At 34.9% G+C, this 509,238-nt stretch overlaps 23 protein-coding genes across 40 annotated transcripts; 11 read left to right on the plus strand and 12 right to left on the minus strand.

Annotated features, from left to right (window-relative positions):
* The first annotated feature begins 744 nt into the window (after nt 1–744).
* LOC111516932 (small ribosomal subunit protein RACK1) lies at nt 745–7,820 on the plus strand. 2 transcript variants are annotated; one of them, XM_074171388.1, is made up of 5 exons: nt 746–932; nt 1,090–1,298; nt 2,907–3,038; nt 7,059–7,342; nt 7,538–7,820. In XM_074171388.1, exons 1-5 carry the CDS (start codon nt 824–826, stop codon nt 7,755–7,757), a joined length of 954 nt encoding a protein of 317 aa, XP_074027489.1. In that variant the 5' UTR covers nt 746–823; the 3' UTR covers nt 7,758–7,820. The 2 variants fall into 2 exon arrangements, with proteins under 2 accessions (XP_074027490.1, XP_074027489.1); XM_074171389.1 differs by lacking the exons at nt 7,059–7,342; nt 7,538–7,820 and adding an exon at nt 1,484–1,554 and having other exon boundaries at nt 745–932; nt 2,907–3,042.
* A 2,162-nt stretch (nt 7,821–9,982) lies between these two features.
* On the minus strand, nt 9,983–34,010 carry hgo (homogentisate 1,2-dioxygenase). Its single transcript, XM_074171387.1, has 6 exons — nt 33,849–34,010; nt 31,275–31,541; nt 28,833–29,016; nt 25,460–25,863; nt 13,624–13,932; nt 9,983–11,057 (listed from the first exon to the last, which is right to left on the minus strand). The coding sequence occupies exons 1-6, from the start codon at nt 33,861–33,863 to the stop codon at nt 10,929–10,931; spliced, it is 1,308 nt and encodes a 435-aa protein (XP_074027488.1). The 5' UTR covers nt 33,864–34,010; the 3' UTR covers nt 9,983–10,928.
* obst-B (obstructor-B) lies at nt 16,586–17,832 on the plus strand. The gene has a single exon (XM_023168775.2). It carries the CDS (start codon nt 16,828–16,830, stop codon nt 17,668–17,670), a length of 843 nt encoding a protein of 280 aa, XP_023024543.2. The 5' UTR covers nt 16,586–16,827; the 3' UTR covers nt 17,671–17,832.
* Nucleotides 34,011–39,187: 5,177 nt separating the features above from the next.
* LOC111511597 (galactokinase) lies at nt 39,188–62,938 on the minus strand. Its single transcript, XM_074171394.1, has 7 exons — nt 62,605–62,938; nt 60,818–60,989; nt 55,845–55,998; nt 55,663–55,788; nt 49,371–49,552; nt 41,862–42,136; nt 39,188–39,354 (listed from the first exon to the last, which is right to left on the minus strand). The coding sequence occupies exons 1-7, from the start codon at nt 62,764–62,766 to the stop codon at nt 39,247–39,249; spliced, it is 1,179 nt and encodes a 392-aa protein (XP_074027495.1). The 5' UTR covers nt 62,767–62,938; the 3' UTR covers nt 39,188–39,246.
* On the plus strand, nt 59,135–78,911 carry Cluap1 (Clusterin associated protein 1). Of its 3 annotated transcripts, none has more exons than XM_074171393.1 (7): nt 59,135–60,201; nt 70,529–70,725; nt 70,950–71,135; nt 73,616–73,711; nt 74,453–74,670; nt 76,904–77,181; nt 78,596–78,911. In XM_074171393.1, exons 2-7 carry the CDS (start codon nt 70,531–70,533, stop codon nt 78,841–78,843), a joined length of 1,221 nt encoding a protein of 406 aa, XP_074027494.1. In that variant the 5' UTR covers nt 59,135–60,201; nt 70,529–70,530; the 3' UTR covers nt 78,844–78,911. The 3 variants fall into 3 exon arrangements, with proteins under 3 accessions (XP_074027494.1, XP_074027492.1, XP_074027491.1); XM_074171391.1 differs by lacking the exon at nt 59,135–60,201 and adding an exon at nt 69,893–70,118; XM_074171390.1 differs by lacking the exon at nt 59,135–60,201 and adding an exon at nt 70,243–70,339.
* Nucleotides 78,912–82,791: 3,880 nt separating this feature from the next.
* On the minus strand, nt 82,792–92,821 carry mts (protein phosphatase 2 catalytic subunit mts). The gene is made up of 5 exons (XM_023167626.2): nt 92,675–92,821; nt 92,327–92,443; nt 91,722–92,183; nt 90,054–90,346; nt 82,792–84,282 (listed from the first exon to the last, which is right to left on the minus strand). Exons 1-5 carry the CDS (start codon nt 92,765–92,767, stop codon nt 84,210–84,212), a joined length of 1,038 nt encoding a protein of 345 aa, XP_023023394.1. The 5' UTR covers nt 92,768–92,821; the 3' UTR covers nt 82,792–84,209.
* A 640-nt stretch (nt 92,822–93,461) lies between these two features.
* LOC111511593 (lys-63-specific deubiquitinase BRCC36) lies at nt 93,462–95,440 on the plus strand. 2 transcript variants are annotated; one of them, XM_023167620.2, is made up of 4 exons: nt 93,462–93,602; nt 94,337–94,547; nt 94,600–94,791; nt 94,847–95,440. In XM_023167620.2, the coding sequence occupies exons 1-4, from the start codon at nt 93,576–93,578 to the stop codon at nt 95,092–95,094; spliced, it is 678 nt and encodes a 225-aa protein (XP_023023388.2). In that variant the 5' UTR covers nt 93,462–93,575; the 3' UTR covers nt 95,095–95,440. The 2 variants fall into 2 exon arrangements, with proteins under 2 accessions (XP_023023388.2, XP_023023387.1); XM_023167619.2 differs by lacking the exon at nt 93,462–93,602 and adding an exon at nt 94,040–94,275.
* Nucleotides 95,441–96,204: 764 nt separating this feature from the next.
* LOC111511592 (tudor and KH domain containing protein papi) lies at nt 96,205–104,524 on the plus strand. 2 transcript variants are annotated; one of them, XM_023167618.2, is made up of 6 exons: nt 96,205–96,597; nt 97,089–97,603; nt 99,471–99,653; nt 102,291–102,507; nt 103,132–103,307; nt 104,195–104,524. In XM_023167618.2, exons 1-6 carry the CDS (start codon nt 96,593–96,595, stop codon nt 104,497–104,499), a joined length of 1,401 nt encoding a protein of 466 aa, XP_023023386.2. In that variant the 5' UTR covers nt 96,205–96,592; the 3' UTR covers nt 104,500–104,524. The 2 variants fall into 2 exon arrangements, with proteins under 2 accessions (XP_023023386.2, XP_074027496.1); XM_074171395.1 differs by lacking the exon at nt 96,205–96,597 and adding an exon at nt 96,806–96,956.
* A 2,927-nt stretch (nt 104,525–107,451) lies between these two features.
* LOC111511595 (zinc finger CCHC domain-containing protein 24) lies at nt 107,452–132,432 on the minus strand. 2 transcript variants are annotated; one of them, XM_074171396.1, is made up of 5 exons: nt 132,144–132,432; nt 126,694–126,879; nt 121,607–121,831; nt 109,950–110,114; nt 107,452–107,792 (listed from the first exon to the last, which is right to left on the minus strand). In XM_074171396.1, the coding sequence occupies exons 2-5, from the start codon at nt 126,859–126,861 to the stop codon at nt 107,679–107,681; spliced, it is 672 nt and encodes a 223-aa protein (XP_074027497.1). In that variant the 5' UTR covers nt 126,862–126,879; nt 132,144–132,432; the 3' UTR covers nt 107,452–107,678. The 2 variants fall into 2 exon arrangements, with proteins under 2 accessions (XP_074027497.1, XP_074027499.1); XM_074171398.1 differs by lacking the exon at nt 132,144–132,432 and adding an exon at nt 126,948–127,256.
* Nucleotides 132,433–139,546: 7,114 nt separating this feature from the next.
* Nucleotides 139,547–169,390, plus strand: LOC111511594 (cyclin-dependent kinase-like 2). 3 transcript variants are annotated; one of them, XM_074171399.1, is made up of 7 exons: nt 139,547–139,704; nt 162,004–162,203; nt 162,326–162,520; nt 162,815–163,106; nt 164,790–165,830; nt 168,875–168,945; nt 169,184–169,390. In XM_074171399.1, exons 2-7 carry the CDS (start codon nt 162,036–162,038, stop codon nt 169,262–169,264), a joined length of 1,848 nt encoding a protein of 615 aa, XP_074027500.1. In that variant the 5' UTR covers nt 139,547–139,704; nt 162,004–162,035; the 3' UTR covers nt 169,265–169,390. The 3 variants fall into 3 exon arrangements, with proteins under 3 accessions (XP_074027500.1, XP_074027502.1, XP_074027501.1); XM_074171401.1 differs by having other exon boundaries at nt 169,054–169,191; XM_074171400.1 differs by lacking the exon at nt 139,547–139,704 and adding an exon at nt 153,309–153,491.
* A 2,986-nt stretch (nt 169,391–172,376) lies between these two features.
* On the minus strand, nt 172,377–248,203 carry LOC111508741 (SH2 domain-containing protein 4A). 2 transcript variants are annotated; one of them, XM_074171402.1, is made up of 5 exons: nt 247,890–248,203; nt 187,398–188,149; nt 179,009–179,230; nt 175,618–175,812; nt 172,377–173,017 (listed from the first exon to the last, which is right to left on the minus strand). In XM_074171402.1, the coding sequence occupies exons 2-5, from the start codon at nt 188,140–188,142 to the stop codon at nt 172,905–172,907; spliced, it is 1,275 nt and encodes a 424-aa protein (XP_074027503.1). In that variant the 5' UTR covers nt 188,143–188,149; nt 247,890–248,203; the 3' UTR covers nt 172,377–172,904. The 2 variants fall into 2 exon arrangements, with proteins under 2 accessions (XP_074027503.1, XP_074027504.1); XM_074171403.1 differs by lacking the exon at nt 247,890–248,203 and adding an exon at nt 201,956–202,140.
* Nucleotides 248,204–250,448: 2,245 nt separating this feature from the next.
* Nucleotides 250,449–251,785, minus strand: bug (thioredoxin domain-containing protein bug). The gene is made up of 2 exons (XM_023164345.2): nt 251,629–251,785; nt 250,449–251,577 (listed from the first exon to the last, which is right to left on the minus strand). The coding sequence occupies exons 1-2, from the start codon at nt 251,666–251,668 to the stop codon at nt 250,811–250,813; spliced, it is 807 nt and encodes a 268-aa protein (XP_023020113.2). The 5' UTR covers nt 251,669–251,785; the 3' UTR covers nt 250,449–250,810.
* Nucleotides 251,786–253,889: 2,104 nt separating this feature from the next.
* Nucleotides 253,890–268,400, plus strand: Nmdmc (NAD-dependent methylenetetrahydrofolate dehydrogenase). 3 transcript variants are annotated; one of them, XM_023164349.2, is made up of 6 exons: nt 253,890–254,049; nt 262,987–263,171; nt 266,291–266,561; nt 267,554–267,759; nt 267,849–267,971; nt 268,154–268,400. In XM_023164349.2, exons 1-6 carry the CDS (start codon nt 254,036–254,038, stop codon nt 268,267–268,269), a joined length of 915 nt encoding a protein of 304 aa, XP_023020117.2. In that variant the 5' UTR covers nt 253,890–254,035; the 3' UTR covers nt 268,270–268,400. The 3 variants fall into 3 exon arrangements, with proteins under 3 accessions (XP_023020117.2, XP_023020116.2, XP_023020119.2); XM_023164348.2 differs by lacking the exon at nt 253,890–254,049 and adding an exon at nt 254,324–254,467; XM_023164351.2 differs by lacking the exon at nt 253,890–254,049 and adding an exon at nt 262,778–262,933.
* LOC111508743 (activating signal cointegrator 1 complex subunit 1) lies at nt 254,493–399,160 on the minus strand. Of its 2 annotated transcripts, XM_074171412.1 has the most exons (3): nt 399,150–399,160; nt 269,372–269,433; nt 254,493–255,624 (listed from the first exon to the last, which is right to left on the minus strand). In XM_074171412.1, exons 2-3 carry the CDS (start codon nt 269,410–269,412, stop codon nt 254,526–254,528), a joined length of 1,140 nt encoding a protein of 379 aa, XP_074027513.1. In that variant the 5' UTR covers nt 269,413–269,433; nt 399,150–399,160; the 3' UTR covers nt 254,493–254,525. The 2 variants fall into 2 exon arrangements, with proteins under 2 accessions (XP_074027513.1, XP_023020114.2); XM_023164346.2 differs by lacking the exon at nt 399,150–399,160 and having other exon boundaries at nt 269,330–269,433.
* Nucleotides 271,463–299,802, minus strand: LOC111508736 (uncharacterized). 2 transcript variants are annotated; one of them, XM_074171404.1, is made up of 16 exons: nt 299,507–299,802; nt 298,951–299,220; nt 297,374–297,628; nt 295,849–296,056; nt 294,816–294,887; nt 293,998–294,319; nt 293,627–293,935; nt 293,132–293,271; nt 292,831–293,055; nt 291,801–292,017; nt 286,940–287,624; nt 282,693–283,150; nt 281,711–281,978; nt 279,233–279,371; nt 278,902–279,149; nt 271,463–276,481 (listed from the first exon to the last, which is right to left on the minus strand). In XM_074171404.1, exons 2-16 carry the CDS (start codon nt 299,171–299,173, stop codon nt 276,225–276,227), a joined length of 4,026 nt encoding a protein of 1,341 aa, XP_074027505.1. In that variant the 5' UTR covers nt 299,174–299,220; nt 299,507–299,802; the 3' UTR covers nt 271,463–276,224. The 2 variants fall into 2 exon arrangements, with proteins under 2 accessions (XP_074027505.1, XP_074027506.1); XM_074171405.1 differs by lacking the exon at nt 294,816–294,887.
* unk (RING finger protein unk) lies at nt 302,961–319,177 on the plus strand. 3 transcript variants are annotated; one of them, XM_074171407.1, is made up of 10 exons: nt 302,961–303,117; nt 303,220–303,429; nt 306,749–307,035; nt 307,669–307,819; nt 309,304–309,506; nt 309,562–309,683; nt 309,815–310,043; nt 310,096–310,197; nt 312,036–312,456; nt 317,756–319,177. In XM_074171407.1, the coding sequence occupies exons 1-10, from the start codon at nt 303,014–303,016 to the stop codon at nt 318,222–318,224; spliced, it is 2,298 nt and encodes a 765-aa protein (XP_074027508.1). In that variant the 5' UTR covers nt 302,961–303,013; the 3' UTR covers nt 318,225–319,177. The 3 variants fall into 3 exon arrangements, with proteins under 3 accessions (XP_074027508.1, XP_074027509.1, XP_074027510.1); XM_074171408.1 differs by having other exon boundaries at nt 302,975–303,117; nt 309,565–309,683; XM_074171409.1 differs by having other exon boundaries at nt 302,975–303,117; nt 307,684–307,819.
* On the plus strand, nt 323,249–327,240 carry Tk (Tachykinin). Its single transcript, XM_074171410.1, has 3 exons — nt 323,249–323,395; nt 325,506–325,849; nt 326,825–327,240. Exons 2-3 carry the CDS (start codon nt 325,520–325,522, stop codon nt 326,837–326,839), a joined length of 345 nt encoding a protein of 114 aa, XP_074027511.1. The 5' UTR covers nt 323,249–323,395; nt 325,506–325,519; the 3' UTR covers nt 326,840–327,240.
* Nucleotides 329,739–347,733, minus strand: ebo (exportin ellipsoid body open). Its single transcript, XM_023164337.2, has 15 exons — nt 347,568–347,733; nt 347,143–347,349; nt 346,891–347,088; nt 346,285–346,465; nt 345,846–346,084; nt 344,715–344,884; nt 342,916–343,122; nt 339,025–339,133; nt 338,861–338,953; nt 338,493–338,670; nt 338,270–338,414; nt 336,452–337,351; nt 330,530–330,758; nt 330,185–330,421; nt 329,739–329,934 (listed from the first exon to the last, which is right to left on the minus strand). Exons 1-15 carry the CDS (start codon nt 347,568–347,570, stop codon nt 329,845–329,847), a joined length of 3,186 nt encoding a protein of 1,061 aa, XP_023020105.2. The 5' UTR covers nt 347,571–347,733; the 3' UTR covers nt 329,739–329,844.
* On the plus strand, nt 349,917–351,065 carry LOC111508738 (uncharacterized). The gene has a single exon (XM_023164340.2). It carries the CDS (start codon nt 350,105–350,107, stop codon nt 350,909–350,911), a length of 807 nt encoding a protein of 268 aa, XP_023020108.1. The 5' UTR covers nt 349,917–350,104; the 3' UTR covers nt 350,912–351,065.
* Nucleotides 353,647–355,936, minus strand: LOC111508739 (histone H3.3A). The gene is made up of 3 exons (XM_023164341.2): nt 355,780–355,936; nt 355,141–355,435; nt 353,647–354,164 (listed from the first exon to the last, which is right to left on the minus strand). The coding sequence occupies exons 2-3, from the start codon at nt 355,420–355,422 to the stop codon at nt 354,036–354,038; spliced, it is 411 nt and encodes a 136-aa protein (XP_023020109.1). The 5' UTR covers nt 355,423–355,435; nt 355,780–355,936; the 3' UTR covers nt 353,647–354,035.
* dgo (ankyrin repeat domain containing protein 6 diego) lies at nt 365,447–446,358 on the plus strand. The gene is made up of 7 exons (XM_074171411.1): nt 365,447–365,965; nt 399,742–400,117; nt 421,531–421,760; nt 429,818–430,134; nt 435,951–436,100; nt 437,718–438,006; nt 445,598–446,358. The coding sequence occupies exons 2-7, from the start codon at nt 399,764–399,766 to the stop codon at nt 446,286–446,288; spliced, it is 2,031 nt and encodes a 676-aa protein (XP_074027512.1). The 5' UTR covers nt 365,447–365,965; nt 399,742–399,763; the 3' UTR covers nt 446,289–446,358.
* A 1,147-nt stretch (nt 446,359–447,505) lies between these two features.
* Nucleotides 447,506–474,622, minus strand: LOC111511194 (uncharacterized). Its single transcript, XM_074171414.1, has 11 exons — nt 474,406–474,622; nt 469,183–469,529; nt 468,960–469,086; nt 466,570–466,787; nt 463,844–464,082; nt 458,325–458,544; nt 456,324–456,553; nt 452,884–453,145; nt 451,922–452,375; nt 447,756–449,333; nt 447,506–447,670 (listed from the first exon to the last, which is right to left on the minus strand). Exons 1-11 carry the CDS (start codon nt 474,408–474,410, stop codon nt 447,514–447,516), a joined length of 3,837 nt encoding a protein of 1,278 aa, XP_074027515.1. The 5' UTR covers nt 474,411–474,622; the 3' UTR covers nt 447,506–447,513.
* Nucleotides 474,623–479,386: 4,764 nt separating this feature from the next.
* On the minus strand, nt 479,387–505,139 carry LOC111511196 (uncharacterized). 3 transcript variants are annotated; one of them, XM_074171419.1, is made up of 6 exons: nt 504,591–505,137; nt 497,787–498,572; nt 494,662–494,956; nt 486,743–486,820; nt 483,401–484,499; nt 479,387–479,738 (listed from the first exon to the last, which is right to left on the minus strand). In XM_074171419.1, exons 1-6 carry the CDS (start codon nt 504,936–504,938, stop codon nt 479,450–479,452), a joined length of 2,895 nt encoding a protein of 964 aa, XP_074027520.1. In that variant the 5' UTR covers nt 504,939–505,137; the 3' UTR covers nt 479,387–479,449. The 3 variants fall into 3 exon arrangements, with proteins under 3 accessions (XP_074027520.1, XP_074027522.1, XP_074027523.1); XM_074171422.1 differs by having other exon boundaries at nt 479,599–479,738; nt 483,576–484,499; nt 504,591–505,139; XM_074171421.1 differs by lacking the exon at nt 486,743–486,820 and having other exon boundaries at nt 504,591–505,138.
* Between the last annotated feature and the right edge of the window lie 4,099 nt (nt 505,140–509,238).

A 509,238-nucleotide genomic window follows, 5' to 3' on the forward strand; every position in this document is an offset into this window, starting at 1 on the left:
CGACCGTTACTTGATGAAGATCCATAGTAATTTCAAAAACTATACCTCACGATTTGATCTTCACAAACTTGAGAGAATACGTTTCAAATGCATGAGCGCCAGAAAATGCCTCTGCTCAAAGGAACACAAAAAAGCTTGGCTAGGAATTCACTGAAACTTAGCAACGGTGCCCGGATATTTTCCTTTTGGCTGATTTCAAACTACACTCTTTATTGCTTTTCTGTAATTAAAGATTTCGATGTTCTACACTTTAAAAAGCGTGGTTGGAAAAGCGTGAGTAATTTCACATAAATTCGGCAAGCCAAGGGTTATTGCTTGATCTTAAAGTTGAAAAACAACAATAGGAAAGTCTGATTCTTTATTCACCGATAATTCATGTAATCCATTCTAAACGTTAGCGTTTTTTTGTTAGTTAAGGACACCCAATAGAAATTTTTTGTTGAATTTAAGACCTCACCTAAAGCTGCTGATCGTTTCGAATTTATTGGAAAATTTAAAAATTCGTTTTATTATTTTGTTGTCCAAGGCGAGTCAGCTAGTTTGACGCTGAAAGATAACTTACAAAAGGAGAAAATGGGAAAAGAACAATAGATCTGAATTGGAAGAGACGAAAGAGTTAACAATTTGCCCTTCGAATGAAAAGGAAAAAAAACCTATTTTGTCAAAACTGGGTAATGACCTAGAAGCTAAACACTTACGTTGAAAAGAAGATGAAGAAGTCAAATGTCACTCAGTAGATTTGTAAATTATTTTAAGTGTTTCTTTTGCTGTTGGGTGTCGTAGAGAACGTGCTGTTACGTTGTGATCTTAACCATTAATCAAAATGAGCGAGACTCTTCAATTAAAGGGGACCCTTTTGGGCCACAATGGATGGGTAACCCAAATTGCCACAAATCCTAAATATCCTGATATGATTTTGTCGTCTTCTCGAGGTAAAAATGTTTACATAAATGTTATTATCTTCAATACATGTGGAACTTTATTCCAAATTAATTTCATCAATCCTTCATCTGTTGTTTATTTTTCATGTATTTTTTTACATTTTAAATTTTCTAGCAAAAACTGCAGGTATTATTTTTAATATTTCAGACAAAACTCTTATTGTTTGGAAGTTAACACGTGAAGAAACCCAATATGGAGTGCCACAGAAACGTCTCTATGGACATTCTCATTTCATATCTGATGTTGTACTTTCCAGTGATGGAAACTATGCCCTTTCTGGATCTTGGGATAAGACTCTCCGTCTCTGGGACTTGGCTGCTGGCAAAACTACTAGACGATTTGAAGATCATACTAAGGTTGGATGCGATTAATTTGAGAGGGCAGTGGTGATTTCTAAAACAGGATCTGATTGATTGATTGATCATTGATATGAATTTTTATTATTTGAGTCTAGTATAAATTTTACATTTATTCAGTTCCTGTTTTCAGAAAGATCACAAGCATAAGTTCAACAGAATTTAATATTTTTCCATTATGACAGCTAGAAGATTTTTTTTTATTGATAATCCTGATCGCGAACTACGTCTGAAAATGTATCGACATTTGAAATAAGTAAGTATCACCAGACCATGTTTTTATTTCATACTGTTCACATTCTACCTTGATTCAAAATTATCTGATAGTCTTTGAACAGTATCAGATTTCTCAAATTTTGCCAAATTCAATGCTTATCAAGCGAACATTTTTGTAACCAGTGAGGAGAGTGAGATTATGGTTGTTCTTACATTTTTTGAAGCATAACCGTATAGTTAAGTCGTTATTATTTAAGATATCTCTACAGTGAGGAAAATGCACTTTTGTTTGAGAAAATCATAGTAATAGTTGTTCAGAAATTTCTGGTAATCAATTTTTTCATTCATTCTAGTTATCGAAAGTCATTTCGTAGACTATTTTCACGTAAACATTCAAAAAACATGAACAAAAAAAGTTTTTCCAAACTACTTGCATTTAATTACACAAAAATCCCTTTCTACCCATCCAGTTTGTACTTATAACAATTGTTATTGAATTGAAACATCATTCATAGTAACGCTACACAATGTAATATACAAAAGGACATTGATATGAAATGTCAGAAACAATCATTGTCAATGGTGTACTTTGAAGTTTTTGGAAAAAAATGTATCAAAGGACTCGGTTCTTTCATTGTGTATGTATACTGTCATTGTAACTAGCATATTTGGTATCTTTCAGTGGCATAAAGTGGTAATGTTGAACATAAGAGTGCTGATGAATACCAGTGTTTGCCCTGAAACTTTGAAATGCACCATTGGGGATGATAGTGTTGTATGTAGTTAATATTTTATATCACGTATAGCGTTCATATGAATGAAATCTCTTTCAATTCCATAATGAATATTTATATTATTAACTGAATGGGAAAATCGTTTTTCCTTTCATGTAATTCAGTGTTACTGTCGAAGATACACAGTTTTTCTTCTAGTTTTTATTATAAGGAAACTTTTATGAAAGCTCTAATACATATAAAGTTATAATTGTAATTTCTTTCTTCTTTTAGAGGTTTTCCACAATTTTTGTTGAACAATGAAAAAGTAGAAAGACGAAAACTTCTTTCCAAAAAAATCAAACTCTCTTGAAACCATTCAATTTTCAAATCAGCTTCAAGTTTAAATGAAATCAAGTAAATCATATTTGGTATCTTCTTTTAATGATAGTTGTTATATGTATAAGTCGCTACACCAGTGTATATGTCGCTACACCAGTGTATATGCATTTTAACATAATTGTTGATTATGTTTGGTTGTTTCTTATGGTTGTGTTTTTGGAACCTATCAGATGAAAGATATTTTCAGGATGTTCAAAACAATTTGCATACTAAAACTTGAATCAATTTTCATTTCACTTGAACTCAATAATTTTCTAATTTAAATGTATTGCTCTAGGATGTATTGAGTGTCGCATTCTCTGTTGACAATCGCCAGATAGTTTCTGGTTCTCGAGACAAGACTATCAAGTTGTGGAACACCTTGGCAGAATGCAAGTACACGATTCAAGACGATGGACATTCTGATTGGGTAAGGCTTTTTTTTAAAATAGCTATCTTTGTTGAATCCTTCCTAAAAAGCACCAGTTTGGTTTATCTGTGACTTGATTGGTTGTTGCCAGGAAGGAGATGAAAGTCAATTCATGGGTGTGAGCAAAATTTATACTTGATCTTGTTCTTCAATCTGAATTGAAACATTTTTTAACGGTACAAGAATTTTTCTCAAGGATTCATTTTCCTCAGTCGTTCAAATTGTAATCAAAATACTGTTTGAAATGCGCACGGATATATAGAATTATTGAAATGGTAATATTTGCAATAGATGAAATCTGTTCTGAAAAGTGTGTTCAAAACCTGTTTTTACCTTGAACCAGTTGTTGTCACCTAACAAACTGTAACCCTAAGAAAATTAAACTTGGGCGAGCTAAAGATTAACGAGGTAGTGACCTTTAACGTGCGAGTCTTGGCATGAATTTGACGATGTGCAGTGAAAATGGGCTTGTTTCATGTGTTCAGAGTCAAATTTCCAAAGCGTTTGAAGCTGCCTACTCTGTCCGGCTGATCTCCTACCTTGAACATTACAAAATCATCTCCAATAACCAAAACGGATTCAGGAAAGCTAAATCAACTTCAACGGCTATTGAACAAGCTCTGGATTTTATCTATGAACAGCTTAATAACAAGAAGAATGCTAGGTATATTCTATGATTTAACTCGTGCATTTGATATGGTTAACCACAACTTACTTTTTCGTAAATTATACTGCATAGGAATTCGTGGTATACCACATGATTGGATAGTATCACATTTGACAAATCGTTCTCAAGTGACAGTAATAAATAATAGCAAATCTGACTGTAAGAGTGCTGAGTTAGGAGTGCCCCAGGGGTCTATATTGGGACCATTTCTTTTTATAATATTTTCAAATGACATCTACGATACCTGTACCACACCAAATAGAATGATACTTTATGCTGATGACACAAATATACTCTTAGACCCTTGGGAAGTCTGGTAAACTTGGGTAATTATGCACGTGATGAATTCAGTAAATACTGTAGCGACAATGACCTTGTCTGCAATATAAAGAAAACTATGTTTATCAATTTTTTACCTAAGAACGATACTTCGAATCCAGATCTATTGAACAACATCAATATGTGTGGTGAAACTCTGGAATACTGCCAGGTAGCTAGATTTTTAGGAATAATCCTGGATCAAAAGCTAACATGGGAGGCACCTATCGACAGTTTATGTGTAAAGGTTGGCAGTGCAAACTATGCAATTCGGAATCTGCGAGACACTGTCTCTACAGAAGTTATAAAACTCATTTATCATGGACTGGTACAATCAAGAATACAGTATGGATTGATCTTCTGGGGTAACTCTGCATATACTGACCGCATTTTTAAGGTTCAGAAAAGAGTCATTCGCTGTATGGACAAGTCTCGTCCACTGGACTCTTGTAAACCACTGTTTAAAAAATTCAACATCCTACCATTGCCGTGCTTATACATATTACAGCTAGTGTTATTTATCTATGATAATAAACACCTATATCCAAAAAACTCTGATATACATAATTACGCTACTCGGGGTGAACATACTTTATACCACCCCTACTCTCGCTTGAGTGTGAGTCAAAATTCCCCAAAATACTTGGGTATTAAATGTTTCAATAAAATAACAACTTTTATAGGGATCAATAAAAGTAGAACTGTAATGAGGAATGAACTATTTGATTCCTTGTTGGATAACTGCTTCTATAGTATGGATGAATTTCTTGCTTTTAGTGCTTAGATAAATGACTTGGTTTATTTTATACATGTAGTCTTCTCTTTTAAGTTTGTTCAAGATCAAACATTTTTGTTTTGCTTTCAGCGTTTTACTTTTGACTAGTCCAATAAGTTTTCTCACGTATTTAGTCTTGTAATTATGTATGTGTGAAAATTTTAGTGATGAATAAAACTATTTCTATTTCTATTGAAAATAACACTGGTTTGCTTATAGACTGATCGAGTTAGAGGTATATTATACTTATCAAGCCTAATCGGTCCCAATACCTCTTTATATTTGCAGAAAAAAGAAAAATTTGAGAAGCAAGAGTTTGAATTGGCCCCGTGTCTGTTGAAGAATAAAATTGATCGTGTCTACAGCGGTGTTGCCAAGTGCCAGTTATTTCAACAAAAATACGAAGTTATGAAACATTAGAAAGAGTACATTGTCTCATACATTCAAGAGAGATAGCTGACTGGGTGGCAATATGGCTAATATATAACGTTGAATTTCTTATTTTTGGTGGGTGGCATGAATGCATAATTGATTTATTTCATTAGAGTTCATGAGCCTCCGAATCATGGTTTTAGAGTACATTTTATGTCATGTGGAGAATTTTTTCATGAATTTGAACGCTAACGGGTTAATATACACTTCCATTATTGAAATTTCAGTGATATCAACATGAAAGAGTCTACTTCCGGATATATTTCAAAAATAACGTTTTTATTGTGTTTTGTGTTATTTGGATCCCATGTGTACACTAATTCTCCCTTCCAATGCATTTCTTACACTTCTTAGATTTAGTAGTCCGAAGTGAGTGTGATTTTACTTTGAATCACGAATGAATCAGAAACTGTTTATACGCTCCGTAAATTTTACAATTTGGCAATGTTCATTATTTATATTGTTCCTATTGGTCAATCGAATAAGAAGCGGTACTAGGCCCGTGACGTCACGAGCATAGAAAATCCAATTTTTAATAATTAATTACGGGAAAACAACGCTATTTAGAGAGCTGAAACAAAGTACACAATTTTTCAATTTGAAATTACTACCAAAAATCATGAAACAAGCCCACTGATGGTCACTCTTGAACCATTGTTCCACATAGCGGTCAATTGTATTTCACACACATATATCATATTTTATTAAAAAAATTATAAAGTTTAATATATAACAAAACTGAACATTCTTGATATAAAAATAAAGAATATCCTTAATTTGAAAAAGTAATGATCTAGTCAAAGGAGTATTGTCATTATTAGATTTGGTGAATAAAACTTTTAAATTTATGCTAATATCATCTACGACTCTAAATATAAATACTGTCAATCACAATAACCACAATATATCAAAATAATACAAATAATTAAAACTCGCAAAAACAACTTACATGGCAAAGATAAAGTGGTAGCCAGTTCATAATAACAGATTCATTTCAACTTCGTATGAAGACGACGGCCAACATTAAGTAAAATTGGCAAATTATTGTTGCAAATTTGTGCTTTCAACATTTGAAATGAAATTTTTGTCAACTTCAGCAGCAATTGTATTGAAACTACTCAACTACAGTGTTGCAAATATTGCCTAATTCAGTAGAAAAAAATTCATAACTTACTCCAAAAAATGTTGCTAGTTGCTTCCTTTCACCCAATATGTTGGCAATTAGGGAAAATAGGAAGGTAAAGTAGGAAAATGAAGGAAATATGGAAAGATCTTCCGAAAATTGTTCTCAAACAAACAAATAGCTGAATTCAAATGTACCACGAACCGATGAAACAATAATAATAAATCATGAGCTCCGTCTTTCATTGACTCAAGAAATATACTACTTTTACGTACCAATATGGTTCGTTTTCCTTTTAAAAAAATACGCGGTTGTAGAACTGTATACTTTGTACCTGTATTCACAAACTTTGAGCGATACGGAACATACAAACATACTTGGTTTAACAATCCTTCTTTTGTGGACTATCTGAAACTACGCTTTTATGGACTGTCTGAAACTACGCTTTTGTGGACTATCTGAAACTACGCTTTTGTGAACTATCTGAAACTACGCTTTTGTGGACTATCTGAAACTACGCTTTTGTGGACTATCTGAAACTACGCTATAATGTCAGTCCTCAGTTCATGAACGCACAAGTATAAATTGGCACTCTGTCACAGTCAAATATAAAAAGGTAAACTGGCAGGAATCCTAGTCTTATTGACCATAAATAAAAAATAAAACAAAATGCACTCTTGATACAAATATTTTTCTGTTCTTCAGGTATCTTGTGTTAGATTTTCACCCAACCACGCCAACCCCATCATCGTTTCTGCTGGTTGGGATCGTATGGTGAAGGTGTGGAACTTGACCAATTGCCGACTGAAGATCAATCATTCTGGACACACTGGCTATTTGAACACTGTTACCGTTTCCCCAGACGGTAGTCTGTGCGCCAGTGGCGGCAAAGACTGCAAAGCCATGCTCTGGGATTTGAATGACGGCAAGCATTTACACACCTTGGATCACAATGACATCATTACTGCACTGTGCTTCTCACCTAATAGGTAAATATACATTTTAATAAATATTTCATATTGATGAAGAGATACAGTGAAAGTACTCTACGTGATGCAAAACTTTTTAACCCCTTGAAAAATTTATGAGAGGTTAGCGGATATGGGACTGATTCTTTCATTTGATATATTGAATCTGTTTGAATGTGTTTGTCCGTTGCTTGACATTTGGAATGTTTCTTCCAGGTACTGGCTTTGTGCAGCTTTCGGCCCCTCCATCAGGATATGGGATTTGGAAAGCAAGGAAATGGTTGAGGAACTCAGGCCGGAAGTTGTTTCGCAGAACAGTAAGGCTGAACCTCCTCAGTGTTTGTCTTTGGCATGGTCGACAGATGGACAAACTTTGTTTGCAGGTTACTCTGATAATACCATCAGAGTATGGCAAGTTAGTGTGTCTGCACACTGATTTGTTTTTACTTTTGACATTGTAAATAAAAATATTTGTGAATAAAGTGTCCGAAGAAATTGAGTTGATTGATTTCAATTAGCCACGAAATTTTGAAGTTTGATGGTTTGATGTCCACTTTTTGTCATGGAATGAAGTGAATAGAATAGAATAAAAGTAAACCCACGCACAGGATTTCCTTTGTGGGTTTCTTGAATTTGTTCAAAATAAATTAGGATCATTGTAACCAATGTATCGTATCAATGTGTTTTACATATTATTCGTGCCTGTAACAGTTTATGTTATGTCTTTGCCTGAATAAATTCATTATTATTATTATTATTATAAATCAAATCAAAATATACTTATTGTCTGAAGATTTGCATCTTACCGACAAAGTCCGAGAAATACAATGTTAATATAGAAAAAGTACTAAAAAATTTTAAATGTAGATATAAAAAAGTTCCAAAAATGTATAAATGTAAAAAGTTCTAAAAATGTATAAATGTAAAAAGTTCTAAAAATGTATAGATAAAATACCACCATGTATAAAGTGATAATACAACTATCCAGATATGTTAATTATAGAGATGTCATTCATATAAGCATAAATAGAATAGGGCCTAACACAGTACCCTGTGGTACATCAGATTCAATGGCCCTGTTCTCAAAGAGTTCCATTGTCCTCACCATTCGACTCGGACCTGAAAGGTATGATTCGAACCAAGTGTTCGTTACACCTCTACATCCATATTTATAAAGTTTTTTTAGTAAAATTTTATGATTGACGCAATCAAACTCCTTTGAAATATCGCTAAAAATTGCGGTGGCTACATCACTAGCATTCAGCAGTAGAAACCGAAAACCTTTCCAAAAAAAAAGTCGTATTTGATACGAAAAGCATAATAAATAAGCAGTGACATGGCTTTATTTCTGTTAGATCCACCACTTCAATAATGTATTGCCATATCAACATTTTTTTTTGAATAACCTAGAGGAAAAACACCAGGTCGACTCTATTTACACTGATTTCTCTAAAGCCTTCGACAAGGTAAAACATGATCTTCTCACAGCTAAATTCCTAGAATTAGATATCGATAGTAACATGTTGAAACAAATGAACTATTTAGTGAATATGTTCAGTATAATGAATATGCTGGTGACATGTCACAAATGTCTATAGCATCGGGTGTCCCCCAAGGATCGCAGATAGGTCCAATACTCTCCATACTGTCTGTAAAATATTTTTCGGTTATCAAACACCACAGCTATTATTCAATGTTTGCAGATGATCTTAAAACTTTGTAAGGAAGTTGATAGCTTTTGTGATGCAGAACTGTTACAGCTAAACTTGAAGTAACTTACCTTGTTGGTGTAATATGAACATGCTTCATTTAAATATAAATTAATGTTGTCAAATAACATTCGCTGGAACTGCAAACCCTATTGAATATCCATACGAAATCAAAATCATTTATCTGATGATATGATACAACTGACCTACACTTGATGAAAATCCATATAACGTATTCAAAACACTTTAATTTGAGATTTCCACTTAGAAGTTTACAAAAACCGCGACACGTGTTTGGCTATACCATAGCATATTCGGGTGTCACGATATTATGACAGAAATAGACAAAATGTACCGAAAATTGCAGCAGCCGACGCTGATCAACTGAAGAGGTCGCATCCTGCTCCACGACAACGCTCGTCCGCACTTTTCACGAACCATGATCCGAAAATTAAACGAATTGAGCATCGAAGTTTTGCCTCACCCACCAAATTCCTCAAACCGACTACCATATTTTCAAGCACTTTGATAACTTTCTCACCGGTAGAACCTTCGCCAATCAGGACCAGGCATGAACGGCCTTAGTCGATTTCATCGAATCCCGAGCACACAATTTTTATGCTGACAGATTTAATCGTTGGCATTAGTGCATTGATTCAAATGGTGCTTATTTCAATTAAATTAAATTAGTATTCACCGAGATATACAGTTAAAAGTAGACTGATAAAAGCGGATATCCTAAACAAAACATTATGTAATACTGGAACTTCTGAACTGAAATTAGTGCAACTAAATTATTTTTAACGCCTGAAAACCTATAGTCGCAACGCAAGGGCTTACCAACTTGGCATCAGGGGTGGTATCTGTTATTGCTACCCCTGATGTTTAGTTGAGAAAATGTGGAGAAGAAATTTTTTCATTACATTTAAATAAACAGTTTTGAAATTAATAAAAATATATATATTTCGCTAAAATTCAATCTCAGGTTTTAGAATTAGTGTATTTAAAGTAAACATAAGTGAATTATTTGACACACCATAATGAAATTGACGTGCATCTATATCTGATCTGAGATAAACTACTCAAAATGAATATAGAGACATGACCTTAAAATGCAATAAGTAAAAAAATATGTATTATTTTGTCAAACATTTATATTTATAAAATAGTTTATAGGTGCCTTTATTAAATTTAACTTACATTGTTTTCAAAATGCTGTTTGGTAATACGGTTAAAAAGAAATACAAATGAGTGTCAAAAACAAATTGAATTTATTTCAGAAAAAATTTAAGAAAAATGTATATTAATAGTTAGTACATCCACCCCTAGCTCTAAGAAGTTCGGCACAACGACGAGGCGTGCTTTCCACCAAATTTCTAATTATTTGTTGTGGTAACTGCTCGTAAATCGTCAAAAGAGCATCTGCAACTTGGTTTAGATTTTGGAAGTGTTGATGATCCTTCAAACGTCTTTCCAGTTCATCCCAGAACTGCTCAATAGGATTTAAATCCGGACCATCTCATGACATTAATATTGTGCTCCTGTAAGAAATTTCTCACGACTCTGGCTACGTTTGGCCAGGCATTATATTGTTGCAAAATGAACCCACCGCCCATATTTTGGGCAAATGGGATGACATGAGGTAAATACAGAAATTTTCAAAAGAAGTAAAAAAAGTAAACAACAAAACCGAATGGAACATGATAAGAATTATTATGGGAGTATACACCAGAAGTTTTTATCATGAAAAAGTACATATTTTTTTACTTATTGGATTTTAAGGATGTGTCTCTATATTCATTTTGGGTAGTTTATTTTAATTTGGAGTAGATATTCATAGAATATCAAATATAAACAGGTGGATATTTATTGCTGAAAATCTTCAATTTTCAACTACTTTATTTTTCACCAGTGAAATGTTTCTTGAGCCCCTGCCAACATTTATAGTATTCCGGATTCAATTTTTCACAAGTTTTGGCGCCCCACTTCGTGACTGCCAGGCCTAAACAGCTCTCGAACATGAACGCCTGTAAAAAATAAAATGAAATGAGATTTGATGAACTATTATAAAACAAAAACATTTTGAATAAATGAGTTATTTTCTGCTTATTATTATATGATGTCGTTAAGCGGAGCACGAAGTATTTTAATGGAGTGCTGTCTTTCAAATTACTCTAAGTACAACTTGTAGTTTAGAGAAATAAATATAATATCCAGTAATTTTTTACTTACGTTACTTATTAATAGTTTTCATCGACATCAAATATCCAGACTGAACCAAAATTTATTTCTCGATTATTGATGAACTAGAAACTAGACAAAAATTTAGCATAGAAAAAATATGAAAAACATTGTATTTTTGTGTATTTTCCATAATAAATAACTCTCAATGGTTTTTACGACTTGAAACTTTTGATATGTCATCGATGTCATCCAATCAAAAATTACTTTTCGAAATGGCGATTATAATAATAGAGGAGCCCAAGCGGGGATTTCGGGATTTACTAAAACGCGGCAGATTTATATACAGAGAGGGATACCTTGTACCTGGTTAAGTACCTCCACCAAATATTAGCCCCATATATAAGGCCGCCTGTGAGGGATGAAGGATCATATTAGTAAAAAAAAAATTGATCATCAGAAATTCTCGAGCGCGTCAGATTAAGGTAGGGCGAGTTAATTACCTGCTAAAAAGTGTATATTCCATTAATCTGACAATTTGAGAGTGACGTAAAGAAAGGGGAGGTCAGCAAATTTGTAAAAAAATTACGTCACTTCGACATTTTCGAGCGCAGCTAATTTTTTTTCATTTTGAAGGAAATAATTCAAGGATACCGAAAAATATATAATCTGACGATTTTCGCAAGCCGAAATAACAAAAAATCGTCGATAAAGTTTAATGCGTGCAGCTGAGTGATACCTATATTTCCCTCTCCGAGTTTCTATTCTATTCTCTATTCACTTTTTCTCTCTCTATTACTCCTTCACTCCTTCCCCACTCTGAATTCTGTTGCCATGACGTCATTTCAGCTGATTACAGAGACTCGTTCGTGATGAAGATGAAGATGATGATTAATTAATCAATTAATTGATCGATGTAGCCGTTACCACGTGGTAGGAAATCATAATGAAGAAAAGAGAAATTAAACTTTCTATGTTGTTTACCACTTTTATTTGTAACTAACGTTACTGCAGTTTCGTCCTATAAGGACATTTTCAAACTTATGCAATATATAAGTTTAAAAATATCCTAATAGGACGAAACTGCAGTAACGTTAGTTACAAATAAAAGTGGTTAAAAACATAGAAAGTTTCATTTCTCTTTTCTTCATTAATTATTCAATTGATTATAAAAAATAAAATTTTTTGAGCATTATTTTAAAATTATTTTCTTAGAAATACAAGTATCCTACTTGAAAAACATACACTTTTTTATTTGCATGCTATTTCCTGAGCTATTCAATTAATAAAGTTCAATGAATTAAAAAAAAATGTTTTTGTCAGATTAAGCGAATCCCTCTAGCTAGATAATCGTCAGATTATGTGACAGCACGTCTAAAACATAAAGATGAACCATATATATCTTAATCTGACGCGCTTGAGTATTTTAAAATGGCGAATTTTTTTTCCACATTATAATAATGGCCACGAGTTTGCCGACACCTATCAGAAAACAACTACTCCCTGGCTAATATCACGAAGGGCTTTGGATAACTGTTTTGGTACCCCCCGTAACCGGGGGGTATAAGATCACCCATTTGTTTTATATGGATAATCATAAATTTCATGCCTCTTGAGAAAATGATCTTCATCAGCTCTTGCTGGTAGTGAAAGACAACACGAAAACCTCATTAAATATCTTCTGAGAAAAATTGTGCACCCATAGTGAGTTTTTGTACCCTTAATTTTCCACCAAATCAGTTCACTCAAGTTGTTATTGTAATAGTGGTATTGCCAAAGATTTTTGGACCTCTACAGCTGTTTGAGAGTCATCAGCCTTCGATTCCTAAGTATTCAGGACAAACCAGTATCGATGTCACTTGAGGCACATGGTGGGACGGTAGCCTGGTCGGTTGTTGTGGGTGGTTTGCTCCACTCACTCAATCAACCGCTGTGTGAACCGGCGGTTCGAACCGCAAGGCTGGACGATCGATTTTCACATCGGGTTGGACGATATAGTCCAACCTGTGTTAGGAATCACATGTCAGAAGGTAAGACCTCGGTAGTCCTTAGCTCGCAAAAGTTTCGACCTTTGAGAATTGTCGTTCGTACGGGGAGCGATAGCTGATTAACGGAAGAATAGTTTTTAACAGATTTTTAACATCAGTGCCTTAAGTATAGCCTGGCTGTCAGTAAAAATAGTGATCCGCTCTTGTCAATGGTGCCTTAACATTTCCTGCACATTTTGTGCATTTTGCACGCATTTCAGCTTGGAAAACTGATGACTCTGTTGACCAAGCGGGTAGCTGTGTCCCATATTCGGTTTTCAACCCGTTTCCACCGATCGTGTTCTCGGAATGACTGTTCATTCTTCGCTATTAAATGGTTAATCAAAATTATGTATTTTTTCGATAAAAATAAAATTATACAAACCTGTGTACCGTCGGCAACCCTAGAAGGCAGCAATTTTTCTTGAGTAGCTGCTTCAAAACAACTCGAATCGGGACCGTGCGGTGTCATGATGCTATGTAGAGTGGCTCCACCTGGTGCAAGACCATTTTTCTTGGCCTCATATTCTCCAAAAATCAGCCCCATGAACTCCGACATGCAGTTTCGGTGATAGTATGGTGGTCTGAAAGTGTGCTCTTGGACGGACCATCGCGGGGGGAATATCACGAAGTCTGCTATTGCAGTCCCTTTTCGTTCTGACTGACAAGTGAGGACCGTGAATATTGATGGATCCTGGAAAAAAAAACATGAGGGAGGTTTGATAATCTTCAATTGTTGTTATTCTGTTATGAAGTACTCGTAAGTAGTTTTTGGGTTGCTGATGAATAGAACTCCAACCATTTTTTGAGAAAATCAGAACAAAACTTACTGATAAGTTTTTTTGATTCTAACTATAAAAGCTGTACGAGGCAGTGATGCAGCACAAAAAGAAACCGTATTCACCATGCTGCCTTTTTCAATAACATTATCTCCTAAGGAAAGAAGGGATTATATCCTGTGAAATTATTTTACCGGACAAAGAGTTTTTCCACTCTATTAGTAACAATGTGACTTTCGTGAAATACTTTTTCCTATATACAAGAACTGCTAAAATTTTTTTTTCGCTTGAGGTACTTATGAACCTTTGGTGTAGTAATGAGTATTACTGAAGTTTCTTCAGTTTAGTCTAATCAACAAGTTCAAAAACATGAAAAAATAGAGATAAAGGTCCTAAAAATATGAGCGATAGCTCATTCGATTCGGAATCACCTCTAGAAAAATGTTTTTGAAGGATTTTGGTGCAGTTAAAAAATTGCAATTGTTATTAACAAAATAAGATTTAAAAAAAAGGTATTCAGTTTTTCGTTAATAAATCAAAAAATATTAATATTTGATCAATTTTGAAAAAAGCTGATAAAAAAGTCCTGACTCCCTATCTCCATTATTTATAATTTTAGTTTGACGTTAAAAATAGGGTTCCGCGCGGCTGTTACGGCATGTGCGCGCTGCCGCTGAAGAGATTTTATCAAAAGAAATAATTTTTTTATAACATAAAATGTCATTTTAAAAATTTGAAAAAAATCTAGTATCTTCTTAATACTTGAATGAATCGAGCCCTGTAGAAAAAAATTTTTATCACCATTTTTCAAAAAGTTATTCAATTGTTAACTAACAGATTTTTTCCCAATCTCCGTTGGCATAAATAATGGGATAAAAAGTATGTTTAATTATTGGCCTATAGATTTTAAATTTCGTAGAGCTCTTTTGATATATATACTTCATACGATCCTGCGATAAAAGTTCATAAAAATGTATTAATTTGTTAATTATGATTTTATATAACTATTGCAAAATGAAATATCTAAAAATTGTTGATAATTTTTTTTCAATTGATATTTAGCCATGAGGGAACAAACAGAAGTCGCTTGGGGCTAGATCTGGTCAGTAAGGCGAATGGTCAAGCAGTTCAAACCATAAATTCGTGGATTTTCGCCACGGCCACCGCTAAGGTGTGAGACGGTACGTTATCTTTTTAATTTTTTCCCATACAAAAAATAAGTTTTGACGATTGAAAGGTAATTAAAATCACCATGAATGAAAAATCGTTGTTTTCGATATTGTATATGTATCACGTATCGCACAAAAAGACGTATGACAGCACAACGCGAAGACAGATAGCTAATAGGCAGCAGCTACAGGGCCGACGCAGTGTGGTTAAAGTACTGACCCTGAGGGTCAGGACCCCCAGGACCCCCCTTACTTTTCACCCGAAAAAACAGTTTTTGCTTTTTTTGAAACAGCTTCCCTTTTGCAGTTCATTATTTTGACTGTCGTATTTTTATTTCGGGTGTATAATGGTGTATCCAAGTTTCATCTACAGTTATTGATCGGTGTCAAAATTCGTATTTATTGCGTCTAAACTGCACCAACGGAACGTTGGAAATGTTCATTCGAACACTTTTTTGGTCTAACGTAAGCCAACACGTCATCCAACGCGCGAACAGCTGTCCCATGCCTAAATATTGGTTTAATATGTGACAAACATATTCTGTCGACATGTTCATAACTTCTGCTATCTATCTCACTTCAATTCAGCGGTTCACGATTTGGTGAAGTTCTTGTCAGCTGTTGCAGTTTTTGGACATGTCGAACGTTCATCGTATTCAAAATTCAAAGCTCTTAGAGCTACGTTTAAATTCAGCTGCCGAAAATTTCACTGTGGTAAATGATGGTGCATACACAGAATCTAACTCATCTTTGATTTTCAGGCGTATTGCCTTTCTAAAACAAATATTCAATGACGTCTCCATACTCGATTTTGTCCATTTTCATAAAAACACTCACATCAACTAACTCAAACGACTGATGCAAACAATGGCACGTCCAAAATGGCTGAAACTTTGGTAAGTAACTGTGAACAAAAATTCACTAGCTTTTATTAACGTGTGCTGCTATCTTCATGTTGTGGCCGAAAACTTTTCAGATTACCCTCGTACTAACAGTAACTCATAAATTTTCTCTAATTCTTCATTGGGGAAATAATTTATATCAACGTGCTCATAATGTTCAGAATTATTTATCAGAAATAATAAGAATATATAGCTCTATTTCCAAAACTAGATCAGAACGAATTAAGTGAAAGTATTATGATATCAGTTAATTAATTAAATTCACCAATAAATTTGTTTCGTTTTTTGTAAATGAAGAGAACCGGAAAAAATATTATGAAACTAACCAAAAACGCGCATTTGGTGCGGTAAGTTCGTTACCAGGGCAAAATCGTAGAAAAGACATTCCAAGGCAATGAATTCCAAAGCGAAAGAACAAAGGCGTTTCTTTACGGGAACTGATAAATTCCAGTGGGGAGTGCTATAAATGGAATTAACATTCACGGCACACCTGATTCAATGTATTGGCCGTTCAAACGACAAAACAACACGGTCATCATCTTCAACAAACCGGAATATCGCTCGTTCCCCCGAATTGGGATGTTATGATAAAACAAAAAACCTCGACGAGTAGCCCGAAGGATATTGACCAGTGTCGCGATCGATCTCGCAGCAAGGCCAAACCGCGAAGAGAGAAAGTTCTCTCGAGCATATAAGTTTTATTGTGTCTTTGAATCGGTCCCAGTTAGGTGCAGCCAGCATGTCAACATTCTACAAGTTAACTTTCATCTTCTTTGCGTTCGCTGTAGTGAGTGGGGTGAGCGGGGCGGGTTCCAGAAAAAACCAAAGACCAGAACCCGAATCTGACGCAGAAGTTTCCGACCAGTGTCCAGAACCCGATGGATACTTCGCAGATGCCGAGCAATGCGACAAGTACTATCACTGCGATAACGGCAAGATAACCGAAAAATTGTGCCCAGATGGACAGGTTTTCAACGACTACAGTTCGGACTACGAGAAGTGCGACTTACCCATCAACATCGACTGTTCGGCTAGACCGAAGCTGCAGGAGCCCCAGCCCAGCGAAAACTGCCCCAGAAAACATGGGTACTTCGCGCACCCTCAGAAGAGTATCTGTGATAAATTTTACTACTGTGTGGACGGCACGTACAATATGATAACTTGCCCCAACGGGCTGGTGTACAACGAGAAAGCTGGTATTTGTTCCTGGCCGGATGAGGCCAAGAGAAAGGGTTGCACCTCTGACGAGGTTTTCGAATTCGCCTGTCCCAAGGTGGAAGAATCCGTAGGCCTGACTCATCCCCGTTATCCTGATCCCGAAGACTGTCAATATTTCTACGTGTGCATCAACGGGAATTCTCCAAGAAGGAACGGTTGCAAGCTTGGGCAGGTGTTTGACGACGTCAGCAAGAGGTGCGACTGGGCGAGGCACGTGCCAGAGTGTGCTGACTGGTACAAGGGTAAGCTCACCGACGAACAGCTTTACGAGTTGGAGAATCCCCCAACTCCAAGGCCTAACGCCACGAAGGTCAGCAAGAGGAAGCACAGGCCACGAAAACAGCCCGTGGAAGATGAAGAATGAAAGACCGTAACTTTCCATGTGTTTTGAATTTTAAATTATTTTTTGTGTAAGTATTGAAACGATCAGTTCACTTTGAGCTGAAAACGACTCTCAACAGTGATATTTGAAACCATCTTTTTTGTTTTTAGGACGAAATTGTTGAAATAAATTGGTTGAAATATGGATTGTTTTTAACATTACCTTTTTTTTGAACGAATTTAAGTACATGGTATTAGAAATAAATATACAAACATGAATAGTTACTACAAATATGGTATCAATAATTATGAAGTAATTTGAAGCAAATCTCATGAAATATTTTCTATACTTATTAACAAACTGTTCTGATTTTTTTCGTTTTTAAAAAGATTCTCATAAATTTCAACACTTTTACATATGAAAATGTAAAAGCATAAATATATATTTCATAACTTCATGATTGTGCTAGATTTAGAATTATTACAAGTTTGAACAAAGTGCTTCTGAATGATGTTGATTTATTTCAGAAAAAACCTTATATATTTGAGAAAATAATCGTTATAATTGTGCTGGCAACGTAAGATTTTTTTTCAAACACAAGTGGCACTAACACATTTTTATATAGTTTCGAATTATTGCTATAAATGTTAAAATGAACAAAAAAATCAACATGAAAATATTCTTCGATTTCTTATAGAAAAATACTTATTATACATATATACATGTTATAGAAATATTCAGACAGACTCACTTTGATTTTCCTATTTAGAAAATATATAGTAGAACTGGAACCTGTGCAGTATATAAGACTTTTTTTACAGACCAGCACCGTTTTTCTTTTTTGGCGTAGATAACAATAATTTCCTGATGATGGCAACTTATACTTGATGAAACAACTTCCTTTGATAATAGTATTTTTAAGGTTCTTGTATGTATGAATTGAAATGATGTTGTGGCGAAATTTTAGTAAATTTTGTCTATTTCCAAATCAACTAGCGGTCAAAAAGTAAAGTGAAATTTTCAATGAAGATACAAGCAAAAAAAATGCATGTATTCTTTTGTCCTGTAAAAATTTATCGAGATGATTCAGAGTAGAAACACCTTGTTGAAAACGAAAAAGACCTATTTTCCAAAATCTTAAACAATTTTTATTTTTCAATACTTTTGAATACCTTTACATACAAGTCCATTCGTGGGGTACAAAAGTCATCAACTAAATATTTCATTATGGAGGAAATATACACTTTTTTAAATATTTCCGAAACACGGCAATTTCAAATTCTCAAACGACAATTTTCAAGCATATTTCGCCCCCTTACTATTTTTTTATTGAAAAATATTAAGGGCATTTTCAATGTCACTAAATAAACAAAAGAACATAAAATATTGTGAAACAATCGATTTTGTTTGATCTTTTGAAGTAGACTTTAGATTTTGTATGAACCCATAAAATAGTCAAAAGGGATCAAATCTAAAGAACGGGCATGCATGCCAGTCGATTTCACTGTGTCTACGTATCCGTCTATTGGGAAAAATTTGAATGATATATAGATTTTTACTTCCAATGGAAAATGTGATTTTGCACCGTCATGCTAATACCATCTTCTGGGAAAAGTGTTTTCAACTTTATAGCTGAGAAATCTTGCAGAAATCCAAGTAACTTAGCCACTTCAAGTAATATGAAAAAATATGACCCTGTCATTTGAGAACTTATGATTCTATTCCAAACGTTCAAACACATTTTTGAACTTTCAAGTTTAATTTTCGTGATAGACAAAATATACAATTTCCCAAATGAGCTATCGCAGACACCCTCGTAATTTTTTTTTGAGGAGGTGTTGTCACTCCAAAGAGGTCCAAGAAAAAATAAAATTATGCACGAAAAATGTCTAGAATCAATGCTAGAAATTGCACATTAAAAGGTAAGTCCTCTTTAATCCTTAACTGAAACAATTTCGACTTTTGAGAGTTGTCGGTCTGAACAAAAAAACACGAGAAAGACAGATTTTATATAAAAAATGTGCTGAAAAGACAATAATAATAATATTAAATGTCGTTATTGTTTACAACTGATAAGGTTCAACAGTAAATGAAAAGTATAGAAACAAAAAGCTAAGTTCAAATTTTATAACGATAAATCGTTATTAATTGCAAAGTTCAAATTTTATAACGATAAATCGTTATTAATTGCTTTTCCTCTTAACCTCAAAAAGTCGCTACGGTGTTTTAAGAGCATTATTATAAAATAATCCATTCTACTGTAATCAAGGCATGACACGATTAGAATAAAGATGAAATAGATCACTGAGTTTCAAATAAATGTTTCCCAAATCTAATTTGAAATCGCTGAAATCCACTCTTTTTGATTGTTTCGGAAATATTATTATAGATCGCGCAAACTTGATAACTAAAACTGCATTGAGATTATGAACATCTGTCCGATGAGTGATTTTTCCGAAACAATGGATGTCCGACATCGACGAGGATGACAGTGTTCCATGTAAGTGACATTTCACTTCTTTCATTAATTATATTGTGTATGAATCCTGTGAATGATATCTGATCCGAGTCCATCACGAATGCTTGAAGTACAAAATGAATAGAAAAGCGTGTTTGTATAATTCAATGTTCATATAAAAGTAATTGTTTTGGAAGCATTTTTTTTTCGTTTAATTCTATGTTTATATGAAAGAAGTTGTTTCTAGAGGGTTTTTACGATTTGTCTAAAAGTTACTTCTATGCATGATCTATACATCTTTGTAAAGACTTTATTCCGAAATCAATTGCTTTCTTTCTTTTTTTTGGAAAATTCCCACATTTTTTTGGTATAAATATTCAAGTAGAAAGCCAAACCCTCACTTTCCCAAAAATTAATCTCTCCTAAAAATATACACCTTTCAATTTGAAAAAAACACATTTTAAACAGTTAGCTTATAATGACTTAACGTATCATACTTAATAGATGCACTGTATAAACCCGAACATATTATTCAAAGATTATTGATTCAATCTATTTGGTCTTCTTGGAACTGCAATAAACAGTTTTAACATATGATTGTAGTTGATTCTTGTGATTCATCAATAATTCATTAGAAGTTATGCAATAATCAACTCATCGCAGCTAGGTTTCGACGACAGAAAATCGTGATCGGAATGCATTCTTTTTTCCATTCCATGCACACTCCAACTTTTCCGTGTTTGACGCGTGTATATGGAAATGAAATGTTAAAAACATAATATTATAGCAGATATCACAGATATCTGCTATAATATTATGTCAGAAGGATTGGGTTTGAATATGTTAGAAAGTTATTTGTATTCGATTATATTGCCAATATCACTTATGTCACCTCTTGTGTGATTGAAATCGAAAGTTTGTAATGCTTATTCACGCAAACTTTCAATGAAATAAACACCGATGACGTGTCAAAAAAATTGTGTTGATTTTGTTATCCAAACAAAGACTTATTCTTTTCATCTTTTATAATCAACCGACTTGAAAGACACGTTTCTCGTTTTGACAAATATGTACGGTATACGTGGAATGTTGAAAAAAATAATGTGAATGTTCAAATTTCACGGTCTTTTTAACATTCGACTAGCGATTTTTTAATTTTTTTGTCCGAAACCAACACCGTAATCATTCCTTAGCCACCGTATTCACCAGTTTTGACCCCCTGTAACTTTTTTCTGAGATTGAAGGACGGCGTTTTACGAGAGAGAGTGCATATCTACTGCTTCGAGTCTTAGAAAAAACGCTGACACAAGTGTATTATATCTGAGGGGACAAAATATAAATTGATGAATAAATGAATATTTTTTGAGAAAGATGAAAATTCACCTAATTTTTGAACAGACAGTGTACTTCCAGAAATCAATAGAATCAATAGAAATATTTTATTCAAAGATGCGTTTCGCTACACGGTAGCTTCATCAGTTACCGGTACATCAAACTATTCTACTTCATATAACAGTAGGCAATTAGTGAATTTTACCAAAAGTCATCATTATTAAGCTAGGATACCCGGCTCTGCTCAGGGAGTTGATACGGGATTGTGTGGAAGTTGAAATAAAGGGGCAAACTTTAAATTATAAGCACCGTATAGAAGTAAACACCTTCTATACGGTGTTATAATAATAGGGGAGCCCAAATGGGGATTTCGGGATTTACTAAAGCGCGACAGATTAATATACAGGGGGATACCTTGTACCCGGTTAAGTACCTCCACCAAATATGAGCCCCATATATAAGGCCGCCCGTGAAAGATAAAGGATCAGATTAGTAAAAAAAATTGATCATCAGAAATTCTCGAGTGCGTCAGATTAAGGTAGGGTGAGTTAATTACCTGCTAAAAAGTGTATATTCCAGTAATCTGACAATTTGAGAGTGACGTAAGGAAAGGGGAGGGCAGCATAGTTGTCATTTCGACATTCTCGAGCGTAGCTAATTTTTTTTTATTTTAAAGGAAATAATCCGAGGATAACGAAAAATATATGATCTGACAATTTCCGCAAGCCGAAATAACAAAAATTCGTCGATAAAGTTTAATGCGTGCAGCTGTGTGATACCTATATTTCCCTCTACGAGTTTCTATTTCTCTTTCACTTTTTCTCTATCTATTACTCTCTCACTCCGTCCCCACCCTGAATACTGTTGCCATGACGCCATCACAGCTAATCACAGAGACTCGTTCGTGATGAAGATGATGATTAATTAATCAATTGATTATGAAAAATTAAATATTTTTGAGTATTTGAAAAAATTATTTTCTTATAAACATAAGTATTCTACTTAAAAAAACATACACTTATTTATTTGCATGCTATTTCCTGAGCTTTTCAATTATTGAAGTTCAATATTTTAACAAAAATTAAAAAAAATTGTCAGACTAGGCGAATCCCTCTAGATAATCGTCAGATAATGAGAAAGCACGTCTAGAACATAAAGATGAACCATATATATCTTAATCTGACGCGCTTGAGTATTTCAAAATGGCGAATTTTTTTGCACATTATAATAATGGCCGCGAGTTTGCGTCAGATCGAAATCGTCAGGTTATTGAATGAGTTTTTTTTTGTTGCACTCAACACCCTCTTAGAAAATCTGACGCACTCGATTGATTTTTTTTCTTTTCACTTTTAACCCTTACGTACAACCACCCGCATCAACCAAACGATCAGATTAACATACGAACATTATTAAAAATACGTAGGACATTGAAGCTATCAATATCTGACGCGCTCGAGTATGTCCATGCAACATACTTTTTTTACATATCTAAAAATCTATAGCCACTCCCCCCACCGATGAAAAGTTATATATTATATAAAATTTTTTTCTTCTTATTATCTAAGCTTTGCAACCTAATATGTCTCTATGACGTTCGAGTAAATCCCCATTTTGCATCGTGGGCTCCCCTACTATAAGTGATCGAAGGGTCTTGCTTTGTTATATTCCCCTTCTGATGGGTAGCCCCGCCAATGCAACGCGCGACGAGTATGGAGGTCTTGGTGATCGAGAAAATTCATTGTTTTTGTATTTTTTCTACGTCAGAAATTTCTGTTTTACTTCGTATTGAAACGTGACGGCAAACCGCCGTCCTTCATGGGTCTCTTCAATCTTAGGAACAGGAAAAGTCACAGTGGGTTAAATCTGGTGCATACGGTAGCTGTGGCATGATTACGTTGTTGTTTTTGGCTAAAAAATTACGAACAAGCAATGACGAGTAAGTAGGTTCATTATCGTGATGGAAAAGCTATGAAATGTTTTTCTGCGATACCAGACGTTTTCTTCAAATTGCTTCTCGTAAGCGGCGCATAACTTCAAGATGATACTCCTTACCGAAAAAAATACGTCGTCTGTTGAAAATATATGGTAAAGCGATTAGCGATGCTCTCTTTCATGATCAATAAGGGCTGTAGAGTATTTAATATCAATATGTGTTCTGAAACTCGTGTTTGGCCAATATAGCATTTCGTACCGTTTCCACAGTTCAAATTGTAAACTATGTAAGATTGTATATCTAGCGGTGTTTCAGATTCATATTTGGAGAAGAATATTTTCAAGAAGTATTCTCATTTGGAAACGCCACTTTGATTTGTTTGTTTCTAAGATAAATTTTCAACATATGGAGTTTTATTGTTGGTCTTAGAGTGAGTGTTGATCTTAGATATTTTGTTTTCTACAGTGTTTTTATATGTAACTAAAGCGTCTAGTGATTTTTCAATTCAGTTGTTGTTTTAACATGGAAAAACTGATTTGTTGCGTAATTTAATGACAGTTATAAAGTGTGTGACATGTATGTTTCACCTGAAGAAGAATTTGATTAAATTTGAAACGTTAGCAAGAAATCAACGTTTTTCTAAGATGATTTGATCCTATTACCCAACGTCATTTGGATCATTAGACTATTAAACTAAACATAATAATGTCATTATATCAGTCGGTCAGTCGGTAGCCGGTCGGTTCGACGTGGGTACTTTATTCACTCACCCAAATCGACCGCCGTGTTAGTCGGTGGTTCAAGTCCCAGGCTGAACGATCGATTTTCACTTACTATCGTCCAACCCGTGTTAGGAATCACACGTTAAAAGGTTAGACCTCGTTAGTCCTTAGCTAGCACAAGTCCCAACTTTTGAAGGTTGTCGTTCGTAGGGGTGCGACAGCTGGTTAACGGAAAAACATATTTTAAACAGATATCTATTATGACTGCTGTATGCTTGTGCTTCTGCAACAATGGTAATAATAGATGCATTTTCTAAAATTGTATTCATAAATGGGTTATTATAGAGGTTATGTAGTTATATGGTCAGAATGAAAACAAACGAGTATTATGGACAGGCGATCAGTCTGAAAACTGCAAACTAGACATCCAGAGGAAAGAATAAATAATAGTTTAAAAAACTAAAATAACACGCTTTAATAGCAACATAAACTAAGAATTAACTAATTTAAGATTGTGTTCAACATCGATTAATAAATCCTATGGCTTTGATATTCAGCACTGCATGCTATTTTACAACAATTTTTTTGTAAATAGATCAATTCTGATTTCAGACTTATTAAAAGTCTTTAGTTACATCAAACCATAGGACTTCTTATTGATGTTGTACACAACCTTAAATTAGTTTCGAATAATTTTTTATTTATTAGTTTATGTTGCTATTGAAGCGTGTTTTTTTTGTAATTTTTCAAAGTTAGTCAAAATCGAGTCCAAAGGAGTCGGTTACAAACAAACCTACATGTGAAGCTAATAAAAGCGTGTTAAAAATAAATATAGTTCAAAAAACTAAAAAACACGCTTTCAAAGAACATCGAATTAAAAAGTATTTTTTTTAATAAGCTTTAAACAATAACGAACGAAAAATACTAGTATTATTGTGAAAAAAGCGAAGGGCGCTTGATATACAAAAAATATGGCACAAAGCGCCCACGCTTTTTTCACAATAATACTATTTTATGTTAGTTATTGTTTCAAGTTTATCTAAAAAAAAATTTTTAACTTTTTAGTTCGAAGTTATTTAAAAGCGTGTTCTTTAGTTTTTAAACTATATTCATTTTTCAGTTTCGTATGCTATAAAAGCGTGTTTTTTAGTCTTTTTAAACTACATTTATTTTATCTAAACATTCAGATGAAGCTAATATAAAGCGTGTAAAAAAATATACTTTTTTCAAATGAAGAAATCCATGTAAAGTGAATTCGAATTATATCAAGGAATATAGATCAAGCAATAATGTCGATAATTCTGGAGTTACAAAAAAACTGACAAACAAACAAACATACATACAGCTGAAGCTAATATAAAGAGTGTAAAAAAGTGTAATACTTACACAGTGGTCGAACGAAACCGAGTTGATGACCATGAATTTGCTCAGATCATATTTGTACGGGACATAATTTCCGTGCCAAGCCACAACATCGAACGGACTGTGATCTTGCTCGCACACAAATAATTTACCCTGATATTTCGAAACAATCTCATAGTTATCACTGACGTCTTCATAATGAGCCACGGGAGTGAGGAAATCTCTCGGATTTGCCAATCCGTTGGCCCCGATTGGGCCCAAATCTGGTAAGACGAAATGCTGCCCGAATACCTCCAGCACATACCCCCGAGAAGGTTGGGATACTTCTATACGGAATCGCATTCCTTGTTGAATAACAGCTATTTCGTTGGGTTTGACTAGCAGTCTTCCAAATTCAGTGGTTATTTTTAAGTCACCAACCTGTGGAACTGAAAACAATAATATGGTATTACAATCTGAGAACAGGATGAACTTATACTGATAGAAATTAAAGAAGGATTTTCCTGTAGTGGTTGTTTTTTATCCTTAACAAAAAGAATCTTGTTTTTAGGTCTTCACGTGGATGAGTGTCTTACTGAAGTTATCACTGTCAGATGCTATATTCCAAACTTAATAGCTACCCGTATGAATTCAGAAATCTCAAACTGGTTTTAAACATTGTTCAACTTCTGAAATTGAATCATGCGCAGATAGACTTCAGATTGAGATATGTTTCTAGGGATCATCTAGATCTAGCTCATCAGCAAGTGTATTCATTGCCCGAAAGCAAATTATTCGTATTTTAGCTCGTATATCAAAAGAGTCATCTTGCAGAGATCACTTCAAGAAACTAAGGATTTCAACGTTACCTTCTGTCATTGATTATTTTCCAGTTCTGTTTGTATTTATATAAAAATAATAGTGATGACGAAATTGTTAAATTGACCAAATGTTAGGAGTATTAAGAGTTATTAGCTATATGATCTATTATTTTTTTCTTTTCTCTATCATTGTTATGATAGTAAATAAGTATTTTTATAATTATTTTCTTACACTCACACTCACCGTATAATTTTTGGGAGGGGTGGAAGATAGCCTTTGACTAACCCTTTTCCTTTTATGTATAAATATATTATTTATATATATATATATTTTATATATATATATATATATATATATATATATATATATATATATATATATATATAATATATTATTATTCTTAGTATTTCGCTAAAATTATTTCTTTCCATAGATTCGAAACACCCCAAAAGTGACTTTCATATCCCACTCGGTAATACACAATTCCATTATAATTCATATAGAGCTGTGGCACCTCGACTGTTCAATTTACTACCGGAAGAAATAAAAGTTTCTGAAACAATTTACAGTTTCAAAAGACATTTAAAGTAATTTCTGGTGACCAAATGTTTCTATTCCATAGATGAATTATTCCGAAAATGATTTTTCATCTTTGTCGGTTCTCTTGCTCAGTTCATTTGTTAGTCTGTTAAGTCCTAGTGTTTGACTATTTTTATTCTGATTTCAGTTTGTCTATGTAGACAAACCCCATACAATTGTCAGTTGTCAAATGGAGAATCTTTTTTTTTCCGAAGTATGCGCTGGTCAGGCCGTATCCGCCGAAGCCCCGATACATTCGGGAGGGCACGCCAGCATTATCAACCAATGACCACTCTCCGCACCGTGGGGTAAGTGATCATTGGGTCCGAGAATCATGTGTCCTGAGCAAGCGCATTGAGCCAAGAATGACAGCCTCATGCTCATGCTCTCTCATTGTCACGAACTCCTGACGACTTTACAGGCTGTATCCAGTGTCATGTAGACACTCCAAACTCAAAAGTCCACGATCTCCCTATTGCCGGGGGAAGTACAACCGTGGAACGGACGATTTAGGATGCAATACAAACTCCTACAGAGATGCATCATTTTTCAGGTCATTACGTCGAGTGGATACAGCTCCTCCGGAGTCCACTTCACTACTCCAAACGAGTAGAGTAAGATTGGAACGGCAAGCATATTTGTTGCAGCAATTTTGTTCTTCCACGTCAGTTCCGATGACCAGATCTGTCGAAGTTTTTGCTGATACTTGCCGCGGAGAGAGTTCTTCACTGCTGTTACCTCTTGTGAGTGGCGTTGTTCCACCCCGAGGTAAGTATACATCTCGCCGGCATCCAACTGGTGTAGGATACTTCCATCTACGAGCTGCACATCCTCTCCGTAGTCCCCGCATCGTCCTCTTTTGAGATGGACCATTGCACATTGCAATCCCGAATTTCATACCGATAGCATGCGTGTACTCTTCCACCACCCTCAAGGATTGATGCAGATCCTTCTCTCCAGAGGCATAAAGCTTAAACTCATCCATATAAAACAAATGGGTGACCTTGTGCCTCCGGTTTCTGAGGGTGCCACAGTTATACCCTCTGAGTTGCACATCTTCTCCGTAGTCCTGCCGCATCGTCGTCTTTTGTAGATGGACCATTGCACATTGCAATCCCGAATTTCATACCGATAGCATGCGTGTACTCTTCCACCACCCTCAAGGATTGATGCAGATCCTTCTCTCCAGAGGCATAAAGCTTAAACTCATCCATATAAAACAAATGGGTGACCTTGTGCCTCCGGTTTCTGAAGGTGCCACAGTTATAGCCTCGAGTACTTCTGAGCGCAGCGGATAATGGCAATAGTAAGATGCAGAAGAGAAGGGGACTGAGGGAATCACTTTGAAATACACCCCTTCTGAAAGTGACCCACCCTGTTTGGACTCTTGCTCGACCAGATGTTATGATGAAGCGAGTTCGCCAAAGTGGTATCAGTTGTTCAATGCATCTCGAGGCATCTGAGCAAATGCAAGATGAGCTCATGCGATATTGTATCAAATGCCTTACGGTAATCGATCCAGACCATAGAGAGGTTACGCTTATATTGTATCGATTCCTGCCTTACATTATTATTTTTATTATTTTAGGTACCCGCCTCTCTGAACACAAGAGAAATTGTCGCCCCGGACAAACCGACAAGTCAGTTGTAGCAGAACATAATCTCAAAAAACAAGGCATTCTCGTTATCTCTTTCGAAGATACAGTAATACTCGATATAACCCAAAATTACTATCCAATAGTACCTACAGATAGAGGGAATAAAAATTCAAAAAGACATAGATAATTTTAATAGAAAAAAATAGGCAATGAACATTAATTAAATATGGCTACCTGCTCTTAATTGTAGTTCCTACGTTGGCAAGAACGAAAACAACAACTCGAGCATCAACTTCGACCGTTACCTCATCGCCTTTGATAATGTCTACCGCAATGGTAGGCGAAACATCAGACATAAAATCCTGTAGACCACGCCAAGAAACGCAGAAAAACGCTTTGACACATTTGAAAGTACTTACCAATCAGAAAGTCGCCATCGGCATTATAAAAGGCTCTATTTCTCATTGAAGTGTTACAAGAATACACGTGAATTGCCAAACCATGTTTACTTCTGGAATCACCTGCTCCACAAACAGTATTCAATCCTTCAATGAAGTCAGTTGATGTGGATTGTGGTGGCAGGTCGAAAGGATTCCAGTGCAACTGAAAAAAATATTTTCAATATTTTTTCTCCCAAGACATTTTTCTCAGTTCTATAAAAAGTTCATTTTTCAAAATATAGTATAAAAATTTCTTTGAATTTTATTTCTCCATTGTAGTACGAGTAATATACAATGGGCTGAAAAGTCCCTTGTCTAACACAGAGATGGCGCTATACACTTCTATACAAAATTCTTTGATTCATTCATTACAATAAGTGTATTCAGCTTTCCAAATTCATTGAATTGAAAGATGTTTCCGCGGATTTTGCATTATGTAAGTAGTTGTTATTTTGTCAGATCAAGATTAAAATTTGCAAGATAGTTTTCAACAAAGAATAGCACTGAGCTCGGACCTATTATATTTATTTGGAAAAATATTCAACTGCCAAGCAAGTTTCCCAAAAGATAGTAAAAAAACAGAAGGAAACCCAGAGAAGTAAGCGAAAATAAATAATATATCATTATTCATTTCAGGGTTGGTCTTTCTGAGAAGAGAAACTGCTGATTTTTTTCGTAAACTTTTACAAGATAGCATGATATATAGATATGAAAGTGGAATATCGCGCCCAGATTTTTTGGAATCTGAAGAATCAATATAAGTATACTCTCAAACCATTATCCGATGATTATTTGGTAGGTATTTGTTCAAGATGATTTTCAAACTAGTCGAATAATTGACTGCAAAGCTTATTGTTAAATCATCTGTAAAAGGAATTTTTAACAGGTGATGATCAACTGTATTGTCAAACATGCGCCAAACTAACTGACTGTTATAAGGAAACAAGTATAGCTGAGGCACCAGTCAATCTAATAATAACACTGATGATTTTCAAACAAGACTCAACCTCTAACGGAAGCAAGAAACTCTTTGGAAGGTTCGAAATAGATGAACATTTCAACCTAGCAGACCACTGTTATAATATTCATGCAGTTATTGTTCACTGTGGTTCTGGCGTTGAATGTGGTCATTATTACGCCTTGGTCAAAGAAGAAACGGACTGGTTTAAGTTTGACGATAGTCATGTCACGAAGTGTTCTGGCGATGCATTGAATTTATTGGAGCCTCTGGAGACACCCTACATTTTGTTTTATGAGAGAGAGGACATTGTTAGATCAAGATCTTCAGATGATGTGGTGCTGCAGGTTTTTTCGGGTTTTCCTGCAGCTGAAAAAGCAAATGCGCCACTGGAATCAATGAAGTCGCCCCGGAGCGCCAATTAATTTTTATTGTTGTATTTATTTTATTTTAATCGTTGTTTTAACACATTGTAATAACTGAAACTAATGATTTTACTCAAATGTCGACTGTTATATTTATTCAGATTGGGATTTCTGAGGTGTGTCAATTGGATATGATTGAAATAATTTATAGTGTTCGTCAAGTTCAGAATTGTTTGAGATAATTAGTTTTACAACAAAATGATCGAGAAAATTTTTGGCTTTCTACTGCTCCATCTTGATACAAAAATGAGAAAATAGAGTTAATTATTTTCAAATTGATTACTTCCTTCCTTTCTTTGGAAGATTCCCTCATCCTTTTTTTTTGTATCAAGATGGAGTAGTAGAAAGCCAAAAACTTTCTTTCCCAAAAATTAATCACTCCTAAAAATATAACCCCTTCAATTCAAAAATGATCGAATATTTTACTATGCTTATTGCATTAACCGCTTTTTCAGTTAGCCCTAATTTCAACAAAAAAGCTGTTGAAATTTCGTGATATTATCCTCATAAGTTTGTGAGTTATTGTGCTAAAAGTGACACTACTGTTGTTATTTTCAAAACAATGGATCAAAAACAATTTCGTGTTTTAATTTTACACTGCTTCTTGATGGGGAAAATATACCATTCAATTGAACGTTACTTTGCTGACTTCAAACGTGGTCGTAGAGACACCGAATGATGCACAACGCAGTATTTTGGGATGTGTGTGGTGTAATATTCATTGACTATCTTGAGAAGAGAAATACCATCAACAGTGAATATGATATAGCGTTATTGGAACGTTTGAATGCCTTAAGAAACGACCGCATATAGCAAAAAAAAAGTTGTTTCATAAAGACAAGGCACCGTGTCACAACTCAATCAAAACAACGGTCAAACTACATGAATTGAACTTCGAATTGCTCCCACATCCACCGTATTCGCCAGATTTGGCTCCCATCGCCTAATGACGTTTTCTTTCTTAGGTTCGGGACTATTCAACCCATGTGTTACGTACTCATGTTTCAGAATCATCAAAATCATAAATCATTATATTACCTGATTTGGATCTGGCTCCTCTTCCGACCAATTGTGTGTGATATTTCCTTTGTTGAATGGTTTGAATGGATTATGAACAACAGACGGTCTTATTCTGTACAGCCAAGTTCTTTTATTTTCTAATCTGGGAGCTGTGAAAGCACTTCCCGAGAGCTGCTCCGCATACAAGCCATAAGGACACTTCTGCGGACTGTTTTGGCCTTTTGGTAGTGAGTCTGGACATCTTGGATCTTCTGAAGTGAATTCTGACCCGAAACCAGTCAAGTACTGAAAGTTTAAATCTTGGCTGTGAATGTTTTGCAGTGGTGCCAATAGCAAAAACATGTAGATACAATCCAAAGTGATATGTGGTAGGTATATTGTTGGGAAAGGAATAGTACGAGTAATAATCTTATCTAAGTAATTTATGTATTGTAGACGCATTGGATTTGGATAATTGAGTCAAATTCTAGGGCTAATACAGAAACAGTGTGCCTCAGAATAAAAACCTCATCATTTTTTATTACAACTCTGAGTCACGACAGCACTCATGTGCATAAATATTTTTAAACTTGCAATATCAAACGGTTTTTCGATAAAGGACACTTTGATTTAGGAACGAATGGAAAAGTATTCTGTCATTTAATAGAGATTTTGTAATCATTATCAAATATTTATTTATATATTTTTTGTTTGAAAGTTCGATTACACTAACCAGTCCAACTGAGGATGCTACTCTGTAGTGAAACGTGTACATTGTGTCTACATTGTGAAAATTTGTAATAATAATCATTAATAGTTTTTTTTGAAATGTGAGTAGTTCTGGCGTCACTTTTATAGTGTCAATCAATTTGGCACTTTTCATTTCCCAAATTGGATTCAATATCGTAGCCTCGTAAGATGTATTACCGTAAGACGGCCGAAATTGGTATTGAAGCACTTGTAGAGATGAGTTACGCCTACGCAAATCAAAGATGAGTTGGATTCTGTGTGTGGGGACTTTGCACCATCGTTTACCACAGTGAAAATTTGGGCAGCTGAACTTAAATGTGGCAGTAAGAGCTTGGGAGACGAGGAACGTTCGAGACGTCCAAAAACTGCAACTATCGACGAAAACATGGCCAAAGTTCACCAAATGGTGCTAGACGACCACCGAATTAAAGTGAGAGAGATACCAGAGGTTACGAACATGTCAAAATTACGTGAATTCCATTAGTTCAGACTTCCATTGTCTAATATATAAAATTATTTGAAATCCCTGAAACAACTAAAAAAGTAGAATCAAAAATGAATAGTCAGTGTCATTGCTTTTCGAGCTTGAAAGCCGTGGATTTTTGGAATTTCTTCCTGACGTTTTGCTAGCGCGAGTGGTTAGCTTCTTCAGACGTTTAACCATCATGGCTTGCTGTCCTGCTGTTCGAGGACTACCTTTTAGGCTTCGTAAAGCGTATTTATGCCTTGTCAGGTAATCAGTTGTATTTGTACCTGTATTTATACCTGCATTTGTACCTGTATTCGTACCTGCACTTGAACCTGGAACATTAACAATCTTGCTGCCTGTTATCTTGTTCGTTATTCTCGAATTCCTTAAAATGGGGTTCCATATTTGATTGACGTTCACCGCTTCTCCTTTTCAGTTAGAATTATCCGTGTGTTTGTGGATCTCTATTGCCTCCCGTACCAGTCGGCTATGGTATCCCTGGTTGGGGGCAATTAGTTCTGTGTTTTCAAACAAAATTCTGTGGTCTCCTTCACTAAAAGCGTGTTCTGCCACAGCTGATTGTCTGCTTGGCCTAGTCTGCAGCTCCTTTTATGCTCTTTTAGTCTTGTTCCCATGGATCGTTTGGTGGTTCCGATATATACCTTTCCACAAGTGCACGGAATTCCGTGCACTTGTGGAAAGCCGTGGGAATGAAGTGTTTTCTGCGGCTTTCATTTAAACCTTTTTACATAGGAATCATATTTTGAGTAATTGTTATGGAATTAAGTAAGTAATTATGTATAAATGTAAGAAAAGCAACAGTGACCAAGAGAAAAATCGACAATAATCATAAAGTTTCTTGTGGAGTTGTAATTTTGACTTATTGAAAAAAGTTTTTAAATTTGAATGAGCTTACCATTTATTTTAAGAAGAACCCACATATACAAACGTGCCTAACATTGGTGACAGTGGCTGTTCATGACAATATCAAACGACCTACCTTTTTTCAGCTAGAACAAAGGAAATGTTCAACAGCGGATTTTGAAAACTCTTCATTCCGTTTAAAAAAATCGGAATAAAGTTCTACAATCATCCGCCAGAATGATTAACAGAAAACAATTGCATTGGAAGAAGATTATAATATACGCTCTCAAATGTATGTTAAATATTTATATATAATATATATTTATATATAATAAAATCGATTATTATTATTATATACCATACAACATGTATTTGTTATTGTGTTATTGTGAAAATATATACAACATACAAAACCTACTAAAGGATTCTACAACATACCACAATTCACATTATTGAATAACATCATTACATAATGAAGAAGTGTTCAAAAACCTGTTATTAACTTAGAAAGAATTTGAGAATAATATTACCTGTAAATCTTCCATGTTAACTATCCAAACACCAGAATGAAACTGTTTTTCTACACATCAAATGAATTTCTATTCAACACAATTAATGACAGTGGATTAAATTGAAAATTTAAAATATTTGCCTTTCAACATCTACAATCTTGACAATCCAGTTTCTGTTTACGCCGTATGCAAATGATAAACTATGGAATTCAGATCTCGTTATGGTAAATACTATATACGGGGTCTTCGTGGAAATATTTACTTTTATATATTTTTGGTTTGGAATAGGAAGGGTGGCACCGTATTGCTATTCGGTTTTTTCAGTCCTATACTACAAATTTATATGAACTTATTCATTTCCATCTTCCAAATAAATAGAAATATACAGTGCATTTCTTCAATGCCCCCCCAATTTTATTTTTTGAACGGGTCAACCCAAAAAATTGAAATTTAGGATAATAAAATTAATGCATGAATGCTTTATTTTGAAGTGAAATTGACAGATGAAACTTTCAAGATGGCGAATGGGCGTCATCTGGGAAAAAAATTAAAGGGAATGGGGGTCTTGTGACACATCATTTTGAAGCTCCTGACGAATGCTTCACAACCCTAGAATATGAAGTCAATATCTTTATGTAGGTACTACAAAATGGAGGGAAAATTTAATACTTTCCTGAAGACAAACACATTCATATCGATATTTCTAGAAATATTCCTTTTTATCTGCCATATGGCAATTCCAACAACCCGATAAAGTTTGTTAAGTTATTTTTTTGTTTATAAAAACGACAAAAATGTCAGTACGACAATGAACATCATTGTTCACTTAGAATATTGTACAATTGTACCATTCATTTCAATTCAATTTTATTTTCAGAACCATTTTACATACAATCATTAATATCAACACAATCAGTAATGTGAAAATAAATAATATAAATAAAATAATGGATAATAATCAGTTGTTTGAGTTTTTTTTTCAATGACTCACTGAAGTAGACTCACGCTAGGAAAATTTAACCTGTTTTGTGATGTCTAAATCAGGGTGGCGTTTGTACAATTGTATGTCTCATGTATAATTGTATTAATATGGTAAGTGAAGCTTTCTTACATTTTTCATAGAAAAACGATAAAACAGAGAATTTAAAATTGGGGTTCAAATGAGATTGGATAATTTGAATCATTTCGATTGGGGTATAACCACTTATTGTAGTATTATTGTTAAAATTCGGTGGTGTATGTGTAGTGCTCATATACACAATATATACAAAACATAAGTAAGTATTTATTTCAGTATGAAGTTGGAAATTTTTCTGGGTGATTATGTACATACTTTTTCGCCTCTTTTTTGAATAGTTTGAAGAATGTTATATCTTTTAAATTTTTAGGTAAGACGTTGAATATTTTTGGACCATAAACGAAAAAAGAATTCTGGGTAACCGTTTTATTAAATAATTCAATTTTTACGTCCTGGTTCATTTTTGATCTAGTATCTCTTGAATGTTTCTGCGCGAAATATGTTCTTTGATGGAACATTCTTATTAGGCAATGATAAATATTGATTCGACAAGAGAGGTATAGAGCATTATAAATTTTTTTTTTGACAGTATGTCACGTAGTTCATAAAAATTGTGCATCAATACTCGGAGCATAGCATATTATATCGCCTATGAAATTATTGATTTTTGTTATACTGTTAATGTAAATAAGAAAAAGTATCGGTCCCAAAACGGTCCCTTGTGGTATACCAATTTGTACAGTCAGTTCGGTACTTATTTCATTTCCAATTTTCATTCGTTGGATTCGATTTGATAGGTAGTTTTTCATCAAAGCCAAAGCATTGCCCCGAATACCATAGTTGTTCAATTATTTCATTAATAGTTCATGATCAACTGTATCGGCCAGATCCAGGAAAACGGCCAAGCATTTGGTTGCCTGTCCATGGCCTTCACAGTGGTTTCGAGAAAATCCATTATGGCATTATCCGTGTTTGAGTTTTTCACGTATCCAAATTGCCTGTCAGTTATTATATAATGTTTATCAAAAAAATTAAGCAGTCTTTTTTTGACACATTGTTCAAAAATTTTGGCTAGCGTATTTATGATAGATATAGGTCTATAGTTATTAATTTGGGATTTTTTTCCTGCTTTTAAAATTAGTGTTACATTGCTGATTTTCCATTGCCAAGGTATGACGCTGGTTGAGAATGTTTGATTGATGATGTAGACAAGGGGGACTAAAATGTTGGTATGAATTGATTTCAGAGTCTTCGAGTTTATTTTATCGGGTCCTGGTGCGGAGTCATTCTTTAGATTTGCAATTATCATGACAATTTCATTTTTAGTTCCAAAAATGGTGATTGATTAATTTTAGTATCGCATAAAAAGTTTTCGGGTAAGTTTGTCTTTGGTATTTTTTGTCTCATATCGACCTATATCGACAAAGAATTTGTTGAATGCGTTCGATTTTGCTGCGATATTACTAACGGTAATGTTGTTTTCTTATATGATATCATTGTTTTCAATATCTTTCTTTTTATTTTCACCTCGTATGTTATTTATTATATTCCAGATTTTTTTAAAGTTTGTACCTGTATTATTTATTTGGGATTTGTAGTAATCATTCTTAGTGTTCTTTAACAGGGTATTTAATTTATTTCTGTATCTTTTATATTCTGATTCTAAAACTGTTGAATATTCTTTTAGTAATTTTATTTTCAGATAATCACGATGCTTTATGGAGTTCACCAGGCTTACAGTAATCCAGGGTTTGATTTTGATAAGATATCCTTATTTAGTTTTCGGTTTTACCACGTCAATAATCTCTAGAATGGTCAATCGTCCATTGGGAAAAAAATTGAAGCGATTTTTATTTACGGTACGACGCGTAACTTTCACGAGACCGAAAGGATTTTCAATGAACGTTTTCCAAATCGTTCTATCTGTAGAAAATATTTGAGGGAACTTGTATACAAATTCACAACTACCGGTAGTATACATAACAAAAAGCCCTCAGGTAATCCATCCATTCCGGAAGAACAGCAAGTGCAAATAACTGGTGAGATGGTAGTAAATCCTGAACAGTCTACTTATTCCGTCGCGAATGTTTGTGAGGTGTCTACTTCTACTATGTGGAGACTTTTGAAGAGGAATGGGTATCATCCATACAAAATTAAAATGGCACACCAATTAACTGAAGATGACCCTGATCGAAGAACAGAATTCTGCGAAATCATGACGGAAACCATTGCAAGCCATCCTATCTATCTCCACAATATTTGTTTTAGTGACGAGTGTATATTTTTTTCAAAAGGCAATGTTCACAAACAAATGTGCCATTATTGGAGTGACACAAACCCTCACGTTTTCCGGAAAACACATACCCAATATCCAGGAATTTTGGGAAACCATAATGTAGGATCTCTATTTGTTGATCAAAATTTAACAGGGAAAGTATGTTATTAAAAGTTCCGCCATTTTGTAGTAGTCGAAAATATTGATTTCATATTCTAGGGTTGTGAATCATTTGTTAGGAGCTTCAAAAATATGTGTCACAAGACCCCCTTTTCCATTTATTTTTTTCCCAGATGGCCCCCAGTCGCCATCTTGAAAGTTTCGTCTGTCAATTTCACTTCAATATCAAGTTTCTATGTTTTTTACCACTTTTATTTGTAACTAACGTTACTGCAGTTTCGTCCTATATGGACATTTTCAAACTTAAACAAACTTAACAGTTTATTGTAACGTTAGTTACAAATAAAAGTGGTAAAAAACATAGAAATTTTCATTTCTCTTTTCATCATGATCTCCTACTACATAGTAACGGCTACATCCATCAATTTATTAATATAAAGTATTCATGCATCAATTTCTTCATCCCAAATATCAATTTTTTGAGTTGACCCGTTCAAAAAATAAAAAGGGGAGGGATACTGAAGAAATGCACTGTATAGTCAATAGTCATAGTCACGATCATAGTCATTTATTTTCACCCTTTAACATACAAACTACGTTTGACACTTAATATTTCGTATAAATATACGAGTACATGTAGTATAAATTAATCACATTTAGAAAATATGAATGAATACTTTTGATCAGAGATAAATCAGTAATATGAATTTTATTTTCTCTGTTTAAACATAATTTACAGGTCACATACAGGTTCATTACCCTTTGTGTGAGTATGGATGCACCGATGTAACTCAAGTATAGTCGAAGTAAACGATATTGTGAACATATTTAAAGTTGTCGGTACTCTCGAAGGCAAAAAAACAACACTATCACTGGTGACATGATGATAATCAACGATGTCAATTTACAGGGTTGTGTGGTATTGTTTTTGACTATCCTATATCTATATCCGTTAATCACCTATCGCCCCCATACGAACGACAACTCTCAGAAGTTAAGAAACTTGTGGGAGCTAAGGACTAACGAGGTCTTACCTTTAAACGTGTGATTCCTAACATGGAATACGTGGACTGTTCAAAAAAATAGGAGAATGTTCAAATTTCGCGGTCTACGTTGGTACACTTGTCCCGAATGTTCAGAGTTTAAGCTGTTCAACATGTTTAGTTTGTTGGTTGGGAGGCATAAAAGTTAGAGGTGCTTTGCATGTTCGGAAATTTTCTACTACCAAAAAAAATGGGTGAAAGAATTTGCATCAAATTTTGTAAAAAAATGGAATCAAGTGCTCAGAAATACTTGAATTGTTGACAGTGGCATACGGTAATTGTACTCTAACTCAGAAAAATGTTCTATTCGATTACCGTGGCGTAGTGCATCAGGAATTTTTGCCACATAATCGTAAGATCAATTAGGATCATTATTTTGAAGTTATGCGCCGCTTGCGCATAATACGAAGAAAACGTCCAGTATTGTGGAAAAATAATGCATGGCTTTTGCATCGCGATAATGCACTTGCTCACTTTTCATCGCTTGTTCGTAATTTTTTGGAAAATAAAACACCTCAATCATACCTTGGCCACCGTATTTACCAGATTTGCCCCCCTGCGACTTTTTGTTGAACCCAAGACTGAAGAGCCCAATGAAAGGACGGTGTTTTGCGACGATTGAGGAGGTAAAACCGGATCGTTGATAGAGACTACTTTGAAGGGTACAGAATAGAAATTGATGAATAAATGAATAATTTTTTGAGAAAGATGAAAATTCACCTTATTTTTGGAACAAATGCGTCCATATATTTTGATTTATGAATTATGAAATTGTTGAACATTTTTTCTGTTGAGCCGAATGAGCCGAGAAGTTCGGTATTGAGCATATTGATTGAGCATTCTAATTGATTTTTTTGAATTCATTGAGATTGGATTGGATGAAAGTCGATAAAAAACAGTATTCATAATAATTATTCTATTTTATTTATCTATCATTCATGAAACTGAAATAAAAAAATATCATAGTATGGATGCTCCTTGACTTGGTTTGCAGATGTAGAAAGTTGGATTTCCTTTATATTTCTTGGTTATGTTCTCTATTACTTTTTCTGCTACATGTGCATATACCTGAAACCAATGAAAATTTTGTTAATTATAGTTTTCATTCACTCTCAAATAATTTGATAACAATACTCGTACGTGGTACGAAATTAGCTGATTTAACTGCGATAATAGAAGACCGACTAACAATAATGTATGGAAAAAATAATAAAAATTATGTTAGGTCCTGAATGTTTATATATCTAAAGATTGAAAGTCATTAAGACCATAAATGAATACTAAAGCTATATAGAGTGGTCTAACGAAAAGTATACACCTTGCTTTTCCCTTTTTTTTGTAACTTATCGCAAAAATGCTCGGATAGGTCAATTTTGCTTTTGGAGGGGACACATTTTAGATGTATTTTTCTACCTATGCCTTCAACCCCCTAGCGAGGGTGAGTAACAATCCTAAAAATTTAAATGGAAAGTGGGGTCGAGTGATATATCATTTGAAAGGGCACAAAATTCTCTTTCCAATGATACCTAATTTGTTGTATTTACTTGAATAGTTATAGAAAAAGCAAGCACATTTACTCGATATTTTTGGTGTTAATGAAAATGCGGAAAAAACGGCATTTTTATCACTACTACATTCCTCAATTTCTCTCGTGCGTTTTTTGGTTCAGATAAGTGTACAAAAAGAATTTAGGCAAACGTTCATTGATTCAGTTCGGTTGCTTTTGAAATTATTTTAACTTTACTGTAAAAATGGTTTATTCCATTCCTGAACGAGTTGAAATTGTTAAACTTCATTATCAATATAATAGTTGTGCTAGACTTACTGCTCGCCTCTTTAATAACAGTCATGCCGGGAAAAATGTGAATGATTTGTACGTTGCCAAGTTAGTCCAAAAGTTTGTCGATACCGAATCTGTCTGTAATGTGACACACCAGCCACGGAAACCGATCAGAAATGAAGCAGTGGAAGTCGCTGTTTTGGGACATGTTGAATTGGATCATACTCAAAGTACCCGTCAGCTTGCTGCAGCCTCTGGTGTCTCCCGTTCGTCCATAATACGGATATTAAAAACCTATAAATTTCATCCGTACAAAATTAAATTAGTACAGGAACTCAATGAAGATGATCCTGATGGAAGGCTGCAATTTTGTGAACAACTGAGCCAGCTACTAATTGATGATCCGCACCTATCATTCAACACGTGCTTTTCCGATGAGAGTACATTTTTTTGAATGTAGCTGTGAATAGGCATAATTGCCGTTACTGGGATGACAGTAACCCACACTTATTCCGAGAGGTCCATACCCAGTACCCTAAAAAAATCAATGTCTGGTGTGGCATAGGTAGTCATATCGTAGGGCCACTTTTTATTCCTGGGAATTCAACTGGTGAGGTCTACCTGAACATGCTTGAAGATACAATTGATCCTCTCATAACAGAAATAATTGAAAATGACCAAAATCATAATGATGATCGGCTTCATTTCCAGCAAGATGGAGCACCTCCTCACTATGTTGCTCTGGTAAGAGAGTTTTTAGATGAACAGTTTCCTGGACGGTGGATTGGAAAGAGAGGCCCCATCGAATGGCCTGCCAGGTAATCTGATTTATCGCCTTTAGACTTTTTCCTTTGGGGACACTTGAAAAATAAATGTTTTGCTACGCAGTCCATAGAAGATCTTCGCCAACGAATTACAGCAGAGTGCAGAAGTATAACACCTGATATGCTACAGAATGTTAGGAATAGATTTGAACAAAATCTGTATTATTGTATGGAAGCAAATGGGTCACATTTTCAGCACTGGCTGAAATAGGAATCTACTAAGTCAATTACACATTTCAAAGTACTGGGTTGTAGTTGTTTTTCTTCATAATACCTTGAGTGAAATACAACAAATTAGGTATCATTGGAAAGATAATTTTGTGCCCTTTCAAATGATATATCACTCGACCCCACTTTCCATTTAAAATTTTAGGGTTGTTACTCACCCTCGCTAGGGGGTTGAAGGCACAGGTAGAAAAATACATCTAAAATGTGTCCCCCTCAAAAGCAAAATTGACCTGTCCGAGCATTTTTGCGTTAAGTTACAAAAAAAGGAGAAAAGCAAGATACATATTTTTCGTTGGACCACTCTAAACCGACGCTCACAATAAAAACACCCAACTTTCATTCTTTCTAGCCTGTTTCACAGGTGAACATCAAGAATTATAATCATTCCTCCAAAAAATCATTTCCATTCACCAAAACATGAAATTAACAATAGAACTTGAAACCAATAATTCGATAATATTTTGTAGAACTGATTAGCAATGCAACTTATACAAATTATCGACCTCAGTTGATAGATATTACTGATTGGTAAAACAAGTAGTTTCAAGAACAGGTAATCACCAGGTACATACTACATAACATAATGACTTGACTGCATCACTGGGACAAGACAAAATTTCAAAAACTCTGCACTCTGCAATCTACAAATAAAAACTCTTCTTTGATAATATCCCTAACTTAACGGTAGGTAATCATAGATTGAAAACGTATCAAAGTTATATACAAAATGAATCTTATCTTACCAAAGTAACAGTACATCCTCCAAATCCACCCCCGGTCATTTTGCTACCCAGAACTCCTTCAACTTCGAGAGCCAGTTCAACCAAGGTATCTAGTTCCGAACATGACACGCTGTAGTCATTTTTGAGCGAATAATGACTCTCCGTCATCAGTTCTCCAAACTTCTTGTAGTTCATTTGTTTGAGCATTTGCGCTCCGTCAGTGGTCCTCTTGTTTTCGGTCACGATGTGCCTTGCTCTGGATAATATATTGTTGTCTGTGTTGATAGATCTCAAATCTAAAATCAGAAGAAGAGTTAGTAAAGTATATTTCTGTTAGTGAGGTAATTATTGAATTGGCAAGGGATTCAGTGAAGTTTTCGAAAATCATTAATATTACCATAACGACTGAGGTTGTACCTTCTTGAATACCATTATTGGTGAGTCTACACTATTACTACGAAAAGTATGACACTTATGTGAAGCTATCTCTCGAGACGGTTCCAAAATATCAGATTACTTTAAAAGTTTTGTTCATTTCTATGAGTCTACTTTAAACTGTGATGCCTCAGTGAATACTTATTCAATTTAATAAAAATTAGCACCATTTTAATCAATGTACTTTTGCTAACGTAACACGAATCGATTAATACCGTTAGCATAAAAATTGCGTACTCAGGAATTGATGAAATCGACGAAGGCCGTTTTTGCCGGCGAAGGTTTTACCGGTGAGAAAGTTATCGAAGTGCTTGTAAAGATGGTAGAAGTTTAGCGAGAGGTAATGGTAGTAAGTCTGGAAAGCAAGTAATTGAGAGTGGAGTTCCTCAAGGATCAGTTTTGGGCCCGATTCTATTTCTCATTTATATTAACGACCTCACCAACTTAGACATCAATGGTGAAATTACTATTTTTGCAGATGATACATCGATTCTATGGCACAACAAAAGCTGTTCAGAGCTTAAGTACCACATAAGCATAGATATAGAAAAAGTTAAGAATTGGTGTGATTCCAATCTTCTAACTTTCAATACAAGCAAAACAAACATCATAACATTCAAAGGCGACTTAGATGATGTTTATTTGGACAAGGAACAAATCTCCATTTCTACGGATAATAAATTTCTGGGGCTTCTGATTGATAATAAATTGAAGTTTGGTAACCATATTACAAAACTATGCAATCGATTAGCTTCAGGTTGCTTTGCGGTTCGTGTCGTTGCTAATGAGTTGAATTTGGGTATAGCGAAGAACGTATACTACGCACTAATAGAATCTCATCTTCGTTATGGAATCTGCTTCTGGGGCGCTTGTGCTCAGTATTTAATTCAAAGAGTATTCTCTCTCCAAATAAGGGCAATTAGATACCTATATAGTTCTGATTACCGTGAATCCTGTCGTCCGTTGTTTATGCAACATGGAGTTCTAACATTGGTTTGTATCTACATTTTGGAAATGGCTTGCCTCATGCAGAAGAAATACCAAGCTATAATTACTTCTGAGTCAACCTATAACACTCGCTCCTCTCACTTGATCTCGCTTCCAATTCCCTCCTCAACTTTAATTCGCAACTCTCTAATTTTTGAGGGCAAGAAAATTTTCAATCACCTTCCCCTAACCTTGCGTGTCATCAAAAGCGAAGTCAAGTTCAGAAAATCTGTAAAAACGCTCATAGTTGGGAGGGCCTACTATGCCCTGGAAGAATACTTTCAGGATTCTTTTTGCTGAGATCTCCATCTTTGGCGGCGGTCATATAACGTTTGTTTTTCCGGCATGTTACTTTATTCATTTAATTGGCACATCGTAGTTTTGTTGTTCAATGTTATTTGGCTTAGTGGTGTAAATCTTGTTGCTTTTGTATATGTAATTATGTCCGCTTATTGTAAGTGTGAATTTATGTGTATTTATGATCTCCTTGCTAACTGTATATTTGTGATGTTATCATGGTGACTGTATGCTTTCTCATGATAATTGTTATTCTTGGACAATAAAGTATATTTTGATTTGATTTGAGGACTGGGGAGTATATTCGGACGGTGATTTGTGAAACGGGCGTTGTCGAGGAGCATGATCGGACGTGTTCTGTTGACCGACTGCTACTGGCGCAATTTTTGGTACATTTCGTCAATTTGGCCCGGTTACAGAAAGTTCTGAATCTGTAGAGTAGGTAGGCACAGAGCACTTTGAGCCACATTTGACCAAATGTACATCCTCTCGAGGAGTTGTCCTCCTAGGTCATCGTCCATACTGTCCTCTCCAGGAAGGTGGACAGGTTGCTGGGAGACATCTCCTTTATATCGGCAGGTGTAGGCCAAGACTCGCCGAACACACACTCTCTTGTTGACGATAACTCCTGACACTCGCATAGGACATGCCTGACAGTTTCATCTTCCTATTCACACATCCTGCATCGAGGTCTGTCCACTAGCCCCATAATATGGAGGTGTTTCCTTAGTTGACAGTGGCCAGTCAGAAATCCTACTGTTAAGCGTAGGTTTTTCCTGGTCATCGCCAGATATTTCTTCGGCGCCAGCTTCCCATGGTCGCCCAGGGTGATCCTGGCAAGACTGCATTCTTTGATTCCATACCATCTCTTTAGAGATTGAGCATGGATGTGACGTTTGGCTAATTCCGTAATTGGCGAAGTCACCAGTAGGTGTCACTGGACCCTAAAATTCTTAGTATAGCCGCTTTCTTGGCTAAAGAGTCGGCAATGCGAGGATAATGTTATTATCTACCGAGGCTTTGGGTAAATCTTGGTGGCACTCTAGTACTAGCTCTGAGGTAACAAGTTGTCTGTTCAATGCTAATAGAGCTTGTCTACTATCAGTGCAGATTTTTATGTTTTTGCCAGAAATTCCTTTCCTTGTTGTTTCTTTCCCCACTTAATCCTTCCCCACTTAATCCTTAGGCTTAGTGACCTGGAGTAAAATCCACATCTTGGGCCTTCTTTGGTTTCTGAGCCGTCTGTATATATGCGTATTGCATTTGTAGAATCTTACTCTGTGTTCTGTTTCATTTGTATCTTGTAGGGTTTATAAAACATAAACTTAGATTCAATTGCATCACTGGTTGCCTGCAGCAGATGTTGTCCAGTAAGCGCTTCTGGCCATAGGCTCAGTCTCAATCAGTAATCATGGTCTTTTTTTTCATGGATGTTCGTTTTTTCTAATTTCTGGGTGGCTTATCGGTGTCCAACCAGTGTCCTGAACGTTTCCTGTTGTCGTAGAGTATCCACTTTCCATAACATGTGACGATACTTTCCAAAAAGGGATCGTTTTGGTTGCGGAAAAGCAAAGAAGAACAAACCTAAACCTTCAAACCTTGGGGCATCCACTGTTCGAGCTTTTTGACCTTTCCAAAACGTTTTTAAACCATCAAAAACCGCATGGGAGCTGAAGTCCAGTTCATCCGCCATCCCACGCACCTTTTGTGATGGGTCAGTCTCCACCAGGGTTCTAAAATCCTTTTCCTGGAATACTGTAGGTCATCATTGCTAAATGCCGGCAGCGCCGGAACTTCCCGAAAACAAAAAATTGACCGAAAATCGCTGAAGAGTACAAAAATTAAAATTTGAAAAAATGAGCACCATCAACGTATAAAATAAAAATCTCTCGATAAGTATAAACCACGACACAGTAGAACAAATATTTATTGAGATATGGAACTACAAAAAGACATGACATTATAACGGAGGAAACTTTTGAAACCACCTAATATTATGAACAAATCGAAACTAATCTAAATTTGCTAAAAAGAAGTTCACATTGATATATTACTCTGATCATTTAGAAGAACTACAGTAATCTCGTAAGCTTATATCTGCCGGAGGCAGATATAGGTTTATGAGTAGTGGTAGTAGAATGAGTAGTTTCAATGAATTATAATAATGACTTTATTCATAAAAAAGAATAATTATAATCATACAAACAAATAATAGCTATGTTGAATAAAGTAAAATGGCAATAAGTGCAGAAGCACTTGTTTCGCCTAAAAAAGAAAACTTAACACATACACACACAAATACATACAGACACTTTTTTTAAAATAATGTTAGGGCTATAAAATGACCAAATTGTAAACCTAGAAGGTGAACGATCAGAAGGGTGATATTTTTCAATTCATAATAGGTACTGTTGTAAAAAAATTCAAAAAATAATAACGCGCATTATACATTATATTATAAAACTGCTTTATACTTAAATGAATTGATGTTAATGACGTACATGCAAACATATGCATCATATGGGTTCAGGTATATAACAAACATAACACACAAATTTCAAATATTTTTTTTGTCAACAAGTTCAGCAAAAAAATTTCTTGGTTGAGATAATATGAATAATCTTAATTTTCTCTTGAACAAATGAATAATTGTGATACTGCGCATTTCTTCGGGAATAGTTTTGACCAGCTTAGGAGCAAGGTAATTGTATGAATGCTGGAAAATTGATTTTTGCGTTTGAGGAATAACGTGGTTATTTTTTTTACGGGTGTTGTATAAGTGAGTCGGAAGAGTGAAACATCTGTTCTTGTAATAAGCTATGACAATATTATAGTAAAACAGTTGGCGGATATCGAAAACTTTAGCTTCGGAATACAATGATTCTGTTGAATAATGTGGTGGTTTTGATAGTATCAATTTCAGGAACCTGTTTTGGAGCACCTCAAGTGGACGAAGGTGTATATGGAATGTTCCACCCCAGCAAGCGATTCTATAGCTCAGATGACTCGCCACGAGTGCGTGATATAGAATTTTGAGATCAGAGTATGTCAGTATTTTCAACAAATATTTGAATTTGTATAGTATACAACGTAACTTATTACAGATATATTGAATATGTGCCTTCCACTTGAGATGTGAATCAATTATCACACCTAGATATTTCACTTTTGATTCGGGAAGTATTACATGTTGTCCAATCTTCAATTGTGAAAAAGAAGGATTACTGAAATTATTGCAACTGAAGGGTAGATAATGAGTTTTATCGAAATTTACTGTGAACAATCGATGTTCAAGCCAATTTTTTATTGATCCGAGATCAGTTTCAACAATACTTTTCAGTTCCTCCCAGCCATTCGCCTTGTAGAAAATAGCCGTATCGTCTGCAAAACCTAATATTTTACCTTTGCTTTCGATAGAGTACAGTCCATTCACATATATGTTGAAAAGGATTGGTCCTAAAACCGTGCCTTGGGGAACCCCAATAACAGTTTTTCGCGTGTCACTCAACACGTCATCAATTCTCACATACTGGAATCTATCAGTGAGGTAACTTCTGAACAAATTCAAAGTTTTGCCTCTTATACCAATATCCTCCAAGGATTTCAATAGAAGGTCATAGTCAACTGTGTCGAATGCCTTCGACAAGTCGATAAATACGCATAGGCATGGTTTATTTTCATTAAGAGCTGATGATATATCTGTGATGAGAGCTATGATTGCGTCCTGAGTGGATACTTTTTCGCGAAACCCAAACTGACGATTAGATGTTATGTTATATTTCGAGACGTACGATGTTAACCTTTTTTTAAGGATTTTTTCAAAAACTTTGTTCAGGTGTGTAGTATTTACATGAATCAGTTGTGTGATTCGATATATTTAAAGCTTGAAGAAGCACAATACTATAGGAATGAAGCAAATGTAAAATGTAGCACTTTTAATGCCAATGGATTTAGCCTAGGATCACGTATGTTATTTTTGCTCACAACACGTATTTTCTGGTCTGCGAAACCTTCACATCAATCTCACAACTATATCGTAGATTGTTGCTATCACCTTTCTGTTCTCGTGTTCAACATACTTGATCTGAGGAAGGCCTAGGCTTTTTGATAAGCCGTGGTCTTCAGTTTTATTAAAACAGACACCACGCATTGGCCTATTCCTATGTACAGTGGTCCCTGGGGCTTCAAAGTGTTCTTCGATGTCATTCTCCACAGAAATTTTGAAATATGGGATGGATAAAATAATCGGGATTTCTGAAATTTGACGTTACTACAAAAAAAGTGCTATATTGGTGGTAAGGAGTGTCTTCCAAATTGATATGTGATGGCTATGTTTTGATTTTTTCGTTACTTGATACACATCAGGCGTGAAAGGTCGATTGGCTGTTCAATTCATTGGATACGGACTTGATTTTCGGAATGAAAAAGTGAAAAAAATCATCATTATTTCCAAATAATAGTGTGTTTCACAGACCTCGGTAAACTTCTTTTTGAATTAATTTAAAAATATGCCTTGTTTTGTCATTTATTATAAGTATTAGTTTAGATTGAACATGTATGAAGATATGAAATTCTACTGATAAAAGTAGTATTTTAATTTCGGTTGATGTTTGAAGTACATAAAGTTGTAAAAATTGATCATTTTATGAAATTTTCGTGAGTGCTTCAGTTAAAAAAATTATTAAAACCACTTTTGATAGATCACTATATTTATTCAACAAATTCAATGAGATATTTGTCCTCTTATGTGTAAAAAGTTGTAGTTGATAAGATCAGTAATGCCTGATTAAAACACTTGTAGAAGATAAAATGAAAATACGAATATCTCTAATGACATATGGAGCGAAATGTATGATAGGAAAGATAAATATGCAAAAATTATGTAATAGTTTTGATATAATTAAAAAAAAATACTGTTTTGAACTGAACAAGTAAATAGGAGTAACAATGATTTAAATTGGACTGAGAAAGAGGTTGATAATATTTTTAACCGAAATATACTTTCAATTCCAGAAAAAATCAACGCCGGCCGCCGTAAATTAATTCTGTCGGAACATATAAACACTAACCACTCGAATATCGGGAAAGTCTAGTTGACAGTGCGGTGCGAAGTATTCTAATTCAATAAGGCGATAGAAATTTGAATATTAGTTTGAAGTTTTAGTTAAATTGTTTGATTGTATAGTCAGTGTGGCAGCGAAATAAAGTTGAGTTGAATTGTACACTGTAGTCAATCATTGGCAAACCCACGGGGAAAACATAATAAAATACCTAACAATATAAAAAAATTGAATTATACGAAATTCAAAACACAACTGAAAGCATATATCTTGAAATAGATTGACAGTTTTGTAGTTTCACATATTTTTTATTTCTTTTTTTTTGTTTACTTTTCTTTGTCGTATTATTCTTAGTATGTTTGTTTTCGAATTGTATGTTACATTGTCCCTACCATAAACATGTAATGTTTCTTGGGATTAATAAATTCATTCATTCATTCATACAATCCCTATTTGTTTTTCAAATCGAAGATATTCCAAAACGATTCAGTATAAGAGTTAGAACGTTGTATTCATGATTATATAGGCTCTTATCACTTATTGAGAGCTGCAGAGACCCAGAAAACGATTTTTAATTCGGTGGTCAACATAAAAAGTTACGTTTGCAGAGTCACTGCTGTAACTATCGTTTGTTTATTTTCAATGAGCCAGATTTGAGGAGAGATATATGAAATGTTATGTCTAATTCATAAGTATAAGAGTGCATACGGGTGTAATGATAACAATATCACGCACCACAGAGATAACTTACATTCAATGTCTTCCAGATTCGCGTCCCTCAGACTAACTTTCTTCAGAATCATTGCCGCTTCGTAGCATTGTTTTCTTCTGATTGGGTATTCACTTTGAGTCAGTTCATGTTTTACATTGGAGTTAGTTATGAGTACTACAATATTCTCGTCTTTGAACGGTATCAGTGTGGATGTTAATTGCCTAAAAAAAAGTTCAATTTACTCTAGAGTGACATACCTCCATGAATCATTTTTATTTCTATATATTAGATTTGGAGAAGCTCAAACTATTATTTTGTTCAAATGTTAGAAAGAAATGAATAAAGACTATCTCCAAAATTATCAGCAGCGTTTGTAAAAGCAAAAGATTTAAACATTTGATTAAAACAACGATAAAAATAAAATAAAAACAACAATAAAAATTAATTGGCGCTCCGGGGCGACTTCATTGATTCCAGTGGCGCATTTGCTTTTTCAGCTGCAGGAAAACCCGGAAAAACCTGCAGCACCACATCATCTGAAGATCTTGATCTAACAATGTCCTCTCTCTTATAAAACAAAATGTAGGGTGTCTCCAGAGGCTCCAATAAATTCAATGCATCGCCAGAACACTTCGTGACACGACTATCGTCAAACTTAAACCAGTCCGTTTCTTCTTTGACCAAGGTGTAATAATGACCAAATTCAACGCCAGAACCACAGTGAACAATGACTGCATGAATATTATAATAGTGGTCTGCTAGGTTGAAATGTTCATCTATTTCGAACCTTCCAAAGAGTTTCTTGCTTCCGTTAGAGGTTGAGTCTTGTTTTTGAAAATAATCAGTGTTATTATTAGATTGACTGGTGCCTCAGCTATACTTGTTTCCTTATAACAGTCAGTTAGTTTGGCGCATGTTTGACAATACAGTCGATCGTCACCTGTTAAAAATTCCATTTTTCAGATGATGCAACAATAAGCTTTGCACGGACTGGTTATTAGTCATATTAGGAAATGCTAGATGAAGTTCCAGAAATTCACATAAGTTTTCGGTACTTCTTGAACATATACCACAAAGTAAACAAGTGAGGATTTTTCCAGCAAAAGATTTACAATCACAAGACGAGATGGGCTGTACGGAATCATTCAGTCCAAAGCGGTCAGGGGTATTGATTTTGCTATTGTTTTGCTCACGAAGAGTATTCAACAAGAACCCCAAGAATTCGGAACAATCCTCTTGTTGTCCTAACGAGTATCTAGTGGACTTCAAAGACTCCAGGAAATCGGTTGGAGGGAAAGATGATACCTTCTTACGAAACTGCAGCTGCATGAACAGGTGTTTGAGTTTGATGAATAAGTAGGAAACATTCCCGTTCTCGTTCATCACTAAAACTTCGTTCTTGAAATTCTTCGTCATGAACAACAATTGTAAAATGCTATTCATGTAGCAAGTGTTTCCTAAATTATCCAATCCAATTTTCTTCTCTAGATTTTCAGGACAACTATCTACTGATTCGTAAGGAAGAACATGTCACAGAATCTCCATAAGAACCATTTCTCAAGCTGAGATCGATCCTTCCAAGTGAAGAAGGGTTTCGTAGAGGGATCAATTCGGCTCTTGCTTCATGAAGCTCTTCCACTGAAAGGGAACCAGTTCTAGGAGGACTGCAACTCATATTTGGGGGGCAAGAATGACCTGAGTTATTTTGCACGTAGCTATTGCAGAGAGTTTGAAAATGAATAGTACCAATATGTTAGTGCAGATTAGAAAATAATAAAATTCAGAGGATGTCGTAGGTTACACTTCTAATGAAAAATTAAAAATGAACCGTAATAGAAACAAAAGACGAATTTTAGTAATATGATCTTTCAAATCTCCTGGATAGGATGGTATATTTCCAGCTCTTTTTCAAAACGGATTGGAAATAATGTTACTTAATCTCATAAAATTGTATAGAGCTAGTCTGGCGTGGAACTATATACCACCCAGTTGGTTGGCAGCAAGAGTGGTATGTATATATACCCCTAAATCGGTACGACCACTCAGCCTTACATCCTTCCTATTGAAAGGAATTGAGAGGATACTGGACGGACACATTAGGAGGGTGGCATTATATGCATTCCCCCTGAATAACCACCAGTATGCTTATCAAACCGGCAAATCGAGAGATATAGCAATCAACAACCTTGTAGAGAAAATATCCCAATCCCCTGACAACAAGGAGATTGCGGGTGCTGAATTTCTCGATATTGAAGGAGCACTACCTAAATCGATAGAATCATCTCTGGCTAGGAAAGGTATAGAATCGACCAGAACTGGCTGGATCTATGCCATGCTGGTGAACAGAACTTCAACTACAACTCTTCAAGCAGGGGTACTATCTTCCCTTCTGAGGTCGCTCCTGATAGTCTGTTTGATGCCCTCGACAGAAGAAAAGTAGATCTGCAAGCTTATGCAGATGACCTTGTCATCTTGGCAAGGTCCACGTCTGGAAGGGTAGCTTGAAATATCCTCCAAAGCACGTTGGACGTTGTTCACAGTTGGTGCCTGAGGCAGCAGATGTCTGTCAAACTCAGCAAAACTGTAATAATCCCCTCATCACATTTTTCTGGAGAGAGATGCTAGATGGACTGCATATAAATTTGTGCACATTGCAAATTGCACAAATCAATTTAATGCAGAGGGTAACAGACTCATAGTTGACACTGGAAGTCACAGAATTCTGGAAATGACCTCTGACTTTATGCCTCCAACTGTCAACTACAAACTGCCTATACCGAGCAACGTCTAAATTGGTGGCAAATTGCTCCTCGATACGAAGACTCAACAGATTGTCTCTGGTCTGGATTCCTGGCCATACTGGCCTGTAAGGCAATTAGGCTGTTGACTGCCTTGCAAAGGATGGCGCTACAAGCAGCTTCTCGGACTAGAACCTGTCATTGGCATCGCTTTGGGCTTTGCCAAACAAACATTGAACACCTGGATGACAAGAAGATTTATGGACTTCTGGCAGAATCTTCCAGGATTGGCTCACTCCAAGGCGTTCACCCTTCGAAGCTTGATCCCAAACAGTTGTTGGACTATAGTAGGGATGAATTACGCTGTCTAACAGGTCATCTACAGATCACTGTCATTTAAATCATCATATACAGGGACTCGGACTGTCGGAAGACAGTGTGTGTCGCCTCTGTTTGGAAAATGATGAAAAAGCAGAGCACATACTTTGTGCCTGTCCCGCTGGGAACCAAATCAGGTTTTTAGAGTTCGACAGAGCCGTACTTTTTATACTGAAAATTGTGGTATGGGGCATTGTCTACAATCAAAACACTTTTTTCTGGAAGATTGGGAATTAAATTTTGATGCTTTTCTAAGTCCTTGTTTATTGGGCGTTGAAAAAGAGGATGCCTCACCATTTTCAAATGTTTTTCATTTCACGAGTTATTCTTTCAATGCCACCCAAACTTACACCCGCCGCTTTTGCACAACGCTCTTGACCTTTTTTTAGGTCCATGCTTATGTCATTATCAGCTTCTCGTTACACGGTAAAAAATACATTAGCAATCACTTCTCTCGTTTGACCACCCAAAACTTTTCGTTCCAATATCGATTCGAATGCTATTTTCTTAGATCACAGACTTTTGTCGCGTACTATATTTCACCGAAGTGGACACTACAAGATTGTCGTCAAGACTGAGCTCCGATCGTCTTTAAGAGTTTTCTACCACGCGCATCTAATAATAGGGGGGAAGCCCAAGCGGGGATTTCGGGGTTTACTAAAGCGCGGCAGATTAATATACAGGGGGATACCTTGTACCCGGTTACGTACCTCCACCAAATATGAGCCCCATATATAATGCCGTTTGTGAGGGATAAAGGATCAGATTAGTAAAAAAAAATTGATCATCAGAAATTCTCGAGCACGTCAGATTAAGGTAGGGTGAGTTAATTATCTGCTTAAAAGTGTATATTCCAGTAATCTGCCAATTTGAGAGTGGCGTAATGAAAGGGGAGGGCAGCAAAGTTTTAAAAAAATAACGTCATTTCGACATTCTCGAGCATAGCTAATTTTTTGAAGGAAATAATTCAAGGATAACGAAAAATATATAATCTGACAATTTCCGCAAGCCGAAATAACAAAAATTCGTCGATAAAGTTTAATGCGTGCAGCTGTGTGATACCTATATTTCCCTCTCCAAGTTTCTATTCCTCTATTCTCTATTCACATTTTCCCTATCTATTACTCTCTCACTCCGTCCCCACTCTGAATTCTGTTGTCATGACGCCATCACAGCTGATCACAGAGACTCGTTCGTGATGAAGATGATGATTAATTAATCAATTAATTGATGGATGTAGCCGTTACTACGTGGTAGGAAATCATAATGAAGAAAAGAGAAATTAAACTTTCTATGTTTTTTACCACTTTTATTTGTAACTAACGTTACTGCAGTTTCGTCCTATAAGGACATTTTCAAATTTGTACAATATATAAGGACATTTTCAAACTTATACAATATATAAGGACATTTTCAGACTTATACAATATATAAGTTTGAAAATAGACAATATATAAGGACATTTCCAGACTTGTATAATATATAAGTTCGAAAATGTCTTTATAGGACGAAACTGCAGTAACGTTAGTTACAAATAAAAGTGGTTAAAAACATAGAAAGTTTCATTTCTCTTTTCTTAATAAATTATCAATTGATTATAAAAAATTACATTTTTTGAGCATTTAAAAAAAAATTATTTTCTTATAAATACAAGTATTCTACTTAAAAAACATACACTTTTTTATTTGCATGTTATTTCCTGAGCCTTTCAATAAATTAAGTTCAATGAATTAAATTTATTTTTTTTGAATATTGTTTTTGTCAGATTAAGCGAATCCCTCCAGATAATCGTCAGATTATGAGACAGCACGTCTAAAACATGAAGATGAACCATATATATCTTAATCTGACGCGCTTGAGTATTTCAAAATAGCGAATTTTTTTTGCACATTATAATAATGGGCGCGAATTTGCGTCAGATCGAAATCGTCAGATCATTGAATGAGAGCTTTTTTTGTTGCACTTAACACCCCCTTAGAAAATCTGACGCGCTCGATTAATTTTTTTTTACTTTTAACCCTTACGTACAACCACCCACATCATGCAAACGATCAGATTAACATACCAACATTATTAAAAATACGTAGGACATTGATGCTATTAATATCTGACGCGCTCGAGTATGTCCATGCAACAATATTTTTTTACATATTTAAAAATCTATAGCCGCTTTCCCCACCGATGCAAATGAATATATCACATAACATAATTTTCTTCTTATCATCTAAGCTTTGCAACCTAATATGTCTCAATGACGCCCGAGTAAATCACCATTTTGCATCGTGGGCTCCCCTGCTATGAGGCGAAACTTTGAAATCGCTTTCTAGATTTGACCAGCTGTACCTCAGACATGAAAAAAATCACATAATAGTTTTCGATATATGTGAAGTAGGTATTCGACAATGTGTGGCACCAGAGATTTATTCGGGAGCCCTTGTTTGTGATTCGCTACAAAGACTGCACCGGTAGATATTTGAGTGAGGCATCGATCACTTTCAAAGTGATCCTGATGTAGTGCGAATAATTGCATAGCTTAGGTCAGCGAGGTGACCGTTCATATGATTGAAATTGAAAACAATCCCGAGCAAATTCGTTTGTATACATTGATTTGATTTCGATCGATTGTACCTATAAATACTTATTCAAGAATAAGCACTTATTTTTTACCAGTCTCGTGAGCCATTCTGATCCACTCCTGGATGTATTTATCCACTCTAAATGATCTCTCCAATATGATCATATCACCTCTCTAATACCGAAGTGAGGTGATCTTTTTCATGAGAACCCTACAAAGATTCTATAAAGATTGTACATCCATTAATCTTGTAGATTATTGCCCTACTGAAACATGAGTTTTTTCTACACATGTGTTGCTTTCAAGCTTTTTGACTTTAAACAAAGTAGAACAAATCGTCTCATTGACAATCCTTCATTTCGAAGGATATAGAGAAACATACCACACATTTCTGATCGTTATAATTCATGACCGTTCCAGGCCAACATCATGAACTGTCCACTAGCTACAGATATCTTTCTTAAATTGGATTTTAATTCTCATTAAATTAGTTCTGAAGTGATTGATAAATGATGGATTTATATTCCTTCATTTGATAGTTTTCTATGTTTTGATGAAGCAGTTGCACAAAATATGTTTTTGAAAAGGTAGTTTGCATTTACCATGCGCAGAAAAATCAAAATAATAGTTAGAAAGTTACCTGCAATCTATCAGGAGTGCATGATCTTTTCTACCCATGAATGATATAAATTGGTCCATAATTCCACAAGGCATTCCTGCGTAATCATGTTCTGCCTTTTGGCATGCCAAAGCTTTATCGGTGACCCTGAAAAGCGAAGGATTCCATCCAACCTTATACCAGTCCTAGTTGTATATACTTACATAGTTCCCTTGCTTCCAGTTAGTTCATCCAAAAGTAAATAAGTCGCTACTTCTAGAGATGCACTACTGGATAATCCACCGCCAATCGGAACGCTCGAATGTATTACAGCTTTGAAGGCCGGTGGAATTTCTCCGATGTAGTTTGCTATAACTCCTTCAAAAATAAAACGATCAATTTACTATAATGAGGAAGACAGACACTCGAGACCGATGACTCGAAAACGAATGATTTTTCGATAAACATTTTATAGGAAAAAGTTGTTTATTTTGACGAGATCCACCACATACTTAATTTTTGTAATGTTCTCAGCAACTTCACTTAGCGCCCTAGGAGCTGAATAATATTGTAATAAATTAACGAATTAACTGTCTTAAACAAATTTATTTCCAACAATATTTCACTAAACACAGACTAATTTATTTATTGCAACACTTAGCAACTACCGCTCAATTTATTTCCACTATTTGAATTTTTGTTTAGCCGCTTGATTCACTTTCTGAACTGCCCTCTTGGGTCGGGAAGACGTGCTTATATCGGTAACTGTGTGTGTGTGTGTGGGAGGATTGGCATTGGAATTATCCTTTTGCCACAGAATGTATATCGGTAACGATCCTTTCTAGAAATCAGTAGTCGGTTCGGTTATATAATTTTACCGGAGATTCCCGACTGCATTCTTTCGCGGTGATGTCATGTGTTTGTTCGCTGAGTCGGCCGGCATGTCGGTCAGGGGCGGCTTCAGATTCGTTACATTATGTATCGATATAGAAAACTGCAATTATTTCGAACACGAACACCTTCAGCGTTATTGAGGAAGTGTACCTTTTTTACGTGGAAAAGGTGTAGATTATTTCATGAAAGATACCAAAAAAGTAAGGGCAATTTGAAATAAATAATGACAGCGTACGCAGCGCCATCTGGATGTTACATGAAAAATAATACGAAATCATGATTTCCCATGTCTCCGAAATACGCCACTTGAATGTTTTAACGTACTTATGTAACACTCTGCAGAAATGAGGGAAAGAGAATTTTATTTTCAGCTCTTCCAGACAAGGTATTCCTCAATTGTGCGATGTTCGTCCTGTTGCAGAAGGTCGTCCATAATAACTTCGCCTCACTTTACCGCTAGATGTCGGCCTAGCATAGGGATTTAATGCATTTCGGAAACCTAGATAACCATCGATGGAGTTGGAGCTTGGGGTTAGGTTAGACCTAATTGATTGGGTACTGTTTGCTAAAATATTTCCTGCCATTGTTGATACCTGCTCCTTTGTCTCAGTTGGCTTTGATATTTTTACTTCAAGTGTTGTTATCCACATCACATTTGTAGAACTTTATCAATTCATCGATACGCTTTTCCAATCACTATTGACTTGCTGCATCAAATTTTTGACAGTGAATATTGGTTGGTCAGTGAGTGTATGATTTGTGTCATTGATTTATTCATCCGCTTCGTTCAACTTCAATTGTGGAATTTTGAATTTTCATTGCATATCATCTACCCACTCTAGAAATTACATGTTGAATGGTAAGACCCCATTAATCCCATAGCTCGAAGAAGTTTTGACTTCCTTGAGTTGGTTATCGGCGAAAGTTGATTAAAAGGAAACATATTTAACAAAGTGTCGTTGACTTCATAGTTTACCCTTGCGATGGTCATGCTGGTGTTGGTAAAACTGTTCTCGTTAGATTTGAGTAATCTGTCCATATGGTGGACCGATTGAGTGGAAATAGGTATGTTAGAATTTGTTTCCAAGTTTGTTCACCTATTCTTTCTATTTTTTGTTCACGTCTTCTGTAACCTGTTCGTCCTTAATTACCGTAAACCCCTCTTTCGTGGCCCGTTTATTGATCTTGCCTAACTCATTTTCGACTCATCTCACTTTCAATATGGATTTCTGCACTTCATTAAAACTTTCTATGACCTCACCTAGGAATTTTTTCAATCACAATATTTCACCTTAGACTTTGGTTTCCAATTTCTCTTGGTCGCGCTTTTTCTGTGCATTTTGTTGCAAAAGATGATGTAACAACTCGCATTCTTTCTATTTCCTTCTCGGTTAATTACCTTCAATTTCTTCTTTATTTTTCTTTCATTTGGTCTTAATTTTTTTTTCAATTTCTTATTAGTAGGGTTGTTTTAATTCTTATTTTTTTTGTTGTTCTACCCGCTTTTATTCTAATTTCCTGTCTTGTTTTTTGTTTCCTGCTGTTATTTCATTAACTTCAAGGATTAGAAAAAATTTGCCACACCTGCCATCTGGTGGTAATCATTATCCGGTGCATTCACCATACAAAACTGAATTTACCTTACTTTTTTTTCAGTACCCCTACGCCACTGTCACCTGTATTCTGAAGACTGTAACCCTTGACATATCAACAACTTCAATCACTGGGTCAAAATCACAATTTATATTTCAATTATTTCACCTATATCACTGGTTTACTTCGCTTGCTATCGCTGTCTTGTCGTGGACTAAAACTGATCCTTCAACGGTTTCGTTGAAACCTTCAATAACTAAGGCGAAGTTTCTGGAGTGTGCCACACCCTCTTTCTTCATTGATCTTCAGTAACTTTCAATTATTTGTCGTGCTTTTCGGTGAATCCCGCCAGTATGATGCACCGTCTTTCCATTTTGTTCTAGAAATACGGTAGACCGATGCACTGCGTTAAGTTTTAGGGTGGTGCTGGCTAACTAGCCGTATTCGCAACAATATCATATCTGAATCCGTATAATGATCTAAGGGGCTTATGAATATGTAGCATACTTAAGTTGAAGTCCTTCAATGTCGTTCTATATACAGGGAGGGCCATCGAAAACTTGAGATGGAGGTTTTGGGTACTAATCTTGCAAATCCGAAAAAATGCTTAGACAGGTCGATTTTTATTGAGAGTGGGACAGTTTTTTTCCCATTTACAGCGTCGTCACTTCAGCCCCGGAGCAGAGGGGTGAACAATCCTTGGGAATAGGGGGCGAGTCGCACATCGTTAGAAAGATATTGAAATTCTCTAAGCAATGGTGTATATTTTTTTAAATTTGGACGTATTTGAAAGAGTTCTTTCCGATAATTAATTTTTTCAATATTGGTTATAGCAACAAATTGTTGTACGCCACTGCTCAGTTAGAATGTATTTGGAACTCTTTCATTTGTTTCTTACGATACTTTTTTGTTAATTTTTTAGTTCTTCTCTGATAAGAGGACTATTACAATTGAGAAATGGTTGAAAATGCTGTTTCTATTTCTCATTTTTATGTTAAAAGAGGTATCTACATTATTACTAGTAGTGAGTGCCGTAAAGTGTTGCTGAAGAAACAATAGTTTACACAACTGCAGAGAAGGTTGAGTTCATTGAACTGTACTATGGAAATAGACGTTGTGCTGCGAGAGCCGCTGAACTGTTCAGTCAACAACATGGGAAGAATATGTCGCGACAGCATGTTTTCCATTTTAATTACAAAATTTCGCGCAACTGGATCTGTAGCAAATAAAAAACAGCAAATCGAACCAGCAGTAAGAAATTAAGCGACACAAGTGGCAATTCTGGGCCATGTTGAGCTTGATCATACTTTGAGCACAAGAAAGTAAGCATTTGTTTCCAGGGTGTCACGAACTAGCATTCAGCGTATTTTAAAAACCCACAAAATGCATCCTTACAAGATTAAATTAACGCAAGAACTGAATGAAGATGATCTCGATCGACGCTTAAAATTTTGCGAGTTGGTTAGTGAACGAGCGGTGTATGAGCAGTAATGAATGTTCTTTTTTTCTAAATGGCACAGTTAATCGCCATAATTGTTGTTATTGGGCTGATTCAAATCCTTACATCTTCCATGAAGTGCATACTCAAAGTTGTATGAGCTGGAATCTTTGGTGACCGTATTATTGGCACATTGTTTTTAAAAGGCAATTTAACCGGACAAATGTATCTGGAGCTTCTGGAAGATACTAATTATCCCCTTCTCGCTGATATTATTGAAAATGACCACAATTATCGGGAGGATCTGTTAATATTTCAACAAGATAAGGCTCCTCCGCACTATGCTCTTCCTGTTCGGCAGTATTTAGATCAGACTTTTCTGAATCACTGAATTGGGAGGCGGGGCACTATCGAATGGCCACAACGATCACCAGACCTTTCGCCGTTAGATTTCATTCTGTGGGATCATTTGAAAAGCAGAATTTACTGTACTTCTCCTGCATCACTCGAAGATTTATGGCAACGAATCACAAATGAATGTCGCTAAATCACTCCAGAAATGCTCCACAATGTTCGAGAACGTTTCCAGCAGAATCTCTATTATTGCATGGAAGCTGGAGGTGCTCATTTTGAGCATATGCTAACATGAGAATAAAGTAAGTAGTTTCAACTCTAAATTTAATATCGTTCGTCCAAATTAAAAAAAAATGTACACCGTTGTTTAGAGAATTCAAAGAGCTTTCAAACGATGTGCGACTCGCCCCCAGTTCCAAGGGTGTTCACCCCTCTACTCCGGGGCTGAAGTGACGACGCTATAAATGGGAAAAAACTGCCCCCCTCCCAATAAAAATTGATCTGTCTGAGCGTTTTTTAGGATTTGCAAGATTAGTACCCAAAACCTCCATGTCAAGTTTTCGATGGCCCACCCTGTATAGTAGGTTAGTCCACCGTACCGTTTTAAAAATACTAAATTTTGCCTTTAGGTAATGCAATGTTGAGATAGATAAAAACAAATTTTCAGATTAAGAAAAAATAATGATTCACATGATTTAATTTACTATTTCGGTGGTGCCATAGTTTTCAGATTTTATAATTACCTATTTTGGAAAATGTCCCCTTTTAGAATAGGTTGAGACAATTGTACCTATTTTCCTAAATATTTCCCAAATTATATATTTATTTTTCATGTGACAGTGTTACATTAACTTCAGTTAGCATTACCTAATAATAACATTTAATAGTTAAATTAGTAGTTAAATTTCAAATTATTACCTTTAACATACATAGCCCATTTTGGTCCATCACGTGGAATCGCTCTTATTAACGCATTTTTACCGGGAATCTCAAACTTTGTTTTTTGTTCCGAAAAGTTGCTAGTTGTATGTATAAAGACTTCATTGCCATCGATTTTCTTCCCAACAATAACAGTGGCTAAAGGCAGTGCCTGAAACATATAAAAATTAAAAACTCCCACAACTCCCATCGCTATAAAACAAATCAGCAAGCTTTCGCCAAAATGAAGTTATTTATGTCAATATAAGTCAATGTCTACAAGCAATCGACTACAACCGGTCTGCAGCTGAAAAAAAATCTGTTTAAAAAAATAAAATTAAATTGAGATCATCAAAAGGGGGCAAATGGTTGAATCAATACAAAAAAATTGAAACTCCTCGAGCCTGTTATCACGATTTTTTATTACAAAAATTTAATTGAGGATTGAAAACATTATCTGAAAATCAGAAAATGAAGAAGCCATCAAAGGGGGCAAAATAGTAGAATGAAAATAAATTGAAATTAAATTCTCCGAAGAAAAAATCCTTTGATTTGCAGCAGATAAAACAACCAAGGCAAATTCCCAAAACTTAAATTTAAAAAATCAGAAAATCAGAACATCCTGTTTGGAGCAGCAAAAGAAGACACCGGTCGTAGAATAATGGATTGAATAAAATTTTATTCGGAGCTCGTTGAAGGAAAAATTCAGTTCCCAATTAAAAAGAAATCGAATCTGATCCGATTCTCAACATCCTTTGAAAAGCAAGAAATGAGGAGGATAAGTTAGGAACTAAGTCAAAATGTATCAAAGAAAAAGTCCTTGATTTGAAAAATGGAATTATAGGTTCTCAGCTTCCTCTAAGAAACAAAAGATCGGGCCTAACTATAAATATGACCGTATAAATGGCTAAGTAGATTGGTTAAGAAATTGTACTTTGAGTTATTGCTTTGATTTATTTGATTGGGCTGTTATTATTATAGAAAACACAAACAATATCAAAATTTATGATTTAAGTGATTCTTATGTAATTTATTTTTGACGAAAAATAGAATGTATAGTCGTAGAATCTTTTTCAGTTTTTCAGTTTTGATTCAAGTCTCAGGAGAAATTTCAATGTGGATATTTCCATAAAAGCATTTAGCTATACGTTTTACGGCCTTGTCTCAGTCTTTGTTCTTAAATCATGACCTTGAAATATCTTTTCACGTTTTGTGATTATGATTACGACAAAGTAAATAATGGGAATGACCTCAGTATTCAAATATCGGTTTATTGGTTATAGCTAACCGTTGATGGTCTTTGTTTTGAAAAAAAAACAATGTGATTTTTATGATAGCACAGTTATTATACAAAATCAATCTAGAAAAAGTCACATTTATTGCCTGAAAAGTTGCCCTTTTCTGAACTTTGAAGGGCCGTAACTTTGTAAATAAGGGAGAGCGCCGCTTTTTTCTTTCGGATTCATAATCTACGCATCAAAATACGTAAGTACACTCAACATTTTTTTCAAAATCGCCGGGTGCCCTCAAAACAAATATTTACCAAATATTAAAAAAAAAACCGTTATTTTCTGAACATACCTCGTATTATGTTGGCAGGAACAGGTTTCATAAAGGTATTCACGCTTGATCCACGTAAATGGTAATATATTCAAGTAAACGTAATCCATGCTTAAATTTCTCCAACTTTACAAAGCTCCGCTCTCCCCTAAACGTTTAAAAATAACAGTGTCGTGTGCGCTAACCTCAACCAGTGGATAATCCGAATAAAACTACCGAAAACTCACCATTGGCATGACGAATCCCTCATTGTAATCAGTGTGTTCGCCCATTAGATTCACCCTCCCAGGGGCGAAAACAATAATATCGGCTTCATCCTCGAACTCGTCTCGAAAAACCTTCTTGGCCTCCTCCACCAAAACGGAGATCGGTACTATTTTAGCCGCCATAAGCTCCGTTGGCTATATTATATTTAAACTGATGAATTGACTGACTTCGTGGTTTCAACTCAGAACGCACACGCAGGCTGATAAGTTTGATGTAGGTACATCGTTCTCCACCATATTGTTTTCATTCAATTTGATAAGGAATGTCAGGCGGTGACCCATCGAGTTCGAGTAGCTTCAAAACGTAATCTGATGCGAATCACAGTTGAACGTGAAACCCAATTGTTTATTACCTTGGTCGTTGTTACTATAGTCTGTCCAGAAATGAGAGAAACTATAATAATAATAATAATAATAATGAATTTATTCAGGTAAAGACATAAAATAAACTGTTACAAGCACGAATAATATGTAAAACACATTGATAGGATACATTGGTTACAATGATCCTGATTTATTTTGAACAAATTCAAGAAACCCACAAAGGAAATCCTGTGCGTGGGTATACATATCTTCTCAACTTTGATTTCTCATAATCGTTTCAAAATCGATGGATTGATGCTGTACCTACCTAAGTAATTGAAATAAATATAAATATGTATATATAAATGATGTAGAAATATGTTAATATGTTAATGAAATATGTTAATATAAGGTTTAATAATTATTGAAAAAAAAATAAGAAGAATAATATTACGTTTAATTGTGTCCTACTATTGTAAATAATGCAATGTTAGTTATTTTTCAGGTCAATAAGACTATGGATTGCATTGCGCGGTTTACTCATTAACCATTTCCGTACTTTAGACTTGAATAGAGATACCGAGTTGAGTATTTTAAATGAGTATGGCAAAATATAAATTTTTGGTGTAAGATATAAATGACATCTCTGTCCTGTTGTTTTCAGCATACGGGGTATACTTAGGGAACATTCTTTGTATCTAGTCGGATAACTATGTTCAATGTTTTTGGTGTTATATGCATTTCTGTGTTGGTATAATGCCAGATACAGAACAAATAACTAATGAATATCTAGTACTTCAGCATCTTTAAAAAGCTGATCACTAGAATATATGATCACTATAGCAGTATACAGTGTGTAAAAGCCATATGGAATAAATTTATTATTTCGGTTACGGGTTATATATTAACAAAATCCCGAAACACGTCAAATTTAAATTATAATTTGACATACTTCATCGGAAAGTGCTTCCCCTACCTTCAACCCCCGTGGAATGAAAGGTACAACCCCCATTTTTTTTTAATGGGAAGTATAGGCTTGTTATATATCGTTTGAAAGGTCTCTTCATTGTCTATCCAGAAATGTTATCCCTTTCAAGTTTAGATAGATAGATAGATATTTATTGAATATCTTATGGTTGCTTTACAACATAAGATAAGTCACAATATATAAAGAGAGAAAAAATTCTCATTATACAGGGTGATTCAAAAGTACTTTGTCAAACTTCAGGAGGTGATTCCTCACAATATTCTAATATGAATTGTCCAAATAAATAAATGTCCGGAAACGCTTCGTTTCCAAGATACAGTATGTTGAAGTTTTATTTTTATTTTCGTTTTTTTCAAATAACTTTTGAAATACTGAACTTAATTAAACGAAACTTGGTAATAGGAGGTTTTTGAGGTGTCTAATTCGAACCTGATGTTCTTATTGCTCTTACTCGTAGGGGGCGCCACCTACACGTCTTTTTCTTTTTTAAAGATTCATAACTTTTTTGGGCGTACTTCTAGCACCTTTTTCAGTAAAAAAATCGATTCCTCTATCATATCTACGTAAATAAGCTACCCTTGTTACTAGTCGCTGTAAACAACCGTTTTCTAAATATTTGGACTTCAAGTCGATTATTTGATAATAATCGATGCATGTTGAAGTTATTACGAATATTTTACATTTTTCACAAGAATGCTTCGGAAATAAATTTGACGTTTGTGAGTAGTTTTGGTAATTACATATTTTGTGACAGTTTGTATAAACATTAAGAAAAAAACACCACAAACATTCTAATCGTTACAAGTTGAATAAGAATAATAAGAATAAAATGAAATGAAATATAAAATATTTAAATATAAACACATGTTAAAATACATTGAAACAAAACTGCCCAGTCGCTACGTTTTTTATACTCGTCTAATGAATAAAAGGCATGACGGATGAGAAACTTTTTCAAAGATAGTTTGAAATGTTTCATATTGGTAATGAGTTTCAAGTCTTCAGGCAAAAGATTGAACAAATGTGCTTCAGCATATAGGAGGTTCTTTATATGTTGCTTTCTTTGCAAGTGGTGCAAATGGAAGTCATTCTTCTGTCTGGTATCATATTCATGGTAGTACTGTTTCTATTAATATTTTTAGGATTCTGATGGGTATATTTTAATAATTTGTAGAGATAGATAGATCTTAGTGTTAGGATATTGTTTTCAATGAACGTGTTTCTGCACGTTTCTCTATAGTCCAAATCATATATTAACCTAATGATTTTTTTTGTGATATAAAAATTCTGCATGTGTCTGTAGCTGTTCCTCACACAATGATGTTACTACTAATGATACTGTATATTGAAGAATAATGTAGGTTTACTAGGTGGTGCCTATGAAAACTTGATTTCAGAGTAATAAATGCAAAGTACAGCTTGTTGAGTTTTTTACACAGAGCATCCACTTGTCTATTGAAAGAAAGTTTTTGGTCCAGTTCGAGGCCTAGGAATTTCGTTGATTCTGAGTTGTGAACTTCTGTGTTACCAACATTTATTGATAATTTATTACTGCTAAAGTACTAGTGAATTGCAACTAGTTTATTGCAACAATTAAGATAAAATAAATTAAAATCATGTGGTTACCAAAATTCGATAAAATACACTCAACACTTATTGCAATATTCTCAAAACTCATTTCATGTTGAGGTATTGATAATAAAAAAGTAAGCAAAAACCATATCAATGTTCTTTTTAGATGGTATCCTTTGAAAAACTGTAAATAATTTCCTAGGCAACGTTAGTTTAAAACACTTTGTTAACTTGTTTTGTTTATTGCATTAGTTGTCAGTATTTTAATTTAAGTTTAAAGTTCGTTAACTTTCAAGTCTGACAAATGGTTAGATTAAGGGAAATGATTGTTTACGGAGATAAAACCCGAACACAACAGGAACTAGGTGGCCTATTTCATGAGAAATTTTCTAATTTACCGCCCATATCTCAAGGAACAATAAGCAAAATAGAGAAACGTTTTCGCGAGCTTGGTCATGTGGGGCAGGTAATAAAAGCAGCTGCCAATGTAATGAGTGATGAACTCAAATTATATGTGATGTTTGACAAAATCCCACATACATCGAGTAGACCGGCATCCACTACATTCAATGTTAGCCATACATCGATAGTAAACATATTAAAAGAAAATGAAATGCATCCCTATAAAATGATACCTACTCAAATGCTCATGGAAGACGATTTTGATAGGAGAACTTATATACAGAGTGGTCCAACGAAAAGTATGCACCTTGCTTTTCTCCTTTTTTTGTAACTAAACGCAAAAAAGCTAGGACAGGTCAATTTTGCTTTTGAGGGGGACACATTTTAGATGTATTTTTCTACCTGTGCCTTCAACCCCCTAGCGAGCGTGAGTAACTACCCTAAAATTTTAAATGGAAAGTGGGGTCAAGTGATATATCATTTGAAAAGGCACAAAATTATTTTTCCAATGATACCTAATTTGTTGTATTTCACTCAAACATGTAGGTATTATGAAGAAAAACAACTACAACCCAGTACTTTGAAATGTGTAATTGAATTAGTAGAATCCTACTTCAGCAAGTGCTGAAAATGTGACCCATTTGCTTCCATATAATAATACAGATTTTGTTCATATCTATTCCTAACATTCTGTAGCATATCAGGTGTTATACTTCTGCACTCTGCTGTAATTCGTTGGCGAAGATCTTCTATGGACTCGGGCTGCGTAGCAAAACATTTATTTTTCAAGTGTTCCCAAGGGAAAAAGTCTAAAGGCGATAAATCAGGTGACCTGGCAGGCCATTCGATGGGGCCTCTCCTTCCAATCCATCGTCCAGGAAACCGGTCATCTAAAAGTTCTCTTACCGGAGCAACATAGTGAGGAGGTGCTCCATCTTGCTGGAAATGAAGCCGATCATCATTATGATTTTAGCCATTTTCAATTATTTCTGTTATGAGAGGATCAATTGTATCTTCAAGCATGTTAGGGTAGACCTCACCAGTTAAATTCCCAGGAATAAAAAGTGGCCCTACGATATGACTACCTAATATGCCACACCAGACATTGATTATTTGAGGGTACTGGGTATGGACCTCTCGGAATGAGTGTGGGTTACTGTCATCCCAGTAACGGCAATTATGCCTATTCACATCTCCATTCAAAATAAATGTACTCTCATCGGAAAAGCACGTGTTGAATGATAGGTGCGGATCATCTATTAGCAGCTGGCTCAGTTGTTCACAAAATTGCAGCCTTCTATCAGGATCATCTTCATTGAGTTCCTGTACTAATTTAATTTGTACGGATGAAATGTATAGGCTTTTAATATCCGTATTATGGACGAACGGGAGACACCTGAGGCTGCAGCAAGCTGACGGGCACTTTGAGTATGATCCAATTCAACATGTCCCAAAACAGCGACTTCCACTGCTTCATTTCTGATCGGTTTCCGTGGCTGGTGTTTCACATTACAGACAGATCCGGTATCGACAAACTTTTGGACTAACTTGGCAACGTACGAATCATTCACATTTTTCCCGGGATGACTGTTATTAAAGAGGCGAGCAGTAAGTCTAGCACAACTGTTATGTTGATAATGAAGTTTAACAATTTCAACTCGTTCAGGAATGGAATAAACCATTTTTACAGTAAAGTTGAAATAATTTCAAAAGCAACCGAACTGAATCAATGAACGTTTGCCTAAATTCTTTTGGTACACTTATCTGCTGTTGTTATTTGAACCAAAAAACGCACGAGAGAAATTGAGGAATGTAGTAGTGATAAAAATGCCGTTTTTTCCGCATTTTCATCAACACCAAAAATATCGAGTAAATGTTCTTGTTTTTTTGTAACTATTCAAGTAAATACAATAAATTAGGTATCATTGTAAAGAGAATTTTGTGCCCTTTGAAATGATATATCACTCGACCCCACTTTCCATTTAAAATTTTAGGGTTGTTACTCACCCTCGCTAGGGGGTTGAAGGCACAGGTAGAAAAATACATCTAAAATGTGTCCCCCTCAAAAGCAAAATTGACCTGTCCGAGCATTTTTGCGTTAAGTTACAAAAAAAGGAGAAAAGCAAGGTGCATACTTTTCGTTGGACCACTTGATATTTGTGAGCAAATGATAGACATGTTGGATAACAATATCATCCAATTAGAAGACGTTATGTTTTCTGATGAGTGTACTTTGTCTTTTAACGGTTATGCTAATCGGCAAAATTGCCGCTACTGGTCTACGGAAAATCCTCACTGGATGAGAGAAAAACACACGCAAACCCTGAAAAGGTTAATGTTTGGGCAGAGATTGTAGGAAACCATATCATTGGCCCCTTTTCCATTGGGGGCAACTTGAATAGCGATAACTATTGGGTACTACTTCAAAATGATGTCATTTCAAGTTAGCAAATTTATATCCCGATCCAGGAAACCCTCAAGTTCCAGTGAATACGATATGGTTTCAGCAGGATAGAGCACCACCACATTACCAAGTTAATGTCTGGCAATACCTCGATACATTTCCCAATCGGTGGATAGAGAGGCGAGAATCGATTGAATAGCCAGCGCGATCACCTGATCTTTCGTCATTAGATTTATTTTTATGGGAATATGTGAAGAGCAAAGTGTACAAAAGTAAACCTTCAGATTTGAATGATTTAAAAGAACGAATAACGCTTGCAATTAGGTCGGTCACGCCTGGTATGTTAAATAATGTTAGAAGACAGTTTTATTTGAGATTATGATGATGCCAAAAGGTTCGCGGTGAACATTTTGAACATCTACTTCGTTAACATCCATAGTTCTTTTTCGTATTCTACATTTCATTGCGTTTTGCATTACATTTTAGTTTTTCAGTGTATTTTATCGAATTTCGGTAACCACATGATTTTAATTTATTTTGTCTCAATTGTTGCAATCAGCATGAAAGCGATAACATTTTTGAATAGAGAATGAAGAGACATTTCAAACGATATATCACAAACCTATACTTCCCCTTTAAAGCATGGGGGTAATACCTGTCATTCGAAAGGGGTTGAAGTTAGGGGTAGCTATTTTCCGTTGAAGTATGTCAAATTATGATTTAGATTTGACGTGTTCCGGGATTTTGCTAAAATATGTACCGTAACCGAAATAATGAATTTATTCCATTTGACTTTTACACACTATATATTAGTGCCATAGGCGTACTGTATTCAAAACATTTACTCTCAACGAATTCAATAAATTAATATACAAAATTCTTTCTTGAAAAATCTCATTCATAACAAACAAAATTACGACAAATGGGAAAATATTTCCAGTGATAACCAAGACATTCTCCAACAAATAAGTATTCAGTTGAAGGGGGTTGAAAAAACATTGTTTCTTTGAAAGCGGTATGAATAGATATTCCTTTGAATTATACCGTCAACAAATACACTACACCCATCAATAGGACCTTTTTGGCTCTTCCCATGGGAAGAAAATATTACATTAATTTCTGTTGGGAGTTTAAAGGCCATGGTAGAGGGGTTAATCTTAGTCTTAGTCTCAGTGACATTCTTCAGTTTACCTCGAGAGCGCGTTGAATTAAAAGCTATACAACATGGAAGCTAGTTGTTCGAAACCGTGAAGCGTCCGAAACTGTTAGCATCGAATATAAATGAAAAAACAATTGTTATGAATGCGTATAACTCTTTAACCCGCGAAATTTAAACATTCAAGTTATTTTTTGAACAGTCCACTATGTAATTGTATGGGATTTTTTGGTATTTTTATAAGGATTTGAGAAAGGAAACAGGGGTCGTTCCCGAAAAATCAACCATAGGAAATATGTTTTCATTTAGGTTCATACATTTTTCAACTATTTAGGCAACATTTATAAGAATCATTATACTGACAAGTTGGATAAATTCCTATCTGATTTTTATCAAAACACAGCAACATTTCTGGACAAATTTGGCAATTTGCCCCTCTCATTTCATTTATTTAACTTGCTTCAATTTCACACGACTGAAAACCCATTAAGGCATGAAATTACTCGGGTACAACCCCAAATAAAATCCAGACAGGATATTTTACGAAGGACTGTCCGTTACTTAGCGACCATAATCAAAATACAAACAAAATATCATAACCTACAGATACCTTAAAGTTTAAACTGAAATGTCGTACAGGGATATTCGCAGTAAGTATGTTTTTCTTCAATATTTTTCAAATACTTGTTGCTAAATGCTTTCCTTTCGAGTTTCTGCGTTACCTACTTCCAATCTTATCTACAGACGTCATTTATAATGTTATCTACCAACGTAGTCAAACAATAAGTGATGAAAAAATTGTTGAATCTCCTACAGAGCGAACTTCAATTGAGTTCAAAGTACGAATGCTTCGAGAGTAACTTCATTTGCGGTACAAATTGAAAAATCTTTTATTATTGAATTAATATATTCCTTCCTGTGCTGAAGAACTCACTATTTTTTAATCACAAACACAGCTTTGTCAACAAGAATGTATCGTTTTTTAGACAATAATGTATCTTCACCAAGTGCAAAAAACGATTTGGAATCCTTATCGAACAAATTATTTTTTACATTACAGACATGATAGAAACTCTCAGAGTTTTGGGATACCCAAATCTGGTGTCAATGGAGAGTTTTCGAAATCCAAATTTTCCACTGGTGGCAGATTTGTTGGTCTGGTTGGCCAAGAGATTCGATCCTGATTTCGACATTTCACCTGAAATTTCTACCGAAGATGAGCGAGTTAAATTGATACGAAACGTAGCTCAATTTATGGTAATAATGATTTACATTGAAAGTCTAGATTATAAAAAAACGAACGATATATTTTTATGTCTTTCTGTGATCATCGAAACATTGAACATTAGTAACTACTTAGATATATAAAAAACAATTTAGTGTGTTTGTTGAGTCCAGACATAAATATATCACTGTTTTATCAAAAGAAAAAACATCTCATTAGTTCTTTTACTGAATGAAAATTTCATACTTACTTTCAGGCAGTGAAAGTGAATATCAAATTAAACACTAAGAGGTTATACCAAGCAGATGGATATGCTATTAAAGACTTGTTGAAAATAACCTCAATTTTGCACGAAGCATTACTCAGCAATTTGGACCAGAGTGACGATGAAAAATTCGATGATTCCAATTTAGATCTGAGAGATTTTGATATTACTGACAAGGTAGGTACATTAGTTGATACAAAAAATCAAGCTCACATATCCAAGTAATACTTTATCTTAATATCCTGATATACAAGGTTTATTTGAAAAACATGCTAATATTTCAGAGGATATTTTTTTGGTCAATTCTGAGAAAAACCTTCATATGAACGAATGTCTCAGAAGTCTTAACTTTCGAAATAAGGAGTGCTACAGCATTTGCTGTTTTTTTTCTGTTACTGGTGTCGTTCGTGTGATTTCCACTGGATCCTTTCAAAGAGAAAGTGACACGCTACTGCTTTTTTAGAAAAAATTACTCTTGAAATCTTAAATTTCTTTTGAAGAAATCTGCTTTCTTGATTTTTTCAAGTACGGTTTTAGAATAAATACCATAATAATTTATGTAAGAAGATAAGTTTTGAGTGGTAAAAGTTATAAATTTGAAGTAATATGAACACATTTTAGAATCCTAATACAAACTTATCCTGAACGCACAAAACAAATTATTTGAATCAGATATGGAAAATGTCTATTTTCAAATGTCTATCGCCTTATTAGAACACTTCATACCGCACTTTCAACTAAACTTCATGATTAGCTTGTTGATAGTGTTTATATATGGTAATCGAAGTCTCTTCAAGCCGATAGGGAAGTCGCTGAAAGTATCTCGAAGCGACGCGATATCTAGAACAATCGCGCACTTGAGTTAAGCGCTATATTGGCCAAGTCACAATCGATTTACGACGACCAGTGGCGGCCGGCGTTATTTTTTTCAGGGGATATTTATAACAATATAGAAGATGAGTACTACCATTTACGGCGATGACACCAACGAAGTATTTTCCTCGAATGTTCCCAGAAACAGCTTCGATGTTATTGTAGTATTCGTTATCAGGAACCTTCTGAAGCGGAGCCAGAATTATTTATCATTTTAAAACGATATGTATGTATATATACACTCAGGTGCACAAAAAGTGGCCACCTTGAAACGTTGAGACATTTAGCCAGATTTTAATATTTCGTTGAATTGGAGATAACTTTCCCAGAGTGATTCACATCAAACCTATTTCCTAAGAATACTTATCAGCTTTTCAACTCTTGATAAGCCTAGGAGGCTAGGTGGTGCTAACAGGAAGAGACTTATCGCCTCCTCAAGAACAAGATATCATATGAAATTACCTCGCACCAAATTCTTGGAGAATCAGAAGAAAAATCTACTTCCAATAGAAGAAACAAAATCCTCCTTAGCAGATCTGAAAATGCCTAATCTCAAACGATGATTCACCCAAACTAGAGGCTAAAAAACCATACAGACTTACAGATGCTCTAACATAAGAAAGTTACTGCGGTTACAATGAATCAACTACAATATCTTCAATATGCCACTATGGTGGCCGTAGAGGGTATTCCAGATGAAGGTCTACAAGTACGATACCAGAACCGCACATTCTGGCTTGGATGACTACAGAATACCTGAAAGAATCAAGAGAGGTCGTCTTCCTACTTCCTAAAACAAATATTAATGTTGCTTACCCGTCTGACGATAATATTCACAGACCCACCATCGATTAGGTCCTCATTAGATTGAGGAAAATATACTATGGTCTGTCATCCTTGGAGCTGATTATTCTTCAAGAGAAAATTCAGACCCTGCTTCTCAGCCTTTGGCAAAGTCTTGCCAGCTGACCTGAAAGACCACTCACCAAATAAGTATTCGATTTCGTTAAGAAGTTGGATTTATTTGATGAATAGATGTCAATAAACCTTCACGTGTTATAGTGGAGATGTGACTGACTTAGTTTTACTTGATCAAGACTTTGCCATCCGCACCTAGACATGTTGCAGTGACCACTTTTTCGAGTATTTCTCAAGAACTAGCTTTCAACTATAATCACCATAACCTTGATTTTTCTTGTGTATGATGTGCACCATTTCGTTCTCCTGACAGATACTGGTGAATATTTTTTGAACCAATAGCGCCAGAAATAATAAGTAGAAGTAGTCTTTCCTACTAGGAAAAACTCTATGGAAGATGTCTTCTTTACGTTCAGCATCTTCAAGAAGTGAAAAGACAAAAGGAAAAGTACCAGCAACATTTGACAACAGCAGTCGAATCCATGACACATCTCAAAAAATTGTAAATTTGTAAAGTATGGAAAAAAAATACAAAATCTTGGCATAATTTGAAAGCAAAAAAGACGAATGAGTTACAAAAGTATCAATTGAACCTGAAAGTAGCAAATTTCCAAGTAGTAGATACATTTGAAGCAGACAGTTGGTAAACGAACGTGAAACAATCTATGACAGATTGAGAAAAGTTTCTAAACGTATGTTTTTTCATGTAATTTATGGAATATTTTTATGGTTATATATGGCAATGAATTATGTGACTTTTTACAGATTTTTATGTTACATATTTCATAGACTCCGCTCTACAAACATTGCAAAAAAATGTGTTTTGTTGCGTATTATGAAAAAAAAATACATTTATTTTGTTACAGATTAACGAATTGAAGTTTTCTCGACAACTTGCCAGTGAAATTACTTCTACCGGTGCAAATTTATTCGACTTACTAGGAAAAGAAGTAGATTTGAAGGTGAGACGAATTTTTTAGGATATCAAAACTTTTGTTGTGAAATTCACAATACAAAAATCATCAATAGTAGGAAATATTCATTATTTTACTGTTCGAACAGACTCATACTCAAAGAATCCTCTCGAGATTCTGCATGAGGGTAATTATCCAGCCACCATATCACTTGATTGCATAATTCATTTTGAATATAGGTATAGTATGTCCATGAATATTGTTTCCGTTTTTACCTGAAGAGAGTGCTTTTGAAGATTTAAGGGCTGAAAGTTTCGCCCTCTATAAACTTCTAGAACAATCCAGAACATTAGAGAGTATTCGGGAGCATTCTGCAACATCACAGAACATACCTGAATTTCTGTAACGTTGTAAAATGTTCAAAAATATTCTGGAATGTTGAAATTGTCAGGAATATTCATTCATCTTTTATGCCTCTTACCAACAAAATAAAAATGCGAAATAGCATGTTCGCTGAAACTGTGAACATATGTTCGAGACGAGTGTACCAACATAAAAAAATCGCTAATCGAATGTACGCAGCCCGCGAAATTTGAACATTCGCCTCATTTTTTCAACAGTCCACGTGCTTATAGGTTTACAGATATGGTGTCTTGTGGTTTTACTCAGTATTTTATTGCAGTATTGCAACGCCTTTGTGTTCTGATATCATTCAATCAAATAAATAATATTTTTTATGCGAAACTTAGTACTTTTTATATATTATCTGATTGAAAATGATGTCTTCAGGTGGCCCGTCAGAGAAGTATTGCACGTCAAATCGAACTCTCAGATGTGGAAGCAGGAATAAAAGAGGCTATAAAAATAATCACGCAGGAAATAGAAGAGACGAAGCAACTAATTGAAAATGTTGCTGCCACAGAAGCGAGTTTAGATGCGAAAATAGAAAGAAGAAATGTTGAAATTGGTCGTTATGAGAAGAGGCTTCAAGCATTGAAAAAAGTTAGGTACGTGAATGTCATTGCTGAAAACGTCACCCTATAACAATCTTTTGCGGATTCATGAGAAAATATTCTAGTAGGGAAAGTAATGTTTTCAAGAACTTTTGTGTTACACAGATTTCACGTTGAATTCAAAGAAGTTACAATTTCCAGCTGTGGAAGATAATCAAAGAGCGATGACAGTGGGTTTGAAGAATTTCACAACTCAAAACCAAGATATTCTTAGAGTATCTGAACGATCATAAGAGCAGACATGCTCGGATGTTTTTCGGTACTCTACAAAATAGTGAGATAATAATAATAATAAATGGTCTTTATTTTTATCTTGGCGGAGTTTAGCTTACGCTATTCTACCACTCAACCAAGATGGGTTGAAAAATAAATCTCTGAAAGACTCGTTTACATCTGATATACGACCTACATTCCAAATAGATTAGGTTACCTTCAGGCTGCGGGCACGAAAATGGCGACGGTCGAGCGAGGGCGACGCGACGGTGGCGATGCATACAACATCAACAGTATGGGTGACGCGCACGAAACGAGTGTTGCGTTTCGTGCCCACGCGAAAGCCTTCACCTCATCTCCCCGCTCCGCGCCGCCTGCAGTCGCCTTCTCTCCGCCGTCGTGATTTTCGTGCCCACAGCTCCAAGGTAATCTGAGGAAATGCAATTGTAATGTTGCCTTTATCGATTGCGTTCAAGTTCAGATAAAGTATGTGACACTGCCACAGTAGAATGCTAAAAGCTGAAGCTATACAGTGATATTGCCATGGCACCCACTTCATTGGTGTTTGAGAGTTGTAGAAGGTGGAAGATGGGAGAATAGATGCTTGCTATCGAGGTGAAATTTTGGATAAACAAATGTATATCACCTGTTGTCGACAAGTATCAGCATGAACTCTGACACATCTGGTCATTTCGGTGAAAAACAAAGTTGCTGCTTTCAGGATCGTACTGTTCTCTTTCAGTGAAATAAGAAACACAACTGATGATTTTTCATAGGAGTCATCATGATGTTGGCATTCCCAACATGTGAAGTCCGAATACCGTCTTTGGCACTGATAAATACGAACTAGTAAGCCGAAAGAAATCAAAAAATTCATTATCGTCTCACGTCATGTATCGATAATCGATTTGAGATCAAGTGAAAGACACATGTTTGTACTCATAAAACTAGTAGGTACTCACTATCGCATTTATTTTGGTTGCCCCAATGGTTGTGGGAAAAACAATCTTTGGAAGGTGACAAACTATCGTATTCTTCAATAAGAAAGTCGTTATCGATGTCTGTGAGAATTTATCAAGCCTTAAATTTTGACGACACACCTATCCGATTTAAAAGTGTATGTTAATCAAGGATTCCAACCCCACAGTCTGTATTCAATCTCGGTATTTGCGGGACTAAGAATTATCAATCCCGCGCGATTCCAGTATCGATCCCATATTTGCGGGATGCCACATACAGAAAATATTAATATTCATATAAGGCAAATAAAGCAATGAATTATTCAACAAACTCCACATGTATTCAAGTTTCACTATTAGCATGACCTGTGATCTTCGTTCGCTTTGACTTCTGGAGATAGCAAACGGGTACTCGCACTTTTGAAGACGACGGTGCATTTTCAGGCTCTTTTTTGCTTAAATCCTTTAAATGATGCTTATACATCAAATGCACGTGTTATTGTTTGGTCAACCTAGCACAGCGGTTCTGAGTATAATATTGCACAATTTACATTTTTCAGTTAACCCATCATTAGATTTTATAAAATGCTCTCAAACATAAGAATTACATGAAAAGTCACTATATTGCACTGAACTTGATATTTATGTTTAATTTTAGTATCACCATAGCAATATACTCCAAGGAAATACAAAACAATCAATAACTTTAGTTATTAAAAATATTTCAAGTAGTTGAACCATGTTAATTTTTGTTTACTTTGAAACTGATTGAGAAATGACACTTGCTCGTTTCACATACTGCTCTCCGCTCCCCGCTAAGAGCAGCGCCATGTTCCGTTACATTGCCCTTGCGAGCAATCTAGTTATAGGTTATGTCAGTGGTGGTCACAAAGCGATCGCATTCGTGATAGATCGTGTGCATATCTTTTTCCAGTCCCGCAAATCCCGCGTTCGTAATCCCGCTACATGCGGGATTGGAAAATAATGTGAGATCCTGCAATACCGAGATCTCGGTATTCCAGGATTGGAAGCCTTAAAATATAAATATTATTCAGGCCAGCATTCTTGGAAGAATTCACGGCATTGGAGAAAGAACTAGAACAACTTTTCGTGCAGTATTCGTTGAGGCTGAGATGCCTTAATCAGCTGGAGAAACAGTTTACGGACTCGGAATTGGCACAAATTGAAAAACAATCGCAGATGACAGTACCGCAAATACAAACTATTCCTTTGGAGAGTATGGATCAGAAAGATATATTCATCGAGGACAACGAGCCACTGGATAGAAGTGGGGCTGTGAACAGACAAGAGAGACAACGAGGCGCAACAGTAGGCAAGTATTAATTTGAAATAAATCATTAACCACTTCGGAATTTTAAAAAATGCATTTTTAATATAAGTAGGCAATGAAATGGGAAAGACGGTAAAATATAAAGTGTCTCTTCGAATTCTACAGACAATTTTAATAGACAGGTACTGTGTTAGTAAGATTCTATTTTCTGGGCAGAAGAATGTAACGACCACAAATTTAGTATTGGAAAATTAAATCTTTGAAAGTTTTTTAAGGACAAACTTAGATAGGTACAACTCATCACTAACTGTCACTATAGGAATGGAATGATTCAAATGGTGTCAGATGTCAAAATCAATAATTAAAACAATGTTTTCAATTTTATCTAACTTTAATTAGAATCGGATTTGTGCAAGTAATAATTTTTCAGCTTTATTTTGTACATTCTTAGAACGTATTTGATGAAAAGGTTTCAGCATTTTATAAACTTCAACGATCAAAATAAAGCAGTAACTGACAACTGACGTAATGCAACGTCCAATTTCGTTTCAAAACCAACCTCTCGCTAATTTTGAATCATCATATATACGTTCCAAATCATAGTTGTTGTGACGTCATAGTTTCAACCCCAGAACGAATGCATTTGAATCACAGACGAATACGTTTCGAATACATGAACGCCAGAAAACGCCTTCGTTTAGATTTCTTGATGGTTTTATTAACATACTCTCGTAAACCTTTCAAAAAATATATGTGTGGAACTCCTGGTTGTTTTGCTGCACATGACTCATGAAACTAGAGCGGAAGCTTTGGAGTTTACTCTTTAATGAAAATGTTTTCACCGCATAACAAGTATATAATGAAAATAAACAATTGGAAGTCTTCGTAGATGTCTTCGGTTATCTCTAGAAACCTCTAGCTCTTATTCTAGCATTCTTGGTCCCAACCAACTTCTCCCAGTCTCCCATATCTTAACGTAGAAAACGATCTCTCTGACGTCACAGTGCTTATAAAATGTTCAACAAAAAATCTCAATAAATTTTTCGAAAATACTTCTCCATCGTTAGAATTTTGTTGTTTTGTTGATATTTTTATACGCATCTTCAAGTCATTACCTTGACTAATGAGCGTCAATGAATCAATTCCTGGTAGTTTGTTATTGGGAATATTTTAAATGTTTTCTTCGCATTGAGATCTTCTGTTTACTCCGATGTGACAATATGAGGCTTCCTAATTTTTGAATCAAAGTCTCTGCAAATGAGTTTTGAAAACTTTTCTCAACATTTTCCAATGCGAATATTAGCTTTATAGGTATTTCTCTAAATTTCTTTTTTTATATTAATTTCAATGTTATTATTGCCATCAAACATTTTTGTAGTAACATATATTGAGATTCCCACAGTAAGGAATAAATTATTATTATTATTATACTGTTTTACTTTCCAATTCGTTTCAGGCCGAAACAAACTAGAGAAAGAACCAAAAGCTTATGGAGCCATGCAGCCACCTCTTCTTGGTAGCCAATCTTCTCTGGATCTAAGTACCGACTCAGAATCTGACGATTCTTTCCTAGATAAGGATGAACCAGAGCTAATGCAGTCTGATGAATCTTTGGCGCTAGAGCTCTCCGTCGATAGACGAGCTGCGTCGGGGAGAAAGGCGAGCAGCAAAGTACAAGAAAATAACAGTGATGATGATTTTTAGATTGGATTTAAATGATTAAAATGAAATTAGTTGGCACTGTTTCATTATTAATAAAGAAGTATTGTGACGATTTTAGTTTAATTTTATATATTTAGTGAAAATAGCTACAATAACATGAATATTAGACGTATTTTCTTGGATCTCACTTTGAATGTTTCAATTATACAGTGCGACAATTCAAGAACTTACAATGTGCTGTATATCACAAATAAAATGTGATATCAAAAACATCTCAAAACCGTTTTTAGGATAGAAAGGAAACTTCATTTTATTCGTGTTTGTTTCTCTTCACTTTTCATTCTGAAAATGAAACACACAATCTATATGTGAAATTATTACGGAGACTTTATGAAGGTTGAGTAGCAGAACACTTTTTTTAGAGACCCGTCTATACAAAAAGTAAACCCCGACTTTTATTTTCTTTTATATTGAATTATATTTAGATTAAAATATCATAAAAGTGTCTAATATGTGGAAATAATAAAAACGTTAATTTTTTTACTGAAGTATGCGCTGGTCAGGCCTATCTCCCGAAGCCCCGATACATTCGGGAGGGCGCGCCAGCATTATCAACCAACGACCACTTCCTACACCGTGTGGTAAGTGATCATTGGGTCCAAGAATCATGTACCCTGAGCAAGCGTAAGAATGACAGCCTTCTACATCTGTCCGGCTAAGATGTCTGCCTTAGTGCGGCAGGCCGGAATGATTTTAAGATTCGAGAGTAGAGAGGGCATCATTCCACAAAGGACTCCAATAATCAGAACAACCATCTAGACAGAGTGGTCTGGATAGAGCCTGCTAAGTTCAAAAAGCAAATCTCGATATTTTATCCGTTTTTCCTCCTCTTTTCGGACGATATTCGTCTCGCCAGGAGCTGAAAACTTCACGACAAAAATCGTTTTGCTCTGGCCACGACAAAAATCGTTTTGGTCTGGTGATCGAGAAGGACTACATCAAGCTTATTAGCTTGAATGAGCCTGAGGGTGGGGAACGAATAATTCCAATAAATTCGTTCACTTCTCGTTCCCCATAGTGGATTCAATATCCCCCGGAGCGTAGTGCAACACCGGTGTCTCGTCAATACCGTAAGAGTGCCGTAGATGGTAATACAGCATTCTTAGGGCCGCGTTATGTCGATGGATATAGGCCGAGACCGCATGTGCTGATCATGCTGATTGCAAGTACATTAGGGTCTCGGGCGCCTCGCGGCTGACCCTGCACCTTGTGTCAGGAACCTCTATACCCATCACGCGACTTCGGTAGACTAAGGTGTTGAAGACACCATCCTGGCCAACCATGATGAACCCCTCGGTTTCCGACTTTACTCGACCTGAGGAAAGCAAAAGTCAAGCGCTTTGATAAGCCAAGGCCTCCAATGTTATTGAAAAAAACCCCATGCATTGGCTTATCCTTGTGTTTCCGCAGAAGAAGACGTTGATTATTATTATTATAAAATGAAATGGCACAAAAAACTCATTCCAATCAACCCTCCAGACCCCACCTAAAAAACAATAGCAAACCTCTATATGTGGTACATCATTGAGGAATCGCACGTTAAAAGGTAAGATCTCCTTAATCCCTAGCTCGCACAAGTTTCGACTTCTGAGGGTTGTCGTTCGTAGGGGTGCGACAGCTGGTTAACGGAAAAACAGATTTTTAACAAATACAAATAATTGTGAAACCATAACTGTGAAACCTCACCTTAAAAGCAAGATGTCCAAAATTGAAACCAGAAATAGCAAACATTTTTTGGACTCATATTCTTAGCCAGATTAAATATTTATTAAATATATGGGGATCACGCCGTAAAAATACAATTTTCATTGTTTATAAAGAAAGCATTAAAAGTACTGTATCGTCTTCCATATATGACATTCTAACTGTATTCATTAAAACACATTTTCTTTAGAAGAACATTTCATATCAAATGAAAATATACTTTATTGTCCGAAGATTTGCATCTTATTGACAAAGTCCAAAAAATACAATGTACATATATAGAAAAAGTTCTAAACAGTATAAATGTAGATATGAAAAAAGTTCCAAAAATGTATAAATGTAAATTTAAAAAAAGACATAATAGACAGGCTCAAAATTGCTTATTTAGTGATCAATCAAAAAATTTATTTTAATCTCATGTACTGTTTATTTACTGATTTCTCAATTTAAATGTCCTAAATTTGTATAATAAGATTTGTGAATAGTCTTATACCAAAACAAGTCTGTCTGATTATTCATGCTATTATATAAAACATTATTTATATATGTGTATGTACGTATATGTGTGTGTATATATACACGTATGTGTATGTATACCACTGGTTTCCAAATCTATAGGACAGAGAAGCTATCGGTATCTAGATCCTAAACTATTAAATTATTTACCAAAAGAAATTACATATGAAACTTCTCTGAAACGCTTCAAAAAACAATTAATATAATTTCTAAAGGAAAATGCAAGAATTGATATTCATAAACTAATCGAAGGTCCACTGTCCAAATATATTGTTACTATGATTGTCAATATATATATATATATATATATATATATATATATATATATATATATATATATATATATATATATATGTGTGTGTGTGTGTGTATGTATGTATGTATATTGTATATGTATACCCATTATTCATTAGACATAAGTTTTCTGCAGATATTAAAATGTATGTATGTATACTCAAGTCTATCTATACTATTATAATATAAATCAATCAGGTATAATTTTAATTAATATATATTTATTCTACACTCAGTTTTATATTTTCATGACTGTCAATATTGTAATTCCACAAACAAGTATGTATGATACTTCTGTGGATATTATTATGTTTATTCATTTTATACCCAACTCTTATATTATTGTATCGATTTTATTTTATCACGAATAAACGTCATTATCATTATTATACACATATGTGTATGTATATGTGTATATATGTATGTGTATATGCATAACTTTATTGTTTTTATAGATTTTAGTTGTTGTTATTCTGTAATAATGTTGATTGATTAAACTTTCCGTTGCTTTGTACTTAATATTATTCACGGCACAAACGTTGGCTAATGTTCTGGTAGAAGCTCTTTGGAAGGAGAAATATTTTCCATTTGACAGACATTTTCAACCTATTGCAGATCACAGATTGACGTAAATACCTTCAGCAAAATAATAATCAAAAGGTTTTATGTTGAGATTGGAATTGTCTTGTTTCAAATATGATACCATCTATAGGCGTGGAATCGAAAATTGAAGCGTTTCATATGCAAATAAAAGCAATTCGGAGCATGGCCAATGTTTCTTACACTGTCGTCAAGAACTTAAAATTCTACCCTTGCCATGTATTATCATACTCTACAATGTTTTAGAAATACACAAAAACATGTTTTAGAAATACTCAAAAATAAATTAAGTACCTCACAAATGAGGACTTTCATAACTAACCGACTCGAAGAGGTGCACAACTGAAACCGCAACTTTATGGATTGGATGTATCAGCTTGAAATTCACTACATTTTATATTTATACAATAAAATACCAACAGACATCACTGGTTTGAGTTATAACCGTTTCAAGGATAGAGCAAAGCAGTCACTTTTTAGACAACCTAATAGAATAAAACTTCATCAGTTACTAGCTATCGTGTAGCGTGAGATATCTCATTACCAAAACCAGTTTCAGTAAAAAATCCATTTCCCAAAACGGCTAACATCCATTCATTTCTACAAAATTTCAAAAATTACTCTTAATAAAAAAAATAGGATTTTCGTCATACCCAAGATTGGTGAATAAGCCATTTTCAATCAAAGTTTGAAATAGTTGACATTTAACGTTCAGTGATAAACAAAATGAAATAATTTTGAAAGAGAATTCCAATTCTTCAAAAAAATTTCATTTGTACCATCATCAGGGCTCAATGAACAAAACAACCACCAAAGTATTAGAAATAATTTTATTTACTGAAGGACCAAATGAACAGTCTTTAAAAAAATTCAGAAGTAAATAAACAAGATTGCATGTCAAAGACGTGGCTTCAAGTGTTGAGGTATCTTCATTCTATGTAATTATTAATAATATTTCAAACATCAGAAAAACCAGTTTTGATATTTCGAACATCAAAAAAAAACTGGTTTGGTTTCCAACTATTATAAAAAAATGTGTAGATAATTCAACACTCGAATATAAACATCCCAGACAGCAGCGGATTTCTATGGAAAAAAAACAATATAAAAACATATAGAACATACACAATTTTTCTTGCATGTTAAGGTATCTTACTAATTGTACAAGAACCACAAAATGTTAAGGACACGGAGTCATAAATAATGGCAACACGAAACTTTTCGAAAATTACGACTTTGATTTCATCAAGATTCTCTGGAAAAAATACATATTTACACAGCAAACTTCAGACAATTTCAAAGTAAGCTTCTTGATGACGATAACTGCTCAATTTTTTCCAAAGATCTGCGATTTTTATGTCTCCCATATTTTTTACAAAAAAAATTAGGTATTTTCAAAAGTGAAAAACGTTTTTAAATATGTATGATTCCACTTCATTTCCACGGGACTCATTCCGATATTTACATAGAGAATAATTTATTCTCGAAAGTACGGATGACTTAATATCAACTTTGAGTTTATCACAATTTCCAAATAATTTCATATATGATGTGAATGAAAGTGACATTAAATTGCTGCTGACAATATTGAGAGACGCAGCACAAACTAACGCAGAAATGCATGAAAGGTTGTTTGGAACATTTGAAATCAAAATTGATATCTTCATATGTTTGCCAAAGGCTGCGTGATTATAAAACGAATATTAAGATTACCTACAGCCCATAGCTATTTTTTTTCACTATTGAAAATACCTTTCAAATATGTGCTACACATAAATTTTCCAAAGACACAAAATTTATTAAAAAATGCCTTTCCACATCATTATTTAAGCATCAATTGAGTATATACTAGGTTCATGCACGAAATACCTACAGTAAAATGTAACACGGATCCTTTGGTCGCATCTCGCAAACCCTTTAATCTGTACCGATCTCAAAGATATCCAACAGAAAATTAAGGGATAGAAAAAAAAAGTGTGTTCATCTTGAAATTCACCAAAACTTCAATAAGGTACATTTCTATATATATATTAGTCTACAACATTTAACCTAATAAACAATAATTTCAATCTTGCCACGTCATAATTTTCAAAACGAAGATAAAAAAAATTTTTGAGGGCAGACTGAGCCTTTTACTTGTAGACTATAGTTGTTAACAAATACAATATTCATTTTATATCTAAGCATGTTTTTTGTATGATATTGCAGTTGACAAAAAGTTTTATGAAGAATGTTTATAGGAAATAATCTGGTGTTCGGCGAGTTACATGAGGTTCGCCACGTCGTGGTGCTGGATCAAACTGCAAGCTAAATAAAAAAAAAAAATCAAGTAAACAAATGCTACTGGAATATCAGAACAAATCAATAGAAATTCAAGAATCAACCGCGAATATTGATAATAATAATAATATTTATTTACCATTCAATTTGAAATACACAATAATCTTAGTTAAAGACAAATAAATATAGTTCCCACAGAAGGATAAACCTGTGTGTGGGGTATATCACTTTAATATACAATAGATTATAATGAATGAAATATAAAAATAAAGTTTTTTCAGTACGAACAAATAAGCACTAGAAAAATGTATACAGATATTACATTAAAATTACATATAGTTAATATAAATGAAAACATTTAGGTTATTTATTTATTTATTTGATTTTAGCCAAACAGGTCAAGACGGCCTTATTACATGGATAACAGCTTTACAAAAAATACTTGAGGTGTAGTAATTAAGCAATGAACCTGAATCATAAACACAATGTATCATGAATTGCAGGGGCTTTTAATCAATCCACAATAAAAATATTGAGAATATCGAAATATCCTTTGAGATCTGTAACATTTCATAAGGAGATGTTCAGAATATGATTAATAATTACTGTATAAAAAACTTTAGGAGGTAGAGAAAAATCTTCATTTACAAATACATTGTAACTGTTGATTAATTTCATAATACTTACGAAAGGAGCTCTTAAAGTTAAGAGAGAATTCGGTATATTGAACATAAGTATTGGACGAATACGCCGCCCAGGTACATTAAAAGGGATAAGTGCAAGAATTTCGGGACTGTTTAATTTACTATTGATCACCTTGTACAGGCGATAGATTTCTTCTTTGGTTCAAGGACATTATTTTAAATTAATTTCTTAAATGAGTTGATCTAACTGTTTTATAGTTAGGCCACAAACGGTATTTTCTATAATACAATATTCTTAAAAATTTATTCTGTACTCTCTCAATTTTATGTAATGAGGATGCATACTTCGAGAACCACAGTAATGATGCAAACTCCAACTTAGACCTCATTAGCGCAAAATAGAGTAATTTTATTGTGGTAGTATTTGTGAAAGTTGCAGTTTACCTCATCATCGGTTGGCGTTGGATACTATATTTCCTATATGCCCCGCAAATGAAAAAACTATATTGTAGGTAACACCAAGATCCTTAATTTCTGTACATCTGATTAGTTTCTCTATCCCCATCTCATAATTAAAGATAACTGGTTCTTTAGTGCGAGTTATACTCATCACTTTATACTTAGTGAGATTGAAATAAAGTGTATTAATCAAACTCCATTCATAAACACTATTCATGTCCTTCTGCAGCATAACACAATCCCATACTGACTGTATTTTTTTATATACTTTGAGGTCATCTGCAAACAGGAGGCATTCCAAGTATTTAATAACTTAAGATAAATCATTTATGAATATAATGAAGAGAAGAGGCCCCAAATTGGAACCCTGTGGCACCCCAGAGTTTGCATGATATTTTCCTGATACATTTCCTTTGTGTCTGACAATATATTTCCTATTTTCCAAGTAACTCTTTATTAATTCAACCAAATTCTTCGTTAATCCGAACCATGTCAACTTTTTCAGAAGTACGTCATGATTTACACGGTCAAATGCTATGCGGAAATCGGTAAATACCGTATCCATTTGGGATTTACATCCAAATGTTTCAAATACCATGCTGCTCAGATATTGAATATTTTTCAGTACATTAATATAATTTACTGTATATGATCTGTTCCAACAGTTTGGATGGAGCACACATAATTGAAATTGGTCGGTAATTTTCAATGTTCGTCTTATCACCAGATTTATAGATTGGTGTAGTGATGGCTGCTTTCCATTGCTCTGGAAAGACTCTCGACTCAAGAATTCTATCGAAAATATGAACAAGTGGTTTCTTTAACCATTCACTACAACCTTTAAGGAAGGGAGGGATACCATCAGTGCCTGCAGTTTTTTTTGGTTTTAATTGAAAATATATCGTTAACGTCCCCTAGAATATCTGTATTTAGGCTATAGGAGGCTTTATTCAGATCATATATGGAAGAAAATAATTCTGCAAAGACTTCAGCAGTGTCCTCTTCATTTACTACTTTACTTTTATATAGAAAATTTCCGGCATCAGTACAGTTTGCCCTTTTACTTCTAACGTTCCAAAAATGGCTCACATTATCTGACATATTATCCTGCAGCTCTTTAAGATACCTACTTTCTTCCTTTTTTATAATTGATTTCAATTTCCTTCTCATTACAATATATTTTTCTTTGTAATAATTCGTAATTTGTAATTATATAATGAAACAAGCGCAATAGGTACATTACATCGAACATCACACACATCAATCAAACAAATACCCTATTTTTTTTAAAATGAAACAAATAAACCATGGAGAATTTGACCTACAGATTACACAACTCTAATCACATACATCTTCTACAGACATTTATACATTGTAGTAATATGTATTTTTCACATCAACATATTGGTGTATCTATGCTCTAGGCAAACCTGAGATCCAAGCTTTTAGCTTATTTTTGAACATAATAATGCCAACGATAGTTTTGATATGTGTTGGAATAAGATTATACAGCCGAGGAGCTAAGTAAGTATAACACTTTTGTAAAGTATTTTTCTGTGATTTTGGTACATAGGATGAATTCATTTTGTTGTGAGTTGCATAATGATGTTCTATTTTTGTGTTGCCTTATAACAGTTTTGAAGAAGTAAAGTTGCCTTAAATCTAAAGTCAATGTTTCCTTAAATAGCGCTTCTGTGGGGTTAGTTCTTTTTTTATTTGTGATTATTTTCAGACTTAATTTTTGAATTTGTTCCAAGATTTTTATATGAGAATTACTTGCTGTTTCCCAGGCAACTATCCCATAAGAGAGGCGAGTTTCAAACATGAGCTATATCTAGGTAGGGTGTCATGTATTTCAATCTATATGTAAACACTACGTAATTTATGTGATAGAATCGGCTGATACTTGATGAAAATCCATAACTAACGTATTCTAAAAACACTTTATTGTGTGATTTTCACTAGACAGTTTTACAAAAACGGGTCTTAATGATTAAGACACGTCCGAGGAAGCCATTGTTTGGCGAAACACGTGTTGCGTTTTTGTAAAACTGTTAATATGTGCATCCCATTTCAAATGGGCATCTATATATATATATATATACCAAGATACTTTATTTTATTTACTGAAGAGATAGTGAGATTCACATTATCATATTTTATAAGTAGTGAATTGAAACTTGGTAAATGGCTAGCATGTAAAGGTAATGTAAAATGTTTTGGCCATATTAATACTCAATAGTTTACTTTCAAACCATTGAATTATAGCTTTTGAAATTTTCTTCAACTTTTTCTTTCAGACAGCTCCACGTTTCCGATTTGTAAATGACTACTGCGTCATCTGCGAAACTTATTATGTCCCCTTCCACATCTAGCATAAAAAAATAGTTTAGGCAGATATTGAAGAGAATTGGACCCAGAACTGTCCCTTGGGGTACACCATATTGTATGAATTGAAGGGGTTATATTTTTAGGAGTGATTAAGCTTTGGGAAAGAAATTTTTTGGGTTTCTAATAGAAGTAGATTTATTTTTTTTAAATTTGGTCTTTTTCGTATTTCACCCGTCAAGATTTTACCAATTTCGCTATAGTGTTGAACAAATTTGTTAGCAATTTTTTTCTGGTCAGTTCATAGAACCATCATTAGATTGAATTTCTTTGATTGTTTTCTCGTTACTCCCTTTATTTGTCATTTCATTAATAGTGGTATTGAATACAAAAATTAAAAAATAAGTTTCCAGATGAAATAAAAATTTTCAGAAGCTCTAGGTAGGTCCAAAGATTGAATCATTACCAGATTGAGAAGGCCTATTAAGCATTTGCTTACAGTCATGGGGGTTAGCAACAGAATGTTCACCTCTCAACAACGAGTCATAAAATTGATTATGGAAGGTTATAAACTAAAACAGATACAAGATCCTCAAAGCAGTGCTGATATGCACTTTTTGGTATGTTTTTGAGCTCCCACAGCCATTTGGTTTTTATTTCTCAATCGTCGTAAAACACAGTTCTTTCATGGATCCCTTCAATCTAGGGAACAGGAAAAAGTCGCATAGGGCCAAATCTGGTGAATACGGTGGCTGAGACATGATTACGGTGTTGTTTTTGGCCAAAAAATTACAACAAGCAATGCTCGTGCAACATTCTTTTTGATCAAAACTCAGCAATTTATTGATTTCTTTAGGACAATCCTGATATACACAAATTATTATAAAATATTCATTTCACATAATCATTAGTGTGTATAAGTAATTAATAACAAAAATAGTGAAATAATACTAGAAGCAAAAAAAAAATCAATGATTTCAGAGTGGTTTAGGCAATCAATCAATCAAACATTTATTGAATCAGTTTTCCTTGACAATCACATTAGACAAAAAAAATAACATCATCATAATTCAACAGGTAAAACAAACATACCATACATTCACTTGAAGATGCACCAGCCAGAATTCTGATTACCTTTTTCTGAATAACAAAAACTTTATCAGCTTTAGCTGATAATAACCACTGTTCAAGACCATAGAAAATTACTGACTGAATTGAACTGTGGTATAAAAGCTTGAGAACATCAAGAGAGACTGTTTGTTTTAACCGACAAAGTAAATATATATGTTTACTGGTTAGTATTTGTTATAGTTATTTGTTGTATTTTTAGTAACAAAGTTGAGCATTTGAGATTCAGCAGAATTTAACAGCAAGCCATTTATAGAACACTACTCAGAAATTTGATCAGTTACTTCATTAGCTTTGACAATTACTTCGGACATAGTTTCTGCAAATACCAAGATGTTAGTATCGTCTGTAAAAATAACAGTATTGGAAGCTTTTGAACAAAATTTTGGAAGATCATTTATAAAAATCAAAAATACAGGGGGTCCCAAAACGGAGCCTTGAGGTATCCCTCTTGATATCAATTTTCTTTCAGAATTCATTCCATTCACACAGACCAGCTGACTATGATCACTCAGGTAAGATCCAATCCAATTCAATGCAGAGTCATGTATACCATGAAACTGCAATTTGTGTAACGGTATGTTTGCCAAATAAAAAAATAATCCTAAAGTCTACTGAGTGTTTTCCAAGATTTTCAATGCATGTTTAATGAGTTGATCAATTGCACCAACTGTAGATTTATTTCTTCTATAAGCATTCTGACTAGAAGAAAATAATGTGAATGATTCAAAGTAATCATATAATCTTTGATAGAAACAGTATTAAATAAACTTAGAAAACTGACTAAGTAGCGATATAGGCCTGTAAGATGCACAGTCAGATCGAGAGCCCTTATTTTTGTGTATTGGCAAAACCTTCGACATTTTCAGTATATCAGGCAACCTCCCCTCAATGAAAGTGGAGTGAAAGGCTCAGAAATCACATTGACAACCTTTTTAATAAGATGTCGAGACCAAGTGTGTAGATATACATCACAAATATATTACAAAGCAGAGGTGAGATTTTATATAGTTGATGAGTTGATTTTTTAATTGGAAAACATTTATTGAATCTTTCAACAAAGGTGGGAGTTCATTGTACTCATTCAAACCTTTATAAAATAAAGATTTCGTTGAAAAATTGTACAAGTCAAATTAATTCGAGGAAGGTGAGGAACATAAGGTAACAACCGGAGAAATTGAAAAGTATCGCCAGTCTCATGCTCAAAAAAAGCAAATTTCAAAACAAAAATATACTTACAAAGAATACTTGAGGGCATCATCTAACTCCATAATAGCGGCCTGGTTGCCGCATCTGTAACAATAGTTCGGGGCACTGAATATAGTTACGACGTTCCTATCGTGACACCAATTGTAACCCTCCATGACCAACTGATGTGCTCGAGAAACAAGGGTGAGACCATTGCTATGATTGAAGGTTTCAGAAATGTCCTGTCCAAAAGTGTAACCAGCGCCTCTTGGGGAAATGCCCCAACCTCCACGATCATCAGGATCAGACCATAGTAGATCACACATAGGGCCTTCATGGGGAACCTTCAATGAAAAAAATTTATAGAATTCTTTCGTTTTGATTTTTATTAATATATTTGAACTTGCATCTCCAGTAATTTTAATATTGAAAATGTCATACTTCAGCATAAAGTGGCAAAAAGTGCTTTAAATATAGTTGACTTCCTACAATAACACAAAAATAGGTTTTATTTCAAATAGGTTTTATTTAAAATGGTATATACTTGACTACAAAAATATTTGAATAGAATAAACTGGACATTCAATTCCTGAAAAAAGTTCTTCATTTATTTATTTACATTTTCTTTAAACTGAGCAGAACTCATTTTGGTCATTTTAGATTAAAATTACATCATTTTGTTTATCTCACTTCACCCATGAAAGATTTTCATTAGGGTTACTTTGGAAATGATAAATCTCTCAACTGATCTTTTTGAAAATTATAGAACTTTTTTTGACATAATGAAACAGTATATGGCTTGATTGAAAAAATATATAGCTTTCTTATTCATCAACATGTAAATAAATGATACTTTCTTGTGGTTCAGAATGCCGAAAAATTACACACAACTATATAAAGCTATCAACATCACATTTTTTTTTATTTCAATTTTACAACACTGCCGAAACCCGTAAAAAATCCCTTGTAGAAGTATTATTTAGTTTCATAAAAAATCGTGATGTTTACTGAAATAAATTCAACTTTGAGATAATTAAGTATGAAAGTATAATAAAAGGAAGTGGAACTGAAGGTTCTCAATAGGTGTGGAAATGAACACTTCTAGGCTATTGGTAAAATGTGTTATATTGTAGTGGATAGATTAAGAAGAAGAGACAGTTAAGTTTTTATTTAAAAAAAACCAGCAGTATTTTTGTGTGTTTGTTATGAAAACTGATGTTTGTGTTATCTTGGTTTTATTCAACACCAATAAAACGTTCAACAAAAACCCAAACTCATTTTAATCCACGGAAGCCATCCCATAATAGGGACCATGGAAAGGTGTAATTGTTGGAGTTTTCAGTACCGGAAGTGAGTACCTGAGAAAGTTGATTTTTTTATTTTTGAGTGGCTGTATTTCTGAAAGTGGACAACCAGCAAAATGTTTGACTTCAGATTTGTGATTAGCTGACAAAAATACACATAGATGTTTCAAATATTGGACTGGCCTTCAGAAAAAAAGATTGAGGACAGCATTACGAGAAAAAATTGAATACTAAAGAAAAAGATTGAATAATTCAAACCCTACATTGTCTCATCTATCACAGTCCCTATTTCATTAATGCAATCTGCAAAGCAGGGACAGCTGGCCCAATAGTTATGTCTATGAAATACCTATATTAGTCTAATAAAAAATAGGGAGTCATTTGAAACAAAAATTGAGATAGAAAGTGAACATACCTCTTGTAAACGGTCTAGGGCTCTAATGTGATCCAAAGTATCGATGCTAGGACTCAAACCACCATGTAGACAGAAAATCTGGCTGTCAACAAGTGCAGTCAGGGGTAAATAATCAAACAAATCAGTGAAGAACTTCCAAACATTAGCATTTCCATATTTTCTTAAGCATTCATCATAAAAGCCATACACTTGAGTAATTTGTCGAGATTCGTGGTTGCCTCTCAAAATTGTGATTCTCTCTTTATATCTCACTTTGAGGGCTACTAACAAAGTCACTGTTTCGACAGAGTAATATCCACGATCAACATAATCCCCCATAAACAAGTAGTTGGTATCCGGACTTCGCCCACCTATCCTAAATAGTTCCATTAAATCATGGAACTGCCCATGGACGTCTCCACACACCGTCACCGGGCATTTTACTTCTTGTACATTAGACTCCTTTGATAATATTTCTTTTGCCTGAAATACAGAACAATTATCAAGAAATCACAAACTTCCTGGAAGCACAATAAAAAAAATTTAATGAGGCACCTGATGAGTAATCACAGTAAATACCTGATTATTCACAATAATGTCGAACGTTGATATAATGGAATACCTACCTTATCACATAGTGTTTTGACTTGATTTTCTGTTAGCTGCTTGCAGTCATTTAACTGTTCTATCCACTGATCCAGTTCTTTACAGGACGCCTTATCATCCATAACTGATGGTTTCAGCTTCGAAATAAAGCAAATGAGTCAGTTATGATTAAATGCACTTAATGAAAGCAAACTTCAATTTATATTCCCCCTCGGATTTTTCATTTAATATTAATCTTTTCTTATCACAAATACAACAGACCAAAATGGCGATATGACGAACATAGAAGAGGGATCATAGAACATTAGTACTTCTACGCTTGCGCAGGGCGCGAAACTAATTTATAAAAAGTCCACTATCGTACGTACCTTAATTTTCTCTGTTTTGTCCAAGGATTCATTGGAATTTATAATTTTTTGTGTAAGCATTTTTGAGGGTTTTGCTATATTAGTAGCCTTCATGTTTCTTAGATCAGTTTTCCAAATCTGATTTATATAAATTTTGACAAATGAAAATGTTTTTTCAACTTAATGTAGGCAGTTTTTAGTGTTCAATTTTCTGATAATTCGGTGTATGTTTCAATGGTTACCATTTCCTAACCAACTATATGATATAATCAAAAAACTTTGTTTTAGAAGTTCATTAGGAATCGATATAATATTCATAATAGCGGTGATTCAAACAGTAGAATTAACTATTCTAGCTAACCGAATTCATTAGATTGTTATCTCTCAGTTACATCACAAGCAATTTCGAAATTTCGTGTTAGTGGTATAAGCCAATGTCACATATGTTGCATTTATATGAAAACTGTTGATGAGCCAAGAGCCAAATTTTTGAGTCATGAGAATCATTTTCAATCGTGGATTGACGTCACAAAAACGTAATTTGACGGTAAGTGTTGTTGATCATTGTGGTCAGAGAATCGCATTTCAAAATGAATAATTAGGGTAGGGTTGATCAGGGAATTATTTTGAATTTGGCATTTATTTCATATCAACTTCATACTCAGAGTTTCTTAGTGGAAGGACGATAACGTTCGTCTACCACACAGTCTACCTAACAGTCTACTATTTTACGAAATATCGGCATAACCTCTGAGATACCTCGCCACAGGAAGAAGCTTTGAGGATTTGAAGTTTTCAGTTGTCATGTCACCGGTTTCAATAGCTATAGTTGTTCTTGAAATCTTCAACTGAGTAATGACGGAATAATGATGCCCTCGCTTTAAACGATCATAATTACTGACAGTATCCCCCTCTGCTAAGAATGATACTCAAAACTCAAAATATACGGGTACGTTTCATTACCGCTTCAATATACTTGGGATCATTTCAGTTTCTTACCTTTACACGTTCTAATGTCATTATTTTCAGGTAATGACATTATCACTGAATGTAACTGAAAAAAGTAACTTCCTTGCTGATTTCATAGCCTCTTTCAACGAGAAAATTCGTCTCGGAAAGAATTTCACTGTGAAAGCGTAGTTCAAGACTTTATCAACATCAACATAATTCAAAGAATCACAAACAACAATTTAATGAGTTGATGAAAGAAACTGAAATAAATTACTTCTCAAAAAACTATGCATTGAATCTGAAATTAGATTTACTCCACTCCCATTGGTTTCCTTGTGAATCTACTTTCTCATAATTGAAATCATGACTTCGTACACATTCCGAACCTCAAATGTTTTTATTGAAAAAAAAACTATTCAAAGTTCAATTTTTTGTATGTAATAAAATGTTGTTCACCAATAATCGAATATACTTCTCTATGAGTTGAAAATTTTCTGTAAGAAAGGGTGATTCTAATTATATTATTTACGTAGTAGATTTCTTTGAAAAATAATATGGGTAAGCTGATAGGTCTGGACAAAGTAGTTATGGATGCTGATGTTTTTGCTATTTGTGTGCAACATGCTCTTAGTATAGAGAAACAAGAAATCATGGGAGTTTTAATGGGAGAGGTACCTACCTATATGAACTGCTCGGAGATGGCAGTTTCTATTAAGTAATTGATAATTTTAGGTTGACGAAACTGAATGTACTTCTCGAATTAAAGCAGTTCGCATATTGAACCGTAGTGATAAACATGCTGATCGAGTAGAAATTTCACCCAACCAATTGGTTCTTGCCGTTGACACTGCTGAACAATTAGAAGACACGTTTGGAAAACCACTAAAGGTACTCGGTTGGTATCACTCTCATCCTCATATAACTGTAGATCCCAGTGGAATTGGTAAAGCTGATTGAAAACAAGTTCGTTCAAAAATAATTTGAATATTTTGTAGATGTGAACACCCAAGCTGGATACCAAGTGATGAGCATTTATTTTATAGGTTTGATATTTTCAGTCTTCAACATTGATTCAGCAACAAAGAAGAATAAAATACATCTTACCTGCTTTCAAGCATCGGGACACCTGAGGAAGGACGTTGAACTCGTTATTCAAAGTGTCCCTTTACGACTTCATACTTTGAGAGGTAATTAAAAAAAATCTGCTTCAATCTTCAAAACGAGTTCGTCTATCATTTCTAGAAATTGCCGGTCTTCCTGATATACTTGTGAGAGAGGAAGAGGAAACATGTGAGAGTAATGCTGAACAGGACGAACTAGCAATCCTTCATAATGATACTTTGAAAACTATCAAACTGGTTCAAATTGTTTCAAATCTTACGAGAAGGATTTCTGATGATTTAGAAGAGAGATCAACAACAGTGAGTCAGAGAATTAAGATATTGGAAAAAATGAAGAGAGAGCTGCAAAATGATTTACAATCATTGTGAATAATGTTAATTAGTTTTGTATTTATATGTTTTTTCCTAAATGTAATAATGTAAAATCATAAGTGTGTATATAATCAACGTGTATTGAACAATTAAGAATATTCGAGATTATGAGATATTTTCAGTTCTTTTAACGTTTTTTTTTTGGTATAACCGTATAACCTTTCACAACCTGAAAAATAACCAAAGCTTAATCAACAGAGAATCTGCTAAAGTGTTATAAACCCAGAAAACAGTAAGAAGTATTGAGTCTTTCAAATAATACAAATAATATCTTCCAAATAATACATTTCCTGTTTAATTAATCATCTTATAATCATAATATACTGAATAAATGAATATATTTGATGCAATCTTTTTTATTTGAATTAATTTCTTTCTTCCATAAATTGACCTCGGTTTTTTGATACTGTCATTGGTCAATGTAACCACAGTATACTTATATAAGTATACCTCAGAGTAATAAAAGACAATATTACTCTGAGAAGTATACTGTGATGTAACTATATAAACCTCATAAAGGTGTCCTTACTTCCCCCTCTCTCTCTATGTTAATGGCTTTTGCTTCCATTGAGGCGTGATGATTAGGAATACTTTTAGTTCCTATGTTTTCTGTTTTGTTCTGTTAATAAATGTCCTGGTCCGTGGTCAGGACAATACGAATCCTACCACTAGTGAAGCAAAAGCCAAAAATATAGAGAAAACCCTACCACTAGCGCTTCATGTTTCGTTTTTTCTTTACTTTATCTGGATTGGGTGTGATCGTCCGTAGTTTGGCTGTCGCACAGATTTATTTTTACGGTTACATGGTCTACCCATTGAATCGTTACTCCATTGACCAATATTCAACTATACAAAAATGGAGAAATTTTCAATTACCGTACATGTAGTAGTATCGTATACCATACACTGAGTATAAATCCTATGAGAACGATGATTATCCTACGTCCACATAGAATAAATCCTATGAGAACTGTAATTAATTATCGTACGTCTGACAGCGCTGATGAGTTCACCGATTGATTCCACAAAGTAAGTGGTTTGTGATTGATTCGATGGATTCATCTTTTGATTCATTCAAAGCTATCCATCAGAAATTGTCTGGTCCGAAGTACAAAAGAAACTAAAAAATGTAGTCTAAAAGTAACCGCCTGTCATATTCCTGAAAAAGTGGTAGAATTAAAATTTCCAGATGCCGGTTGCGTAAAGTACCGGTTAGTTATTGATCATTATCGGATCATTCCCTAATAATAGAACTGTCCTCAAACCTCAAATGACAAATTACACTTACGTTTTGAATAGAAGAGGCACCTTTAAATGGAAATATTGGTTATAATACATATGTTTATGTGAATTATTCAGTTGGATTTCAAATTTTGAGGTATTGATGCTAATTGGTTTTTAAAGTTTCGGTCACGTTAGTTTGAGAACCTTTTTTCTCTACCTCTTTTGATTTGAAAAATGTTTATATTGGACTGGATTATCTGAACAAAAAAGTATGGGGTAAGTAATTGTATTTGTATCTTATATTTTTTAAGTGAATCTCTTGTTTTATCCCTTAAAAAAATTAGAAAAAAAATAAACATAGAATGTCAAGGCAAATCTTGACTGTATTAAACATGCATTTCAAATAATTGAGTAGTACTTCTGGTACACAGACATTGCAATTCAAGTCTGTGTTCAGGTATTGTCGATATGAAAGTCAAATATGATTTCTTTAAATACTCTTATGTAATCTGTGAGTGTTAATTCCAGATCAAATATAAAATTTGTTAGAGAAATATGACATCATGTTCTATTCCTGATATTGAAGGACTTTCAGAAATAAATGAGTTTCAGAAACACCTGTTGATCAGAAGAAGGTATAAATATGATGTTCAATCAGAATAAATTGTTTCTTGTTATTTTTGATATTAGGAAACTCACACATTTTAAATGTTCATAGATTGTTTCTGTGATTGAATTTACCTAATTTTTCTGCATGTTTCCAACAGGTCAATCTATAAATCCCTATCAATTTTTTTTGGTGTAACAGCTATTGGGCTGTATGGATATGCCTTTTACATTTACCTTCATAAAAAAGATGAAGATGACAATGACCCCCAAAATACGTTTTCTCGAGCATCAAACTTTCGAACTGTGGAACTCAAAGTACCAATAGGAAAACTTCGTATTTTGATTGGGAGAAATGGAAAAATCCTGAAGGATATTGAAGACCGATCTCATACCAAAATAAATTTTGATGAAGAAGAGGAAGGATGTGAAGAAGTGATTTGTTTCATCAGAGGAACAACAGAGGATTGCTGTACTGCAGAAAATTTAATTAAGGACTTCATTAATAATCAACCATTAATAGAAAGTGAAGATATATGGGTGGTTGGGAGTTCTGTCGGAAATGTAATTGGACGGGGCGGAGTGATGATTTCTGAAATCAAGAGCTTTTCTGGGGCCATGATAAAAATTAATGATGAAGATAGAAGCCTACCTTCCAGAAGAATAACCATCAAAGGTAATACCTTTTTTCGTTTCAAATTACCTCTGGTTAGAATTTCACAAAATTTATTAATATTTACATAAACAATAGATGCTTACAATGTTGTCGTTTATTCTCAATTTATTTCACAAAATAAATATTCAATACAGAAATCTTCTGGTTTCCAACCAACAGCTGCTAATGCATGAGAGAGGGGTTTGAAAAGTTTCTTTAAATTTCTTTTTCTACATAGTATTTTTTTGTAATTTAACACACTCCTTTCAGCGATGTACCCATCTCTTTATTCTGTTTGATAAGTACAATGTGTCTCTCTGCAAAATAATTATTTACGAAGGTGATGGCCTACTCATTTGACAAAAATATCTGTTCTCCGAATGCAATTTTCAGATTAGGGAGCAAAAAGAAGTCGCTTGGAAAAGAAATGTGATTAAGGAGGGTACTCAACAAGTTCGAATAATAATTTGTGCATTTTTCAAGAAAACTGCTGAGGTGTAAGACATATTGTCTTGTTGAAACACGAATTGTTTCTGTAAATGTTATCGTTTATTCTCAATTTATGCCTTTAATCTGTCAAGTATCGATGTGTAGTACACTCCTGTAATGGTCTTCATGTTTGAAGATAATCAATTAAGCAGTCATCACTTTTCCATCCAAAAAACAGTTTTATTCAAACTTATACAATACATACGGATACTGAAGAGATATATTATACATTTAAGAAACAATTTCAGGAAAGTTTGAAATATTAAAAATGCAATATACCATACTTTGTCTATGCATTAAAAATAAATTAGACAAAACTGTTCTCACAGAACTCTTCTAAACTATAATAGGGACTACCACATATAATAAATCTTTTATGGAAATTTACAGCTATCCTCTAAAATTTTAATATGGCCAGGTAAATGATCGAACATCTTAAGACCATTATAATATAATGGGTCTTTGATTAGGGTAAAGTCCGGTATGGATAATCTTAGGTTATTAGCTTGACGAAGTTTATGTTTGTCAATAAAACAGACTGTTTCTAAATTGAAAATTTTAAAAACTGTAAAAATTCAATGTAGTTCAAACAAGGGTTTGCAGGAGTCTCAACTTTTGACATGCAAATGAATCTTATAGCTCTTTTCTGTATAATGAAAACAGTCTGCAAATGAGTTTTGCATACTCCCCAGAAGAAAATTCCATACCTCAAATGAGAATCAATTAGAACCAAGTTGCTTATAAATTATTCTTGCTGCAAACACTCTTGGGCCAGCTTTTTTATCGAGGGTTACAATGTTATCGGCGAATTTAAGTTTATTGTCAATTATTACCCCTAAAAATTTAGAACTATGTCTGTTTTCAATCATTTTGTCTGCGTCCTTTGTTGGTAATAGTATGCTGTCAATAAAGCAGTGGAATGATATTAAGTTTGATTTGTAAATAAACGACAGCAGATTGGAGTGGCATCAGTTTTTTATTTTTTTATAGCCGAGCTTATAATGTCGTGTAGATTACATAAAGTTTCTTTACACCATAATATTGTGATATCAAGTATGATCTGGTACATTTATGCCCCCTTCTTCAGAACCTTCCTTGATAGTTCAAAAACTACAGAGCCTCTATTCAAGTTTGGTATTTCTATTATTATAAGCCTATAATAAAAAGCCTAAGTGATGCTGACAAAACTTATATATGACAGGTAAGACTAACAGACAGTGCATTTTGTTTCAAAGCTATTTTCGAGTACGAAAACTTCTCTAACCTGTCAACCTACATTGAACATTTCAAATGTATGAATATTTATGAATATTTTTCGGTAATCTGCAAAAAATTATGGACATTTTTATAGCTTACAGTATTAATCTATTTTAAAATCAACTGATAATTCATATTACAGGTACTAGAGAACAGATTAATGTGGCGAAATCTCTTATAGAAGATGTTGTTGCCAAAGCAGTAAACTTACAGCAAAAGCTTCAAGAGTCTTTGGCATTGAGAGAACCTCGATTGCCTCCAAGATCTCCAGAAAAAGTAAACCGAGTGGAAAGTCCCAAAGTTGAAAGGATATCCCCAATTCCCGGTATGATGGATTTTTAATATATATTTTTTTAATTTGCCTTCAATGACAATAACTCTACAAATAAACCTCAGTTATTATTTGAAGAATTTAAGGTGGTGATATTTAATAATAATAGTATTTTAAACTGCATGGCATACATATTTTGAAACAAAAGATATTTATAATCGTTCATGATTTAATGAAGAATTTCGATATTGTAGTGTATAAGGTTAGCATCTAGGTAGATAGAAAGATCCTGAAGTGATCAGTTGGATCCCCTCTCTATTGAAATATTTTGTGAAAAACATTTCACGGACGACATTCTTTACTTTACAGGTGATTTAAAAGTTTACAAAAAATCGATTCACAAGATGGCTGTATTGAACTCCAGATCGAACTGAACAAACTTTCTGTTTGGTGTTTTGTCAACGTTATGAAACTGCTGCTAAAAATAATGGAATTATTTTTAGCAGCAAACATATTCCTGTAGCATTCTCTTATTCTATAAATCAAGTCCCACTCAATAATGTTACAGAACTAAAAGACTTGGGTTTAATTTTGGACAACTCACTTTTGTTTCAGCCCCACATATCAGCCACTGTTGATAATTTTTTCAAAATTCATGTCTTCCTAAGAAGATGTACCCCAGACTTCACTGATATCAAATGCTTATTAATTCTGTATTGCTCTCTGGTAAGAACTCATCTTGAATATGTATCTTCCATTTGGAACCCATCATATGCAAGCCACATCCATATGTTGGAACAAGTTTAGAGAAAATTAATAAGATTGGTTGCATTTAAATCTGAGAACTACACATACAATTATCCACAACTACATTCTCTTACTGATCTTCAAACAAGCCGTAACAGAAGGGATGATGAAGATTTGAAGATATTTTTCAATATTATTATCAATGGAATTGTTCACGGTCCCTCATTGCTATCTTCAGACTTTCAAGCCTCTCCTAGATTTACTAGAAATACAGTTGAATTTTCTTAACCACACTGCGAACTAATAGTACCTTCATTCCTTCATATTTATAGACTTCAAAAGCGTAAAATATAACGGACATTGATTTCTTTACTTCTGCATTTTGGAGGTTGGTACATAATATGTGGGGTCAGTTATAATTGTTCCAAACTGCAGTTTTTCCAATTGATCTATCTCCTCAGCCTTCATTTATAATAATAATAATAACTTTATTAATTCCTTTAGGATCACAATGTGATATAGGACAAGTCAGTGAAAAATATAGATAAATAAACTTCAAAATACAGATATGACGAAACAATAAACATAGAAATTTTTGATTTAAAATTTTGAACATACTTTTGAAACTTTTAAAATGCTTAAACAATACACATAAGCAATACACATATGAGCATTTCAATCACTTCTGTTCACATATTCGACGACACTGTAGAAACATCTGGAAATCAAAAACTCTTTCAGTTTTGCTTTGAAAATACCTGGGGTTTCTTCCGTCCGTACCTCAACCGGAAGTTTGTTATAAAATTTTGTCCCTGCATAGGAAGGGCAATTTTCGAAAAATGCAGTCGAGTGCTTTTTTAATCTGATTTTATTCTTTTGTCTAGTAGGATAGGTATGAAAATCTGAGTTTTGAAGGTGCGTGTCATATTTCTTCATAAACAAACAAACGCATTTATAAATATATATTCAAGGTAAACACATGATTCTATTTTCAATAAAAATTTGTTTACACGAATCTCTATAGGCAAGATTGAAAATCAAACGAATAACTTTTTTTTGGGAGACAAAAATTCTGTTTATATCAGGAGAACAGCCCCACACTGCTATATTGTTGGAAATATGAGGATAGAATATGGCATAATAAACATTTAACAGCTGAGATTTATTAAAAATTGAAGTTAACTGTCTTAGGGCATAGTATGCGCTGTTAAGTTTATTATTCACTTGATTAATGCTAGATTGAAATGACATATCACTATCTATGCATATGCCAAGAAATTTAGTTTTTTCTGATGAGTTGATGAGATCATTATTGACTTTGACCTGTAAATTTTTTATTTTTCTCTGGTTTCTGTAATGGAACTGCAACAAAACAGTTTTCTTCGAATTTACAATTAAAGAATTCCTGCGACACCAGCTTGTGAATTTACAAGTTTTCTAATCCATGATAACAATTATATAATTTTCACAATAAATTTTATTTAAGACTCGTTTTGCTATACAGCAGTTTCATCAGTTGGACAATTAGATAGATGAATTTTATTGGAGTTCCCAACACAAAACCGTTATTTTAACACATCGAGACGTGTTTCGATCACCTAGTGATCACCTTCAAGAGGAAATTTGATCTTCCTCTTGAAAAACAATTACAACACAATATTACTTCTAGGAAACCAGGTTATTTTTTTTCGAGGTGCAACCAATGTTGCAGAATTTGATTCTTGCACAATGTATGTATGAAGTTGTGTTAATCTGTTTAATCGATTTGATAGCGAAACAAAAATGGATCAGTGAAAACTCCAGGGTTTCTATACATCTTGGTTAATACAACAATTATAAATAATTATAATAAATCAAACAATGTAAAAGATAAGTTTTACATGAATCTTACTGAGAAAATTGACTTCATTGAATTGAATTATTCTCATATCTATTATTTTCTAGGGCAACCAGATACCCCATTTGAGGTATATGTTTCTGCTATGGTGGACCCTTCGAGGTTTTGGGTTCAAATAGTCGGCCCCAAAGCCACTGAATTGGACTGCTTGGTGGAAGAAATGACTGAATATTATGGAATAGAAGAAAATCGAAATTTGCATGTATTAAAAGATATCAAGAAAGGTGATCTTGTTGCTGCTTCTTTTCAGTATGATAATAAATGGTGAGATATTTACCTAATTTCATTACCACATAAAAATGGTCGAATTGCAATACAGTTTTTTCAATGGAAATAGAAATGATGGCAATTGACTCTTGATTGAATACATTTTTCAAATCAATGATTCAGCCTAGTACAACCATAATAATACCACTTATGATTTTTATTTCACGAACCAACCTTTTCAATTCGGGAAAACATCTAACTTCTAAAAGAAGGCGAAATCCAAAATGAAAGCAATAGCGATACGTTTCTACACAGTAGTTTCTGACACAAACACAACAAATTGACAACAAAACTATAAATAGCTTTGGCATATTCAAATAAATAGATAAATCATAAATACATTGATCTACCATCTACGAGACAGATGCCATTTATCAATTTAGATCAAGCAGATGACTTGAAGGTTCAACAATGAGTTATTAGTTATTTGGATTGAGTGCTGGCAATAATTTGTCTTCGTATCATTCTGAAACTTCATCTGCTTCTTATCATTTACGAACAATAACGGAAAGAATTGTTTTTACATAGTTTCTACAAAACAGTTCTAAATTTTCATAATATTCTTGATGTTCAACTTGTTTTTCGAAACTGACACTATATTCCTATAAAATATTTCATTAGGTATAGGGCTGAAGTACTTAATGTCTTGGATGAGGATCCTTCTATGAAACAAGCAGAACTTTACTATGTTGATTATGGAGATACTGATATTGTACCCTGGAATGACGCATATGAACTACGAACTGATTTTCTCAGACTACATTTCCAAGCCATTGAGTGTTTCCTTGCGAAAGTTGGTAAGCGTTAGCTATAGTTTTACTTCACCTATGCATTGAAACAAAATAATATAGTAGTACTTGTTACTGAAATAATGATGTATCCTTCTCACATACGGTTTACTAAAAACCAACTCATACTATCCGCTACGTCAATGCCAAGTCTCTCTGGCAGCCACAGTCGATCCAAGGAACTAGACAAACTCGAATCCGTACTTCGTCAAAATGACTATCACAATTCCAAAGATCCATCCAACTTTGGCAAACCTGCACCCGACAACCCAATCAACCAGATGAAGAGAAGGACCACCTGAAAGTTTTTTTATATGATGGAGTTACTGACAAAGCGTTCCAAATTCTCAATAAGCATGATATAAGAACAGTATCCATAGCCAACAATAAAATTTTCACATTTCTACGATCACCCCAGAACTTACATTGGCCAGACTAACAGAAGAGTCTCCAACAGAGCCTAAGAACAACTGCTTGCTGTCTGTAAATCATATCCAGCCTCATCCCTCTTAAAATATCATCACAAAACAGTCCACACAATGAGCTTCGAAAACCATTGTCACCGATAAAGCTCTCCAGGGGCGAGGATAATCTGCGAAGCTATTGAAATTGAAAAGCATCCCAACTGCCTCAACAAACGAAATGATTCACAAAGATTACCTCTGTCATAGAGGTCATTACTGTCACGCTTTACATCTCACAAAATTTCACATCTTACTTCTGCAAGTCATAACCCCGTTCCCATTTTTTAGTTCTGTTTGTACTTTTGTATTGTATATAAATTAATAAATATCAAAATGAAATACACGTTTGAATTTGTCTAGCGTTTGGTCATGCTTACCAAAAGATTCAAAAAAAGAAAATCGATTTTTATACTCTACAATGTTTATTTTCAGAGCCTAATGGAGACGAATGGTCGGAAGAAGCCAAAGATAAGTTCGAAGAATGGACTCACGTGGCGCAATGGAAAAAATTATCAGCCAAGATGAATGGTTACAGTGTTCGGGAGAAAACTAGAGCAAAACGTGAGGGTTCTCCAGTACCTGGTATTGATTTATACGAATTGGATGAGCACGATATTGATATAGGAGAAGAGTTGGTGAAGATTGGGCTGGCCGTTTACAAGTCTGATGCATTCCTCAGTAATAATGCCAACAATATTAGTGATAGTAACATTAGTGTATCGAGTAGTGTAAGTTAAGAAAGAATATATTTTTTTTATTGAATTTACCATTTTTATTTCTATTTTTAATAGATATGTTCAAAATAAACTATTTATAGAGATGTGTAGATCATGCATAGAAGTTACTTTCAAATACAAACTGGAAGAAAAAACCCTTCCAAAGCAAGTACTTTCACATGAACATCGAATTACACGAAAGAAGAAGTAATTTTGCAACAACCTTTCATAAGAACAGTGAATTATATGATAATTAATTTTTTCTATTTAGTTTGTATTCCAAATATTCGTTATGGAATTGAAACAGACATCATTCACTATATTATATGAAAGAGTGACAGTATAAAATTTCACTTACATGGAGCACTATCCTCCATAATGGTGTACTTCGAAGTTTCGGAAAAAGACACCTGTCTTATTACCTCATCAGCAACTATTTGGATAACATTACAAAACAAAGCACACATTTGAAACATGACATTATGACTTCATGTCACTGAAGGAGACAAGTGTACTCATATCAAGATGACACTTTGCGAAGATATTCATTCGCTCATTTGATTTAATCCCAGCCGTAGGAGTCTTGTTTGAAAGAGGGATATTTTTGTACAGAGTTCATTTTGCTTTTTTCTAAAAAGCATTTTTCTAATCTCTCCTAAAAATACCCCTCTTTCACTTCATGCTCTTGTATCGGTAGCATGGGCCAAATCTAACTTGGAAAATCATCAATACACTGTCACATACATTAAAAAAACAGTGACAAATTTCAGGCTTCACAAGATAGCAATGGTATCCAATACTCCTCAAATCATGCCTATGAGATTATAATATATTAAACCTCTGAGTACCATTGAAAAAATTAACTTGAACTCCATCAAAAAGGAGAATATTGCGAAAGGATATTTCGTTTCTTCGTCATTCCTAAAATATATATTGAATTCTTTGTTACTCATTTTGAATACAGTAATAACCAAAAGTTCAGCAATATACAATAAAATACCCATAGTATGTCTAATGTAAAACCAATCACATGAAAATGACTGGAGTTGCAAAACATTGATTCAAAGAAAGAGATCTTTATTGTGTTGATATCGACTTACTCGCTTTCATTGCGGAGCTTTATTTTTAAGATTTTCTCCTTAACTACTGTTAGTATCTGAGTTATATATTTGTGATAGGCGATAAATATGTCGAATTTCAAAAGTATCCTCCTTTTATCATGACACCAACTTCAGGGGTGCCACGAGGTTCCAATCTTGGGCCTCTTTTATTCCTCTTGTTCATAGACGACCTCACCCTGGTTTGCATTGCACCACCCTATTATATTTTGACGACTTGAAAATTTGTCAAAGTATTTTTAAAAAGGATTGTATATACATTACTTGTATATATTCATTATCTTTTATAATGAGTTGTATTATGAGATTTACTTACAATAGTGTCCCTTCACATGCACTTGCTAAATAAGTATTCATTGTCGGACAGTGATATAAATCTCAGTTTCTCCACTGTTAGTGCTGAGGAAGTAAAAAGTATTGTTCGGAATATAAAAACTAATGCTGTCAGTAGTGATGGAATTAATTTGAGAATGTTCATCTTATTTCTAAAACGAATAATCCTAAGAATATTTCACCTACCATTTCAAAAATTATTGAGAAAATTGTAGAGAGTTAGTTCATTCTCGAAAATAAAAAGGTATTATCTGCTGCTCAATCAGAATTTCGACCGAGATAAGGTACAACTGCATTTGCTAAAGTAATTGATGACATTTTCAAAGCTTGAGATCAAAAGCAAAGTACAGTATTTATTTTGTTAAGACTATAGCAAAGCATTTGATACCATGATTTAATATGTACAAAGCTTCTTTTTTTGGTCTGGGTGAGTGGATAGTCAAGTTTATGATGAGTATTTGTAAATCTTTTGCTGGAAAAATCCTCACTTGTTTACTTTGTAGTAAATGATCAAGAGGTAGCAAAAATGAATGTGAATTTCTGGAACTTCAAGTAGCGTTTGCTAATATTACTAATAACCAGTCCGTGCAAAGCTTATTGTTAAATCATCTGAAAATGGAACTTTTAACAGGTGATGATCGACTGTATTGCCAAACATGCGCCAAACTAACTGACTCTTATGAGGAAATAAGTATATCTAAGGCACCAATCAATCTAATAATAACACTGTTGATCTTCAAACATGACCCAACCTCTGACGTAAGCACCAAAGTCTTACGAAGGTTAGAAATAGATGAACACTTCAATCTAGCAGACCACGCCAGTCATTGTTCACTGTGGTTCTGGCGTTGAATTTGGTCATTATTACGCTTTGGTCAAAGACGAAACGGACTGGTTTAAGTTTGACGATGTGTCACGAAGTGTTCTGGCGATGTATTGAATTTATTGGAGCCTCTGGAGACACCCTATATTTTGTTTAATGAGAGAAAGGACATTGGCAGATCAAGATCTTCAGATGATGTGGTTCTGCAAGTTTTTCCGGGTTTTCCTGCAGCTGCAAATGCGCCACTGGAATTAATGAAGTCGCCCCGGAGCGCCAATTAATTTTTGTTGTCGTTTTATATCTTCATGATTTGTATTTTGGAAGTGTTGTGATAAGTTATCTGAAAGGTGTTCGACCTTTGGACCTTTGCTGTTATCGATTTATATGGCAAAATATTTCGAATTCTGTAAGATTCATCAATATGCCGATGATACCAAACTCTATGCATCTTCCTGCTCATCTGAGTTGAAAATAGTCAGTGAAGAAATAAATTCTGATCTTGATTATATCATTAACTTATCAGAACGCACAGTTTTCTCTTGAATGAGTCTAGAACTGAGATGATGATATTTGAGGTGAAAAATGCTGAACATATTATAGATGTGTGAATTGTCATCTAGTTATTTGGAGAATGCCTGTATATTTGAAAGAAAATGAGAACAGTTCATATTGTTGGTACAGAATATGAGAAAAACACAATTTGAAAATAAACATTAATATTTATAACATATTTAGAATAACATGTATATGATTTAAGTACATTAAACAATACCAGTAAAAAAATAAAAAGTGTAAATAAATGTGAAAAATAATCAAATATAAAACATAATTTTCTGAAATATAATACTAGGTAATCAATATAAAATAATAAGTTCAGAAACAAATATTAAAGCAACGATAAAAGACTCAACAAAAAATGTATACCCTCATTGCACTCTCCTACAGTAATATCCAAGCTCTTTGCATTTTTGGCACAGATGTTGAGGATGGACTTTAGATTGGTCTGAAACATCCAGACCGTCAGGTTTCTCCAAAGGCCTCTGAATAAAAAGAATATTTGATAAGAATTTTCAAAACTTTTTTCAATTCAAATTGAAATTCAATTATTTTATTTAAACAATATAAATATAAATGAATATCGGAGCAGTAGTCTCTGTCTATACATGTTGTAACTGAATAAGTGTAAAACATTTAAGGAGGTGATCCCTCATCGAAAAAAAGATAGGATCTTTCATATAAAGAAACTTCATTGGAGCATCCCTTGTTAAGATACAGCCCCTTGAAGGGGGTACATAAAATTTGTATAATTTTTTTCACAAGCACTAAAAAAGTTACAATATTGAAATTAACTTGACGTTTTGTACTACTAAAAAGACACTTAGCCAGTAATTTATTTGGTTTACCCCATGGTTGTAAGGGGTGGAAAACGCAACCCCTACATTTTTTTTCCAATGTGACTTTTTGTCTTATTATTTGTTTACCATTTAAAAATTTATTCCCGATATTCCCCAAAATAAACCAATTCGCAGCAAAAAATTATTTTAGGAACAACTACAGAGATACATCGTCATAAGTGCGAACTGGATTTATTGTTATTTTGTAGTTAGTACCTGCATTAAACGATTAAAGGGTAAAAAACAAAACTAATTTATTAATAACAAAATACAGAACATGTAGAAATCTTAGTAAATGTTTAATATGTCTACCTTCAGATATTACGCATGCGTCTAGACGTCGCTCAAATATTCTTGGAGTCACTTTGATTACCCTGAACGCATCGATGATGCGGTTTCTTAAGTCCTCTACATCGCGAACAGGAGTACGATAAACCAAATATTGTAAATGGCCCCAAATAGAGAAATCGAGAGGATTGAGATCCGGGGATCGAGCGGGCCAGTTCTGTGGTCCTCCTCGACCTATCCACTGACTTGCATATGTTTCAGTTAAATGCTGACGTGCTACTTGACTAAAATGGGCGGGAGCCCCATCATGCATAAAAACACATCCCTTCATTCTACTACTACATTCGTCTGTGAATTCTATCGTCTTCAGAAAGTCACAATTTCTTCTAATCATTTCCAGCATCCAATTGCAAAATTCAAGATGGTTCGGAAAGTCTCGCGGTAACAGTGCCTGTACTCTTTGCAGATGGTAAGGGTATAAGAGTTGTTCCTCTAAAATTTGAAATACCGTCCTATGATCATCATTTAGCTGGAAAGCAATCTTTCTAGTACTGGTAGTAGGTTGTTCTTCAATCAAATTAAGTACTGCTTCCTCAAGCTGTGGTGTTCGTACTTCTCGATGGCGACCACAATCCTGCGTTCTTTTGTCGAATGAACCATATTGAGGATACATTTCAGCATATCTTCTAGAAGCTTCTAACCCATTCCCCTGCGACAGACCGTAAACGTAATGCATATCAGCCATTTCCTCATTTGTGTGTGCCATGTTAATAACAAGTGAATTATTAAAGTAACAAATTAAGAACAGAACAACAACACACAATTAGTATTAATTCAATTTCAAAAATTCACAAATTGACAGCGTCATACCAATTTAATTGTCACTCTCGCTAATAGCGATCTACTAAGATAGATTAGTTTCGTAGTTTCGCATTTATGACGATGTATCTCTGTAGTTGTTCCTAAAATAATTTTTTGCTGCGAACTGGTTTATTTTGGACAAAAAACCCAGGAGACATTTTCTGTTCAGAATGAAACAGGCTATCGGAAATAAATTTTTAAATGGTAAACAAATAATAAGACAAAAAGTTACATTGGAAATAAATTTTAGGGGTTGCGTTTTCCACCCCTTACAACCATGGGGTAAACCAAATAAATTACTGGCTGAGTATCTTTTTTGTAGTACAAAACGTCAGGTTAATTTCAATATTGTAACTTTTTCAGTGCTTGTGAAAAAAATTGTTATACAAATTGTATGTACCCCTTTTAAGGGGCTGTATCTTAACAAGGGATGCTCCAATGAAATTTCTTTATATGAAAGATCCTATCTTTTTTTCGATGAGGAATCACCTCCTTAAATGTTTTACATTTATTTAGTAACATCCTGTATTGCATATAGATTAAACTGAAAATAATTATGTGTATATATTGAACAAATGCATTATGCATTTAAATAAAGCAAGAACAACTTAACATGGAAAAGTGCATTTCATTTTCTAGGTATATTCAACTCACTTGTTTGTGAGGATAAACGTTTATGTGACACTTGATACATTCCTGACCCATATTAGACCAAGAATTTCCTGACATCCATTTTCTTTTGCATTTTGGACACTTGTATTCTCCAAAACACCTTTTTCTGCCTTGGTACGGTGTTTTTCCTTCTCCTTTGGGACGAGCCTGTCAAAAATCATAATATATTTCATACACTCTATATATACTTGTATGCACAGTTTGGAACCTTTGGTATAGTAATGAATATAACTGGAGCTTTAACACCAAACCGTTATTTTTACCACCTCGACACTTGTTTCAATCACCAAGGGATCATCTTCAAGAGGAAGATAAAACTGTTTCTCTTGAAGATGATCACTTGGTAATTGAAACACGTGTCGAGGTGATTAAAATAAGGGATTGAAACTATTGATGTCATTCTATCAAAGTTTAATTGAAACATTGCAGAAATTTAGATATATTTTCAATCCTTATTCGAGATGATAAACGCTATCGAGATTATTATAGTTGGAAAAATTTTCATATACTCAGTATGTCAATTTTTTTTTGGACAAAATCATTTTTGATACTGCATCAAAATAAAAAGTAAAACTAGAACCTCTGAAATTCAAAACAAAAACTTTTTCCGATGCTTTATTTTGAATTTAACGAGAATATACTGAAAAAAAATTCTGGCATGTACGATAGTCTCAGAAACGACCCCACCCATTTATATCAGAAGAGAAGAGGATACAAGTTATAGAACCTCAACACTTAGGCCAACCCACTACAAATATTTCAGATTTTCTGCACAACAAAGATGTAAATAAATACTGCTTTCAAAACCAACAACAACTCAGGCATGCACATTAAGAATAACAAAGATAAAAGTTCAGTTTCAGAAAAATCAGCAGTGTATAAATTATGGTGTGGGACATGTCCGATGTTTTATATAGGTCAAACTGTAAGAACGTTCACAGCCCACATAAAGGAACACAAATATAGTTTTCAGAATGGAAAAATAAATTCCACATATGCCAGTCATTTAATCTCAGAGGGACATGGGTTCAACCATGTTTAAAAACCCCTCCATTTCCAGAAGAAAGGTTTGAAACTTAACCTGTTGGAGAGTATGGAAATATGTTATGAACGTTATGAACGATAAAACTGAATTGAATAATTCGCCATTATTGAATCTGTTCATTTGCAGGTAAAAATATTTAGGTGTATTTACAGGTATACTTTCGGAAAATGTATTGATATACTTAATGAATTCATACCTGACCTTTTCAGGTAGATTAATTATTTAGGTAGACGAGTAGATAATAGGTTAGAGCAGGGGTCTCCAAACTACGGCCCGCGGGCAAAATCCGGCCCGCCAGTGTCATCAATCCGGCCCGCGACAGCCAATGATTTACTGTCATCAATCTGGCCCGCGACAGCCAATGATTACCTAATTGTTGTTACTTTTGCTGTGATAAGTTGAAGAAGAAAACACAGAATGATAATTACTCGGTTTTATTTACTTGCAAGGTAAAACTTAACGACAGAAATAATGAGAAAGAAAACTTAAGTATCTAAGTTTAAGCATATTAATAACTATAACAAATAATTGAAATGAATCACAGTAAAACAAAAACACTAATGAGATTTATGTCATTGTGATTTTTCACAGACAATACTTTGTAGTTGTGGATCAATTTCACTTGTACCAATTATCAAAAGAGATTCAAGATGCTCATCGGTTAATTGAGATCTGTAAACATTCTTTGTGTACTTCATCTTGGAAAACGTTTTCTCACACAAGTAAGTAGTACCAAAAACAGAAAACAACCCACGAGCAAATTTATGCAAATTATCAAATTGTTCCAGTGGAAGACCCTTATAAAATTCCAACAAAGATGAATTTTGATATTTGTTCTTAAGCATATCACTGCACCGTAAATCAATAATTTCCATTTGGACTTCCGGAGCCAGGAATTCAATGTCAGAATCAAAAGGTTTTTGAAAAAGCTTAATTTCATTCTCAATGACAACAAAATCTGAAAAACGACTATCAAAATTTATCTTCAAAGCACTCAAAGTTTCGATTGCAAAATTGACGGGAAATTCAGTCTCTGTAGTGTGGCTGAATATTTCACATGTTTCAAAATGTGTGAAACATTTTTTACGTAATTGCGATTGAAATAGTATTATTTTCTGCCTGAAGGATTTGATATTGGTGTATAAATCAGGGAGAAGCTGATTTTCTCCTTGCAATCTCTAATTCAGTTCGTTCATATGATTTGTCAAATCGACATAGAAGGCTAACTTCCACATCCATTCACTATTTTCTAAATCGGCAAAAGGGCGCTGCTTCTCATTTAAAAAAATTTCGATCTCTGCTCGAAGTTCAAAAAAGCGCTTAAGGACTTTTCCGCAACTAAGCCAGCGTACGGCAGTATGATATGGTAAATCATTTTCTCCAATCTGTTGAATAAACTCGCGGAATTGTCGGTGATTCAGCCCAGTGGATCTGATGAAGTTAACAACTGATATGACTGGTTTTAGAACTTCATATATATCCAAACATTTTCCGCACAAGAACTGTTGATGAATGATACAATGTAAGACTAATGGTTTTGAACCACCATCATTTTCTACAGCCTTTGACACAAGTGCAACCACTCCTTTATTTTTGCCATACATATGTTTGCCTCCATCAGTTGTTATATATTTCAAATTTCTCCATCGAAGGTTCTTTTTATTAATGGCATTTTCAACTCCCTTAAAAATATCTGCCCCAGTTGTCGCGCCGTGAATACTATCAATATCAAGAAGTTCTTCATACACTTCATAGCTTTTATCTGACACATCCGTTGACTCATCCAATGCTAGAGAAAACCACTCATGATGTCCATTTTTGTCAGACAGTTGAGATGATATATTTTCTGCGATGTCTTGCACCCTCCGAGCCACGGTGTTTGCTGACAAACTGACACTTTTAATTACTTAAATTTACCTTTTCGGGGCATATTTCTTCGGCTACTGCAATCAAGCATTCTTTTATCATTTCTCCATCGGTGAATGGTTTGCCACGTTTTCCGATTTCAAGAGCCACACGAAAACTGGCGCGAGTTGTAGACTCTTGTTCAGTATTCGCTTTGGTAAACAAAGATTGCTGCGATTTGAGTCCGCGTTTCAAAGCTTCAAATTTTTCCTTCCGCAAACTTCCTGTATACTTGGAGTAACTTTGAAGATGTTTCGATTCATAGTGTCGTTTAATGTTATAGTCTTTGAGAACAGCTATGGTTTCATTACAAATTAAACATAGCGCCTTATTACTGGACTCACAAAATACTGAAAGTTCCATTTTTCTTGGAACGTTCTGCATTCACTGTCGATTTTTCGCTTCTTTTCCATACTAAAAAATCACACATAAAAACAATAATTCAAATCAAAATACTTTTATTGAAGGGTGTTACTTTATTTCACAATAGACAGTTTCGCTTCCTTCGCCTTTCCTACGCAGACTAACTCGCAGTTGCGCCGCTAGCCTTTTTATATGCAATTATTACTGCCATCTCGAGATGATCGGAATACACTAGCTAGAACCAGAACTTTCTCGAACCAACGCGGTAATTCCAAATATTTAATTACGCCTAATGCCACCTAGCGGATAACTGAAAAAGATAGTACATAGTACCACTACTCTCCACTAGATGTCGTTAAGTGTCACAATATACAATAATATTTGAAATGCAAAAAAAGCGTAAGTTTGCTTAGGTCACGCACTTTGCGACTATTCTAGTCTAGAAATATAGTTAAGGGCAGAAATTGGCCCTTCGAACAAACTAAAAAAATCAGGATGGCCCGAAGGCTTCAAAGTTTGGAGACCCCTGGGTTAGAGTATAAAATGATTGTAATTTAGAAGTAACTCCCAGTTTTTGCCTGAGGAAGCTATTGTATAGCGAAACACATGTCGCGGATTTTGTAAAACCCTGTATAGTGAAAATTATACAATAAACTGTATTAATTAGATTTTTAATATGGATTTTCATCAAGTATCGGCCAGTTCTATTCAATTATTGAACATTACTGATTGAATAACTCAAGAAGAGTGAAACAGAAAAAGAAAAAATCAGAGTCAACGATACTGTGATAAAAAGTATCACTTGATAGCTAATAAAGCTAACTTTCTACCAAAATAACACTGCTAGATGTTTAAAGAAGAAGCTCAAGGAAATGAAGATATTTGTATATTCAAGAAACTACAGTTCAGTTTACAAAGGAAGTTTGAAATACCCATCTCTCCCAACTCACCTACACAGCAGGTTATGGTAAATGCCTGTCGGAAAACAACTACTTACCCGGCTAATACCACGCTGGATATTGAATTATATCCGACATACATTTATACAAGATTCCTCATAGATGTTAGTCTTGCAGATGTTTCTTGTTGTTCCAACAGCAGGACCATGGTGAAGCCGGAAAAGTAGGTATTTACCAGAAACTATTGTGTAGGTGAGTAGGGAGAGGTGAATATTTAGAGATTTTATATGATGGAATCGGACGATACTTGATGAAAATCCATAACTAACGTATTTGAGGTACCTGAATTTCAAGTACCTGATTTTTTACCTAAGTTTGTATGTAGTACAACCAAAACACAAAAAGTTCAAATTGCAAACCCCTACTTGCGATACATCATTGAAAAAACTATAAAAAATGCTATCCAATTTTATAAATTATAATTGTACAGGGTGAAGCAATAGTTGTGAAACTTTGGCTTAAATGGAATATTTAATGAGGTTTTTGTTGAACTGCAAATTTATTAAAAATGTCAATTAAATAAATGTTCAAAGCGAGTTCCGTTGTTTTGTAAACAATAATACAGCCTATTTTCAAATTCAGCACGAACTTTGGCAAATGTTGTTCTAGTAATGACGCGACATGCTTGCGTAATTCTTTCTCGCAATTCCCCAAGTGACGCAGGTTGAGTTTTATAAACAACTGCCTTGAGGTGACCCCACAGAAAAAAGTCAGGTGGCACCAAGTCTGGTGACCTCGGTGGCCACTCAATGGGACCTCTCCTTCCAATCCATTTGTTCGGATAATTAGTATCCAACCAGTGCGTAACTAGAGATGCATAGTGAGGAGGTGCTCTATTCTGTTGGAAGTGCAGCAAATCTTCGTCTACAGCTTGGTTGCCTTGGTAGTCCCTTTGGTTATCTAATTCATGCACAATTAAAAATTCGATGGTGTTTTCCAGCATATCGAGATAAATGTCGCCACTTAAATTGCCTGGTATGAACAAGGGACCAATTATAGCATCGCCTAATATTCCTGCCCAAACATTCAGTTTAACAGGATATTGAGTGTGACCTTCTCTGAATCGATGCGGGTTCGTATCACTCCAGTACCGACAGTTTTGTTTATTTACATTATCATTCAGCATAAAAGTACATTCATCACTGAAACAAATATTTTTTAACGCGGTTCAATGCGAATTCTTTCAGTCATGAGTTCACAAAAGTCAATTCGTCGATCTGGATCATCATCGCCCAGTTCTTGAAGAATTTGTGTTTTGTTCGGTGAAACTTATGTAATTTCAACACCTTTCTAACCGACTCATGTGAAAGTCCTGTCAGTGCAGATACTTGACGTGTTGATGCAGTAGGCTCCATTGCAAAATTTCCAAAGACCTCAATTTGGGTTGCTTCATTCTGTAATCTTGGGGCATTCCTTTTTTTATTTTGCACTGATCCCGTTTTTCAAAACTTTTCAACTAAATCGCGGACGTACACGTGACTTACATTTTTGTCCGGACACCTATCATGAAATATTTGAGCTGTTTTTAAATGACACTGGTTCTGGGAGGCAAATATGAAAATTATCTCCACGCGCTCAGGTATACTGTAAACCATCGTGACAACTACAGCTGAATGACAATACAGATCGTACAAATGATGAGAACTAATGGCTACTAAAGTCTCAAACAACCAAAAATTATAGACTCTGACAGAACCCAAAAAACAGATCTTTCCAAATTGTTTTGCAAAAACGGCAAATTAAGTTTTTATTTAACAAAAAAAGTATCGTGCAGACTTTGAAAATAGGATGTATTATTGTTTACAACGGAACCCACTTTGAACATTCACTTAATTGACATTTTTAATAAATTTCAACAAAAACCTCATTAAATATTCCATTTAAGCCAAAGTTTCACAATTATTGCTCCACCCTGTACAATTATTATTTATACCATTGAATAGCATTTTTAATAGTCTTTTCAATGATGTATCACAAGTAGGAGTGTGCAATTTAAACTTTTTGTGTTTTGGTGGGTGGTACTTAGGAGGTTGATGGGGGTGACTTCTCCGTCATGCCACTTTAGTTCCCCCTTACTATCTTAGAAACGGTTTCAAGCATTTTTTGATATCAGCTTTCGTCGTGAGATACAGCCCATTGTAAGTTTTAACCCTTTGGAGTCTGATTTATTTTTCTTATACTTGTGATATATCTGAGGTCAAATTTTATGTAAATGTGGATACAATATCAAGAAATGTTAGTTTTATGAATGCAGGTTACGCCCTTTTTTCGCTAAGGGCCGGGACATACGTGTCCCATTAAACATTTTAGGTGGGACCCAGTAGTCTCGAAAAAAAATGTATTTCCATTCAAATTATATTGGACAACATATAGAACATTATTGCAGTTGGTAAGGAGTGAAGCAATTTTTGCACAGAGGTTTATTGCACATTTGACACAATGTTTTTGTTCTTACTTCTTTTTGCATCTATGCGCATCTGCAGCAGCGACGTCTTGTGGGGTCCTCAATAGGTAAATGTTCGCCCACATTTTGATGTTTTCGTTTTTTCGAACTAGGTCGCCCTAAAGATGTTGCTGATTTTCTCTTCACACTTGCCCCACTTCGTCCCAACGCAATTACATCTTCTGCTATTGTAATTAGGAATGGCAGGAATGAAGTTTTTGTGCATCTTACATCATCGTAGAGAATATGAGCCTTTCTTGCAGCTATCATAAGGAGTTTGAAAAAAACTTTTTTCCACCACTTATTTGATCTTCTGTCGAAGTCGTATAAGCCCGCATATTGATCGGTTAGATCTATTCAGCAATCTGCATGAGTAGGCTTCTAGGAAAAATCTTCAAGAAAATTTCAACTTCCTTCATTTGTCTCGGCAGGCAAGAAGTAGCTGCTGCTTCGTCAGGTATACAGAATCTGGGAGAAAATTGTTGACTGCTGCTACTCCAAAATACTACTCCATCTGGTGCCACTACGTTTTCACTTCCGATTGTCTCATTACCTTCTTGACTAATTTCATCATCATTATTTATATCATCAGCGATAATTTCATCTTCGTTATTGTCGCTTTCTGAGGAACAATAATTTTAATCATCTTCGCTATTATCGCTCTCTGAGGGGCAATAATTTTCATCTGATGAGTCTTCACAATGAAATGGGTCATAATCGTCATCACTCAAGCCATCTTCTATAATTCTATTAGCTTCTTCTTCAAGTTCTTTTTGTGTCAATATTCTTTTACTCATTGTTGTACAGAACCACCGGGACAAATGTGTCCCGTTCAAAATGCCTGCTGGGACCCAGGTGTCCCACAGTCTAAAGTAATGAAATTCAACAGGTTTTATTAGTACACGATCATTGAAAACCAGTGCATTGGTTATTACTAACCTTAGAGAGCAGACACAATACAGTTAGGGTAATAATACACTTGCAAATTTTTCAGAATATAGTGGAACGTAAAGCACGTGTTGGCTAGACGGACTTCACCGGCAAACTGTGAGGTTATGTGATCACTTGTAAACAAATACTTGTATAGTGTGTGTTTAGAGACTGATATATTTATGTATGATGGAAAAACGGGATCTATTTGTACCACTAGGCGCACGAAATACATGGATGGGACACGTATGTCCCGATAGACTCCAAAGAGTTAAAATTGACACACTGTATTTTAAGCTAATGAAAGTTCATTTTAGATCCATGAGAAGGAAACTCTTAAATGAAAAAAGAAAATCTTGAAATATAGTCGAATAAACAACATGTAAATAAAATGAGTTTCAATAATGAATGTTGTTGAGAGGACTTCGGGTTTATTTGAATATACCAGCCTTTTTGTGAGACAACCCTGTAGTGTACATCAAACTAGCGCTTATAATAATTTTCTCAACAGTCAGCATGAAGTGCCTATTTGTTTGTTTAATATATCTTTCAACTTCGAAAGAAATTCGAGATGTTGATATCGCCGTATATTACCTTGGTCTCTAAACGATATCTTTCCATTGTTTATACAAAGGCGGCCTTATCGAAAGTCTGGAAGAAATAAATCAGAGTTTATGCTGATTCTTTCAAGGAACAATATATGTTATTGATCGTTTTTGAGTACGAAAAGCAATTTCACATGAGCTGACTTGAAAATATTGTTTCTCTGCTTCTCTGATTGTTTGTCCAAGCACGGCAAATTAAGCAATGGCGTGGCAATTTGACATGCTACCCATTGAAAATTATAGTTAGGGTTAAGGTCATAAATTTACAAATATTTAGGGTGAAGTGTCGTCCCATTAGGTGTTGAAACCACATGGAGCTGTTAATTTTTTCACCTAACTGGAACCACCTCTAAAGAAATGTTTCACTTCACTAAATATTGCGGAAATAAATAAAATATTTTTTATAGTAAAATGCTATTATTTATACTTGAGAAAAATCTACATGTTGCCGATGTGGGGTTTTTATTTAAAAGTGTAGTACCTTATCTGTGTGACCCAAAATTATTGGTAATATTAAGTTATTTTAAAAGTTTTGTCCATTGTAATATCATGTGTTTTTGAATCTCCATAAATATTTGTTCTTCTGTGTCGTGGTATTTACTGATCGATAGAGAATCCTGTACTCTATACAGTGCATTACTTTTTAATGTCCCCCCTTTTATTTTTTCAACGGGTCAACTCAAAAAATTGAAATTTGGGATAAAGAAATTAATGCATGAATACTTTATTTTGAAGTGAAACTGACAGATGAAACTTTCAAGATGGCGACTGGGCGCCATCCAGGGAAAAAAATTAAATGGAAATAGGGGGCTTGTGACACATCATTTTGAAGCTCCTGACGAATACTTCATAACCCTAGAATATGAAGTCAATATCTTCACCTGCTACAAAATGTCGGAAAATTTAATAATTTCGTGAAGACAAACATATTAATATCGATATTTCTAGAAATATCCCTTTTTATCTGCCATATGGCAATTCCAACAACACGATAAGGTTTGTTAATTATTTTTTGTTTATAAAAACGTCAGTACGACAATGAACATCATTGGTCAGTTAGAATATTCTCATTTAGTTATCGGTTTTACTATTATTTTATATTAATTTTTGACCTACCTTATCAAACTTCTTGTCGCGATGTATACAAAAACCAAAAAAATCTTACTGTTACTTCTATTTACTTATATAAATTACTGAGCCATATCTACCGAAACCGAAATAAACTGCCAAAAAATTTTGATATTCACAACCACAACACAAGGCATAAAAACGACTTGTTGCAAAAAAAAAGGAACCACACTTTCCACAAAAAACCACCTCTGATGGTTGGAGTGTCTTACTTCAATAGGCTTCCTTATAATATAAAAAATAGTAATGCGTACGGAATTTTGAAAAGTAGATTAAATAAATGTTAACGAATCATTGTTTTTATAGCTTAGGGGAATTTGATGACTTCCTTTCTAGCAGTGTTAACTGAGTTCATAGTGTTTATTGTGCTTTATGATTTTTTATATTCATATTAAGATGCCATGTATACTTGTTTTTATGTGTCATTGAGTAATATTAGGGTTACATCCTCAACAATGTATATGTGTATATACTCTATTTTGTCAACCTAACCTGTAAACTAGTAGGTACTTTGGGAGTAACTTTTTTTGTAGTAAGTGTGTGAGTTTTACACCTCACCATTGTATAATAGGAAAACGGATTTAATAGAATTTGATTTGATTTGACTAGTAGAAAGGTACCACCTCAACAATCTCTAAAATGGTCAATTCTCGTCCATTGGAAGAAAAAATTGAAGCTGTTTTTATTTACGCTGCGACACGTAACTTTCACGAGACCGAAAGGATTTTCAATGAACGTTGTCCGAATCGTCCTATCTGTAGAAAATATTTGAAGGAACTTGTGGTTACAAATTGTGAATTTAAAAGTACAATTCACAAGTACCGGTAATGTACATAACAAAAAGCCCCCAGGTCATCCGTCCATTCCGGAAGAATAGCAAGTGAATATAATTGGTGAGATGGTAGTAAATCCTGAACAGTCTACTTATTCCGTCGCGAATGTTTGTGAGGTGTCTCCTTCTACTGTGTGGAGACTTTTGAAGAGGAATAGGTATCATCCATACAAAATTGAAATGGTACACGAATTAATTGAAGATGACCCTGATCGAAGAACAAAATTCTGCGAAATCAAGACGGAAACCATTGCAAGGCATCCTATCTATCTCCACAATATTTGTTTTAGTGACGAGTGTATATTTTTTTCAAAAGGCATCATTCACAGACAAATGTGCCGTTATTGAAGTGACACCAACCCTCAGGTTTTCCGGGAAACACATACCCAATATCCAGGAAAAAATTAACGTTTGGGCAGGAATATTGGAAAACCATATTGTAGGACCTCTATTTATTGATCAAAATTCAACAGGGGAACTGTATTTGAATATACTGAAAACTACTGTTGACCCTGTCATCACTGAAATCGTCGAAGCGAATCCTAATGAGTTGGATATGGATATTGTATTCCAACAAGATGAAGCATCACCTCATTACTCCAGACAAGTAAGAAACTATTTGGATACTACCTTTCTCGGTCGTTGGATTAGCCGTCGAGGTCCTACAGTATGGCCAGCCCGCTCGCCAGACTTGACACCTTTGAATTTTTTATGGGACTATTTGAAGCAAAAGGTGTACGAAACTGAACCTGCTTCAATATTGGATATACGGCAGAGAATGATAAATATTTGTAGAGATATCGACGTTACTGTGTTCGGAAATATTCGGCGTGAAATATCGGAAAGGCTGTTCATATATCAAGAAGTTCAAAGCAACCATTTCGAGCATCTTCCGAACTGACCTCAAGCTTATTACCTCATATTATGTAGTTAAATGTCAATATATTCAGGCAATTATTAAAAGTTCCGCCATTTTGTAGTTTGGTTATTATAATGGATAGTGTTAATAATTTTCATCAAATAACGGGTCAGTCCTTTCATAGTTTTCGTTAGTTATGCCATTATGTTATTGGATCTGCATCTCTTGGATTACCTTATTTATGAATAAATAAATAAATTACTCTGAAATTTTTTTCCAGAAATCGTGAAAAATAAATAAAAAAAATAGAAGTTTTTTCAGTGATTTCAGGCATCAAAATAAATTATAATATTGACTGTTTTGATTCAGAACAGTAGGTACGCAAAAAGGGAAGTTTCCACGAATTATCGTGAAAAATAAATCATTATTGAAGAAGATAACAATAAAACAGATTGAACTCGTTTCTCCCAATGACCCATATTTTCCAACCGTGTGAAAATATGGGCCAAAGGCACCTTTGAAAATTTTTCTAATATAACTAACAATATATACAAAAATTGTTTGTCTTACTTGCGGACAATCCTTGATGTAGTGGCCTTTTTGGAAGCAGAGATGGCACAAATACGTAGCAGGTGGTTTCTTGAGGGTCCTCCGATCGATGGCAAAGTCTGCAAATTGATCTACGATCTCAGTCAAAGGGTCGCAAATAGTCTGATTGGAATAAGGGTTGCTGAATATGTTGTAGGAGTATTGGGAAGCCGATAATGTATTCCAGGCGGGGTTCAAAATCTTTGGCTGAAAGAAGTATTTCGGTTATAATAAAAATCATCATATAACAGGGGTTCAAATAAATCGATTATCATTTTAATTATTATTTTCCTCAACTCTGAACAGCTTCAAAATGTGGGGTGTTGAAAGCGATAGAGTGTGTTGAAAGCAAAGAAAACCATCTCTTGTTCTTTTTGTAGGGTAAACTGTTTTAAATCCCCACGTAAGGTGTACCACGAAGTTCTCACCTAGGGCCATTATCATTCCTAATTTTTATAAACGATATAATTTTCTCTTTTATACCAACGATTCAAAATTGTTTTCTGAAGTGAAATCAAAATAAGAATCCCAGATTATTCAATGGGGTCTATTTCGAATGTTTGAGTATTGAAAGAATAACCTACTGTTTTCCCATTTGAACACATGTTCTACTATATAAAGTTCATACGGCATATTGAATTACAAATTGGGGTTCTTTATAAGATTATTGAGATACATCAATGAATGTTATGATGTTTTGTTGTGAATTTGGTTATAGTTATTTTGGTTTATTGTTATTTACACATCTAGTGGTGAAAATAAAGAATAGAAGATTCACGGAATTAACTCAAGAAGCGTTATTATTTGCTCAATACCTACATCTAACAGTTTACATCCAACAGTCTGTTGGGTACTCGTACTCGTACTTCTTACTGCTCGAACTCCACCTGAAAAAACTATTTTCTTTCTATAGCCAGGAAAAGCTCAAAGTCAAACCGAAATATATTCGTCGAAAAGTTTATCTACTTTTGTAAAGAGTCAAAATCATGTACTATTTCTACACGCAATAACTGGCTGTGATACGACGTCTGCATTTTACAGAGGGGGTAAAGCAACAGTCTTTGAATTGTTTGAAAAACAAGATTTAGTTCAATGTGCTGAAGTTTTCAAAAAAAGTAATTCGACTCAACAAGAAATTATCACCAACGGGATTCAGTTTCTTCTTTCTATGTACAAAGCTCCGAAAAAAACCACCTGCTTAGATAAGTATCGATATGCATGTTTCGTAAAAAACACTAAAAATAAGAAACAGGTGCAATTAGCTTGTCTTCCTCCAACCTCAGTTGCTGCTCATCAACATCTTTTCCGGGTATATTACCAAGTTCAAGTGTGGCTTGGTTATCAGCTAGACCCAAAAGACTGGGGTTAGAAGTTGGTCGACGATGCATTAGAACCCAGTTAGACTTTACTCCCACCTGCGCCGGAAAAACTGCTGAACACAATTTTTTGCAACTGTAAAAAGGGATGCAGCGCTAAATGTGGTTGTAAAAAAGTTGGACCGTTGTGTTCTCTGGCATGTACACATTGTCAAGGCCAGTCATGTTCTAAAGCTGAATTACCAATAGTGGAGGATTCATTTGATACCAACGAGGAAACATGCGATACATCACTCTTGACGCAGTTTACCTACACCCAGGATGAACATCAAGAAGAAGAAGAACAAGAAGAAGAAGAAGACCAAGAAGAAGAGCGACAAGAAGAAGTATTTGAAGGTTATGACTCAGATAAATAAATTTTTACATTTTTTTAATTTCAATCGCTTTTATAATTTCCAACTCTTCCTAATATATTTTATTATGCAAATTTTCAATTTGACAGAATCACAACAGACATGTGGAATAGCCTACTGGGGAAACCACGTTAAAAAACGCGCTAAGTAAACTACCTCATAGGTGGCGTGGAAACGTGTGCATATAATGACGATTACAACTTTTACAAATTTTTGACTCGTCGTATCTCAGAAATGGTGGCTCTAAGAAAAAAAAGTATTGATAAATTTTTTGTAAAGAATTTTATGATCTACAATTTTTATCAGATGTTGTTTCATGATAAAACTTACCGTTTTCCTAAAAATCGCAAAGATTTTTGACCTTTGACCTCGAATATTTTTTTTCCAGGCATCGCAATCATTCGGAATTTTAAAATCTCATTTTTAACTATGTTTTGAACAATTACACGCTTTTGCAACTTGTTGTAAATTTATGTACCTTTCAAAGTCTAGATTGACCGGATTATTACTGACATATTAACGTCCATACATTGAAAATTCTAATCAGTTTAACAATGAAATGGAAAAACTAGATGAAGTTTGCAACAACAAAGACGAATTTCTGGAGGTGTATTTATTTGTTTTTCTGGTAACAGGCCAATGCGGGTGTTTTCTGGGCAAGATATGACATTGATGTCTCGTATTCAACAAAATTATGAAATTTGAATCATGTGTCGTTCGAATCGATAGAGCGAAACATTCGAAAAATTAAAAAAAAATGGAAAAAAGTCGAAGTGGCAGACGAAATTTACAAAAAAAACTGATTTTTTGAGGATTGAAAAAAATGTCAAATTTGACAGGTTTAGAGTAGCACATGCACAAACTAAGTGCGAATTCAAATTTTCATTATTTCTATCAATATAAAAACGATATGTCGCGAACTTTATGTGTGATACTGTATATGAAATGAAACTTCTGAACTACACTATACATTTTGAAACATTTTTGAATTCAAGCGCTGAGAAGTGAAACCACATTTCATTCAACGGCTATTTGTAGTGTTTATTTCCGTAACATAAAATCGAGAGGAAAGCTATTACGGAAAAGCGAACAATACCTCAGCTGCAAATCTCTTATCTACAAATCTCAATATCAAATTCACGAAACGTAAATTCAGCGGTTGCGCTTAATCTATTATTACTTAAAAAAAATGGCAATAATTACAGGGAGTTACATGTATTTGAATGGAAACGTTGCAGATGCCGTTCAAAATTTTACAATAGTATTTTAATAGTAGATAATAGTTAATTCAAATAACAGTTTAACATTATTTGGTCGAAGTCATGAAAAAATGTTAATTTTGGGAGCAGTGGCGGCGCAAGACCTAAATTTAATGTGGGCAAAGTATATTTCGCGAGGCCCTCTGCAAGAAAAAGAAACACTTGGAATCAAACAATTTTTCATTCATTACGACCCCAGTCAAAGTTACTGACACTGCCGAAAAGTTGGCTCTTTGTAGACTGTTCTGGTTGCGGCATCAAGACAAAGTAAGAAAATGATTCTACATACTCTTGAAAATATCGTTTTTTTCTTTCGAATAGTCAGGTGGATGTATTCAATTGTTAACCATAATTAAATGCATGATTTCTCTTCATAACCTTGAAAACGAACTGGTAACTTTTAAACGGCTACAGCGAGTTTGATGAAACATATCTTAAAACCATCCGGACAAAATTAGCTATTGAATAAAAAAAACCGCATCAAAATTGGTCTACTAGTGTAAGAGCTACACACAGATGTATACACAGTAAAACTTTTATAAAACCCTTTTTTGCGTCGGGGTTGAAAATGAAAAAAAAAAACAGATTAAATTAAAGCAGCTCCCGTGCTGTTTTTGATGGTTCGAAACGTATTAGAAGGGTCAAAATCCTCGAAAAGTGAATACCCCACGATTTGAACGGTAAACAGAAATTTTCATGTTTCGAAGTCATTTCTTTTTGACTTGCGCAACCAATATATAATAAGAAAAGGACTTATTCCAGTAGAAATTTGTTCATGGAGAGCAGGGTTTTTCATATCAAACAGTTATTTTACTTGAAAATCATTTCCAAAATTCATGAGGGCAAAATATCACTGAACAAACTTCAACACCCATATAGTACTAGGGGCAAAGAACATACTGCCTTGGTACCCCAAGATGTAAAAAATGAATCGGTCAAAGGTTTCGTAAAACCATCGACTAGTAAAATTGAAAAAACACCACACTTGCCTGGTAACTTGCCAATTATGTTCAGAATATTAAAAGTTATTAGCAACTATAAGATCTATTATTTTTTTCTCTTCTCTATCATTGTTATGATAGTAAATAAGTATTATTATGATTATTTTCTTACACTCACTGTATAATTTTCAGGAGGGGTGGAAGGTAGCCTCCGGCTAACCCTTTTCCTTTTATGTATACATGTATTTCTTATGCATAATAAACAATACTATTATTATTATCATCATTATTATTTACAAGGTATATCTGTCTGTATGTTTAAAATCTGTTTTTCCGTTAACCAGCTGTCGCACCCCTACAAACGACAACTCTCAAAAGTCGAAACTTGTGCGAGCTAAGGACTAACGAGGTCTTACCTTTTAACGTGTGATTCCTAACACGGGTTGGACGTTAGCAAGTTGAAAATCGATCGTTCAGCCTGGGGCTTGAACCAGCGACCAACACGGCGGTCGACTTTAGTGAGTAAACAAAGCACCCACGTCGAACTAACCGGCTACCTGGTCACAGGTTCCTTTTTTTATTGTTATTTTATCAAACTCTGGTTGATTTTTAATATCAGCACTGAAAGTGATGAATTTTGTCTTATCAATATTTAAGCTTAAAAAGCTACCATCAGTGTAATCAAAATATATATTTTACTCTCGTTCGGCTTGTTGGTACAGTTTTGTCCAGGAATCTCCAGAAAACATTATTTATCGCTGTGTCATCACCATATGAGATTACTGAGCTTTTGGTGTTTTTCAGTACTCCAATATTGTTTATATAAATTAAGAAGAGTATGGGACCCATCACTGTTCCTTGCGGTACGCCTATGGTGATAGGAAGGGGGTTACTAAAACAGTTTTTCATTTTTACTCTCGCAGTTGAAATAAATTAAGAACTGTGCCTCTTATCCCCGTTCTGTCCAATCTATGCAATAAAATTTTGTGATCTACGGTGACCAACGCCTTGGCCAGGTCTAGAAATATTGTTAGGCACTTATTATTATTATCATTAAGATTAGCCAAGACGTCTTTCACCAATCTGAAATAGTTTCTTTGCTCTACTCAGACTCAGGCAACATAACTTGACTATACTTACTCGATAATTGTCAGTGTTTTGGTACTGGTACCAGTTGGTTGCAGGAAAACTGGTAAGGATGGAACTAGCAGAGCCGGTGTTGCTGAAATCCTGAAGTCGACCTCTACTGGACGTGAGGGGGGAAGAGAAGCTGCTTGAAGGTGAAATTAAAGTTGCCGTCGGTGACATGCTGCTGCTGATGATTGTCTGATCACGAAAAAAAAAAAAAAGAATAAATACGTTGTTTAAATTGATCCAGATATTTGACTGAGTACCTATTGCTTCCGGTATCAATGTTTCCTTTACCCAAAGCCAAAAATGACTCAATCTGGCAATAAACACATTCTTCCTGTGCATTTTTCACATGTATTTTGATTTTTGTTTCGCTTTTTAATCCTTCAATGAACAGATGTGGACCCAACTGATTTTGAACACTTGTTATTAATTACTACATGAACTGAGAATTCTCGGGCTTAACACATAGATGGCGCTGTTGAAATTTCATGATATTCCACTGATAAGTTTTGTGATGGGAATGACACCAATTTTGTTATTTTTAAAACAATGACTCAAAAACAATGTCGTGTTTTAAATTCACACCGCTTCCTTCGACGTGGAAAGCCTCTACACCAACGTTCCTGTCGAAGAAGCACTTCAAAGCATACAGAAGAAGAAGATGGGGACCTGTGTACGAAACTGCTACTTCCAACTGAAGGACGAATTCTTTGCGCAAGATGAGGGACTGACAATGGGATCGCCACTTTCACCGGTTATAGTCAATATATATATATATATATATATATATATATATATATATATATATATATATATATATATATATATTTTGCCCCTATTTTTTGAGTGTTGTCTCCACGATTTATTTCATTCTTGATTTGTATCATACACACTCGATAAAATCTCTATCTGTATTTATATCCTGGACCCGGATGTCACGCAGGTAGCTATAGCTGCCTACGTGGTCATGTTAGATGTAGCCTAGGAATTCTAGGTCTTCTAACTGGAACCACAAATGTGCAGTTGGCTTCTGTTGTTGACTCCGTGCGTATGTGTTGTTTCCTGCTTTCGGCAAACAAGTGTTGCCCATCTTTACACTTGGCTGCACCGCGCTGATGAGGTCAATAGCCAGAAACACGTGTCCGCGGTTTGCCCCTATTTTTTGAGTGTTGTCTCCACGATTTATTTCATTCTTGATTTGTATCATACACACTCGATAAAATCTCTATCTGTATATATATATATATATATATATATATATATATATATATATATATATATATATATATATATATATATATATATGGAGTGGTTTGGAATTGAAATCATGGAAATGCATAATTAGACACTTTCCTGAAGCACATCAGCAACGTAAGTCCTTCCATCACTTCTTGGACGCATTGGTGAAGAGGACCGACACTAAATGAGAAACATCTGCATATCGAAAACCCACTCACACGGGACAGTATCTGAACCAGGAATCCAACCACCATCAATCGACTAAGAGAGGAATCATCAAGACTCTACAAGACCGTGCGTTTCGGCTCTGTAATACAAAGGAAGGTCTCGAAAAGGAACTAGGCATCATCAAAAATGACCTTCAACGGAATTGTTACTCCAACGTGATGGTGGAACTGGCTTTAGCTAGAAGACATCAAGAGCTCTACAAGGAAGAGAAGCCGCCACAACCAGAAAATGTTCAAGAACAACAGAACTCTTTTTATAAAATATGAGGAAACAAATAGGGATATGTTAACACTTTGCAATGTCGACATCCCTACATCAGAGGATTGTCGGAAAGGATAAGAAGGATTGGGTCCAAGTATAACATCAGAACCTGCTTCAGATCTGGGAACACTATCCGTAGCAGTCTCACGAAAACTAGGCTACCAAGCGTGGACTGCGATTTCAAGAATTGCATTCACCGGATACCCTGCGCGGAGAATCATACATCGGTGAAACTAGGAGGCCATTGAAAGTTCGCATTACCGAGGACAAGAAACACACACAGCTGATGATTTTGAAAGGTTCTCATGTACAGAAATGCTTTTCATTTTATTACGATTCACGTTATCACCATTTTCTGGAGCTCAAAAGAGTATTACACCTCCTGAGAATCAACATAAAAATAAAGGAGACAATCAGAACGATAAATCTTCCGATAAAAATAGGCATTTTGACATTGCAAAGTGTTAACATATCCCTATTTTTTTCCTCTCATATTTTATAAAAGGTGTTCTGTTGTTCTTGAACATTTTCCACCAATTCAAGATGCTCTGGAAACCAACGGCCCATTGTGTGAATTTTTCAGAATCATTTCTCAGACAATTGACCATTTTCAATTGAAAAACTCGCCCTATATAGCTATTTGGCAGATAATTATTTACACTGAATCATTGAAAGAACCCTCCCATTTCCATTAGCACTGTTTTAATAACCTGTATATAAATACTGATGTACTGTTAGTAACGCGACATTTGTTTGTTACACCACAACTTCATAATTTCATTTCATTGTGTGTTTCCTGTTACTCTTTGGAATCATTCAACATTTTATATTTCTCTCGTTTTAATTTATCATTCAAAGAATGACACATCTAGTGAAGTAAACATTTTCTGACGAATAAAAACATCCCAACACCAAACCTTTATTTTCAACACCTCGACACGTGTTTCGATCATAAAGTGATCATCTTCACCGTCTGTGGAAAGTTTGTACCACTTATAAATATTTTTTTGACACAGAGTACAACCACCGTTTGCCACTGTTAACATTTGAAGTGTTTTTGAGCACTAAGTTCCATTTTTCACACAAAATTTTATGCAAATTCTTTGATCCAGTTTTTTATATTGCAGTAAATCGCCAAACACGCAAAAGAATTCTAATTTTTACAAGTGTACCAACATAAAAAATATATATTCGGTAAATATTCGTTTTGAAAGCACCCGCCGATTTTGAAAAAATTTTTAAGTGTACCTAGGCATTTTGATGCGTAGGTAGATTACGAGTCCGAAAGAAAAAAGCGGCCCTCTCCCTTATTTAAAAAGTTGCGGTCCTTCAAAGTTCAGAAAAGGGCAACTTTTCAGCCTTCTTTTTCACAAGATAAACTATTTAAAAACACAAGTATTTATTCACTAGATCACCTTTACACCTTATTCCTCCTTAATTGACACTTTTCAATACAACACTCAACATTTTTCTTATAAAAAAAAACTATTTTAAAAACGAATGCTTCTTCTGGTGACATTCTTCTATTTCTAGGTAAGTTACTAGTGACACTTCAGAAAAAATCGGTTGGTATTTGCCGCCGCCTACTATTTCAAATTTGTAGATTAGGATTTTTAGTTTGACGTTAGTGATTAGAAAAACACAAAATGAATTTGACCTAAATTAATAATTTAGTGAAAGAAAGAGAAACTTTAATTCTTTATTCAGTTCAAGGGCTAAATTATACTTTATGGGATACTCACGAATTTTCGTAATTTTTTCTGGGATGATACAACATGGTGATAGGCTTTTCATTTTTAGTTGGACTCAGTTAGTTTTCGAGATATAGCCTGTCAAAGTTTGTATGCCATATTTTACCTTTTTTTAAGCAATAAACGATTGCAATTCACATATTTTTTATTCAACACATCTTTTTCCATATCATCGCATTTTTTTCTATCCCTTTTCATTCACTTATTGCCAAGTTTCTTGAAATTAGATCGAAATTCCATAATTTGTCAGATACTGAGGTATACAACACAAATCACTTTTTTTGTAAATTGCATAAAGATTCACTATTGTTTATGTTTTTCAATAATCACTTAAAAACTCATAACGTTTTTGAATTTTTTAACTTTCACTTGATATTACATTTATATCTAAAATGAGAATAACAAATGACATGGATTAATAGAATATTGATAAATATTGATGTGCGCATTTGTTCAACTGTTGGTGCCTGGTGGCGCACGTTTATTTGTCAAGCGGTTGTTTTTTTTTGGTTAGCTGTTTTCCATATCATCGCACCTTTTTCTATCTTTTTTCTAAAGAAGTTTTCAATTTAGTAGTTTAGGTGAAATGTTTAGAGAAGATAGTTTTTTCAAAGTTAAATATTCGAAAACAAGTTCATTTTCATATTCGGAGGTCAGGTTAGATGTTGAGGGAAGATTTTTTTTTAATTAAATTTTCGAAAATACGTTCCTTTTAGAATTCGGAAGTAAGGTTAGATGTTGAGTAAAGATAGTTATTACAAAATTAAATATTCGAAAATACGTTCCTTTTAGAATTTGGAGGTTAAATGTTGAGTATAGATAGTTTTTTAAAAATTATAGGTTAGGTTAGGACAGATAGGGACAGATTAGATTGAGTTAGGTTATGACATCATACAAACTTTGACAGGCTATATCTGGAAAATTAATTGAGTCCGACTAAAAATAAAAAGTGTTCCCAGAAAAAATCGCGAATATCCGTGAGTATCCCTTAAAGTAAAATTTTCCCAGTTCAAGTAGGAGTGTTGGCAGCAACAACACGTTGTATCAATTGCAATGAAGAGTGCGAGTGTGAGTGTAACAGAAAATCAAAATACCGAAGGAAAAAGTTCAGTACATTTGTTGAAACTTAAAACAAGTGCTAGAATGGGAGCATGTAAGCATCAGTCGTACCAACTAAGCCATTAACCTCAAAAACGTAAAATACAGAGATATATTACCAAAAAGCAGCTCCGTACATTTTTAAACATTTTTATTGGAAAAATGTTGATTGTTGAAGTGAAAAGTGTCAAGGAAGGAGGAATAAGGTGTAAAGGTGACCTAGTGAATAAATGTTTGTGCTTTTAAATAGTTTATCTTGTGAAAAAGAAGGTTGAAAAGTTGCCCTTTTCTGAACTTTGAAGGGCCGCAACTTTTTAAAAAGGGAGAGCGCCGCTTTTTTCTTTCGGATTCGTAATCTAAGCATCAAAATACGTAAGTACACTTAAACAATTTTTCAAAATCGCCGGGTGCCCTCAAAACGAATATTTACCAAAATTGCTAATCGAATGTATGTAGTCCGCAAAATTTGAATATTTGCCTTATTTTTTGAACAGCCCACGTATACCTGTATCGCGTATTTCTAATTGTTTTTGTGGCATTATACTTCAGTTCACCGTGCATAAAGGTTTCTGATAGACAAATAAGTCAAATTTCACGTGAAACTATTCAACTGTTCCAAACTATTCCAAAACTTTTAATTGTAATTAAAATACTTCGATGTTAATTTAGTATCATAAAACGAACTAATAAACAATAAAAATACAACAATAAATTATTACCACTGAAAAATTCAAAAAGTTGAAACTGATAATTGTATCTTTCCCAAATGGAAGATTTTATTTTCATACTGGATTCTTATTGCACGTGTCGTTTTGCGGAACTGGATTATTTCTGTTGGGTCGTTTGAAGATTCAAAATGAAAAGTCTATAAACACTAACCTTAGCCTGCAGTTCTGAAAACTATCACAAAATCTCGGTTATTTCGAAGAATTCCAGATCGCACAAAACAAACGAACCGTGGTGTGCGCCAGAAATCCCGACTTTCCATTCATAGAGTAAAAGAACATCGACCAAATCGGACACTGTCGAATGTTTACAACAAAACAATTACGATTCACATCTCGTTCGTCGAAAGTGGAACATATGCGGCGTTAATCAAGGGTGCCAGTACTATGAAATTGTTAATTATTTTCTGCCCGGTTGTCTCTGGATCTCTGGATCACACTGCGCTACGTCACGTAGGTGGGGATCTAGCTCAGCTTCGAAGGCTTAAAATAAGTCAAGACACTACCGGGAGTGTTCATGGGCGGGTGTGATGAGGGGGAAAAGGACGCCTACATTTGTAGGTTTCATTTTTGTTGATTTTATCAGCGGTGGTGTTAAGGTCTAAGGTCAATCAATATTCCATTCGTTTTTCGCAGAAAATTGTATATATATATATATATATATATATATATATATATATATATATATATATGTTATATATATATATATATATATATATATATATATATATATATATATATATATATATATATATATAGATACCTATCTGTTATTTATTCTTATGAATAAAAAATTATATTAATACGGCGAAAATATTAATGTGTATTTGGCAATTAATATACACAAGTCTTTATAACAATTATAATATCTTTATTAAGACGGGTAGCTACAGTACAATTAAAATAAAAAACCATAAACAAAGAAACCTCATATATGTATGAGTTGAAATCTTTTTTATCTCAGATACTGAATCGAATACAAAACAAAAAAAAGTAGAGAAAAGAATAAAAAAGATGAAAGGGATCGTAATTTTAACATATCTGCAGGGCCGTCGCCGTGGTGGGGATGGGGGGAGCCTCCCCCCCTGCTTTTTCGACTTGGGAAAAGGTGGGAAATTTTGGGCCGTAAAGATAGAAAAAAATAATAGTAAAAATATTATAAAAAATTACAAAAATTAAAAAGGAGAGAAAAGAAACGTAGAGGTTATAAGAAAAAAGAAAGAACCGGGAGAAGGTTGGGATTTCCCAACATGCATAACTTGGAGATCCCATACTTTGAAATTCTGAGTTGTTTGGAAAATTCAAAAAAGTTTAATTTCTCCCAAGTAAGAGAACTGTCCTGAACAGTCCACAAATTTTGTAGTGACAATTTTACAAAATTCCCAACTTTTCGCTGTTTTTTCCACTTGGAAAAGTTGGGAAATTTCGGGCCGTGAAAATAGAAAAAAAATAGTAGTAAACAATAAGCACAATATTATTTAAGTGTTGTTTCCTTTCATTTGTATTGAATATTCCTATACATGGTGGAAGCCCGAGGACCTTGGTCCAAAGTAGAATAATTCCCTTTATAATTTTTATAATTACCAAAATTTATTTTTGTTTGTGCATACCCTAACGGGCATAGGCATTCAGCCAATCTTTGGATAGCTAAGTAAGAAAATCAATATATTATAATAGGAACTAATCCCTAAGCTTTCATTTTTTCGAAAGTTGGGAAATTTTGCTGGTGGGGTTGGGAAAATTTGGATTCCCTCCCCCCCTGGTATTTCTTTTCGCTACGGCCCTGCATATCTGTATACTTATAATCGAATTCCCTAAACGTAATGTATGTATATGCATGTATACATACACAGGCGGCCAGACATATATACACATACACGCATACACATACACATTCAGACATTTGTTGCAGACGATATACCAGGTAAACAACAATTTCGTTGTAATACATATTATTTATTAATTGTAATGAGATTATTTGTTACTTCAAAATCTGTGTTCAATAAAAAAGTTTTGAAACGTTTTTTGAGGAGAAGGTAAGAATTTATGGAGTGAATGTATATTATGTACATCTCTGGTAGAAAATTGAAAATTTTGAGTGATATATGAGAGAAACATTTCAGACCCAGTAATTTTTTTGGACATTTTAAATTGAAATTTAAATTATTTTAAACGAAAAACAAGAGTAAACGATGATAATTCACCAAAACCAATTCATTCACATAAAACTTGAGGTGTTATTTGCACCAAGAGAAAACAGATAACACAAATCATCAAATTAAAATGAAATGTTAGAAAATTCTTTTTTTTTTTTTTCCCTTTTCTTAGCGGTGAATAACAGAACAAATTGGGACAAGATAATACCGTATCATATAGGTACAGCGCGATGATCGTCAGTTAGCCGTATTTTGGGAAATAATAGGACATCTATCCCTGTCGAAAAACAAATTCCAAACGCCCATGACATTTTTTTCCGTATAACTTCGTTTACTGTGCGGTGTATACTGAAGTGCTTTTATTCAGGTTTTAGGGGTTTTTCGTTTTTACTGAACGCTTCCTGTAACCTGTACATAACTTTTGGTGTATCCTGTTTTGATTTAGAAGTGACAACTGAGTTTTTATATGGGGTTTGGCCGAATTATGCGTAACCAATATTTTTCTGTTAGTTCGTACCTATCAGAACTGTAATGTGATTTGATAATGTTGTTTATACCAGGTGAATTGATTAATTAGTATTTTTTTTGTCCGTTGAACGTAGAGAATGGAATTGTACGCAATTTGTACTATTCAAATAATTAAAAGATATGGATAGTAACTACAAAAATAATTAGTTCTTTTTTACTGCTTCATTTCCATAAGAGGTCATGGCTTATAGTGTTTATTGAACATAGTGATAAGCAAAGTAGGTGTCAGGTGTATGTACAAGTTTCAATTCAACGTTCGGATGTGAATACAACGTAGTAAATATTCATTCTGTATAGGATAAATTCGTCAATGAAATACTGTTTCAACAAGGTTTACGGCGAGAACTTAGACAATAAATATACAGGGTACGCTGAAAGTTTCGTAGCGGTTTGCTCAGACAAAATTATTAGATGTATCTGTATCTGTAGAGAAGGGAGGATGAGTGTAGACCTACAGCACTTAGGCCTCATGTGACCCATTGTACATCCTCCCGAGGAGTTGTCCTCATAGGTCATCGTCTATCCTGTCCTTTCCAGGAAGGTGAACAGGTCACTAGGAGACAGCTCCTTTATATTGGCAGGTGAAGGCAAAGACTCGCAGAACTCATATTCCTTTTGGCAACCTTGAGGTGTCTCACGGCGGCCTTTGTGAAGATTTTGGAAGGTGCAGCGACATTACTGTCGTTGCGCGGCTTCTTCAGCCTTCTTGGGATTCCCTCCGTGGAGATGCTCAAGTGAGGGAGCTTTCCTGCAAGGGCAGCAGGTTCCTTGCCTTTATTCAAGGCAGAGCTCTGGGCGCACACCGCAGGAAGTGCCCTTGCTGTTGGAGGTAGAGTGGGGGAGGAGGAGAGTGCACTTATAATTGCTGCCACTCCTGCCTCTATCGCTCTTTTTCTCCTTTTGGCCTCGGCGCCACAAATGCTTTTACGCCTTGGCCTTTGTATTATATCTCAAGGTGATCTGTTCATCCCCAGCCACCGCCATAGATTGAGGTAAGCATTTCTGTCCAGCCTCGGGATTGGTTTTTGTTTTTTCAGTGTATGTTTTTGTGTTTGTTTCATTCATGTGTGTTTTCACGAGTAGCAGGGGAAGAGTTGGTCACTCTGGCAGAGCCCCGCATTACCAGAGCAAGGCTGATTCCAATGAGGTTTCGCTCGTTTCCCCAAGGGGATCGTTCGTAACTGCATATCACCCTGCGGCCATTCAGATGTCGGCACGATTCCTTACACCTCAGCTTGGGTAGGCTGATCCACGGTGGCATGTTTCGCAAAGGCCTTTGGGGAGTTTTGGTTCCCCCCACCCTACTTATTTCTGCCACTGACCAGGAGTCCGGCGACCCCGTCCGTAAGGCCACATTGGCTTCCTGGATAGGGCTTTCAGTCCCCTGGCCGTTCCCCAATCCGCCACCTGGGGACGCGTCTGATAGGTAGCGGATAGGTGCCAGCACATGGGAATTATTAGATGTATTGCATGTGTCCTTTACTAAAAGTTGTAAAAGTTTTTTCGATTGAAATTTCAACATTGCCATCCTTGCATATTGGTGAATTATTTCTTTATGTTTTTCAAAAGTAGGATATTTGTGAGTCTTTGTGAGGAACTTTGATAAACATTAAATCAACACATATTTCTTTGGTTGATTTTGTTAATATTTTTACTATTTTTATAAATTATTACATCAAATCTAAGTTTTTCAATGTGAGTATGCAGTATTGATATTTATGTAGGTATTATTGATCATTTCAGTTCGATAATATTATTGATTTGTAATCTAGAAACCAGTTTTTGAAGGAAAGTCAGGGTTTGGCGAAAAACAACCCTATTGGGGTTGAAAATGGAGCTAGATTTTCTGACTGTACTGAGTTAGACACTTGACGCATATAACAGGGCTCGGCTCGGCTCAAGACTCCGACTCAGGCTCGATCTCGAATAAATTCAGCTCAGTTCATTCTAATAGAGTCTTCTCTGTTCCATAAATCGACAGATCGAACAAAAAATAACTCTTTGCAACAATCATTACAGACGATTGAAAATGTACGTGTGCCATCAACAAAATATTTTTGTGTGTAGCATTCTCTTCTCCTACTTGTAAAAAAGTAAGATAAAACAATTTAACGTTTGCATTTATTCAAAAAGAGCTTTCGCATCTAATATCTTACATCTAATTAGTCTAAAAGTGACATGGAGTTTGAGACAGATGTACTCTTTCAAAGTGTTTTTCAAACGGTTTCATTAAGCTTGCTCTGTTTGTTTGTATATTTATTTATTTATTTGTTTGGGTCGAATTTAGTAATTGAAGTTTGACCCCCTTTCTGCTGACAGATTGATCTGATATTTGTTACACACAGTTAGTTTTAAATCCAAGAAGGTCGCACCTACAAAATGGCGAACTACATATTGTTTCACAACTACCCTAATATAGGTCTTAAATTATAGGGCTTGACTACTAGAAAATTAGTTCACTTTGAAACAGACACACATTCAAAATGGCCGCAGCTACAAAATGGCGGATTATACAGTGCATTACTTTAATGCCCCCTTTTATTTTTTACAGGGGTCAACTCAAAAAATTGAAATTTGAGATAATGAAAATAATGCATGAATACTTTATTTTGAAGTTAAATTGACAGAGGAAACTTTCAAGATGGCAACTGGGCGCCATATGGGAAAAAATTGAATGGAAAAGGGGGTCTTGTGACACATCAAATTGAAGCTCCTGACGAATTTTCCACAACCCTAGAATATGAAGTCAATATGTATATCCACCTACTGCAAAATGGCGGAACATTTAATAATTTTCTGAAGACAAACACATTAATATAGATATTTCTAGAAATATTCGTTTTCATTTGCTATATGGCAATTCCAACAAGCCGTTCCAACAAACCTTTATTTTTTGTTTATAAAAACGACAAAAAATGTCAGTACGACAATGAACATCATTGTTCAGTTAGAATATTCTCATTTAGTTTTCGGTTTTACTAGTAGAAAGGTACCACGTCAATAATCTCTAAAATGGTCAATTCTGGTCCATTGGAAGAAAAAATTGAAGCGATTTTTATTTACGGTGTGACGCGTAACTATCAAAATGTAAATGGTACACGTGTTAGGAATCACACGTTAAAAGGTAAGACCTCGTTAATTCTTAGCTCGCACAAGTTTCGACTCCTGAGGGTTGTCGTTCGTAGGGGTGCGACAGCTGGTTAACGGAAAAACATATTTTAACCATTGCAAGGCATCCTCCTATCTCCGCAATATATGTTTTAGTGACGAATGTACATTTTTTTAAACGGCAATGTTCACAGACAAAATTGCCGTTATTGAAGTGACACCAACCCTCACGTTTTCCGGAAAATACATACCCAATATCCAGAAAAAATTAACTTTTGGGCAGGAATATTGGGACACCATATTGTAGGATCTCTATTCATTGATTAAAATTTAACAGAGGAACTGTATTTGAATATGCTGGAAACTACTGTTGATCCTCTCATCACTGAAATCGTTGAAGCGAATCCTAATGAATTCGATATGGATGTTGTATTCCAACAAAAAGGAGCACCAACACATTACTCCAGACAAGTAAGAAACTATTTGGATACTACTTTTCCAGGTCGTTGTATTGGCCGTCGAGGTCCTACAGAATGGCCAGCCCGCTCGCCAGATTTGACACCTTTGGAATCTTTTTATGGAGCTATTTGAAGCAAAAGGTGTACGAAACTGAACCAGCTTCAATGTTGGATATACGGCAGAGAATAATACATATTTGTAGAGATATTGACGTCACTTTGTTCGGCGTGAATTATCGGATAGGCTGTTCATATGTCAAGAAGTTCAAGGCAACCATTTCGAGCATCTTCTGAACTGACTCCAAGCTTATTACCTCATATAATGTAGTTAAATGTCAATGTATTCAGGCAATTATTACAAGTTCCGCCATTTTGTAGTAGTTGAAGATATTGACATTATATTCTAGGGTTGTGAAGCATTTGCCAGGAGCTTCAAAAAGATGTGTCACAAGTCCCCCCTTTCCATTCATTTTTTTCCCCAGATGGAGCCCAGTCGCCATGTTGAAAGTTTCATTTGTCAATTTCACTTCGAAATAAAGTATTCATGTATTAATTTCATTATCCCAAATTTCAATTTTTTGAGTTGACCCGTTCAAAAAATAAAAGGGGGGAACATTAAAGAAATGCACCGTATATTATCTTGTAATACTGAGGCACTAAATAAACTAAACAGAATGAGAAGAATTGATTAAAAACTTGAAAATAATATAAGTAAAAAGAAAATTATATTAATCGGTTTTATTAAAAAGAAAAAAAGATTATAAAATCGTTTGGCGTAGTATTTATATATTTACTCACGCCCAACGCCCTACCTAGGACCTTCCGAATGATTTTTTAATAAATTATCCACATCATCATTACTTTTTTTTTAATAAAACCGTTCAACAAAAATTTTTTTTCATTTATTTTATCAACATTACTGAAAACGTATCTTTTAAGCAAAGAATAGACTTTGGGAACAGTAAGAACGAATTTAAACAGCATAAAGACACGAAAAAATAACACAGTCTATTTTCTAAATCTTGATGTGCTAAACTGGAGATCGTAATGATCGTTTATGATTCATAAACTGACAAAGTCAGTTTATGAATCATATGAATTATTCTCTTCCATAAGGTTGGCGAAGAAGTTAATTTCGAAATAATTTCAATATCATCAAAACGTTTTGACCAAAGTATAATACTCTTGTGAACATATTATATTTCATAAAATCTTTTATGCCAAAACAGTTCAACTATAGAATAGTAAGAACTGATTTTGTCAACTCACTTGTATATATTCCTTTGAAATAAGAAGCATTTCGTGAATGTTTCCAGAAAGCTAATCAGCAAATTATTATGATGACTTCTGTCATCATAAGTCAGAAATTATTTGTGGGGTTAGCCAACGAAGTGAATTCTAATAAGAAGGTATTTTATATTTTTACGAAGAGTTTTGTATTGGAGTTTCTGAAGTGAATCCCAAAGTGAGTAAACATTTTCCAATTTTACCAAATGAAATTCCGAATATGCAAATTCTCTCAGTAACATAAACTACGATAACAATTATGTAGCAAAATTTCAATTATGACTGTGAATGTATAACAGTCTTATTTTTATTTCGGCAAATAATATCTGCTACCGCAGTGAAGACGAAACGTCAGTCATAAAACCTGGAGACCATGGACAAAAAACTCGGACATTAACTTTGACACAGTTATTTACCTATGCGCATATAACTTTGGACAGGACGAGATATCAAGGTCGGACAAAATTAACATGAAAAGACATCATTTTAAGAACTTTTTGACAAGAATGACAATAATATTGCATCATTCGTCGCCGCGAAGGTGCTACCAACTTTTTTTTATAATGAAAAGGCTTTGTGATAACTTGTTTGATAGCTATTTCAACTCTCTATCTAGAACTTTTTATTGGAATAGACTTGTATGAGTGGTATATAGATTTTTCTTTCAATAATATCTATATATTTTCCAGATTCTTTAAACGAATGTAAAACTGCTAATTATTGAAAAAGAGTTTATACGATTTCCTGCAATAAAAAAGTTTGGATGGAAAATTGAAGTAGCTATCAAAAGAGGCATCACAAAACCTCCCTTTCCATTTGAAAACGAAAATTGGTGGCATCCTCTCGGCGACGAGATAATTATCAGAATATTATTTTATAATTTTTACTATTATTCAAGATTTTATACAGCGTGACTCACGGTCGATGGTAGGTTAGACGTTTCTAGAAAACGCAAAGCATGATTTTTCTGAAAATTTCACCTCTCACATTTCCTTACCTGTTCTATCGATCTAAAATATTTTCAGCATTGCGGCGTTGCCACTTCCATCAAAAAGTCCTAGCAATTATATTTTTCTCAATGGAACACCCCGTATAATAATACATTTTTGGAATCGCTCTAGTATTTTGATACTTTTTTGTTGATAATGTCCTATACCTATCTCTATCTGTTTTCGAGTTAAAAATAAATTGTGCTAAATATGGTCCAAAACATAGCCTTAATTGAAATCAAGTACATCGGTACTCTCAATTCATGAAAAGTTGATATTTTGATGATAGTTTGGACAAACTCGAAATATTCAAATAACACCAAGAAATCGACTCCATATCATACAGGGCGTGCTAAAATTACTATTATTTCCATTGTGCATAAAAGTAGTCAAAAGTTCATTCTTTCAAATGAAACCCCCTGTATATTACTCGGTAAATTGAAAGATGGTGAAAAATGCTTCAAGATGATATATCATATCCCTATACCTAAATCGTCAAGTTTTCTCAATAAAGTCGCTTCTTCTAGAAACATTATTTTTTTTAGAATTTGGATTTAGGTAGCAGTGGAATTATCAAGCTTATAGCAGTTCTGTTACTTTTATAAGTAATTTACAGAGAGTTATCGACGGTGTTTCGAATCATCTTCCAAAATGAATACAAATATCGATTATTCAAACGAAGTTCTTATGAAATTATTTATTATACACATGAACAAAGTGATCAAATCGTTGTCAGAACGTGTAAAAAATTCAACCAAATGTATCCTGAATTAACACCAATGAACGAGAGGAAGTTTGTAAGGTTACAAAATAATTTCCTTAACTATGGCTCAAAGTTTCCAGGGAACAACTGTACCAAAAATCAGTCATTTCTAGGTAAAAAGTAAGATTTTGTGGGCTAAAACATGTGAAAGTACAGACAATAACAGAAAAGGATGATTCAACATAACCAAATTGTAAACAAAATATCACATTTTCACAATAAATGCTGAAAATGTTGTCCATTACATTCTAAACACTTTGAAATGTTTTTTGTACGCGACTTGTGGTTGCTTTTTCAATTTCCTGGGGATCCAGATCTTCAATACTCCGCACTATTCGCCTTCGCAATTCTTCTTTGGTAGGCACTGGAGTATTGTATACCCTTTCTTTTGAAACACCTCATAAAAAAAAGGCAAGTGGCATGAGATCGGGTGATCTCGGTGGCCAATCCCACGACCCTAAACGCCTAAACCAACGATCGTCGTAGAGTTCGTCAAGTTTCCTGGAAACTTCCTGGGTGGAATGAGCTGGCGCTCCGTCCAGTTGATACCACGAATTCCTATATTGCTCGAAAGGCAAATTTTCAAGAAAATCGGTTAGAGTCGTCCTTAATATTTGGAGATATCTCTCTGCATTCAGTGTGTCTTCATAAATAAAAAAGCTAATTTTATTGTTCTTCAGAATATAGAAAACATTCTTGAAAACCCATTTCTTTTGTAACATGAGGATTATGTAAGATACATTTGTTAAAAGTCATTTTATTTTGCTCGTGAGTTTGATCCACTTGCTGACGCTCGTTTTGCAATAATCCCCACTCACAAAATAAAATGCCACTCTCAACACTTTTAGGTAAAACGTGAATAACAATTTTTCCACAAAAACGGCTTTATTGAGAAAACTTGACGATTCAAGTATAGGGACATGTATATCATCTTGAAACATTTTTCACCGTCTTTCAATTTATCGAGTAATATACAGGAAGTTTCGTTTGAAAAAATGAACTTTCGACTACTTTTATGCACAATGCAAATAATAGTAATTTTAACACGCCCTGCATTATATGGAGTCGATTTCTTGGTGTTATTTGAATATTTCGAGTTTGTCCAAACTATCATCAAAATATCAACTTTTCATGAATTGAGAGTACTGATGTACTTAATTTCAATTAAGGCTATGTTTTGGACCATATTTAGCACAATTTATTTTTAACTCGAAAACAGATAGAGATAGGTATAGGACATTATCAACAAAAAAGTATTAAAATACTAGAGCGATTCCAAAAATGTATTAATATACGGGGTGTTCCATTGAAAAAAATATAATTGCTATGACTTTTTGATAGAAGTGGCAACGCCGCAATGCTGAAAATATTTTAGATCGATAGAACAGGTAAGGAAATGTGAGAGATGAAATTTTCAGAAAAATCATGCTTTGCGTTTTCCAGAAACGTCTAACCTACCATCGACCGTGAGTCACGCTGTATAAAATCTTGAATAATAGTAAAAATTATAAAATAATATTCTGATAATTATCACCGGTCATATACCTAAGAGTATAAAATACATAATATTCAAAATACATTGTGATTATCACCACTTGTCGGTAGGTTAGAGAGTTGTAGTTTAATTGCCAATAATGATTTCATGATGTAAATACGCGGCACAGTGAGGATATTGTTTTCAATAAAGTAGGGTTTGCAAGAATATGTACGTTTGATTCCGAAAATCAGGCATAGTATTCTCTTTTGTGATATCAGCAATCCTTGAGATGATACTGCATTACCCCAGACAACTATATTATAGGATAATATGGGGATATATGAGGGCATAGTAAATATTGATAAGTTGAAGCTCATTGAAGATGTTTTTCATCTGAAGAATGGCATAATACCCACTATTTACTAGTTCGGACTTCCATTGTCTACTATATAAAATGATTTGAAATCCCTGAAACAAGTAAAAAAGAATAATTAAAAAAAGAATAGTTGAAAATAACAATTATATTAAGCAACAATAAACCTGAAATGAAATGATAGTGAAATAACCTACAAGTAAAAATATAATAATTGAATAAATAAAAATTAAAGGAATGAAAAAAGAAAATAATAAAAAATAAAAAAGTGTAGAGATTCCAAGTCACGTTAGTTCACGACGTTTCGATTGTTGGTATCTACAATCGTCTTCGGGTGATGACTGGACTGATTCCTCCGAGAGATGACTATTTTATAGGTCGTTGAAATACTTTCACTTTCTCTACTTTCCATTTTCCGCTTCACTGATTCCGTGAGAGATGACCGTTTTGGCGGGAGTTGGTCATTTTTCGTTTGATGATGGGTTTCCATATGTTTCGTATATCTACGCTGGCCTGGCTGAATACGTTGTTGGACAACATGTATGCGGCTTCCTTAAATTTTCTCCTGAACCAATGTTCCTCTCTGTGCAAGATCTCAGCTTGGGACCACTCGATGTTGTGTTGATGGGTCCAAACATGGTCTGCTATCCCTGATTTGCTGGTTTCTCCTCGCTGTGTGTGCTTCTTGTGCTCGGCAATTTTATATAGTAGACAATGGAAGTCCGAACTAGTGAAATTCATCACGAAACATTGTCAATCACCTTCAAACACCCACTATTTACTTTATTGCTGATATGATCGATAGAATTTCTGAAGGATAGATTGTAGTCTAAGAACGTGCCTAAAAACTTCGTAAATTCTGATGTAATCAATGTAATCGAGTATTATTCAGGCTTTGTTTTTTGGCAAAAAAAAACTGTTAAAGCCAATGCTTGGCTTGATAAACATTATTCAGACTTTGCACCAGGAAAATCAACCGCTTAGAAGTGGTTTGCCGAGTTTAAACGAGGTAAAATGAGCACCGAGAACGATGCACGAAGTGGATGCCCTAAAGAGGGTGTTTCCGACGAAAACATCCAAAGAGTCAAAAAAATAATTTTGGATGACTGCAAAATGAAGTTGATCGAGATAGCTGAGGCTTTGAAGCTATCCAAGGAAAGTGTTGGACATATCATGCTTGAGTATTTGGGTATACGAAAGCTCTGTTCAAAGTGGGTGCCGCGCGAGTTCACAATCGACCAAAAACAACAACGAATTGATAATTCTGAGCAGTGTGTGAAGCTGTTCCACCATAAAAAACCAAAATTTATCCATCGATATGTGATATTGGATGAAACGTGGATCCACCATTTCATTTCAGAATCAAAACGATCGTCATCTGAGTGGACTGCACGTGGTGAAACGATTCCAAAGTGTGCAGAGAGGCAACAGTCGACTGGCAAAGTATTTTGAGATACTTAAGTTTGTTAATGCTCGCAACAGCTGTAAACTTGGGATAAACGAAAGCAAAAAACGCCACAATTAGAGAATTAGGGATAAACAGCTTGCCAATCCCAACGGGCCTAGATTCCTCTGATCAGTAGCTAAAGCTGTTGATCAAAACTTTACAAAATCTACAAATCCACCACTAACACAATTGGTTGGTTTAATTGCAACAACAGCCATAGAAAAAGCAAATCTGCTAGCAGAATAATTTGCGCCCCACTCCACAGTCGATTTTCTGGGAAAGGCACCACCCACTATTCCCACACTTGAATTCACAATGCCGGAAATTCCACTTTCTGCTTCGATCAGTTTGTTGGGGGTTGAAATGGACACCAATATATCTGTGCGCAATCATGGCGCTGGAATTACATAGGCTGCTTCTCAAAAGCTTGGAACACTGTCCCGAACCAGAAAACTGTACACACCTCAGCAACTTTTGATGCTTTATAAAGCTCAGATCAGACCTTCTTTGAAGTATTGTTCTCGTGTACGGAGATTTGTCTCTTTTCTACAGATACTTTCATGAGAAGTGTTCAAGTGACTTGGCACATTTGATTCCACCAAGAGCGGTACATATAAAAAATACGTGACGGACTGTGGCTGCTCATCGTTTTGAGGTTCAACTCAGTACACCTTGAACTTCACTGTTCAAGAACACTTTCATTTGAAAAACTGCATTTATGTGGAATACATTTTCTGAGAACGTTTTTCCAAATATGTGAATCGCTACTTTCTTTCTTAGAACGCCTTAAGGATTTTCCTGTAGCGCTTGTGTCTGGTCTTAAAAAAATACGCAGTATATTGAGATACGACTATCTTGAAAAGAGAAAAACAATCAGAAGCAATTATTACATAGGGTTAATGATGGCAAAATGGGACGAATTGGATTTCGAAATGCTTCTGCATCCACCGTATTCTCCAGATCTAGTCTCCAGCGAATTTTTTTAATTCTCAGACCTCAAAAGAATGCTCGCTGGAGAGAAGTTTTCCGCTAATGAAGAGGTAATCGTGGAAACTGAGCCCTATTTTGAGGCTAAAGACAAATTATACTATAAAAATGGTATCGAAAAATTGTATGACCGCCAAAAGAGTTGTATCAAACTCAAAGGCAACTATATTGAATAATGAAATCAAATTTTATGCAATGACATAATACACTGTCGTTCGACATAACGTATAAGCAGTCGTTTCATCGTATTATTGGACTTGTATCGAAGTTGTTAGTTTATCAAGTTGTAAACTTGTTTTGACTAAAGTAAGGTGTTATTATTGAACGTGGCAAAGATAACAAAATTCAACGATACTGCACTTTAGGATATCTTGATTTACAAAACACCGTAGTGAATATTCTAGATTATTTCAAAACTCGTTCGAAAAAACGTTGTATGCATTAAAGGAAAAGCTTGCCAGTTTTTCCAATATCCCAAGTTTTTTGCGTGATAGGTGAAACTCATGGGCGTCCCTTTCTGTATTTTCCAATCGATAAAGGTAAGGCTTACGTATAGGTTGGCCTTCTATTCGAACTGAATGCATGGCACACCTCAATAATGATAATTGAAGACCGAAAGGGAATGATACAAGTGGGAATTGCTCTAATTATCCGGAGGATATTATTAGAAAGGTCCTTGGAAGGATTTCATGATAAAGGCATTTACCAACCGTCGATAATCAACTCATGGAGTATATAGCAGTAAGATAGATGTTATCGATGATGATTGATATTTCTACAGGCAGCATCGAAATGTTTCCTTCAGAAAAATTTTCACAGTTACGGTCACACTCCATTGTACTGGGATCGTACCGTGTTAGGAATCACATGTTAAAAGGTAAGACCTCGTCAGTCCTTAACTCGCACGAATTTCGACTTTTGAGAGTTTTCTTCGTAGGGAGGCGACTGCTGGTTGACGGAAAACAGATTTAAATTGATTTTTTTTAGGGATTGTTGCCTGCGTCCGTTTGCATAAGTATTTTTCTACGTTTTATCGCCATGAACCGTTGGACTTTTTTCTGCCCCTAAGATTATATTCATTCCTATCTTCGCAAATATGAAGTATTTGTTTCATAATATGAAATGCCTGTATTTCCACACGAATTTATTCGAAATACCCTTTTTACCTGACAAAAGAATACATGTCGAAGTTTTTGATACCATTGTCTGGTTCTTTAGGTAATAATGATGATCAAATTTTTATCAGAGCTAAACTATGGACTGGTAAAAACCCATAAAGGCCAAGAAGTAACATTTACATTTGTAAATAGCCTTAGATACTGTTCCCAGGTTATGTCATCAAGTTTGTCTCTCTTATTTAAAACCAACCATCAAGAATGCGTATATGCTAACAAACTCTGTAAAATTCTAAAATTATTTGAATGGAACTTGATAAATTTCTTACTTATTTGCTTCATAATTGAGTTGACAGTTGTAAAACGACTTCTGAACAACACAAAAGTTGAAACATTTCAAAACTACATTACTACTTACTACTTTAAACTGTAATATCTTAGTGAAAATTCCACACCTATGATTATGAATATGAACCAATCAGAATACGTTATTTTGACAAATCACCATGGCAATGGAGGTATTTTAGTGGAATTTTTTTCTCGTGGGATACCCAACAGCGAATTATACAGTGTCATTCCTTCCCATCCCTTCTTTATTAAGGGTTTTTCGACAAAAAGTTATTCGTGATAAAAGTTTGTGCATCCCCTAAAACTGAATATGCACCAACAAAATACATTAAAACACACGTTATATACGAGGAGCCTCCAAATATTTGATTTTGAGACAAGAGTAAAGTACTATTGGGGACTACGAAAAAAAAATTTGCTAAAATGATGAATAGACAGAATCCTGTATACGACGTTTTGTTTTAAAAGCTTGCAATATTACAAATTACACAACTATGGTGTTAACCACGGTCAATTTTTTTGAAGCGTAAAATAATTTTCAAGGTTTTGGTGCAAAGTATTTTTATTTTTTGTTAACACCAAAAATTACTCATAATTATACAGTACTGTAACAAGAACTTGATATTCAATAATATCAAATCACAAAACATCAAAATAAAATGGATATTTTGGAACAAACTGGAGATTATTTTGGAGAATTATTTTGGACAAGAATATTTCCAGAAAATCAACGAATGTTTTCAATCAAGTGTCTATGTCAAATAAAATATATATAATATTTAAACACTAATTTATTCACCTTTTTCCCATTCAGAACTTTCAATTTTGCGTAGTTTAGATGCAAATATTCGTGGACAATTCGGAAGAAATTTTCTTTCTTCACAATCCTCTATTAATACGAGTAAATACGATGATTGATCATTACATCATACAATGTTACACATATTTTGCATATAGTATGATTTTCGAATCGATTAATTTTTTGAACAAAGAATTTTGTTGGTTTTATTGGCTGTGCAATATTCTTTATTGCAACAAAACACGAGTTTTTTTGATGTTTTGAACTGTCAAATTACAATGATCACAGCCTCCTATGATTGATGCTTACTGATGCTGGTTATGAATTTCATACCAAGTAACTACCACTTGTAGTTAATCAAAACTTATGTAAAATTGAAGAATATACTATTTTCTGGGAAAGAAAGTTTTTGGCTTTCTACTACTCCATCTGATACAAAAAAGGGATGAGAGAATCTTCCAAAGAGAGGAAGGAAGTAATCAATTTGAAAATAAGTAACTTCATACATGGATGTATAATTCAATGTTTATATGAAAGTAGCTGTTTCAGGAGAACTTTCTTTCAGTTTGTGTCTGAAATTTACTTCTTTGCATGATCTACACATCCATGTATAAAGTTACTTATTTTCAAATTGATTACTTCCTTCCTTTCTTTGGAAGATTCTCTCATCCCTTTTTTTTTGTATCAGATGGAGTAGTAGAAAGCCAAAAACTTTCTTTCCCAAAAAGTAATCACTCCTAAAAATATAACCCTTTCAATTCAGATACTATTTTTATCTTGAAATGGTATTCCCATGCAACTACAATGAGTAGAAATTACCAATTTGAATGCCTAAGTAATCGCTGGAAAAATAAATTTTGAAAATATTTGATATTCCACCACAATTTTCTTACCGAATACCACGTGAGGTCAAATTAAAATCCGGAATTTTTTTTCTCACTCATGAATCTTTTTAGAAAATTTAAAAATAATCATGAGCTGAAAAAAATTTCCGAAAATAATTTGAACTCTTGTGGTATTACTAGTGAAAACATATTCTTTTTATTTGAAATGAGCGCCATTTGAATCAGTACACTTTTGCCAACGTAACACAAGTCGATTAATTCCGTCAGCATAAACATTGAATGCCCGGGATTCGACGAAGTCGTCAAAGGACGTTTACGCCTGGTCCTGATTGGCGACAGTTCTACCAGTGAGAACGTCATCAAAGTGCTTGAAAAGATGGTGTTTGGTTGGCGAGAGGTCTGGGAGTATGGAGGATGTGGCAGAACTTCGACGATCAATTCGTTTGGTGGTGGCTCATCGGTGTCCAACCACTGTCCTGAACGCTTCCTGTTGTTGTGGAGGATCTACTTTTCATTATACGTGATGAACCGTTTCAAAAAAGGATAGTTTTGGTTGTGCAAAAGCAAGTTTAATATTGGGTGAATTCCTAGCCGATTTATCTAGACGATATCGAGGCTCAAGTAAAATGTCTTTTGTTCTTGTATTGTAAGTATGGAAATCCGAACTGGTTGTGAATATGTCTTTATGTTTATGAATGTGAAGAAGAGTATGATAGATATATAATGAAGGCACTGTCATGATACCATACCTGACAAATAGCGGACGGCAATGATCTCTGTATTCGGCATTAGCCATAACTCTCGGCGCTCTTTTCTGTATAATAAACACTTTACTGGCGTGCGTTGAATTTCCCCACAACATGACACCATAATTCAGATGTGATTGAATGAGGGCGTGAAAAGTACTGAGTAGAGTTTCTCGATTTGTAAATGTTTTTAGTTTGCGGAGAACAAAGATATAGGTGGAGATTTTCTTACACAGAATGTCAATATGTGGACCCCAGGCTAGATTGTCATCCAGTGTTATTTCCAGAAGGTTAACGGTATCACCTTTACTCGACGTATGATTGCTGAAGAAGTTTGATTTCTGTGTTTCATCTATATTCAGAGTCAGCAGGTTATCAGAATACCAGTGTTCAGCTGAGTCTAATACCTCATCCTCTATATTTGTGAGATTGTGTAGAACACGGTCGGTGTTAAGTATGGTAGTGTCATCAGCATACATAACTAATTTATAAGGAAAAAATTGATAGAAAAGATCATTTATATAGATGATAAAAAGAAGGGGCCCTAAAACCGACCCTTGCGGAACGCCTTGATTAATTTTTTCCACTAGGAAACGTCTCGTGCCATTTGAGACACATATATATCTGTCCGTTAGGTAAGATTTCAATAGTTTCAGTGGTAGTCCTCTTATACCATAGTGCTACAGCTTTTTTTATCAGTAGATCATGGGAAACGCAGTCAAAGGCCTTGCTGAGATCTACTAAGGTGATTGAAGTATAAGTACCTTCTTCAAAACTCTGGACTACATTTTTTACCACAGTGTAAACTGCATCAAGTGTGCTCCGATTTTTTCTGAACCCGAACTGGAATTTGTGTATAAGGGAGTATTTTTCAAAGAAAACTATCAAGCGATTGTTAATCAAGATTTAAAAAACTTTCCCAATAATCGGAATTAATGATATTGGTCGATAATTGCCCTGGATCAAGGGGTCTCCTTTTTTTAAAATGGCAATTACCCTGGCGATTTTTAATGATTCCGGAAATACTCCAGTACTGAAACACAAATTTATGAGGGATGTGAGTGAAACCACAATAACCTCAGCAATTTCTTTCAAAACACGAGAATTCAAATCATAGATATCGACACTTGATGAATTTTTAACTGAACGAATAGCCTCAATTACTTCAGATACGGAAACGGGTTCTAAAAAGAAGGTCGCCTCTGGGGATGGTACAGACCTCAAGAAGCAAGGATGAATCCTGTCACAGGGAGAAATTTGTTGTTACCACTTCGAGGATCATATTCGAGGTTAAAATCTCCGGAACGAAATATCTGACCAACCCAGTAACTGAATACATTACTTCAACATTCAAAAATACTCTTTATTATTAAGGTTTCTCACTTCATTGAACATAATATCATACAGTTAAGCTTTATTTCGAAGTGAAATTTATTTTCCTTTTTTCGTAATTTGCTGAAAAATTCAGAATGTATTTCGACAACGTACATTTGTTATAAACTCTTATCTCCAAATATCTGATGGATGTAAGCATGCTCGCTATTATTACAGATAGAAATCGATCACGACGACTTCTTTCAAGAATTGTCCTACTTTTATAGATTACGAAGAACATTTAGACAACTTCGTAATACACAAAATTAAGAATAGTTAGTTTGAGTAGAAAATACAAATTATTTACGTTGTTTAACATTTTTCAGCATTAGCACCTTCGCCAATTTTTTACATTTTTCAACTTATTTTCTAATCCAAAGCCGTAGCCAGCGGGGTTACAGATGTCAGAACTCCCAACCTTGAACCGTCGATGGAAAAATAATGAAAATCGCTCGGAATATGATAATAATAATAATAAATGGAGGCAGTACATTCAAGTATTCAAAAATTTCACAAATTGAGTGGGCATACTGACTGTAAATCAAATTATCTAAAAGAACAATTCGTTCAGGACCTTCACGCCCTTCGTGGTATTGGCCAGGGGAGTAGTTGTTTTCTGATAAGTGTCAGTCCATTGACCTCTACAGTGTAGGTAATTCGAGCTTAGCCTGAACGACATGTTCCTTTAGATAATTTGTATTCAAAAATCATGACGGATATCAGTACGACAAATCAAAAATGATGGAAAGTCAAACCTGAAACGACCAGTCTCATAAGCTCTCATCGCTCACAGTAAATAGTTAATATAAACCCTGTAATTAGTCAGTAAATTTATAAATAAATTTTGCCTGTAATTCAAATGAATGATTGGCATTTTTGTTATACTTAGCTTTTTCAAAATGGCTCCTTTTGTGCTCAAATCCTAAAAATTATTAGCGGAAAATCCTTCTATAAAAAATATGTACAATAATTACTTTCCGAATCATATGCGATTTTAAGAGAGCTAAGTATATAAAAAAAGTTGCATCTGCAGATGAGATTTATAAATAAAGGGTCTACCAACATTTTACGGTAGCCATTATCGGCCTACCGAGAGGAATGTTCGCAATGTGGTGGATAAACTTGAGTCCATTGGTTCAGCTAATGATAGACCAACACCCGTACCTCGACGATGTGCAAGATCTGCCGAAAACAACGCCGCTGTCTGTGAGAGTATGTAGGAGAATCCGAGGCAGTCAATTTCGCGTCGTTTATAAGAACTTGGGCCTTTCGCAGACCACAACTTGGCGAATTTTGCATTGTGACTTGGGCCTACACCCGTACAAAATTCAACTGACCCAGAAACTAAAGGTAAACGATCATAAACAACGACGTGTGTTCGTTAAATGAGCTCTGGAGCAGTTGGCAACTGGCCAATGTATCATGAAAAAGTCACTGTTTGGTGAGGATTTTGGGCTGGCGGCGTCATCGGTCCATATTTCTTTGAGAACGACGTTTTCCAGGCAATCACTATCAAAGGAAAGCCCTCTAGATTGATGATTACTAACATCTTCTGGCCTAAATTGGATGATCTGGATACCAACGACATTTGGTTTCAACAGGAAGGCGTTACGTGCCACATTGGATATTCAGCACGAGCGATTTGAGGGTATAGTCATCTCACGTGGAGGTGATGTGAATTGGCCACCGAGAACGTAAGACTTGACCCCGTTAGACTTTTTCTTGTAGGGTTTTTTTAAGTCGCAGGTGTATGCGAATAAGCTACAAACCACAGCGGTTCTCAAACCCAGCATAACTCATGTCAAATTAAGCCTGATTTGTGCGCCAGAGTCATGGAAAAGCGGACGTTTCGGATGCGTTCTATTAGCCAGAGAAGCCGTGGCGGACATTCGAACGATGTTACATTCCACATATAAAGACACGAATAGATCTTTCAAACGAATAAAAAAATTCGATGATATCTCACACACACACACTTTCTTTCATTTGAATTTAAAGATAGGAAACGCTTAATAGAAGCGTTTCATATTGTAGAAGGTTAAAACTAGAAAACATCGAAGTACATTAGCACTTTTATAAAAAAAAATGGTTTTCAAAGGCAAATTATATTTTAAAGCAATAGTTTTGCAGCTTAACTCCGTTAAAAAACAAACAGAGGTTTATACCATGTTCGTTTCTTACAGAAGTTCTGCACACACGGTTCCTTTAAAACCCCTAACAATACCATTAATTCAATAAAATTGATGAACTAAACGCGTTTCGCTAATCAAGTTTGCATCATGAAGAGATGACCAAAAGTTCAAGTTATTAATTTTTTGGTTTCGACTTCTGAGGGTTGTCGGAATGAAAACGACAGCTAGTTAAAAAGAAACCATTTTCAATCCAGTGTTTCAACATCCCTCAGTTGCAAGTTTCCGTACATTGCCCATAATTTTTACTCCGCCCCTGGCATGAAAATCACCTGTGGAAATCCGAGTCCCTTCATCGAAAATAATTTCCTTTGCCCCTAGTTTGTAGTTTGTCGTGGCACAGAAGTCGCGTGCAGCAGACCTGCCAAACGAAGCCAAGTCGCGACGGCGTGCGTACATTTTCTTATTTCCCATTTCAATCGACGTTCCGAGTGATTAATAGTATGTTCCTGCATTTGTTCAATAAAAATGTAATGTCGTACAACGCTATAACGGTATTTTCGGTATATGAGGGTGAGTAGGCTTTGTTTTCTAGTTGTTAGTCCGTTATTCCACTTGCGTGCGTTCATATGAACTTATTTTTTTATAGACAGCGTTTTGATGTTTTGTTTGTAGTTTCAATTCGAAATCAATTGGTGGGACAGACGTCTGGACGGCCCTTAGTGTTTTAGTGGTTACAGTCTAGCGTGCATGAGACCTTTTCTTCAATTTTCATACACTGGTAAAACGTAATTTTAATAGTTATACATGAAATAACTGATAATGTCCACAGTGTTTGTGAATTCATCAACTATATACATGTCACTTTGTGCCTCGCACACAACATTCATTATTACTAACAAACAAGGGGTATCATTTTCAACAGCTCCTTTATGAATTCGCAGAAGACAAACACGAAGTGATCAATATATCAATTTTATTATTTTCTTCAAATCTAAGATGACCTAAGAAACTGGTAACTGGGATGAAACACAATACTTTCAGTGGGGTAACTGTCACTTTTGAAAACTATCCATAAGGTTGTTTCAAGAGATTTCTCCGTTTTCTTCAAACTATAATATCTCAGTCAATACTAATTCACTTTAATATAAATAAGCGGTGATTTGTGAAACGTGAGGACGGACGTTGTCGAAAAGCAGGATCAGACCTCTTCTGTATTTTATCAGTTCGGACTCCCATTGTCTAATATGATATTAATTGATTTAAAATCCCTGAAAGAATCTGTGAAAAATTAAAATATAACAATTTTATTAAGCAAAAAACTGAAATTACTATGAAATAACATACAAGCAACAACAAAAAGTCAAAAAAAAATTACTGTTAACACGAGCAGAAGAATTCAGATGGAAAATCAGAGAACAGCTGGATCGAGAACCAGTTCCAACATCTAATATTAGCAATGAAGAACGAAGAGCCCTGAACGGGCTATGTAGAGACAACACCATCAAGATCTTACCTGCAGATAAGGGAAACGCTACTGTTGTGATGGATACTGATCTCTACGAACAGAAGATCGAAGAAGTGCTTCAGAAAGGAAAATACACGAAGATCGTAAGAGACCCTACTGCATCAGTTGAAAGGAAGTTGTACCAGACTTTAAAAAAACATTTACCGGATACCCTGCGAGTGCGGAGAATCATACATCGGTTAAACTGAGAGGTCATTCAAAGTTCGCATTGCCGAGCACAAGAAACACACACAGCGAGAAGAAACCACAGCAAATCCGGAATAGCAGAGCATGTTTGGACTCATCAACATAACATCAAGTGGGCTCAGGCTGAAATCATCCACAAGGAGGAACACTGGTGTAGGAGAAAATTAAAAGAAGCCGCATATATATTGTCCAACAACGCATTTAGCCTTTGGGAAGTGCCTGGGTAGCTCATCGGTGTCCAACCACTGCCCTGAACTTCTTTTGTTGTCGTAGAAGATCCACTTTTCATCACATATCCGATCCAAAAACGGATCGTATTCATGGATTCTCATCGTATTGTATCGTATTTCATCAAATATCTTAAAAAACGATCGTTTTGGTTGCGCAAAAGCCAAGAAGAACAGACCTCGAAACGTGATAATTTCCCAGTGTCCTCAAATCCTCGTCATAGATTACTATAGCTCGACCACTTAAGATATGGAGCTACAACGACAGATGACATTAAAACGGACAAAATTTTTAAATAATCTAATGTAAAAACTGTAGAACCAATTAGTAACTGTCTGGCCGAAAACACCACAAACAAGTGACTTGCAAATAATTAATAATTATTTTTGTTTTTCCAGTTGGTATTTATCCATTTAGGTAAATGATTTTGGGATTGCAAATTATTATTTTACCAGCAGCGAGATATGGTTTGAATAACAAAGCTTCGTTATCAATTTTTATCAATTATTGAAAAGTTCGTTTCGCGAATTTTTCATCGCTTTCGATTTTTTTTTAATCGCGCAGAAGTTGCTCAGGTCTTCACTTAGTTCCTCGCATGTATGGTGTGTTTCATCTCCTTGAAAATCTAGGTAGATCTGAGTGTCGTCGGCCTAAAATAATAAATGTTCTGGGTTGTAGAAGTATAATCTGTAGATTGTGAATAATAATGGACCTAAGTTAAATCTTTGGGGCACACCGCGATTCATAGTTTAACGAGAGTGACGAAATGATCTAGACTCTAGATCATCCACCATGACTTGTCTAACAATTCAGAGTATGGACAGCTTTAACGTGAACGTCAACCTCATAAACACGAATATTAAACACTAATCATTAAACCTAAATGAAGCCGATAGAAATCCTCAAGTGTTCGTTATCATCAAGAATGGCAAGATTAACAGATGACACAGTAACCACCCAGAATCCTGAAACCTTCATTGTGAAGGCATTGAAATGTTGGCGTTGTAGTGGAATCCAGCAGTTTACTTGAAGAGATATCCAAGAATTGATTGATGAATCATGCAGGAAAGGTCTATAGAAAAAAGGCATGCTGATAAAGTAACTGACAAAGATGTGACTAAAGCCAAGCCACCCAGATTAACGAGAATAGTGTACAAGTTTCAACCAACGTTCAAATATTTTTTTTAAATTCGTGAATCAAGCACTATTGCCAATCAACAATGTGAACAGAAATGGAGCGCCTGCCTGCTCCAATACAAAATTCATGAATTTGACTCCCTCCACGAGGAAAATTCGCCCCACGGGGTCGATAACCGTAGTCCTGCAAGACTGCCCACTAAAATGACCGTTGGACAGACACGCAATGCGGTTGTCTTCAAGAAAATCTAAATTATATAATCTTACTGCCTAATCGAGCACCACTTTTGCTTCGGTTCTTTATAGTGTGGGCGTTAATACTATTGACCTGATTATACAGGTGAAATTTGCGGAAGTAGTTATTGGAATTTTGAGTTTTCATGCTATTCCTGGCACCGAGAGTAGATTACAGAAATTAATCTCTGGTACGATAAAATCTCTCGCTTTGTTGCATTTTGAATACTGGATTTCTAATCGATCTGAGGGAGTGAGATTCATTATGTAGTTGTTTAAAGTGAACTTGCTGTCTATATATTATCATCCATTTATTTTTATTGCAATGGTTTTCACATTTTTTCATCGAATGATATTGATAGTTTCGATGGATGTTAGAAAACAGTTCTGTTTTCTTCACGTTTGCCATTTTGAGGCGCCTTGAACTCCTATAATCATTATAACAAAATGGTATGGGTAGTTCAAGAAGTAAATGTCGATACTTCATCCGTTTCTTCATCTTTTTGGACGATCTTCGAATCACCTGGAGTGGAAAACTTTACCACGAATATCGTAGTTCCATGAATTTGGTACCTCTCATTCTTCAGAACGGATTAAATTTCCCCCAAAGCAAAAGGCGACACTGGTGTCTCGTCAATACCACAGGACTGCCAAAGGTGGTTTAAAACACTCTTAGCACCGCGTTATGTTGGTAGATATAAGATGAGACTGCATATGGTGGACAGTAAATAAATAAGGGTCTTAGGTGCCTCGTAGGAGGCCATACATCCGCAGTCAGAGACCTTCATATCTATTACGCAACTAAGGAAAACCTAGGCGTTGGAGATACCATCCTGGCAGGCCATGATAAATCCCTCAGTTTCTCAGTTGGGCTGACTTGACCTGATAAAAACAAAGATAGCTCTCATTGATAAAAATAACCTATGAGTCAGCTTAGTTTTGTGTAACCGCAGGAATAAACTAACTACTGCGGCTTTGAAACAGTTCTTTTGCTGAACGGGTTCCAATTCAGTGACAGAGTTGTGGTTACCCCGTTCAGCGTCAAAAACATAAACAAGTTCATCACCCGATCGAGCAGCTAATTGCTATAAAGATAAATGCTCTGACTCCTGTTTTTTATGGTCTCCTACCATGCAAAGGAGATGATCCGAATTCCTAATGACTTTACAAGCTCCAGCGAAAACTATTCTGTTATGAAGACACTCCAAACTCTGAAGTCTACGGCCTCCCAGTTGTCGGAAATGTGTAGGTAACCGTGGAACGGATAGTTTAGAATGCAAACTCCTATGAAGGTGCATCCTTTTTTGGCACTTTACGTCGAGTGGAAACAGCTCCTTTCGAGTCCACTTGACTACTCCAAAAGAATAGAGTAGGATCAGAACGGCAAGCAATTTTGTGGTAGCAATTCTGTTCTTCCTCGACCGTCCTGGCGGAGTTTGTGCTAATACTTGACGGGGAGACAGTTCTTTACTGTTTTTACCTCTTGGTAGTGTCGTTTCTCCACCCCAAGATAGGTTATACGTTTCTCTGGTATTCAGATGATTCAGGATGCTTCCTTCTTCTTCTCATTATTATTTCCAAATGTGAACCATTATTTTTGAGACAGATACAACCCTTTTTCAAAGTTGTCTCTCACATGTAAGCTGCCATTGTTGCCATGAGTTGACATTCAAAGAAGACATACTCGAAAGAACGTGAAGCAGAAACTTACAAATGTTGCTTGGGCATAAAAATGTGCCAGGGTTCATCTCCAATGAAACCTAATGCACCCCATTTCAATTTATGGAATTGAATGAAGATGTGTTTGGTGCAGAAATTTACGACAGATTGCTTATTCGTGATTAAATAATATTTCAATAAAACTAAAGACTGACTTTTTTTATCAAATTCAATGATGGAAAGCGTTTCTAGAATCATTTTATTCAAATTAAATATTTTCGCAGGAATGAGAAATAAAACGGAAGCAATATATTTGCGTGCATCGGTATGTTTAGGTAACAAATATAGTTTTATTCACCCTGTTCCTGAATAATAGGCACAAATGAGTTTATTTCATTAAGAGTTTGATAAATGTTATTTACATTAAAATGACTCTAACAAAAACAATTTCATTTGAGGAACGCCTTTTTTAGCACAGCTGTTTGCAAGGTTTTGCTACCTTTTTCATTTTTAGTAACAGTTACAAGCAATTGGTTTGGATTGGATTGTATTTTTTGGCAACGTGGAAATTCATTAGAAACCATAGATCTTATGATTACACAATTTTTTTTAAATTTTGACAATTTACTAGGAAATGAATCGACAAAGTGATCTAGTGGTATAGCCAGCCATATCACCTGATCTATCATCATTGCATTTTTTTCAGCCCAATGTAGAAATTTTCCACTGCAACTTCAGTAAATCCCTAGAAGCAGCGACAGATAATTGTAACCGATTACTGACATCAGAAAAATTGATTAATGTACTAGAAAGTTTGAGTTATTGTTAATCAATTGGTATAGGTCACTATTCGGTAGTTTTCTTCAATTGTTCACCAATTTAAGAGAAAATAAATAAAATAATTACAAATAATAATAAGAGACAATAATGTTTTGTTTTCTTCATATGAAAATCGAAATCGAATTTATCGATAAGGAATGAACCATTTTATTGAAAAGTTCACATAATCGAGGAACAAAATATACCTTTCAAATCATCCAACCTCCCATATACTTATCTTTGAAAAATATAGGGGGTACTTACTACTCGCAAAATGATTGAAGATTGAGGTTATGGATATTATATCACAATTGGGCCCCTCTCTTTTTCGAAACAGGGGCATCGCTTGACTAACAGTCTTGATCCTACCCTAGAAATTCTGATTTTCTTTGTTGCTTTAACGATCGATAGAAAAAAATCACTCAAATACATCAGATAAAATTTAAAACTTCTCGTCTCACTATTACCACGAACCATTACTATAATATTCATCCAAAGCCAAATATACCATCCTTCCACAATTTATAGAGAATGTTTCGTTCCCGAAGTAGAGAACTTCTCGGGTGATATGTCTTCTGAATGAAATACAATAAATTTGGCAATAAACTATGCATGATCTTGCAGAACGTCGATAAAATTAGTGAAATATAATATTATTGTCATGTCATCATGTCCTTAACTCAAACGAAAATTATACTTCGGATCGATATTATTTACCTCATCTATATACAATTCGAACTGATCAGTTTTCAGTGGTTTTATTATGTTGGGTCAGTGGCGTGCCTGTCTTTAAAAATGGGAAACAAATGTTACTGATAATCTGATATTTATTTATTTGCATTTCGACACGTTCGGTGATAAAATATATTCATCAATAAAAAAGCTTTTCTGATCCAACAGAATTTTAATAATATTCATGACGGATATTATATCCGATTTACATTGTCCTATAGCAGCGTTTCTCAAGTACTCCACCGACCTAGAAAATAAGCACAATTTCAATAACCCCCTTTTAATAAAAAAACACAGGAATAAATTTGGGACAATTTATTGTAGTGCTGTAATGCTAAATTAGTAATTTCAATAGTTCAGACTTCCATTGTCGGATATACAATGATTTGAAATCTCTGAAAAAAACAAATAAAATTAAAGTGAATAGCTGAAAATAATAATTATATCAAGCAATGAACCATGAAATGAAAATAAGCAAGAAATTAAAAATTGAACAATAAACAAAAATTTGAAAAGACTTCAAACCAGGTTATCTCACGACGTTTCTATCCTTAGTATCCACAATCGTCTTCGGGTGATGACTGATCTATTCCTCCGAGAGATGACTATTTATAGGACATTCGAACGGTTTCAATCTATTCTTTCCTCTTCACTAGTCTAGTGGGAGTTGACCGTTTTTCCGCTTGATTAAAAGTCTTCATATATTGCGTATCTCCCCATTAGCTTGGCTAAAGGCATAGTTGGACATCATATATGCAGCTTCTTTGAACTTTCTCTTAAATCAGTGTTCCTCCCTGTGGATGATCTCAGATTGGGATCACTTAATTTATGTTGATGTGTCCAAACATGCTCTGCTATTCCCTTCTCCTTCCTCTTTTGGTAGATTGATGGTGGTTGGATTCCCGGTTCGGTTACTGTCCCGTGTGAGTGGTGAAGATGATGCAAGGTTTTACGCTATTAATATGCTTCAGAAAGGTGTCTAGTTTTGTATTCCCATGGTTCCATACTATGAAGGTGTCGTCAACGTATATCAACCAGCCTCGGGGCTTCTTGTGGACTTCTTCAATGGCCAGAGTTTCATAGGCGATCCCATTGGCAGTCCCTCATCTTACTGTAATTTCATTTCTCGGTGTATTAAAAAAATCTGTTTAAAATCTGTTCAAAATCTGTTTTTCCGTTAATCAGCTGCCGCCCCCATACGAACGACAACTCTCAGAAGTTGAGAAACTTGTGCGAGCTAAGGACTAACGAGGTCTTACCTTTTAACGTGTGATTCTTCAAAATAATTGTTATTTTAAGCTGTTCATTTGAATTTTTATTTTATTTTTTTTTCAGAGATTTCAAATCATATAGTGGAAGTTCCGACCTTGAAAAATTCCCCATAAAATATTGTCAACCACTTTCAAATAAATTACTTATATTTGGGTATATGTTATTACTTAATTGTGACGTGAAATCGAATTCCAATGGGGAATGTTCCTCAATTTGGGTTATTACAGCAAATGCAAGTTTGAACAAAATAAAGTTGAGTTTAATTCATGAGTTTTTCCAATTCACTTCGAAAAGTGTTCAAATTGATGTTTCAAATGTTGGGTTTTAATTTTTAAAGGGATTTGTTTCTAATTCACATATTGGCAACAGGGCCTATATCAAGTTGAAATAATTTATACGTACCTAGATATTCTACTTTAAAAAAGAAAAATTATCTTCATAAATCAACAATTAAGGCAAAATATAAATTATAGTTCAATACCACCTCGACAAACCACATAAACAACAGTTGTTTTGTTATTTATTTATATAGAGGAAGATAGTTTAGGTTCACAAAATATCATATGTCACAGAATGTCTCGGAACTCGGAACATAAGTAAACAGAACAGGATGCCTCTGTCATCTTTGTTTGTCTCATACAGGTAACAGATTAATTGTCCTTTATTAGCTATAACCGATGTTGCCAATTGGTGAAATAGAAACGAATCCCTTTAAATGTTGAATGCATTATTTCATTCCTCTTTTTTAAATATTCAAATATTTTTCTAAAGAAAAAGGTTGAAATGATAAGTGTTTTTTATTCCAGAAACGCCACCAGTGTGGGAAAGTGATTATCGTTTTTTTATGGTACGATTAGTCCGAAGTTCAAGCTTTTTAATCATAGTTTCTATTTTATCCTAAACTTGTAAGATGTTACTATCACTTCCTTGTAAACTCAAGTTCAGTTTGTTAAGGAAACTGAAAATGTCAGCCAGCGAGTATGAGACTTGCTGGCACTTATTTATTTACTTGAATGTCCATAGATAAGACGGCGGACCCCATACACATAGTCGCAGACCCTCAGGCGTCTGCGGGCCCATGTTAAGAACCACTGTCCTAAAGTATTCTACTGTGCAGTATACTCTATAAAATACTTCCTAACATTTTTGATACATTAACACAAAAACACATGCCATGACAAATATGAGTAAAAATTGGGATCTAGAAGAGAAATTAGGCCGCTGCCTACACCGCGACTTATAGTCTTCATCACTTCCACCAAACCAGCTGATTTATTTTATTTTTTCTAGATGGCAAGGGATTCTGGTGAAACTAAGTGAAAATGGAAAAGTACGAACAATTATCAATAGTCGGTGAAGGTTCTTATGGGTTGGTAATGAAATGCAGACATCGAGAAACTGATCAAATCGTTGCGGTTAAAAAATTTCTAGAGACTGAAGAAGATGCAACTATCCGAAAAATGGCTCTTCGGGAAATAAGGATGTTGAAAGTACCTATCTTAGTATTTTCTAATTCTATTACTCACACTAAAACTTCCAATTATTCTGATTCTAAGATAAAGGAATTCTCAGTGTTATTGAAATTGTTTCAAAGAATATTATTTCGTTTCAGAGACTGAAACATGAAAACCTGGTAACGATGATAGAAGTTTTTCGACACAGAAAACGGTTTTATTTAGTGTTCGAATATCTGGAAGGAACAGTCTTGGATGAATTAGAGAAAATGCCGCATGGTTTAGGGGATGAAAGATGTCGCGAAAGAATATTTCAAGTTACCAGAGGTATCAGCTATTGCCATAGCAATAATGTAAGTATGAGCAGTTTTTGTATTCAAGAAACACGATTCAAGGTGATTTGCAAACGTGTTAGTCTTATTTACTAAGAAAGTCGAATATTTCGCTCAATCATCGATCAAAAAAGACTGGCTGTAAATCTGATGTGATTTACAGACAACCTTCAAGTAAATCTGATTTGATGTACAGACAATCTTCAAGTATGCCCCCTTGTTGATTGTGGTGAAAGTATTGCAATAAAAAATATGTCATATCTACATATTCAACCCATTCAATGATATAACTTCTTTTTCGTTTTCTTTTCCAAGATAATACACAGAGATGTCAAACCGGAGAACGTTTTAGTGTCTTCACTGGGCGTAGTGAAGCTCTGCGATTTTGGATTTGCCAGATTAGTCAGCGCTACAGGAGAAGCATGTACTGAATATGTGGCTACAAGATGGTACAGAGCTCCAGAACTACTGGTTGCGGAACCCAACTATGGCCCTCCCATAGACATTTGGGCTATAGGGTGTCTATTTGCTGAAATGATGACAGGAGATCCGTTATTTCCAGGAGAAAGCGATATTGATCAGTTCCATCTGATTGTTAAATTACTAGGTGAGTGACAACATGTTTGAAGCTTTCGCTGCCGAGTTTTTCAGTGGCACTAGTTTTCGGGTTTGAATGCCAACCATTTTTGGAAGATCATGCAAATATTAATCTCTCCTAGAAAGATCTCCATTTCAATTTGAATAGTGAACATTATAAATACATTATTATAATTGAAGTGGAAGAAGTATATGATTCATGCACCAGCAGAGATAAGACTTTTAACACACAGAAATTATGTTCCTTCTCAAATCATAACTTGATGAAGGGGTTTACCCAATATTTCAATTCAGTTCAGTTCATTTTCACATGAAAATTTGTTGTTTCATTCATTCTGATGGAAAAAATTCATTGTCACAAACATTCAAATGAATGTTTGTGTCAATCAAATGAATACCATCCATTGTAATACAAGGGAAGCAAAAAACTACTAATTAAATCATATCGCTCAAAATTTGGGGATGAATCAATATTTCATTTAGGAGTTAAAATAGTCTTCCAGAGAAATGAAGAAAAGAGAAATTGAACTTTCTATATTTTTTACCACTTTTATAAAAGTGGCAAAAAACATAGAAAGTCTCTATAGAAAGTCTCTATGTTTCTAACCACTTTTTCATTTCTCTTTTCTTCATTATGATTTCCTACCACGTAGTAACGGCTACATCCATCAATTTATCTTCCAGAGAAACTAAAAATAAATCAGAAAACAAAATTCAAATCGAAATTTAAAAAGTTTCTGCTTTCTTCCTCTGATTAAAATTCTGATTTCGATATTATATTTTTTTATTTTTAATTATTATTATAATTTAATTATGTATTTATTTATACATGCATATGTATGTGGGTATGTATGCGTATGTATGGTATATGTGTAAATATGTGTGTTTGTATTTATGTATATATGTACTGTACATTTAATTGATATGTTATTGAAAAAATGTATTTAATCAATATTTTTAATGTTATCCCTGTTATAAACATTTTTGTTTCTTGGAATTAATAAAGATTATTACTATTATTATAATTATTGTCCCAAGAAACAATATGTGCTTAACTAGGGACTAGAACTGCATAGTAAAATAAAATGACAAAAGTAAATTATTTTAGGATAAACACATAACATACCTTGAAAAAATAATAATGAAATGCAGTCGAATATGAAATTGGTTTCAGAAAGTATACGTTGAAAATGAATTCAAGTATATCTATCCCTGTCGGCAGGTAAATCAATAAAAACATTCAGTGCAGATTAGAAAATGTTTTGAATATCATTGAATAATTCATTCATTCATAAATATGAGAAATGAAAGTTCAACAGCAGATTTCAGTTATCAGACGTTAAAAGCGAATTCAAGTGTGATACAAAAAAAAGCAAACTATGAATTTTCACTAATTAGTTTTTTTTCAATTAATATTGACATCATACAGCTAAAGGTAGATCAAATTATCTGTGAAACAGAAGAAAAATTCGGAAACTTTAATCAATTGTTATCTGGAAGAAATCTCTCGAAAACAAAAGCACCTATGAATAGACTATTTTTTTGCATTCTGAACTATTCTATTGTGGCATTATTGATGATATAATAGAACTGTCAAAATCTACTGCTTTTATAAAAAAGTTTCTCTCTCTTTGTTCCAAATGATGAAGTCTCGCACGACCACCATAATAATACAAAGTGTTCACTTTTTCAGGAAAACCTTGCTCTCGTCATGAACAGCTTCTATGTAAAAACACCGAAATGAAGAGCGCCATTAAAGTTCCCGTTGAAAGCAACATAGGATTCTACAAACACTTTTCCACTTGGCCAACCCTCACAATAGAATTCCTCGAAGGCAGCATGAACATGGATCCCCAGCAAAGGCTCTCAGCCGACGATTTACTGAAACACCCTTATTTCACCCATGATATGTTCCCTCAGCGATTTTTACCGGCTCTTAGAGACAAGGTGAACATCGAACTCAATAGTCCGCTACTGAGGAAATTCAAGACTGAAATTCTGATGGCTACCGACAAGAAGGACGAATCTAAGAGGAAAATGCCTCAGAAAGATTCGAAGTGGAGGTTTTCCTTCGCAGAAGGTACCATGAAGAGGAAGCTGAGCAATGAAATCATGAACAACGAATCATTGAGTGACAAAAATCTTATATCACTGACGAAAACTGCACAGCGGCTGAACGGCTTACAACAGAGATCTTCCCAAAAGCAGTCTTCGTTTTCAAAAGATAAGTCCGGGAAAAACCTACAGACTAATAGCAATTCCTCGGAACTGCAAATGATGGAGAAGTCATTGGAGAGCTTGATCAAATTCAATAAACACCCGTCTGGCAATCAGAAAGATGATTCGTTTCTCCCCGATACCTCCCCTCCAACATCTTTCCATTTCGAATATGGCGACTACAGCAGATCTCCCAACAGCCAGACTGTTTTGCATCCAAGTATAAATAACATCAGCTTCAGTAGAGACCCCCTAAAAAAATCGCCTAATGTCCTCCACAACATGAGTAGTACCAACACAAAACCAGTCCAAGTACCGCTCCTGACGAATCCTAGAACACAGTTTCTGAAGAAGTTGGAGAGGAATGTGGTCGTAGAAAATATCTTTGGCACCGGCGATAAGACGCATGTTTGGAACAATGGTCCTATTTGGTTGAACAGTTTTACCACAAGTTTCTATAAGAAGAAAGAGGCGAAAACCAAGACTGACGATTTCAGCTTACCAAATTTACCAGGAGGTAAGATATGATTGAATAATTTCAATTGTCACTCGTTTACAGCCAATTTACGAGTGTAATGCCAAGGGCAGTTCTTTGTTAATTCTTGGTCCTTAATGCGAATGATAGTAAAACTTTTCTAACACGTAAGATTTTTGAGTTATGATTTTTTTCACAAAAATTTAATGAACACAAATTTGCTTTTCCCCTAAATGGACTGTTAGAGTCTAGACTACAAGAATAAAATTTACTAGCCCCTAAAACCAAAGTTACAATATTTAGGAACCTTCAAAATGAGCTATCCTCGTTTTTTACAGTGCAGGATGAAATGTGTGTGTGTAAATACAAATGTGTGATGGAAAAATTAGGATTTGCACATAACCTGAACGAATGGCGTTTATTTATAGATTCGTCTAAAACAAGTTTAAAAGTCGTTCTACTCCATAATAGTAATAAAAGATCCTCTATTCCTCTTGCACATGCAGTTGCCATGAAGAAACACACGAACGTATAAGTCGTAAATATGTGGTCACATAGAAGTCATAGAACTATTACTAGGTCTAGGAATAGACCCACTTACATTCGACCTAACCTTACCTAACCATTACTAACCATTCATCAGTCCAAATAATTTTATTTAAAAAAAGTGGATCTTCTTGAACATTTCACAAAATTCTACTCTCTGTTGAGGATCTTGAGGCTTCATTGCTTGAATTTTGGTGAATTTATAATCATGCATTTTATGTCTTCGCAAGATTCTTTGAACCGATGAATATTTTATACCCAAATCTTCTTCAGCACTTCTTATCGATGACTCGGGAAATGCGTGAAATTATGCTAAGACATTAATCTGGTTGTCTTCGAAAGTTACGGGTCGAGGCAAGTTTCTTGGTGCTTTTAAAGTTGATCCAAATGCATTGAAATTGTTCTGAATTCGTATAAATTTCTTGAGGTTCATTGGCGGTAGATTCGGATACATTTCATTGAACTTTCTACATGTTCTGCTGATAATTTTGTCACACTGTCCAAAAATAATAAACAAATTCATAAGAACTTCGTTTGAATAGTTTTGTTCCATCGTTTTGAAAGTATTTGCAACTTCTGAAGTGACGAAAATGTCGATATTATTAGGAGAATGTCACAACGCTACTGTAAAATAGTAATCATGGCCTGCTTACCAAATACCGAATGGAAATACCATTCTGAAGGGACATTTTCACAAATAAATGTTCATAAGTCCGAAACTTGACTAGTTAGGTATAGGTATGATATACATAGAAAGAAAGCAAATTTCAGCAGCTTTCCGAATTTTCAATAATATATAGGGTGTTCCATTTAAAATAATCAAATTTCAGCAACTTTTTCAAGCAAACGAAAAAACTGTATTTTTTTACCACCCTGTATTGAAGTAACGGAGATTAGGCTGACGTGTGGGAAGTGTCCAAGTATCACCTAACTCCAAACCAAATTTCGATATCATAGTACTTCTTAACTAAAAGATATCGGCATTTTTAGAAGTCATGATTTTCGAAGAAAAAAATTGAAATTAATTTTTATTTCGAAAACGGTAACAGATAGGTATAGGGAAATATCAAGAAAAGTTGTCGGGCAATTGTTGGAGATTCCAAAAATAATATTATATACAGAGTGTTCCATTTGAAAAATCAAAGTTGCTACTGCTTTCTAATAGAAGCGGCAACACCGCATTGTCGAAAATATTTTAGTTGGCTAGAGAATGTCCGAATATGCCCTCCATTAAATTTTCAAAGTGATCCGTTGTCTGGTTCACCAGAAACATCTAATGTGCCATCCACCGTGAATCAGCCTGTATATTTCAGGTCTAGCTAACGTGAAGAATATACCTCTTGTTGATCCCAAAAACGTTTTGTTACCTCCATTAGGTACACATTAAACTGGGGTTAATGAAAAATTTTGTAAAGGCCATGAACAAAGAAGGTGATGCGTTTAAATATCTTAAACACGTTTTTCCAAAAGTGATGCAAAGCTCAAGGAGAAGGAAGGTATATTTGTCAGACCACAAATTAGAAAACTGCTAAGTGATCAACCATTTGATCAAAAATTAAATAATGTTGAATTAGCTGTGTGGAGTTCTTTCAAAAGAATTGTTTCGGAGTTTTTAGGGAACAAGAAAGTAGAAAATTACGAAACACTTTCAGAAGAACTACTTGAAAATTTCTGCAGAATGGGATGTAGCATGTCTCTCAAAATCCATTTCTTGCGCTCCCATTTGAATTTTTTCCCAGAAAATATAGGCGATGTCAGTGACGAACAAGGGGAAAGGTTCTACCAAGACATAGTGACAATGAAGCAACGTTACCAAGGCGGATGGGATGAAGCAATGAAGGGGTATTATTGTTGTTTCCTTATGAGGGAAAACAATGAAACATGTAAATGAAAGTCAACATTTGCAAAAAAGTTGTGCACAAAAGACTTCATTTGAATGTTTTTTCATGTGTATTGTAAATAAAGTCTGTTATCCCCAAAATATATTGGTTTTTTCTTGTTGTGATCTTATATTTCCCTACATGTGAAAATTTTTATATAAAAAAAATAACTATAACTCAAAATCTTCACGTGATTGAAAATTTTTGATGTTGAGTCGCAGTTAGGATGCTTTAAACTCATATATAGCCATTATAATATTAGTCGCAATTTTTTTCTCATTTGTTGGCTAGTGTTATGTTCGTTATAGTAGTATTACGTTTTCCCCGTGGGTTTTACAATAACTGACTACACTGTAAAATTAAACTTGACTTCATTTCACTGCTAATGCAACCAAACACTTCAACTAAAACTTCAAACTAATATTCGAATGTCTTTCGCCTTATTAGATCACTTCGTACCGCACTGTCCACTAGACTTCCTTGATATGCGCGTGGATAGTATTTATATATGGTAATCAAGGTATCTCGAAGCCAATAGGGAATTCCCTAGAAGTCTATCGAAGCGACGCGACATGTAACTAGAACAATCGCGAAGCGCACGTCGAGTTGAGCGTGATCTTGGTCAGGTCACAGTCGATTTACGATTTTAATTTTTTTCAGCAACTAACAATAGGATGAAAAAAAGGAATTCTCCGGAGAAGCAGATGCCACGATCAAACGAAATAACACCGGTATGAATTAAACTTTTTTATTTTCAATTTATGGAAGAAATGTCCAGAATTATCGATTTTGAGTAGTGGAGCTAACATTACTAATGAAAATGCTATTTTATTTTTCAGAGAATTCATTCATCTTCATCACAAACATCATCATCTCCAAAATATTGATAAACTTTTCATGTCGAAGTGATATCGTGGAAAGTGGAGTGACCAAAAGTCATATTTTGTAAATGTTAATATTATTTTTCAGGCCTACAGATATATGAAGGCAAAAAGAAAGCGTAATACCTTGGACATTAGTTTACCATTTCCTGTTAGAGAAGATGGGTGAAAAAAATTATCTTCTATGATTTCAGAAAAATGTCTTCTGTAATTTATTAAAAATGATTTATATTATTGTAATCTATTTTATATTGTATTGTTATTATAAATGATTCGAATAAACATATTTTTTCCATACTGTTTGAAATTGTATGAAAGTTAAAACTTATTCAAGAACTTAAAATCAATCCAGAATAAGCAGTTTTTTTCTTGATTTCCTGAAGACGCCAACTTAGTTGGTGAAACGCGCGTCAGAATGAATATTGCAGTTCTGGTGATTGGAAAAATTGTTTGTTTTGGATTTATTCTTCGCCAGAATTTCCAGTTTTACCTTTTAATCTGAAATGGGACAATAGAAAACATCAATGAGATGAATTTAAAATAACCTACAAAATGTCCTACGGACAACCTTGGATCTGGTTACTTTACTAAGAAATCAGACATCTGTACGTTTCAAAACAAACTTCTGCATACGGAGATTGAATGTTACGTGATTTTGCATGCAGTCGATTGCTATCTCAGTACCTAGAATATTTTTTCGTTTAAGGAAGAGCTCAATTTAACTTGATGCTTGAAGGACAGACTGATATAAGGTGCAATATCTTAATTATGAACCAAAGTATGTTATGTTTGTCAAATCTTTAGCTATAGGTAGTTCAAGTTAGCTGAAATCCATAGTGGTTATTGGTGATTTGTATGTATCATTATCGAATGTTGAAGTGGTAGCCGCAATACATTTGCGAGGGGGTGCCAGCATCATCAACCAATGACCAATCCACACACTGCGGTAAGTGATCATTGGGTCCGAAAATAATGTGCCCTAAGCAGATGCAGTTAGCCAAAAATGACAGCCTTCTGTACTTATTCGGCCAAGTTTTCTGCCTTATTGCGGCAAGCCGGTATGACCTTGAAGTGCGGCATTAGTAGGGTTCGTTATTTTTTTTCCATAGGTATCTGCCATATGTATCTACAAAATCGAATATTCATATGAGCTCTCCGATAGCGCAGTGGAATATCCTATTGAATCAATTGCAGATAGAGCTTATGACCATGAAGTTGGATTTTTGTTTGTTCGGGATATTCAGACAAGAGCTAGTACTCCGAAACCGGTTTATCGGTGGTCATCCCGACCAAATGAAATTAATTTCAGCTTTTCATATATCGCAAGTTACTTGCTATAGATCTTCTAAATGGAAAATTTGCAGAGGTGCCTGATGGTTTTACTTCAGCTTTCTGCACAGCATTGGCTGGGTTAGTTGTTGTTTTTCAGTCGGGTATCTGCCACACCTTCCTACTAAGTCTAAGGTTCACATGAGAGGCATAGGTAAGGTGTTTTCACCTGAACTTGGATATACCATACGCACCTCTCCGAAATACATTTGTGGAGTTGTTTCCGGACTTTGTCTGCAGGTGGCGCAGTGTAAAGTCTTACTGAATCAACTGCAGATAGAGCTCGTGACTAGTTGGAAATAATTTTGTTTGTTCGGTATATTTAGACGGTTAACTCCGTCTGAAGTGACCCTCCCGATACTGAATAGAGCTAGTACTCCGAATTCGGTCTATCGATGGTCGTCTCGACCAAATGGAAGACTTTGCCTGATGGTTTTACTTCAGCTTTCTGCGTGGCATTAGCTGGGTTAGTTGTCGTTTTTCTGTGGGATATCTGCCACACATACCTACAAAATCGTAGGTTCTTATGAGAGGCAAAGGTAAGGTGTTTCCACCTGATCTTGAGTACGTCATATGCAGCTCTCCAGGAAATGTTTATTATTCCCACTCCCACCCCGGAGTACGTATTTGTAGAGTTGTTTTCGGACTTCGTTTGCAGGTGGCGCAGTAGAATATCCTATTGAATAAACTGCAGAGAGAGCTGATGACTATATAGTTGAAATTTGTTTCCTTTTTTCGGAAAGTGCTTGTCAAAAAATGGTCGCCATTTGAAAAATAATAGTTAGACACGAAAATGTTATTTTGTAAACTTGTCTCATTCATATTCAACACACTAGTCACTAAAACTCCGCTATTGCAATTTTCTGATATCACCTGAGGTCCATAGATTAGTTTACGTCCGATCATAGCCACCTAGATGCAATTTTAAAAGTGACTCTGAAAAAATCAAGTAGGCTGAAAAACTTCCGGAAATGTCAGTTTCTGATCCAGAATTGTCTCAGAAATCCAAAAAGTTACAATATACAGGGTGTTCCATTTAAAAATTCAGAACCGGAGCCATTTCCGCTGAAACCGAAAGTGACCGGAAAGTGAAAAATATGTGAAAACTCTCCTCTCCACATACCATTTATCTGTACCAAATCTCGTTTTGATACACCTAATAGTCTAGAAGTTATGACTTGTCTAATAGATTCGTTGACACCCGGTATAGTGGCACGTGGCTTGAATACAACGATTCACACGTGTTCCCAATTCCGCCAAAATCACTTGGTGAGCGATGAAGCATATGTCCTCTTTTATGAACAGGAGGGAACGAAGCAGCACCTTTGATGTGATTTTTTTTATAATCTTAGTTCTTTGAATTGATCTGTATTTCATGATTGTTCCAAATTTCATTATTTATTGTAATATTAAACTGTAATTGATTGAATAATAATATTATGAATGATGATGAAAAAAAAATAAAAAGATGACTAATAGTTTTATTTTATTTTTGGAAATATACCGTTTTGGTATACTCCAGGGATCCATATTGTCTCGAACCATTTTTTTATTGTAAATCAACGATGTATTGGAAAATATATTGCTTTGCTTACGACAGCACACTTGTCTCGTCATTCCAATTAGATTTCAGGACATTAGCTCCGGACGCCGATCTTCACAGGCAGCAGGGGGTTGTATATCTTAATGAGGATCTAGAGGTAATTTTGAATTGGGGTGAAAGTAACCAGGTTTGATTCAATGCCACAGAAACCCAGGCATAAGTTTTGTCCAAAAAGATAAATGTCAGGACAGACAATCCCGCTTTCTGCTTCGATAAGTTTGTTGGGGGTTGGAATGGACACTATATACCCCAGGGATCGATATTGTCTCCAACCATCTCTTTATTGTAAATCAATATTGCCTCTAAGGTTGAGAATAGATCAATCATTTCAGTACTAAAAAAACAACAATTTACAGTTACTTGTTTATTTCTTATCATGGTAGTAAAAAATGTATACAAAAGCACTACTTATTAAATGGTATATAGATGACCAGTACGTTGGTAATCTGATTCAACTAGAATGTTGTTGAATCTATGAAAACTGAAAGCCATTGATGAAAATAATGCCAAGGAAGTCTTTATGGCATTTTCAATTCATCTACACATGATATACCAAAATAATAGTAATTATCATATCAACCTGAATCAGTTGTAGATGAAACACATCAACACTGAATATAAAAAATTATTGGATTTCTTCATGACATGTCCTAGAGACAAGTTCGCCCAACCTCTCACTTGAAAAATAAAATTAATTCAAAGTGGACTGTTAATTCACAAAGTACTCAATACTCATTTGAATAAAAAAAAACAGTTGAGCATGCCAAATCTCAGATATACGTAGCGAGATCTAATGAAATAAAATAAGGTTAAACTAAGAGACGATTTGTTGAAATGCCGTCAACGATCACAGTAGCCTTAAAAATATAAATAATGACTATTTTTCTTGGAAAAGTTCTTCAATGGCAGCAGGGAAACCCCTTGGACAAGGATACTGTAAAGTCTCTCCTCCTGTTAGCGGTTGTGTATGGTGGAAATTTATCATATCCCCTGAAAATAAATTAGAAAAAATCAGCGGAATAAAAAGTATAAACCAGTATCAATGAACATTTTATGTAGTTTTTCTTTTTATATAAGTTAAAAGTTGATTGCATAGAATTTCAAAAGAGTATGAAGTAATTGCGAAAGTAATAAATGCCAGTTAAAGAACTGAAACTTTTTATTTCATCAGTTCGGACTTCCATTGTCTAATATAATATGAATTGATTTGAAATCCCTGAAAAAATCTGTAAAAAATTAAAAAGATTAACGGAAAAATAACAATTTTATTAAACAAAAAACTTAAATTACAAAGAAATAATATACAAGCAACAACCAAAAAAATTTTAAAAATTGAAATTATAATACAAGCTGAAAATAAAAAAAAATAAAAATATCAACAAAAAAGAAGAAAAATTAAAATTAAGAGATTCCAAACCAAGTTATCTCACGACGTTTCGATTGTTGGTATCCACAATCGTCTTCGGGTGATAATTGGACTAGACCATTCGAGTGCTTTCACCTATCCCCTCTTCCTTCTCTCCGCTTCATCATTTATTCAAAAAAGTAACTCAACACTGTTTTTACTTCTGACATTACAATATACTCAGTAGTTAGGTAAAATTGTTTTACAGTGCGATAATAAAACGAATATTAAGGTTAGAATTTCTAAATGAATAAAACTAAGAAAATCTATGAAAGAGCAAATTGAATTATCAATTATATATAAGCAATAAAACGTGAAATGAAAATAAAATAAAATCAATAAAACAAAATAATCAAGAAAAAATATGAAAATGACCACAGAGAAAAATTAATTGAGAAAATAAAGAAGGCAAAAAATTAAAAAAATAAATAAAATTATTACTTATTTTTCAACTTTTTATTTTGTATCTTTTTTATTTTTTGATCATTTCCTATTCTTTTTTATTTCTTTTTACTCTGTGGTCATTTTCATCATTCATCTTCATTATTTTATTTTATTCATTTGTATTTTCATTTCAGGATTTATTGATATTTTAGCTGTTCACTCTAATTTTATTTGTTCTTTCATAGATTCCGAATCACATTAAAATCAAATTAGACAATGGAAGTTCGAACTAGAAAACATCATTAGAAACATGGAAAACATAGTTGGGTGAGACGAAAAAAAAAAAACAGTTTTCAATGCTGATTCGGCTCATAATTTCAAGACTAGAAATTTTCAAGACAGTTATTTTGCGAGTTTTGATTCAGAATCTGATCAAAACTTGACTAGAAATGAGCAATTAAAAATTCAAAATGGCGGAAATTTGGTATAAATGTCTTTCTGTGTCCATTATTTACAAAAATATATATACAAAAAATGTTTGCGGATGTTCGCAATTAAAAATGCATCGTTAAAATTTACGTACTGGATGCAACTCTGGTAGGGGGTTCTATCAATGGTGATGAAGCTTTATTCTTCGACTTTTTGATGATATTTCTTATATTATTACAATGGTAAATGTTCCTCCTGACGAAAATCAAGTAGTTTTCATAAAAGAGCTCTATAACAACACATTTTAAACTTATCATTTCAACATTTTTCTTTAAAATTATTCAAATACCTAAAAAATGGAGGAATGAAATAATGCATTCAACATTCAAAGGGATTCGTTTCTATTTCACCATTTGGCAACATCGGTTATAGCTAATAAAGGACAATGAATCTGTTACCTGTAGGAGACAAACAAAGATGAGGTATTTCAGAAGCGTGCTGTTCTGTTTACTTATGTTCCAAGTTCCGAGTGCACCTAACCTATCTTCCTCTATATAAATAAATAACAAAACAACTGTTGTTTATGTGGCTTGTGGAGGTGGTATTGAACTATAATTTATATTTTGCCTTAATTGTTGATTTATTAAGATAATTTTACTTTTTTAAAGTAGAATATCTAAGTACGTATAAATTATTTCAACTTGATATAGGCGCTGTTGCCTATCAATTTGAATACTTTTCGAAGTGAATTTGGAAAACTCATGAATTAAACTCAACTTTATTTTGTTCAAACTTGTATTTGCTGTAATAACCCAAATTGAGGAACATTCCCCATTATTCCCCTTTTGGTATAACCAATATGAAAATGGAGCAGTAGAAAACCAAAACCTTTATTTCCCGTAAATGTACATTTTGTTAGGTCACATAGTATTCATATTAGATATCTGTATTTAATTTTTTGTATCATGTGGTCTGTTATATGTCACAGCAAAATATTCCAAAACCTCATTTGTGAAATTCAGAAAAAATCTCCTTCTACTGATATGGTCCCATTCTAATTAGCATGAAGAGAAGGCAAAGATCTAAAGTATGACACGAGCATTCAACAGAGTGAGGAAGGACAATTGATCCTTGAAATTCAGGATGTGATAATATGCATATTCAACTGATTTCACAATGCACAAACAACTCTTTGACAAATATTCTCATGCGTCAATCGAGTAAAGTCACAATTCATTAGATAAATGCCTACTACGCAAAAACACTTTGCAGAAATTGCAGCGTTTTCGAAATTGAGCAACCGATTCAGTTGTCAATTACAAATCGTGAAAATACCGTGAATTATTTCTCAACATAATGAATTATGTCTCACCTAGGGTTTCATGTTCCATCTGATTGTTGCCAACGAACATATACTTTGGCACTGCGCTTACCAAGTAATGTTTGCATTTGTCTTTCGCCCTATACGATATGGCGTATCCCCAAATTCGTTCAGACAGTCTTACTAAAAATGTGCCACAGGGTTGGCTGAGGAGAAGTTTTTCAGACTCCTGTCTTGTTATCAGTCCTGCAACAAAAAATATATACAGGGTGTAACATAAGTACGTTAAAATATTCAATGACGTGTACCTGGAACAATTTTAAGAAAATAAGTCTATGTAAACTTGTGTCCCGAAATGCTTGGTTTCGGAAATACAGGGTGTTGAAATTGAATTTTGTTCTTCGTTTTTTAAAAATAAATTTTGCAAAATATAAATTATTCGCACGAAATTTGGTACACGGGGTTTTTTGACGTGGGAAATCATAATTTAGTATTAATTTTCATGTAACATCCAGAGGGCGTTGCGTACGCTGTCATCATTTATTTCAAATTGCACTAACTTTTTTGACAGAAAACTTTTGGCACCTTTCGTGAAAAAACCTGATTCCCACACCGTTTCCAAGTAAAAAAGGTACGCTTCCTCAACAACGCTGGAGCTGATCGTTTTCGAGATATTTACAATTTTCTATATCGATGCATATTACTTAGCTCCAAGGGCGCTAAGTGAAGTTGCTGAGAAACTACGAAAGCTAAGTAAGTGGTGGATGTCATCAAAATAAACAACTTTTTCCTATAAAAAATGAATCGAAAAATCATTCATTTTCGATATACAAATTTTTGAAATTTTTCAAAACATAGTTGGTTTTTGTCATAAGTTTTTTGCAATGTTAATTATTTTCATCAAGCATTTTATTGGAAAGAGTTGTTTATTTTGACGAGATCCACCACATACTTAGTTTTTGTAGTATTCTCAGCAACTGCTCTCAGCGCCCTAGGAGCTAAGTTATATAATAATAATAATAATAATAATAATATGGCCTGGATCGATTACCGTAAGGCATTTGATACAATATCGCATGAGCTCATCTTGCATTTGCTCAGATGCCTTGTGGTACCCGGCAAAATAGTGATATGCATTGAACAACTGATACCACTCTGGCGAACTCACTTCACCATAACATCTGGTCAAGCAAGAGTCCAAACAGGGTGGGTCACTTTCAGAAAGGGTGTATTTCAGGGTGATTCCCTCAGTCCCCTTCTATTCTGCATCTCACTATTGCCTTCTGTGGCACCCCCGGAAACCGGAGGCCCAAGGTCACCCATTTGTTTTATATGGATGATCTCAAACTTTATGCCTCTGGAGAGAAGGATTTCCATCAGTCCTTGAGGGTGGTGGAAGAGTACACGCATGCTATCGGTATGAAATTCGGGATAGACAAATGTGCAATGGTCCATCTCAAAAGAGGACGATGCGGGGACTACGGAGAGGATGTGCAGCTTGTAGATGGAAGCATCCTACACCATCTGGATGCCGGAGAGACGTATTCTTACCTCGGGGTGGAACAACGCCACTCACAAGAGGTAACTGCAGTGCAACTCGTTTGGAGTAGTGAAGTGGACTCGGGAGGAGCTGTATCAACTCGACGTAAAGACCCGAAAAATTATTCATCTCTATAGGAGTTTGCATCCCAAATCGTCCGTTCCACGGTTGTACTTCCCCGAAAACAGGGAGGCCGTGGACTTCTGAGTTTGGAGTGTCTACATGACAGAAGTTGTTAACGATCAAGCTATTTGTACTGCAGTTTTAGGGCACGTTGGACTAATGGAAAATTGGCAATCTCTTACTAATTAAATTGATGGATGTACGTGGTAGGAGATCATAATGAAAAAAAAAACATAGAAATTTTCATTTCCCTTTTCTTACTAAGTTATCTCGAGAATCAGGAATCAGTCGTACAAATGTTTATAGGATCTTTCATAAGTACAATTTTCATTCATATAAGATTAGACTAAATGTTACTGGAGTTTTTTCCCAACACCAAATCGTTATTTTTAACACCTCGACACGTGTTTCGATCACCAAGTGATCATCTTCAAAGAGGAAGATTAAAACTAGAAACTAATGCGAAGCTAACCCTATTTATGCTATATAGGTATCCCATACAGGTAAACCATTCAGGCGTACCACCCATTCAGGTATACCAACCTAAATTAATTTTGCCTTATCTATTATTTTACAATATATGTTTATATAAAACAATTTTCAGCTATTTCAGCAATTTTCAGCTATATAGCTGAAAATTGTTTTATATAAACATATATTGTAAAATAATAAAACAATTTTCAGCTATTTCAGCAATTTTCAGCTATATAGCTGAAAATTGTTTTATATAAACATATATTGTAAAATAATAGATAAGGCAAAATTGTAAAATTAATTTAGATTGATGTACCTGTATGGTTGGTACACCTGGATATGACTAGTGACAAATTCTTGGATATGTTGGAGAATCGAATAATACCGTGCATCGATAGGGCAATTGAGGAGGATATACATTTATTCGAAAACGAAATAGTTTTTCAGCAGGATGGTGCGCCTCCTCATTATGTAGCTGCAGTGCGACAATTTTTGAATGATCATTTTCCTGGTCGCTGGATTGGCAGAAGAGGTCCTACAGAATGGCCACCAAGGTCTCCGCATATCACTACTGTAGATTTATTTCTATGGGGTCATTTGAAGTCTAAAGTGTATGAGATAGAATCAACAACATTAGAATATTTGAGAGGGAATATCGTGAGGCATTGCAAAGAAATCACTCCCGAGATTCTCAACCATGTGAGGGTGGCAATGGAAGCTCGTTTGTACCATTGTATGGAAGTTGGTGAAAACGTTTCTGAACATTCACTATAGAATTTTTTTCTTCTCATTGTCCAGACATCGGATTTTGTTTCAAGAATTAATGAAAAATCTCTTTTTCTGATTTATTGCTTCCACATTTGTCTCTAAAACGAATATTTCAAAATGTGGCCTCCTGTATAGTTGTTGACCTGTTTTTTATTTTTCCTGCAAATAATTATTTCAAAAGTTATTCAGGGTGGCTTGTTTTAAATGGAATGCACTGTATTGGTTCTTCTTTCAGTTAATATCTCTGATTCAACGTTTCATTTTCGTGTAGCTGCAATTATTTTTGAAGGTGTAGTAACCGTTGAAATAACTGTTTTATTAGCATTTCCAAGATTTATAATTTCACATTGTGATATAAACTTATGCAATGGGTACATTGTTCTTCAGAGGCAAAAAAGCTCGCTACGGGGAACAATGGTTAACAAATGGAACTTTTTAACTCCAACGGTAGCTCGATGCTAATTTGGAGTCAGGCAAAAAATAGGAAAATCATTTCAAGTAACAGAGAGCGATTTCATAATATAAATTGAATCTCACCGTGAAACCATGGCATAACATTATTCGAAGGGTCTAGTCCTGCAGACCTTTCTCTTTCTTTGTTTCTGTACCATTCTAGAACAGCCGTTCTTCCGGGAGGTACTCCGGAATTAACAGTGGTGTAGGAAGTGTCTAGTTGAAATTCTGAGTTGAGTTTGTGTTCCTGCCTAGCGCGTCTGGCTATTTCTCTTTTTTGCTGATCCGCTTGTTTCGCTTTTCGTTCTAAAAAACAAAAAAGTATTACTTTATATAAATATGGATACTTTTGACAAAACTGTAATTTGCTGTGAAATTTACGAGACCATCGAAAAACATTTTGGTTTTTTTTATCTATAGAAAATGAATCGAAATCAAAAGGCAACCACAACACAACAAAGTTTTTGTTTCGGGGTTGAAATTAGATGATTTTAATGTATTTCCACGTGTTAAAACCGAAAGTGACCATAAAAATTATATATTAGCTCTTGTTTTCAAGATACAGTATCATTATATTATATATAGGTATATTGAGTTTTCAACAAATGAAATATTTCATCACCAACAGTTGGTACACATGTTTGTTTACATAACACCCCTCTCATCAGCTGTTCTTAAGTAGTAAACATAACCTATGTGAGTTTGTCAATTGTACGCACGTGGTTGCTATTGAAATTATCGTGTGAAGTTGATTTTTAAATTAATTTAAGTGCTGATCTGAAATGCCTCGAAAGTGTGTGAATTCTGTCGATAGCTTTTGCTATATATGTGGTGAAATAACATTTAAGGCTCAGAAACGTAAAATGACACCTATCGTTAAGACAGCCTATGAACATTATTTTGGTGTGAAAGGATGTAGAAGGAGCAACCCATCCTTCTACATCCTATGACCCTGATTTTGAGGTAAGCTATAGGTCTAGTGATCCGCACAGAATTAGTCAAGCAGAGTTGAGTGACCTTATAAGAGATCTTCGCTTGTCTAAGGAAAAGGCTGAGCTGTTAGGGTCAAGACTACAACAGTGGAATCTTCTAAAACATGATGTGAAAATATCTCAGTACAGACAGCGTCAAAAAGATTTGCTTCCTTTTTTTGAGAAAAAAGAAAACCTCGTAGTTTGTTCTGATGTTAATGGTTTGATGGACTGCTTGAATTTGGATCACACTCCATCTGAATGGAGACTGTTTATAGACTCTTCAAAACTAAGTTTAAAAGCTGTACTTCTGCATAATGGAAATCAGCTACCCTCTATTCCTATAGGTCATGCAGTTCACATGAAGGAAACGTATATAAATATGAAAACACTTCTCCAATCAATCAAATATGAACAACACAAGTGGCACATCTGTGGTGATCTGAAAGTCATTGCTATACTCCTAGGAATGCAATTAGGGTTCACCAAGTACTGTTGTTTTTTGTGTCTGTGGGACAGTCAGGATAGAAAATCTCACTATAAAAAAATGAACTGGCCTACACGAGACCTAAACCCTAATGAGAAAAATGTAGTTTACGAGCCTCTTGTAGATCCTAAGGATGTTCTCCTTCCCCCATTACATATTAAGTTGGGACTAATGAAAAACTTTGTGAAGGCCATAGACCAGGAAGGACAAGCTTTTAAGTACTTGAGAGCAAAGTTTCCCAGGTTGAGTGATGCTAAAGTCAAGGAAGGCATCTTTATTGGGCCTCAAATCCGTGAAATCGTAAATGATCCTGCTTTTGACATGATTTTAACAGGAAATGAAAAAAGAGCCTGGGAAGCCTTTAAGGGGGTTGTACATGGGTTTTTAGGTAACAAAAGAGATGATAACTTCACAGCATTGGTTAAAGAGCTTCTTCAAGCTTACCACCAGCTTGGATGCAACATGTCCTTAAAAATTCATTTTCTTCACGCTCATCTTAATTTCTTCCCACAAAACTGTGGAGGTGTGAGTGACGAACATGGAGAAAGATTCCATCAAGACATTGCCTTAATGGAACAGAGATATCAGGGCCGTTGGAATGAAGCAATGCTTGCAGACTACTGCTGGTCTGTGTGTAGGGATGCTCCAGAAGTGTTTTATAAAAGACAAGCTAAACGACAGCGATCTTACAATGAATCGGATGGACTTAATTGAAATTTGGTGGTACAAACTTCTTTTATTTTTCAAAACACTAAGAATAATGTTTTTTTTTATTAATTTTGTACTTAAAATATTCTAAAAGAAACATAACAATATTGTTTTATGTACTTTCACTTTTCACGTATAGTATAACTACTCTTTAAGATTAAGTACTGTGTATCTCAAAAACCAGAGCTAATAAAAATTTTTCATTGTTATTTTCGTTTTTATCACCCCAAAATTAGTAGAAATTGACTAATTTAGTGTAGGAAACATTCAAAAAATATTTTTTGTTGTGTTGTGAATTATTAATAGGCAAAAAAATAGATTACCGTTGCCAAAAAAAAATTCTATTTTTTTATTAACAATTGAAAATTATAATCTTATAAAGAATACATTACAATTTTTTTTAAATTTTTTATTGTTTCAATGTCTGATGGCTAAAAAGTAATTAATAATTTTTTTTTAATTTTTTACAGCTATTGTTAATAAATGTATTATAAACAAATACATTGTTTATAAGCATTTCCAATTTTTTTTTGCATTATGTTTATTGAAAAAAATCATGATTTATAGAAAAAAAATGGTTTCTTAAAAAAATGTCTTTGTTGCTAAAAAAATGCGTTTGTTAATTAACAATCGTTTTTTGCAACTAATCATTAAAATTAAGGAACCGTTTTTTTTTTAATTATACATTCTATTTTTCTTTAAGGTTTTGGAAAAAACAATTTTTATTCTTTTTTTAATTGTTTATTTAAAAAAAATTATTATAAACAATTTTTTTTTCAATACTTCAATTCTATTGAATTGAAAAGACTATAAAAATGCTATCCAATGGTATATATAATTGTACAGGGTGAAGCAATAATTGTGAAACTTTGGCTTAAATGGAATATTTGATGAGGTTTTTGTTGAACTACAAATTTATTAAAAATGTCAATTAAGTAAATGTTCAAAGTGGGTTCTATTGTTTTGTAAACAATAATACAGCCTATTATCAAAGTATGCACGAACTTTAATATCAGCTGACTTACTATGACTTTTTTATTTGTAATGCTACAAAACTCGAAACTTTTTTTGTTAAATAAAAACTTAATTTGCCGTTTTTGCAAAACAAGTTGGAAATATCTGTTTTTTGGGTTCTATCAGAGTCAATAATTTTTGGTTTGTTTGAGACTTTAAAATGTCATTAGTTTTCATCATTTGTACGATCTGAGCGCGTGGAGATAATTTTCATATTTGCCTCCCAGAACCAGTGTTATTCAAAAACAGCTCAAATATTTTATGCACAATTAAAAATATTTCATGAGAGGCATCCGGACAAAAATGTAGGTCACGTATACGTCCGCGATTTAGTTGAATAGTTTAGAGAAACGGGATCAGTGCAGAATAAAAAAAGGAATGCCCCAAGATTACTGAATGAAGCAACCCAAATTGAGGTCCTTGGAAATTTTGCATCAACACGTCAGGCATCTGCAGTGACAGGAGTTTCACATGAGTCGGTTAGGAAGGTGTTGAAATTACATAAGTTTCACCCCGTACAAAACGGAAATTCTTCAAGAACTAGGCGATGATGATCCAGACCGACGAATTGAGTTTTGTGAACTCATGACTGAAAGAATTCGCGTTGAACCGAAAATGTTAAAAAAAATTTGTTTCAGTGATGAATGCACTTTTATGCTGAATGGTAATGTAAATAAACAAAACTGTCGGTACTGGAGTGATGCGAACCCGCATCGATTCAGAGAAGGTCACAACCAATATCCTGAAAAACTGAATGTTTGGGCAGGAATATTAGGCGATGCTATAATTGGTCCCTTGTTCATACCAGGCAATTTAAGTGGCGACATTTATCTCGATATGCTGGATAACACCATCAACCTTTAATTGTGCATAACTCAGAGAACCAAAGGGACGACCAAGGCAACCTAGCTACAGACGAAGATTTGCTGCACTTCCAACAAGATGGAGCACCTCCTCACTATGCAGCTCCAGTTAGGCACTGGTTGGATACTAATTATCCGAACAAATGGATTGGAAGGAGAGGTCCCATTTAGTGGCCACCGAGGTCACCAGACTTGGCGCCACCTGACTTTTTTCTGTGGGGTCACCTCAAATCAGTTGTTTATAAAACTCAATCTGAGTCACTTGGGGAATTGCGAGAAAGAATTACGCAAGCATGTTGCGCCATTACAAGAACAACATTTGCCAAAGTTCGTGCAGAATTTGAAAATAGGCTGTATTATTATTTACCAAACAACGGAATCCACTTTGAACATTTACTCAATTGACATTTTTAATAAATTTGCAGTTCAATAAAAGCCTCATTAAATATTCCATTTAAGCCAAAGTTTCACAATTATTCCTTCACCCTGTATAATTATTATTGTTGAGGAACGAACAAGAATTTGATCTACATCACCATGTATTACGTTTTGTTTTATTGATAAAAAAAAAGTTGTTGATAGAGTTGTCATTGTCAAGTTAGTTAAATTAATTCTTTTGAGATTTGTATATTTATTTTCATTAAAGTTGTTTACAGTTGAATAATCCTGTGTTCAAGCTAAAACTCAACAAACAATTATTTATATCACTGGATAGCATTTTTTATAGTCTTTTCAATGATGTATCACAAGTAGGAGTTCACAATTTAATATTTTTGTGTTTTGGTGGGTGGGACCTAGGGGGTTGATGAGGGAGAGTTCTCTTTCATGTCACTTTAGTTCCCCCTTACTATCCTAGAAACGGTTTCAAGCATTTTTCGATATCACCTTTCGTTCGTGAGGTATAGTCTATTGTGAGTTTTGAAATTGACACACTGTATTGCTTTGCTGACGACAGCACACTTGTTTCGTCATTCCATTTGGATTCCAGGACATCGGCTGCGAAGCACATCTTCACCGGCAACAGGAGGTTGCATATCTTACTGAGGAGCTAGTGATTTCGAATTGGAGTGAAAGTAACCAGGTTCCATTCAATGTCACAAAAACCCAGGTATCGGTTTTCTACATAAAGATAAATGCAAAGGCTGCTTCTCAAAAGCTTGGAACACTGTCCCGAACCAGAAAACTGTATACACCTCAGCAACTTTTGATGCTTTATACAGCTCAGATCAGACCTTCATTGGAGTATTGTTCTCATGTCTGGAGCTCCACCCCTAAGCATACCTGAAGCTGCTGGATTCCATCCGTAAAAAAGCAATCCTGGAGCCTGATTGGAGACACGAACATCACTTGCAACCTTGATAGTCTAGAACATCGAAGAAAGATTTGAGATTTGTCTCTCTTTTATAGATACTTTCATGACAGGTGTTCAAATGACTTGGCACATTTGATTCCACCAAGGGCGGTGTTACAGATCGTTGGTGAACCTACATATTCATTTACTAAATTGGTTAGTCCTAGGAAAAATGAAGAAATCCGATAACGATAGCACATGATCCCAAATATACATGTTTTAATGTATTTCAAAAGTTCATTTGAAAATCTACAGAAATTCTAAAATACCAAAGTGAATCATCAGAAAATATGACGACTATGACAGTTGTATGAAAGAACAAACGAAACGGTTTAATATTAATAGACCTTTGTATTTTTATTCAGAATTTCCTTTAGGAAACTGAATAAACTTACTTATCAAAGGAAATTACCCTTTGATCCAGTCAACAAAATTTCTATCATTATTATTTTCCTGAGGTTGCGCTGGTCGGGCCTTGTCTCCGAAGCTCCAATATATTCGGGAGGGCGCGCCAGCTTTATCAACCAATGACCATCGCCACTCCGTGGGGTAAACGATCATTGGGTCCAAAAATCATATTCCTTAAGTGAAGCCAATACTGGCAGCCTTCTGTATTTGTCCGGCTAAGATTTCCGCCTCAGTGCGGCAAGCCGGCTTAATCTTGATATAGAGTACAGAGAAATGTATTTTAATTTCCAATTAAAACATTAAAATTGTTATTTTGGTCAATATACTTTCTGAAATGAAAATACAAATTGTTTCCATCTAGGATTTGAGTCATTTAATCTCTATATTATTATTCAGGGGCTCAGCCAACTTTCATTTGTATTGAAGTAAATAGTACATATATAATCAGTTTATTCAGAAAAAATTCCCATAAAATTTGTTCATGATAAAAATACAAAATTTAATTCATTAAAGTTGTGATTAATTGAAGACACTAAAAAAATGGACTGTCTAACACCCTCATATTTCGTACCTATATAGGAACCTTATCAGTATAACATTGATATAAGTTCATTTTGCTCCTTTGAACGGGAATGCATTGGATTTCATTTCAGCAAAACATTCTCAAAAAAGTTGTTACTTGAAGAAATTATTGAATCCTTTGAGTGAATTAATATTCAAGCGGCAATTACTACCTACATCAGGACACAACAAAAAGAAAAAAATATATATAAAGTATTTCAAACGCGCTTATATAATATCCGATATCTCTTTATGCAATATTGTTGACCTATCTCGAAATAAATTTCGATACATAAACCACGGCTCGATAACCGAAACGAATGTTTCTGAAGTTGCAAAAAATAAAAGAAAATTGAACTGTAAACGTTTTTATCGAATGTGGCTGTATACAGTGCATATTGATGAAAGACAGCCCGCCCAGCATTTAATTTTTACCTCTTTCAATAACTTAAATTTGTTGTTTCAAAAGAAGTTAAAACGACCATTGTGAAGATGTCTTTCAATATTCAATCAACTGATCAATTTTTGCAACCATTTCAATCAATCAGGTTCTACAATTACCAGTCATTACGGCCATAGCCAAATTCATCCGATTACCAGTTACATTACGATTTGATATTCAACAAAAAACGATAAGCAGCCAAAACTCACTTAACAGATTAGTAGTACTACAAGGGTGGTTCCAGGAGTACCCAGCCTGATCTAGAGATGGCAGTAGTTGTTTGAAAAAATATCACTGTACTAGAAAGCACATATCTATTAAGTATGTTTCAAGCTTGAAGACGCTGCGTTGTTTAGTATTTGTTTGGCAGCCATCAATAGCGAACGTTTTCGGTTAATATGTGAAAATGGAGAAAATTGGTCATCGTTATGTGATACAATGCTTTAATTCGAAAGGCCTTAGCCCAACCAATATAAAAGCTGAACTGGATTCTACTCCTTCTCCTTCGTTTACATCAGGAAAATATTGGGTAGCAGAGTTTAAACGACGCTGTACGAGCTGCCAAGGCGAGCATCGCAGTGATCGACTAAATGAGGTCACGACTCCAGAAACGCTTAAGAAAAGCCACAAAGCGCAACTTTCGCTTCGGCACAGCTCCCTGAGAGCTTAAAGGATTTTCCAGCAATGTTTGCAATATCATCAAGAAGAGAAAAGTCTAATCTGGTTCAGGAATACGGTTTTATTACAACTGAGATGATTTGAAGGTGACAATCTGCAACCTGAGCCCACTCAGAATTACTGACAGACACTTCGAGATACCGTAAAAACCCTTATCACGGTATTGCGGGGTTCTACTCGTGGGACTATTTATGGGCTATGAAGTAATCCGTCCCTGAGTATACAGAGGAGATGAACGTCGACTTAACGAATCAAGAGTTTCTAAGTTCTCCAATTTTTGATCCTGTTAATAAACTTACAAGGCTAGATGGTGTAGCCAGAAAGTGACTTATCGCCATTTCAAGGCAGGATATCCTATGAATCTATTCTGCACCAAAGTCTTGAGTAACATCAGCAGAATCTGCATTAGGAAAGAAAACAAACGTTTTCTGAGCAAGTCTTCAAATGTTTACGCTCAAACGATGGCTTACCAAAACAAGTTAAAAAGCCGTGCCTGACTGAATCTAATCTATCATCCCTCTTATAAGAATGTTGATGTGGTCATGTAGAACGACTGCACCTTAAGCACCCAACCTAACCTCCGAACTTCAGTATGGAATAATCAACTGGAATCTCATAGTATACCATTATGGCTAGAGACTATTACAGACGATACTCCACAGGAACAATTCTATTGCTGCAAATTTCGGCCTGGATGACTACATGTTGCCAGAGACGATTCGGAGAGCATCTTCTATCTAGTGGGTGCAGATAGTACCGTCATCCATTGGAGTGCGACTCTTCGAAATGTGTCACGAGAGACCTGTTTCACAAGCTATACATTTGTGGTGCTAACGGATGAGGGAAGTCGTAGACCGCTGATCAGGTCATCACTAAACTGAAAAATTACCCTCCTGCGCCCTTTAGCGCAAGATAGGGATTTTGGAAATGCATTTTGCAACCATTGAATTTAATGAAGAGAAAACACTGAATACAATTTTGAAACATTACCTTGTTCTCTCCAAAGTTGATCCTTCTTTATCTCTTCTTCTTCAGCCTCTTTCGCCGCCTCTTGTTGCTTTTTCTGAATCTTCTGGAAAATCTCACAAGTTTTATCACTCAAAAACTTCTTTTCCCAAAGCGCCACTCTTTGAGCTACTTTTTGAGTGTTCGTGACTTCTTCTGGGATATTCGCAGCATCATTGAAACTAAATTTATTGTTATTCTTTACGGGGTAGTAGTTCAAACTATAGTTATTCAAATTCCTAGGTTTCGAGTGTATCTTCGCTTGAATCTCTTCCACTGAGCAATAAATATCCATATCGGTTTCTATTTCGTACTTCTGGGGAGGAAATTCAATTTTCGGTGAAAGATCTACGTAGTCTGATATGAGCTGCGCTTTCATTTCCTTCCTCATTTCCTCGCGGATTTTCTCAGTCTCTTTTTCAGCGAGTTGTCTCGCTTTTTCCGCAGCTTCCTCTCTGAGGATTTCCTCGATGCTTTTGTCGTCTTCGTGCTCCCCCATGACCCACACCCAAGGCTCCCCGTCTGAGCCCTTCATGAATTCCACGGACTTCTTGTTGCTATTTTTTGCGTTCGATTTTATGGTGTCTTCACAAAGTTTATCGTTCCATGCTTTCCAGCGCCTTACTTGCTCTTCCCTCATTTTGCAGAATAAAGTCTGTTTTTGATCCTCGTCCAGTTCGGCGAGGATTTCGGGGTCGACGTACATGTCCCGAAGGATTTGTTGCAACATTTTGGATCTGCAACAATAAAATTAAAATTAGATCATTGTTGAAAATCATCCCCTTAAAAATTAATAATAAGAATAAATAATAATAATAATAGTAGGTGTTCTGATAATTGGAGTCCTTGGTGGAATGATGCCCTCTCTACTCCCGAATCTTAAAATCATACCGGCCTGCCGCACTAAGGCAGAAATCTTAGATGCAGAAGGCAGTCATTCTTAGCTCACTGCGCTTGCTCAGGGCACATGATTCTCGGACCCAATGATCACTCAACCCACGGTGTGGGGAGTGGTCGTTGGTTGATAATGCTGGCGCGCCCTCCCGAATGTATCGGGTTTTTGGGGGATAGGGCCTTACCAGCGCATAATTCGGCAAAAAATTATAATAATAGTTAGAGGTAACAGCAATGAAGAACTCTCTCCGCGGCAAATATCAGCACAAACTTCGGCAGATCTGGTCATCGGAACTGTCGGGGAAGAACAAAAGTTGCTGCAACAAATATGTTTGCCGTTCCAATCTTACTCTGCTCGTTTGGAGTAGTGAAGTGGAGTCGAGAGGAGCTCTATCAACTCGATCAACTCGACGTAAAGATCCAAAAAATGATGCATCTCTATAGGAGTTTGCATCCCAAATCGTCCGTTCCACGGTTGTACTTCCCCCGACAACAGGGAGGCCGTGGACTTTTGAGTTTGGAGTGTCTACATGACAGAATGGTACTGGATACAGCCTGTAAAATCGTCAGGAGTTCGGATCCCCTTCTCTGCATGGTCCGTGACCAAGAGAGAGCAGGAATTGGAGCATTTCTCCTTAGGGCAGCTGCCCGAGCAGCTGATGAACTCGGTATAGTTTTCGACTCTGAACGAGGTGACTACAACTCTGTCACCGAGTTGGAACCAGTTCAGCAAAAAGCTCAGGTAAAAGCCGCAGAAATCACCTTACTTCTGCGGAGATACAAGGATGAGCCAATGCATGGGGTCTTCTTCAATAACATTGGAGACCTTGGCTTATCAAAGCGCCTGACCTTCGCTTTTCTCAGGTCGAGTGGACTGAAGTCGGAAACTGAGGGGTTCATAACGGCTTGCCAGGATGGTGTCTTCAACACCTTAGTCTACCGCAGTCGCGTGATGGGTATAGAGGTTCCTGACACAAGGTGCAGGGCCTACCGCGAGGCGCCCGTAACCCTAATGCACTTGCCATCAGCATGTCCAGCATATGCGGTCTCGGCCTATATCCATCGACATAACGCGGCCCTAAGAGTGCTATATTACCATCTACGGACTTCTTACAGTATTGACGAGACCCCGGTGTTGCCCTACGCTCCGGGGGATATGGAATCCGTTGTGGGGAACGAGAAGTGCCGAATTTATTGGAACTATTCGTTCCCCACCCTCAGGCTCATACAAGCTAATAAGCCTGATGTAGTCATTCTCGTCCACCAGACCAAAACGATATTTGTCGTGGAGTTTTCAGCTCCTGGCGAGACGAATATCGTCAGAAAAGAGACGAAAAAACGGATAAAATATCGAGATTTTCTCTTCGAACTCCGCAGACTATCCAGATCACTCTGTCAAGATGGTTGTTCTGATAATTGGAGTCCTTGGTGGAATGATATCCTCTCTACTCTCGAATCTTAAAATCATACGGGCTTGCCGCGCTAAGGCAGAAATCTTAGCCGCACAGATGCAGAAGGCTGTCATTCTTAGATCACTGCGCTTCCCCATGGCACATGATTTTCGGACCCAATGATCACTTACCCCACGGTGTGGGGAGTGGTCATTGATTGATAATGCTGGCGCGCCCTCCCGAACGTATCGGGGCTTCGGGAGATAGGGCCTGACCAGAGCACACTACGGTGAAAAAAAAATAATAATAATAATAATATTCAGTTGGATCATCTATAGATGACATTGAGTATGTCAAAACGTGTACAAATACAAACTCCTTGGACTTAGAGGCACAATATACAATTTACATAGATAATATGATATAATATATAATATTCAAAACCTAAAATAATCTGCTATTTATGCACCGGCATCGTTATTAAAATCGGCCTAAAATGTTGGACATGTAGGTACATAATATATAATAGTCAAAACCAAAAATAATCTGTTATTTATGTAACAGCATCGTTATTAAAATCTTCCTGAAATGTTACACATGTACAGGGTCATGAGTTATCATCCATACATCCTTTGAGTGAATAATAGGATTTATCCAGGAGCAACTCTTTGATTTGATAGTTATACTGTTTTAGAGCCAGATGTTTTATTGTACTTGGAAGTTTATTGTACAATTTAATGGCCATAAGCCTGGGACATGATTCAGATACAACTAATCTGTGTGTTAGGGCACTTCCAACTGTAGGGAATTTTAGTATTATAATTCTCATTACCATTAAGAGTGGGAAAACTGGTTATATGCGATTTTACATATTTTAATATCTCATAAATGTATAATATACTTGTAACAGTATATACTGAGATTTTGGAAGGTGACTTTGCAACTTGTCCTTCTAGTAAATCCTGCTATATACCTTATGGTTCTTTTTTGAATTTTGAGTGTTCTGGACCAATCACTAGATGCTCCCCAAGCTATAATACCATAGGAAATGTTACAATGAAAGTATGCATGGTAGTATATTAATAACAGTGATCTATTTACATTCCAGCGTGGTTATTAAATACAATCAGACATTGAGGATATCTTTTTACAAATCGTATCAATATGTTTGTTCCATTTGAAATTTTAAGTTATCTTCAAACCCAAAAATGTTGTCTCCTCTTGTTGTTAAATTGATCCAATAATGGACGTTACTATTAAACTGTGATCTGGAGTGGTTCTTGAATGATCAAAACACAAAAGCACAGTTTTTTTCATTTAACAAGAGACCATTGTCTGAGACCCACTTTTAGGTTTCTTTTATTTCATCAGATATTTTATTAACTGTGGCTTTAATATTTTCCTGAGTTATCAATGAAGATGTGTCACAGCATACATAACGAACTGATCACTATAAAAATCATTTACATATATATTATATATAAAAGTGGACCTAATATAGAACCCTAAGGAACCTCGAGGGAACAATTTTCAGATTCTGATTTATTTCTACTAACCTCTACATAGTAGTATCTACCCTCTAAGTAACTTTCAAACCATGTGTGTCTCAATTTAAACTAATGTCTTATTGCCACTCAGAAAAGTTTTCAACTTCGCTAAAAGCCAGTACTGTTCCTAATACTGAGAGGCTGGAAAAAACTTGTGACTTCAAATCCAACAGTCACATACAGTTTTCAGTCACTCAATTCAAAGACTGTATTTTTTTACTAGAACTGAATCAACACAAAAGAACCCCGCCCATAATGAGATCATTGTTCTGGCACATGAACCTACATGCAAATTACTTTGATTGTTAAAGATACAATAAAAGCTAATTCCCGATCGGTTCAATAAGAAAATTATCTTGCGTTTAATGCTCGACCGTTAATGTGAAAGTTACTTTAACCTTTAAGAACACGCTAAGCTCACCTTGACAATTATACAATAAAAATACTTTCATGGAGTACACAATGTATCGCGCTCAGGCGGACTGTGATTTACATTTGATATCTAATGGAATTTCTAAGAGGATAAAATAAAGTTTGCTAAGAGAGAATAAATGAGGAAATGCTTTTTGTTGAAAGGAAAAACTGTGTGGTTGATAATGCATCCATTTGTTCTTTCTTGTCAGTCTTCTTTGGTAATTTATTTGTAAGCTCACTCATAGAGCCCATTTTTACGATTATAGCAAATTCCTGTTTAGAATGTGTGTTTTGAAACATGAAATTTTTGAAAGATACTATTTGGTATTTCCGGATTTGTTAGCAATTATCTGAAGGTTTTAATGTCTCACGTTTTTTCTACAACTGCGGTTGACAGTATCAAAGGCGAAGAGGCACAGGGCACTTTCTACTATAGTATTTCCAATACCAATCGAAACAGCACAGAGAAGGAATTCCCGCCTCGACATAGGCGTCGGCATATTATTTTTCAGTGTGGTAGTTTTTCAGTTACTCATTCTTACAATCATAGCAATTGATCACCCCATGAAAAAGTTATCTCAACTGAATTTTTCCACAATGGGTAATTATGAAAAACTTCGAAATTCAAGGTAGTTGATTTCCGAGTCGAAAACTCTAAAATACAATGAAAACACAATTAATCACACCGAATTCTCGTCAAAAATATATTTACAAAATAATAGAGGCCAACAAAATTGCTAGAAAAATCAAAATTCTTCTTCGCTATATTCGGATGAGGTGGAATCATCATCGGGTTGAATAACGATCGGATTTATGGGAATTTGCACATAATATTTGTTCTCTTCTTTTATAACGTGGGCCACACAGTTCTTCCAGACATCACTATTACCTACTTCATTCACCACTCGCCTTATATTGTCAAGCACTACAGCATTCAAAGTCGGTGACTGATTACATTTCCGCAAGCTTTCTTTCATTGTGGCCCAAACCATTTCAATTGGATTGAACACACAATAGTATGGAGGCAAACGTTAGAGAATATGACCACGTGTTTCACACATCGAATCAATAATATACTCTTTTTTGAAATTACGTTGTTTTATGGTCGCCAGTAATACCTTTTTCGTTGGAATCTTTTCGGGTATTTCCATGTCATGATTTCGCATGAAATCAACAATATCTGCTTTTTTGTGTTATTGTTTGGTATTGTAGTCAATAACCGAGAATGATACGAAGCGTTATCCATAACAATAACCAAGTTTGGAGGAATATTTGGGAGACGCTGCTCACTGAACCAGGTTTCGAATAAAGCCGCAGTCATATCTTCGTGGTAATCAGCAGGCGAATCTTTTATACTTTTAGCCGACAGAAGCAAACCATTAGGTACGAAACCACATTCATTCCCGGCATGCAGAATTATAACACGTTTTCCCTTGAAGGTGTGTTCAAAGCACAATACTTGGTTTCGTCTACCCAGCCATATTTGACAACATCATGGGTATCAAACCAAGTTTCGTCGAAGTAGATTATATGTCTGCTGGTTTCTCGGTAGCTTTTCATTCGCCTCAAATATTCATCTCGGAGTTGAATGCGTGTCGATTTCATTATGACCATCCGATTGTTCAATTTTTTTATATTTGAAACGACAAGACAATAAGACACCCCGTAGAGTTTCTAAAGATTTGTAATTATAATCGGGATAGTCGAGTAATTTATAAATCATTTCCAAGGTTGTTACTTCATTTTATTTGGTATATACCATAAATTGTTTGCCGAATCACATATTTTGTAGTACCATCAACGTTTGCGAATTTTTTATTCCTTTGTTTTCGTTTCATTGCATGGTCAATGACATCCCCTATTTTAATGACTCGAAGAACTGTCGAACGAGATAGTTTCGTTAACTCGCATATTCTATTCACAATATCATACTGTTAAGTGTGACAGTTTTCCTTCTTCAAGCATTTATGAATATTTAAAATTACTCGCTGAACTTGAACATGTAAGTCCTTATTTTCAAATTCCGGATCCCTTTCGATTGACACAGATTCCTCATACGTAATGTTATCATTTGTTTCAATAGATCTTTAGAAAGCCATATTGATGAAAGTACCCAAAAACACTAAGATTTTCACAAAAATTGGTTTAAACGATGAGGTTGGAACCTTTAGTGTAAAAATTGAAAACTTTTTCTAGAGATCAAACTGCAGACATCAATATCGTATGTATAATTGTAATAAAATCATGAGGTCATAAATTAGTAAAATAGCGTAAATCAACAATTTGTGTGTAATGGGCAATGTTCCTCCTGACGAAAATCAAGTAGTTTTCATAAAAGAGGTCTAAAATAACGCATTTTGAACTCATCATTTCAACCTTTTCCTTCAAAAAATTATTTAAATACTCAAAAAAAGGAATTAAATAATGCATTCAACATTTAAAGGGATTCGTTTTTATTTCACCATTTGGCAACATCGGTTATAGCTAATAAAGGACAATGAATCCGTTACCTGTATGAGACAAACAAAGATGACATATTTCAGAGGCGTGCTGTTTACTTATGTTCCGAGTTTCGAGACATTCTGTGACATATGACCTAACCTATCTTCCTGTATATAAATAAATAACAAAACAACTGTTGTTTATGTGGCTTGTGGAGGTGGTACTGAACTATTATTTATATTTTGCCTTAATTGTTGATTTATAAAGATAATTTTCCTTTTTTGAAGTAGAATATCTAGGTACGTATAAATTATTTCCTTGATGTAGGCGCTGTGGCCAATATGTGAATTAGAAACAAAACAAAAATTAAAACCTAACATTTGAAACATCAATTTGAATACTTTTCGAAGTGAATTTGAAAAACTCATGAATTAAACTCAACTTTATTTTGTTCAAATTTGCATTTACTGTAATAACCCAAATTGAGGAACATTCCTCATTCTGTGAGTTGTCGTGATCGGGTAGAGTTCCATAGTTGGGTAATTGAATTTTTAGGTTATTGTGATTGCTCAAGGTCAAATAAGTTAGTAAACTCGACCGCGAAAGTCTAAACCAATTTATACATTTTTTTTCTACATAATATTTGAAAGAACAGTAGCTCTCAATTGATTTTTGATTTTCTGGTGATCTGTTATATATTTTTGATGAGATAAATTTTGTAGATGGTTAACTTAATAATTATTTTGAACAAATGTCATTAAAAGTGACATTTTTAATGGTTGTCAAGAGTATTAAAAGATGATGTTTATAAAGTAGCGTGTTGAATATATTTTCAACACTAGTGTTTTATTATGAACAATAGATATAGATACAATTAAATTCTGTCACAAATGAATTGTATACATTAATTACATTATTATATATGAACATTAATATGAAAAGTACAATTAGAACAACTGGTGATATTAATACCTAGCGATATCGAAGAGCCTTGTAATATATTTAAACTAGCTGAGTTGACAATTTCATGGGCATTAACATTCAATTATTGAAGTGCAGAGGACGATGCCGTAACGCTGAAGCTAGCTGTTGCGATTATTATTTCACCAATAGCAATTTTATAAGGAAATAGATTGATCGATGTAACCCTCAGCTACTGTTGTAGACTTCCATCCTCCGTGCTTCTTAATATCCGTTAGTTTTGCTCCTGATTCTGCTAGCAAAGAAGCAGAAAACCTTCTGAAACAGTGACCTGTATATTCCTTTGGTTCCAGGAGGTTAAGAAACTCGGCAATGTCAGAGGTCATTTTCCCAAAAGTGTTTATACCAACTGGGTTGGCACTGCATTTATAATTTGAGTATTTCAGAAAAAAACGTTGATGATTGATAACAGATGGGCGTAATGCAACGTATTTATTAAAATAGTCAATGTTTTTTCCACAATTCAGCGTACTCGACTTTATCATTGAACTTGCTCCACAAAGTTGACGAGTTCAATATTTTTGATTTCTCTTCTAGAAAGGGTAAGAAGACGGTTTCGCTGAAATTTCTTTTCAACGTTTTTAAGTCTACACCACCTAAGAAAATTAGACTATGCAATGTCGTACTGCTGAGCCGATTTTTTTGTTAACAATTCAATTGAAGCTCTTTTTGCAGCCTCTTTAATATCGTCAGGAACACACCATTCCTCATTCTTGTTATTTATTATGCAAGACATTAAACACCAGCAAGAACTTTCAATGTGATAAACAATACTGTTTGTTAATTCGGCGTCACCTGACACTGCCACTTCACAGCAAATGCGATAACATGAACATAGATGTCAAAATACACACATCGGAAAAGTCTAGGGATATTTTTATAACATACTAAATATCATAAAAATAAATGCATAAGGTCGTTTAATTTCGATTAAATTGGTACACTCGACCACCCTGTAGATTTCTAAGGGTTGAACAGAGCCTGCAAAATCGGTAACTAATCTTTTATCAAGTTTTTTACAAACTGTAGGTTTTCGGCTAAAATGAATAATCTGAAAGTGTCGAGTTTGTACATTCTATGCAGTTCTTGCTCAGCAATTAAACTGAATAGAGCTGTAAGGCTTCTTCAAGATGGCATGCGACAAAATGATGTAGCTCTTCGTTTGGGGGTCTCCCAAAGTGTTATCAGTCGATTGTGGCGGCGTTTTCGTGAAACTGGCAGTCCAGCCGAACAACATCCAGGGCGAGGACGCGCTACAACTGCAGTTCAAGACCGATTTTGGTCTTAACCGCAAGAAGACAACCGACAATCACAGCACCTGAGTTGATTAACGTGTTGCAGCAGACGCACCAGGTAACCATTGGTCGTGATACTGTCAGAAATCGACTGCATGAAGCAGATCTTCACAACAGAAGGCCACTTAGATGTCCACCTTTGTCGAGAGTCAATCGCGGTAGAAGATTAGAGTGGTGTCAAGAACATCAAAACTGGGATGCAAATGATTGGGCCACAGTTTTGTTTACAGACGAATCCAGATTTGGATTTCATCCAGATTCTCGTCGAGTAAGACTGTGGAGACGACCTGGAAATAATGAACGTTTGAGACACGTCCAGGAAGTCCACACATACAGAGGTGGTACAGTAATGCTATGGGGCGGAATCATGATCGGCGGCAGAACCGATCTCGTTTTTCCAAATCGCTCCCTCACAGCTCGACAGAACCTCGACACCATTCTTCTACCTATCGTCCGTTCGTTTGCTGGTGCTGTTGGTGAAAACTTCCACCTAATGCACGATAATGCTCGTCCACATGTCGCGTGCCTAGTGACTGACTGGCTCACCAACGAAGGAGTTGATGTATTGCCATGGCCAGCACAATCACCGGACCTGAATCCCATCGAGCATGTGTGGGACATGCTTCAACGAAGAATTACTCCGCATATGGGAAACATTCACACAACATTTCAATTGAGAGAGCTTTTAATCGCTGAATGGGTAAATGTACCTCAACAAGAGTAAGTTACATTCGTTTAATAATCACCCGTCAACTTTTTTCCCTAAAGCGATCTAAAAAAAATTATTGCCATTTTTAAAAATATCCCTAGACTTTTCCGATGTGTGTATGTTTTTATGGAAATATTAAATGTATCTATTTTATTATGAAAACAGGATAGTTGAACACAGAACTTTGTATGATATTTGTATTAAAAGTAATTTTTATTTTGTTCGTGAAATTGCTCAGCTCGCTACGCTTGTGTCTCAAACTTTTTGACTCACAAAATAAAACCTTACTTCCAACACTAATATCATAAATAGCTATTCCGCACGTCAGTATTTTGATTTATTTTATTGATTGTTGGGATAACTATAACAATGATGTAAATATCCATAACTATCTGTTGACAAAAGGTTTGCCTGATATTCATAAAATTGTTTGCAGTATAAAGAAAGTCACGTTTTCTGAACTTCAGAAAAATTCCATTTACAATGGGGGAACTTTTGTAAGATCAAATATAGGTACGTCAAAATTTTATACTGCGATATACTTGTTTACATTATTATATCATGACAAGGAATGATTTTACAACCGAAAATTCCAAAGTATAACAATAAGCCAGCAATAATCATAAACCATTAAAGCAAGTAATAATTATCATTATTCTTTTTATCTCACCTACTTACCCAAGAAGACAGTTGTTATCAAATATTACATATTGAGAACTGACCGAGAAATTGCAGTGATTTCGTAGTTATTACACAATCATTTGGCATTCCATATTTAAACACAGGAATTGTTATCAACAGAATATTGTTTTCTTTCGGTCTTACTAATTAGATTTCTCGGAAGAGTAACTAACTAGGAGAGATAGGCTTCGTGACGAGGATATCACGAGAAACAAATGTTTAAAACAAATGATAAGTTGTTATGAAGCACGGATATGTATAATACGGTTATTTGAAAATATTTTCAGATATTTTCACAACGATCAATTGATCTACAAATGAAGGAACGTAATCACATTACGTATTGTAACGAATCTAAAGCCGCCCCTGACCGATATGAAGTCCAGCGAGCAAACACATGACATCACCGCAAAAGGAATGCAGTAGGCAACCGCCGGTTAAACTCCAGTTGAGTACCGAAACAACTAGAAAATTCTAGAATGATCGTTACCGATATATAAGGTCGGCTTCTCGCCACAAGGGGGAGTGAAGTTCAGAAAGTGAGTCGAGCGGTTAAACAAGGATTTCAAATAGTGGAAATAAATTAAGCGTTAGTTGCTAAGCGTAGTTTGTGATAGTGAAATATTGTTGGAAATAAATTTGTTTGACAGTAAATTATTTAAATTTGTTACAATTGGTGTCAGAAGTGGGATTTGTAAAATAAATCTGTGAGCGCCAGGTGGACAATCTTTGTATTGCGGTGTAAATAAGACTTTTTTGTTCGCGCAGAGAGACTGGTGATTTCGTAGTGTTTCGCGAAGTGGACAGTACCGCACTGCGGAAACATAAACTGACAGACCTTTCTCGCGAAAAATAGGCTTGTGAAAGTAAATAAGTGTTTCGGACTCGATTAAAATAAGTGGACATATTCAGTCTTGTGGAAAATAGACAATAAAAAAGTGCCCCTAGTGGACTTGAAAGTCGCCGAATTGAAGCAAGAATTGGAGGAGCTAGATTGTTCTGGAAAGAAATCAGTACTCCAGAAGAGACTGTGGGATAAATTGACTGAATCAGGAAAATATCCCGAAACATATTTATTCAAAGAGTCTAGGGGTGATATGAGTTCAATAATGAGCAACAAAATTCAATAAGCTTTGAAGAGAAGCTTCTGGAAAATTCGAAAAGTTTGGAAGATAAATTTGTTTAAGTATTATGTCACAGTATTATGTAATGACAAGAGTGGAGAATAAACGTGGGAAACTCCTATATTGTACTACTATTTGTAATAGCATCGTACAATGTTATGGTCGATTTGCAGCGCATTTCCCCCAGTGGATCAAATATCGTGCAACACCCCAGAGGGACAATACTGCAAATAAACTCGAGTCACTTTCACTTATGATTCACGGATATAATAGTTTAAAAAATCAACTGAATTATTGGCATATTCCTTCAGTACTTTCGAGAAGATATGTCTGAGTCATACAAGTCATAGCAAGCTACGATAAGCTGATTTCAGCCTCCCTAGGTACTTTTCAAATTTGATTTTACAAGGTCTGTCAGAAAAATAAGATGATTTTTCATTTTTCTTAAAAAATATTTACTTATTCATCAATTTCTTTTTTGTCCCATCCAGAGTAGCCCCCCTCAAATATAATACACTTGTGCCAGAGTTTTTCCAATCCTCGATGCAATTCTGATATGCACTTTTTTGTATGTCCTTGAGCTCTCTAAGCGATTCAGTTTCATCTCCTCAATGGCGGTTTCCGAGTAAAAATGTACTACAGTGAATAACTGACACTGCCCGCGATTTCCAAGCGATTTCCTGGCAGTCCAGATTTTTGACTAGAGACTTCCCTTCTCGAATCGCAACTTCTCGTCAATAACCAACACTGTCGGGTCCCATTCGTTTACCCGGGTTTATCCTCTACTTGGTCGCCCTTGCCCTCCGAATGTCGCTCTGAGTCAAACGACCGGCCGGCTATAAGAAATCGCCGCTGTTAAAAATCGCAAAATCTGACATGTTCCCTTTGAATGCAAGGCTTGCCATAAAAATAAAAAAACCGCTCGAAAACCGCGCTGGGAAAAGCCGCTCGGAAATCGCGAAGTATGTCACCGGACTAAGGAGGCTTGTTTATTTTACCCAATAGATTCAAATGTGTGTGGTGTTACTTTGTTTGTTTGATGGACAGAGTTTAGTTACAGCTTGTCAAATCTAGGAAGCGACTTGTACATATCCCCACCTGCGTACACTACTGACAGAGAACGCATTATGATAGAAAAGGATGAAATCTACCGTGCGACTTGGTGCGCCTATTTGGGTTTTAGAATGTCCCGAGAGTTAAGCCCTCGCCGCAAGTAGCAATAAGGGTTGACAGAACACAGTGTCAGATGCTACAAATGCAATAAGCATATATACAGACGGCTCAAAAACCAAAAAAGACTCGGGATGTGGAGTTTACTCCTCGGTAGATAATAACATTATCCTGAGGTGGGTTAAAGGGCAAGACAGGAGTAAAGGTGATCGCATTGCTGACTCTTTAGCCAAGGAAATGGTTGGACTAAAAATTTTAGGATCCAGTAGCACCTACGGCCTGATAACTTCGACAATAACGGAACTAGCCAACGTCACACCCATGCTCCATCCCTAAAGAGATGAGATGGAATCAAAGGATGTAGTCTTGCCAGGATCACCTTAAGCGACTATGGGAAGCTGGCGCCGAAGAAATATCTGGCGATGACCAGAAAAACCAATTTGCACTAAGTCATGTTTATTTTGAAACATAAGGAGCAACCCTCGTAACGCAATTAATATAATTAAGAACTTTTTTATTGCAATCATAGTTAGAGTTTACTCTAGGTCATTTTATGATTTACGACTTGAGTAAATTTGGAACCCCGGCTTTCCCTTTCAGAAAAAATCATTAGTACACTATTGCAAATGTTTTAATTAATATATGTTTAATACATGAACTTTCTTCGATAAATAAAAGTAAAAATTGAGTAAAAGTACGACGATGGTAACGTAACAATGCCATACCAATTATTCATAACTTGTAACAATATAATTGAAGAGTACAGAATGTAAATTTGCATTTTATGTTTCCGCAATCACTAACCGCTAGAAGGTCAGTTATTCGGTTTATTTAACTATAATTTGGTCCCGCCGAATCTCTGTTTCAAGGTTGTGAAGGTGTGGTCCAAGTTTAAAATAACTAGTTACACAACGGATTCAATGTCCCCCGAAGCGTAGGGCAACACCGTAGATGGCACTGTAGCACTTTTAAGGCCGCGTTATGTCGATGAAGATAGGCCGAGACGGCATATGCTGGATATGCTGATAGCAAGTGCATTAGGGTCTCGGGCGCCTCGCGGCAGGCCCTGCACCTTGTGTCAGAAACCTCTATACCCATCACGCGACTGTGGTAGACTAAGGTGTTGAAGACACCGTCCTGGCAAGCCATGATAAACCCCTCAGTTTTCGACTTCAGCCCACTCGACCTGAGGAAAGAGAAAGTCAGGCGCTTTGATAAGCCAAGGTCTTCAATGTTATTGAAGAAGACACCATACATTGGCTTATTCTTGTGTTTCCGCAGAAGTGAGGTTATCTCTGCGGCTTTTATATGAACTTTTTGCTGAACGGGTCCAACTTGGTGACAGAGTTGTGGTCACCTCGTTCAGTGTCGAAAACTATATATATATATTTGTATTATATATATTTTTATTATATATAAAATATAGTAATTGTGATTCTTATATAATCAGAAATGATTATTGAATAATGAAATTAGTTAGCTCCCTAGCTATATTATTAAAAGGGAGCTGTTGGAAGCTAGGTTGCACTATATCTTTACTTGAACTGTAGTTAAAGAGAACCCAATCCGGGCTAGCCGTAGTCGAACGAATACCAAAAGTTTCGTCTGCTACTGCGGCAGACGGCATCAGTGATTTGAGTGGACCCAAAATATTGTTACTTATAAACTTTGCGAAGTCTGAGAAACCTCATTGCAGAAACCTGTAATAAGGTTCAGATGTTTTTATACGGCGACGGATCAATTCGAGAACTCAATCGCTATCTGAATGAAAAAGGTTGGGCGTGGCTAACACACTTGAATGTTTGAATGTTTCACTCAGAATTCATATTTTTCTAAAATATGTTTTGTTAATCCGTAATCCACCCTTCTAATTCAATAACAAATTAACTTCTCACCTTTATATATCTCCACAAAGATTTAGCATTATCGGCAGAACACGAGTGGACAGCCGGTAAATCACAATCTTCCGAGAAGAGAATAAAAAGCCACCAGTTCAATAATAATTATAGTGCTGTCTCCAGCGGAGATCTAACATACATCGTAGATGTCTGCAACACACATGTTCACTGCGTTATAAATAATATGGATCTAATTTCGACGATAACCGTGACATTATAATCCATGGCGTCGCGTCAGCTAATATATACAAGCACTGTTTCGCATGTCCTGAATTCACGCAACAGAAAGAAATGTTTCCAAACGCGGTCAATTTTGTGAACTTGACTTCGCTATTCAGTGCTCTGCGTGGAAATTGATATTGGCTCTCATTGTTCTAGGTACATAACAAAACGAAAACTTACTTGGCATTTCATTCCTTCGAAAGAAAAAATACGAATCTTCGTCCAGGAAATCGGTCATCTAAAAACTTTCTTACCGGAGCAACATGTGAGGAAGTGCTCCATCTTGCTATAAATGAAGCCGATCATCATTATGATTTTGGTCATTTTCAATTATTTCTGTTATGAGAGGATCAATTGTATCTTCAAGCATGTTCAGGTAGACCTCACCAGTTGAATTCCCAGGAATAAAAAGTGGCCCTACGATATGACTACCTAATATGCCACACCAGACATTGATTTTTTGAGGGTACTGGGTATGGACCTCTCGGAATAAGTGTGGGTTACTGTCATCCTAGTAACGGCAATTATGCCTATTCACAGCTCCATTCAAAAAAAATGTACTCTCATCGGAAAAGCACGTGTTGAATGATAGGTACGGATCATCAATTAGTAGCTGGCTCAGTTGTTCACAAAATTGCAGCCCTCTATCAGGATCATCTTCATTGAGTTCCTGTACTAATTTAATTTTGTACGGATGAAATTTATAGGCTTTTAATATCCGTATTATGGACGAACGGGAGACACCTGAGGCTGCAGCAAGCTGACGGGTACTTTGAGTATGATCCAATTCAACATGTCCCAAAACAGCGACTTCCACTGCTTCATTTCTGATCGGTTTCCGTGGCTGGTGTTTCACATTACAGTCAGATCCGGTATCGACAAACTTTTGGACTAACTTGGCAACGTACGAATCATTCACATTTTTCCCGGGATGACTGTTATTAAAGAGGCGAGCAGTAAGCCTAGCACAACTATTATGTTGATAATAAAGTTTAACAATTTCAACTCGTTCAGGAATGGAATAAACCATTTTTACAGTAAAGTTGAAATAATTTCAGAAGCAACCGAACTGAATCAATGAACGTTTGCCTAAATTATTTTTGTACACTTATCTGCTGTTGTTATTCGAACAAAAAAACGCACGAAAGAAATTGAGAAATGTAGTAGTGATAAAAATGCCGTTTTTCCGCATTTTCATTAACCCCAAAAATATCCAGTAAATGTTCTGGCTTTTTTATAACTATTTAAGTAAATACAACAAATTAGGTATCATTGGAAAGAGAATGTTGTGCCCTTTCAAATGATAAATCACTCGACCCCACTTTCCATTTAAAATTTTAGGGTTGTTACTCACCCTCGCTAAGGGGTTGAAGGCACAGGTAGAAAAATACATCTCAAAAGCAAAATTGACCTGTCCGAGCAATTTTGCGTTAAGTTACAAAAAAAGGAGAAAAGCAAGGTGCATACTTTTCGTTGGACCACTCGATATATATGAAGTTGATGATCCGTGTCTAGCGCATTCATCAGTTTTATCATAACCTGTGATTCCTGAAAGCCCTGGCACCCAGTACAAAGTTAATTTCTTCCTGTTTGCAAGTTCATTCAGTTCTTCATGGCATTCCCAGACCAGTTTTGATGTCACCTTCGGGTTTGTCACACAATTTTTGACAAAACCCAATAAAAAATACAAGCAAACTTTTGCTGTTAGAATATTTTGGACGACTGTTTAATGGTTTTTTGATATAATGTTACTGATTCAAATACAAATTACATTAATAATGATTGTTGTCAAAAGTGGTCAACAAGAACTTACTGAAAATGTTCATTTCTACTAGGTAATTAACAAGCCAAAATAATAGTGATAATATTGAAAGAGCTTTCTTTGTTATATAAATAACTGCATAAAAACATGCTCTTCTCATTGTGGAATTATGTTAAAAACGAAAAAACAAATCATTTGTTAACATGTACCTCAAGAATCAATATTTAAAATTCTCATAATTGTACTAACCACTAATAATACGTTTTTTTTCAATTTATCACAAAAGTCACACCGTTTCAGTACTTGAGATTATTTCAGAACAAATTCTACATAACAATGTATATTCCTCAACTGAAATATTACGAGTTACCTGAAGCAACTACTGTATAGCAGGTAGTTTATATTGACCTTAATTTATTACATTGGCTTTACCAAATTTCATCCAGTGTCTTCGAAAAATTAATCACAGATAGTGAGTATTTACCTCTCTACTCTCTACTGAGAACTTGAAATTTATATAATATAAGCGATATATATAAACGATATAAGCACATCTTCCCAACCCAAGAGGGCCGTTCAGAAAGTGAATCGAGCGGCTAAACAAGGAATTCAAATAGTGGAAATAAATTAAGCGTTAGTTGCTAAGTGTTGTAATAAATAAATTAGTTTGTGATTAGTGAATATTATTAGGAATAAATTTATTCAAGACAGTTGATTCTTTGATTTGCTACAATACTAAGCACTAATTTTGCGAATAAAATAATGTACCGACATACTGGGGTTTTAATATTATCAGATGAGTTCAAAATATAAAGAAGTATTTATTGTTGTATTATGAATACTATAACTCGTTACTTGATAAAAATAATAGCACTATCCATGTTCCCAATGAACAAATTTGACAAATAAAACAGACTATAATCCCAAAACGTCATCCATAGGAAATATAGTTTCATGATTCGTTTGTTGGAGTATTTAAGTAAAATTCACAATAAGAAGTATTACTGACAAGTTGGATAAATCCATTCTGAATTTTTCATTTAAACGTAGTAACATTTTTGGCGGAATTCAGTAATTTACCCTTCTCATACTATTTTTTTTCAGTTTTTTCATTCAGACAATATTAATATAAATGAAAAGAATGGAGACGGAGATTTCCTTTTTCATTCAGAATTTGTTTCCGTTAACTAGCGGTCGCCTGCAAAGTCGAAACTTGTGCGAGCTAGCAATTAACAAGGTTTTACTTTTCAATGTGTGATTCCCAGCAGGAATTGAACAATACACAGTGAAAATCGATCGTCCGGCCGCTGGGCTCGAAACACCGTTCCAGACAGCGGTCGATTGAACGAGTAGCTACCAGCTACCACCCCTGCACAGCGAAACAGAATTTTTATATATTTGTATTCAAAAATCCCAATAGTGAAAGCATGTCCGTCTAAAAAAAGTTTCGTAAAAATCATACCTAACAGGTCTCCCGTTCGTATTTCAGAAAAAGCACATCTTTTGTATACCATAAAACACTGTCTATTGTGGTTATTTTCATTGAGAGAATATTAACTTTGATTATCATCAAAACCACTCACACATGTTGTTTATAATTCAAATATGTGTGAATTAGCATAAGCATCACGTTCCATTGTATTTTAAGAATAGTGATGAGTTCAGCGTTAACTGACTCTGTAACCCCAGACAGATTTTTATCGTCTATTAAGAACTTCCTTTCGATACGTCCTACGCAAAACTTGAATTTTCATCATAATTATATGAGTACCTACCCATGTGAGGATTAGACGAAAAAAATTGTCGAAAGATGACGACAATTCCCCTCAATTCTCTCTGCTGTCTGTCACCACTAGTATTTTTTTAACCAAGGAGTTTGATTTGTTCTAGTTTTATTCCAACACCAAACCGTTATTTCAACACCTCGACACGTGTTTCGATCACCAAGTGTCGAGGTGTTGAAATAACGGTTTGGTGTTGGGAAAAAGCAGCCTGTGCTACCATCCAGATGTTCAATGTTTGTTTGGCAGAGCCAAACAGGCAGAGTCAATGACAGATTCTAGTCCGATGAAGTTGCTTACAGCACCCTTCTTTGCAAGGGGATCAGCAGCTTTACTGCCTTACAAGCCAGTATGGCCAGGAATCCTTATTTGAGGAATGGTAATTACATGTAGGTACTACTATACAGGGCTTTTCATGATGAGCGTTAATTAGCCGTTTCTGGCAAACTATTCAACGGATCAATCTGAAAATTCCACAGTATGCATAAGTCAATATGACCTACACGCCTAAAATATTTTAGACGAAGCGGCGTTGTCGCTTCTACTATAAAGTAGCGGCTTCTTTGATTGTTCAAATGAAACACCCCGTATATAATATCATATTATGGTTCATTATCACTTTGTCAACAAATTCATATACTATTTCCCTATACCTATCTATACCGTTTAGAAGATATAAATTAATTTCGATATTTTTTTTACCAAACATGAACTTTTATAAATGCTGATAATCTTGAACTCTCTTGCACTAAAACGATCAAATTTGAAATGGAGTAGAGTGAGGATCTTCACTCCGAGTCATATTTTCATTTGTCTCATACAGGGTCTTCAAAAAATGCAGATACTTTGATCTCATGAAAAAATGAGTGGAACTCAATTTTTTCAAATGAAACACCCTGTATATTTCAATATTTTTGAGCTCTACATCCAATTTTAGATTAACTTTGTTCAGATAATACTATTTCTATTTTGAACCGTTTTCGAGATAAACTGTTTCAAACGGAAATTGACATGGTTTCCTTGTTCATCACTCATTTTTGTAAAACAGATTTCGTTTGATGTTTCTCAATTAGTCACAGATAATACAATGAAAAGATAATTATTAAAATACTCCTCAACCATCGAATGAAACCTCTCTTCAAACAATAGTTTTATTAACGCTGAAACACGAACTGAAAATAATAAACCCATAAATTAATGAGTTAATTTAATCGTCAGTGTATTTCAGAATATGTTCAAACATATCTCCACCTCTACTTAAACAAACATGTAATCTCTTCAAAAGATTGTCATGTGTAGCGCTTCTGATCAAGTCTGGAGTCAAACTATTGAAAGCAGTTGTAACTCTCGATTTCATATCTTCCATTGTTGTTATTGGAGTAGAGTAAACCATATTTTCAATGAAACCCCACACGAAATAATCTAATGGATTGCCATCTGGTGTTCTAGGAGGCCAACGAAAAGGTCCATTATTACCAATCCATCTGTCTTCGAAGATTTTGGTTGAAGCTTCGATGACTGAATGAGAATTATGGGGTGGAGCACCATCCATTTGGTACCATACACGTTCTCTTCCTGGTCTATTATTTAAAATCATTTGAATTCCATTCCTCAGTAAATCTTCATATTTTTATGCATTCAACTTATGGATTTTCTGGCGCCCAATAATGACTGTTGTGTCTATTGAAAACTCAATTTTTTGTGAACTTGGCCTCATCTATCCACATGATATTGTCAAGGAAATGTTCATCCTTTCGAGTCTTGACAAGTAACCATTCAAAGAATTCCACTCTACGAGGTGAATCAGTCTCTTTCAAATGTTGGACACAGTAGAACTTATAGGGATCTGTTCATCCATCGTTGTTCATCATTCCATTTGATTCAATAACGCTGTAAGCTCTCCTTTCTGCAATCCAATTTCGCTCTAAATAGTTTTGAGATCTTGCATGTCCTTTTCAAGCATTCGTCTGAGGAAAACCCTCATCTTTTAAAGTACTTTCAAATCTTCCATTGTCTGTCCTGTCACGGTCGCCATTAATGTAAGAAATGGAAAAACTTGAGTGTGATACGAATGCAAAATATACTATTTATTAACTTTTATGATAACTTGACAATTCAAAAATTAATTGCTACGATTCTAAAAAGTCTCTGCCACAACAACTTATTCACATGACAACCGTTCCGATGAAAATCTGTATAGAGGACGAACAATTTTCATTTCCAACACTCATCGATTTTTTTTCTGTAGGTGTTTACGACCACATTTGATCTAGAAAGTTTGTGTACTTACATGGATATAATTTTTTCATTGCATTAGATTAGGTAGTATTGATAAGTACTTGATTGTCTGAAGACAATAACAGTCCAATATGATCAAATTCACGAGCAAAGAAATTTAGAAACAAATATAACTACAAGGAATTCATTATCCACACAGCCAAATGAAATTTAACAATGAATATTCATATAATAGAAATGTTATTTTTTCCGCTGTAATTCCTAATCGTAACTAAATGATAATAGTCTGCATGAGATATAATTTGTGAACTGGATTAGACCACTAATTCAAAATAGACATACCAGCGAATTACCTTCAGTCAATCGTTAGAAAATGTGAGAAAACCGCTAATTAACATATTCAAATTGAAAGTAAAAAAACACTCAAACAAAGAGCTACAACTAATTAATTTATACGCTACATTACATTTGACCATTATCCATTAATAGGGGATATAAGTCAGCTTCACTTGTGAATTGAGTTTTTATTAAGTACATATACATGGTATGCTAACTGATGTATTTGGAAGTGTTTGACAATGTTTCATTGTGAATTTAACTAGTTCGGACTTCCATTGTCTAAGTCTAACATGACTTGAAATCTATGAAAGAACAAATAAAATTAAAATGAATAGCTGAAAATGTCAATTATATTGAGCAATAGAGTGTGAAGTGAAATTCCAAAAAAAAATAAGCAAGAAATTGAACAAACAAAATAGAAATTGAAAAAGATTTTAAAACAAGTTACTTCGCGACGTTTCGATTGTTAATATCCACAATCGCCTTCATCACAAAATTTAGAGCTCGGTTACAAAAGAAAAAGACAAAAGTGATAAAATTTAAAAGGACAGCAGGTTAACACGGTGTTAGTTACATTTTCCGAGTAAAAATTACTCTGTGAGAAGATAGTCAAACTACTTACATCATTTTTATCCCAATTTAACTCATTTCAATTTGAAACATTGAAAGTTATTTCAATAAATGAATTCCATCAGTGAAATCTTCTTCACCAATTAGTTACCTATTTACTCGTATCTTTATCTGGTAGTGAAAAAAACATACTTCATCAAACCTGTACACCTACTAATCATTAATATAGGTACTCGTATTATCACAAGGAATGAAATTTTCTTTCAGAACAATGAAGTCTAATGGAAGATTTTTTAATGATGATTGGATCATTCGGTTAAAGTGTCCACAATGTGGTGACTATGAAACTTGTTGAAAAACATTGAATAGATCCACATAGAAAGTAGTACAAAAAATCAGTAATAGTTTCAGAAACAGAAGGAATAGTTACCGCACATAAAAGCGTATACCGTTACCATACTCATCATGTATGTCAAGTTAAGCAGTAGAAAATGCAAAGTGAATAAAATGCGGTGACATTGCGAAATCATGCATACGTTTGATATGGTTTATATTTTTTGAATCAGGTTTATAAGGGAATTGCAAAGCTCATAACGCGGGTCATATCTACTTAAAATGTTATGTCAAATTATCAGTTTATCAAAAATAGTAATACACGTAGCAATTCCGGAAAATACCTCCAGGACTTCCATAATTATTTTTTGGCGGTTTGCGTGCGCTATTTTTTCGAGAACCATGTAGAATAACAAATCAATGATACACATTTCTTTATTATACAGTGCATTTCTTTAATGTCCCCCCTTTTATTTTTTGAACGGGTCAACTCAAAAACTTGAAATTTGGGATAATGAAATTAATGCATGAATACTTCATTTTGAAGTCGGTCGGTAGCCAAGCGGTTCGGCGTGGGTGCTTTATTCACTCACTCGAATTGACTGCCGTGTTGGTCGGTGGTTCAAGCCCTAGTCTGAACGATCGATCTTCACTTGCTATCGTCCAACCTGTGTTCGGAATCACACGTTAAAAGGTAAGACCTCGTTAATCCTTAGCTCGCACAAGTTTCGACTTCTGAGGGTTGTCGTTCGTAGGGGTGCGACAGCTGGTTAACGGAAAAACGGATTTTAAACAGATTTTGAAGTAAAATTGACAGATGAAACTTTCAAGATGGCAACTGGGCGCCATCTGGGAAAGAATTAAATGGAAAGGAAGGTCTTGTGACACATCACTTTGGAGCTCCTGACGAATACTTCACAACCCTAGAATATGAAGTCAATATCTTCACCTACTACAAAATGGCGGAACATTTAATAATTTCCTGAAGAAAAACACATTAATATCGATATTTCTAGAAATATTCCTTTTTATCTGCCATATGGCAATTCCAACAACCCGATAAGGTATGTTAAGTTATTTTTTGTTTATAAAAACAACAAAAAATGTCAGTACGACAATGAACATCATTGTTCAGTTAGAATATTCTCATTCAGTTTTCGGTTTTACTAGTAGAAAAGTACCACGTCAACAATCTCTAAAATGGTCAATTCTCGTCCATTGGAAAAAAATTTGAAGCGATTTTTATTTACGGAGCGACGCGTAACTTTCACGAGACCGAAATGATTTTCAATGAACGTTTTCCGAATCGTCCTATCTGTAGAAAATATTTGAGGTAACTTCTATCCATATTCACAACTACCGTTAGTGGACATAACAAAAATCCCCCAGGTCATCCGTCCATTCCGGAAGAACAGCAAGTGCAAATAATTGGTGAGACGGTAGTAAATTCTGAACAGTCTACTTATTCCGTCGCGAATGTTTGTTAGTTAGATAGATAGATAGATTTATTGATCCTTTTTGCTACATAATGTGTAGATGGGATAAGTCATAAATGTAGTTATAAACATGCATACATATAAACATACAAAGGTATAAACAAACATATAAATAAAATTCTGTCCAGGCATCATATAAAATCCTATGTAATAATATCAATAATATATATATATATATATATATATATATATATATATATATATATATATATATATATATATATATATATATATATATATATATATATATATATATATATATATATATAAGTCCAAATAAGATGTGGTACAAATATATTATTTAAATATAAATAGAAAAAAAAGGAAAAATATGAATTACCAGCTTGCTTAGAAACAATAAACAAGGACATTTTGAAATAAAGTTTTCAAAAGAAATACGATCGCTCATTGCTTACTTCAAGTGTAAATTCGCCTACTTTTCTTATAAATAACGTTTCAATATATATTCAATAGATATTCAATCTGTTTCAAACGAAACAGATTGAATATCTTCAAAACACATATGATCCAAGGTTTTTTATTATACCAATACATAGGCGTAGTAGGTCAATTGTTATTCCAAAGGTACGAATGTCATCAAATAACTTCAGAAATGCTCAAAAACGTCAGACGGCGTTCCGAGAATAACTTAAACCCATTTATGGCAGTTCATGGCGAACACTTTGAAAATCTACTGTGAATTAAAGTAGTTTGCGATGATTGGATTATATAATTTTTTTATTGTTGTTCTTTTTTCGTGAATTGTTCACATTACCCTTCAAATAAAATGTGAAATGAAAAACGAAACAGTTGTTTTTCCTGCAATAGAGCGCCGAAATGAAAAGTTAAGTAGCAAACACTCACATGTCTGAATTCCTTATATTACCTTTTCAATGATGTGTCACACTTAGTACTTTCCCTAATCTAAGTGTATGAGTGACCAAGGGGTGGGGAGAGAAGTATGACAGTTGAGGAAACGATAGGATTTGTCCCCCTTGGATTTAAAATTGACGTTTGTTTGCATTATGTTCACAACACATGTGTTTTTAAGAATTCGTTTTCAGTGTCGGGTTGAATCGAACCATAATCACAAATTTCGTCCGCCATTTTGGAGCCACCATCTTGATTTTTTGCATTGAAAAACAATTCATAATTTCCGACCCTGAAAACCGCCACTTATCAATTTTGAATCAAATCGGACCTTAATTGCAAATCTTGTTCGCCATTGTGAAGCCGCCATCTTGTTTTTGCCCTTAGAAAAACTCCATAATGCATTGTCACCGAATTTATGTCAATTTAGCTTGCGAATGAAGTATCGTAATTTGGAATTCCCGCAAGAAGGCGCCAAAATCGAAAGTTAGGTAGCTAAAATTGACAACGATGTGTCACACTTACTATTTTCCCTATTCAAATTGTTTGGGTGATAGTCACCGAGGGGTGGGAGAAGAAAAATGACAGTTGAGGTTATGATAGGTAGATGTCCCCCTTGGATTAAAAACGTGTTTTTGGATTTTTTTAGAACACATGTGTTTTGAAGATGTTCGATATGTCTCCTTTTAGGTGCCCCACCCTGTATATTCAAAACGTTGTTTTCCATCCATTGTTGTTTTCATTTTCTTTGATGATCCAGGCTGCGGTTCAGGATCTTCGAATTCATTTTCTTCGATTAATTTAGATACCTATTTCCATGATATTACTGCAAGTTTCACCAGAATATAGAGGCACTCTGTAAAGCATTTGAGGCCTACTTTTCGGCAACCACATATGCTTCCTCAGTTTCAGAAAATTAATTTCAGAAGTTCGGGGGGTGCTGGAGGCTTGAAAGTTTGGAATGGTATCAAAATTTTTCCATGCTTTCATGTTTCAAGGAGTTTGCAAATGTGGAATTGGTCTTTCTATTTGAAAAACTACTTCTATGCCATTTAATTCTTTGGAAAAAATAAAAATAAGTTATTAGTCGGCATTTTCATATCACTTAATTGAATACCGGTATGAAAACAATTTCAAACCAACGGGGGGTTCTAGCCTCCCCGGATCCGCCAATGGCTTATACTAACCCCCTACACATAAAAAAATGAAATTCCGTCCTCTGAAAAACGCACGCTTAGGGCTAATGTATCATTTCAATGGACTACGACTTTAGGAACCAATTCATGATTTTGTTTTTTCTAAGCATTTTAATGATAATACTTCAAAATAAAGTCTCTAACAGTCAAATATCATTCATCCACTCACAAAAATTCCGGCTATAACTCTGAAATCGATCCAACCCCACCTTTTCGTCATTATTTCAGTGGCTGAAGGGCAGTGAACCGAATGAAAATATAAAATTTTCAATAGAGCTATCCTTCCTACCCCCGTACGAAAAGCTATCGCAACAAACGATTATAAACCTGGCGCCCCTTTTGTATTAACACTCCTCTCACGTCTGCATACCTGTTCTACCCATTTCCTGAACATTTATAATGACAATCGATTGATGAATCATAAGGTGATTCACTTTTTAGGATGGACTTATACTTATCTGAGCGCTTAGTTTCATTTAGAAGCTATAGTGACAATAAATGATAGGACAGACAATAAAGAACAATGCCATTGTTTATTCGGTTCGGTTTGATAAATCTCTAGGTAGATACAGAGTGGCCAATGAATAAATGTCACGTGTTACACCTGTCTATTAAAATTATTCGTCCTACTGGCAATGGACTGGAACTTTGTTTGATTTCCACTAAACAGGCCTGAGATCACTGTGCTACGTAACACATAGTGTTTCTTAAATATATCAATTAACGAGGTCATAATCTAGGTTAGGTTAAGTCCAAAGTGTGTGGGTCTATTCGACCCTCCACCGTAACCCATAAGGGTTTATTGCGGCTCACACCTAGTCAGACTCGACCAAATAAACCCAGCTTCTTACCGAAGCCGATTAGTTTGTATGGTGAGTGGTCTTTCAGGTCCGATGGTAAAAGTACGGCTCTGCCGAACTCTAAAAACCTTACTCGGTTCCCAGCGGGGCAGACACAAAGTATGTGCCCAAACAGAGACGACACAGACTGTCTTCCAACAGTCCGTATCTGCATACGATAATTCAAATGACAGTGACCTGTGATAATGCCTGTTAGACATCGTAGTTCATCCCTACTGTAGTCCAACAACTGTTTGGTATCAAGCTTCGAAGGGTGAATAAACGCCTTGCAGTGGGCCAATCCTGGAAGATTCTGCCAGAAGTCCATGAACCTTCTTGCCATCCAGGTGTTCAATCTTTGTTTGCCAAAGCCTGAAGCGTTCTGGACCGATGAAGCTGCTTGCAGCACCCTCCTTTGCAAGGGATTCAGCAACCTCATTGCCTTCCAGGCCAGTATGGCCAGGAATCCAGACCGGAGACAATATGTTAAGTATTTCTATTGGGGAGAGTCGTTTTTGGCAAACTGCTACCAATTTATACGTTGCTCGGTAGGAGCCAAGAGCTTTCAACGCCGGTTGACTGTCCGAGAATATTTTTATTGACTTGTGTATGAGGTTGGATTCTTCCAATATCTCAGCACCCAATTCAGTCTGCGACTGAAAACACCTGCAACGGAACCGGAAGGGATTTTGATCCATCTGTGAACCAACTATCTGCTCTTAATATTTCCTTCTCCCGGAGGATCCAGTCCTCTCTACTCGGGAACAGTATAAGGCAGTTTGTAGTTGACAGTTGGAGGCATAAAGTCAGAGGTGATTTCCAGAATGCTGTGACTTCCAGTGTCAACCAACAGTCTGTGGCACTCTGCATTAAATTGATTTGTGCAATTGGCAATGTGCACACGTCTTTATACAGTCCATCTAGGCTCTCTCTCCAGAAAAATGTGGAGAGGAAGTAGATCTAGAAGGATCTCCATAGCCGCTGACGGTGTAGTACTGATGGCACAACTAATGGCCAGACAAGCCTGTCTCTGTAAGCCAGAGTGCTTCTCTTGGGCCGTTTATTGTAAATCCTTCGGCCACCAAGCAATTGCACCTTACGTGATCATTGGTCTGACAATCATCACATAAATCCAATGGATTTGTTTGGGAGTTAAACCCCAAGTTTCATCATGAATCCTTCGACATGTCCATAGGGACAGTCTGGCTTTGTGTAAAACTTTTTCCAAATGAGCGTTCGAGGTAAGTTTTTTATCATTATGATCATAATTATTACTTAATTAATGATTAAAAGATCAACATTATTTCTACGATCATGTGAGGAAATATTCAATTTTATCTAGCCAATGAGCATTTGTAATTGCACATGGTTATGATTCATGTTCTACCAAGCAATGGTTTGCAAATTCTGAACGCAATGGTAACCACAAGATTAGCAATATATGACAGTTTAGCTGATAGCATTTGACTGTTCAAGAAAGTTACATGAGCTAGGTTTTGGGAAAATTTGGAATACGTATAGGTGTCAGGCAGAAGCCAATATGTAAACATCACCAATGTAACTGAGGGTAACAAAAGAACAATCATCTTTCAACGGATACATCTATCACTCGGAGTACCACAAGGTTCACTCTTAGAATCTGTGTGTATGTATATATATATATATATATATATATATATATATATATATATATATATATATATATATATATATATATATATATATATATATATATATATGGTAACATTGAAGCAAAATTGTAAAACAATAGATAAAAAGTACTTACTACCTGTGCATTGGTTGAACATGTCATCAACACAAAACACACAATGAATTACACCGAAGTTAGAGTATTGTGTACTAAAAGTAACTTACAGAAACGGCTGTTTAAAGAAATGTTCTTTATCAAAAGGAATACAAACAACATGAACAAAAAGACTGAGATTAACAACCTCAGTAATATTTATAATTACATCTTGAAATTGGTACTGATTCCCCCAGGTTCCCAAAGTAACAGATAGTGTGTGAGTTTGGAAGCAGTGCTGAGTCTTGTTATTCTCTTCTTTTATGAGTACTTGGCAGCACTATATCCATATTCAGATACTTTTTGAAACTGCTAGTGTCAACATTGTAGTTGGTGTGCCTTTTGGTAATCCTGTTTTGGTTATACTGTCAATTTTCAAATTTCAAACTTCAAATGTCATAATATCAATTATCAATTTGCAAATATTTCCTGTTTCCTTTCTTTCTAGTTGCTACCACGCCACTAGTAAGTGCCATGCATGGCCGTTAAAATAAAATTTCAAATTTCAAATCCTCTAAATGTTACTTCTGAATAAGTTTTATATATATTTTTTCTTTAAACCATAAAAAATTTAATGTGTGACACTTTTCTACATAATGAAAAGTACTAATTTTGTGTTTATCAGTGAAACGTTGGACTTTTTACTATAACCTCGAGTTAGTAAGTACTTTTTATCTATTGTTTTACAATTTTGCTTCAATATTATCAATTTATTGTAGATGTCTTGATAAAGGGAATAAACATTCTCGAAAGCTCGACTATATAACAAAGAGTATTCTTTAAACAACAGCCCAGCAATTTTGCAATTTTGACTGCATCCCCAACATTATTTCGTATTTCTCCTATATATATATATATATATATATATATATATATATATATATATATATATATATATATATTTTATATATATATATATTATATATATATATATTATATATATATATATATATATATATATATATATATATAAAGTTGACGAATCTGTTCCTGATGGAAAGTGCGTGAAATTTGCTGATGATGTAGGCACGATTATAAGAGGCTCCGGCCAAACTAGTATACAACGGAGATGCGAACATATAATGATATCCTTGAACTGGTGGTTTCTCTAGTAACGCGCTTGTTTTTAATTCAGATAAAACAGTACTTATACAATTTTGTAGTCATCAAAAAAGTGTAGACCCACTATATATTGATGTGGATAATCATCCGCTTCCATTGTCGAAAAATACAAAGTTTTTAGGTGTTGAGATTGACAAAAACCTGAATTTTAACGCACTTTGCGATGGACTTATACCAAAATTGCATTCTCTAACATTTGAGCTACGAAATATTAGCTATATTGTCAGTATAGATCAGTGGAGTCGGGGTTGCGCTATGTGTCGTTTCTGGAGTTGGTCAACTAACGCACATGAAAAAAACATCATCAGAAGTTTCACTGGTATAAGTTACATAGAGTCCTGTAAACCTTTCTTCAAGAAATTATAAATACTGACTCTTTACCAAGCTTGTACATGATGAAAATTTGTGTCTACGTTTTTTAAAACGAGAATTGATTTTCTTTTATAGGCTCTACTCATATAATTAACACTAATTCCCGTTAGCTCGATAGCAGATCGCTCTCAAAGGTCCTAGTGTTGCAGGTTCTCGTTTGTTTGACGTTTTACCAACAGAAATGAAAGGAAGTAAAACATTAGAGAGGTTTAAAACAAAAATTGAGAATGATTCGGTTTTTAATGCGTTTGACAGCGTTAATGGTTATTGACGTAAGTGTATATGTGGCGTATCCGTGTGTTTAGCTTTTGTGTAGCGATCCGTATCTGTATCTTTGTAATTTAGCTTTTACTGACTATTCCTAATACAATTACTTATAAAATTGTCAAACAGGAAAATATAGGATTCGATTTTATTTGAGAATTTGACCCTGTACATATGAATCGTACTTTGCCATTAAATTTTGCAATTTCTGTTTTTACTTTATAATAACCCACATTATGTAACACATTTTTCATTGAGCCCACATTCATTACAAACTGGGATACAAGATATAGTGGTCATAATGAAAAAAAAATGAAAAAGTAGAGTTTCACTATATAGACACCACCATCAACTTAATATATCTTTTCAGTTCCTTTGATTTGCTCATCTACCCGCAATTTCACTTAGGACGTGAGTAGTTTTGAAAACGGTTACGGAATAAAAAACTACAAACAACTCTCATGAAGAAAACGAAGTTTTATGTACATAATAATGAACAGCACAACAATATGAGTGCATGATGTAGAACAACAATCATTAATTTGTAAGAAACTTTCTCCAATGAGAGAAATAGTGAATTTCATAGATACGTATAATGGATTAATTCCTTATGCAATTACATTTCGTGCAAATCAAAATGTATTTGTAATATAATAAAGACGGTATTAATTGAAAAAGAATTATAATATGAATAACTCGTTTTGATTTGTTTATGGCTCCCCATTGATATCTTTGAACGTGGATGTTTCTTCAATTGTTATTATACTACTTGGTGAAAAAATATTGAGAATGGAAGGCAATAAAAATATAAAAAAAGATTTCCAATTGAAGATAATTTCGCTAATAATTAATCAGTTCTTTTGAACAAAAATCAAACAATAACGTTTGAGTTTCATTAATAAATATCAAATATTGCATTGCAAATGCAGTTTGAAGTACAACAAAGAAATAAATTCAGCGACTCAATTTTACGATACATTCAACTCTTTCATCTGGAGAACTACGATATTATGGAATAAACTTCCTAAGAACGTTTTTCCAAATGAATTTAATCTCCAGCGATCCAAATCCAACGTAAATCGTAACTTTCGCACAGGCACCTTGAGGATTTTCCTGTAGTGCTTGTGTTTTGTCCTTAAAAAAAATAGTAATAATGCTCAGGGCACATGAATCGCGGACCCGATGATCACTCACCTCACGGTGTGAGGAGTGGTCGTTGGTTGATAATGCTGGCGCGCCCTCCTGAATGTATCGGGGCTTCACGAGTTGGGCCTGGCCAGCGCAAAATTGGTTTGAAAAAAACAAACAAACAAACAACTTTACTTCAAATGGTGGATTAAGGAAACCTTCACCCCGAGACAGAAGGATTCGCACTAGCTATAAGAGGTTTCCTCAAAAAATACGGCGAATTTTCTTGTTTTTATTTAAAAAAATATTTATTCATTCATCAATTTCTATTTTGTCCTCAAAAGTCGCAAAACGCCGTCCTTCCATGGGTATCTTCGATCTTAGGAACTGAAAAAAGTCGGAGGGAGCCAAGTCTGGTGAATATGGTGACTGAGGCATTATTACGGTGTTGTTGCTTTTTATGCTTCTCACCAACAAACAAAACATGCTAAACAGTTGAAACTGTGAATATATGTTCGAGAGGAGTGTGCCAACATAAAAAAATAAAACAATCGCTAATCGAACGTAGGTAGCCCGCGAAATTTGAACATTTACCTTTGTTTGAAGGTGATTGACAATGTTTCATGATGAATTTCACTAGTTCTGACTTCCATTGTCTACTATATAAAATGATTTGAAATCCCTGGAACCACTAAAAAAGAAGAATTAAAAATTAATAGCTGAAAATAACAATTATATTAAGCAAAATAAACCTGAAATGAAATAATACTGAAATAAAATACAAGTAAAATAGAACAATTGAACAAAAATAAATAAAAATAAAGAAATGAAAAAAGAAGAAAATAAAAATAAAAAGTTGAGAGATTCCAAGTCACGTTAGTTCACGACGTTTCGATTGTTAGTATCTACAATCGTCTTCGGGTGATGACTGGACTGATTCCTCCGAGGGATGAGTATTTATAGGTCGTTCGAGTACTTTCACTTATCCCCGCTTTCCATTTTTCGCTTCACTGGTTCCGTGGGAGATGACCGTTTGGCGGGAATTGGCCATTTTTCGCTTGATGATGGGTTTCCATATGTTGCGTATTTCTACGCTGGCTTGGCTGAATACGTTGTTGGACAACAAGTAAGCGGCTTCCTTGAATTTTCTCCTAAACTAATGTTCCTCTCTGTGCAAGATATCAGCTTGGGACCACTCGATGTTGTGTTGATGAGTCCAAACATGGTCTGCTATTCCTGATTTGCTGGTTTCCCCTCGCTGTGTGTGTTTCTTGTGTTCGGCAATGCGAACATTCAATGGCCTCTTAGTTTCACCAATAAAGGATTTTCCGCACTCACATGGTATCCGGTAAATGCAATTCTTGGAATCGCAGTCCGCGTTTGGTGGCCTGGTTTTCATGAGGCTGCTACGGATAGTGTTGCCGGATCTGAAACAGGTTCTGATGTTGTACTTGGAACCAATACTTCTTATCCTCTCCGATAATCCTCTGATGTAGGGAAGTGCAAGCACTGGTTGTGACGGCTTCTCTTCCTTGCGAGGCTCCTGCTGTCTTTTAGCCAAGGTCTTTTCTACCATCGCTTTGGAGTAGCCATTCCGTTGAAGATCATTTTTGATGATGTCTAGTTCCTTCTCGAGACCTTCTTTCGTGTTACAGAGCCTGAAAGCACGGTCTAATAAAGTCTTGATGATTCCTCTTTTAGTTGATTGATGGTGGTTGGATTCGTGGTTCACGTATGAGTGGGTTTTCGGTATATAGATGTTTCCCACTTAGTGTCGGTCCTCTTCACCATCTAAGAATGGCAATTCATTGTGGATTTCCTTGTCCATTGTGAAAGTTATGGAAGGTCTCACGCTGTTGATGTGTTTCAGGAAGGCGTCTAGTTCAGTTTTATTTCACTATTATTTCATTTCAGGTTTATTTTGCTTAATATAATTGTTATTTTCAGCTATTCATTTTCAATTCTTCTTTTTTAGTGGTTCCAGGGATTTCAAATCATTTTATATAGTAGGCAATGAAAGACCGAACTAGTGAAATTCAACATTTACCTTATTTTTTTGAAGAGTATGCGTACATAATGAACAGTACTACATCAACAATTAAAAATTGAGAAGATGTACTATGTTAGTGATTATTTTTTCTATAAATTTGTATATTTCCATTCTTGGCGTAGAATGAAGCCATTTGAAAACGTTCTGGAATATTCCGTGTGAATGGATTTGATGCATACAACAAAAAAGCGATCGTAAAAATCCAATGTAAATATGTGACACATACAGGTCAAACACTGTTGCAATTATCGGTATTCATATGAAGTGAATCATCTTCATATTCTGAGGAATGTATAATTAAAAGTGTGGACGCAATTAATACGTAGAAGTCATACCAATAACTTACCATTATCGTGTGAGTGAATCAGTATGAACCTTATTTACTCTATTGTGAAGTCAGAATGAATCTTTATAAATTAGACCCACGTTTGCTAAACAACATTTTCAAGGTTCATTCAAAATTGGATCTAACCTAAATTCAGGTTCAGTCTCTTTGGGCGTTATATTCCTTATCGTCTACACCAAATTATGACCAATACGACAATGAACAATTTAAAATTCAAGAATACGTACTCAATACCAAATAGAGGGTACGTCTGTCTATTCGATCCACCTTTTCAACTCGCAAGGGTTTATTGTGGCTCATAACTATTCATCTGCCAAATGCTGAAAACCAGATTCGGTTTCAGGCCACGAGGCCATGGACTTTCGATCCATTCTTGGATATCTGATGAAATTGTACGTCCATCTTTTATATCTTCCTTCAGCCAACTTATTTTGCTATCTGCTCATCAAATTTCTTTTTTATATTTTGAGAAATTCAATTTTGAACGTTTTATTTAAGAAAACAGAGAAAATACAGCCGATTGTTGAGCTTTCAGGCGATTTGGGCGAGGTTCAACAGTTGCTCTCCACTCAGATGATGATCGTTTTGATTCCGCAATGAAGTTATGGATCCGCGTATCATTCATTGTCACATATCGACGCAAAAATTCCGCTTTGTTATGTTTAAACATGGCCAAACACTGCTCAGAATCATCAAAATGTTCTTGTTTTTAATCAACACTATGCTCGGGCTGCACCCACTTTGAACAGAACTTTCTAATAGCCAAATGCTCATGCAATATAAAGCTAAGACGTTATTTTGATATCTTTACAATGTCAGCTAACTCAAACAACTCAACTTTTCGATCATTCAGAACGATTTTATGGATTTTTCTATGTTTTCTAGAGTTACTGCCTCATTAGGACTAGTGATGACTCTTGTCGAGACAAGACAAGAAAATGATTTCTCTTGTCTTGTCTTGACTAAGTCGAGGGAAAATGGTCTCTCGTCTTGACAAGAGACCTGTTTTTCAGGCACTCTCTTGTCTTGTCTTGTCTTGTCTCGACTTCTCTTGGCGAGAGAACGTCCTTGGTATTCAGAATTTGCAGTAAACGGAAACTTAGTGGTTATTTGGATACTTGAACGCTGCACTGGATTCGTCCGTTTAACAGTGATGTCAGTTGTATACTAATTGTGAATAACTTCGAATTATTCTGGTATAAGTATATCAGGCATTATTTAATCGAAAACTTTCTGACAAAACAGTTTCGGATACTTGATTATTCTTCGAAAACAGCAGGTATTCTGCTCATTAATATATTTCATTTCGTAATGAATGTGAAAGTGCCTTTCGAAGAGGATAAGGGGGACTACGAAGAGATATCCGATGAAGATCCTGATTTTATTGATAATGCAAGTTCGCCAGTATTACGTTTGAGGATACTAATGAAAAAAATAAAAATATCTGAACAGCTTTCTAATAATCTAAGACATTTATGCGAAGTTTTCAACGTGAAATATTCAGCTGCGTCTATTGATGTGGCTACCAGGTGCAATTCAACCTCTAACATGATTTCACTTGCTCTCAAGATGAAAAATGCCATCAACCCTTTATGCGACCACAATGAATGTTTGAAAAATTTCAAAATTCGAGATGACAAATGGAACACTCTTACCTTAGTAAGAGTGTCTTAGTAGATTTGTCACGATCACCACAAAAAACCAATCTTTTGCACTGGTGGAAAGAACATGAGATTGAATATCCACGACTGGCAAAAAAAGCTAGAGACTTACTGGCAATTCCAGCAACAAGTGTGCCTGCAGAGAGACTTTTCTCAGAAGCTGGCCTTACTATAAGGAAACATAGAAACAGACTGAATGCTGAATCAGCTAGAAGTCTTCTCTGTCTGAACTCCTGGTTCACCTATTCGATGGCCCATAAACTGAAGTAATTTCATTTAGATATTTTATTTTATAGTGTTTTATTTTATTGTGTTATCTTAAATCAGAGTGTTTTATAGAATTTTAATAATTTGTTTTCAAGTTTAAAATATAAATTTCAGTTTCATTATCGTTGTTTCAATCTGAAAAAAGTTTTTCTGGAAATGATAGTTTCAACAACAAAATCCTAATATTGCAAAAATTTCAGTATTCTTGAAATTATTGTGGAATGCACAACCATATCTTCTGTTCTAAAAACATCATATTGATGATGAAAATGCTCTGCAAAATTATAAATCAACAAAGAATCAGGTCAATAATTAAAAAAAACTTGCAAGAGAAAAATTTATAGAAGATCAATACACTCGTGGTGGTAGTGATTCTAAAACAAATATGGAATAATATATTATCAGTATATCAGTTATTGCTTACGTAACAAAGCTACTAGATTTGACAATACAATAATTAAAGAAATCAAAATAAATAGAAATGTGTTTATAGATAAAATCTGCAAAAGAAATGAACCACTGGTTTGTTACCATAGAAGACTTTATTACTAAAACAAATACCCATTATAACCTCAATCCCAAATCTGAATTTTCAATAGGATACCCTACAACTATTTATTTAAATCCTTCTGTGTTCTGAAGAATATTTTATACACATTTAACAAATCTTAAATTTTATGTAAATTATGAAATGCACCATGTGCATCTGGTATATTTCCATTTGAGCTGAAGAAAATCTATAGTTTTTCCTATTAGAAAATGTAGAAATGTTACATCAGCTCTGTAATATCTGTCATCCATCTAAATGAAACACCTTCAAGGTTCATTCAATAACTGTATTTTCCAATTTTAATAAATACCAAATCACAGAGCCCTGTCCAAGGACGTCACAGATAACTTTTTATACAGTATTATAGTCCAGGCACATTCCTACTGACATTACACTCCTCCCTTTCTAATTTAGAACTCTTGTGCTTATAACTATGGTACAAACCGCTCAGGTGGTTTTCTGAAACGCTGGGGGCGATGGGATAATTCACTGGGAGATATATGAGTCTCTTGATCACTACTAGTTGAATTGATATTATCATAATTCGATATTGACATCGTTGAATCTCTCTCTTGTGATTTTCCCACCACCGCTCCTGGTGCCTCACTGCTACCTAATTGAAAGCTCGATTTTTCCACCTCTTGAGGCAAAACAATTTGTTCCTTACTGATTTCAACTTCTCCTAAATTCACATAGCTATCATGAACAGGGAGAATCTGGTTTATGTGACGTTTCCATTCCAAATTGGTATTGGGTATTCTTACTTCAACAATATTTTTTCCTAATCTACGAATTACAATTCCCGATGTCCACTCTGGTTTAACCCTTCTATAATCTTTCACTAGCACCTTTTGTCCTATTTCAAGACGATCCCGTATTTTTCCTCGATAATTTCTCTTCTGACGATTTTGTGATTTGATAATATTATCTTTAATAGTACTCATAGGTTTGGGTTTACGTACCGGTATATTTATGGGTTTAATTAAATCTAATCTAGTTCTGAGAGCTCGGCCCAGCATCAAACGGGCAGGTGATTCGCCAGTGCTACAATGCTCTGTATTTCTATACAATACCAAAAAATTATAAAGGTCTAATTCTGTAATCTGAGATTGTTTCGAAATCTCATCAAAAATATTGTAAGAACTTTTCAAAGTCTTGATAATAAATTGTTTAATAGTTTTCACACTATTTTCAGCCGCCCCGTTTGAAGCTGGGTGGTATGGTGGAGACGTCACATGAACAATGCCATTATTAAGTAAAAAATTCTGAAATTCTTTGGAGATAAACGTTGGTCCATTATCTGAAACCAATGTCCTCGGGAGACCAAACTGAGCAAATAATTCCCTTAATTTACTTATAGTAGCTGATGCTGTGATTGAAGTCATTAAAAAAACTTCCAACCACTTCGATAATGCATCCACAATTACGAAATAAGTTTTACCATTAATTGGTCCTAAAAAATCTACATGTAGCCGTTCCCATACTTCGGAAGGAATCGGCCAGGGCGTCAACTCATCCTTTGGAGGGTTTTGTCGTTCTCTCCTACACGAAATACAATTTTTACACATTTCTTCAATTTCTTCATTAAGAGACGGCCACCAAATATATGAACGTGCCAATGCTTTTGTTTTTACAATTCCCATATGGCTTTTATGCATCTCACCTAAAATAGCAGATTGCAATATTTCCGGAACTACTACTCGATAACCCCAAATTAAAACATCATCTTCAATACTTAGTTCATTTTTTCGTTTGAAAAACGGCATCAATTCACTTTTGTAATTTATTGGCCACCCATTTTTTACATATTCTAGGACTAAGCTTAACTTTTCGTCCCTTTTTAATTCCCTTTTTATAATTTCAATATTTATAGGTAATTTACTTTTTTCTACATAATTTAATGTTAAACTCGGCTCCTCTGTTATTTTTTGTTCCTTATCCATCAATGGAAGTCGTGAAAGAAAATCAGCACAATTTAGTTTTGAATTTACATACTGAATATCAAAATCATAGGAATATAAAAATATTGCATAGCGCTGTAACCTGTTTGCTGTCATAACTGGGAAACCTTTTTTTGGTCCAAAAATTGACACTAACGGTTTGTGGTCACATTTTAGAAAAAATTTACGGCCCCACAGATACGAATGGAATTTTTGTACACCATAAACTATAGATAATGCCTCCTTGTCTATTTGACTGTATCTTTTTTCGGTATCTGATAATACTCTAGAACTAAATGCTATCGGTTTTTCTATACCCGACGGATAACTGTGGGATAAGGTTGCACCTAAACCGTACGATGAAGCATCTACCGTTAAAATTAGATCAACATCTGGGTTATAGTGTGCTAAAACTTGAGGAGAAGTAATTGCTTTTTTAATTTCCGAAAATGCCTTTTCACATTGTTCGTTCCATTCAAATGGGTGATCTTTTTTTAATAAGTCATAAAGAGGAAATAAAATATCGGTCAGATTTGGTATAAATCTGTGATAGTACTGTACGCTGCCCAACAATGATTTTACTTGTGAAATATTTGTCGGTCGCGGAATTTTCAAAATAGCTTCAATTTTCTTCGCAGATTTATGTAACCCATTTTTGTCTATAACATGCCCTAAATACTCAACCGAATTTTTGAAAAAATGACATTTTTCTTTTTTTAATGTCAAGCCACTTTCTTTTAGTCTATCCAAAACTAATTCTAACCTTGCAATATGTTCTTTTTTATTTTTACCGGTCACTAGAATGTCATCCAAGAAACAACAAACTCCTGGTATGCCACTTAAAACCTGCTCAATTATATACTGGAAGTATCCAGGTCCAGACGAAATTCCAAAAGGTAGACGTGTATAGACGTATACACCTCTATGTGTGGAAATAGCAGTTAGTTTTTTTGATTCCTCATCTAGCAATATTTGTTGATAGGCAAATTTCAAATCAAGTTTAGAAAATTGCTCACCATTACATAATTTTGCAAACACATCCTCTATTCTTGGTAATGGATAACGACAAATTTCGATATGAGGATTCAAACTAATTTTATAGTCTCCACATATTCGAACATTTACTTTATCGTCTTTTAATACTGGAACAATCGGTGTGCCCCATTCAGAATATTGGACTGGTTCTAAAATACCCATTTTAAGCAATTTATCTATTTCTATCTCTACTTTTTCCCTAAGAGCATGAGCTATTGGTCTAGGTTTGAAAAATTTAGGTTTAATACCTTCTTTTAATTTAAGGGATAGTTTTCCTTTATTGAATGTTCCCAATTCGTCCTTGAAAACATCTGCATATTTTGTTTGCCAAGTTTCCACAATTTTTTTTTCTGAAATCTCATCTATATAATTCAACTGCCTGAATCCTAAATTGAATTTGTGAATGAAATCACGCCCCAGTAACAAGTTGTCGCCCCGTCTAATTACAAAAAAATCCAAAATATGGGAACGGTTATTAAAAATGACTTCAAGCTCAATTTTACCTAAAGCACAAATTTTGTCCCCAACATATGTTACAAAACTCAAATTGGTCTCTTTTAGAGGTAACTTTTGGAAATGTTTTCTCCACAAATTTTCTGAAATCACTGATTTTGAAGCCCCTGAATCTAATTCAACTTTGAAACGTACTCTGTTCAACTTAACATCTACTAATATTGGATTTTCATTTGAAGATTTCAAACAAAATAAAGGTTTATCTCTGACTGTTATCGAAAACTCGTTGGTATCATCAACGCTCGACTCTAACTGTTCATTTTCGAAATAATTAAATGAATGGTTTAGACCCACCTTGCATACTCTCTTTAAATGGCCTTTTCCTCCGCATTTCTCACAAATATATTCTCGGTAAAAACATCTGTAGGATTCGTGATTTTTGCCCCCGCACACCGAACAAAAAAACATACCTTTTTTAGAGGAATACTTTCCTGAAGCGATGTGTGGTCCTGTCGTCGTAGGTTTTTGTCTATGCATCTGCCCTTGACTACCGCCTCTTTGCCCTCTTCCGCGCGGACGTATCAAATCTTCTTCCAAGCGATGTAATTCTTCCACTTTCACTTGTACTGGTAATCCATAATTATTTTGAGCTGACTCTGTCATTAATGCGCTGCTGATGGCTTCTTCAAATGTTAACATTTCGGTTTTGGTAAATAAGGTATCCAAAATTCTTCCAGGTTCGAAACCACATATAAATTTATCCCGAAGTGCATTGTCTAAATAAGTACCAAATTTACAATGTGTAGCTAGCCTTCTAAGACGCACTGAATATTCTTGAATGCTTTCTACTTTAAGCTTTTTCGCAGAATAAAAAGCATACCTTTCTGCATAAACTGCCCGTTGCGGTTGATAATGTTTCTCCAATAACTCAACCAACACATTGAAACCTTTATTTTCTGGTTTATCGGGAACACATAAGTCCTCGAGTAAAGCAAATGCACTCTGATTAAGGCTATTCAACAACATTGCTCGCTGCTTACTTTCCTCTGCCACCTCATTAGCAGTAAAAAACGATTTTAGTCGCCGGACATGGATGCCGAAATCATGAATGTCTGGATTGAACTCCGTTTGTAACCCAAATTGTCCCGTCGCCATGTTACTTGTTTTCAATCAAACAAATCCGTTGTTAGACTAAATTTTCAATATACGTTCATCCTCGTCGCCACTTGTAATATCTGTCATCCATCTAAATGAAACACCTTCAAGGTTCATTCAATAATTATATTTTCCAATTTTAAAAATACCAAATCACAGAGCCCTGTCCAAGGACGTCACAGATAACTTTTTATACAGTATTATAGTCCAGGCACATTCCTACTGACATTACAAGCTCTACTACCAGTTGACTACTTCTGAAATTGAGCTGGTATGATTAACCAAAAAATATATAATACATTATAAATGTATTTTGGTGGTATCAATAAACAAATAAGCATCAATTAAAACTTAATTTGCAAATTATTACCTTCATTCACTCCAATTGTCAGGATTCGAAATTATCAAATACAAAAATTGTAATGAACCATATATTTTTGCATCAAAAGAATATTATAATTGGATTTCTATAATACTATTTTTCTCTCGACCTCTCTTGACTTCTCTTGTCGAGAGAAGCCTCTCTTGTCTTGTCTTATCTTGTCCAAGAGGACCTTATGTCTTGTCTTGACGAGACAAAATTTTTCGAAAGGAAAATCTTCTCTTGTCTCGATCGAGACATGATTAGACAAGACAAGACGAGACTAGAGTCGAGAATCTCTTGTCTCGGCGGCAACACTAATTAGGACGTCCACTGCGTTCTGCATCATCGGTATCTCTTCGATAGGTTGCCTTTCATGTTTCGGGATATGGCAACCCTAGTGTTGCAATCTGGCAACTGACAGCTCTATCGTAAAGTTGGACGTTTTTGAGCTTATACGTACTCAGAACGTTTCGACATACGCGCGCTATTTGTGTTGTTTACAGTAACTTAAAAGTATCATCTCGGCCCAAAAATGGAATTAAGTCGTGAACATTTTCGTGCGGTTATTTTTTACAACTTTCGCCGTGAATTAACTCAGCAACAGTGCATGGATGAACTTAATTCAATTTTTGACGATGAAGCTCCATCAATGACCAGTGTTTATTGATGGTATGGTGAATTCAATCGTGGTCGTAGTTCAAAGAGAAATTTGTTGTTGTTCCGAAAACCATTGATGCTGTGTACGAACTGATATTGCAAGATCGTCATGTGACCTATCGTGAGATTGAGACAACCTTAGGCATTAGAGGGACTAGCATACATTCAATATTGCATAAACATTTGACTATCAAAAAGATTTGTTCGCGTTGGATCCCACACAATTTGTCAATAGCTCAAAAAAAAGGCTCGTGTCGATTGGTAGAAATAAATGCTCAAAAAATGCTATCGCGGTGCTTCTAAACACATCTATGACATCGTGACAGGAGATGAATCGTGGATTTACGCGTATAGGCCCGAAAGTAAACAGCAGTCGACTGTATGGGTGTTTCAAGAAGTGCCAAATCCAACAAATGGTCGCCTGCAACCGTACCTCTAGAACAACGCAAAACAGTCAATTCTGAGTGGTACACAACCATTTGTTTGCCAGTTCTCTTCCAAGAAATCAGGAAAACCAACCGCCGAAGGCACGACAATGCGAGCTCTCACATCGGCTCAAACAACTGCATTTTTGAGCACCCAAAACATCGATTTGATGAGTCATCCGCCGTATAGTCCTGACTTGGCACCGAATGACTTCTTTTATTCCCGCACGTAAAAAACAAACTGAGAGGTCAACGTTTTTCGACACCTTCTACGTCAATTGGTTCAAACGCATGCAAAAGTGTATAGATCTTCATGGGGAATATTTTGAAAAACATTAGTAGTAAGATTTATTTTCTTTATAACAAATTCACAATTTGTATAAGAATAGTCGTGCTTATCCTAGATCGTAAGAAAACATACAAAAAAATATAATACAAAAAAAGCAAAAACAAAAAATACACAATTACAAAGAGAAATAAGTACAAATATCAACTCCACATACACAACGTTGATACATTAACTGCGGCTTATGCACAAGTATCTTTTGCGAAGATATTGGAGCATGCCCTCAAAATTCACCTACTGGAATTTTTTCAAAAAAATGAGGTATTAACAGAAAGGCAGTATGGATTCATTAATGGAAGTAATACTGAACTAGCTGTTTTAGATTTATTTTTAAACAAGCATCGGATGCCTTAGACAATTCAAAAAAGTGTCTTGCAATTTTTCTTGATTTGGCCAAGGCCTTCGATACAATTTCTCATGAAGCACTCTTAAATAAACTGAATTTATATGGAATACGAGGACCAGCAAATATTGTTTTTACAGATTATCTTTCTTGTAGAACCTAACAGGTCAAAATAGGTAACAATGTTAGTGAACTGGCTAAAATATCTAGTGGCGTACCTCAAGGTACCGTTTTAGGCCCAATACTATTTTTAGCATATACTAATAGTTTAAGTCGCATAAATAATTTCAAAGGGCACCTCATATCATATGCTGACGATACTGCAATTATCTGTACAGGTGATACATGGCAACAGGTATATAAAGTAGCAGAAGAGTGTTTGGGTAAAATACAAATTTGGTTAAGTAACAATCTTCTCAACCTTAATGTTGAAAAATCGAAATTTATTACGTTCACTCTTCTGAGCAACCACCAACCTGAAACCGTTTGTGAATGTCCATATATTGAAAAAGTACCTAAACTAAAGTATTTAGGAGTTGTAATGGACCAACATCTGAGATGGGATGAACATTTGCAATATATAGTAAAAAGACTTAGACATCTTAGCTATAAAATGTATGAACTCAGGGATTTACTCACAAAAAAAAGCTTAATTATTGTTTACAAATCTCTTGTTGAGTCAGTTATACGATATTGTATCACAGTGTGGGGTGGAATGTTTGAGAATGTGCTAAATATTGTACAGGTGCTCCAAAATACAGTTTTAAAAATAATGTTGAAAAAAAACAGACAATTTGATACAGAAAAACTCTATTCTGAAACTAATCTGCTTGATATAAGAAGTTTGTATGCACACCAGTGTCTTATATGGATATACTCAAACAATATCAATTATTCTAAGGCAAATACAAAGTACACCAGAAATGTACATAATTTATCCCTTGATATACCCCTTTACAAAAAAAGTCATACCCAACGTTCAGTCTACTATTTCGCTCCAAAACTGTAAAACATGCTTCCCCTTGAAATAAAAATAAAAACCACATTTTTAAAGTATAAAAAAAATACAAAAGAATTCATAATTGTAAATAATACCCGTATAAACAATTTATTTAAACATACCAAATAACCCAGAAATATCACTCATTACATTTTCTAATCTTCCAATGTGTCTTTCGGTGTATGTAATATTAATAATAATAATAATAATAATATTTATTTGTAGTTCCATATAAATACAATAAATATACAATATATAAAAAATATTAAAAAAAAACTACAAATAAGGCTAGAAACAACATGTACCGTAAGAGTACTGTTGATCTTAGTTCTAGCCTTGAAGAAAAGAAAACTAAACGAGAGAAAAAACTATGAAAAAAGAAGAGAGAAAAAAAAAGAGGAAGGAGAGAGAGTGTACCCAGATGTATAGATAAATATAGGTACTTATTCTCATGAAATATACCAGCTTCCTCTGTCTATTCACTAATACAACTGCAACAGTTATTCAATCTTTTATTACTTTTGTGCCTTATATATTTTTAAAGTACTTCCACAGGGAGCGCTTAGGCTGCTTTTCTCAAACTCCTAGTGGTCCTAACCATAATATTAATAAATTGTATATTAACATATTCCAAATAAATTGAATTGAATTAAATTGAAAACTCAGCTAGTTCGTAAAAGCACTTTTCTAATAGAATATTCTCCAGATGTTTTTTGAATTTAACTGTGTTGACTGATTTGTGTTTTATATCACAGGGAAGTTTATTAAAAAGATTCAGGCCTAGGTGTGAAGGAGCATTAGTTTTCACTTTGTATTTACAAACAGGCTCCTAGTGTATATCTGTGTTAGAGTGTATATCTCTGATTTTCATGAAAGTATTCCAGTTATTGACTATGTACTAACATGATTCTAAAATAAGTAGACATGGCAGAGTGAGAACACCTAATTCTTTGAAAATTGGTCTGCATGATACATTTCTTTTCTTTCCAGCAATTATTCTAATTATAAGCATCTTCTGTGCCTTGAATACATCATTGAACATTGTTGAGTTGCCCCACAAACATATACCATATCTCATAGTAGAAGCTGCCAAGCTGTGATACAACATTAGTATTTGAGTACTTTTTAGTACTGGACTTAAGAGTTCTGAACATACAGTGCTTTTCAGATAAAAGTATCCACCTTTAATAACTTTTGTAATACTGGTATTTAGGAAAAATCCAAAAACCCGTCAATTTATGTTGAAACGGGCAAGCATTATGGCTTATTTAAACTTACTGGAAAAGCCACCCCCTCACCCCCAGCATCATCCCTTTTTTTTTAAATTACTTCTCATATTTTTTATGTAAAATTTGGATACTCCTCTTTGAGCTGATTTCAAAAATGTATAATACTTGTAGGTTAAAGTGGTTAGTTTATGAGATAAACAATTGTTCTTTTAATAGCACAAATTTTACTTATTTTTTACTTTCACCTTATTTGCCTGTACTAAAATGGGTTGTACAACAGTTCAAACTCTTTAATCTTTTTAACTGTGCTATTTATTATGAAGTTACAATAAGTGTTCAAAATGAGTACCATTCACTTATATACAATGTTATAATCTATTTTGAAATGCCTCTCTGACATTGCTTAATACGGCTGGATTTAATTGTCGACATTCATTTTCTATCCTCTCTCGTAAATCATCCAGAGATTCTGGTTGGGTAGCATAAACTTTTGTTTTTAAATACCCCCATAAAAAGAAGTCTAGGGGTGTTAAATCCGGTGACCTAGGTGGCCACTCCATCATCTGCCCTCTTCTACCTACCCAACGAGCGGGGAATGTTTCGTTTAAAAATTGTCGGATAGGCATAGCATAGTGTGGGGGAGCTCCGTCTTGTTGAAATACCAGTAAATCTTTGGAAAGGTTATCATCATTTTCTATTATTGTTGTAATACGTGGGTCAACCCCTTCCCTGAGTAACTCAAGATATGATTCACAATTCAAATTTCCGTTGATGAAGAAAGGTCCGACAATGTGGTCACCTAGGATACCACACCAAAACTTTTGGGGATGTTGTGTATGGAATTCGCGCATAATATGTGGATCACTTTCAGCCCAATATCTACAATCATGCCTATTTACTAAGCCATTTAATGAAAATGAGCATTCATCAGAAAAGCAAATATTGTTTTACAATTGTGGATTGTTATTGATAAATTGCGTCATTGATTCGCAAAACTCTAGACGACGATCAAAATCATCTTCATTCAACTCGTGCACCAACTTAACTTTGTATGGGTGGTACTTGAATTTATGTAGAACTCGGAAAACTGTAGAAGATGAAACACCGATCGCTCTACTTATTGTTGACAACGATTGGGGTTGTTGAGCCTCTAAGCTGACTTGCCCTAAAATTGCCACTTGGATTGCTTCGTTATTTACGAGTCCCTCTCGCTTATGCACTTTATTGCAAACAGACCCTGTTGTGGTAAATTTCTCCATCATTTGAATTACATACTTATGAGTTGCATGTCTTCCGTCATGTAATTCGTTAAATATTCTAGCAGCAGCTCTTGCACAATTATTATTTTGGTAGTATAAACCTACAATTTCAATTCTTTCTTGCAAAGAGTAAACCATTTCAGCGAAACAAAATAAATAATGTATCAAAGTACACTATCAATAGTGACTACAAATTCTAGTTGACAATGTCAAACTTTAATAAAAAGTAGAGTTTTTTGTTGTTTGGATTTTTGAAGTAGAATAAATAGCACAGTTAAACAGATTAAAGAGTTTGAACTGTTGTACAACCCATTTTAGTACAGGCAAATAAAGTGAAAGTAAAAAATAAGTAAAATTTGTGCTATTAAAAGAAAAATTGTTTATCTCATAAACTAACCACTTTAACCTACAAATATTATACATTTTTGAAATCAGCTCAAAGAGGAGTATCCAAATTTTACATAAAAAATATGAGAAGTAATTTAAAAAAAAAGGGATGATGCTAGGGGTGAGGGGGTGGCTTTTCCAGTAAGTTTAAATAAGCCATAATGCTTGCCCCTTCCAACATAAATTGACGTGTTTTTGGATTTTTCCTAAATACCAGTATTACAAAAGTTATTAAAGGTGGATACTTTTATCTGAAAAGCACTGTATATCCAAGAGAATTAATTCATTTTGCTCATGATGCTTCGACAGTGACTCCTCCAGTCGAGGTTCTCATCTATAATGATTCCAAGGAACTTCGTCTTTTCACTGTTTTGACAAGTGAGTCATTAACTTTTACAGTGATTTTCGATGATTAATATTTGTTTTGGTTCTCTAATCCCTAAATATGAAAGGCAACCTCGTACGACCACGTTTGGAAGTCACCAAACCGACGTTTAATTGTTGTTCCTGACGGAGCGGAGTCCTCATAACACTTTTCAAGACATTGTTTCGCTTGAACGGCATTTTTCCCATCAAGAAGCAGTATAAAATCAAAACAAGAAATTGTTTTGTCAGGCCCGAGACTTCTCAGACCATGTAGTATAGCGACGGCTTTAACTATTTCTGGTGGACTATGTTTAGGGCCAGGCGCCTTGTTACTTTCGCTTTTTTCTTGCCACATTAATTTCATTCAAATTAAAATTCCAGTATGCAGATTTAACACAGTTGAATGTCACTTGTGGGTGCATCGCAAATAAGTGGTACACTATTCGTTCCATGGTTTGCATGGCCATGGCTTGTCTAGGTTGATGGCTGCATTCCTCTGCGAGATTCACTAATGGCGTATCTGGAAGTTCGTATATTTTTTTTGATGAATATGCCTGACGACAAAAGCAACTGCGAATTTCAGTAGCAGCTGCGTGAAGCTGTGTTAATTCATCATGAAATTGATATAAATTAAGGCAATTAGCGTCCGTTGTTGGGTGGAAGCCTTGGCGATCTGGTAGCCGAGTGACCTCAACAGCGCGCTAACCCGTAATTCACGGTCTATCTTTCAATCAGGCCTATTAGTACGGTTGATGGTTGTTTCGACGAATTATTGAAGACGGAAGCAATACCGATATCTACGCTAATACCTTGAATTTGTTCGATTAATGATACGTTTCTTTGTTCGTACCCAGACTCTGATGGGAAGGCCATTGCTTATATGAGGGTAGTTCTAGAAGTACCCGGCCCAATAAAGAGAACCCAAAAATTTAGGAGAAAAAATGTGTTTATTTTTCAACATAATCTCCTTGCAGCTTTATACACTCTTCCCAGCGACTTTCAATACGTTCGATATCGTTTTTATAATAAGAACTGTCTTGCTCCTCAAAATAGCCAATAACTGCTGACACGACTTCTTCATTGTTGAAAAATCTTTGACCACTGGGCTATTTTTTCAAGCTTGGGAACAGAAAATGATTCAACGGGGCTAAGGCTGGCAAATAGGGTCCTTGAGGTAGCAATTCAAACTTTAATATCTTGATTTTGGTCGTTGCAATAATGGATTTGTGAAATAAAGCTCGATAAATCAAACACTCAATTTAAAACATCCTCACGAAACTGTTTTTGCTCTAGTGTGAGCAAACGCGGCACCTATCTTGCCTCAGCTTTCTCATGTCCATATTTTCATATAATACACGATGTGCCACACTTTTTGAAATACCTACTAAGTCTGCTAGCTCGCGCACTTTCAGTCGGCGATCATTCAGTATCGCTTTGTGGATTTTGTTAGCCGTTTGGTCGACCACTGCTATGCTCGTCTTGGCAGCTCGTGCGGCCTCCTTTGAACTCTGCTACCGAATCTGTTACTGATACCCTGAGACAGGCGTCTCAGTGGTTCTCAACAAATCAGTTGAAATTAAATGAAAGCAAGACCCAGAAGGTCTTGTTTGCGACCTCAAATACTGAAACCACTGAAAATGGCGATGATACTGCAAAACTACTAGGACTCACTCTTGACAGGAATTTATCAAGGGATGCACACATTGATGAACTGAGTAAGAAGCTGTCTAAGAGTATATTTGCTTTTCGATAGCTGAATAGAGTATTGTCTCTTGACGCCCTGAGAAGATTATATTTTGCTTTGTTCCACTCACATATAAATTATAGTATAGTTTTGTGGGGTAATTCCTTTCACTCCATTAAAATCTTGAGACTTCCAAAAAAAAGCAGTCATAATATTGATGAACGCCAATAATAGAAATAACTGTAAACCGATTTTCAAAAAAATGGGGATACTACCACTACCATCGGTATTCATATATAGTCAATTACTTGAAATCCATAAAAATAAATCAAGATGTTCATCATCATGCTACAAGCAATGCAGATCTGTTCATACAACTTCGATACAAACTCACAAGGTCTATTAAAAATTCATTAAATATCAATCTCTACAATCATCTTTCTAATTATATGATGGAATCGGCCGATACTTGATACTTGATACTTCAACTCAGTTGAAAGACACGCCAGATGAAGCCATTGTATGGCGAAACACGTGTTGCGTTTTTGTAAAACAATTTAGTGAAAATCTCACAATAAAGTGTTTTTGGAATACGTTATCTTTCTAATTCGTTTAAAGTGCTCAAACAAAGCTCCTTCAAAAACAGAGTCAGAACTATTCTCCTGAAAAACTGTTTTTATAGTACTCAGGATTGTTTAAGTACTTCAATTATGCCGATCTAGATTTGATTTTATTTCCTCCGATATGTGAAGCTCATGTTTGTACATAATATTTGTTTTTTGACACTTTCAAAATATTTTAGACTGATTATTGTAATGTTCAAAATTATCTTTCATTTTATTCTATCTATCTACTTCTGGGACCACCCTCGTATGTTGAACCTTGCAAAACCTTCTACTATTTTTCAGAATTGTCTCTTGTTTGCCTTGTGTAAAATGAATCTCATCCTACTTTACCTGGTCAAGAAAATTCAATTCGTGTCAAATTTAATTCGTGTCAACTTTGCTTCGTTTTAGATTACACTTTTTGTATCGACGGATTGAAGAAATATACATAAACTGGATGACTGGATATTATATAGTCAAAATCAAAATAGTAGAGTTATACGAAAAATCAATAACTGCTGTATCGTTAAATGATTTATTGGTTGCACATTATTGAGATATCTTATCCATCATGATGTATTAGACAGAAAAAACTTCACGTTATAGTTTTCCGGACCGTCTGAGGGGGTGGCAATTTAAAAAACCTCTTTGAAAATTGAATTGATAAATGTTAGTGTAATGTATGTAGGACTAGATACTTCGGAAACAGTCTGATAACGCTGTAAAGTCAGTATCTTTCAGATGCTCTATATGAATACATATCCGATTGAACTTTAATAATAAATAGCATCATAACACATAAAACCAAATCAAAGGAGAACATTAGAATTAGTAAAAGCATGTTTTTGAAATTTTTTTACAGTATTTAATGATTATAACAATTTTGTTTCGAAAAGATCGATTCTATGAAATATGGTATTTCAATTTAATTTTCGATACTGAATATAATCCGTCAGAGTATACAGGCTGATTCACGGTGGATGGCACATTAGACGTTTCTGGTGAACCAGACAACGGATCACTTTGAAAATTTAATGGAGGGCATATTCGGACATTCTCTAGCCAACTAAAATATTTTCGACAATGCGGTGTTGCCGCTTCTATTAGAAAGCAGTAGCAACTTTGATTTTTCAAATGGAACACTCTGTATATAATATTATTTTTGGAATCTCCAACAATTGCCCGACAACTTTTCTTGATATTTCCCTATACCTATCTGTTACCGTTTTCGAAATAAAAATTAATTTCAATTTTTTTCTTCGAAAATCATGACTTCTAAAAATGCCGATATCTTTTAGTTAAGAAGTACTATGATATCGAAATTTGGTTTGGAGTTAGGTGATACTTGGACACTTCCCACACGTCAGCCTAATCTCCGTTACTTCAATACAGGGTGGTAAAAAAATACAGTTTTTTCGTTTGCTTGAAAAAGTTGCTGAAATTTGATTATTTTAATTGGAACACCCTGTATATTATTGAAAATTCGGAAAGCTGCTGAAATTTGCTTTCTTTCTATGTATATCATACCTATACCTAACTAGTCAAGTTTCGGACTTATGAACATTTATTTGTGAAAATGTCCCTTCAGAATGTTATTTCCATTCGGTATTTGGTAAGCAGGCCATGATTACTATTTGACAGTAGCGTTGTGACATTCTCCTAATAATATCGACATTTTCGTCACTTCAGAAGTTGCAAATACCTTCAAAACGATGGAACAAAACTATTCAAACGAAGTTCTTATGAATTTGTTTATTATTTTTGGACAGTGTGACAAAATTATCAGCAAAACATGTAGAAAGTTCAATGAAATGTATCCGAATCTACCGCCAATGAACCTCAAGAAATTTATACGAATTCAGAACAATTTCAATATGTTTGGATAAACTTTAAAAAAGCACCAAGAAACTTGAAATTGGAAATATTGATATGAATAATTATAAAAAAGTAAAACAATCATGTGGAATATTTCAAAATATGTTCGAATCGCTGGCCGTTCACTTCCAAGCACTTTAAAATGCGGGTGTTGACTGCTTTCGTGGTGGCAGATCTGATTTCATTAGGATCCAAATCTTCAAATGTTTGGGCAATCCTTTCTAACAATTCATCTCTCGAACGCACGGGTATTTTGTAAACTTTTTCTTTAAACATTCCTCACAAATAAAAATCTAATGGATTAAGATCGGGTGATCTCGCTGGCCAATTCCATGGTCCCAAGCGCCTCATCCACCGATCGTCAAATAGTCTATCCAGTTCTGCGCTCACTTCTCTTGTGCAATGTGCAGGAGCTCCGTCTAGTTGGTACCAACAGTTTCGATAATCTTCGAGTGGCAGATTATCCACGAAACTGTCTACAGTATTCTCCAAAATATTCAGGTAGCTTCTGGATGTTAATGACTCCTCGTATATCACGTACCTCAATTTGTTGTCCATCAACATGCAGAAGACATTAAAACTAAATTTTTCTTGAAATCCGGCTTCTTTTGTGACGTGAGGATTTTCACTGGACCAATAATGACGATTTTTTCTATTGAAAATCCCTTCTCTCGAAAATTTCGATTCATCAGTCCAAATAATTTTATTTAAAAAAAGTGGATCTTCTTGAATGCGTGTCAACAACATTTCACAAAATTCTACTCTCTGTTGAGGACCTTGAGGCTTCATTGCTTGAATTTTGGTGAATTTATAATCATGCATTTTATGTCTTCGCAAGATTCTTTGAACCGATGAATATTTTATACCCAAATCTTCTTCAGCACTTCTTATCGATGACTCGGGAAATGCGTGAAAATATGCTAAGACATTAATCTGGTTGTTTTCGAAAGTTACGGGTCGAGGCAAGTTTCTTGGTGCTTTTAAAGTTGATCCAAATGCATTGAAATTGTTCTGAATTCGTATAAATTTCTTGAGGTTCATTGGCGGTAGATTCGGATACATTTCATTGAACTTTCTACATGTTCTGCTGATAATTTTGTCACACTGTCCAAAAATAATAAACAAATTCATAAGAACTTCGTTTGAATAATTTTGTTCCATCGTTTTGAAGGTATTTGCAACTTCTGAAGTGACGAAAATGTCGATATTATTAGGAGAATGTCACAACGCTACTGTCAAATAGTAATCATGGCCTGCTTACCAAATACCGAATGGAAATAACATTCTGAAGGGACATTTTCACAAATAAATGTTCATAAGTCCGAAACTTGACTAGTTAGGTATAGGAATGATATACATAGAAAGAAAGCAAATTTCAGCAGCTTTCCGAATTTTCAATAATATACAGGGTGTTCCATTTAAAATAATCAAATTTCAGCAACTTTTTCAAGCAAACGAAAAAACTGTATTTTTTTACCACCCTGTATTGAAGTAACGGAGATTAGGCTGGCGTGTGGGAAGTGTCCAAGTATCACCTAACTCCAAACCAAATTTCGATATCATAGTACTTCTTAACTAAAAGATATCGGCATTTTTAGAAGTCATGATTTTCGAAGAAAAAAATTGAAATTAATTTTTATTTCGAAAACGGTAACAGATAGGTATAGGGAAATATCAAGAAAAGTTGTCGGGCAATTGTTGGAGATTCCAAAAATAATATTATATACAGAGTGTTCCATTTGAAAAATCAAAGTTGCTACTGCTTTCTAATAGAAGCGGCAACACCGCATTGTCGAAAATATTTTAGTTGGCTAGAGAATGTCCGAATATGCCCTCCATTAAATTTTCAAAGTGATCCGTTTTCTGGTTCACCAGAAACGTCTAATGTGCCATCCACCGTGAATCAGCCTGTATGATTTTTTCAAGTTTCCACCCCATTTTCACCCCAGACACCCCAGACAGAAAATTATAACGTTAACGTGAAGTTTTTCTAGTCAAATCAACTGTCAGGAATAACATATTTCAATCTTGTAGGTGTACAAACTCAATTTTTGTATAGAAGATTTCTTGAAGTTTCCATATCCCATTTTCACCCCTCAGACGACCTGAAAAACTATAACGTGAGGTTTTTTCTCGAATAGATCATCAGGAATAACATATCCTAATTTTGTAGGTGTAGAAAGTCGATTTTTGAATACATGATTTCCAGTTTCCACCCTATTTTCACCCCCTCAGACGGCCTGGAAAACTATAACGTGAAGTTTTTTTCGTTAAATCGGGTGTCAGGAATAACACATCTCAATCTTGTAGGTGTACAAACTCAATTTTTGAATATAAGATTTTTTCAAGTTTCCACTCCATTTTCACCCCCTCAGACGGCCTGGGGAACTATAACGTGAAGTTTTTTCAGTTGAATAGATCATCATGGATGACATATCTCAAACTTGTAGGTGTACACATTCAATTTTCGAAGATACGATTTTTCAACTTTCCACCCCATTTTCATCCCCTTAGACGGCCTGGAAAACTTTAACGTGAATCTTTTTTTGTCGAATGGATCACCAGGAATGACATATCTCAATTTTGTAGGTATACAAAGTCGATTTTTCATGTTAAGAGATTTTTTGATATTTTCACTCCATGTTCACCCCCTCAGACGGCCTGGAAAACTATTACGTGAAGATTTTTCTGTCGAATAGATCATTTTCGATAATATATCTCAAAGTTGTAGGTGTACACATTCAATTTTCGAAGATACGATTTTTTCAACTTTCTACCCCATTCTCACCCCCTCAGACGGTCTGGAAAACTATAACGTGAAGTTTATTTTTGTCGAATCCTTCATGAAGAATAACATATCTTAATTTTGTAGGTGTACAAAGTCGATTTTTCATGTTACGATTTTTTTAAATATTTTCACCCCTTCAGACAGTTTGAAAAACTAGGACGGTTCTTTTTTTTCACTAAATCGGTTAATAAGCGTATCATATTGAAAAATGGTAGGTGTGCAGAGTCGATATATTTAAAAAAAATATCGATATTTTTTTCTCGGTATACTTTGTGGATGTGTATAACTTCACACACATTGCATGTGGAACTTGTCCTAAGGGATATATTGGTCAAACTGGCAGAACATTCAAGAATCGCATCCAATAACATCATAAAAGCTATGTAAACGAGAAAACAAGTTCAACATATTGAAATCATCTTTTAGAAGAAAATCATATCTTTAACGGAGATTTTGAAATTATACACATAGGAAATAAAGTTTAAAGGTTGATTATTTGGAAGCAATTGAAGTTAATAAACTTAAAAATTTACCATTACTGAACTTGTTTTCTCAGAAACAGACATTGTATTATTGCTGTAGAATTGATATAATAATAATACGTCTTTATTTACCATAAAAATACAAATGGAATAGAAAAAATAAAATAAAACAGTATACAGGAACAAAAACAAAAAAAAACTTCCAGTATATGGTGAATAGGCGGAGTTTCTGTTTTTCAACTCAACCTGATAGAAACTATAATTAAATAATATAAACACAAAAAGAAATCAAGTCGTGTTAATAATATCAAAAAATTAGTTATTGTTTACTTTAGAATATTCATTTTAGAAATGCCAAGGTCGGAAACGGATGAGAGGCTAAAGAGTCTTCAGTCTTTTTTTTAAGTTTTCAATGGTGTATGATCGAAATTCGCAGGGTAGTTGATTATAATATAATTGGGGGCATTATATGAGAAGCAGCGGGTGAAGATCGAAGATCTGGGGATGACCAGAACTGAGCTGTTCCTTGTAGTAAAGCTGTTAATCGTAGAAAATGTTTTACGCTTCTTCAGTAAGTAATCAGGCTGTCGAGTTTTCAAAACGTTATGTGTGTTGGTGAGAAAGTGTAGAGTTTCTCAACATTTAACCATCCTGATTATTGCATTGCTGGGGGTGTATGGTCGTATTTCCGTATACCAAACGAGAAACGTAGACAGCTATTCTAAATACGCTGTAGTCGGAGAGCATCCGATTGTTTTGAAGCAGGTCCATAAATACTGCCGCAATAGGAAATTTTTAAAATAATCAGACTCGCATAGTCTAAGTTTTAAATTTGTGTTGAGCAAATCACGATTAGGAAAAAGCTGTTTGAGAACGTTATAAGAAGATTGGTTCAGGTAGCTGATATGTTTAGTAAAGCGAATTCCAGATCAAACCACAATCCTGAATTTTTTATCTCGACCACGGAGGAAAGTATTTCGTTTTCGATGCGAACTTGAAAAGTAGAGTTGGTGATATCTCTGTTCTTCTTAGCTCCGAACATCATTATTGCGGATTTGTCAGAATTGAGATTGAGCTTATGGGCTGTAGAAATGTCGAAGATGGCTTGGAGATCGTTATTAATATACGACTGAGCAGATGTAGACTCGCCAGGCGAAAAAGAGAAATATAACTGCGTGTCGTCTGCATAGTGATTTATATTGCATTTTTTACGGACAGATAAAAATCATAAATATACAAGCTAAAAAGCAAAGCCCAAGGATATATCCTTGTGGCACTCCCTTTAATACCGGTAGAGCATCTGAAACAACTTCATCCACAACAACTCTTTGAGTACGAATCTTCAGATAGTTTTCTAAGAGTGACACTGCTTTCCGAGAAAAACAGAATTAGACAAGTTTGTCACACAATATTTCATGATCTAGAGTGTCAAATGCCTTGCTGTAATCTAGAAGTATTAAACAGGTCAAATTTTGTTCATCTGCAGCTTGAAAAATATCGTCTGTAATTGGCAGAAGAGCCATGTTGGTACTATGCTGAGGTCTGAATCCTGATTGTACAAATGTTATAATATGATTTTCATTGACGTACTCATTAATCTGATTTCACAGTATCGATTCCACTACTTTAGAGAGACACGGTAGAATTGTAATTGGTCTTAGGTCAGAAAGGACAGTAGGTGAGTTACACTTAGCCAGAGGAATAACCAATCCATCCTTCCAACATTTCGGAAATTGGCAACTGCTAATGATGAAGTTTATGAGAAAGGTGAAATCATTTATTAAAAAAGAGTAGATGAGATTGATCATTTTAAGGGATATTCCGTCTGAACCCAAGGCGTTGCTCTTGATGCGCCTTAGGGAACTTCGCACAATCTCACTGGTGACTGAGGTGAAGTGGAAGGACAATTGGTGAGCAGATCTTATAGCTATTCCAATCGGCGAGAGATAATGATTTCTTGTATTTATTCAGAGCACGGTTTTTGAGTGCAATCATCATTTTTATTTTGTATAATATATTATTTATATAATATGCTCTAGGTAATTATAATTTGAGGATGCATCTTAGGTATATAAAAGTTGAGTAGATGCTTCAAGTAATTAGGATCGAAGAAGTACCTAAGTAGGTATTTCTCACTTATGATTACGTGGGGTATATGTATATATTCACTATAAAAAAGCTACTGTCATAGCTAAACATGTCGTAAAGTGTAGTTTATGGAAAAAATGGCAATCAGAAACCACAGTTTCCTAATTCAATGTTTTTTCGAAACTACGACTTTTTATTCGTTTGAAAAAATTCTTGTAGAACGAAACTCTGTGTATTCATATTCAACTAGAGCCTATTATTATTCATCTGAGAAAAAAATATTGGAACTGATGTCTTAAAGTTCATCCAGTATCAAAAAATTGTTCGGGATGAATTAAAAACTATGGTACTATTCACTTTCCAAAAAAACATTTTTTTTTAAATTCCATGCGTTCAACTTAAACTTAAAAAAATCCTCGAAAAAATAAGAAGACAACTTTTCACATGAAACACTTTTTTAGAAAAGATTTTTGTTTTTCACTTTGAATGTTTTCCTTTAGTTACGGAAGCGTCAACATAGTGAAATTGTCCTCAAAAACCTATTTACATATTCAGTTCACCATTAGAATATCAAAAGTGTTCTAAATAAATAAATTACCCAGGTTGATGAGGGTTTTTAAGTGCATACTTCCTCAGATACTACAACTATTATCATTATCGCTCAAAGTAGTACAACGACCCGTTGAAAATATAACTAGAAGAATCACGATAACAGTAATAGACAATTGGGGTAAACATAAAATTTTGTGAGGTCGAATGAAGGAAGTATTTCTGTGAAATGGGGGACAGTGGCGGATCTTACTTATAAGCACAAAGGGATACAATTATATTCTTCAGATGAAATATTTATAAACGTCTCAGTGTGAAAACCATATCGATAAAAAGATGTAGGAGTAGTTGAAAATATAAGCAAAATGATTACTGTGTAAGATATCTATTTCAATTCCATTACAAATGTTTGGAATAAGTACACACAATATTGACTAAACTGTTCCGTGATTAGATTGTTTTCATCAACAGAAATATAACTGTCCTCGACACAATAATCAGACTTATTTGATGTCTATTGAAGATGTATTACACCAGATGATTATCCCCCTGCTAACAATATGAAACTGTACTACTTCACACTATAATTAAAACAAGTCCTGCCTCAGACGAAAGTTTTTTATATACAGCGAAGAGTCGATCAAATTAGTCGAGTAGCAGCACTGCTATCTTAGTTAGATTTGTCCTGCAATGACGAGGACCAATATTCCGAAACCGGTAGGTAGGTGATCAATCGTTTGACGTCCTGTTGCACGAGAAGGGCCTTTGTGAAAGAGTCTGTGGGATATAATCCAATGAATGGGAAAAATATCAGAGTGGTCCAAAGAGAACGGGCTGGTATCTCAATTGCCACGAAAGAAATAACCAGGAAAGGGATTTCTGGCAAAAACATAACAATCTGCACTGACAGTAGACAAGCCCTATTAGCCTTGAACAGACAACGTGTTACCTCAGGGCTAGTACTGGAGTGCCACCAAGATTTAGCCAAAGCCTCGGTAGATAATAACATTATCCTGAGGTGGGTTAAAGGGCGCGACAGGAGTAAAGGTAATCGCATTGCCGACTCTTTAGCCAAAGAAGCGGCTGGACTAAGAATTTTAGGACCCAGTTGCACCTACGGCCTGAAGACTTCGACAATAGCGGAACTAGTCAAATGTTACACCCATGCTCAATCCCTGAAGAGATGGGATGGAATTAAAGGATGCAATCTTGCCAGGATCACCCTGAGCAACCCTGGGAAGCTGGCGCCGAAGAAATATCAGGCGATGACCAGGAAACATCTACGCTTAACAGTAGGATTTCTGACTGGCCACTGTCAACTAAGGAAACACCTCCATAATATGGGGCTAGTGGACGTACCTCTATGTAGGATGTGTGAACAGAAAGATGAGACTGTCAGGCAGTGCCCGGAGTTATCATCAATAAGAGAGTGTGTGTTCGGCGAGTCTTGGCCTACACCTGCCGATATAAAGGAGATGTCTCCCAGTGACCTGTCCACATTCCTGGAAAGGACAGGATGGACGATGACCTAGGAAGACAACTCCTCGGGAGTTATGTAGTTTCTTGAAAAATACCTCATAAAAAACCAGCTGCATTTGTAAAACTCCAAATCTCGCTGAGAATCACGTCTCCATAAGGGCACAATTTTTTGTGAATATTTTTTTTTGCATTTTACAAATTTTTGGATAATTTTGTTAAAACCATTGATCCTAGAGACAGTATATAACCTTTATCAAACATTTCACAGCAAGAATTACATTCTCACAAAGTAACTAATAAGTGCGAAGTAGATGTTTCGTATTTTTGTGGTTCAAAACTGAGTTGATGAGAAATTCTTGATAATACATTCTTTAGAATTAAACACATGTTTATGGCATGTCCACTAACAGATGAGTCATATACTTAATGACAAAACGCGAAATGAATTATATAGTGAAATATACAGATTCGGATATAACTCAAGACAGGATATATAATTTCATTTGCAGATTTTATTGGTTCCACATAGAGAAGTATCAAAAATATGTAAGTATCTGTAGAAAATTGAATTTTTTAATGTTTCACAACTAATGAAAGATTTTTATATATCAATTGAGTTTCATTTATATAAATCAAAACATATCGCTGAATAACCAAATTATATTTTCATCTTACCTATTTCCTTTGTTGGAGAGGAAAGCAGAATTCTATTTTCATGTGTCTCAATTGAAAAATAACTTTTTTATGTAACGAAGAATGAGAGAGTTTATTCACCAATACAACATTTTCACTTATTCACTATTTTTCATCGAGGTTTTAATTGGACGTGAAACCGAAGCGTTTTTAAATTGATAATAATCTCTGAAAAAAACGGGGGTTACATTTGATATCACCGGCCGGAGCCATTAAGTAAATGATGCTCAGGTCTGCTAAAAAAATTGATGTATTTGAAGTGCCTATTTCGCAAAAAATAGTAAATAATATATACCAAATCGAGTCAAAATATCATTATTCATTTTTTTACTAATCGAAAAAATAGTTTTTTATCAACGCCCAGCCCTAGAAAGCTCAAATTTGACGCAAATGCACCTTACAACATCAAGACAAGGACTATGAAGAGGACTAGACTCTCTTACGACACTTTTGTCATTTCTAACATTATAAACATGAAACTTGGTATTTTGCATCTTGGTTGGGTATAAAAGGACACCTATATCTGGGTTTTTCATTCATAACATCTGTGTTCTAAGTACTTATAGGTAGTAGGTAGTACTTATAGGTAGTGAACTGTGCACCATAACAATGGCTATCCTACTCAAAATAAAATAATGCCGCTAAAGTTATAAAGTCATAGTGTGGTACTAGTATTTGTAGTTTTTTAATTGCTTTCAACATTTTTAATGTTGGCACCAAATGCACAATCATACTAGTTACGCCACTGAGGACCCGAGACAGATCACCCCCATCGCAATCTTAGTTCACCACTGGAAGGAATCAAATTTATTTGCGGGATACCAGAAATATGACTTCTAAAAAATCAAAATAAGGCAGCAAATAACTAATGTTTGAATTCATTGTTAGCTGTGAAATAATTGATTAATTAAATAACAGTATTTGGCAATAACTTTAATATTGATAAATGAGAAAGAGGGAGGCCGTGCAAATGTCATACGTTTTGGCTTAATTCAGAAAGAGTCCACAATATAATAAATTATTTTTATTTTATGTTGCTCATTAACGTATCGTATCTATAATCATATATTTCTTATTTGAGATATATATCGAACCTACACTATATTGTTGTATTTTCCTGTAAATCTCAGTAAACCGACATTCACAGAAATATATTTTGAAAAATGGGTCCATTATCATCACACGTTTTAATTTTATAGAAAGGAGCCAGTTATTTTTGTCAAAATATTGACTAATACTTTGAAAATATCGGCATTTATACTTAAGTATAATATTATCAAGTATTTATTACTCACTGCGAGCTGACAATATTTTTTTCGTAATGATTCACCCGGTTACTTCATCGATTATGTTTTCAAATTTCTAGTGACTTTACTTAAAATTTACTTATTCAACATAAAACATTACAACACATATTTACTATCTCTGTTGAACATAAAACATTCTCTAATCTCAAATCATGACCTAACTGTGACCCAACAATACACTCCCTTGTTTCAAGACATTCAAATCAACATACCTCAAGTACTAACGGCACCTCCGAATACTTTCCTCTGCTTCCAAAACTGGTATGCGACCTCCAAAAAAACTCACGAAAAGCACTGCAACTATTCCAAAAGAAACAAATTGCACTGGCTGATTCACCCCGTTAAGTAAACGAAATGTCATGCTATTCTGTAACTTCAGAAATTCAAAGACTGATAAGCGGTTCGCTATTTACAAAATAAACATGTGCCTATCGATCTAAAGCGCATGTGATTCTCACATCACTCCTACTACACATCTCTTTACCACCGAGTTTCTAGACAGACTGGCAATTGGCAACTGTGCATTTACTAATGCCTGCTGCCTTTTGGAAGATATTGTCCATGATACATGCCATCCTACTTGTCTTGTGCTCCGTCTTAAAATTCAGGAGCGAGATTGTACGAGGGGTTTTCAATAATTACAATGTAGTTTTTGACTTTGGTAGTGGAAAGAACCGATTGATATTGATTTCAGCGCTATGCAAGAGCAAATTTCTATTTACAGTGTGGACACCGGGTATCCCAACAGTGCATGAAAGCTTGATGTATGTAAAATGCTATTCAAATTCGGGTCAATGTTGCTTACTTACTGGTAACAATGAGGAAAATTTTAAAATTCTACTTTTGATGTAGCTTCAATATTTGTAGAGATATTGAAAATATGTTATCACTTCGCTATTGGAACTTTAATCATACTATCCAAATATAATTATAGAATTCATATACCGGGTGTCGTCTGACTAAGGGTCGCCCTCTATTTTGAATATGGACTTGTATTACGACCCTAATATCCACTCGAATGAAAACAATTCTCACATATGTACCATATCTTATTATCAAATACTTCACCAAGTGGTGAGGTTGCAAAGGCTGTTTCGTGATTTGACAAAGGCATTCGAGCATGAAATATTGCTAAAAAACTCCATATTTATGGATTTGGAGGAAATATTTTGTCATGGTTTGAATCATATTCATCAAACCGTGTTGAGAAAGTGAACTTGAAAAATATGAAATCAGACAAGATGAAAATTGAAAGTGGGGTACCTCAGAAACCTGGCCTCGGCCCTTTGTTCCTTTCATTGTATATTAATGACCTTGCTGATATTTCTATAGAAGGTAATTTCATAGTCTTTGCTGATGACACGTTTATACTTTGGCATAACAATAATGTTGATTCATTACAACCAAATATTGAAAATGACTTGGGAAAAGTGTGATGCAAATTTAATTTTTTTCAAATGCCAGATCAAATATTTATTGATCAGCAAATCATTTACTATAAACAAAGAAATAAGTTTTTGGGACTCTTTAATGACAATAAATTGAACTATGGATCGCAAATAAGCCAACTGTGTAATAAGCTATCGTCTGGCTGCTTTGCCATAAGATTTATATCCAACTCAGTTGGATATTCTGTAAAGAATGGCTAATTCGCCCTTTTTGAACCACACCTGCGCTATGGACTTTGTTTCTGAGGAGTAAGTTCCTGAACATTAATAAATTCTGTTTTTGTCATTCAAAAAAGGCCTGTGAGATATTTGTGCAAAGACAGAGTTCAAGATTCCTGTAGACCCCTTTTTTCAGTACATCATATACTTCCATTAGCTTGTCTTTTGATTTCAGAGACAGGTTGCCTTGTAAAAATGAAATGAAAGGAAAACATTGTGTTAAAGTCAAGTTATGCTAACCGTCTAACTCACAATATCACTCTTCCTAGTCCAAATATTACAAAGAATCAATTATCTATAAATTGATGGATGTAGCTATTACTACGTGGTAGGAGATCATAATGAAAAGAGAAATTTTCATTTCTATGTTTTTGACCACTTTTAATTCTAACTAACGTTAGGTACTGCAGTTTCGTCCTATATGGACATTCTCAAAATTATACAATAAACTAGTGTATAACTATTGTATTTCTATGTTTTTTACCACTTTTAATTGTAACTAACATTACTGCAGTTTCGTCCTAACTGCAGTAACGTTAGTTACAATTAAAAATGGTAAAAAACATAGAAACTTTCATTTCTCTTTTTATTAATCAATTATCTTATTATTAGGAACATCTAGCAAAACCCTAAAGAGTTTGTTACATCAATTCTTACACAATTAACATAACAAGTACCAGTTCCAGGTCACAATAAAATTGACTTGATATGTTTTTCATTATATCATTTTGTTCATATCAGTTTATTATTATTTTATCATCAGGAGCATCTAGCCTGAACCTGAAGAGTTTGTTTTTAATGAGCACATTTACAGTAAATATTTATAATAACAAGTATTATGCATATTGCATTTTGTTTTGTCATTCCACATCAACTGTTGCTATATGTGTCGTAAGAAGTATAGTGACACAAGCATGGCTTGTGGCACTGTAGACTTCGACTTAGGTCTTTTCAGTTCCATGAACCATGCTTATAAGTGCACACACAACTGATATATATTAGGAGAATTGGACATGCAAGAGGGTGGCATAATTGGATGTCGCTCCATTCTGAAACTTGCCTCGGGCCGGCACTGTGTATAAAGATTACAAATTGGAGACAATATCAAATAATAACCTAAACTATTTATTCTACAGTTCCTTTCATAAATATAAACAAGATTTGCAGTTGAAAATAGGAGAAAAGTTGTTCTATAATTTATATTACATAAGTACTTAGGTTAAATTGGCCCGTTTACATTTTTTTTGACGAATACAATACATAGAATTTGTTCTGATCTGTTTTCATCAAGGTATTCGTTACCAAAAATAAAATATCTTTCCCGGGTCTTCCACTCTGCTCCTTCATAACACAGAAAAAAGAAACATTTATTGTTCTCATCTAATCGTTGAAGCTACTTTTCAAACTACTAGATGGAAAAAATCTATCATAAATAAAATTAATATACCTTCACATCAATAAATTAACTATTCTATATGTTCATGCTGTGCATGTGCTTCCGACTCCCTCCAATTGCTTTGGATACTTTCAATGATCCACTCCCACCACCTTGACTTAGTAAAATAGTATCCTCCACACATTATCACAAACAACCATGATATTATCAGGAAAATATCATGATCTTTCACAGGACTAGTTTTGACAGGACCAGCAAAATCTGCAGAGGTTACAGTAGATTTTTCAGCAGCAGCTATACCAGTGTGTCTATTGATGAACTGAGAGAAAAGTTCTAATGTATATTCCGAACCATTATACTTTGCAACAGATCGACCATTATGAAATAACATCAGAGTGGGAACTCCAACAATACCATTTTGAGTATTCAACATGTGGAATATCTTGGCATTTATAGCTACCATTTTGATATCGGGAAAGGCTCTGGGAAGAGCATTGAAGTGTGGAGCTGCCAAAGCAGAAAATGGGCAGTATTTTTTGTAGAACAGAACAACGACACACAATGATGGAATTTCCCGGTCTGTAATATTAACATTTGACTGTAAAAGTTTGAAGAGTTCTGTGTCATTTGTGAGTTGGACGGCGGAGTCACCCATTCCTGTGAGACAGTTTACAAACTTTTGTGTTTTATTTGCGCTTTCTGCTGGTAGCTCATCTTCGTTTATAGTACTGTTGGGAGAAGTTTCACTAAGATTTTCGACGATATTCGTTTCCTGGGAAAGGTTGACATTTTCAGTTACAAGATTTTCTTGACAAATCAGGCAGCTCACCAATGAAGCTGTAAAATATTTATGTTGATTACAATCATAAACTCTCTTTCCCCACTAACCTATTAATAAACAATTAAAATAAATTGCTTCAGTGCCCATCGCTCACTGAAACATTCCTATTTAATTTTTTATTAAAATACGAAACGTTTCAAAACAACTGATATTTTTCCAAATTTCCTTTACTTTTTAAATTGCTGTCAAAATCAAAACTCAAATGTCATTTCTGTCAACTGTCATAGAACCGATAGAACACAGAGTCTGGCGACAAAACAGTGAACCTCAGAACGGGAGAAAAACTCAATAATGTTTATCCAAATATTCACATTATTGCTCACGAGTTTTCGATCATGAATCCGCTTAATTCTCTCTATGTCCGCGCAAGTCAAATGAGGAGAACTTTGCATAAACAGATGCACTACATGTAGTTGGTAACTAAGATTCGGTTTCTCAATATACTAATAAAGTTGATAAAGTTAGGTATCAGTTGACTCCTCAACTGCCAATCGAATGTGTTCATCAAATACTTTACTGGAAATTTAGCTTATAATTAAAACTTAAGCTAGCGATTAATAAAACCGTTCTAAGCAATAAAAAACAATAATGAACAGTATGACAAAAAATGTATAATGAAAACATATATGAAATGATTATATAAAAATAATGCTAGTTTTGCCAACATACAACATTCCAAAGAATAAAAAATTGACTTGAGTTTGAATGAATTAGCTAGTACTAGAACACGAACCGCCCTGTATTTTGAATGTTACATTAAAGTTATATATCTCATCCGTTATGTTTAGCAATGAAATGGAATGATTTTGATCTTTGTCAAGAGCATTACTATCTATACATTCATCTCAACAGCCCGAAAAACAAATCTGTTAATTGACATTTTCAACTCGATTTACAAATGATTCTGTTGAAAGTTCAATGCTAACCTCACTTTCTATAATGTTATTTGGAAATTCTGACTTCAAACTCAAAGTTCAGACGTTTTCTCATTATAACACAACCTAACTTCTTAACCTGAGTTGAATTCATTCGCAAGTCACATTATTCGATCCAAATTTAAATCGGAATTTCCAAGTAACATCAATTCTGAAATATGAAACAAATTATTACTTCGTACATTTCAACTGATAATATTCGACTGTTATGATTTCCTTTTCAAAATATCGAATGATAAATAAATAAAAAACAATAACTCAGAGAAGACTCTAATTTTGGCACCTTTTTTTCCATATTCCTTTCCATATTCAACACAAAAATCCAACTTGAAGATTGGAATTTGCAACCTCTGGCGTGAAATGTATCTATGGAAAACTATTTTCCCGCACCAGAACAAAATTGCTCTCTCTCGAAGTGCGTCTCGCTAACCAAGTTAGCGTCATAAGGAGATAAGACCACCACTTCTATTGACTCTGCTAATTTCTTTACGTATACAGACGAATCATTATCTCACACGATGAGGGTCATTAAATCAATACCTAGTTCCCAATGCTACCTGATCTGTATCTAATCTCCACCTGTTTTCAACTTGTGATTACGTAAGAGTGCAATAAGGAATAGGACCTTTGTCACAGTTCACAGAACTCATTCCACATTTTTCAATTCCTAAACTTTAAAAGGCATCTAAAAATTTATTAACATGTACCAGTCTCTACATTTGCAAACATTCCTCACTTGTTCTGTAGTCGTTATCTATGACTTTTTATCGCAATTCACACAGCTTATTTTGTAAATCCCAAACTTATTTTTCTGTCGTATTGTCTTTCAGGTTGGCCAACACTCGTTAAAGTATACAAGACACAATCATTTTCAATTTTTGAAAAATTTGAACCAATCCGTTTGTATTTTGGTTCGCATGGAAGAATTATAAATTTTTACGAACCAGCATTTTTCTTCTTGTGAGGGAGAGGTTTTTTCAATAGATATTAATCCAAAATTTCCCAAGATTTCCAGTGATTTCATTGGACGGTTAACAATATTTAGGTATTTATTCCAAGAGATACGTAATTTTTTTCCTATGGGAATATCTATTCCATTTGCACTTCTCTCTCTCTCTCTATGTTAATGGCTTTTGCTTCCATTGAGGCGCATTAAGCCACTTTGAGAATACCAAAAAATATTTGCATGGGAATATAAAACCCTGTGTATAACACTATTCCAATCTGTCTATTGTCAATGGTTGTTTACTTCGGTGAGCCGCCACAATAAATAATGATAAATCATGGAGGTTTCAGGTAGTTCCAAAATTCACTAGATCACTTTTTTGAAATTCACTTAATGCTTTTCAGTGAAACTCCATGCTTTTTTTTAATGATAAGACCTCAGATAACCACCTGTAAAAACTCTGCTATACTAACGCCATCTTTATTTTTTCGGAGGTGCTTGTAAAAAAGAAAAAAAAGGTCATTGTCATTTTCCTCGTCTTGGTCTCAACTATATCCCAACAAATCAGAAAAAATGTGTACGTCTGGGTAAGTTATTTCGGTTTTAACGAATAAAATTCACAAGTTATCTCAATGTAATGGTAAATTTTGGTCACTGTGTATAAGTCTGTTCGAAATACATACTGTTGATATCTTATGACCTTTTCCTGAACTCTTTATCTTCGAGCATGAGAGATGCCCCCAGCAACGATTTTAATTAATGAAATGTACTAGTCAATTCCTACTGAGAGAATGTATTTTTATTTTACGATATTTGAGTCTTGACTTGACACGAGGTTAAAAAATTAGGTCACACTTTTGTTGTAACCTAACCTAAAAAATATAAATTTTGTTTTGAATGCGGCTTGGAAAAAATGTCACTTTCCTCAAAAATAATCAAATTTGTACAAAATAATATATCAGCTGTTAATAACATACTAAAGCAAGTTCCTGTGCCAAGTTCGAGGTAAAAAGGTCTTGAAAATACTATATTGCTTTATCAAAATAATTTTATTGAAAATTCATCAAATATCTATCACTAGTGCAGACTCATAATATTCATTCCTACCCGTGAATCTTACTGATAGATGAATATTTTTCAAGTCAACAGACCCAAAATAATAATTTTTATATTTCCTCAAAATATTGGTTGCATCAAAACTCTCCTGTTTCTCCCCAGAGTTTCTGAAACTAGTATTCATCAGAGTAACATGGAGCTTAACGTTATCATATTGCTTTTTTGCTAATCCTGATCTGTAGAAGTATTCAGAGATTTTGTCAGATATTTCCTGCAATTTTTCGTTTTCCTCTGGACTATCCATTCGAACATTTCCGTAAAGAACATTAACACTACTAGGATCGTCATTCATGATTTCAACTCCATCTAGATGGATTTTATAGTGTTTACTGTCCAGGATGTTGGATATGAATTCTTTGTAACAAGTATCCAATACTTGTTTTGCGGTATGTAGTTCCTCATCGTCTAGTAGAGTGAGTGTACAGATTGTTAGGTGCAGTTTTTCGGGCTGTTGAAAAATGGATTGAGTTACGCCTCTAGACATTACATTGAGAATTTCGTCTTGAAAACGTTTGTATTTCTCTCTAATATTCTCCGAAACAATTGGTATGGACACAAAGTGGCTAATAGGCAACTTATCTTTTCTTTGCATTACGATCATAGAAATCTGAGTTCGAGCTGATGCCACTTTTCTTTCAGTGTCTCCCGTTATCTTAATCTCACCTTTTTCGTTGAGTTTAGGTACCTTAATCAGTGTATTAGTATTTTTCTGCAAACTCTTCAATTTCAAACCCTTTGAGCCAATTATGTAAGAAAGCAATGCAGAAGGTACATAAAATGAGGTCATAAACTTCCCAGACTTTGTTAAAACTATTTCATAATTTTCTTCAATTTCTCCGCAGTCCAATAAGCCCCCTTCATTGTCATCATATGGTTTCATGTAAGTAGGCTGAGGCGCAACATTATGTTCAGTTAAAACGGAAGACATCCAGTATGTACTGTTTCCAAAATTAAGCGGTGTTACTATTGTTTGTATGGGTCCTTTTTCGGTGAAAAAATCTGGAAATTGTTTTTTCTTCATAATGGATTCGTGTTTCGATATATATCTGAAAATCCAAATAAAAAATAGTTATTTACATAAGTGAAATTAATATTGAAAAGTCTATTGAAAAATATATTACTTTAAAAACTGCCTGAGTAAAATTATTTTAATTTCAAAAGTTATTAGACAAAGGATGAGAAAGTCCTTAGAGGAAGAAGTATGATACATAACATAATGTTTTTTCCAGAAATTTTACAGAAACCAAACCTTTAAGTAAACATGAAGATCACTGAAGCCTGTAGCTTGTATGTGATATTGACCTCTAATATAATATAATCCTACAAGTAGAAAATCACTAATATATTTAGAAAACAAGTGATTAAAGCTTATCAAGATCATAAACTTTCCAAGAATATTGTATATGCAATAAAAATTGAATTAACAGTACCCATGACACTGTACCCCATGCCTAATTCACATCCTAATTATGATGATAATACTGTTTTCAATACTCAATCTAATTTATTTTTACTATTAATCTCGATGCTTTTATATTCCGGAAAGTTAAAGGTTCGCAAATACTGATCTATTTTTTTCAAGATATATACTAGTCAATAGTTTTATAATAAATTCAAATTCCATCTCTATTTTGAACTGGAGTGGAGATTATAAACATAAATGAAATATACACTTTTTTATTCAAGATATAAAATTAAAGAAAAAGAACCAGTGTTATATTTGCTTGCGGAGAATTCTTGAAGAAGTAAGTTTTTCACTTGACGTAGAGTTAGAGCTTTGAATTTTCTTTTTTTCTAATTTCAGTTCTACTGGTGATGAATTCGGGCATTTTTCAGATTTCAAATCTTGTTATTTTTCTGTTTTTTTACTCTTACTGATTTGAGTATTTTGTTTTATTTGTTTTGTGATTAGAATTCCAGATTCTTTCAATTAGTTGAAGTTGTATGTATTTCCGTTAACAATTGGAGATTTTTACTTGATTTTCGCATTCAAATGTTTTGCTCTAGCTTGTTCTGGAGAGAGATCTGGAGCAATATATACTCCTTTTCCTTCTAATTTGAAATCGTTCTTCAGGACTTCTTGTAGGAGACGCATTCTATTTTGATAATCGGTGATGCCATTAATTAATTCATATATTATATGAGTCACACGTTAAAAGGTAAGACCTCATTAGTCCTTAGCTCGCACAAGTTTCTCAACTTCTGAGACTTGTCGTTCGTATGGAGTCGACAGCTGATTACCAGAAAAACAGATTTTTTTTTAAACAATGATGTTCATTGTCGTACTAACATTTTTTGTCGTTTTTTATAAATAAAAAATAACTCAACAAGCCTTATCGGGTTGTTGGAATTGCCATATGGCAGATAAAAATGAAAATTTCTAGAAATTTCGATATTAATTTGTTGTCTTCAGGAAATTATTAAATGTTCCGCCATTTTGTAGAAGGTGAAGATATTGACTTCATATTTTGGGGTTGTGAAGTATTCGTCAGGAACTTCAAAATGATGTGTCACAAGACCCCCTTTTCATTTAATTTTTTTCCCAGATGGCGCCCCAGTCGCCACCTTGATACTTTGATTTGTCAATTTCACTTCAAAATAAAGTATTCATGCATTTATTTCATTATTCCAAATTTCAATTTTTTGAGTGGATCTGTTCAAAAAATAAAAGGGGGGGACATTAAGGAAATACACTGTATATATGATATATATATATATATATATATATGAACTGACTAAAACAGAAAAAATATAAATTGAAAAATAAACAAACAAAAAAATAAAGGATTTGTTTGGTCGTAATAAATCTTTCTCAATGTGACCATACTGACGTTAATGATAAATATGTTCAAACTCAGGCTTATTTTTTAATAAAGAATGATGCTGTAAGTTTCTTCATACAAAACAGTATTATGCAAGTACTCATTAAGTTTCGTCTTTTATCATTATCTGTTTGGTTTATTTTCATCATAAGATTTCTCGTTCACACCTCACTTCAGGGGTCAAGTTTACTAGAAAAATTATTTATGATTTTGTAAATTACTTTATTTGTTACATATAATCTTTTAACGGTTTACCACATGCTTTGCTTCTTCTAAAGTTAAAAATAAATTCAGAAACTAGTATCCTAATACATGAGATAAGATATTTTGTTACCAGAAGAATGATGCCTTATGGTTGTTGTTTGGGTTTATACCGGGTGGTTCAAAAGTTATAATGAAATGGGGAATGTTCCTCAAATTGGGTTATTACAGCAAATGCAAGTTTGAACAAAATAAGGTTGAGTTTGATTCATGAATTTTTCAAATTTACTTCGAAAAGTATTCAAATTGGGATGTTTCAAATGTTGGGTTTTAATTTTTAAAGGGATTTGTTTCTAATTCACATATTGGCAACAGCGCCTATATCAAGTTGAAATAATTTATACGTATTCTACTTTAAAAAAGGAAAATCATCTGTATAAATCATTTATTTATATAGAGGAAGATGGTTAGGTGCACAAAATGTCATATGTCACAGAATATCTCGGAACATAAGTAAACAGAACAGCACGCCTCTGAAATATGTCATCTTTGTTTGTCTCATACAGGTAACAAATTCATTGTCCTTTATTAGCTATAACCGATGTTGCCAAATGGTGCAATAGAAACGAATCCCTTTAAATGTTGAATGCATTATTTCATTCTTCTTTTTTGAGTACTTAAATAATTTTTTCAAGAAAAAGGTTGAAATGATAAGTTCAAAATGCGTTGTTTTAGAGCTCTTTTATGAAAACTACTTGATTTTCGTCAGGAGGAACATTCCCCATTTACGTTAAAAAATGAGTTCATCAACACCAAATATCTTATACTCGATTAAATGGAATGAGGAAATATTTCAACTGAATATTATTGGGGATAGTGACTTTTCATTTCGTCTTCATAAGTTTACCGAACGGCGCTTTTTCTCTACGGGGGTAAACAAAACTCGGGATCAATTTTTTCACAGTTTTTTTCAAATGTAACCCCTTTACATAGGGCCATCCCAGAATAATCCACACTATGAGCTATCAGAAAATACAGGAATTGACTACTTTATTTTCATCGGAAATGTATCTAACTCTTGAGGAAAGTATGAAAAAGTCATTGAATAAATTATCTGCAATTTCTCTGCGAACTTCAATTATTGTAATAGAGCAAAAAATGTATTTGATTCACTTAAATTTCCTTCTGATTTCATTAGTTTCTGGCAGTAGGCCAATCGGTTAAAAAACAGTCAAGCTCCTGGAAAATAATTCCATAAAATGAATTAGATAAATAAACTAGTACTATTCAGATCATTCACAATTTGATTTCAATGCAAGAACCACCGGTTAACAACTGTTTCAGCCTAATGGACAGGCGATCCTCGATTGAAGACAAACTGTGAAAAACCAAGACGAGTTTTTGATTAAGTGGAGGTACTGTTGGGAGTGATATTGGCCTCACTATTGTTTAGACTCTATAGTATTCAAAGAACTGTTAGGGATGAGTTTTCAAACCGATAATCTACAATTATCCGCGATTCACAAATACGGTTTCAGTAAGGAATTGAATTGAAAAATCTATTTTTGCGTTAACCAGCTCTCGCGCCTCTACGAACGACAACTCTCAAAAGTTGAAACGTGTGCGAGCTAAGGATTAACGAGGTCATACCCTTTATTGTGCGTTTTCTATCACGGGTTGGACGATAAGCAGTGAAAATGGATATTTCGGCTTCGGGGCTCAAACCACTCGCGCCATCCCAACCTTCCAATGTGAATCTTCAGTAAGGTGTATTTTTATAACGACACCGCAGGTGTTACTTTGTTTACAAGATGTAATTTTCATGTTAAAAATAAGCAAGTATACGAGGTATGTGCCAAAAATATAGTGAATGTTCAAATTTCGCGAGCTACGTCAAAGAATTTCCATCAAATTTTGTGTGAAAAACGGAATTAAGTGCTCCAAAACACTTGAAATTTTGACAGTGGTGGTGACTGTAATCTGAGTCAGAAAAATGTTCACAAATGGTAGAAGATTTTCACAAAAGGTCGAGAAGATATCACGCTCGTCCTGGACGCCCCAGCAAATCAACAACCGATGAAAATGTTGAAACAATGAAGAAAATTGTTGTGGAAAATCGTCGAATCACTATTAGAGAAGTTTCTGAAAATGTCTGCATATCGATTGGCTCATGCCATGAAATTTTATCGTAAATTTTGGACATGAAGCGTGTTGCAGCGAAGTTCTTTCCAAGTTGCTGAATGCACCTGCGTACTCGTCATTGCTTGTTCGTATTTTTTTGCCAAAAACAAGACCGTAATCATGCCTCAGCCACCGTATTCACCAGATTTACACCCATGCGATATTTCGCTGTTCCTAAGATTGAAGGCAAGGTCGCTGTTTTGCGACGAATTGAGGACATAAAAACCAACCGAATCGCTAAGAGAGTTTAAAGACATACCAAAAGGTGCTTAATAAAACTACTTCGAGGATTTGAAAAAAGCTGAATAATACAGGACATTTCTTTAATGTTCCCCCTTTTATTTTTTGAACGGGTCAACTCAAAAAATTGAAATTTGGGATACCTAATGAAATTAATGCATGAATTCTTTATTTTGAAATTAAATTGACAGATGAAATTTTCAAGATGGCGACTGGACGCCATCAATTCTCGTCCATTGGAAGATAACATTGAAGCTATTTTTATTTACTGTGCGACGCATAACTTTCAGGAGACCGAACGGATTTTTAATGAACGTTTTTCGAATCATCTTATCTGTAGAAAATATTTGAGGGAACTTGTATCCAAATTCACGACAACCGTACATAACAAAAAAGCTCCCGGGTCATCCGTCCGTTCCGGAAGAACAGGCAGTGCAAATAATTGGTGAGATGGTATTAAATTCTGAACAGTCTACTTATTCCGTCGCGAATGTTTGTGAGGTGTCTCCTACTGTATAGAGACTTTTGAAGAGAAATAAGTATCATCCATACAAAATTAAAATGGTACACCAATTAACTGAAGAGACCCTGATCGAAGAACAGAATTCTGCGAAATCATGACGGAAACCATTGCAAGACATCCTACCTATCTCCACAATATTTGTTTTACTGACGAATGTACTTTTTTTTAACGGCAATGTTCTCAGACAAAGTTGACGTTATTGGAGTGGCACTCACGTTTTCCAGGAAACACATACCCAATATCCAGAAAAAATTAACGTTTGGGCAAGAATATTGGGAAACCGTATTGTAGGACCTCTATTTATTGATCAAAATTCAACAGGGGAACTGTATTTGAATATGGTGTTGACCCTCTCATCACTGAAATCGTCCAAGCGAATCTTAATGAATTCGATATGGATATTGTATTCCAACAAGATGGAACACCACCATTTGGATACTACTTTTCCCGGTCGTTTGATTAGCTGTCGAGGTCCTACAGAATGGCCAGCCCGCCCGCCAGATTTGACACCTTTGGACTTTTTTTTATGGGGCTATTTGAAGCAAAAGGTGTACAATACTGAACCTGCTTCAATATTGGATATACGACAGAGAATAATAAATATTTGTAGAGATATTGATGTGTTCGATAATGTTCGGCGTGAAATATCGGATAGGCTGTTCATATGTTAAGAAGTTCAAGGCAACCATTTCGAGCATCTTCTGAACTGACATCAAGCTTATTATACCATATTATGTAGTTGAATGTCAATGTATTCAAGCAATTATTAAAAGTTCCGCTGTTTTGTAGTAGTTGAAAATATTGATATCATATTCTAGGGTTGTGAAGCATTCGTCAGGAGCTTCAAAGTGATGTGTCACAAGACCCCCCTTTCCATTTAATTTTTTCACAGATGGCGCCCAGTCGCCATCTTGTATGTTTAATCTGTCAATTTCACTTCAAAATAAAGTATTCATGCATTAATTTCATTATCTCAAATTTCAATTTTTGTGAGTTGACCCGTCCAAAAAATAAAGGGGAGGGGGGACATTAAAGAAAAGCACAAAAAATCTTGATCTCACAATAGATCAGTCTCTCAGATTTTCACCTCATGTTTCACTAATCCTGAAAAGGGGATATTGCAGCTTGAAAACTATATATTCGAATAGGGAGATTCTCAATAGACAGTCCAACAACAAGACAACAACAACAACAAGACTTATCACTGGAACAAAAAGGCAACAACATATTTCTCATCGTTTGAGTAGTCTAGGATGGCTGAATATGGAGCCCTGAAGGATATTCCACTCTTGCATTTCATAATATAATCTCTACGAAAGTACCGAGTTATCTTTATGAAAAGATCAGCTTCCGCACCGACGTTCATCACATGAACTTGAGATTCAAACATCATCTAGCCACTCCATCCTATAAAACTTCATTATTTCGATGCTCCTTTTCATATAATATATCTCGGCTGTATAATCGACTCCCTGACTCATTGAAGTCACTGTCGCCTGCAAAATTCAGAAAAAAGCTGAAAGATGATTTACTTTTGAATGAATTTTTTCTACCAAATTTATTGTCTAGCTGTAAATAATGATCCACTTATATATGTGTGTATATGAATGCCTATGTGTATATACAAGCAAATATCTGATTTTAGGTAAAATAATTAGCCAACATTTTTCTGTTTCTTTACTAGTTTTCATTATCGTCTTGTAGGCGAATTATTAGTTAACATTTTTCTATTTTTTTTTTATTGTTTTTTCATTGTCGTTCATTGAACGAAATAAGGATAGGTGATAGCATAAGTGGTTAATAATTATAATTCATTGGTAATTATTGTTATGAAAACGGTTGAAATGTAGGATATCATTCAAGAACTGCCTGTTTTTTTTATATCTACTATATGTTGTACTGCATTTTGTCAATAAAAGCAATTATTATTATATTGAAGAATAACTAAATATTTTTTGGGGATAATGAAAATTCACCTTATTTTTTGAAACACCTTGTATAAGCTTCAAAATTGTTCGGAACCACACTGCAAAAATAGGGAAATCTAAGATGATTCACTTCTGTATCTTTCAATGTGACCTATGATGTGGGGAAATCAATTATGTCACAGTACTTGAACAAATATTTTGCACAAAATTATTAGCTCGATTGGTATCAAAACAAAATTGAATGGGGTAATAACCTTATGTGACGACAATAACTGATAAAGAGAATTTTCTAACTTATTTTCCCCCAGTACTATTTTCGAAGTTGCTGACGTAATTATTTCGTCATTTTTTTATATAAATATCTCCAAGAAACTGATTTCCGATCATAAAACATTCAGAAGCTTTATAGAATTGATCTATTGATTTGATTTTTGAAAGTTGATTCAGAAATGCGTTGGAGGTAATGATCATCATATACATTGAAATGAAATTCAAACATTCTTATTTTTCTAGGGTAAGTTCAAAAATTATTGATGGAAAACAAATTGCTGAAGAGGTCCAGAAGGAATTGAGGGTCGACATAGATGAATGGGTGAGTTTAGGACACCGTCCACCATGTTTGGTTGCAATTTTGGTAGGCGAAGATCCAGCCAGCAAGAAATATGTTCAAAACAAGATGATTGCCGCCAAAAAAGTCGGTGAGTATTATTTGAATATAAATTTCAATCTACTTGATTTTTTGGAATGACTACTGTCATTTTATTTGAAGAATAATTAACTGATTACTTGAATTTGCGAAAATGACTAATTTTATTTTTATTGAGTGAATATTCTTAGTTTATAGTTGATGAGAAATGAATGAATAATTCCCCATACATAAAGCAAAACACGTCTAAAATAAAAGTTATTGCAAAATCTCTGTAATTATTATAATGGATAGTAAATAAAAAAACACAGATGATTTGTTCTGATTTATGAAGTCATAACTTTTAAGTTTCAAGAAAATATGATATCGATTATTTTTTATTTTGTGCCAAACAAAATATAAATAAAACTTTCTCATTCTTTTTATTATTCAATGCACATTGCATATTGTCTATATGCAGTTTTTTTGCGTATTTTGAATGGATTTAAGTTTTGAAAAGAAGTAAAATTGAAAAATGCGGGGTATGCTTTAAGACTGGCAGTGAATAAATCTAAAGAAATGAACTTTAAACATTCAAGCCAGTCTCGAATATACCTACACAGTAGGTTGAATGGACTGACGCCTATCAGAAAACAACTACTCCCCTGGCTAACACCACGAAGGACGTTGGATTGTATCCGACAGGCGTCAGTGCAGGAATCTTCACAGAAAATGTCCTGCATATGCAATTGGCAATACAACTGAAAGAGTCGACCTTCAATTTTGGAACGGGCGCACTTGCAGACCGGTTTCGTGCTCATTAGCCACTCATCAGTGCGAGATAGTGGCCATCATCGACCTAAAGTCAATAATATTCCATAATTGAAAACTGGAATTTTTTCAGAGTATTTCATTCCTCTTCCTAAGTTGGAGCGAAACAACAAAATGTCACTCCATCTAGTGGATGAGGTACTAACTTACTGCATATCCGTAATTTGACCGATTCCTCTGAATAAGGAAGAAAAACTTTCTCATTAGTCAGTGGGCTATGCTTCAAGACTGGCAGTAAACAAATCTAAAGAAATGAACTTTAAACGTTCAAGCCAGTCTCGATATACCTACACAGTAGGTTGAATGGACTGACGCCATCAGAAAACAACTACTCCCCTGGCTAATACCACGAAGGGCGTTGGATTATATCCGACAGGCGTCAGTGCAGGAATCTTCACAGAAGATTTCCTGCATATGCAATTGGCAGTACAACAGAAAGAGTCGACCTTCAATTTTGGAACGGGCACACTTGCAGACCGGTTTCAACCTACTGTGTAGGTATATTCGAGACTGGCTTGAACGATTAAAGTTCATTTCTTTAGATTTGAATTAAGCATACTTTTTGTTGAATTTTGAGGTGTATAAGTGTTATTCAATAAAATATGGACTATGTCGACTACAATATATTAGATACAGAAAATAAAGGAAAAAGTTAAACCTGCTAGAATCTCTGGAAATCAATCAATTAAATGATTTAAACGACCAACAGGAAGTCATTCATTCGCCATTATTGAACTTGTTCTCGTAAAATGTTAATAATTGTAGAAGTAATAATATATTGTACCTAATTGTTTATTCAAAATCTACCTGTTTTACTAGATTTATTAATTTATCTAATAAGTTTGGTCATTACCTATTGTTATTTAAAAGATACTGTAGAATAGTTTGATGTAACAGTAACTGATAAAGCTACCATGTAGCGAAACACATTTTAAACAAAATTTATTGTGAAAATTCAATAATTATTATCATGGATAAAATAAAATAGACTTGACACATGTCAAGTAAATCTGTAATGAAGAACGTACTATATTTCCTTTGAACTTTCCATCAAATGTAATTATGGAATACAGTAATAAATAATAGCAAATCTGTCTGTAAGAGTGCTGAGTTAGGAGTGCCCCAGGGGTCTATATTGGGGCAAACTCTTTTTATAATATTTTCAAATGACATCTATGATACGTGTACCACAGCAAATAGAATGGTACTTCAAGCTGATGACACAAATATACTCCTAGCCCATAAAAACTTGGAAAGTCTGGTAAACTTGGGTAATTATGCATGTAATGAATTCAGTAAATACTGTAGAGACAATGACCTTGTCTGCAATATAAAGAAAACCAAGTTTATCAATTTCTTACCAAAAGACGGTACCTCAAATCCAGATCTAATGAACATCAATATGTGTGATGAAACTCTGGAATACTGTCAGGTAGCTAGATTTTCAAGAATACTCCTGGATCAAAAGCTAACATGCGAGACACTGTCTCTACAGTTATTCATTCATGTATCATGGACTGGTACACTCAAGGCTACAGTATGGATTGATCTTCTGGGGTAACTCTGCATATACTGACCGCATTTTTAAGGTTCAGAAAAGAGTGATTCTCTGTATGGACAAGTCTCGTCCACTGGACTCTAGTAAACCACTGTTTAAAAAATTTAGCATCTCACCATTGCCGTGCCTCTACATATTACAGCTAGTGTTATTCATCTATGATAATAAACACCTATATCCAAAAAACTCTGATATACATAATACGCTTCTCGGGGTGAAGATACTTTATACCACCCCTACTCTCGCTTGAGTGTGAGTCAGAGTTCCCAAAATACTTGGGTATTGAATGCTTCAATAAAATAACAACTTTTATAGGGATTAATAAAAGTAGAACTGTAATGAGGAATAAACTATACGGTTACTTGTTGGATAACTGCTTCTACCGTTTGGATGAGTTTCTTGCTTTCAGTGCTTAAATAAATGACATAGTTTCTTTTATACATGTAATCTTTTTTAAATTTATTCAAGATCAAACGCTTCTAGCGTTTTACTTTTTTTACTAGTCCAGTAAGTTTTCTCATGTATTTATTTTTGTAATTGTGTATGTGTGAAAATTTTACTGATGAATAAAACTATTTCTACGTATATTGTACAACTTTCAACACTGTAATTGCAAAATGAAGTACTTAAAAAAATTCAGTCATTATACTATATGCCCACAGAATGCAATTTTTGTCTGGAATATTAGGAATCATCCTTCAGGAATAAATGCAGTCGATTGTTTGATTAGTTTTGTTCAATTTTATATGAAGTACAAATTTCTTCCGCCACAAGTTAATGAACGAGTTTGACTTGAATTCCAGGAATAAATAGTACTACTTTGAAACTAGCCAATAATCTCACTGAAGAAGAATTGTTGAATAAAATCAAGGAACTCAATGAAGATCCATCAGTCGATGGAATTTTAGTTCAATTACCTGTTCCGAATCATATACGAGAGAGGGAGGTTTGCAATGCTGTGGACCCTAGGAAAGATGTAGATGGATTCCATTCCCTGAACATGGGCAAATTGGCGGCGAGCACTGATACATTCGTGCCGTGCACTGCATTGGGAGTGGTTGAACTCATAAAAAGGTGAAAAGATTTAATTAATTCGGATTTATTATTCATTCATTAACTTCTTGCTTCAATCATATTATTGGACAAAGGTACATATAAAAAAACACTGTACCTGACACTATTTTCTTTCATTTTGATAACTGCGAGATTCTCTTAGATATACGTTTACTATGATTGTCATTCCTGAAAATAAGGCTATATTCTATTCTATAACGATCATGCAATTTTCTGATACCATTTGTCTCAGGCCTCAGTTTTGACGATTACCTCTTCATCAGCGCTACATTTCTTTCCGCGAGCATTCTTTTGAGGTCTGAGAACAGAAAATGTCGCTATGGGCCAGATCTGGAGAATATGGTGGATGCGGAAGCTATTCGAAGCCCAGTTCATGCAACTTCGCCATCGTTTTCATCGATTTGTGACACATTGCATTGTCTTGATGAAACGGTACTTTCTTTTTCTCCAAATAAGATCGTTTTTTCGCGATTTTGTATGTAACAGTCGCTGTTGATGGGTTTCCCTTTTCAAGATAGTCGATAACAATCATTTGATTCTGGAGTGAAATGTTTTATCCATTGTTCATCATCCATTTTAAAGTCCGAATAATGTTTATCAAGCCAAGCCTTGGCTTCAACAGTTTTTTTTTTCGCCGAAAAGCAATGCTTTATCAACACACAAAATTCTTTTTTATCCATTTTCTTCAAACTAACAGCTGTTGAATTTGTACACCTGTCTTTTGAAGGTTAGGGTTAACTAAAAATCATATAGATTCAATACTTGTAGCCCCATCTGTGTGTTAGTCTACGAACTCTTCAGCCCATCTAGTATACCCAAATCTTTTAGAATTGAATGCTGATTTTAATGATCTGTGATCATCTAAACTTGCATTAAGAAAATTATTTTACAATACACTTATCCTTTCAACAATGACCTGATGTAAAATAACCTATTTATATAGCTACCCAACTTTTTAAGGTTCACTTAAAATTAAATCAACTTTTTTTCAGGTCACATGTGAAAACATTTGGAAAAAATGTTGTTGTTTGCGGAAGATCTAAAAATGTAGGCCAAGCTATACAGTTGTTACTCCAATCGGATGGAAGAAACGAATATCCTGGTTTTGACGCAACCGTTACCGTTTGTCACAGATACACTCCTCCAGAAGAGTTGACATATTTTGCAAAGAGGGCTGATATTATCATCAGTGCAACAGGTATGTTGAGTTATTGGTGCAGATAATGAAATAATAGAGTTGACTATAACAAAAAAATTAATTTTTTTCATCAATTGAATTTTTTTCAGGGGTTGTTAATCTGATAAAACCAGATATGGTCAAACCTGGAGCATGTATCATAGATGTTGGAATTACTAGGATTCCTACTATCGATGGAAAGACAAAAATAGTCGGCGACGTTGACTTTGAAGGTGAGTTTATAGTTTACAGTAGCAAGTTAATTGAAAGTATCAAAGGGATTTGGGTTCCTCAGTAATTGTCAAAACGATAATGTGTCCTATTTTTATTTTTTCTGTTGAATTTCAAGAGTATGTTAGTTCAACATGGTTATTTGGATGTTGTAGTTTTTTCATAAAATTTTCATTTTTTTCAGGTTGTTTTGATGTTGCTGGACATATCACACCTGTACCTGGGGGAGTTGGACCAATGACAGTAGCAATGCTTATGTCTAACACATTGAAAGCTGCTAAAGGCTTAGTTAATAACTAACGACATTAACTTTTTTTTATTTATGACACACTAATTATGACATAAATTGTTAGAGTTTGTAAATTCAGTATTATAGTGTTTGTAATTTATTGTTGTATAAAGATTTTTTAATAAATTATATATTGATTTTATTATATTTGTTTTTTTGTCAGACATCAAGAAATTTTTTGAAATGTACTATGAACAAAAGAGGATTTCCAAAGACCAAAATAATACAAGGTATATCAATGAATAACTGAATCATAGTTAAATTCACTAATGCATTATGAAACACTTTATATTGATACTGTTTAACGTTTCTGCTTTCGTCTTTAGAATTGAAAAATTTTAAAGTAACTTGCAGTTTTTTCTTCGCTCGTATGCTTTATTTCTAGACTTCCTGGACAGATGTCAAAGGAGTTTTGGAATGTAATATGTCAATGTTGTCGATAAAAAAAACTCTAATTTCCTTCACAAAATATGACCCTAGAATGCTATTTTCACTGATACACGATTTGCAAGAATCTCATCCGAAATCTTACAATATTTAATACAGTTTTCTAAGAGAAATGGTTTCCTATATACTATGAACACCACAAAATAATTCAATTTCTCAAGATGAATTTATGCAGTAGTCCTGAGTCTTGGATCACAGATTTTAAATAACAAAATTCATGCAAGTAGTAACAAATGGAAAATATGTATTCCCTCTAGTTGAAACTGATGCATGAATCCACCATGCACTAAAATTTCAAAAAAATCCAACTTAATTAATCTATATTGTATATTATTGAAATTGTTAATATATAAAAAAAGGAAGTAATACAAATTATGAAACAAGATCAAAAATTAATTGATTCATTAATGTCTGTCAGAGTTGCAATTAGTTTCATGTTAGAATAAAATATCCAGTTAATTACATATTTTCACTTGTAATGGTGTAGTTTTTATAAAAGAAAACTGAACATCCTTCAATCACTCCATTCAAAAGAATATGATTAGGTTATGACTTTTGTTTTTACAAAAGAATATTGGAAATGGTACTAACTACTGGAAAAAGTATCTTACGTATTATACTCACAAATGTCAGAATATTTATCGGGAAAAACCTCAGATATTATACCTATTTGTGAAAAAATAGTTACAAATGTGTTTAATAGACATGGAAAGTTGGACTAGGAAACCACCGTAAACATTTCTATACGGTGGTAGAAGTGTTTACTTGTATATGGTGGGTGACTGGGAATAGAAAGAAACCATTGACACCCATATTAAAAAGAGATATATGACATATTGGCAAATATGACTAATACACCGGTAACGTTTTAATTCCTGGCAAAAAATATGAATGCATAATCGCACTAGTTGTAGGTTTTGAAAGATAATGGAGTACCTATATGTTTTTGGGTCATTCTGTTTTGGAATTGATTACGTAGAAAAATGCTACAGATCTAATAAATTTTAGAATTTTATGTGACGAAATAATATGTCAAAAATTATCGACCTATGGCATTCTTGATAAAGATATGGATCGAATAAGTTTCAGCATTTCATTCACATAGGTGTTGAGTATAATTCAAGTGACGTAGCTTGACAATGTCAGTTGTCACTTCAATTTTCAATGTTGTTTCAATTTTTGAATAACTTGATTTTTGGTGAAAGATTTTTACCTAATGGCACATTAATTGAAGATACAAAATATAAAAAACGCGCGACAGATTTCGAATCTTGCACCATCTATCAACACGTGTACACACGTGTTAGAACACCAGTGTTTCTATGTATCTTCGTGCAAAACTAGAGAATAACAAAGATGCATAGAAATTCTGACGTATTAACCGGTTCGCCTTCGTTTTGTTAAAAACTCTCCACGCGAGAAATTGAATTTGTTTCTCTCTGGTTTCGCAGAAACGCTCGTGAATTAACCCACTCGCTTTTGTTTTGTCAAAAAGTATCAATGCGAAAAATGAAATTGAAGAACTTTGTACACATGTTGGTAGATGGAGCAAGCATCGAAGTCGGTAACGTAAAAAAAATATTCTTTCGCCAAAGATCAATTTATTCAAAATCATAAACAACACTGAAAATCGAAGTGTCAACTTGATATTATGACATTGCCAGGCTGCGTTTCTTGAGTTGTACTCAGCACTTCTGTGAATTAAATACTGAAATATGTTACGCTAGTTGCACACACACCGATTTTGGACGGCCAGTATAAAATCGGCCGATATTTTATTGGTAGCGGGTGCTTGCACACTCACCGGATTTATATCGGTCAAACAATCAGTTGCTTTGTTGTCGTAATTAGCACGCACTACCAAAACGAAGTTAATGCGTAGTAACTACAATTTCACCGAGCATTCGAGACTGGAATGGTCGGTAAAAAACCGGTGAGTATGCAAGAGTGTATTTAGTCATGTACGTCACTACTTCCCGGTACTGCCGGCGATACAGTGGCAGTGGACGGCTGCTTTACATTTTTTGGTCCCGATGTGTGTGACTGCTACAATCTGGCTTCATTTTTTATTTTATTAACACAAGCCCAAGGCTCATATTGTATAGGCAAGTTAATGTTTCAATGATAATTTTACTGAGAAACTATTATATTCATTATTATCTACTGCGGCTGCTACCTGTAGACTCTAGTTACAGTTTTGTTTTAGTTAGTGTCATGATTTTTATATTTTATTCGAGAATACAGCGAACAAATAGAAAACAATGGATATCTTAGTTAATTCTCCATTTTATGCTCAAAATATACAGTGCGAACGTAGTCCCCCATTTCGACTTCTGAAAGGTTTTGATATCGGAAAAATGTTGTTTTCCGAAACGTCGACCACCAAAGGAAACCAATTATAAACATTTAATTTTTTTCAATTGATTTTTAAACTTGTAGGCAAAATATATGAATAGGACAAGTTAGTAACTAATTGGACACTTCAGTGGTTTATATTACGCAGTAACTTTTCGAAGGATGAACTTTTCAGTTTGCCCTTTATTACACATTTGCCAATTCTCTATTGATTTAGCTTTGTTTATTTTTCTGATTGTGGAAGGTTATATACCCACAAAAAGACTATGAAAAATCATGAAGACATTTTTCAACTGGAGTAATCACTGTAATTAGGGACAAATGAGTATTGAGTTTCAAAATGCAACAGATAGTAATTATATAAATAGAAAAATTATATGGTGAATTTTGAATAAAAGTGAATTCAGTCTTGAAATGCTTTTTTTATTTTCTATTTTTTTGAGGTAAATATAGCAGAAAATTCACAGCATTATAAATATAATCAAATATATAAACAAACACATAAGCAAATACATACACAATAATATACAAGATGAATCAACTTGAGGGGAAGAAAAATGTAAAAATTAATATATAGTCACGGAATGAAAAAATACTATAAGGCTATGGCACATATTTTTCAAATAATGAAGCACATAACAAAAATATTCTAGTGACAAAATATCTTTTTCCAGCCTCAATAAAGTTTTACAATTTTTGACTAATTTGAGAAAAATTCAAATCGTCCTCAATGTGATTCACCGATATAAAAACCATCCAAAGACACCCAGAATATTCTAGAATCCTTACAGTTTTTTTTGAATATCCTAGGCCACCCTATAAATATATAAGTAAAGAATATATAATTGTAAAAATAGCAATTATCGAGTACGAAAATGAGTATATTCAAAAAATTATATCACACAAGGCACAAAAAAGTTGTGGAAGAGAAACTTCGTCAATTGTTGAAAAAAAAACTATATAATTATTTAAAGAGATTCCACAAAGCACTATTGTTTCAATATTTTGTACCAATCACTTTTCAGAACAGCGTGACAGTTTGAATTATTTATAATATTACCATTACTGAAAGTGTTCAAGTTTTCATTTGTTACTTATACAATTTAAATGTCAAAGTAAATTATTTTCACTTTCCACTATGTTGATTTAGGTTATATTTTTATTGATCTTGTCTGAAACTATTCTTCCAAATTGTAATCAATGTTTTATTGCTCTTTTTAGATGTCTTTATTCCAAGTCAATGGGTGATTGTTGCACCCATTGACTTGGATTAGTCTTATGCCATTGAAATGATTAACTGGAATAGTCTAAAAGTTTTTGATACAAAATATTATAACTGTCATATGGAAACTTTCTGCATATATCTCGACAAGCCAATCACTTTGAAATTTATCGATTTAGAAAGTAGTCCAACTAAAATTCAAATAAAAAATCTAACTTTTTCGGATTCCTACTTCTCCATTGACCGGCAAAGAAAAATCAACATATTTTACTGAAAATTTTTCAATAAGTGTATGTATCTCTTCTGACACTGTCAGGACTAAACGTTTTTAGTCATAATGATAGTGAGTTATTTTAGATAGGTTCTTTATTCTTGTTGTGGATAGTGTACACGTTTCCTTACAGATTTGACAGATATTTGACAATGTTTTCTTCCTTACTTAAGAAGTTTTCCACTGGTAATATATCAATGACACGGTAATAAACAAAATCAGTCGCAGGCTAACAGAATTTTTGTCAATACAATTTGATTTTATTATTCAATATAGTTGTCTTCAAGGGCGATACAATGATTATAGCGGTCATACATTTTTTCGATACTATTTTCACAGTACGATATGTTTTTAGCCTCAAAATAGGCCTCAGTTTCAACGATTGTCTATTATCTGATAAGCTGAGATGTAATTGCTACAGCATAAAGTATATGAAAGACCACAGCAGCAAAAATGTCTTGCTTATGCTGTACTTTGCACTTTCACTCCCACATGAAGTATGGTATACTGAATTGAAGAAACAGTGCCGGTATGTACAAAGTCCTTATCAATCTATAAGTTTCCCTGTATTTTGGTAATTCATTTGAAAACATTCTCTCCAACGGAAAGATTCAGAGGCAAATCGAATGTTCCCATTGACTTTCCTTTAGATGAATTAGATATGAGCAATTATGCAGCAGACAATGTGGCTCATTGTCGTTATAATCTATATGCACTTTCAAATCACAGTGGGGCTACTTACAACAGGCATTACACAGCATATTACAGACACCTATATAGTGGCACGTGGCATGAATACCACGATTCACACGTGTTCTCAATTTCGCCAAAATCACTTGTGAGCGATGAGGCATATGTCGTCTTATATGAACAGGAGGGAACGAAGCAGCACCTATGAGGTGATTTTTCTTCTTTCCTTTTTTTATAATCTTAGTTCTCTGAATTGATTTGTATTTCATGATTGGTCCAAATTGCATTATGTATTGTAATATAAAATACTTGTAACAATTTATAAAAAAAAAATGGATCTTCAATCTTCGAAAGTACGCAATTCGAATTATGGAAAATATTGATATGAGAAACAGTTGTTGTCAATACTTTATAACTCTTGGTATATTTGACAGTTTACACTACAATACTCTTGATGATCATATAAAATCATCCCCCAATGTTCATATTTTTAAATCAAGGCTGAAAAAGATCCTACTTCATAAGTGTTGTTATTCCATAGACTATTTTTTTTATGATTATTATTTTTCATTTTTCAAACCGTATTATTGATGTTTTTTATATATACATGTATAAGTAAATTTGTAATTGTTGATATTTCCTTGTTCAATGTAACGATGTAACTGAAATACGTTTTTAATCATTTATGTAACCTTTGTGCATTCAAATGGTAAAATAAAGGAATATTATTATTATTACTTCTTCATCTGCACTAAATTTCTTTCTAGCGAGCATTCTATTGAGGTCTGAGAACAGGAAAAAGTCGCTGGGGGCCAGATCGGGTGGATTAGGTTGATGCGGAAGCAATTTGAAGCCAAATTTGTACAATTTTGCTATTGTTTTAATTGATTTGTGGCACGGTGAATTGTCTTGATGAAACAGCACTTTTTTTCTTCAAATTTGGCTGTTTCTTCCTTCAAAAGCTTCAATAATGCTTTTTAATAGTCGCTGTTGATGGTTTTTCATTTTTCAAGTAATCATGAAATTACTTGCCAAATGTTGTGCCTTCACACACTTTGAAGTCGGTTCACCACGTGCATTCCGCAGATGAAGATCGTTTTGATTCTGGAGTGGAGCCATGTTTCATCCATTGTCATAAATTGGGGTTTTTTTATGATAGAACAGCTTTAAACACAGTTGAGAATCATCAGTTGTTGTTTGTGGTCGATTGTGAGCTCTCGCGGCACCCACTTTGAACAGAGCTTTGGCATACCCAAATATTCATACACGATATGTCCAACACGTTCCTTCCATATCTTTAGAGCATCAGCCATCTTGATCAACTTCACTTTAAGGTCATCCAAAATCATCTTCTGTACTTTCTTTTTATGTGTTTATTTCACCTCGTTTAAACTTAGCAAACCACTTCTCAACGGTTCTGGTGCGAAGTCTGAATGATGTTTATCAAGTCAAACTTTTATCTTCAACAGATTATTTTTCGACAAAAAGCAATGAATATCAACATTTTCTTCAAACTAACAAAAGTTGCTTCACGCAATAGATTTAAACCAGTAGCGCCATCTGTGTGTTAGTCTACGAACTTTCCAGCCCACCTAATAGTGAAACGACATAGAAAACCTATCAAGACCACTACTCAAAAATACATTCTTTGGGTACAGAATTCTCAGATTCAGATATCAAAAAATGGTATGGAACAACTAAGAATGAAAATAAATGCATAATTTGAAAAAGGAATTTTTTCAAAGTGATTGACTTATTATGAAATAAATTAACAAATATGCCCTAAGTATATTTCAATAGGTTATTGCTAGCTTTTCTGATCTTCGAAACAGTTATTATAATATCAATAATATATTAGTTATTCAGAGTGCATGTTGTACACTATTTTTCAACGTAGAAAAAACTAAGTGCAATTGTTTAGCGCTAACTATATGATCATTCGAAATAACTCACGTTTTTCAAATAGGTACAATAAATACAAATTTTCCTGTAAACATTTTGACTGATTATTAGTCAGAAGTTCAATGTGAAATATATTTTGTTTTTTACGAATATTTGACACAACAAACAGATATAAGATAAGAAGCATTGTATATATGAAAAAGTTTTATTTTGTTTGAGGGGTTCTGATACTTGTGGTAAATTATTTTGTGAGTTAGCAAGTAAATTTCAATCTTGAAATAAACGTACTTGATTGACGAACCTCCACATACAAAAGGCTTTACAATCATTCAGATGAATGCCATAAAAAAACGAATTATAGAAAAAATGAGAATATAAATAAAAAATATTGAATTGAAAAAAAAATTGATGCATACTAATTTAACTCAGTAATAATCAGTCAAATGAAAACGTTTCAATAGATCTGTGATTTTTTTGTAGATGTTTATAGAAAAGGAACAATAATTCAATGACTCATCAATTGAATTTTTTTTTAAATTCAGTTCAAAATCAAGGATGAATGGATTATACTCGAGTAATAAATTATATAGAATTTTCAATAAAGATTTCTTGTGAAATCAAAGTCATTGCAACACCCGTAGGAAACAAAACATTAAAACTGAAACTTTTAAAAGTGAATAAAATTTATAACGAAAAACCCATGAATGCACTCATTTAGAGAAATTACTATTATCGTTATATTTTTTACTGTTACAAATTTTGGTAACTTCAACTATGAATTGATTATTCATAAATCAAAATTCAATACTATAGATTTCTAACAAACAAAATTTGGAGTTTGTGAATTTAGTTGAGATCAAAATTGTTTTATTTTTCAAAACATCGTTCTAATATCGCTAAAAAAACGTGGTATGGCTCTTATACAAAAATAACAAAAGTTTTGAACTTATTCTTTGGCAAAAAAAATAATACTAGTTACGAGCTATAAAAATGATCACTTATCAGATCTACATCGTTAAAGCTATTTGGGAGAGCAACTCGGACTTAAGAATACGAACCAAAAAAATCACAATCACTTATCATACTGTCGTTCCGTACGTACAAAAAACCACTCTAGTGCTATCACTGTCCAAAGTGACGTCTTCGGGACTGGCTAGATCCACTCGAACGCTACCTGAATTGTTACGTTTCCTTTGGCCCCAATTACTCAGGGTCCAACGGTACACCCCCTCCGAAGAATTCCGCGTCGACTCTTCCATTGGGGGAGTGTCCAAGGTGTCTGAACTAGAACTAACTGTTCCAAAAGAGTCAGCACCTCCCTTGAATCTCCCTATTCCTGAAATAAACAGTCAATCCAATATAGGTTAATAACATAAAAGTGTTTGTCTATTGATTCGATGAAAAGTAAATTTATAATTCCTTTATGAACAAATAAATTTCTGAATAATCATTTGTGAATTTTCGTCAATTGTAAACTGTAATTTGTTGTTATGCTATGTTGAAGCTTCAGGGATAATTGTTAGTCTTCTGTAATATGTAAATTCCACAAGGCACTGTCTTGGGGCCCATATTATTTTTGTTATATGTAAATGATTTCACTAACTTGAATATTAGTGGTAGATTGACTTTATTTTCAGGTGATACACCTATAGAATGGCACACTGAAGATAAAATGGCACACTCTCAGCCAATTGATCTCTTTAGATCTAACTGAAATAAATAGGTGCTGCGATGCCAATCAAATGGTCTTCAACTCTAAGAAAACTAAAGTGTTATCATTTAAATGGGACATTGACAAAATACAACTAGATAATGATAAACTCATGAAATCTGACAATTATAGATTCTTAGGTATTGTACTAATCCATAATTTAAAGTTTGATGAGAATATTATGGCAATGGCAAAGAAATTGTCATTTGGGTGTTATGCTATGAGAGTTATTCAAAATGACATCAGTCGTCTTATTGCTAGAAAAGCCTACTTTGCTCTTCTGGAATCTCACATCAGAAATGGGATAGCATTTTGGGGAGCCTGCTCACAAGCTTTGTTCTCAATGATCTTTAATCTACAAAAGAGAGTACTGAGATACATATGCCATGTTAACCATCAAACTTCATGTAAACCCTTATTTATACCTCAGAGGATACTCACGCTAACATCAATCTTCGTGTTAAAATCAACTAGTTTAGTTCAAAAGCATAAATTACATTTATTAAAATCTGACACTGCACATAATATTAGGGCAAATGGTCAATATATACCTTTATTAATCCCCAGAACCACCCAATGCCAAAATTCAATTGTTTACAATGGTACGAAATTGTTCAACCATCTACCAAAGCAAATTAAAAATATTCATAGCACTCCGAAATTCAGAAGGGCTGTAAAAACATTTTCAATGACAAGACCGTTATATAATTTGAGGGAATTTTTCGAACAAAATTTTGAATAGCTGTGACAGCAGTACAAAATATGTCGTATCCATGTCTCTCACTAAATAGTGTTAAGGGTAGGTGTGTATGTATGACTATATATGTATGTATTTATTAACTGCCTGTATTAAGAAATCAAAACAGTTTATTAAATTATTATGTGTGTATGTATATATGTGTATATATATATATTATTTTAATGTTTTTATCATCTGACAACTCTGTCCTGTTTTGTATTTATATACCAATTGATATAGAATAAATTAGGGAAAACTGTTTTGATATCTATTTCACTGTATTGTTGTGAAAATATTTTATAGTAGCACGACTGTATATATACATTTATAAGTTCATTCATTTTCAACATCCGACAATCCATATTGGTTTGCATAATTTTTATTTCATTTAATTATCATGACCTCCTGATCATTTTAAGCAGTCACGATTTATGTACTATTACATTTAGAAGCTTTGTCAATAAGAATTCTATTCTTCAGACAATAAAGCATGCTTTGAAAATTCGTTTGTTTGCTTGTAATAGGTTAAGATGTCACACCCTGTAAAAATTTTGTTCGGTTGGTTAAGTGGAAGCAAGCTCTTGTCCCACCCCTCTTTGGGTTCCTTTGGGTGCCTTTCGGTAGGTCATCTTCTCTGGCGCTATTGTTATTTTAGTTTGAATCTACCAATAAAATCGTTCATTATTATAATTATTATCGAAACATTTTATGTACTATGAAGTCTCACAGGATATTGTTATAAATGTTCGAACTTCAAAATACATATTTAATTCAAGTAAGATGTCTCCGATCTATCTCGTATTCACAAGTGATTATCTTCAAACGGAAGATTAAACTGATGATCAGATCATCTTCAAGAGGAACATTGAACTGATGATCACTTGGTGAACGAAACACGCGTCGAGGTGTTAAAATAACGGCTTGGCTTTGAGATAAACTACAGTAATATTAATGTAACAAAATATTTCTAGAATATACGGACAAGAGAGAGGAAGTATTTTCAGATTGGCAAATAATGGTCTGCACGATTATCTCCGACTTTTATTAACAATAACATTTTTTCTACAGTACAAATAATTTCTGAGCTGCTGATGCTGAACCCCATAATAAGATTCCACATGTGAGTCGTGACTGAATTTCATATTTTGGTTATCCTCATGCCAATTTGAAGTACAGAACTGAGTACCTTATAATTATTAATTTTTTACCGTTATTGGAGGGAGAAACCTCCAGAAAATACCAAAACTCGAAATTATCAGAAGTATGGCATGCTAATTTGGATAAAATGAATAAAGAATCAACTTACCACTGTCGTCTGGAGACACATGACTTTCCTCTATACCTCGCAATATACTTTGACATATGTCAGACTCTAAAGCGATAGGATCATCTGAATCTCTATTGTAAATTGTTACCGCAATATGAGCAGGGTGCGGAATCGGAAGAGGTATCACCATTTTATCCGGCGAATAAGGACGGCTATGTTTTTTCCATGGCATCCACAGAGTAGTCTTTGCATTTGCTTTCAACGAACCCATAGCTGCAGACATTTCTCTGTAAACACAATAACATCGATAGAATGATATTGAAACAAGTCTGATTATAATTATAATGCATGCGCGTAAAGAAATAATTACTCTGCTTTGTCTGCTTTCTTTCCTGTGGCAGTTAATTTTGATTTTGGGTTGAATGCAGATACATCCAGATATGGTGAATGAACTTGTATATTGCCTCTAGGAGTATAGACGTTTCCTAATAAATCGGGCCCACCAACACCTGTTGAATAAAATAATCAGGCAAGGGAGACATAAGAAATTATGAAAGCACTTCAAAAATGTAAAAGATGGCAAATAAAGAAAATAAATGTTGAAGTAACGTCAATTTTTTCCACTTCACAAACATTTTGAATGCATAGTTAGTCGATGTTTTTTAGGCCTGTATCGACAGATGAGGTGAGAATAATCATAACTAAGTTGAAAAATAAAAAAACTGAAGATATAAACGGTGTGAATGTTTTAGTCATAAAGAGTGCCATTGAATGTATAACTCAACCGTTACGGATATTATCAATACTTGTCTAAGTGAAGGCTACTTCCTTCAGCAATGAAAAATAGGTAGAATCCTGCCAATTCATAAAAAAGGCGTTACATCCGAACCAAAAAATTTTCGACAGATAGCAATACTGCCAACCTTCTCAAAGATTTTCGAACACATAATTTAAGAACAACTAGTAACATATTTAGATATCCATCAATTTGGATTTCGGAAAGGAAAATCGACGTCTTATGCAATACACTTTCTCACAAATAGTATAAAAGACGCCTTTGATAACCAAGAAAAATATGTGAGCGTTTTTACAGACCTTACTTCATCATTCGATTCTGTAAATCACTCGAGTTTATTGGCCAAACTAGATTTCTACGGAGTGAGAGGTGTCTGCCTGGACATGATGAAGTCATACCTTAACGAAAGATATCAAATTGTTTATCTGGGAAATACCAAAAGTGAAAGAAGAAAAATATTAAGAGGAGTGCCACAAGGGTCAATATTGAGGCCACTTCTGTTTCTAATCTATATCAACGACCTGCCTCACGTGATGAACTTGTCAGACATAGAAACTATACTGTATGCAGATGATGCAACCTTGAGCAAAAAAATAGATAAAATAGATGATCCTCATGTGATCCATACTGATATATTAGAGAAAGCTCGATCATAGTTCACACCAAATGACTTGATTCTCAATGAACAAAAACAGAAACTCTAACTTTTGAAACAATTTGCCTAAATCGAGATAACAAAAATTCTACCAAATTTTTGGGAGTACAAATAGATTCCAACCTGAAATGGATAGACCATATAAATAGCATGTGTAGTAAATTTACCAAGACAGTTTTTGGTATCAGAAAAATTAAAAAAAGAGTAAATCAAAGTGCGGTACTTGCAACATATCATTCACTTTTTCATTCAGTCCTTAGGTATGGTATAATCAATTGGAATAATGCATCAAAGGTACATCTTAATAGAATATTTGTCATTCAAAAATCTGCAGTCAATTATGAAGAAAAAAGGCGACCAATATTTGCAAAACTTAAAATAATGACCCTATACTCAGTTATTGTCTATGAAAATCTGCTCCTTGTTCAACAAAACGATGAATAAAGTTGCTCACAAGGATATACACCAACATTATACAAGAAATAAATCAAATCTGTTCCTACAGCTTGAAAAAAACAGATAATATAGGAATTAAGCTATACAATGCCTTATCTGTCAAATTTCGTAACTTGCCATTTAGAAGATTCAAAAACTTATTGAAGAAAATATTAACCAAACATCCTTTGTATGAAATTGATCAATTTTTCGAAGTTATTCAAGAAGAAAGAGACACTTTTGTGGTCACCTCCCGAACTCTTACTCAACTTTGAATATATATAATTTGTTAGATATGTGATTTATAATTTGTAAAGCTCATGGCTTTACATTTCAGTCAATTTTTATACGATTGGAATTTAATCTTGTTAACTTGTATTTTTTTTTGTAACTCTAATTTATCTACAACCATTTTTTAGAAACTATATTGACGAATCTTATCCTGTCAAGCCTATTTTAGAAATTGTATTGACATGTCTAAAAACTGTGTGTTTCTTGAGACTAATAAAATTATTATTATTGTAACAAAATCCCTAACGCCGCAGCTGACTACAGTCACCCAATTCGACGAAGGGACCTCTACCTGAGCATGACGTCACACGCGCGATAACTGGAAAAGTCTCGATCAAAGAATTCCAACGTCGATCTTGAGAGCGAAACATCGCGATGGATATGGAATTTCTAGAAATTCTAGATGCATTGATCTTACTATAAAAGAGCGAGTTCCTTCGGCAGAGAGAGAGAGAGTAGTAAGAGAGTGTTCAAAGTCTCAAGCAAGCGAGTATTCAAAGTGAATTATAATCAGTGCAGCAGTTGTGTATTAAGTAAATAAAAGTTGTCTAAGTATTATTAGTGTTGTTGTTTTGAAAACAAACCCCAAGTAAATATTGTAACATTATTATTATTACTTACTCTCTATCAATATCAAACAGACTACAAACTAGACAAAAATGAAGGCCCACCTAATTGCGCACACTGCACCATGTCCGTATATCGAGACAAGTCAGCTTGAGGGTGAGTATCGAGACGGAAACTGGTATCAGTATGATCCAAGGGTGTCAGAATATCTAAACTGAAGAGTTCCGAATACAAAAGTCCTGCTAGACCGGCCCAATCACCGGGGCTGAGAGCCTTACTGTCCCAAAACTGGTCTTCTGAACAAGTTAATTTCGGGAAGATGTGGGTTGGATAGAATCGTTCTAGCATCATAGCACCTTGCTGGATAGCGACCTGAAAATTAATTATTTTGGAATTGTTGCCAATGAACATGACTTGTAAGTAATCAACAAGAGAAATTCATTGAAGCTATATTTGGCAAAGTCATTATGGTTCAACAGATTTTCATCACCACAGTTTTACGAGACCCAGTATAAAAATCCATCTTAATAAATCATATTGGACTAGTTGAATATACAATTTACTATAAACAATTTTAACAAGAAAATAAAAGAATTCTTTGACCAATGAATTGCACAAGCGTCATACTACAAGTTTCCTTGACACAAAGGTGAATGGTAATAAGAGTCATAATAACGACTTCTGTTCCAGATTGATTGTTTTTTGCCATTTTGACTTTGAGAAAAACTCTTTGTGACTTTTTTATCAAACAATATCATTTTGCAGTTGTATATTCCAAAAAACAGATCGAGTTTTTGCCATTGATGACCTATTTCTATCATTTGACGGTTTACTTTTTCTACAGTTTAAATTATTTGATACTGGGAATCGCACGTTGAAGGGTAAGATCCCGGAAAAAACACATCTTAAGCGATTTAAACTACACAAATAACTGTTTGCACAACTAATAAACTATGGGATTTACCGTCAATAAATTGTATAACTTGATTATACATTTTATGAAAAAGAAAAGCTCTCCCAATCATTGTAAACTTGTTGGAATAATAAAATATTTGTGAACCTGAAAAGAAGTATAGATATACCCACTTTCAACTCTGGCGTGCATAGCTTGACTTTACTCTTCACAGTCACATTGAGGCCCGTTTGCAAATCCCTACGCCTCCTCTCAAGTTTCTCATGCAGAATCGTCATCAGATCTTGAGCTTCCTTTTCCAAACATTTGTATGGTCCATTTTTAGCGAGTTGAGCCGAGAAGCTGCCAAAACATGCTTCAACAAAATGGCTAAAGTCTTTCTGAGGTTGCAAGATGGTATTTTCGATAACTGTTTGGTAAGCGGCCAGTTCGTCCAGCTCCATCTTGGCCTCAAAAGCTGCCAGAGCTTGTTCTGGGCTGATTTGGAAATAGTAATCAGACACCAAGCCAGGTCCGGCGATTCTTTTGACGACAAAACTGTCGCTGGCCGGAACACGGCCCCGTTTTTTTATTATAAGATGGAAGATTGCAGTGTCCCACAGAAGTCGGAGCCAATATCGAGCGAAAGCGCCTGAAGTCAAAATATTTCTGAATTATCAAAATATATCCACAAGTATTCTTTGAAAGACATAAACATTTCATTATTTAAAAAAATGAGAATTAAAACTTCTTATCTTCTATTCATAGGAAATTTAAATTCTCATTTTTCATGATGATCTCCTACCACATAGTAATGGCTACATCTATTATTTTATTTCATAATTTTTATTTTATTTCATTTTCCTCACAGACTTAACAGCCTGATTACATGGAAATTCTTATTACAAATTAATTGAAAGATTTATTTTCAAACTTATTCTCTACGAGATCACAGTTATATTTCTAATAAATAATTAATAACATAGATCTGAAGCCTGAGAAGGAATTACTGAAATCTAATTTTTTTAAAACATTAATTTAATTTGTTTTACGAAGCATGGTTGAGACAGGACTCAGATCAGTTATTTTTTTACTTGCCTTGGGTAGTTTCAAAAAGATTGGACTTCTTGTAGGATACTGAGGAACATTAAAATCTATGAGTTCGAGTATGTTCATATCTGTAATATTATTGTTTATCACCTTGTATAAAGACATTATCCCGTCTAATATATAGAGATGATATTTTGAAATGCTGCCTCAAAACCATTGATCTGACTTTTGTGTAATCCGGCCAACAGAGTTTTTTTTATAGTAAAGATATCTCAGTAACCTATTTTGTATTTTTTCGATTCTGTTTAAACGCATGTGTGGTTGGGATTTCCAAATGAGCGAACCAAATTCTAATATTGGTCCTACAAGTGTGATATAAAGATATTTTATCGTGAATACGTTCACAAACGAATAGCTAGATCTTATAAGGTTCGTTCCAACCAGCGTCAGAAACCGTTTCTGACAGTCAGGATTCTGCACAGTAATGTGATTGCGTTCCAACATGAGTTTCCAACCATTAGTAAACTATCAGTTTTCTGTTCCATCCAAGATTCAAACCTGTTCGAAATCTGTCAGAATGGTTTGAGGATTATCTTCTAACCATTAATCTGACGCATGCGTATTCCGTATAACTGTTTCTGTTTTATTTTCATGCAACTTGTAAACAACATAACCTGCAAACATTGTTATAAAATAAATTATGTATTTGCTGGCGCAGGAAAAATTAGGAATTCTTTAAGTGAACCTGAAATATGAACATCTTTAATTACACAAATTAATTATTGTGGTGACCTTCCAGTTCCATGTTGATTAGTAAATAGAATAGAGATATAAAATACTGCAACCTTTTTTTACTCTCCAGAAATACACTTGATTAGATTTATTTTTTAAGGCTATGTTGAAATTCCATGCCAACTTCAGTTGAACTATCAGCTGTTCCAATCAGAAATTTCAAATTAATCAGAAACCAATATTTACCAGACATGCGCGTTGACAACGATTTACAAACAGTTGGAAATCTGTTTGTGACTCAAGGTTGGAACGAACCTATAATAAATCCCAACATTTTCTTAGCCCTTTCACAAATTTCATCAAAATGTTTCGAGAATGACAAAGGGTTATCATAAATAATCCCAAGATCTTTCACTTCGTTTTTTCTGTTAAGGAAAGTATCTCCAATTTCTTAACTAAATTCAATGGGTTTTTTTCGCAAAGAAAAGGTAACGCTATTACTTTATCAATAATAAAGTATAATTTATTTTCAATGGTCCAATTATGTATTCTATCAATGTCTTTTTGTAGTGCAACACAGTCTCTGACGGTTTGAATTTCTTTAAAGCATTTGAAATCATCTGCAAAAAAAGAGCCCTTTAGAAAAATGTAAACATGATGTTAGATCATTGATGAATAAAACAAACAGCAAAGGCCCCAAATTTGATCCCTGTGGGACACCCGAGGTGACTTCATAGGGATCAGAGTAAATACCATTATATCTGACTACAAAGTTAAGATTCTGTAGATGGTTATTGATTAAAACATGGTTGATACCAAACTTATTGAGTTTGGAAAGGAATATGTCATGATTCTCAAATGTTTTGTAAACATCATTGGTGAATAGGAATAAATTTGTATTTATAGATTTTTTATTAACAAAACCATGTTGCCACTCATCAATAGTATTTTGAACATTAAAATAAATTTTGTTGTATAGGATTTGCTCAAACAATTTTGCCGGTGCACATATTATGGAAATTACCCTATAATTAGTGATATCGTTGACGTGGGTCGAATGAAGTATAGCCAATTACAATTGAGGCGAAAATTTCAAGTGAATTTTTCAGTTTTGAAAACGGAAAAGGATTGTTTTCCGAAACGTCGCCCATCTAAAGGAAACTAAATTGTGGAAAGATATATACTCAAAAAACAGTAAGATACGTATCAAAAAGATTGTTAAAGAAGTGTCTCAGATGAACTATTTTTTTTTATTGAAATGAGTTGGCTTCAAAAAAGAGTTCTACATATTTTGGAGTGAATCAAAATAATGACTCAAACTTTTACTTCACTTTTTTTAACACGCTTTTATTAGCTTCACCTGTATGTATGCTTCGGGTGATAAGTTATCACCCGAAGACGATTGTGGATACTAACAATCGAAACATCATGAAGTAACATGGCTTCGAATCTTTCAATTTTTAATTTTAATTTCTTGTTAATAATTTGATTTTCATCTCGTGTTAATAGTTTCATTTTTTGTTTGGTTGTTTGTATTTCATTTCACTGTAACTTCAGTTTTTTTGCTTAATATAATTGTTATTTTTCAGCTAATCCCTTTTTGATTTTGACAGATTCTTTTCGGTTTTTCAAATCAATTTATATCTTATTAGATAATGTCCGAACTAATCTAATATAATTATTTTATTGTTAACTGCAAATAATATGATATATATAATATATTGTGGGTGTATTGTTTACTGTGAAAATTATGACTGGCCATATGTACAATTTTGTACTCAACTGGTCAGTAAAGAATTTGAATTTGACCGTAACTGCAATCCAGAGTTTCCTAAAAGGGTCTTAACTGGTGACAAATCATGGGTATTTGGTCGAGACATCAAAACCAAAGTCCAACCATCCCAATGAAAGCACCCAGGAGAGACAAGACAAAAAAAAGCACGCCAAGTTCGATCAAATGTCAAGGTTTTGCTCTCTGTTTTCTTCGATTACTGTGGCGTAGTGCATCAGAAGTTCTTGCGACATAATCGTACAGTCAATAAGGAATATTATCTTGGAGTTTTGTGTTGCTTGCAAGAAGCAATATGAAGAAAACGTCGTGTATTGTGAAAAAAATGCAGAGCTTCTCTTCACGAATGCACCTGCTTGATGGTCATTGCTTATTTGCGTTTCTTTGGCCAAAAACAATACCGATATTGCCTCCACCACCATATTTACCAGATTTGGCCCCCTGCGACTTTTACTTCTCCCAAGATTGAAGAGACCCATGAAAGGACTAAGATAAAGGGGACAAAATAGAAATTAATGAATAAATACATTTTTCTCGAGGAAAATGAAAATTCACCTTATTTTTTTAACCAACCTCTTATCAACTTTACCTATCACATTCTATTCGACAAATATTAGTTTATTCAAGGAAAAATTAAAAAAAAAACTCTTCAAATGTAAAGGGAGGAAGTGTTTGATAATACTATCAATTCATTAATTTTCTGATTTCAAATTCAACTATTCATATGGAAAACTACATTGAGAGCTGAATTTTCAATTGAAATCTACCAGCACTAAATATTCTCTCTCTCTCTCTCTTATGCAACTTTCTCGTAACTTTGACTTATAGAATCCTGATTTTCTATTATCTTAGAAAATAAAAATTTCTTACCTGCAAAAATAATGAGGGATATCATCGGACACACAATTACAGCAACAAACATTGCTGCCAACGGTTGAAGGCATCCTTGTATACCGATATTCCACAAAAAAGCTTCGCAAATCACCAGAAATCTGTTTCTTCTTTGGTCAGGACTATCTAAATCGTAAATGAGTAAGTTCGTTATTTGAACAGCAAAAGTCAACAAAGGCATCCACATAACTGTTGTAGCGGCAATGAACAAACTGAATAAAATTACTAAAAAACAAACAATTGGAAAAACAATTACTAGAAAAGATGTCCCAAATAAACCCTTCACGAAGTAATTCCAAATGCGATTGATGTGTCTCGTAAATCCTTTTCCGATGAAACCGGTATCTGGTTTGGTCTCAAAGTGTGTTCTAGACTTGGAAATATGTCTCCAAAGACTCAATAATCGGGACATCAAAGTCGGAGTCAGACTACTCTTTCTAGGAAATAGAGTACCGTTGACTTGTGACAGCTCCAAATCTGGCATGAACGGTTCCAGACAAAATAATGCTCGAAGTCCGATAGGGCTACACCAAGGAAGGACAATGCCGAAAAAAAACATTGCATTCCACGTCCAACACCATGTTCTATGAAAATAATTGAAAATTCTCCACAAAGGCCAACGGGTTGTTGTTGTTCTAACCACTTCTTTTTCCACCAGAAATACCTGAAAACAAATAACAAACCAATAAAGTTTTTTTTTTTTAATTAAAAATATAACAACAGTGTATAGTTCAACACAGTTGAGACACTATTAATATAAAATATGTTATTATTCTCCCTAATCAGCAAACATGTTGGTCTCGGGATTCACAAACATTCAACATGACAAGTGAAACACATAAACTGGAAAACCACTACAAAGCTCATAGCATCAATCAATCAATCAAACTGTACTTTATTGTCCAAGAATAATCATTCTTATTGACAAAGTAAATAAATAACAATGAAGTGGATATCCACTGTGTCCAATACATATGAGACAAAAAATATGAAAATATAAAATGTAAAGATGAATAATTGTGTATATATATACACACACACACACACACATATATATATATATATATATATATATATATATATATATATATATATATATATATATATATATGTGTGTGTATATATATATATATATATATATATATACACATATGTTTAAATAAAATGTCCATATAAAATGTCCATATAACACAACCATGACAAATAGAATGATGACATTCACTCACATATATTCGAAACTAATTACAAAACAATATCTAGACATGAAGTTGATACCTATATCTTTATGCAAATATAAATGATTAAAAATGGTCATTGTAATATTCCTGCAGGTCATAATACGATTTTGAAATGAGAAATACTTTTATCTCCTTCCTGTATTTTTTTTTATTTCCGATTGCTTTAAAATGTTCAGGCAAATGATTGTACATTTTTTTGCTTTCGTATATTATTGAATTTTCAATTTGAGTCGACCTAGGTATTGGCAGGGAGATATGGCAGTTATTTCTGGTGTGCCTGGGATTTAATGGGTTATCATTCGATAAATGTCGATTGTGAATCAAGCATACAGTCTCCATAATGAAAAGGCATGTAAGCGTAAGAATTTGATGCTTGATGAATAGTGGCCTACAGTGATCCCTTGCTTTGGCCTTCTACAAATAACGGATTGCTCTCTTTTGTAGAATGAACACAGAATTCCATAAGGTTTTCCTACAAAAACCCCAAAAGGGTAGTCCGTAGGGTAGTAGTAACACATCAGACATGTTCGAGACTCAGATGTTCTTTTAAACTATTGATGAATGAACTATAGCCCGACACCTCACGTATATGGACAGGTAATTCATTGAAGACTGTTAGAGCCTGTGTAAAAGGATTGTATAATCCTTTGTTCGTTCTTACCATGTTCAGGTGTAAGTCATTTCTACCCCTTGTATTATTATACTCATAAAACTGGTTGTTGACTAGTAGATCGTTGTTGCTTTCGAGTCTTTTGTTTTTAATTTTGAATATGTTCATGGATTGCTCAAGTTTAAGAAGATAGTTAATTGGGTGTAGTTCAGTCTGTGAGAATAAATCAATTGTGTGGGTTCGAAATGGAATTTGAAATAACATTTTTATTGATTTATTTTGTAGCATTTGAATTTTTTTGCCACAATTACCCCATAATAATGCCACAATTACCCCATATGATTAACAGATACCTAATATTCGCCAATATATATGCATTGTAAACCAAGTATCTATTACTGAAACTCAAGTAACTGGAACACCTATATACAGGCTGATTCACGGTGGATGGCACATTAGACGTTTCTGGTGAACCAGACAACGGATCACTTTGAAAATTTAATGGAGGGCATATTCGGACATTCTCTAGCCAACTAAAATATTTTCGACAATGCGGTGTTGCCGCTTCTATTAGAAAGCAGTAGCAACTTTGATTTTTCAAATGGAACACTCTGTATATAATATTATTTTTGGAATCTCCAACAATTGCCCGACAACTTTTCTTGATATTTCCCTATACATATCTGTTACCGTTTTCGAAATAAAAATTAATTTCAATTTTTTTCTTCGAAAATCATGACTTCTAAAAATGCCGATATCTTTTAGTTAGGAAGTACTATGATATCGAAATTTGGTTTGGAGTTAGGTGATACTTGGACACTTCCCACACGTCAGCCTAATCTCCGTTACTTCAATACAGGGTGGTAAAAAAATACAGTTTTTTCGTTTGCTTGAAAAAGTTGCTGAAATTTGATTATTTTAAATGGAAAACCCTGTATATTATTGAAAATTCGGAAAGCTGCTGAAATTTGCTTTCTTTCTATGTATATCATACCTATACCTAACTAGTCAAGTTTCGGACTTATGAACATTTATTTGTGAAAATGTCCCTTCAGAATGGTATTTCCATTCGGTATTTGGTAAGCAGGCCATGATTACTATTTGACAGTAGCGTTGTGACATTCTCCTAATAATATCGACATTTTCGTCACTTCAGAAGTTGCAAATACCTTCAAAACGATGGAACAAAACTATTCAAACGAAGTTCTTATGAATTTGTTTATTATTTTTGGACAGTGTGACAAAATTATCAGCAGAACATGTAGAAAGTTCAATGAAATGTATCCGAATCTACCGCCAATGAACCTCAAGAAATTTATACGAATTCGGCTTCTTTTGTGACGTGAGGATTTTCACTGGACCAATAATGACGATTTTTTCTATTGAAAATCCCTTCTCTCGAAAATTTCGATTCATCAGTCCAAATAATTTTATTTAAAAAAAGTGGATCTTCTTGAATGCGTGTCAACAACATTTCACAAAATTCTACTCTCTGTTGAGGATCTTGAGGCTTCATTGCTTGAATTTTGGTGAATTTATAATCATGCATTTTATGTCTTCGCAAGATTCTTTGAACCGATGAATATTTTATACCCAAATCTTCTTCAGCACTTCTTATCGATGACTCGGGAAATGCGTGAAAATATGCTAAGACATTAATCTGGTTGTCTTCGAAAGTTACGGGTCGAGGCAAGTTTCTTGGTGCTTTTAAAGTTGATCCAAATGCATTGAAATTGTTCTGAATTCGTATAAATTTCTTGAGGTTCATTGGCGGTAGATTCGGATACATTTCATTGAACTTTCTACATGTTCTGCTGATAATTTTGTCACACTGTCCAAAAATAATAAACAAATTCATAAGAACTTCGTTTGAATAGTTTTGTTCCATCGTTTTGAAGGTATTTGCAACTTCTGAAGTGACGAAAATGTCGATATTATTAGGAGAATGTCACAACGCTACTGTCAAATAGTAATCATGGCTTGCTTACCAAATACCGAATGGAAATACCATTCTGAAGGGACATTTTCACAAATAAATGTTCATAAGTCCGAAACTTGACTAGTTAGGTATAGGTATGATATACATAGAAAGAAAGCAAATTTCAGCAGCTTTCCGAATTTTCAATAATATACAGGGTTTTCCATTTAAAATAATCAAATTTCAGCAACTTTTTCAAGCAAACGAAAAAACTGTTTTTTACCACCCTGTATTGAAGTAACGGAGATTAGGCTGACGTGTGGGAAGTGTCCAAGTATCACCTAACTCCAAACCAAATTTCGATATCATAGTACTTCTTAACTAAAAGATATCGGCATTTTTAGAAGTCATGATTTTCGAAGAAAAAAATTGAAATTAATTTTTATTTCGAAAACGGTAACAGATAGGTATAGGGAAATATCAAGAAAAGTTGTCGGGCAATTGTTGGAGATTCCAAAAATAATATTATATACAGAGTGTTCCATTTGAAAAATCAAAGTTGCTACTGCTTTCTAATAGAAGCGGCAACACCGCATTGTCGAAAATATTTTAGTTGGCTAGAGAATGTCCGAATATGCCCTCCATTAAATTTTCAAAGTGATCTGTTGTCTGGTTCACCAGAAACGTCTAATGTGCCATCCACCGTGAATCAGCCTGTAGAGCTCCTAACATTGGTACAATTTTATCATTAATATGTTCTATGTATACTGACCAGTTTAACTTATCATCTATTATGAATCCCAAATACTTGGTTTTTGCAACATTCATTAAGGGTGAGTTATTTATTCTCATTTCAATATTTCCACGAATTCTATTTTTTTTGTTTAAATAGCATGTAAACGGTTTTTGCAGGGTTCACCTGCAAATGAGAGAATAAGTTTTTCCCCTTATGAAACATAGTTTGTTCAGAAGAACAGTATGGTCAACAACATCAAACGCCTTTCTTAAATCAATGAACACTGCAATAACCATTCTTTTATTATCTGTAAACACAATTCTTGAACTTCTGCTTACTGGCTGAGTAGGATCCGATCTGGGAGTGGTGATACTAGTCACTTGCTTGCTCAATACCGTTGGAACTACTTCGGATTGTCCTTGGAAATTCCTTCTGATAACCCAATTCTGAGGGAGCCATATTTGTGTGGGCCACAAAAAGCTTCTTGTTGGGATTTTATCCTTTCTTAGTTCTCTCAGTAATGCTGGTTCCCTTTCTTTCATGAAGGAGAGATCCCTATGGAGAATAAAATTATTTCTTGAAATAATTTGATAATGTATCATGTATAGGGTATGAAACTAAAATATCGAGTTGAATCAAGTCAAATCTAATCACTTCATTTTTCGTGGACAGCAAGAGACGGAAATGGAAAATAGCTGGTATTGTTTGTGGAAAAGTTGCCAGTTTTTGGGTACAATTGAATCAACTCTAGTATTTTTGGTTCTGGAAATATGAGATCTGTTCAAAAAATCAAGTGAATTTTCATTTTACTCAATTTTTTTTTATTTATTCATCAAATTCTAGTTTGTTTCCTTCAAAGTAGTCTCCTCAGATATTATACACTTTCCATTCAATTTTAATATTAACACTCAAACTGAACGTTTTATCTTCTTGTTTGTTCTTTTAAACGGTTAGAACGCCTTAGTGCAGGTATTTGTCCTTCCCTTTCATCCGGATGTCTCTTTAAATTTGCCAGTACTTGTGTTGGTGCCTGATGTAACCCAACTACAGGCAAATTTAAAGAGACATCCGGATGAAAGGAGAGGACAAATACCTATACTAAGGCGTTGTAACCGTATAAAAAAACAAACAAGAAGATAAAACGTTCAGTTTGAGTAGAGCCATGAAGACAGCCTGCTATCAAAAGCGCTCGAATATAATAATTAGAAGTTATCAAAGCTTCAAATCTTTTTTGTGAACAATTGTTGATATTAAAATACTGCAAATAAAGGAAAACTAGTTGCATCAATCAAAACTTTCCATTTAAATATTTCTCGAGTTTGAATATGTGTACATTTATTTTCAGCATTCATATTCAAGATATCTCACCTATTCAGAAAATAAATGGTCTGTAGCAAGCGTTGTGCATTACATAATACAAGAGCTTCTTCATGGGCGCTCCACTGATTCTCCTGACTGAATCTTTGTTCTGCTGCCCTCAATCTTGATCTCAACCACGGGCCGATTCTGGACATTACTGGATGAAAGTTACACAGTCTGGATTTAACCTCTTCCTGAGATTTTTGCAATCGATGTTGTACGTTTTCAACAGCTCTAAAAAATACAAGTATAATTTTTGCAGTCTATTGTAAACACTTATTATTAAAAAAGTTATTGTGAATCTAATTACCTATGCATTAAAACTACACTCTGAGCTTGCTGCACTAGCAACTGGGCAATTCCTTCACCTAACGCCATAATATCAGGATGGGAAAGTATGCTGTTATAAACCCTCTGCAGATACTCTTTCATAACTGCGTCATTAACCTCCTGAAAAATAATACTACAAAAAGAATCGAAGAACTAGGATTATGATCAAAGATAAAAACACATCAGATATAAAATTATTGTCAAAATAAACAAAAATAAAGATAATGATTCTTGAAAATAGTAATGTATATTTATCCATTTATTGATTCAACTTAATTTTCTATACACATGAGCAAAATGTTAACATTTGTTTTTTATATTTATATATGTACGACTTTTTATATTTACTTATAATTATTGTTAATTCTACATGACAAGCTTATATTATGTTTTGATTCCTAGCCAATCATTTCTCTAATAACAAGAGTTTAAATGAAGAATGAAAACAGAACTTAGTCTTTTTGTTTTAGCTTACCTTTTCTATATCTTCATCCGGCATTTTTTGTGTCCGCAGTTCGGCAATCAGTCTTTCTCTAAAATGCAAGAACCAACCTCTAGTTTCCCTCTCCAATATCGAAACCAGAATGGGCATAGCTTTTCTCATCATTCCTCTATCCCATAACCTCAAATCTAACTCAGAACCTGAGGGCGTCAAAAATTTGTAGGGTAGAGAAACAGGAGGTTGGGAACATTCCCTTGCGACCTCGAATTTCTCGGTAGCTGCCCTTCTTAGCTGTTTACGAATGTAAGAACATAAAACTTCGAGAGATTCCTCATTCTCTGGCTACAACGTAAAATCGGAACATAAAAGTACACGGTGATTTTGTGAAAGTAAATAATACTCACCCTACAAACTAACTCCGCAACAAGGTACTTATTCCTTTCCTCTCTGATTTTCGCATCTAAATTGTGAGCTTGTAAACTAGGTATTCCAATTAAAACATCTAAAATTCTCAGCAGCCCCGAAATGAAAGCTTCAGCAGCCTGCGAAACGCTGAAGAAATGTGAGACAAGTCTGCCTTTGGCTGTTACAACTATGAAACGTAATGCTAGAGCTAGATCGTTCAACAGTGAGTCATGGCTATTAATAGTTCCTTTTTGCAGCAGTTGCGATAGTTTCCAACGGTGTTGCTGTCCAGGAAAGTTCAATGATTCTACTTCGAAAATGCTGAAATTTCGGACAAACTTTTTTCAGTGTGCTACAGTGCGGCATTCAGTAAAACTTGCACAGATTTTCCATACACTTCTACAGTTAATTTTTGGAAGTTCACAGACAAAGCCGATAAAAATAAACAAGAGAAAACTCAAAAACACTCGAAAACCTCTCAAAGAAAATCTGAACAATGAATATCATTTAAACTAGTCATTTTTTTGATCTTTACTGTTCAGATTTTATCGAAATCGTTCAATGAAAGTAACAACACAAAAACCAAAATACAAAGCTATCTCAAATCATTTGTAAGCTGAAATAAATGGCAAAATAACACATAATAGTTTAATTTACTAATTGATTGAATTTGACAATCATTTTGTGAATGACTTCACAAAAACGTGTGATTCACAATATCAGAATTGGCAAGCTAAATTCAAAACAGAAAAAAATTGAGAACAAAATGCTGCAGAAAAGTAGATCCAGTTAGACAATTCACAATCAATCCACATACCCATGTAATCTAATACTTTCTAGTTGTTCCAGGTTCAATCTTTTGGGTTTTCCAAATTTGTCCTTGTGCAAGCTTTACAAATAAACATGTTTTATAATTTAACCTAGGTTAATTCTACATTTACAAAAATTTTCATATGAAACCAGAGTCCAGAAACAAAGCATTCGTTATTCAACCCCATTGAGCGATAGAGCTTTGTTTCAACCCACTAAGGTCTCATTAGTGATACTACGCCAAATCACTAATACAATGTTGAGACTCAATTCTGGAAGGATAAACCTGAGTAGTGAATACGCCATCTATTGGATCAACAAAAGAGTCAATGCATAAATATCAAAGATAAACAAGGCTGAAAAGTCAAGCTTTGACATCAACCATTATTGCTTAACAACAAAGGACGAACCTCTTTTTGGCAACTGAATGTCAAATCTTGACATATGCAAATAACCGCTTTTGGGAGTCTCATGTATCTTTTGATACTTGTGAATTGAGTCTTCTGCCAATAATGTAGACCACGCCTTCATAAGGGGAGATGTATTCACCGATTAACAGTTTTTTAGTTTTGCTGAAGTAAAAATTTCTTTCTTAGTCTTAATTTTTGAAATATGAGGTTTTCATTCTTTGAGAAGAAAATGAGGGTATATTTACCCTCTGTTTTTGGGGAGGTGTAAAAGGTATCAAGTCATCAAAAAATATTAATTCACTGAAAAAGAACACAAAGTAACTCTAATATGGTTCTGAAAATAATGATGATTTTACTCATGGAATATATACTGACTTGAAGTACATGTGTGTAAAACTTCAATTTCAATTCACCAATTTTTTTCTGTTCAAAAAATTATCAACAACCATATTTTAATTTCAGTATCAGAGGTTATAAAATGTTTATTATCATTATCATTGTTGATACTCCATCACAGCCCCATGGACTGTCCACTTCATAAAAGTTCGCGACTGTCTGAGACAGAAACTTAATCAAAATGAAAATTGACTAATAGATTTTTATGTTTTCTGATATAAAAAACACACATACCCCCTTTCTCTAATATATTCAAGTTGTTTCCCAGTCAATTTCCTTGGCTCTCCCTTTCCATCAACAGCAACAGCATCCAATTCATCGAAAGATGGAGCCAGAAATAAATCACGAAGATGATACTTAGTCTTACATCTGCCTAAGGATCCGTCAGATGAAAGTTGAGATGAAGAAAATAAATCGCAGTGTGAAACTGGACTAGGCAGAACTGCAAAAGAAAATGTATTTTTTGTCATTTCTAAAAGAATAAATATAAGATAAATAAATAAGTACTATTCTGATCATTCCCATATTGATTTCAAATTTAGATCCACCGGTGGACAGTTGTTTCAGCCTGTTGGGCATCATCAGTATCGGGCAGGCGGTCCTCGATTGAAGACAAAATGTGAATAACCAAAAAAAAAAAATACTTGATAAAAATAATTTTGCAAACACAAGCGAGACATAGTGGACGTGAACATGTGGCAGATTGTTGTTTTTCCATCGGGCATCTGCCACATGTACCTACAAATTCGTAGGTTCACATGAGAGGCAAGGGGTAAGGTGTTTTTCACCAGAACTTGGGCATGTCTTATGTTTATTATAAATATATCACTGAACTGATTGTTCCGTCCGAAAAACGTTTGCAGAAACCATATGTATTCCACCCCAAATTCGGCTGCCTCTGAAACTGGGATGGAGAAGTAAAGAAATCAAAGTATGTTTTATTTGCCGCTCTTATAGTCCGTAGCACAAAATAATGAAGGTACTAATTAGTTCTGCAGTTTGGTTTAGATAATGTAACTGTATTTCTAGTGAATCTAGGAAATCGGTAAAAGTGTACAGCTAATTTTATATGTAGTCCTCAGGGGTATTTCTGAATTTAAACACAACCGATCTCAGTAATTTTGTCTGAACTTGTTCTAACATATGGATGTGGCTTGCATATGAGTTCTTACTAGAGAGCAATACAGAATTTCCCGACATACTGAAGTGCATATTCTCAGAAAGCCAAGCATTTTGAGATACTTATCAACAGTGGCTAATATGTGGGGCTGAAAAGAAAGTGAGTTGTCCAGAAGTAAACCCAAGTCATTTTATTTTCGTAACATTATTGAGTGGGACTTGCTTCATAAAATAAGATGAATGCCACAGAAATTTGTTTGTTGCTGAAACTTATGGAATGGCATTAGTTGTATTAGGTTCCATACCATTGAAGTAACATCAAGTTCGCTCTGGAGTTTAACACAGTCGTCTCATGAATCAATTTTCTTGATTATCTTTTAAGTCATCTGCAAAGCGCAGGAATTCTGCATTAGAAAAGTAGTACAGAATGTCGTTCATAAAAACATCGAACAACAACAGTCCCAAATGGGATCCTTGAGGCACACCGGACAGTACTAAACTTCCGGAAGATTCTATATATATATTTTGATATATTAACTCACAAGAACTTAACAAATCACAGATCCTAATACTAAGCCCCCAATAAGTGAACGGAAAATTCTGACATAATGTGTTTATACTTCCAATAATTGAAACTTACTTATCGGAAAAGTTTTCCAGTGGTATAGGAACTGCTCTGCAACCTGTTTGATGTTATTAACAAGTTGTTCTACTTCAGAAGGAGCACCCACTAAGGCAACATCGAAACATATAGGTTCCCTCTCTGGTTGAAGAGGATCATGGCCAATTATTCCACTGTCATTCGATCTGAGAGGATATAAAGAAGTGGGTCTGGTAAAATGGCGATCTTCTGGCTGGGTGCCGGAGACAGGGCGAAATTCCAATCTGAGAGATGCTGGAAACAAATTGTTGAAATATTATTTGTGGTTCGGTTTGATGTATAATTATAGGTGGCAACACTTGTTACAACTGACAATCTTTGTTATCAGATTTGTGATTAGTGGAATAATATATAAATATATTATAATTAAGTAAAAAAGTCAAATTAGCAATAAACAACCCTTTCAAAAGTAAGCAGTTGATGTGAAACTTTCAATTCAAACTATACCGTAGATACTAATCCACTAGGATATTGAAGAGATCTTTGAGGATTTCAGCTTTTTTATAAGAATACCTTTCAGTTTATCTCATATCATAAACAATTGTATTTATGAAAAAAAATGCGCAGAGGTTAACCAAATATTTGCATTGATGAAGAAAAAATTTCATGGAGAGGTTAATTGAGTTTTCACAGCCTCAAGCACAGTGTTTTAAAAAAATTCTGATAAATAATGGTACTGAATCCGATGTTAACACTCTTGAAAAATCCACTTTCATAAAACGTTTTCAAACAGTAAAAATTGGGATGCCTGAGATAATGAAATAATCTTGGTTGATGCTTGACTTGAAACAAAAAGCAAAGTGACCACGCATTAGACACAAAAAGAATTTTCTTGAAGAAAAATTTCACATTCGGTAGCGCCCAGACACAAAAGGGGAATACTTGAAAACCACCAAACATATTCAGACATAAATCAAAATATTAGAATGCATGTTTAGAATAGATATACCTACAATTTTTTGTTCATTTATCAAAAAGTCAAGTATAAATTCCTGGGGCAACTGAATTCCCTTTTTTTTTTCACAGAATATATTGAGGCACTAATACAAACCATGAAAAAATAAGATTCAATAAATGAAGTAGTCCTGCCATTATAAAAGGTATTTTCTTGGAAGTTTTTCATTTCATAGAAAAGATGAGCTCAACAGTCTGACAAGCACAATTTACCATATTCACAAAAAAAATGGTTGTACATATTTCAGACATTTCATAATTGACGACACACTGACTGAATTAAATGAAATAAAAAAAACTGTTTTGTAATAGTGAGTTTGGCTGAATTTTGACTTTTTCCAATTTATGAGACTTGTGCTTTTCTTTCTTCATTACAGTTGTTCCAAGTAAGACTTTATTGTCAGACTTTTAATCATAGTGAAGATGTTAAGTGAAAATCTCATAATAAAGTGTAATTTGAATACATTATCATGGACTTTCATCAACAAGTAAGCTAACTCCATCACATATTTTCATGAGGTATTTGAAGTATTGTAAATCATAATCAAATCAGTCATAAGTAAGAATATTAGAAGATAACAATGAATTTCAACAAAACTTACATCTAGATGTATTGGTCTCTTTTTCAACTTCTCTCTCATTAACACCTGATTTTGAGCGATGATGTGCATGCTTCTGACGTCCATGGTAATCAGAATTCAAACTCTGTCCAGAATCTGACTTGTTCTGACTGAGACTACCAGAACTCTGTCTATGGTGACCACTTGACTCAGATCGTCTGTGCCCTGTTGAAAGTTTTGAGCCAGAGCCAGGTCTGGAACTCATTTTTTTACTTCAACAGGGATGGGAAAGATATTGATAACAGTCATTCTCTAAAAAAATAACGAAAAAGGTGTCAACTGAAGCAGATAATGGAATGAAGTTATGAAAATAGACCATATTAACAAACTATCCAAAATTTCATTTAGAAGCTTTGAAAAAAAAATTAATAGCATACATATTTCGTTTATTTAACTGTATTTTCGTAAAAAGAGCAATACTTAATGTTTTTTTATAACCTACCAATGGTTTTGAGTAACCTACTTTCATATCAAAAAACATTTTTGAAGAGAATAATTGCATTGGTGCAAAATTCATAAGAAAATATTTTTAACTCACACTTTAGACATCATTTTCCAATTAATCCAACTTCGGACCTCCTCCAAAATAGAATGGTTTTCCTTCAATCATAATTCCATACAAACAATAATGAAATTCATGGCAGAGGTATAAAACACTACCGAAAAATTACTGTTTCTAGTGGAATTATCACATTGCACTAGATAAACTTGACACTAAACAATTCCTTTTGCTTATATCTATTCTCATCAACACCATATTCAATCAAATGTCAGGAATTTGGAAATAAAATTCTAGCACAGAGTTAAAATTGTCGGACACTGTACACTGACAGTAGTGACAGTTCACATAAAAAAGTGACATGAGTAACATATGCCACTGTCGAATAGGGTTTTCCATTGGTAAAACGAGTTGTACCCTCTTGTTGCACTTACTACACGAGTTGTGAAAAATTTCTATATTGGTGCAGTCCGTATGAAACATAAATTTCAGCACACGTCGCTCCACAGCACTACTACTACATAATACTGGCTTACATAATACTATTTTTTTTTTGGGAAAGAAAGTTTTTGGCTTTCTACTACTCCATTTGATACAAAAAAAATGGATGAGAGAATCTTCTAAAGAAAGGAAGGAAGTAATCAATTTGAAAATAAGTAACTGCATTCAAATTGATTACTTCCTTCCTCTCTTTGAAAGATTCTCTCATCCATTTTTTTGGTAGTAGAAAGCCAAAAACTTTCTTTCCCAAAAATTAATCACTCCTAAAAATATAACCCTTTCAAATCACTATTTTTTTATTATTTCAAAGTGAGTGCGAAGAGTGTTTGTTTTGGATATAATAGTATTTTTGTTGTGAAGAACTCAATACTTCTCATTGTTTTTGGGAACATATTTTTCAGATTGTGGAAGGTTATATACCTAATAAACAGTGAAAAGTATAATATAAATTCAGAACGCACAATAATTTGAGCTGCTTTTTATGCAGTTCACCGTTGTTGAAGATTAAATTATTGTGAGTATCAGAATGCACAGAAAACCTAAATATTGATATATTTCACCACATTCCTACCAGAAGTGTCTTATAGAAAACTGTTTCACATATGATTTACTTCGCCCAACTAATTTCATGATTGAAACTCATTATGTCATGTGTTAAATGGTTTTATTTCTTCTTACGGATATTTCAACTACTATTTCAAATTCTTCATCGCTATTCGGTGAAGACGATTAAAATGTTTGATTCAACATTTGTATTTTCTCTTTGAGCGCCAAACAGCTCGTGCTGAAAAATGTTAGCTATGCAATTCCTATGGAGCAATTGAATTGAAACTCATTTTACCAATGAAATATAAAATATTCACTCGCCTGACATCATTTTCAGCAACTCTAAAAATCTACAGACGACAATGCTTTCTTGCGGGTAAAATTGCCCTGCCGCTCATGTATTAGACTCTAATGAGCCTTTTTTCTGATAATAGTACAGAGAACGTGTCACGAGAGGCAGCCCTAGTAGTAGGGACAAACATAAACTATTCACATTTGAAACAGTGTTATTTACGTTATATTAATTTATTATTTAAAAATATAAATCTGATATAAAAAATTATTTTGTGCTAGTATAATGCCAACAAAGCATTGCTGTTTTGCGAATTGTACGTCGTATTATCGATATCCGGAAGAAAACGTGTTTTTTATACCATTTATAAAACCTCATATTAATGAGGTTAGATGTGAGAAATGGATACATATGCTTCGAGAAGAGTGGATTTAACAGTGCTAAAAATAAATAAATATTCATATGTATGCTCTAAACATGAAATGGATAGTAAATTTTTCATAGTTAATTACCATTGATTAAAATGAGATATAACCTCAATTTTTTATTAAATTATATTCATTTATTATGTTTAATTAAATTTATTTCATCACCATCTATATTTGATTCATATTCCCCTCGGAAGTAAATCTGAAATTCATTATTTTAAATTTCTTTTATTACAGTTTGAATCTACCGCTACTCTTTTACTGGAGTCTGTATACTAACCTTTCTATTAATTTACGTTTTTTTTCAGCTACTTACGGCATGCAAGCCAACGTTTTCAGTTTTAGTTTTGCTCCAGGAACATTTTCTTCTGTTAAAAACATTCTTTTTTAATTGTACTTCACCATAAGTTTATATAAGGATTAGGCAGTGTTTGTCTCTACCGAACTACTAGCGCTGCTAGTGAGTGATATTTCGTACTTCAGGAAAAAGGTTCATTGCTGAAACCAGTAGTTTTGATTTTGTCTATATCCCTTATGTCTAAATCCCTTTGCAATAATAAAATTGGAAAACTGGCATATTAATTGTTAGGAAAGAATAATTTAATGAAATTACAATCAGCAGAAATTAATTTTGCTGCTAAATGGGTTGAGCATATATTTCATTCTTTTTTTAATTTATGACATAACAATTGACACATAATATTTAAAACGCTCTTTTTCACTGCATTCAGCGCAGCAATTTCCGTATGTTCTGAACACAGCCCTTGTCAATCTACAACGCCAAAAAAAGTCTGCCTTCTAACCTCCGTTAATCACTATTTATACCAAAGTAAGCATAGAATAAGGAAATGTCCATGAAAATAAAAATTGTTTTTTGATAGCATTTGAGAATTATTATGGTGAACAAGTGTTGTATATACCAAATATATACATATATATTATTTATATGTTTTCAACCAATGCGCTAAGTGCAGGATTACAACGTTTAAAAAAAATGAGCGGGAACTTTGGAAAGTTATGCCAGTTGGTAATTTGAAAAAAGAACACGAAAATGATAAATCTGTTTTTCCGTTAACCAGCTGTCGTACCCCTACGAACGACAACTCTCAAAAGTCGAAACTTGTGCGAGCCAAGGACTAACGAGATCTTACCTTTTAAGGTGTGATTCCTAAAAGTAAACTTTATATCAAACGAATTTGACGAAAGAACAAATGAAAATATTATAATATCTAGGTGCACCTTCATCAATTCATCATTCAAATTGGAAATGAGATAATATCTTATTGTATAATTCTTGTAAATAAACCTAAAAGGACATTTGGTAAAGACAACATACATACCAATTAGATTAGATTGGAAATATTTGGAAGTTGATACTTTAGATGTTTTGCAGTTTGCACCCTGTTATCATGAATGCATCTACTAAGTTTTTCAATATAGATTAAGAATAATTAAACAAATTTTTCACTTTCCATGATTTAATGAGAAATGGAACCATGAATTTTCACTATTCATATTTATTTCTTGAGGATTTTAGACATCAAATATCTACTCAAGACACAATTTGCTATTGGCATATGCTTGTTATGGTTAGTAGGTTATATGTGGCACAAATATATATGTGTTCTCTGATATGTGGGACAAATTCAAATAAAGAGGTAAATAAAAAATAAGCAGGTGCTTCCAAATTTAATCAAAACACAATTGTCCTTGACAGTAAAATCTTTTTATTTTCCCAAGTGGCACGTGACTCAATAATCTTGAAATTATTGGCCCTCCATGAGCGTGCCCTGCGCGGATTTGTTGCGCAACAGTGATTACAAAATGCCGTCAGAGTCTAAACCTTTGTTGACAGCCCAAACAGAAAAGCCAAATCATTACTCGTAAGTGTATTTTTAGTGCGTGATTGTTACTGTGACGTATGCAGTAATTAATTTTGTGTATTTTCATGAGTTTTTGATGTTGAAATGTTGTGCTCTTTGTAGATATTTGAAAGAATTTCGCGTCGAGCAATGCCCGCTCTTCTTACAACACAAATGTACACAGCATCGACCATTCACCTGTTTTCATTGGCATTTTATGAATCAAAGGCGACGACGACCTGTACGTCGTAGAGATGGGACTTTTAACTATAGTCCCGATAATTATTGCACTAAATATGACGAGACTACAGGCATTTGTCCTGACGGAGATGAGTGAGTACACCTTTTTTGGTTAACTTTTACTGTCATTTTATTAACGGTGGGTGTGACAGCTCTGAGACGCAATTTATTTAGATGTTTTCTTTTATTGTTATGTCACTTTAATTTGATATGTTTTCAATAGTTTTATTTAGAATTCAAAATAAAAGTTCTATCTAAAAATAAAGGATTTGTTTTTCGCAATGTTATCAAAACGTCACTTTTTTCAACTGAGGATAACCCAACTTTCATATCTATCAAAACATTGCAACAATAACAAAAATCGACCTATCCCAATAAAATAACTTTTTGGTTAGGCTTTTAATTTGCTCAGTTATTTTACGGTATGATGAATCTAAAACTAATTATTCGCAATTGAATGAAAGGACAGTATCATTTTTCAATACTTCACTTTTGAGAAGTATTATTATCATAGTATTATTATAGTATATATTATTAGTATAATATTAATTTCAATGCTTGGTAAAATATAAAAGCTGATTAACTTTATGATGAAAAGAAACCTAATATGTTATTCAAACAATTTGTTTCACATTTTTTAATATTTGTTGCTGGTTCTTGAACTTTCATTAGTCACATGAAATTTTTTACCAGGGCTCTGTTTAAGCAGGGTTCAATAATACATTTATTCATATTTTATTGCAAAAGTATTTATGATTAGGTTTCTATGATCAATTATGTACCTATTAGAAATGTATTAGATTGATATGATAATTTTATTAAAATTGAATGCATCAAAAAATGAGTATTATTTTGAATTTTATAACTTGATCTGTCTGTATTCTACATGTAGATTAGACAACCTTAATTTTCTTTACGATTGCTTACTGAAGAAAACTAGTAAACAGATTTCTAAACTCTAGAGTAGAGTGTACTTTATTTGACACCATTTTACATACTATAGTATATTTATGCAAGTCAGGAATACAGAAATAAATAAAAAATAAAAGTAGAGAGTACGTCAATAAGAAGTGTAATAAAATCAATAAAACTAAGGATTTAATGAGGTCTTTCACAAGTTAAAGACCCTGCAACCTCAATATATTTCTCAATGTTATAAGAACAGTGTTGGAGAAGAAACTATTTAATGGTATATTTAAATTTTGCAAGGCTTAGTGCCTTCAGAGACAAGTGAAGATACGTATTCTAAAAACACTATATTGTGTGATTTTCACTAGATATCTAGTGAAAATCACACAATAAAGTGTTTTTAGAATACGTTAGTTATGGATTTTCATCAAGTATCGGCCGATTCCATCATATATAACAAGTGAAGATGATTATACAAATGTGAGTTCAGTGAATTTCTTCTATCATTTGTTAATTTATGTGTGGGCAGGTTCAATAATCTTTCATACCTAGTTCCATATGCGTTTTCTTTAACGTTTTCATAAATGTCTATTAAAACTTCGTAGACATGTAATGTTGGAAGTGGCAAAATGCAAAGTTAAATAAAAAAGGGTAACAGTGCTCCTTGTAACCTGCTTTGGCCATTTTTATGGCCTTTTTCTGGCACTCAAAAACACTAATGGAGTTACCTGAATGACCCCAAATCAGAATACCATAACTGAGCGAAATAATCCATAATAGGCTCCTTTGAGTGTCATCAAACTGACTCCATTTTTGAATCGTCTCAGAAAAAACAAAACAGTAGCAAGTTTGCTGGCTACAACTTTGATATAATCAGACCATTTCAATAACGAATCCTGAAAAAATTATACTTTCACTTGGAGGAATATTTGGATTGGAAGGTACAATTATATTTTGAGTTATATTTTCATTCATAGTCAGCTTATCAGCACCAAACCAATTATATGTTAATGTTTCGCTATCTTGCATCATTAGTTGTTAGCTGGTTAAATCTTAGCTAGAACATGGTAAAGTCGTATCATCTGCAAACAAGGTGCATCGTGCTGGTTTTATAAAACTGCATAGAACACTGATATTGATCAAGAATAATAGTGAACCTGACACGGAGCCCTGAGGAACGCCATGCTTTATTTCTTTGACTTTATGTTGTTCACTTCAACATATTGGTACATATTTGTTGAGATGAGACTGCACTAATTTGAGAGCTATGCCCCGGACACCATAGTAACTAATTTTTTTTTAATTAAAATAGTATCCCTTCACATATGTCCAAAATAGTTTTATGGGATTTGATTCAAATTATAGGAAGGAAGTTGTTGTACTGTTATACCCTGCAATGCTGCAAAGTCATGCATTACATATTTGTTGAGCATAAAGTATACCATTTAAAGAAATGTTATGCATATCTGGGAATACGACATTTTATGGTTAGAAACCTAACTCAAGTCTACAATGAAGCTCAAAGTTCATTTATTTCAACTCACTATAGTTTGGAAAAAAAATTAATTCATGTATGTGTATTTATGAATACAAGTTGAATTTTGTATTTTTTTGATGTGTTTATGAATATTCATCTTACATGAGTCTATTATCTTTGAAGAATAGAAGAATTATTTTGGATGTATGTTCTTTAAGCAAAATTTTAACTGGCAACATCAACTGTGAGGAGATTTTATCTTTAATTAATTTGATTGTCAACAGACAGACCAGAGTCAGTACCGAAACATTTAAAAATACTGTTCCACTCCACAAATTATGGTTTTTTCTCTCCTCTCACTCGAATGCTCAGAAATGGGAATATGTATCAACAGGTTGATATCTTTAGCACCTCCACAAATATATTCAAAATTGAACTGAGTTGCATTATTTACTGAAACATTTCCTTTGATTATTCTATACTATTTCATCATTATGTTGTTTTCTTTTTATACTATATATCATATTATTATTGTGCTATGTATTTATTATCTTTAGTTCAGTTTAAGATTTTACAAACTTTTTTTTCTTTTTTCTCCATGACAAAATTGTACTGTATTTTATCACTATATTATTGTATTTCGTTTTATATTGTATTATGTATTTATTGTATTTATTATCTTTACTTTAGTTAAGATTTTACAAATTCTTTTTTTTTTTATAACAAATTGTAATTGGGAATACCCGTAGGTCAGGTTACTCAAACCATCATAGCTTTCTAAAGAGAACTTTGATTATCTTTCAGATACTATCCAGAATGATCCAGAAAAAATGAGGTGGCTTTCACATACTCCAAACTAACAATTCAGAAAACATTTTTTCTGCTTTACGATATATATATATATATATATATATATATATATATATATATATATATAAACAGTGTTAGGCAATCTATTAATTTACTGTCATTATTAAAATCCATTCAATATAAAAATAATGTGAAAATGTTATACGCCCTTTTCAGTTGTCCATATTTACATAGAACAGCTGGTGACACAGAAAGACGCTATCATTTGAGATATTATAAAACATGCATGTGTGTGCACGATACAGATTCCAGAGGTTTTTGTGTGAAAAATGGAGTGCATTGTGCATTTGCTCATGGCAGTCACGATCACAGGCCACCGGTGTATGATATCAAGGAGATACAGGCTTTAGAAGTAGCAGAAGCTGAAGGTAGCTGTTCTTCAAACGGCCCCAACGCTTTGGACAAAGAGAGAAATTTGATGAATGAAGATCCTAAATGGCAAGGTGAGTTTATTGATTGTTCACTTTGGTTTATGATTGCCGCTTTAACATGTTCACTGCTCATGAGGGTATATTTTCGCACTCTTCAGAGTGACTCTTACACTTGTGGCAACGAATCACCTATTACACATGCGCCATCAATACCTTACGTGATAAAACAAAGCAAAACTTTAACGTTTACAGTTAATCCGAGAGAGTTTGTTTGGATGATAGGGTGCATTCTACATGAGTCAAAGTAAAATTCGGCAGTTGATCACGTACTACTATTGTTAGACAGTTCAATATTTTTATTGTAAAGTTCGCAGGCCGGTTTTCCGCAATTTCGTCCTTCAAACGCTCCATTAACACTATGTAAGAGTCGTATATGAATGAAATGAATAAATTGAAAGAGATTTTTATTGAAGGTTTAGGGTTTTTGAAGTAGTAGCCATGTCGTTTATTACTTTGTCAACTTATTTCCGATGCACAAAATGATGTCGCATGTGTTAGGATTCATTAACTATACTGTATATTATTATCATTTTTTAATGTGTAAATGAAAAGAAAACATTTAACCGTATTCTGAAACAGCAATGAACATTTTCAAATTTTTATGCATTCAAATGTTTTTATGAACTTTCATATAATTATAAATAGTTTTTGCAATTCTAGATACGAATTTTGTTCTATCAAATTATAAAACAGAACCGTGCAAGAGACCACCAAGACTTTGTAGACAAGGATATGCATGTCCGCAGTATCACAATAGCAAAGACAAAAGAAGAAGTCCTCGGAAATTTAAATACAGGTGTGTACACACTTTTTTCACATACTATATCATTAATTAGGTAAATAATACTTAAAAGGCTCTTTATGCTTTTCCAGCTGACCTCTAGAACCCATTTTGACGCCCAAACTCACATTTAAATCAAATACTGGTAATTTTCAACCAGGTTTTACAATTCATATTTGCAGTTCATAAAAATGATTTCGATTTTTTACAACGTTTTCTGGAATAGAACTGTTGTGAAAAAGTATATTCCAGTGGGTGCTTCTTGTTTTTGCTGATGGAATTAATAAATCACTTGATGTCTCACTATTGCAGAAGTATTTTTGTGATTTTATGAATGTGTGTTTTGAATTACACTTTTTTTTTCAAGTTGTTAAAAATCTACAATATTTGTCTTGAGAAAATCAGTGTTACTGATATTATGCATAAATAGTGAATATTGCATTGCATTATTCAGTAAATAAGTGTCGTCAATAACTGATTCAAGAAATACTTTAATGTGATATTTTCACTAGAGAGTTATACAAGCACGCAACACGTGTTTCGCTATATGATAGCTTCTTCAGGCGCTTCTATATTAACTAAAATCTAGATATTCAATACTCAATATATATTATTACAATTCAACGTAGCTGAATTTTAAGTACCTTAGTTTTAGCTACCCAATTAATATGTACCTGAGTGCAAAAATTTAACTTGAAAACAATGTGCAATATAAAGTACACATACACTTGTCGTGGTACCTTCAAGGATAATAAAATGCTTACTGTATATGCTCTATATACATTTATGTTTGTGTACTTTTTGTACATTAGAGCGAGTAGAATTTTGAAGATGACAAATATAGACATGAGTAGTGCACCAGACCGAAATCCAATTATATTGTTCCTAAACATAGATTGAAAAATACAGAGCCGCATTAAGCATCAATTAAATTTCACAACCATTTACACTTGATTATCAAAGGAGATCGAACAAGAAAAACCTTTAAAAAACGTGTTTTCGGTCTGTTGTGTGACATTGAGCCATATTCATTACGAAAATTCATGGACAATGAACCTTTTTCAGTTTGTTTTAAATGTAAGCTCCTCTTTAATTTATATCTGTGATATATACTTAATTTTCTCTCTCATTTTGTAGACTCATTGTATTTACCTATACCACTTGATTTTTTATTAATATTGAGAGACATTTGTGTTGTTAATGTAATCATGTTTCTGACTTGTTTTATCAATTGTATAAATTGAAAGCTTCAATAAATCTATCTATCTATCTAACATAAGAAAAGAAGAGAAAGTGTGCAAACTCATTTAAATAATATGTATCAGTTGATTACCAGTTCCCACATTTGAAAAAATATTCAATAAATGTCGAATAGTTTTTGAGATATTTGTAAAAAACCAAAACCCATTTGACACCTCGTTCATATTTTTCAATCGGATCATTACTTATTACAAATTTTGAACTTTGATTGATTGTTTAGTTTCAATTTTTTGTTTTAGATCAACCCCTTGTCCAAATGTGAAACACGGAGAAGAGTGGGGGGAGCCGGGTAACTGTGATTCAGGTGATCTATGTTCTTATTGTCATACTAGAACAGAGCAACAATTTCACCCAGAAATATATAAAAGTACAAAATGTAATGACGTGCAGCAATCCGGATATTGTCCTAGAGGGGTATTTTGTGCTTTTGCACACGTAGAACGTAAGAGCTATATTTGACCTCCGAAGATAATGCTTTTCAATATAATTATTTCCAGAAGAATTAGGCGTTTCAAGAGATACAGGAGAATGTGGCACAAATTTAGCAGAAATTCTATCAAATGTTCTTCCTCAAAGTAATTCAGATATTAAACTCAAAGAAAAAAGCAGTGATAGCTCTGTAAGTAACCATCATTTGATGATATATTTCATTCATTTGTGATATTTAGGTATATTTATTAAATTAAATCAAGTGACTTCGATCGAACAGTTACATCTTGTCCTAATTTTCATTGATGAAATTCCTTTCAGAATGGTTGTAGTGAAGTTAGTGAATCATCATCAACTTCCTCAGAGTTAGGCAATTCCATTAGTAATTTAAATAGTAGTTTAATGAACATTACCTGCAATACTTCGACAAGTACGAGCAAGGCGCCAGGATCCCAATTAACACATAAACCAATTCCTTTCCAGAGACGTTCTGCGATAGGTTTAGAATTGACTAATAAATTGTTGGCGATTGATAAAGACCCCTCTTTAGGTGAGTTCGTTATTAATCAATCTATGAAACGACCTGAATGAGTTTTTTTTAGATTCCTTAGAGCGTGAACAAAGAAAACAGTCGTGCTTTGGTTACAGCGGTATCAGCGGATCCTTTTTTAGTACTGGAAATGATACAGTTGAAAGTGTAGTTGGTGAGCATTTTATTCAGTATGTCTTAGTAAATCTAAAGAAAAGAACTTTAAACGTTCAAGCCAGTCTCGAATATACCTACACAGTAGGTTGAATGGACTGACGCCTATAAGAAAAAAACTACTCTCCTGGCTAATACCACGAAGGGCGTTGGATTATATCCGACAGGCGTCAGTGCAGGAATCTTCACAGAACATTTCCTGCATATGCAATTGGCAATACAACTGAAAGAGTCGACCTTCAATTTTGGAATGGGCACACTTGCAGATCGGTTTCGGCTCATTAACCACTCATCAGTACAAGATAGTGGCCATCATCGAGCCAAAGTCAATGAAATTCCATAATTGAAAATCGGAATTCTTTCAGAGTATTACATTCCTCTTCCTAAGTTGGAGCGAACAACAAAATGTCACTCCATCTAGTGGACGAGGTACTAACCAACTGCATATCCGTAATTTGCCTGATTACTCTGAATAAGGAAGAAAAACTTTCTAATTAGTCAGTGGGCTGACGTTTAAAGTTCATTTCTTTAAATTTGTTTACTGCCAGTTTTCAAGCATAGCCCGCTGACTAATAAGAATGTGTTAGTAAGTTGGTAAGCTTTTATACAGTATGTCTTAATAGGTTGGAACAAAATGGAAAACTTTTAGGAAAAAAGTTGAACTTCTTCGAAAATTCTACAAGGACTAAAACCTGAAATGCAGCCATTGTTTAATAAACTTTTCCACTTGTATACGAGGTGTGTCAAAAAATGTTAATTTTACTCAAGAGTAAGGTACTTTTCTGACAGTATCAAAAATTGTTATTGAACAGAGTTCAGTATCAAACCTATTTTTTTCTTCATAAATTGATTTTAATTTGGTCAATTTCAATAGTGAACATTCAATTTTTGAGAACAAAAATATAAAAACAACCTGTTTTGCAATGTTGTTTCTAATTTTTCTAGCACAATAATTACAGTTGAAATTTTCGTCCTTTATTAGAGGTAAATTTCAATAAATAAAAAGAAATTGTTAATTCTTGAAGAACCTTGAAGAACTTTTTATAAAAAATAACTTTTTGTTCAAAAATTAATATTCTGAAACATTCTATATATTAATGGAGAATTAGAAAGTCAGAATTATCAGAATATGAAGTTTCTCATCTTTGCATTTTTTTCTTTAGAGTTGACTATTACCTACTCTCAAATGTTAAATTAATCGGAAAGAAAATTTTTGACTTTCTAGGTCTCCATCTTAATACAAAAAAGGTGAGAGTCTTCCAAAGGAAGGAAGGAAGAAGCCAATTTCAAAAACGGTAACTCTATATAAAAATGTGTAGAATATCCAAAGTGTTTTTTGTATAATTCAGTGTTCATATAAAAGTGTCTGTTTCGAAAGTATTTTTTTCCCGTTATTCAATGTTCATTTTATATGAAAGAAGCCGTTTCGAGAGGGCTTTTTCTTTCAGTTTGAGTCTGAAAGTTACTTCTTTGCATGATCTACACATCTTTGTACAGAAATTATTTTTTTTTTAATTGATTGCTTCCTTCCTTTCTTTGGAAGATTCACACATTAATCTCTCCCAAAAATATACCCCTTTCAAGTTATCTGTTTTAAAAAAAAAATCTGTTTTAAAATCTGTTTTTCCGTTAACCAGCTGTCGCACCCCTACGAACGACAACCCTCAGAAGTCTAAACTTGTGCGAGCTAAGGATTAACGAGGTCTTACCTTTTAACGTGTGATTCCTAACACGTCATTGTTTTTAGAGTTTTAAGACGAATAATTTCAGAATAATAATTTTCTAGAGAGTCCCTCAATTTTCAGCATTGAAAAAACAATGAGACATCTTTTTTTCTAGGAAATGCATTGGACGAGATAAGTCTAGAAGACTCTTTGAATCTCTCTGGTGCTCTCGATCGAGACCTGGATACTGATTCTCCGACTGTGTCAAACTCTATATCAGTAGGTCTCGCCTCTTCAGCAGGTTTATTAGGCAGTTCAGCCCCTGTAAACATTCCAAGTTCAGCCAGATCAGGTCTGAGCGGCTTCAGCCCCACTAGCAATAGCCCTTTGCAACCTTTCCTATCAGCGACAAGATTTTCTCAATCTGATATTGACTTTTTGAATCAGTCTCAGATGCATTTGAGCAGCAGCACTTCAAAAATCAACAGCTATGGGGGATTCTTCGATTTTCAGTCACAGAGCATTTCTCCAACTTCTAGGAATCACAATAGTTTCAGCATGTCTCCTAGTATTAGCAGCAATATTGAAGTTGTGAGGTAGGTGGTTTCTTATTTTTTCTTCAATCATTCTAACGAATCTTGGACTAATTTAAAGAATGTAACTTCCAAATCAATCCACAGAAACAATTCGAAGAAGATTATTGAAATGATTAGTAATAAAAGTTCAGTGAGCTATGAATTAATTGTAGTAATTTTTTTTGCGATATATGCTTATATACTGGGTCAATCTAAATAGTACCTCCCGGCACTGCGTGCATCATCCTGGGTCCCATTTCACATCGTTTGAACTCAACAATTCACTTCTCAACAGTAAATGTTCCTGGTGCAAAGTACGAATAATGTTTATCAACCTAAGCCTTGGCTTCAACAATTTTTTTTTCACCAGAAAACAATGATTTATTAACACACGAGATTCTTTTTTATCCATTTTCTTGAAACTAATAAAAGTTGATTCACTCAAAATATTCTATCCCACAAACTAATGGTACGATTGCTGTTGAATTTGTAAACCCGTCTTTTGAAGGTTAGGGTTAACTAAAAATCATATGGATTTAATACTAGTAGCGCCATCTGTTTGTTAGTCTACGAACTTTTCAGTCCATTCAATAGACCTGGAACATATTTTCAGAAAGTGAACCTTAAACAGAGGTGTCAAACTCAATTTTGCAGAAGGTCACATATTAAATTTAGAATTTGTAGGCCAGCCAGAGTCAAATAAAAAATGTACAATTATTTAAAAAAATTATTTATATATATATATATATATATATATATATATATATATATATATATATATATATATATATATATATATATATATGGTTGTCATATAAATGAACTATCAAAAAAGCTAATGAGAAATCTATTTTTACTAAGAAACGTCTCCAGACAAGTTTCAAAAGCAACTCTGCGAACGGCATATTTTTCCTTGTATGAATCCATCATTTCTTATGGTATTGTCGCCTGGGGACATGCAACCGATTGTGATACAATATTCCGACACCAAAGGAAAGCAATTAGAATATTAGACAATATCGGCTACAGAAATGAATGTCGAAATTCATTCATTACATTGAAAATACTAACCTTTCCTTCTCTATATATCATGGAAAATTTAATATATATAAAAAATAATCTATCTCAGTATGAAAGTTTTGAAAATGTGCACGACTACAACACTAGGCATAAAAATGATTTGAGTACAAACTACTGCCGCTTAAAAAGATGTCAAAATGGATCAAATTTTTGGGCTGTGAAATTTTACAATAAATTACCACTAAAAATAAGATTTCTACCTATTGACATATTCAAAATCAGGATAAAATATTTTTTAATGGAAAACGCCTTCTTCAGCACCGAAGAATTTCTGCACTGTGATATAAGTTCCTTAACCATATAGGCATTTGTCGTTGTTTGAAAGTACCCAATTTTAAATTTTACTGCTTCGTTTTTAAATGTGCTCGTCGTCATAACTCGGATGTACTTATAAGATATAAATATTTTTTATAAAAAAAGAAAAAAAACTTGTTATATGAATTGTAAGCATCTATTGTTTATGTAAATATTAATAGATGCCTGACATATACTAATTTTAATTATATGTACATATTGACTTGTGTAAATACTGATGAATGTATAAAACACCAATAAATTATCTATCTATCATGTCAGAGTTATAAAAGAGGGTAATTATTTTGAGCTCGAGGATCCATATATCTGACTCCTCTTGTTTTTGACAAGCTCATTGATGTCAGGTATCATGTTCGTTGTAATTATTTTAAAAATTTGTTGGAGATGTTCATTTGTGAGTCTTGTGCTATGTTGACGGAAAATATCTGTTCACATATATAGGTACTACCAAACATTCACAGAACGCGTGCTACATGCATTTTTAATTCCGGGTGGTTATTCAAACTCTTGAAATATTGTGTGTAAAATGTAAGCGGGTTACCCTATTTAAATTTTTTCTTTCGAAATACTATCCGATTGAAGATGTAACAACTCCATTTGCAAATGAACTGGTTGGTGACTGTGAAGCTACAAAATTGAATAGATTGTTGAAAAATGGGAATTCCATTTCATTCATTTTTGTGGAGGTCTTCAAAACGATTGTTGAATTCCATCATCAGATTTTGTAGAAGTTGAGAAAATTGATCCATTTTTTTGGTTCACTGTGCCAAATGATTTCAAATGACCTTATGCCAAAATCATAACAATTATAGAATCGATCGACACAACAAATATGGATATCGCACGTGCCCGACACAAACAAATGCATAATACATTCACAATCACTACTTCGCAGTACAACTGGAATCCTACTCCGACCATTTCCCTTCGATTACTCGACTCAACAGACTCACGCCGTGCTGACGCATTCCTTTTATATCGATAAGGATGGTTCTAGTCCAGACTCGAAGCGCGTAGAAGATTCTATTTTTCTCAACTAAAATGGTAGGGTATTTCCACTTGTTTCTAAAAGATGACGTTACTGTCTGTGATCGAGTTGTTTACTAGAACTAAATAGGTACCTAACTAACACTCTCTCACTTGTCTAGGCACACGCTTCTTTCTGTGACGCAAACTACTTGTGCTTTAATATTAAAAAAAACAAACTTACTCACCTTCAGCTGTAATATCAACAATTTATACTTGAATGGAAAGCCAATCCAAATTCCTGAGAATCTTCATGGATAACAAATTAAAATTTGATCAACATATTTCAGCTTTGTATAAAAAATTGGCATCAGGATGTTATGCACTTTGAATAGTTTCAAATGAACTGAGTTCATCCACAACAAAAATGGTTTATCATACCCTGATTGAGTCCCACCTGAGATATGGTGTTGCTTTCTGGGGATTTTGCAGTCAACAACTTTTTCATTCAGTGTTTCTTTTGCAAAAGCGAGCGGTTAAATACTTATGCAAGGTGGGAGTGCGTGAGTCATGCAGACCATTATTTTTGAGATAAAAAATTCTCACTGTCATTTGTATTTTCATACTTGAAACTGTTTGCCTGATTTACAAAAAATATTATATTTATTTATTTATTTATTTATTCACGGGTAACTCCCATTTAATATAAGTTATACAAATATCAGATTGTTAACACAAATCTTATCTAATTTAATTATAAGTAATAACAATTTAAACAGTTATAGTAGAGAATCGAAATGAAGCGAGAATAAAAGTAAATGACAGATACATGCAATTTAAGAATAAGTATATCTTAACTTATTTCTAAGAATATCCTCGGAAAAATGAAAGAGATCGAATTTTGTATTATTCCCGTTTATGACTATTCTTGATAAAGGAGAATGCATTCCATAGTTACACCTATGGTAATCTATTGCAAAGGTTAGATTATTTCGTGTTTTTCTAGAGGGAACATGAAGATTTACTTGGGCAAGAAGAGTTGAGCAATTAATTCTAAAATTAAGCAATTTATGAAGGAATATAATATCTATATGTTCTCTGCGTAAACTAAGTTTCGGTAAACCAGTTACAGACCGAATTTCTGAAAAAGAGTGATCACTGAGAGGTATAGACAACTTAAAGGCAATATATTTTATAAATTTGTTTTGTACTTTTTCTATAGTGTACTTATGAATTTCATAAGTTGGTGACCAAACACAGCTACAATATTCTGTAATCGATCTAACCAAAGCGAAATACAATAACTTGATAGAATTAATGTTGGTGAAGTCTTTTGTAGTCCTGCATACAAAGCCTAACATTTTCATTGCTTTGCTAGAGATCTGTTCATACTACAGGTGAAAATCCACTTTGACATCCACCACTACACCAAGATCTCGTATGGATTTCACCGATTCTAATAGTTTGCCTGCTATAGTATACATATTGTTGTAATGAGTAAGTGATCTAGAAAAAGACATACTTTTGCATTTAGACACATTCACGTCCATATCATTGTCTACACACCATTCAGTAAAAGATGTAATGTCATTCTGTTCGTAGTCAACTGTGGATACAATGGTTTTGAATATTTTCAAGTCATCAGCAAACATTAATACTTCAGAATGACTAATTTTGGTTTTGATATCGTTGACAAAGATATTAAATAGGAATGGCCCTAAATGGCTTCCTTGTGGAACTCCTGAGCTAACCGAGATTTGTTGAGATGTAAATCCTTTAATTTTTACAACTTGTGTTCTGTTACATAGATAATTTGTGAGCCATTTCAATAAATTCCCAAAGAAACCGATTGCCTCCAATTTTGCACCGAGAATCCTGTGATTAACTGTGTCAAATGCTTTGAAAAAATCTGTGTATATCACATCCACTTGCTGTTTTTTCTCCAAAGCATTTAAGATATACTGAGAGTAGAGCAACAAATTAGTATTAGTCGATTTGCCCTGGCAAAAACCATGTTGCTCATCAATTATAACCTGATTCAGAGGGGTCTTTATATTATCGCATATGGTTGGAACTCCGGAACATACAAATTACATAACCCGGCAAGTAACTGAAAATAAAATACATCTTCCTGTTCCAAAAACAAGCCAGACAAAGTATTCTTTAATTTATGGAAGTAAAAAGCTGTACGAAATTAGGAAGGAAAAAAGCTATAAAAAGTTCGGAAATCTTGTTTAAGATGTCCTTGCAACTAAAGCGTACTACAATCTTGATAAATATTACAATGGAATTTTGCTGTGATTTAATATAGGTGACACCTATACTTTAAATTATATTTTATACTGGGATATATCTTATTTTATTGCCATGACATGTGAACTGATGTTCAAATTGTGTATATTTGTTATTTACATCTTTTGAAAGGGACTATACATACTATTTTGTCTACAACCTTTGTTAAATTTTACCTTCGTTATATTTCATCTATTAGATATATGAACTTTGTTTTGCTCAAATTGTGTTTCTGGGTATTTGTGTTTTTGAATTGTTTCTTTTCTTTTATTCTTTGAAGTGCTATCTTTTTAACAAGCTTTATCAATAAGTTTGTATTTTTTTGGACAATAAATAATATGTCTATCTATCATTTTTTTTTAATATGTCAGTGTCAATAATTTTGCAATTGATTATCACAGTTCCAAAAACTAAAGTTTATTGAAATGTCTTTCAAAGGGGAATCGCATGACCATCTATCCATTTGATTTGTTTTAGTGAAAAGTGTATCTAGCACCATTAGACCTTCATATTGTGTTTTGTTGAAAGTTACAACAACTATCAAACCACCTAAATTTACCCCACTCCTCATTTCTCTTGGAAGTTGAAAGGGGGCAATTCATGTCTTTATTGTATTAAGTCTCTCTGTTTTTGAAGTGTCACTATTTTCAAATTGTCTTGTCCTCAGATTACGTGAGGAATTAGCAACGTATAGGATACAATTGAGCACTTGGGAAGAACGTTACCAACAAGTTAGAACAACATGTGATGCTTGGCAAAGGGAAGCAGAGGATGCCAGTAGAAAAACCCAACAAATAGAGAGCAAATTCAATGAAACAATGACTCAGTATAGTGCTTTGAAGCAAGACTATGAATCTTTACAAGGTGGACCATTCATTCGTAGCATAACAAAAGTATCAGAATTGAGCAAATTGTCTTTAAGTGTTTTAAAATCTCTACACGCTCAACTCAGGCAAGACGTTGAAGAAATTGAAAAAGTTCTTTATAGGGAGACAGCTTCTAAATGCATGGTATGCGAGGAACGCAATAGAACTGTAACGTTGAGTTGCAATCACTTTGTTTTGTGCGATACTTGTGCAAGTACACAAAGTGAATGTCCGTACTGTCAAACTCCAACAAATATAAACAGTATCTGAAGAAGAGGAGATTAGGCTTGCAAATGAAAATTTCAGATTCGACTTTGTCTGTACAACAACTTTTATTAGGAAAATGGGCAGCGGACAGTCTGAAATGTTCACTTGCAATTTAACAAATTTTTAAATGGATAATTTAGTATAGTAGGTTTATTCAACAAATTTTTTATTTATAAGTCTAGGCACGATATTTTGAAAATGATTTCGTGGTTATGTTTACATCACTGTAAGTTGATTATGTTGAAGCTTTTTTGAAAATTTTATATATTTTTAATTTTTTGCATCCATATTGAGAGTTTTTTGGAGATTAGTATAGCAGGCAATATACTGAACCTTTATTTAAAGTCTGATTTTGTTACATTTCAAATGTGGACTAATTTTAATTATAAAGATGTTGAGAAGTTAATTTATTTGTATCAATCATTACATCCATAGATTTGTGATTTTAATTTATATCAAAGAAAATCACTTATCCACTTAATTGTAGATATTATTTTGAAAAATAAGCATTAAACTATCAGTTTGTGAATTTGCAATTGTATTTGCAGTTTCGCAAGTCAGAATCACTACTTGTTTAAATCTTGTATGTTTCTAAAATTTTATATATTAATGTTTCTTCTGTCAAATTTTGATCTATCATCATTAAAATTATCTAAAAAGGTTTTAATATGGATTGAAATTGTAGGACTAGAAATTATTTCATAATATAAGTTTTTTACTACTTGGACAATTTTGCTGCACTTTCCAAAGACATATCAATATATTTATTTTTAAATTAAAATGGTATTTTTATATAACTAATTAGTTGGAAATTGTGATTGCTACTTTTAAGTGAATATGTCTATATGGATATGCCTTTTCAGTTGTGATTTATGTTTAAAATATTGTAATCCATACCAGTACTGTGCAGCATATGTTGAAAATTGTTTTTTTTATTAAATAGAAAATGACTGATATATCTGTATTTATTATTTTTAACTGAACATTATCAGTTTTATGAGACGAGAATTGAAAAAAATTGTTCAAAAAGAAATTGAAGCCTAGCTTATCGTCAAACTATGTATATGATTATAATTTATATAATAAATAATGTTACATAAGAGTATCTATCTGAAAAAGTTGGTTTTTAATTTCTGAGTGATAAAGTGGAAAATTTCAAATATGGTACATAAAGTGCATAAGGAATGGTACATAAGGTAGGTTGTTACAGAAGAGTTTGCAATAAAACATTTGGATTTGAAATGTAGTTATTGGTTATGACTTCACTTGTTGAATTGTTTCATCTAGTTTTATTTCAAAAGATAATTTAAGATGTGAACTTGTACGTTTCGTAATAGGCTGTATTAGTAAAATTTTTATATCAATCAAACATTTATTGAATCAGTTTTCCTTCACAATCACATTAAACAAAAAAAAAAACATCATCATAAAATACTGGCTGATTCAACAGGTCAAACAAACATAAAAAAGTCAATATAAAACTTACATAAAAAAAGTTAATAAGCTACAATCAAATTAGGATTCAAGGAGAAACCCATCCACAGTGTAGTATACTTTTTGCAACAGAAAAATCTTGAGTCGCCTTTTAAAGTCATTGATATTTGAGGATTTAATGTCCTCACTAACCTTATTGTATAGCTTAACCCACAGCACATGGGGTGATTCTTTGATACTATCAATCTACTATAAGGTATATATGAAGATACAGGCATAATATGTTCTTCTGTTTTCTAAGGATAAGAGGGCAAATCTATTTAGGAACAATCTATTATCAATTCCTTGGGATGGGTAAGCTCCATCCAGTTTGTAAGCCATGTATTTCATAAAAATTTGACAAGATTTGAGTTGCTGTATATGCACATTGTATATAGGTGACCAGATTAGGAAGCCATATTCCAGGCGAGATCGGACATATGCATTAAAAAGTATTATAAAACATTCTTGGTTTTGAAAGTCTCTACACGTCCTGAAGATAAGGCCAAGTATTTTTTTGCAGAAGATGTGATTTGATTAATTTGTGACGTGAAGCTAAGTTTCTTATCGAATATGATGCACAGATCTTTAGTTTCAGTGCTTTGTTCTAATATGACGCCATTTATTGCATAGTCAAACTGTATATTGTTATGCTTGAGGGTGTATTTCATAAATTTACATTTTTGAATATTCACTGGAATCTTGTTAAGTATGCACCATTCTTGTATCGAAATAACTTCCTTCTGCAGAATAGGACAGTCCTCGGTTGATTCAATGAGTCTGAAAATCTTCAAAATTTCGCAAGATCATTTATAAAAACCAAAAATAAAAGCTGAACTCTTTTGGAGTTCAACAATAACTTTGTAAAAACTAAAATTATCATAACTTATTTTCCAAAAAAAATGTTCAGACTAGAAAAGCAAAGAACACTACCTTCTTTGATAAATTCTCAAGACACGTGCGTTATTCAGAAAATAAGATGAATGTTCAAATTTCGCGGGTTACCTACATTCGATTAGCGATTTTTTTATGTTGGTACACTCGTCTCGAACATATGTTCACAGTTTCAGCTGTTTAGTTTGTTTATGAGAGGCATAGAAGTTAGAAATGTTCTGCGTATTAAGCAATTTTCTGCTAAAAAAAAATGTGTCAAAGAATTGGCATAAAATTTTGTGTAAAAATGGAATTAATTGCTCAAAAACATTTGGTATGTTGACAGGCACACAGTGATTGTACTCTGACTCAGGAAAATGTTAACAAAAGCTTTTCGCAGAAGATTGAGAAGATGTGAATGATGTCGCTCGTCGTGGACACACCAGCACATCAACAACTGATGAAAATTATGAGAAAGAGAAGTAAATTGTTATGTAGACTCGTCGAATCACTATTAGAGAAGTTGCTGAGGATGTCAGCATATGGGTTTGCTCATGCCATGCAATTTTTTAGGAAATTTTGGCCATGAAGCCTGTGGAACCGAAGTTCATTCCAAAATTGTAGAGTTTCGACCAAAAAACCTTGGCATGAGCATCGCTCAGTAATTGTTGAACCAACGTCAACGGCGATCCAGATTTGCTTGCGTGTATAGACACGCCTGAAGAAGCTATTATAGCGAAACATTGCTTTTTTGTAAAACTGTTTAGTGAAAATCTCACAATAAGTGTTTTTTGAAAACACGAGTAGAGTAATTCTTACATAGGGAGGATCTAAGATATTTGGTATTTCAACACAGAATCGACAATCATATTTTATCTAGAAAGCAAATTTCCAATGAGCCTCTGAACAACCCATCGATAAGAATGACAAGAACATTGTGTTTCAGAAATGTGTGCAAGGATATTTGTTAATTTACTGCTTCATGTAGGCCAACTTCTATTGATAATACTAAGATAGAAAATTTGTTTTACCAATTAATGGTGGTCCAATTTTAGTTTTTGAGTTTTTCAGTATTGAAGTCAAAAATTATATCTGGTATAGATATTGCTTGTAATTTATTCCATCTTTTGTCGGTTGAAATAAAGTTATAAACCTAAATTAGATTCAATTCAGAAATTTTTTCCAGTGGATAGACTCAATTGTAGTGTACAGAAGTATTTTGAGAGCCTCTTTCAACAATTTATTTTTATCTTTGTTGATATGTATAGTTGTGTATTAGCAAAAATCCAAAACTTTAACCGTCAAGGAAAAATAAAAAAGATTTGAAGTTGACTTACAAAACAAATATGTTAACAATGCAATATTTTGTTTTCGGTTAAAAATTATTATCTTTGAAAACTTACTGTAAAGCATCATCTGCATGTACAATTAAGTAAATATTATCCAGAAGTTTATCCAAATCAATTATATATAAAATGAAAATTACCGGGCCCAGCACAGAACCATGTGGTACTCTAGTGGGTACATCTGCTGTTAAAGATTTAGTTACATTTTCATGTTATTTTTGATGTTATTAATCCTGACGTATGGTTGGTGATTTCTTTTTTCTTGAAGTATTCTCTATTCCATAAGGTTTCAACTTGAGAAGTAGTTTTTCATGGTCAACACAGTTGAATGCCTGCTGATACCTTTGAAAGTTGATTATGATGGAATTTTCGTGTTTTGACAATAAGTCGATTCAAATGAACATATATTTAATTTAATGGGTCAATGTCTGTATCATCTTTTCGTGTACAGGAATAATTTCCTTTTTGGATTATCATGAAATATACCTCTACACAACAAAAGATTGACAAAATCGTTTTTTTTGTTTGTTACATGTACAGTTGAAACATGATTCCATTATTTTCTGGGGTCAGAAACTTTGTTCATTATGTCTGGAGGTGCTCTTTAAAAGTATATTTCGTATGCAGTAATAACAATTTATTTTCTCTAGAAACATACAATGTTCATAGCAGGGAAAACACAATAATTCAAAAAACTAACTATAACAAAACTAAGTACGAATAGGTTTCTAGGTCTGTTCTTCTTTGCTTTTGCACAACCACAACGATTCTTTTTTGATAGTCACCTGTGATGAAAAGTGGATCCTCTACACCAACATGAGAGGACCGAGCCTTGCCAATCAGGATCAGGCAAAAACGGCCTTCGTCGACTTCATCGAATCCCGAGCACACACGGGAATCAATCGACCTGTGTTACGTTGGCAAAAATGCAGTGATTTAAAAGCCGCTTATTTCGATTTAATTGAATAACTATTCACTAATATATTACAGTTTGAAGTATACTCATAAAAACGGGCAAAACTTCAGAAACAACCTAATAATGTATCATACCTGAATACCAGTTGTAAATACTTGAGTTGCTTTTAAAGCATAAAAAATATTTTGTTGTGTTCATTTCCCTTCAATCGCTTGTATCTCTCACCGGTTCCAGAAGATTCCATTACTAGAAAATGGATTTGGTATGTTGATTGGAACTGTTCAAACAAAGAGAGACAGATATCTAAGTCATTACACAATATTTCAATATTCATACTGATAGTTTCACGAATAATCTGCACCAAATTTTTCCCCCAATGAAAACAAGATCAATATACCTAGATATGTTGTTGATATTTCACTTAAGTGATCATACAAGATATGTCAATTAGTTATCCCCACGATACAGTTAACAAACATATTGAGCCGTATATAAATTGTGATGGAAAATTGTTTCCCTGGATTGTCATCAAACTCGTTTGTAGAAGCAGAAAATTTTAGTTGCAGGTAAGAAAATTTTAACTAGACTCTCAGTCAAAAGGAGGCTCTTAATTATGGGCGTTTGCAATTTGTTTATTATTTTGTAATTAATTCAGTGTTCAAATTTATGATGAGTCAGAGTCAGAAATTCTTTATTGTCATGAAAGTTTAGGGTATGCTGACAAAGCAGGCTTAAGAACTAAAACAATCTGAAACATTAAAATAAAGGTCGAGAATTAAAACAAGATATTAATATGGCTCAAGCACACGTCAAAAAGTCTATGGTAAAAATCTGATAAAAATTTTTATAAGTTGCGAAGTCAGCCAAAAGAAATTTCTCAATACTATAATAAACTTTATCTAGCAGAATATTTTTTACTCTTTTTCGAAACTGTTTGTAGCAGGTTAACTTTCTGATTGAAAGGGGAAGATGATTGAAATATTTTTTACTATTATAAAGAATCGAGTTAATTTTTGGCATAACTTTGAATTGAGCTCGAGATGTTATTTTTGTGCATTACCCAGACTGTTTCTAAAATAAAGAATCAGTAGACTGTTAAGATGTGATGAGTTGGAAAAAGGGGCTTACAGGAATCTTGGACTCTAGCTCTGGTGATGAATCTTACTGCTCTTTTTTGAATTTTGAAAACTTGACTCATTAAGTTTTGACAGATGCTTCCCCAGAAGCAAACTCCGTACCGTAAGTGGGATTTGAAAAGTGCAAAGTATGCTTTTCTAGAAGAGTGATAGTCAAAAAAGAGTTACAGATAGACCTTATCGCATAACAACTTGAGGATTATTTTTTTGCATAGTATACTAATATGTGTTCCAAATTTTAATTTGTTGATCATGATGTGTTTTTCAAGAATTATATGGTCCAGGTTACATTTAAAGGATATTATATTAGTGTTTGATATATTGAAAGATAATAAATTGGCATCACATCATTGTTTAACTTTGCCTATACCATGCTCTACCCTGATTTTTAGTGCATCAGTGCTTCTTCCATGCCAAAGTATAGACGTGTCGTCAGCAAAACTTCAATCGTTATATATCAGAGCATTTATATATGATAAAAACAGCAAAAGGCCGAGGACAGATCCTTGAGGTACTCTGCATTTTATGCTAATTTTATCTGAAGATGAACTTTTGAAATTCACTACTTGAACGTGATCTGATAGATATGACTCAAACCACAAGATGTTTCTTCTAAATCCGTATATTTCAAGTTTTTGAAGCAATATTTTGTGATCAACACACTCGAATGCTTTTGTCAGATCACAAAATACTGCCACTGCAGCCTCACCAACATTCAGTCGAAGGTAAAGTTCTTCTAAAAAAGCAAACATTGCATCATTTGTTCCCTTAGAGCAGGGGTCTCCAAACTACGGCTCGCGGGCCAAATCCGGCCCGCCAGTGTCATCAATCCGGCCCGCGACAGCCAATGATTAACTGTCATCAATCTGGCCCGCGACAGCCAATGATTACCTAATTGTTACTATTGCTGTGATAAGTTGAAGAAGAGAACAAAGAATGATAATTACTCGATTTTATTTACTCGGCAAGGTAAAACTTAACGACAGAAATGATGACAAAGAAAACTTACCTTAAGTATCTAAGTTTAGAGATATAGTTAAGGGCAGAAATTGGCCCTTGGAACAAACTGAAAAAATCATTATGGCCCAAAGGCTTCAAAGTTTGGAGACCCCTGCCTTAGAGGCTTGAAAGCCATATTGATTGGGGCGAAGAATATTTTTTTGGTCAAGAAAATTTAGGATTCTCTTTTTCGTTAACTTTTCCACGATTTTAAGAGTTGGCAGTAAATAAATATTTGTTCGTGTGCATAAAATTTTCAGCAAAACGTAAAACCGGAACCTCTGACGTAGATAAATCCAAAACTAGCACTTTTCAGATATTGACGTCTTCAGGAAATGTAGACAGATATCTTTCTCGATAGAGTCGACGGGCTTCTGCAGCAGTTCCATCTGCTAGTCCATAAACGAAATGCATGACAGAATAACAATAAAACTCTCTGAATACTTTTCATTATAATTATAAACATAATGTTAATTGTAATAATTATTAAAGTTTTCCTAAGGAATAAGTATAACTATGATATTAAAACTTTTCCTTTCAGTTGTCTGTTCGAACATGGCCTTTTCCATAATAGTATGTCTCTGCATAATGTTCATCAACGCTACTTTGGGGACTCCTTACGGATTTGTCGCGGTACGCGGCAAAAAGGCAGATCCATTTTATGACATTAGCAGAATCGATATGCGTGACTTGCCTATGGAATTATTTGATGAACATCAAAGCATGCGTCCCTATGAGAACAAGTTGCTAGCTGAATATCTTGCTAGATTAGAGAGTTTCCAAGAGAGACAATGGGATGGCGCTAGTACTGATGGCCAGTATAAGAGGACTCCGTATAGACTTGTGGGCGTTAGAGGGAAAAGATCGGCCACTTCATCAGATGAGGTATGTAGTATTATAGCTTTAAAAGACATTTATATATGAGCTTTGTAACAAAACGGTTAAATATTGAAAAGAAAAACATTGCCTAGTCTGAATTGAAAAGGGTATATTTTTAGGAGAGATCAATTTTTGGCTTTCTACGTTTCCGTCTTCATACAAAAATATGAGGGAATGAAATTTCATAAATAAATTGGGTGGTTTATTTTGCACTGTTATGTAGATTGGTGCTGAAGAGGCAATAAGGCAAGTGTCTTATTCCGAAACATCGATGTCCGCCATTGAGGATGACAGTGTTCCATGTGAGCGAAATATTACCTCTTTCATGTAGTATATTGTGTAATAATCCTGCGAATGGTATCTGATTCAATTCTATAACGAATGTATTCAAAAACACTTCATTGTGAGATTTTCACTAAACGATTTTACAAAAATGCAACACGTGTATGGCGAATCACGGGTTGTGTTTTTGTAAAATCGTTTAGTGAAAATCTCACAATAAAGTGTTTTTTGAATACGTTAGTTATGGATTTTTATGAAGTATCGGCCATTTCCATTATATATCTATAACGAATGTTTGGAATACAAACTGAATAAGAAAAAGTTTGTTTTTTGGAATACTCAATGTTCATATAGAAGTAGTTGTTCGGAAAGTACTTTTTTTTTCAAGCAAGTAATTGTTTTTATGAAATTAGTTATTTCGAGAGGGTTTTCTCTTCCAGTTTGTGTCTGAAAGATCACCTACACAAATTTGTGAAGAGTTCATTACCAAAATGAATTGTTTTCTTCCTTTCTTTGGAAAATTCCCGTATATTCTGGTATAAAGATGAAGTAAAAAGCCAATCCTTTCTTTCCCATAACTATATTATTTTGTAAAAAAAAAGATCAGAGGAAGTTTGTGGAACTCTATCTGATCCTGTGTAATACATTTGACTTATCGGTATTACAAAAAATGTAATTAAAAATTTTTTTTATTTCCAGATGAATACGAATTAACATCAGATTTGGGTACAACCGAAAAAGAATCGATATGTTTCAAAATGAAGTTACATAATTTTTTGTATATAATGAAAATCTGCACATTTCTTTAAAAAATTAGACAATTTGCATTTTTTTTTAAGTATGTACCTGATTAAATTTCGAATTTTCCAGTTAACAAATGACTGTTCAACAAATGTGAAGAAATTTTTGACCTTACAGGTTCTCCGGAAATTTCAAATTCTAATTGATGCTACACAGCCGAAAAAAATTAAGGATTTTATTCGAATGTATATAAGACTAGCATTGTAAGCTTGACTTTTTCAACTTCATATACCTCTGATATATTATTGAGTGTGTAAAAATTTTTCACATTATTCAAATATAAGAGAAATTGACATTAAAGATGTGAATAAGTTCATTGTTTTTTTTATAAAATAGTGTTCTGGGTGAGTACAGAGTAACTGTTGTATTTATCTATTTATTTGACACTTTGGTACATTGAGTACATGTGCTAAGTCATAATTAAAAAACAAAAATAAAACTACAGAAGATGAACAATACAAAAACAATAAATATGGTTCACGTCCACAACATAGAAGTATTATATAAAAAATCGGAGAAGCTCTAGCAAATACTCTCAAAATGTCATGAAAAAGTGTCGTGCAAGAATTCCTCAAGACTGTAGTAACACTTCTGTAAGAGAAGTTTCTTCACCTCAAATTTAAAAAGTTTATCTGACTCGATTTTCCTAATAGATGCCGGCAAGTTATTATAACAGTTTGTTGTATTAAAAAGTGGGGAGCATCTGAAGTGAGCCGTTTTGTGTGAGGGGGTTCTTAACAGTTTCCCATGACGGGTGTCTCTACCATGTATATCCGCATTTGTGACAAATTCAGTTATATTGTTACGGGCAAAAGTGACACACTTCAAGATAAATAAAGAAGGTGCCGTCAATAGGCCCTCTCTTAAGAAAATTGGTCTACAACTATCTTGAAAATCTATATTAAAAATTAGTCTCAGCAACCTTTTCTGAGCAACAAAAACTCGTGGAAAATCCCTTGCACATCCCCAAAAAATGATATTAAAGCTGATGTGAGAATAAGCCATAGAAAAATAGACGTTCATCAATCCAAAATTATCTAGAGTGTTTTTCAATTGTTTGATTGAGTAATATGCGGAATTGAGTTTGTTGCAGACCTTTTGAATATGACCGCTCCAGGACAAATTTTCGTCTAAAGACGTTCCTAAAAACAAGACTTCGCTGGAAGATCGAATACCATTTATTGTGGAAGAGTCACTGCTGAAATTTTTTCTAATAAATGATTTCATTGAAACAGATTTAGATTTATTCAGAATAAGTTTGTTACGTTGGCACCATGCACTGAATTTATCTATTATTTTATTTATTTTGTCTGACAACTCAACTTCGTTTTTTTCGGCCACAGTAATTGCAGTATCATCCGCAAACATGGTTATGAGACACTCAGAAAAGAATTCAGACAGGTCATTTATGAAATTGAGGAACAACAATGGTCCCAGGACAGAACCTTGAGGCACTCCTAGTTTTACATCTTTGGGACTTGATAAAATTCCATTGCAGCTAACTATTAGACTATGGTTTTCCATATATGATTTCACCCAGTTCAATAGATTATTTGGGAAACCTAGGCCTGCAAGTTTAATTATAAGAAATTCGGAAGAAATGGTATCAAATGTTTTTGACAAATCGAAAAAAAGTGTTACAACTAGTTTATTCGAGTCAACCTGTGTATAAATGAAATTTAATAAATGGTATGAAGCTGATTCAATTGATTTGTTCTTCCTGAAGCCATATTGGTTATTACTAAAAAGATCATTTTGATCCATCTAATTCATAATTCTGTTACTAACAACTTTCTCAAACAGTTTAGAGAGGGAACAAAGTAAAGATATCTGTCTGTAGTTGTCTACCTCAGTTTTGTCGCCTTTTTTATATCGATTCTCCTTGTGACAAACTGTTTTTTTTTGAGCATTAGGGATTATAAATGGTAACTGCACCATGTCTGGTGTACAGTGGCGTCAATCGGGCAATAATTCGTTTAAGGAACTGAACATCCTCACCGTTGCTGGGCTGGTGTGTCACACACACACAAGGATAAGAAAGCTCGACTAATTGGTTTTTTGAAAAAGTATTTGACTAAGCATCACGTTAATCCTACATACCATGTTATCGTTAATCCGAAATATATAATAGAATCTTCACTTTTTCCAAAATATATTATTGTGTTGCATAATTTAAACAGGGATGTGGTTTCCAACTCAATTTCTCTTCCATACAGCATCACCAGTGGTATACCACAAGAAAAATATAATAAACAATTGTTTATATGACTAAACAACAATAAAATAATAAAGAAGTAGAAAAAATATTCATAAGAATGAGTTGTGATGATATAACAATTGAGATTATAAATTAAATGACTATGGTCAATTGAACTACCATTAATAGGTAAGCTATACAGTACATTTCTTTAATGCCCCCCCTTTTATTTTTTGAACGGGTCAACTCAAAAAATTGTAATTTGGGATAATGAAATTAACACATGAATACTTTATTTTGCAGTGAAATTGACAGATGAAACTTTCAAGATGGCGACTGGGCGCCATCTGGGAAAAAAAATTAAATGGAAAGGGGGGTCTTGTGAAACATCTTTTTGAGGCTCCTGACAAATGCTTGACAACCCTAGAATATAATGTCAATAACTTCAACTACTACAAAATGTGCTCCGCTGTCTCATCATTTTCCATATAGAGGCGACACACACACTGTCTTCCGATAGTCCGAGTCTCTGCATATGATGATTCAGATGACAGTCGTAGTCCAACCAACAACTCTCATTTATGATGGTAAAATGAAAAAAAAAAGTTACATCACTGATTTACAAAATACATTTTATTCACATATCACTTACACATATTTTTTGAGCTTTTGTATCAAACTGAAAAAAGTCCAAGCAACTGTATAAATATTATTGTACCTTTTAACTATTTGGAGAATTAATATTGCACGCTCTATGATGTTGAGCTTCACTTATAAAATTTTGTAAATTATGTACAAACGTAGGCATATCCTGAAATAAAATAAAAATGGTTAGTTTGGTCACCCAAACATTTTAGCATCAACATACGAACGGAATAATGAGAATTTTCAATCAGGATAATTTATAAATACAATCATAATATTGAAGCATTCTCATATTTTCATACATTTTGACATCATCATTTTGTAAATAGCTATAAATATTGAAAATATATATATTAATTCGTGGCTGGAAAAAATGCCTCAATATTCAGACGAAGCTTCATCTTTGTTCAACTTACCGTATCATGATTATGAACAAAATTTCTCAACAGATTTTCCCTTTGCTGCAGTGAAATTCCTTCCATATTTTGTATGAATTGTCTAACAAACGTTGAAAAAAAAACGTCAAAGTTCACGGCCGCCATATTATATACAGCTACCTGAATATCTTCAGACAACGAAGTTTGAGATTTATCCAACAAACAATTCAGAAGAACTGTCAGGAACTCGGGTAACAGGTGATTGCGAAACAAAATCTGGGAAAAAATTTTTTTTGGTAAATTTTCAAAGTCAATGATTTCGTGTTGGTACGTTTACATTTGAGAAAAACATGCAAAAAGAAGCTGAAAGTAAAAATCTTTTACCTTGTGATACAACTTCCATTTTCCGTTCAGATCTTCTAGAGCTGCTAGACTCAGTCGGAAAATATTCATATCTTGCTGCAATAAAGCCTGACCAAATACCTGGAGAACAGCCAGCAGCTGCTCTGGTTTCTGGGGATGATCTGGACCAATTCCGGAATCGCTACATCCAGGAGAGTAGCCCAACTTCACTTGTGAGGCATAGAAATACTGCCAACGATGAAGTAAAATACTAAAATCAATAGAGAAACCATCTTTAAATTTTTTGAGAATCTTTATTCAGAATTATGGAAACCTAACACAATTTCACATAATACAATTACATAAGACATTCTGTAAATGAGTGCATTTACGTTGCAGACTTATGGCTGGTTACTTTTACTAGTTTTTGACATTAATAATAATAATAAATATGCTTTATTGTCCAAAGACAAATCTTAGGTGAACATTGCTTTTTTGAAAAAGAAAAAACATAGTCAAGTACATGAAATCAGAGTATAATCTAGTAGAATAATAAAAATATGTAGAGTCCTACCATAAAAAAAAAATTAAAAAAATGAAAATATTGAATATCACATTTTCTGAAAAAAAAAAAAAATGAGAATTTTGAATGTCACATTTTCTGAAAAACACTGGTTATATGCAATATTAACACACACACACACACACACACACACACACACACACACACACACACACACACACTTCCTATCCGTGAAGTTTTCACGGATAGGAATATGCTGAACTGGTTTTCCGGGTATTTGATCCGTGTATGTGATATTATCTCTAATTTCACCGACGTTTCGACAAAATCTCATTTGTCATTATCTAGGTGTGCTAATACGTGTTCAGAAGTTTGTTGACCTTGCTCAACTCACTTCTTACTATACTGGTAAAACGGTATTCGTTACGTGTTCAGATATAGAGGGTCCATAAACTCTCTACTACCTACTACTTAAATGTTGTTGAGTTTTACCTGAGTTCTTCTTCTTCTTCTTAGTTGACCTCATCTCCCCGTTAAGGTATCGAATATGAAATCTGAAGTTTTCACGGATAGGAATATGCTGAACTGGTTTTCCGGGTATTTGATCCGTGTATGTGATATTATCTCTAATTTCACCGACGTTTCGACAAAATCTCATTTGTCATTATCTAGGTGTGCTAATATGTGTTCAGAAGTTTGTTGACCTTGCTCAACTCACTTCTTACTATACTGGTAAAACGGTATTCGTTACGTGTTCAGATATAGAGGGTCCATAAACTCTCTACTACCTACTACTTAAATGTTGTTGAGTTTTACCTGAGTTCTTCTTCTTCTTCCTAGTTGACCTCATCTCCCCGTTAAGGTATCGAATATGAAATCTGAAGTTTTCACGGATAGGAATATGCTGAACTGGTTTTCCGGGTATTTGATCCTTGTATGTGATATTATCTCTAATTTCACCGACGTTTCGACAAAATCTCATTTGTCATTATCTAGGTGTGCTAATACGTGTTCAGAAGTTTGTTGACCTTGCTCAACTCACTTCTTACTATACTCGTAAAACGGTATTCGTTACGTGTTCAGATATAGAGGGTCCATAAACTCTCTACTACCTACTACTTAAATGTTGTTGAGTTTTACCTGAGTTCTTCTTCTTCTTCTTAGTTGACCTCATCTCCCCGTTAAGGTATCGAATATGAAATCTGAAGTTTTCAATACCCGGAAAACCAGTTCAGCATATTCCTATCCGTGAAAACTCGAAAGCTCGACCATATAACAAAGAGTATTCTTTAAACAACAGCCCAGCAATTTTGACTGCATCCCCAACATTATTCCGTATTTCTATATATATATACAGTGTGACCCATTTAAAATGGAACCACCCCTGTAGAATGTGCATTTTTCAATCAATCTCAATTTTTTTTTTATTGAAATATTAAGCATGAAAAACTGTATCTTGACACTAACTTTCACAATTTTAGTTTCATTTCCAAGGCACTCTATGGTTTTTTTTGTTTGTCAAAAACGGCAAAAGTTTATTAGGCAATTTTTGTTTTCAAATTTGACTACACCACTGGATTCGTAGTCGTTATAAATGAAAACTGTCAAATTTTCATTAAAAAATATTTGTTAACAACGAAGTTACAACAACTTCAATTTTGGAAACAAAGTATTTGTTTGTAATTTTTATTCAGATTATAGACATATTTGAGATCTGACAACACTGTCACCACCAAGTAGAACACCAGTGAATTTGTACAGTGAAAATCCGAAGTCAACAGCTCAATGCGTTCTACAGTTATAACTCCTGAAAATATGGTAATGTGAGAGATTTGTGGTGCAAGCGTTTTGTAATAAAAATCTGACTACGCCACTGGATTTGTGGATAATATTCCCTTAAAATCATTCATTTGAGTGTAGGTTACGAGAAGTGAAAATTAAAATAAAAATTGAATAATTGAATAACAGAAAATCAAAAGTTCATTTTCAAGTTACGCAGTAGTAGACCAAATTCAGAATCTCATGTCATGGGATCTCCCAATTGCGCTTTTACCAAATCTTGATAGAATCTTGAAGTATTAATGGTCATACTTGTAAGCTTTTTGGAAGTTTCCCAATAATAAATAATAGTACTTTTGTAACAGCGCACCTGGAAAATCACATTTTATGAGATTCTGAACTTACTCTACCTTCTTCTATAGCTGATGAAAACAAAATGTATACAAACAAGTTTCAAAGTATTTATTCAACAATTAATTGCCATTAAGAAAAAACTGATACTAAAATAAACATTGATTTAAAACTAAACATTCAAATTTTTGTGGCTTCTACCAAACCTCCATTAAGTTCAATACATTTATCGTATCTCTTCCGAATATTGTTTACACTATTTCTTATTTGTTGAACTGTAATTTCGGCACAAGCTTGTCGTATCCTTTGCATGAGTTCAGCTCGATTCGTTGGTCTTGTTCTGTATACTTTTTGTGTCAGAATACCCCACAGAAAAAAGTCTAATATTGTTAGATCAGGCGATCTAGGTGGCCATTCAATTAAGTCACTACCTCGTCCTATCCAATGATTTGGAAACTGGTTATTTAGCCACTCTTTAACAATCCTCGAATTGTGCACGGAACAGCCGTCGAGCTGAAAATATAAATTTACTTGTTCCGCAAGAGGCATTTCATCTATTTCGTCCGATAATTGTTTATTTAGAAATTCCAAAAAATTTTGCCCGTTTATGTTTCCACTAAAAAAATATGGACCTATTATTCTATTTTGTACTATACCACACCAAACGTTAACTTTTTCGGAATATTGACTTTTACAATTTATGATCCAGTGCGGATTTTCCGTAGCCCAATACCGAGCATTTTGCGACGAAACTACCCCATTGGTGCTGAAAGAAGCTTCATCACTAAACATTATGCAGTTTAAAAAATTTCTTGTATTCAGGTACTCGCCTTGTGCCCACAAACAAAATTCCATACGTTTCACTTCATCACCTGCCTTTAAAGAGTGAAGAAATTTAGGTTTAAATGCTCTCATTTTGTTTTGTTTAAGACATCGTCGAATAGTCTCTCTCGGTAAGTTTAAATCCAAACTGGCGACTCGTAAACTTCTGTTTGGGTGGTTTCTAAAATAATCTAAAACAGCACCTTCGTTTAAATTTCTTCTTCGGTGATTATTTTTTAAAATATGTTTGCTGACTGCACCGGTTTCTTCAAATGTTTTGTTAATTTTACTGACGGTGCTTCTGTCAATGGGAAGTCGATTTGGATGTCTGTGATTAAATATCCTAGCTGCTTCTCTTTCACTATGATAATTGTCCCCAGAAATTCTCACAATTTCAATTCTTTCTTCTAATGATAATTGCAAAGCCATTATTAAATGCACGTAACTAACAACTATTATTTTATTTATGATTAACTGTCAAAATCACAGCCTACCTTTGCATAATGAGTTCAGCTTCCTCAAATTATTGATATCTCCTCTAAAAGATTGTTTTAGCTGAGTTATGAAGAATTTACAGGGAACAATTTTTGTCCTGCTCTCTGTTTTATTATTGAATAAATGATTTCCATGCTTTAAATCAATTTGATTTTAGCGGCTATGCGGAAGAATGTACTAAGTACTGCATAACTTGAAAATGAATTTTTAATTTTCTGTTATTCTAGAATACACTTCTCGTAACCTACACTCAAATGAATGCTTTTGAGGGAATATTATCCACAAATCCAGTGGCGTAGTCAGATTTTTATTACAAAACGCTTGCACCACAAATCTCTCACATTACCATATTTTCAGGAGTTATAACTGTAGAACGCATTGAGCTGTTGACTTCGGATTTTCACTGTACAAATTCACTGGTGTTCTACTTGGTGATGACAGTGTTGTCAGATCTCAAATATGTCTATAATCTGAATAAAAATTACAAACAAATACTTTGTTTCCAATGACATGAGATTCTGAATTTGGTCTACTACTGCGTAACTTGAAAATGAACTTTTAATTTTCTGTTATTCAATTATTCAATTTTTATTTTAATTTTCACTTCTCGTAACCTACACTCAAATGAATGATTTTAAGGGAATATTATCCACAAATCCAGTGGCGTAGTCAGATTTTTATTACAAAACGCTTGCACCACAAATCTCTCACATTACCATATTTTCAGGAGTTATAACTGTAGAACGCATTGAGCTGTTGACTTCGGATTTTCACTGTACAAATTCACTGGTGTTCTACTTGGTGGTGACAGTGTTGTCAGATCTCAAATATGTCTATAATCTGAATAAAAATTACAAACAAATACTTTGTTTCCAAAATTGAAGTTGTTGTAACTTCGTTGTTAACAAATATTTTTTAATGAAAATTTGACAGTTTTCATTTATAACGACTACGAATCCAGTGGTGTAGTCAAATTTGAAAACAAAAATTGCCTAATAAACTTTTGCCGTTTTTGACAAACAAAAAAAACCATAGAGTGCCTTGGAAATGAAACTAAAATTGTGAAAGTTAGTGTCAAGATACAGTTTTTCATGCTTAATATTTCAATAAAAAAAATTGAGATTGATTGAAAAATGCACATTCTACAGGGGTGGTTCCATTTTAAATGGGTCACACTGTATATATATATATATATATATATATATATATATATATATATATATATAAATAGTTATTAAAATGCCAAAATAATGTATAAAAACACAAATATGTGTATTAAGTACGATTAAAAGGTATCGTCATGAAATTCTTGCAAACTATAATAGGGCTTTTTGATGAGAAAATCCTTAGTTGATTTTCGAAATTCAGTACAGTGTACTACGCATTTCAGGTAGTTAGGAAGATTATTATACATCTTGAGTTGTTGTTAGAGTTCTGTATGGGAAGTCTAAAATTTAGAATCTTGCCGCCTGACTCTACAGAGAAATCTTAATGACCTTTTCTGCAGAATAAAAATCAATAATAGACAGTTTTAGCTCAGTTCTAGCTGTATGTTTGAAGACAAAATAGCTAATATTTGGGTTTTATCAGCGAGAGCTCTTGTTTGGTATATCAAAAAGAGATAGCTATACAAACGTGGGTCATCAGCAATTTCTGAGATTGTCAAACCAATTGAAGACATTTTACTATCGTTTGATATTTCAATGTATTTACTGTAGTTTCTTTGGTTTGAAAGTTTCTACAATATAATAAAGTACTGGACAATTTTATGAAATTGACACAAAATCGGAACATGGGGTTACTTTCTAGTGAATTGAAAAAATAAAAGTAATTAGGTTGTACGGAACAGTAGAAATCTCATTTTGTTTTCATTACACGGTCCATTTATTTTAGATACACAAATTGTGCATTTTTTCAATATAATAGAATCACCTGAACACCATTTATTTCATAAATGTACTCTTACTTTCAGTATTATTTCTGAAAATACTCACCTGTACAATAAAGTCAATAGAGCAACAAATATATCTGGACAATCTGCGGCCTGTGATACAATCGATGGATAAATGCTTTCCATGCAAAGTTGGAGAATTCCAGGAAGAAATGACTTGTGAGAAGTGCCAGGTACTTCCACAACCAACTGAAGAATCTGAAGAAGTTTATCAAGTCCGCAGAGAGCACTAGTCTGCTGTTGCATCGTAATCTGCAAGAATACCTGTACGGCATTCTTTGTGTCTTCGATGCCCAATTGCTGTTGAAGTACCCCTATTACGTTCAAAAAGAAATTCAGGATATGATTGCTTATCTCTTTATATCTAACGAAAGAAGGAAACAAGTACAAAGCTTGCTGTACGGTTGGTTTGATAGCGGCAGTTAGAAGCTTCTTCGAAGCCATGGGAAAATGCCGACAATTTTCAATAATGCATGACAGCGACGGCAGAACTCTTTCCACGATATGTCTAGCTCTTTCTTCATGAGTACTCGACGATAACTCCCTAAAATCTTTAGTGAGATTCTCGAAAAATACTGTTACGAATGCGTTCCTTTGCGCAGTATCTTCTTGGCTCAAAGTTCCCCAAGATCTCAGCAATAAATTACTTACGGAATTGTTGACGATTAAACTGGTTTGACTATCACAGAATTTTAGCGTTGGCGCTATGTGAATGAACTGCACGACAGCGGGTATGACCACTAGATGGGGTGCATATATGACACTTGTGAATCCATACAATAGGTGGGCAGCAGAGTGACTGATTTTTGTTGGGACGGTCGTGCCGCAGCGCAGGAGTGGCAGTGTTAAGTCGAGGATTAATTTGAGGTTGTGATTGTTCATGGATTCCTTCTGAGTTATCCAGACCAGCAAGCTTTTCAGGGCTGAAAGCAGCTGGCTATGGCTGAAAAGTTATGAATTTATTTTCTCCTGTAAGAAACAAATTGGCGCCAATTTGTTTGCTACAGGTCTGGCTCGGAGAATCAGAGATGGTCGGAAGTGACAATACCACTGCTCGTAGGCAAAAGAAAAGGGCAATTTTATTTTCTTTGGTAAGAATTCATTCTCAGAGACGGAGCTGTAGCATCTCATTTATAACAGCACAATATGGTACATAATATTTAAATAAAGGTAAAGCGTAATACCTATAAGTCAATATATTAAGTACACAAATTGATATGAATAAGACATAACATTTATTAGCAAATGCGTTATATTTTTGAATATATAGAAGTTTTAATGTCTCTCACATTATTCTTTAAATTTTTGCTATCTTTCTCTAATTGTATTATGCATAGATTGTGAGTTCAGGACATAAAACAAGGCTTACTCAATAAAACGTATTCCAAAAACACACTTTAATGTGAAATGACGAAAACGCCATCTATGGGGTAGAGAGAAAACTCAAACCACAAATACCAAAGATAAAACGAGGGTTCCAACAGCAATCCCTCACAAAGTTAAGCTTCGCAAAATATTGACGAATGAGAAATCGCTTTCTGTCCATCAAACTGATGAAAAATCTAGCATTTTTTAATCGAATAATACTTTATTGATAATGTTACGTGCATTACACGTTTTTTTCAGTAGAAAACTGATTAATTTTCAACAAGAAAATAGTTTATTAGAAGATTATAAAAAGCTCAATGTGTAAGAAAAAGTTTCATTTAAAATAAGTAAGTTGAAAGAGAAAGACTTCTGTTAATCCCATGTTTTTGTTTTTTTTATTTATTTGAAACACTTGATGTGACTCGTTAAATAGCACATTACCTTTTATTTGAGGTCAAAATAAAAATACTGATAAAAATGACTGGAAACTTACATTTCAATAAAGCAGACCGTTAACCTTGAATCAGTAACTTTCAATTCATAAAATCTTATTTTATTCGCTAATGAGGCACTTTCTAAAATTTTTTCTAGAAGGCTATTCATTATTGGTGTACTTGAATGAGTAAGGTCTTCTTTATCTGGAACAATAAATCCATTTTATTTACGTAAACTTTTCTCGTAATTTTTTTTGCGTAAAAATCATTTCTATACTCTACCTGAGTCAATAATAACAGAAGAAATCCTGGTGAGAGCTTGACTGAGAGATGAGAAGTCCTTTAGAACATAACATATATTTTCAGTCTCGGGAACTCCAAATTTCAGTGAACGATTCTGATGATCCACTGTGTTCTCCATGTTTTGGAAGATATCAAAACATACTTTCCAAGGTGATAACTGAAAATCAACTATTTTCATTATACACAAGGAATATGTAAAACCAGTAAAATATTTTAATAAATAATATTCCATCAACGGGGGTATATTTATAGCAAAAACTATGTAAAAACGGTTGGTAACGGACATTTGAAAAACTGACAAATTTATTTTTGCAATGAATAAGCATTACAAACTATTCTTGACTTACAATTAGTCCAAAAGTTTCCATAGGGGTGTATTCCGCAACTATAGCTATAATTTCCACAGTGGTTTTCAAAAAAATTTCCCACTCGGTCTGGTTCTAAAAGTTCACAAAATTTAAAAACATTTATTATTTTTGAACATCCATAGTGCTAGTGTTATATATCTTACATCTTCATCAGTATCTGCATCATTTATCATATTGAGTTGAGAAAAATTACAAGTAAATTGTATTTTTCTTAAAAGGGCTGTGACTAATCCAATAAATACATCCGAATATCTGAAAAAAATTAAAGCAGCAGGTAATATTCTAATTATTGAATATTTCAAAGAGAATGGCCTTTTCCTTATTACATAAACTATTAAATACAAAGAGAAAAACAAACGGGTTCAGAGAAAAATTGAACTTTACAGATTCATTTCGGCCATAGTTGTTGCGACAAAAGGGTACTTTGAAGATTTCCGAATTTCTTGTTCTCCTTGGATTCACATTTAAAGTTATAAGTTCGACAAGTTCCGGGGAATTGATGCTACCATTGATTATTTCATGAATTAGTGTAAGATCTGCTTCTAATCTTCTATGAATAGAATAGAATAGAATTTAATCATCTGTAAAAGCAGAACATAATATGTTACAAAATAATTTGGTACACAAGTGTTACTACTTCATTAGACTAGTCAACTAAAATCAGAATATACCTATTTATAAGACTATTCTACATACACAACCTACATTCAACGCTAATATTTGTTAAAAAAGGTTAAAAAAAGGTCATATTCATTCATTTAAAAATTCCTTCACAGAATAGAATGCTTTTCTCAGCAAGAACTTACTTAAAAGATATTTAAAAGTATTAAAATCATTGAATTTTTTTTCACTGCCATATTTGTTCTTGAAATAATTATAAAATAAGATGCCTTTGTATATGTGAGAGCATTGACCAATGGCAAGTCTCGAAAACGGCTGCTGCAAATTCCCTGCACTTTGTGTATTATAGTTATGGTGAGCACTATTTGTAGGTAGTACTTCCAATTGTTTTTTTTACGTTTAAACTAGTTTGAAATATGTACAATTATGGTACAGTTAGAATAGATAATTCAGTAAATATTTCTTTGCGTGATATTCTTTGATGTACCCCTTTTATGCATCTAATAATTTTCTTTTGCTGTAGAAATACTTTTTCTATTTGAGTTGAGCCTCCCCAAAATATCAACCCATAGGATATATTTGATTGTATCAAACCATAGTAAACCAATAACAGCACGTCCATTGACACTGTATTCTTCAATTGCCTTAGTACAAAGCAGTTTTTACTCAGTTTATTGCATAAGCTGTTAATATGGTTTTCCCAGCTTAGTTTATGGTCCAAGGTAATACCTAGAAACTTCGTTGATGTGAACTGTCCAATACTTTTGCCATCAATTATAATCAGGGAACAGAACGTATTATTGATGTTTTTTCGCGGGTTAGGTACATTCAATTAGCGTTTTTTTCATTTTTTTATGTTAGTACAATCGTAACGAACACATGCCCACAGTTTCAGCTGTTTAGCATGTAACTAAACCATTCTCCTGTCTTTGTACGTCATTCTTATTTACGGAAATGATTTGTTGTGGTATAATGGTTGCCATTGTTGTTTTGCATTCTATTTTGTGCAACCACTATTAAGCAATATGCAATTTGCATTCAGTCCGTGTGGTATTCTTAGCTGCATACCCAAAAGGCATTCCACTGGAAGGACTATAAAAACACAATCTACCCTTTTTTGTAACTCTGTTTATTTTATGAGAAATAAAACTCGGGTTTGCAGTGAGAAACAAGTCGTTGCCATCAACACTTTTCCAATTATTACATTCAGTAACAGCTAAAGTTATTTTGAATGTCTTTCGGAGTAATCCAGAAATATAAGATAACTTATATTTCCTATGGTGTGCCTGCATTTATATAGGTAGGTTCGAATTAGTTGGTACAGCGGAATGTAACTTTATTTTCAAAATGTATTTCTGGATATTAACAATTTATATAGTTTTAGTCAAACTCTTGTAATGGTATCATATCTGATAAACACCTTTGACCATTCATTCGTCAGACATAGAAATTATTTTGTATGCAGTTGATGCAACCTTGGGCAAAAAAAATATATAAAATAGATGATCCCCATATGATCCATACTGACATATTAGAGAAAGCTCGATCATGGTTCACATCAAATGACTTGAACAAAAAACAGAAACTCTTAACTTTTGAAACAATTTGCTTAAATCGAGATAACAAAAATTCTACCAAATTTTTGGGAGTACAAATAGATTCTAACCTGAAATGGATAGACCATATAAATAACATGTATAGTAAACTTAGTAAGACAGTTTTTGCTATCAGAAGAAATTAAAAAAATAGTAAATCAAACTGCGGCACTTGCAACATATCATTCTCTTTTTCATTCAGTCCTTAGGTATGGTATAATTAATTGAAATAATGCATCAAAGGTACATCTTAATAGAATATTTGTCATTCAAAAATCTGCAGTAAGAAGCATAATCTCTGCTAATTATGATGAAATGTGTCAACCAACTTAAAATAATGACACTATATTCAGTTATTGTCTATGAAAATCTGCTTCTTGTTCAACAAAACTTGTTGAATAAAGTTGCTCACAAGGATATACACTAACATGATACAAGAAATGAATCAAGCCTTGTTCCTACAGCTAATAGGTTGCAAAGAACAGATGATACAGGAATTAAGCTATACAATGCCTTATCTGCCGAATTTCGTAACTTGCCATTTATAAGATTCAAAAACTTATTGAAGAAAATATTAACAAAACATCCTTTATATGAAATTGATGAATTTTTCGAAGTTATCCAAGAAGCAAGAGACACTTTTGTGGTCACCTCCCGAACTTGTACTCAACTTTGAATATATATAATACGTTAGCTATGTGATTTATAATTTGTAAAAGCTCATGACTTTACATTTTAGTCAAGTCTTATAAGATTGTAATTTTATCTTGTTAACTTGTATTTTTTTGTAAATCTAATTTATCTATAAGCATTTTATCCTCTCAAACCTATTTTAGAAATTGTATTGACATGTCTAAAAACTGTGTGTTTCTTGAGACTAATAAATTATTATTATTATTATTATTCAAATAAACTGGCCGAATCGATCGGACCCACAGCTGTTTCATTTGCTCCTGCTGGTGAGAGGCATAAAAGTTAAAAGTGTTTTGGGTGTTTTGCGATTTTCTGCTATCGAAAAAATGGATATAAGAATTTTCATCAAATTTTGTGTAAATGGTATACGGTGATTGTACTCTCGAGTCAGAAAAATTTTTACAAATGGTACAAGCTTCTCACAGAAGGTCGAGAAGATGTGATTGACGACGCTCCCAATGGACGCCCCAGCTCATCAACAACTGACGAAAATGTTGGGAAACTGAAGAAAATTGTTATGGAGAATCATAGAATCACTATTAGAGAATTTGCTGAGGATATTGGCATTTCGGTTGGCTGATGCCATGCAATTTTTCGGAAATTTTGGACATGAAGCGTGTGGCAGCAAAGTTTGTTGCAAAATTGATGAATTTTGACTAAAAAACTGTCGTATGAGCATCGCTTAGGGATTGTTGAATAACGTTAACGGCGATAAAGATTTGCTTAAAAGGGCCATAACTGGAGGGTATAGGGTTATGATATAGAAGCCGAAGTCGACTTGTCTTAATGAAAGAGCCTAGGAGAGCCAAGACCAAAAAAGCACGCCAAGTTCGACCAAACATCAAGGTTTTGCTCACTGTTTTCTTCGATTACTGTGGCGTAGTGCATCAGGAATTCTTGCAACATAGTCGTACAGTCAATAAGGAGTATTATCTTGGGAGTTATGTGCCGCTTACTAGAAGCAATACGAAGAAAACATCCGGTATCGTGGAAAAACAGATAACGGCTTTTGCATCACGATAATACACCAGCTCATTTGTATTGCTTGTTCATAATTTTTTACATAAATAATTTTACATAAATATTCCAACAAACTTATTCAATCAAACAGAGGCGAGTACTTACTTTTTGGCGTTTTGTGATTTTATCTGTTTGATAAACGCTGCCCATACAGTGAGGCAACACAAGTAACACTGTATGTTTGGCAAGTGCATTGTGAGCTGGAAAAGTGGAGATAAAAATTCCAGCGCCGAAAAACTAGGCTCCAACTCCAACCTCCACATGTGATGTTCTATCAGCAAAACCAACAACTCTGATAATTTTTCCATAAATCTGAAATCAGTATCACCTGAGTCTGTATTCAATAACTTCGTAAGATACGAAATTAATATTTTATAATAACACCGCTTTCGACAATAGAAAAATTAATTACATAATTACATATTTTAATACAATATTAATTTTTTCTCATCTATCAGGCTGTTTCCGTATTGTCCGTTTCAATGTTATGTGTTTTGTAGCTTCATATCTCACTGAATTCTTATTTTACTGTTCGGCAGAGCCGTACTCTTACTATCTAACCTGAAACACCACTCATCATACAAACTAATTGGCTTAAACTACAGTTATCCGCTAGGATTATACACATCCGTCTTTCAGGCGGAAGTGTATGCTATCTTGCAGTGTGCAAGGCTTATTAAATTGAGACCTCAAAGAAATGAGCGGATCAATATTTTAACAGACAGCAAGAGCACACTAGGGGCTCTGACAAACCCAAAGCTGTCATCAAAACTGGTCTGGGAATGGCATGAAGAACTGGATGAACTTGCAACAGGAACAAATTAACTTTGTACTGGGTGCCAGGGCATTCAGGAATCACAGGTAATGATAAAGCTGATAAATGCGCTAGACACGGGTCATCAACTTCATATATAGGTCCTGAAACAGCTCTGGGGGTACCAAAATCATTGGTACGAAACCAGATTAGGACATGGACCAATAAGCACACAGAGTACTGGACAAAAGTACCTGGCAACAAACACAGTAGAACCTTCATTAGGGAACCGTCCGAGAAAAGAACCGAAGGACTACTTCAATATAGTAGGGATTGGCTCAGAATAATTACAGGGTTACTAACCGGTCATTGTCAGCTTAGAGGACACCTGAATAAAATGGGACTGTACAACGGAGACCTCAGCTGTAGATTATGCAACGAAGGGATAGAAACAGCTCTACACATCTTATGCGAATGTGAGGCACTGAATCACAGGAGGCAGGCAATATATGGACGTACAAACTTACGTTCAGAAGAATATGCCGAACATCCAACACGGAACCTGTACAAACTAGTACAGGGAACGAGACTGATGGAATGGGTGTCATAAGAAGATGGGAGAATAAACGCAATAAGCCCAAGAGGCTGCAGTGTTTTCTTGAGACTTGGACTAAATGGACAAGTCAGACAGCTCCCAAGGGACCAAAAAAAAAAACTAATCGGCTTCGTTGAGAAGCGGGGTTTATTCGGTAGGGTGTGAATAGGTGTGAGCCACAATAAACCCTTGCGGGTGCGATGGAGACCGAATAGACCCACTCACTTTGGACCTAATCTAACCCTAGACCTTTGGCCAACTGACTATCATCTTTTCTAGCACTTTGATAAATTTCACACTGGTAGAACCTTCGCCAATCAGGACCAGGCAAAAACGGTCTTCGTCGACGTCATCAAGTCCCGAGCACATAATATTTATTCTGACGGTATTAATCATTGTTACATTGGCATGTTACATTGGCAAAAGTGCACCGATTCAAATGTCACTTATATATTACAGTAGACTCATAAAAACGGACGAAACTTTTTAAACAACCTAATAGTTGTATTATCTTTTCTTTCAAACATTCCATACATACAAACTATAAAAACTTACACAGGATCTAAAGAATCTATTCGAGTTGATGAGGTAGTAACTTCATTTAACCAGTCAACTGTCTGGCGGTATAGTTGATAATAGAAGTCTTGACTCTCAGGAGGGGTGCATTTTCTATATAACAGTTCGTTGAGGGTAGACATGGCGAGGACACATGTATCATCATCGTCCTGAACAAGAAAAATATTGAAACCATATAAATATGAGCTCAAAGTGAAATCTATAATAACAATGGTAATAAATCATTTTATTGAGAGTACGAAGCAGGATACTAAGCTAACCTTCAAATTTCTGGCTGTAAACAAAATTCAAGGCAGAAATTACTCTTCAATTGACACGTATAACCCGTATTGAGATGTGAATTTTAGTTCAATTACATGGCTCACTTTTTTATGCCGAGTACTCATTTAAATAAGTTACTCAGTAAATAAGAGGCGCTGGTAAGTTCCACAGCTAGATTCAGATACCCAGTTGGAAAACTCCTCCCGAGTACTTTCCAACTATTCAACTAATTATTTAAAAGTAAAAAACCCAAACTGTCATTCAAAAAACCACACACTTGGTTATTAATAATATAAATGGAAATCCGACTAAGAGTTTTTGATAGTTCAGTATCAAAATGTGGTATCATTAACGCCAAAGGAGATACCTCAAATATCCTTTGTACAGTTTAGAGTGTCAACTGAAAATACAAATCAATAGATTTGAAGGAAATCAAATGATGCTTTCAAGGGTGTCGCATTAGATTTGTCATGTTTTCATAAAATCATTATATATTCTGCAGCTTCAATTTGCCTAATGATTTGATGATTCACGAGTATTGTTGTCTTTATTGCATAATTTGTATGGATGATCTTTTTTTATTTATACTAGTATAGACACGCTTGAAAAAACTATTGTAGGTATAGCAAAACAAATATTTGAAAAAATTGATTCAAAATTCAACAGTCCAATAATATTTATCATCGGAATTACTGAAATTTCATTTAATTTTGTATATTTTCTCAAAATAATTCAAAGCTACACTCTTTTATTCCTGAATAAATATATTCAACTTCAAAACTTAATACCAAAAAAATATCAATAATTAAATAAATACCTCGAAATTAATACCATTTAAAAAAATCTAACCTGTGAATAAGAAGTAACATTAGTGAAGCTGAAGATAGCCCTTATCATCTCAACTGGAATCTGATGAATAGGTGCCCATGTGAAAAGGTGCTGCATGGTTTCTAGTGCTTCCTTCGTCAATATTTTTCTGTCAGGTCGAAATGAAGCAGCAGTAATATGCTGAGCGAGGATGGGCAAAGAAGATGGATGTGCTGGAGAGGGAGGAGGAGTAGCAGTGGAAGTATGGCGAGGTTTTGAACCTGAAAGTGATGAAATAGATAAAAAATGTTTGCATCAAAACAGTTAAGTAACCATTTTTTGACACTCAGAACCCAAATGAGGGATCTGTGAACAACACAACAATTAGACTCATTACTATAAAAGTTGAATCAAGTCATTAAAGATTAGTTGAGAATTATTCAAGTGGACTTCAAATGATTTTCTATAGAAATATACTTACCCAAGTTCTCTAAAATGTTTGTTACTACTTGAAAAACTACAGGAATGTATTGTTGTAACAGTCTTATAATTTCTTCTTTCCTAGAATTATTTTCATAACTTGCATGCAACCCCATAAACTCTTCACTAGTAGTCTTCAAAAGAACCAAACCTATCAGCTGGTTTCCCTCTGTTCTCAATAACTGCACAAAATAGAACATTGACTACCTCACAATTAACATTCAAGAACTTACAAACTTTTACAAAAAATATTTGATATAATTCATTACAAGATTTTACAATATCATTTAATTGAAGAAATGCAGATATATTCTCAATTTTCTTTTTGAGCAAACCAACGCAATCATAGTGAATGTTAATGTCTTTTTTTAATAATTTTTCATTTTGCTTTTAATACTGTTGAAAAAAACCTTTCATATAAGTCCTAAAACTATCGTTTATATGACCTGTTTATGAAAATATGTTCTCGTGTTACACAACGAATTAACTGTAAATTATTAGGCATATGAAGAGGTTATTTTTAACCAGCTATCAAAACACTAATACTTCATAATAAAAATTTGAAGAATAGGCATTTTCAATTTATTTTCACAAAACCAGCTCTTACCTCCAAGATATTATTGAAAAAATTGGGGTATCTACTTGGCCAATCCTGCTTTGCTATTTCCACTAATAATTTAGCATATTTACTCCTAAAAAAGTGAGATGTTGAATGCCCTTGTTCTATCAAATAATTGTGTAGGACACCTTTAATTTCTTCTTTAGAAGACCACTCAATGGCACTCCATTGCTGTTTTATCACAGACTAAAAATAAGAAACAGTAGTATGGATCACAAAAACATATTTTTGGTATCTCACCTCTAATGTGGATAAGGCAAACATTTTTACATATTGGCTAGATGTATTTGTAATGAAATAAATGCAATAGTTGGATAAGTGGGGCAGAGACTTGAAATAATTGAGTTGTAGTTCTATTTCATGTTTTCGGTGATTACTTGTCGAGGGGTTGAAAAATTCATCCAATAAATGCTCCAGAGCATTCAAAGAGCCATTTTCTCCCAGATCCTACAAAAAAGTAAACAAAAATATTTCATGTTTTGAAAAAACCATTCACGTATCCTTCAAGTTTCAATATTTATTCTGAAATACGTCTTATAAAATAAACATAGGCTAATAATAATAATCAAAATAATAATGGTGTATATGAAAAATTAATAACACTGAAACGTGAGTTCAGATTCTGAGTTATAGTTATGACTGTTTTGATATAGAACTATATTTACCATGATAATTTATCCTAATTTATGCTGTTCGTTGTAATATGAACAGTTCAACGAGTACGTTCTCGTTTTCATATTCTACAAACAAACTTCATTTTCCTTATTAAAAACTGACATTTCTAATCTAACCACATAATAGTAAACCGTCTTCTTTTTTCTGCGGGGTATCTTGTCAACCTCTCTTCTTTTTCAAGAGACGAACGTTATCCGTTGACGCAAGTTGCCGCAAGGTGCAAAACTAGTAAAAAACATGTCAACATGACATATTGTATTGAAATTTCTACGAAATATTACGTTTATTACTTTAAACAAAATGAACTTCAGACATATTTTTGTTGATTTGTTCTACCTGCAATAAGTACCTAATAATTATTAGGTACTTGTAAATTGTAACTGAAGTAAAAGTATCTCTTTGTTTGAAGGTGATTGACAACGTTTCATGATTAATTTCACTAGTTCAGACTTTCATTGTCTAATATATAAAATGATTTGAAATCCCTGAAACAACTAAAAAAGAAGAATTAAAAATAATTATAGCTGTAAATAACAATTATATTGAGCAAAAAAATTGAAATGAAATAAAAATGAAATGAAATACAAGTAGAAATAACACAATTACAAAAAATAAAAATAAATACAAAATGAAAATAAAGATAAAAATAAAAAAGTTAAGAGATTTCAAGCCAAGTTAGGTCATGACGTTTCGATTGTTAATATCCATAATCGTCTTCGGACGATGACTGGAACTGGACTGATTCCTTTGAGAGATGACTATGGGTCGTTCGAGTACTTTCACTTATCCCCGCTTTCCATTTTTTCCGCTTCATTGGTTCAGTGGGAGATGACCGTTTGGCAGGAGTTGGGCATTTTTCGCTTTTCATATGTTGCGTATTTCTACGCTGGCTTGGCTAAATAATGTTGTTGGACAACATGTATGCGGCTTCCTTGAATTTTCTCCTAAACTAATGTTCCTCTCTGTGTAAGATCTCAGCTTGGGACCACTCGATGTTGTGTTGATGGGTCCAGACATGGTCTGCTATTCCTGATTTGCTGGTTTCCCCTCGCTGTGTGTGTTTCTTGTGCTCGGCAATGCGAACATTCAATGAGTTTCACCAATATAGGATTTTCAGCATTCACAGGGTATCTGGTAAATGCAATTCTTGGAATCGCAGTCCACGTTTGGTGGTCTGGTTTTCCTGAGGCTGCTATGGATAGTATTACCGGATCTGAAGTAGGTTCTGATGTTGTACTTGGAACCAATTCTGCTTATAATAATAATGATAATAATAATAATAATAATAATAAAGGTCTTTATTATTTTCAAATAATATACATATAGATTTTAACATTGTATGCAAAAAAAAAAATAAAAACATTTCTGAAAATAAAGGGCGAAGTTCATTTTCTGCAGACAAACGATAGTTTTACTACGAAAATGTTCTTCCACTTAACCCTAATACAGTGCGTCGAAGAATTCATATGCGTTTGTACATGTAATTGACAAATAGACAATGAGAGAAATGAGTGATAAGTGACGAAAATCGTTATGTTTGTTGGTTTGGCAGCGGATTATTTCCAATAATCCTGTGATGTAGGGAAGTGCAAGCACTGGTTGTGACGACTTCTCTTCCTTGCTAGGCTCCTGCTGTCTTTTAGCCAAAATCTTTTCTACAATCGCTTTGGAGTAGTCATTCCGTTGAAGATCATTTTTGATGATGTCTAGTTCTTTCTCGAGACCTTCCTTCGTGTTACAGAGCCCGAAAGTACGCTCTAATAGAGTCTTGATGATTCCTCTTTTAGTAGATTGATGGTGGTTGGATTCGTCGTTCAGATACTATCCCAGATACTTTCCCACGTATCCTACTATCTCTTCGTAGAAGAGTACATAAGTCACTCAAAAGGGAATTTGGAGAAAATGGACATACACGAATCAATATGTTTGTGCCACAGAATTCTCTATAATAGTCACTCTACGTGGTTCTATAGTGATTCCATAATGTATAGAGATTGTTGGTGGCCAGATTTTGTCAGCTATATAATTCCTCATATCTGAACTTTCTAGAGGAAAATCTATTATAGCATTTAATCTATCTCTAAATCTTTTTGTTGGTTTATGTTGCTCGGGGAAACTAATGGATGAGAATTTTGTAACATTTTCATTTGAGGCAAAAACGTCATAGTCATTTCTGAGAATTTAGTGCCTACTATTTTGAAGTTATAGTATAATTCAATTAACATGTGGATATTGATGCAACGCTTGCCTCCAATTGTCTATTTGTTATGATAGACGGGATGGGCGCTGAGTCCCGTTACGGGATGCTAGCCACAGCCTTTTTGTGAGTTATCTGACAGATTGACAGAGACAAAATCACAAATGACAATAGGAATAAAAACACTTGAAAAAAATTCAATGACGTTATTCAAATGATAAAGTTATAACAAGAAAGAAAAGAGGTGATTCCCAGAACAGCGTACAATCGTACAGTGTCTTTGTATTTGTTAAGTACGTTATATGCTTCGAGTTCTTATGATACTTTACCATGGCTGAAAATAGTGTGGAATCCAATTTTGTATCCATGAAGCCTGCTGTAGAATTTTTGAATGTTATGGATCAGTACTGTTACAGTGAAGACTTGATTTGTACTTACAAATTCAATGATTATATTCCTCAGGAAGGTGATAGAATTGCTATTTTCAAAGTAGGTTGGTGTTTCGTGAAGGATTATGTTGTTTTCGAATGGGCCCCTGTTGGATCCACAGAAACGATTCATACTATTTCTTTCAATAAACACATTCTCCCAAAAAACAACATTGAAATTTATCAGATATGCTATTTGAGTAGTGAGAATGAATTACATGGAGCAAGTTCTTCCTTCCAATTTTCATCCGAGAAATCTATTGTGGTAAAGTCAGAAGAAGTTCCGTCTGCTTCTGTGTTTGAAGAGAAAATCAAAAGCAGCCCAGAAGTTCTTCATTCATCTGAAACTGAGCTGAAAAACCTGAAAGAAGAAAATGCCTTGCTGCGTAGCGCACTGAAGGCATTAACTTCGAAAACTCCTGAAGAAACGAAAAATTATGATAAAGATATCAAACAACTTTATGAAATAACTGACCGCCTGAACACTGCTTTGAAATTACAAGATCAGGAAATCAGTACCTTGAAGATGAAGATTAAAGAAGCTGGAGAGGAATATAAAAAGATCTATCTTGAGAAATATAAAATGGAAAAGAAATATGAACAACTGAAAAGTAAGAAGGAATGTGAATATCTACGTACTGCCGATTTATTAACTTTTGACATTGATGAGTTGAAATCCATCCCCCCGTTTCCCTTCAGCAAGGAGTGAAGCAGTTGCTTATCAATATGTAATTGATTGTTCTACCTTATGCTTTTCTAACCCACCATAAATATTGTAGATTTTGTTATTTACTTCATTTGTCGAAATATTTTTAATGTTGTTTTTCTAGAATATTGTAAATATAATGACATTTAATATATAACTAGGTTGTCCAGATTTTATTTCCCAATGTTAAATTCTTGAATTCAGTCCAAAGTCCAAGCATGAAGATATTTTCAGGACACCACAATACATTTTGAAAACCATCAATTTAAAAAATTAATGCAACCCATTTACTTTTGAAAGGTAGTTTATTTATACATTTTTTTTGAACAATGGGAATGTATAATATTCACTTTTTATTTTCATGATTTTATCTCTTCTACAAAATCTACGAATGGCTATTGATTCTTGGCAAATGTGTTTAAGGTTATATTTTTATGGAATACTACACAAAAATTATGGCTTTATTTTGGGTGTGCTATTCCTTGAATTAATTATCTACAAGGTGTGAGGTTAGGAAAAAATTAGCTTTGCGACTTGGAACTTGTGATATTTGAAGAGTAATTCTTTGTATAATGGTAATAATACCTAAGTTTTGACTCTCGTGAACATTTTTGTATGCTGAAGGTACGAGCACAGAGGGTTCTGTGGGTACGAGATAATTCAATACAGGATGATCCTTGACAACAGGCAAGGGTGCTAAAGTAAGGGCTATGCCTAATTTGTAGACTGGAGTATTTTTTTCAAAATGGGCATTAAATATTGAAAGTATGTACAGAAAATGCATATTCTGGGTTAATATTGAGAACTGAGACGAGCTATATGTAAAAAAACTTGATTAACCCTTCAACATCCCCACTTTACTCAAGCTGCCGAAACAGCTCGAAAAATTAACCAATCATCTGGCAATAATAGTGTTGATGAACGCACTATTCGATGTTAGTTTGCGAAATTCCGTTCCAGAGATGTATCTGAGCTTTGAAGATTAGCCCCGAAGTGGTCAACTTACGAGTAATCCCGGAAGAGGATTTGAGGACCCTGACCCATCACAAACGGTGCGTGGGATAGCGGAAGAACTGGGCGTCAGCTCACATGGGGTTTTTAATCGTTTGAAACGTATTGAAATGGTCAATAAGCTCGAAAAGTGGGTGTCTCACGATTTCAACGATAGACAGAAATTATAACGTTTCGAGGTTTGTTCTTTGCTTTTGCTCAACCAAAACGATCCTTTTTTGGGTCGCATCACGTGTGATAAAAAGTGGATTTGACCCACGATTTGAAGAATCGACACAAATTGTCATTTTAGAGGTCTGTTCTTCTTTGCAGGTCAGTGGTTGGACACCGATGAGCCACCCATCAGACAGTTCCCAAAAGCATAAACCCACCAAAAAAGACTATGGTTACTGTATGGTGGTCAGCGGCTGGTCTGATTCACTACAATTTTCTGCAACGGGGCCAAACCATCACAGCATAGTCCTATTGCGAGGAAATCGACGAAACAGAAAAAACGACTTGGTCCGTTTCACAACAAATCACCGTCCGAAAATTAAACGAATTGAAGTTTTGCCTCAGCCATCATACTCCCCAGATCTCTCGCCAACCGACTACCATTTTTTTAAGCACTTCGTTAACTTTCTCACTGGAGGAATCTTCGCCAATCAGAACCAGGCAAAAACGGCCTTTTCCGACTTCATCAAATCCCGAGCATATAATTTGTTGCTGACGGAATTGATCGACTTGTGTTACGTTGCCAAAAGTACAGTGATTCAAATGGCGTTTATTCAATTGAATTGAATAATTACTCACCGACATATTACAGTTTAAATTAGACTCGAGAAAATCGACAAAACTTTTGAAACAACTTAACATCTTTCAAAAAGTCAATAACACTCCTGCATTATTAAGGAAAGCAAAAATTTTAATGAATGCGATTTTTTTCTGTTTTCCCCTTTCGCTTATAGTTTGGAGTAGTGCAAACTATAGGTTTGAGCCACTGGAACTTTCCCCTCAAAAAGACTTGTTTGGATTCACAGACTTTATTCAAGATACGGCAAAGACTGGATGCTTATTGAGCCTACTTGCCGTCAGCGTTTTATGATGTGCTAAACGCAAAAGGGAGGACTTCATATACAAAACTTGCCTGAATCACCGTCATTGTCTAATCCTCAAACCGTAGTGTTTACTTCTATTACGGTGTCTATACCATTGTCTAAGGATTTATACAATGTCTATAAGGTGCCTGAATAATCTCACATGTTCAAGAATTGGCAACACCGCCCAAGGATCCTACTCTATTCCAACTTTCTTGATGGAAGTATGACTAGAAAACCATGGATAACTACATATAAATGTAAATTTACAGGAATCCTGGTCAATCTATACATTACAGATTTCGAACAAACCTAATTGACGAAGTAAACATCTTTGTGGATATCCCTGTAATGAATTTCATCATTTTTCTGTACTCATCTTTACCTCTTCATATCTAATCCAGAGACGGTTCATCACCTGAAGATAGACCTATTGATTTGTCTTGAAATTTCATTTAAGGTTTAACGGTAAAAATATGTGTTATAAATGTGGAACTGCGATTTTTCTACACAGCCGCATGTATCCAAGATCTCTCTCCAAAGCAGACTAACCAAATGAGATTTTATTGAAAATGTGAACGATAGACGATTGATTTAGAACCTTTACTAATACAATCATATTCATCACGTCAATGGAATAAAAAGCCAGACTATATTCACAACTGAGTTATATTCCGAATCAAGACAGTACAAGACTTAGAATTTTATAAAACCTTAGAATCTAAAAAATTATCAACACATGACTATAAAATAACTTAAATCTATGAACTAATACATCCTGTGAAAAATTTAAAATAAACTTCCATTCGAACACAACCTGTGATACAAACACATACAAATAATCGAACGATATGATATAAATATATATAAACAAAGTAACCAACACCTACGGAGTTGCAGATTGTTAATATATATTGTGCATAGGAATGATGGTCATAACATATCCAAAACTATGTTTCTACTTGGCAGGATGGAAAGTTCGTAAGAAAATGAACAAAAAAAGTTACAATGAATTCATGTAAGAAGTGATATATAATAAATTAAGCTCTTTCTCCACGGATTCGGCGAGCCAACTGGATGTCCTTAGGCATAATAGTTACTCTCTTTGCGTGGATGGCGCATAAGTTGGTGTCTTCAAACAAACCTACTAAGTAGGCTTCACTTGCTTCCTGTAAAAATACAACAGTATTAAGTACAATGTAAGTAAGCACAATTTCTAGAATTGTGGGACACACACAGATATAAACCCAGGAAATGTATACACCATAATCAAAAACAAACAAGGTTCCTTGGGAGATCATGCCAAAATAATATCACAACGACTAAGAACTGCTTGAGTGATTTTAAATAAAGCTCAGCCGATTACTCCTCAAACTATAATGACTGTTGAAGATGAGGAGTGTCAGCACGGGAAAATCAGAAACTGTAAGAAACACAAAGTCTGCTGCATTCATCAATATATTGAAAATATGAAGAAAAAAAATGTTCACTAGGTTTGAATTACAATAGTTATCTAGTAATAAAGTTATTTATATGGAGACCACTCAAAATTAGAAAATCTATAAAGTAAGGAGAAGACCGAAATCTCTCCAAAAAGTTATTGCATCGACTCAAATAAGGAAAACAAACTAGCCAACAATAGTTTGTTTTCCTGCCTGACTTGCTGATTTCTTCCATTCTTCATAAAACGTCACTGATAAATTTCATCAAAATAGTTCAATAACTAAAAAATATCTATATATGACATGGAATGGTTTTATTAACGATTAGCCGTTCCTGTTACCTACTTTGCTGTAGACAAACTTAGAATAAGATAAATCTTTGACTTATCTACTGTTGAACAAACCATATTTACTTTAGCAATATTTCTATGCAGTCTTGAAAGTCCGCTTTTTATAAATTTCCATAGACTTTTAATGAATCAATAATTGACGGCCATCTTATTACTTGGAGTTGTTCTATCAGCTTCTACTGACTTGATAGTATCAAAATTAGAGGATTATTGATAGCCAAATCTGATACATCGGACTCTGCTCGAAGGAACTTAGAATCAAATTGTGAAAGGTATATAAGGAAATGAAACAGGTAATAGCGAAAATGGAATAAGCAACCAAAATCAGTATATAAAAATGCAAAAGTCATTACCTGTAGAGCGCCAATGGCAGCAGATTGGAAACGGAGATCAGTTTTGAAATCCTGTGCAATTTCTCTCACTAACCGTTGGAATGGTAATTTTCTGATAAGCAATTCTGTAGATTTTTGGTATCTTCTGATTTCTCTGAGAGCTACTGTACCAGGACGATAACGATGAGGCTTCTTTACTCCTCCTGTGGAAGGCGCCGACTTTCTTGCAGCTTTTGTAGCTAGCTGTTTACGAGGAGCTTTACCTCCTGTAGACTTACGTGCAGTTTGCTTAGTACGTGCCATCTCGAATTACGACCTAAAAAGAAAAACTAATAGTTCGCGCCAAAACTTACTAGCAAGTTAAAAAAATCACAACAGAAGTATACGTTGTATATTCAAAATTTTCCTCGAAAGAACAATGTTTGCAAAGTGTAAAACAAAGATAATTTTATCCTAGATACTTATTGCTAATTCCAATTACAAATTCTCCCACCAATACAAAATGGCGTCGTCCTGCCTAAACAACAGATACCAGCCAAGGTCCAAACATTTTCAAATTTTCACGAAATTGTTTGAATCTTATGCAAAAAAAGACTATCAATGATCGTGGATGAAATTATCCAAAATATACTTCGTTTCAAAATACTTCAAATTACTCACTGTTAAACAACGAAAACAACTCCAAGCTCAACACAATAACGTGAAATGAAACTCTGACTAGTCTGAGTGAATAATCGAGAAGTACAGCACTCCAATAAATAAGGCAATCAGGTAACTAGAACTGAACAGTGACGCCAATTGAAGCGTTTTCATTGGTCAACGTTCGAAACTTTCTGAAATTCGATTGGTAGAAATATAATGATTTTTGAGTGTCACCAACCGAAATATTTATTCATTCTCCTGGGGAAAATAAATTGAAACGCTTCCAAAATTCAATAAATTAAAAAGAATCAATATTTTTCATCAATTACTCTCTCACATATATTATTTATTGCAAGTTCCTTTGAAACCTAAGAATTCATTAAACGTTACTTCAATTTTGCCAAAATAATTCTGAGTGGTTCACTTTTGATGTCTTTGGATGTGTTTTGTTGGCAATGATCTCATTCTAGATAGGGTCATTCATTATATGTCTCATAAGTGGTGCTAGGTGGAACCACAAATGCATGAGATCGATCCCATCGATGAAGTTTTCACAAGGGGAATGTCACTGCTCTCAATCTGAATTACGACTTTGAACTCGAAATTTCGACTTTAATCTCGAAATGGTCACTTTCCACTCGAGACTTTCTCTCCGATCGCAACAGAGGACTCGAAGTCGTCAGTTCTATAAAATATATGATCATGTGTAGAAGGAGGCGATCAGCAGGAAATAAAGTGCTTTTGTTGAAAGAAAAATTATTGAAAAAACTTAGGGTGGCAGCATTGCCTTGAGAAAGACCGCTGCGCCCCCGGACGAAGCTTCTGTTTACTATGAACAGGAGAGTCTTGGCCAAATGCGCTCGAATGAGGAGCAAAGATCTTAGAAATCACAGAGAGAGAGAGAGACTTTCAACCTCAGAGCTTTCAACTCGAAATTACGACTCGATTGTATCGATCGATTCGATATCATATCACTTACAAGCAGTTTGAACTGCTTCTGATATCTTCCTGTTTATTTGTTCTCTTGTATGACTTATATTGTTTTATTGTTTATAATATTCATTCACTTATACACATTAACATTGATATTATTATCCAAAGTTTGATACTCTATTAGTAAACTCACCATTGTGCATGCGAAAACATATTGTTTGACTGAAAAAATATTATGTTCTTGAAAAAATTATACCAACCTATATTTTTGAACTCAGTTTGTAATGAGATGGATGTATAATTATATCTTTTTTTCGAACTCTATTTTTATTGCTGTAACCAGAAGTGTTCTTAGGCATTTCGTTAAAATTCCGATTTGTAAATTCGAATTGACTAGCTATGCCATTGGACCAATAAACTGGCAATGTAATAACATAATTGTCTCACCTCATATATTAATTATACCGGAGGATTTTTCATATTTCAATTCTTCACCCAAAACCATTTAGGCGCGTAACAAATGTCCTTAGAAATATAGTTTGATATTTTTTATATTAGAAAATATATTGTACCATTGTTTTCAGTGGTTCCCAAAGAGCCAACTCACTTTCACGTATTCACGTACAAGTATACAGCATTTTGCAGATAATAGTCAATAGTAATTTTTCTTTATTTTATTAGAAACAAATCATGCCTCGGTTTTCGTAGCATTGCATTTTAGTTGGTTTCTGTTTTTTTAAGGACAAAACACAAAACACAAGTGTACATTTTTCTGGTTCGAGACAATGTTCCAAGCTTTTGAGTAGCAGTCTTTGCATTTCTAGCGACATGATTGTGCCAAGACATTTTGGTGTCCATTTTAATCCCCCACAAGCTTATCGAAGCAGAAAACGGAATTGTCTGTCCTGACATTATTTTATCCAGTTCGGAGACATTTATCTTTTTGGAGAAAACCGATGCCTGAGTTTTTGTGGCATTGATTTGAACCTGGTTACCCAATTCGAAATCAACTCTGGATCCTCATTAAGATATATGCAACCTCCTACTGCCGGTGAAGATGTGCATCAACAGCCGATGTCCTGGAATCCAAATAGAATGACGAGACAAATGTGCAAAGCAATATATTGGATTCTTGTTTTTGCCAATGAGTCGTTGATATACAAAAAAAAAGAGGGTTGGAGACACTAGGGTTGACAGTGTCGAGAGATATCCATCGATGGCCACTTGCCACTTGTCGAAGATGTTATTTGGAGGGTGATGTTTGGGTTCCAATATTCCGTGATAGGTCATCCAAATGGTAAAAAGAGTGTTAATTATGATTGTCGTCAGCAAAGAAAAATATTGTGGTACCAATGGCATCCAATGTGGCACGTGGCGCCTTCCTGTTGAAACCACATGTCATTGGTGTCTAGATAATCCAATTCAGTCCAAAAGAAGTTGGTAATCATCGACCTATGTCCTATAATAACAATAATAATAAAAATAAACGTCTTTATTACTACAACCACACAAAAAAATAACAATATTAAGTTCTAACTACATATATAAAGTTATAATGAAAGGCAAAGTTCGATTTTCGCAGCTATGCAAATAACTGCTAATTTGTTCTATATTGCTCGTCATTTCTGTTGATCGTTCAAATCGTGGGGCAACCATTTTTCGAGTATTTTGACTTTTCCAATACGTTTCAAACAATCAAAAACGGCAAGGAAGCTTACACCTAGTTCTTTTGCCATCCCGCGCACCGTTTATAATAAGTCAGTTTCAACCAGGGTCCTCAGATCCTCATCCTGGATTACTGCAGGTCGACCACTGCAGGGATCATCTTCCAGGCTAAAATCTCTGGAACGAAATTTCGTCGACCAACGGCATAAAGAGTGTTCATTAACACTGTCATTGCCAAATACCTGGTTGATTTTTCGGGTTGTTTCGGCAGCGCTTTGGTTCAGTTCGAATTCGTAGAGATTTTGCCGAAAATCGCTTGATGCCATTATATAGTAGATATGAGCTTGAAAGAGGCGAAAAATTAAAATTTGGAAAAAAAAAATGAACAGCATCAATGTATGTAGTACAAAATTCTCTATCGTCCAGTATGTACCACGACACAATAAAATAAATGTTTATTGAGATTTGGAGCTACAAAAACACATCACATTGAAACGGACAAACATTTTGAAACAACCAAGAAAAATGTCAAACACACCCTGTAAATAACCGTGATATTCTTGAAAAAATGCGTAATATAAAAACACAATCTACGTTTTTGAGGACTATTCGTGAAGTGGTGGCCAAATTCGAGTCCACTGGTTCAGTAAAAACGATCGACCAACATCCGTACGTCGACGAAACGCAAGATCTGACGAAAACATCGCTGCTGTCTGTGAGAGTGTGCAGGAGAATCCGAGGCAGTCGATTCCACGTCGCTCACAAGAACTGTTCCTTTCGCAGACCACAGCTTGGCAAATTCTGCATCGTGACTTGGCCCTGCATCCGTACAGAGTTCAACTGACCCAGGAACTGAAGGTGAACGACCATATATAAGGACGAGTGTTCGTTGAATGGGATCTGGAGCAGTTGGCAAATGACCCTAATTTTGAATTTCATTTGTTCGGACTTCCATTGCCTGATATTATATAAATGATTTAAACTCCCTGAAAGAACTAATAAAAAGAAGAATTAAAAAATAATAGCTGAAAATAACATTTATGTTAAGCAAAAATAAACCCTGAAATTAAATGACAGTGAAATAAAATACAAATAAAAATAGAACAATTGAGCATAACATTTAAATAACGTTGGTGTAAGAAGCACTCCAAATCATACAGAGGAAGCTATCCGAAAACGGGGACCTAAAAGATAAAACGAACTTACCTATAGGAATAATTATGGAATTACTAGGATGCTGTGTACGAAACTGTTATTTCCAACTGAAGGACGAATTCTTTACATGAGATGAGGGACTGCCAATGGGATCGCCACTTTCACCAGTCATAGCCAACATATATATGGAGAGGTTTGAAACTCTGGCCATTGAAGAAGCCCACAAGAAACCTCGTGTCTGGTTAAGATACGTTGACGACACCCTCATAATATGGAACCATAGGAATACTGAACTAGATGCCTTCCTGAAACACATAAACAGTGTAAGACCTTCCATCACTTTCACAAAGGAGAAGGAAGTCCACAGCGAATTGCCAGACGTATTCGTGAAGAGGACCGACACTAAGTGGGAAATATCTGTAATCCGGAAACCAACTTACACGGGACAGTATCTGAACCACGAATCCAACCACCATCAATCGACTAAACGAGGAATCATCAAGACTCTATTAGCCCATGCTTTCGGGCTCTGTAATACGAAGGAAGGTCTTGAGAAGGAACTAGACATCATCAAAAATGATCTTTAACGGAATGGCTACTCCAAAGCGTTGGTAGAACAGACTTTGACTAAAAAACAGCAGGAGTTGTCACAACTAGTGCTTGCACTTCCCTACATAAGAGGATTATCGGAAAAGATAAGAAGAATTGGGTCCAAGAACGACAACATCAGAACCTGCTTCAGATCCGGAAACAATATCCATAGCAGCCTCACGAAAAACAGGCCACCAAACACGGACTACGATTCCAAGAATTGCATTTACCGGATACACTGTGCATGTTTAGACCCATCAACATAACATCTAGTGGTCCCAAGCTGAGATCATACACAGGGAGGAACATTGGTTTAGGAGGAAATTCAAAGAAGCCGCATACATATGTTGTCCAACAATGTATTCAGCCAAGCTAGCGTAGAGATATGCAACATATGGAAACCCATAATCAAGCGAAAAATGACCAACTCCCGCCAAACGGTCATCTCCCGCTAAACCGGTGAAGCGGAAAAAGAGAAACGGAGAAAAGTGAAAGTACTCCCATGACCCATAACTAGTCATCTCTCGGAGGAATTAGTCCAGTCATCACCTCAAGACGATTGTGGATACTAACAATCGAAACGTCGTGAAGTAACTTTTAATTTTTTTTTATTAGTTCTTTCAGGGATTTTAAATCAGTTTATATAATATCAGGCAATGGAAGTCCGAACTAATGAAATTCATCATGAAACATTGTCAATCACCTCGAAACTGACCCTAATTTTCATCTAAAAATCATCTTGGAACGATAACAATATACATGAGATCCAAGAGCGTCCAATGCATTCCGAAAAAGTTACTGTTTGGTGTCGATTTTGGGCTAGCGGTGTCATCGGTCCATATTTCTTTGACAACGATGATGTTTAGGCCATCACTGTCAACGCCGAGCACTAAAGGTAGATGATTATCAACTTTTATCGGCCATAATTGGATGCTCTGGACTCCAACGGCATATGGTTTCAACAGGATGGCGCTACGTGGCACACAGCTCATGCCACATTGAATATTCTGCAAGAACTTATTGAGGACTTGGTCATTTACGTGGAGTTGGTGTAAACTGGCCACCAAGATCGCGCGATTTGACCCCGTTAGATTTTTCTAGTTAGGTTTTCTCAAGTCGCAAATGTATGCGCGTGAGCCACATACTACAGCGGTCGTCAAAGCCAACATTACCCATGCCATCGGTCGAATTCAGCCTGATTTATGAGTCATAGATAATTAATTGGACGTTTTGGATGCGCTTCAGCCAGAGAAGCCGTGGCTATATTCCACACATGATAGCATCAATGGGTCTTTCAAACGGATAAAAATTTTCGGTGATATCTCACACATAGTTTGTTTTATTCAAATTCAAAGATAGGAAACGATCAACGAAAGATCCTATATCATGTAATTAAAAACCTTGATTAGAAAAATTATTAATTCTGATGAAACATGTTTTTCTAGAAGTAATATTGTATTGTGATTGTTTTTTCAAAATCTATCTGTTTTTTTTCAGAATCAATCATTTGTCCAATTGACTTTGGAAATTACCAACTCTTATACAGCGTGACTCACGTTTCTGGAAAACGCAAAGCATGATTTTTCTGAAAATTTCACCTCTCACATTTCCTTACCTGTTCTATCGATCTAAAATATTTTCAGCATTGCGGCGTTGCCACTTCCACCAAAAAATCCTAGCAACTTTATTTTTTTAAATGGAACACCCCATATATTAATACATTTTTGGAATCGCTCTGGTATTTTAATACTTTTTTGTTGATAATGTCCTATACCTATCTCTATCTGTTTTCGAGATAAAAAATAAATTGTGCTAAATATGGTCCAAAACATAGCCTTAATTGAAATTAAGTATATCAGTACTCTCAATTCATGAAAAGTTGATATTTTGATGATAGTTTGAACAAACTCGAAATATTCAAATAACACCAAGAAATCGACTTCATATCATACAGGTCGTGCTAAAATTACTATTATTTCCATTATGCATAAAAGTAGTCGAAAGTTCATTTTTTCAAATGAAACCCCCTGTATGTTACTCGATAAATTGATGGTGGTGAAAAATGCTTCAAGATGATATACATGTCCCTATACCTGAATCGTCAAGTTTTCTTAATAAAGCCGTTTTTGTGAAAAAATAGTTATTCACGTCTTACCTACAACTGTTGAAAGTGGCATTTTATTTTGTGAGTGGGGATTATTGCAAAACGAGCGTCAGCAAGTGGAGCAAACTCACAAGCAAAATAAAATCACTTTTAACAAATGTATGATACAAATTTTTTTGTAAAACGTTACTGCTGATAATAAAAAAATTATAGGGTCCATGGGATTTGAACACACGATCTTTGGATTACAAGGCATACGTTACAACTACATACGCCAACTCACGTTATTTTAAGGAGGATTATTGGTTAGTCATGAAGGACTTTCTACAGTTGGACTGAATACTACTTCGTCATCGTCAGTAACTTCACAGGGATTTAATATTACCAATAGCACAAACTGCATGTGTGAACTTTTCTGAATGATTTTTTGGTAGGTGTTTTGATTGAAGTGTTTCTATCAAAGATATTTTCAATAACAGTTGTACAAAAAATAATTTTAAAAAAATTTGATTTCTAGGTAGCCGTGGAAATATCAAGCTTATAACAGTTTGGTGACTTTTATAAGTAATTGATAAATGGTTATTGACGGTCTTTCAAAAAATCGCCAAAAATGAATGCAAATATTGATTATTCAAACGAAGTTCTTATGAAATTATTTATTATACACGGACAGTGTGATCAAATCATTGCCAGAACTTGTAGAAAATTCAACCAAATGTATCCTGAATTAACACCAATGAACGAGAGGAAGTTTGTAAGATTACAAAATAATTTCCTCAACTATGGCTCAAAGTTTCCAGGGAACAACTGTACCAAAAATCAGTCATTTCTAGGTAAAAAGTAAGATTTTGTGGGCTAAAACATGTGAAAGTACAGACAATAACAGAATAGGATGATTCAAAATAACAAAATTGTAAACAAAATATCACATTTTCTTCAATACTCCCCATCATTTGCCGTCGCAATTTATCTTTGGTAGGCACTGGAGTACTGTATACCCTTTCTGGAGTACTGTATACCGTTTTGAATGTATGAAAGTGATGAAAGGAGTGGCACATTGTATAGCATCCGTAGAAAAAAGACATTGTAGAATAGTCTGATGTACTTCAGTAATGAATAACAATATAAGTGACGGCTTGTGCATTGGAGAACAGGGGAAAAGCCCGCCGGAGGTGCGAAAGTTTTTATGTTGTTGCACGCTTTGCTTAATACTAAAGTTAGGGCATAGGCATGACAATGCGTAAAAAGTGCATGAGGAGCTATGGACTTTATTTTAGTTTGTAAACCATTAAATGGCCGGTTAAGACAGCAGCCCCATCATAGATTTGCGCAATTAACTTTTGCCTGAAATTATAGGTGTCACACGTACGAATTTAAAAATTAAACAAATCGTCAGCTGTGCGCCCAGATGAAACATCATGAAAACACATAAAACGTTCTACCACATTACCATCTTTGACATATCTAAAAACGATTGAAAGTTCTGATGTACAGGTAATATCGGTAGTTTCATCAATTTCCCATGCAAAAAAAGAAACACTTTCACTGTCCTTGCTTATATTTTTCTTAATAATATACGCCACACTGTCTGTGAGCTCATTTTGGTCGGTTTTTGAGGTGCCCGAAAAAACGCTATACATATTTGCCCCATGACATTAAAAGTTCCTTGTAATTGCTGCGATTAATCGAATCTTCGGTTTCATCGTGTCCGCGAAAAACTAATTCTTATGAACTCAAATGAATCGTAATATCGATAAGTCTTTTTAATTTTTAAATTCGACCGATTTTCCATAACCTGATTATCAAAATAAATTATGGCCTCTTTTTGAGCTGAATCTAAAGCTGTTGCTATATTTTGTTTGCTAACCAATTTTAATTTACAAGACGAAAATATATGCTCCTCAGATTTATAATGTCTTTCTGTAGAACGACGTAATTTTTTTAAATCGGAGTATTCTATTTTAGACCACGTTTGGTATTCCGTATAATCATAAGAAAAGGACTTAAAATTATTCGTCAGCGAGCAATTGACTATATCGTTAGATTTTTTAATTTCGTCCAACTTATCCATAATAAATGAAAAAAAACTTACCGAAAAGTGAAAACCTGAAAACACCTTAAAATTGAAAGAAAACACTTTAAAAACACATTAAAAATATTACCAAAAAGCACTGCTATAATACAATACTGACTGTTTTATACACAAATGAAAAATATTATCAAGAAAAAAGAAATATTTTTCAGTCCTGGTCCGTCACGACATCCCGTCCGAATAATTGAATAAAAAACAAACGCAATCGTCCACTAACGGAGACCAACTGGAGGCTAGCCTCCTCTAACGCTATAATTTCTGCAACTGAAATTACAAATCAGGACGTATGTCTCAGATTGGATAGGTCTCGTGGCGCCTGTGTTTTTTAAAGCGGTTGGAGGCTTGGCTCCCTTGCAACGTATGTCATTTATTATTTCCGGTTGATGGTCTATTCGTTATTCGTTCATGGGCGGTGCGTTTGAGTTTTGTTGATGCAGGATACAGTGTGGTAAGTACTACGTAGTGAGTGATAGTGTTTTTTCGGGCATATTATGTATTTATATTAAAAATTAATGGTAAAGTAATGATACCCGAGCATTTTTAGAAAAAAATAATCATAATTATTTGTCAATATCTTTTAATTTATTGCGATGAATAGCCTCAAATTTTATGGGGAGGCTAAGACTCCCTTGCTTTCTTTAACGAGCCGCCGCTGAATATGATGTATTATGGAAATGAAAAAATATAGCCGAAAATTGTAAAAATATATTTCGACATTGATATATACACACGTGTGAATGTCTACAAATTCGCTACGTTTGGGAAATGTTACACGGTTGATTTTCCTGAAAAAAAATACGTCCTATAATCCAAACATTCCTCATCCTCAAACAGAATAATTAAACCTGATGATGTGTATGGGTAGTGAATGATTTCAAGGTGATTGGCTGTACGGCGAGAGAGAGAGAGAGAGAGCGGCATAATGCCAGCTCACGTTACTCGAAATTTCCCAGGTACCCAACAATATAAAATAACGGTAATGATTCAAAAATAGTTACCTAGCGCAAAAATCTAACAATATGTAAAAATATTTACGTTCACGAAGAAAGCCTCATTATGATAAACTGAAAATGTCTTTTCTTGAAGCGAAAACGCTAAAAATAGATTTCAAATAGGCGGATCACCACGACCACTGATCGCGCTTCTCGCGAGTTGAGTCAGTTTGACTTGAAAGGACGGTACATCAGGTTCAGGTGAAACTCCAGTTCACGTCTACTTTGCGTTCTACACAATGCCGTTTAGTTTTATTTAGTACGCGTTCTTGAATGATTGAAACAAGAAATAAATGTGGAAAGTAGATTAATGTATACTACCGCAATATTTCAAAGTGATTGTGCATACAGTTTCTGCATCGGATGTCTCTATATTGACGTTTTCATTACTTCTCGTAGTGTAAGGTTGATTTCGACACCTTTTACAGTGAAATAATATTCAAACTTCCATACTGTTCTCCAGTTAATTCATTTTTCGATCGAGTTAGTGGTGTGTTTCTTTTTTGGCGACGGGGAAGCCCTCTGTTCATTGTAAATAGGAGTACAATATGAATGAGGCGTGGATATACCCGAAGAAAGGAATGTGAAGAACCGGACAGCAAATTCCTACCTAATAATAGGTATTCTCTATGGATATGTAGTACAGTCTCCGAACTAGATGTACCTACCCAGGTAGGTTATATTTATGATACTTATAGAAGAAAGAAGGGTCTGAACTATACCTTTTATTTCGATTAAGTTTAGTTTTGCAAAGGCGATTCTAATTTCGGTTGAGAAATATAAAAATTGCTTTTTTGTAATCACTGATATTTAAGTACATAAATGAATTATTTTCCACATATTAAATATCAATGTAACGTCAATGGAATGTACATTTAGAGAATATTATTACCAGTAACGCGACGGTAACGAATTCCAAAGAAACCGTTGTAAAAGCATACAGACATGAATATAATGTATGGTAAAAATTACTAAGGATTCACTGTGTATAAACAATGAGTAATTTACTTATGAACTATTCAACGTGCATAATAATGCATAATCAATACCAACAGGAACAAAATATAATATTGTGGTCCAAAAAAAGGTAGGTACTTAATTTTTAAACATCCATTAATTGGTGAGGTAGGAAACCAGGGTTTCTGTTACAGAATTTGTTGATATAAATATAAAGAGATTAGGATAATCTGCACTCAAAATGAAGAAAATACCCAAATGAACCTGGTTTAAGTTTTACTTTGATGGAGAGAAACTTAGCCAGACATATGAAATCAAAGTTTTACCTAAGTTAAGAAATTCTGGGATAAATACTTCCACACAAGGACAATACAATAATTGTGAAGGGCAGGTACATGTGTATTCCTTTCGGAAAACTGAATGATTTTCAAATTTACTCCTGTGTAGATTTTGTGCCCGAGACCCAATTCAATTAAGTATGTGTTTGAAGATAATGCCGCAATGACTTTTTAATAAATATAATTTAAGCTACATATTATGTAGGTATAACATTTTAGATTTATTACCTGTGTCCATCCGTTTTTATAAAGTTTTTCTTATTGAAATTTTCATTCATCATAGAAGATCCGTGGATCATTAGTAAAAAGGCGGGAAAGCTATTTTTGTAGAAACATTCAAAATTAGAAAAGTAGGTGTTTTACTCGGTGGTATGAAAAATTGTTAAGCTGCATATTACAAATTAGGACATGATAGTTTGGGCAAACATGAAAAACATAATAATTTTCCCGATTTGGACAATGCAAAAATGGTAACGGATGTAGGCCCCACGGCTGGCGTCAATATTTTGATTGGCTTCCGGGTTTTGCCGTAGTATTCTTTGGTTATAATCCCCAAACGTTTCAACTGCAACTGCGGCAGTCATCTTCAGTGGCGTTGGAGATTATAACCAAAAAAGGCTATGGCAAAACCCGGACGCCAATCAAAACATTAATTTGCAGTGTTGTTCTGTAGAGATAAATTGCTCTTATTGCACAACAATCTGTAAGCAATTGTTTATACAATTCATCGAGAAAAGAATGACCAATATACTTGTTGTTTTTTGTTCATTACTTAACAAAGAACAAATTACGTATAAATAGTTGGTTGAATTACTTTATATTGAAGATTTCTGATTTTGTGAGTATTACTTTCTCTGCTATTATACGATATACACTCAAAAAAAAAAGGTATCATCTCGACCAAAATATTCAAAAGCTAGCGCTATATATTGAATATCAAAATCATGATTTCGAAATAGGAAAATGACTGCGATGTTTATTTGGATTGACATATTTAGATCCTGATGAAGTTGGAGACTGTTTAGCGTTCGATATATTTGACAATTTACCTCGATGTGATGAATTACAAAAACATTATGATTATTTAATTGAAAATTTTATTGATGATAACTCTCATTTTCCACCTTTTCTGTGGGCTGAAGCTTCAGAAAAATTTTTAATAACTACGAATTCATACGAATCGATCCATTCAAACTTGATGTCGCATTTTTGAGAATCTTATCCTAATTTGTTTAAATTTATAGGTATATTGAAGGGATTTTATATTGAAATATACAGTGCATTTCTTTAGTGCCTCCCCTTTATTTTTTGAACGGGTCAACCGAAAAAAATTGAAATTTGGGGTAATGAAATTACTGCATGAATACTTTATTTTGAAGTGAAATTGACAGATGAAACTTTCAAGATGGCGACTGGGCTTCATCTGGGAAAAAATCAAATGGAAAAGGGGGTCTTGTTACACATCATTTTGAAGCTCACGAAAAGGTACTTCACAACCCTAGAATATGAAGTCAATATCTTCACCTACTACAAAATAGTGGAACATTTAACAATTTCCTGAAGACAAACACATTATTATCGATATTTCTAGAAATATTCCTTTTTATCTGCCATATGGCAATTCCAACAACCCGATAAGGTAGTAAATCCTGTACAGTCTAATTATTCCGTCGCGAATGTTCGTGAGGTCTCTCCTACTGTGTGGAGAATTTTGAAGAGGAATAGGTATCGTCTTCACAAAATTAAAATGGTACATCAGATGACTCTGATCGAAGAACATAATTGAGCGAAATCATGACGGAAACCATTGCAAGGCATTCTACTTACCTCCACAATATTTGTTTTAGTGCCGAATGTACATTTTTTTTAACGGCAATGTTCACAGAAAAAATTGCCATTACTGCAGTGACACCAACCCTCACCTTTTCCGGGAATATTGGGAAACCATATTGTAGGACCTATATTTATTGATCAAAATTCAACAGGAGAACTGTATTTGAAAATGCTGGAAACTACTGTTGACCCTCTCATCACTGAAATCGTCGAAGCGAATCGTAATGAATTCGATATGGATATTGTAAGACACTAACTACACCCCCTGTAACCCCATCCATCATCTGGATTGAAAAAAATCATATCTTTTGAAAATTTGTGCTGCTGGGAATATTTTCACATGAAACGAAGGTATTAGGTGTATTCTATGATACCTATGTAGTCCTCTATTTTGTCGCGGAAAAATACACCCCCTGTAACCCTCCTACCATGAATGAATAAATATATCTTTTGAAAAATTTGTGCACATTTTTCAAAAGATAGGACCATAAAGGTATCATAGAATACGCCGAATACCTTCGTTTTATGTGAAAATATACCTAACAGCACAAATTTTTCCAAAGATATGATTTTTTCAATCCAGAAGATGGATGGAGTTACAGGGGGTGTAGTTTTCCGCGACAAAATCGTGGACCATATAGGTATCATAGAATACGCAGAATATTTTCATTTTCTGTGAAAATATCCCCAGCAGCACAAATTTTTCAGAAAATAAAATTTTTATAATCAAAATGATGGAACTAGTTACAGGAGTTGTTTTTTTCCGCGATAAAATCGATGACTGTAAAGGTATTATTGAAAACGTTGAAAACTATCGTTTCATGTAAAAATTTCCATCGCTGGCCATGAAATTATTGTTATAAAAGACAACTTTTCATGGCTAGCAATGAATTTTAACGACCAATGGTGGCTTGGCGCACTCCTTTCCGTTAATGGTGAATTCCCCTAATTCGTGGCTGAAACCCATGGCTGCCTTCACACTGGTCTAGCACTCAAAGTGCTAGAACACTTGAGAATGGTGTAAAAACCGAAACCTTGGTCGTATTAATGTCAATACAAACTAAGTGGAAATTAGACAAAGTATTTTATCCCTATATCTAATTGAATAATATTTTAAATTTTATGTCGGAGATCCAAAGACCTTGTTGAGTTACAGTTTGGCCACTTGTGATATCGCTTAAAAAATAAATACCCCAAGAATTTGTTCTGAATTTTCTCTAGTTCTTTCATATAGGTTTGGTACTCCGCAAACCAAATAATGCAAGCAAACTCCAATTTCGGTCTTACCAATGAAAAATAAAGTAATTAAATAATGTCTATATTAGATTTATTAATTTCGATTTACTCATCAGTAAGCTCAAGCTCATAGGATTCGATGCCATTTCTATCAAATGGATGACCAGCTATCTCACAGGCCGATCACAGAGGGTCAAACTGGATGATTACCCATGGTCATCCCTAAAAAAAAACAATCTCAGGTGTACCGCAGGGAAGTATTTTAGGACCCTTGATGTTTTCAGTGTTTATTTTTGATTACTCCACTTTCTTATCACAGTGTCAAGTACATCTATACGCAGATGATATACAGTTATATTTGTCCTCTCATAACACCAATACAGAAAGTTGCGTGGCCAATATAAACACAGATTTGCACAAAACATTCCTTGATTTGGAGTATCATGGACTGAAAATCAATCCAAATAAAACTTTGGCCTTATGCATAGGGTCTGAAAGACAAATAGTAGAAACTCAGTGTAACTTTAGGCTCACTCTCGATAATGCAGACATTGACTGGGTAGATGGTGCTAAAAATCTTGGCGTAACCATAGATAGCTCTTTGTCTTTCCATGAACATGTGACAAACATTTTCAAAGTATCATTCTTCAAACTCAAATCGCTATACAAATTCAAGTGTCAGTTATCAGAAGAAATGAAACTCAGGTTAGTTAAAACTCCCATTTACCCCCATATCGAGTATTATTGTTCGGTGTTTTCCATTTTTTTGCCGCAATTTAACAAGCAGAAGTTACAACGTATACAAAATGCTTGCATTTGCATTCTTATGCTGTATACCATATGGTAAACATGTCAAACCATTTTTGTTAAAAATGAAGGAGCTGAATGTGAGGTACCTACAGAGTCCCATATTTGAGAATATTTTTTTTGTTTAAGTTGCTTCAAACTAAAACACCTAGTTATTTATATAGTTTATTAAGCAGGCATTCTGACATACATGTTTTTCTTATAATAATAATAATAATTTATTTAGCCACTGAGGTACAATTTGTACATATGGTATGTCAACAGGTACTATTTATACTAAACATATACATTTAAAATATAGCAAGTAAGTAAGATATAAAGTTTAAAATCTCAATGAGAGTTTGTTAGTATACTAAACAAAATAAAACTCAGCTGAAGTTGCCATCCAGATACTCTTGTACATTATAAAAACATTTTTCAATAAAAAATTCCTTAGTACTTTTATAAAAAATATTGTCTGATTTGGAGTTTTTTAAAAAGTTGGGTAGTTTATTATAAAACGTAATAGCACTATACTGGGGAGAGTTTTTAAATTTAGATGTGGTGTGGGCTGGTATTCTCAATAAGCTACCATGCCGCGTGTTATGATTGTGGGACGATGCATTGGTTGCAAAAGTGGATAGATTTTTTCTCGCAAAATTAACACATTTGAACAGATAAATTGATGGTGCCGATAATAGTTGCATTCTGACAAATATCGGTTTACAGCTATCTCTATATTCCATATTGAAAATCAATCTTACAATACGTTTTTGTGCTACAAATATCCTATTAAAATCTCTACCAGTACCCCAAGACATTATATTGAGTGAAATATGGGAATAAGCCATAGCGAAATAGATTGCCAATCGACCTTGTTGGTCAACACAGTTTTTCATTTGCTTGATCGCAAAATATGCTTTATTTAGTTTTTTACAGACACTATCGATGTGTTGATCCCAACTTAATGTTTCATCCAAAATTGTTCCTAAAAATTTAACTTCGTTTGCTGCATTGATATTGATATTATCGCACTGAGCTAATTCACTTATGGTACCCCTACTTCTATTATAAAATTTCATCGATACCGACTTTGAGGTATTCAGAACTAGACGATTACGATCACACCAACTTGTGAACTGGTCTATAATCAGTCTAACTCTTGTTAGCAAATCATCTGTAGTAGGTCCAGCGACTGTAATGGTGGTGTCGTCAGCGAACATAGTTAAATAGCAGTCACTCATATATTCCGACAGATCATTGACAAAAATTAAAAACAATAGGGGACCAAGAACAGAGCCTTGGGGAACCCCCAATCTAACCTCGCGTTCATTAGACATTGAATTTATTTGCTTTACAATTATGCTAAGACCACTCAAGTAAGACTTAAACCATAGTAGTATGTTATTAGGCAAACCAAGCACACTTAATTTGGTCAACACAAAATTAGTTGATACCGTGTCAAATGCTTTTGACAGGTCAAAAAACACACTGATAATAAAATAATTTTTATCAAGTTTTTCATAAATATGACTGAGAAAACAATAGCTAGCTGTTTCAATAGAATGATTTTTCCTAAAACCGTGTTGGCAGTTTGATAGCAGGGTATTACTTTCCAGATAGCTGATAATTCTGCTAGCCACTAATTTCTCATATAGTTTGGAAAGTTCACAAAGCAGAGAAATTTGTCTGTCGTCTCTACTACCTTTTTTAAACAACGGTAAAATTAGAGCTTTTTTGAATTCATCAGGAAAATATCCTTGGATGAATGATTGATTGAAAAGATAAGTGAGTGGGTCGATTGTAGCATCTATTATGCTCTCAATAGTACTCATAGATAGATCATCAACGCCTGATGATTTTTTATTTTTCATTAATTTTAGGGTATCATGTATCTCACGTTTAGTTATCGGACCTTTTTATATTTTAATGAAATTCAACCCCTTATAAATCATAATATTCATCAATTTAAGAAAGAAATAAAATCACAGATGCTTACTGCTCAGTGCTAATTTAAAAGATTTATAATTCAATGTACGGTAGTGCAATGAAATTGTTAAATTGACCAAAATAATTTTCAGAATATTAAAAGTTATTATCAACTATGAGGTCTATTATTTTTTTCTCTTCTCTATCATTGTTATGATAGTAAATAAGTATTTTTATAATTATTTTCTTACACTCACTGTATAATTTTTGGGAGGGGTGGAAGATAGCCTTTGGCTAACCCTTTTCTTTTTTTTCACAAACTACACTTAAACGATTTGATCTCCACTAACTTTATTGAAAATAATCATAACATGTTTCGCTAAAACATTAGCTTTTTCAAATGATTAATACTTTTCTTTTTATGTATAAATGTATTTTTTATGCATAATAAACGGTATTATTATTATTATCATTATTATAAGTTTGTCTAATTACCATTACATATTTTACATTCATATTTTGTTGTGGCTATTTTGTCAGGTTGTATAATATCAAAGTAAATGACGAGATAGTTGAATTTTTTTTGGTTCAGGATGATTTTTTGCTATGGAAATGAAATTATTTCTCTATCAACTATCAGCTGAATATATTCGTTCTGCACTGATAATTTCAAAATAATGACTGAAATGTGATAGTCTCCATTAAATTGAAACGTTGTAACATTTAATATGTAAACACCTTGATACAACACCGTTATTAGTTCCGCGTAGGTAATAATTTATGCTGTTAACCGTAACCACAATTGGATAATGAATATTATTTTCAGAAAACTTTTTGTTTATGTATTCCCGAGTACTTGCGTATTTTTAAAAAGTTTTGTTTTTTGTCTGATGTTACAAAACACACCTGCAATCTGTAATATTGCATTTTTGTGGTCGTTGTTTTATCATGTTCTCAATCACTAATTACACAATTATCAGTGTATCAATCGTTATTGATAATTACAAAATGATTTTAAAATGATTTTCGATCGATTAGATAGGGAATTGATTCATAAGAAGTATAGGTGCGCTGTCTGTTAAAAAAATTAATTTCTCAAAAAACATTTACTTATTCATCAATTTCTATTTCGTTTCATTCAAAGTAGTCCCCTTCAGATATAATACACATGTGCCAGCGTTTTTCTAACCCTCGAGCCAGTCCTTATATGCACTTTTTGGTATGTCCTTGGGCTCTTCTAGCTTATCGGTTGTTATCTTCTCAATCGTCGCAAAACGCTGTCCTTTCATGGGTATTTTCAATCTTGGGAATAGTAAAAAGTCGCTGGGGGCTAAATCTGGTGAATACGGTGGCTGAGGCATAATAACGGTGTTGTTTGTGTCAAAAAAATTACGAACAAGCAAGCAATAACAAATGAGCAGGTGGATTACCATGATGCAAACGTCGTGAATTGTTTTTCCATGATACCGGACGTTTTCTTTCTATTGTTTTTCACAACGGGCTCATAACTTCCAAGATAATACTCCTTGACGACCGTACGAGCACAGTAAAAATCAACCAGTAAGTCAACTCCCACTACTTTCATTCATAAATCAACAAAGTTCTCGGTGACCTCGAAACGAAGTGCGGAGCCGATTTCGTTCTGTTACGATAGGCGTGTGTTCATATAAAAACGAAATTTAAGGATATTATAGAAAATTTTGTGGTAAGTTTCTCATTCCGTACGGGGATTTCACCGGCTCTTAAAAAACCCAACCCACACATGTGTTGATATCGCCGTCCGGCCAGCCCGAGCAAAAAAACCGGCCGTTGACTATTTAGAAAAATGTTCACCGCGGTTTTGAATGTGTATTTTCTTTTTGTTTCATTTTCTTTCTCTCTTTTCTTGTATAACATTTTTCTGAAGTGTTGATACATATAATGTAATGTGTTGCAAATAAGTACTCATGTGAAATAACAAAAAAAGGAATGTTATTGTTTTGACCCACAATTATTTTACCGTGAGTTCTGATTTCGTTAATAATGTCTTTTTTACATCTCTCATTTTCTAGTCACTTAATAATAAAACAAACAACAAAACCCAACTACAAAAACTGAAAATAATAATAACAACAGCGAATAAACTAAACACAATATCAATTTCCCACCGTTTATTATAACTAATCTGATGCCCGTGGAACCATTTTTTTTAATTTTTTATTCACATATAAATTTCATGGTTTGATATTTTAAATTTCAACATGTGACGCCACAAAGCGTTTGACCCCTCCCCCCGGCCCTTGTCACACTATGTCAGAATTTGATTCTCTAGCTCTGCAGGAGTTGATTTCTGAGATGGCATAAATAATAATAACTATTGAGTTTGGCGTGTCTACATGACATGACAGAACGGTACTGGATGGAGCCTGTAAAGTCGTCAAGAGTTCGGATCCCTTTCTCTACATGGTCCGCGACCATGAGAGAAAAGGAATTGAGTCATTTCTCTTTAGAGGGCAGTTGCCCGAGCATCTGATGAACTCGGTTCAGTTTTCGACGCTAAACGAGGTGGTCACAACTCTGCCACCGAGTTGGAATCCGTTCAGTAAAAGGCTCATATAAAAGCCGCAGAGATCACCTCACTTCTGCGGCAACACAAGGATAAGCCAATGCATGGGGTCTTCTTCAATAACATTGGAGACCTTGGCTTATCAAAGCGCCTGACCTTCGCTTTTCTCAGGTCGACTAGGCTGAAGTCGGAAACTGAGGGGTTCGTCATGGCCTGCCAGTATGGTGTCTTCAACACCTTAGTCACCGCAGTCGCGTGATGGGTATAGAGGTTCCTGACACAAGGTGCAGACCCTTTCGCGAGTCGTCCGAGACCCTAATGCACTTGCTGTCAGCATGTCCAGTATATTGTGGTCTCGGCCTATATCCATCCACATAACGCTGCCTCAAGAGTGGTTTATTACCACCTAAGGCACTTTTACGGTATTGCCCTACGGTGTTGCCCTACGCTCCGGAGGATATTGAATCCGTTGTGAGAAAGAAGAAGTGCCGAATTTATTGAAACTATACGTTCCCCATCCTCAGGCTCACATCAGCTAAAAAGCCTGCGATTTTCTCTTCGAACTCCGCAGACTCTATCCAGACTATTCTGTCAAGATGGTTGTTGTGATTATTAAAGTCCTTGGTGGAATGACGCCCGACCAGCGCAAACTTCGGTGGAAATAATAATAATAATAATAATAATAGGCGACTAAAGGTAATGGCGATGAGTGCAAAAGCACTTGCTTCACGTAATAGGAACAATACAATTCCAAGAATTTGGTAAAACACGGGTATTATATAGAAGTATGAAGTTAAACTTATGAAATTACTAATAGTAAAAAGGATATATAAGAGTTTAAGAGTTAACTATCGTTAGTCGTAATTTCAGTTACACATATGTATGTAAATAAAAGTAAGACTTTCGAATAAATGGAAATATATTAAACACTGGCCGAGTTTATATATTATGAAAATTTTTTGCCAAAAAAATTATCCTGTCAAATTTGTCTATTTCTAGTCATGTGTGTCGAAATAACCAATGAAACCATCATTACACTGATAACTACCCATGGATAGTTTTCACGGGTAGTTATCACTTATGTCATGACATTGCTAAGCAACCAACACAATAAAGTTGTTTGACATTTCAGTAATTCAATTTATTTCGAAAATGTCACTTCCTCGCTTTGGTGTTCATATTTGAATATTGATCAGGAACATCATAACCAAATAATCAATAGTATGCGTGGAAACACCTATGCAGTAACCGAGGCAAATACAGCAAGATCAACGGAATATCATTATACGAATTGTTCTTTTAATAACTGTGTGTTCAATAAATAATTTTGTTCGAATTGCAAAAAATTTTCTCACCGAATATCCCTCGAACATTGATAAATAACTCATAATTTGATCACAACTTCCTCAAGCACGTTATTTTAGGTAACATCCCTCCGCCTTCGGCGTCGGGATGTTACCAAATAACGTGCTTTCGAAAACTGTGATAAAATTATTTCGTTAGTTATCAATGTCCTTGGGATATTATAGCTGAAAACTCTTTGTTATATGTCAAGCTTTCGGTATATTTCACACCTTCGTCAGGACAACTACAATAATAAGATTATATATCTTGTAGAAAATATATAAATATGGAGAACTTACTAACGTGAGAATAAAATATAATAGTAAGTTCTCCATATTTATATATTTTCTACAAGATACATAATCTTATTATTGTAGTTGTCCTGACGAAGGTGTGAAATATACCGAAAGCTTGACATATAACACAGAGTTTTCTTTGTAACAGCCCAGCTATTGACTGCAACCTCACGAATTGAACCGATTTATAGTTAATCCAGTCACTAATTATTCTACTATTCTACATACATAGTGAAAAAATGACACAATGAATGGAACACAATAAAATACATAATATACATACACAAAACGATTATGTACACTGAATTCAAGTAATTTTTCTATCAACAAAATCTGAAGCTACTATCCTGGTTTGAAAAAAAAAACAAGTAAATCATTCGGAAAGTACGAATTTCCTCAGAAATAGTATTCTACAGTTTCAGAACCAGGTAAGTATGTATATGAGTGTTGGAAAATTGATTTTTGTGTCTGGGGAATAGCATGATCATTTTTTCTGCGGGTGTTGTACAACTAGGTCAACAAAGCGAAATTTCTGTTCTTAGAATAGTAATGTATGACAATATTATAATAAAAAGTTGAGGAATATCAAAAACTTGTGCTTCGCTGAACAGAGTTTCAGCTGAGTAATAAGGTGGTTTCGACAGTAATAATTTCAGGAACCTGTTTTGGAGTACTTTTTTCGAACTGACTTCTTGGGAACCAATGTTATTGGATGTTTTTCAGCTATAATATACCAAGGACATTGATAAATAACGAAATAATTTTATCACAGTTTTCGAAAGCACGTTATTTGGAAACATCCCGACGCCGAAGGCGGAGGGATGTTACCTAAAATAACGTGCTTGAGGAAGTTGTGATAAAATTATGAGTTATTTATCAATGTTCGAGGGATATTCGGTGAGAAAATTTTTTGCAATTCGAACAAAATTATTTATTGAACACACAGTTATTAAAAGAACAATTCGTATAATGATATTCCGTTGATCTTGCTGTATTTGATTCGGTTACTGCATAGGTGTTTCCACGCATACTATTGATTATTTGGTTATGATGTTCCTGATCAATATTCAAATAACACCAAAGCGAGGAAGTGACATTTTCGAAATAAATTGAATTACTGAAATGTCAAACAACTTTATTGTGTTGGTTGCTTAGCAATGTCATGACATAAGTGATAACTACCCGTGAAAACTATCCATGGGTAGTTATCAGTGTAATGATGGTTTCATTGGTTATTTCGACACACATGACTAGAAATAGACAAATTTGATAGGATAATTTTTTTGGCAAAAAATTTTCATAATATATAAACTCGGCCAGTGTTTAATATATTTCCATTTATTCGAAAGTCTTACTTTTATTTACATACATATGTGTAACTGAAATTACGACTAACGATAGTTAACTCTTAAACTCTTATATATCCTTTTTTTAGTTTTGTGGTGTGAAAGGTTTCAGTAGTCCAGAATTTTCATATGTGAGGATTGAATATATATTTGTTGGGTGGTATATCGAGGGTTATATTTTTGGGTGGCCCACTGTAGTACGTTCCTGGAAACTTCAGTTTATAGGTTGTGACCAGATTTCAGGTTTGGAGAATTTTCTTGCATTCTTATTACAGTGTTTGTTATGATTGTTAGATTCATCTCTCAATTATTCCTATAAACTAAATTCAGAAAAAGTTAATGAGCAAACAGTGTCATTCTAAATCATTTGTTAGTACTGTAATTCCGTTAAAAATAGAGGAAACCTGGCATACTCTGCTCGTCACCGATTTTACAGACACCAATTATAACAATAAAACGGGAATTTTGAAATGTTTATAGTTTTCTTTTGGAGCTTGCATCATTCTTCTTTTTGAACCCACTAACAAGTTAGATTTTATTAGTGTCTTCCATAAATAAGTTGATTGGGATTTTAAACTTTTTTCAGGCAATTAAGGACTATAATTGTGGCAAGTGAAGTAATAAAACTCGCAATTTTGCACTAATTAAGTGAGACATATTGAGTTGATGTGTAGATTAGTTCAAGTACCGTGAAAAACTTTTATAGCTAAATAATTGAGATATTATTTCCTAGATTTGTGAGTCATCTGGACAGTTTTTCAATTTAGGATGATTGAAGGTATTTTATTATCGAAAACATTATTGTAGTGCAAATGATCATTCAATAATAATAATAACTTTATTCGTCATTTTGATCATCAACATGATATCAGACATGTCATAAATAAAAAATATATAAACAATAATAACGTTCTAAAGTATAAATACAGATCGGACACTTAAGACAGGAACTTAACTAAACATATAAAATAAAACCCATACACATATACATAAATATACATGAAAGTAAATGAATCTTTAACTAAGGTAAAAAATAAAGCAATGATCGTCATAACGGTGAATTCCTTTTTAAAAATTATTTTATGCTATAATATCCCCTATTGGTTAATAGCTCCTTTATTTGTTTTTTAAATGGTATAATACGCAGCTCTTTGATATTTTGAGGCAATATATTGAATAATATTATGCCGAGCGGTTCTACGTAGTAGATGAACAAAAAGCTTCTAGCCCAAAATCCCATATAATTTCTTATGTGGCTACATTTTTTGCGATTTTTATGACATCCGATCGGAACCTTGTGGAACAGCCAACTCGTTAATTTCGTAGACGAAGCTTTGCGACATAGTCTTTCTTTTTTCAATTTAGCAATTGCATTGCAAGACTTTTAATGTTAGTTTTGTCAACTTCCTCATTTTGAATATTTATTTGCAATTTTGCAAATTTATGTTATCGTTGATACCAGTTATTCCAGGGTCAAACAATCAAGAAACTCTGATCAAAGTATTGTTTCGAAGGAATTTTCAATAATATATGCGGGGCAGTTGAATTCGGAATTAGGAAATATTCTATTTTCAAATTTGAAACATATAATTTCATTATTTCAGATTAATTATTTTATGTGGGTAATTCGAGCAAGATATACAAGGTGTTTCTTAATAACATGCTGATATCTAAGAAATTTATTCTTGAACCCATTTTGAGAAAAGCTTCATATGACACGATTAACTTTTGAAGTACAGATTCGTAAAGTAAAAAAAAACGTTTTGTATATAATAATTTTTAACTTTTGTATGATTAAGATATTTTTTAGTACTCATCTTCAGTGAATCAAACGTCATTTCCTTCTGTATAAAGTAATTTTTTCGAGTGGTTTGCGAGGGGCATTTTATTGAATCATTTTAGAGAGTAAAATACATCACTACTTTTTCTTAAAGTTAAAATCATTATTGAGTCCCTCATTCTCTTCTGAGGTCATCTGATCTGATTTTTTTTCGTTTGCCTTACGGTTTTCGCATAAAAAGATGAACATTTAACTTTCGGTTTTTGAAATCAAAATGGTTCAGTATTCTGTTTTGGTGTTTTGATTAATAGTGCAAAAAAATAATGCATTTTTTGGTCTGATATTTCGTAGGTAAGTTAATAAAATATTCGTATATTTACGTTCGAGGCCATGAAAAGTTACAGAATATTATGGATTTTACTAGCTCGAATTTATATTTTTAAAATTATTTTATGCAATTAACTTTAAAATTATACTAAATAACTTACAAATGCGCACAATGGCTTGCTATAATGATAAATTTAGTATCTGAATCAAGAAACTATTCTCTGCTAGACAATTATTTTTTCAAAAATAAATTTCACATGGAACTAGAGTTTCCATGAAATTTCATATCTTTTTTGCAATCTATTCCTCATATGAATCTATTAAAAACACTTTTTCCACACCAGAACAAAATTAGGGTCTCTCGACTAACGTTTCGATAACTGAGTTAGTATCATCAGGACATTATTAAAACTAAAATCTAGGGTACCTATGTTAGTGTTTTTATATGTATGTGAACTAATCTTTACCCACCGATCTTCCATGAATAGCGACTAAGGTCCTATTTCGTATTTAATCCTATTAGTATCAGTAATCCCAGATACCTATAAATCTGGTAAAATTAGAATATATTAGGGATAGTCATTAACATAAGAAAAGAGTGAAAAACAAACAATATGACAGAAAATTAGGTGGGTATTAGGTATTAAAACAGGTATAATGGTAGGTAAAGGTTAGGATTTTACCTACCAATGTAACAATTCAGCCAAGATCACCTTGAATTGAGTTTCGAAAAAGTAAGATCCTATGGGTTGCAATAATAATCCTACCGCCAAATAGTTCAAAGAAATAAAGGGACCAAGGAACAAGAAAATTGTGAGCCATTTGGAATTGAGGAATAGTTTTAGTGGAAAATGTATGTGTGTTCCAAAAAGTATCCATATTGAATTGTTCATCGGACATACAACGAATAAATAAAATTACAAATAACATAATTCAGAAATTAAAGATTCTAAACAGCTTGAATTGCACGATTTTGCCAATTTATCTGAAGTTAACAAGCAAATTATTATCATTTCACAAATCTGAAAACAAAAGGTATGGTCATGGTGGCAACACTTCGAACAGTGGTAAATCTGGTAACAATGATAAGTTTGGCAGGAGTGGAGAACGTCAAGTAAACATTAGAAATGTCATAATGTATATAAAAAACGTGAAATAACACGTGTGTTTCCTTTGAGCAATCAGTGTGAAACTAACTACTCTTTTTATTCCAAATGTCAAATGTCTTGTTGTCATAGAACATTACATATGTCACAGAACATGAATATAATAGAAACGGACTTCCTTTTTACATAACAAAACGTGCAATTCGGCCAATTTGTGTTTATTTAATTTTTCACCTTGAAATGCGTAAAGTATCCGAGTTATGTTGTTTTGGTTTTGATTTCCCAAATTGAATTCTCAACAAAATATTTAGAATATCCTCGCTCATTTCGAGTGTGTGGTAAACTATCAGTGAACTTCTAACGGAACGAGGATTTGTTTTTCATCATGGTCGATTCAATGTTCACTTCCTGACGACAACACCACATGTGCTTGATCCATAATTCTTCTTATGTACATATGATTTATAAAGATTATTTTATTCTACAGTTTATGGCCCATAAAGTAATATTCTAATAGCATAACGTAACTTAATCATGACTTGAAATAAAAAACCTGGCTTCTCTCCCTTAAAAATATTCTGGGAGAACGAAAAAAGTAACTTTGAAGATGATCACTTGATGACCGAAACACGTATCCTGGTATTGTGATAAAACTCCATTATTACACCAAAGGTTTCCAAAATATACTATATTTAAATAATGTACGTTCGTTTTTTATGGAATGAATCACTTTTTGAAATGTTTTGTATTTCAGTTAATTTGTTTGTTCCAATTCCATTTCAATCGGTAAATGTTTCAGCTCACTGTGATAGTTTAGATTGAAACAATGAATACTAGAGAAGTCATGTGTGCTAAAAAAATAAACTACCTGAACTTCTTGAACCGATAGTTTATATTATCATTAAATCAACGCTTCTAATACCCACTCAAACCATTCAGGAGGTTTATCTTTAATTAAGTTGATGGTTTAGTTACACTGAAGGAATACTTGTTTCACGTGGCAAAACAATTTTGCAGTCAGTATGTTACTTTTTGTTCGAGAGCGGAAGACTAGTTTTGATACTTTGGATAGGTAATGATCTTCCGAGAGAGCCGTTTTCAGCGTCTCTGCCATGACCTACTTTCTACCTAAAGTGGATTCAAATTGAACTGATAACACTCTCAAAGTATAAGTTATATCAACATTATTTATGATTCTTACAGGCAGCGTGATCAGCATTTATTACATATTTCCATCGAATCGTATTGTTCTTCTTCAAAACGTCTATACAGGGTGTCCCAGAATTGACTCAACAAGCGACATCTCCGTTATTTGTTAGTTGTTGAAGAAAAGTAAGCTGGTACGTAACTCAAACCGTAAATGATTTTATCTTTTTTTATCCAAAATTCACATGAAGTTCTTGAGAGAAGATTGATCTATCTGTCTATACCAGAGGTTCCCAAACTATTTTTAATGGTAGACCTGAATATTACTGGAGTTCTTTCCAAACACCAACTCGTTATTTTAACACCAGTTTGATCTTCCGCTTGAAAATGATAACTTGTTACGTTACGAAACATGTGTCGAGGTGTTGGAAATAACGATTTGGTGTTGAGAAAAAATTCCAATAATAGGTATTCATTACTACATCAAAGTTTCCAAACAGTGCATCACAAGTATCATAGACCTCTTTCAAAATTTTGGACACCTTTCAGCTACATTTCTACCATATTCCCAAAACTCGATAAAAAATGTGAAGATTAGTTTTCGAATGAAAAGTGAGATTCGATTGATCGATTTATTAATTGATTGTACATCTACTCACAGTACAAGAACCCACACAATTTCCACTTATTTTGTTTAGAAAACTCCCCATTCAGTGTGGTGAAAATAAAAAAAAATGTTTATTTTCTTGTGTTATTTATTCAAATATGTAATTATTTCACTATTACTCAGTTGTAATGTAATGAACATCAAACAATAATAACGACAATCACAAAATATTCATAATTTCAATGGGAGGGATGTACATGTCGATGGATTAACAGCAAATTATCAATATTTGGCTTCAGTTTTGTTGGGAATAACCGCAAATCTCCCGGCACAAGTTTTTACATATAACAGTGGCTGAACCTCTTAAAATATCATCTGCCTACATTGATAGGTGAAGTCAAACCGATATTTTAGTTTTTCACTATCGAAATCAGATACATTTTCGTGAAGTCCCATTTTTTGTCACGTCAATGTAGACTCCCGTCGAGTCTCTCGTGGATCCTTGGGGGGTCCACCTGGACCACTTTGGAAATCACTGATCTATACTAGTATAAATGTGAAAGTTTGTGAGGATGGATGTATGTTGTTTGTGGCTCTTTTACGCCTAAACGAATGAACGGTGTGGAGGGTAGAGGGGAGGTCTAAGTAATGAAGCGATATCGGCGAAATGAATGATATCGGAGAGAAGTCGACTCAAAAGCGGGTAGACGCGTAAGGGCAGACGTCGTTAACGGTTGTGTTAGTTTTCCGAATTTCTTTATAGGTAACATAATTCGATTCTCGAAGTTATTTTTTTTGATTACTGTATTTTCAAAGTAAAAATACAAATTACTAGCTGTTGCCCGCTCTTATATTAACGTACAACCGAAGCTACTGAACCTAGAATCTTGAAATATTCAGGTAGGTTCTTTGTATAGCGTATCAAGAAAGGAAATCAGGAATTTCCACCCCCACGGGGGAAAATAGTACTTAGAAGATTGCATTGGATTTCGTCATTTTTGACGTTGGGAATCTGAAGTTTTGGGTTATTGAAGAAATATTGTAACTATTTGTTTAAAATGGTATGTCACGAAACTTAATGTGACAAACCAAATTCTACGCGGGCGTAGTAAAATTACTACTTTTACTCGATATTACGAGTTTAAACTCGAAATTTCCAGTTTTTCCAAAATAGCACTGTCTGATCAACATCAGACAGTGCTATTTTGACCATCCATAGGATTCATCAGTGGTGCTAGGCTGAATCACGATTCAATAACTGGGCTCCACTGTCCTTCAAGCACAAGATAAGTTAGCCTGGACGAAGATACCATCAGTAGAGTCGAAATAGAACGACCAAACTTCTACATCAACTATTTTTGAGCACTAGTTTCACGCAGATGCGTCGTAGTGGAAGCTGCAAAGAATAACGGAAAGCGGTTTCTCGTTTTACGGTCGATGTCAAAGCTCAGCTTGTACCATGTACTATTTTCTTCACGTCTGCACATTGGGCCACAGAGTGTACAGGAAACCAACATACACAGACAGATACCTGAACAAAAACTCGAACCATCAGCCACAACAAAAGAGACGGGTGAAAGAGCGCAACGAATCTGTGAAACTGAGAGTCTTCCTGAGGAACTCAGTCACCTGAAAAATGCCCTCAAAGGGAATGGGTACAGCGATGGAGAATTCGAGCGGGCCATACAACGCAGGAAAGGAAAAGCCAAAGTAACCCCATCTAGGATGGTCAAGGAGAGAGCTTTCCTTTCCTATGTTGAACATGTTACATACCGGATTGGGAGAATCTTATAAAAACATGACGTGAAACCAATATTCAGACCAACAAAAACTATTAGACAAAGTCTAAGGTCAGCTGAGGACCCCAGAGAACCTTCAGCAATACCCGGGGTATACCGGATTCCATGTAGCTGCGGGCTGGTCTACATTGGAACCATGAAAAGAAGTAGGTACGCCCGTGCTGGTAGTTCATACTGGAACCTCTGAGGTAAAATGAATTTATTGAAAACACTTTCCCAACACCAGAACAACAATCACGATCTCTCGATGCGTGTTTCGTTAACCAAGTTAGCGTCCTTAGGAGATCAGTATGACTGAATGTTACTACTATGTTAGTTTATATGCTAGTGGCGTAACTACTACCTGTAAGTATAACCTAGGTTAGGTTAGGCTAGGTCCAAAATGAGTGGGTCTATTACCCTCTACCGCAACCCGCAAGGGTTTATTGTGGCTCACACCTATTCACACTCGAGCAAATAAACTCAGCTTCTTAACGAAGCCGATCAGTTTGTATGGTGAGTGGTCTTTCGGGTCAGATGGTAAGAGTACGGCTCTGCCGAACTCTAAAAAAACCTGATTTGGTCCCCAACGGGGCAGGCACAAAGTATGTGCTCTGCTGTTTCATCATTTTCCAAACAGAGGCGACTCACACTGTCTTCCGACAGTCCGAGTCTCTGTATATGATGATTCAAATGACAGTGACCTGTAAGAAGGCCTGTTAGACATCGTAGTTTATCCCTACTGTTGTCCAACAACTGTTCTGTATCAATCCTGGAAGATTCTGCCAGCAGTCCATAAATCTTTGTGCCATTTAGGTGTTCAATCTTTGTTTGGCAAAGCCTAAAGCGAAGAAAATGACAGGTTCTGGTCTGATGAAGCTGCTTGCAGCACCCTCCTTCGCAAGAAAGTCAGCAGCCTCATTATCTTCCAGGGCAGTATGCCTTCCAGAATCCAGACCAGAGACAGTCTGTTAAGTCCTCTTATCGAGGATAGTCGTTTTTGGCAATCTCTCCGCACACTATTCAATGGCGTAAATTTCCGCTTGAATTACAGTCGCATTGGTACCTAGGCAGGTTGAAGTTTTACCTAACTGCTACCTGTTATTGATCTCAGGTAGTTTAGCAAAAAAATCAGCATCCGATACAACTTAAAATTACTACTCAAGAGTATATAGAGAGGCAATAGAAATTCAAAAACACGGATGATTTCAATAGCAAAGAAGGGGCAATGAACATTAATGAAATCTAGCTACCTGTCTTTGAAGGTACACAAACAAGGTCAGGTAATCCAGTTAAGTGAAACCAAATACCAGCAACGTAGTTACTGTCTACGGAACAACGGGAACAACAACTCAAGCACCAACTTGGGCACTGCGACCGTTACCACATCGCCTTTTATAATGTCTACCGCAGTAGTAGACGAAACGTCAGAAACCTGGAAAATAGCTTTCACACAAGCTTACCCTTGTCATGTATTCAGTATTCGTTAATGAAACTTCAAACAAAGGTCGAAACCGTATCGTTATTCAATTTTTCGGAATTAGTAGCCTTTCGCTGACTTGGCTACATCCCGTCAGCTATTTATAATTGCCGTTATATTCATGTCACTCTTTATATTCATTGTTGTCTCGGTTATTTTTGTTTTTGTGTCAGATTAATTGTGGTCCATTTCCATGGTCACGGTGATGGCGCGTTTGGTTTGTTGGTTTACGCAAAACCAATTTGTAGAGAGCTTTGTAGTTAAAAAGCACCTGTGTTCTAGGCCAGTGCAGAGTAGAATTAGAATTTATATTTGTGGTCGATTTGTAGTTCAAGTAACGGTTATTTTGTATTTTCAAGATAATTCATTGACAACATGTAAAACAAAAATTTTAAAGAATGAAATGTGGAATATGCTAGTGTGGAGTGTTGGGTGTTTTCACGCTTAGACACTCAAAGAGGAACCATATTTCAACAGGAATAGTACGTAATATGTTCAAGTATCCGGTATTGTTGAAATAATGTTGCCTTCGATTGGAACGACGAGATAGAGAATCGGTTCAATTATGGTGAAGTTGCCCATTCCACGGTACTTTTAAATAATGTCAAATAATCAACTTTGAATCTGGAGGTATAAGAATGAAACGAAAAATTTTATCACAGATATATGAGAAATCCATCATACCCTGGAAATTCTAGAGGGTTATCAAAATGTTTATAGTTCATTGCCGATGCTTTTTGAAACAAAAAAAATAGTAGTAGGAGGAAACCCATTGGAAAAGGAAAAAAATATGGAAAAAAACAAAAGGAAAAATAATTTATAGGCGATCTGAGGTCGGAAAGTGGAAGGGGGTGAGTTTTTCAGGATAAAAACGGTTTATCTCGATTTCCGGCAAAACTACAAGTCCTACGGAAAAAAGTTGAATGGCAAAGTAGTAGATCACATCAAAATATCTGATTTTTTAATCTGTATGCTTGTTGTTCGTTGAAATCTTTTATATAGTGTAAAAAATATATATCAGTATTGCAAATCTGCTCAGAGAAGGCAAAAAACAAAAAAACTCGAATCGAAAAATAGTTCTTTTTCTAAATATTAAAAATAGGATTCAATAGGGATTTTATCTGAAAACGTGATTGTAACCGTAAACAATCTGATTCATTAAATTTTAATTGAATTTACGTCATAGAAAATCTTATAATACAGGGGTGCACAAAAGTACGGAATAAAATTAATATCTTCTTAACCAGTTTTTTAGGAAAAAACGCTGAAACACGTCAGTTGATTTCACGTTGTACGCATTTTTTGGCAATGAAATGAATTTTTTTTTCAACCCCTTAGCTGCAACCCTCCCCAACTTTTTTTTCAAATGCAAACCTATGTGGTTACAACGAAATGAGAAAAAACTTTTTTGAAAAGTTACAAATACCTAACTTAGTGCTATCTACGGGTGAATTGACGTAACAGATGCTGAAATTGGCCTCCACCCTCTACTTGGCAGGCTCCTAGGCGATGGTAAAACCCGTCTACGGAATTCCGAATGGCCTCAGCCGGTATGTTATGTGATTCCACTCTAATTCTACTTTTTAGATCTTCAATATTAGCCGGCCTATTTTGATAAACCTTGTCTTTCATATATCCCCAATGAAAATAATCTAATGGCGTTAAGTCTGGGGATCTTGACGGCCATTCAATTGTACCACGTCGTCCAATCCAGCGTCCTGCAAATATGTCATCGAGATATTCTCTGACATTAATACTAAAATATGGGGGAGCGCCGTCCTGTTGGAACCAAAGTGTTTCAGTGGGGATATCTGAATCTGCTTCATTGGGAAACATAACAGCAAAAGCAGGGACTAATTCAAAGCGTAAAAAGTCTGAGTAGCGTGCAGCTGTAAGGTTTCTCTCAAAAAAGTATGGCCCTAATATTCTGTTGTTGATGATGCCTGCCCATGCATTCACTTTCTGAGGACGCTGCGTACGAGCTTAGCATATTCAGTGTGGGTTTTCCTGACTCCAGAATAGATAGTTGTACCTGTTAACTACTCCATTTAAATAAAAAGTAGCTTCGTCCGAAAAGAATATGTTGAGTGGAAACCCATTATTCTCGGCAAATCGCCTCATTATTTCCTCACAAAATTGCAAACGCCTGTACTTGTCATCTTCCAAGAGCTCTTGGACAAGACATACCTTATATGGGTTGTATTGACAGATTTACGGGATCGTTTGGCATATAAGTATGAATTTTAAATCTTCTTTTATTATTTTACTTAACTTCTCTTTGCTCATTTTTGGAATGAGATCAATATCCATTAACTTTGTCCTAATGGATACGAGGGTTGGCGATTTATTCTCAAAAAAGAAATAATGAATGGTATAGCGTACAAAATTTTTCTGGTACTCGTTCAATTCAATTTTTTTTCCACCACGACAATGTACTTTTGGAGCTTGCAGAATCCCAGTCACCTTTTTTTCACGTACAATGCGTTCAATTGTTCTTTGAACATTACTTGTACCTGCCACGGCATCCATCTTAATACTATAAAAATAATAAAATTCAATCATATTATTCATCTATTTGTCAGTTGTTTACTTATCTCAAAAACTATTTTAAATTTGTTGTATTTTGAAAAACACTTTATTGTGAGATTTTCACTAGAACAGATTAACAAATCCGCAATACGTGTTTCGCTGCACAGTAGCTTTTTCAAGCGTGTTCACTAACAAACTGAATTGTACATACATTCTACATATATACTTGTTAAAATATTACTTTCTACCTAGAAACTAATAATATTCTAGGAACTAATTAATGACAGTTATACCTGAGTTCAATGACTAGGTCAACTAATAATCTCACAATTAAGTGTGAATGTGAAGAGAATCTATGATAATGTACTTTGAAAAACAAGTTTCGGCCAACTCTATCTTATATTTTAAAGTTAAAAATATAATAGTCTATTTAATAAATATAATAAAATATATTTAATAAATACAAAACAAAGTCACCTTAACAAGAAACAGAACACACTACGCCTATGCAGATAAAGACGCTTGATAATGAAGAAACCGAATGACTATTTGTGTCATTTTATACCTGCGAAGTGTTGATCAGTTTACCGATTTTTCAAAGTATTTAACGAACTGGTCCACCTATTCGCTCGTACATTCTATCGATATTCAGAAGCTATCTTGTTACGGGGGGCAAATTTTATGAAATCATCTTACTTTTCAATTATCTACAATGGCATAGACAATAAAAATGACCCCGATAAGAATTTAGTTCTAACATTTAACATTGTTGCCGTTAGCTCTCAGTTCAAATTATATATGAGTTACCTTCAATTGAAAATTGTTATACTATAGCAAAGCGACTGGTCTATAGTTATTTGGGAGAGCAATCTTTCAACAAGAAGGAAAAACCCCTTACTTGGAAGACAGATTGAAAAGTCTTCAAAATACCGGTAAGAGTTTATTTGCGCACTTTTTAAGTACGATGACGGGCACTTCATTAGGACCAGACGCCTTGTTGATATTAAGCTGTTTCATAATTGAAGAAAATAATAGTTGTAAGGCTCTGTTTTGGTGGCCTAGCCTTCAATTTTTTCATTATTGGAGAAAATGGTCACTTGAATTTCGCGCTGTTGAGGGTTAAAAATACACCAATGAATTATATGTATAAGCACAAGTATTCACTTACTTACAGAAATGGATTTTTTTCCTCTTGAAAGATCGGAGGAGTTTAGCCTTTACTAAGATTGTGTAAACCAGCTGTATATACCAACTGTATAAATCAATTGAATTAATATCAGTGAGATCGATAATGATGAAGAAAACAACACATTCTTGAATATTGGGTTGTTTTTGAAATTTTAGGCGATCATCGATATGGTTTTCGCAAGCAAAGATCAACAAACACGGAGAGTTTCAGGCTGTTGCGCTCAATATTTTTGCGCTTGGACTTCATGGGGGATTGAACATTGTTGAATTGAAATCGGCGATAATGTTGCTTTCTGAATTGAAATTGTAAGTCACTGAAAAAGAGAAATTGCACGGTTCTTCCTGTATAATAGCATATGTATAATGTATAATAACATATGTATACAATATAATAACATTCATTATATATTCAATTTCGCAAGGGAAATAAAATAGATGCAATTTGAATTTGATGAATGACAAAGCAACGAGTCATATGCAAAGCGGAAAAAGTGTGCCACTTTCACTAAAAATATTCATTTTTCACGGTTAGTGCTTTCAGGTTATTGCTCTGGTAACAGACGGGAATTATTTATATGTAAATGGCCTCGACATGGATGTTGTTTCTAGGAATAAGTGGAACTAATGATAAAGTATGCAATCTTCAAGTAGGATTCATCCATTTGTTATTGACAAAATAAAATATACAGGATGTATCTTGAATATGTCATTGATTTCTGATTAACGGAAAAACATATTTTAAACAGATTTTTTCAAACATATTTCAGGTGGTGATTACTTGTCATATTTTGGTAAGAAAAAATTATCTAATTGATGAAACCGAGAATTAGAAAAAATATCAACACCTACAACACCTTATGGGAGGGTAAACCACTTCGTTACGTAATGCGTTCCTCAGATTATCATATTAATTTAGGTGATAACTTAAGCTTTTCTCAAGTTGAACAATTTCAGTATTAAATAGTTCAACTTAGTTCAAGAATACAAACCTGCATCATCAAAGAAAGCAACATAGTCGTCTCTAGCAAGTGGCACTGCAATTTATACACAAAGTCATTGAGATATTTCTACCCGCTATGCATTAAATACAGTATCAATTAGCGTCGGACTGGGGGTATTAATATAAATTATCCATTGATATATTCTGTATGATTAGAAGATAATTAAAATATGGTGAAAACTAATTTTGTTTTAATATTTTATTTTGGGAAGGACAATTTATATTGAAATAGTTTTTTATTATTTAGAATTGTTACCTTCTACAGATCTATAAAATGATCAGAATATTAAGTTTACAAATAAATACAAATGTAGAAAGGGCAAATTACTGCATTTGATAAATTAGCTTTTTGAAAAAAAATGTAATTTGTCAGTAACTTGAATTAATAAAATTTTGCATATAAAAATAAATATGTATCATCGGTTGTGACGTTCTGAAGATTATCCATTTTATTTATCCAACCTATTTGAATCAAAACATTATATTTTGCAGTTATGAGTCGTCTTTTAATGTAAATTAATTTGTTATTATTATTGTCACTGATAATATCAAATTGATCGTAAACTTGATAATGAAGATGGAAACAGTCTTCGAAACGTCATCAGATAAGTATACGGTTAGAAACTTGGATATCTGAATTTCGTTTGAACCGCGCTCAAAGTTTTGCAATGTTCGACGTTTCGGCTTCGACTTTGACACCTTTTCAAGAATCATAGATGTGTTGCTGTACTGAGAGACATATTTTACGGTTTTGATGTTTTGGTCTTGCCAAACCTTCGAGCCCCTCATTGCACCATGTTTATAAATAATAATATAGACTAACCCAGTGTTCTGGCTTTCTTCATTGCTTTTAAATGTGTTCTTTTCCATTCTACAACATCTGATTTTTTTATAAACATGCTCTTTCTATCTTGTTTTCTAAAAGTGGAGTTCAGCTCTTATGATCTCTTTCATAATCTAGTTCTTCTTATATCAAGAAAAACACTGTCTTTACGTATAACTGACAACACTTTATCTAATGTAGGTATTTGGTTTTTTTATGTAAAAAGAGTGCACTGTTCTCCTAATAGAATTTTTGACTTCTTCGTCGATAACCAAACACTCTCTGCCAGTGGATACTTTCGGCTCCAAAAAGCTGTAGTTTTCCTTGAGTTCCTCTAGAATTCTAAAAATTGTCGATCTATTGACACCGGTTATACTCGCGCATTTTTTCATTAATTCCTCTTTGTTTTTCATTTCGGGCGGATATTGTATTCTTAAAGAATTATAAATATTCTTTTTCTTTTATATTTAATGCTGACAGTTTCGGACGCTTCACGATTCCCGAACAACTAGTTTCCATGTTGTATAGCTTTTTATTCAACGCGCTCTCGAAGTAAACTGAAGAATACCACAAAGACTGAGACTAAGACTCGAACTAACACTGATACTAAGACTAACTCCTCTACCATGGTCTTCAAACTCTTAACAGAAAATAATGTACTATTTTATTTCTATGGAAAAAGCGAAGTCGGGCCTATTGAGGGGTGCAGTATGTCCGTTGACGGTATGATTCAAAGGAATATATATTTATGCCGCCTTGAAAAAAACATGTTTTTTCAACCCCATTCAACTAAATACTCATTTGATGGAGAATGTCTTGGTTACTACTGAACACATTTTCATATTTGCCTTAGTTGATGTGTTATTTTGTTTGTTATGAATAAGATTTTTCAAGAATAAGTTTTGATTATTCATTTCGTTGAGAGTGAATGATTCGAATGCAGTACGCTTATGGCACTAATATACAGGGCTATTCAAATTCGTTTCTGTACATGGGGATCTCATAAACGATAAGAGATAGAGTGTCAGTTAAATTGTGGCAAAGTTGTGTATTTTAGAGACCTATTGAATGATGTAAAGAAATCGAATATAACTCTTTTGGTTCTGGAGATATACAGGAAAAACTAAAAAATCCCAAATTATATTTTTGCCTATATCTTCTTTATTCGCAGACATTGAAAATCTGTCCTCATTTTGCTATTGGCACTCGATGTGGGCTCTCAGGATATATCCATGAATCTTTTATACAGGGTGTCATCTGACTTGGACCACCCCCATCTTTGAATTTTCAAATACGGGCCTGTATTTTTGATCGTAGACGTTCACTTCATACTGTAATATTCGATTATAATTATGTGAATTATTCCCTTTTAAATTACGGCCCTGGAAATTGGTTGACTGAGTTGAATAAAAAAATAATAGCCACTTTCACGTCTCCCTTGCTCTGAGCGTTTTCTACAATGAACTTCGAATAAGAAAACTTTTTATGATTATTTGAAACATATCTACATCAAAAATATATTTACCATACCGTTACCCTTGGTTTCTATTTGCATGTATAGCCTGCTCGAATTCTCCTTCAATTCAATTCAATTCTTTATTTATCCATTCGAGCAAATACAGCTATAGGACAAGTCAAAAAACATATAGACATACAACAAAGTACAGTGAATAAAATGATAAAATAAAATAAATTATGTACATGAATAACAAGGATTGCAGACAAAATACAATTAACATAGGATAGTGAAATAATACATGTTTACAGGTTGTTCTTTAAAAAATTAATTTATAATAATCTTCTAGGGAGTAGGGACACAGATCAATTAGTATCTTTTTCACTTCAATAAGAAATTTCCGGTTTGAAAAGGATCTATATCTTTGTGGAAGTCGATTATAGAGTCTTAAGCCAAGTACATATGGTCGTCACGAGCTTTGTGTATATTCTTCAAAAGTTCTAAAATGAAAATACCACTAACTGTTAAAATCCTCATGTTTTTGAAAAGGTCACGACAACTATGGTTAAATGAGACTCTAGCAATACATCTAACAATGCGCTTTTGAGCCAGAAAAACATTTTGTGCATATGCTGATCCACCCCAGACTGCAATACCATAGTTTATTCTTGATTGAACTTGTGCAAAATAGAATGAACGGAGATGATTCAAGTTCAATGTATATCTAAGATTTCTGATTTGGTAACATTTTGAGTTCAGTGTCTTAGAAAGCTGTAGACAGTGAGTTCGAAATGATAAGTCTTCGTCCAAAAAAATTCCAAGAAATTTAACACTTTCAGTACTATAAATGCATGTGTTATTAATGTTGATATTTAATGGCGGTACGTTTTTGTTTTGATGAGTATGAAAAGTTACACAATTTGTTTTGTTTGTATTAAAAAGAAGAGACATATCAGAAGACCAGACTGAAAAGTTGAGCATTGTGGTGTTAATTTTTGTTTTCAGAATTTCAGAGTTTTCTCCTGTAAAAAGTAGCGTTGAGTCATCTGCATACAATGTAGTGAATGCATCAGTTAAGATCAGAGGTAGCTCATTAATATATAAGACGAATAGTATTGGCCCCAGAATGGAGCCTTGAGGTACCCCAATGTCATTTCTTTGAGGAGATGACCGAGATGTTTTACCACAATGAGAGATTTTTACAATTTGTTTCCGTCCTTTCAGATACGAGCTAAACCAGTCATGAATTTTACCTCTTATACCAAATTTATATAACTTATCAAGCAGAGTTTCGTGTTGAACACAATCAAAAGCCCGACTTAAATCACAAAATATTCCTGTTGGATTTTCACCCTTCTCAGTAGCTATTAATACTTTCTCATAGAAGGAGATAATTGCTGTTGTAGTAGAGTATTGGCTACGAAAACCATGATGATTATCCTTAATAACTTTGTTCCTCTCTAAAAACGATACCAGTTGATTTAGAACCACATATTCAATTACTTTTGATATTACTGATGGAATAGTGATTGGTCTATAATTAGATATGTCAGATGGATTACCTTTCTTTAAAATAGGAGACACTAATGAAGTTTTCAATTTTGTTGGGAATATCCCGTCCTCAAGAGACTTATTAATCACGTGAGTTAAAGGTTTAACTATGTATTCTGCAATTTTTTTTAATATTACAGCTGAAATTCCATCATAACCACAGGAGGGCTTATTTTTAATTTTATATTTTATAACATTGAGAACATCTATCTCAGAAACATATTGAACAAACATACTCTCTGTTTGAAAATTATTTTGTGGATATTTGATTCGATGATTTAGGTGTTGTATATTTCCTATTGTTTCCTTAGGTATGTTTACAAAATAATCATTAAATATATTTGATAAAATTGATGGTTCTTCAATAATTTCATTATGTAATTTTATTGCGATGTGTTTTTGGGGTTTTTTTTTTCCATGTACCCATTCCCATTGACAGAAACAACAACTCGAACACCAACTCGAGTACTGCGATCTCCGAACTTCGCCTTTGATAATGTCTGCCGCAGTAATAGACGAAACGTCAGACTAAAAACCTGCGGACCACGGCCAACAAATTCGGAAAATAGCTTTCACACAGTCATCTCCGGCCGTAAAAGTTTACATTCTTTGAGATAAGATCAAAATTTATTGATTAGGTAATTGATATGATAAAATGTGAACCTCTTTCAAAGAGGTCTGTATACCTACCTTTCTCGGAGGTTCACGAGCAATTGATTTCCCTTTGCCTTCACGCTGTAAAAACTCAGTGTGTTTCGATGCAATGATCTTGAGCTAATAATGTTAACTACGTTCTTAAGTGGCTGTGTCTTGTTTATTGTTTTAGAGACATGATAAAAGTAACGTTCATTACATGCTCGTCAATGTTTTTCCGTGTTTACATTTGTCATGCACGAATGCAATGCTTGTAATTTATTTTTTGTATTTTTCATTAGAGAGTTTCGCCATTCTTTCCCAAACGGAAGAACGATAGAACAACTTTTCCATTTGATTATTCGAGTTTTTTGCTTTCGCGTTTCTAATGAGATTGGCTGTTTCAAATGATGATAATGATGTCTCATCAGATGTTTCTGTAACAGTTCGAGCTCTCTGATAATTTCAGATCATACCATCAGAGATATGAGATATTCGGCTGTTTCAAAAGTTTTGTCCTTTTTTGTGAGTCTACTTCGATAATTGAATAGAACTGGCCGATGCTTGATGAACATTCATATTAAAAAACTAATCAATAGAGTTTATTGTATGATTTTCACTATAATGGTTTTACAAAAACCGCGACACGTGTTTCGCTTCTTCAAGCATAACTGCTTGAAGGAGCTATTGTATAGCGAAACACGTGTCGCGGTGTCGCGAAACACGTGTCGCGGTGTCGCGAAACACGTGTCGCGGTTTCGCTATACAATAGCTCCTTCAAGCAGTTATGCTTGAAGAAGCGAAACACGTGTCGCGGTTTTTGTAAAACCCTTATAGTGAAAATCATACAATAAACTCTATTGATTAGTTTTTAGTCTACTTTGACTCGAAATGAGTGCCTTTTGCCAACGTGGGTTAAGCTAGGTCCAAAGTGAGTGGGTCTATTCAACCCTCCACCGTAACCCGCAAGGGATATTGTGGCTCACACCTATTCACACTCGGCCAAATAAACCCAGCTTCTCAACGAAGCCGATTAGTTTGTATGGTGAGTGGTCTTTCACGTCAGATGGTAAGAGTACGGCTCTGCCTAACTCTAAAAACCTGATTCGGTGCCCAGCGGGGCAGGCACAGAGTATATGCTCTGTTGTTTCATCGTTAATGAGATAGTCGGATAGGCAAGTTATTATTATCATTATTATTATTATTACATATAAATAAAGGCTGAGGACAAAGTCCTATGTAAGGCTAAAAACGAAGGATGTCAACAAGTTAATACAATGCATGCAAAAAGAAAAGAAAAATAATTATTATATGCATAGAGGCGAATAAGCAAATAAGCAAATGTCTATTTTGTTTTTGAAACTGTTCACTGAGTCGTAATTCATAACTTCGTTGGATAAGTTATTCCATGTTTCGAAAATACGCGCATATACTTCGCGTTGCTATGTCGGCCATGTTGAAAAGCAGGGGACCTGTCAAGTTTAATTTTGGTATTAAATTGTTGACATGAAATTAAAAAAAATACATGATACTTAAAGAATCTATGATAGTTAATATAACTTTCAAAAACTTTGTTTGTTTTGTTTGAATAAAACTGTGTTCAACTTCTACTTCACCAAATAATTGAAAATAGGAAACAAAAAACGTCTTTATTAGATGAAGCTCTCTGAACAGCTGTCATTTGCAAAAACAAATTTGTCTGGGTTACTAGTTTACATACAGATTTCCAAGATTGAATGAATATAGGTATTTAAGAATTACATTATGCTTTTCTGTACAGTACATACATACATGATGTGTAATCTTATAAATGTTTTCTGACCGATTCAAGGTACATATGTAAATTATAATAATATACAAACTGTTCAAGTAAAAGTTATTTCTATGTAATGCAAAGCCTTTAGGAGTAGTTGTTTTAGAAGAAACCCCCCTTCCTTTTTGTTAACAAATTACTTATCTGTGAAAGATACTATAGATACACATACATGCATGCATGTAAGTATGTATGTTTGTGTGTTGGTACCACTAATACATTTTTTACAATCAACTGCATGGTTTCTTTTAATCTGATTGATCAATTTTTCTATTCAAGCGAGTTTATACATAATTTCAAACTGAATTTGATCATATTTGGAATTTAGACGACTCCAAATACAAGTTCAAGAACAAATTCAAACAATATTTGATAGAAAAAACATTTTATTGCGTTTCTGATTTTTATGATTAACTTTTTTTTCAATTTCTACCCTGTTCCACACTGTGAAGCATTATGGAACAAAGCTGTAACAATTGGATGGTGATATTCAACAAATGAGATATGCTGGCAAAAATAAGATAATCCCTTAATGAAACCTTTTAATTAGAGCTCAATTTCCCATATAGTCGATTTAGCTCTTTTTGGTGACATTTTTCAGCCCTGTCCAAAAATTTCGACCAAGGTGTCATTCGATTCGTATTTTTGCCTAGAAAGTTTAAGAAAGGGTCCGAAAACGCGCCGATAAAAATTACAAAAGTTATAAACAATTAGGTGAAAAAAAAAGGGGTTTTAGTTTTTTCTCAATATCTCGGAAAATTTTCACAATTTTGTAAATTTGAAAAAATATTTGAAAAGATCAATGAATTTGCGTAAAAAAAGTCCCAACTCCCGAAACTGTATCTCGATTATTTATAATTTTTACAGAGCCCTGAAAATAGAGCCAAAAACGGGTAGTCTGGCTTCCGCGCGCCTTTCGTCACTCTGACATAAAAACAAAAAAATTATTTAAACATATTAAATGTAAATATTAAGGATTGAAAAAATTCATGTAATGTTGAGATACATCAATAAACAATAATCCACAGTCAAAAAATGTTTATCCCAATTTTAACGTTAATTATGAATTTGTTAATTAATAACTTTTTCTGAATTGAAAGTTAATATAAAAATCCCTATAATTATTAAACTAAAACTCTGGCATTTTTTTTCCTTTGGTGAAGCTATCCTTAATAGGCAAAAAATAGATTACCGTTTTAGCCAAACTATCCGCTTTTGGCTCTATTTTCAGGGCTCTGAAATCGAGATACAGTTTCGGGAGTCGGGACTTTTTTTACGCAAATTCATTGATCTTTTCAAATCTTTTTTCAAATTTCCAAAATTTTGGAAATTTTCCGAGACATTAAGAAAAAACTAAAGCCCCATTTTTTTCACTTAATTGTTTATAACTTTTGTAATTTTTATCGGCGCGTTTTCGGACCTTTCCTTAAACTCTCTAGGCAAAAATACGAATCGAATGACACCTTGGTCGTAATTTTTGGACAGAGCTGAAAAATGTTACAAAAAAATACGTGTGAACTAGACTAATACACCATACTTGTACTCGATGCACTTTTCAGTAACCAAATTAGCATCTTATTAATTGATGTTTAATATCAATTTCACTTCTGAAGATGCTAACTTGGATAGTGAAAACGGGCAACAAATACAAAAATGTTTGGAGTTTAAGAAATTTGACTCCATTCGTATGTTTCTTCTTCAACACCAAAGGTTCCAGTCACATCTACCGCTCTTAATGTATGAATAGAGGAACACTTCTGCGTGGGTTGCAACAAACCAAACGAGATGATGTTTTCCGTAAAGTGGTCCTCACATTGTGTGCCATGCAAATCTAATTCTGAAAATCCTTAGCTATCACTTCATATATTATTTGAAAGAATTACAAATAGTATCGTTTCAATATATTATTCATTATGGTGAATGAAATAGCAACAATCAAATGACGAACCTTATTTTATTAGATAAAGTCATTTGAAAACAAGTTCAATTTCATGAATTATGACAAGATAGAATTTCCAGTACGCCTCTGTTATAGACACCATGTCGCAAGTCTGGCCCTGAATAATCCGCTTTTCAAGATGGCGTCTTCATACTTTTTGAGATCAAAGGCGGCATCGTGGAGTGTCCGTGCTGATTGTTAGGTATGCTGTGGTTCCGTAGAGATAGGCTCAGTGTCATTCATCCTCTCGGCACGGGTACACACACCTTAGGATTAAGCCATCGTTGGGATGCCATTCAGTTAGGGAATGACAGAGCCACAAGTGATTCTGTCATTCCCGTATCCAGCGGGGCTACGTGGAAGCAGGCATCGGATGGCCGGTTTGCTCAACCCCCACTTCCCAAGCCAATGCACTCGCCAAAAACAGCATGCACAGTAGTTAGGGTAATGAAAGATGAACAAGGATAGCCAACCCGCCAACAGTTACCGCTGATTCATTCAAGGGGTTTCTAAATGAAAATCTTTTCTCACTGATAGATCCAGGTTGGTTGTTGCTGTAGCCACGTCGTTTCGATTTCATTACTCAGTCGACTTATTTCAGTTGCGTGAATTGTTGACAGATGTGCAAAGATCCATTTGACCCATAATGTACTAACACCTCTTAATACTCTTCTCTTTCCAGGTGGTATGTCGGATGGCCCTGAATGAGTGGAAGCGGTGCCGTTGCAGGAGGTGCGACGTCGTCAGCGGTGATTGGAGCAGAGCTACGAGCGGCAGCAACTTGCGGCGATGTCGCCGCTTGCCAGCGCTACCTGGGAGCGGCGCGATGCGTGCGCTTCTCACGCGATGAGAGCGGCAGAACGGCTCTCCATCTGGCCGCCGGCCAGGGCCACGAGGCCGTCGTTCGACTGCTGCTCGGCGTTGCGGCGCCTCGGGAGGTGGACGGACCCGACGGTGCGGGATGTTCGGCGCTGCAGAGGGCTGCCGCCGGAGGGTTCGAGGAGGTGATCCGGCTGGTGCTGGCGAGGGGGGCCGAGGTCAACCGACAGGATAGCGTGGTGAGTGGAGAATGCAATATCATGGAGAATATTCCTTCGAAACAGTTAATTGATCCTGGAAATGTTAATGATGGTTAGGTTAGATTAGGTCTAAAGTGAGTGGGTCTATTCGACCCTCCACCGCAACCCACAAGGATTTATTGTGGCTCATACCTATTCACACTCGATCAAATAAATCCAGCTTATTAACGAAGCCGATTAGTTTGAATGGTGAGTAGTCTATCAGGTCAGATGGTAAGAGTACGGCTCTGCCGTACTTTTAAAACCTGATTCGTTCCCCAGCGGGGCAGACACAAAGTATATACTCTGCTGTTTCATCATTTTCCAAACAGAGGCGACACACACTGTCTTCTGACAGTCCGAGTCTCTGCATATGATGATTCAAATGACAGAGACCTGTAAGAAGGCCTATTAGACATCGTAGTTCATCCCTAATGTAGTCCAACAACTGTTTGGTATCAAGCTTCGAAGAGTGAGTAAACGTCTTGGAGTGAGCCAATCCTGGAAGATTCTGCCAGAAGTCCATAAATATTCTTGCCATCTAGATGTTCAAGATTTGTTTGGCAAAGCCTAAAGCGATGCCAATGCCAGATTCTGGTCCGATTAAGCTGCTTGCAGCACCGTCAGCAGCTTCATTGCCTTCCAGGCCAGTATCGCCAGGAATCCAGACCAGAGACAATCTGTTAATTCTTCCTATCGAGGAGAGTCCTTTTTTGGCAATTTGCTACCAATTTAGACGTTGCTCGGTAGGAGCCAAGAGCTTCCAACGCAGCTTGACTGTTCGAGAATATTTTTATTGACTTGTGTATGAGGTTGGATTCATCGAATCTATCCGCACACAATGAATAGCATAAATTTCCACTTGAAATACAGTCGCATAAGGCAGGTAGATATCTCTGTCCTGGGTCTGAGGTTTAAAACACCTGCACCAACACCGGAAGGTGTTTTTGATCCATCTGTGAACCAACAACTATCTGTTCTTAATTTTTCCGTCTCCCGGAGGAACCAGTTCTCTCTACTTGGGAATATACTTTATAAGGCAGTTCGTAGTTGACAGTTGGAGGTATAAAGTCAGAGGTCATTTTCAGAATGCTGTGACTTCCAGTGTCAACCAACAGTCTGTTGCACTCTGCTTTAAACTTATTTGTGCAGTTGGCAATGTGCACAAGTCTGTATGTAGTCCATCTAGCCTCTCTCTCCAGAAGAATGTGGAGAGGAGGTATATCTAGAAGGAGATCCATATCTGCTGACGGTGTGGTACTCATGGCACCACTGATAGCCAGACAAGTCTGTCTCTGTAAGCCAGAGAGCTTCGCTTGGGCCGTTTTCCATAAGTAATCATTGGTCTGACAATCATCAAATCCAATGGATTTGTTTGGCGTTAAACCGTCTAATTTTCTTTTCCTGGTAAAGGGGATTAACACAGTTTTGCTGGGGTTGACAGACATCTGCTCTCTCAGGCACCAACTGTGAACATCGTCCAACGTGCTTTGGAGGATATTACAAGGTACTCTTCCCGACGTGGACCTTGCCAGGATGACAATGTTATCTGCATAAGCTTCCAGATTAACTTTTCTTCTGTCAAGGGCATCAAGCAGACTATCCATCAGGGGCGACCACAGAAGGGAAGATAGTACCCCACCTTGAGGCAGCCCCTGGTGACCTTGAACCTAATGGCTTCTCTTCGAAGTGTCGTAGTTGCAGTTCTGTTCAGCAGCATGGCAGAGATCCAGCCAGTTATGGTCGATTCTATACCTTTCCTAGCCAGAGACAATCCTATAGTGAAGAGAGAAATAAAAATTTCTATGTTTTTTACCACTTTTATTTGTAACTAACGTTACTGGAGTTTCGTCCTATATGGACATTCTCAAGTTTACAAATAAAAGTGGTAAAAAACATAGAAATTTTCATTTCTCTTTTCACTATGATCTCCTACCACGTAGTAACGGCTACATCCATCAATTTTAACAATCCTATAGATTTGACTAATGCATTGAGCAAGAGCATATGAGCAAGGTCCAAATGAAAACATGATGAGCTGATGTCCTCAAGAAGAATCACCTTCAAGTTCTGGTATTCATAGGAAAGGGTTCTATGCGACGATGGAAAATCTACGCCATTGACTCACGGGTGGAGACTGAAGGAAAACAATCTCACACATCAATGGATATTTCCGTCTGTCTTCAATTGAAATACTCAACACAAATTGTTTCTGGTCTGAACTTCTGGTCTATTCGGGAAGGTAATGAAGATGCTGACTTTCTTGCAAGGGACAGTGCAAGGGAGACATGGCTTTAGGTTTAACGAAACAAATAGTGAATACCAGGACTGCAACAATTGTTTTAGATTTTCAACAAACTCTACTAGGACTAACCTATTTCAAGGCTGAAAAATCATTTTCATATGTGAAACTATGGCAGAGATGACCTACGTTGTTTGGAAGATAATGACACTGAAGCTTATATTTTGTACATGCCACGAATCAGTTTTCTAGATTTTCGAGTTGGCTAGGTTGGACTTTGGATCCAACTTACCCTAACATCAAGAAGGAAAAAACTCTGACTGTAGGAACTTGATGAAGCAGGGTGTCACTAGAATGAAGGACCAGGATAACGATAAGCAATGAGGATAATCCTTTTGTCTGCAAAGAAATCAGAACAGAGTTGGTTAGGAAATGTCTAACCTCAGTAAAATTATGAGAATGGACAATGTAAGTATTCTGTCCTTTGTGATTGCCAATACCAGTTTTACAAAAGGTGAGTTTATTGAAGGGTTAACAAGGTTTAATAGTAATGGCAGCTGATATCATGGAACTAGTCCCGGAGCAGTTCCAACACTTGGATTTGGGGTGCGGGGATTATCAAGATCATTATGGAGCTCTTATAGTCGTACCAAACCGTAGTCTTATCTCTTGAAAAATGACGTTCTGCGATATTTTTTCATTCATTAAGTGAAAACATCAATAGGATTGATGGAAGGAAAATATCCATAGACTTTGTACCTTTTCATATTCTATTGAAGTGTGTGTAGTTTGACCAAATGATGTGAACTTTCTCGCCAAAGAGAACTGAGTCAACAAGAATGACAATATTCCATTCCCTGCTTAACCTGTGTTTTAGGTAACGTCCCATTTGTCCTATATAACATTTTGAACAATACTTGTAATCCATCGAAGAGCAATCTCTGCCATGATTTATCATGCGTACCTAGATATTGATTCCTGCCATTTCATTGGTTGTAATTGTATGGAACCATCAATAGAAATCATTATTAGCATTGTTATTGATAATTGATTTGCAAGAATTGTCAACCCTACACCTCTAGTAGAACATTTGAGAAAAATTACCAAAGTTTTGATTTTGCAAACAAGATTGAAAACATGATATTTCGAAAACTGTCACTGTAGATTACAGTTCACCCTTTCGAATGTTATAAAAGATATACCTCTTTTTTGTTATGAATGATAAATTGAAGAAGGAACTCATATTAGTCACGTTTTTTCTAGTTCACAAAGTTAGACGGTAGACAAGAGAAAACATAAACCATTCATGTTACTAGAATTTGAATATTTCTTTTGCTTGTAGAACTGAAAAATCTATCAAGAGTGGGATAAATTGAACTGATTTATTATCATCTCATTTCATTTCTTTAACGACTGTAGGAGCGTAAAGTAATATAAATTTCCGCTATTAGATAAACAATAATCTTTTGCCTTGGACGAAAATATTTAACGAATGTATTTTTTATTGTCATGGGTGACATTCTCATTCGTTTCAAACATTCAACGAAAATCTCAAGATTATTATCATAGTTCGAGCCAAGATATTTCAATAACTAACAGATAATTTGCATTTTTATTTATATATAATTATATCTGTTCGTGTATGACACAATAGGCTTCTTACTTCACTTTTATTTTCATGAAAGACACATTTTGTTTCAGTTTTTGATCCAACTATATACTTGCCTTTCATTTTGAACAGAAAGCAAATATTAGCAGTTTTTCATTTCTAATCTCCATATATTTCAACTCCTTTTGAAAAAAATCAGTACGTTCTTCTTTGAAAAAGGAATATTCTCATCATTATAATATCTACAGTTTCAAATAAGGGTTACTGTGCTCAAAAACACATTCATCATTGAAACAAATGTTTTTCAGTTTCAAGCTTGCAATTAATCAAGTTTCTCATTCTTGAAATATAGACATATGCTAAAGCGGACTTTTCTGTAGACCTATAAAAAAACTATGTGTAGATTATTGTGTTGTTATTTGATTTGATTAGGTATTGTTCACACAGGTAGCTCCATCGCCCCGATTTCGTACGAATAAAATCCTTGTGAGTATTTAATAATTCACACAAAACATTGATTAATTATATACTTAAACCTTAAACCTTAAAGGCGAATGAAAATCCATTCGAGATGTGAAGCTACAAAAACACATGATATTTTTTTAACCAATCTAATATTCATTTTGTCAAGTTCATAAATGTGCTTTTCTTGTCAATCCCAACAAAGTGGATCTTCATCATTAAATAAATAAGTATTCTATATGAGTAATTAGACAGATGTTAATTGTTCAACCTTATGAGAGAAACCTAATTCTCAATTTCTGAAAGTGATTTTCTATGTGGGTATACTATTTGCAAATTGCACAAATAGCATTATATCATTTCTGCCATGAAGACATGACAGACAGACAGTCTGAAATGAGTCGTCTGGAGGTTGGTCCATGAATTCCCATATTGACAGTGTACATATTCAACTCACATCGACAGAACGCGGACTCATAAATAAGGGCCGCGTTGGCGTCTCGACAAGTACAAGCTCAACTTGAATTTCATCGCCGCCTTATCTAGAAATGACATATGTTTCTGCTTCTAAGGAAAACTTGCATACTGATTATACGGACTATGCAAAAGAGTAAGTCAGAGAAATATCGATACGGAGAATTTTGGCAACATTGAATTTTGTATTGTTGGTTGAGTTTGTGGAATAAACATATGCCAATATTAAATGAGAAAAGGGCATATTTACGTTCACAAATGTCTATCTCGAAGTAATCAATTGAGAAAATGAAACAAATAGTTGTTTATTGCAATTTTATTATATTCAATACATATTATCGATACTCTGAAACAATTTTTTTTATCATCTACACATCTGCGTGGAGAGTTTATTTCGAAATCAATTGCTTTTTTTCTTTCTTTGGAAGTTTCCCATATTATTTGTATGAAGATGGATTAGTAGAAAGCCAAAACCTTTCTTCTCCAAAAATTGATTTCCCCAAAAATATACCCCTTTCAATTTAAAGGAGAATTATACTTTTATATATATACATCGAAATCACCGCTACGATGAACTAAATTAATTAATTATTCTACATTAATTACATTGGCAGCAATAATACCTTTACCGTTATATACGAGTTATAGTGAATTTTATTCATGAAAACCGCTTTTCTACACGAGAACAAAAACACAGGAAATAATAGAAAATATGTGTCAGTTTCTTGATTCCTTGTTTGTATATTACTGACTTTACCTAATTTTCAACTGGTTTATTACGCAAGTGTCAAGAGAATTAGCAATCACAGAAACTTATTATCATTTCCGATACCAAAATCAACGCATCGGTATAGAATACATCAGAAAATGGGACAAGAAGAAATATAAAGAATACTGGAAAACCTTTATTTATAGAGGATATGAGGAAGGAATAGAAAACTTGCATAAATGTCTGTGGGTGTAATTCAATGTCCATCGTGATAGTAGCCGGGGCAGTAGTTGTTTTCAGGCGGATTTTACAGTGTAGGAACGTGACGAGATTTGAACATTTCGAAATATTTATTTTCTCAATTATCATATTATAAATGTAAGGCATTTGATCATGAAATCATAAGATGGAATCAACATTGGAAATTAGAATATGGAGAAGAGAAATATGATAAATATCACGAAGCAAGAAAGTATTTTTCATTTACTCCTTCATTCATTCGTTGCAACAATTTGGCAACTCTGTATATTCTTTGTTGGTAATGCTGTATATAGTATTGAATAAACACACATCGGAAAAGTCTAGGGATATTTTTATAACATACTGAATATCATAAAAATAAATGTATGAGGTCGTTTAATTTCGATTAAATTGGTACATTCGACCACCCTGTAGATTTCTATGGGTTGAACAAAGCCTGCAAAAACGGTAACTAATCTTTTATAAAGTTTTTTACAAACTGTAGGTTTTCGGCTAAAATGAATAATCTGAAAGTGTTGAGTTTGTACATTCTATGCAGTTCTTGCTCAGCAATTAAACTGAAAATATTGTGCTTTAACATGGAACGCCATCACTTACCATTGGTTGAGATGAATAGAGCTGTAGGGCTTCTTCAAGGTGGCATGCGACAAAATGATGTAGCTCTTCGTTTGGGGGTCTCCCAAAGTGTTATCAGTCGATTGTGGCGGCGTTTCCGTGAAACTGGCAGTCCAGCCGAACAACATCCAGGGCGAGGACGCGCTACAACTGCAGTTCAAGACCGATTTTTGGTCTTAACCGCAAGAAGACAACCGACAATCACAGCATCTGAGTTGGTTAACGTGTTGCAGCAGACGCACCAGGTAACCATTGGTCGTGATACTGTCAGAAATCGACTGCATGAATCAGATCTCCACAACAGAAGGCCACTTAGATGTCCACCTTTGTCGAGAGGCAATCGCGGTAGAAGATTAGAGTGGTGTCAAGAACATCAAAACTGGGATGCAAATGATTGGGCCACAGTTTTGTTTAGAGACGAATCCAGATTTGGATTTCATCCAGATTCTCGTCGAGTGAGACTGTGGAAACGACCTGGAAATAATGAACGTTTGAGACACGTCCAGGAAGTCCACACATACAGAGGTGGTACAGTAATGCTATGAGGCGGAATCATGATCGGCGGCAGAACCGATCTCGTTTTTCCAAATCGCTCCCTCACAACTCGACAGTACCTCGACACCATTCTTCCACCTATCGTCCGTCCGTTTGCTGGTGCTGTTGGTGAAAACTTCCACCTAATGCACGATAATGCTCGTCCACATGTCGCGCGTCTAGTGACTGACTGGCTCACCAACGAAGGAGTTGATGTATTGCCATGGCCAGCACAATCACCGGCCCTGAATCCCATCGAGCATGTGTGGGACATGCTTCAACGAAGAATTACTCCGCATATGGGGAACATTCACACAACGTTTCAATTGAGAGAGCTTTTAATCGCTGAATGGGCAAATGTACCTCAACAAGACATTGACAATCTCATTTTGTCGATGCACGATAGATGTAAGGCCGTAATAAACCAGCGTGGAGGCCATACTTACTACTGATTCCAATTTTTTTTGTATTATGATTTTTTTTCGGGGTGCCTAAGAAGAGTCATATCTTTTTTTAGTTTTGCTTATATGCGCACTCAGTATTTTTGACCATTTAATACATTTTGTTGTAAGTTACATGCGTTTAATAATCCCCGTCAACTTTTTTTTCCCTGAAGCGATCTAAAAAAAATTATTGCCATTTTTAAAAATATCCCTAGACGTTTACGATGTGTGTATGTATATTACCTCCCCCTTCTTCTCATCTTCATTTGTTTTCAAAGGAAAATGTCACCTAGCTTCTTGTATTAACTTTATTTCGAAAAATTTTTTTAACGGTTATCGTGTTATGTCATTTTTAAAAAATGAGGAATTGTATGAACAAACATTGCATTTCATATTGTTCGTTACATATTCGAAAAAGAACATTAAACATTATTCGTTTCATCTGCGAAGGGATATAAATGTATTTTGATAAAAGATGAAAAGAAAATACATTTCAATCTGATATATAATAGAAACGAATTTGAACAGAATAACTTTACCCGTATTTTTAGTATCATATTTTCATCCTAAAATGTTTGTACCCATGCAAATGTTTACAGTTAATTTAAACGCGTTTGTAACAGCCATTCTTGGCTCACTAGATGTAAACTTTTAAAATAAAAAAATCTTAATTTCGTCAATTTCGTAATGTTTCGGGTAAATATATTCATTATTATGTTCAAATGGGATTCAGTAGGTCGACTAATGGTATAACAACCTGATGTTTTATGAGTGAAAGTGGTATTTCACGTGGGGAGTCTAATGCTTATAATAGATGATTTCAGGAATATCAGTTTAATATCGTTTTAAAATCGGTATTTCTCTACGAACCTCCAGAATAGACTGAAATTATTATCAGTACTTTTAGAGATTGATTCAAGAGTAGCCAAACGAAAATGATGACTGGTAAAATTAATTTGAATTCTTTCCTGTTATTGTCAGTCTATAATATTATAATAATTGCCTGACAATGTGACTGACAGATGCTGTTTTATTTCTGTTTACGGTGGGGCGTACTTACGAGTATATTATTACACGCTTTATATTAACCTCACCTGTATGTATGTATGTCAGTTTGTTTGTAACTCTCAAGCTCGGGATCTATATTTGACAGAATTATCGACATTATTGCTACTTAAACCCGAAAATATCCTCAGCAAATGTTTTGATGCCTATGACTTTAAGCAAATAATCAATGAGGGTATGTGATACATCGCTCTCATTGTTAGACCCCATTTTCCTATCTAATCCCAGTCTCATAAGCACCTTCGGAGTACTTGATGCTATTAATATATCAGACCACAACCTTGTATTTTGTTGAATGAAAATTGAAAAACTTCAGCGTGACCCCAAACTTATTACCTTTAGGGATTTTAAGAATTTCCACCTCAACAGATTCTTTGAGGACTTGAATAACACACCACTCAACGATATTTTCCATATTAATGATCTCTATAAAAAAAATTGATTTTCAATAACGTTCTGCTCGCTTTATTTGATAACCATGCCCCAATCAGAACAGTACGAGTAAGCAAACCTAAATTACCATGGCTCACATATTCTATAAGAGTTATGATGAAAGAACGTGATGATGCGTTGGCTAAATACAAAAGAACTATCTACTTATCTGATTGGGAGTGTTATAAAGAGCTCAGGAATTTTACTCTAGCCGCAATTCGCCGCGAGAAAAAGTAAAAAAAAGGATGAAATTGGATCGATGTAAATTGTTTGTCAGAAAGGCAAGTAAGAAAGTGCCAAACTACTAAACTTCAGCAGAAACCATTATGTGGTTCAGTCACTTACAATGATCATGCTAAGACAATCTTTTGTGCTATCAGATGTCAAAATTTGTTACTCCCTCAATAAGGAAAACGATCTTGATTAAATGTGGAAAAATTTATATTTATTCCGTGTTAGGAATCACACGTTAAAAGGTAAGACCTCGTTAGTCCTTAGCTCGCACAAGTTTCTCAACTTCTGAGAGTTGTCGTTCGTATGGGGGCGGCAGCTGATTAACGGAAAAACAGATTTTAAAACAGATTTTTTTAAAACAGATTAAAAGGTACCTACATACTTAAAAACCGAAAGCTTGGCTTCTGCGGAAAAATAGCAATATAACAAAATAAAGGCCAATGAATTAGAACAGAAACAAAACGCACAACCAAAAATGCATTTCACCGGCGACACAACATGTGGATTCTAATATAAATTGATGTCAAATGACAAAACAAATTGTTTCAATTGTGCCAACTGTCGTCTATTCAGCAATAGGACAATCGATATATAGTACAGTGCTCAGCTATATGTCTAAGGAAGGAAATTAAAAGGCGAGAAACTGTCAACTTAATTCTCTACCGACTTTTGGGTTTTCCTCGTTGGTAATTTCACTTGTGTTTGCAAATTTTTATTTTTTAGGCTGCGTTGATTTTTATGCAATAGTTTATTGATGTTTCGCCACAGACAGACAAATATAGCAGATTGAGATATTGCAAAACAAGGCGTGTTGTGATTTATCAGCAGATTTCTTAAAGTGTTCTCATATTTTTCTCTCCATCCTCTCCATAAATCTTAGCGGCCGAACCAACTATATAATAAACATAAATCAACTCGTTTCATGAGCTCTCATAAAACTTTATTAGTTATTGGACAAATATCGACTTCGAAACACTAATTTTAATGCTCCAAAATTAAAATTATTTCAACCGTTAAACGTAAAAGACTCGAGGAAAATAAAAAATTAAGAAAGGGGATTTTTCCATCCTGAGGGGAGTCAAGTGGAAGACGGGGGATTGGGGGCTAAAATTTAAAAAAAAGCATCTAGCCAAGTCCAATGAAGGTTGTATTCTACCAACTGAAACTCTACTTTTTTAAACTGAAGACCTGTGTTTTCTTAAATGATGTCAGATGATCAACTTACTCAAAATCGCTTTAAATAGTAACTTTGAAACATCTTGTGCACATATGAATGCAAATCGAATGCTGACTATCGGCGGAAATTCCAGGAGTTATTTAAAGATTTCATTGAATTTCAAACATGTGTCATCTTCTAGGTGCACCTCGTTTTTCATGTCTCATTTTGGAAGAGTGTCAAAACAATTCGAGTAACGGGATTATTTTTAATGATCCGTCCATTTGTGAGACACAACAAAAGATTGCCCGTCAAATCCACCACGAGCCAACAAAAACATAAAGTTTTCCAATTTTCATTGTGTCATCGTAATAATTTCTTCGTTATTGAAATTATTGTACTGTTTTCAAATAATTTTGCTGGAACTTTCAGATCTTCATGCCAAAACTATCAATTCTCAACGAAAATGGTGCAATAAAATTCTTATAAGATGTACTACATGTTTTGCCTCCAATTTGTTTTTACGATTTACAATGAAAACTGGACAAAGGTGACTTTTCCTTTATAAATTATGAACTAATATTTATAGAAATCTTGAAATTTATGTATTTTATGTGCTTTCGAAAATGTCATAATATAGAGGGAATTAAAGGAAATATCGCCTGCTTATACAACGTTCCAAGGTTCTGGAAAATAAACCTCCGGCTCCATTAAAAGAGTTAATAACTTTCAAAAATGATGTTTTCCATCAAGAGCGCACCTAGGGTTCTGCATAGGGGGTACAAGCTAGAACTAGAAAAATGATAAGTTATTAAAACCAAAGTATTATTGCAACTAGTAAATATAAATAAAAGGCGATGACAAATACTTCTGACTGGTAATGGACCACGAATACATGTTTTTGGTCATTGGTTTCGATTAGTTGTTTCGAAGTAAATTCTACCTATTGAAACTCTTTGCTATTATAGAAATGAACATATGGGCTGATAAGTCCTGGGTCTAAGAAAAAAAAACGGGTTTTTTTTCGAAATTGGGTTTATTCATCAACGTAGTAGAGCGCTGCTCTGAAATGCCAATACCACTTTTGTAGAACGATTTACCTTCTGCCTCAGTTTCAGCAATAACCTCTTCAGAGATGTTTTCAAAGAAAAGAGAATATTGACATTCCCGAGTATCTATTTGTATAAACCAGGGGTCTACAAACTACGGCCCGCGGGCCAAATCCGGCCCGCCAGTGTCATCAATCCGGCCCGCGACAGCCAATGATTTACTGTCATCATTCTGGCCCGCGACAGCCAATGATTACTTAATTGTTGTTACTATTGCTGTGATAAGTTGAAGAAGAAAACACAGAATGATAATTACTCGGTTTTATTTACTTGCAAGGTAAAACTTAAGGACAGAAATGATGACAAAGAAAATTTAACTTAAGTATCTAAGTTTGAGCATATTAATAACTAACAAATAATTGAAATGAATCACAGTAAAACAAAAACACCAATGAGATTTATGTAATTGTGATTTTCCACCGACAATACTTTGTAGTTGTGGATCAATTTTACTTGTACCAATTATCAAAAGAGATTTAAGATGCTCATCGGTTAATTGTTAACAAACTGACATTTTTAAATGAATTTACCTTTTCGGGGCATATTTCTTCGTCTACTGCAATCAAGCATTCTTTTATCATTTCTCCATCGGTGAATGGTTTGCCACGTTTTCCGATTTCAAGAGCCACACGAAAGCTGAAAGTTCCATTTTTCTTGGAACGTTCTACATTCACTGTCGATTTTTCGCTTCTTTTCCATACTAACAAATCACACATAAAAACAATAAGTCAAATCAAAATACTTTTATTGACGGGTTATAGACAGTTTCGCTTCCTTCGCCTCTCCTACGCAGACTAACTCGCAGTTGCGCCGCTAGCCTTTTTATATGCAATTATTACTGCCATCTCGATGTGAACGGAATACACTAGCTAGAACCAGAACTTTCTCGAACCAACGCGGTAATTCCAAATATATAATTACACCTAATGCCACCTAGCGGGTAGCTGAAAAAGATAGTACATAGTACCACTACTCGCCACTAGATGTCGTTAAGTGTCACAATACACAATTATAATTGAAATGCAAAAAACGTAAGTTTGCTTAGGTCACGCATTTTGCGACTATCCTAGTCTAGAAATATAGTTAAGGGCAGAAATTGACCCTTGGAACAAACTGAAAAAATCATTATGGCCCGAAGGCTTCAAAGTTTGGAGACCCCTGGTATAAACCATTAATATTTGCCTACATTCATAAAAACCATTTTATTCAAAATGCGGATGTCCACCACTACGCAACCCGTCAAAGAAACCAATTCAGATTGGAAATTGTCAACTACTCGACTTATACAAAGTCCCAAAATATTCTGCGGCAAACTTTTTTAACATGCTACATGATGACTTGAAAAATCAGCCAAACCTGTTCAGATTCAAAACAAAATTGAAATGTTACCTGTCATCTACGGCATTTTATAGTATTTCAGAATTCATTTTTCAATTCAAATATACTTTATTGTCTGAAGAATAAATTCATATTGGCAAAGCCTTGTGCGAAATATAAATAACATATAAATAAAATCACAGAAGTATCACAAAACAGACATGTAAATAACAATAACCTAATACAAACGTTCAGGATATAAAAACATGGTCAATAAAATCAAATAAATCGATTTAAACTAAATTGAATGAAGTCAATAAAATACCGTAGATATTACAGTTAGTCTTCTCAATTAAAATTATCATCGTATAATTCTGCTAAGCTATAATAAGGTCTCACAGAAAGTAAGTCTTTCAACTCTTTCTTAAGAACTCTTAGGTCATTTATGGTTCTTATAGCTTGAGGAAGGTGACTGAACATTTTTAGACCGTTGTTAATAATGGAATCTTTAACTAGAGTAGAAGAAGGCAGCGGTCATTTAAAGCTCAATCTTTGCCTGGTTTGATGCATTGACTCGTTCAAGTTGTTGAACAAGACCCTCATATTTGAATAAGGAGACCACAGTTAGGATTCTGTTAGAGGCCGACAAGAGTCCCTAGACTTGCTTTGCATATGCATCGTATTGCAAGTTTTTGTATTAGTAATACTGATTGAAAGAATGTAGTATAACACACACCCAAAAGCAAATTCCATAACGAAGATGGGAATCAAAAAGATAATGATAAACCATTCTAGCTACTGCAGATCCGAACTCAAACGCAGTTACTCATATTGCACAACTTCCAGAGGAGAGCTTGGACTTCAAAGTATCTACATGTTTGTTGAATTTTAAATTATTGTCAATGAACAAGCCAAGGAATTTAGAAGTGGGTACGTTGTCAATTTGAATATTATTTAGATGTACGGCTGGAATCTGGCAACGATAGGACACTACGTCTGTTTTTGATAAATTCAAGCTCAAGAGATTTCAGTTCAACCAGTCTTTCACTTTCGTGATGTCATTCTCAATAACTTCATACTACGTATGGTTGTTAGGAGCATGCCATAAAATTGTGGTATCATCAGCAAATGAAGTAAATTTTCCTTGGACTGTCAATGAACAGTGTACTGTGTACTAGCTACTTTCAGTGTTGCTTGGTTTGAAAATGTTTTTTAAAGTGTTTTATTGTTTTATTATTTCAACATTGTTCTGTTTTTGACTTATCAATCCAATGCAAATTGGTGTTTGATCAATAAATGTCTATCTATCTATCTATCTTTGTTCTGCTTTCGGGCGCTTTGGACACGGTTCACCAGTTGTTCTCCACTTAGATGACGATCCTCATCAAAATGAACGACAGCGAATTTTCTGTTATTTCTTGAATAAAACGTTCAACATTTAATTTATCAATAACGAATGAACCAATTTAGAAAAAAATTACAGAAATAGTAGAGGGACAAAAGGCCTTTCAAATGATGTATCACTCGATCCCCCATGCCATTAAAAAAAGTTGGGGGAGGGGTTGTTGCTGGCCGCAGGAGGTGAAGTTTCGGGTATGATATCAATATCCATATCAGAAGTAATAGAGGGACAAAAGACCATTCAAATGACGTATCACTCGACCCCCCGTGCCATTGAAAAAATAGGGGGGTAGCTCCATATCAGAACGAGCCCCCCTAGAAATAAAAATGGACTTAGAGATGGTTTCTTGCGTGTGTAAAATGTCCCATTCATATTTCTAGAAATTTGTGAAGTAGCAAATGTTCGTTGTTTCAGTTCTAGATTTCATGATTTCATATGATTCATTTAATGAATAATTAATTCTCTAAAAAAAAAAAACCAGTTGAAAAAATATATTCAAATGACGTAACTCTGCTATTCAACTACTTACTTAAAAAGCAGAGAGGTTCCTGAAAATGATTATTTTAAAATCTTGGAAGTTATGTCATTCCTTGTATTGTTTATTCTGAACTACTGAATATATGTTGAATGAATCTGCATAACTTGGCAACACTACAGAAAAAACCTTTAGATAATACCCGAAATGTAAACAAATTAAATACCCAATCAACATCAGGAAGCTTTTGACTGACACATTTTTCAATATTAGTGATATCTCTGGAAAATGGTTTTGAGGTTATTCAAAAGTCATTTCAATGTCACTTGAAATGAAGACTTAAGTGACCAAGTAAAATCTAGATATTCATACCTGGACTAACTGAAGTTTGGTGTTATTTTTGATTTTGCGAAGCGCATAAAGTTTTCATTTCATCTATAATACTGGCGGTGTAATAAATTGCATTGTGGGAACGTTTTTGTTTTTTTTTTTGTTTTCAATATGGTGGGTAAAACTAAAGAGTTTATTTCAGGAAAATATTGATGATGCTATAAAAATATTTAAAAAAGTATAGAAATTGTTATTAAATATAATTATACATTATTTTCGATGAGTCGCTTCATCATTTTATAGTTAATTTATACCGCAATCTAGTTTCCATTCAGTGTTTTATATTACCAGTCATCATTCTTCGCCTACCTAACGGTTGAACATATAATTAATGTTCCTGAGATTCTAACTTTATTGAGAGATACAACGGTCGTTCTTGAAGGTAGTCTCGAGTATTCACATGCTAATATAAACATTCCGCGAACACATATTTGTAATATATTATAATAATAATGAAGAAAAAAAACAAGTGGACTAAACTTCCAAATTCTCCCAATAATAATGATTCAATAAAAGCTCAGATAAAAGCCGCAGAGATCACCTTACTTCTGCGGAAACACAAGGATAAGCCAATGCATGGGGCCTTCTTCGATAAAATTGGAGACCTTGGCTTATCAAAGCGCCTGACGTTCGCTTTTCCCAGGTCGAGTGGGCTGAAGTCGGAAACTGAGGGGCTCATCATGGCTTGCCAAGATGGTGTCTTCAACACCTTAGTCTACCGCAGTCGCGTGATGGGTATAGAGGTTCCTGACACAAGGTGCAGGGCCTGCCGCGAGGCGCCCGAGACCCTAATGCACTTGCTATCAGCATGTCCAGCATATGCAGTCTCGGCCTATATCCATCGACATAACGCGGCCCTAAGAGTGCTATATTACCATCTACGGCCTTCTTACGGTATTGACGAGACACCGGTGTTGACCTACGCTCCGGGGGATATTGAATCCGTTGTGGGGAACGAAAAGTGCCGAATCTATTGGAACTATTCGATCCCCACCCTCAGGCTCATACAAGCTGATAAGCCTGCTTTAGTCCTTCTGGACCACCAGAGCAAAACGATATTTGTCGTGGAGTTTTCAGCTCCTGGCGAGACGAATATCGTCAGAAAAGAGGAGGAAAAACGGCTTAAATATCGAGATTTTTCCCTTCGAACTCCGCAGACTGTATCCAGATCACTCTGTCAAGAGTGATCAACCAATTTCAACCATTATCAACCAATGACCACTCCCCACGGTGTGGGGAGTGGTCATTGGTTGATAATGCTGGCTCGCCCTCCCGAATGTATCGGGGATTCGGGGGATAGGGCCTGACCAGCGCACACTACGATGGAAAAATAAATAATTCACCAAAAATACAACTAGAGTTTGAATATAACTGTTGGTAAATAAATACATATGCACCTCTCCGAAATATTAATCATTACTCCGACTCCCATCCCAGAGTTGGTGTATGTGGAGTTGTTTCCTGGCTTTGTCTGCAAGTAGCTCAGCGGACATCCCACTGAATTATCTGCAGAAAGAGTTCATGACTAGCTGGAATAATGTTTGTTTGGTTATGATACACGTTCACACCGTTCTGAAGAGACCATACCCGGTCCATTCGTCATTGGACCCCACTGGATGTAAATCCGGATAACCTTCAATGATTATTGGGTTAGCCAGTTCAAATATCATTCCTCTCAGTCGTATGGGAATGTGGGGGAACTGATGATCATACATTGATATGATTTAGAACCCAAGTTTTATACACAAAATGGAGAAGGTCTATTTACCGCAACTTCGGGACGCGACAAGGTTCCTTGGTCCGATAGCAAAAGCTAAGCTTTTGTTAACCGGGGTGATATGTGCGCCTCAGGCGTGTCATTCCTGAACTACTGCTGGACCAAACCTTCGAAGTAGATTGGTTGTTTACATCCAGTGGGGTCCATTAGTTATTGGACCCCACTGGATGTATATCCGGATAACCTTCAATGGTTATTGGGTTATCCAGTTCAAATATCATTCCTCTCAGTCGTATGAGGGTATGAGGGAACTGATGGACATACATTGAGATGATTTAGAACCCAATTTCTTTACACAAAATGGAGAAAGTCCAATTACCGAAACTGAGGGACGCGGCATGGTTCCTTGATCCGATAACAAAAGCTAAGCTTTTGTTAACCGGGGTGACATGTGCGCCTTAGGCGTGTCTTTCCTGAACTGCTGCTGGACCAAATCTTAGAAGGAGATTGGGTCCGTTAGTCTTTGGACCACACTGGAAGTATATCCAAATAACCTTTAATGGTTATTGGGTTAGCCAGTTCAAATACCATTCCTCTTAGTCGTACGGGGGTGTGAGGGAACTGATGGACATACATTGAGATGATTTAGAACCCAATTTCTATACACAAAATGAAGAAAGTCCAATTACCGAAACCGAGGGACGCGGCATGGTTCCTTGATCCGATAACAAAAGCTAAGCTTTTGTTAACCGGGGTGACATGTGCGCCTTAGGCGTGTCTTTCCTGAACTGCTGCTGGACCAAATCTTAGAAGGAGATTGGGTCCATTAGTCTTTGGACCACACTGGAAGTATATCCAAATAACCTTTAATGGTTATTGGGTAAGCCAGTTCAAATACCATTCCTCTCAGTCGTACGGGGGTATGAGGGAACTGATGGACATACATTGAGATGATTTAGAACCTAAGTTCTATACACAAAATGGATAAAGTCCAATTACCGCAAATGAGGGACGCGGCAAGGTTCCTTGATCCCATAGCAAAAGCTAAGCTTTTGTTAACCGGTGTGACATGTGCACCTCAGGCGTGGCATTCCTGAACTGCTGTTGGACCAAACCTTAGAAGGAGATTGGGTCCATTAGTCATTGGACCACACTGGATGTATATCCAAATAACCTTTAATGGTTATTGGGTTAGCCAGTTCAAATACCATTCCTCTCAGTCGTACGGGGGTGTGAGGGAACTGATGGACATACATTGAGATGATTTAGAACCTAAGTTCTATACACAAAATGGATACAGTTCAATTACCGTAAATGAGGGACGCGGCAAGGTTCTTTGATCCGATAGCAAAAGCTAAGCTTTTGTTAACCGGGGTGACATGTGCGTCTCAGGCGTGTCATTCCTGAACTGCTGCTGGACCAAACCTTCGAAGGAGATTGGGTGCATACACTGTATATCCGGATAACCTTCAATGGTTATTGAGTAAGCCAGTTCAAATATCATTTCTCTCAGTCATATGGTAGTGTGGGGGAACTGATGGTCATACATTGAGATGATTTGAAACCCAAGTTCTATACAGAAAATGGAGAAGGTCCATTTACCGCAACTGAGGGACGCGACAAGGTTCCTTGATCCGATAGCAAAAGCTAAGCTTTTGTTAACCGGGGTGACATGTGTACCTCAGGCGTGGCATTCCTGAACTGCTGCTGGACCAAACCTTTGAAGGAGATTGGGTCCATTAGTCATTGGACCACACTGGATGTATATTCAAATAACCTTCAATGGTTATTGGGTTAGCCAGTTCTAATATCATTCCTCTCAGTCGTATGGGGGTGTGAGGTCATACACGTTGCACAGTTACCTGATAGTTTCACATCAGCTTTCTGCGCGGCATTAGCTCGGTTAGTTGTTGCTGCCACACATACCTACAAAGTCGTAGGTCTACATGATAGGCAAGGGGTAACGTGTTTTCATCTGAACCTGGATCATGTCATATGTATAAAAATTTATATAGTGTGTATATTTTGTAATTTCATATTTATGAGTAAAGTGTGTATATGTATTGTAATCTTATATTAATGAGTAGTGTCTTCATTGCTTATTTGTATGGATGAACTATTTTCATCTATTTGTAGATTGACGAACCTAACATATTTTTTATAAAAAAGAAGGTAATAAATAAATTGCAGTGATTTTAATTGAATTGAGTCCCTTGTTGAATTCAGTTATTCCTAAGATATACCTGAAAACTTTCAGAAACACTCCAGCCTCTGATGTAAGTCAATTCTCTCGACTTTCTGTTGAATTTCAGAATCCGACTTTTTTCCAAGAATATATGCAGCACGTTTCGTTTTCCCAATCGATGTGTCGGCTTCTTTTCAATCAAAAAATAATTCCAGAAAATAAACTCTCGTAGTCAATAAATAAAAAACACAGTTTTTTCATGTGCGCTCGCACACCACGTTTTATTTTTGAAAGAGTTTACAAAATATACTAGTTGTTTGTGTTTGTTGGATGTGAATAATTGGTACGAGTAATTTATTTTCATGCTCAATATTTCTTAGAAAATATACGATCTGGTTATTTTCAAAGTTGGGTTTGTTGTATTTTGTATGGGATCTTTAAATTCGTTTTCACTCATCACTGTCAATGCCCGGTAATAGTAAAGTAGTTCAATGCGAAATTGTGTGGCCTTGATCGGTAATGTAGTTTTCTATATTTGTTGAAGTATTGAAAATGGGATTTGTTCAGTTTTGAACTGGTTCTAGAATAGAATATACACAATATATATTGTGTATACAACAAAGTTTTTGTTTCGGGGTTGAAATTAGATGATTTTAATATATTTCCACGTGTTAAAACCGAAAGTGACCATAAAAATTATATATTAGCTCTTGTTTTCAAGATATAGTATCATTATATTATAAGAGATCTTCTCCTGTCTAAGTAAAAGGCTGAGCTGTTAGGGTCAAGACTACAACAGTGGGGAATCTTCTAAAACATGATGTGAAAATATCTCAGTACAGACAGCGTCAAAAAGATTTGCTTCCTTTTGTTGAGAAAAAAGAAAACCTCGTAGTTTGTTCTGATGTTAATGGTTTGATGGACTGCTTGAATTTGGATCACACTCCATCTGAATGGAGACTGTTTATAGACTCTTCAAAACTAAGCTTAAAAGCTGTACTTCTGCATAATGGAAATCAGCTACCCTCTATTCCTATAGGTCATGCAGTTCACATGAAGGAAACGTATATAAATATGAAAACACTTCTCCAATCAATCAAATATGAACAACACAAGTGGCACATCTGTGGTGATCTGAAAGTCATTGCTATACTCCTAGGAATGCAATTAGGGTTCACCAAGTACTGTTGTTTTTTGTGTCTGTGGGACAGTCGGGATAGAAAATCTCACTATAAAAAAATGAGCTGGCCTACACGAGACCTAAACCCTAATGAGAAAAATGTAGTTTACGAGCCTCTTGTAGATCCTAAGGATGTTCTCCTTCCCCCATTACATATTAAGTTGGGACTAATGAAAAATTTTGTGAAGGCCATGGACCAGGAAGGACAAGCTTTTAAGTACTTGAGAGCAAAGTTTCCCAGGTTGAGTGATGCTAAAGTCAAGGAAGGCATCTTTATTGGGCCTCAAATCCGTAAAATCGTAAATGATCCTGCTTTTGACATGATTTTAACAGGAAATGAAAAAAGAGCCTGGGAAGCCTTTAAGGGGGTTGTACATGGGTTTTTAGGTAACAAAAGAGATGATAACTTCACAGCATTGGTTAAAGAGCTTCTTCAAGCTTACCACCAACTTGGATGCAACATGTCCTTAAAAATTCATTTTCTTCACTCTCATCTTAATTTCTTCCCACAAAACTGTGGAGCTGTGAGTGACGAACATGGAGAAAGATTCCATCAAGACATTGCCTTAATGGAACAGAGATATCAGGGCCGTTGGAATGAAGCAATGCTTGCAGACTACTGCTGGTCTGTGTGTAGGGATGCTCCAGAAGTGTTTTATAAAAGACAAGCTAAACGACAGCGATCTTACAATGAATCGGATGGACTTAATTGAAATTTGGTGGTACAAACTTCTTTTATTTGTCAAAACACTAAGAATAATGTTTTTTTTTTATTAATTTCGTACTTAAAATATTCTAAAAGAAACATAACAATATTGTTTTATGTACTTTCACTTTTCACGTATAGTATAACTACTCTTTAAGATTAAGTACTGTGTATCTCAAAAACCAGAGCTAATAAAAATTTTTCATTGTTATTTTCGTTTTTATCACCCCAAAATTAGTAGAAATTGACTAATTTAGTGTAGGAAACATTCAAAAAATATTTTTTTGTTGTGTTGTGAATTATTAGCATTTGAGGATAATAGAGAGACCTCAGGAGACCAAACTAACATTTACTTCTCGTGATGAAAATTTCGATAAGAGAAGTTTCCGACCTAACAAAGATACAAAACATTTTTTTAGATTTATTTTATTCATCAACATAGTTTCCTTTTAACTCTGCACAAATTTGTAACAAAAATATTAGAAATGTATGTACATTAGGATATTCCTATTTCAAATAAAGATTATTATTATATAGGTACATACTACCTTAATTTGTCCCTTTTCTCTCTGTTTGTATGATATAAATCAACCAAAAATCAAAACAATGTAACACTTTGTAACTGACCAGAAGAATTTAATTCGTTTTCTTTCGCAAAATTCTTCAGTGCCACTAATTTTTTATCTAAATTTTCAGCATGGGAATACTGCCCTTCATGAATCTTCATGGAAGGGGTACAGTAGATCCGTCCGCCTTTTGGCATCGGCTGGAGCTGACCTCAACAAATGTAATTTCGGAGGATTCACCCCTCTCCACCTCAGCTGCCAAAACGGCCATAATCAGTCCTGCAGGGAGCTCCTGCTGGCGGGATGCGACCCTGATATACGAAACAACTACGGAGACACTGCTTTGCACACAGCAGCTAGGTAAGAGAAATATATTTTACATCTTATTCTGTAAGAATATGAATATCTGAAAAACTGTCAACTTCCACGACCGAAGATATTTGTGTAGAAACTATTTCTCAAGTTTGTATTTCGTGGTCTGCAGGTGTTTATAATTGGGTTTTCGTCTACAACTGCGGTAGACATTATCGATTTTGTTTAGTTTTGGAAATGTATAATTACTTTAACGAATTCAATATTTTTTCACTTGCTCTGTTTGCTGTTTGATTTTCAAGTCATCATAAAAGTATTGAATATATGAATATGGTTATCGAACAACTACTTTTGACGATATTCAAAAATATATGGTGGAACGAATGGAGACATCAGTATATTGTAACGAATCTGAAGCCGGCCCTGACCGATATCTCAGCCAGCAAACACATGACTCACCGCGAACCGCCGCGAAAAGTGTAGATGAGTACGGAAACCACTAGAGGTATCTAGAACGATCGTTATCGATATAAAAGGTCGGGTCCTCGCTCAGAGAGGGAGTGTGTATTCAGAAAGCGAATCGATCGTTTAACAAAGATAAATAAAGTGAAGATAAATTAAGTGTTAGTTGCTAAGTGTTGTGTATAAATTAGTTGTGATAGTGAAATACTGTTGAAAATAAATTTGTTTAAGACAGTTCATTCTTCAATTCGTTACAATATTTTCTGTACACTCAATGGACCACACTGTATTTCCACTCTCTTGTCAAAGTGGAAAATTAAGTTGAAAACAAGAGATAGAAATCACCAACTTCATATGATGCGTTTATTGACCACTTAGCGATACACAATTTAGGGAACTATTCTCTTGACTTGCAAACACCATTGACTTTCTGCGAATCAAACATTCCAGTGCCGAAATTTCCATATTCGGTGACTTCAAAGCCCACAATATCCGATGGCTCAAATTTTCAAATATCAATTTCGAACAAGCTCGGGAAGTTGAGGCTTTTGCAATAAGCAGCGGACTTACTCAGATTATAAATGAGCCAACTAAGATTCCTGACCGTGATGGAGAATATGCTAGTCTTCTGGATCTATACCTAACAACCAATCCAGAAATCTATACAGTCACCGTAAGGTCTCCATTGGGATCTTCTGACCACAAACTCATTTCAGCTGAATCGGAGGATCTTCAAAACCATTTCCAAAATTTCCCCTGGCTAAATGTGTGTTCTTCTGAAGACACGGAAGTTATTCTATTATCCATGGATGCATATATTCCTTTTTCAATGAAACGACCTTCTAACGGCAAACCTTGCTTCTACACAAATTGCGAGCAAGCTGACGCCTCCAAAAATGTCGCCTACCGGTAGTGGCGCAAAAGTCCCAGTGCCGAAAACTGAAACACGTTTGTTAATGCTCGCAACAGTTGCAAAATTAGGATGAATGAAAGCAAAGAACTTCACAATCAGAGAATCAGGGATAAACTGCTTGCCAATCCCAACGGGTCTAGATCCTTCTGGTCGGTAGCTGAAGCTGTTAATCAGAACAAAATCCACAATTCCACCGCTAATACAAGCGTATGGTTCAATTGCAACAACAGCCACAGAAAAAGCAAATCTACTAGCTGAACAATTTGCGTCCCACTCCATTGTCGTTTTACTGGAAGAGGCGCCACCCACTGTTCCCACTCTAGAATCCACAAAGCCGGAAATTACTTTTCGACAGCGTCTAGTCAGACGAATTTTGAAACAGCTCAATATCAATGAGGCTTCTGATCCTGTTGAAATGCCCGTCATAGTACTTGAAAAATGCGCAAATGAACTGGCAAAAATTGCAAGAAAAATCTTCCGAATGACTAAAGACCAGTCGCTTTTCTATCAGTGATATCAAAAATCATGGAGGAAGTCGTAAACCACCATATCCTCGAATATTTGGAGCTTCAACATCTTGAGCGATCATCAATATGACTTTCGGAAACAAAGACCAAGAATCCAATATATTGCTTTGCTCACTACAGCACACTTCTCGTCGTTCCATTTGGACTCCAGGACATCGGCTGCGAATGCACATCTTCACCGGCAGCAGGAGGTTGCATATCTTAATGAGGATCTAGAAGTGATTTCAAATTAGGGTGAAAGTAACCGGGTTCAAGTCAATGCCACAAAAACCCAGACATCGGTTTTCTCCAAGATAAATGTCTCCGAACCGGATATAGTAATGCCAGGTCAGACAATTTCGCTTTCTGCTTCGATAAGTTTATTGGATGTTAAAATAGACACCAATATGTCTTGGCACAATCATGTAGCTGGAATTGCAAAGGTTGCTTCTCAAAAGCTTGAAACACTGTTCCGAACCAGAAAACTGTACCCACCTCAGAAACTTTTGATGCTTCATAAAGCTTAAATCAGACTTTCTTTGGAGTATTGTTCTCATGTATGGAGCTCTGCCCCCAAACATACCCTGAAGTTGATGGATTCCATCCAGAAAAGAGCCATCTGTCTGATTGGAGATGCAGACATCATGTGGAATTTTAATAGCTTGGAACATCGTTTTGAGGTTCAACTCGTTACACCTCAAACTTCACTGGAGAACTGCGTTTATGTGGAATAAGCTTCCTGAGGACGTTTTTCTAAATGTATTTGATCTCCAGCGATTCAAATCCAATGTAAATCGCTACTTTCGCACAGGCACCGCTCTGAGAGCGCCTTAAGGATTTTCCTATAGTGCTTGTGTTTTGTCATTGAAAAAATCGATGTCAATGAAATAAATGTTATATCTACTACGTCTGTTCAGAAAATATGGCGACTTTTTATTTTTCACAGAAAATATTTGTTTTATCAATTTTCATTTTGTCTCCTTCAAAGTCTCCCTCAGATATAATAAACCAGCGTTTTTTCCAATCCTCGAAACAGTTGTGATATGCACTTTTTGGTATGTATGGTAACAGGAAAAAGTCACAGGGGGAAAATCTGGTGAATACGGTGGCTGTCGCATGATTATGACGTTGTTTTTTGGCCAGAAAATCACAAAAAAGCAATGACGAGTGCTTGTGATGCAAAAGTCATGAATTGTTTTTCTACAATACGCACGTTTTGATTTAGTTGGTTTTCGAGTTTTTCCATGGTCTCATCTCTGGTTACAATGTCCAAACGTTTCAACTGCAACTGCGGCAGTCATCTTCAGTGGCGTGGTGTAAAGTACTTTTTTTGACGTATCAACTGACGTATCAGTTAAAAAAATCGCTAATCGAATGTATTCAAAAATGAAATGACAAAATACTAGCAGGTTTCGAATTTTCTATTAGTAAGTTGTCGCCTTTCAGTAGTAACACATGTTTTTAATTTGAACCATTCTTTAACAACCTCCCACCTGCAGTATTTTTGTGATTCTCACTAGAAATGACGAATACTTATATTTTCAGAATAATGAACCATCTATTTTGTATTCAAAAGAGACCGGCCTCACGCCAAATATTAAACGAATAAATCAACAATTTGGAGTGCACTTTCGTTTATTTATTTGGTATATATCGAAACCATTCTGAGAAAACATTTCGGTGGTGCCAATATTTCATAGAAAATTCAGGGAATGGCTCATCTTAAAAAAATATGATAATTCAGAATTTTAATAGATCATAACTTGAAGAAGTAATCTATGGATTGTTTTTTCAGTCAAAACTAATAGCATTTCATTCAAACTTTTTATTTGTACTTACAATGCGTGGTTGATGCGCAGTCGATCTTTAATGATCCATAATTAAATCAATTCGTTGATTTCAACGTCATCAGGTCGTAGAAAGTTCTACAAAAATGCTTTTGAATTGTTGAATCATTCTCAAAATGTTTAAAAATCCTCACCAAATGTTCAGCAACTTGATGTAATTGTTAATTTCCATATAAAATAATGGGTATGTACATTTTCAGATTGAAGCATTGATAGAAAATGATTTTTCAACAGATAATGAGGAACTACAACTTTCAGAGGGTATAAAAATACGAAATGGAAGTTATTGTGAAATCGAAAAGAGTGTTTCGAAGCTCTTTATAGAGTATTGAATGAATAAAAACCTTTTTTAATCCATCCTGGAAGGCCATGATGAACTCCTCAGTTACCGACTTCAGCCTACTCGACCTGAGGGAAGCAAAGGCCACCTGCTTTGATTAGCCTTCAATTTTTCTACTGTGCCGCAGTTTTCCTGAGGTCAGTAGTCATTGGACCCCACTGGACATATTACCTTGTGTCCCTCTGGATGCTCTGATCTACCAGGTCAAAATGCATCTCTCAGGGTCATTAGGGGGCTATGGGGGGTCATTTCTCCAGAGTCCTGAGTTGGTGCAAGAAAACTGCGGCACAGTAGAAAGCTATAGAATCTTCGAAAAGTTGAAGTGAAACTTCAAAATGGATGTTCCAACCCTTCAATGTTGTGGAAGAACCTTCTATGCATCGGCTTAACTTTGTATTCTGCAGAGGGAAGTAATCTCTGCGGCTTTCATGTGGGTCTTTCGCTGGACGGGTTCCAACTCGGTGATAGAGTTGTGATCAATGTCGAAAACTGAACCCAACTTTATTAGCCGCTTGGGCAGCTGCCTGCAGGAAGGTAGACGTATGAATTTGCGTCAATAGTGGGGATTAAAAACGATTTCCTACGCGACCAAGTCAGCTCTAAATATTCATTAGTCTGGCGTTTCTTTTTTCAATGTAGCGAGAGTAGTTAGGTTAGGTTAGATCCAATGTGAGTGGGTCTATTCGACCCTCCACCTTCTTAACGAAGCCGATTAGTTTGTATGGTGAGTGGTCTTTCAGGTCAGATGATAAGAGTACAGCTCTGCAGAACTCTAAAAGCCTGATTCGGTCCCCAGCGGGACAGGCACAAAGTATATACTCTGCTGTTTCATCGTTAATGAGGTATCCGGATAGTCAAGGTGCAAGATTCTCACCTTGATACCCGCGACAACCTTCCTATATAAGGTTTTTGCACGTCAGCTACAGCTGACGATGCCTTAGATTCAACCGTACAGGGCTTTTCGCCTCTGGTTTTGGTGAATCATCACTTGAGCACAAACGTTTGCTAACCTGTCCATGGGGGGATTGTTCCTCCAGCTGAGACAGATTATGAGTACGCCGCTCAAGAATTTGGTTCAAGGCGGTTTCATAAGGTACGCCGCTCTTTAGACGACTCAGTCGTTTCCTGGCTGTACCACCAAACCATTTTTTTATGTTCAGTTATTGGATCAGGAATTGGAGAGTTGAGAAGCTCTCGCTCCCGATCTGAATTTACAAGGAGGTCAGTTGGAGTCGTAAGATCAACATCCATCTCCTCTGTAGACTCGCTCCTGATCTAAATTTACAGGGAGGTCAGTTGGAGTCGTAAGCTCCATCTTCTCTGTAGACTCAGCGTCAAAAAGAATTTTTAAGTTTACTCTGTCCATAAAAGTCCCACGGGTAGCTGGGGAAAGAAGGTCAATCACGACAGAGCCCCGCATTACCGTGACAAGGCGATGCTACGACGAGAGGGCGCCCGGTATCTCGAAGGTTCCGTAGAAACACACACCTTAGGATTAAGCCATCGTTTCGATGCCATTCAGTTAGGGAATAACAGAACCACAAGTGATTCTGTCATTTCCATATCCAGCGGGGCTACGTGGAAGCAGGCATCCTATGGCGATGGCCGGTTTGCTCAACCCCAACATCCCCAGTCGATGCACTCGCCAAAAACAGCGTGCATAGTGATTCAAGCAGTGGAAGATGAACAAGGATATCCAACACGCCAGCGAGAGTAGTAATACTAAGCCAGAGTTGGCTCATTTTGTGTACGTAACCTTCTTGATTTCCGTATTATTCTGGGGAAATTGTGATGTCCTTCTCATGTAGAAGAGAGGGAAATATACGTAGATCTGGAGAAGACTTGATGCTCCATAAGAGGTGTGTAAGAGTGAGAGGACGGTCTGAAGTATGACTGTGAGAGATATGAAGATCGTATCGAGCTGATCCGTTGTAGAGATAACGGACGGTGGGCGTATTACCGCGGTGTTATCGGTTGTAAAATAAATCGTTGCTCATGGGGCGATGGGTATGAATCATTGTCGGTTTCAAAATAAGGCATGAAGGGTTAGGAATACGACACGACTAAAACTTGTATGGTAATGAGACGACAACGACAGCGTCGAAGATGACTAGGAGGGCCTAACGTGCAATGCAACATGCCTGACGGACACTAAACTGTATCTTCGTTAACCGAGTTAGCATCATCAGGAAAAGATGGCCAAAAAACCAGATATGGATAAACATATGAAAAAAATTAATATTAGGTGTCGTTTGAAAAAAAGCGGTAACGAGGATCTAGCGTTTCAACGTGCGATTCTCTTCTTTTATGAGGAACATTTACAGTGTGGCTCATTTGAAGCGTAATATCCTTTATCATTTATGGTGTTTCGATAGCCAAGTTGGCATCATGAGGAGCTGACGAAGGGAAAAACACAGATAGTGCGCGCAAACATGCCGGAAAGACATTAAGCTCTCATCTTTCCGTTAATAATGGTCTCGTGGCGTGCAGTACATCAAATTAAAGGGAAATTGGTGTGAATTATATTGTCAGTGGAAGAAATGTAAACACAATGTGTTTCGATGAAATAGTTTCATTGAAAAATACAAGTCATACATTTTTTCATAATATTCATAATAATAATGATGTTTATTAGGACTGATCAGCTTTCAATATATATCAATATGCATTCACATGCATCAGTGCCATATTTGGTGTTGGCATTTAACCAAGGGCAACTTTTGTAGTGTTCACCATACTTAGTTGTGGACGTTTCAGCAGTATTTTCTGAGATGATTAAAGAGGAATGATGCAATTCCTACTCTGATATGTTCACTGGTCATGTAGAGAAAAGGATCCGAATTTTTGATGACCTCATCCAAAACCAAGACACTAATTCCAAACTCAAAGGTTCGCGGCCTCTTTGTTGTCGGGGGAAGTAAAAGGAACGATTTGTGATGCAAACTACTATGGAGTCGGGTTGATACACATCTTATCCAGACCATTTCACTACTCTAAAGAAGTAGAATAACATCAGAACGGCAGACATATTTGTAGCAGATCTGTTGGATCACCAGATCTGTCGGAATTCGTACTGTACTGATACTGTTATGGTGAGAGTTCTTCACTGAGAGTGATATTGTTCTACATCGAGTTGGTTACGTCTCTCTGGTTTCCATATGGTGGTAGATACTTCCATCTAGGAGATATTTGTCTTTTCTGTTAATCTCCGCACCGTCCTCTTTTGAGATGGACTGTTGCCATCGAATTCCATACCGATACCATGTGTGTACTCTTCCACCACTCTCAAGGACTGATGGAGATCCTTTTTTTATAGGCATAAAGTTTAAGGTCAATCATATTGAAAAAAAACGGCTAATCTTACACCCCGGTTTCATACTCTCGAATTTTTCTGAGATGAACCTATGCGATACTTGTGATACACATTTTGGAACCTTTGGTGTAGTAATGAATATTACTGGTAGTTTTTCCCAACATCAAACCTTTATTTTATCACCTCGACACGTGTTTTGATCACCAAGTGATCATCTTCAATAGTAAGTTTAATCTTTCTCTTGAAAATGATCACTTGGTGATCGAAACACGTGTCGAGGTGTTGAAATAACGGTTTGGTGTTGGAAAAAAACTCCAGTAACCTATGCGATGTTCTATCATCTGTTCTGAGACCTGCGTTACGAATCTATCGATTAGCAAGGTTTTCTTACAGCCAGTGACTTCTCTCTGTGACCTCCTCTGCTATATATCACCCGTTCGAATACTTTGTCAACTGTGGAGAGAATTCTTGTACTACTCTCCCTCCACAGCCACGAGTTGAAAACTCTAGACAGATGGCGGTGGGTGCTTGATGGTTTTTTTTCCAGCAGCTCATTTGGTTCAGGAGCAGCAAAGTTTTTTGAATCCATTAATTTTTTAGAACTGTTATTGGTGATCATTCCTTGTGAAATCATTCCCATTTAGTAAAATTATAAATCCGAAACTGATTTATAAATTCTGAAAGAGTATATTATACCGTGAGGCTAATATTTTTTCATTTGTAGGTACGGTCATGCCGGAGTGACGCGCATTCTCATTTCTGCTCAGTGCCGCGTGTCGGAACAAAATAAAAATGGTGATACCGTACTGCACATCGCTTCGGCAATGGGCAGACGAAAACTGACAAGGATATTGCTCGAAGCGGGTTGTGATAAAAGTGTTCGAAATAAACAGGGTGAAACGGCACGGGACATCGCGTTGCGAAAAAACCTCAGTGAAATTATGGACATTCTCGATGAATGCGGAACGGAGAAGGATAGGAAAATGCGAGGAAAGAAGCGATCCAAAAGCAAAGTGAAGTTTGACGAAAAGTTAGGAAAAGGTAAAATTAATTCTTTATATTTCTCAACTATTATTATTATTTTTGTCTTAGCTTCCACAGTATGTTTACTACATAGCAGATAAGGTTGGGGAACTTTTACTTCTAAAAAAAACTCATCAATATAGTGTATTTACACAAAGCTGTAAATATTGCTTTCAAAACCAACAGCAACTTAGGCATGTACATTAAGAACAACAAAGATAGAAGTTCAGTGTCAGAAAAATCGGGAGTGTATGAATGATAATGTGAGTCATATTCGATGTTTTATATAGGTCAAACTGGAAGAACGTTCAAATCTCGCCTGAAGAAACACAAACATTGTTTTCAGAATGGAAAAATAAACCCACCATATGCCACTCATTTAATCACATTTCCAGAGGAGAGGTTTAAAATTTAACTTGTAGAGTATGGAAATGAACAAATTTAAAAACTCTCAATATCTCGTGAACGATCAAACTGAACTGAATAATTCGCTATTATTGTATCTGTTTATTTCCAGTTGTCTGCCTATGTTTTTACCCAATTTTTGGGATGACGCCATATATAGCGTCAATTAGATGACATTAAGAGAGTCATAGTTACGACCGCACCGGGGGGCCTGGGGGGCCGGTTAGGCCCCCCAGACGCACCCTGGTGTTGGATGCGATCGAGTGTGGAGGGGTGGATTTTCGGGAAATCCTTGCGGGTACCGCCCCTCACCCCACACCAACAGGATTTCGCAGGGCTTCCTTCCGCTCACCGAACCCGGAATTGCTTCCTTACATCTACTTAGTGTGGCTAACCAAGAGACAGGACCATCGGCAGCGTTCGACCGAACGTTCGTACAAGTTAACTAAGCTCTTCTTTCGCCAGAGAGTACTCGCGTCGCACACCTGCCCCCGCCAACCATGCCAAATCAATTGGGAATATGGTCCCGGAAGTGGCCGGCCGGGGTCCTAAGCTGGGATACTAGTAGCTCCGTCCAACCGGGGTCCGACACCTCAAGCGTCTGCCTTGATGCCCTCCAAGACTAGACTCGGATACTAGAGCCCGGAAGGACCGCGAGCCCCGACACCTCGAACGCTTGGATCCGTACAGAAGCAGGCGAGGATCACGGAACAGCATAGGCCGTCCAGTGCCTCAGAATGGGGCTGCAATGCACCCGTGAATGGATTACCGCAACCCTGTATCCCTTTACCCGCTAGCGGAGCCGCTGCCCCTAAGAGGCCAACGCCAGTTGGAGATGAGGCTCACTAGCTTCCAGCCGCGAGCGGGCACTCACCTCCCCCCTAGAACTCATGTTAGGAAAGTTCCCTTTCCAACGTTTGATGAGTAACCGTCGAGGACTCTCACGAGCATCATCTACCACACATCATATGTCGAAGATGTCGCGCCCATTACCCGTGTATGTGCGGGATAGGGCGGTTCATCAACAACTTTTGCGTGTACGCCGTGTGGTCTGCACCGCATACCCTTATGTTACCCCAAGGGACACTCATGTTAGGAAAGTTACCTTTCCAGCGTTGGATGAGTAACCGCCGAGGGCTCTTGCGAGACACCTCTCCCACACATCTAGCTTGAAACCGGCCAACGCCTGTTACCCGCAGGTGCGGGATTGGGTGGTTGACCGATAACTCTACTGGGTGAGTGCCCTGTGGTCTGCATCAGGGAACTGTCAAACACCCATAAGAGAGAGACAGTGATCCCCCGCCACTCACCCCGTGGTAGTAAAATCCAACAACATTTTCAAAATGAAGTAATTTAATGTGCTTCATTTATTTCAAACAAAAGTTAACTGATCTGGTGGTGGTACTGGAGAAGGAAAGTTTTCATTATTTGGCCGACCTGTTTTTCTTGAAATCTTTTTGAAGCAAAGTTTCTTGTATCAATTTTGTATCTTCTCTCAACATGCAGTCTCTTCTATATAATAGTCAAGAATTCACGACAGATATGTTGATTAGATGAAAAACTATTCTCAAATAGAAACGTTTCACTCCTCACGATTAGCCATATGTTTCATCAATAGTGTCAGGCTTAAACACAAATACATTAAAGAACGAGCCTGAGTAACAAAATATGAATGGGAGGATCATAGTAGATTTTGACAGAAGTCTGAAACTGTTCCGTAGTCCAGCTATTTGTCCAGTTGTTTGTTTGGCAAAACTTGATAGGTTCTGTTCCAATGAAACCACTTACAGCGACCTTTCTTGCAATGGAGCTAGGCTTCATAGTCATAACTTTTTAGGCCAAAAGTCCAGACCAGAGCCAATTCGTTAACTTTTTCTCTACCAAATTGGACTTCGTGAGAGTCAATGCTTCTAAAACCGTTAGGTTTTCCGAGAATATTTTCATAGATTGATGTTTTAGGTTAGTTTCTATCAATCTCTCCACAGATAAATCAGTGACGCCTAAAATGAAATCGTACAGGTTCCTAGACGGGCATCTGCGTCAGAACCTGATGGTTTATTTATTCCATCAGTGAACCAATAGCTACCTGCTCTCAGTATTTCCTCCTACCGGAGAATCCAGTCCTCTCTACTCCGGTTTAGAACTGTAGCAGGTAGTAGTTGGGCTTTGGAGCAATTTAATTGGAGCAGAAAGCTGTGAGTACCAGTATCTACCAGTAGTTGGCAATATGCTTAACTATGTTTGCTCCATCTCTCTTTCTCCAGAAAGACATGAGGAGGAGGCAGGTCTAGACTGATACCCGTGGTAAGAGACATTGTGGTGTCAAGCAAGCCCATTTCTGTACACTAGTAATCTTTGTCTGAGCCGGTTACAATCAAGCAATTGCTACATACTTGATCAGTAGCCTGACAATCATCATATGTTATAACCAATGGATTTGTTCCAAGATTTTCCACAGATCCTTTTATCGAGGATAAACCCTGGATATTTCACTACCGATGTAGCTGAGGTGCTTCAGCCATTGATGATGTTGCATTAGTAGTTTTTTAGGAACTGTATACATTTGTGCTAGTTTGTTTTGTAGTTAACTTCACAATTTTTATATTTCCAGTTTTTTACTCCATACTGGGACTGCATGCAGACTCTGTGCAAGTGTAACATTTATTGAATCTAATCACATCGCAACATCGACGATAAAATCACAACAGTGATGTCACCTGCCAGGGAGGGGGGGTGAAAGAGAAAACTGTATTGTTTTAATAATGACTCATCCAGAAGATATCGGAATTTTCATTTGATAGGTCAGGTTAGATCAAAAGTCAATTCAATGCTCCACCTCAACCCGCAAGGTTTTCTGTATCTGTAACTGTAGAGTAGGGAGGGTGAGTGTAAGCCCACAGCACGTAGGCCACATGTGACCCATTGTACATCCTTCCAAGGAACTGTCCTTCAAGGTCATCGTCCATCGTGTTCTTTCCAGGAAGGTGGACACACACTTTCTTATTGACGATAACTCCGGACACTCGCATAGGACATGTCTGACAGTCTCATCTTCACACATCCTGCATAGAAGTGTGTCCACTAGCCCCATATTATGGAGGTGCTTCCTTAGTTGACGGTGGCCAGTCAGAAATTCTACTGTGAAGCACAGATTTTTCCTGATCATCGCGAGATATTTCTTCGGCGCCAGCTTGCCAGGGTCGCCCAAGGTGATCTTGGCAAGATTGCATCCTTTGATTTCATCCTATCTCTTCAGGGATTACCCGCAAGGGTTTATTGTGGCTCACACCTATTCATGTTGGGTTTTGTCTTTAATTAGATATCCTAGGGGGTATTTACCACGTCGTATTGAATGATATTTTGTATCATTTCTTTTTTGGTTTCCCAGCAAGTTTTCAAGTATTCTTTCAGGTTTCTGTTATCGAAACAACTATCAATAATGACCACCGAACGTTAAAGGTATCCAAAATAACAGATTGCAGGAAAATGGAACGATGTGTGGAAGTAAAAGATCTGTCCCTATTGGACATATTAAATGAATTGACAATCAACATTGTATTATACCATACCTATTCGGATTTATGTCTATATTTGCTCCGTGTTCGTTTCTAAAATATTTCAGTGGTATACAACGATTTCGGGGAAGTATAAATTTATATTCACGAGCATCGTGAAAAAATGGTTTTTTGCTCGACTCATTAAATAGAAACACAAGCTGACCTCACGATTTATGTTTTTGACATCACTCCATTTACTAATAGGTCTTTACATCGTAGCTATTCATTTTTACGGTGCCATTTAATATTTTAATTGGATCTTTTAAATACTTAATTACTACAGACAAAAACATTTCTAGTATCTAATAAAACATAATTGTTCTGTAAACTAATTATTCGACTAGTACATATGGATATTTGATGAATTATAGAGCGTGTAGGTTTTTGTTTATTTTCTGCAATAGTATAATAAGTGTATTGGAATTTTGATGCTTAAATTTATGGTGGGCGTATTTTATATGTATATTGATTGTCAACAAACAAAAGTTTCTTCAGAGTTCTAATTATATAAATTGTATAATTATCCCATTTTGTTTTGTTGAATTGTAGGAAAATAATTCAAGGTTCACTGGAATAAATGAACACACGGCATTGGCAAAGTAATACACATCATTGCTTCCCGCAATGTTATTCGTTTTTAAAATAAAACCAAAATATTCCAATCAAAAGAATTCAATTTGATAAATTGACAAATGTAGCTGGTGGTAAGGGATTATCATGAAATTGAGAATTGAATCTTCCTTGCTATGTTTTTATAACACTTGTATTTGTAACTGACGCGTATTGTATTCGTTTGAAAATGGAGGGATTACTTTTACCATCAACGCTGGTGTTCCCCAGGGATCCATATTGTCTCCAATCCTCTTTTAATTGTATATCAAAGACTTATTGGAAATATTGGACATATTGCTTTGATGACGACAGATCGTGAAGCTGGCCGTGGTACATTGAAATCAATTTGTTTAAGAATTTCAGGACAGTCAACTCTCTGATTCACTAATTTGAATAAAAATATGAGCGACGCACATTTTCTGCGATGCTCTAAACTAAAAAGTTCAAAACGTTCATATATAACATCATTACTAATATCTCTCTCAGGGTAATAACCATCTGTTCTGAAAATTATAAATTTACAAAACTTTCTTTGAACTCTTTCAATGGCTATGTTATGAATCTCATAGAATGGACTCCAGACGATACTTGCATATTCTATCGTAGGTGAAAGACAACAGCCTCATGGCTTTAATATTATCAAAGTTTCTGCAATTTCTAACAATGAAACTATAAGCTCTGAGAGATTCTGAAACTTTTTGTGAAATATGTCTACCAAATGTTAATTTATGATCGAATATTACCCCTAGGTGTTTGATCTCATTACATCTCAGCAGATCTCAATCCTGTATTACATACGGAAATGTATAAACCTCTTTTTTCGACTATAACTCACTACTTTACATTTCTCCACATTGAGTTTCAATTTATTATTGATACACCAAGCAACAAGAAATTCTAATTGAGATTGAAGATTTACACAATCACCTACTTCCTTAATTATAGAAAATAATTTCAAGTCATCCACGAAAAATAACCGCTCACAACTAAACTTTCACATACGTTATTAATAAACAATAAAAACAAAAGAAGACCTAGGTTGGAGCCCTGAGGCACATCAGAAGAAGCTATATATGTTCTAGATTTATAACCGTTATAGGAGACGAATTGTTTTCTACATGTCGGATAGTGTAAAACACTCTTTAAAATAAAGATTATTATTATTATTATTATTATTAGGAATATAAATTATAACCTAAAAGCTGTGTCTAACTTCTCAAATTGCCTTTACCCAATATTACATTATTTTATTTATTTCAGATGTTGCAGATATTCCAGAAGAGTCCAAACCATGGTCTCCATATGGTTGCCATTACTTTCCAGATCCTAAAAATTTCCCTTCCCCGCGACTGGATTCCCTCCCGCATGAACCATTGAAAAGGGGCGAACAGTATTATTTGGATCTTGCAGGTAAATAGATATGACGATTTATCCAATTGTCTTGAGACTAGCGGTTTTATCTGTTGCTGGTTGTCTGATTGGTATTGCTCAAAAAAAGCAAATTTTGAGGTTGAAAAAATGGATATTCATCTTGAGAAAGCTTCTAGGTCGGTAAATATTCGTAAAGATCAATTCGTGAAGTATACTATAAAATATTAATTCAATTTTTATTTTCTTTTTTCATTTCTTTATTTTTATTTATTTTTGTTCAATTGTTCTATTTTACTTGTATTTTATCTCACTATTATTTCATTTCAGGTTTTTTTTTGCTCAATATAATTGTTATTTTCATCTATTCATTTTTAATTCTAATAGTAGACAATGGAAGTTCGAATTAGTGAAATTCATCATGAAATATTGTCACCTTCAAACAAACGTTGTTACTTTAATAATTCACTTGTTATTAAAATGGTATACACAAATGAGGAAATGGCTGATATGTATTACGTTTACGGTCTGTTGCAAGGGAATGGGTTAGAAGCTTCTAGAAACTATGCTGAAATGTATCCTCAACGGCAGCATCCTTCACATAGAATATTTGCTCGACTTCATCAACGATTACGTGAATATGGTTCATTCGACAAAAGAACGCAGGATTGTGGTCGCCGTCGAGAAGTACGAACACCACAGCTTGAGGAAGCAGTACTTAATTTGATTGAAGAACAACCTACTACCAGTACTAGAAAGATTGCTTTCCAGCTAAATGTTGATCATATGACGTTATTTCGAATTTTGAAGGAACAACTCTTATACCCTTATCATCTGCAACGAGTACAGGCACTGTTACCGCGAGACTTTCTGAACCGTCTTGAATTTTGCAATTGGATGCTGAAAACTATTTGAAGAATGAAGTATATGAAAGATCCTTTTTTTTTCGATGAGGAATCGCCTTCTTAAGTGTTTTACACTTATTCAGTTACACCCTGTATAGTTTCCTCCTCACCATCAGCAAAAATTGTGCGTGATTCAACAATAGAAAAATGGAAGCTGCCTTATCACTATGGATTGAAGATCGCAACCAGGAAGGAGTAGCACCAAGTGACCTTTTGATCCGCGACAAGGCAAAGCGTCTTTACGCACCTGGTGATGAACGCACACATGGAGGATTTCAAGCACCGGAGCAGTACACCTCAAACTTCACTGTTTAAGAACTCTTTCATTTGGAGAAAGACATTTATGTGGGAACTCCCAGAGAACGATTTTTCAAATGAATTCAATCTCCAGCGATTCAAACCCAATCTAAATCGCTACTTTCGCAGAGGCACCGCTTTTAAAGCGCCTTAAGGATTTTCCTGTAGTGCTTGAGTTTTGTTCTTGAAAAAAATACGATAATTTGACCATGGAAGAAGTATGCCTTGCGATTTCTTTGTTGTCGGAAGTCAGGTTTTCTTGATGAAGGCGAAAAAATCATCAAATATGTGACAGGAACGGTGAAAACCAGACATGTTGAAAAAAAACTAGATTTTTATTGCAAAATAAACATTTTTCCCAGTTTATTCGAATAGTCTTCATATATTGCAAGGTATACGTGTTGACTCGTTCGGTTTATTCATGAATATATGATAACTTATCTATTTATTGTTTTAGGAAACATATGCAAAGGTCCCGTAGGTGTAGGTTACACTTGTTACTGCGCACCACTATTTAAACATTTAGAAGCACGCATAGAAAGAGACAAGAAGGAACTCCAAAGAGCCCACTTTAGACTTCGTCAAAGAGTAATCGGTTTGGAGCAAAAACTGAAAAGGGGACAACATGGTAGAAGATCGGAAAGAGTTTTGGCGTCTAGTAGTAGGGAAAAGGAGTGTCCATTGCCGAGGTCCAGGAGTTTGGAGTTATTGTATCAAATGGATAAGCCGCCTTTGCAAACGACCAGGTATTTACATTATCAATCTATATGATAGATAGAATATTCACAGTTTTACCTGCTACTGAATTCTTTGATGATGACCTTATATAGAGTATTGCTGAACCCATCATGAGGTCGACAGAAGATTAAGTATTTATCACCAACAAGTTGAAACTTATTTTATTATCTGATATGTTAACATGAAAATAAAGGAAGTTGATTTATGTGTGGGGAGATTGGAAGAAACCAATCTTACACTTAAATCACTGGCACGACAAACGTTCAAATTGGTACTGAACTGCCAATAAACTCTCTCATTGATAGGAAGATTGCTCGCGTTCAGTCCATTTCCAACAAGGGCAAGGAAAATCTTCCAAATAACTATAGACCAGTCGCTTTGCTATCAGTGATAGCAAAGATCATGGAGAAAGCCGTAGACCATATCCTTGACACATGGAGAGTCAAGAGCTGTTGCGCTTGATATTTCTAAGGCCTTTGACCGTGTGTGGCATGATGGTTTGCTGGCCCTTCGATGCTATGGCTTGTCGCAAGTGCCTGCAAGTGGCTGTAAATGGAGTTATCCGGAGTACTTTTATAATCAAGGTATTTTTTTATTGTACAGTGCTAGTCAAAAGTCCCCTCCCCCCCTCGTATCTTTTGAACGGGTATACTTTTAATAATGAAATTTGGAGAGTGGAAATAAACGGATGTAGGCTTCTCAACTGGTCATAACAGGTGACGCAATAGTCATAAATGACGTCACAAGGCCACTGTGACCAAAAATTTTAAATGGGACCCTATGGCAAGTGACAGCTCGTTTGAAAGGTATTGAAAATACCTATTCAGTCATACCAATTTTGTTTGGGTTTCGGCTGATTTTGATTGATAAATTGAAGAAATACGAAAATTATAGTTTCGCATTTAATTAATAAAGATTTAAGAACCAGTTCTTATAATAAGTGTTCAAAATGTGCTCCATCTACTTCCTGGCAGTAATGCATCCTATTGCTAAACTCTTGTCGTACTCGTCCCAGTGTGTCAGCGGAAATTGCCCTACTTTCTTCAACAATTCGTTGTTTCAGAATGGCAATACTGTCAGGTGCTGTAGCGTAAACCTTAGATTTCAAGTACCCCTATAGAAAAAAATCTAATGGTGTAAGGTCCGGTGACCGAGCTGGCCATTCGATCGAACCTCGACGTCCAATCCATCTATCACGATATTCTTCATCTAGGTAACGTCTTACTGCACCGTAATAGTGTGCAGGAGAACCATCTTGTTGAAACGTTATTTCCAAGTTGTCGAATTCATCTGGATTATCTTCTAGAATTTCAAGAATTAACGACTCAATATCAGTTTGTAACATCTCCAGATACAATTCACCGGTTAAGTTAGCATTGAGAAAAAGAGGCCCAACTATGTGGTTTCCCAAAATACCTGCCCAAACATTTACTTTTTCTGGAAATTGAGTATGTTTTTCACGAAAGATGTGAGGATTTGTGTCACTCCAATACCTCACATTTTGAGTGTTAACATTTCCATTGAGAAAGAAAGTACTTTCGTCACTAAAACAAATTGTCTGTATGTAGCCTGGTTGTTGGTTCATTTTATCGGACATAGTTTCACAGAATTCTAGTCTTCGGTCGGGGTCATCATCTGAAAGTTGGTGCACCATTTTTAATTTGTATGGATGAAATTTGTTTTTAGCCAACACCCTATGTACTGTCCTTTGACTGACTTCACAGATAGACGCAACTTGGGCTGTGGAAGAAGTAGGGTTCACTACCATTTCTCCAAGTATGTCAATTTTTTTGTCATCACTAATTGTTGGTCGACCAGATCGTTTGGCATCTTGAACACTACCTGATGCTTCAAACTTCCGAAGAAGCTCCCTCAAATAAACCCTCGATATAGGGCGATCGGGGTACCTCTCATTAAACAGTCGTTCCGCTGCATGGAAATTGTTTCTACATTCACCAATTATTAAGATAGCTGCTACTTTGTCGGCTACAGTACGTACCATTTTGCCTATGTAAACACTTAAACGTCTCGTTAAACAATAGCTTAGGTAAATTTTCAAGGTATAAACACTTTTGACAAGTAGATAATTCAAACACGTCAACCTTTTTGACAATGAACTAGAGGCGTACTTTAAAATCTTTATTAATTAAATGCTAAACAATAATTTTCCTATTTTTTCAATTTATCAATCAAAATCAGCCGAAACCCAAACAAAATTGGTATGACTGAATAGGTATTTTCAATACCTTCCAAACGAGCTGTCACTTGCCATAGGGTCCCATTTAAAATTTTTGGTCACAGTGGCCTTGTGACGTCATTTATGACTATTGCGTCACCTGTTATGACCAGTTAAGAAGCCTACATCCGTTTATTTCCACCCTCCAAATTTCATTATTATAAGTATACCCGTTCCAAAGATACGAGGGGGGGAGGGGACTTTTGACTAGCACTGTATATACGACTTATTGTAAAAAATTAAAAATCCAATATATTGTTTTGTTGACGACGGCACACTTGTTTCGCCATTCCATTTGGATTGCAAGACATCGGCTGTGGATGCACATCTTCACCGGCAGCAGGAGGTTGTATATCTTAAAAAAGTAACCAGGTTCAATTCAATACCACAAAAACCCAGGAATCGGGTTTCTCCAAAAATATAAAAGTATCCAAACCAGATCCAGTGTATCAAGGTTGCATCACTTGCAACCTTGATACACTGGAACATCGAAGAAAAGTTGAGGGTTTGTCTTTCTTTTATATATACTTTAAGGAGAGGGGTTTAAGTGACTTGGCACATTTGATTCCACCAAGAGCGGTACATGTCAGAAATACGCGGAGGATTGTGGCTGCTCATCTTTTTGATGTTCATTTCAATAAACCTCGAAGTTCACCGTTTGAGAACTCTTTCATCTGGAGAACTGTGTTTATGTGGAATGAACTTCCTGAGAACGTTTTTCGAAATTAATTTAATCTCCAGCGATTCGAATCCAATCTAAATCGCTACTTTCGCACAGGCACAGGCACTTAGAGCGCTAAAGTTTTTTTTTTCTGTAGTGCTTGTATGTTGTCCTTAAAAAAAAGAATACTGAACAAGTCTTTTCGGTTTGGATTCCTAGTCTCGCCGACTTGGAATATAATGAAGCTTTCGATTCCCTCGTAAAATACACCCTTAAGTTGCAATTTATTATCCAACAAAGAGGAGAATATTCCATTACTATATGATTATCCTATTATGATTACTGAGAAAAATTCTTAATCAATACTCCGTGAAAGGCGAATGTTTCTCAATTTGGGTTATTACAGCAAATGCAAGTTTGAACAAAATGAAGTTGAGTTTAATTCATGTGTTTTTCAAATTCACTTCGAAAAGTATTCAAATTGATGTTTCAAACAAATGTTGGGTTTTAATTTTTGAAGGGATTTGTTTCTAATTCACATATTGGCAACAGCGCCTATATCAAGTTGAAATAATTTATACGTACCTAGATATTCTACTTTAAAAAAAGAAAATTATCTTTATAAAGCAACAATTAAGGCAAAATATAAATTATAATTCAATACCACCTCCACAAGCCACATGTTTTGTTATTTATTTATATAGAGGAAGATAGGTTAGGTGCACAAAATGTAATATGTTACAGAATGTCTCGGAACTCGGAACATAAGTAAACAGAACAGCACGCCCCTGAAATATGTCTTTGTTTGTCTTATACAGGTAACAGATTCATTGTCCTTTATTAGCTATAACCGTTGTTGCCAAATGGTGAATGGAAACGAATCCCTTTAAATGTTGAATGCATTATTTCATTCCTTTTTTTTAAGTATTTAAATAATTTTTCAAGAAAAAGGTTGAAATGATAACTTTAAAATGCGTTGTTTTAGAGCTTTTTTATGAAAACTACTTGATTTTCGTCAGGAGGAACATTCACCATTGGACAGACACTGAACAATTAATGAGTGGGTTGTTATGTATTATCATAAGTTTGCAAACGTCAAGTTTCCACATACCAGAGAAAGACAGGGAGGGAGAGATCAATATACTCAGCACTGAGAAAAACCTTAACAGTAGTTTTCGGCTAGTACTTGTACCATCAACATTGCAAAAAAACTCCAGTTTCTCCTTTGACACAATACATATATCAATCTTCAAAATCTGTTTCGGGATCAGATATATCAGTTGTATTTTTGGAACACATCCAAATGTGTTCTTTATTGCATGCAAAACAATGCTAAATCTTCAAATAACTGGACATACTTCTAGAGTACTACATTATTAATATCCGAAAGTCTATGATGCATTAAAACCGAGTCTTACAAAATATTTATAGGAATACTAGTAGGAGGAACTGTTGTATTTTTTTGGCTAGTGTGAAGATAAACGATCTCTGAATTATCTCAGAACATATCTGAAAGTGAGTTTTACTGTCGAAGAGAATTTTTTGTTTTGAAAAATTCAATTTGAGGTAAAAATATTGTATTTCACTAGTGCGGACTTCCATTGTCTAATATACAAAATGATTTGAAATCCCCGAAACAACTGAAAAAGAAGAAATTAAAAATTAATAGTTGAAAATAACAATTATATTAAGCAAAAATAACCTGAAATGAAACAGTACTGAAATAAAATACAAGTAAAAATAGAACGATTGAACAAAAATAAAGAAATACAAATGAAAATAAAATAAAAAGTTAGGTTAGTTCATGACGTTTCGATTGTTAGTATCTACAATCGTCTTCGGGTGTTGACTGGACTGGCTCCTCCGAGAGATGACTATTTATTGGTCGTTCTAGTACTTTCACTTATCCCCGCTTTCCATTTTTCCGCTTCACTGGTTCAGTGGGAAATGACCGTTTGGCGGGAGTTGGCCATTTTTCACTTGATGATGGGTTTCCATATGTTGCGTATCTCTACGCTAGCTTGGCTGAATACGTTGTTGGTATATATTATGTATGCGGTATATATTAGACAATGGAAGTCCGAACTAGTGAAATTCATCATGAAACATTGTCAATCACCTTCAAACAAACGTTCAAAATATTGTAATTTTGTTGCTCCTTTGATTTTAATGCATTACCTCATAAATCACCACTGAATTTGTGATAATTCGCTGATGCAATATGTGGCAACTTTCTGTTATATTTTTCACTGAATCGAGATTTAAAAAGTTATTTATTAATAATCGAATACAGTTACTACGCGACACGATAAATGTTTAAGAAGGACAAAATTAACCAGCATCCAACGCCATCTATCCAGAGTTCTCAACTACTGGCTGGAAAGTGAGCAGCAGTTTCCGGATTACTTTGTATAATCATTTGACCGGAGCATGAGGTCACCCATTTATATGGATGACTTTAAATCGTATGCCTCTGAAAAAGCAGGATGTAATCAATTCTTCAAAGGAGGTGAAAGAATACATGGAATGTGCAATGGTTCATCTCAAGAGAGGACAATTCGGGGATTGCGCAAAGGATGTGCAATTCGTAGACGGAAGCATCCTGCACTATCTCGATTTCGAAGGGATGTACACTTACCTTAGAGTGGAACAACGCTGCACACAAACTGTTGTGGAAGTTGCTGCTCGAAATACGCTTGTCGTTTCGATGTCAGCCTACTCCATTGGAGTATTGAAATAGTCTCGAAGGAGCTGAATGTACTCGACGTGAAGACCCGAAAAATATGCTTCCCCATAGAAGTTAGCATTCCAAACGCTCATAATTTCCACGATAACAGTAGGTCGTGAACGTTTGAGTGCCTACATAACAGAAGTGTTCTGGTCACCCTTGTTAAGATCCTTTCTCTGCATGGTCCTTAACTATGAGAAGGCAGGAATTGGAGAAATTCTTTTTTAATCAGCTACCCGAGTGGCGGTGAAGTTGGTTTAGTTTTCGACATTAAACGAGGTGATCACAACTCTGTCAGCGAGTTGGAACCCGTTCATTAAAACCACCAAGATTACTGCTGCAGCTACCCAAGGGTAAGTCTTGCTCAGACTACGGCGTTCCAGAGCGATTTTCGTCTAGGAGTTGTCAGCCTCATGTGAGACGAATATTTCCTTAAAATAAAACGAATGAAATGACAAAATTTTCACTTATCTCCGCACACTCTATCCAGACCTCTTACTTGAAATTATTGGCGTCTGTGAAAATTAACTGGCTTGCCGCACTGCATCTGAAATCTCTCCTAGCTTTGTCTCTCCTAGCTTTTTGGGTTATCTCTTTGTATCCTCGAAACCAATATCACATATTGCGTGGAAGGTGGGAGGACGATTTTCGTTGTGGAGCTGTCAGCTTCGTATGAGACGAATATTGTCCGAAAATAAGGAGAAAAACGAATGAAATGCCAACATTTTCTCTCATCTCCGCACACTCTATCCAGACCTCTCAGTTGAAGTTATTGTCCTGTGTAAAAATCAACTGGCTTGCCGCACTACATCTGGAATCTTGACTGAAAAAATGCTAAGGATTGTCTTTCTTAGCTTTTTGGGTCATCTCTTTGATCCTCGAACCCAATATCACATATTACGTGAGAAATGGTCACTGCTTATTGATGCCGGGCAGTCAAGCGGCGTTGGTAGCTCTTGGCTCCTACCGAGCAACGTCTAAATTGGTAGCAAATTGCCAAAAACGGCTCTCCTCGATAGGAAGACTCGACAGATTGTCTCTGGTCTGGATTCCTGGCCATACTGGCCTGGAAGGCGATAAAGCTGCCGACTCCAAAGTTAGGAGGGTGCTGTAAGCAGCTTCATCGGACCAGAACCTGTCATTGGTATCGCTAAAGGCTTTGCCAAGCAAACATTGAACACCTGGATGATAAGAAGATTTATGGACTTCTGGCAGAATCTTCCAGGATTGGCTCACTCCAAGGCGTTTATTCACCCTTCGAAGCTTGTGGGACTACAGTAGGGATGAACTACGATGTCTAACAGGCCTTCTTACAGGTCACTGTCATTTGAATCATCATATGCAGAGACTCGGACTGTTGGAAGACATATATGTCGCCTCTGTTTGGAAAATGAGGAAACAGCAGAGCATATACGTTGTGCCTGCCCCGCTGGGGATCATTCTGTGAAAATTAACTGGCTTGCCGCACTACATCTGAAATCTCTCCTAGCTTTGTCTCTCCTAGCTTTTTGGGTTATCTCTTTGTATCCTCGAAACCAATATCACATATTGCGTGGAAGGTGGGAGGACGATTTTCGTTGTGGAGTTGTCAGCTTCGTATGAGACGAATATTGTCCGAAAATAAGGAGAAAAACGAATGAAATGCCAAAATTTTCACTTATCTCCGCACACTCTATCCAGACCTCTCAGTTGAAGTTATTGTCCTGTGTAAAAATCAACTGGCTTGCCGCACTACATCTGGAATCTCGACTGAAAAAATGCTAAGGATTGTCTTTCTTAGCTTTTTGGGTCATCTCTTTGATCCTCGAACCCAATATCACATATAATATACGGGATAATAAACGTAGGATTGGAGTTTCAATCGATCAACGCAAAATTTTTATCTTTTAAACACAATGGTTGACTTCATTTCCTTGTAAATACACAAAAAAGCACAAATGCAACGTTCATAATAGTATTTATTTATATGTTTAGGAGCATGGACGAGCTGGACCCTCCCCCAGAAGGCGACGACCACCAAAGACCATCTGTAAAGGAACTAGTTGCCAGAATACAACAACTGAATGCTTCTAATAACAACGGCGACAACAGCGAAACGAGCGACGACGAAGACATGCCGCAGAGGAGGAAGCAGCCCCCTGAGGACTCCGATCCGGCACAAGCACCGCTGGAGTTCCCTAGCGACGCGCCTCCGAGAAGTAGGAGTGGTGTGTACAGTCCTACCATAGTGAATACGCTAACGGTGAACCAAAGTCCAAGGTACATCGAGCCCATAGTTGAAATCCGGGAGTCTGCCCCTTTCAGAGGTTTTGACCAGCCTAGTTCCAGTAAACGAGGCCCCTTGTACCAGTCAGAGCTCGGATTCGTTGAACCATATAAAATTCAGTATTACGAGAACGCAACGGCTGCAGAAAAATTGAGTACGGGTTTTGCAGAACGACGGGTGCTCACCAGCGCTAAGGTCTACGGAAATGAAACAGGTCTCGCCGGTGCTTCTAGGCTCGAAATGAACTATGCGGGAACGAACATTCAAGATAGTGTCGATAGAGATACGAATAATGATTCAGGTTATTCCACTAAAGTTTATGGTAGTTCCAAAGGAAATTCTCCCAGTTTGTGTGGGAAGAATGACGCGGAGTGTTTGGGAGCTTCTAGTTTGGTTTAGGAGATGAAAAGATAACTATTTTGTTTTTGTTTCTAACAAGATGAGATCTATAATAAAGATTATTATTGTATTCACGTTTTACATTTAATGGAGTGAGTGTTCATATCCTGTCAACGCTCTATCAATTTCCTGACCATGTCCTGTATATATTCTGCCCATGTCCTGTACATATCCTGCCTATATCCTGTTCATGTCCTGTCCATATCCTGACCATGTCCTGCCTATATCTTGTCAATGTCCTGTTCATGGCCTGTCAATGCCCTGAACATGTCCTATACAAATCCTGTCCTATACAAATCTTGTCCATGTCCTTGCAAAATCTTGCAACGTAAATTTAACCGACTTTCCGTTTCGTTATCGTTGCAATCCACGATTAATTGAAAGGTATTAGCCAAAAGGGTAAGGGAGCTGGGCTCCAACCTGAATGAACTGAAGACGCTTAATCAAAAGGGCTTGATGCCCTAAACTGAATAAACAAAGTAGCACCATTATAAATTCGATATGGCGGACTAATTATTTTTATATAGGTACTCCCATGATGTAGAAGCGTTTGTTGTCTGTTTTATGATATGAAAGGGTTTGTTGAAAGGAAAATGAAAAAAAACGACGCCCCAAATTCGTTGTGGGGAACTAGTTATGTTTATGCACTCTCATGATATGGAAATCAAATGAAAACGTTCAATGGAAAAATTTAAAATGGCGGAACACATTGGAAACAGATATTTATAGTATAGGTATTGAAGTTTTTTAGTATCACTATGAATTGATCGGTAAATTACTGGATAAATGTTTTTGATTCTACGATGAATATGATTTGTAACAGTAACGCTAACCTACTTTGCCATCAACTTTGCATGGTTGTCATGTTCCAACAGCGTTATTACTCGATTCAAAAATAATTATCGGTCATGGACTCGCCAAATCTTTGGTCCCAAATTGATTTTAATATCCCTCGACATAAGTCCAAATCAAACGTCACATTCCGCTTCAATGTACCCAATTCTCAGCACCATTTCTACAGTGTAGTTACCTGTATGCCGAAGTGTCATGTTGCCAGATTAATATCTATTCATTTTCATGTATCGCTTTTCGAAATTTTCAACTAAATTATTATTCTGGGAGAGAAAAGAAAAACCTCATTTCTTATTATTATCATACTCTCTTGACATACCAAAAAGTTAACCAAAAACTAATTAAATGAAACTCGACTAAACAATACCAGATTTTATTTTAAATCATTCGTTTTGTGAAAATTTTCATTTGTTTTCAACATTATTGGCTTAGGAATCTCTTCTGAGCACGATGTATGGAGATTGAAGTCAGGCATAAAGAATGTTGGCATTGGGTCATCAGTTTCGTTGTAAACCAACCAGTTATTATGACTGAAAACAAAACAATAAAAATTCAATCAATGAACTCTTTGGTGTTTGCTCACTTCTGAAATTGAACGTTATTTTTGGTACTCACTTCATTTCACTGGGAGTCACATCAATATCCACCAGTCGCATGGTTCGTTCATCTTCATCTCCTCTCTCGACAATTTCGTCATCTCCGTCCCTTTGCAAAACGGCATCGAAAAACGCATTACTTGATGACAAAATAGCTTTTGTCTTGACGGAAGAAATTTTCACATACCTAGTTTTGTTTCTATCGTCCTTTATCTTAGTCACAACTCTCGTTTTAAAGTCCAGCTTGTCGTGAATCCTATCGTCATCTAACGAGTAAACGTGGCCAACTGAGTATATTTTATTGGGTTTCCCAACTTTGTCGTTTATGAAACTTGGGCTGGGTTGTCCAAAACTGGGTCTTTTCGGTATATCATATCTATCGTTTTGTGTATATGAATAGTCAGAAATTGGATCATAACTGCTTTGCTGAGGTCTTTGTTGTGTGTTGTAGTAGGTGAACACGTAGTTATTGCTGCTTGGTTTATAAACGTAGGGCCTTTGTGAGGTACTGAAAGGCTCGCTTTCAAAAATCACCTCATCATAGTCCTCAAACCCTGGGTTCTGATAATTGGTGTCAGGTTTGGGTCTGCCACTATTGTAACTGAACTGATCAACACTGATTATGTCGTTATCATAGTTACTGATGGGTCTGTTGATATTTGAACCAAAGTTGTATTCATCGCTTGGAATATTGATAGCAATTGGACTACTAGGCCTGCTATATGAATTGGTAGGTCTATAATTATCTATATCGAAACCTGAGCTGGGTCTGTCATGAATAGGCAAAGGTCTAACATTGTTCGAATTTTGATTATTCACAGTACTTACAGGGCGGTTATAGATATGGCTAGGCCTGCTCCCTGGGAGACTGTAATCATTATCACTAGTCGGTCTATCATATATAAAAGTTGGACGAATGTTTGGCCTTGAAGCGTACGAATTCGTTTGGGAAGTAGACTGAGTGAATGATGGATTGATTTTGTTTGGATTCTTATTTGTGAAAGGCTTCTGTGTAATTATTATTGATTGGTCGTTAGTGGTGGCGACTGGAGGCCGTTTTTTCTTTTTGCGAGGACGCATCGTTGTACTAGTTGTAGTAGTAGTAGGAAAAAAATACTGGATTTTGATGTTGACTTCCAACGGCTTATCTGCGGTGTTCGAAGACTTCCTATTATAGTGAGTTTCAGTTTTAACATCGCTGGAATATTTGGGTGCTGAGCCTTTGACATTTATTTTAGTAGTAGTAGACTGAGTTTTTGGTTTATTTCTGTTTTTTGTTTTTATTTTCCTTCCTCTGGATGAAATGTCTGCATCAAGTTGATCTGTGCCTTCTCTGCCGAAGTCAAAACCTACTCTGTTATCGATATCTTTCAAAGTAGTTTCTATCCAGGGAGACAGGTCGAAGTTTTTCATTGCTGAGCTGTCGCAGAGGACTCGAACATTCTGGATATCATCTGCTGCTAAGAAAACGAAAGTTTGAATGGATTCGATTTCAGTCATTGTTTGGCACAATATTTTCGAAAAAGTTATGCGTCTAATTTGCTGTAGTTGGGCTGGCGTGAAGGATGACTGGAATTTTCCATTTTCGTACCAGAATCTGAAGCATACAAAATATATCTATTATTAAGTTTGTATGTCCATCATGAATGAAACGGATTTAATATACTACTTCTACAGTAAATACTCAATATCAAAACATGTCATAGTCCCAGGCAATGCAATGAAACTAAAACGAGGAGAGCAGACAGCCATCAGTGGTGCTAGGCTGGTTCATAAATGGGCTACTGGACTGAAGTGTCCTTGAAGGACAAGCCTGAGTGAGTAAAGTCGGTATCTAGATCATGGTCTCTAATCAAAGGATGACTTTCAGTTTATTTCAGTTTCAGAGTATGGTTGCAGTATAGTTTTTAGTTACAGACCCAGGACTTATGCGACTGTATTTCAAGCGGAAATTAACGCTATTGAATTAAGTGCGGAGAGATTAGATAATTCCAACCTCACACACAAGTCAATAAAAATATGCTCGGGCAGTCAAGCGGCGTTGGTAGCTCTTGGCTCCTACCGAGCAACGTCTTAATTGGTAGCAAATTGCCAAAAACGGCTCTCCTCGATAGGAAGACTCGACAGATTGTCTCTGGTCTGGATTCCTGGCCATACTGGCCTGGAAGGCAATAAAGCTGCCGACTCCAAAGTTAGGAGGGTGCTGTAAGCAGCTTCATCGGACCAGAACCTGTCATTAGTATCGCTAAAAGCTTTGCCAAGCAAACATTGAACACCTGTATGATAATAAGATTTATGGACTTCTGGCAGAATCTTCCAGGATTGACTCACTCCAAGGCGTTTATTCACCCTTCGAAGCTTGATACCAAACAGTTGTTGGACTACAGTAGGGATGAACTACGATGTCTAACAGGCCTTCTTACAGGTCACTGTCATTTGAATCATCAGTCCAGCTTTAACAAAACTAGGCTCAACATTCATTTTGGGCGCTGGCTGACTGGATGACAATATGGCTAATATACCAGTAACGTTGAATTTCTTATTTTTTGGTGAGTGGCATGAATGCATAAATGATTTATTTTTTAGGGTTTAAGAGTTTTCAAAAACCATTTGAAAATACAGCTCGTCTAATTCTTTTTAGAATTATATTTAGATAAAACTTGTACCATATCAGTTATCAAGGCAAATATTATTGTCCATTTTTATGCTTAATTCGTGGATTCGAGCCATCTTATTATTGTATATTTATTTGTTTGCTGACTTTATTCTTTAAAAAAATTAATGAATAATTACAGAAAATTTAAATTGATCGTTCATTTTCTCAGGCAAATGGAGTATCCATATCACAATTTATTGGTTTATTCGGCATTGAAAATGTATATCATATCGGATACATTCTGCTTGTTTTTGCAACATTGAGTTTCAACTTTTTCTTAGCTGACAGCGCGTAGGAACAATTCGTTTTTTCATCGAGTTCAGTTTGTGTATGTTTTGAAAGTGTTATAGAGATATATTTGAATATTAATACGGTGCATTCTTGTGCTGATTTTAATTGTGCGGCAAGACAAAAAATAACAGAAAGCGCATTGGTTTATAAGTGAGTTATTTCATATAATGAGTTTAGGTTCCCAAAGAATAAAATGATGAGAAAAAAAAATGGGTGAAGGTATTGAAAAGAAAGAACTACAATCCTTCTACTCTTCCAAGACTTTATAGAAATAATTCAAAAAGTGACTATAAATGAAAGGGAACGAAAATATTGATTGATGACAGAGTTTTTTATTTCAACTTCAAGTATTCTCCACAGAAAGTATTATCTGGAGTTAATCCTGTTACTGAAAGTATGAAACAAAATTAATCAAATTTTATCTTATGAGGTATTATTACCTCAGAAGCTTTTGTTGGATCAGTTCGAGAACAATCAATTCTGTCTATACTTGACCTCATTCAACCTTCCTCAAATTTTGGAAGATTCAACAAATTACCCAAGCGAGCCTATAACGCTTGAATTTAGAAGCTATATTAGAAAGAGTTATGTATGTAAGAATCGTTTTTTTTATAATAAATTGCAGTTGTACAGATTGAGAATTGTAGAATAAATTGACTATTTGAAATGATTCTTTAATCCAGTTTGCTATATTTTTTGATTTTCACAACTGTATATTATTAAATAATGCATAAAATCATAGTTAAGGTAAATATTTTGTGATTTATCGACTTCGTGTACTGATTTCAGATATAGAACTTAGTTGCAAACATGATTTTTCGTGTACATTTTATTCCATGTGGAGAATTTTTCATTAATTGAAACGTTAACGGGTTCATATACATTTCCATAATTGAATTGATAATTATAGGCTTCGTGAATTTTATGATTTGGCAATGTTGATTATTTCTATTGTTCCTATTGGTCAATCGAACAAGAAGCGGGAATAGGGGCGTGACGTCACCACCCTACCACATTCGATTTTTGATAATTAATTACAGAAAAACTACGGTACTCAGAGAGATGAAACAAAGTGCATTGTTTTTCAATATAAAATTTCTATCAAGTGAACTATAAACTAAAAATCATGGAACAAGCCCATTGACTTTGTATATACTATACTGTATCGCAAAAAATGCTCATGAGTTTTTTGTTTCGAGCTACTTTGCTTCGAAAACTCAGAAAAGTGGCTCTCTTACCTGTCTCCTTTCCTCAAATTGAGAAACTGCTGAGCGATAATGCAACCAAAAGTAGGGCCAATGACCCCTCCCCGAACCGGCTTCTCCGCCAACCCTCCTGAGAATAAATCGATATCGTCCACATGTCTGTACACCCTTCTGAATCTTTCCACAGTATCCACATTGAAAATCCTCAGTAAGTCCTTCCACTCTTTTACCGGAGACAGACCGCATGGCTGCCTCCAGGACGTGTAAGGAGGGATACCGTGGTCTCGTCCTCTTTGGATGTTTATCGCTGTCAGATCCATACCGAATGGTAAGTTGAATGGTTGGAAGAGGTGGTTGGTCAGTTCGTCGCAGATAAATTCGTCTCGTCGCTGAGACGGCTGATTACAAAAACCTAGAAGTAGTCTGTCAATCGAACCGAAGCTCCAGATGTTTTCAAAGTTGTCCATTTCTTCGTGTAGAGATACATCTGGCAAAAATAATGGAAATAAGTGTGTATCCGTGTACTTAACAAGCGATATCATATTTTTCTTGAAGTTTTAAAACGTCTTTAATAATATTGTAACGAATCTGAAGCCGGCCCTGACCGATATCTCAGCCAGTAAACACATGACTCATCGCGAACCACCGCGAAAGGTATAGATGAGTGCCGAAACCCCTAGAGAGATCTGGAGCGATCGTTGCCGATATAAATAGGCTGCTTCCAGTCCAGGGTGGCAGTTTGTATTCAGAAAGCGAATTGTCCGTTTAAATAAATAATTCGAACAGTGAAGATAAATTAAGCGTTAGTTGTAGGTATACTAAGTTGTAAATTAAGTTTTGTGTATAAATTAGTTGTGATAGTGAAATGATGTTCATAAATAAATTTGTTTAAGACAGTTAATACTTTAATTCGTTACAATATAATACTAAAAAATATAACTTTTCCCTCTTTTTTTCCACGCGACATTATTTTACTATATACTGAGTATACTTACTATTGAATATAGGTTTATGATTATGATCCGTTCTTATGAATGAATTCTGGACCATACTGTGGCCAAACCTGTATGCTGCTGCACTGAAGGAATTTGCAATCCCAGGGTTGATTCTTCCATCATATCCGTCATAATATCCTTTTCGCACCAAATCCAGCTCAAACAGCCGTACAACCTCGGGTCCCAATAAAATCGGCAAGAACTCGTGATAAGTAATATGCTGAATGAGGGCCTGCACTATTTTTCGGGTTTCTTGAAAAATCTGAAATCCCAATGAACAGAAGTGTATACAACACAGATGAAAAATATGGAGATGAATAATTATTGTTTGAAATTTGAAAGATACTTTTTGTTGAAGAGCCAATGTTTCTTGTAATGTTTTCTTACATCCAGAAGTGAGAGATTTCACATTTATAACTTTTTCCATAGGTAATACACTCTTTCGTTTTTTGAACCATATTTCAACTTACTGTGTAGGTATATCCGAGCATAGCCCACTGACTAATAAGAAAGTTTTTCTTCTTTATTCAGAGGAATCGGGAAAATTTCAGATATGCAGTCGATTAGTACCTCGTCCACTAAATGGAGTGACATTTTTGATGTTCGCTCCAACTCAAGACGAGAAATGAAATACTCTGAAAGAATATCGATTTTCAATTCTGGAATATCGTTTACTTTAGGTCGATGATGGTCACTATCTTGCACTAATGAGTGTGTCCGTTCCATCATGAAAATGATGTGTCACGTGTTCTTATTAAACGACGTGAATTCCTAAAATGCTTGATTTTTCCATAGTTTAACTTTTGGCCGTATTGTTGTAAATTATGCCCTAAAAAAATAATGCAGGCCGCCGCTGGTAGCCATAAGTCAATTGTGACCGCGCGCAGCCGCGATTATTCTAGTCTTCGCGCAGTTTCGATGGAATTCTGCCGATTTCTCTATCGATGTCGGGATAATTCGTTTACCGTATAAGTATAAACGCTACCTACGAGCATATCGATGTAGTCAAGTGAAGTCAAGTTTCGTGGACAGTGCGGTACATAGCGATCTAATAAAGCGATGGACATTTCAATATTAGTTGAAGTTTTAGTTGAAGTGTTTGGTTGTATTAATAGTTGAATAAAATGAATTTTGATTATGGTACAGTGTAGTCAATTATTGGTTGATCCACTAGGAAAACGTAAGAGTATCTTCAGAAGTAGATCGGGGATGGAATCACCAAAACAATAATAGAATATATTGTATTGAATGGATAAAATCTCAGGGTAATAATAAGACATAGAGTTGCCATGCCTGTAAGGTGCCTATACCAATATAATACATGTGTTTTGAAACGGATATCGTAGGTACTACCCTTTTCTGTACAACTTATGGGCGACGGGGGGTGGCGGGTAATGAGAGGTTATGCAGAGTGTGTTTACATTTGAAGTAAGTGGGACCATAAAACAGGGGCGGTTAGTTCATTTGATAATCGTAGGGATATTATATATTTATAAAATAAATCATTTCAGGTGAAAACGTATTCTGTTCAAATAGTTCCTACAGGAAATTTGATTTATTATTATTATTATTATTCATGTGGGGCTTAATAATAAAGCGCGTGGTTTACTGAGTTAAAATTAAATTATTAAAATGAACAAATTCATAACAATGATAACTTTGCTTCATAAAATCAGATGAATAAATTTGTGATTTATTCTCAGATTTTATAAACAAGCGGTACGGTTTGTAGTTGTGTATGTGATTTCATTCAAAATTGGTATCTAGGGGTATCTTTGTGAACCGACATTATGTTTTTTTTTCAATAATTCATGCTGACGAATTCTATAATTATGAAAAATCATTAATGTAAATGAAAAAAACTGTATTCAAAAAAGAAATGTTTTTCATATGTGTGCCATAGGTCATATCCATCTGTGATTAACAGATTAGAAAGATTTCTGCTCAATGTTCAGTTTGTATACTAAAAAGTTATTCTTGTACAACCGGTGTTATATCTGTTATTGCTCACTTAACAACTAACTTACGTCACACAAAGAATATGATCTCCGTTTTGGTTTTTCTTTCTTTGTCCATTCAATTCAATAATGAAAATGTGACACACTGATTTTGTCGTATGCGACATATTCCATTTGTGTTTCGAGAATTATCCCCGAAGCGTCAAGTTTTGACTTCAGAATCGTGATCATCAGATGAAATCACGAAGGTTCAAAATTTTTTTTTCAAAAAGCCATCATTTTTCGAGGTGATCATTTCACTGCAAAGAGGTGGGTGTAGAACTTTTCACCTTTATTACACTCGAGCAGATTCTCTGTTCATTAAGCTTTGCACAACAATAAACATGAAGATCAGAATATCAACTGGATACCCGTGGATTGGGCTACCTATCAGGAGGTGGCGGATAGGGGAACGACCAGGTTACTGGAGGCCAATGGCAGAAATAAGTAGGGTGAGGGGAAATAGAACTCTCCAAAAGCCTTTGCAAAATATGCCATCGTGGACCAGCCTACCCAAGCTAAGGTGTAAGGAATCGTGCCGACAGCTGAATGGCCGCAGGGTGAAATGTGGTCACGAATGATCTCCTTGAGGAACCGGGAGAAACCTTATTGTATTCAGCCTACCTCTGGTAATGCGGGGCTCTGCCAGAGGTGACCAACTCTTCCCTTGGGAACACATATGAATGAAACAGCACAAAAACATGAACAACAAAAATACAAACTAAGGCGGTGGCTGGGGATGAATAGAAATGTCCACCCCAATCTATCGTTTGGAATGAGTTTGGACATAGCAGATCACCTCCAAAAGCAAGGGCACTTTTTGCAGCGAGCGCCAAGAGCTCCGCCTTGAATAAAGGCAAGAAACCGGCTGCCCCTGCAGGAAAGCTCCCTCACTTGTGCACTTCCACGGAGAGAACCTCAAGAAGGTTGACGAAGCCGCGCAACGACAGTAATATCGCTGCACCTTCCAAAACCTTCGCGGAGGCCACCGTGAGACACCTCAAGGTTGCCAAAAAGAGTGTGTGTTCGGCGAGTCTTGGCCTGCACCTGCCAATATAAGAAAGATGTCTCCCAGTGACCTGTCCACCTTCCTAGAAAGGACAGGTTGGACGATGACCTAGGAGGACAACTCCTCGGGAGGATGTACAATGGGTCACATGTGGCCTAAGTGCTGTGAGTCTACACTTACCCTCCCTACTCTACAGATATCAGACCAGATATCAACTGGAGAAGAGAAGCAGGAAGTTTTTTTAATGGCATCCATGATTATAGTACAAGACAAGCTGAAACTACTAAGTAATTGAATGAAATTGCTCAAAATTTGGGTGGAAATGAATATTGCATTGGCGTAGGAATACGTATTAACCTAAACAATTCAAATTAACTTTTACAGGATAGTCACAAATAAAAAAAGTTCAAATCTGAATATCCTACTGAACATACCTTTTCATCACTCCAATGTGGATTGTTTCTGGAAAGAACGGTAGCTACTTTGTTATGGAATCTGATCCAAACTGTGTGCACAGCAGTCAAACCGGGTTGTTCTGTTACTCGACCATCTCCAGGTTCAAAGCAGTCAGTCGTGAGGGCTCCAGCTCGGCATAGTTCGCCCCCAGGTGGGTCTGGAGGTTGTAAAGCTTCAACGTTATCGTTTCGGCCATAAGTAATTTTTCCTAAAGGTGAAAATTCTCAAACATATGGTAGTATCTATGAGATGGCTAGTTTCATATTTGCAACCGATTTAAACATATACTTGATATACTTGTTAGTTCGAAAAATTATTGTTTTAATTATGATGCTCATTGATTTATGTTCGAAAAGTGAGTAAAGTAAAAAAAAATACCAAGTGTTAATATCCTCTCCCCTGTGTTGATGACATCCGGAAGTAAAATATTCAATATCAGAAATATAAGAAATACAGTTTATTTTGCTTACTCACCATGTCAAACAATGCACATTTAACTTTAAATTTCTCTGATCGAGCACATGAGAGACAGGCAACTTTGCCCAGGTTAGTGCGGTCGATTTCGAAATTTATTCTAGAGAGCAATAAGTAAAGATTTGATACTCTGTACTCTAATTTTAAGGAAATAAAAGTTGAAAAAAAAATTATGTTATAAGTATCTGCACCTGTCAAAGTTGATAATTTCCAAATGAAACTAAAGTCAATCTACCTCTTATGTGGTACCCACTATATGCAAAATACTGAGCCATAAATACAATTGAATTGGATACTTTTTTTACAATGTACATTGTAGAATATCTGTCAAATTCTAATAAAAATTGATACAACTGTCATTTCAAGTATTTAATATAGATGAGTAATTTGGACGAGTCGTTTAAAAGTTCTCACGATAAGATTAACTTGACGCAACATTACGCATCGCGTTTGCTGTGAGACGACGACGGACGAAGCGCGGAGGTAGAGGGGCGGTCTAAGCAATGAAGCGCCATCGCCGAGAACGCGACGCGAACGCGGACAGACGCGAATTTTTTTATAGGTTACGTATTTCGATTCTCGAAGCTACTCATTACTTAGTGCAGTTGGCATATTTTTTTAGTTTCCGTATTTTTTGAGTAAAAATATAAATTACTAGCTGTTGTCCGCTCTTATATTAACGTACAGTCGAAGCAACTGAAACTGGAATCTTGAAATATGCAGGTAGGTTTTTGTATAGCGTGAATGAGCATCAAGAAAGGAAATCAGGAATTTCCGCCCCCAAGGGGGCAAAATGGGGGTTTAAAGATTGTATTGAATTTCGTCAGTTGGAAACCAGAAGTTTTGGAGTGATGAAAAAACTATTTGTTTGAAATGGTCTGTCACGAAACTTAATGTGACAAACCAAATTCTATGCGGGCAAAGCCGCAGGCAACAACTAGTATTATAAATGTGATGACTTCATCAAAATTCATCTGGTTTTTGTAATGTGAATTAGAATATAAATAATAGTTTATTGGCTTTTATTTTGTGCTAATCACTACCGATATTTTTCGAATAATTTTTTTTTCCTTATCTCAAGAAGTTTATGGAACTATCAAAGTTATCAATTGTAGAGGTTTCTTCATGTTTCTGAAGATATCAGTGGATCGTGAAACATTTGAAAATTGTTGAAGAACAAATTCATGACTAAAATTCCTATCAATTATCAAGATCGACTTCAGATTCATATAATACGTAGAATAACTAGAAGTTTTTTATGTTTATGCTAATTATTTCTTTCAAAGTTAGTATGAAAAGTTCTCATTTTTTCTCCAACAAGGATTTGAGAAGAGTGATTTCCTCATTGTTGGTTTCTTCTATTAATAGTTCTGTTCATATTGTGGGGGATCATAAAACTCTAAAATCTTAAAAATAAAAAAAATGTTGAGGCAATTTTTGAATTTTACCATAAATAGTTTCTTGAAATACCTCTTACACAAAACTAAGCTTCCTCAAGTGCTCACCATTTCTGAATGTTCTAATGGAATCAGATATTTCGATGTCACTTCCGTAAATCGTAGAAGCGTCAATGAAAGGTGTCACTTGGTTGATCTGCTCCCTCCATCCAAGGTCACAGTCGATCCTAGTTGAAGGTGCACTCCGCAGGAATTCCATGCAACGTATACCGAATTTTCCGAAAAACCAGTCATCTGAAGACACGCTGATTGGTAGACAAGATGGATGCTTAAACAAAACAAGCAGAGTAGCATTATTTATGAATTATGTTACTTATATTATTTCTGAAACTTAGATGCATGAGTTTACAAGTTTTTCCATACAAATTTATTCTAATTGGAGAAGCTAGTTGTAAAATAATGAAATACCTAGCCTTTGGCGAGTTGCACCACCCCTTTTCCGGACAAATGGTGAAAAACCGGAGAGGCAGTCCGAGAGGGAGGTTACTACTTTCCCTCCAGTGGCAGATGTGCAACGTGGTGACACCCATAACGATGACTTACTTACCGAAGACAACCCTGGTAATGATACAAAGGTACGTTTTCAGTGGACACTTGAGCTGAGAAATAGCCTTGAACATTCCTATAAAAGTAGTGAGCAGACCAAAGAGGGTAGATGGGGAGAACGCATGCTCTGTGTATGGAGCATATCCGGATCTTGCCTCCTTTTTCATTCAAAACCTTAGGGGTTATATATCTTATTTTCAGAGGGGTGCCTATATAACTTCTCCCCAGTCTCTTAACGAAATGGTGGAATTAGTAGTTCCACCACCCACTGGCGCGGTTAGGGAGGAGATTCACATCTTGCTCCCAGTGGAGATAATCAGAACACACAGGCTACTGAAGCTACAAGAAGTGGCTCATCTGGATGTGGAGAATTAACACCACGATGTACACCGATTAGATTATATTGCCGGAAAGCTGGCCCATGGCCTGATTCACTGCGACCTTTTCAAATCTATTGTGATGCTTGATCTCTTTGATGAGACTCCAAAGCCTTGACATTGACTCCTTCATTTAGCTGGCAGCCTCTGGTTTCCCTTCCCCGCATCTTGCGTGTCTCAGCCTTGCTATTGCTTCGCATTCACAGAGCACATGCAGTGCGGTTTCCTTCTCTTCTTCATAGAACCTGCATTGAGTTTCTTCTGTCAGACCCATGTTGCTCATACGTTTCCTGAGTCGGCTAAGCCCCGTTAGTAGACCCACCACTACCCTTACAACCTTACGGTTGGGGTTCAGCAGGTTCTCCGTGAATTTGGGCGATGGTTTCTTCATGAACTCTTCCACCTGCTTCATTCCCGGGAGCTTATTCCACCTATCTATCGATTCATCTTGCATGCATGAATTTATGGATGTCTTTATACATATTTTCGAAAATCGGCCTCCTCATTGCCCTTGTGACTCTCATGTCCGGGTACCCAAGCTAGAGTGACCCTATTTTGGGTTCTTAGCTCCTTCCCTTAGCTTCCCACCAGTCTGAGTGCCTTAATTGCCGCCTGACTGTCGGAGATGTTCACCGATTTTCAATCACTATTCAAATAGAGAGCATGGACTTTTGCCTTTGTGGACCATATGGCACAACACGACTGCCGTAAGGCTAATAGTTGCCAAATTTTGACATATCTAGCACACGGCGTTCTACTGACCACTAAACAGCACAACCTTGATAGGATACGAATGCTAGTACCTGCTAAAACGTCACTAGTAGGACGAGCGAGAAGCGGAAACCCTAGCAAAGCGATAAGCCATCTCGCTCATTCCGTGTAGTAGATTTATCGCCGACCTCTGATCAAGAGAAAGTACATTAATTGACACCAGGTGCCACTCAACCTAGATACTCCAGCCTTAGCGCAGTTCGTAGATTTCAGTAGAGAGATTTGAAAGCATTAGCTCAATGCACTGCTCTTGTGGTTTCCAAGAATTTTGCTGCTCCAGGCCCAGATGGGCTGAACACCCACTTAGCACCCACCGCTATCTCGTCAGGATAACTGATGGCTTGACGGACAGCATCCGATTACGGATTGGTTTGTCGAAGAGCGGATTGTTTTAATCTCCAAGAACAAAGACTGTTGATTCCTAAGAATTACAGGCCCATAACATGCTTGGAGAGTTATGAGTTGTTTATGATCAACTTATATACACGCAAACTCTCCACAGTTGACCAAGTATTCGAACGGATATACGATATGAGAGGATCAAAGAGAGGAGTCGCTGAATGTAAAAGAATTTTCTCGGAAAATTATCAAATTACTGGATGAATACATCAAATATATATGTGAATTAATAAATATATGAGAAAATGTATAAATATCTTCAACAAAAGTTGTAGATGTATTATTTTGAATGACTATACATATTGTGACATAGGTACACTTTCTATAATTTTTATCATCTAATAGATGTGAACAAAGCAAATATTCCAGAACTGTAATTATCATCGATATAGTCAAAGTACATTACGTTCCATCTAATTATTTTCGTTTCATTACTCTTCTGCATTTTTCTGAGATACCAGCATGAATTCAACCGAGAATAAATTGTACACTCGTGCAATCTGTTCTGTTCATTGTAGAAGGGCTTAAATCTTTGTTTAAAGGTGGTTGACAATGTTTCATGGTACATTTCATTAGTTTGTACTTCCATTGTCTATAAGGATATAAATTGATTTGAAATCCACGACGTTCCCATTGCTACTTGTGCCACAAGGATCAGATCCCAAGGATCTGATCCCAATGATCTGATCCCAAGGATCAGATACCACTGGAATCACAAGGAGTGTATGTAGTACCATGCCATGATTGTGACAGGACTTACATCGGCCAGACCAACAGACGAATCAACATTCGCAAAGATGAACACAAACTAGCAGTGAAGGGAAAAGTCACCACGTCTTCTCTCTTCCAACACGTACTTCAAACAGGACATAACATCAATTTCGACAACACAAAAATGCTAGCAAGCAACGAGAACTTTTACTCACGAACAATCAGAGAGGCAATCGAAATTGAAAAACGACCTAATAATATGAACAAGAGGGATGATGCGCAAAGATTACCATCAACATGCAGATCGGTTTTATCACTTCGCACAAGCAATCAGACTGCTCAACTCCAGAGGCAAAACTCGGTACATGACAATACAGGTACAATAACAGAGACAGGAGAGGCAGCTCAGGTAATAAGACGAAAACAGGTAGTCGAGCAAACACAGGTAGTGGCAGCAACGCAACAATTGGGACACAGAGTTCGAATTAATCAGTCTAGTTGAAAAAAACCAGACATCACCAGAAGATGGCAAATGAGACTTTGCCGAAACGTTGTGAAAATAATCCTTATGGGGAGAAAATACACAGAACACGGAGCGAAACCCGAGAAAACAGCTAAACAGCTCATCATAAATATATATATATATATATATATATATATATATATATATATATATATATATATATATATATATGGAGTGGTTTGAAACTCTAGCCATTGAAGAAGCCCACAGGAAGCAACGAGTCTGCTTGAGAATCGTAGACGATACCTTCATAATATGGAACCATGGGAATGCAGAACTAAACACTTTACTGAAGCATGTCAACAATGTACTTTCACAATGGAGAAGGAAGTCCACAACGAATTTCCATTCTTAGACGTATTGGTTAAGAGGACCGACACTAAATGGATGGATCTGTACATCAAAAACCCACCCACACAGGACAGTATGTCAACCAGGAATCCAACCATCATCAATCGACTAAGAGAGGAATCATCAAAGCTCTACCAGACCGTGCTTTCGAGCTCTGCAATACAAAGGAAAGTCTCGAGCATCATCAAAAATTACCTTAAACGGAATGGTTACTTCAAAGTGATGGTGGAACAGGCTTTAGCTAGAAGACTCAAGACCTCCACAAGGAAGAGAAGCCGCCACAACCAGTACTTGTACTTCCCTACATCAGAAGATTGCTGGAAAGGATAAAAAGGATTGGATCCAAGTATAACATCAGAACATGCTTCGGATCTGGGAACACTATCCGTAGCAGCCTCACAAAAATTAGACCACCAAACGCGGACTGCAATTCCAAGAATTGCATTCACCGAATCATACATCGGTGAAACTAAGAGGCCATCGAAAGTTCGCATTGCCAAGCACAAAAAACACACACAGCGGGAAGAAACCATCATTTAGCCAAGCTAGCGTATATATATGCAACATATGGAAACCTCTAATCAAGCGGAACACGGCCAACTCCCGCTAAACAGTGAGCTTCCGCTAAAACCGATGAAGCGGAGAGAGGGAAGAGAGGATGAATAGTCAGATCTCGGAAGAATAAGGTCAGTTATTACCCGAAGACGATTGTGGATACTAACAATCGAATCGGCGTAAATCTTGTCCTAAGCGAACATTGATACAATGTGTCAAAAGCTTTGTCCGTTTTCATTAATCTACTTCTAAATGTAATATCTCAGTGAATTACTCAATAATTCAATGAGCGCCATTTGAATCAGCCAACGTAACTCGATTAATGCCGTCGACATAAAAATTGGGTGCTCAGAATTCGATGAAGCCGACGAAGGCAGTTTTTGCCTGGTCCTGGTTGGCGAAGGTTCTATCGGAGAGAAGCTATATCGAATTACTTGGAAAGATGGTAGTCGGTTGGCGAGAGGTCTGGGGAGTATGGTGGATGAGGCAAAACTTCGACGCTCCATTCGTTTAATTTTCGGAGGGTGATTTGTGAAACATGCGGACGAGCGTTGTCATGGAGTCAGATCGTACCTCTTTTATTGACCAGTACTGGCTGCAGCTGACGCAATTTTCGGTACATTTCGTCGATTTCCTCACAATGGGATTCTGCCATGAGTCAGCAGAGCTGCTGACCAATATATGTACAGTAATCATGGTCTTTTCTGATGGGCTCATCGATGTCCAACCACTGTCCCGAACGTCTCCTGTTCATCACACGTGACGATCCGATCCAAAGGATCATTTTGGTCGCGCACAAGCAAAGAAGAACAAACTTCGAAACGTGACAATTTCTGTCGATCATTCAAATCGTGGGTCACCAACTTTTTGAGCTTTACGACCTTTCAAATACGTAAACCATCAAAAACGGCTTGGGTGCTGACGTCCAATTCTTCCGCCATCCCACGCATCGTTTGTGATGAGTCAGTCTCCACCAAGGTCGTCCAATCCTCGTCTTATATTACTATAGGCCAATTATTTCGGGGCTCATCTCAGAGGCTAAAGTTTGCGGTGCGAAATTTTGCAAACCAACATCGAACAGTGCGTTCATCAATACTATTTTGGTTAATTTGTTGTGCTGTTCCGCCAGCACTTCAGTAACATTTGGATTTATAGAAAAAAATCATTTTGAGCAACCTGAATTCTCCGTTTGTCTTTATAATCAATGATTGGGTCGTAGACTCTGCATCCAAATGATTTTGCACATTCCCTAATAGATTTTCTTTGGACTAATTAAGTCACCACATCTATCGTGATATATAAATTACTATCGCTGTAATTAGACCACTACTTACTGTCAGTTCAGGAGGTAACATTCTCCGCCCACCACCATCGCAACATCTTGGTATTGACCCATTGAAACTTCTCGACTTTACGACAGAAGTGATGTCGTGATCGATGAACTGTCCCCACTGCATGAACATCAACGTGACACTTTTCAGTTCTTTGTTACTTTCACCATGAATTTTCACACTGATGTCACGGGCAGACGGTAGTCGTGGTCCAAGTACAGACCTTCTAATACTCTGAATTCCTGTAAATTGGTGAAGGAAATTTACCAAATATTTATACGATAATGACACGAGTCACATATTTCTTTTGTATGAATAACAACTAATTCATCAAGGCATGCTGCTGGTCTGGAATTCGGTGTAAGTCTGTAATATATCACGGAAGATTGCATTTGCGGTATGCAGACATATTGTATCGAATCTGAAGCCGTTCCTGACCGATATCTCAGTCAGCGAATGAATGCAGTCTGACTCGCCGGGAAAATACAAGGCGAGTACAGAGACCACTAGAGAAATCTAGAACGATCGTTACCGTTACCCGTGTTAGGAATCACATGTTGAAAGGTAAGACTTCGTTAATCCTTAGCTTAGGGTTGTCGTTCGTAGGGGTGCGACAGCTGGTTAACGGAAAAACAGATTTTAAACAGATTTTAAACAGATATAAGGCCAGTTCTCTAGCTATACAGGCACTTCAACCAACCACGAAAGTTTTGTTAAGTCTGTCATAACTGCATACCACAAATTTAATCTTTCGTACTTCAAGAAAAAGTCATAATATAAAATCGGAAGTATCTGATCACTGAAATACCAAGAGAAAAACCGAATGTGAATGTGATTTAACTCTGTTTCTTCACAGAAGCAAAATTGACTCAACTAGAACAGCAGCACCCACTCGTGGGACCTTTGAAATTATGTATCTGAGTGAGAGGTTCTGCAGTGGCGGATCTAGAGGAAGGGCACACCCCCCCCCGAGTATACTAGATACAATTTAGTGACATTTTGTGTCAATTTGGGAAATAATCCCAGGTCATTTCATTCATTACAAAAGCAGGTATAGGCGGAGTAAACGATATTGTGCACACTTGAAGTTGACGGTACTCTCAAGGGCCAAAAAAACAAATACATGCAAATGAACCGGCTGCGAACTAGTCCACGTGGTCTGAAGAATTGGCGGTTCGTATTGGATGATTTTTACTAACCGAGTTTTATGATTGACTGAAGAGTCATAAAATTAAATTTGAAACCATATGTTACGGTGACGAATAGAATGTGGGGATGAGTATCGCCGTTGTGTCGCCAATGTTCAGTTCAGGAACTGATCGCGATTTGAGTGTTGAAATTCGATATTGGTGCAGTTATAATTACTTCAAATGTTTGTTATCTGTTTGAAATGTGGCGTCATTGGTATTAATAGTAATAACGAGTATGATAACAATGCGGCCTTTTTCAGAGTAGTGATTCCAATGGCGATTGTGAACAATACGAAAAAGAGATACCAGTGAATACCATTCGGATGCATTTGAATATTGAAACACAGAGGGTATGTTTCAATGTTTACAAGAATCTACATCTCAAGTTTGGTTTCGAGGGAAACAAACTATTACAAGCAACATCAGATTTAACCGAAGTTCCTTTCTCAATTGTACGTAAGATGGTCAAAAACAAACCTTATGAACGCAAGACGCGACGTGATATAGGATCAACAAAAGCTTCAGCTGTTCATCTAATAAAATCATTGAAAAAACAATATACGACTGTTACAAAAGCAATGAGATTCATACAATTGAAATCATAAGGAAGAAATTGAATACTTCCATCCATAACGTGACAAAACTCTTCAGAATTAAATCTGTTTTAAATCTGTTTTTCCGTTAATCAGCTGCCGCCCCCATACGAACGACATCTCTCAGAAGTTGAGAAACTTGTGCGAGCTAAGGACTAACGAGGTCTTACCTTTTAACGTGTGATTCCTAACACGGTTGGATAAAGAAAGTAGGATTTAGATTCAAAATAATGAACAAACATCAAACAGTTATGTAATGCAGAAGGATAGTGGAATTGCATATCAATTACTTAGAACAAATAACTAAATATAGACAAGAACGGCAAATTTTCTATTTGGACGACTCTTGGTATTACACTCACGACACAGTTGCGAAAGGGTGGGCTGATGGTTCGAGAATGTGTACGCCTAACATGCCTGCAAACAAAAAATCGCGACTAATCATTGTGCATTGCGGAGGAAGTAAAGGATGAGTTCCAAATTCTTTTAAATTATGTGAAAAAAACTTGAGGACTGCAATGTTGACTATCATAAGAACATGGAAGCTAATATTTTCGAAGAATGGTTTGAAAACACATTGATCCCAAATTTGGATGCGTTCTTGATAACGCTCCTTATCATTCACGACAGTTTATCAAAATATCGAATAAATATTCGAGGAAAACTAAATTACAAAGTGGAGTGGATATCAGTGGATAACAATTTGTATTTTGAAGATTACTATACCAAAAGTCACCTACTTGAAGTTTTACAGATAAAAAAATTTGAAAAAGTGTACGCCTTTGAGAGTATTGCTGAAAAGTATGGACACACCCTTGTTTCATAATGATAATAACGACTAAGAGTCTGAAAAATCTGCATCGTACATTCCAAATTACCTATGAAATCAATTCATTGGCTGCAAAAGGGAACCTCCAAAATATTTCGTTGACCAATATTTCCTTACCGTCTTCGTAAATGGGCGGTAGAAATCTCTGTAGTGGCAGCATAGCAGACCCTTTCCATGGCTCTGCTAAGTTGTTGCAAGTGCCGTCAGCAGTTCTGTACCTTTGGGATGCCAGCGGACATCTTGGTTTTCCTTTGAGAGGACAGTCATCTTCCAGTATTCGGGATCTTGCCAAACTCGGAAAATCTGGGAACTGACGACTAATATTTTCTGGAAAACTTCAAAAAATAATCAGTTGCTGTCAGTTCCAAAATTTATATTTTTTCATCATCGCAATAGAATAGAATTTATTTCGCCAATATAAAAAAAGTAAAATCAAGTACAGAACTAATATTTTCAAGACAAAATAAATACAATGACTACTCACTGAAGTTTTCATTTCTTAGTGAAATTGAGCATAGATCATAGAAAATGTATACAATTTTGAGTAACTAACTATGTTTTTAAAAAAAAAAACAAAAATACACGTAGGTAACATTTGATAATAGGTATGAAAAGAAATGTTTATGTAGATTTATCTTATCGACAATCATGATTGAAAGTAGTAAATATATACTAAGTGAAAAACACCCATTTATATTGAAAATATTTCAATAATGTTTTGCACGTGTATTTATGTTGAGGCCAGTAAAAAGTCAGTAAAATTTCACCCGTATCAGAAGCTATTCTGACCAGTTTCTTAACTGTTTTTTTTGTGTGCGCATTTACAATTTCTCCTGTTTTTATTTTTACTCAAGCTTTAACTGTTGAAGAGTTTGTTGTAAAGTGTTTCGTATTGTTAACACTATGCCTCGAGTCGTATTCCTCAACTTAGTGATTTTGAGAGAGGACGAATTGTTGGCTTTTCAGTTAGAGGAATTTCAAGAAGAACCAATCGATTTTTGTGTACAGTTCTAAAGGTTATCAGGCATGGACCCAAGAAGGCCAAGAACACAGAGCTAGAGGCACCCGTCGTCGCAGGAGAACAACAGCGTGTGAGAATTGCCGATTAAGACTTTTGGCTTTTAGGGATCGGTTCATGTTCATAGGCTTTTTCGTCATAAGACGAGCGCAAGAGTAGCAGTCATATTGAAATTGCGGTAATTCAAAACATTCGTACTGTTTTAATCAACAATGGCTGGACAAGGAATTTTATCTCTACAAACAAATAAATTAATGGAAAAAAATATTGACGGTGCATCCTTGTTCATAATTCAGTTGAGGCTCGTAATTGTAAACAAATAAAAAAGTGGTTAAAACATCATGGGCGTCCGCAAAAAGGAAAAAAGTGAGCTAATTGAGAGGTTAGGTATATATCAGCATTTGCTCACTATCTAAAAACATATAAAAAAATAGTATTTACAGTTTTATTCTTATTATTAATGTCAATTTATTTGATGTAATTGAAAATATATTTCAGTTGACAAGAGTATAACTTATGGGACTAATAAACTAATGATATACTAATAATATATGGAAATAATAAACTCTTTGGAAGGTTCGAAATAGATGAACATTTCAATCTAGCAGACCACTATTATAATATTCATGCAGTCATTGTTCACTGTGGTTCTGGCGTTGAATTTGGTCATTATTACACACTACTGAACTTCACTGCTTTCACGATCATCCAAATTTCTGAAAACTCAATCGTTTGTCAAGTATGTAAGAAAAAACTTCTCAATAAACTTTTCAATATAAATGGGTGTTTACCTTTCTTTGTCACTTAGTATATTAGTAGAACATTAAAGCACAATAGTGAAGATCAAAAGATCAGTGCTTCCTAGATGAATACATCATGGATGGTTTCTGAAGGGGTACTTTTAATGTATGTCATCAATTTTTTTTAATGAATAACGTGACATATCGCCCTGAATTTCTTGAGGTAGATTATTGAATATTCTTGTACTAATATAATGAAAACTCTTCTGTCCGATTGATTTCAATGTTCGAGTACATTGGAATTGATTGAGTCGTCTTTCTTCATGAAGACGATCAATTAGAAATCTGGAATCTTTCGACAGCATAAGTTTGAGAAAACGCCTCTGTATTACTTCTTATGGACGGAGATGAGTTTTGGTCTCTATCCTCAATGTGTACTTACTCGTAACAATAATAATATAATGCTACAGAAAACATTAAATTAAATATCGAGTTTAATTTTATACAACACTTACACATATAATTTTTGATATACATACTTACTGATACAGTTTTTGTTAAATTCTACACTTCTACAAATGAAGTAGTTGTTCAAATTAATGGACAAATGAGATAGTGTTGAAAAGAATTAAAATATGAACAGTTTCTTCAGTCTCTATTCTTCTCGCTTTTTATTTTTTTATATTATGTTATATGATAACACTTGAGCATTATTTCAAAAGTTGAACATTTTGCCGAAGTATATTTACCTTTGGGCAACTTTTCTACTAGCTTCCAGGGTTGCAAATCCATATTTTGACAATTCCAGAGCTTTTCGGTTTGGTTTCCCAAAATCCGCCACTTTACTCGCAGGGTGATCCTTATCAAGATACAATCCTCAAAATGAAAATATAGATGAAAATACAAATAAATGAAATACAAATGAAAGTACATCAGAGCGTAGGTTCGTATTACAAACCCATTCTGTCTTACCCATCTCATACCACAACGGTTCTTGAACATTTATTAGAGTTTCTGCAGAATGGATTCCAAATTTCAGAGCTTCGTCAATTTTTGAAATTTCTATACTGGAATCTCCTGTTGACTGTCTTCCATACATGCTTGACATAATTTCATTTAAATTTTGTGAAGTCGGAAATCCCTCAAAGTTCAATTCATCTTTCCTGTCTTGTGAAGCAACTGGATTTTGTTTTTGAGAATTATTAGGTTTCCTATTTGGTTTTCTATATTTCCGGCTTTCTGTATTTGTTTCGAAAGTGTGCTCTATGAAAAGAAATGCAACTAACAAGAAACTGATGATCCATTTCAACTTGGTTTTCCTAGAAATGAGAGTATAATACAAGAAACCTGCTTTGAATGGATAATTTAAAGTTTGAAAAGTTCAAAAACTGTCGATTATGGTACAGAGTGGGCCAAATCGGACACTTTTAAAGGGAAACTCCTGCTACTAAATAAGACAGATGGAAACTGATAATTGTGTCTGGGGGTCAAATTTTATGACAAATCTAATGGTGAAAACTGCATATCGATATTTATCATCGTTTCTGAGTTACAGCATGTTCTTCGAAAATGTAAATTTAAAAAAGTTGCTGTACATTTCCTGTACAGCAATTTTTTGTGCATTTCCAAAGCACTTTTTCACATAGAAAACTATTTTCTCAATCAGATACCTTGTGTATTCCTGCGATATTCAAAACAAAAATCCAAAAATTCCAAAAATGTAGCACACTTGATGTTTTGCTAGAGTCATCTTTCAAAAACAGAGCTTTCAGTTTTTTTCATGTAGACTTAGAAACGCATACTTTGATCAAGTAGACTTTGGGTGACGCAAAACGGCGATAAAATATAAAGAAATTGTGTAGCTATCAAATGTTGAGAAAGCTTTTCACAGCATTAATTAAAACGCATAGGTACTTCAACAAAAACTGATAACAATTTATACTATATTTACCATTAATGAATGAAATTTTAAAAATAACGATAATGGTAAAGAACAATGAAAATTATTTCGTCAGAGAAAGTGTTTGAAATGTCTACCAGCTTCTCCTACTTATCCGGTCAAATTAGACTAAAAAATAAGAGTGAAGGTACATACATTTACAAAAAGCTGCAAATGCGTGTAATTGTTCAAAACATAGTTACAAATAAAATTCTAAAATTCCGAATGATTGCGATGCCTGGAAAAAAATGTATTCGAGGTCAAAGGTCGAAAATCTCGAAAAAAATTGGTTTTTCGCGATTTTCAGGAAAACGGTAGTTTTTATCATAAAATAACTTCGAACAAAAATTGTAGACCATAAAATTCTCTACAAAAAATGTATCGATACTTTTTTTCTTAGAGCCACCGTTTCTGAGATACGACGGGTCAAAAAGTTGTAATCGTCATTATATCCATAAATATGCCACGTATATACACCTCTGAGATGCCTAACGATGCCGACGTACTGATTATTGAAACAGCTATAGAGCAATTTGATTTCACAAATACAACTATTGTTGTTGGTGAAGATGTAGTACTTCTTACTGCTCGAACTCCACCTGAAAAACTATTTTCTTTCTAAAGCCAGGAAAAGCTCATAGTTAAACCGAAATATATTCGTCAAAAAGTTTATCTACTTTTTCAAAGAGTCAAAATCATGTTTCTATTTTTACACGCAATAACTGGCTGTTATACGACGTCTGCATTTGAAAGGAGGGGTAAAGCAACAGTCTTTAAAATGTTTGAAAAACAAGATTTAGTTCAATGTGCTGAAGTTTTCAAAAAAAGTAATTCGGCTCAACAAGAAATTATCACCAACGGGATTCAGTTTTTGTTTTCTATGTACAAAGCTCCGAAAAAAACCACCTGCTTAGATAAATATCGATATGCATGTTTCGTAAAAAACACTACAAATAAGAAACAGGTGCAATTAGCTTGTCTTCCTCCAACCTCAGTTGCTGCTCATTAACATCTTTTCCGGGTATATTACCAAGTTCAAGTGTGGCTTGGTTATCAGCTAGACCCAAAAGACTGGGGTTGGAAGTTGGTCGACAATGCATTAGAACCTATTGAGACTTTACCCCCACCTGCGCCGGAAAAACTGCTGAACACAATTTTTTGCAACTGTAAAAGGAATGCAGCGCTAAATGTGGTTGTAAAAAAGTTGAACTGTTGTGTTCTCTGGCATGTACATATTGTCAAGGCCAGTCATGTTCTAATGCTGAATCACCAATAGTGGAGGATTCATTTGATACCAACGAGGAAACATGCGATACATCACTCTTGACGCAGTTTACCAACACCCAGGATGAACATCAAGAAGAAGAAGATCAAGAAGAAGAAGAAGAAGACCAAGAAGAAGAACGACAAGAAGAAGTATTTGAAGGTTATGACTCTGATGAATAAATTTTTACATTTTTTTAATTTCAATCGCTTTTATAATTTCCAACCCTTCCTAATATATTTTATTATGCAAGTTTTCAATTTGACAGAATCACTACAGACATGTCGAATAAGCCTACTGGGAAAACCACGTTAAAAAAACGTGCTAAGTACACTACCTTAAAGGTGGCGTGGAAACGTGTGCATATAATGACGATTACAACTTTTTGACTCGTCGTATCTCAAAAACGGTGACGCTGAGAAAAAAAAGTATTGATACATTTTTTGTAGATAATTTCATGGTCTACAATTTTTATCTGAAGTTATTTTATGATAAAAGTATGATAGAAGAAAAACCAATTTTTTTCCTTTGACCTCGAATATTTTTTTCCCAGGCATCGCAATCATTCAGAATTTCAAAATCTTATTTTTAACTATGTTTTGAACAATTACACGCGTTTGCAGCTAGTTGTAAATTTATGTACCTTCCAATGTCTATATTGACCGGATAATACACACGTTTTTTGCTGAATTAATTGCATTATTGACGCTTGTGATGCCATGTTTGGAACCTTTGATATAGTAATGAACATTACTAGAGTTTTTCCCCAACACCAAACCGTTATTTCAACACCTCGACACGTGTTTCGATCACCAAGTGATCATTTTCAAGTAGTAGATCAAAGTGATCTTTTTCTTGAAGAATTGAGCAGAATTAGTTTCTGTATTGAAAGAGAAGTGTGGGGATGGGTAATCAATTTATAAACAAACCAACCCAAACGATGAACCATGCGGTTTTTCCTATTGGGGCAGCAGGTGTTTTTATTCAGAAATGGAATCATATTTACGAATTCCATACATTAGACGGCAACAAGAATTTTGAACTTTATATAATCTTTTTTTATCCAAGTCATATGAGTGTTCAAGTTTTACACAAAACCAGACTGTCCCTGTAGATAACTCGAAGGATTTGTGGTAAAACTTGGGGTTAAGATCCCAAACTAATCCATTGGATTTATGTGATGATTGTCAGACCAATTACCACTTATGGTGCCAGAGACAGGCTTGTCTGGCCATAAGTGGTGCCATCAGTTCCACACCGTCAGCGGCCATGGATATCCTTCTAGATCTACCTCCTCTCCAAATTTGTCTGGAAAGAGGATAAATGGACTGCATATAGAATTGTGCACATTGCCAATTGCACAAATCAATTTAATGCAGAGTTGCAGAGTGTAACAGACTGTTGGTTGACACTGGAAGGTCATTTCCAGCATTCTGGAAATGACCTCTGACTTTATGCCTTCAATTGTCAACTACGAACTGCCTTATAAAGTACTGTTCCCGAGTAGAGAGGACTGGATCCTCCGGGAGAAGAAAATATTAAGAGCAGATAGTTGTTGGTTCACAGATGGATCTGGTGCAGATGTTTCCAGTCGCAGATCCAGGGCAGAGATATCAACCTGCGTAGGAACCTATGCGACTGTATTTCAATCGGAAATTGTGTGCGGAGAGATTGGAAGAATCCAACCAAGTTGGAGGCTCTTGGCTCCTACCGAGCAACATCCAAATTGATAGCTAATTGCCAAAAACGACTCTCCTGTACAAGGAGACTTAACAGATTGTCTCTGGTCTTGATTCCTGGCCGTACTGGCCTGAAAGTCAATGAGGCTGCCGACTTCCTTGCAGAGAAGGGTGCTGCAAGCAGCTTCATCTGACCAGAACCTGTCATTGGCATTGCTTTAGGCTTTGCCAGACAAAGATTGAACACCTGGATGGCAAGACGATTCATGGACTTCTGGCAGAATCTTCCAGGATTGTCTCACTCCGAGGCGTTTATTCACCTTTCGAAGCTTGATACCAAACAGATGTTGGACTACAGTAGGGACGAACTACGGTGTCTAACAGACCTTCTTACAGATCACTGTCATTTGAATCATCATATTCAGAGACTCGGACTCTGTTTGGAAAATAATGAAACAGCGGAGCACATAAAAACCTGATTCGCTCCCCGCTGGGGAGCGAATCAGGTTTTTAGAGTTCGGCAGAGCCGTACTCTTACTATGTGACCTGAAAGACCACTAACCATACAAACTAATCGGCTCGTTAAGAAGCTGGGTTTATTTGGCCGAGTGTGAATAGGTGTGAGCCACAATAAACCCTTGCGGGTACGGTGAAGTGTCGAATAGACCCACTAACTTTGGGCCTAACCTAACCTAACCATATATGAGTATTGTCCTTATATGAAATCACAGTAGTTGAAGTGGCTTAGCACCATACTGTCACAAAGCATTGTTTTTAGAGTTTGGCTTGAAATAAAACGATTGAAGTATAACGGTTTCAGTGACATATAGGCTTTTTTCATTGAATCTACAACATATTCAGGTCGGTGCCAAGCAGCACCCCTGAGTTTTAATCAGTACTGACAGGAGTCAAGAAAGTATGCTCCTGTTCTAAGTGGAAATTGTTTTCTGCAAATTCACGATTCTTCTGCGATACATAAATACATCATTGTTTTATTAAGATCAACTTTCAAATTATGTTAATTTTATAGATAATAATTGATCTTGTTCCGTTCAAAATTTGAGAGGTGTGGGACTTTTTACAGCCGCACCGTACAAACTCATAATGTATGAAAATGTACTGGTCAATCAGCAACAACAACTTGTCACTTTTCTGCTGAATATTTCAACTAGAAGAAAGTGGTTGTTACAGATAGACTTTTTCGTCCAATTTGCATCTGTAAATAATGAGTATGATATTTTTTTAAACAGTTGTAACATTTATAACACCGCTTCTGATGAGAAAGTCTAAATTGGAAATATCTCTGTACTTACACCATTTCCTTACAGGAACTTATTTTGTTAATTAATACATTCACTGAGCAACACCATAACAAGCCGAAGAAGACTTGAAGAATGCGTGTCTTCCAATAACCAGCATGAAGATCTCAAATTAATTGTCACAGTACAGTTATATAATATATAATAGTGTCTTGAGGGCATTCTTCTGATTTTTTTGTTTTTTGCCAACACGCGAAGGAACTCAAATAGACTGAAACACGAACGTTCAATTAACCGCGCGAAATTATTTCACTGAACAGTTATTTGGCACCGGTAAGTAGTTTGGTAGCCGAAAGGTCAGTTCAGGATCATTTGTACCATACTTTACGATGTTGAGTCATTTTATAGAGTGATGTCAAGTTTTATTAATAATGATCGTTATTTCCATAGGCTTGAAAATGCAAGTATCGGAGCTATCATGTGAGGTTATAAATATTACTGGAGTTTTTTCCCAACACCAAACCGTTATTTTAATACCTCGACACGTGTTTCGATCACCAAGTGATCATCTTCAAGAGGCAGATCAAACTAATCCTATTTACAAAGTTTTCATTATTCATACCACAGGTATAGACAAAGTAATCTTTATTGTGGATAGTTAAAGCTATCGGCATCTCAAGGGCCAAAAAAACCAATACAGAGAAATAATGCCGCTACGAACTAGTTCAATCACCAGGTGATCATCTTCAAAAGGAAGAATAAACTGAATTACATACAAAATTATACTCATTTATCATCTGCTAAGTATCTGATCTGCGTCAAATCAATTTTACAATATTGCCTTAACCAACAGTCAGGTAAATCTGATAATAAAATATTATTTCAACAAGCTATATAGTATACTATTAGGTATTGGTCCATCAACATTATACATAATATTATTACAACTAGATGCCTGTTGTTGTTAACTTGTCTAGCTAATCTTACAGAACTAAAGTCTATGGAATGGTTTTGTTGCAAAATATGATGAGTGACTGCTGATTTTTCCGGTCTTCCTTATTTTAGGTGCGATAAGTGTTCCCTATTTTAATATACATTCCAGTCTGTCCATAATATTTTGCATCGCAGTCATTACATTCAATTTCGTAAATTTCAGACTTTTCCAAATTCACGACTTAGTCCATTGGATTTCCTACAAAGCTCTGTAGTATGATTTGTTTAAATACCACCTTCATACCTAGTTTCTTGAAAATATTTCCAAAGTTCTTCGTATATTGGTGCTACGGAACTAAGATATATCTGTCTTCTAAAAGTCGAGATTTCATTCATTCCTAACCTAAACTTTGTTGTTAGTAATTTCCAATATTTCCTTTTCATTTCTGGCCCTCAAATACACACATCCGAAAAGTCTAGGGATATTTTTAAAAATGGCAATAATTTTTTTTTAGATCGCTTTAGGGAAAAAAAAGTTGACGGGTGATTATTAAACGAATGTAACTTACAACAAAATTTATTAAATGGTCAAAAATACTGAGTGCGCATATAAGCAAAACTAAAAAAAAATATGGCTCTTCTTTGGCACCCCGAAAAAAAATCATAATACAAAAAAAATTGGAATCAGTACAAAGTATGCCTCCACGCTGGTTTATTATGGCCCTACATCTATCGTGCATCGACAAAATGAGATTGTCAATGTCTTGTTGAGGTACATTTGCCCATTCAGCGATTAAAAGCTCTCTCAATTGAAACGTTGTGTAAATGTTCCCCATATGCGGAGTAATTCTTCGTTGAAGCATGTCGCACACATGCTCGATGGGATTCAGGTCCGGTGATTGTGCTGGCCATGGCAATACATCAACTCCTTCGTTGGTGAGCCAGTCAGTCACTAGACGCGCGACATGTGGACGAGCATTATCGTGCATTAGGTGGAAGTTTTCACCAACAGCACCAGCAAACGGACGGACGATAGGTAGAAGAATGGTGTCGAGGTACTGTCGAGCTGTGAGGGAGCGATTTGGAAAAACGAGATCGGTTCTGCCGCCGATCATGATTCCGCCCCATAGCATTACTGTACCACCTCTGTATGTGTGGACTTCCTGGACGTGTCTCAAACGTTCATCATTTCCAGGTCGTCTCCACAGTCTTACTCGACAAGAATCTGGATTCGTCTGTAAACTAAACTGTGGCCCAATCATTTGCATCCCAGTTTTGATGTTCTTGACACCACTCTAATCTTCTACCGCGATTGCCTCTCGACAAAGGTGGACATCTAACTGGCCTTCTGTTGTGGATATCTGCTTCATGCAGTCGATTTCTGACAGTATCACGACCAATGGTTACCTGGTGCGTCTGCTGCAACACGTTAACCAACTCAGGTGCTGTGACGGTCGGTTGTCTTCTTGCGGTTAAGACCAAAAATCGGTCTTGAACTGCAGTTGTAGCGCGTCCTCGCCCTGGATGTTGTTCGGCTAGGCTGCCAGTTTCACGGAAACGCCGCCACAATCGACTGATAACACTTTGGGAGACCCCCAAACGAAGAGCTACATCATTTTGTCGCATGCCACCTTGAAGAAGCCCTACAGCTCTATTCATCTCAGCCAATGGTAAGTGATGGCTTTCCATGTTAAAGCACAATATTTCCAGTTTAATTGCTGAGCAAGAACTGCATAGAATGTACAAACTCGACACTTTCAGATTATTCATTTTAGCCGAAAACCTACAGTTTGTAAAAAACTTGATAAAAGATTAGTTACCGTTTTTGCAGGTTTTGTTCAACCCATAGAAATCTACAGGGTGGTCGATTGTACTAATTTAATCGAAATCAAACGACCTCATGCATTTATTTTTATGATATTTAGTATGTTATAAGAATATCCCTAGACTTTTCCGATGTGTGTAGTTTGAATCTCACCTTTCAAGAAGGAATCAAATGGTAAGAACAACAGGACTTTCAGAAAAAAAAACTATTTTTTGTGGTGTTCCACAAGGATCAGTTTTAGGACCCATATTATTCTTATTATATGTCAATGACATTGCAAATTTGAGCATTTCTGGAAATTTCACTCTTTTCGTTGATGACACGACGATATTGTGGAACAACAAAAACTCAAATGATTTACACAATGCAATATCTACTAATATGAAAAAAATCAAGGAGTGGTGTGATGCTAATTTGCTATCCTTCAATATTCCTATTTCAAGGAAAATGAAAATTGAACAGCATTTTAAATACCTATGTCTCACTCTTATCAAGCAGGAATACAAACGATTGATATATTATATTAAACAGAACTGGTTGGAAGCTAAATAATCTTGAACTGTGTCTTTGTATTGTATTATAGTGTTTGTTTTTTCATTTTATTTTATTTTAAGTATAATAACAAATTATAATAGCTGTACATGTTTGATTACATTTACGATTGAATATGTTCGTAGTCGAATACCTTTATATGTTATTCATTCTATGTTTTTGTATGCCCATTCACACCAAATTTGTATCTCGAAACAAGTATTCACTTACTTATCGAGTATCTCGTTATTTATTTGAACTTTCAATTTGTACTTTTCATTTGTATTTGTATTTGGATCTTAAATAAATAACATAAACTAAAATAAACATTTTATCATTCAAATGTGCTCTTGATGGCCTGTCATTTGGTGATAAATAAGTGATCAAGAATACCGTTTTGGGGAGTATGCAATTCATCGGCACTTCTTTCTGTATTAGTACTGCAGAAACGGGCTATCAGGTATACAGGGCTTTTTATGATGAGCGTTAATTAGCCGTTTCTGACAAACTATTTAACGGATCGACCTGAAAATTTCACAGTATACATAAATCAATATGACCTACACGCCTAAAATATTTTAGACGAAGCGGCGTTGTCGCTTCTACTATAAAGTAGCGGCTTATTTGATTTTTTGAATGGAACACCCCGTGTATAATATCATATTATGATTCATTATCACTTTGTCAACAAATTCATATACTATTTCCCCATGCCTATCTATTACCGTTTAGAAGATATAAATTAATTTCGATATTTTTTTTTACCAAACATGAACTTTTATAAATGCTGATGATAATCTTGATTCGAAAAATCAAAGAAGCCGCTACTTTATAGTAGAAGCGACAACGCCGCCTCGTCTAAAATATTTTAGGCGTGTAGTAGGTCATATTGACTTATGCATACTATGTAATTTTCAGGTTGATCCGTTGAATAGTTTGCCGGCTAATTAACGCTCATCATGAAAAGCCCTGTATGTGTAAGATTAAACCTCGTCATTCGTGCAGACACAAATTCGTTGAGCAAAAGATTTTAACAGTGATTGCTTTGTTCATTTTGGAGTTTGCCTCATTTACAAAAATATCTCCCTATTTGAGGCTTCATGTCATTCTTATAGCACCCGTTCCACCGTGTTGAAATTGCCAATTCCTTTAACAAATTTGGTTAAGAATTCAATTTATTACAATGAGGTCAAGTTGTTTATATACTTCCCCTCAGATATAAGACAGGCAAATTTGATCAACAAAATGTTTAGAATAAGAGTAAAAACATTTTTGGCTGATAGACCCTATTATAATTTGCAAGAGATTTATAATGATGAATTTACGTGACAAAATGTGCATATTTGAATTTAGGTTATATAAGATTTTTGTTTATATTCTTGTTTGGATATAAATGTTTGATTGTCTGGTACAATGGGTGGGTTTATTTATGTAATATTATATATGTCTATTATGTATGGGTTGATATTTTTGAATAAGTCTGTACACAACCATGTTAACAAGAAATTTCTGCGTTGAACTATAGTGTTTTTATATACCTACACATTTTATATTTCTATATTTACATTTGTATTAATTTTTTACAAGTTTTGTCCACAAGATTTATTCTCAATGAAAATAAAGTATATTATTATTTCAATTTTGTGGTCTTTAACGATGGGAAAAGCTTTTCAAGACAATTAAGTATATTTTGAATGATTCATCGATTTAATATCCAAATCAATTTAACCATAAATGAAGAGACTATGCGATATGATTATGTTTATTAACCACGCAATATCAAGACAACAGTACTCAAAGTTCCAAAAATCAAACCTGAGTCCGTCTCAACACAAATACTCCTTCGAGACCCACTGGCATCGTTTTGGGTTTCTTCCTCGTACTTTTCATTATTTCGAAAGTGGTGAACTTGCCAAAATCCGTTATTTTAGTTATAGCATATTTTATTTTGAGTGCTTGGCAGTTTCCATCTCCTTTCTGGAACTCTTTCATATCTTTCACAATTTTGGCTTCCGACTGTACAGGTACATTCGTTGGGTAATCTTGGGCCAATTCAGAGACATTCCTAGGAACAGTTTCTGTTATCGGGTTGGAACCTCTGAAATATCAAATTTGAGATTTGTACCACTTGAAAGAATTTTCGAAATATTTAAAAATTGTACAATATTTCTAAGACTTCTTCGAGCGTAAAACATTGAATAATCTGAAAAATAAATATAACAAGTCGAAGGGATCTGCACAAATGTAAGAAAGAGTAATATGAACTTATCAAGTCCAGGTCCTGATTACATGAGCTATTATTGTAATTGTTAATTGTCATCAATTCATGTATACATAACAAAATCATCATGGAGCTTAACTTTTCTGATACATTTTTACTTATACGGACATTTTTAGAGAGAAATTAAAAATGTGCTATAAAAATTTTAACATGACTGGTGCAAGGCGGGGCAAGCACAAAGTATATGCTCTGATGTTTCATCATTTTCCACTGTCGGACTGTCTTCCGATAGTCCGAATCTCTGCATATGATGATTCAAATGACAATGACCAGTGAGAAGGCCTGTTAGACATCGTAGTTCATCCCTACTGTAGTCCAACAACTGTTTTGTATCAAGCTTCGAAGGGTGAATAAACGCCTTGGAGTGAGCCAATCCTGGAAGATTCTGCCAGAAGTCCATGAATCTTCTTACCATCCAGGTGTTCAATGTTTGTTTGGCAAAGCCTAAAGCGATGCCAATGACAGGTTCTGGTTCGATGAAGCTGCTTGCAGCACCCTCCTTTGCAAGGGAGTCAGCAGCCTCATTGCCTTCCAGGCCAGTATGTCCAGGAATCCAGACCAGAGACAATCTGTTAAGTCTTCCTATCGAGACAGGTGATAGAACTGCTACTCCCAACGCTACGTTATCAGGCTGGGGAGGGGCTGTATAGCACTGCCACCGAAGTTAAAATATACATATAATTCCTTTGGTTGGGTTGGGTTACAACTGCAATCCCACTACTTGAAGGACACCTGAAAAATGATACATTGGATCATATGGGCAACCCATATTATGTGCAGAAAAGTTTGACAAACACCCGGCGACGGACATGTACAAACTAGTACAGGAAGAAAGATTGGAATAGGTTTTTTGAAAAATGAAAGAAAAAACGCAGTAAGAAATGGGGCGGCAGGTTCGTACTGAAGTCAAACAACTCTCATATAGCAAAACACTTGCTTCACTAATGAACACTTCTGATAGCTATAAAACAATTATTTTGCTACTTAAAATTTGTGAGAGGGATGTACTCTGGTTGTTGGTGATTCAGTTTAATATAAAGGTTATTAATTAAGTATGTACCATACATTTAACAGACGATTCTTTAAGTAATTTTAAGACGCAATTTTCATATAAACATGGGTCCGCAAATCCTTCGTTCTCAAGATACAGGGTGTCAAAATGAACATAAAAAAAGTTATTCGTAAATATCTTAAATTTCCTTCACCTAATTTTGTTTTAATTTGGCAATGGTATTTATAACATTAGGGAGGTAATTTAGCCCGAACTTGATTCAATTTATTAAAACCAGTGGCGTCTCGAGCTGGATTTGAACGAATATTTTTGACTTAAAAATGTACACCACTGACTTTTGTGCAATTTTTATCATTTATTTGGATTAAGCAATTAGATATACAACTTTTTTGTTTCTTGATTTTTTTTCGTATCTTGCTTGGTTTTTAAGAAAAAAAAGTCGACCTAATTGCATATCCCTGGACCTCACAAGGAATGATATGGGGAATTAAATGCTTCTTTTGGAAATTATTATTTTCACAATTCTTCATTACTAATTATGTAACATTAACAACAAATATCAAATAACATTAAGATCTAGACTAACGAATTGCACTAAATTAACGGTTGGAAATGGCCTCCTTCGGCTTCAATATAAACGTATAGCCGCCGCATCATTGAATTTCGCACTCTTCTGAAAATACCATAACCAAGAGTTGCCTTAGAAAACGATTGCAGCATTTAATAAAGAACTTGACAGTTGTTGTCAACTTTATGAGCTTTCAATTTATGATTGTTATAAAACGTGTGTTTAGTGGTTATTTTTCGAACCATTTTTGTAAAACATGGTTCAATTTACTAACAGTGATATGGCAGATATGCATTTCTGTTATGGAATGGATCGCGGAAACTCGAATGCTGCATTACCATGAAAGATTTCCTCAGCGTGTAGTGCCTAACAAAAGAACTTTTGTACGTCTCCATGCACGACTTTCTGAAACAAGCAGCTTTAAAAGATCGACGGTTGTCATTGGGAGGCCTGCAACGGTACGAACAGTTCAAATTGAAGAAGCTATTTTAAATGAGATCGAAGTAAATCCTCACACCAGTACTCGGAAAATAGCTGGAGAACTGAATATTACCCGTGTCACAGTGTGGCAGAATTTAAGAGCCCAGCAGCTATATCCCTATCACATGCAACGTGTGCAAGCTCTATTGCCCAGAGATTTGCCTGTAAGACTAGCTTTTGCTAATTGGTTAGGCGGTAAAATAAGAAGAAATCCAGGTTTCCTAAGTCAAATATTGTTTACAGATGAAGCTTGTTTTTCTCGCAATTCAATTATTAACTTCCACAACAATCACATTTGGCCCGAAAACAATCCACACGCCTCGATAGAAAATAATTTTCAAGAACAGTTTTCTTTTATTATTTGGGTTGAAATTGTCGGTGACTATCTCATTGGGCCTCACTTCCTTCCACCTAGACTTAATGGAGAAGAATACCGAAGGTTTTGAGAATTTGTTTTACCTGGATTTTTAGAAGAAATTCCAGTCATGGAAAGATTCTGTATGTGGTACATGCACGATGGTGCTCCACCACACTTTAGTGTAGTGGTACGGCAATTTTTGAATGAAAATTACCATAATCGCTGGATTGGGAGAGCAGGCCCACACCCATGGCCACCTCGCTCCCCCGAAATGAATCCCTTATTAATTAATCCCCATTAATTCATGTGACATAATAAAAATAACGCCAGGTATTTTCAGAACAGTGCGAAATTCAATGATGCGGCGGCCAGACGGTTGTATTGAAGCCGAAGGAGGCCATTTCCAACACTTAATTTAGTGCAATTCGTTAGTCTAGATGTTAATGTTATTTAATATTTGTTGTTTTTGTTACATAATTAGTAATGAAAAATTGTAAAAATAATAATTTCCAAAAGAAACATTTAATTCCCCATAATATTCCTTGTGAGGTCCAGGGATATGCAATTAGGTTAAAAACTAAGCAAGATACGAAAAAAATTCAAGAGACAAAACAGTTGTATTTCTAATTGCTAAATTCAAAGAAATAATGAAAATTGCATGAAAGTCAGTGGTGTACATTTTTAAGTCAAAAATATTCGTTCAAATCTCGCTCGAGACGCCACTGGACTTAATAAATTGAATCACATTCGGGCTAAATTAGCTCCCTAATGTTATAAATACCACTGCCAAATTACAACACAATTAGGTAAAAGATATTTAAGATATTCACGAATAATTTTTTTTTAATTTTTATTTCAACACCCTGTATCTTGAGAACGAAGGATTTGCGGACCCATGTTTATATGAACATTTCGTCTTAAAATTACCTAAAGAATCGTCTGTTGAATTTATGATACATACCTAATTAACACTCTGTATTATCCAAATAAGCCCTCTTCGACCTAATTTAGAGTTTTAATATTTTCTTTTCAATCTCTGTTATAGTAGTATTAATACGTACGTATTTCTACTGCAACACTTAGCACACATCTTTCGCTGAGTTTCCGGAAGAAAACTTTGTAGTGGGTATACCGATTTTTTATCGCCACTGCACGAACAACAAAAACAAACGCGCTTTTTCTTTCGCTCCACCGGCCTTTTGTAAGGGGTAGCTCTAATAGAACATGTACACGTACACGATATAGTTTCACTTGAATCTTTTTCGGATTTGATCCAACTCGAAGAATCCTTCTCTGTTTTTGTTACCGGCGGTTTACTTCTTTCAGAAGATGTCGACGGTACCTTCTGCGAGACCTCTTCTCCTGTCTCTTCAATTATCAAATCATCTTGATCAGCTTCAACGCTTTGATCTGGAGTTATGTCACTTCTGATCCTTTGAATCTCGCGCCTCTCACTTTTGGCAGTTTCAATACTCTTCCTACTGCTGTCTCTGTCAGAACTCTTGATACTCTTTCTGCTTCCCATACTGTCTATACTAGTTCTGTCTTCGAAATATTGTGATGTCGTTTCGCTTTTCAAAGGGGACGATACAGAATCGTCAAACTTTGATGACTGACTTTCTTTTCTATCTTTATCTAATTTAATCGATTCTTTGATGGATATCTTCTTTTTCATAATGGATTTTTTGCTACTGTCTTTTTTTTGCTCGGGTGCTGGCTTTGATTTTTCTCTTTCTGGAACATTTTGTTTCTCATCTTCTATGAGAGTCTTACTGGAAGAGTCTTCAGTTTCTTCCTCTTCTGGAATCATTTCTTCCTCAGGAACTGTTTCCTCTTCAGGGGCCGTTCCCTCTTCAGGTGTCGTTCCCTCCTCAGGACTCGTTCCCTCCTCAACCTCAGGGGTTGTCCCCTCCTCAGTGGTCGTTCCCTTTTCAGAGGCAGTTTCCTCCTCAGCAACTGCTTCCTCTACAAGGAGCGTGTCCTCATTATTTTTCTCTTTATCTTTATCGCTTAATGTTTCAGTCTCATCAGATGTTGTTTGTTTGGCATCAGAGGAACCTTCGGGTACAGCAGATTCCTCTGACTGAATTTCACTTACTGCTTGGACGAACTCTTCGGAATCATTCGATTCTTTACTAGGAGGGGGATGAGACATCAGTCCTGAAAATAATATTTAATTTTTTTTCATTTAAATATCACTTATGTGAAATACAATTGTTCAGAATGCTAATGAAAATAAGGAAGATGAGTATATACTGTTAGGATTATCTAGCAAATCCTAGATAATAACGAATTTGTAATTTCAAATAAATTGTAGTACAGGCAGCATATCCCTGTTAACGGTTGTTTGTGAGAGGCATTCGGAATGGTATTATGCCTATCATATTCTGAAAAAAGATTGATAGAAGGTTATCATGAAAATTCCAAAAATTAGTTATTTACATAGTTTCAAAAAAATTGTGGAAAATACAATGAAATAGTTTGATTGGACAAAAAAAGTAAATAGGTGAGGTGGAATGAAAAGGCTTGGGAAATAATTTTGCTATAAAAAGCCCAGAAGACGTGAGATTCAAAAGCCCAAAAAATGGAATCTATAAAATAAATGAAGTCAATAAAAATTGAACTATTACCAACGCGACGAAATTGAAGGGATATTTGAGAAGAAGTTAAACAATACTTTCAAATCAAAAGAAAATACGTTTTATCTATACCAGAACTTTGAAAAAAATCTTTTTGGGGTACATTTTTTGCAACCAAGTTGCATCATCGAAAAATATGCCAAACTACTTTCAAAAATTGTATTTCAGGATGGGCAAATGAAACATGTTCGTTTTATAACATTCTGTTGTGAATCATATCCGGAAGAAAATAACGCCGGCCGCCACTGATAGCCATAAACCAATGGTAACGTAGCTAAGAGCGCGCGAATGTACGATGATTCCCCGCCACTCGAGAAGCAGCGAGAATAATGCTACCGACTTCGACAGAACTTCGGCGAAATTTCTACGGCATTCGATTATGCTAGCTGCGAGCATATCGACATAGTTAAGTGGACGTTACAGTGCGGTACGCGAAGTGATTTAGTAAGGCGATAGACATTCAAATAATAGTTGAAGATTAGATGAAGTGTTCGTTGTATTTAAAGTGAAATAAAGTTGAGTTTGATTATTCAGTGGTTAATCCACGGGATAAAACGTAAAAATTCTTTTTCGCCGACAATCACCTCTATATCGGTGTTACTATCTTCATTCGGGTTTGAAGGCCGTCGTAGTTTGGAACTGCATCCTGACGTTTCACTAGCACGAGTGGCTGGCTTCTTCAGAGGTTTACTCATCTTGATGATTCACCGATGAATGTCATTGGTGAAGGAAGTACTTTTGAAGATATCTGGAAGTTTCGTCCTCTAGGAATTTCTAGATCCAACTATTTTTAACGATTATATGACTTTTCGGAAGGCTACAACCTTTGTGTTATCTTATGTCAATAAACTCAGCATCCCTTTTCTTTTCATTTGTGTGCCACACATCAAGATTTGAGTATTATTAACGAAGATACAACTCAGTGCGATTTGTTTCTTATAATAATGAATAGTATTGATAAATTGTCTGTATTCATCATCTATAGCAAATATACAATCAATGTGATGAGTTAACTGATGAAATTTAATATTGATATAGATAATACAATTGATATAACTTTCACAATCGAGGATGATGAAAGGTCAGCAGTAGCTGTTTTTTAACTCAACCTACTTATGTGTATACATTCAGCATCCGCCGTGTATTACGATTCTACTATCTCTGTATTTTACCCCTTGCCTACGTCATCAGATTCTCATTCATACACACACATACAGCTGCTCGTCTCAATAAAAAAAAAATCAGATCTACCTCGCGTTCGGTGTTACACAAAGTTCTGCTCGAAGGGAATGGGACCTAACTTTCATGCAGGGGATTTTGAGCTAGAACCCACGCTGTACCTCTACTTTTATACTTGAGCTCCGGCTCAATGAATATATTTTTCAAATTTCTAACGCAAGTGACTTAAGTTTGTAGACCTAAGTCCTTGAAGACGAAAGAAAAATACGAGTAAGTTTATTTAGCGATGTCTAATGCTCATTCAGAGATATGTTTACCCATTTATCCTTTTGAAACATTTTTAATTACCATTGGTTGACTATATAAGAGCAATACAAATTGCGAAATCAAATAACTTGGCTAAAACCACTCTAGAGCTGTGCCAACTATCTTTGACATTTATTTGGTAACTTTCATTGTGAAAGTATAACTTCTGATAATGCTAACTTGATTGACGAAACGTATGTATCCCTAGGAATTGCGTGTAGGCATAGATGAAATATTCATTATTATTGCAATGGTATTGATTTTGTTTGGAATACTTACTTAATATTGTGGGTGTGTTTTCTGGATGAGAACCTTTTTTTGGTTTTGTGTTATGATTGGCTGCTGAAACTTGTTGTTCTGAAATAATCATATTATTATTATCAGAGGCATACATAATAAAATGCGAATATATTGCCTGTTGTCGGGTGACTTGTTTTCAAAAAACCCTCAAAGTGGTGGTATAATTTGGTTTTTATATTTTTTATTTGTTTTTCTTCTTGTTTATTTATTTTTTGAAAGTTATTTTTGATACTTCCATTCAGAAATTTCTAGGCATTTGGTCTTTCCGACAAAGAGTTACCTCAAAAACCCCTTCCCACACCTCAGGTAAGGATAATTTACTTATAGTCAGTGGCGGGTATAATGGGGGGACACCAAAGGCACCTGCCCCCCCCCTCCCCAGAGGATTGAACGTTCACTAGATATAATTTGGTGAAATAAAGTTTATGATCGGGAAAGAAAAATCAGGTCGATTTAGATTGATAAAACCTAATATATAAATAAAGCTCAACTTTAGGTCACACAATTTTAGAAGAGCTAGATAAACTTAGCCTTGGCTAACTGCCGAAAACAAGCTTTTGATGGATCCTCCAAAATGAATGGAATATTTAAGTGTGGGCAAGCCCGCATTACCCAGATCCAGCCTCTTGCAATCTACAGCCACAGTGCTTATCATAGGCTAAACTTGGCTTTAAGGAAAGCTTGTTCTGTTGGTAGCATCAGATATGCCATGGGAGTTGAATCTTTGGAAGAAGCTTTGGAAGAAGAGAGGAAAATGATGACCCCAAGCCAGGAAAACATGGTTTGAAAAATCTGTGTGAAACAAGATGGATAGAAAGGCACCAAGTCCTGTTGACGTTCATGAAAAACCTTCCTGCACTCCCCACTGTCTTCGAAACCATTGCTAGTTCACCGAAAGGTAGACGAAGTAATGCATTTGCTTTCCCATACTGTAACTATGAGCCATAATTACAGTTTTTGCTGCTATTTCTATTGTTTTGGTTGGTTTGGGTGTTGCAGCGGTCTTCTTTCGTTATAATCTACAAACGTTTCGACTGTAACTGCGGCAGTCATCTTCAGTGACATGGCCGAGGTATTCTTCTTGGCGTTCCAGTTGACAAATCAAAAAGAATACTTCGACCATACCACTGAAGATGACTGTCGCAGTTGCAGTCGAAACGTGTGGAAATTATAACCAAAGACCACGGCAAAACCCGGAAACCAACCAAAACATTAACGCCAGCCATGAAGGCCTATATTCCAATGCTATTTCTACTATTATAGAGTAGTCTAGGTGAAGTCTGATGTAGAATTCGATGAGTGAATTTAAATGTGACAATATTCTTTCCTCCCCTTTTCATTTGGTTTGTTCATATGGATGAATCCATTTCCTACGCAACACATGAGAAATCTCACCATGTTTGCTGAGATTTTTTATGTGTCCGCAAACGTCATCATAACCATATCATTCATCAGGCAGGCTCAATACCATTCCTTTTAGTCTGTGTGCGCTTACATATACTATATCAACCGTTCAGAGGGTTACTTGTCAAATAAATACAGCGGATACAACAAATGAATATGAAAAAATGAAAAACTAACGAGCAGCGATGAAAATGGTTCAACAGAAATAATTATGTTGCACATCAGTTATTAGATGGGCCAAAAAGTTCGTAGGCTAACTGACAGATGGCGCTACTAGTATTGATTTTTAGTTAACCATAACCTCCAAAAGATACGTGTACAAATTTCACAGATGTTGGAATGTTAGTTTGTGTATGGCTCTCCAGCTGCCTCAAAGAACGTTCCCTGTAAGTGGCCGTCGATGAATATCTTTCGAATACTTTTACTATCCACGCTGGTGTTCCCTAGGGTTCCATATTGTCCCCAACCCTGTTTTTATTGCATATTGCTTTGCTGACGACAGCACACTTGCCTCTTACCACTTGTGGATGCAAATCTTCACCGGCAGCAGGAGGTTGCATATCTTGATAAGGATCTAGAAGTGATTTCGAATCGCGGTGAAAGTAGCCAGGTAATTCAATGCCACAAAAACTCAGGCATCGGTTTTCTCCAAATAGATAATTGTCCCTGAGCCGGATATAATAATGTCAGAACAGACAACTCCGCTTTCTGCTTCGATAAGCTTGTTGTGGGTTAAAATGGACACCAATATGTCTCGGCACAATCATGTCGCTGGAATTTCAAAGGCTGCTTCCCAAAAGCTTGGAACCTTGTTCCGAACAAGAAAACTGTACAAACCTCAACAACTTCTGATGCTTTCTAAAGCTCAGATCAGACCTTCTTTGAAGTATTGTTCTCATGCATGGTGCTCCTCCCCTAAACTTAACCAGAAGCTGCTCGATTCAATCCAGAAAAGAGCCATCCGCCTGATTGGAGACGCAAACATCACTTGCAACCTTGATAGTCTGGAACATCGAAGAAAGGTTGAAGATTTGTCTCTCTTTCATAGATACTTTCACGGGGGGTGTGCAAGTGACCTGTCACATTCGATTCCATCCAGAGCGGTACATATCGGAAATACGCGACGGACTGTGGCTGCTCATTGTTTTGAGGTTCAACTCAGTACACCTTGAACTTCACTGTTTAAGAACTCTCTCCCATTGGGAGAACTGCGCTTATGTGGAATGAACTTCCTGAGAACGTTTTTCCAAATGGATATAATCTCCAGCGATTGAAGGACGAAATCGCAGAAAAACGGCCCCAGTTGAAGAAAAAAATGCTGTTTTATCAAGACAATGCATCGTGTCACGAATCAATGGGAAAGAGGACAAGATTGCATGAATTGGGCTTCGAACTGATCCCGCATCCACCGTATTCTCCAGATCCGACCCCCAGCGACTTTTCCTGTTCTCGGATCTCAAGAGAAAACTTGCTGGAAAGAAATTTAGCGCCGATGAAGAGCTATTTGTCGAAACTGAGACCTATTTTGAAGCTATAGACAACCCTTGCTATAAAAATGGTGTATTGTATATGACCGCTATAATCGTTATATGGCTCTCGATGACAAAGATATTGAATAATAAAATCCAATTTCATCAGCAATTTTTTTCCATGTCGGCTTACGAACTTTTCTGCCCAAATGTTGCATAGAAATCAAGTTTCCTTTCTCAATTTGTACTCGTATACTAAACATTCATAAATTTGAATGAAATTATTATCACTCACAATGTAATAAATGAAAGAACACTGATACGAAAATTCTACTGAGATGATTTGATTTCAGTTTTGAAATGGACAATTCTGGGTAAAAACAATTGTTTTCGATTCCTCATCAATAGTATTCATTTAAGGGAGTTTGAAATAATTAAATTGATGGATATAGCCGTTATACATTGAACTAACAATGTTTTATTACATTATCCCTTAAATATAGCACCCCTGTAGGTAATAAGAGAGGTACTTGGCTTGATTGAGCATAAACATTGCGGGTGCAACCTGTTAAATGATCAAATCGATTTAGTTTACTCACCGGTTTTAAAATTAGCACATCCACATTGTAAATTGTAATTTCAGGCACTCAATCAAGCCAACTACCTCTATTATTACTTACAGGGGTGCTATATACAGTGTCACACATAAAGTCCGCATCAAATGGGATTTTTTTTTGTTCATCTCTTCAAGCAACTTTTGATATCTCCATTAGGTTGTGCTTTAAAAATTATGCCAAATGACATGCATATGACCGATCAAGTGATTTTTCTTCCCTGTCAAATTTGACATTTTTTCCAAAAAATGTTCAGAAAAGCAGTTATTGCTCGAAATTTCGAAAATCGGTAAAGAGAAAAGATGATTGTTTTTTCATTTTTCACCCATATACCAATTTTTAGCTTCTAGTACAAATTTAGTTTTTTTACAGTTTTTCGAAAATTTGACATTTGCCGATTTCTCAAATTTAGACAAACCTCAACAAAGTTAGTGCTTTATGCCTAACTTATCTTTCCAACGCATTTTTATTACCAATTGCAATTCTCAATACAACTGATTTCGCAAAAATTCAAAACACCAGAAAAAATTATGCCAGAAATGATGCAAAGTTGATACAGTCTTTAAAAACAGATAAATATTTCACTTTATTTCTACTTTTTGCGAAATAGCTTGATACATAAGCATAATTAAAAAACAATATCAATGAAAATTCAATAATTTATTCTTTACTGCACTTTTCAAACAGTTAAACTTTGATTTACTAATTACGAAATATTACAACGAAATTAAACTAAGGGTACTGTGGAAACAATTGAACTGAACTGAATAAGCAAAATATTTTATTGTCATATGACATTTGTTGAATAACTCAAAATAGTGTTTATCAGTTTTAGATTTAAAATAGTTTATTCGTTGTCTAGTGTGTTGTTGAAAATGCTGAATCTTCAAGAGAAAATTGAAATCGTTTTAATATGCGGCGAGAATACCGGTCACCGACAAGTAGCTGATATTTTCAATGCCAGACATCCTGCAAGAAATATTCATCAGTCAACAGTTGGAAGGATAATAGCTAAGTTTAAATCTACTGGCTCGGTTGAGAGTAATTTTAGAAAAGCACATCAGCCTTCTAGACATACTGAAGAAGTGGAATTTGAAATATGTTTGGATGTCGTAGAACATAAAAAATCAAGTATTCAAGATATTGCAGATAGAACAGATGTTAACCGAGAGAGTGTACGACGTATATTACACAAAAATAAATGTACGCCTTATAAACCGAAATTTATCAATACATTAAAAGAAAGGGACTTCGATATGCGCTTGTATTTTTCTTTTTGGTTTCAAGGGGAAAAAGAAGAAAATTATCATTTTCCTTATCAAATTTTATGGACAGATGAAGCGACCTTCTCTTCAAATGGCGTTGTGAGCTCGCAAAACTGCAGGTGGTGGGCAAAAGAAAACCCACATTTCGTAATCGAATGTCGAGATCAATATTCGTTTAAGACGAATTTATGATGTGGCATATTAAACGATCAAATTACAGGACCATACTTTTTTAGACATAATTTAAATTCTGCGGACTACCTACACTTTATGAATACCGAAGTATCTGAAGGTTTGGATAATATTCCCCTTCAAGTAAGAAATGTTGTGTGGTATCAGTGTGATGGTACACCTATTCATACTACAAGGGTGGTTAAAGAGCGTCTTTTGGAAATATTTAGGGGCAAAGTAATCAGTCGCAATATGGAACACTTTTAGCCGCCTAGATCTCCTGATATAACCCCACTAGATTTCTTCTTGTGGGGTTACTCAAAACAAAAGGTGTATAAGCAAAGACCTTTTGGAGATATAAACCATTTAGAGGCAGTTATTCGAAAATGTGTTGTAAGCACGAAACCCCCGTAGTGTAAAGAATGCAGTTAAAGATGTTTCAAAAAGGACAATTGATTGCATTGAACGTGGTGGAAGGCACACTGAAATGTGACTTTTTATTTTGTATTTCTATTGGTATTTACATGGTTTAGGCATATGTTTCGATTTGATTTAGTGTTCTTAATTTAAATTATAACTTTATTTTAACAGATGTTTGTTAGAATTTTTTACGGTTTACTTTTCTAGGCAACAAAATCTAAATTGATTTCTGAAGTAATTTTGTTCATTCATACCTCATGAAAGATATTTAGTAAATGTGAAATTACTTTTGTATAATTCCTTCCCTTAGTTTAATTGCGTTGTAATTTTTCGTAATTAGTAAATCAAAGTTTAACTGTTTGAAAAGTGCAGTAAAGAATAAATTATTGACTTTTCATTGATATTGTTTTTTAATTATGCTTATGTATCAAGCTATTTCGCAAAATGTATAATTGAAGTGAAATATTTATCTGTTTTTAAAAACTGTATCAACTTTGCATCATTTTTGGCATAATTTTTTCTGGTGTTTTAAATTTTTGCGAAATAAGTTGTATTTAGAATTGCAATTGGTAATAAAAATGCGTTGGAAAGATAAGTTAGGCATAAAGCACTAACTTTGTTGAGATTTGGCTAAATTTGAGAAATCGGCAAATGTCAAATATTCGAAAAACTGTAAAAAAACTAAATTTGTACTAGAGAGCTAAAAATTGGTATATGGGTGAAAAATTAAAAAACAATGATCTTTTTTCTTTACCGATTTTCGAAATTTCGAGCAATAACTGCTTTTCTGAACATTTTTTGGAAAAAATGTCAAATTTGACAGGGAAGAAAAATCACTTGATCGGTCATATGCATGTCATTTGGCATCATTTTTAAAGCACAACCTAATAGAGATATCAAAAGTTGCTTGAAGAGATGAACAAAAAAAATCCCATTTGATGCGGACTTTATGTGTGACACTGTATAAGGGCTAATGTAATAAACCATTGTTAGTTTAATGTATAAGTTTGAAAATGTCCTTGGAGGACGAAACTGCAGTAACGTTAGTTACAAATAAAAGTGGTAAAAAACAGAAAGTTTCAATTGTCTTTTCTTCATTTGAAATAATTCTAGAAAACTATTCAATTTCGACATTTTTTCATGAACAAACCGAATTCAGGAAATTATTGTTTCACAATTTTTTTTCGACAACAACCCTACCATTCAAATTTGGAAAATTCCAAAAGTAAAAGTCACAAATATATAATACTCGTATTCATGTAAATAAAATAGATATATCGTTTCCCTTCATTTATTACGTTGTGTAAAATTAAGTCTATTAACGTTTGGTATACAACTTGAGAAAGAAAAATTAAAATAATGAAAAAATAAATTGAAAAGATACGATGGCTTATGTCACTCATGAACTTTTTCTTTGAATGATTTTTGTTATAGTTCTATACAATTCAAGGAAGAGTTATAAACTGAACGTATTTTTATCCCACTCACTGTTCCTAGAAGAATCCTTAACTTCAACCTATCGTATTCATTGATCATTAAATATCAAACACCTTACTAAAAGTAAGCAAGCACGAACATTTGGGAAAACAATGTTTCTCACAACGCGGCGGTCTTTTGCAAAGTAGTCCCGTATACAGTCGTATACACCTTCATTTTAGTGTTCTAAACGGTGTCTAGAAAGTCTCATGAAATCTCGTATCTGCGCCGGAAGATATTGAACGTCAAAAGTCACAAAAATCAGTTTTTCGCTCAAGTATCAAATCTGCAATTTGGAAAACCGATATTTGGGTTTTCTGCCATCCCAGAAAGACCATCTTCGTGAGGAAAGATGTTTTCTTATACTGAGGATTATTCTTCAAGGACACTTAAGTATAACAATGCAATCGTGGTTCAGCCTAATTTAAGTGATGGTAGAAGGGGTACAATTTTCTACCCCAACTATGATAATTCTCTCAGTTTCTTCTAAAAGAATGGTTACAAATTGAGACCAGTAGGTCTCAATTTGTACAAGACGTACAGTAGGAGAAGGGTGTGGGGAAAGAAAAAGAAATATGGATTATAAAATCTAAAACCAACTTTTGTCTTCATTGGACTTTTTGCCTTCCTCATTTCCTACACTCAGTTTTGTATCAATGATTTTTTCTATTACTAAAAAAAGTGAGCTGCGTTTAAAGTTGAATTTTCAATATTTCATGATAATTTACAGATGTGTAGTTCGAACCATCCACGATGAGGATTTGAAAACAAGTGATCACCCGAAACCTTGGTACAGTTTTGTTTCAATTCCATTTATGAATGTTTGGTACACAAACTGAAAAAGTGACTTTTCTATGAGTCAATACTGATTTTTGTCATTCAGTCTTCATTGCTAATATATATCCAAAAAATAAAAGTTTCACAAATGGAATTCATTCGAATATACTATCAAGATGGTTGAACAACATTCAAGAGAATGGTATCCGTCATTTCCAAACATATTTGAAAAAGAAATTTTACATTTCTGTTCAAATCAGCCACCTTTAATTATTTAGTCAGAACTACCAACATAAACTTACCTTCTTGGACCTCGTCGTGTGTCTCAGTTTGAGATTGAGCATTCGAAACCACAGACACCACAGAAAATTCTGAAGCTGTCTGGGAGCCTACATCGCTCAGAGTATCATCCTTTGTTTCCATTACAGCCGATGAATATTCGGTTTGTGAAGATTCATCTCTGATTTCGTGGTCGCTGATAATAGGTTCTTCGATGGTTAGATCTTCGGAAGGCAGTACTGCAGCAGTGGTGGGTTGTTTAGAAATGGGTTCTTCGGATACTGTTTTGCTTGGGATGGCGGGTCTCAAAGGTTGGCTCTATATGTAAATATAATTCGAATTAAATTTCATGCTTCTACATCTATAGGGTCTCTGTTCAATTATAACTTATTATTCAGATGAAGAACTACCATCCAATCGAGTTTAAGTCCTTCATGTAATACTTTACCGAAATATGATAAAGAATTCTTCTAGTTTGAATTTGCAGCAACTTTAAAAAGTTTCCACCGCCTTCAAAAACCAGTGCTACAAACTTGGGCAATATGATGTGCCAAAAACTGAGCATTATCGAACTGCTTATTCAATCCAAATCAAAAAAATTTGTCAGGTTTAATTATTCAATTAGAAAGTGCTTCATTTCGGAGTTTGTAAAAAAAACAATTCGGAGAAGTACTATGTTATTTATTAGGAAAATAAACATATAAAAATTGATTGAAACAACTATTACAACTGTTCAAAGTGACGACCCCCAACAGTAATACAAGCTTCTGCTCTCCTCATCAAAGAATTCCGCACCAGTTGAAAAATGCCCGGAGTGTTTCTCACACACCTCAGGGACTTCATAGATTCAGAAGTAATGGATATTAATAGATTCAATATACAGTTTCCTTTGATTGATATCTTAAAGTTAAATGTCATTTGGAGCATAAAACATTTTCCTTAATAGCTTTGTATATACCTGATACGATTGGATTAGTTGAATTTGAATGTTTTTTTGATGCCTTGGAACAGTTAGATTATTTAAAAAAGGTTAATTCAATTTCAATAAAATAATGTTAGATCTAGTTTTTTCACCTTTTTCTGGTTATGTTGCCCATGAAAATTTGTCTTTTGTACCTGAAGATAACCACCATCCTGCATTGAGTATCAAAATAGCTGATATACACGTCAAAGAGAAGAATTTCAAGTTAAACCAATCAAACATCACATATAACTTTAAAAAAGCGAACTTTTCATCTTTGTATTGAGAGATATAGGAAACTGATTGGAGAAATTTAGGTACGTTCAAGGACGTTAATGAGTAAGTCGATAACCTATATTCAATTTTATATGGCATTTTTGAGAATCATATACCTAAATTAAAAAATTTTAGTCATGTTTATCCTGAATGGTTTCATTCTGATATCATAAATAACATTAAACTGAAAGCTAAATTCAGAAAAAAATTCAGGAAATTTAGACGTGATGAGGATGGATTTGAATTCCAACGTTTGCGTGCTTTGATTGAAAGCCAAATAAAAACGGCACATGATAACTATCTTGCAAACATGCAAACAATGTTGTCTAGAGATCCCAGCAGATTCTGGTCATATGTTCACTCTAAGAATAACAACACAAGAATACCAGGATCAGTAACCTACTTAGGAAACAAACTCGAGAATCCTCAAGATATTGTTGATGCCTTCAGTAATTTTTTGAGTGAGGTGTATTCAAAATCTGGCTTACTTTCGAACAAAGTTGGTACAGTGAATAATAATGTTCATATTCATTTTTACCCCATTCAAGAAAATGAGGTTATATCTGCAACTAAAAGACAAACTGACATCAGGCCCAGATATGATCCCATCATTTTTGTGCAGGAGCATTGGCAAAACCTTTAACGAGAATTTTTAATTCATGTCTGATATCTGGAACATTCCCAGATATTTAGAAATTAGCTAAAGTATGTCCTGTATTCAAAAGTGGTGAAAAATAATACATAGAGAATCACAGACCCATATCTATTTTATGTATGTTTTCTAAAATTTTTGAGATTATTTTATATAATCGCATATATGCTTTTGTTCAACGGCAACTATCTCAACATCAACACGGATTTGTTATTAAGCGTTCTACTGTTACAAATCTGGTCATTATTACTCAATTTATTTCCGAGGAATTAGATAACAATGGCCAAGTTGATGTTATATACACGGATTTCTCTGAAGCATTTGATAAAATTGATCATGGTATCTTGCTCAACAAACTGATGAGTTTGGTTTTTCGAATACTGCCTGTCAGCTGATGCAATCCTATCTGACATGTAGAAAACAATTCGTCTCCTATAACGGTTATAAATCTAGAACATATATAGCTTCTTCTGGTGTGCCTCAGGGCTCCAACCTAGGTCCTCTTTTGTTTTTATTGTTTATTAATGACTTATGTGAAAGTTTAGCTTATGAGCGGTTATGCTTAGCGGATGACTTGAAATTATTTTCTATAATGGAACTGGCCGCGGTGGTAGTGCGCCCGACTCACGATCGGAAGACCGTGGGTTCGATTCCTGCCTCGACCAGATATTTTTCTCGAGAGAATTTATCTGGTTGGAGCTGGGATGATTCTGCAACCGTGTTAGGAATCACACGTTAAAAGGTAAGACCTCGTTAGTCCTTCGTGTTTCCTGATTGGAAACACGAAGATCACTTGCAACGTTGATAGTCTGGAACATCGAGAAAGGTTGGAGATTTTCAAGGAACTTGGCACATTTGATTCCACCAAGAGCGGTACATATCACAAAAACTCGACGGGCTGTGGCTGCTCATCGTTTTTAGGTTCAACTCAGTCCACCTCAAATTTCACTGTTGGAGAACTATTTTATTTTGAAAACTGCGGTCATGTGGAACAAACTTCCTGAAAACGGTTTTCCAAGTGAATTCAGTTTCCAGCGATTCAAATCCAACGTGAACCGCTACTTTCGCACAAGGACCGCTCATAGAGCGCCTTAAGGTTTTTCCAGTAGTGTTTTTGTTTTGTGTTTAAAAAAAACAAGATAATAACTCAACCAATAATAATAATCTAGTAGAAACCTGATGGAGGTGAATCATTACCTATCCACCTACAGGATGAGAAAAGCGACAATTTGTTGAGGAACAATATGATTTATACTCACAACTGGTTTCGGAATAGGTTCAACGGTCATCGGAACTGGTTCGACAGGTATCGGAACAGGTTCAACGGGTTTCGAAACTGGTTCGACAGGTATCGGAACAGGTTCAACGGGTTTGGGAACTGGTTTGACCGGTATCGGAACAGGTTCAACGGGTTTAGAAACTGGTTCTACAGGTATTGGAACAGGTTCAGCGGGTTTTGAAACTGGTTCGACCGGTACTGGAACAGGTTTAACGGGTTTCGAAATTGGTTCTACAGGTATCGGAACAGGTTCAACGGGTTTCGAAACTGGTTCGACAGGTATCGGAACAGGTTCAACGGGTTTCGAAACTGGTTCCACAGGTATCGGCACAGGTTCAACGGGTTTCGAAACTGGTTCGACAGGTATCGCAATAGGTTCGGCCGGTATCTCAACAGATTCAACGGGTACAATTTCCATGTTGCTTGGTTGGCAACCCGCTCTACGAATCAATTGCAATCCAACAAGAATCGTCTCATCAGCTGTAGGTCCAAAAATATGACCATAAATATCCATTCCTGGACCACACGGACCATTTTGAAGGACTTCCCTTCCTGCCTCGCTATTAGAAACACTTGCTGGTGATTCTACAAGTGGCAGCGCATCTTGAAAATGGTTACTCAGAGTTGCTCTGGAGTCAGAGTGAGATCGACTGGAACGTCTTTCGTGTACAGGCGTAGACTGGTGATTGGATCTGTCAGCAGATTTTGACTTCGATCTCCTCCTGGCTGCCATACTACTTTCAGATTCAGAATCCTCTTCGCCGAACTGGAAATAATGAATGAATCAAAATATGGAACTGAAGCTCAGACCATGTTTGAAATGGGTTACTGAAATTTTGATGAAAAGTGATTTGATTTTTTTTTGTGTTCTGAAATGACAATGTGTGATATAAATGATGACATATTTCAAGTTGACATGAGTCAACATGTGCTAGAAGCAGTTTTTTCTATGGGGAGTTGATATTTTTCCAGAAAAAAATATTCTGAATGTTTTAATTATATACGCCGAACGATTACAAGTTTGAGGTGAAGGAGAGAAGTTATCAAAAAATGGCCCGGATGGAAGTATTAGATATTAATGGATCAGGTATTTTTGAAATATTGCCTTGTGTGGAGGGTTCTAAGTGGAATTGTAGAGGATCGAAGTTTTTTTGATGGAATGAGCTATCTATATAAAAAGGTTAATTTATTCAACCGTCCACATTTTCAATGAAAAATCATTTCAACAGTCTGTTTTATTATAAAGATGTTTTCTTATTATCGCATACAATTTGACCAATGATTTTTTCTAATTCTAGATCACAATTCGAAAACATTTTTTCTCGATGTTTTCAAGTGTAATACTCACATTTCATTCAATATATGATTCCCTTCGAAAAATCTCCATTGAAAAATGATGAATACATTGACCTTGATAATACATGATGATGAGTTGGACCGGTCCAACTGATATAACTACCATGTAGAAGAACGTATTGTTGTGAAACATTTACTTGAAAAAAATAACGCAGGCCGCCATTGACCGTCGTTAATCAATTGTGACGTGTCAAAAATCACAGGCAGCCAGCCGGCGCTTCGAGTTTGTTCGATGTTCGCGCCGTTTCGATGGAATTCCGGCGACTTCTCTACCACCTTTGAGGACTTTCGATTGCCGTATATAAACGCTACCCACGAGCATATTAATATAGTCAAATTTCGCGGACAGTGCGGTATAGAGCGATCTAATAAGACGATAGACATTTGAATAATAGTTGAAGTTTTAGTTAAAGCGTTTGGTTGTACCTATTAACAATGAAATAAAGTTAATTTTGATTACTGTACAGTGTAGTCAAGTATTGGTTTACCCACTAGGAAATCGTAACAGTATCTTACATAAAATGTGTAGTGTGAAGATTGTATAACACCATCATGGATGGTGTTTCAAAAAATGTGGGATTGTATACCCTGTGGTTCAAAAATCATAACAAAAATGCATCATTTTCGAAAACACAGGATATTTCGGAGTGAAATAAATTCAGGTGGACAGATCGAAATTTTATATTATGTTTGGAATAACGTCTGAATCGCTAGCTATCCTTATAAAATCTCATATATTTTGGGAGCACTTTTTTAACAAAATCCAAATGCAGAAAGCAATATATCATTCCATTTGATAACAAAAATTGATACTAGGTCATCCTGTATAAAGAAGAATATTACAACGTTCACAGCTTTTTTTTCAGCGGACAATACAAGTATGTTTCTCTTGAAAGAGGGCAAACATAATGTAAAGTTGGCAAAAACAAACTATATCAAGTCTAAAATAAACCAGTCAGAAAACAAAACTAGAGAGACTTGGAAGATTATAAATAAAGAATTAGGAAGAAGCACAAACAACTCGAAAAAAACAATAACTCTTAAACATGATAATGGGTCTACAACTGACTCAGAGGAATTAAGTGAATCATTTGCTGAATATTTCTCAAATTTAGCTGAAAATTCCGTATCCAATCACTTCGGGCAAAACTTGACATTACCCTGGACTGTTATTGAAAATATAACCATTATTGAACCTTTCCAATTCTATCCGGTTACGGAATATGAGATAATAAATGCCCTATAAGAAATGAAAAACAAAAAAAATGACAGACTTTGATGAACTATCAATTGTAACAATCAAGAAAATATTATCTTCTACTTTCAACATACTTAATGAATCAGTCTCTCATTCAAGAATACTTTCCAGAAGTTCTGAAAGAAACACTCGTTATACCTGTATATAAAAAAGGAAATCCCACAGAAAGGGACAACTATAGGTAAATATTTTTGCTTTGCTCGATATCAACATTATTTGAAAAAGTTATAGCACTCAGGGTTATGGATCATTTGGAATCAAATAGGCTGCTATGTATGTCTCAGCATGGTTTCAGGAAAAATAAATCTATAGAGACAGCTTCCTATCACCTTCTGAATTATATTTACACAGAGATTGATAAAAAAAACTATGTAATCTCACTATTTTCGACTTATCAAAAGCGTTTGATACAGTGTGCCCGGAATTTCTCATCAAAAACTGTGAATGCTCGGGTTTCCACGAAATATAATCAATTGGATACAATCCTATATGACAAACAGATAAATGGTTGTAATCTGCAATGGAGCGACATCTGAGTCAAATACGGTATAACTCGGGGTGCCACAGGGCTCTGTTCTAGGACCTCTACTGTTTCTTCTCTATGTCAATGACCTTCCTCATCATATAAAGGGGCGCTACGTCACAATGTTTGCTGACATGATTGTCTGACAACCTGTTGAGTTCAATTTCCAAATTCATAATTTTACATTATTCATGCAATCATCTCATATTATCGCAAAATTCTTACGAAATGTTACATGTTTTTAACCAATCTTAAATCTTGACACACAAATATGAGGATCCTCTTTGTTACTCATTTGTTACCTTCATTTTAACCTCACTTTCAGTTCCCGATGAAAAGACAATAAACGTCTCGAAAGCTTGAACAGAAAAAAGAGTTTTACAATCTTTCTGCCTCTGACTGCTATACCCGATTCATTCCCTACGTTATTCCTTAACTTAGCCAGTCGAGCTAACCCTTCCTTCTGTATGTATATATGTGTGTATGTGAATATATGCGTATATATAGAGGTAAATCTGTGCTCAATATCCTTCTCTTTTTATATTTACTAGCTTGAAGTACAACTGACTTACCAAGTGTATAAAAAATAGTGAATAAATATTATTATTATTATTAGTAGTAGTAATAGTAGCCCGGTAACACCGTAACCGCTAAATATTCATTCATTACATTTTCTGAGAGGCTATACTGATCACATTATGGACAGATAAGAGGAGGATATATCAAAATTAATTTTATAAACGCGCCTTTTTCCACCGTGGCTGGCGTCTCAATTGGAATATTTAAAAAGCCTTTTTTATTGCACAAATGAACATAAAGTGAACCTACATACAAAATTTCAGCCTCCGAAAATGAACCGGTATGGAAAAACAGAGATGAAAAGGTAATTTTCATCTGTAAACGAACCTCTTTTACCCCCACGGGAGGGGGGCAGTTGGAATATCGGGGGGCACCCCAGTTGGAATATCGTGGGGCGCCTCAGTTGGAATATTTGAAAATATTCGCCCATTTCACAGTCACCATAATCGTCCTACCGCAATGTGGTGGATACATTTGGGTTCACTGGTTCAGTAAATGATTGACTAACACCCGTACGTTGACGAAATGCAAAAGCATCGCCGATGTCTGTGAGAGTGGGCAGGAGAATCCGAGGCTGTCGATTTCGCGTCGCTCTCAAGAACTCGGCCTTTCGCAGACCACAACTTGGAGAATTTTACATCGTAACTTGGGCCTGCATCCGTACAAAATTCAACTGATCCAGGAACTGAAGGTAAATGACCATAGGCAACGACTGGTGTTTGCTGAATGCGCCCTGGAACAGTTGGCAAGTGACTCCAATTTTCATCGAAAAATCATCTTTAGCAATGGGGCCCATTTCTGAATAAATGGCTACGTGAACTATCAAAATTGTCGAATTTGGGACGGTACCAACCCACATGAGATCCAAGAGCATCCAATGCACCCCGGAAAAGTCACTGTTTGGTGTGGATTTTGGTCTGGCGGCGTCATCGGTCCATATTTCTTTGAGAACGACGTTGGCCAGGCCCAACGATTATGGACATACATGATTGCTTACTTACATATCGCCACGTTAAACAAGCGCCGAGCAGATGTGACGTAACACTGGTGACACTTTGAGTAGCTGCCATAAGACTGGGTTATTTTAACATTTTTTGAGGATTATTTTCGGACAGTATTACATTGTTTTTGTATATTTTGATTAAATTTTTATTCAACTATACCAATTAGGTTTCTGAAACATTGAGTTTGTTATTGTGAAAGTCGTATTTTTTTGTGCTTTTGGACATTTTTTAAACTGGTGTAACGAGTAGACGCCATATAAGACTTTGTTATTTTCTTCCGTTTTGAGGTTTGTTTTTCGCCATTGTGAAACTATTTTTTGTTTTTTGAACATTTTTAAATTGAATTAAGGTAAAAATTGAAAATATTAACATTTTTGTAAGTAATAGCAATAATTGGCTAACCATTAAATAAACTTGTAATTTTTAGTTAAAATATCTAGTCGTATTTGTGAAGTATCAATTTGCAAAAGCAATCAGTTGACTTTATAAAGAAAAGTGGTGTTACTGATGTAATATTTTACTCTTTTCCTATTGCTAAGGATATGATTTCTACAACTTTGCAAAAATAATGGATTCGTCGTTGGAAAAGAGGGGATAAATTCACTCTCAAAAATGGATTTGTTTGTTCTAAACATTTTTCAAAAAATGATTAAGAACGAGACCTTGAAAATGAATTGTTAGGTAAAAACGTATTCTACTAATTTACTGCTTAAAATAAATATGGTTTTTTTTATAGGTTTGCCTTTGCGTCGTAAATTAAAGAAAAAACTACAAAAAGAGAAGATTTTCCGTTAAATATTATTTTTGAATTTTGCAAACTGAGAACAATTATCAGAATAAAATATAATAACTTAAAGGCTAACGAAAATAGGTCACTTAAAAAAAATTGAAACAATTTTGATAATAGAAAAAAATCGAAAATTAAATAAAGTAATACATTAGTTTTTTAAACTTATTCTTCTACATTCATGCAAAAAAAATTCAAATATATTTAGTGGTCAAAGTAGTTCCTTTTTGCTCTAATGTAGTATTATATTTGTAGATTTATCAATTTCATCATTTATCGAACAAAGTTTAAGTTAAATTATTCTATCTAAATTTCTCATTTCATTAATAAAAAATAAAAACCGTATCATGTATTTTCTGTCAGATAAATAAAAAAAGTTGTAACAACTATAAACAATTTATTACTTATATATATTTTTGATTATTAAGCGTTTATTATAGAAGATGGAACAAAAAGTTAAAAAAATTTTTTTTAGATAATATCATTATCTAAAACAAAGTTCATTACAAAATTTTTGTGGGAGTTACAGTTTTCACGAAAATAATAAAAAACTGATGAAACCTCTTACTTTCAAAAAGAGCAAAATAGCTCGCCCTATCATCCACAAAAAAAACATTTTTTCTTAGTATTAATCCATTTATGTTAAGTATATAATCCTATATAAAAATAATGGGAAAGAAAGTTTTTGGCTTTCTACTACTCCATCAACTTATTTCAATAAGGGATTTACCTGAAATTTGTTTATTTTAATTTGTACCGTGCAGTCCCGATTCAATCCAGTCACCACTGTTACGTCACGAGACCACGTGACGTGTCTAATAAAATCTCAAAAGTAAGCAATCCTGTATGTCCATATTCGTTGGGCCAGGCCATAGCTGTCAACGACGAGCACTATAGGTCGGTGATTACTAACTTATGAATTGGATCAACTGGACACGACGTATTGGATATTCTGCACGAACGATTTGAGGGCATGGCCATCTCAACTGGAGGTGATGTGAACTGTCCAATGAGATTTGACCCCGGTTGACTTTTTCTTGTTTGGTTTTCTTAAGTCGCAGCTTAGGTTGGATTTGAGGACCGCTGTGTTGTTTCCAACATAAATCGGTCAAATTCAGCCTGATTTATGCGCCAGAGTAATGGAAAATTGAACGTTTGGGAAGCGCTCTACCCAGAAAAGCTGTAGCGGACACTTTGTTTTATTCAAAATTAAAGATAGGGAGCGCTTCATGAAAGGTTCTTTATTATCAAATGAAAATAGACATATTTTTACTCACTTCTGTTAAGGTATCTGTTTCAGATTCTTCCCCTGCATCCCCAGACGCCGAAATTTGAGCGGAACCCATTCTTCGAATCAGTCGGAGCCCAACAAGAATCGTCTCATCGGCCGTACTCCCCAAAACTTTTCCGTAAACGTCTATCCCTGGACCACAAGGTCCATCGTTTCCGACAGAATCGTCTATAATCGGAGCGATTTCCGTCGGTGGCAAAGCATCGTAAAAAATGTTTTTTTGTGATTCTCTGGTTTCTGACTGAGCTCTGCTGGAACGCCTTTCTGACTCAGAAGTGGATTGGTAACTGGATCGGTCCAAAGATCTCGCCATCGACCTTCCTCTGGCATTCATACTGATTTCGGATTTTGAACTCCCTCCACTTGATTGAGAGTTTTCAAAGAACCAAAATGTCAAACTTTGCTCACTGAAATGTGATTAACTCGCCTCACAGACATTTTGGATATAGAATACTATAATTTGAGTATAGAAAATCATTCTTAAACAATTTGGGTTTTCTGAAGTGACAACCTTCGAAACCAATGCTGACATATTTCAAATTGACTGACTCACAAGAGGCGTTTTCTGGCGCTCATGTATTCAAAACGTATTCGTCTGTGATTCAAATACATTCATTCTGCCGTTGAAACAATGACGTCACATCAACTATGTTTTGAAACGTATTCCTGATGATTCAAAACTAGCTTGAGGTTGATTTTGAAACGGAATTTGACGTTACGTGACGTCAGTTGTCAGTTTCTGATTTATTTTGATCGTTATAGTTCGTCTGTGATTCAAATACATTCATTCTGCCGTTGAAACGATGACGTCACATCAACTATGTTTTGAAACGTATTCCTGATGATTCGAAACTAGCTTGAGGTTGATTTTGAAACGGAATTTGACGTTACGTGACGTCAGTTGTCAGTTTCTGATTTATTTTGATCGTTATAGTTCGTCTGTGATTCAAATACATTCATTCTGCCGTTGAAACGATGACGTCACATCAACTATGTTTTGAAACGTATTCCTGATGATTCGAAACTAGCTTGAGGTTGATTTTGAAACGGAATTTGACGTTACGTGACGTCAGTTGTCAGTTTCTGATTTATGTTGATCGTTATAGTTCGTTTGTGATTCAAATACATTCATTCTGCCGTTGAAACGATGACGTCACGTCAACTATGTTTTGAAACGTATTCCTGATGATTCGAAACTAGCTTGAGGTTGATTTTGAAACGAAATTTGACGTTACGTGACGTCAGTTGTCAGTATCTGATTTATTTTGACCGTTATAGTTCGTCTGTGATTCAAATACATTCATTCTGCCGTTGAAACGATGACGTCACATCAACTATGTTTTGAAACGTATTCCTGATGATTCGAAACTAGCTTGAGGTTGATTTTGAAACGGAATTTGACGTTACGTGACGTCAGTTGTCAGTTTCTGATTTATTTTGATCGTTATAGTTCGTCTGTGATTCAAATACATTCATTCTGCCGTTGAAACGATGACGTCACATCAACTATGTTTTGAAACGTATTCCTGATGAATCAAAACTAGCTTGAGGTTGATTTTGAAACGGAATTTGACGTTACGTGACGTCAGTTGTCAGTTTCTGATTTATTTTGATCGTTATAGTTCGTCTGTGATTCAAATACATTCATTCTGCCGTTGAAACGATGACGTCACATCAACTATGTTTTGAAACGTATTCCTGATGATTCGAAACTAGCTTGAGGTTGATTTTGAAATGGAATTTGACGTTACGTGACGTCAGTTGTCAGTTTCTGATTTATTTTGATCGTTATAGTTCGTCTGTGATTCAAATACATTCATTCTGCCGTTGAAACGATGATGTCACATCAACTATGTTTTGAAACGTATTCACGATGATTCAAAACTAGCTTGAGGTTGATTTTGAAACGGAATTTGACATTACGTTACGTCAGTTTCTGCTTTATTTTGATCGTTATAGTTGACATCTGACTCAAATTGAATCATTCCATTCTGGTGAATCTTATTATTTGGTTTCGAACAAGAATATGTTTCGTGAAAATTCTCATGATTCTGATTTAGATACATTAAAGATTCCTGCCTTCTCTAAAATCGATATTATCACTGCATCAAAAAAAATAAGAAATAAACTCACCGCAGGCGTTGACAAGGTTCCTAGTCTTGTGATAAAGGACTGTATCGACCGACGTTCTCTCTATACCTCTAATAGGCATATTCAACTTAATTTCATTAACTTGTGCCTTACATGAGGAGGCTCGAATTTGTCCGATATTAAAAAAGGCGACTCTAGCGATATCACAAACTACAGGGCAATTTCAATTTTATGTAACTTTTCTAAACTCTTCGAGATATGTGTGCAAAATCTTATGTACTCCCATATTCAAAAAGTTATTTCTCCTACTCAGCAACAAAGATCATGTATGACAAATCTTGCATGTTTAAATCAATATCTCTGTACGTACCTGGACAAGAAAAACAAGTCGATGTTGTTTATTTAGACTTTCAAAAATCCTTCGATCAAATAGACCATTACGTTCTTCTCAGACTCTCTAACCAACTGTTTACTCTAATTGAATCATATCTAGTTAACAGAAAACAATTCGTCGAATATGAATCTGTCAAATCGGCCCAGTACGTAGTTACATCTGGGGTACCACAAGGTTCTAATCTTGGACCTCTTTTATTTTTAATTTTCATTAATGACTTGGCAACCTCTTTGAATATTCCTAGCCTACTATTTGTAGACGACCTGAAAGTATATTATAAAATCGACGACATTACTGACAGCCAACGTATACAACATGAATTAGATGTTATCAAAATTTGGTGTAATAATAATCGTCTACAACTGAACGTATCCAAATAATTGTAGCACAGGAATTTCTCTTTTCCTCTCGGGAATGTATAGATGGGGTCAAAATATCACCTGTACCTACTTTATATAACTTTTATTCATAAAATCCTTCGTTACCAAGTTACGGCCCCTAAAAGTTACAAAATGAAAAATGTTAGTTTTTGATAACTTTTGAAGCGAATATTTAAAATTAACCAAACTTTGGTGAATGACTAAACAAATGAATTGCTTTGATGAGCTTTCATGTAGTAGTCAGTTGTTTAGCTACAAAGTCAGGAACGTACTACCCCCCGATGGTCAGCTTTGAAGGAATCTAAAGATCTCCACGAGACAAAATATAGTAACGATAATTATTTGACTGCTAAATTAGGTCAAGCTTCACCGATAATCTAAAAGTAAGCCTCTTTGATAATACTGAAATGAAAAAACCATACTTGAAATAGGAATTTCCTTTCCTTTCTAAATAATAAATCGTGAACGTTCAAAAAATATTATTGACCTCAATGCCTTTTCTATTTCTTTATTCTGATGATTAATTTTTCGTTTTGAATATAGTCATTATGTTTCTGATAGCTTTATCGTAGTCAAGATATATTATTCTGAATTATTGCTCGGTATTCGAAATAAAACAAACGCCAATTAATGCATCAGGGAAATTGAACGCAAAATATGCTATTAATAACTACAGTAGTTATATGAATGTTCAATACCGGGCGATAGCGTACATTATTTTGTCTGTAAATCGTACTGTCTAATGATAAGAGCAAAACACAAATAATATGTATTAGAATCGGGAGATAATCAGCTGAAAACCTTCAAGTACTTTGGGAGATAGTAAATTGTGCCTGCTTATCGAATCCGTAGGTACATTAAGGTGGATTTTTCACGCCCTTCATGGCACATACTCGACTGAACTTAATTCATAATTCACCTTCATTTGTCACTGATTTCTTGATTTCTTTGAAAGTAATGTTCTAACCTCAAATCCCTGCCATTACTATGTACGAGGTATGTAAAAAAATATGGTTGGTTTTATTTTTTCTTGCAAACCCCGACTCAAAGCGAGTAACCTAAATATACCGAAAATGAGCAAAGCTATTGGCAAAGATCAATTACATATATTGGACCCAAATGTTTCAATCTTGGTCCAGATCATATAAAAACGGAATACGTGTTTAAGTTATTATAAATTTCAGTGATCAAATGGCTCAAAAATGAAAATATAACATTACTATAAACAAATTCTACTGAGAATACACTACAAAAACACACTTTTGTCTATTTTCCACGATATTTCTTTATTGTTGACTAGTTTCGGCTATTACACCATTTTCAAAACTATTTTCGAGTGTAAGTTTTGAGAGTTTTGAAAATGGTGTAATAGCCGAAACTTCTCAACAATGAAGAAATATCGTGGAAAATAGACAAAAGTGTGTTTTTGTCCTCAGTGAACATGAATTTCCACAAAATAAACAAGTCGTCAATCAAAAAAATTCTACTGAATTAATGTCTCAATTTTCATATAAATTTTTCATCTCATTTTCACACATTCAAATTTTGACGTTTTGTATATTTTACATCATGTACATGTTTAGAGATTTTATATTTTTAAATTTCATATTCTATGTGTCTTTTTTGTAGTATTCTAAGAATAATATTCACTACTTTTTAGGAAAAAATAATATCGATATTGCTAATACTATTTACAAATATAAGCACTAAAATGTTTCACCCATGTAACACAAAATACATTATATCTTGACCATCTTCAAAGGAAAGAA

The sequence above is a fragment of the Leptinotarsa decemlineata genome, unplaced genomic scaffold, assembly GCF_025532065.1.
Source record: "Leptinotarsa decemlineata unplaced genomic scaffold, Ldec_3_MD MMD2_tig00000010_RagTag_RagTag, whole genome shotgun sequence".
In the NCBI taxonomy this organism is placed as follows: Eukaryota; Metazoa; Arthropoda; class Insecta; order Coleoptera; family Chrysomelidae; genus Leptinotarsa; species Leptinotarsa decemlineata.

Excerpts from the sequence above, each read along its gene's own strand:
- LOC111516932 (XM_074171388.1), top strand. The coding sequence starts at position 824 with ATGAGCGAGACTCTTCAATTAAAGGGGACCCTTTTGGGCCACAATGGA. Across the intron at positions 933-1,089 it reads GATTTTGTCGTCTTCTCGAG|ACAAAACTCTTATTGTTTGG; the intron begins GTAAAAATGTTT and ends TTAATATTTCAG. Across the intron at positions 7,343-7,537 it reads CTGTGCTTCTCACCTAATAG|GTACTGGCTTTGTGCAGCTT; the intron begins GTAAATATACAT and ends TGTTTCTTCCAG.
- obst-B (XM_023168775.2), top strand. The coding sequence starts at position 16,828 with ATGTCAACATTCTACAAGTTAACTTTCATCTTCTTTGCGTTCGCTGTA.
- hgo (XM_074171387.1), bottom strand. Across the intron at positions 25,864-28,832 it reads CGATGGCGACTTTCTGATTG|TTCCACAGGTTGGTGACTTA; the intron begins GTAAGTACTTTC and ends TATTGTTTTCAG. Across the intron at positions 11,058-13,623 it reads GGGTTGCCGACGGTACACAG|GCGTTCATGTTCGAGAGCTG; the intron begins GTTTGTATAATT and ends TATTTTTTACAG.
- LOC111511597 (XM_074171394.1), bottom strand. The coding sequence starts at position 62,766 with ATGGCGGCTAAAATAGTACCGATCTCCGTTTTGGTGGAGGAGGCCAAG. Across the intron at positions 42,137-49,370 it reads GAATCTGGAAGACATTGAAT|ATTTGAGATCTATCAACACA; the intron begins GTAAGTTATCTC and ends TTCTGATTTTAG. Across the intron at positions 39,355-41,861 it reads GAGGATGTACTGTTACTTTG|GTATATGCACATGTAGCAGA; the intron begins GTAAGATAAGAT and ends CATTGGTTTCAG.
- Cluap1 (XM_074171390.1), top strand. The coding sequence starts at position 70,258 with ATGAAAAAATTGTTGAATCTCCTACAGAGCGAACTTCAATTGAGTTCA. Across the intron at positions 70,726-70,949 it reads GAAACGTAGCTCAATTTATG|GCAGTGAAAGTGAATATCAA; the intron begins GTAATAATGATT and ends ACTTACTTTCAG. Across the intron at positions 74,671-76,903 it reads CAAGCATTGAAAAAAGTTAG|GCCAGCATTCTTGGAAGAAT; the intron begins GTACGTGAATGT and ends AATATTATTCAG.
- mts (XM_023167626.2), bottom strand. The coding sequence starts at position 92,767 with ATGAAGGCTACTAATATAGCAAAACCCTCAAAAATGCTTACACAAAAA. Across the intron at positions 92,184-92,326 it reads TCAAAACACTATGTGATAAG|GCAAAAGAAATATTATCAAA; the intron begins GTAGGTATTCCA and ends TCTGTATTTCAG. Across the intron at positions 84,283-90,053 it reads GATGCCCTCAAGTATTCTTT|CTTGCAGTTTGATCCAGCAC; the intron begins GTAAGTATATTT and ends TTTTTTATTTAG.
- LOC111511593 (XM_023167619.2), top strand. The coding sequence starts at position 94,159 with ATGGGTAAGCTGATAGGTCTGGACAAAGTAGTTATGGATGCTGATGTT. Across the intron at positions 94,276-94,336 it reads TGGGAGTTTTAATGGGAGAG|GTTGACGAAACTGAATGTAC; the intron begins GTACCTACCTAT and ends TGATAATTTTAG. Across the intron at positions 94,792-94,846 it reads ACGACTTCATACTTTGAGAG|AAATTGCCGGTCTTCCTGAT; the intron begins GTAATTAAAAAA and ends TATCATTTCTAG.
- LOC111511592 (XM_074171395.1), top strand. The coding sequence starts at position 96,877 with ATGACATCATGTTCTATTCCTGATATTGAAGGACTTTCAGAAATAAAT. Across the intron at positions 97,604-99,470 it reads CAGAAGAATAACCATCAAAG|GTACTAGAGAACAGATTAAT; the intron begins GTAATACCTTTT and ends TTCATATTACAG. Across the intron at positions 99,654-102,290 it reads AAGGATATCCCCAATTCCCG|GGCAACCAGATACCCCATTT; the intron begins GTATGATGGATT and ends ATTATTTTCTAG.
- LOC111511595 (XM_074171396.1), bottom strand. The coding sequence starts at position 126,861 with ATGTCACCGACGGCAACTTTAATTTCACCTTCAAGCAGCTTCTCTTCC. Across the intron at positions 110,115-121,606 it reads ACATCAAGGATTGTCCGCAA|GCTCGTCCCAAAGGAGAAGG; the intron begins GTAAGACAAACA and ends GATTTTTGACAG. Across the intron at positions 107,793-109,949 it reads ACGTTTATCCTCACAAACAA|AGGCCTTTGGAGAAACCTGA; the intron begins GTGAGTTGAATA and ends CTTTTTATTCAG.
- LOC111511594 (XM_074171399.1), top strand. The coding sequence starts at position 162,036 with ATGGAAAAGTACGAACAATTATCAATAGTCGGTGAAGGTTCTTATGGG. Across the intron at positions 162,204-162,325 it reads GGGAAATAAGGATGTTGAAA|AGACTGAAACATGAAAACCT; the intron begins GTACCTATCTTA and ends ATTTCGTTTCAG. Across the intron at positions 168,946-169,183 it reads GATCAAACGAAATAACACCG|GCCTACAGATATATGAAGGC; the intron begins GTATGAATTAAA and ends ATTATTTTTCAG.
- LOC111508741 (XM_074171402.1), bottom strand. The coding sequence starts at position 188,142 with ATGTTGCAACAAATCCTTCGGGACATGTACGTCGACCCCGAAATCCTC. Across the intron at positions 179,231-187,397 it reads TCAACTTTGGAGAGAACAAG|AACGAAAAGCGAAACAAGCG; the intron begins GTAATGTTTCAA and ends TTTGTTTTTTAG. Across the intron at positions 175,813-179,008 it reads TGTTATGCCATGGTTTCACG|GACTGATAACAAGACAGGAG; the intron begins GTGAGATTCAAT and ends TTTTTGTTGCAG.
- bug (XM_023164345.2), bottom strand. The coding sequence starts at position 251,668 with ATGGGCACTGAAGCAATTTATTTTAATTGTTTATTAATAG. Across the intron at positions 251,578-251,628 it reads TTTTAATTGTTTATTAATAG|CTTCATTGGTGAGCTGCCTG; the intron begins GTTAGTGGGGAA and ends AATATTTTACAG.
- Nmdmc (XM_023164348.2), top strand. The coding sequence starts at position 254,376 with ATGTCACTTTCCTCAAAAATAATCAAATTTGTACAAAATAATATATCA. Across the intron at positions 263,172-266,290 it reads GATTGCCGCCAAAAAAGTCG|GAATAAATAGTACTACTTTG; the intron begins GTGAGTATTATT and ends CTTGAATTCCAG. Across the intron at positions 266,562-267,553 it reads GTGGTTGAACTCATAAAAAG|GTCACATGTGAAAACATTTG; the intron begins GTGAAAAGATTT and ends ACTTTTTTTCAG.
- LOC111508743 (XM_074171412.1), bottom strand. The coding sequence starts at position 269,412 with ATGTCTATTAAACACATTTGTAACTATTTTTTCACAAATAG. Across the intron at positions 255,625-269,371 it reads AACTATTTTTTCACAAATAG|ATATATATCGAAACACGAAT; the intron begins GTATAATATCTG and ends TTGGATTTTCAG.
- LOC111508736 (XM_074171404.1), bottom strand. The coding sequence starts at position 299,173 with ATGAGTTCCAGACCTGGCTCTGGCTCAAAACTTTCAACAGGGCACAGA. Across the intron at positions 296,057-297,373 it reads CTGGAAAACTTTTCCGATAA|TTCTGCCTAGTCCAGTTTCA; the intron begins GTAAGTTTCAAT and ends TTTCTTTTGCAG. Across the intron at positions 293,056-293,131 it reads AGTGTAGTTTTAATGCATAG|AGCTGTTGAAAACGTACAAC; the intron begins GTAATTAGATTC and ends TGTATTTTTTAG.
- unk (XM_074171407.1), top strand. The coding sequence starts at position 303,014 with ATGAGCGTGCCCTGCGCGGATTTGTTGCGCAACAGTGATTACAAAATG. Across the intron at positions 307,820-309,303 it reads CCTCGGAAATTTAAATACAG|ATCAACCCCTTGTCCAAATG; the intron begins GTGTGTACACAC and ends TTTTTGTTTTAG. Across the intron at positions 312,457-317,755 it reads AGCAATATTGAAGTTGTGAG|ATTACGTGAGGAATTAGCAA; the intron begins GTAGGTGGTTTC and ends TCTTGTCCTCAG.
- Tk (XM_074171410.1), top strand. The coding sequence starts at position 325,520 with ATGGCCTTTTCCATAATAGTATGTCTCTGCATAATGTTCATCAACGCT.
- ebo (XM_023164337.2), bottom strand. Across the intron at positions 347,089-347,142 it reads TTGCCTTATCCACATTAGAG|TCTGTGATAAAACAGCAATG; the intron begins GTGAGATACCAA and ends TCTTATTTTTAG. Across the intron at positions 337,352-338,269 it reads ACGGTCTGCTTTATTGAAAT|CCATAGCCAGCTGCTTTCAG; the intron begins GTAAGTTTCCAG and ends ATAACTTTTCAG.
- LOC111508738 (XM_023164340.2), top strand. The coding sequence starts at position 350,105 with ATGGCTGAAAATAGTGTGGAATCCAATTTTGTATCCATGAAGCCTGCT.
- LOC111508739 (XM_023164341.2), bottom strand. The coding sequence starts at position 355,422 with ATGGCACGTACTAAGCAAACTGCACGTAAGTCTACAGGAGGTAAAGCT. Across the intron at positions 354,165-355,140 it reads CTGCCATTGGCGCTCTACAG|GAAGCAAGTGAAGCCTACTT; the intron begins GTAATGACTTTT and ends GTATTTTTACAG.
- dgo (XM_074171411.1), top strand. The coding sequence starts at position 399,764 with ATGAGTGGAAGCGGTGCCGTTGCAGGAGGTGCGACGTCGTCAGCGGTG. Across the intron at positions 430,135-435,950 it reads TGACGAAAAGTTAGGAAAAG|ATGTTGCAGATATTCCAGAA; the intron begins GTAAAATTAATT and ends TATTTATTTCAG. Across the intron at positions 438,007-445,597 it reads CCGCCTTTGCAAACGACCAG|GAGCATGGACGAGCTGGACC; the intron begins GTATTTACATTA and ends TTATATGTTTAG.
- LOC111511194 (XM_074171414.1), bottom strand. Across the intron at positions 469,087-469,182 it reads ACCGTTGTGGTATGAGATGG|GATTGTATCTTGATAAGGAT; the intron begins GTAAGACAGAAT and ends TTTCATTTTGAG. Across the intron at positions 466,788-468,959 it reads AGTAGAAAAGTTGCCCAAAG|TTTTCCAGAAAATATTAGTC; the intron begins GTAAATATACTT and ends TATTTTTTGAAG.
- LOC111511196 (XM_074171419.1), bottom strand. The coding sequence starts at position 504,938 with ATGAATGCCAGAGGAAGGTCGATGGCGAGATCTTTGGACCGATCCAGT. Across the intron at positions 486,821-494,661 it reads ACACGACGAGGTCCAAGAAG|AACAACAAGTTTCAGCAGCC; the intron begins GTAAGTTTATGT and ends TGATTATTTCAG. Across the intron at positions 479,739-483,400 it reads AAGTGTTGCAGTAGAAATAC|AGGTTCCAACCCGATAACAG; the intron begins GTACGTATTAAT and ends TTGATATTTCAG.